Genomic DNA, 566,271 nt, shown 5'->3' on the forward strand with positions numbered 1-566,271 from the left:
ATTTTTTTTGTCTTTGTTATCAACAAAGCGATGGGGCAGTGGTGAAATGTAAAATTTGTTACTACCTGTTCTGTGGGCATGGCTTAGTAGGGAGGGGGGTAATGTGACTGGGTGGGTGTGGCCAACTTTTTTTTTTTTTTACTTTTAAAGCATTTTTTCTACTACCTCTTCGGCCAAAGAGGTTGTAGAAAAAATGTTTTTAAAAGGCTCTGATGATCCCAGCTGAGCTGCGCGATCATCAGAGGCTTTTTTTTTTAACTTTTAAGAGCATTTTTTCAGTCGAAGAAAAAATGCTTATATAAGTAAAAAAACAAAACAACCTCTGATGATCGCACGGCTAAGCTGGGCATGGGTGGGGGGCCCGGAATTTTTGCTACCAGTTCTCTGAACCACCCGTCGCCATCGCTACCAGATCAGGTGATCCAGTCTGAACCGGAAGCATTATATCCCTGGTCTGGGGTGTTATGTGGCAGGTGTGGGTCTGTTTGAAGTCCCAGAATACTGCAGACAAGTGGAATTCCTTGCAAAGATTCCGAAGTACCATTGTTGCTACTTAGTCATGCCATTGTTTATAATCAGTCTGTGTGAACTTCTTGCAGCAGCTAACTAGCTGGTCCACTCTTTCTTCAGCTTCTTTGCAGACTCTTGCATTTATGGTCTCTTGCTGTCTTCTCAATTCTGGCTTTGTATGCATTTGTTCTTAAGGTTCTGTCTTGCGCAGCCAGAATTAGCCCCCTGTCTCTTTCTTCAATTTTCTTGTTCTTAGCCATTGCCAGGCCTTTTTTGTTATCTGCTTTGTCATTGTTGTTGTTGTTATTGTTTTGTGTCCTGGCCATGTAATACTTTGCCTTGCCATGTCTCTTTTCTTATCTTCATTTGATCTTTCTCGTAGACCAGTACGGCCTATTCAGTATTCAGTGAGCCTTCGTGACATATTACCTTTAATGCATTTTCTTTATTGTCCTTCAGATATTCTTCCTACCTTTGCTTCTTCTTCAATATTTGCGACACTCCATGCTGAATTACTTTCCTGGTAAGTACAGTCTCCCAACATTGCTGCATGGATGAAGGACACGGTTGTCATTATTTTTCTGATCTTCCTACTTAGGGCTTTTAGTTTTTCTTATTACAGTATTCTTGTAGTACTGCAGGTAGTCCTTGACTAATGACCATAATGGAGCCTGCCCATTATGGCTGTAAGTTGTGGCAGTCATAAAGTGGGACATCACATGACTGACCCAATTTTATCACTTTTTTACAGTGGTCATTAAGAGAATCTATTGATCGCTATGGGGCATATTCGCTGGAAACTGGAAGAAAACATCAGCTTCCAGCCAAAACATTGCAAATCATGCTTTGTTTACTGTGACCATGGGATGCTACAAATGGCTGTAAGTGTGTGGCCACATGATGTCTTATAGAATAGAATAGAATAGAATAGAATAGAATAGAATAGAATAGAATAGAATAGAATAGAATTTTATTGGCCAAGTGTGATTGGACACACAAGGAATTTGTCTTGGTGCATATGCTCTCAGTGTACATAAAAGAAAAGATACGTTCATCAAGGTACAACATTTACAACACAATTGATGATCAATATATCAATATAAATCATAAGGATTGCCAGCAACAAGTTATAGTCATACAGTCATAAGTGGAAAGAGATTGGTGATGGGAACTATGAAACAATTAATAGTAGTGCAGATTCAGTAAATAGTCTGACAAGACCTTGGCGGGGGGGGGGGGGAGTGGAATTTTGGAACCAGGTTGTAAGTACTGTTGTAACTTGAAACAGTTGTTAGGTGGCTGGTCATAAATTGAGGGCTATTAAAGTAATATGGAAGTCAATGAACAATCTGAAACTTTATGAAAGAGCCAGAGAGCAGGAAACAGTCCTAAGGTAAATTTGTGAACAGACTGACTGAACGTAGAATAACAGAGTTGGAAGGGATCTTATAGGTCATCTAGTCCAACCCCCTGCTCAAGCAAGGGACCCTATACCCTCAAGCAAGGGACCTTATAGCAAGGTTCGTGATGGCGAACCTATGGCATGTGTGCCACAGGTGGCACGTGGAGCCATATCTGTGGGGACACAAGTGTTGCCCTAGCTCAGCTCCAGTGTGACGGCCAGCTGATTTTCAGGCCTTCCGGAAGGCCTCGGGGCTGGGGACAGTCATTTTCGCCTTCCCCAGGCTCCTAAAAAGCCTGCTGTGACTCCACCCCCCCAAACCTGGCCCCATGCCCGAAAGTGACTCCAAGAGTGAGGGGGAAGGCCCCGTAAGGCTTACCTCGGGAGCACTGATTCCTTTGGCCCGGCTCCAGGAGTCAGAACCAGACTAGTCGGAGGACGTAATGAGGCCGTCATCCCCTGATGCCTCCCTTCCCCAGGCTACGCCTTCAGACCCAGCTGATAATAATAATCAGGCTTGACTTGACCCGCACTTCAGAAGATTAGAGAGGCAGCGTCATCAAAAGGAAGGGTGGGGCTCCATAGGATATATAAGGAGCTTTGGGACTGCTCTCACTCCACGGGAAGCAAAAGTTTAGCTGAACCGTTTCAAAAAGAGCTGAAAGTCTTGCTATGTGAGTCATTTGTTTGAACTTTGGCAGGCAGCTGCGATTTCTCTGCCAGGACTGATAAGAGCCATGAATCCACTGGCTGAAGGCCAGCTCGTGGGTCTGAAGTGGGGAAGGAGACAGAACAAAGCCTCTAGAGCCTGGGGATGGTGAAAAATTGGTCTTCTGGGCCCATTGTGCCATCACATGCTAAAACCAGGGGAGACGCGGGATGTGTGTGTCACAACCACATGTGCAGGGGGCAGGGCACATTGAACTATGGGTGTGGCCACACACGTGCACGGCTCCCCCACACGACCCCCGCTTTTGGCATGCAACGGCAAAAAGGTTAGCCATCCCTGCCCTATACCATTTCTGACAGATAGCTGTCCAGCTTGATATAAACATATCAAGTTTATATTTCATACATGCATGGGCAGGTTCTTTCTTATGCATGCATGGATAATCTGATCCGTGAAGTTTGGGCCAGTGCATTTGAAGAGGGCCTGGGTGGAAGAGCGTTGTTCTAGAATTGTTTCCATACCAAGCAAACCGTTTTGATAATCTGCCACCTGGAATGAGGCTGCATGACTAGGCCACCTGTCAGCCAGCACCTGAGATTTCATTCCGCTCAAGTTACATAGTCCATCTCACCCCTCCCCTTCTGAGATTACAGCTGGCTATTTTCCCACCTGATTGATGCTTATGCTTAGTTTTCCTTAGATCAATCTTGTCATAAAATTGTAAAACTACAAGGGTCGAGTGAGACATTGGATTTTAAAATTGCTCACTGGGATTTTCCGTCTCACATTTATTGCACACGGCTCTTAATGCAGGACAAGGTTTTTCATGATATGTGCAAAAAAAAAAATACACACTGGCAGTAAACAAGGTCCTGCTTTTAGAGGCTGTAACCTGAGCCAAATGTAGAAAAAGCCACTAGGGGCTACCTTGGTGGCCTACAGCAAATATTGTTAATGCAAAATAGAAAAGCCAAATTCTATCTTCTGTAAGTGTGTTACAACTATCAAGCATTGGGGTCAGCTGCTCTTTCACACTGGTTATGGGTAAATCCACATTATTTTTTCCCCTCTGTTCTTGCACTTACAATTCTATTTACAAAAAAACAGGGAGAAATCAAAAGAACTTAACTGAGATGATCCACAAGCCTGCCACGTATGCGAGCAGGTTGATAAAGCATTGATAAATGCTGGGGTGACATTCATGTCTCAAAGATCTTTTGTGTAGGGGAACTAAAGGATTAGAATTACGCAATGTTTACTCCAAAATGAATTCCCTTTTGAGTTAAATGAAGTCCACTTCAGCAGCTTAAAATTGCAAATTCAAGGCCAGGTGGGCTAATAGATCAATAGAAGTCATTTTAGCATTTTGAGAAGTGCGAAGGATGAGACAAAGTGTTTGTAAAAATAAAGAAAAATTACCTGGGGTGCATCCCAAGACGAACACCACTGATTTTTCCCCCTCTTTTTCATTTTTGCATAGATTGTGCAGTGTGGGTGATGATAGATAGATAGATAGATAGATAGATAGATAGATAGATAGATAGATAGATAGATAGATAGATAGATAGATAGATAGTGTTGTGACCCAGACCTGAGCAGGTAGCAACAAACGCAGTCATTAATGAAAATAAACTTTATTCAAGCAGCTGGGAATTGACCCATTCCCAGTCTCGTGAAAGTCAAAAGAAAGCAAAGGCTTCTCACACAAAACAGTCTGTCATTATTTCCAACCTGTTCCAATTTAGATAATTGCCAAAGTCCTTTGCAGATAAGCGTCTCAAGCAGAGAATGGAGAGCTGCCAAGGTCTTCTCAGAGAAACATCCAGAGCAGAGAATGGGACGAGCTCAGCTGCAACGTTGTTTTCCGGCAAACTGAGACACCGATGCCGGTCTCCTTTTAAACCTTATGGGAGGGGCTAATTATCTCTTGGCCCTACCCCCGAGGTGACCTCTCTGCTTGAGCTAATCCTGCCTCTTGGCAGCTCTTCTCATTCGGGCATTAGGGATAGGCTCTCCCAGCTGCTCCTCCTCCTCGCTACTCTCGGCCTCTAGAGGCTCTGGAGTCTGCACCTTACTCTCACTACTCTCAGGCTCTGGAAGCTCTGGAGTCCACACCCCATTTCTCGATGGCCCTGGCTTCGCCTCCGCTTCATCACTGTCCGATTCCACCATCAGCACCGTAGGCTGCTGACGGACCACAACAGATAGATAGATAGATAGATAGATAGACAGACAGACAGACAGACAGATTCTTGGGGAATATGTTTGATCCTCATTGTTGATGGAAGACACGTGCCTGTCACTAGAAAGAAGACTCAACTGGCCATTTATTTAACTTTTATGTGTAAGGGAAAAGCAGAAGCATCAGGTCCTTCACTTTATGCTGCAAAATGTCCTGGGCTGGCCTTGATCACAGGTCTTATCCTCCAAATAAGGACCATAAGGCTGTGATTCTCTGTGGTGCTCTATGCAATAAAGTTGTTTTTATACGGGAACATTTTTGGTATTATTGAAATCCTCCTACAATTAGCTGAAATCGAATAGCAATCCTCAGAATAGAATAGAATAGAACAGAACAGGACAGAACAGAACAGAACAGAACAGAACAGAAGAGAACAGAATAGAATAGAATAGAATAGAATAGAATTTTTTATTGGCCAAGTGTGATTGGACACACAAGGAATTTGTCTTGGTGCATATGCTCTCAATGTACATAAAAGAAAAGATACGTTCATCAAGGTACAACACTTACAACACAAATGATGGTCAATATATCAATATAAATCATAAGGATTGCCAGTAACAAAGTTACAGTCATACAGTCATAAGTGGAAAGAGATTAGTGATGGGAACGATGAGAAGATTAATAGTAGTGCAGATTTAGTAAATAGTTTGACAGAGTTGAGGGAATTATTTGTTTAGCAGAGTGATGGCCTTTGGGGAAAAACTGTTCTTGTGTCTAGTTGTACTGGTGTGCAGTGCTCTATAGCGTCGTCTTGAGGGTAGGAGTTGAAACATTTTATGTCCAGGATGTGAGGGATCTGTAAATATTTTCACGGCCCTCTTCTTGATTCGTGCAGTATACAGGTCCTCAATGGAAGGCAGGTTGGTAGCAATTATTTTTTCTATTCTATTCTATTCTGAGCACATTTATTACAGTATTGTATTATTCAACAACGTATTTTCCATTCACCCAGATGCTCCTGTCGTGTTTACTGAGAAGTCAATTTCAATCCATAAATGCCTCTTTCAAAGTTTGCAGTTAGGCTGTTTATGACTTCCTGACAATCCAGGCCTGGAACTTAGTGATTAATTCCCTTTTAAATGCTTTTGAACAGTATCTCTTTAATTTTCCCTCATTGCCAATTGCTGGGTGGCTAATTATGGCTTTTTCCTCCATTGCTCTTGTTACCGTGATTCACTTTGATATAGCAAGATAGTACCATCATAGGACTTCATGAGATTGTATTAATTGCTTTTAGTGAGCATTTCAGGCACAGCACATTAGAGAAGGGAATAAACATAAATCTTCAGTATCGGCGGACAGGTACGGGGTAAAAGAGGTGTGTGATTGCAGGATGATTGCTTGACACTATGTGAGTATAAGAGGACCGTCTGACCTTCTGTTTTGAAAACAAAGTGTAGAATACCGTAATTCACAGGTACCGAGTCTGAATTACCATTTCACAGTCTGGCATTTTGAAATTCCAGAATTTTAGTATTTTAAAAACTGATAAAAATGAAAGACTGCACATGCAAACATCTGCAAATAGTTTGATTATTTGTTTCCAAAACCATGCCTGGACAGTACTATCAGTGGGTAGAAATCTCCAGTGCGGAAATGGTCAAGAGTAGACAAATTTGAATTAAAATAGGTGTTGATATGATGATATAGGTGTTGATATATTTGGATTCTCCAAGATACCATTGTAATATCCATGCCAGAGAGTGTCCGATTATGACCCTTTAATATGAATGCGTGTGACACCCTCCCAAAAAAGAAACTAAACAGTAAATAAGCTGCTGTGATTGGCAGGTGGCTTTGACGGACAGCTAGATTCTGGGCCTTAGCCATCTTTCCAAACTAATTTCATGTATTAGTTTTTGTCTTGGCTACAGCTTGTACAAGCATGCCAGGAAGATTTTGGCAGTGCTGCCATTTTGCTACACAAGCCTCATTAGGTTTTTTTAAAATTGCATGCCCCCTTCCTCTAAAGTTGCTTGTTATCCCCAATGTTTGAAAACCCCTGACCTATGCGCATTAAAAATCGGCCTTGCTTTCAAAAATCCCTAATTACGCTGCTGAAGTGCCAAGGATTCTAGTCTTCCTTCCGGTTTCTATGCCATGAGAAAACTCAGGAGAAAATCCCACAACTACCAAACAGATAGATGTGCACTCGTTTGCAATAAGATGTGTGAATTAGTCCCCTTCAAAGGAGCTGGTTCCCTTCCTATGGGGAGTATCCCCAGTTCCTTCTCTATGGAAGGACCCATTGTCTTCTTTTGTGAGGTCCATTTACTACTGTCTTTGGAAGGCTATACACAGGTAGTCCCCAACTTACAACAGTTCACTTAGTGACCATTGAAAGTTGTAATGGCACTGAAAAAAGTGACATGATCATTTTTCACACTTACGACCGCTGCAGCATCCCCATGGTCACGTGATTTACAGTCGGATGCTTGACAACTGCCTCGCATTTATGACGGTGGCAGTATGCCGGGGTCACGTGATCCCCTTCTGCCAAGCAAAGTCAGTGGGGAAAACGGATCCACTTAACAACCGTTGCGTTACTAATTCAACAACTGCAGTGATTCAAACTCCTTTAACCAATGTCTCACTTAACAACAGAAATGTTGTGCTCCATTATGGTCATAAGTTGAGGCAGTGGTGAAATTCAATTATTTTTACTACTGGTTCTGTGGGCGTGGCTTGGTGGGAATGGTGTGACTTGGTGGGCGTGGCAGGGGAAGGATACTGCAAAATCCCCATTCCCACCCCACTCCTGGGGGAAGGATACTACAAAATCTCCGTTCCTATCCCACTCTAGGGCCAGCCAGAGGTGGTATTTGCCAGTTCTCCGAACTACAATCTCTTTCCACTTATGACTGTATGACTATAACTTGTTGCTGGCAATCCTTATGATTTATATTGATATATTGATCATCAATTGTGTTGTAAATGTTGTACCTTGATGAACGTATCTTTTCTTTTATGTACACTGAGAGCATATGCACCAAGACAAATTCCTTGTGTGTCCAATCACACTTGGCCAATAAAATTCTATTCTATTCTATTCTACTCAATATTTCAGAACCTGCTAGAACCTGCTGGATTTCGCCCCTGGGTTGAAGACTACCTGTAGATGTTTCAAGAGAGCCGAAAACGCAAATCACTTCCAGACCTTAAAAGAACCTAAAAATTCAGTGGCTTTAGTATCGACCGATGGGGGGGGGCGAGGGGGGGGGGAGGAAACTGAGAGACCACAATTGGATAATACTGTATTAATTAATTAATACTTTATTAAGCATCAGCCAACATTATCACAGCGGGTCGTGCATCGGAGCTCTTCCTCCGACGATTGCATAACGGAAGGAATTTTTTTTCCCCCCTCTCCCCGTCCCTGCTCATAGCGGAGGGGAAGGACCGCAACCTGACCCGTTTGATCGAACCAGGCGACGGGAACGTCACGCTCACGACAGCGCCATCCTCCCACGGCGGCCTCGTCAACCCGGGCAGCCCACCTCTTTGGCCTCGGGGCCAGCTCGGAAATGGGAAAACCTTTTTTTTTTTTTTTTTTTCCCCTTTCCACTCGCCGAGCATTCTTGCCGCGGAGCCGGGGGTGGGGAAAAAAATAGCTTAGGGCCCCGGAGGAGGGGAGCCGCTGCGCGCATCAGGGCGTGTATTTTGGGTTCAGAGGCGTCTATTTTTAGCCCCCCCATTGATGGCTGGGATTCCGACGACGTCAATCGGGTCTGGGCTTTGACGTCACGGAGACTCCTTCCTGGCCGGGGCCGAAAGGGCGGAGTTTGCAAGGAAATAAAGCCGCGGGCGGATGGGGAGAGCAGCCGGGGTGAGAGCGCCTTGGGGCGGCGGTGGGGGTGGTTGTCGTCGTCGCGGAAGTGGACGAGCCGGACAACCGACCGGCTGGCTGGCCCGGCTCACAATGCCCGGGGAGGTCAGAGCCCCGGAGGCCGTTTCCGGGCCGCTTTCCCCGGCGAGGAAGCCGAAAACCGGCGCTGCGGGGACTGCGATGGAAAAGAAGGACGTGCAGCAGGTGAGACGCGCGCCCGGTCGATGCCCGTCACTCGGGATCCTTCCTTCCCTCCCTCCCTCCCTCCCGGCGCGGTCACCCACGCAGCCCTTTTAAACCCACCAGCCGGCGATCTGTCAGAAACGCAAGTCCTGTCCCCCCGTCCCCCCCACGCCTTGGGCTCCAAGTCCGGATTTCCTCCGTCCTTTTAAAGCCTTCGGGGCGGCGCCAAAACTTAGCGGGTAAAAAGTTGGTACCCTGGAGGGAAATTGCAAAGGAGCCAAGCAAGGAAGCCGCCTCGTCTTGTCCTCTTTTTTACAACTCCGAGAAGATCCTGGGGCGGGTTGGCGTAGTAGATAACCGGATACCCTGGAGGCTGAGGAATTCTTGCTTAGGACGGGCTGGGCGGCTTTTAGAGGTGCGCAAAAGTGCTTTTTCAAAAGGCGATTGGACCCAGTGGCTGTTATTGTTGTTGTTGTTGTTGTTGTGGATTCCCCTTCAACTGGACTTTCTTGCTTTTTCTTTGAAGACCTTTCGCTTCTCATCCAAGAACTATTTTCATGGGTGAGAGGAGAAGTGAAAGGTCTTCAAAGGAAGAGGTTAATGGATGCTAACAATGGAAGCTGAATTGTGGGAGATGGTGGGATAAGCTTCTGAGAAGATAATGGAAGGATTGTATTAGCGCTGTCTGTGGGGGGATTTAGCTTTACCCTCAGGGTGTGTAATTCGTTGTGGGTTGTTCTTGGCACTAAAAGTTGTAGAGTGGAGATTGCTGTTACTTGCAAAGTTGTATCTTGACCCCATGGACAACGTTCCTCCAGGCCTTCCTGTCCTCTACCATCCTCTGGAGTCCATTTAGGTAAAGGTAAAGGTTCCCCTCGCACATATGTGCTAGTTGTTGCTGACTCTAGGGGGTGGTGCTTATCTCCGTTCTCCGTTTCAAAGCCGAAGAGCCAGCGCTGTCCGAAGACGTCTCCATGGTCATGTGGCCGGCATGACTCAAAGCCAAAGGCGCACAGAACGCTGTTACCTTCCCACCAAAGGTGCTCCCTATTTTTTCTACTTGCATTTTTACGTGCTTTCGAAACTGCTAGGTTGGCAGAAGCTGGGACAAGTAACGGCAGCACTAGGGATTCGAACCGCCAAGCTTCCGACCTTTCGATCGACAAGCTCAACGTCCTAGCCCCTGAGCCACCTTTGGAGTCCATTTAAGCTCATGCCTACTGCTTCAGTGACTCCATCCAGCCACCTCGTTCTCTGTCGTCCCCTTCTTCTTTTGCCCTCAATCCTTCCCAGCATTAGGCTCTTCTCCAGTGAGTCCTTCCTTCTCATTAGGTGGCCAAAGTATTTCAGTTTCACCTTCAGGATCTGGCCTTCTAAAGAGCAGTCAGGGTTGATCTCCTCTAGGACTGACTTGTTTGTTCACCTTGCAGTCCAAGGGACTCGCAGGAGTCTTCTCCAGCACCAGAGTTCAAAGGCCTCAATTCTTAGACTGGAGATAGGTGGTGTCTTATCCCTCCCCCTCTGTTGAGTAGGGCTGCTCAACATAAATGCTCTCTTTTACACCTCTTTCTAGCTTTGCTTGTCAAAAGGTCGCAAAAGGGGGATCACGTGACTGTGGGACACAGCAACAGTCATAGGTACGAACCAGTTGCCAAACATCTGAATTTCGATCATGTGACTATGGGGATGCTTCAAAGGTCATAACTGTGAAAAAATCATGTCACATTTTTCAGTGCCATTGTAACTTTGAATGGTCATTTAATGAACTGTTGTAAATCGAGGGCTACCTGAATGGTTGAGAATCTCCACAGACATTTTATAGGCGCTTTTGTTATTTGTGAGGAATTGTGAGAAGACAACTGCCAGATTTTCCGCATTTTAATCCTTAGATGGGCACTTGGCTGGATCTTTACAGATCAGTTTTGTTCTTTGGGGTTATTAGGGCTTAGAACAGCCTTCACCAATGCAATGCCTATCTACCAGATTGTGACATTAGGATGGCATTGCATCTTCAGGATAAGATAATGTATCCTGGCTGAATACTTGCATTGAATTATGCTGATGGCAACCTATGGGTTGGGATCTAATTTCTAAAAAAAAAAAAAATGCTCTGCTACAAACTTTAGTGTCCATTTATTATTTATTTATTTATTTATTATTTTATTTTATTAAATTTTTATACCGCCCTTCTCCCGAAGGACTCAGGGCGGTGTACAGCCAGAATAAAAACAAAATATATACAATTTAAAACAACATTTAAAAAGAGCAAATTTTAAAGGCTGATTATTAAAATTTAGATTTAAAAATTTAAAAATATTAAGAATACCCAATTAAAATTCAACACTAATTATGCCAGTCCCGCTTTAATAAATAAATATGTTTTGAGCTCACGACGGAAGGTCCGAAGATCAGGCACTTGACGCAGGCCAGGGGGAAGTTCGTTCCAGAGCGTCACTGCCCCCACAGAGAAGGCCCTACTCCTGGGGGCCGCCAGCCGACACTGTTTGGCGGACGGCACCCTGAGGAGACCCTCTCTGTGAGAGCGTACGAGTCGGTGGGAGGCAAAGGGTAACAGCAGGTGGTCTCGTAAGTTTCCTTTTCCTTTGAAGCCTGAAGAGCCCAGACCTCATCCACCCTTGGAAGAAGATTGCTCAAAAATTATTCTGCTGAGAAGGGAGGTTTCATTTCTCCCTTTCCTACAAATAAATTAAATATGGTTGGGCCGTCTGTTAGTCACCCAGCACCCCTTGGGTAGAGTTTAGAGCAAGGCTGTCAAACTCCTGAACCACGGGCCAGATGCGTCACAAGCTGGCCATGCCCACACCAGAGGTGGGATTCACTTACCTTGTTATATCCTCCTCGCCTCCGTCCGAAGGATGGCTTGATTAGCTGGCTCTTATCAGCTCTGGCAGCAAAAGAACCAGCGTCTGCCAAGAGCCCACGTTAGCTGCCAAGACGCTGGTGAGTCACAACCTTCAGCTCTAGTCAATCCGTAGATTTGCCTGATACAAAGAGACACACCAGCTCTTGCTGCCTTTTATATCCTGTGGGCTGTGGCTCCATGACTCAGCACTTCCTAGGCCTGCCCCTCCCCTACTTCTGGCTCCTGGAGCTGATCCAGGGAGGCCGGTGCTTCCGAGGTAAGTCCTGACGGCCCTTCCCCCTCACTGTCTAAGTCACTTTCTGGCAGCGGACCCGGCTCCAAGGCACTTTCGGGCATGGAGCCAGGTTCGGGGGCGGGAGCCACAACATACCTTCCCTACTGGTTCACAAATGTGAGCGCCTTCTGCACACGCGCAGTAGTTGTGCATTATGTCCGGGCGGGTAGGCGGAGCCTCCCGCAGTCACCACTACTGGTTCGCTCGATCCGGAGAGAACCAGCTGAATCCTACCACTGGCCCACACCCAGTTTAGCAGAGGAGGGAAAAGTCCCGATACATCACATGACGACGCTGTGATGATGTGAGTTTGACACCCCTGGTTTAGACAAAGAGTAAGAGCCTGTTGGGGGCTACTTGTATGAATGGAATTAACTACCATACACAATAAATAGATTTATTTAGTCCTTGGGCTGAAACTAAGTGTCCCTAAATCAAATTCTTTGTTTATACATCATGAACTTACTGCAGAAGCCCACTTTGTGTTAGACCATCAAGAATCAGGTTGTGATACATTCTAAATACTTCAGAGAGGGATGTGCTTGGTGAGGACAGTAAAACACTTCCTTAAAACAACTCTCCTCTTTGCCCTCTGTTTGGAAGCCAAGCTAGTTTTGTTCCATGGCATTCACTCCTGAATTAAGCCAATTAATTGGCAGTTAAATTAAGACTATTTACTTGGAAGGAAGTCCTGCTGTATTCAGTTGAACAGAGTCCACTTGTGTGGGCTTAGGCTTGTAGTCTTTAAATGTCACTGATGTGTGTGTGTGGGTGTACAGTATGTGTACGTGTGGTGCTGGAGAGGAGAGTGTGTAGTTGATTGGCAAGCTAGACATCTTTCTTGAGTGCAACCTGCTTCTCTTACTGGAATTGCAGTTCCAGTTGCCACGTGGCTCCAGTTGATGATCTTGGCTGTGCTTCAGAGGGCCAGAATTCCTTTTTATGTAATAGTTCTGAGCACTCCACTTTTTTTACCAAGCCATCCCTCTAGAGAAGGGGTCTCCAACCTTGGTCCCTTTAAGACTTGTGAACTTCAACTCCCAGAGTCCCTCAGCCAGCAAAGCTGGCTGAGGAACTCTGGGAGTTGAAGTCCACAAGTCTTAAAGGGACCAAGGTTGGAGACCCCTGCTCTAGTGAACAGTCTGCTTGAGATGTCAATCAGGCTGGGTGTGTTAATTGCTCCTGCAGTCATCCTAGGTGAGCTTAATCTGAGCTTCCTCTTTTGGTGTGATTACTATATGCTTTTCTTTCATGGTTAAAACATGGAATCCATACGATAAAATGTAAGATTAGATAAATCAATGATATACATATGTTGAAATGGCACAAAAGACAACCCACCGACACACTGTATTTGGATGGATGTTGTTTTTATGTTTGTATTAAAAATTTAAAAAAATATCAAAAAAAACCCCATGGAATCCATAATCCTTGTGGTTAAGAAATCAAGCTTGAAGCTATGTGGGCACTGTCCAGTGAACTAGTTAAGGTTGAAATTAGAACTGAGCAGTAAGCTTTTAGTGTCTTTTAACATGACTATTTCCCTAGAAATGCTTTTTGACAATATTAGTTAATGTATTAATAAGCATTATAGCTGTTTTGAGTGCATTGGGTAAAGGTACAAATAATCAAAATTATGTCACTCTCCTTTATTAACCTTGCTGGAAATAGTTACGCGAGAATTATGCACTCAGAATATGGACTTCAGAATGCTAAGAAATTATGGGTTGTAGATGGATCCTTAAACTAAATTCACAGGTTTATCTTGTCATTTTTTTCCTCTGGTTCAAGAGTGTCCAATTCTCAGAGATGGCCTGGACAAGCCCCTACAGTTTTCCTAGCAAGGTTTTTTGGAAGTGATTTAACATTGCCTCCTTCCTAGGGTTGAGAGAAAGTGACCGGCTCAAATCATGCAGCTGGCTCTAGTCATTGTTTGTTTTAATTGCTTGTTGATTGTCATAGGTCTGACTCATACATAGAGCTAAGCTATAAACTATTATTTACAGATTTGGGGTTTAAAGCATGTGGGTTTGTCTACATTATAACTTAGCACAAAGGATAAAGAAAAACATAGATTACAGCTGTTGCTTCTACCCTTGCCATTTGAGATTAAATGTTTGGATATGTCCACCATAAAATATCTTTTTTTAAAGATCTACAATAACTATTTCACTGAAGGCAAGGATGGAAGGGTAGGGGTGTGTGCTTTTCTTGAAGGTCTCTTCAAACCATGAATATTTATTTTCAACAGCAGAAATGCACCCGTATGCACCCATCCTACTTTGCTCTACTTAACAACAAAAATCATTTCATTAAGAGGAACCTGCTTGTTAAATGGTATATAGAGATTTGGATGTCATAACTGATAGGGTCCCCTCAGTGCCAATTCCCATAAGCTGATTTCTAATCCTTATAGGATTGTATTTACACTCCAGGCTATAAAAACAGACTAACATAAGTGATAGTCTAGTGACGCTTCTCTAATCCAAAACCACATGTAAGTCACTTACTTTGATGGAGCTCTCCCTTGGCAAAAGGAACCTCTTTTTATTAGGGAATTAAAATAGTGAAAACATGGCCAGCATTTCTTTTGGTGCGTTGAAATGTATTTTTTACCTTATTTTATTTTCAAATTGGCCATACTGGGGCTCGGGGATTCTCTACTCAATGTTGACTGGAAATATGTGGTTTTAGAGGCTGACGAGGGAAGTTCCTTAATTTCAGATGGATTCCCTACCTGGCCTATATACAGCCCCTGGCATCTGCTTTCAAGAGCTGCTGACGCGGAGTGCTTGCTTGTCCAGCTGCTGACGTTCAGTAGTGGGTGGGGGCACCCTTAGCACTTTGACGCCCCTGTGGGCTTGGCTTCCTCTGAAACACAAACATGCGTGCGCGTAGCATGTTGGCTGCCAAACCTCCACTAGCAGTTCCCAGCTCAGCCTCTGTAGATTGGAACCAGCTGCAGGCATTAGTCTTCTACCGTGGCTGGTGGGCAGCCAGATGGCTGGTGCCCAAGGTGTTCACTGCACCTGCACCTGATAAAAGGGAGACAGAGTAGGGGGCAAAAGACAGGTTTTACCTTGCTCAAGGGAGCAAGAGGAACATGTTTCATCTATGAACCCTTCTATTTTGGGGAAAGAGGACATACTAGGCATTCTTTCCAGAAGGGAAAACCCTTGGAAATAACTGCAGCTACAACATTCTGGCCAAACTCAAATATTTTTCTTAGACATTGGGCTTAAGTTTTTATTTGAAATGGCATGTCACATTTTAAGGAAAGAATAACATGATTTTATTTGGCTTTTGGTGGGGGTTTGGCTTGATTCTAAGTCAGTTGTGCTTCCAGATGGAGAGCTTTTGTTACTACCAATCAAAGGGCATGGCACAGCTGTTCCTTCTCCTTTTCCTGGATATGACAAAAAGGCCCAAGGCAGGATTATGGGAAAAATATAGGAGGGGCATACTAAAATGTGAACTTCTGCCTGTGGGATGCCACAATAAAGACCTCATTTGCGGGGGGGGGGGAACATTTAACCATGACAGTTTAGAAAAGAGTTGAAACCTCTACAACCAATGGAAAATATAGTCTAGACCAGGGATCTCCAACCTTGGCAATTTTAAGACTTGCTGGCTGAGGAATTCTGGGAGTTGAACCTCCACAAGTCTTAAAATTGCCAAGGTTGGAGACCCCTGGTTTAGAAAACTGTAGGAGACAAGTTTACATTTAAACAAGCTGCACAGTATTATTGGGACTAATGAATTCATTTAAGGCTACATTCATTCCAAGTAGAAGAACCAGTTTTAACTCAGGGTTGAAACAAGGAATATTCCACAAATCAATACACGATTTTGATGCCCTCCAGAGGTGTTGGACTCCTAATGAAAATGACGGGAACTGCAGTCCAACGCTTGTGAAAGGCACCATGTAAAAAGGAACAATGGAATTGTTCAAACAGAAGGACTTGACATTTCAATGAACCGATTCGGCAACAACAAAAGACAGTTATGTTAAACGTGTTCTCAAAACAGAAATGCCTTTCTTGCAGAGCTGGTTTCTATCTCTTACCCCTCTTGCTTTTCTTGGAAGGATTCTCCCAACTCAGTTCTCCCGACTGATTTGCCAGTACACCTTGTCCTATGGCTGATAGCTTGGGCCAAGAAAGATGCTCTACTATTGTGTTGGTTTTCTGCCAATAAAAATTGTCGTGGCAGGAGTTCAGGATGCACGGGCTTCAGATGAACATTGTCCAGAGTGTTGAACTATTGAAGCAATCAGGAGTCATCTGGGGTCAAGATAGGGAAAGACCCCTCTGTTTCTCTCGTGATAGAATTAGAAAGAAACGTCTTTCCGCTTTTTCTGGGTAAGACCTAAAAGTTTTATGGGGCTTCTTTTCTGTAAAGTGAAGGAGCATTACATGCTGGGATTTGGTCAGAATCGACAGGCAACCTACCAGGGGTGAAATCCAGTAGGTTCTGACAGGTTCTGGAGAACCGGCAGTGGAAATTTTGAGTAGTTCGGAGAACTAGCAAATACCACCTCTGGCTGGCCCCATAGTGGGGTGGGAATGGGAATTTTGTAGTATCCTTCTGCTGCAGTGGGGTGGGAATGGAGATTTTGCAGTATCCTTCCCCTGCCACACCCACCAAGCTACATCATGCCCACCAAGCCACGCCCACAGAACCAGTAGTAAAAAAAATTTGGATTTCACCACTGCATCCTACCGTAATATTTCCTCACAAGCATATGAGAAAATGCCTGCCTTCTGGAGAAATATGGTCAGAATTTGAGTCAGCGTTAACTGGAAAGTTTAAGACTTCCTTCACTGTAGAACATTAGGCACTGCCCAGAAGCTGTTCCTATGGAGAGGTGGGAAGTAAAGAACTTGTATGGGTCCCAACAATAATGTTAGGATGAAATTGATATAGCCCTTCTTGGAGATAGAAAAAAACATCCTAAAATATAAGAGCCAACTATTTTATGCAGCTCCCTAAGCACTTATTCATTTTATTAAATAAGTATTGTCTCTTCTTCCAAACAACTTGAGAAATAATAGCATGACCATCCGGTATGAAAGTGAAAGCTTTAGATTTAACTGAGCAACTTTTATCAATTCAAGGTTCATCAAGCTTTGTGTGATATTTGAGGGCGGCTTTCCAAAGGGACTATATTCCATGTGTTTAAAGAATGAAATCAGTTTCTTCAGGCATAAGGCCAGTGGTGGGATTCAGCCAGTTCGCACCACTTCGGGAGAACCGGTTGTTAACTTCTGAGCAGTTTGGCAAACTGGTTGTTGGAAGAAATCATTAGGACAGAGAACCGGTTGTTAAATTGCTTGAATCCCACCACTGCATAAGGTCCAAACTTGTCCCTTAAACCCTCCTAGATGTAGAAAGACAGGATTCAAATGAAGGCAAGCACTTGGATCTCCTTGTTCAAGGTTCTAATGTAACACCATGGCTTATTTGGTATTCGTTTGGCACAAACCCAGCCAATTCATATTATTAGCAAACTCTTAAAGCAAACCATAATTAAGTTGTGGTCTATGACGCCACTCTCCCTTCTCCCACAGTAAAAAGGTGACTGGGAGTCATTTTTATTTTGTACTGGACTAGAATAAGAAAAATCCAGGTTCAAATTCCTGCTAAGGTACGAAATTTGCCCAGTGAGGCTAATTGTTGGCTATCTTCCATCTTAACCTATTTCACAAACTTGTTGCAAAACTAAACTTTTGACAAATATATATATATATATATATATATATATATAAATATATACAAATATATATACAATATATATACAATATATATATATATATATATATACAATATATATACAATATATATATATATATATACAATATATATATATACAAATATATATATATATATATATATATATATATATATATATATATATATATATATATATATATATATATATATATATATATATATATATATATATATATATATATATATATATATATATATATTCCCTGAAGAGGAGCATCCTATACCCAGCATTTTTGTCCTGAAAAAAATGAATCCTAGATCCCCATAGAATCTTTTGGTCTGCAAAAATAAATTGCTTTGTTACTTTTAAGCAGCTATTCACTTTGCTGCATTTCAACCAAGTGAGCCACTGCATTTCCTGAAAAGGACTTTCTTCTCTGGAAATATTTGTTACTGTCTAGAATATCAGTCTCCATAATCCCAGCTAGGAACTCCAAGCACCTTGGCACATTCCACTCCAGAATGAAAGTGAGAAGGGCTTTGTCTTCTAGCTAATCTGGTCTGCACCTGGACTGTTGGCAGGAGTGGGGCGGGGGGGTGGGGGGTCGACTGTCTGAAACTTCAAATTCAACGTACATCAGGCAGTGTCTAAGTTGAGCCAGACACAATCAGCAATAGGGCTAGCAGGCAGAACAGCTGTCTTTGAAGTAGACTGTCAAGATCACCCTTCTTTCTAGGGAAGAAACTGCTTTTGAGTGGTTAATGATTAGGAATTAAACTCTACTACCAACTTTCTCAGTCACTCAGAAGTAAACAAAGCCTGGGTGAACTGAGTGCATCTATCCAGTCACCTGTGAATGCCAGAACATGAAAAAAAAAGGAGCAGGCCATGTGAATAATGCAACCTGCAATCTTGACAATTGGAACCTCTCTTCTCCCACAGGTCCTCCAGTTGTAGTCAGGGCCAGGTTGAAAGTCATACTCCCCCATTGGATGTGTCTTCTGATAATAACTGTCCCTTATAGCAATCCTTGGGATCGTTTGTAATGGTGCTCCCATGGTCTCTCGGAAGGAGAGGGGTGGAATGAAATGATGCAGGCAGAGAGGACTGATCTTTAACCCTCTTACTACCCTACTAAAATTGCAGGTCTAGAACAAGGGTCAGCAACCCCTGGCTCTGGAGCCGCATGTGGCTCTTTCATCCCTCTGCTGAGGCTCCCTGTCACTCAAAATATGTGTCACAACTGCCAATGTGTGATACCCATTGGCACACAATTTATTGAGCTTTTCAACACCTGGTAGGCCAGCCATGGCTAAATCCAAGAAAAGAAAAATTTCAGAAGAAAACAGAATGTTTAATTCAACTACATATGCCAGTTCTGGGGCTGCTCAGAAAATAGTCAGGCACGGGAAGGGTTTTGTGGCTCCCGGTGTTTTCTTTTCTGTGGGAAACAGGTCCAAATGGCTCTTTGAGTGTTTAAGGTTGCCGACCCCTGGTCTAGAAGGAAAGAAAATAGTCCTTAATCAACAATGCATCCAAGAACCAAGTTGCCCAACATTTAAATTTACCCTCTTAATTAAGCACCGCGTTGATAATATTTTTCAAATGCCACTTCTGGATCCTTTCAGTTGGTCGAGAAGCCAATGTTTAGCTCTGCTGCTTAAGGGTCTCTTTCAGAAGTCCTTTTCAACAAAACCCAGCAAGTTGCATGGTAAAGCAGAGACTTTGAGATGGTTGCTGGTGTCTGTTCCAAAAGTACTTGGCAATTCAATGGTGTTTATTACCTTTGCCAGCCAGTTCCAAGATATGGCTGAGAACGCTCTGAAACTGGGAGTTGTCTTGCAAATGTACTGTAAGTACTCACACACCCTCTTTCCTTTGGATCCAAGTTGTGCCAGAATGCTTTGCAGATCTGGGTTCTTGTTGGAGGGGAGCACGATTTTGATATGATTGGCAGCCCAGCACGCTGCCAGGGATGTTAAAGCACAGTCTCTCGGGACTCGCCACCTGCTCCATCAGGGTTGCTGGCTGATAAAGCAATAGCTTTGTTGCTTTGAGTGGAACTGTCGTTGGCTTTCGTTTTAAAACACATTGTCAGATAGCTTTCAGAGCCTTCTGTTTTTCCACAGCACTGTTGCCATTGCTACAAAAAATTCTCCCTTTCTTTCCAGTATTCTTTTAAATGGTTGCAAAATCCACCGTGTATCACGGGTGGGTTCTACTTACCTTTACTACCGGTTCGCAATGGAAGTGCGTGTGTGCACGCTTCTCCGCATGCGCATATCGTCAATGATGACATCCGGGCAGGTGGGTGGAGCCTCCTGCCACTTTTACTACCGGTTTGCAAGAACCGGACCGAACCAGGAGCAACCCACCACTGCCATGTATGTAGTTTGTCCACCAAGCAATATATATAACTAGAACAGCACAAAATGTATCAGAAAGCAAGAAAAGCACCCCAAAGTCTGTACAAGCAGGAGAGGGAGAGGAGAGGGAGAGAGAGCGCTAAATAGGGAGGAAAAGAAATACTTAAAATAAACATCCATTGAGAATGGAGCAAATTTAGTGACCATATAATACTTTGTATTTGTGTGTTTGGGGAGGAAATCTCAGGTGGGAAATTAGAATTGAATTAACTTTCTGGGCTGCAGGTTACCTGCTGCAGATTCTGTTGGTTTGCCTTTGCTAAGCATAGTTCCTTAATTCATCTGTTTTTGTAGTGAGGACCACATTCCCACCAGAGAATTTGTTTGGAAGATAGAGAGGGCAGGCAAATTGAATGGGCCAGGGTAGAGCCAAAAGCAGATTGCAAGACCCAGGCTTTCATTCTAACAGTCTTTCTTTTCTCTTCTTCCTTTCTTTCTCTTATTAGGTGGGCTCACACGATATGATTAACCTGTTTTGCTGAATTAACCCTGGTTGTAGCTCAATATAGTTTGCAAACCTAGAAACTTAGCCCAATGAGTAAGGTCCACTCAACCTGCTACATTTTATATTCTCTTCTCGCATCCATTTTTTTCTGTCTGTCTTTCACGATCAGAGAAGAAACCTATCTTTCATCAGAGGTTTGAACGGATGTCTTGTCGAGGGTTTTGGAAGTCAGCTCTAGGACCCCATGAAATTGGGCCCAGGGCTGCAAGTCTTAAATAATTTAACTGGCAGCTGGGTTGGTTTGCTGGCTATAGATCTGTATTCAGGCTGCACCTCTCATTTTGCTCCTACTTGTCTGGTGATGCTTTAACACAAGATTTTCCATTTCATTCCAGAACGTTGGCCAGGAATGGAACCCCAGGGGTTAGGTACATATTGACAGTTCTGTCAATTACTTTGAACTGAAGGGAAGAAAGGAGATATCTGGGCCCGGAGATCTAAGTGGGTTTCCCCTGCCTCCTCTGTGTGGCAAGCCACATTTCCATGCACCTAAAGAAGTTTTCACCTCCCCCGCAGACATTGTTGAGGCTGGAAGCCACAGGCTGTTCACCTTCAAGTATGCTTATTTACTTCAGTGGAATTTCCTACTAAAGCCATCTGAAGGTATGCCATGACATTTACCCCTTGGAGGGGGGGGTTCTCCCAAGGTTGAATTTGCCTTTTAGGAGGCTATTTCTCTCTCTCTCTCTTCTGGAATCCGAACCACCGTTACCGTTTGGGGACTAGGTGAATATGCAGAAATGTTTTGTGGCTTCTTGTTTTCCCCCCCGTCAGGTTTGGCTTTCTTCCAAGGGGCTCTTTTTCCAGAATGGGAGGGCATATTGACTCCTTTTTGACCCATAATAACTCAAATCAAAAAGCTAGACAGTAAATCCACATTTAAATCCTATCGTTCACCAGTCAACACAAATTGTCATTGTTAACAATTTCGGGATTATATGAGGAGTGAGGGAGGATGTTCTGAGATGGAACATTGACTCTTTCTGCATTGTGGAAAAAGTTGGATTCGTGGCCTAAATCGATCTTTCCGGTTGATATTCTATAAATTCATCATTAAGAGGGCTTTGGCTCCATGAACATTAGGTAGTATACTGTCCCTGAATTTGCACATCACAATGAGGCAAAATATTATTTCTTTGGTTTTCTTTTAGCAAAATAAACAAATCCAGCCACTGTGATTTACAGGCCATGATTTGTGGCTTAACCAACCAAGTGTGGTTTGTTTTTCAAATAATAGTTAAATAGAATTCAAAGCATTTAACATTATCCTGAACGAACAAGCTGGTATCAGAATGCAATTATGTTTGACTAAAAAGTTGGCTGGTACTTGGTATAAGAAACAGGCAGATGGATATCTGGGCTCTTCCAAACAGCCCTATGCTGCAAGCATGAATCCTCTGTTAACCTATTTACCAATCTGACTCTTTAAAAAGAAAAAATTATATCCTCCAGAGAAGATCCTCAGTTCCACATTCATGAAATGTTCGGGTTTGCCCTTAACACAACCCAGCCTTTGAGAAGTGTTGGAAAGATGGTTACATTCCTCTTCAGAGCAGCTGCTCCGGGATTCTTGCCAGGTCTTTGACTCAAACATTGCCTTAAAAACGCATCTCGTTACGCAGTCGGTTTTACAAATGTGAGGCCTTTAAGCAAACTCAGAGGTTGTCTAGGCCAAAAATATTTTTAACAATAGGAAAAGCCATCAATCTTTCCTGCTGCCGAGTTATCGGTGTCTTTTATACTTGGCCCACATAATTCCATTCCGAGACAACAGTATCACCGAGCAGGAGAATTTGGAAAGGGGAGGGGGGTGAAGAATGAAAGAGGCTAGACCGAGGCTAGACTCCTGTCTACAGAAGTGAGCAAACTTTTTTTTAGGGATTGAACTAAACTTTGCAAAAAGGCTTTTGCATCTAACTGCTGAGCCAGTAAGCTTGAGTTTCCTTTTGGCCAGGCTTCTTTCCAACCTGTTTAGCTCGCTGCCATTTTCTTGGCCACATTTTTGGAAGTGGTTGTCCTTGCCTGTTCTATCTGGGGCTGAGAGAAGGTATGGCTCAAAGTCCCCCAAATCAGGGGTCTCCAACCTTGGTAACTTTAAGCTTTGCTGGCTGGGGAATTCTGGGAGTTGAAGTCCACCAGGCTTAAAGTTGCCAAGGTTGGAGACTCCTGCCCCAGATGACTACATGACTAAGGCAGAACTCATGGTGTCCTGGTTCTTGTTCTGGTGCTTTTAACCTCTACTCCAAACTGTCTCTCAGAAAAGGAAATTGTCCATTCAAATCAGGTTTGGCTCCAGGCAATTGCCTGCAGTTTTCTCAGCAACATTTTCAGAAGTGAAAATGAAGGGAGAGGCTGTCTGGTCTACTGATTAAAGCAGGGGTCTCCAACCTTGGCAACTTTAAGCCTGGTGGACTTCAAATTCTGGGAGTTGAAGTCTGCCAGGCTTAAAGTTGCCAAGGTTGGAGACCCCTGGATTAAAACACCAGGCTAGAAGTGGGAGACCGTGAATTCTAATCCCGCCTGTGGGCCAGTCACTCATTCCTCACACAGCTTGTTGCTATGGGGAAAATAAGAGCAGTGAATGTGTGCTGGGTTTAGTTTAGTTTTAGTATTTGCCACCTTGAGTAATTTGTAAACATAATAGCATGGGTATATAAATAAATAATAAATAAAAATAAATAAATAAATAAGTTGTTTGGCAGTTGTTTCCTTTTAGAGCTGAGATACTGCCTGCCCCAAGGTCACCGAGTTGGTTTTGTGCCTAAAGCAGAATTAGAACTCACAATTTCTTCGTTTCTAGCCTAGTGCCTTGAGCCCCTATGCCACGCTGGTTTATAATAACTTTTTTTTATATAACAAGCTTATTTATTCTTCTTACGCTTAACAGCTGCTATTTTTTTCAAGCAGTCATTTCCCAGCAGTTAGCATCTCTAGAGAGAAAAAAGGACTATTGCTTCATGCATTATTTGGGCATGGGGTTTCCTCAGAGTTGGTTTTTAGAAAAAGAAACAGAAAAAAAATAATAAACTTTTGTTAACGGTATACCAGAAATTAAGAGTAAAGGAAGAGAAAGCATTGAAGTAAAGTATGTTGTAAACAAAACAGATCTCCGAAATTGGCCAGATTCCTTAAAAGACCTCTTATTGTTGAAACAGAAACACAATAGAAACACAATTAAATAATACATATCCATTGCTGCAAGGAAAGTATAGATTTATTCTTCCAGTATTGCATAATAATTATTTTGGTTATAGTTTGTGTGGAGAAAGAAAGACCACAATTCTTGATATTTTGAGAGATTCTAAATATTGGGGATATAATTAGGAGGCACACAGGTTTCTTTGATGTGCAACATTGGTTCTACCATATTAATATTCTTGCATTGTTGGTGCTATTTATTTATTTATTTATTTATTTATTTATTTTCTTTTATTTAATTTATTTGGCACCCATCCTGCCTGCCATGATGCTACCCTTGGCAGCTTATCATAGTAGAACATAAAATATAAAAAATGTAATAACCATAGTAAAATAGTCAAACAATAAAAATAAAATAAAATAATGCAGTAATACGAATTAAAAGACAGGTGAGGAGGGAGCATGATGTCGGGGAGGGTGGGAGGTGGGGTCTGCCGCAGGGGAGGGGGAATGAGATCTGCCACAATAGGGAATGATCTTGCAGTGTTTTTCACTCCTGTCCGGTTCCATGTGGCGGGCTGAAAGTTGCAATGATCTCCATTTACAAACCAGTTTCTCCTTGTAGGATCTTTGCCTTTTGAAGATCTACTGTATCTGTGGCGTTCTCTTTATGATTTTTTTTTTTTGTTTACATTTATACCCCGCCCTTCTCCGAAGACTCAGGGCGGCTTACAGTGTATAAGGCCTTAGCTTTTCAATTAGCTTTCAATTTTTCACACATTTAATGGGTGTTGTCTTTTCTGTTTGCTGTCCTGAGAACAGAATGGTGGGATGGAAGTCTTTAAAATGTTTCAAAGCCTGAATCTGGGAGAAATCTTAAAACTACTTGGAAAATTAGCTCAGAGAAAAGAAAAGGAACTAGAGTGAGGAAAATACTCAGATACATAAAGAGGAAAATCTCTTGAGAAGACTCGAGAGGGGCAGCGAAACGCATCTTAAAATATATTTATGATTGAGGCCTAGGGAGAATCCTATTAAGCCTGCAACAGGTGCAGAAAAGCACATGCAGAAACTGGCTTCAATGTTTTATTACCTAGTCACGCCTGTCTCTAATTTCTTCTCCTTGAACTGAGGGTTTCCACCGGTTTTTACCCTGAGAAGGGGAAAGCAAGTAATAAAAGAAATACGTTATGTAGCTTGGCTGGTCCTGCCATCATTTTAACATCTACCATATTTTCCAATAATCCATCTTGGAACTGATTTTTAACTCTACACAGTGACATATTTAATACGATGCAACTAGCTGTATCCATCTGTGGAGCTTTAAAAAAAAACTGATAAAAATTTGCAGTAGCAAATATCATTTTCGAAAAAAATGCTTCCTGCAAGAGAGAAGCATCCAAAATGTATTTGCATTATAAAAACAAGTTTTATGTGAATTATTCCATTAGGCTGAATCACCTAAATGTATTTAATTAGATTACAACTCTATCTAAAGTATGCTGGCTGGGGAATTGTGGGAGTTGAAATCCATACATCTTAAAGTTGTTGAGGCTGAAAAACATTGACCTAAAGATATACATGCATTTCTCCAAAATTATTCTATACTGTAAAATGTAAGTTTTTAAAATATTCAGTCTGCAGCTTGGCCAAAACAGTAGATTTAAATTTGTGTTAAACTACCTTGTCTAGCCTGCGACAGGTGAGTTCTCTACAATTTCACCATTGCACAGACTGTCCAGGTGCAGATCAGCTTGGCTTCAGCCAGCTTCCTCTGTCAAGTACCTTAATTTATTAACTCAGGTCTAGGGACTACTTAATGTCAGTTTATGAAGGCAATAATCAGAAAACGTCCCGATATTATTAAGTTGCATTTAAAACATACAATGCGTGGCCAGCTAAAATCGATTCCAAGATTGCAGGGTTTTTTTAATCGCCCTCATCTGTTTACTTTTGTTTTTTAGGCATTTTTACCTGTGTCTTTAAGAGAAGGTGCTATTAGCACTATTTTATTTCCAGGACAGAGAGCTTTTTTAAAAGATCTCTATTATGTGCTTACTGCTGCAGAATTAAAAAGAAATAACCTAAGTAAAACGCTGAAATTGCAAACCAATTTTCCAAGTATATATATATCCGCTCCTTTCAAATTACCGGTTTTCAGTGACAGCAAAATCAAAAGAATCACCATAGACTTTTCTGGTGCTGCAGTCCTGCTTCAGACATTATTACACAGTGTCAAGATTTCAGGATACTTGCATTAACAACCTCCTGCCTGTATTTTCTCACTTCCACTTCAGTCTGTTTTTATTACTACAAAAGGTGCTTCGAGACAGAGAGCTCCTTGTTCTATCACCCAAAGTCATTTTGCAATTGTTTTATTTTGTTTCTTCTTTGACAGATCTCTGGCAGCAGTGTAGCAGCAGGGGGGTGGATGGGGGGGACGGACACAAAAGAAAAACACAAGAGAGTTCTGGTACTGTAACGTGGCTTTTAGAAAAGTCTGGTTGTGACACTGTGTGGTCTCTCTGCCTTATTTGTAATATGTTCCTCCATCCCTAACAATATTTACAGTACTCTCTTTTCCCATTACTTTTTTTCTTAAAGTTCTTTTGCTCGGTAGTTTACAGAGGAATACTGTATTTTCTAGCATTAGAACTAAAAGTATCTTCTGTCCACTTAGCAGCAAACACATTTTACTGTACTGCTTATATTTTTGGAGGATGACAAACTAGAAGGTATCCCTTCCTCCAGCCATCATCCTGAAAGCGATCAATAAACGTTCAGATCCCATTTCTGGGAATGAGGCAGAGACAATGGCCAGGAAAGGCCCCTTTAAAGCTACCCCAGTTCAGTCAAGAGAAAGAATGTGGAATATCCCTCTGGAGCTCTTCTCAAAGGTTTGCAGCATGAGGCGGCTGCGCTCAGCACGTTTCCCCCTTTTCGACTTTTAGCTTTCTTCTTTAGCACCGGAGCACCGGTTGCTCAAAATCCCCACATCTTTGCAAGGGTACCCGAAATTAACCTGGCTGTCTGTCGCCTTCATCACCAGCAGAAGAGTGAAGAGAAGATATTTACTTTTAAAGGAGTGGACGGAGGGAAATGGAAAGACAAGGCTCAAGAAGTCTGTAGAGATTCTCAGTCATCCAGGTCGGAGGGTCTCCAACCTTGGCCACTTTACGACTGGTGGACTTCAACTGCCAGAATTCCTCAGCCAAACGCATGGACCCTGATCCAGGTCATGGTTGTCCCAAAGGTGCGTTTTTTTTTCTTTCAGGAGGCAACTGGCGTTTCTTGTTTTTGTTGTTGTTGTTTTTTTGAAGACATTTCGCTTCTCATCCAAGAAGCTTCTTCAGTTCTGAGGAAAGTCCAGTTGCCTCCTGAAAAACAAAAAAAACGCACCTTTGGGACAAGGCTCAAAGAAGTACAGAAGCGAGCCACGTTGGGGAACATCTCTCCCTTGAGATTCGGCAGGGTCGTGGATTGGAACCGAGGGGGCGCCGTCATCGATGGACACGAGGGAATGGAGCAAGGCGTGGCTGGGGTTGCAGGGGACAACACGGGTCGAGCCCATAAAGCCATTGCACGAAAGTTGAGAAAGCGGGCTCTGGAACCGCGCGTCTTTTCCGGAACCCCGAGCCTTCCTTCGCTTACGAGCCTTCGCTTCACATTTCCGTCCCTTGAAGCTTTCTGCTCCGCCGCTCCCCCCACCCCTTTCTTTCTTTTCTTTTCTTTTTTGGCTCTTCCTATGAAACTCTTTTCTTTCCTCCTCATCCTCCTCTCTTTTAATCCCCCCTCCTTTTTGTTTTTTTTTTGGTCCTTCCTATGACACTCTTCTTTCCTTCTCTTTTAACACCCCCCTTTTTTTCTTTTTCTTTTTTCTTTTGGTTCTTCCTATGACGCTCTTTTCTTTCCTCCTCATCCTCCTCTCTTTTAATTCCCCCTCCTTTTTTTTGGTCCTTCCTATGACACTCTTTTCTTTCCTTCTCTTTTAACACCCCTTTTTCTTTTCTTTTCTTTGGTTCTTCCTATGACGCTCTTTTCTTTCCTCCTCATCCTCCTCTTTTAATCCTCCTTTTTTTTTTGGTCCTTCCTATGACACTCTTTTCTTTCCTTCTCTTTTAACACCCCCCTTTTTTTCTTTTTCTTTTTTCTTTTGGTTCTTCCTATGACGCTCTTTTCTTTCCTCCTCATCCTCCTCTCTTTTAATCCCCCCTCCTTTTTTTTTTTTTTGGTCCTTCCTATGACACTCCTTTCTTTCCTTCTCTTTTAACACCCCCCCTTTTTTTCTTTTTCTTTTTTCTTTTGGTTCTTCCTATGACACTCTTTTCTTTCCTCCTCTTCCTCCTCTCTTTTAACACCGCCCCCACCCCCGGTTGTGTTTTTTTTTTTTCTTCAATCCTTGCTTAGGAAAAGGCTCTATTTTTAGCCGGGAAGGAGTGTGTGTGGGGGGGTAGCTCGTTCTATTTTTAGATCAAACAATTCTAAGGCGTGCGTCAATGGAACCCCGTGTGCGTCACCCGCGCAGACATTCCGATCCCGCCCCTCGCTCCGAGGGCGCCGGAACATTCCGCCCCTTTTTGCCTTGTATGGCGAAGGCTGCAGCCGGGCTCGTGCGTCAGAGGATCCCCCCTCCTTCTCTGCCCAGCCCTTCGCCTCTGCGTCACAGAGAGCTTAAGAGAATCTCCTGGCCACGGGCTGGTGAGCCCCAGTGGCTTAGTCGGCGTCTAGACTGGAGGCAGCTCGCTCCGGCGCGGGCTCGCTCGCTCGCTCTTATCTCCAGCTTTGATCTGCGCGGCGGCGGCAGCGAGAATCGGCGCTTTCCCCGATGCGCTTTGGGTTTTCTTAAAACATTATTCTCCGACTTTCCCAACGGCTTCATGTGCAAGAGTGAAAGAGACCGCAGCTAGGTTTTTCAGCTCCGTTGGGTATGTGTGGATTTCTTCTTAATTTTCCCCTCCCCCTTTTTGTGTTCCCCCCCTCCCCCCGTCTGCTTTTTCGTAAAAGTGCAGGCGCGCTTCGTGACTTTTAAGAAGGGTGTTGTGTTGTTTTGGGGGGGGGGGTTTGGTCGTTGACTGGTTTGCAGGACGAGGGATGCTTTTTTTTTTTTTTTAAATCGGGTCGGGAGATTAAAAAAAGAAAAGAAGTTTGGGGGATCGGAAGGGATCTTCTTGCGGGTTGAAAAGTTAGGGAGGCGCGAGGATCGCGGGCGAGGAGGCGAAGTTAGAGGTGAGGTTGCGTTTTATTCTGGGATGGGCTGCAAAATGAAAAAAAAAAGTGTAAATAGCGAGGAGGGTCGTTCTACCTAACAACAGCAAATCCTTGCCAAGTGAAGAAGTCTTGGATGTGCAACGAAGTCTATTTGCAAGAGCAAATAGACTTAGAGTAGAGTTTATCCGTGAAGAGTGAATCTTAAAGACCGGCGGTGGCTTCTGTTACTTGTTCGTACTTTTAACTGTATGAACTGCAGCGTGATTTTCCAAATCGGCGGGTTTTGATTTGCAGATCTTAGAAAGTTACTAGAACTGCCATATGTCATCTGCCTGGCTCTTCCTATGTAGTATGGGACAACTTGGACGCATCTGTTAAGGTATACAGAATGCAGAATCGGTTAAGGTATACAGAATGCAAAATCGTGAACCACTGGACTAATCCTACAAGGGCAGGCTTTTTCTCCTTAAAAAAGAGGTATTTGTACTTCCGAAGCTTGAATTGCAAGAGGATCTGGCTGGGGGCTTGGCTGATGGCAACTATAATGGTGCACTTGTTTCCAAAAGCAGTTTTCAAAGTCTACATTTGCATTTTAAAGGACAAAATTGCTGCCATCTGAGCTTGTGGGAGCCCTGGCAGATGTGTACCAGTGACTGGATGCATTTTGCCATTTTTATGTCCTGTGACCTTGATTGTGATGTCAGTGTAGGATGGGCACCTCACTTGGGCAAAAGTGAAGTTGTCTCTTTTAGAGGAAAAATTGTGATATTAAGACGTGAAGCGATCTGATGCTTGATCAGGAAAGTAATACCGTCCAGCTAGTGCTTGCGTCCAGGTGCCTCGTCATAAGGCCTGGTGATTGTACCATGTTTTGGAAACAAACAGGTCAGACTCTTAACTTCTTAGAGATCGGAAGATGTTTTATTACTTCATCAGGATGAATATATCAATTCTGCCCATATCAAATTGAGAAAAGAACTTTAAATGTCTTTTCTCTGTTTGGAAGATCACTGTGGGAAAAGCTGTTTGTGTCAGGTTCGTATTCTCACTCTGCCTGCAGCTAGTCCTCTTATACTTGCATGTTTGTTTGTTTTTTGTTAATCTGAGGGTAATGTGCATTGTGGGTCAGTGTGCATATGCACATTTATGTTTTTCTTTCCTAGGTGCAGAAATTCCCCTCCATATTTTCAAAAAGTGGACACCGTTGAAAAAAATGTTTTCTAATGTTCCCTCTCTCTCTCTCTCTTTCCCCCCCCCCTTTTCCTTTCCAAAGAGATGCTCTTTTTTTGTGAGTGTGCATATGCATGTTTGTGAGTCGATTTGCTGAGCAGCTTGGTACCATCACAGGTGTTGAAGGACATAAATCAGCAAAGCTCCTAGCCTGGTGCTTTCATGTGGCTTTGCAAGGGGGTGGAGGGCTTGCAGTTCCTGGCATGTTCAGAGCGACAGGTGCTGCATCAAGTTTGAGCACCTGGCAGCCTTTGCTGTGGCGGGCTCTCCCTGTTTCTAAGTCTGTGCGCCAGACTTCAAAGGCTGAACAAGTCCACTTGCCACAGTCCTGTCTTTGTCCATTGTGAGCACCTCCTTTAGTGGTCTTGGTCACCCCAGAATCATTAAGTTAGACTGTAAGGGGTTTGAAAACCTTGACTGAGACCAGGAAGCTTCGAAGTATAAAATGGGTTGAATTCTAGAATAATCTCAGCAACTACACAGAGCAGTGTGGGGTAACCACAGCATTCCCAAAAGCTTGATTTGTTTTACATACTCTGCATATTTATCCAGCAATAAGAGCAGCTCTGTTTTAAGGGATTTCCTCTCCGGCGAATCCGCCTAGGACAGAAACTTAGGTAGGAAGAGAACCAATTGCCTTCATTATGTCATCATTAAGACACCTTCTACCAAAGGAAAATTGCTAGTGTCAAAGCAGAAAGCGGGGAAACGTGAATTATTTTATTTTCCATGGTTTGATCACAGAAAGTGGGAAAATGCCAGCTGGGTTATTTCAGCTTTTAAAAAGCTTCTGTTTACACAAAAACAGCACTGGGGTTGGTCTCTTGGAATGAAGCCCACGCTTACCTCTTCCATTGATAGCTTTGAGTAGTGGTGATTATCTTTTCTGCAGATCAGACATCTTGACAGGTGCAGTTTTTCTCACTGCTGCCATTTATACAGTGTGGAGTGCTGCATCAATTGAATATCTTGATGTGGAACTGTTTAAAAGCATGGGAAGCCTGCAAAGCAGGAAAAGGGCCTGCGTAGACCAGGGAAGAGTTGGACATCTAATACCAGAATCCATTTGCCCTTGTTCAAATGCAGCTCAGCACAAGCAATGGATTCAGTCTTGGAACATTTGAGCCTGGAAGAAATAGCTTTCCACAAGAAAAGCTTCTTTTAGATAATTCCACCCATTGTCGAACTGACAATAACAGTCTGTTCCTGTTGCATGTTTCCTTAAGCTGTTGAGTATTTCTTCTTGGAAACAGCGTGGTCATTTATGCTGAATGGTGCCAGCTCGGAATCTTTCTGTGGTTTTACGTTAGCACTGAATCCAGTTAGTTGCTGGGAAGTCGATCTGTCCCTGCTGTTCTGCAGCTCCTCAGCAGAGGGTGCTCTTGAGCAGTCTCTAAAGTCTAAACGCAGTCCCAACAAATTGGGAGGAAATTGTAGGGCTGCAACTGTAATGATGGGCTTCTGTGCTGTTCCCCTAAAGCAGCAATGGATGACTTGCTAACCTTCCCGTTCAGCTATCTCTCAGGATCCCTTGCTATTGACCAGGCTGTCTTGGGCTGATGGGAATTGTAGTTCAGCCATCTCTTGAAGACATAGATTTCCCATTCCAAAAGCAATCATCTCTCCCCTGATTGGTTTATAGCTGCCATTGTTCTAGAGAACTTAGCTGTTGGCTCTTAAGTGTTGGGAGGAATTGATCTATGAGGTTGAGATTTCAGCCGTTCTATTCCAGGGCTATCCAAAGGCAAGCAGTGCTTGGTCACTGGTCGCAAAGCCTTCCATCCTGCCGATTGCAGTGGGGATTCAGCCTTACTACCTTGAGTGCCTTTGTTTTTGTCTCAGCCTTTGAAGGTAAACGGAAGCTGTCAAATGATGGTGGGGATGGTGGGGGGGGATGCAGGGCAGCAAAGTTCTGCAAACAATGCTGCTCTGCCTATCAGACAGGGGATAGTAGCACATCTGTTGCTGCATCTGTTTTACAGTGATTACAGGAGCCATTTGTGCGCTAAAACAACAAGGATCCCAAAGGGGCGGCTCGCAGGGTAAAGAGGTGAGTGTGTCGTTATAGCAACGCCGTGCCGTTTCCATTGGAAGATAGTAGAGGACTGTGAGAGAAATACACAGAGGAGAAAGCGATGGCAACAGTGCCTGCAGGAAGAAGACACTTGTGCTTCCAACAATGTTCTTTGCTACAAAGGAGGTTAATTCCAGTTCTTCTCTCATGATTCCCTGGTGAGACTCTTGGTGGAAAAGACTCTTGGAGCTCCAGCCATAGAGTGCATCAGTGGAAATGTTTTTAGGCAGCTAGGCAGGCACCGAGAAAGAGAGAAACAGAAGCATCTTGAAATGCCTTTTCTGGTGAATCCCATTTAAAAATACTTTTATGGCCACAGTGGGAAAAACTACCAGTCCCGGAAGAGAACAGGTCATTCACCTGTTTTTGAGAAGAGGGTAGAAATATCTAGTAGTCTAGCTATTATTTGCCCAGGTAATTATTGGGTGGATTCAGCCTTCTATTATAGGACTGTTCACCAGAAGTGTGTTGCCTGCCCTTCTGTTTGCTTCGAATGTCAAATCAGTACAGAAACCAGGCAGGGTTCAGAGAGGTATCCTTTCTTGCAAACGTTTGCATGTCCGGTAGGTCTTAGGGTAGAGGATTAAAAGCTATTCCATTGTGAAAAGAATTTCATTTTTTTTTATAGTGCCATATTCTTAGAGCAAGAATTCTTATTTTAATTGCTTGGTTTGATTTTTGCAAGCCGCAGAGTGCTGTGGAGAGTTGGATGGCATTCGGGTTTAATGGACGGTGGTGATGTGCATTTTTAGGACAATAGCAAAAGTGGGGGAAATGAGACCTTCCATATGGAGACTCTTGGCAATAAAAAACAACAACCTGATGGAACAGCCGTGAACTTTCTCAGATTCCACCTCAATTAACTCAATTTCATTGTGTGCTTTCAGAGCGTAATGTATTTCCACTATTGATTTCTCAGTCCATGGGTGGGCCAAGGCTGCGTTTCAGCCCTTTTGTCTCTGCTCTTACTTTTGTGTATGTGTGTGTGTGTATAATGTATTCATGCCTTCAGGTCGAAGGGGAAAGTAAGTATTATCAGTCAAGCCATTTTCTTTTAATTCTGATTTACAAGTGCTGTCCTTTTTTCCCCTCTCTACAGGAGCTGGTAGACTAAATATCACTGTGTCATTGTTGTATAGTTAGATTTAGCATGGAGGCTTTAAAAAGGCAATGGGGGAGGGGAGGGTTCAAATTAGAACAGTATCGCAAAGAACTAAATGTCCAGACTGGAATAAAAGACTTCATGATTTCTGTTTTAAAAGAAAAAGACTTGACTTTTAAAAAACTTGCAAACTAAGGACTAATAATAACATGAGAGGTATCGCACCGAGCTTTGTGCTAAAAGGCCCACGGTTGATCCTTCCTATTTGCTAAATATCTGCTGTCCAATCAGCCCTTGTGTTCAGTGGTGCTAGCAGCAATACCTAAGATTAGGATTACAACCCCTGTAATGGAGCTCCCTAGACTAGTCCTGCATTACCTAGGGAGATGCAGCTCTCCATTTGCAGACGTCAGAACTTCCTCTGGGGAGGGTAGGCTAATAAATCCTGTGTTAGGAGGAGCCCTGGGTATCACCTGTTGCTACATTGGAACAAATCATAACAAGCCTTAACAATTGGATATCCAAGTTCTATTTTAAGAATGCAGAATAACAAGATCAGATAGCGTCAGTGGGTGTGCAGAAGGGTTATGAGGTTCCAAAGACGCGCGGACAAGATCTTTTCTTTTAAAGGAGGGAAGTTGAGCAGAATTGGCCAGTTTAGGCTGTAAATGCAAACCTTGTCTCAGATGAAAACTCAGCAAGGGACTCAAATCACCTAGCTGTTGGGAATTGTAGTCCCTCTGCCACTTTCTCTTTGGGAGCTTAGGCAGTGGTGGGATCCTGCTGGTTTAACAACTGTTTCGGTGATTGCGCGCTTCGTGTGCGTAGACAGCTTTACGAAAATTTACCTTCTGCGCTACTGCTGGGGAGTAGCACAGCTGTGGCACATCAATCCGCTCTTCTGTGCGAATCAGCTGAGAAGATATAGAATATAGCTGTAAAGCCCAGGGGCAGGTGGGCAGGTAGGTCCACCTGATCATTGGAGCAAACCAGTTCACACCCAGCTGATTGTCAGAGTTACCGGTTCACCCGAACCGGTCTGAACCGGTAGAATATCCTAGGGTAGGATATTGATTCACATAATGAACTCTTGCTAAAATTTGGGGACAAATTAACTGGGAAAAACCTTAATAGGAATCACATTCATGTAAAAAGGGTATCAACAATAATTTTTCAAAATCTCTTTTTGGTGCATGACAGTTTGTTTGACAGTTTGTTTAACGGGCTCAAAGTTACAATGGGCTTGGAAAAAGTGATATATGTTCCTATCCTCATTGTTCCTATACCACCTCTCGGGTATTGCAATTGATCACAATTTGGTTGCTTGGAAATTGGCTTGCATTTATAATGGCTGAAGCATCTTGTCATCAGGTAATTATCATTTACAATCTTCCAAGCTGACTTCCGTCAAGCAAAGTCAATTGGGGAAGTGGGATTTGCTTAACGGCTACATTAAAAATGGTTGTAAAATCAGGTTCAGTCACATGATGATTTGCTTAATGACTGCATTGCTTAGAGGCCAAAATTCCAGTCCCAATTGTGGTCATAAGTCAAAAACTACAGATAACCACTTCTTGGGTGATGCCGTTCTTACCCATCCAAATCCCAGGTTGTCATTTTTGATCAATTTTAATTAGCAGAGTGAGGATTATTTCCAAGTAAAGATTTGCATGCCGAGCTACTCAAAAGGAGCTCCTGTCCCTCCGAGAAACAGGTGATAGCTTTATTTCAAAGGTGCAGTGTTAAAATCACTTGGAATTCTCTATGTCTCAACCTCCCGTAATTCTTTCCTCTGTTAAAGCAGCTTTTGGTAACAGACCCTGACCAATTTTCATTTTGCCACAAGGGTTGCTGCTACAGACTTGACTTCCATCTCGGCTAATGCTTCCAGTTATAATTTCTCTTTTGGAAAGTGCCATTCTCAAAGATACTATAAAGCTCTCAGATTCTGTTTTCCCAGCAGTTTCTGTTTTCTTGTCAGAGGCTGCTGACATTTAGATGGATCTCTTTCAAAGAAAGGACTACAATAAGATAGAAGTGGGATGATCGAGCAGGATAACAACATGATCAAAACCTCTTTTTTTGCAGTAGTTTTCCTCTGTAGTGCTGGCCAGAAGCTACATATGGCATTTCCCTTTTTGTTGTTGTTGGTAACTGCACTAATTGTGATGCAGGTGAGAAGAGAATTGTTGTTTCTAGGATTGGGCATTTTGTACAGGATATTGAGATTGAGATTGGGAAGATAAGAGAAAAACATAATTTGGGGACAGGATACATTTTCTTTGCTCCTTGGTTCATCAACCTGAGGTTCAAGTGTTCAAAACCACTAGAGAAAGGCCTGACCTGTAACTTGAGTCGAAACTAAATTCTACCTTGTTTTTATATGTCAAGTTGTTTGGGATATTGATGGTTCCAAGTTTGTAAACTTAAGACGGAATAAATAGCGACAGTAGAAATTTCAAAATCAATCTTTAACAAGCTATGGGAATCCCAGGCACTGCAGGAAAACAAGAACAATTAAGGACTTTGATCAGGTGTTAAGATCTTGGCAGCCTTGTCATTTAAAGTTTGAAGCTGTTTAGGTAAACAGATGGTTACCTCAGTCCTTTAACTTTCATAAGGAAATTCTTGAAATATGCTAGGTTTTTTGTTTTTTTTAAAACCTAGAACACATTCATAGAATGTTTGCCTATTTCTTTCAGGATACTACAGGTAACCCTTGACTTATGACCACAATTGAGCCCAAAATTTGTGTTGTTAAGTGAGACATTCGTTAAATGAGTTTTGCTTACTCATTTTATGACCTTTCTTGCCACAGTTGTTAAGGGAATCACTGCAGTTAAGTTAGTAACCGGGTTGTTAAGGGACTCTGGCTTCCCTATTGATTTTGCTTGTCGAAAGGTTGCAAAAGGTCACATGACCTTGGGACACTGCAGCGGTCATGAATCACATCCCAAGCATCTGAAATTTGATTGTGTGACCATGGGGATGCTGCAACGGTCATAAGTGTGAAAAATGGTCATACATCCCTTTTTTTCAGTGCCTCTGTAACTTTGAACGGTCCCTAAATGAACTGTTGTAAGACAAGGACTACCTGTATTGGCTTAATGGTTTAGTTCTTATCTCCCACATTGAGAGAGAACCCAGTATAAAATTCAGGGGCTCCTGGCCCTTCTGTGTTCATTTTGCATTTCTTACTCGTTTCCTTTTTTCCCCTCATGAAAACACTTGATCGTGTGCAATGATTATTATTCTCTGAAATGACATTATTATTATTATTCATTATTATCATTATTCTCTGAAATGACATTAACGAAGGAGATGGGATAACTATATTGAGCATCTGCAAATTTACAGCTGGGTTTGTATCATAATGCCTCATTATTGTTTTAGCAGAATGGCTTTTTTGGACGCACAAAGGTTTACCTTTACATTTCTCCCTTGTGTTGGCAGAAATATTTTTAATTTCAGACAAACCCATAGGAATCTTTTCTGCGGAGTAGTTGTGGGGCTTTTCATGGCGTACCTTGTATCGCGTAGGCAGCGGTCTCCAACCTTGGTAACTTTAAGACTTGTGGACTTCAACTCCCAGAATTCTGGGAGTTGAAGTCCACAAGTCTTAAAGTTGCCAAGGTTGGAGACCCCTGGCCTAGGAAGTAGTATCTTACGCGTGTGACTTTGCTTCGCATATCCAGAAAAATTAAAGAATTGAACAGTACCCCATTTCATCAAGGAAGGAAAAACAAAGCAAAAGATATAGAAATAAACTTAGAAGCAAACCTGTTAACTATGTGAGGAGGAGAAAACTACTACCACTCACTCACAAGAGTCAAGAAATGTGACTTACTCCAACTTTCAACATCGTGACTATTTAATAGCTGTTCTCTTTTCAGCAGAGAGGAATATCAGGGGTAGAAAGGAAGGAGAACATCTTGTATCTCTCTCTAATATCCCCATGAAGAAATAGTGGGCACCAGAAATATTAGTCTTCCTTTTAACAAGGACCCCAAACTCTTTCCTTCCCCATTTGTGCTTCCCTGCTTCGATAAATAAAAAATTTAGAACTACGATCAAGAGGGACGTTTACAGAGGTGGGCGGCATATGAATTAACAACCGGTTCACCCAGGCACCGAAACTGTGCATGCGCACCTTCTGTGTATACGCACGGCCTTCTACGCATGTGCTTTGCTCGTGCGCATGCAAGCACGTGGCTTAAAAAATGCAGCTAAATAGGACAGCATAGCGCCAGGGAACTACCAGTTCACTTGAACCAGTCCGAACCGCTGAATCCCACTCCTGGAGGTTCAAGGCCAAGGATTTGGTATCTATTAAATGTAAAGTAACAATTTCTCCTGATGTTAATAAAAGCCTGCCATATTTGTAAAGGTACCTAATGGAGACCAGCCTTCTCTGGCCAACCACGTTTCTGGGACGAGGGCTCCTAGAATATCATTTTAGCACATCTGGTAGTCAGGAGATGAGGGAAAGCTTACAAAGTCCTTCCTTTTTACGGCACCTTTAAGACTACTTTTCTGCCAAATCAATTCATGAGTTTCTAAATTAGAGCACAGATGGGCCTTTTATATCTCTCCGATATCTAACAGTAGATTTTTCTCCTTCTCCCTACCCTTGTCTTCCCTTAGAGATGCCCTGTATCCAAACGCAATATGGGACCTCGCTTCAGAACGGAGGGTCCTGCGAGCGCTACCCAGCAGACCTCTTGACCCCTGAGTTTGGCAAACCCACCATGGACCTGGTCAATACCGAGATCTCTGCTGCCACTACTACTCTGCCCAGCTTCAGCACCTTCATGGACAATTACACAGGCGAATTTGACGCTTTCCTCTATCAGATTCCAGCCGCGAACCCCAATACCACATCCTTCAAGCTGGAAGATTTCCAAGTATATGGTTGTTATCCTGGTCCTTTCAGCAGCCAGTTGGATGAGACCATGTCCTCGAGCGGCTCAGACTATTACGGCAGTCCATGCTCAGTCCCTTCTCCTTCCACGCCGAGTTTCCAGACTTCCCAAGGTCCGACTTGGGAGAACTCCTTTGGAAGCTATTCCCCCACTCATACCTACGAGGGCATGAGGCCTTGGGTGGCAGCAGCAGAGCCTCCCAAAAGTAGTTCTACTCAACCATCTTATTTTTCCTTTGGCCTTTCGGCTCACAGTCCTGGAATCCCACCTCAGAGTCCCCTGAAGATGCACCCGACGGCCCACCAGCACTTGGTGGATGGAGAAGTCTTTTCACTCCCGCAGACCTCCTCTTCGGTCCATTTTTCTCCTTTGCCACTCAGCCAGGCCTCACCAGGCCTAGATAGCTCTGGCCTGATGGACAATTCCCTCTCTCCAACAAAGGCACGCAGCCCTGGATCCAATGAAGGGCGCTGTGCTGTGTGTGGGGACAACGCTTCATGCCAACATTATGGTGTCCGGACCTGTGAGGGATGCAAGGGCTTTTTCAAGGTAAGAGGAATGCGTTATTTCAAAGTAGAGCAGGAACTTTGATTCTGAAACTTCTAGTTCTATTAAAACAGCTTTCTCCAGCCAATGGTCTTCCGGTCAGCCCGAAGCAGCAATTCACCGAATCTCCTAACTAGCATGGTTTCTTCTTCCCTCTGATAAGCTTAGGAGCTGTATTCGCAACCAATTTGGAGGGCATGAGGTTGGGATTGACTGGCTGAAGACAATCCCAGCATTCTGCATGTCCTTAAGCTCCGGCAAAGAATGCCGGGATTCGAAGACCTCTTTTTCCAGGGAGGGAAAGGAAAAGCTTTTGCTATGTGTTGACTGCCACAGGGATGACTCATCAGACCTTTCTCTGACTGCTTTCTAAATAAAGGAGGTCATTGTAAGCACTCTCTTCCCCTCATAAGGGTAGGTGGCAGGGGGAAAAAATTCTTTCAGTGGGAGGCTGTAGAAGAGCTCTGGCAAGCCCTAAGTCCATATCAATCCTTCTGTGTCTTTCGGAGGCTACCCTTATTTCATCTGGAAACCGTTGAGACCCAAAGCAGCCAAGAATCAGTAGATCCTTGGTACATAGAATTTCTTCCCAATAGTCCTAGTAGATTGCTGTAAAAATGGGGGCGGGGAGTTGGAAGGCTGAGAAACAAAATTATAAAAGGAGCTGTAGCCCAATGGATTTGGCAGAAAACCATGTTGGAAAAAGGCAACTCTGCAAAAATCACCAGGAAAAGTGGTAGAGCCTTCAGGGAAGGGATGGGAAATTGGGGGGGGGGCACTGAAGATACATGAGGAAGAATTGAAATGTCTGTTCACGGCTCTGAAAAAGCAGTGTAAGAAAATGAGATTGTGAATTATAGGAATTGTAATGGGACATGCCTGTAGCAATGCCAGGAGGAAAGGAGGCTGATATGTTGGATGGTTTGGCATCCCAAAGATGGTCACTGCTCTTCTGAACGCATAGATTTGGGAAGGCCACAAAAGCAGAAAGGGAGACAGGTCTGTAACCAGTGTGGAATAAAGAGGAGAACACAGTCAAATAGGCATATCTGAAATTAGCCTAGTACAGGGGTCTGCAAACTTGGCTCCTTTAAGACTGGTGGACCTTCAACTCCCAGAGTTCCACAGCCAGCTTTGCTGGCTGAGGAACTCTGGGAGTTGAAGTCCACCAGTCTTAAAGGAGCCAAGTTTGCAGACCCCTGTGCTAGTACATTCGGCTTCTCTGAATATACCACTGTTTACTGAGTGGGAACTTAGACCAGGAAAGTCTTCAATACAGAGTTGACTGGGAAATCCCGGGGACAGCACCAGGGGTGGGTTTCACTTACCTTTGCTACCGGTTTGCGTGCGCGCCACTTCTGTGCATGCGCAGATCGTATTTGACGACGGTGGGCGGAGCCTCCCGCTGCCGCTGCTACCTGTTCGCCTGAACCGGGGGGAACCAGTAGCAACCCACCACTGGGCTGCACATCCGACATATCTGGAGGAGAGCAAGTTGAGGAAGGCCGTCTTGAAAAAACCTTCTTCGGGCATTCTCTCTCAGCAGGCATTCAATCAGTGCTCACAATGCTTTTTGGGACTCTCTTCATTAGAAATCTTAGGCCTTCTGCAAACTTTGGGGGTTTTCCACACCTGCAGATATCTGCATCCTGATACCTCTTTTGTTGTGTCTTGTCCGCTCTCACCGCAGCCAGGGTCTGCTTATCTGCTCCCGAACACGGAGGAATGTATGCCTCCCGGCCCCAGTCCTGGCTCCATGCCCAGATAAGCTGCAGAGGAGCGGGCACCTCCCGGTCCCAGCCCTGGCTCCATGCCCAAGCAGGCTGCAGAGGAGGGAGCATCCCCCGGCCCCAGCCCTGGCTCCATGCCCAGGCAAACGGAGCAGCTAGACCCCTCCCCCTCCTCCACAGCATGTGAGCCTGAGGAAAGTTTACTTCCAACAGCTGATTGGAGTGACCCTTGCATCAGAAGATTGGATAGGCGGAGGCAACAGAAGGAAGGGAGGGGCAGGCCTTAATGAGTGCTGAGTCATGGAGCCACACCCCATGGCCTATATAAAGGATCTGCTTTCTGGCAGTCTCTGAGTCAGGCAAAGTCGAACTTATCTTGCTGAAGTCACTTACTGGTCTCCTGCCTGCTCTGAGGACTTTGCTAGGACTTTGGGCAGAGCTGCAGAGGCAAGCCTGATTCGGATTTCCCTGACCCGGCCGTCAGCGGAGGAGTGGGACACGACATCTTTTGGCTGATGCAAACACTACCATTCAGGGGATGAGCTTACATTTGGATGTTATAAGGTAGCCAGTAAACAATCTTAAGTTTTCCAGTCGTTGCTGAAGTACAAACTTCAGCAGCTGCAGCCAGCAGGACCCTCCAGACTGGAAGTTGGCAACATCCAGACGGCTGCAAGTTAACTACTGCCAAGTCTTTTTCTTTCTTTCTTTCTTTTTTTCTTTTTAACAACAACATGTAAAAGAAAAGCTTGAAATGACGGTTTTCACTCCATACTTGAAGCCCCACAGTGGAGTTCTCCTGTGTAATCTCAGCCTGACGAAGGCTGGGCTTTAAGAAATGACCTTTCTCCCTTGGGACGTCCCTTCTGAATATACACCAGGGCAACATGCAATGTGCATTCCTCACATTGGGTTACTTTGAGCAACCGCTAATGTGCTCTCCTGGGCAGGCGCTTCTGGCAAGGAGGCCTCTCGACAGCACACATTTCCGTCTCTTGAATTCTCCCTTGCATTGTGGTTTGGCAGCGATAGGAAATGGAGGGCGTTCCCTGCCTTTGTGGAGAATAGCGGTACTTGTAAGAGAAAGGCCTTTCTCTTTTCTCTGGGAAGGGCTCTTTGTGTGCCGACTGAGAAGAGAAGAGCTTCGAGAGCTCCTGTGGAGCTCAGCTAGGTGACTCAATCAGTCCGTCTGGCCAGTTTGTAGCCATAAAAGCTAAGATTTTTGAAAAGCAGCCAGTGATTCTATGGGTGCCTTGATACTGTACATTTAATGCCCCTGTGATTCACTGAACATTAATGATGATTGTGTAAGAAATCAGTAGAACTCAATTAATGGGTGCTGCATTTTCACCAAAACTGCTTTATCGAAATACAGCTGGTCCTCGACTTACAACAGTTTACCTAGTGACCATTCAAAGTTAGAACAGCACTGAAAAAAGTGACTTATGACCTACGACCACACCTACGACCGTTGCAGTATCCCCATGGTCACGTGATCAAAATTCAGATGCTTGGCAACTGACTCGTACTTATGACTGTTGCAGTGTCCTGGGGAGATGAGATCACCTTTTGCAACCTTCTGACGAGCAAAGTCAATGGGGAAGCCAGTTGTTATTAACTTCACAACTGCAGTGATTCACTTAACAACTGTGGCAAGAACGGTTATAAAATGGGGCAAAATTCACGTAACAACATACATTTTGAGCTCAGTTGTGGTTGTAAGTCGAGGCAAGCTGTACTTCAGCTTGGTTTTACATGTGTTTTAATATTAAATGTGCTTTCTTGTGTTACATGGCCTTCTTTTTCTTTGCTCATCTTTTAACCATCAGATGCATTTAGTCCGCTTGGCTGGGAATCGTAGGAGTGGTAATTCAACATATCCTACAGAGAGCCATTTTAGTGTAGCTCATGCTAAATTGGCCACAAATCTCCTTTCTTGCAACCATAAATAAAGGTGTTAATGTCTCTGAGATATAAAGTTCCCTGCTGCAAATAACCGGTAGCTATCCCACCCAAGATCTTGGCAGAAGGAATGGATCTGAAATCAATTTTGAATGTAAGCAATAGTATGAATAATTTCCAAATATATAGAATGGAATCTCCCTGAAATCATAGAGGAATGGGGATACTAACTTCCAGGTTTTTCTTTAACTGCACATGTTCTTCCCCACAAATTTCTAAGTGAGGATGAGATTCAATCCATAGTGAGACAAATAGAGGGATATACACTTGTTCCAGTCTGGATTATATTCTAGGGAGAAATGGCAGGTAGATGTTTCCCAATAAAACCGAGATTAGGGTTAAAGTGAAAGAAAGCTGCTAAGACTACAAATTTAGCTAACGAGCTAAATCCCATTGAAACAGATGTAAAAACAGAAATTTGAAAGTTGCAAACTCCAGGAAGAAAACTGTGCATGGTTTGCTTTACTTCATAAAGTAAATAAAATCGACATGAGGTTGATTTTGATTGGTTATGGTGGTGTAACGCTCAGGTGATTTCTTGCAACTTGGGTATATTCTAGAAAGATGGTTAGAAGAGGGTGAAATGAGGAATTTGTTGCTGCGTTTTGGTGATCTAACAGCTGCACTTCTGTTTTGCAGCATGCAAATTTTAACCTAGGTGATTAACTTTGAAATCAGAATATGCCTTTTTTTGATTGAATGACTTCTCTAGAACAGATAAATACATAAGGGACTAATTTCTTTGCTTCACATTTGAATATGAACTTAATTTGTAATTCCCAAGTCAATACAATCCCAAATCAAGCCAAAACAAAGTTTATTCTGACTTTCTGCAGTTTGGACCAAAATGTATATATAACTCTGTATAATAAGGAAATTGCAGAAGTACAGTACATTAGAGAAAATTGCTTTGCTTAGAAGCAGATCAAGGATTAGTGGGTCCCTAGGGAAAAGGCACAAATGAGAATCTCTGCCAAAAGTAAACTTCACTATTAAGTTTAATACTGGTATTACTAGTGTGTAATATTATGAAGTCAACCAACGTTGCATCTGTTTTACTTACAAATATTAACTTACGTGAAAAGTAAACTATTTCTTGCTTACTTTGCAATGTTTAATGTAAGATAAGTGCCACATTTTATATACGAAACACAGATACACTTAAACATTTTATATAGTCCAGTAATTAAGAATGAGGTCTTGTTTATTTTATGGTATTTTCCAATATAACGTTGCATTAGCACTGTGGTGGTTCCAAATTTACAGTGTTGAGATTTTTTTCTTGAATATGATGACATTAGCTTAACCTACATGCTAATTCCTCCATACTCAGGCTGCAAAGAGATGGTGACCAAGAGATGGTGGTAGAGGGACAGGTTCTTTCTTTCTGTGTTGCCATCTAGTGGCTGTTAGGAAGTTGCCAAAACTGGACCTATTGAAAAACAGGACTTCAGCTAGGCTTCCAATCCATTTGAAATACAGTGAGAGCTATTGCTAATTGAAATGTCTTCGAATACTAGTAGCTTGGGTTGGTAGTTATATTGTTGGTTGAGCTCAAACCAACAACATAGCTATTGCTAATGTTTTGTTTGCTTGGTCTCCATAGATAGAAGGATTTTTAAAAGCTTTCTCTCCTGTACAGTGCACCATCTACACAATGTGTACAGTCTCCTGACTCTTGCTGTTCATCTGTGATTTACAGATATAATTGCAATCTTTGTGCCCATTTTAAATTTTCTTCCATATTTAATTTAGGAAGAGCTTTTAGAGCTTTTGTCAGTGGAGGCTTCGGCACTGGAAAGATCTCTCTGATACCTTGATCTTGCCATCTCTGCTTGCAGCCTGTTTCTAGGCTAGGTTTCCCAGCCAACGCTAGGCCCAGACAGGTCTCTTTATTCTTCGTTACTAGGCAACGGCGGGAGCAGGTCTAGCCTCTGAGGCGTCTTGGGCATAGTTGGGCTGGCACCAGGGAGACACGGGTCCTAACCTACCCTCAGCCATGCAAGTTCACTTGGTACTTTGAAGTCAGTCCCTCATTCTCAGCTCAACCAACCTCACAAGATTGTGGTTGTTGGGGGAAAATAGGAGGAGAGAATGCTATGCACATAAAGACGTTAATTCTCCAAGGAAAGAACAGCCCCCACTCAGCCTCAAAAACAAAGAAGAAATGCAAGCTTTCCAACTTTCTAGGCATTTCTGCACTCCTGACACTTAACCTTGATTGGCCTTGCCTTTGGCTGAATGTTGCTGACCAAGGAAGTGACATTTTACTGTATTATCGATAAATGTTCACGGTCCCACTATGACTATATTATCCTTCTCTGAATGACCTACTGCCAAGACTTATAACTAACCCCAAAGTAAAGAAACTTGAATGCAGGAATGCTTAGAAAAATGTGTGTATATTTCCAAGTAGATTTTTTTAAAAAAAATAAAATGCCAAGGTGGAATGAACAAATTTGGAAAAAAATTAGAGGTTTAATCCCTATGGATGAAGCTGTCTTCTGAAGAATTTGGCTTTCCTTGCATCTCTGCCAATTGAATGGAAAGAGGACTTTACAGATGTATTGCTGCTTTTCCAAAATACTTGAAAGGTGTATTATTCAGATTTCTGAATCATCTCTACAGTGATTTTAGGTGCACTGGGGCTGTCATACATGTAACATCATGAAAAGAATATCACCTCAGATAAAATGCTTTCCTCTCTTGACTCTGGGTGCGTGTGTGTGATTTACAGTATGTAGATACCCTAATCCAGTGATGCAAAGAAGTGGGTAATGTTGGACCCTCCAGATGCTGAACCACTGTTTCCAACATCCTTCACAATTACCAATGCAGGCTGGAGCTGCTGGGAAGTTCTGTTAAAGCAGAAACATTTGGCATTCTTTCTTAGCAGAGGTGATGAGTTGAAATTCTTGCTTCAATTGCCGCGACATTAGAATATATTATTACCTGTAAATGAAGATATGCAGGTCTAGCTGCGCATTGCACTTAGATGGAACATGAGATTTTGGTCATACTTATAGGATAATTCCCCGATGACATGAGACGCCAAGGTTGTAAAAATGTTGCAAGAAATATATCTCCGGTTAAGACTTCTTAGTTTCTCTGTCACCAAGGTTGAAATGCCCTTTTGTTTATAACGGTGTAATCTTGTGTTCTCTCTCATAGCGCACAGTACAGAAGAATGCCAAATATATCTGCTTAGCCAACAAAGATTGCCCTGTGGACAAGCGGCGGAGAAACCGGTGTCAGTTTTGTCGGTTCCAGAAGTGCCTTGCTGTGGGAATGGTCAAAGAAGGTGAGGTTTCTTTGACTCCTTCCTGTTCACTAGCCTTCTTCATCCTAAGGTCTTCTGAAATCCAGGCTAGGGAGGCATTTTAATAGTTGAGCTTCCACATGCCTGTAAGGTTCCAGGTTAAAGAGAGACTGGAATTAGATATTTGGCTCCCAGAGCAAATTAAATATTTGCAAGAGGAATGGCAACTGGCTGAAAAGAAGGAGGAGGAGGAGAAGGAGAAGAAGATTTAAGCTTTGTTATGCAATTCATTTGCCTGATCCAGCACCTGTAAGTGCAAAGGAGGGCTTAAACGCAGCCCTTGGGATGGGCTGAAATAGTCGAAAACACCCACTCTTCAAGAATGACTTATCACTACGGACAGTTGCCTGGCTTTTTGTGCTAAGCCAAACAACATGAACTGTATTTTTTTTTTTTTTTATTGAAAGAGTTTTAAAAAAACAAAAACATTTTTCCCCCTTTTTTCCCCCTCCCTCCCAAAAAAAAACAAAACATTTTCCCCTTTTTCCCCTCCTCCCCACCCCGGCTTCCGGGTCAATCACAAGGTAAAGTCCAATCCAATAACCACATCCAAAGCTTTTGTCTCAACCCTCCCATTACATAAAATAACTTTCTAATTATTCAAAGGCAATCTGATATTTCTTAATCTGATATCTGTTTTGTAGATAATCAATCCATTTTTTCCATTCAATTAAAACATGAACTGTATTATGTACAATATCAAGATGGGGGTATCAGGCCAGGAGGGTTGGTGCCTTGCTTTGGACCTTCATAATATGAAATACCTTCATATTTAGAGTTGAGCTATTCAGAGCCTTGTGACAGGAGGCAATCAATGGAAGTGAACATCACACACTACTCTATGGATTTTTCTAAGATTGAAAATTTAGTGAAAGGAAGCTGGAGCTTCTGACCACTTTCTCTGGCTGCTCAGAGTAGTTCCTAGGATGTTAAGATTCTTTGACCAGGGTCACGCGCTGCTTAAATGATGCGATTTGTTGAATAAATCATGCATCAAAATGAAACCATAAAGCAAGATAAGCCGGAATATCAACATTCAGATACAAGCTAAGCCAGATCCAATTTTAAGAGAATGCTGCATTCTCCCCTTATAAAAAGCCCTCCTAATGTATAAAATGCCGCACAGCTCTAAACCCCATTGAATGGTGGCTAAGCTGCACGGAAGCCTAACATCATATGCCTCTGGCTGAGATTCAATTTGTGGTCCTTGATTTTTTTTTAAAAAAGAAGCAGCTGTTCCTAGATTGTGGGCTTCTCCTGGTGATAGCTGTCGTTGCCTATAACGCTCTTCTCACCTTTCCTTTTCCTCTTGTTTCAGTGGTGCGGACAGACAGCTTGAAAGGGCGACGTGGTCGGCTGCCCTCCAAGCCCAAACAAGCTCAAGATATTTCACCGGTCAGCCTCATCTCTTCTCTTGTGAGAGCACACATAGATTCTGTACCCAGCGCTACCAAACTTGACTATTCCAAGGTATTTCTCTACATCTTTGGAAATGTGAGATTCTGTGCCTTAGCATTTTTGGGGGTTGAATTTCTGAAACTGAGAAGTGAGAAAATATGCCGATAGCTTTGGACCCCAGTCCTCTTACCATCAGTTGATCATAATGAACCTGGAAGCTTCTTATGCTTCTTACACAAAAGGCGGTGGAGATTTCTTCTCCCTTTTTACTTTGCTCTTTTTATAAAATGCACACTTGGTTTATTGGCCTGGCCATGTGTGGCTCAGAGAAAGGCACATATCGCATGAAATATTTATGCCTAAAATGCCTCTGCCAAATTAAATTGGTAAGTAGCATCAGAAGAATGGTGGTGGATCATGCCAAGATCTCTCATCCAATATTGTTCGTATGTCCTTTTAGCCAGTGATAGGCAATCCTGTATGGATTCATGTAATCTGTATCTATTTACTTTTTAAAATTCTCAGTCACCATTTAGCTAGAAGCTTTCTGGACAGTTCAGAATCCATATCTTTTTGTTTTAAAAATCATGCACATAATACTTAAACCATCTAAGGTTGCAAGTTGACAGCTGTCACTTCACTTCACAGCCATGACTTCTTTATTTTTTTGGGGGGGACACTATTATTTGAACAGATTGTCATTGTTCAGTGGCTACATTTTATGGGCTTGTTAAAAGTGAACATTAAATAGAACATGGGATATAGATTCATTTACCACCTATGAACATTTACAGGTTTGATTTTTCATATCTGACCCTGATGATGGTGCATCCACTTGGGGCAAAGCAAAGAAACCTTCTACGTATAGCATGCATGACATGTTTGGATTATTGATCCCAGAATTCCCAGCTCGGAATGACTAATGATGAAGCGGATGTTTTACTACATTTGATTATTGACAGTCATCCTGTAATATAACCTGACAGATAATCTAGAAACAGAAACTCTTCACTTTCCAACTTATTAAATAAGCTGACATTTTTAATTTTGCGTGGCCTATCCTGCCCACCCTCTAGAGCAGGGGTGTCAAACTTGCAGCCCGCCAGCCAGTGTGTCACAATACATAACCATACATCACGCAGCATGACGTCACGAGTTTGACACCCCTGCTCCAGAGCACATAATCTACAATGCCAAAGCTCTTCATGCTCGATAGCCCTGCCAGAACCAAAGGATGCCAGAAGGGAATTTATAGGATGTACTTTGGTCATTTAGAGAATAAAGGAACTCTTGAGTGTGCCTTCTAGAACAGGGGTCTCCAACCTTGGTCCCTTTAAGACGTGTGGACTTCAACTCCCAGAGTTCCTCAGCCAGCAAGGTTGGAGACCCCTGTTCTAGAATGTGTCTTGCTGACCTCACGAAAATAAGTGCTTGCTACCTCACAAGAAATGCATTGCTTCTTTTCTAAAGACTTGCTTGCTTGTGTTGTCAGTTCCAGGAATCTGTCTCTTATCAGTTCGAGAAGGAGGACTGCATGGATGTGCAGCTGTTCTATGACCTATTAACGGGCTCAATGGACGTGATCCGGAAATGGGCAGAGAAGATTCAGGGCTTCTTAGAGCTTCCAAAAGAAGACCAGGACCTGCTTTTGGAATCCGCTTTTTTGGAGCTCTTCATTCTACGGCTAGCGTACAGGTAACACGTCGTAGTTGCGCCTTTCAATTAAATAGCAAACCGTCATGTCTGTTAGCCCCATCTGGTTCCTAGACCCTTTGCAATCTAGAAACGGTTAACGTGAAACCATTCAGTGGCTTTGAGTTATAACTTTGTGCAGCATCATTTTAAAATGTTACCCGTGCTCCTTAACATCAAAGGAGCACAGCAAAAAGAGGCTGGGATGCCTTTTGTGGATAAGTTCCACCTGGAGGATGTCCGGTACATTTCAGTGATTTTTTTCCCCCAAATGCCTAGCCCAGTAAGCAAGGAAAATGGACATTGACCTCTGCAACGATGGAACCAACAGCACCAGTGGCTTGAAGGTGCTCTGAACATCAGAACAGGGAAATTGTAGTCACCATAGCCTTCTGACTTTTGCATCCTCAGTATTGATCATCATTACCGTTATCACTACTACTACTAACCCTAAGATGCTTTTTTCAAGAGGCAACTGGACTTTCTGGTTTTTCTTTGAAGCTTCTTCAGGTTCTCGGATGAACCAGAAAAACCAGAAAGTCCAGTTGCCTCTTGAAAAAAGGCACCTTTGGGACAATCATGACCTGGATGACTGCGAATCTCCATAGACATTTATCACTACTAACGTTAAAATATATGATGGATGCCCACTTCAATTTCATTAATTTGATTTATACTCCACATATCTAGTGAGTATTTGCCATGGGCAGTGATGCTAGTAAGAATGAACTCACTCTTGTGGTTCAGTAAAATAAAGAACTTCTGGGCAGGGATTTTTAAAGGGATTTTTTTAAAGTGAGTCTATGTTGCTTTTATCCTATGCTTGTATAATTAACATTTCAGGATTTTTAAAATAGAAAGAGTGTGTGTGTGTATGTGTGCAGCTAAATAAATCAATAGGACATTAGAGAAGATATTAGAGAGATATTAGGGGCTGCAGGTATCCAAGTAAGAGCAATATTAAAAGTAGCAAGGTAATCCTGCAAGATGAGAAAGGAAATCTGTTGAGATAATAAATTGGATAGCATGTCAGACTTTGACCAGGGGACTTAAGGCTTAAACCGGCTTGGTGTGAAGTTTATCTTGGCTTCATGACACCTGCCTGGGTTAACCACCTTGCAATGTAGCTGAGAGAAAAAAATAGAATATCTGTTGATGCATGCAAGAGCTATATTTGCTGCCCTGAATTCATTCTGGGAAGCAGCGAATAAAAATGTAATGAACACAAGCAACTCTAAATGTGATAATTAGAACTAACACCAGCCACCCACGCTTGCTTAGATTCAGTGGGCCGCCCCTTCCCAGCCACAACTGGTAAGGAAGGAAATGCTGGGTGCTTAACTGTCACCTTAATCCATAGGGTCTGTGGTGATGAGTTGATCTTAGTCCTACCTGGAGAAGCCAGAGGTTGAATTTGGGATCTTCTGCATAGTTCTGCCATTACTACCATATTTCATTACAGGTGTCCGTTTCTGAGCCACTTCTCTGATTACACAACGTTTTGTCTCTTGCAGATCCAAGCCAGAAGAAGGCAAACTTATCTTCTGTAACGGCGTTGTGCTGCATCGTATGCAGTGTGTCCGGGGTTTTGGAGAATGGATAGATTCCATCATAGAGTTTTCCCAGAACCTCCACCGCATGAACATTGATGTGCCCTCCTTCTCCTGTCTTGCAGCACTTGTCATAATTACAGGTAGGTGGACAGGAGGGCTCTTGAGAAAAACAGACAGAGAGATACGCAAGCAGGAAATACAGCATAAAATGGAGGGTGAGGGAAATCCTAAGAAGATCAAACAAATGTGCTTGTTAGGAATATGGAAAATTGAGAAATTCTAAGCTCTACAATGAGCCAGAATTGTTAGGTCTTATTGAAGAGGCCTCCAGATATGTGAAAATATTTTTAACTGATGCCTGTAACATAGATGTCTTCAGAAAAGAAGTGTAATTCAAGTGTGTGAAACCTGTGTCCACCCAGTTGTTTCAGGTGCCAAATAGCAACCCTCAGCATCCTGCATCATTAATCATAACTGTCTGGAGTTGCAATTAGTAACATTAGGAGGACCAAGCATTCTGTCCCTAGAATAGGATCTAGTATTAGGGAGGTTGAAAATAATCAGCTTAGTCATCATAAACCATGTGGCTCAGGCAGCCTTTGCTGGAGATCCCTGAAAATAAGATTCATAGAATCCCAACTTTTGTACACTTGTCTTTGTGTGATGAAACTGATATGTCCAAAGGAAGGCCTCACGTTGCTTGTTTCGGTGTTTATTTTTTGTGAAACACAAGGCAGGATTGTTCTGATGTAGCTGCTGAGACATAGATTTATAAAAATGAGAATCCCAAAGGGTGTTTTTTTCAGGAGGCAACTGGACTTTCTGATTTTTCTTTAAAGACGTTTTGCTTCTCATCCAAGAAGCTTCTTCAGCTCAGAGCTCCAAGAAGCTTCTAGGATGAGAAAGCGAAACGTCTTCAAAGAAAAACCAGAAAGTCCAGTTGCCTCCTGAAAAAGCAATTTGGGGCCAACCATGCCCTGGATGACTGAGAATCTCTGTAGATATTAACTGAGAATGTTCCTGCAAAAACCTCAGTTTCCCATTAGTTTCCACAGCACAACATCAGGGATAGAGAGCTTTGTTAATACATTCCAGAAAAGTTTGTGTACCTAAGCGCTTTGAAATGAGATTTTTGTTGGTTTCTTTCATGACTAACTTCTTCCCAACTCTGATGTCTCGACTAGATCGCCATGGACTAAAGGAGCCAAAGAAGGTTGAAGACCTCCAGAACCGCATTGTCAGTTGCCTTAAGGACCACGTGACTTCCATCACCAGTGAGCAGGTACAGCCCAACTGCCTCTCAAAGTTATTGGGCAAACTTCCTGAGCTCCGCACCCTTTGCACTCAAGGCCTACAGCGCATCTTCTACTTGAAACTAGAAGACCTGGTGCCCCCTCCTCCAATTGTGGATAAAATATTCATGGACACGCTGCCCTTCTGAGGACAAGGTGGAAGGAAGCCGCCGCCACCACCACCACCATGAACCAAATGGTGCTTTCTTTGGAGGAGAGTGGCTTTGTTTGGGTTTCTCCTCATCCTGCCTCCTACTACCACCGCCATCACCATTTTATCTTCCTCTGGAGGGAGAGGAAAAAACTAGCAGAAAGAATGTTCTGCCACCTTCCATCCAGAGGGAAGTTTGCAGGAACATTTCCAGAGACGTTTCCAGAAGAGTGTTTTAAAATGTTAGTCCAGTGGTTGGAGACTGAAAACCATAAGCACTGTACGCGCCCTTTCCCCCCCTCATTCCCCTTGACGTTTAGAGGTTACCGGGACATTAAGAATTGCCATGTAATTCTCTCTGAACTTGGGACAACTTGGAGTTTGTATTTTTTTTTTTTTTACTTGTGGGGGAAGCCCTGTGTGCCTTCTCTGGTTACGTGCACAATCCCTAAACAATGCTGCCTTGTTCCAGGACCTGCCAACAGCTCTGCGTGCAATCCAGCACCCCTCTTCCGTAGTGTTGCATGGAGCCACTGTCTGTGTCACGAATGGAACATTTACATTGATTTGACAGCTGAAGGCCAGTTAGAATATTTTTTTTTTAAAAAAAGGTTGCCTTCTCTTATTTGACCTTGTCATCAACCCTGGATTACACTCCCAGGTTTGGCAAGTGAAGTTTTCCAACCCCTCGGCCTAGAAACTGCTTGCATCCTGTCCTTGGTGCAACTGGGGGTGGGGGGGTGGGGGGGGGAATAGAGTTCAGGGAGAGTTTTGCCGTAAATAAGCATCTGTCCCTCCCGCCTTCTGCTTAGACAGTGGCTGTTTTGCTCTGTTGAGTAATTTCTTTGTAAAAGATGTATATAAGAAGAACGATGGGTTGGCTTGTAAATACAGAGGGAAGGAAAGGCTTTTTGTCTTTGAGCCGCCAACAATTGTGTATCGCTCTACACCTGCAGGACACCTTCTGTCTTTCTATGTAAATAACTTTGTTTTGTAAAGTCCTCCATTTTTGACATTTATATTTGTCTATCCCTGCTTTCCAATTTCCAGTATGTGACTTTTCCAATTATTAATATATATAAATATATATATATTTAATATATTGAATAAAAAAGATTATCCAGGTAGATGTAACTCTTAATCCCACTTGTTTATGTGCCTGATCATTGATATGCCAGAGTAGCCCAGGTTCTGTGAAACTAGAGAATTACGTACAAGGGAAAGCATCGTTCTCATTCCCTATGCTTCAACTCCAGCAAAGAAGGGAAGGGCCAGAATAGAAAGGAAAGGAAAGAAAAAAACAACCCTAAGGCCAGAGACTAACACTGTTTCCTATGGTATTTTATACTTTTATAGAAAACAGTGATAGGGTTTTTTCTCAACCCTGTTTGATGCTTGGGTGATCAGTTTGGGGCCTTTTGCACAGAAGGTTGTCTGAGCCAAATCCAAAACCTCTAGGGAATTCCCAGAAGTTTGGCATTCAGACAAATTTGCCATCAGCAAACACATAGAAATAAATCTTATTTACACGCCATTCAATAGAAATAAACCTTATTTACACGCCATTCAAAAGAGACAACATAAAGCTAAGAAGAAAACAAAAAAGAACAGAACACATTCTCTCCAGAAGCTTATACCCAGATAAGCGGGGATTAACACCAGACAAACAAACAAACAGGAAACAATACCCTAATCAAGGAACTACCAAGGAGAAAAACCATACTCCTATCAATACTGACAGGGCAAACTACTGCATATAAATAGGGAGCAAACCCCATACGTACTAGCATTGATAACATTACCAAGAAGCTTCATCATTTGCCAGCAAATAACTAAATTCAGAGAGTACCAAGGACTTCAGAGGGCTGTCTGTGCAACCCCAAACCCTTTGTGATGTGACTTTCACACTAATGTTCTGCTTTCTTCAGTGCTTTCAGTTGCTGTAGGTTTCACAGATTTACTGTAAGCCACAGTTTGTAATCATGTTTTTGAATAAGCCAAACTGATATAGCTACATACAATAAATTTTAAGATTTTAATATACAATGGCTGAGTTTGGCTTATTCTAGCTTTGCATATTCTCATTCTGGCTTTGCATAGCATATAAATCCAGCTCTTATCCACATCCATTTAATGCACATTCACTCATTTGCATGTATTAGCAAGTATACAGTTTAAGATACTAGACCTTTTCATAATTTGCTTCTATAGGACAATTTATAGAAATATTTCTAAAAATATTGTAACATTTTGCTGTTTTAAAGTTTTTATGTCCTTTTTGAAGTCATGGACAGCCACTTTTGGCTGATTTCAAACAACTATTTCAACTTAAAAAAGAATCCTCAACTTAAAAAAGAATCCGTTTGCCTTAATATCTTTGAAGATAAGAAAAGCTGAAGATTGGCAAACATTACTTGGAATGAACCAAATAATAGATTCTTCACCACTGGAAACTCTGAGTAGTGTAAGCTACCTCCACAAAGCATAGTTAAGCAGATCCAAGTTCAAATCTGGAAATCCAAACACTTAGGTTGGGAGGGAAGTCAAAGGCCATCAACCCATACCAAGTTGAGTCGATAGGCTTACCTTTTTAGGACTTGATATGGATTTAGCTGAGGTTACTTCTCTCTTCTGAACTTTGGCATGAAAAAGGGTGGCTAAAGCAACCTCACAAAAATAGGGTGGCTCAATGCTCAAAAAACATTTTTTCAGACCAAGACTTCTCCTACCTGTCCATTGAGCCTCTAACCCTAACCAAGCCATTGTAGATTTTTTATTTTTATTATAAAGAGTAAAAAGAAAGAAAAAGAGACCCAGACCCCATCAGCCTATTCCAAATGTAACTAGAGTAACTGTTTGTTACCTTGGTGATCTGTTTATGAGTTTTGTCTTCTCCTATTTGGGAGGCAGGGAACATTCTGCGTGAATGTTATTTAATTGTATTTTCCCCGTGTTTCATACAAATTTAATAAATTATTGCGGTTGGTCATACAGTCAGCCAGATGTTTAGACTGGACTTGGCATTTTCAATTCACCTATCAAGATCTCCCTAAGGACCTGAGATAGGCAAATGTCGTTGTTTGATGGTATTAAAGGTATCGTCACAGCTGTTCCAAGTAAAGCTGCCTTTTGCAATTGACCAATGGTGATTTTGTCAGTGCTGATAGTGTTCCAATGGTGCGCCAGTTGTTTTGTGATTGTACCCAAAAAGCTTATTACTATTGGTACTATCTTTGCTTTCTTTTGCCACAGTCATTCTGCTTCAATTTGCTGGTCTGTATTTTGTGATGTTTTTTCAGTTCTTTCTCTTCTATTCTGCTGTCTTCAGGTATTGATTGCAGTGTCCACTATTCCAACTTTTTTTTTGTCTTTCTTATTGACAGTTATTAAGTCTGGGGCATTATGTGGCAGGTGTTTGTCTGTTTGAATTCTAAAGTCCCAGAACATTTAGCTTCTCCGTGTTCTATTACTTTCTCTATTTTATGGTCTTGTCAGTTCTTGCTTACAACTAAGTAATATTTCTTGCAGGTATTGTTGCTATTTTGTCATGCCATTCTGTGTAGTCAGTCTGTGCAAACTTCTTGCAGTAGCTAACTTTGCTTATAGTGGTCCGTTATTTCTTCAGCTTCTTTGCAGAAGTGGCATTTGGTGTCTATTGCTGTCTTCTCAATTTTGGTTTTGTATGCATTTGTTCTTAAGGCTTGGTCTTGTACAGTCAAAATTAGCCACTCTGCCTCTTTCTTCAGCTTTCTTCAGCAGGTTATCTGCTCTGCCTGCTGGTTTTTTTTTTATTTTTTTGTTTTAATGTACTGCCCATGTAATATTTTGCTTTGCCATGTCTCTTTTCTATTCTTCACTTGGTCTTGCTTACAGACCTGTTATTATTTTATTTCTTGAAACACTTTCTCTGCAGGTAGTAAGTACATTGTCACACATGGGAGAGGGGAAAATGGAAACCTTTCTCCTTGTTTATGCATGATAATGCTTGCAAGAGTATTATTAAACCTCTTCTGGAACCAGAAATGGTACAAACCAAAATTCTCCCAGCTTTTTCTATAATCTATAGAACCGCTTAGGGCAGGGGTGTCCAAACTTTTTTGAGTGAGGGCCAAATACAGAAAAATAAGCAAAGGCCCGGGCCACGGGGGGGGGGGATGGGGGGGATGGGCGTGGCTTATTTTGGGGTGTGGCTTGGTGGTCATGTGACTGGTGGGTGTGGCTAACTGCTCATGTGACTGAGTGGATGTGGCTATGGGCATAGAAACTACTCAGAGGGCTAAAAAAAGTAATTTTTGACCAGTCCTCACACTTATGACCATCCTCACATTTATGCCCATTGCAGCATTTTTAACAACCATATCACCCATTTCACAACTGCTTCTCTTCACCACGGTTACAAGATAGGGTGCAAAATGTAAAGATAGTTGTAGGTGTGAGGACCAGTCAAAAGTGTGAGGACAGGTCAAAAATAACTTTTTCAGCCCTCTGAGTAGTCCCTATGCACAAAATGCTGCAACAGGCATAAATGATGACCGGTCATAAGTGTGAGGACTGGTCAAAAGTGCGATATAGTTTTTGTCTGGAGACATTCTGCACACTTCCCCCCACCAACGCTGTTCGGCCCCTCGCCGCCCTCACCTGTTTCTCGATGCCGGTCTTCTTCTTTTCCACCAGGGGAGTCCCAGCTGCTTTCTATCAGTCTGCAGGGTGCAAAACTGTCACACTGGGAGATCCTGCAGCATGCAAAGAAGCCCCCAAGGGTCCCTCGGTTTGGGCACAGGTTTGGGAGCAGGGCCCCAAAGGGCTTTGAAGCTGCTCCGAGGGCAGCTGGGGCCCATGTACAGAGTGCACAATAGCCTCAAGCCACAAGAGTTTTGCAGCCAGCCAGTCCTTCTCAGAGGCAGACAAATGAAACAGAAACAAGCCAAGCGGGTGAGAGACACCTTCAAAGGCAAACAAACAAACAAACTTCCCTTTTGGGAAGAGGCAGCGCTGTGCTAGGAAGGCCGGCTGTTCTCCCCCTCCGAGGGCCTTGTGGGTCAGCCAGGAGGCTTTGGCCCATTGGAGGAACGACCCTGGCAATGCCCCATGGGGCACAGGGGCCACCAGCCGGCCAAGCTGCCTTGGGCCCAAAAGACTCTTTGCGAGGAAGGGCTTCATCCCCCTTGGGCATCCCGGCATCCCAGGATGTTGCCATCTTCCCCAGCTGTGGCAACACCGCGGGGGGTGGGGTGGGGTGGGTCTCTTCGGCTCTCTCCCAGAGCCTCCTTGGTCACTCAGCTTCCCGGACAAGGCCCCAACTGAGCTGCGCCCCCCCCTTACCAGGCATTCCCACCAACTGAGCTGCATCGCTGGGGGAGGGGGGGAGGCGGTGGCTGGAGAGGGACAACCCGCCTTCGCCGCCCACCAGACAGAGGAGGAGGCGGGCGGCAGAGCTTCGGCGCTGCTCCGGGCGCCCTCGGCTCGCGGCGCGCGCAGGTACTCTCCAGCGGGTCGGCAGAGCAGGGCTGGACGGGCGGGGAGCGGAGCGGAGGAGGATGGGAGGTTGAGCTGGAGAGTGGCCCCCGCTGCCGGGGCTGCGGAGGGTCCCAGCGGGAACGGGACGCTTCTGCTCCCCGGAGAACCTCTGGGTGGGGGGCGGCGAAGGCGGGTTGTCCCTCTCCAGCCACCGCCTCCCCCCCTCCCCCGGCGATGCAGCTCAGTTGGTGGGAATGCCTGGTATGCCCCACCCAGAGGTTCTCCGGGGAGCAGAAGCGTCCCGTTCCCGCCGGGACCCTCGGCAGCCCCGGCAGCGGGGCCCACTCAGCAGCTCAACCCTCCCATCCTCCTCCGCTCCGCTCCCCCGCCCATCCAGCCCTGCTCTGCCGACCCGCCTGGAGAGCCTACCTGTGCGGCGCCGCGAGCCGAGGGCGCCTGGAGCAGCGCCGGAAGCTCTGCCGCCCGCCCGCCTCCTCCTCTGTCTGGTGGGCCGGGCTGGAGCCGTGGGCGTCCCGGGCGCCCCCTACAGCCCAGTGGCTGAATGGCCGGCCCGCAGCCCCGGGTGGGCAGGGGTAGCCTCAGCGGAGCCTCCCCGCATCTGCAACCGGGCGAGCGGCGGCTTCCTTGGGGGCCAGGACGGGGGCCGCACCCCACTGTCCACCGAGAATTTGCTGCGGGCCAATAAAAACTGACCCGCGGGCCGCAGTTGGCCCGCGGGCCGTAGTTTGGACACCCCTGGCTTAGGGGCTAAACGCCTTCCAGATATCCAGATGAAAACATTATATGTAGGCTCTGCTCTGTTTAAATGCAAGACCCTGTGTGGGTCAATCCAAGACTAATTTTGGGTGCACATTCTTTCCCCCTCCATCTGCCACAGAAGAAGCAACTGTAGGGTTCTTCCTACAAGAAAAAAGATAGTAGTTAGAAGGACAGACCTGAATGTGGTGGAGCTCAGCTACTGAACAAGCCAAGGTTGAGAAACGCTGCTCTGATGAGACACACCTTTCAGTAAGGAAAGATCAGTCAATATTCAGCTTGGTCTAAAATCTCTTGTTTATTGCTCAGTTTTCCTCCAATATTATCAGACCAATACCTCTTTTCTACCTCTTCCGTCCATTCTCTGTTCCTTGTTTTCTTATGTTGTAAGCCTGATCGCAAGCGCTTGTTCCTATCATCATCATTATGACACAATTGTTGTCATTATAATTCAAACTGCTTTGGGAGGTTATAGTGAGAAAAGTGGACCAGTCTTCTTACCTGCCTATTTATGTTATTCAAAAGACAGGTACAAACCTAATTGCCATATTCTAGTAATATCAAGGGTACTTCAAATGATGGGTTGTTATCAAATGCTTAACATATTATCAGTTTCATGCCTAGACATGATTTCCTTGAATGTATCCATTGTAGTTTATCTTGTACTTATTTGTTTGGTATAAACATATTGGGAATTCTGCTCTGTTTTGGCTTGTTCAGTAGCTGAGCTCCACCACTTCAATATATAATTCATTATCCTTACAATGAGATTAATCCACCCGGTCTTTCGAATGAGATTATTCCAGTTTTCTGAAAGTTGAACTAACTTAATAGCATCAAGGCACAAACATGGCTAAGGAGAATTAAGTATCTCTTCTCAACTTTGCTAGGAACCTCTCCCTCCCAGCCTGTTATCCTCCAGTCATGATGGTTAGAAGTGATGAAGTTCAGTAACCTGTAGGAGGAGCCCTATAGAATTCATTAGAATAGCCCCCCTCCCCCATTGTTGCTATGATTTGCTTGTTGGAGTGTTCAATACTTTGCAGAAGATCTCAGCATAAACTTCTCTAAAAGGAACCACACCATCTGCTTAGAGAGAGTTATGGTCATGGCACCTACTGTAAGTGTCCCTGAGAAGACCATTTCTATGCTCAACTCTAGGCCTCTGGTGGCTCAGGCTGGTAAGACGGTCTGTTATTAATCACAGCTGCTTGCAATTACTGCAGGTTCAAGTCCCACCAGGCCCAAGGTTGACTCAGCCTTCCATCCTTTATAAGGTAGGTAAAATGAGGACCCAGATTGTTGGGGGCAATAAAGTTGACTTTGTATATAATATACAAATGGATTAACACAATGTAAGCTGCCCTGAGTCTTGGTAGAAGGGCGGGATATAAATGCAAAAAAAAAAAAACACCTCTCTCTGGGGAGTGAGACCTTTTTGCCTTTGAGTAGAGTTCCAGGAACTACATTTTTAAAATTGGCGCGCTCCGAATAAATAAATGAATTAGGATTAGAATACACAAACATTGAAGTATGTGTATTCTAGCTTTAATGTAAGCTTAATTAAAATTAAATTACACTAATTATAGTTAATATCATCATTCCATACACATTATTGATGTCCTCTCGTGATCATGACTGATCTTGAAAACCTAAGGTGGGCCAGATCTGATTTGTCCTTGGAGGGGAGTACTTTCAGGAAAGCCTAAGCCTCTGGGCAAGACTGGGGAATAAAATTAAGAAATCCTGAATGAAGTTCAGCAAACTATTTCCGTGTGGTTGCCAACATGTAACCCATTTTGACATCAGCAGCCAAGCCTGTTCATGGGAAACAGCTTCGTTTTACCACACTAAAAATAATGCTAGAAGGTAACAGACCTCACCACCTTTGGCCTACATCATATTAAGAGAATTTGAGCTACGGGATATACACCAATCAGGATAAGACACATAGGCTACCCAAAATCTACCCTGTGGATAGGGCTTGCCCACGTAGATTTTTTTAGGACCAGGGAGCTATGTGGGGAAAAAGCCACGAGACCCTTGGCTCAGTCTTGAAATACAGTAGACTTTCAGCAAAGTCTAAGCAGGTCACTATGCCAAACAAAACCCGCATACACACAATGGGCTTGCAAAGCATCTGTTTGCTACAGAGATTCCAGCCACGCCCCCACCAGATTTCAAGTAGGCAGCCAGACAGAAGAAAAGGACCCACTCTCTTGGGATCTGAACAATCAGCCAGGAGCAAAACACAAAACAAAAAAGGCAGTCTGGTGCCCATAACTATTATGTCCCTCTTTGTGGTTAACTTTCTGGATTCTCTCTAGTTTCGGGACCCCGTTGGCTGCCTTTTGAACTCCTCCCAGTCTGTTTTTTGCACCAAGCCTTTTCCTATTCCAAAGGATCTTCTCTGTGCCGTAGAACTACTGAAATGCTAAGCAGCAATTAACTTTCGTCATCTGGACAGGACTTTTAAAATACTCCCTGGCATCCAGAGCAGAAGAATCGCTCCTTTCTACACTTTGCTTCTTATGTCAACACCATTTCTTTCCTTTATTTTTTATCCCTGCAGTTAAATTCCTTGGAGCCAATCCTCAATTTCTGATGGCTTCATGAACCTGTCTGTACATTTTTCATGGAAGTGACATTCCAATTGGTTTGCCAATGCCACCTTCTGGGATATCATTTTCACTTCCCAGTCTAGCCTACAAGCCTGGGATTTGTCTTGTTCATCCATCCAAGACCCTGCTTAGCTTCACATTTTACTAATTAGTGTCAATCTATTTGATTGAGCTGGTCCAGAATGTGGCCGTGCGAGTAGTCCTCAGCACCCCAAGGACTGCCCATGTACAGTAATGCCTAGGTGAGGTGCTATAGGGCCAGTTTGCTTCCGGGCCATATTCAAGGTGTTAGTTATCACCTTTAAAGTCCTTCATGATATGGGATTGGGTTACCTGAGGGACTGTTCTTGTCCCAGTTATATCAACTCCTCTGTCATCCAATCAGGCAGAAAAGGTAAGCTATGGACCCCATCCAGGGAGTCTAGTCAGACTCTGTGTAAGAGAGCCTGTATTCACTGCCATTGCCCCTACCGTATGAACATTTTACCGCCAGAGGTAAGGCTGGTTCCCACTATCCCAGCCTTTTGGGAGAGTGTGAAGACTTGGCTCTACCGACTCATGTGGGGATCAAAGACGGTGTACAATCTTGAGGGTGGCTGGAAACCTGAGAAGTCTCTCTTGTCCTTGAACTTACCTTTTCCCCTAACTTTTTTCTGTTCGTCATTTGTTTTTAATTCTATTTTAACTGTATCTTTATGAGGAGGATACAGTGGTGAAATCCAAATTTGTTTACTACCAGTTCTGTAGGCGTGGTTTGGTGGGCGTGGTGTGGCTTGATGAGTGTGGCAGGGGAAGTATACTGCAAAATCTCCATTCCCACCCCACTCTGGAGCCAGCCAGAGGTGGTATTTGCTGGTATTCCGAACTACTCAAAATTTCCGCTACCGGTTCCCCAGAACCTGTCAGAACCTGCTGGATTTCACCCCTGGGAGGATAATATGACTTTTTTTTAAAAAAAATCTGTAAACCTCCCAATCATTTAGATAGGGAGATGGGTGGTGCCTACAGTTGAAAAAAGTTGAATAAACCAAACCATAAAGCGAACCATTGCTCATTATATGGATCCTGGAGCAGATGTTCCCACTGCTCCTCCTGAAACAGGGCCAGGAGGCCCTTCGCAGAAATTGGAGCTGCTCCTTTATTGAACAGTGTTTTGGATAGTTGCTTTGGTACAAAGTGGACTGAGCCCATCTCCCCAAAAGAATAAAGCTTTTTTTATGCTGGGGCAGCAGTTCATTGCCAGGAGGTGGGGAGGATCACAGGATGGTGAGCCCCTGTGGAAACTCTGATGCCCTTGAGCAGTAAGTAATATCTCCCAGGCAACAGCTGTAAGTCTCACCACCTGTCGTGCTGTTGATTTGTTCTCCCCAAAATAGGCCAGCCATCATGATCTCTTCACTTTCCCCTCCTCCAACACCAGTGGGAATGATTCCCTACCTGGCATGGAATCAAACGTTCTCCAATATCCCTGCCTGGTGTGGCCCCCTCACCGGGAAAGGGTTTCATCAGGTCGCTGAAGAATGATGTTTAAGTACAGGGAACAGCAAGAGGCCCAAGGACTATGTGACTCACCAACTTACTCCCTGCTGACCGACGAGGGGTGTGTGTGTGTGTGTGGAGAGATGAGTTCTGCCTCAGTAGGAGAAGGTGGCTTTGCATGCAGATAAGCCTGAGCCATTTGAGGATCCTTCCACCGAAGGCTAAGCCACCAAGGGTTTCAACACAACTGACTGCTTGATGGCTATTGCCCAGCCTTCTGATGGAGACCGCCAATTTTTCCCCCCAGTTTTTGGAAGCAACTCCCAAAAGATACTATAGGAAATTGATTAAGAGTTCAGTGGCTAAGCAGCTGAGTTAAGAACAGCGAAGCTCTTGGTTCAAATGGCTTCTTTGTTAAGAAGCTCCTTGTGCTCGCCCTTCATCCTCCCCCGAGTTTCCAGCATGAGAAAAGTATGGCTGTGGTTGTATGGCATGCATATTCACTATTAACTATAAATTCCTCCGTTAATCCATTTTCCTGGGTTTGGTGCAACACTAATCATAATGTACATACCTACAATTTTGCATTACAATAATAATACTGGTTGCATTGCTGGTTGTATATCATGTGAACCCAGAAAGTAAGAACAGGCTTTACAAATTAAGATATAGCTCACATTTGTAAGCCACCATACCCATGCCTAAGGACCTTGGAGTACTCATTTCTAAAGATCTAAGTACCAGAGCCCACTGTAACAACATTGCCAAAAAGGCACTAAGAGTTGTTAACCTAATCTTGCGTAGCTTCTTCTCTGGTAATATTGTACTACTAACTAAAGCATACAAAACATTTGCTAGACCAATCCTTGAATACAGCTCATCTGTTTGGAACCCGAATGCATATCGGATATAAATACAATGGAGAGAGTCCAGAGATATTTCCCAAGAAAAGCCCTCCACTCCTCTGCTCGCAATAAAATACCTTATGCCACCAGACTCCAAATTTTCTGCTTAGACAACTTAGAACTACACAGAATTCAATCTGACCTAAGCATAGTACATAAAATTATCTACCAAAATGTCCTACCTGTCAATGACTACTTCAGCTTCAACCACAACAATGCACAAGCACACAACAAATACAAACTTAAAGTGAACCGCTCCAAACTCGATTGCAGAAAATATGACTTCAGTAATAGAGATCAATGCCTGGAATGCACTACCTGACTCTGTAGTTTCTTCCCCAAACCCCCAAAACTTTAAGCTTAAACTGTCTACTGTTGACCTCACCCCATTCCTAAGAGGTCTGTAAGGGGCGTGCATAAGTGCACCCACATGCCTACCATCCCTGTCCTAATATTCCATTTTTACTTACTCTTTTCATGTATCCAAATTATGTTTATACTTTTACCTGTTATCTTATATGTGATTGACAAATAAATAAACGTTGCTTTAGTAGTGATCCCTTCTTCTCAGGAAGTTTTGCAGTTCTTAAGGGGCTTACCTTGACTTGGAATCTGTCAGTGGCATTGGACTACAACATCCAGCATTCTATGAGGTTTAGAATTCTGGGAAGTGTAGTCCAGCAACTGGAAGCCTTCTGGTCTCTGGAGGTTCAGGGGAATTAGAACTTCTAGATAAAGAATTCCGAGCCCCATCCTCACCCTCTCAGGACATTGCCAGTCTGTACCAACACTTGTTTTTCTAGCCTTAAATCAGATGTGCAATATAGATAGGATGTGAAGCCTGGCTCCTCAAACACTCTCCCCTAATAACCCTCCCCCCACAAAAAAAAAGAATTATGTTTTTGCAATCCCAAGACAACTTCAATGTGCAGCCACATTAAATTCAAATTTAAGCATTTAAAGCTAAAGACTCTTACCTAACCCATGTTGACATTTAGTCCAGCATCAAAATTATCTGCTACAATGTCGAACCTGTTAATGACTACTTCAGCTTCAACCACAACAATACATGAGCACACAACAGATACAAACTTAAAGTGAACCTCTCCAAACTCGATTGCAACTTGACTTCAGCAACAGAGTGGTCAATGCCTGGAACGCACTACCTGACTCTGTGGTTTCATCCCAAAACCCCCAAAATTTATATACCCCCAAGATTTAGACCTAAATCTGTCTACTGTTGACCTCACCCCATTCCTAAGAGATCTGTAAGGGGCGTGCATAAGCGCACCAGCGTGCCTACCGTCCCTGTCCTAATGTTTCCTCTATTTGTACCTATTTTATGTATTCAATTCATGCTTGTACTTATATAAATTACCTAATATGTTCTTGACAAATAAATAAATACATAAATGCTGAGTGCCTTTGCTTAATCGTAAATCACATCCTACATCTGCAGAGCCAGGTATAGTTTGTGGAAGCTCTCATGAAACAGGTAAGGTCACTCTCTGGTAATGAGATCAATCAGCTGCAATGTTTGGGTGTCCCACTGCATTATTTCTCAGACAGTGGCTGACTCAAAAGTCCATCTCTCTTGGTTTCTGAGCGAGATGTTAATATTTGCACAAGAGACTCGGCCTAGATAGTGTAACTAAAGGTCATGACCAACTAGGAAGGAAAGGAGCTAAATCTTACAGGTCTTATAAGAGAAGTTACATACGCTTTCTGTTTTCCTCCCAGTAACTTAAAACGATGGTGTCAGCCCCACCCAATGACCTTCACGCCTAGGAAAATCAAACCCAGTTCACACTGGTTCCTACCTGTCATTTTAGCCCAGGAAATGGGCACCTGGAAGCCTTGGCTTCAGCCTCCAGGGTCCTTCCAAAACATGGCACTCAATTTAATGTTCAATGCGAGATTAAAGACAATAACAAATGATATAATGTAAAAATTTCATTTATAATGTAAATGTAAAATGAAAGAAAAATCAACTTTTGTCCATTTCCTAGTATTTCACTAGGGGCATATCATTTCTCCACTGGCCCATTTCTGGAATTTTCCATGCGCCAACCAAAGACAAGCTTTCTATCTCTGCTCCACAACAGTTGGGTGATGCCGTACGATGCTATAAGTGCCTGGTAGGAAAAGGCCAAAGGCCCAAAGCTGCCCACAGTCTCCCCAAAAGGTTACTCCGCTTTAAAACTTAAGGCACTTTGGATCAATGCTTTAGAGCAGGGGTCTCCAACCTTGGCAACTTTAAGACTTGTGGACTTCAACTCCAGAGTTCCTCAGCCAGCCAAGCTGGCTGAGGAACTCTGGGAGTTGAAGTCCACAAGTCTTAAAGTTGCCAAGGTTGGAGACCTCTGCTTTAGAAAGCCTTATGTGTCCTTTTTCCTCAGCCTCTGTAGACCAGGGCATCCTCTGGGAGCAAAAAAAAAAAAAAAAAAGTCAAAATAATGACCCCAGCTGTGTGATTGAATCCCAACCTTTTTTAGGTTCATTACCCATGCAATATGTGCAAAAAAAGGTTGAGCTTTCTGTTATAAAAATCTGGACCTTCATCTTAACTTTTATATATATATATAAAGTTTTTTATTTTAAGCACATTAAATACAGACGACAGGACGTACAACATTTATATGCATATCACTGTTTATCAGCTATTCAAGGAAGTCCTTTCCCATTATTTATACGTATTTTAATTCTATCTTATTCTACTTTTATTTATCTACCATTCTTTATTTCATCTACATTTTACCTTATTGTTCAATTTTCTTATCTTGCCTATTTTCTAACCATTCGTACCATTTGCACCAGACCTTATATTATTCTGTGTCTTCTTTCTCTTTAATTTCTTTTGTAAGTTTGTCCATCTCAGCACATTTTAGTATTTTTTAAATTAATTCTTCCTCTGTTGGTGGATTTTCTTTCTTCCAGTTTTGGGCGTAGGCTATACGTGCTGCTGTTCATCTTAACTTTTTTGACCTCCACTCCTCATGGATGCCCTTAAGTATCCAGCTACCTTTGCTCCAAGCTTCCTTGTGCCATTTTGTCTCCTTCTTCTATGGGCAGGATACTAACCATGGATCTTCCTGAAGACCTCCAAAAGGTAGTGAAATAAGGTTTTACCTTATTTATGTTTTAATATATAAATGATAGATAGATAGATAGATAGATAGATAGATAGATAGATAGATAGATAGATAGATAGATAGATAGATAGATAGATAGATAGATTTTTATGACTGTAAGCCGTTCAGAGTACCCTGTGGTAAGATGGGCAGCCAATAAAATGTATAAATAAATAAACTCTGACAAGCCCCTTCCCCTCTTGCTTGCTCCTCCCCTTCCTTGCTTGGGTAAACTGAATGCTACGGCATCGCAAACAGCCCCCTGAAGAAGAAACAGCTCTCCAGGACCTCAAGATCCCTCATTGCCTTCCAGGTGAGATGATTCAGCAGGACTGAACCTTCCATCAATCCAGGAGACCATATGAAAGGTCAGCTTTCCCATCCAGCAGGACAGGCAGTCAGCAGCTCCCCAGGTCCCACCTTCTAAGCCAGGGGTCTCCAACCTTGGCAACTTGAAGACTTGTGGACTTCAACTTCTGGGAGTTGAAGTCCAGAAGTCTTCAAGTTGCCAAGGTTGGAGACCCCTGCTCTAAGCCAGCCTGACTCTGCCAGGCACATGGGTCTCCCCAAGCCAAGGGCATGGATGTGCTCTTCAGGGCATTGCAGTGTCAATGCTTTTGGCTGGTGGTCTGTCTCAATTTTTTCTCCCTCACCAGAGCACACATGACTCCCAGGGCAGGATGTGATTTACTTCTGGACGTGATATCCAAGTGGAGATGATATGAGTGTGCAGAATGAAAAAAGCATACACCCCGGGGAAAAAAACAACAATGCAAAGGTTATTTTTAGTAACACAGATGTTGTTATTCTTCAGGGAGGGTGGCTAGAGAGAAAATTCACAAAGTGAAGCTTTTTCTTTCCCAGGTCGTCTCTTCAAATGCACCATAGGACAGATGAAATAAGAAATAAGAAAGAGCGACCGCCGATTCTTGTACGGAATTTAAAAAAAAACAGGCATGTCAGATGGGTTTGTCCTCACGTCTCCCTAACTACAGCATATATGTACCCTGGTAACTATTCTTTAATGCCATGTTGCCGGGTGTTGCCTTCGTCTCATCCGCAATGCACAGCTGAGGCAGCTAAAAGGCCTTGTTAGCTTCTAAAGTAGTATTCTCCGTCTTCTCTTGACATAATTTTGGCCAGGGATATGACCTGGCAGGCTTCCCCAGCAGTGTGGCTGCTGATGAATTTAAGGGGCTGGTATCTGCTCATCTTCCACTGGCTAGTAGAGGCTGCTGTAGATACTTCTCCGCCTCTGGTTGCTGGCCATTGCCCTCTATGGCCAGATTGGCTCAGACTGCAGGAGAAACTGGACCCTTGGCTTCCACAGCGGCATCTGTCACTATAAAGCCAAATGGGCATTTTCAAAAGGTCTATCAGTTCTTATTTGGCTCCTTACAGATAAAGGTTTCACACTTTTTTTGAAAGAGCATTGGACCTACCGTGTTTCCCCCCAAAATAAGACCCAGGTCTTATATTAATTCTTGCTCCAAAACACGCAATATGGCTTATTTTCCAGTTAGGATCTTATTTTGGGAGAAATACAATACTAAACGCCTCTGTCTGCCGATGATCTTAACTGGGGCTTATTTTTGGGGATAGGGCTTATATTACGAGCATCCTGAAAAATCATGCTAGGCCTTATTTTCCGGTTGGGTCTTATTTTTGGGGAAACAGGGTATTTTTTTAAAATGCTGTTCCTTAAGTTGTCCCATAGTAAAACAGTAAGGTACAATTTGGCTTCTGAACAAGGAAATCGGAGTCTCAGAACCAAGCTTGCTTGCTTCCTTGCTTCCTTCCTTGCTTCCTTCCTTGCTTCCTTCCTTGCTTCCTTCCTTCCTTCCTTTCTCCCTCCCTCCCTCTCTCCCTCCCCCCTTCTCTCTTTTTCTCTCTCCTTTCCCTCTATCCAGAATAATTTCTGGCACTAACAATGGAGTCTGTCTCACTGTCATGTTCTTGTCATCAAGACACATCCGCTTGGCTCTCAGAAGGGAAAGAACAGCCCTATCCTCTGGCAATGGGTGTACAAGGATTAGAACTAATGGGAGCAAGGAACACCAGAATAAACAGGAGCAATTCTAAATTTGTGAGCAGGCTGGTAAGCTGGTAAGCAAGGCAAGCGCATCATTAGTCAAGAGGGCCATACAAGATGACTAGAAGACAAGAATGCAAAGACATTGTGTTGAGAACCAGCTGACCTTCAGCAATAATGTCTAGGTCTTCATAGTTCAATGGACTAGGGTTAGAGAGAAGCAAGCAGATGAAGGAAGAAAACAGCCAACAGACTCAGCAAATGGCTCCGCTGTCCTTCCTTTCTGTTACTGATTTTTATCAGTAACATTTGATCACTGTTGGAATACCAGCCAATCAGGTATTTCAATTCATTAACTAACAATAAGGTAAAGGTAAAGGTTCCCCTCACACATTTGTGCTAGTCGTTGCCGACTCTAGGAGGTGGTGGTCATCTCCGTTTCAAAGCCGAAGAGCCAGCGCTGTCCGAAGACGTCTCCGTGGTCATGTGGCCGGCATGACTCAACACCAAAGGCGCACGGAACACTGTTACCTTCCCACCGAAGGTGGTCCCTATTTTTTCTATTTGCATTTTTTATGTCCTTTCGAAACTGCTAGGTTGGCAGAAGCTGGGACAAGTAACGGGAGCTCACCCCGTTACACGGCAGCATTAGGGATTCGGACCGCTGAGCTGCCAACCTTTCGATCCAATATGGACTCTGGGTGGCAAACAACGATTACAATATACAATGAATTAAAATGGCGAACATACTAATAATCAGCTAATTATGAAGGCAGCCCAAACATGACGAGTGGCCAAAAGCCTGCCGGAACAATCCCAATTTAAACTGCAAGGATAGTTGGGACTTTCCGGTAATTCTGGGATTTAATATCCCATAAAGTGGGGAGGATTGGTTGGTAACAAACTCTTGTTTAATAACTCTTCCATTTCATCTTTTTATAATCTGCCTTAACTGTACACAGCCTACAAAACGATTGATGTTCAAGAATAAATGCTCATGATAGTCACATGCTCAGAAATGCTCTTAAGAGTGTGATGAGGAACCTTTTGGGCTCGGTATCTCAAATGCCTAATTTGACTCAGCTGGCATGACACAGCATACACCCAAACAAAAAACAATCAATTCTTTACATATTTATGTATTTATTTATTTAAAAATACAGCCCAATCATGTGCGTGATCCCCAGAATCTGCCATGCACCATTTACCTTCAGGCAGTGTTCTCTTTCTATTGAGAGGCTCCTGCGGCCTGCCCATGTACTTGCATGAGGCCTTCATTCTTGAAGTGGCTTTAGAGAATGGTCCTCTGCGGTCTCTGGAGCCTCTGAAAACCACTGGATCCATTCTTTTGTGATTCTTTGGAGGCTCCAGAGATCACGTGAGAGCACCAGCCCTCTAAAGAGGCCATGAAGAGCACCATCCATTCTTGCGCAGCATTGGAACCATCAAAAGTCCCACAAGAATTTAAACCACAAGGAAGGTTGGGCCCACTTACACTTCTCCAATTAGAAGTCCCATAAATGGCTTGGTTGATAACCAATTCTTCTATATTACTTCTACTTCTTTAAATAACATATGTTAAATATGTTATCTTTATCTGCTGTGAAATGGATGTTACGGAAGCCATGTTCCCATTCCTTCGTGGCCTTTGCAAAAGTCCCACAAAAACTTGTTTTTGAGAACAGCTGCTGTTGGATGAACTCTGTGTGTTGGTGAACACAGGCAGATCGCCCAAAACTTCATGGCATCTGATTAGATTAGAGATTATCAGAGTTGGAAGGTACCTTGTAGGTCATCTAGTCCAACCCTCCACCCAACCTCTCTTTTTTCCCCTGATTAATATTTTTACTGAGTCATAAAATAAAATAAGATATAAAATACAAAAGTAAATAGGAGAATGGTGGGGAGGAATAGGGGGAAGAGAAGTGAGGGAGAGTAGGAAAGAAAGAAAAAGAAACATTGACTTCCGACTCTCTCTGCTGCAGTAAAATAAGGCATTAACGTCAAATCACAACCTTGTGTTTTTTCATAATAACATAAACAAGCCATTTCTATCAAGATTTATCAATCGAATCTGTAAATCTCTTTACTCATGGCATATCTCTTGACATGAGTATCATAAGTTCACCATCATGAATCTAAGACATGCTTCGCCTCTCTTGAATACATTTGGCAGCTATTTCTCCCAGAATGCTAGTTGGGAATCTGGCATCTGGAGGAGACCAATTTAGGGGAAGATTTTGTAACAGTCACAAATATTTGCAGGGAAGTAAAGAATAGAATAGAATAGAATAGAATTTTATTGGCCAAGTGTGATTGGACACACAAGGAATTTGTCTTGGTGCATATGCTCTCAGTGTACATAAAAGAAAAGATACGTTCATCAAGGTACAACATTTACAACACAATTGATGGTCAATATATCAATATAAATCATAAGGATTGCCAGCAACAAGTTATAGTCATACAGTCATAAGTGGAAAGAGATTGGTGATGGGAACTATGAAACGATTAATAGTAGTGCAGATTCAGTAAATAGTCTGACAGTGTTGAGGGAATTATTTGTTTAGCAGAGTGATGGCCTTCGGGAAAAAACTGTTCTTGTGTCTAGTTGTTCTGGTGTGCAGTGCTCTATAGCGTCGTTTTGAGGGTCGGAGTTGAAACAGTTTATGTCCAGGATGCGAGGGATCTGCAAATATTTTCACGGCCCTCTTCTTGATTCGTGCAGTATACAGGTCCTCAATGGAAGGCAGGTTGGTAGCAATTATTTTTTCTGCAGTTCTAATTATCCTCTGAAGTCTGTGTTTTTCTTGTTGGGTTGCAGAACCGAACCAGACAGTTATAGAGGTGCAAATGACAGACTCAATAATTCCTCTGTAGAATTGGATCAGCAGCTCCTTGGGCAGTTTGAGCTTACTGAGTTGGCGCAGAAAGAACATTCTTTGTTGTCCTTTTTTAATGATGTTTTTGATGTTAGCTGTCCAAAGGAGGCAAATGAAGACATGTAGAAGGTACTAACAGCACTCAACATGATTTACGATGTGAATTATGTATGTACTAATATGAGACATCATGGCATAATTGCTACATTTGCAGAATGACACTATAAACAAGTGTTTTCATTTTGACAGCAGAGCATTGTACATACAATTTTTTTCAGTAAAGAAATTTTAAAATAGGGGGCGAGGGTATGTGCCAGCAAATGCAAATAGAAAAAAAGTCAAGGAAGATTAATAAAGAATCCAAGATAAACTACAACAGGTATGTTCTTATAGGTTAGTATAAACATGTTGTTGTCTTCAGTGTTGCCAAATGTAATATCCGGTAATATCTTTATTATAACTTACAAAGCAACGTTTGATTGAAGTTTGCATAATAAATCTCTGAAAAACTCTGTAATTTTAAAAATGATACGGTACAAAAAGGCACTTTTCAACTGCTTGTATGAAACCGTCAGGGCATCTTCTTTCAGAGGATACATTCTGAGAAAAATGAGCTGATATTTTGTGCATTCTTGCAAATCTCACCTGCAGTAACCTTTTATCAATAAAGACTTCTAATAAATGAAACACTGAATTTAAATATTTGGGAGCTAGTGCATTTGTTTCTTAGTTGTGTTTCAGTATTTCACAATTTTTCTTCATTCCACTCTGAAGCAATATATATAATCTACTACTACTCTAATAATTACCTTTTTTCCATTATCACTGTTTTCCTGTTTATCAACTCAGTGAGCAATAATGCTATTAAAAAGCTTCCAGAATTCTAATTCATTTTCAGTATCACCTTCAAAATGTACACATCAATAGCATTGTTTCTTTGGATCAACAGCATCTGAATTAATCCTTTTTTGATAAACGGCAAGGAGTATTTTAAGTAATACAGGTATACAGGTATTCCTCAACTTACAACCATTTATTTAGAACCATTCAAAGTTACAACGGCCCTGAAAAAAGTGACTTGCAATTAATTTTTGCACTTACAACTCTTGCAGCTTCCTCATGGTCACAAGGTTAAAATTTGGGTGCTTGGCAACATGCACTTATTTACAATGGTTGCAGGATCCCAGGGTTATATGACCACCATTTGCGACCTTGACAGTCAACTTTTGATAAGCAGAGACAATGAGAGAAGCCCGGTTTGTTTAATGACCACATAATTCACCTAACAAGTATGGCAAAAATGGTCATAAAATCGGGCGTGACTCACTTGCCATATTTTTCGCCCCTTAGTTTTTGGGGAGGAAAATAAGAAACAAGGTGATTGGCAAGTGGATCTGCCTCCCAGAATACCCCCAATCAGCTGTTCCCAGAGGTGAATTTTAACAACAGGTTCCTTGGTTGTGAGCTCTTTGTGCCTTGCTTTTTTTTCAGCCTCTGAAACTTCTGAAACTCCATTTCAGGAAAAAACTTTTTTTTCTGCTTCCTAAAGCCTCCGAACCAGAGCTTTAGAAAAAAAGCCTCTGAAGCTCTGTTTGGGGGCTTTTTTTCTGAAGCTTCGTTTCTGATGCTTTTTTCAGCCTCTGAAACCTCCATTTGAGAAGCTGGGCGGGGCTACATCCAGAGTATAAGACGCACCCAGATTTTCACCCTCTTTTTGGGGGGGAAAGGTGCATCTTATGCTCCAAAAAGTACGGTAACAACCTTGTTGCTTAGCAGCGGAAATTCTGGTCCCAATTGTGATCGTAAGTCGAGGACAGCCTATATGGTCTAACTTTTGGAATTGTTCTGCTTGTAATATAACTCTTAGACCTCCCCTTTCTCTTTTTTTAATTAATAATAATAATAACAACAACAACAACAGAGTTGGAAGGGACCTTGGAGGCCTTCTAGTCCAACCCCCTGCCCAGGCAGGAAACCTACACCATCTCAGACAGATGGTTATCCAACATTTTCTTAAAAATTTCCAGTGTTGGAGCATTCACAACTTCTGCAGGCAAGTCGTTCCACTTATTAATTGTTCTAACTGTCAGGAAATTTCTCCTTAGTTCTAAGTTGCTTCTTTCCTTGATCAGTTTCCACCCATTGCTTCTTGTTCTACCTTCAGGTGCTTTGGAGAACAGCCCAACTCCCTCTTCTTTGTGGCAGCCCCTGAGATATTGGAACACTGCTATCATGTCTCCCCTAGTCCTTCTTGCATTAAACTAAACATACCCAGTTCCTGCAACCGTTCTTCATATGTTTTAGCCTCCAGTCCCCTAATCATCTTTGTTGCTCTTCTCTGCACTCTTTCTAGAGTCTCAACATCTTTTTTACATCGTGGCGACCAACACTGGATGCAATATTCCAAGTGTAGCCTTACCAAGGCATTATAAAGTGGCACTAACACTTCACGTGATCTTGATTCTATCCCTCTGTTTATGCAGCCCAGAACTGTGTTGGCTTTTTTGGCAGCTGCTGCACACTGCTGGCTCATATCTAAATAGTTATCCACTAGGACTCCAAGATCCCTCTCACAGGTACTACTATTGAGCAAGGTACCACATATACGGTACCGGTGCATTTTGTTTTTTTGGCCTAAATGTAGAACCTTACTTTTTTCACTGTTGAATTTCATTTTGTTAGATAGCGCCCAATGTTCAAGTCTGTTAAGATCTTTCTGTAACTTGAGCCTATCTTCTGGAGTGTTGGCTATTCCTGCCAGCTTGGTGTCATCTGCAAATTTGATGAGTTCCCCATCTATCCCCTTGTCCAAGTCATTGATGAAGATGTTGAAGAGTACTGGGCCTAAAACAGAGCCTTGGGGTTCTCCACTGCATACTTCCCTCCATGTGGATGTAGTTCCATTGGGGACTACACGTTGAGTGCGGTTGGTCAGCCAGTTACGAATCCATCTGGTGGTGATGCTGTCTAACCCACATTTTTCTACTTTATCTAGTAGTAGGTTATGGTCTACTTTATCAAATGCTTTACTGAAGTCCAAGTAAATTAACCTTTTTAAGGTTAAAATGCTGTTGTTCCATGCATGCTTTGTGGATTAATTCAATGAAATGAAAGGAAGTCACAACTATAAATAACATGATAAAACAATGAAGAAGAAGAAGAAATTTTGATGGTCATTTATGATTAGTAATCTGTACACAATATGCAAAGACCCAGCCCTATGGAGAAGGCTGGGAAAAGTGGAAAGAAAAAGAAGAGAATTACCAGTAGCAAAGTGGATGGACTCGGTTGCAGTGGACAGGAGTCGTGATCATGACGAAGAATCTGTGTAATCATTCCGACGGCACATAATCAATCAATTATAATTAGCAAATTAATGAGCTTCTTGAATTCTCCAAAGTGTTGCCTGAATACAGCCTCGGCTCTCATTTCTGGCATGCACTTCCCCACCCAATCAACATGTTTCAATGCGACCTCAAAATACATGTTTTTCTCCTCCTCGGTGATGTTATTTTCAACATCATTTGCAAAAGAAAAAAAGAAGAAGAAGAAACCCCACAGATTTGACTGAGCAATCCAATTGCTTCAGTTTTCAGATGGTCACATTTTCTCAAGGGGAAGACACTCCAATTAACTCAAGAGGCAAATAATACTTTCTTTGTCTGAGTGCTTAACTCTGTCTGAATCCAAGTATTCAGTCAATCGCTGAACCAGCAATCATTTGAAAGAAGAGCTTCTGTAAATCCAAGCAACATGTCCCTTTTTTTATATATAAAAGCCATAACAACTGTACACATCTAAACATTCCTTTATGCCTCAACCAATAAGCCCAGCTAGATTAAAGCAACGAAGAGACAACATGTTTTGATCAAGGTTTCTGAGAGAAAAGCTTGAATACTCCAGGACGTGCCTTTCATAACAGATACCCCATCATATGGCTGAGCAATTAGCTTGTAAAAATGTAAGCGGAAGCTCATCAGCGTTAAGAAACATTCAGATGTCAGAACAGTTGGTGAATGCTCTAACCTACCCACAGATATTTCATGTTTCATGTTTGCCAGGCATCAAAAAGCAACTGTTAACTTTCAGTGCCTTTGCTTGTGCTGATCACAGCACGTGGCAACACTCAGCTGACTTTGTCTAGGCCAGGGGTCTCCAACCTTGGCAACTTTAAGCCTGGAGGACTTCAACTCCCAGAACTCCCAGATTCTGGGAGATGAAGTCCTCCAAGCTTAAAGTTGCCAAGGTTGGAGACCCCTGGTCTAGGCCACACTTCATAGAATCAGACCAGGGGTGGGCTTCAAAAATTTTAGCAAGGGTTTCTATGCCTGGTTGCTGGGAGGGCGTGGCCATGATGGGCGTGGCCCAGTCGGCCTCATGCACCATGGTGGGGGGCAGGGTGTTTTTTCCCTCCCTGGGCTCCGGAGGCTTTTCTCGAGCCTCCGGGAAGATGAAAATGGTCTCCCCAGGCTCCGGAGGCCCTCTGAAGGCCCATTTCCAGCCTTCCTGGACTTCCAGTAGGCCCGATTTTGCCCTCACCGAGCCTCCGTACGCACCCTGTACATACCTGCATCCAAAACGGGCCACATGGGGACTCCTGGGAGGGGAGGGGAGGGGTGGGAAAGCCAGCCAGGATTTGGGGGTTCTCCGAACTGCACCGAATCTTAACTAGAGGTTCTCCTGAACCCCTGCGAACCCCCAGCAGCCCACCCCTGGATCAGACGTGATTAATCATTAGATCGGAAAAAGAGGTGGTTTAAGCAGGTTCTGACCAGTTTTGGAGAACCGGAAGCAGAAATTTTTAGTAGTTCGGAGAACTGGTAAGTACCACCTCTGACTGGCCCCGCCCCCATCTATTTTCTGCCTCCCGAATCCCAGCTGATTGGGAGGAAATGGGGATTTTTCAGTATCCTTCCCCTGGAATGGGGTGGGAATGGAGATTTCACAGTATCCTTCCCCTGCCACGCCCAACAAGCCACGCCCACAGAACTGGTAGTAAAAAAATTTGAAACCCACCACTGATCAGAAACTGCCTGGAAAGATTAGAGCTTTAGGCTAGACTGGGTATTTTAAAAAAAGAAGACAGCAGCCAAAGACAGCAATAATAAACCACTTCTATAGCACTATCCTGAATACTTCGATGCAATCACCCAGCATCCAATGTAACTCCATGGAGACATCACAATGCACTCCACAAGATAGTGGTGGTGGGGGGTTAGTATCCTTTGCATGATTAACTAAACTATGCATTGTTTCATTTTGGATTTTAGACCTAGCCCACTTTGCTACTGGCAGAGATACCTGCTGCAATCTCTTGTATTTTTCAGAATATTTTCTCACAGAATCATAAAAATAAGCCCGCTTGCCCTTTTCTATTTACTGATTATTTATGCGCTCAGCCATCCCTGAAAGATAATTGAAGATAACAATTAGAAATTTAGTTATTTCAGCAGTTGAACACTCTCTGTTGTTATTTTATAGAACCAAACTTTTTTTTTAAAAAAAAAATAGTTTCTCTGCTCGTTATGATTTTTGCTACTTTACAAAATTACGTGTGGGCTTGAGATGCTGCCTGCTTTAAAAATTCTTTTTTTATTCTATGTTCTTCTTAACAGTATGCCCTTTACATAATTTGTCACAAAGACTTTTCTTGCAATTTAAACACGCTATCTGTATCAAATGAACACTCCAGGAATAAAAAAAAAAATCTTCATTGAAGATGCTGGATATGATGAGGAATATAGCTACCCAGATTTATTGTCGCCTAAATTCGGTTGTGTGTTTACAGCACCAACCATGCTGTGGCTCGGTTGCTTTCCAAAGCAGTGGTAGGTATGCTAGTAACAAACGATGAGGCTGACACAGTGTTTTCTTCATCCGTTTAAGGTGCAGCTGCTTTCAAAGAGCCTTGGATGGTGAGTTTGCTGAGTTAGAGCCATTTCTATCGGAGAAAATTAGGACGGATGTTTGCTTTGAAGTCATGGTAACGATAATGGGGTTGGTGAAGTCGAGATTGGCGCTTAGCAATTAGAGATGTGGAACAACAGAAAGCAAAAGCTCTGTCTTTGCAATCTACCAATCAATCCAAGGTTGCAGTGCCGAGGAGAAAGAACCAGGTTAACAGTGCAACAGACCTGGTGGAGAGTAATTTCTAGACCTAATCAAAACGGCGTGGGTGAGATTTCTCCATCTCCACTCATGTCTCACTGATTGTTGCTTCACCCTCCCTCTTTTCTTTCTTTTTTTATTCTATGTTCTTCTTAACAGTATGCCCTTTACATAATTTGTCACAAAGACTTTTCTTGCAATTTAAACAAGCTATCTGTATCAAATGAACACTCCAGGAATAAAAAAATCTTCATTGAAGATGCTGGATATGATGAGGAATATAGCTACCCAGATTTATTGTCGCCTAAATTCGGTTGTGTGTTTACAGCACCAACCATGCTGTGGCTCGGTTGCTTTCCAAAGCAGTGGTAGGTATGCTAGTAACAAACGATGAGGCTGACACAGTGTTTTCTTCATCCGTTTAAGGTGCAGCTGCTTTCAAAGAGCCTTGGATGGTGAGTTTGCTGAGTTAGAGCCATTTCTATCGGAGAAAATTAGGACGGATGTTTGCTTTGAAGTCATGGTAACGATAATGGGGTTGGTGAAGTCGAGATTGGCGCTTAGCAATTAGAGATGTGGAACAACAGAAAGCAAAAGCTCTGTCTTTGCAATCTACCAATCAATCCAAGGTTGCAGTGCCGAGGAGAAAGAACCAGGTTAACAGTGCAACAGACCTGGTGGAGAGTAATTTCTAGACCTAATCAAAACGGCGTGGGTGAGATTTCTCCATCTCCACTCATGTCTCACTGATTGTTGCTTCACCCTCCCCTCTTTTCTTTCTTTTTTTTTTTAAAAATAGTTTCTCTGCTCGTTATGATTTTTGCTACTTTACAAAATTACGTGTGGGCTTGAGATGCTGCCTGCTTTAAAAATTCTTTTTTTATCCTATGTTCTTCTTAACAGTATGCCCTTTACATAATTTGTCACAAAGACTTTTCTTGCAATTTAAACAAGCTATCTGTATCAAATGAACACTCCAGGAATAAAAAAAAAAATCTTCATTGAAGATGCTGGATATGATGAGGAATATAGCTACCCAGATTTATTGTCGCCTAAATTCGGTTGTGTGTTTACAGCACCAACCATGCTGTGGCTCGGTTGCTTTCCAAAGCAGTGGTAGGTATGCTAGTAACAAACGATGAGGCTGACACAGTGTTTTCTTCATCCGTTTAAGGTGCAGCTGCTTTCAAAGAGCCTTGGATGGTGAGTTTGCTGAGTTAGAGCCATTTCTATCGGAGAAAATTAGGACGGATGTTTGCTTTGAAGTCATGGTAACGATAATGGGGTTGGTGAAGTCGAGATTGGCGCTTAGCAATTAGAGATGTGGAACAACAGAAAGCAAAAGCTCTGTCTTTGCAATCTACCAATCCAATCCAAGGTTGCAGTGCCGAGGAGAAAGAACCAGGTTAACAGTGCAACAGACCTGGTGGAGAGTAATTTCTAGACCTAATCAAAACGGCGTGGGTGAGATTTCTCCATCTCCACTCATGTCTCACTGATTGTTGCTTCACCCTCCCCTCTTTTCTTTCTTTTTTTTTTATTCAAATCCCCTCTTTTCTTTCTATGCCCTTCCTCCTCCAAAATACAATGTCAGAAAAGATCAGGGAAATAGGCCACAGTGGAGGTCACTGAAATATCCCACCTCTAGACTTCATGGTCCCATTACAGGATAAGGAAGTAGGCCACTGCAACATACGCTCCATCCCGCTCTGATTGAGAATTTATTTTATTTATTTATTTTATTTTATTTTGTCGAGTACATATTAGATAATATATATAAGTATAAGCATGAAATAAACACACAAAATGAATACAACCAAAGGGAACATTAAGACAGGGATGGTAGGCATGCTGATGCTCTTATGCACGTCCTTTACAGACCTCTTAGGAATGGGGTGAGGTCAACAGTAGACAGTCTTAGGTTAAAATTTTTGGGGTTTGGGGAAGAAACTACAGAGTCGGGTAGTGCATTCCAGGCATTGAACACTCTATTACTGAAGTCATATTTTCTGCAATCGAGTTTGGAGCGATTCACTTTAAGTTTGTATTTGTTGTGTGCTTGTGCATTGTTGTGGTTGAAGCTGAAGTAGTCATTGACAGGTAGGACATTGTAGCCGATGATTTTATGAGCTATGCTCAGGTAATACCGAAGGCGGCGTAGTTCTAAATTTTCTAAGCTCAGAATTTCAAGTCTGGTGGCATCAGGTATTTTGTTGCAATTGGAGGAGTGGAGGACTCTTCTTGTGAAATATTTCTGGACGCGCTCAATTGTATTGATGTCAGAAATGTGGTATGGGTTCCAGACAGTCGAGCTGTATTCAAGAATTGGTCTAGCAAATGTTTTATATGCTCTAGTTAGTAGTGTAGTATTACCGGAGAAGAAGCTACGCAAGATTAGGTTTACAACCCTTAATGCCTTCTTGGCGATGTTGTTACAGTGGGCTTTGGCACTCAGATCGTTTGATATGAAAACTCCAAGGTCCTTTGAAAGAAAGAAAAAAGTTGAAACAAAAGCAGATTGGCTCATGGGCAGCTGTGGTGGGGATGGATCTGAGGGTGACACCGATGGCTGGAGACCACCCTTTGACTTGTACCTTCGAAGAATCGGAAGGAAAACTTCATTCGGCAGAGATCTCTTACCAATAGTCCCTTGGGTCGTTAGCTTTTCCCTGCAGCTGGATCCTGAATCATCTTGGGGTGTTCAGCTTTGTGGGCGTGGAATGTTCCCTTCCTTCTCGTTTTGCAGCAGACACGCCAGGAAGAAGGGGGGAAGGCATGGCCCGTTGGCTGGCCATGGGTCTCTGCATTCTGGACAAGAGCGGCATTGAAGCCTGAATGGAACAATGCGTGGGTGGGAAGGGACATCAATTGAGATGCAGATACAGAGCTCTTTGGTGCTTCTAGGCTAGAAAAGGTTTGGCAGATTCTTGCCCAAACGCATCAGGGTAGCCTTTTTCTTCTGTTTTGACAGAAGACTCCAGAGAGATAAAGCAGAGGCACAACCCAGAACCTGGTAAGGAAAGATCTGCAGCCTCTGAGACTTGGTTCTTTCTGAAGCAGGAGAGGCAGGGAGGTGTCTATAGACCAATCTATAGACCAGGACTGCTGCTCTTTGTTTCCATCCTAAGAAAGGGGGTTCCACTGAATGCGGCCCTTCAGCCAAGCTCTGAGCAACGCTGAGCCAAGTGGAACTGCTGATGCTGCGCCCCATGACTTACACATAAATCTCCTGCTAACACATCTCAAAATAGCATTTTATTTTTTGCTGCGCTTCTCAACAGATCAACTCTGTGGATTCACGTTCGGTGAACTTGGACAAGATACACTTATTGTCTTCCTTCCAGTTAGCGGGATGTGTGGTACCCAGATTTTCATTCGTGCACTCAGGCCCAGATTCACACACTCACAGTGAGCATGAAATGTCTGCACACGGCCATTAATATGAGGCCTGGCACTGCATTTTTTTTCCCAAGCCAGGGCGATAATGAAAAAGTAGTCTTGCTTGTGCTTAAATGCTCCTCTGTAAAGGGTGCGTCTGCCAGCTACTGTACATACTCTACTCAGAAGAAACCTGATCCTAGCAGGATCATGCATGGTGGAATAATTCTATTCCCATTCAGAGCACCAGATCATTCATTTGTTCCCCACCCAAGAAGTGGTTGCCCTGAACTGGAACAGATTATCTCCATGTCTCCGAGGGAAAGCCCCCAGCAGTAATGCAAAAGAAAGAGGTTTTTAAAAGCAGGGAATCGGTGCCTTGCCGTCCTCAGACAATGGAATAACAGAATAACAAAGTTGGAAGGAACCTTGGAGGCCTTCCAGTCCAACCCACCACTCAAGCCGGGAATCCAAAACCATTTCAGACCAATAGTTGTCCGATCTCTTCTTAAAAGCCTCCAGTGTGGGAGCATCCACAAATTCTCAAGGCAAGTCTGACTGATTGATTGCTCTAACTGTGCAATTGTGAGGTCCTGGGTGGTCTCTGAGCTTGCTTGTTTTCTTGCAGACGTTTCATTACCCAAACTAGGTAACATCATCAGTGCTGATAATGTTACCTAGTTTGGATAATGAAACATCTGCAAGAAAACAAGCTAGCTCAGAGAGCATCAAGGACCCCTCATTTCAACCTGTTGGAAGAAATGTCCATCTGGGTTCAGTTCCAAGTTGGGAAAAAGACACTGGAAACATGGAGACTGCTTAGAAAGATGGTTTAATGGTGGACAGGTTCACATGGTTTGAGTTCCTGAACAGAAAAGGGCCGAGATACTGAGCGCACCTTGGTTTTATGCTTTCTCTGAGCTTTGAACTTCCTGGGGCACAGGAAGAGTATCCTGATTGGTTGTCAGACTCCCAGGGCATGGGGGTCTTAGCTAGTCTTGCTGGCTGATGTAATCTTCCCAGGTGCCATGTGGTGAGTTTCGGTTGCTAGATTTATTATTTATTTATTTATTTATTTATTTAGATTTCTAGACGGCCCTTCTCCCAAAGGACTCAGGGCGGTGTACAGCCAAAATAAAACATAAACCATATACAATTAAAAATGAATTAAGAAACTTATTATACAGATGGCCGAGAAATTAAAATATTTAAAAATCTAAAAACCCCAATTTAAAACATAAATAGAATTTAAAATTTAGGTCTAGGCAATTTAAAAAGAAAAGCCTTAAGCCAGCCCCGTGCGAATGAACAGATGTGTTTTCAATTTGCGGCGAAAGGTCCGAAGGTCAGGTATTTGGCGTAAACCAGGGGGAAGCTCGTTCCAGAGAGTAGGAGCCCCCACAGAGAAGGATCTTCCCCTGGGGGACGCCAGCCGACATTGTTTGGCGGACGGCACCCTGAGAAGTCCCTCTCTGTGTGAGTGTACGGGTCGGTGGGAGGCATGTGGTAACAGCAGGCGGTCCCGTAAGTACCCAGGCCTCAAGCCATGGAGCGCTTTGAAGGTGGTAACCAAAACCTTGAAATGCACCCGAAAGGCAACAGGTAGCCAGTGCAGTCTGCGCAGGAGAGGTGTTACATGGGAGCTACGTGGAACTCCCTCTATCACCCGCGCAGCTGCGTTCTGGACCAACTGAAGCCTCCGAGTGCATCTCAAGGGGAGCCCCATGTAGAGAGCATTGCAATAATCCAAACGAGAGGTAACGAGAGCATGAGTGACTGTGCATAAGGCATCCCGATCGAGGAAGGGACGCAACTGGCGAACCAGGCAAACCTGGTGAAAAGCTCTCCTGGAGACGGCCGTCAAGTGATCTTCAAACGACAGCCGTGCATCCAGGAGAACACCCAAGTTGCGCACCCTTTCCCTTGGGGCCAATAACTCGCCCCCGAAGCCACTGATGATCTCACCCAACGGCTTCATATAGATGTTGAACAGGAGGGGCGAGAGAATCGACCCCTGCGGCACCCCACAAGTAAGGTGCCTCGCGGTCGACCTCTGCCCCCCTGTCAACACCGTCTGCAACCAGTCAGAGAGATAGGAGGAGAACCACCGATAAACGGTGCCTCCCACTCCCAACCCCCCCAACCGGCGCAGCAGGATACCATGGTCGATGATATCAAAAGCCGCTGAGAGATCTAACAGGACCAGAGCAGAGGAATAACCCCTGTCTCTGGCCCTCCAGAGATCATCCACCAACGCGACCAAAGCTGTCTCCGTGCTATATCCGGGTCGGAAGCCGGACTGGAACGGGTCTAGATAGACAGCTTCATCCAGGTATTGGGGTAGCTGCCACGCCACAGCACTCTCTATAACCTTCGCAATAAAGCGAAGGTTGGAGACCGGACGATAATTACCTAAAATAGCTGGGTCCAGGGAAGGCTTCTTGAGGAGGGGTCTCACCACCGCCTCCTTCAAGGCGGTAGGGAAAACCCCCTCCAACAGAGAAGCATTGATAATCCCCTGGAGCCAGCCTCGTGTCACTTCCTGTGAGGCCAGCACCAGCCAGGAAGGGCACGGGTCCAGTAAACATGTAGTGGCGTGCAGCCTCCCCAACAACCTGTCCACATCCTCGAGAGCCACAGGGTCAAACTCATCCCAAACAATCTCCACAAGACGCGACTCCGCCCTCTCATCCGGATCATCCCAATTTCGGTCCAAGCCATCCCGGAGCTGAACAATTTTGTCGTATATGGGTCCTACTGTGTTGCAGATGATGGTCTCATTGACAAAGGTGGGGGGAGGCAGGGAGCTGCAGGGAGCTGCTTTGTCCTTAAAACATGTTTCTCCATTTCTCATCCAGAGAAATATAATATTCTGCCCTTTTTAATATTTTCTAAAATATTTCATTCTTCTAGGAGAGGGGTGGGTGCTAACTTCCTACAAACCCTACAAATATTCTCCTTTATTAGTGTCAGGAAATTTCTCCTTAATTAGACATTTCTCCTGGAATAACAAAGTAAGGTTAAAACAAATCTTATTCCAATTTCAACCCCCACCCCCAAGAAAGGGAGGTTCCTTCTTTATGCTTAGAGCACCTTATTTGATTTGACAACTTCCATGCCACAGTTCCTCCAAAGCCTTTGGGAGATCTTATGTGGTTATGTGATCCCCTTCAAATACTTTTGCTGACCACAAACCTGGAGGACCAGGAACCAAAACCACTGCCCAACCTTCCGCTCGCTCTTGGAGTGAGAGAAATCTCCTTGTGCAAAAGAAAAATAAATTGCTTGTTTTCCACCCTACCCTCAAATTGATGTCTTTACTTCCCATTGTGTATTCCCAGTTGTAGGCCGAAGAAGAGCCTTACAGCCATTGAGGAGGAGCTGGATAGGCCTCCAGACATCCTTCGCCTTCTGAAGGAGCCGGAAGCCATTTCCCTTTGAAATATGAGTTTCACAGTGGTTTCAAATACAGCAGAGCCAGACATCGTTCTCACCCCCACAGAGGTGAGAAGCAAGGGACAGATGGCGGAAATCTTTCAGCTGGGAACCAAGCAGTAGGCAGCCACTGACCGCAAAGGGCAGAATGAGAGCTACTTAGGATTAAAACTTGGGGACCAACGTATAGAGACAGTAGCTGGCTCTTAGATAGAAAATGTCTTTGTATATATGGCTCCCTCGTTCTCTGTAATAAACCTACTTATTTAACCTATTTGTGCCTGCTTGGAAAAATGGAAGAGGGAGAGAGTTTAATTGAAATGATATGAAACCCTGAGAACAGTGTCCTTTTAGCTAGGGCCAGATGAAGCCTAAGTGTAACCCAACAATTGAGCCCCTCGGCCTTTCAACTGCTTAACTGCCAAGACATTAAGACTCAACAAGCACTAAAAACTGAAGTTGAATGTGACAGTGAAATAGTTAAGGGCTTGATAGGTAGGGAAGAAAGCTCTGTAGAATCCCCTCCTTCCCTTGATGTCCTAAGCGTGTGTTTAATTTTTGTAATGCTCAATCCAGGACTGCTTTTAGCTTGCTTTCAGAACCTAGCCACTGTAATCTGTAAACCATGGTTTATGGCAGGGGTGCAATCCAGCAGGTTCTGACAGGTTTTGGAGAACCGGTAGCGGAAATTTTGAGTAATTCGGAATACCGACAAATACCATCTCTGGCTGGCCTCAGAGTGGGGAGGGAATGGGGATTTTGCAGTACCCTTCCTTTGGAGTGGGGTGGGAATGGAGATTTTGCAGTATACTTCCCCTGCCACGCCCACCAAGCCACGCCCACAGAACTGGTAGTAAAAAAAATTGGATTTCACCACTGGTTTATGGTATAGGCAGCCCACCTCTGTTACCTTGACGATAGCATCCTTAAGGAAGAGAGAGAAGAGTCACAGTGTGTCTAATCTGGAGGGATGAAATGCTGCCTTCGTTCCCCTCTTTTATGGATAAAAGTAAGGGATCCGGAGGGGCCCCATGGATTGAAAAACAGGTGTAAGTACGTTAGACCTTCTATATCTCTGGTTTATAACATCGACTGCTGTGGGATTCTATTGAATTGTGCTTCAATCCATAAACCATTGTTTAGTGCAAAATACAAATCCAGTTGTACTGTAAGGACAACCTGTGTGGAGTGTTCAACCAAACACTACTTCACACCTGGGATATACCCATTTTTTTATTTGCTCCCCTCATGGACAGCGATGCCCTTTAACTCCAGCTGTTTAATGAAACTATAACATTTAGCTATAGTTAATGCAAATCATGTTTGCGGACCATAAGCCACAATTTCACATTCTTGGTTGTGGCCAGTTTTACTATAAATAGTTTTGGTTTTTTTAAAACAGTAAAGCAGGATCAGGTTCAAGGCAATCCAAGTACAATTTTTGCTTTCCGATAGAAGATTCTCAGGGTTGAACTGTGGAACGCTGATGATGTTGCTTAGTTGGGTAAAGAAATGCAAGCAAACAACGAAACTGAGAGAACACAAAGGACTCCACAGTTTCTGTTTTGCCCAGAAGAAAGCACAGTGAACCTATAGACCAGCATGGAATGGAAGTAACCACTGACCTATATCTTTCAAAGATCCTGGAGCACAGGGGAGCTGCCAGAGGACTGGAAAAGAGCTGATGTAGTTCCCATCTTCAAAAAAGGAAAAAAAAACAGATCCAGGGAACTACAGACCTATCAGCCTGACCTCAATACCGGGGAAGATTCTGGAAAAGATAATCAAGCAACGAATCACCGAACACCTAGAAGCAAACAAAGTAATAACCAAAAGCCAACATGGGTTTGTCAAAAACAGATCATGCCAGACTAATCTTATCGCATTCTTTGACAAAATGACAAAATTAGTAGACCAGAGGAATGCTGTCGATATAATTTACTTGGACTTCAGTAAAGCATTTGATAAAGTAGACTATAACCTACTACTAGATAAAGTAGAAAAATGTGGGTTAGACAGCACCACCACCAGATGGATTCGTAACTGGCTGACCAACCGCACTCAACGTGTAGTCCTCAATGGGAACTACATCCACATGGAGAGAAGTATGAAGTGGAGTACCCCAAGGCTGTGTTTTAGGCCCAGTACTCTTCAACATCTTCATCAATGACTTGGACAAGGGGATAGATGGGGAACTCCTCAGATTTGCAGATGACACCAAGCTGGCAGGAATAGCCAACACTCCAGAAGATAGGCTCAAGTTATAGAAGGATCTTGACAGACTTGAACATTGGGCGCTATCTAACAAAATGAAATTCAACAGTGAAAAAAGTAAGGTTCTACATTTAGGCAAAAAAAAAACAAAATGCACAGGTACCGTATATGTGGTACCTTGCTCAATAGTAGTACCTGTGAGAGGGATCTTGGAGTCCTAGTGGATAACCATTTAGATATGAGCCAGCAGTGTGCAGCAGCTGCTAAAAGCATAACACAGTTCTGGGCTGCATAAACAGAGGGATAGAATCAAGATCACGTGAAGTGTTAGTACCACTTTATAATGCCTTGGTAAGGCCACACTTGGAATATTGCATCCAGTTTTGGTCGCCACGATGTAAAAAAGATGTTGAGACTCTAGAAAGAGTGCAGAGAAGAGCAACAAAGATGATTAGGGGACTGGAGGCTAAAACATGAAGAACGGTTGCAGGAACTGGGTATGTCTAGTTTAATAAAAAGAAGGACTAGGGGAGACATGATAGCTGTGTTCCAATATCTCAGGGGTTGCCACAAAGAAGAGGGAGTCAGGCTGTTCTCCAAGCACCTGAGGGTAGAACAAGAAGCAATGGGTGGAAACTGATCAAAGAAAGAAGCAACTTAGAACTAAGGAGAAATTTCCTGACAGTTAGAACTATTAATAAGTGGAACGACTTGCCTGCAGAAGTTGTGAATGCTCCAACACTGGACATTTTTAAGAAAATGTTGGATAACCATCTGACTGAGATGGTGTAGGGTTTCCTGCCTGGGCAGGGGGTTGGACTAGAAGGCCTCCAAGGTCCCTTCCAACTCTGTTGTTATGGTATGTCAACCAACCATGTTGACAAATCTATCGCAGTACTGCCGTTTTAATATGAAATATGCCTTAGTTTGCATATAGATTTCATTGCTATCATCTCCTGCCATTTATATGGTTTTGTTATCTGTTTCAGTGCATGATGACATACTGTATTTTTCGGAGTATAAGATGCACCTTTTTCCCCACCTAAAAGGGGGTGAAAATTTGGGTGCGTCTTATACACTGAATGTAGCCTCTCCCACCCACTGCGCCCCCCTTTGCCGTCTGCCTCCCAGCAATTTATCTCCTTGCAGCAAGCAGCAAGAAGAAACAGCCCGTTTCAGTTTCAGCACAGCCTAATTACCACAAGTTGATTGTCCCCAACTCTCAGCTGTTTCAGGCTGCAGGGATTGCCATGGCCTATTGTTGCCCAGGCCTCTGCTGCTTGCTGCAAGGAGGTAAATTGCTGGGAGCAGATTTTTTTTTCTTGTGCTAATCAAGCTATGCTGAAAATGAAAATGAAAGTAAAGCAGGCTGTTGGCTGTTTGCTGCAATGAGGCAAAATTGCTGGGAGGCAGAGGCAGATTTCTTTTTCTTGTTTTCCTCACCAAAAAAGGTAGGTGCGTCTTATACTCTGAAAAATATGGTATTTGCTATTTATTGACCTGGAGTCTACTGGGTCAAAGGTAGTATATCCATATTTAAGATTTTTTAAAAAATGAGAATAGGGGATCTGCTGTATTATTTTGTACATTCTACCGTCCTCAGTTGATGAATCCAGGTGACTTCCAGTTGACTCTCTTTTCAGTTGGACTGCAAACAACCGTGCTAAGTCCAGGCTAGCCACTTCAACAAGGATTTGACTCAGGAAATTCAAGGTATGAGGAGGGGCTTCAAGCAGTGAAGTAGCAAGGAGATGACAAGCAGCATACCAGGAGAAGAAGAAAAAGGGAGTGATAGAATCCAAGAGATCATAGATCAAAGGTCATATGAGAGCCTCCTTAGCAAGGGTTGGCAAAACCTTATTTCCTCTTCCAGCAGTGCTTCAGAGGGTCACCTAGTGAAGCTTTCCTGACCCTCCTAACTCTCACCCTAGTGTCAAACCCACCAAATCCCTCTCTCTCAGTTGCTGATCAAGCTGGCAATTCTCACAATCAACTGAGCCCCGCCTCGGCTATTCTTTCGCTTCCTCCCTATTCTCCAGAGGAAACGTTCTCCACCAGTAGCCGTATCTTAATCCTTCATCTTCTTGCCTTGCAAAGAGCAGAGCGTGGTTCTTTAGGGTGAGGTTATGGGGGGGGGCAGGGAAGGGACAGCAAAAATGACGCTAACAAGAACGGCATTGACATGGCCCGAGATAAACAGCTGGCTCAACGCCCTCTCTGGAACAACAGCCGTTCTGTTTGGTATTGATCGCTAATTTCCAAAGCTGTACAATAGTAAAAGGGAATCTGACGTAAAGGCAGGGATGGAATCCCAGGCAGCTCTTTTTCCAGGCCTGGATGCCACACGTTTTTGGCCGTGTGGGTTTAGGAAATCCTTGATCACTCCGAAGACAAGGGCCTCCTTGCAAGGCCCTGCCAGAGTTCCTAGTGCCTCAGCCTCCTTTTGTGCTTTGCCTTCTTATACAACCCACCCCCGGCTGGCTGGGCCAGAACATGGGGTTCCTTTGTTGGGAAGCCGCGTGTGTGTGTGTGTGTGTGTGTGTGTGATGAGGAGATGTAGCATCAAGGCTGTGGAAGAAGAGCCTGCTCTCTGATCAAGAAAACCGCATGCGGTCCTCAGACCTTCGGGCCCCTCTGCAATAGGATTTAGCACAATGTTTCCAAGGCCTCGAGTGAAATAATTTCAGCTTTACGTTCAGTCTTTTCAGTAGAGACTTGAATTACGTTTCTGCACTTTGACTCAGCAGGGCACAGAAAATGAAACCACATTCAAAATAGCAGAGCTGAAATAGACATATTCAAATGCTGTAAGAGCAGTGGTAGAAATGTAACCCACATAATCCCTGAATTGTTCTTCAAACATAAGCAAAGCTGAAATAGTTGATAGTGGATTTCTTCAAAACAAAGGCCCTTTATTGACTTAATATATGTGCAGGTAAAGGGCCAGACATACATGGACGCAATTCAAATACAAAACCTGTGCTGGATGTTGTTGGTAGCATACTGAATGAAGCCAAGTAAATGGAGGCCTCCTTCAGATGAGACCAAAAGTGCTGATTGGAAAAACCACAGCCAGAAGCAAGATCTTTTATTGGATGGAAACCTTCTTGAAAGCCTGGGTTGTTACCACAGTTTTGGAGACTCTCTGGACTCAGTATTAAACCTTAATATCTAGATTTGGGTAATACCTACGTTGCTAAGGATGTGTTTATCCAGCTAAAGACAGGTTCATCAACTAAGCTGATGGCTGAAGATGTCAGACCTTGGTGGGATGACAAGCCTTCAGTCCTTCTCAGGTCAACCACTCTAAGCAGATTTAGGTAGGGTTGTCTCAAAGGAAACACTATGCTGCAGCCTAGCTGTTTACTGGGTATCAGTAACAGCAACCAGATGTAGTTCTTGTCATTACATCTTTGCTGAAGATGTATCTCTTTCCCAGCACAAATTATCTGTGTCGTACAGCAAGCTTTACATGACTGAAGACAAGGCTTTTTGAAAGGCATTCAAATCCAAGCAAAAGGTGGTTTTCCTGATTTAATTCTGTAGATTCTAGAGTTGAAAAACCATTTGTTGGCTGAGGGCTGCCCTTAATGTGAGTTAAGCTTTAACTTAACTCTGGTGGCTCAACAGACTAAGCAGTCTGTTATTAACACAGATGCTTGCAATTACTGCAAGTTCAAGTCCCACCAGGCCCAAGGTTGACTCAGCCTTCCATCCTTTATAAGGTAGGTAAAATGAGGACCCAGATTGTTGGGGGCAATAAAAGTTGACTTTGTATATAATATACAAACGGATGAAGACTATTGCTTAACACAATGTAAGCCGCCCTGAGTCTTCGGAGAAGGGCGGGATATAAATTCAAATAAAAAATAATAAAAAACAAAAAAACAAAAAAACTCAACTATAACATTTTATCTTAGATTGCAGGAATGTCATTTCTATTCTTTTCTAAAGTTTCTAAAGCCACATCTGTTGTAGGTGGTATAAGAATACCTAGAGTGAAATAGCTCAGATGAGGAAACTGATTTTGGATATATTGCCCTGGAAACAGCCAGAGATTTGGATGGAAGGGCTTTACTTATACCGAATGCTTTAGGTCAAATAAACACTTTAAAAGTGATTTCTTACAACATACATGGCATTCTTCTGCATATTCCTATAATACAGTGTCATAAATATAAAGCCCTGTTTTGGAGAGAAAGGCAGGAAAATTCTCAGGAAGGGAAGCTTCAATCACAGAGTTTCAACTATTGGAAAAGGAGATTTAAAATTTTCAGATTTAAATTTAGATCATAAACAAATAGTCTTTCACTGTTTAATTAACGCTTAATTTTGCCCCCTCAAAACTTGCCCTTAATAGCTGTTTTGATATGGGCGTTGTGACATCCCTTATATAAGTTAGAAGACCTAGCAAGGAGCTACACTGAGCCAGTCATAGCTTATCTCTGAAACTAAGAATTGGCCCAAGTCTTTTACTTGGATGTAGAGGTTTCTTAGCAATTCCACTGCTGACTAGCCTGGAACTGTCAAAAAAACAGCCTAGAAAAAGACGTTGGCAATAATACTGCCCAGATATTTTCCTGGGTGCAGTCCTTAAGACTTGAAGGCATCTTCCCTTATAAGTTGAATGATATTTCCCAGAATGTGGAAATTTTGGAATTCTCATTCTATATCAAGAAAATCAAGGCATGCACTGTGACCATTACAGGGAAATACAGATTATCTACCATTGACCTCACCCCATTCCTAAGAGGTCTGTAAGGGGTGTGCATAAGAGCACCAACGTGCCTACCGTTCCTGTCCTAATGTTCCCTTTGATTGTATCCAATTTCATATAGTTATTACATACTTATGGTTATATATATGCTTATATATTGTATAGTTATTTCATGCTTATGCTTATATATACTGTTGTGACAAATAAATAAATAAATAAATAAATAAATAAATAAATAAATAAATAAATAAATAAAATAAGATTAGAGGAGAACAAGGTCATTCCTTTGTTAGAGAATCTGGACAGAGTTTTGAATAACAGGATTAACTTATGATTTTTCAGTTATTTACAGAGTTGTGACATAAGCATTGTTTGACCAAAAAAAAAAAAAAAAGTACAAGAGGCTGTATTTTCAGTGAAAACACTTTTCAAAATCTCAACAGGGAGCCATCTTAAGTGCTTAAGAAGAGATTCTGCTACCAGAAAATATAATATGTATTACAAAAAATAAACCTATAATAATGAAACATAAATGGTTATTAGTATAGATTAAATTAAATGTTCAAGAAGATAATGAGGCATGGAATAAAAAAAAATTGGAGAGCCCAGTAACAAAACATCAAGGAAGGCAATGTTCACAACTATAAATCGATTTTTTACATATTTATTTATTTATTTATTTATTTATTTATTTATTTATTTATTTATTTATTTAAACTTTTATACCGCCCTTCTCCCAAAGGACTCAGAGCGGTGTACAGCCTACATTAAAACTGTTATGTATTCTTGTATGTACCTTTAAATATTTGGGCGGGAAATCAGCACGTTGCTGATTGGACGAAGCCGCCAGTAGAACTGTATAAAAGGAGAGGTTTTTCCCCCAGCCTGTTGCTGGGTTCACCCTATATTAAAGAGCTGTTGTCACTACCCTGGTCTCCAGCCTCGTTACTTCCAGAACATAACACTGGCGACGAAGGTGGGATCTCGAGGCTAAGGAGAACCAGAACCGAGCTGAAACACGATAGACCCGAACCCAGCAAACACAGGGCAGAAAAGCGGAGATGGCCAGTTACACTCCGCTCGCACCGTTTGACCCGGCTAAAGAGAAATGGGGGACGTATATGACCCGTTTCGAAAGCTTTCTAGAAGCCAACGAACTGCAAGGAGTTCCAGATAACCGCAAAAGGGCTTATTTCTTAAGCCACTGTGGTCCGGAGGTCATTGATATCGCGGAAGCCCTGGCAGAGCCAACGCCGTTATAATCGGTGTCGTGGCCAACTCTACAGACTTTACTAAAAAACCACTTCGCGCCAACGCCGTCCAAATACGTGCGGCGGTTTGAATTCGGAGAGCGAAGGCAGATGGAGGGCGAATCCATCGGTGACTACATGGCCGCCCTAAGGAAAGCGTCCAAGGACTGCGGATACCGCGACCTGGGCGAGGTGCTCCTCGAGCAACTCATCCGAGGGGTCAGAGACATCCGTTTGCGGCGGCGGCTGCTAGCAAAGAGCAACCTAACGCTGGCCAACGCTCTGGGCGAAGCCAGAGCACATGAAATGTCCACCCAAGCGGCGGAGACACTGCAAAGCCTGTCCCACCAAAGGCGGCGCGAAGCCAACCCCAGTGCACCAGGAGGAGGTTCAGACCGAATCCGGCGGTGAAGATGAGAAAGGGTCTGCCGAACCGAGAAACGCGACAAAGGGACCGAGGCGAATGCGGAAGCTGCGGTGGTCAACACCGCGCCAACGCTGCAAGTTTAAGGACGCGACATGTCGGAGGTGCGGGAAGAAAGGGCACCTAGCTCAAGTTTGTCGAGCGCCCAACCTTCCCGCCGAAAATTCAAATCGGCCAATCAGAGCGCGGAATCGGCAAGGCGACCAGCGATTGGCTCAAACAAAAAGGCGGATTCAAACCAAACGACTGTGGTCATAGGCGGCGCCTCGACCCGAGTGGAGAAGAAGATCTTCACCAAACCAAAATAGAGGGAGTACGGTGCCGGCTCAAGTAGACACGGGATCAGCGATCACCCGGTTCCCGTGGTGCAACACTTGCTGCACTCTTTGGGGCAAGGGCAAGTCTTTGCAAAGTTAGACTTGGCCCAAGCCTACCAACAACTGCCCGTGAGACGCCCGCACAGCCGAAGCCCAAACGATTGTAACGCACAGGGGCCTTCAAGTGCACCCGATTGCAATTTGGGGTGAGTGTGGCACCAGGGCTGTTCCAAAACCTAATGGAACGACTTCTGCAAGGGCTCCCAGGGTAGTTCCTACTTTGATGATGTCCTGATTTCAGGGAAAATGTAGAGGAATTGGGGAGCGTTTGAGAAAGGTTCTGGGCATTTTCGGACAGCCGGATTAAAAGTCAAGGTAAACAAATGCCAGATAGGGGTCGAATCCGTCGAATTCTTGGGCTACCGGATAGACAAGAAAGGAATTCACCCCACTGAGAGCAAGGTCAAGGCAATTAGAAAGGCTCCAGCGCCCAAAAACAAAGCAGAGCTACAGGCATTCCTGGGGCTAGTGAATTTTTACGCGGTCTTTTTAAAAAACAAAGCGACCGTTGCTGAACCGCTGCATAGGCTTTTAGGAAAAAATACTGTTTGGTCTTGGGGAAAGTCAGAAAATAGGGCTTTCGAAGCAGTAAAAAACCTGCTCTCGAGTGACAGCCTGCTCATCCAATATCATAAATCATTGCCCCTAGTGCTGGTTTGCGATGCCTCCCCTTACGGGGTGGGGGCTGTACTCAGCCATAGACTTCTAAACGGCACAGAAGCCCCTATAGCTTTTTATTCTAGAACGATGTCCTCCCCAGAGAGGAACTACAGCCAATTAGATAAAGAAGCACTAGCCATTGTGTCAGGGGTGAAAAAATTTCACGAGTATGTTTTTGGGCGGGATTTTGAAATCGTGACTGACCACAGACCGCTACTAGGGATACTGGCTGGCGATCACCAACGCCTGTGGCACTTTCGCCACGCTTGACCCGATGGACTATTTTCTTAGCCGCTTATTCGTACAAGCTGCAGCATCGACCAGGAAAAGAAGTGGGGCATGCAGACGCGTTAAGCAGATGCCCACTACCAGGGGCCATCGAAGACCCTCGCGGGACGCCCATCCTGCTTATTGACTCTTTGGACTCTGGCCCAGTCACATCTAAGGAAGTGGCTCGCATCATACCGACATTATGTTAAGGACTGTACTCGGTTGGGTACAAGAGGGTGGCCGCTGCGCCGGGCGAACGCTAAGGAGTTTGTTAAAAAGCGGATGAGCTCTCGGCTCAAGGGGTGCCTGTTATGGGGTGATCGTGTGGTAATCCCGATAAATTAAGGAAAGGTACTGGACCTCCTCCACGAGGGCCACCCAGGGATCGTCAGGATGAAGGGGCTAGCGAAGCTATGTGTGGTGGCCACTCATGGACTCAGAGATTGCTGAGATGGTGGGGAAATGCCAGGCTTGCCAAGAGTCCAGACCCCTACCCCAACGGCCCCAGTCAGGAATGGGAAAAACCCCAAGGGCCCTGGTCAAGAATCCACATTGATTTTGCTGGCCCTTTCCATGGCCAAACTTTCCTAGTGGTTGTCGACGCATTCTCTAAATGGTTGGAGATCATACTCATGAAATCCACTACGGCCGAGGCAGTAATCGCAGCCCTGCGCCACTTATTCGCAACCCACGGGTTGCCTGACACTCTGGTGTCCGACAACGGCCGCAATTCACAGCAGCCCAGTTCAAGAATACTTGGCAGAGCAGGGCATCCGACATGCCCTCTCTGCGCCTTTCCACCCTGCGTCGAATGGCCTTGCAGAGCGTTCCGTCCGGAGCGCTAAGGAGGCATTGTCCAGGCTCAAGCCAGGTGACTGGCAAACAAAGATAGACTTCTTCCTGGCGTTCAGCACAGAACCCCAAGCACTGCTACAGGCAGAAGCCCAGCCGAATTATTGATGGGACGGAAACTCCAGTGCCCACTTGACCGCTTGAGTCCCATTACACACCAGAGGGTTACAAGGGGAAATAGACAAAACAAGGAATTGGGCATAGGCGACCAGTGTGGGCCCGCAACTACGGGACGGCCCAAGTTGGCTCGCAGGGCAAATAATAAAAGCAACCGCCCAAAGTCATACTTGGTCGAATTACAAGACAACCGGTATGGGCGCCACATAGATCAGATAAGGAGACGAATAACTGAACAAATTAAGCCACAGGAAACAAATTATGACCCCTCCCTATTTGAACCCACAGCTGACCATGACCCGGGGGAGGCGCAAGACTTAGCTGAGGTCCCGGAGGTCCAGCGACGCCATCAGGTTCGAGGAAACGACGGGAAAATTACAAGTAATCCAGGGCCGGATGGCCAAGAAAAAGAATCTGCAAATAATCCAGGGCCCGATGGCCTAGAAAAAGAGCTGGGAGGAGAAAACAGACCCTCCGAACAGCTCAAAACACCACCCAGGACTGAACCGCGCAGGTCTGAAAGAACTAGGAGACGCCCAGGTTATTTGCGTGACTACGTCGAAAAATAACATGTAAATAAAATGTAAATAGAGGCAAAGTGTTTTCTGGGAGGGGAGGAGTGTTATGTATTCTTGTATGTACCTTTAAATATTTGGGCGGGAAATCAGCACGTTGCTGATTGGACGAAGCCGCCAGTAGAACTGTATAAAAGGAGAGGTTTTTCCCCCAGCCTGTTGCTGGGTTCACCCTATATTAAAGAGCTGTTGTCACTACCCTGGTCTCCAGCCTCATTACTTCCAGAACTTAACAAAAACAGTTAAATATACAAACTTAAAAACACAATTAAAAAACTTATTCAATAAAGGCCAAAATTAAAAACCGTCGAATTGACCATATAAAATACCCACTAAAATTGTTAAAATTTAAAAATTTTAAAAATTTAAAATTCAGGCCAGTCCCGCTTGGATAAATAGATAGGTTTTCAATTCCCGGCGAAAGGTCCGAAGGTCGGGTAATTGGCGTAAACCGGGGGGAAGTTCGTAATTTAAAATTACTGATAAACTCTTCCAAAATATTATGCGTGGTCTATTGAACACTCACGCATTTTTTAAAAAGAAATTGGATTTGGTTACTGGTGCTCAAAATACATTATTTTCCTGATGCAGTTTTGTGCCATGGTACGCTTCATGTATTAATTTTGTTCTTAGATTTGATAATAATTTAAATACTGGCTTGGTCGCTTTTTAAAAAATATGATTTGAAAATTAACAGGAAATAGATATTATATCCTTTTTTATAATCACACAAAAATGATGTTACAAAATTGGATAAATATATCCCGGGCACATTTTTTCCTGTCATTGTCTTCCTGATAACCCCAGTCCAGTATTAAAGCAGGCTTAGACCATCCTGGCCTATATTAATATCCAAGTTTTCCCCTTAGGCCAACAACATCCAACATGCATAACACTGTTCAGGTTTGGGCTCTTCCACATGGCAGCCCTGAAGTGCTATTATTCAGTTGTGAATGGCAGAAAGCAGTGCTACCTTAAAGAAGTACTCCCTGCATGGCATCTGTAGCTGATTATAAACTGAATCCAGGCATAAGTATGTCTCTCTCTCCCTCTCCCAGCCCCCATGAGCCAATCTGCCAAGTCAAGATGTTCCATGGAAAATCCAATTATATTTATAGAATTACATGTGAAGCTTGAAATCCTTCCAGGATGGGCATGTGAACGCCAGATGTTCAGAGAAGTGGGATACCTTAGCCCATCTGGAATGACAAATGTTTCTGCAATTTTTAGAGAACTGGGGTACTTTAACACGAGTGTGTTGTAAGGGAAAATTGCAATCGCTGTTACCCCAGAAATCTAAACCCTAACAATAAAACCAACTATTATCTCAGAAAACTGCAAAAACAAGAAAGGCAAAAAAAAAAAAACTACAGTCAATCATTTCATAAGTCATTGAGGGAGGGGAACATAATTTATATCAATATGATGTTGTAATGTTATTTAGTGACATTCTCAGTCAGCAACTTGGTGCCTTCCAGATGTGTTGGACTGTGTAGCAACATCTGGGGAGGAGGTCAAACCAGGCAAGATGGCAATTATCGCAGTCAGTCAAAGCTTTGCCCCTTCGTAAAGAGTTAAAGGCTTCAACGGTGCTGCTATCTATCACATCTTCATGACCTTCTCCTGAAGAAGTCCCAGATGTGTCCCAAAACACTAAGCTGGGAAAATTTATTATGCGGCCCTTGTCGCCCAAATGGATTGATAGTTTCTTATAAAATCAAATTATACTTTTAAGTGATTCATCTGGATTTTCAGAGGAGGGAAATGAATGTTCTTCAAAGAATGTTTGAAAGGAATTAATGATGAACTTAGAATAAAAGCACTACAAAAATGCATTTAGCCTTGGTAATTAATAAACATAAAGGATATGCTCTGTACTAAACATGTGAGAAAAATACATAATATGACGATCCAGGTGAAATATGCTTTTTGTTGGTTTTTTTTTAAGATCTTTGTTTTTACTTGGCAACATAGCAACAAAGTAAAGCTAGCTAGGTATCCTTTAGAAATGACCATAAATTCAAGACTAGTTTATTTGGCCATGATAGTTCTAAGGTTTCTCATAGTGAAACGTCTCAGGTAGAGGAACAACCAGGGCAGAAATCAGCGGAATTTTCCCTTATTCTTCCAATCCTTAGAGTGTCTAAAAGGAGGGAGCTTTCAAGTTCACAGCAGTTGATGATGGCCGAGTAGTTGCTTCGAATGGTATAAATGCATGATCCAGTACAAAACATATGTTGCAGTAATCATGCCTTTTTTCAGGACCAAAGTCTGGGGCAGAATATTAAAAAACCCTTAGATGGTGATTCCATCTAAATCAACAACCCATCCACCTGCTATTTGCCTTTTAAAACAAAATGTGTAGTTACTAATGCAAAACTCCCAAAGGGCTTCTTTTTATTAAGTATTGGAAAAGTCAGCTGCAGTTTCATGAAATTGGGGGGGGGGGCTTAATTATAATTTCACTTACAGTAATCAGGTAAATTCCTCTTACGGTTCATTAAAAATCAGCTGTATTCTTTTTAACTTTTAACAACACTGATCTCCAGATGAAGAGCATTTTAAGAATCTGTTCTTTTTTAAAATAGTTTTTATTAAGCATTTTTCACCTTTAAAAACAGAAAAAACACCACTGGTTATAACTATACTAGCTACGTATATATTTACATTATACTTACATAATCAGTAATTTAACTTTGACAGTAATTAATAACTTTAATTATTATTTAATAATAATAATATCAGAGTTGGAAAGGACCTTGGAGGCCTTCTAGTCCAACCCCCTGCCCAAGCAGGAAACTCTACACCATTTCAGGCAAATGGCTATCCAACATTTTCTTAAAAATTTCCAGTGTTGGAGCATTCACATCTTCTGCAGGCAAGTCGTTCCACTCATTAATTGTTCTAACTGTCAGGAAATTTCTCCTTAGTTCTAAGTTGCTTCTTTCCTTGATCAGTTTCCACCCATTGCTTCTTGTTCTACCCTCAGGTGCTTTGGAGAACAGCCCGACTCCCTCTTCTCTGTGGCAACCCCCAAGATATTGGAACACTGCTATCATGTCTCCCCTAGTCCTTCTTTTCATTAAACTAGGCATACCCAGTTCCTGCAACCATTCTTCATATGCTTTAGCCTTCAGTCCCCTAACAAATCTTTGTTGCTCTTCTCTGCACTCTTTCTAGAGTCTCAACATCCTTTTTACATCGTGGCGACCAAAACTGAATGCAATATTCCAAGTGTGGCCTTACCAAGGCATTATAAAGTGGTATTAACACTTCACGTGATCTTGATTCTAGCCCTCTGTTTATGCAGCCCAGAACTGTGTTGGCTTTTTTGGCAGCTGCTGCACACTGCTGCCTCATATTTAAATGGTTGTCCATTAGGACTCCAAGATCCCTCTCACAGTTACTACTACTGAGTAAATCATAACTATTGCTTCACTGAGCTGAGAATGTGGTACGCTGGGGAAAAGGAAAAGGCATGAACATTTTTGTGAATTAACTATTGTTTCCTGCAGGGTGGGATGACCTTGACTTTGGATTGGATTGAATTTAATCAATATTTATTTAAAACTTCTATTTCTTATTTAGGTTTCTATTTTCTAGCCACTTATACATTCTATTCCATATTTTGTAGTAGTCCAAATCTTCTTTCCTTTATTTCCATAGTCATTTTGCTGAATAGCATTTTAAGAATCAGTTCTGTTCACTGATACGCTCATAGCTTGGGTGAATCTTGTTTAAGGAAATGGACTGCGTACCGTATATGTTGTTGTTGAATTTTTATTTATTCACAATGTTATAGTGGTGCCATTGACAAAAGCTCTTGAGTAAACTTAGTGATCATGGGGATAAGAGGCCGCCCCTTGATGGAGTGCTAATTGGTAAAGATCAAATAGCGATAAGAAAAATGGCAATTTCTCGTTGGGACAATATTAAAGTAAGACTTTCTTGGGCTGGGACCAACCAATGCTTTTGAGTGTGTTCATAAATTATGTTAAGGCTAAGCATTAAGATGGCCCAGTTTGCAGACAATACTATACTAATCTGAATGCTAAAAACTGAGAACAATAATGAAGAGTTGCAGAATGATCTGATTTTTTTTAAGATGAACATCGGCCTATCCAATCAGTTCTAGTAGAGTGGGCTTTCTACATGACTCTTTGATTAGAGATTGTCATCTTCAGGGGCAGAAGCATGCCTTTTCAGTTGCTGCCATTCTCGTCTGGAATGGTATCCCACCCTCCATATGATTGGCCTCAGCTCAGTGATGAAATCCAAATTTATTTACTACCGGTTCTGTGGGTGTAGCTTGGTGGGCGTGGCATGGCTTGGTGGCCGTGGCAGGGAAGGATACTGCAAAACCCCCATTCCCTTCCCATTCCTGGGGGAAGGATATTGCAAAATCTCCATTCCCACCCCACTCTGGGGCCAGCCAGAGGTCATATTTGCTGGTTCTCTGAACGATTCAAAATTTCCGCTACCAGTTCTCCAGAACCTGGCAGAACCTGCTTCTTTTTCACCCCTGCCTCAGCTATCCTGGTGAAAATGAAGTTATTTCACCAAGTCAGAAAAGTGCACATTAGAATTTTCTCTCTAGATGACAGCTCAGTTTTGTTTGCTTCGAAGCTCAGTTTTATATGTTTTTTTCCCCAACTTGATTTGTATAGGTAATCCTCAATTTATACCCATTCATTTAGTGACCATTCAAAGTTATAACAGCACTGGAAAAAAAGGGAGCTATAACCACTTTTCACACCTATGACCAGTGCAGCATCCTCATGATCACGTGATCAAAATTCAGATGCTTGGCAACTGCTATCTATCACCTTTCAGGACCTTCTGACAAACAAAATCAATGGGGAAGCCAGATTCACTTAACAACCGTGTTACTAACTTAACAACTGCAGTGATTCACTTAACAACTGTGGCAGGAAAGGTCATAAAATGGGGTAAACTCATTTAACCATGGTCTCGCTTAGCAGTAGAAATTCTGGGCTCAGTTGTATCATTAGTCAAGGACTATCTGTAACTGCTTTTAATTTTAATTCTGCACTGGAGAGTTGTAGGTTACTTTGAGTTGGTCGCTTTCTACCTTCTCGTATATACTGATGAGGTCAGGACTGTTTGTAAATAATTAAGAAAAAGACTTGGGGAATCATAGTGGATAACTTGGTGTTGACTCAGGGTGCAACAGCTTTTGAAAAAGGAAGATTCTAGACTATGGTAATTAAGAAAAAATGATAATGACAACATCACAGTACATATATACAAGGTTGCGTTGGATTATTGTATACTGTTCTGGAAGGCACACTTATAAAAGGATATAATAAAGTTAGGAAAAAAGAAATACCAAAATGTTTAGTAGCAATAGCACTTAGACTTATATACCTCTTCACAGTGCTTTACAGCCCTCACTAAGCCGTTTTACAGAGTCAGCATTTTGCTCCCAACAATCTGGGTCCACATTTTACCGACCTCGGAAGGATGGAAGGCTGAGTCAACCTTGAGCCTGGTGAGATTCAATCTGCCAAACTGCTGGCAGCCGGTGATCAGCAGAAGTAGCCTGCAGTACTGCACTCTAACCACTGCGCCACTGCGGCTCCAAGTGTTTTGTAGCTTGGGAAAAACAAGACTGAGATGGGCCACGTTTAAGGCATGGATGGAGAACATGAATTCAAAATACTAGGACTAGAGACCATCCAATGAGGCTGATAGGAAGGATATTTAAAGCAAATAAAAATAAGTGTGACCTGCAGACCTTGCCAATTCTTTTAAGCTATGTTTCAGGAGATGCAGATCAACCATCATTTGCACTTATTGGTGTAGTAAAGTTTTTTCAGCTGAACTAGTTTTACATACAGTCCAAGCTTTGGAAGTAGTTAACTCGGCCTTCTGCCTCAAAATTGAGACAGAGATAGCAGGGCTACAAAATGAGTCACTCCAGTTGTAATGTTAGTTGGTCCTGGTTTGTATAGGTGATGACATTGGATCGGGAATGGCTCAGCTATTCCCACTCTGTGCACTGTAGCTTGCACACCCCATATTCAGCTTTGTTTCAATGTTTAAAAGCCCAGGAAGTGCTGGTTGACTAGGTACAGATATTGATGTCTGGGTGAAAAGGAAGTGGTGCAAAAATGTACCTGTTTGTGGTTTGCTATGCGGGAGCATTTGGTGGCTAATTAACCACAATTAACATAGGACTTCTGCTGGCAACGCAGGCTTCGTGGACATTCCTTTGGGATCGTCTGCCCTGGGTTTCGTCAAACCGTCCCTGACAGCGTAAATGGGCTGTCAAACGGTTTGGAATTCTCTCCCCCGGGAGAAGGGGGAGAGAAGAGTGGTCAGGTCTGGGTAGAGCTCCCCGGGAGCCCCTGGAATTTAACCAGGGGATCGAAGGGTGAGAGCTCCCCTTTAGCCTGACGAAGCTCCATGCCCAGGGTGCTTCTGTTTATACAGAACGAGAAGCCGCGACCATCTCTGTGCCAAGATTTATTTTTAAAGAGAACTCAACACAGACAGAACAAAGTAGGAGGACTAGCAAGAATTTGCAAGTAATAAATCTTAACTTCAGCTCTTAAATAGCTTTCCTTTGAACTAACTTTCAACTTGAGTGGATTTAAAATGGCGTTTGCAATATACAAAGGAAAGTGAAACTATAAAAGGACAAAGGAAGAGAAGAACATAACACGCTACTTTTTAAATGGAATGAATAAGAACTGTTAATGATTTTTTTTTTAACCTTTTTCTTTATCACAATGTTTAAGAAGAAGAGTTTATTGAATTTTTTTCCCCTCTTTTTGGTAGATTTTACAGTTTAAGAATGGCTCTTAAGCAAACAGAACTAACTACTAAAATCTTGGAAACTTCTTCACTTCAAATATGGATATATTTTTTTATAGGAACTTTTGGAGGCTTATCTTTTCTTAATAAGTTTTTAAACAAGAGATTTTTACATCAATATATTAAAGATTGGAAATTCTTTATTGTTAGATGTTAAGCTGATTGGTGAGCAGATGGTGGAAAATGTGTAAGATAGAAGACAAGAGGAAGGAGGATGCTTAAAATGTGATTTTGATGGTATTTTTTTTTAATATATATATAGGGTTTAATTTTTACAACTGACTTATTTTGGGTATAAGGTGTTACTATTTGATATATGTGAGGTATAAAGGAATGGGAAGATGGAATATTGTTTAACTTTTGGAGGACAGATAGAAAAATTTATGGATGTAATGTTGGTATTTGGTTAAATAGAATTTAATTGTTATAATTGATATATTTTGGATATGTTATAATTTTAATAATGTTATTTGACAGATGTAAGGTAAATTGAAGAAATATTAATATTAGCAATGTTATTTGATTTATGTAAGTGATATTAAAGATATGAGAAGATAGAATATTGTTTATTTTGGGAGATTGGATAAAAATTTAAGAATTTAAGCTGGAAATATGAATTATATTTGGGAGACTGTTTAAGGAAGAAAGGTATATTATAAAAGAATTTCTGATGAATACTGGAAGATGGAATATCGTCTTGGTCTTGATCGATGAAGATTGGATATTAAAAACTATAAGATTCTGAAGACTTCAGGAGTGGAATGGATTGATATATATTTGGTGTTAATTGATGAAGATTGGATATTAAAAACTGTGTATTTTATTGATGAACTGGAAATACTAATTTAATTGGAAGATTCTGAAGATTTTAGGAGTGGAATGGACTGATATATAATGGACTGGAAGAAGAATGTACTTTTTTGTTTCTGGAAGGGGAGTTAAGGTCTTAGAGAGAGGAGTGACTATGGATTATGACTTATGTTGTATTTTAATTTATGATTGTTAATCTTATACCCTGTACTTTGTTCTGGGAAGTCTCACGGGGATGGGAGGGGGGAGGGAAGGGGAGAGGGGAGATGAAGAATCAATGTAAAGGAATGATTGAAGATATGTAATTAAGAAATAGAAATAATTTGAAATGAAATCAGGGCTGCTCAGCTGCCATTTCAGAAGGGAATGGAAAGGGAGAGGAGAGAGTGAAGGAAGAAAGTAAGTAGGAAAGAGAGAGGTAGAAAAGGGGAAAGGAGAGGAAGAAGAAAGGGAAGAGAGGTTAGAAAGGGTGGAAGAGAAGAGTAGGGAAGGAGGAGAGGATGTAGAAAAGCGAAGGAGAGGAAGGATGAAGAAAGTAGAAGAAAGTAGAGAAGGGAGGAGGAAAGATTTGTTAAGGAAGGAAGTGGTAGCTGGGCAGGTCCGAATAAGTAACAAATGAAAGTTAATGACTAATGTTGAATAAGAGACTGTATATTGAATAGGTTGTTGGAAAATGGAAATAAAACTTTTTTACTAAAAAAAAACCACAATTAACATAATGCCTGACTTACTGTGCTATGCAAATCACCTCACCCATCTTATCTCTGGCTCTTTGCAGGAACAGGACTTCTATTTTTTTATTTTTTTATTTATTTATTTAGTGAAACACAACAATATATATAAGTATAAGCATGAAATAAACACACAAATTGAATACAACCAAAGGGAATATTAGGCCAGGAATGGTAGGCACGCTGGTGCTCTTTTTTTTTTTATTCAACAGGTTTTACAAACATTTTTACCCATACTTCCCCCATCCTCCCTCCAACCCTCACCCTATCCCCTCCCTCCACCCCCCTTCACCCAATCCCCCCACCCCCCACCCCCAGACTTCCCAGAGCAAAATACAGGATATATCACCTAACAATCATAAACTAGAATAAGCAAACAATCCATAAACTTCCATCCCTCCCCTAGTACCTTAACTCCCCTTATCTATTCAAAAAAAAGAAAGAAAAGAAAAGAGAACAAACTATTACAATTACATTCTATCCATTCTTAAGCTTTTCAGTCCTTCTTCTCCATTCCAATATTCTTTCGTAGACAGTCTTTTAAGTACTCTAAAGTTTCTGCTTTCTCTTTTAAGTTCATTAATCTTTTTATCCAATCTTCAACAGTATACGATATTCCATCTTCCAATATTTCAGTGGCAAAAGTCCAATTGCTGATATTCTTCGAAGTAATAGCTTGTATAGTCCACCAGATTTATAGATCCATCATACATAATAATAAATAATATCATTTTTATCCAATCCTTAATACTCCATTTCTTAATCTATTATTATCATTACCTTATTTTTTATCCAAATTAATTTATATTTTAACAAATCCACATATAATCAACTAGCATTACTACAATTACTCCATTTAGAATATAAATTCAAACAATACCATTTACATTTAATCCCAATCTTCCCCATATTTCCAACACTATAAATTACCAAATAATTTATAGCCATTTTCATGCATTCCTTAATTAAGTCCATTCCTTGTTCTGTTTTTATCAAGACACCCCCAAATCAAATAATTCAGTTGTTGACAATTCAACCATATATAAACAAATAACATCACTACAGTCACATCTCCAACATTTAAATTATAAATTAAAACAGATACAGATAAATTTTACAAACTCCAAATAACTATTCTTACAAACATATATAAATTAACAAAAGTTAGTTATAATTTAACCTTTCCCATAAAGAGAAACTCTGTTCACTTGAAATTGTTGCTTCTTTATTCCTTGTTCTTTACATTTAATAACCACTTGACTCGATCTTTTCTCCTTTACATCCCCTACTTTTTCTAATGCTTCTTCTGCATCAGTTTTAATCCCAACTATTTGATGTGAATTTCCAGCCTTTAATACATTGATATAAAAATTTCTTGCTTTAGGTACTGTATTAAGACAATATCTTCTTCCTATATGATTTACTATTAAACCAGCTGGAACATCCCATCTAAACCATTTCTGACAATTTCTAAGCTCATCCACCAAAAAAATAAAATCCTTTCTACTTCTTAACATTTTAATAGGAATTTCTTTCAAAATTAATATCTCTTGACCTAATATTTGGATTTTATTTTTATAAAATGCTTGTAAAATTTCATTCCTCATCCTCCTGGTTGTAAAATAAATCACAATATTTCTTGGTAGCTGTTTCTGTCTGGCAACCTTAGAATTAACACAATATATTTTTTCAATTTGAATTACAACATCTTCTAGTTGCTCTCCAGTCACCTGTGCAAAAACCTCTACAAAAATTTCTTTTAAATTCTCTTGCTTATTTTCTTTAAGTCCTCTAACTCTCAGAACAAACTCCATTGATTTAAATTGCAACACCATCAATTCATCGTCTACCTTCTCCACCTTTGTCTGAACCTCCTCTATTTTATTTTCCAAATTCAAATTAACTTGATTAATTTCTTCTACTCTTTCATCCAACTGGATCACACATTCACACAATCGTTTAAATGCTGCCAACACATCATTTCTTATATCCTCATTCTGATCTTTAATTTCCAGGATTTCCTCTGGAATCTGCTTAAATTTTTGATCTATAACAGAAAATTGTGACTCCAAAGCTTCCTTTAAAAGTCCCTTTAAAAAAAATTTCATATCTTCCTGTAACTTATGTATTTGAAATGACGAGACTCCACCGTCCTTAACATTAAACTTTGTATCTTTAAGATCCATTTCTCAGTTTAATTTTATACTTTGCAACAATTTCAATAAGTCTGTAATCTTTTCAAAAAAAAAAGAGAATATTTTATTCTCCTTATAAAATCTTCATGTAAATGTAAATTCCAACAAGTTTAAACGGAGCTGAGAGCGCTAGCCTTGTTAATGAGAACTTCCTTAACTTTTGCTTTCACGCCCTGTTAGATAGAAACACCATTTTCTTATTATTCTTAAGTACTCTTCTCAAGTACTATTTAAAAACGGAGTTAAGGTCTGGTATTTGCATTTATCGACCTTCCTGACATTGCTCTGTCTGCGTTCCCATTTATCAATTTAAATTATCATATTGATCTCAGAGATAGTCGCGGTGATTTGGTCTGCTAAAAAGCAGACTTGTCCCGGATCCGAAGCTCTCAGGCTTAAACAGGGAACTCTCACCCTCAAGCCACTAGAATCACTCCTGGGGCTTTCCGGGGAGCTCTACTTCTGCCCGTACGCTCACCTTTCCCTCTTCTCCCAAGGGAAAGGTTTCCGAGCCGTCAGACAGCTGATTTGCGGTGTCTAGACAGCTCTAACGTGATCTCGGGGCTGGCAGTCTAAAAAGACCATCTCCATCACCAACGGAGCCAACCAGAAGTCTGGCACGCTGGTGCTCTTATGCACACCCCTTACAGACGTCTTAGGAATGGGGTGAGGTCAACAGTAGACAGTCTTTGGTTAAATCTTTGGGGATTTTGGGATTAGACCATGGAGTCAGGTAGTGCATTCCAGGCATTAACAACTCTGTTACTGATATTTTCTACAATCAAGATTGGAGCGGTTCACTTGAAGTTTAAATCTATTGTGTGCTCGTGTATTGTTGTGGTTGATCTTGATCTCTTGATCTCTACTTTTACAGTATTTGTAACTCAACTGCTATCAATACAATTAAGTAAGACATCATTATGCAAGCTCACTTCAATATAGAGCCAGTTGATACCCTCAAAAATTAATCCAAAGGTGCTGTTTGAAAGGCAACTGGACTTTCTTCGCCTTTTGAACAGAATCTTTGGGACAACCATGATCTGGATGATTGAGAATTTCTATAGATACTGTCAGGAATTAACTGATCTCCCACTTGGATAATTCTTTAAGTTCTTTAGTGGTAAAGTCTTCTGAGACACAGGATTTGAATGAGCTGGGTCCCCCTACTCTGGCATCTTATTTCTATTATTTTATTTTATTCTTTTCTATTCTATTCTATTCTGCTCTGCTCTGCTCTGCTCTGCTCTGCTCTGCTCTGCTCTGCTCTGCTCTGCTCTGCTCTGCTCTGGCTCACACCCAAGATATTGCATTTGTCTTTCCTAACCGAACTCTTCCCCTTGATCTCTAACATCAGGGGCACTTTTCTGAGGAGACAATGTGACACATGTTAGGAACTGAGTTGGACTATGGCTGGGCTGGAAAAAAACCCAGAAAATCTAAAGATGGCATCATTAACTCTTGGTCACTCTAATGGTTATCCAGTTTTTTGCAGGCCCAAGGCGATACCACTACCCTGTATTGTCCATAGAAGAGACAAATCTTAATCCTGTAATGAGGATTGTCAAGCATCTTCATTTGTTCAGAGTCCTCTGACTTTTTTTTTTTTTAGTCTTCCTGAAATTCAAGAAACGCAGCTTTCATTGTTGCATATATAAAGGCAAATGCTGGCATCCTGAGCTTTCTGTTGCCACGTTGTAGAGAGAAAATGCTGAAACGATGCATGTTAAATCATGAAAATGGCAAGAGTCCTATCCTTAATTACATTGGCTGCTTCCATTAAACCTGGGTATTTGTCTTCCTTGCTGTATCAGAGAACATAGGCAAAATGAAAGAAATTAGGAGTAAGGCTCTCTGGCTAGAGCAGGGATCTTCAACCTTGGCAACTTTAAGCCTGGAGGACTTCAACTGCCAGAATTCCCCAGCCAGCAAAGCTAGAATATGGGAGGAAATCATCTGCTCCAAATGTTCTTTTTATTGAATGATAGGGAATTAACAATGCAAACACAAGAAACAGGGACGAATCTTTTAGAATCTCAAACATCTATCAAGCAAAACCTCAAAATCAGCAGCAATTTTTAAAAAAATTTATTATCACTTTATGTGCTTATTTATTTTTACCGATTGATCGATTACATGTATAAGCCACCCATCTCACTGTCGAAATTACTCTGGCCAACTGTGTTGTATCACTTTTACCTGGTTTGTGACCTTGGTATGATCCTACACCTATATGTTGTACTCAGGGCTTATTCTGGGAGTTGAAGTCCTCCAGGCTTAAAGCCACCCATTATAAATTACCAATTGCCAGCCAGGGGAGATTTCTAAGGGGAAAAGACAATACCAGGAGAAGGATACCACTGTTTATCCAGGCGGTGACCTCTTTGGGTGAAGAGGAGAGGTTAAGCATGTTTGTGCAAATAGGATCAGAAACAGAGGTGGGTTTCAGCAGGTTCTGATCAGTTCTGGAGAACCGGTAAGTGGAAATTTTGAATAGTTCGGAGAATCGGTATTAAAAATTCTGACTGGCCTCGACCCCATCTATTCTCTGCCTCTCAAGTCCCACCTGATCGGGAGGAAATTGAGATTTTACAGTATCCTTCCCTTGCCACGCCCTCCAAGCCATGCCATGCCACGCCCACCAAGCCACGGCCACAGAACCGATAGTAAAAAAAATTGAAACCCACCACTGGAAAGATGGTGTCATTGCAAAGACGGAGCGTAGTCTGGGTCAAGAGATCCTTCCAAACCCCCTCCACCAGATGAGTCTGGGCTCCCTTTTGTCCCCATTAACCTTTGCCAGGAACCTGACCTAAACGGGTCTATATCACAACCCACATGCATGGGAATAAAGATATACAGCTAGTCCTCGACCTGCAACCACAATTGAGCCCAACATTATCTCTTGTTAAATGAAACATGAGTTAAGCGAATTTTGCCTTTTTTTAACAACCTTTCTTGCCCTTGTTGCTAAGTTAGTAGCACGGTTGTTAAGTGGATCTGGCTTCCCCGGTGACTTCGCTTGTCAGAAAGTCGCAAAAGGGAGAATCAGCCGACCCCGAACATTGCAAAAATATGACTCAATTGGCAACTGTCTGGATTTTGATCACAGGACCATGGGGATGCTACAATGGTCACACGTGTGAAAAAAACGGTCACAATTCACTTTTTCCAGTGCCGTTTTGTAACTTCAAAACAGTGAAGTGTTGTAACTCAAGGACTACCTGTACTCTGAATGGCTTTTCAAGTACATGTGGGGGCTTGGCAGTCAAATCAAACCTGAAGAACACCGTCTGAATGCAGGTGGCGTAGACAGAGCTTCCAGTAGACAAAGCTTTCTACTCAGAAGTAAGCTCCATGTTGGGAGCAGCATTTCCTGCTTGCAGACCAGTGGTGGGTTTCAAATTTTTTTACTACCGGTTCTGTGGGTGTGGCTTGGTGGGCGTGGCATGGTTTGGTGGGCATGGCAGGGCAGATTTTACTGTAACATCTCCATTCCCACCCCAATCCAGGGGAAAGATACTGTAAAATCTCCATTTCCTCCCAATCAGCTGGGACTCGGGAGGCAGAGAATAAATGGGGGCAGGGCCAGTCAGAATTTTTACTAGCGGTTCTCCAAACTACTCAAAATTTCCGCTACCAGTTCTCCAGAACTGGTTAGAACTTGCTGAAACCCACCTCTGTTGCAGACCCTTCTGTGCCTGGCTCACATGTGCCTTGCGCTTCATCTACCTTGCCACACTACCTTTCAGTGGCAAGAACACAACTTTTGCTTTCTTGCCTTTGTCTTCTGAAATCCTGCCTAGGACTGACTTGACTTGGACGTCTAGTTTATTTTATTCCTCTTGGGTGTGTTTTGCTGGCTGTGAGAAGACCGTGATCTGCATTGCCTGGCTTTTGCTACTCCCAGTTCATGACCCCAAACAAGGACGTTGTGTGCCCACAACTGAGTAGCCTTTTTCACTTTGAGCGGTGGATGCTGTCTGTTGTTGACGGTGCTGCCTGATGCATTCGCCTGGTAGCAAAGTGGCTCTCGTATTGCTTTAATTTTCCCAGCGGGAAGCGAGATAAAACTTTGGGGCTGGCAAAATTCGGTTAGAAATCTTGGTGCCAAGATGTGTCAAACGGCACTTGTGACAGCTTGGCAGCACACCCAGTATTGCACATTTCTGAATACACCTGGCTCTGATTTGCCCCTTGCCAATTTTGTCTCTTTTATAGTGAGGAGGGCATGAAACCAAGATCCAGCAAGCTCTTGTGGTGCTTAGGTATTGAAATAACATGGCAAGAATCACAGAAGTGCTACACACGAAGAGCTCCCTTAAAATGGAGAGAAGCAAGGATCCCTGTTCAGCTAAGTAAAGTGTACTAAGAAGATCAAATGTATTGGGTTGCTTCCACACAGGATATTGTCTGAAAACCTATTCTTGTTTCCTTGAATTTGCGGAGACTTTTCTTTCTAATCTAAACCGATAAAGTTTGCCAAATTCACCCTGGATTCTACAGATACTGACACATGCAATATTAATGTAGCTGGGTTGATACCTATTCAGAAATACATCCAACTTTAACTTTAATAGTGAATTTATTTATTCTATAAACTACTATTGTTCAGTGCTATAGAACAGGAAGGAAAAGGGGAAAGGGAAGGAGGAGAAGGTGGAAGAAGGATTTAATCATTATCCTTTTTTTCCAGATTTTCCTAGCTCTGCTATAATTTCGGTTGTATTTTATCATATTCACTAGTTATTGCATTTACCAATCAATCAATCAATCAATCAATCAATCTCTTGTTCAGTGCTACAGAAAAGGAGGAGGAGGAGGAGGAGGAGACGGCAGTGAAGAAAGAGTCAAGTTTTCGTATTAGTTACTGAAACTGTGCACTTCTTCTGTATCCCCTGCTTACTACGGTAGTAAAGTTGTTGCTATCACTGCCCATTTCAGAAGTCAAACTAAAGTATTTGATGTTATGAGATGCAGGGTGTATGGTTCTTTGTTTCTAAATAAATAAATGTCTTAAAGCCTGCCTCCTCAATCTTTCTATCTAGTATCCATTGGAAAGCCATTCATCACCCATTGTTCAACACTCACCTCTGCCTGGCTGTAATGCCACTTCCTTATGGACCGCAGGAGCCCTGAATCTATTGAGTGACAAGGTGCACAGATGGTTGCTATTTTAGTTAAAAATACACCAGTAACTCATATGTTCCCGCACCTTTAAAGCATACCTTAGAGAAGCTGCAGAGCAGGCAAAGGCAAGGCTTTGCAGGAACTTAAATGTTTGCAATTATACCAGCAATGGTATCATTTTGCAAGCACAATTGGGGCCAGAATTTCCATTGCTAAGCAAGGTGGGTATAAAGTGAGCCACACCCAGTTATACAACTTTTTGTGCCACGGTTGTTAAGCGAACCACTGCAGTTGTTAAGCAGACCATGCTGTCATTAAGCAAATCCAGCTTCTTCCTTTGTCTCGCTGGCTGAGGGTTGAGAGCAACACATTTTAAAGTTTTCAAGGTTGAGAAACATTAAGACAGACAGACAGACTTTAATTAATCAGCTTTAATTGCAATAATACAAGAGCAACTAATAGATTTAAACTTAATGTCAACCGCTTTAATCTAGATTGCAGAAAATATGACTTCTGTAACAGAATCATCAGTGCTTGGAATACTTTACCTGACTCTGTGGTCTCTTCCCATAATCCCAAAAGCTTTAACCAAAAACTTTCTACTATTGACCTCACCCCATTCCTAAAAGGACCATAAGGGGCATGCATAAGCGCACAAACGTGCCTACCGTTCCTGTCCTATTGTTTTTCTTTTCTTCTTCCTATATATGTATGTGTGTGTGTGTATATATATATATATATATATTTATTTATTTATTTATTATTTAAATTTTTATACCGCCCTTCTCCCGAAGGACTCAGGGCGGTTTACAGCCTGATAAAAAATACAAAATAATACAATATAAATACGATTAAAATATAATTAAAAAACTTATTAAATTGGCCACGGTTAAAATTTAGAATAAAAACCCATTAAAACCCATAAGTTTAAAAACTAACCCAGTCCAGCGCAGATGAATAGGTGAGTTTTAAGCTCGCGACGAAAGGTTCGGAGGTCCGGAAGTTGACGGAGTCCTGGGGGGAGTTCATTCCAGAGGGCGGGAGCCCCCACAGAGAAGGCCCTTCCCCTGGGCGTCGCCAGACGACACTGTCGCGCCGACGGCACCCTGAGGAGTCCCTCTCTGTGAGAGCGCACGGGTCGGTGAGAGGTATTCGGTAGCAGCAGGCGGTCCCGTAGATAGCCCGGCCCTATGCCATGGAGCGCTTTGAAGACGTTCACCAACACATATATATATGCTTATACCTTTATATGCTATATAACCTTTCTGTATGATAGTTACATATATTGTTGTGACAAATAAATAAATAAAATAAAAAATAAATAAAACATTATAGAACTACCCGTATTTTTTGGAGTATAAGACGTACCTTCTTTCCCAAAAAAAGGGGGTGAAAATCTGGATGTGTCGTGTCCCACTCCTCCGCTGACAGCTGGGTCAGGGAAATCCGAATCAGGCTTGCCTCTGCAGCTCTGCCCAAAGTCCTAGCAAAGTCCTCAGAGCAGGCAGGAGACCAGTAAGTGACTTCAGCAAGATAAGTTCGACTTTTGCCTGACTCAGAGACTGCCAGAAAGTAGATCCTTTATATAGGCCATGGGGTGTGGCTCCATGACTCAGCACTCATTAAGGCCTGCCCCTCCCTTCCCTCTGTTGCCTCCACCTATCCAATCTTCTGATGCGAGGGTCACTCCAATCAGCAGTTGGTAATAAACCCTCCTCAGGCTCACATGCTGTGGAGGAGGGGGAGGGGTCTAGCTGCTCCGTTTGCCTGGGCATGGAGTCAGGGCTGGGGCAGGGAGATTCTCCTTCTTCTGCAGTTTGTGTGGGCATGGAGCCAGGACTTGGGCCGGGAGGCATACATTCCTCAGTGTTCGGGAGCAGGTAAGAAGGCCCTGGCTGCTCTGAGGGCGGGCAAGACACAACAGGATGCGTCTTACACTCTGAATTTAGCCCTGCCCAGCTTCTCAAATGGAGGTTTCAGAGGCTGAAAAAAGCATCAGAAATGAAGCTTCAGAAAAAAAGCCCCCAGACAGAGCTCCAGAGCCTTTTTTGGGGGAAAGCTGTTTCAGAGGCTTTCAGAGGCCGGAAAAAAAGTTTTTTCTGAAACAGAGTTTCAGAAGTTCCAGAGGCAGAAAAAAAAGCAAAAATAAAAAATAAAAATCAAGGCACAGAGCTCACAACCAAGGAACCTGTTGCTAAAATTCACCTCTGGGAACAGCTGATTGAGGGTATTCTGGGAGGCCGATCCACCTGCCAATCAGCCTTTTCCTCCCCAAAAACTAAGTTGCGTCTTATACTTTGAAAAATACGGTAAATACAACTCTGGGAGGCAGGAGTGGCGGGGAGAGGCTTAAATCATGTTCTGGCAAACCAAAGTAGCCCCTTTTAGCAAGGAAAAACGGGAAGAAAACCACAACGTTCTCTGTGCACAGATGACAATAGGGATAACCTATTTGCATATGTGTACAACTGATAAATATCCTTCCTTGTTTTCTTTGATCTGAGCTATTCTGTAGGTCAGGATTTAATCAACCTCCTATCAATGATCGTGCTTCAGTCTCCCAGCCTTGGGCTTTTAATTCCAGCCACTTGGGTGCTGGTAAAAACCCAGAAGGGAGAAACCATTTTCAATCGGCCGTACACGATAGACGTCTTATACTCTGGAGAAGCAGGCCTCTAAGACTTCCTACAGCCGCAGCTTGTTTTAGTTTATAAGCAAGTCAAGGCTAAATTTATCATCAAGCGAGGATGACATTGCTAAGTAACCTTGGTGAGGAGCCTTAGTTGGCTCCTTCGCTTCAAGGTTAGCTGGGTTTGAAACGAATGCAATCTCCTTACAAAGACCTTGGGCTTTTTCAGCAGCAGCTGTTGAGTTTGGACCAAAGACTATCAAAAATCTAGCAAATGGGGTCCATGGGTTTCTCACCTATCTACTTCATCTTAGAAGGGAATATATCTTATCTCCATTTATGATGCAGTTTGACTTGGTACCATTTCCAGTGTCTGTTACAATCTGAGGTAAATGTATGATTTCACAGCAAGGATAACTTAGAGGCAGCGTCTAACAATATTGTATAAAAGCAAAAGGAGATGTTTTCAGCTCAGTTCTTGTAGGGACCTCTGAGTCAGAGTCAGAAAGAGGTAGCAGATGACTCATAGGCCAGGGTTTTGTCAACCTTGGCAATTTTAAGACTTGTGGACTTCAACTCCCAGAATTCCCCAGCCAGCTGGAAGGCATTCTGGGATCTCCTTGAGTCAGGTCCCTAAATTGTAGAATTTAGGTAACATGAACAGGAGAGCCAGTGTGGAGTAGTGGTTAAGGCCCTGGGCTAGAAAACGGGAGGCCATCAGTTTTGGCTCCAACTTGGCCACAAGGCCAGCTGGGTGATTCTGGACCAGCTCCTCTCTCTCAGTTCCTAGGAAGAAAGCAGAGGCAAAACCATTTTGAAAATGTTGCCAATAGAATGGCATGGACTCATCCACACAGCCATCTGAGGTCAAAACTGACTCAAAGGCTTAAATATACCAATGACATTATCTAGCTAGGTGATAAAACATCTGCAAAAAAACAACCCACCTCAGGGAGCAGCTGAGCAAGATTTTCACAGTTGTTCAACTCTGAGCTACAACTATTCTCATCAATTTGTAAAATGTGGATTGGTACACTAATTAAAATGAGTGGGACAGCGGACGTTAGGCATGGCAAATATTATGAGAAGGTAGACTCAGGAGTCTAGAGTGACATATACAGAATAGCACAAGGTGCTGAGACAGAACCACTCTGCTGTGGTTTATCATAGCAGCACAGTGGTTACAAACTATTAAACATAAACACTGTAGTGTAATAAATAAAATTAACACCTTGAAGAACATATAGTCAGCCTTTCTTGGAAACAGAGACTAACTTAAAATGTCCACTTGCAATGGCACACAATAGGATTAATTGTGGGGATTAATTCAGTGTCATTCACATTGGTTGATAATCTGCCACAGGCAATGAGGATCCAGAATGTGAGTTTTCTACAGAGACAAAGGTTCATAAAATCATAGAATCATTGGGCACTTTGTGGTCTTCTAGTCCAGGGGTCTCCAACCTTGGCAATTTAAAGACTTGTGGACTTCAACTCCCAGAATTCCCCAGCCAGCTGGAAGGCATTCTGGGATCTCCTTGAGTCAGGTCCCTAAATTGTAGAATTTAGGTAACATGAACAGGAGAGCCAGTGTGGAGTAGTGGTTAAGGCCCTGGGCTAGAAAACGGGAGGCCATCAGTTTTGGCTCCAACTTGGCCACAAGGCCAGCTGGGTGATTCTGGACCAGCTCCTCTCTCTCAGTTCCTAGGAAGAAAGCAGAGGCAAAACCATTTTGAAAATGTTGCCAATAGAATGGCATGGACTCATCCACACAGCCATCTGAGGTCAAAACTGACTCAAAGGCTTAAATATACCAATGACATTATCTAGCTAGGTGATAAAACATCTGCAAAAAAACAACCCACCTCAGGGAGCAGCTGAGCAAGATTTTCACAGTTGTTCAACTCTGAGCTACAACTATTCTCATCAATTTGTAAAATGTGGATTGGTACACTAATTAAAATGAGTGGGACAGCGGACGTTAGGCATGGCAAATATTATGAGAAGGTAGACTCAGGAGTCTAGAGTGACATATACAGAATAGCACAAGGTGCTGAGACAGAACCACTCTGCTGTGGTTTATCATAGCAGCACAGTGGTTACAAACTATTAAACATAAACACTGTAGTGTAATAAATAAAATTAACACCTTGAAGAACATATAGTCAGCCTTTCTTGGAAACAGAGACTAACTTAAAATGTCCACTTGCAATGGCACACAATAGGATTAATTGTGGGGATTAATTCAGTGTCATTCACATTGGTTGATAATCTGCCACAGGCAATGAGGATCCAGAATGTGAGTTTTCTACAGAGACAAAGGTTCATAAAATCATAGAATCATTGGGCACTTTGTGGTCTTCTAGTCCAGGGGTCTCCAACCTTGGCAATTTAAAGACTTGTGGACTTCAACTCCCAGAATTCCTCAGCCAGCTTTCCGGATAGCCTTCCCATCCCTCCCCCCCACCCCCGGCCGCTCTTGGTACGGTCAAGAAAGTAAAACCACAGATGCCACCGCAAAGGGTCAAACTTCCGGGTTTCAGAGCCACCGGTTTCGCCCTTTGCTGCCCCCCCTTCAAATGGGAGAGGAGATGGTGTGAGAAATGGAATTATTCCTGTAAAGAATATAGCCTAAGTAACTCCATAGATCAGGGGTCTCCAACCTTGGCAACTTGAAGACTTGTGGACTTCAACTCCCAGAATCCCTCAGCCAGCAAAGCTTTGCTGGCTGAGGGATTCTGGGAGTTGAAGTCCACAAGTCTTCAAGTTGCCAAGGTTGGAGACCCCTGTTCTAGTCCAACCCCCTGTCCAAGGCAGGTGTCCTTATACCATCCCAGACAAATGGTTGTCCAATTTTTTTTCTTGAAAAACTCTAGTGATGAAGTACCTACAACTTCTGGAAACAAGCTGTTCCACTGAATGATTTTTCTCATTAGGCAATTTCTCCTGAACTCCGAGTTGGATCTTTCTTTAATGATCTTCCATGTGTTATTTGTTATCCTGCCTTCAGGTACTTTGCCTTCACTAGTCAACCCCCTCGAACATTGAAGATTGCTATCAACTCATACTTAGTCCTCCTCTTTGTCAGACTAGACATACTCAGTTCCTGTAATTGTTCATTGTATATTTTAGCCTCCAGTCCCCTGATCATATTTGTTGCTCTTCTCTGCACTCTTTCTAGGGCCACAGCATCTTTTTGGTATTGTAGTGACCAAAACTGGACACAGTATTCCAAGTGGAGTCTCACTAGTGCAGTATATTCATCCACAGCTTTCCCACATCCTGGTCTTCCTCTAAAACCAACTGCATTTGGGAACTCTGATCCAACTCTGATAAGCAGGAAAACCCAAAGGTACAAGTGCAGATTAGGCGAAACCTGACTCAAAAACAGTAACTGTGAGAGGAACCTTGGAGCCCTAGTGGACGATCCAACAGTGTGTGGCAGTAGCCAAAATAGCTTATACAATCCTTGGTTGTATAAACAGAGGCATAGAATCAAAATCACATGAAGTATTAATACCACTTTACAAAGCCTTAGTAAGGCCACACCTGGAATAGTGCATCCAATTTTGGTCACCACGTTACAAACAGATGTTGAGACTTAGGGAAAAGTGCAAGGAAGAGTAACTGAGACGATAAAAGGCCTGGAGACTAAAACATATGAAAAAGGGTTGCAGGATTTGGGTTTGGCTAGTTTAGAGAAAAGAAGAACCAGGATGGATATGATAGCAGCACCCCAGTATTTGAGAGGCTGCTTCAAAGAAGAGGGGGTCAACTTATTTTCCAAAGCACCAGAGGACAGGACAAGAAACAATGGATGGAAACTAATCAAGGAGAGAAGCAACCTGAATTAAGGAGAAACTTCCTAACTGTGAGGACAATTAACCAGTGGAACAGCTTGCCTTCAGAAGTTGTTGGTGGTTCATCACTAGAAGTGTTTAAGAAGAGACTGGACAGTCACTTGTCTGAAATGGTGTAGGGTCTCCTGCTTAAGCAGGGGGTTGGACTAGAAGACCTCCAAGGTCCCTTCCAGCTATATTCTGTTTGATTGAGTGATTGAGTGATTAGTTGATCTCTGGGGGCTGAGAAGTCTCACAGTACCACAGAACTGCTCCCTGCATTGGACAATCCACCCAATGAGCATGTTGGCTGTCAAAACTCTGGAAGTCCCACAGATAAAGAGATAATGTTCCTAGTGTTTTTTCTCATGGAGAGGTTCTGGACCCTCTGCCCCAGGAAGCAGGCACAGCCTCTTAGATTTAGACTTATGCATTGATCTCTCTGATAAATTAAGCAAGCCTCAAAGTACAGCATTGTGCTTTGCATCATTACACCATTTTCCCACACCATGGAATGGAATTTTCCTGGATTATTTATTTATTTGATTTTTATCCTGCAATTATTTATAAGCAAGACAGCGAATGTACCTACTAACTAGTCCTTCTTCCTCCTATTTTCCCCACTATTGAAGTACGGCTGGCTGAGAAAAAGTGACTCGTGTTATTAATTCATCCAATAGCAGAAGCATCCATCCCATATTGTTCTATCCCAAACTCTCCAGAGATTGTGGTGATCTGTTTTCCTATGGCTGCTCTTTTGCCCTTCCTCCTGGGCTTCAGCTGAGTGAACATTCTGTTACCAATGTCCACCAGCTCCTTTGCCTTGTGACATCCGCAGGCTTTGGAAGGAAAGTCCTACCAAATGTCAATGTCCTACCTGTCAACGACTACTTCAGCGTCAACCACAACCATACAGGAGCACACAATAGATACAAACTTAAGTGAACCGCTCCACACTCGATTGCTTAGAATGCACTACCTGACTCTGTGGTTTCATCCCCAAACCCCCAAAACTTTAACCTAAGACTGTCTATTGTTGACCTCGCCCCATTCCTAAGAGGTCTGTAAGGGGCGTGCAGAAGAGCACCAGAATGCCTACTATTCCTGTCCTAATGTTTCCTCTATTTGTATCTATTTTATGTATCCGATCTATGTTTATACTTATTATCTAATACATTCTTGACAAATAAATAAAATAAAGTAAAGTAAAAAAAGTTCAAACATAAGGCAAAAAGGCTTGAAAAATGCGGTCAATCTTTCCTGACAAGAGTTCAAGTTTTGCTTTTGCTTGGGGGTTTTGGGGCAGGGTGGGACATAGGACCAGAAAAATGCATAGCATGCTGCTTTAGAGTCTGTCCACAGAGTAGACAAAGGGAGGATGCATAGAGAGATTTTTTTTTTTTATTTGCATTTATATCCCGCCCTTCTCCGAAGACTCAGGGCGGCTTACACTATGTTAAGCAATAGTCTTCATCCATTTGTATATTATATACAAAGTCAACTTATTGCCCCCAACAATCTGGGTCCTCATTTTACCTACCTTATAAAGGATGGAAGGCTGAGTCAACCTTGGGCCTGGTGGGGCTTGAACTTGCAGTAATTGCAAGCAGCTGCTGTTAATAACAGACAGACTTAGTCTGTTGAGCCACCAGAGGCCCCTGGATTTTGCCCATTTTCCCCTTTTCTTCACACAGGACCACAAGATAGACAGCAAATAAATTTCATAATAAAATAAATACATAAAACTCCCCCTTACAAAGCTTCAGGTTGCTTTTACTGTGTCAGCTGCTGCTTCGTGGTAGAAGGTCAGGGGGACGCCGGTAATTTATTTTCTGTCTTTGAAGAAAAATAGTCCTTGACTTATGACCGTTCGTTCAGCAACCCAGGGCCTTCCCCCCCTCCCCACCCCCTGAGGCACCCCAAACTCTACATAACGACTGCAATGGGGAGAACTGAGATTGCATGGGTGCCTTGCTTAAGGACCACAACAAATTATTGCTATAATTCTGGGGTCGATAGTGGTTGTGAGTGAAGGACTACCTATACAGTATGTGCGGAGGAGACTAAGGGGCATCCTCCTCCCTCTCCCACAACCTTCAGCATCATCGTTCTCCTGATGGCTGCCTGCAAGCATTGGTTAGAATGCAGTTCCTTTCCTGCCACCCCAGCAACAGGCAACCATGGCGACAGCTGGTGGGAAAAGCACCTGGCAGCGAGATTGCTGGCCTGCTGTCTTTTTCACCAAAAGTGCCGGCAAGAGGCTTTTAGTTCTTCAGTATGTCATTGCATTTCTATCTTCTCATCCTCCCCCGCCCAATTCCTCCGAGGAATAAAAGTAGGGCATATGGGGGAGGGGGTTTCTAGTCTCCCACCATTTTATTTTCCCAACCATCCTACTCAGGAAATGGGCCTCCTGAACAGAGCGGCGTGACAGAGGAATGCTCATTTGATTGCCCTTTATAGCAATCACTTACATACGGTATCTTTTCTTTCCCCCAAAAAATAACCAGACATTCACCAAAACGCACTGGAAATTTGGGGGGGGGGGTTGCCGTTTAGTTCCTGCCTTCGCAGTGAGGGTGGGGATGGTTTTTATTGCTTCCAGGACAGAGGTGGGTTTCAGCAGGTTCTGACCAGTTCTGGAGAACTGGTAGCAGAAATTTTGAGTAGTTCGGAGAACCGGTAGTAAAAATTCTGACTGGCCCCACCCCCATCTATTCTCTGCCTCCCAGATCCCAGCTGATCAGGAGGAAATAGGGATTTTGCAGTATCCTTCCCCTGGATTGGGGAGTGAATGGAGATTTTACAGTTCCCCTGCCACGCCCACAAAGCCACGCTCACAGAACCAGTAGTAAAAAAATTTGAAACCCGCTGCTGTTCCAGGACCTGCAGTAGTTAAAGTGGCAAATCATGGATATAATTGTTATGGAATCTCCTATCAGTTGACTGGACAAAGAGCCTTGATTGCAGAGGTGGTAGTTTGCCAGTTCGCACCAATTTCGCACAAACAGTTGGCGGAAATTTGGCCAAGGTCGCCAAACAAGTAGTGATGGCTGGCTGGCCACACCCCCGAACCGGTCCCCTGGTCACTTGCCCCAACCGCCATGTTCGTCACCACCATATTCTTCTCGCACATGCACCCCATTGCCTTGCAAGTTCAACAGGATGCACATGCACGAAGAACATGGCAGCGAGGGCAGCAGCTTTTTCCGTGACCTTCAGTATTTTTCTGCAGCCTGCAGCCAGCTTCCACAACCACAAAGCAGCTCTCAAAGAGATGGTGGCTGGGAGGCTTCTTTGCCAGGCACTTTCCAGCAGCAGCAGCTGGATGGGAGCCGCTGAAAACTCCAGTCAGCTTGCCTTCCGGACTCTGGACCAGCCGCTGTAGCAGGTAAGCAGACCGAACAAAGAGGCAGTGGAAGGGGAGGAAACAGGGCTAGGGCCGGGGCCGCTAAAGGAGGGGGAACAGGGGGAACTGTCAACTGCCTGGGTACTTACGGGACCGCCTGCTGTTACCACATGCCTCCCACCGACCCGTACGCTCTCACAGAGAGGGACTTCTCAGGGTGCCGTCCGCCAAACAATGTCGGCTGGCGGCCCCCAGGGGAAGGGCCTTCTCTGTGGGGGCTCCCACACTCTGTGTGGGGGCTCCCACACTCTGGAACGAGCTTCCCCCAGGTTTACGCCAAATACCTGACCTTCGGACTTTCCGCCGCGAACTGAAGACATATCTTTTCATTCGCGCGGGGCTGGCTTAAATTGAATTTTAAATGTTTAAATTTATATTAATTTTAAATGGGGTTTTAGCGTTTGGTAAATTTTTTAAATTTTCAGGCCAATTTGAATAAGTTTTTTAAATTCCGTTTTAATTGTATTTTGTATTGTTCATTTTATTCTGCCTGTACACCGCCCTGAGTCCTTCGGGAGAAGGGCGGTATAAAAATCAAATAAATAATAAATAATAATAATAAAAGGGAGGGTGGGAGTAGATAGGTGGAAATTCCAAAAATTTTCCTACCTTTTCCTGTGGGTGTGTCTAGGTGGGGGGGGGGGTCATGCGACTGAGTGAGCATGGGCGTGAGTGACGTTGAGTTGACCATGCCCACTCAGTCACATGCCCCCCACCTAGCCATGCCCACTGAAGTGGTAGCGAAAATTTTTGAAAACCACCACTGATTTCATTTCATTTCATTTCATTTATTAAATTTCTATACCGCCCTTCTCCCAAAGGACTCAGGGCGGTATACAGCCAATAAAACATAATATATAAACAGACTTAAAATACAGTATAAAAATCTAATTCTATTAGGCCAATATCAATTAAAAATTATGCTAAAACAATAATAAAACCCCATTTAAAACAATAATAACTTAGGCCAACCCTGCACGGTGGAATAAGAAAGTCTTGAGGTTGCGACAGAAGGTCCGGAGGTTGGGGAGTAATCGTAACCCCGGAGGAAGCTCATTCCAGAGGGTGGGTGCCCCCACAGAGAAGGCTCTCCCCCTGGGGGTCGCCAGCCGGCATTGTTTGGCTGACGGCACCCTGAGAAGACCCTCTCTGTGGGAGCGCACAGGTCTGTGGGAGGCTATCGGTGGCAGCAGGCGGTCCCGTAGATAAGCCATGGAGCACTCTAAAGGTGATTACAAACACCTTGATTGATTGGCTTGTGGACCTGCCTGTTTTTACCTTCCAAGGAGAAGTCATAAGCTATCTTCAGACTGACATGTGAGGATTAAGGAGAAATGTCATAGTATGGGAATGCCCCAAACCATGGTTTATTCAAGTAGCCCAAATAATATAGTGATCCATTAATTACACATGGACGGAGTCTGTACAGCAGGCTACCTAAGATTATGGTTGGCTAATTGTGGTTCAGTGTATGATACTAACTGAAGAATTTCATATCTGCTGAAGGGATTAGTAAAACGTGATTGATGGGTGATCCCTGATGAAGCCGTTCTTAATTCATTGAACGTTAATTGTTGATAGGCAGTATTAAAAAAAAAGTGCACATTAGTCATACATTTCTGAAGCAAAACACGTTTCTTATTAGGTGATACAAGCGTATGCATATTATTGCAGGCATAAGCATCGGAGCAGCAGAGGGGAAAAAATGCTCTTTTTAGTTGCCAGTTACAAGTACTGTATTTACTTACTTAAATTAAATTAAGAAAAATCAGCTGCTTGGGTAATTGGGGACACATTTTTGGTCAATTGAATTTTGGGCCTGCAGCTGTCCTTTGGGATGGTGTCCAAAATTTCTACTCCAAAATACTCTGCCACCAGCAGAAGGTAATTAGGGTAGGAAGCATCCGAGGGTGGAAACTCTGGATTGACTACATCCTTTCCTTTCCTGGGTAAGAGAAAAACAGGTGGAAAATATAATCAGCCCTCGGGTTGGCAGCTAAACGGATACAACATGATGTTATAGCATTGTAGGCCACCCTGAGTTGCACATGGGCACCAGCACGACAAAAATGGAATAAGCTCCTTTCTCCAATGACTTGCATAAAGGTTTTAAAAATTGTAGTTCTTTTGCCGTGGATTAACACACACACGCCCACCCCAAATTAATCTGATTCCACTTAGGAAATAAGATTTGCCATTATAATTTTATGGAAGGTCCAACTTATCACTTCATCTATTACAAGGCATACCCATCTATTTGGCCCAAAAAGACACATCTGCAAGTCTGTGGATATAAGCATTCTCATAAAATGGTTATCCTGGGAGGAAGGTGGGCACTCACAAAATACACAGATAATTAGGAAGTGGAATGGGCTGTGAGAATAACCCTGAGGAAGAGCCACAGTCAGGGCAACAGTCAGATAAGAAAAATCTTAATCCAAAGTAGGAATGGAATGGGAGAAAGCCTCTCAGGCTGGACCATCCCGAGATCTCCTTAGGATAAAGGCAGGGAAGGGAGAGACACATTCAGGGTTGCAAGATTCTGTCACTGTAACCCTGGAATAAAAGTAGTTTTAGTATTCATGACTTTGGTCTTCAAAGGTCAACCTTGAAAGACTGACACTAAGGTCAGTTTCTACACCTTCTATACTTCCTTCCAATATGTCCTCCACTGTCCTTTCTTTCTTTACAGAGTACTAGACAGAGGTGGGATCATTGGTGGGATTCAAATAATTTTATAACCGGTTCTCTGCCCTAATGATTTCTTCCAACAGCCAGTTCGCCAAACTGCTCAGAAAGTTAACCACCGGTTCTCCCGAAGCGGTGCGAACTGGCTGAATCCCACCACTGGGTGAGATTCACATAATTTACATACCAGTTCTCCCAGCACCAAGAATGTGAGTAAGCATGCACCAAGCCTCAAAAACGTGCCTAAATAGGACAGCGTAGAACCGGGGCGGATCTGCGATTTTTGCTACCGGTTCACTAGAACCGGCTGAATATCACCTCTCATACTAGACTTCAACCATTCTTAACTTTTACACTCAAAGAATGTTTTTCTAGTCTGGAGGACCGAGAGGCATTCTTAGATATAGGGTCATTTGTTTCAGTTTTTTAAAAAGAAAAATCTACACTAAATGCATACTGATGCACTCCAAAAGAGGTGTCACTGGAGAGGCTGATACAGTAACCCAGGATCTAGTAGCAAACTCAGAGGATCACAACTAAAACCAGAAGTGTTTTATATTGAGAGGATGTTTTAGTAAGCTCTGATGTTTACAAAGTAAGGCATCGTTTATTTAAAAAAAGAAATCTAGCCCAGGTATTGCTGAGCAGGTGGTTCTAGAATGCAGAGAGGCAGCTGAAAAAGCATCTGGAAGTGTCTTAATGGAAAAAGAGTATACCAGGAGAGGAATGGGGGGTGGAGGCTAGCTAGAATGCGGATCAGAAAGTACTTCTATCAGGAGGGAAGATACTCTGTAATATTTAGTTGCAGGACAGATTTTCACTTTTACAATATTTAATAGCTTAAACTTAGGTTTAACTATTTATTGTCACTGTAAATGTACACTGATCGGCATAGATTAAAATGAAATTTTGTTGCATACAGAGAAAGGGAAGCAAAGCAGGATCATTGGTATAATAAGGAATCTACCCATCCAGATTTGAAACGCAGACAAAAACTTTCCCATGTGTGGGTTGTTGTTTTTGTGTGTGTGTGTGTATGTGTTAGGGCCCATAGGAGAGTATTGCCATTACCGCTTTGGGCTTTTGAGGTGCAGAAGAAAAGCCAATCATGGTCCAAGAGCCCATAGATACGTTTAAGCCGTTTGGTTTCCAGCTTCAGAACTGAAGGTGACCTAAGACTAGCATGAAAGAAGCATCTGCATGTTCAAAAGTGATGCAATCAGCAGGTTATTATTTTGAGCCTAATATATTAGTCACTCACGGTGTTGCTTTACTTTGCCCGGCAAAATGCCGAAAGATGCCCAGAGGTAGTCATAGCTGTAATCAAACGTTTGATCCATGCAAACTATACCGTCAGGTGCAAAGTCTACCACCCGAGTCAGCAGATCTTGGGGACAAATTTCCTCCAGAGGGGTGTCACCGGGTGGCTTTAAGAAGGAGCAGTCGGATGCCTTCCAGGAGAAATGGATTTAAATTACAGGAAGGCGGATTCCAACTGAACATGAGCCAAGACTTCCTAAGGGGAGAGCAGTCTGACGGCCTAACCAGTTATCCAGGGAGATGGTGGACTCCCATTCACTGGATGTAGTCAAATGGAAGGTAATCAAGGGATTTGTGGGAGAAGCTTTTATTTGGCTTACCGTCCTGAGTGGGAAGTTGGGACCGATGGCCTCAGTGGCCCTTCCAACTCAGTAATTCTGTGATTCAGAATTGCTCAGTGTTTAGCACTGGTTGTAGCACAGGGTGTACCCGTGGTACTCACAATGGTTTCTCTGCAAGCACAGCTGAAGCCTAAGGAAGCTGCAAATATCCTCCTCTTTGCTTCTCCTCGTCTCCTTGTGTTCAGCACAGAGCAGGGCAGTGCCGAAATCACACCGAAGGGAGAGGGCGCCTGCCCTCCGCTGGCTGGAATGGCACGTCTTCTCTTTTTGTTTTTTTTCCCACCCCTTACTGGGTCTGCAGAGATAATCATGTAGGCAAGCAGATGATTCTCACTGAAGCCGCATTCCACGTTGCTTCTGGGAATTCATCATCGTTTTTTTTCATCGTTACAAAGTTGGCTTTTAACATTCGTGGGACAGACTTAAAGGGGAAAGTAAGACCGGCTTCAGAGATGCCCTGCTGGAACATCCAGGCGTACAGTTTGTGTCAACCCTCTCTCTCTTGCCATCCTTGGGCACAGTGGGTTATATTTAGCACCAGGAAATTATCTGGGTGTGAAACCTAGGTTACTAGTGTGCATCGAGCAGTGTGTTTCACCCTCTGCGTTAAAAAGTAACGCGGAGAAAATAATGCTAAGAAAGCAAGCCAAGGAAGTAGTAAAGAGAGGAATGAAGGGGAAATATTGCCAGAGAGTTTCACTTAATTTAAGAGATAGGGTACTTCTGCTCCAACTCGTCTATGAAGTCAGGCGCCAACTTTGGCTACATTTTTCTCACTCTTTCAATCTTTGGCACAGAGCAAGTGAAACTCATACCTTGGCACATGCTTGAAATCTAGATTTCACACCCAGTCTTGCCATGGCTATTTATAGTGTGGAATGCCCACGGAGAGTATCAACCAGCAGTTTCTGCATTCAGTTGCTATCTTGCTGTCTTTTTATCCGCCCATAGGTTAAATTAACAATTTATTTAACTCCAGAAAATTGGAATTTAGGAAATTGAAAGTCACTCAGGGTGGGTGGGATACACATGCATCCTTCTTGCCAAAACCCTACCTGAGTTTTAAAAACAGATTGGTCATAGATAAGAGATGAATATAATTTTTTTAATGAAGAGTAGGGACCTTTATTCATCTATGGTGGATAAAAATAAAATATGGGCAAACAGATGGACAAACTGAAAACAAGTCGTTTTTCTATTTCTTCAGCCATTTAGCAATGTTCATTTGGAAGAACAAATGCAGGATGGATCGATGTACCAAAATGAAAACATGGAAGCTGATTTCGTCTCCCACTTAAAAAAATATGCATTAATTAAAAATTGATGTACCTGGTTGAGAAAAACTGTAGCCTTTCATCTGTGGCTAAATAACCACCTCTGTTACGGTCGGACATTAGACAAGTTGTTTGAGGACGATGGGAAATACAGTCCAAAATCTAAAGGAAGGAACCAAGTTCTCCATTTTGTGCTACGTATTAATTTACTAGTGCATAAGCTTCTTTTTCAAAGTTGCATACAGGTAGATGAGAAGCTGCTGCTTTCCCACATATCAATATGTATGCTTCTTCTATCGCTATTTAATATTAATGAGCATCTTTTGTCTACCCAAAATTGGTAACCTAAAAAAAGTGGGGGGGGGGCTACTCAGATGTTTGGACAGCCAGTAACTTTTATGGAATCATGATTTGCTTTGAATAAAAAGGAGGGAGGTAATAAATGTGGTATGTATGTATTCAAATTATGTAACATAAGGTACTTATATATTTTATTTGTTTACATATCATATGTAAAAAAATCACCCCTCTCCCTCACAGAGCGACTCTGAGCAGTGTACAAATAGACATTAAAAACAATAGAGCCGAGGTGGCGCAGTGGTTAGAGTGCAGTACTGCAGGCTACTTCAGCTGACTGCTAGCTGCAGTCGGCAGTTCAAAGCTCACTGGCTCAAGGTTGACTCAGCCTTCCATCCTTCGGAGGTCAATAAAATGAGGTTGTTCGGGGCAATATGCTGACTCTGTAAACTGCTTAGAAAGGGCTGTAAAAGCACTGTGAAGCAGTATATAAGTCTAAGTTCTATTGCTAATATAGAAGTATTGTAACAAAAACAATTAAAAGAGGAATAAAAATAAATAAAGTTCATGATTAAAAGGTGGAGGAGGGCCTTAAGGATACTAACAAAATGAGTCAACAGAGCCAGAACGTCAAGCATTTACAAAAGGTCTCCCGTAGCCTGTCTCCCCTCTAGGAGAAGAATGCTCCATATGACAAAGAAGGCTGTTTTCCTGGACCCTGCAGCCGGAATTCTTTAACTGACGGGGTCCGTGACATACCCTCCCTGCCTGACCATGTGGGATGGTCTGATGTAATGGGGTGAAAAAGGCTCTCAACATAATCTGGCCCCATACTACGGAGGGCTTTAAAAGACATAACCAACACCTTGAACTGGACCTGAAAACAAACCAGCACCCAATGCATGCAAGGGAGCAGCAGTGTTACACGTGCCATCCTTGAGATACCCAGGATTAGCATTCTATACCAGGGGTCTTCCAACCTTGTCCACTTTAAGACTTTTGGACTTCAACTCCCAGAATTCTGGGAGTTGAAGTCCACAAGTCTTAAAATGGCCAAGGTTGGAAGACCCCTGTTCTATACCAGGGGTCCCTAACCTTTCGGATCTCAGGGACCACTAAATTCATAATTTTAAATCCCGTGGACCACTAATATGATCTACTTAATGACCGGCTGAGTGGGTGTGGCTAGGTAGTCATGTGACTCAGTGGCCATGACCAACTTGATGTCACTCACATCAAGGGGCACCTCACCGGCCTCTACTCACCGTCCCCTCCTACCCACTCTTCCCCTGCCTGCATAGGCTTCTTAGGGCCCCAACAGGAAGCAGTTGTTGGAGCTAAGCAGCCACCATGAGAAAGAGTTGGCAAAACAGCTGGCTCAGTTCAAATTGGATCTGAACAAGAAGGGGGCTCAGCAGAAGCACCTCACTGAGAACTAGAAGCATAGGCTTTCCAAGCAGAGGGAAGACCTGCAGGAGTGCAAGGCCAGGTACCGGCGTCTGGAGGCTCAGCAGGCTGAGATGGTCAGCCAGTTCCAGGCCATGATGCAGTCCCACTGGAACAAGGCCTTCCGGCTCTTCGCCACCAGCAGCACCTCCCTCCAGCCTTCGCCCAAAGCCCCACACCAGGAGGCTGAAGCAGACCCCAACCCACGCAAAAAGACCCCAAAGTGGGAGACTCTCTGCAGCAACACAAGCATTCATTGCACGTATCCAGCCCAGGGGCCATAGTTTGAGGACCCCTGATTTAGTGCAATATAAAAAATGCAAATAATTTTTCTGGGGACCACCAAAATTTTCTCATGGACCACCAGTGGTCTATGAACCACCAGTTGGTGACCGCTGTTCTATACCACCTGAAGCTTCCCTATGTAGAGCGTATATAATGTTGTTGTTGCTGTTGTTGTTAGTTGCGAAGTCGTGTCCGACCCATCGCGACCCCATGGACAACGTTCCTCCAGGCCTTCCTGTCCTCCACCATCCTCTGGAGTCCATTTAAACTCATGCCTACTGCTTCAGTGACTCCATCCAGCCACCTCGTTCTCTGTCGTCCCCTTCTTCTTTCGCCCTCAATCTTTTCCAGCATTAGGCTCTTCTCTAGGGAGTCCTTCTTTCTCATTAGGTGGCCAAAGTATTTAAGTTTCATCTTCAGGATCTGGCCTTCTAAAGAGCAGTCAGGGTTGATCTCCTCTAGAAGTGACTTGTTTGTTCGCCTTGCAGTCCAAGGGACTCGCAGGAGTCTTCTCCAGCACCAGAGTTCAAAGGCCTCAATTCTTTGGCACTCAACTTTTCTTATGGTCCAACCTTCACAGCCATACATTGCAACTGGGAAAACCATCGCCTTGACTATACGCACTTTTGTTGGCAGGGTGATGTCTCTGCTTTTTAGTACGCTGTCTAGATTTGCCATAGCTTTCCTCCCCAGGAGCAAACGTCTTTTAATTTCTTGGCTGCAGTCCCCATGTGTGGTGATCTTGGAGCCCAGGAAAATAAAATCTGTCACTAGCTCCATTTCTTCACCATCTATCTGCCAGGAATTGAGAGGGCCGGATGCCATGATTTTAGTTTTCTTAATGTTGAGTTTCAAGCCAATTTTTGCACTCTCCTCCTTCACCCGAATCAAGACGCTCTTTAGTTCCTCTTTGCTTTCTGCCATTAGAGTGGTATCATCTGCATATCTGAGGTTGTCGATATTTCTTCCGGCAATCTTAATTCCAATTTTTGATTCATCTAACCCTGCCTTTCTCATGATGTGTTCTGCATATAAGTTAAATAGGCCAGGCGATAGTATACAGCCTGCGTATATAATACAATCTAATAATAAAACGCTCTCTTCAAATAGGTTTCCATATTTTGTGTGTTTTAAGTTTTTAACATAACAAAGAAAGAAGAACTGCTAATAAGCAAGGGACAGTCCTGCCCTTATTAAAGAGAAGTAATCCATTGCTTCCTGCGTGGCCTAGTTTTGTGATTATAGGATAACAACTTGCTTTTTACATGTGTTGTATTGGAACTCCCATTACTTCAAGCCAGTATATACCTTCTGGCCATGCCGCCTGGGAATGGTAGCAATTGTAATCCAAAACATGCTGAGTGTGCCAAGGGAAGGCTATTCAGATGGGATTCCACAGTTCTTCCCATTATGACAAGCCAATGAAAAGCCAGCATAATCTTCTTTGTTAAAATGAATGGGAATTACTCTGATCACTGGGATTGTTTTTTCCTTTAGTTGCCAGGTGAATTCGCTGCAGCTTTAAGCAATAGCTTTATTTTTATTGTGGTTTACTGAATAAACAAATTGATAAGGGTTCTTTTAAAAACCAAATAAGTCATATTATAGTTTGGCACTATATATGAAACCAGTTGGGCTGCAGTGGCTCAGTGGGGGACACAGTGGCTCACTGGGGGACGCGGTGGCTCAGTGGCTAAGACACTGAGCTTGTCGATCGAAAGGTCGACAGTTCAGCGGTTCAGATCCCTAGTGCTGCATAACAGGGTGAGCTCCCATTACTTGTCCCAGTTCTGCCAACCTAGCAGTTCGAAAGCATGTAAAAATGCAAGTAGAAAAATAGAGACTACCTTTGGTGGGAAGGTAACAGCGTTCCGTGTACCTTTGGTGTTGAGTCATGCCGGCCACATGACCACGGAGACGTCTTTGGACAGCGCTGGCTCTTTGGCTTTGAAACGGAGATGAGCACCGCCCCCTAGCTGGGAACGACTAGCATAGATGCGTGAGGGGAACGTTTACCTTTATGAAACCAGTTATGATAAAGCATTCGAAATCATCTAGTTATGCCTCGGGAGAAAATAAGTTATAGATGGGAATGGGCTCATAGGAAATTATCTGAATATACTGAAAAAAATAGCTTCTGATTGGAGAAAGAGAATGCCACTGTCCTGTGGTGCAAGACATGAGCTCATATAATCAGGTGACACTGGCCAACCCAAATATATAGTTTCCCCTGTTTTAATAATTGCCAAAACTGCAGTGCAAAGTCTGAAGCGCTAACTCCCTCTGCTGGCCAGCTTCTAACTTTGACTGGCTTGCAATCATCAGGAGGCACAAAAAGATGAGTTTGCCGTATAGTAAATAGGTATAACCTGGGTGACCAAGTAAGTACAGGAGAAAACAGAAAAAATTAGTTGTACAGAAGGAGGCATTTAACCAGAAATCTTTATCCTAAAAGGAGCAGTACAGTTAAGCATTGTCTTTTTTTTTAATCAACATTTTCTCTTCAACCTTGTAGAAAAGGTACATATGTTTTCCTCAAGCGCTGACTTTAGATGTGACAAATCAGCTTTTATTTTAGGAAATATGGTCTCTTCCAGTACTGTAGTTACAGATCCTTGCAAGCTGTTCTTTGAAATGTTCATTCCCACTTTGATTCAGCAGTGTGACAGAGCAAACCAGCCGCCAGGGGATCAATTTTCAATTTGTAGCATGAATTTCCAGCGTACATTTCAGTGGTTCAATAATTCAATGCAAGCGATGAGATCTGATTCCACTGAAAAAAATTCAGGAGTATTTCTGAACTTAGCTTTCAGTATTTCTCAAGCTAATTTGGCTGGAGCCACAAGTGACGCCACAGGCTATGTCTGATCTGCTGCCCATGTTTCCACAGCCATCATATCCTATATAATTTAATGGGCAAACTAGTGTCATCAAAAGCCTTCTTAGCTGCATGTTGCTCTGTAGTCAAGACTGAGAGACCATTCTTAGTCAAAAAAAAAAATTGGTTGGGATTGGATGGGGATGGATCTCATGTAAGATCGTACATAATCAACTGCAGCTTAATTTTATATATTTATCACTGCAAATTTAATTTTACGTTTTTAATTGCACCTGAGACTTTGAAAATATTTTTATAGATCACTTTGTAAGCAATGTGTATGTAGTCTATAACCAGATTAGAAAAAACAATTTTACTAATAAAACACTCTCGTTGAATGAAACCAAGGTTAAGGTGTTCACAAATGAAAATGTACAAAATAATTATCCGTCTGATTTCATATACGTTGATGTAATATTATGTTAATGTTTATACTCAAGCCACAATAGTTGCATGAAGTTTATTCTCAGATACTAGTAGCTTTAGAAGTACTAATTTTATTTACTGTGCACTTATAATAAAGCACAGTACAGAAAATAAATAAATAAATAAATAAATGGAGCAATAATACATGACACACAAAGTCTTAAGAAGAAGGGTGCCTTCATGTTTGATATAATGCACTATGTTTTGAAACACTACAATCAGTTTCAGTTAACAAAGAAACACTAAACAAAATGTGATTCCATACAGACTCAGAAAGCTCTTAATTGGTGTATGACATAAAGTTCCGTAACATAGTAAACCGTGTTTCCCTGAAAATACTGTAAGACTGGGTCTTTTTTTCTTTTGGGCCCCAAAATAAGGACTAGGGCTTATTGGGGGGGGGGTCTTGGTTTTTTTCCATGTACAGGAGGTCCACTTCTGCTTGTTCGCAGTGGGGCAGGAGACTGTGTGATGCAGAGTGCTGCTGCCACAAGGAGAGGGGGTGGAGCTGCCCCATGCACCCCACACTGGCTTACCTCAGGGCCCTTGCAGCCAGGCCACTCATGCTCTGACACCTGCCTCACATTGCGGCGGCGGCTCCAATAGCCCCATCTAGCAGGACCCCACATCAGAGGAGGGTTTCAGCAGGTTCTGACCAGTTCTGGAGAACCGGTAGCAGAAATTTTGAGTAGTTTGGAGAACCGGTAGTAAAAATTCTGACTGGCCCCGCCCCCATCTATTCTCTGCCTCCCGAGTCCCAGCTGCAATAACCATGCCCTGGATTGGGGAGGGAATGGAGATTTTGCAGTATCCTTTTCCCAGAGTGGGATGGGAATGGAGATTTTACAGTATCCTTCGCCTGCCACGCCCACCAAGCCACGCCCACTAAGCCATGCCATGGCCACACCCACAGAACCGGTAATAAAAAAATTTGAAACCCACCACTGCCCCACATGGCCACCGGCCCACTTCTTCTTGTTCGTGGTCTCAATGGAGCAGGAGGCCAAATAACGTGCTGGTGCCGTGGCCACGAGATGAGGCAGAAGGGTGCTGCCCCACATGCCCTGCACTGGTTTACCTCAGGGTAGCTCGCAGCCAGGCTATCCACACCCGATATCTGCCTCACCTCGCAGCCATGGCAGCAACACACCACTTGGCCTCCTGCTCCATCGTGGCTGTGAGCAAGCAGAAAAAGTGGGCTGTCAGTCATGTGGGCACCTGCTGCACATGGCTGCCGAATGTCCTGACTGCGGGGGCCCTCAGGTAAACCAGTGCGGGCTGCGTGGGGCAGCTCCATCATCACCCAACATCACCTCATGGCCATGGCATTGCAAGCAACCAGACGGAATGGGCAGGCAGCCAGCTGCACAGGCTCTAAACTAGGGCTTATTTTAGGGATAGGGCTTATATTAGGCTCACGTATAAAAAAACATGCTAGTGCTTATTTCAGGATAGGTTATTTTCAGAAAAACAAGGTATATGCTAAAGTGATATATTGCTTCAAATTATATTTAACTAATCTTATCAAACATTGGTTATTCAAAAGTAAATAATAATAATAATAATAATAATAATAATAATAATAATAATAATAATAATAATAATAATAATAATAATAATAATAATAATAATAATAATAATAATAATAATAATAATAATAATAATAATAATAATAATAATAATAATAATAATAATAATTTAATTTGTATACCGCCCTTCTCCCGAAGGACTCAGGGTGGTGAACAGGCAGAATAAAAACAGCAATCAAATACATACAATAAAATATCAATTAAAAAAACTTATTAAATTTAGCCCGAATTTAAATACCTTTAAAATCCAAAAACCTAATTTAAAAATTTAAAACCCTAAAAACAACTAAAAAGTTCTATGCCAGTCCCGCACAGGTAAATAAATAGGTCTTAAGCTCGCGGTGAAAGGTCCGAAGGTCCGGAAGTTGGCGAAGTCCAGAGGGAAGCTCGTTCCATAGGGTAGGAGCCCCCACAGAGAAGGGTAGGAGCCCCCACAGAGAAGGCCCTTCCCCTGGGGGCCGCCAGCCGACATTGCTTGGCTGACGGCACCCTAAGGAGTCCCTCTCTGTGAGAGTGCACGGGTTGGTGGAAGGCAAACGGTGGCAGTAGGCGGTCCCGTAAATAACCCGGTCCTAAGCCATGGAGCGCTTTAAAGGTGGTAACCAACAGCTTGAAGTGCACCCGGAAGACCACAGGCAGCCAGTGCAGTCTGCGCAGGATTGGTGTTATATGGGAGCTCCGACCAGCTCCCTCTATCACCCACGCAGCTGCATTCTGGACTAGCTGAAGCCTCCGGGTGCTCCTCAAGGGGAGCCCAGGAGAGCATTGCAGTAGTCCAGGCGAGAGGTAACAAGAGCATGAGTGACTGTGCATAAGGAATCCCGGTCAAGAAAGAGGCGCAACTGGCGGATCAGGCAAACCTGATAAAAAGCTCTCCTGGAGACGGTCGTCAAATGTTCTTCAAAAGACAACCGTCCATCCAGGAGAATGCCTAAGTTGCGCACCCTCTCCATTGGGGCCAATGACTCGCCCCCAACAGTCAGCCGTGGTTGTAGCTGACTGTACCGGGATGCCGGCATCCACAGCCACTCCGTCTTGGAGGGGTTGAGCTTGAGCCTGTTTCTCCCCATCCAGACCCGCACGGCTTCCAGACACCAGGACAGCACTTCGACAACTTCATTGGGGTGGCCCGGGGTGGAAAAGTACAGCTGCGTATCGTCAGCGTACAGTTGATAACTCACCCCAAAACCACTGATGATCTCGCCCAACGGCTTCCTATAGATGTTGAACAGGAGGGGCGAGAGAATCAACCCTTGCGGCACCCCATACATGAGGCGCCTCATGGTCGATCTCTGCCCCCCTGCCAACACCGTCTGCGACCGGTCAGAGAGGTAGAAGGAGAACCACCGATACTGTTGAATTATTTGATTTCCCCCCCCCAATAAACATATTAATAAAGGAGAATATTTGTAGCTCAGAGCTGAAATGAGGAGTCCTTGGTGCTCTCTGAGCTTGCTTGTTTTCTTGCAGATGTTTCATTAAGTAGGTAACATCATCAATGCTAGTAAACATATTAATTTTGCAATCTGAAAGTCTAATCCCAAATTTGTTTTTCAAAGAAAAACCTCCCATGAGTTTTCAAGTATATATTATTTATTTATTTATTTATTTATTTATTTATTTATTTATTTTATTTTATTTTATTATTTTGATTTATATACCGCCCTTCTCCTGAAGGACTCAGGGCGGTTTACAGCCAGGTAATATTAATTTGCAAACCTAGCCAATTCAAACCATATTCCAGTCCATCTTAAAATGTACCACAATATTTACAGTTGGTCATAATGTACAGAATTTAAAGTTGTCCAAACAAATGCATATGGTTATCCTATACAATATCTTAATGTCTTATAGAGAACTGTCATATATTCAACATGCCTTCCATACATTACCTTTATCACTTGGAATTTTTCAGTGAATCTAGGAAAGATAAATTGCAAAGCAATGCTTATATTTTGTAGTCCAAGTGGCCATTTTTGGCATAAGGTATGCTAGCAAGACCTTTCTTACAGACTGTACAACAGGCAGGAGAAAGAGTGTCAGCATTGGATACTTGTCTACTCATCTTGTTTCCGTCACATTGGATTTCCAAATGTCCTTGACTCTCAAGAATCCTTGTCAGAATAGAAACAGTTTAGCAAAGCATCATTACTGAAGAAGCAGAGAGGGAAAGCAATCCCATACAGCATGTACATGCCTATAAATTACACAGAATACAGTAGGATATGCTTCAGTGTGCGCGCAGCAGAGGGTTGTCCTACAAATCAGTGCTGTTGGGTTATGTTCCTTCCAGGAATTTTCCAAGAAAAGTTAAAATGCTACCAAATGGATTGTTGAGATATTCTATCGATAGTCATGGAATCCAGTATCCCCAAAGAAAAAAACCATCCAAAGATGCAACAAAGCACGTCCCAAAGTAGCCTGGGTGGTAACTAAGCAACCCAGTTGTCTCCTGTGTAAGGACTGAAACTGGGCCAAGATGAAAACTAATTGATGTCACAAGAATGTCAGAGTCCTTGTCACAACGATGTTTAATAGTTCTGCAATCAACCACATCGTATTTTTCAGTGAAGAAGCCTGTGAAAAACTAACAAGTGAACAGAGCTGACAAAGCTTGGCCTTGGAAGATTCCTTTAGTGCTTCCACATTAGGCAGTTTAGCAACGATTTGGCACAGGCAGAAAGCCGCTCACAGCCCAATATCTTTTTTTTTTTTTTTGGAAGGTTAGGCATTGATCAGTATTTTATCTGCTACTACTGGAAGTGAAAGACGCATTAGTGGGTTGCTATTTTTTTCAGAGACACTAAAACATGCGTAAGATGCAGGCAAGCACTTCAAATTCTGTCAGTGGAGAAGACATGTGTTGATCCTCCATAAAAACAGATAAACATACAATACATATAGACAAAGAGGGAAGGAGGGAGGGGAGAGAGACAGACAGACAGACAGACAAAGAGAGAGAGAGAGAGAGAGAGAGAGAGAGAGAGAGAGAGAGAGAGATGTTTTCCTCTTAGGTTACATGCAGGGGTGGGCTACTGGGGGTTCGGGAGAACCTCTAGGTAAGATTCTGTGCAGTTCAGAGAACCCCCAAATCCCACTTCTGGCTGGCCACACCCACCCTGCCCCTCTCAGAAGTCCCCACGCGGCCCGTTTTGGATGCAGGTAGGTGCAGGGCACACACAGAGGCTCGGGGAGGGTGGAAACAGGCCCATTTCCGGCCTCTGGAGGGCCTCCAGAGCCTGGGGAGGCAGTTTTCGCCCTCCTAGAGGCTCGAGGAAAGCCTCCGGAGCCCAGGGAAGGCAAAAACAGCCCCTGCCCCGCCATAGTGCAGGAGGCTGATATGGCCATGCCCACCATGGCCACGCCCACCCAGCAACCGGGCAGAGAACCCCTTGCTAAAATTTTTGAAGCCCATCCCTGGTTACATGTATTTTTCTGTTCACTTCCTAGTTGGGCTGTTTGGTTAAGAGGTCTCTAGTTTTGCATACTCTGTCTAAGGCTGGAACACAGGAATTGGCACACAGCTTTCCTGGATTAGCCAAGGGATCTCTCTCACACAGATATAGCCGTGGACATCCAAGAATGACATCATATGATGCTGCCAGCTGTTATATATATTTTACCCCTCTTTGGCTCACGGAATACCGAGAGCAATCTGTTACTTTAAAAAAAAAAAAAGTAGTACAGTCCCAACCAAATAAGTTTGAAAATAGCAAATTATGGAAGCAAAACTACCGTATGATAACATTTAACAAAGTGTTAAAAGCCCAGCTGTAGCTGATGGGGTGATGAGAAATTGGACTATACTCCCAAAGCTCCATCGAGAGGTAATAATTTCTAAAATTCCAGCTGCCCATCTGAGAGCCTGTTATGTAATTTGGAAGACTCTTTTCTCCAATCTGGTGCCCTCCAGATGGTGGTGTTCTGACTGTGTTTCAACAACTGTTCCCAAGGGAGCATCTGTGTTAGCTTCTTTACATGTTCTTTTTGTATGGGCTTCTCATATACGATGCCCAAACCCCGTTGTTATTTTTAAATAGCGCCTTGAAAGTCATTCTTCTTCTTGCCCAAACGTCCTTTTTCCCTCAATCTGACTTTAAGGGGTTGTACAATTAAGGAAACAAAACACGACAATTGGGGATCTAAAAGCCGGAGCAGTCACTGTGTAGTTTATTCCTGTACTTGTTCAGGTGACACACACATGTATATCCTTGCAACACCCCTATATTTATCAATAATCACATGCTACCTAAGCCGGGGAGCCCAGGGCAATTTTTATGAGCATGAGATAGGGATGTTCCCTGAGCCCAGTTTTGGCTGGACGCCCAGCTGCACGGAAAGATTGGAACAGACACGTCTCTGCTGTCATAGCTACTGGCACACACAACACCCTGGTGCTGTTGCAGATCAGCAGTTTGGGCTGAAAAGAGGGCCAACTCTTTTTTAATTTGTTCTTGCTCCTGGGCTTTTAGTCTAAAACAGGGAAAGCAAAACAGTCTTTTCCTACCCCATGTTATGACGTCAGAAAAGATTTCACATGTTAAATTCCTGTGTGTTTCAAGTTTGAATTCATAGGACAGATGCCCATCAAGAAGCCACAAAGAAGCTATAGCTCCTGCTGGGACTTTTGTAATATGGAAGGCAATCACTAAACACTGTGATTTTATGTACAACAGTCCAGAAAAATCAAACCAGTAATCCATGTGGTGTACAGATTAAAAAGCTTATGCTGAAAAACATCGGCATATGCTGCAGTGGTAATGCCTGCAGAGCTTAGAACAGAAAAGGGATTTTGACTGAAAAAAATCAGTGCATCGTTGTGTGGAAGCAGTGCAACCTGGCAGAAAGTGACAAGAGATCGCTTGACCTCCCCCTCATTGTTGGAGAAATGTGTGTATTAATTGTAAGGTGGCAAAAAGTCAGGAGGAGTCTTGTTTTATTTTTTTATTTATTTAATTTTGTCATAACAATATACACAAGCATCACACAAGAAGATTATATAATATATAAACATATATATGAGGAGAAACAAGGAAGTATACGCATATATATATATGTGTGTGTGTGTGTGTATATATATATATATATATATATATATATATATATATATATATATATATATATATATATATATATATATATATATATATATGAAAAGAACAATAGGACAGGAACAGTAGGCACGTTTGTGCTCTTATGCACACCCCTTAAAGTCCTCTTAGGAATGGGGTGAGGTCAACAGTGGATAGATTTTGGTTAAAGCTTTTGGGATTATGAGAAGAGACCACAGAGTCAGGTAATGCATTCCAAGCACAGATAATCCTGTTACAGAAGTCATATTTTCGGCGATCCAAATTGGAGTGGTTGACATTAAGTTGGTAGCTATTGGTAGCTCTTGTATTATTGCAGTTGAAACTGAAGTAGTCTTGTGGGACTTTTTCCAACTAACACATTTTCTTAAAAGGCAGAAGCTTTGGTGAGTTCGCTTCATCCGATGGATCCTGTATTGCAATTTCACCTGCTAAAAAGGAAAGAGTTCATTATTTCACTGATGTGCTATAAGGCTAAGTGAAACCGAGTCCAATCACATGGAAGGGTTTGCATAGCACATGGCACCACAAATGGCCATCCTGTGGTTTTCTACCACTTGGTACAATTTTTTTTCCCCTTAACCCACAAAATAAATCATGGGAGCATTAGAATATGTATTTATTTACTGTATTTGTATACAGGTGGTGCTCGACTTACGTCCGCAATGGAGCCCAGAATTTACGTCGCCAAGGGAAAAATGTGTTAAGTGAGTTTTGACCCATTTTAAGACTTTTCTTGTTACATTTGTTAAGTGGATCACTGCAGTTGTTAAATTAGTAACACCACTGTTACGTGAAACTGGCTTCCCCATTTTGACTTTGCCTGTCAGAAGGTCACGAAAGATGGTCACATGACTCCAAGATACTGCAACCATCATAAATGTGAGTCTGTTGTCAAGCATCCGAATGCAAATCATATGGCCGTGGGGATGCTGCATAACAGTCATAAGTGTGAAGAATGATCACGTCACTTTTTTCAGTGTCATTGTAACGTCAAATGGTCACTAAACAAACTGTTAAAAGTCAAGGACTACCTGTACTGTCTTTATATATGTATATATTTATATCGTGTCATGCCCTTTTCTGGGCTCTCAGTAGGCTAATGTGAGGGCCAGAGAGTACTAGCCTTTGGAGTACTAGCAGCAGACCATTTTGAAGCATAATAAATCCCACCCTACATAAGTGTTTGCAGGAGATTTCATTTTAAAACTAGTAGTGTAATCACACACCCCTGGGATTAAACAGGCCAGGAATAAACTGAGGCCCCTTTCAGAGTGGATTTTTAAATGTTTCAGCAACTGCACTTTTGGTCCCTAACAAATTTTCAGGGGTGTCAAACTGGCGTCCTTTGGGCCAGATGCATCAGCTCCACAAATGGGAAAAAAACATTACGAAACATCACGTGGCAACGCAAGTTTGACACCTGTGCATAATCTTAATGTCTTTAGCCTTGAGGAGACGAGAGAATATTTAATGGCATTCAGATACATGAAAGAGGGTTGACGCGGTGGTGAAATCTGAACCCATTTACTACCGGTTCACTGGCTGAAGATGCGCGTTGCGCGTGCATGCACAATGCGCACCACGCACCAAATGGGAGGTGTGCGCGTGTGCAGTGCACGCCAAAAGGAGGCATGCAGTAAGTAGAACAGCGCACAGGGGGGGTGATCAGCTGTGGCGTGTGATCTTTTTTTTATTTTTAAAAGCATTTTTTTACAAGCTATTCGGCCGAAGAGGTTGTTAAAAAATGCTTTTAAAAGTAAAAAAAAGCCTCTGACAATCAGGCAGCTCAGCTGGGATCGTCAGAGCCTTTTTTTACCTTTTAAAAGTATGCATTTTACAATCTCTTCAGCTGAAGAGGTTGTAGAAAAAATGCTTTTAAAAGTAAAAAAAAAAGGCTCTGACGATCACGTGGCTCAGCTGGGCATGGGGGGGGGTAGGAAGCAGGGATTTTTGCTACCAGTTCTCCGAACCACCCGCCGCCATTGCCACTGGATCAGCTGATCCGGTCCGAACCGGGAGCATTTCAACCCTGGGTTGGCCTATATGGCCCTATCCAATTTCCTTCTAATTAGGAAAAGCAGCATTTTATATCTAAATAATTAGAAATATTTAGTTTTAGCAAAAGGTTTAGCAACTGAGACTTCTTGAGTAACCCGGCTTACTGTAGGAAACATCCTGAATCTTCCATTAACATCGTTGATCAGAAGGAAGGATTGAGCAACCAAGATACTCAGTAGGGCTGTCTCTGATCGTGCAAAATTAGATCTATTTTAAAAAGGATCCCTGAGCCTCTACTGCCCTCTGCGTATGATAAGTCATCTGCTTCAGAGGGGCCGGAGCTCAATGGAAAAGCCCCATGTAGAAAGATCCCTGTGTAATGGGAAAGGCATCCAGAGTGAATTGACACATCTCCTTGCAGCAACTTTCTTGGGGAAGGACTCGGGAGACCTGCCAGGCAAGTGGAATAATAACCTGGTCTGGATTTAGCAGTGTCCTTGACTGTAAAAAGAGCAGGCGAGTAACCCATACCATAAATGTCCAGACACAAAGTCATTTTGGACCACAGACAAGACATCTGAGATGCGGCAAGCTCGCTCACACTTATTACGCCCCACTTTGAACTCTGGTCAAGTTCAGGTGGTAGCTGACAAGAAGGGTGTGTGCACCTCTAGTGGGGAGGGAAAGGGGGATCAGTAACACAAGGCCCCACTTTTCACCTTTGGAAAGGATCGCGAGTTGTCAGCTGATGCCTTGGCCTTGTTACCAGGGCAATTCTGCACATGTTTTCTCAGAAGGCTCCAATGAATCAGTGTGATTCACTCTGAGGTAAATACATAAAGGATTACCGGTAGTCCTTTGTTTGACATCCATTCGTTCAGTGACTATTTAAAATTAGGGGGGCACTGAATAAATTATATTCATGACTGATTCTTGAAGCCCCGACCTTTGCAGTGACCCTAGATCAGGGGTAGTCAACCTTTTTATGCCTACCGCCCACTTTTGTATCTCTGTTATTAGTAAAATTTTCAAACCGCCCATCAGTTCCACAACGTGCCGTGTATCATCATCTGCGCATGCCTCTCGCGCATCATGGGTTGGGTTTGGGGGGGGATGCCGGCTACCAGCTCTGCTTGTCTGTTACAGCTGGGTGGTGTGGGGGGAGATGCGCAAGCTATTCTGGGACGAGACTCTTTTGTTTGCGGTTTCACTATAGCACCATTAAGTTTCACTTACGTAACATGAACTAAACTTATGTGCGGGCGATACAAATAGTATATTTTCAGAATTTTATGAAAACCTAATGAAAATGTTTTTAAATAATTCTATGAAATTTTTTTTTAAAGTCAATTAAATTTAAAAAAAGGAAAGTCCTTCAGTATCGGACAAAACCCCTACCGCCCACCATGAAAGCTGGAATGCCCACTAGTGGGCGGTAGGGACCAGGTTGACTACCACTGCCCTAGATCATGTAATCAAAATTCAGATGCTTGGCTTCAAAACATATAGGAGTGCTTCAACTCCCCTCAACCATCTTTCTCCCCTTTTCTCTGGCCTTTTGGCATTCCTGCACTTCGCTGTATACCCCTGCTGCCCCCAGCTGAATTTCGCCATCTTCTTTCTCCTGCTCCTGGGCCTAGATTAAATCTAAATATTGGGTGAGGGTGCAGCTCTGTGACGTTTACAGAGAGACCGCAGCACAGCCTTGTTTGCTGAAGGAAGCACCTATCCCCACTTACAAAACCAAACTTCTCTGCTTTTTGGGCCCAGAGCAGCAATAAACTGCTCTTAAACGAAGCAATACTATTGATACTCTTTTATACGCATCAGCCACTGTTATCCATATTAGTGCAATTTTCTGTAACAGACACTTCAAGGTTCCTCGCTGCTTTTATTTTGGGCTTCAAAGTATCCTGCTGAGTTTCCTGCTTTCTTCGGTTACATTAAAATAGCCAATCTTTTCTCTTTCCCTACCTTCGTTCAGACGGTATAGCATTTCTGTGCTCCATTTTTTGGTGGCAAAAAGCTATACAAATAGTCCACACTTAGCATAATTGGAACCGTTGGAATTGCTGTCACTAAGCAGGGCAATCACATAATATTTTGCCAATGACCCTTCGCTTAGCGATGGAAATTTTGGTCATTAAGTCAGAACTGTCCCATTGTTGAGGGAGGACCTCACACTTCTCCTGCCCTGGTGTGCTTACCTCCACTTCAATTTTCCTGCTCTCCATCTCTGCCAATTTGTCCACGCTGCACTCTGTGGGTCACCCCTGCCACCCCCAGCTGACTTTGCCATCTTTTTCCTCCTGCCACTGGCCTGGGACCCCGGCACTAGGTGAGGATGCAGCTTTGAGATGAATGTGACAAGCAGTGTAGGGCGGCAAAGACCTGAGGAGGAGCTGGTGAGATGGGATAGAGAGATACGGTGTCGTGCACTTGATCCCTGAGTGAGATAGGAGAGGCAGCAGTAGTTCCCCAAGTGAAGGTGGAGGCTGTGAGGAAGACACTGTTTGAGATGGCAATAGAACTGAAGGAAGCAGAGAGAGAATGGCTTCCTAGAGGCACAGTGCATGCTCTGCAGCTCATGTTGGTAATGCCCCTGGAGACTTAGCCTAAAGGCTTCAGGGGAAGTAGAGGCAAGCTCAGCATCACACCAACAGAACCTAACCAAAGGCCCTCAGCTCCCTCTCAGCCCAGCCTTCCTTTTGCAAAACCTCAAAAAGGTTCAGCAGCTTCCAGTGTGCTGAAGCCCATAGATCGGTTCTCTAGGGACCTTCTGGTGCATTCTCTGCAGTTCACATTGGAAGCTGCTGGTTCTTCTTCACTCCCTCTGGCGATACAAGAGACAAATACTTTAAGTTCGGCTCCAGTCTTCACTCATCTTAGTGCACAGGTGTAAAAGCAATCTTTAATCAGGAAACATTAAAACACCTGTAAGGTTAATGATCTCTTAAAGTACAGGAATATATTTCCTCTCATTTAGAAGTTCAAGTTGATTTCCTCAATTGATGCTCTCCAGATGTATTTAATGAGAAATCTCATTATCTTCCCCCAATAAATATATCAGTTGGAGATAAGCCAGCATATTGAAATGCAAAACATCATATTGATAGATAACGCTTTAGGCAATCAGTAGTCTCCCAAAAAATTTATCACATATATAAGGTGACCAACTTTTTTACAATGAGGAGGACAGAAATAAATTGAAGAAAAAAAATACTGTAAATAAAAGAAACATTTTATTCATTGCAATAATAATACAGAATACACTATAATATGATAAATGCATAATAAAAAACATTTGTAACAATAACATTTTATATTGTAATTATGCTTACATGCCTATTAATTATTATTTGAGTACTTTTCCACTGAATAAATAAACTTGTAAATAAAATTATACATATTTGGAAATTATTAAATAGATAATGAATTAATAAAATGTGAATTATTGTGCTCACCTGTGTATGATTGAATATTCACTGAGAAAGAAGTGAGTCTAATGCGTGCATATGTGCCATGTCATGTTTCGGTAAGAGGTAAACAAAGCCACCTGCGCGTGGCGCACTCTTGTGCATGGCGCACTCTCTCAAAACAATGCGGAGCGCATGCTACTTTATTCAGCAGCAGGCAGAATATGAATGGAACGGCAGCAGCTGAGCCCAGCTCTTTATAGAGCGCTGGCATGCAAGCCGGCCACTGACAGCGCTTTAAATTTCCCACCACTGAAACAACCAATCAGCGGCGGACATGCAAATATCAACACGTACCTCCGTACATAACAAAAACCCATGTTAATTAGCCAATGCAATTGGCTAACCATATTGCAAATATTACAAAGTGTATCCTGTGTGGTTCTCAATATATATAGAAATACTTACTTGCAACAGTTAGCCAACCTCACTGGTTGTTCTGTCCCCCCCCCAACCACAACCAAGAAGACACGCAAGCTGACTATAACTGCCAGCAATTTATTCCTACTACAGATATCAGTTCTGGCAACGAACCTGTGATTGCCTGCCAAGTTCTCTTATCTCCTCAGAAGCCAGCGTAACTGCAGTTCGTTGCTGGAGCAACCAAGAGTTCAGAAATAAACAGAAATCCAGAAGCCAAATTCTTAGTCTCGAAATATTGCAGCCAAAATTTCCAAGAGTCAGTTTTTGCCTGTCACAAGAAGCTATAGAGCAGCTCCTCCTGCTTTTATACCATGTGGGGTGTGGCTCCATGACTCAGCACTCTCTAGGCCTGCTCCACCCCTTCTTTTGTTGTTCCCGCCTCTCCTTTCTGCGATGCCTGGGGTCTAACCAGGACTGATTGTCAGCAGCTGGGTCTTGAGGCGTTGCCTGGGAGGGGGAAGGTGCGGGAGAAAGAGGCCTTATCATCTCCTCCACCTGGCCTGCCTCTGGAACCTGGAGCGGAGCCAGAGAGAAAGGTCCTGCAGAGGGAAGCCCAGTCGGTTCTTCCCCCTCACTCTCTGAGGCACTCTCTGCCAAGAGTCCAGGCTCGGAAGCCGAAGACACAACACTGGTGCTGAGTACCTGTTGCAACCATTCCTTTATATACTGATTGCATTTTAAAAATTAAAAAAGATTTTTGAAGTTCAAAACTATCCTGAGTTCAGCAATGTCTGATTTCTACAGAAGCAGAAATATTGTAACTTCAAAGAAGGTAGGTAAATATAGTTCCCAACAGCAATATAACCATTCTTTTTTTTCAAGCTTTTCCTCATGGTTTTTTCTTTCCAGTTCTCAAAATACTGAATTCTATCATAATCTCGTTTTCTTGTTTACAATAATGCAACTGCAGAATCTATCAGTTCTAAACCTTGGAATTTTCCCTTACATATCAGCAGCACTGCACAAAATACGCCTTTTGGTTTCAACCAATTTCCTGTACCTCTGTGGCTACACAAGCAGACTTACCAGCCATGGGCTGAGCCGTTTCCATACATTCCTCATTTCTAATTGATGGTCATAACTCGTTCCAATATTAACAGTCATTTATTTTGCTCTACTTATCTCAAGAGTAGATCATGCTGGTTTAAAAGACAGAGAACTTTCTGTATTTCTTGCACCACCTCTATCCACTGCTGACCCTTCTGATGAAAACGGAGTCAGAGTCAGAGTATATTAGCTACACTATTATATAAGGGACTATTTTCTAGTGAACCTTAAAGAAGCAACTATAAGCTTATTTAACCATGAACCAAACCCAACAGCTGGACATCAGGACTGATGGTATAGGACCATACCGTTTATGTTTAAAAACTTACACAGTGTTTATTGAGGAATATTAGTTCAGTGAGGCAACCTGGCAGTTGCTGATAAAATATGGAAGCCAGGGAAGTCATTAATCAGACTACATACACAAGATCAATTGTTGCTCTATTTCCAAGTTTCAGTCATGAATAACATGCTTGATTTGTGAACAGTCTTTTCACAAAAGTCATTACTGTATAAATCAAGAGCACTCTGTAAACAACAAAATACCATATTCCACCAGACTTGAAATCCTGGGATTAGAGAACTTAGAACTCCGCCGACTCCGTCAAGACCTGTGTTTAACACACAGAATCATCTATTGCAATGTCCTTCCTGTTAAAGACTTCTTCAGCTTCAATCGCAATAATACAAGAGCGAACAACAGATTCAAACTTAATGTCAACTGCTTCAATCTTGATTGCAGAAAATATGACTTCAATAACAGAGTTGTTAATGCTTGGAATACACTACCTGACTCAGTGGTCTCCTCTCCAACTCCTAAAAGCTTTAACCAAAAACTGTCTACCTACCATTGACCTCACCCCATTCCTAAGAGGACTATAAGGGGCGTGCATAATTGCACAAAAGTGCCTACCGTTCCTGTCCTATTGTTTCCTTTCAATATATGTTCCTGTATATAATGCTGTGACAAATAAATAAATTTAAAAAAACACCAAAAAAAACCGTATTGGGACTTTTAATACACTTAATATAACACATTACAAACACTTATTTCCAGAATGCTACATGATAAGCATGTCATGTGGATGGGTCCAAGTGATGATAAATTCATCCTTGTTGAAAGGGATGTTCCCAGCTCCTTTTATTAAGGAGGCACTGGTGTGCCCCCTTCCTCAAGAAGCCATTGCTGGATGCTATCATTCTGGACAATTTTTGTCTAGTCTCCCACCTCCCCTTTTTAGGGAAGGTGGTTGAGAAGATGGTGGAGTTGCAATTCCAAAGGATCCTGGAGGAAATGGATTATCTGGATCCTTTACTGTCAGGTTTCAGGCCCAGATATGGGATTGAAATGGCATTGGTCAAACTCATGGATGATTTCTAGAGGTGAAACATCCATCTCTGCTCTTTTTAACCTCTCTGTAGTTTTCAATACCATGGTGTCTTTTGGGGCCAACTTAGAGTTAGGGGTGAGTAGCACAATTCTGTGCTGATTCACCTCTTTCCTCCGAGGTCAATCCCAATCAATATTGATAAAGGAGGAACAGCTCTTGGACACTGCTTTGTGTGGTGGCATAGGGATAGCTGCTCTCTCTGCTTTTTAATATCTGCATGAGACTGCTGGCCAAGACCATCGGTCACCACGAGATAAGGTATCATCAGTATGCTGATGATACCCTGTTATATATCTCTATCCCATGTGAAGTGAGTGACGTTCTTTTATGGTGCCTGGAGGCTGCAAGGGCCTGGATAGGGAACAATGGGCTTCAACTGAAGCCTGGCAAGACAGAATGACTGTGGGTGAGCTCTTCTGAACCCAGGAGTATATCACCTGTGGTCTTGGATGGAGTTGTATTAACCCAGACAGATCCAGTGTGTAAACCTATACAACCTCCTGAATTCACAGCTCCTGCTTGAAGAGCAGGTGGCAGCTGGGGCTAGGAGGGCCCTTTGCTGTGCATCATTTGTGTTGTGTACCAGTTATGCTATTCCCAGGGTAGGGAGGCTTTCCACTCACTGGTCATTTCCTATTTGGACTACTGCAATGCACTTTAATAGGGCTACCCTTGAAAAGTTCCGGGAAGCTTCAGCTGGTACATAATGTGGCCAACAGGGGCAATTTTAGGTGCCCAAGAGAAGGGTACATGTAATACCTATGTTCTACAAGCTGCATTCGATACCAGTTTATTTTCAGATCCAATTCAAGATGTTGATTGTGGCTTTTACAGGGCATAGGGCCAGGCTACCTACAGTAGTGTCTTTGTCCCATTACATCAGCCCATCCCACCTAGTCAGGCAGGGAAGGAATGTTGAGGACCCCTTTAGTTAAAAAATTCCAACCAGCAGGGTCCAGGAGGAGAGACTTCTCTGCCGTCGCCTGTGGAACATTCTTCTCCCAAAGGTGAGACAGGCCCTCACTCTCCTGACCTTCTGAAAGATCTAACACATGGCTCTTTAGCCTTGCATGGGAGCAGGCAGCCATGGGGCTGGTTAGCCCCCTGAAAGCCCATCCTTCACAATTTTTAATCTCTTGCCTCTTCTTAAATCTTTTTAAAACTTTCAGCACACACACACACACACACACACACACACACACACACACGGAGGGAGGGAGGGAGGGAGGGAGGGAGGGAGGGAGGGAGGTTTATATTTTAACATTTTATTCAACACTGCCTAGAGTCTGTTTTTGAGGGAAATGGGCAGTGCAGAAATGTGGAAAATAAATAAATAAATAAATAAATAAATAAATAAATAAATAAATAAATAAATAAATAAATAAATAAATAAATAAATAAATTTCATCTTAATAGGACTTTTGTAGACCTAAATAACAATAATGCATACTAACACACTCACCCTATATTTGGAAAGACTGGCTTTCACCATTTGAAACTAAAGGGCACAACATATAACAAAACCTATGTAAAGGAAGGTATATATAAAGTATGCATACACATGTAAATGAAAATATCTATTTTATGCTTACAAAAACCTGTTTTAGGTCTAGAGACATTTGTTTAAATAAGGAGGCATCCGATCCATCTCTAAGACAAAGAAACCTTTATTTGTATTAGCTAACGCATTCCATTCCATTCATAATGATTGGATAAATTTCTGAACTTCAGAACCTGCATGGCCACTCGGTAACATTGGGCGAATGAACATACTTTGACTCTCCACTAATCATCTGGTATGTTTTACTGGACTCCCAGTTTGGAACAGTTCTTTTCCCAGTGGGAAAAGAAGGGGGCAAATCCTTCTTATAACTTATGTCATGATATGATGATTCAGCCAGGAGCGCCAAAGCTAACTGGATGAGTGCTGCATGGATTTGAGGATGAACAAGCTAACATGAAGCTATCTTGCCTTTAGCTCTCTAATTTATTGTTGCTGTTTCTCACTGGGGCAATAAAGGGAGTCTTGGCTTTTGCCAACCAATCAAGTTGCCAGACAAAGCTTCCAATTAGTAAGTAACTGCTTTAAATGTATTACTGTACATTTGATATTTGGTTATTCTGCATTACACACACAGACACAAAATAAAACTTCTTGCTATGGGTGCTACATTTTTAAGAAGTGGCACTTCATTAGGAGGTCTCCAAGTCTCCTAGAAGGAACCTAAAATGTACCAGACAAGAGTGTCAGCTTTAAAATTGGGGAATAGATTGGGGGAGATATAATCCCTAAGAATTTTCCACAGTTAAACTCCTTGCTTGTTGGAGTAAAAGAAAGCTTTCTCTTCATCCTGCTGTAACAAAAATTCGTGCTTTGGTGTTGCAAATGATAATTAGATATTTGGATAATTGGCAAAGAAAAATTGGTACTTCTCAATATGTCAGTTAAAAACTGTTCTGGTGCTGTCTAAAAGACTTGGTATCTCAGCAGATCAAGGATTGATATCTATGAGCTAACTTATCAGATAGAAATTGCCCACACAAATATACAATTGGGCACTTACTAATTTTTTGCAAACCCTGGGGGAAATGACTAAAAAATCTCTGAACTGGCCAGAACATCAAAATGCTTAACAAAAGATCGATAAAAACCCTCATGCTTATCATGCCAGACCCAGTAAAAACTGAGGATTGTAAATGGTGCTTTTGTAAATCAAGCAGCACCTGATTTCAGGCAACATTTTTTTTTAACAATCCTATCTAACTGGCTAAACTTGGATTCTAGGAATTGAAAAGAATAACTATTTTTGCTTTTAATCAAAGATTAAAAGATTAAATGGTGCATAAGAGCACCAGCGTGCCTACCATTCCTGTCCCAATGTCCCCTTTGATTGTTTCCAATTCGTATAGTTATTTTATACTTATGCTTATATATTGTATAGTTATTTCATGCTTATGCTTATATATACTGTTGTGACAAATAAATAAATAAAAAAGAAAGACGTGAATAAGGCACCAGTATTTTCTGTTGGCAAGCATTTGTCTATGTAAATTTGTGTATTTGTCAAGGCAAGTGGGTAATACGCGGATTGCTTCACCTTATTCTCAAGTTATGTGGTGTTTGTGTCTGCACATATGTATGTAGTGTATATAAAATATTAATTTGGAAACTGTTTCGAGCTGGAGAGATAAAATTAAAAACAATGTGGGTCTGTCTTGTGAAATCTGGACAATTGGATAAACTGGACAAACTCCCCACAGTTGGAAGCAGGCTGAGGCCATGCCATTTATATTTCCTTTGTGTATGTTGAATGCATAATAGAAATTAGGAAATTTCTTGTTTGCTGACTGCCATTCACTCTTCATTGTTTGAAGTCTGTGTTCAATAAGTCATGTCATATTGAACAACTTTTTTTCTGCACACACTCCCAAAAAAGAGCTTTGTGAGTATAAGTGAGAAGCTCTTGATTTTGTTGGTCAGGATTGTTTGTCTGATTTCCTAACTGCATGGGAGGAAATGCCCCACTGGGCTGGGCTTTTGGGGTCCTGGGTGAAAGAGTGAGCATTGTTCTACTGAGCCTGGGATTTTGACTATTCTTAATTTATTTTGTTATTGAATACATTAAAAAAAAACAATGAATAAAACATGTAGTTGTTGAACTGAATGAAATTAATCAGTTATACTAAATCTTTTTGCGGTCCTTCAGGAAGTGTGGGTTCCTATGAACTGTTAAGATTGCTGTCACTCCAGAGCAGCTTAATCTAATGAGCACTCATAAAGATAAGATTTATTGCTGATATCTGGCTTCACGATCCATGTTTTCCTGTAGCTCAAGCACATTCTCTTCTGACATTAAAAAGGGAGGAAGGAAGGCTAGGAATCAAAGTAGCAGAAGCAATTACAAGAATGGAAAGATTCCTCTCAACATTTGAGGAGTTTTAAAAAAATCTGAAGAAAAGGTTACGGTTTTTATTATTAAACAAGCCAGTCTTTACAGCTGCACAATTCTGGGATTAACTCAAATAGTTAAATTCAGTTGTGGCCTTAGATCTGTAATATACTGAATATACAACGAGCTATGCCAAAATGTAGCTTGTTTTTAGTTTAGCATGTAATGTACACCCAGCTACCAGTGAGAATGTTTTATTTAGTAAACCATATTTAAACAATGTTGTATGAGATTAGCCACTTTTCCTCAGCCTGAAGTAGAATGAAAAGAATCATATACACTGCCTGCACATTTGGAGAAAAGGTAGCCTAAAACAGAATACAAGAGATTACTATATAGAAGTTCTTAATGCATTTTTTCAGCATTTCCATAGCAATTTCAGACAAATAGAAATGAAGTAACCCTATGACTAATCAAGTTTTCATAAATGTCAGAAACAAGTAAGCTACATTTATAACTATCAGCAGCAGAGACAATTTTAAAATCTGTTTGCCATCATGAGTCATTTACCTTTTCAATAATTTTATTGAAATATATTCCATAAAAGAGGCAATTAGAAACACCATTAGTAGAATAGTTCCATTCTCTAACTGCCTAAGGGAGGAAAAAAAAGTCTTGCAGTAAGGCATGAGAAGGAGGTCCTCAAACATTGGGGGTGGGGACTTTGGATCAGCTATTAGAAAGGGGCGAGGGAGGGAAGAATCCAAAATCTCAAGAGCCGAGTTGAAAAATAAAAGCTGGATCAGCTATCACTTTTAGTAGTTCACTTCCACCAGATTCAGAGTAGGTTATCTTTTTATTTTAGTCCCCAATAATTAGTTTTAGTCTGCCTTTAAAAATTGTGGAATTGAACCCTTATATATACATGTTCTTATGTCTTTTGGGGGGAAAGACATGTGCATATAAAAACACCTTTCAAAACGCTTTGATAGTCTTTTTAATTCTAATTATTTTGTAAATAGCTCAACCTTTGATGGCTGAAAGGGATTACATTTTTACAAATATGGTAAAATTTATGTAAATAAAATTGTGCGTACCAGACGTGAACCCTAAAAAACTGGACTGAACCAAAGTCTTTTGCCAGCAAAAGACACCTTACTGTACATAACTTTTATTACCAAAAAGAAAAAAAACACCTGAAAAACATGGCTACAATACAAAGGCACCTTATTTGTAATGTTGGTTTAGCGTCTAGATTTTGTATTTATATATTGACCGCTTGTAAATAATTTTTATTCTTTTATATTTATATAGGTAGTCCTCGAGTTACGACAATAGAACTCAACATTTCTGTTGCAAATTTTGCCCCATTTAGTGACTTTTCTTGCCGACAGTTGTTAAATGAATCATTGGAGTTATTAAGGTAGTAACATGGTGCTTAAGTGAATCTGGCTTCCCCATTAACGTTGCTTTTCAGGCAGCAAAAGGCCTGACCTGGGACACTGCAACCATCGTAAATAGGAGTCAGTTTGCCAAGCATCCAATTTTGATCATGGGGATTCTGCAACAGTCGTAAATGTGAAAATGTGCTGGGAATATTTAACACGAAATACAGTAAAAAAAATAGGAAACCTAATTCTACATATATATATTTTACAAGATTCTACATATACATATTTTACAATACATATTCTACATATACATATTTTATTCTACATATACATATTCTACATATATTCTACATATATATATATATATATATATATATATATATATATATATATATATATATATATATATATATATATATATATATATATATATATATATATAGGTCTTTGGTTGTTCGGGTTTTCTCCGTGTAAAATTGGAAGTGTCTTGGCGGCGTTTCGTGAAGTCTCATTCGTCATCTTCAGGCTTCAGCCGTGCTTCTGGGAGCAATGCTTAGGCTTCAGCCGTGCTTCTGCTCCCAGAAGCACGGCTGAAGCCTGAAGATGACGAATGAGACTTCGCCGAAACGTCACCAAGACACTTCCACCTTACACGGGAGAAAACCCAACAACCAAAGACCTATATACAAACACCGTGAAAACCTCAGAAAATATATATATATATATATATATATATGTATTTATATATATATATATATATAGATATATATATATATATATATATATATATATATGTAGGTCTTTGGTTATATATATATATACACACACACACATATACATATACATATTCTACATATACATATTTTACAAGAAGAATTCTCCACTCCTCCGAATACAACAAAATACCTTATGCCACCAGACTTGAAATCCTGGGTTTAGAAAATTTAGAACTCCGCTGCCTTCAACAGGACCTGTGTTTAACTCAAAGAATCATCTATTGCAATGTTCTTCCTGTTGAAAACTTCTTCAGCTTCAATCACAACAATACAAGAGCAAACAATAGATTTAAACTTAACTGTTAACGGCTTCAATCTTGATTGCAGAAAATATGACTACTGTAACAGAGTTGTTAATGCTTGGAACATATTACCTGACTCTGTGGTCTCTTCTCAAAATCCCAAAATCTTTAACAAAAAACTATCTACTATTGACCTCACCCCATTCCTAAGGGACGTGCATAAGAGCACAAACGTGCCTACCGTTCCGTCCTATTGTTCCTCTTCATTATATCCAATTAATACAGTTATTACATACATGCTCATATATATGCTTATATATTATATAGTTATTTCATGTTAATGCTTATATACACTGTTATGACAAAAATAAAATAAAAAATAAAAACAGCTGCTAGAATAGCATACGCACAGAAGTGGAAAAACGAGAACATACCAACGGAAGAGGAGGTGAATAAGAAAATCCTGGACTGTGCTGAGATGGCTAAACTAACAAAGGAGTTAAAAGAAAAAGAAGAGTCGGAATATTACATGGTATGGAACAAATTGTATAATTGGCTAGAGACTAGAAATACTGGATGACGAAAAAAGGTGAAAAGCTTATATATACATGTATATAAAATGGCAATGTATGAAAGAAAATGAATAGTTAGAAGGATAGAAAGGAGAGAAGATAAAAAGAAACAAGAGAATGGGACAAAGAAGAAAAGTATAATTAAACAAAATGAGGGGGAATAAAGATGTAAATATGAGATTAAGGAAACGAAGCTGATGTAAAGAAGGAATATATGCTTTATGCCAATGTATGTTATGTGTTGTTCTTTCTTGTTAAAAAAATGTGAAACTTGGCCATAAGTCCCTTTTTTCAGGGTTTTTTTGGTAACTTTCAACTTGTCACTGTTGTATGTCGAGGCCAACTTGTATTGTACGCCGCTGAGTCATTACTTCTTTGAGTTGGGAGACCTTGTAAAACTTGAAATGAAGGAAGATGGAATCAAGAGAGGCAATAAAGACCACCTCGCAAAGCATTGCTGGAAAAAAAAAAGAAAAAAGAAACGGCTGAAGGACAAACGAACAGCAACCGGGCAGGCGCCGTTTTTATTCAAAAACACCAAACATTCACCATCGAGCGAACCTCCGCCCACAGGCAGAGCGTCGCACCCACCGACTTCAGGATTGTCGCTTCGCGCAGCTTCCACTTTTTGGCCGCCTCTTCCGGTACGCTGCGCTTGAATGACGTATTGTCCTGAACTGGGGGGGCGCATGCGCATTTGCGGCCGCGGCCTACATAGTTCCGGTTGGTATATATTACCGGTAGGTACAGTAGTCAAATGTCGTTGATGAGGTAACGACGGACGTAAAACTATGGCAAACCAGCTGTTGGCTCTCCAGTAATAAGAATGAAGACGTAAGTCTCGGCGGTCACGCCTTGTTCCGAGAAATAATTTAATTTGCCGTACTAGAGACCTGCTAATAAACGATGCCTTCTCAACAGTCAGCTTGAACCGTCAGCTTACAAGGTGTGGGAAAAATGCAAAGCTTTTGCCGGGGAGGAAGTCGGTCCAGGGAAATCGGACTAAAAGGGACGATCGGGGTTTATTAATGTAAAAGAAACAGGCAGATGCAGCTTTTTTCCCCTCCCTTCCTCTGCTTCTCCGCCGTTATTAATTTTTTATAGGTATTTTGGGGCTATTCTGAAGTTTTCTGGACGGAAAAAAGAAGATGCATCTTGTTACGCAACCTCTCAGGGTATGAAACAAAAACAAATGAATAAAACACTCCCCACAAGCATCTCGTGTTTTTTTAAAAAACCAATGATATAAAATACCAACAAAAATAAGCTTTCTTTTTTTTTAACTAGTTAGAAAGCCATCGCCAAACTTTCAAACCTCGACTGCATTAGCGCCCTAACCATCTATGGCAGGGGTCTCCAACCTTGGCCACTTGAAGACTTGTGGACTTCAACTCCCAGAATCCCTCAGCCAGCTTTGCTGGCTGAGGAATTCTGGGAGTTGAAGTCCACAAGTCTTCAAGTGGCCAAGGTTGGAGACCCCTGCTCTGTGGAGTTACTTAGGCTATATTCTTTACAGGAATAATTCCATTTCTCACACCATCACCTCTCCCATTTGAAGTGGGGGGGCAGCAAAGGGCGAAACCGGTGATTCTGAAACCCGGAAGTTTGACCCTTCGCGGTGGCGTCTGTGGTTTTGCTTTCTTGGACCGTACCAAGAGCGGAGGGGGAGGCGGAGAAGGCTATCCGCAATTTTCTATTTTGAAAAGCCCGGAAAGAGTTAAAAGCCTTTATGTAAATGAAATTCAGGCGTTTCTCCCGACGGACCGGCGGGCGGGCAGAAGCGACCTTGGCCAAGAAGAGTAAGTACTTCGGGCTCGCCCTTGAGGATGGTTTTTCAAATCCCTCTCTCTCATGTTGTCTTAGTTGGGCCGATCCGAAGATTAAGTTGCTTGTGTAGGGGAGCACCCAGATCTGGGACAGGTGAGTGGCCAGCTGTTATTCCCACCGGGCGCCCCCCTGCCTCTTTATGCCCCCCCTCCCATCTCCCAGGAGGCGCGAGCCCTTGTCCGGTCGGTTGCCTTAGTTACCGAGGGCCTCCTCCTCCTCCTCCTCCCTCTCCCCTTGAAGAAAGCCTAAGGAGTGTTTTGGTCACAGCACTGCGGAAGTCACAAAAGGTTCTACCACCCCACCACTCCTCTCAAAGCTGCGTTAGGAACAAAACATGTCCTTTTCTCTGGTGGGGTTCAAAAGCCCAGCGTGGTGTATTGGCGAAAAGAGATTCAAATATGTGGGTTTAAATGTCCCAGCCAATCAGGTCATTCGGAAATAATTCAAAAATAAAAAGTGACCTCATGTAGGTGGGTACATGAGGACGAAAGAACGTCCTTACTTTTGTTGTTGGGTCAATGGGTGCAATTTACTGGCATATTTTTTTTTCAAGTTACAGTGCCGCTGGGTTGAGGACTACAGTATTATATCCCTATGGTGCTTTTTCAAAAGGCAACTGGACTTCTTTTTTTTCCCTTGAAGCAGGGGTGAAATCCAGCAGGTTCTGACAGGTTCTGGAGAACCGGTAGCGGAAATTTTGAGTAGTTCGGAGAACCGGCAAATACCCCCCCTGGCTGGACCCAGAGTGGGGTGGAATGGAGTTTTTGCAATATCCTTCCTCCAGGAGTGGGGAGGGAATGGGGACTTTGCAGTATCCTTCCCTTGGAGTGGGGTGGGAATGGAGATTTTGCAGTACCCTTCCCCTGCCACGTCCACCAAGCCACGTCCACAGAACCGGTAGTAAAAAAAATTGGATTTCACCACTGCTTTGAAGACATTTAGCTTCTCATCCAAGAAGCTTCTTCAGTTCTTGGATGAGAAGTGAAAAGACTTTAAAGAACGAAAAGGAAGTCCAGTTGCCTTTTGGAAAAAAACACCTTTGGGACAACCGTGACCTGGATGACTCCATAGATGTTGAAGACTAGTGCATCTTTCAAAATTCTTGGGAAATAATGGGATTCTTTTTTGTTTGGTGATCCGTTTCAATCTCTTGCACTTGATGGCATAAGATACTGGGTTGTTATCATTTGGGGCTCTATTACTGATTTTGTTTCCAAAGAATTCCTATTGATTGAAAATGAAAAGTAACTGTTTAAATCGGTTTGAGGAATAAACCGAACCTTTCTAGCATTGTTGTTTTGGACTGTCTCACTTTTCAGAATTTTTAATTTTTAAAACATCTGTGAAATTTAAAACTGATTTTAATTTGCCTTAGAGTGCTTCTTCGTAATTTATTCAATATCAGCATTTTTATTAGAACTTTGTAGTTCCAGAAAACCAGGACAATTTGAACCAGTTCTGAAGTGATTGAAGTTTAATACGACAGCCATGCAACTCAGAACAGTTGTAAAATCCTCAAAATGGCCTGTTTCATGCTGTACTTTAGAACAGTTTGGAAGCAGACATTTTCCACCTGCTCGTATGTATCTTCTATAGATGCTACAGTTTTCCAGTCTGCTCATGTAGCTTGTTTTTCCTTTGCAGAAATCACAATGAACTGCCGTTCAGAGGTGCTGGAGATATCAGTTGAAGGTCGCCAGATTGAAGAAGCTATGCTGGCACTTTTGCACACCATATTACTTCATCGCAGCACAGGGAAATTCCATTACAAGAAAGAAGGAACCTATTCAATTGGAACAGTTGGCACACAAGATGTTGATTGTGACTTCATTGATTTCACCTATGTGAGGGTTTCTTCTGAGGAACTTGATCGTGCACTGAGAAAGGCAGTTGGAGAATTCAAGGTAGGCCCACTCCTTGTAGCAACATATTTATAGTTTTCTGGTTCTAGAAAACGCTCCACATCTATTACATATACCAAACTAAGCCATGAGAAGCACCTTGTTTGCATCATTGAAGCCATAAGAACTGAAACTCATCCCAAAAAATCTGACAGATCCTTGGACAAATAGTAGTCTGTCATGCCACATTAGACTGATTTTGTCCTTGAAGTATCTAACTGACATGTCCAACAACTATGATTTTTTTTCATATAATTCATATATGAGCCAGACCCCTGAATTCCTTGCATCACTCAAAAAGGTTCCACTGGTGCCGAGGGTATACAACAGAAGGAGAAAAAAAAATCATCCAATATTGTCACAGTATAGACTCAATAATGAGTTCTTACTAGCATCCAATGAGATTCAAGATGAGTTTTCTTCTACTTGTGTTTCATAGTCTTCTTCCAACTGCCTGCTTTGCCCTCAGTCGAGATGTATACAAGGGTCTGAATGGGCTCTGCACTGGGAAGAGGAGATTGAAGAGCAATTGTTTCAGCTGCTGTCATCATCTCCATAGCCAAATATTTGACAGGGATCATGGAAAATGCTTCAGAGCCTTCTGGAAGCCATTGGAATCTATCATCTTCTAAGACAATAGAGTTCCTCACCCCTGCAGTGAAAAATAATCTCTGCAAGCTTCATTTTCAATAGAAAATAATACATGACAGAAGAACAGATATAAACACAGCCCCCTTTTCAAACCACTATCCACTTGCCCACTACGAAAAAAAAATCCAGAGTGTGACTTGCTATTTGTGTTGGAGCAGTAACAAGTTAAAACAGACTCAACATTAACAAGAGTTATGACATTTTGAGTGGCTCCTGTAAGGCAGTCCCAGTTTAAATACAGAAGTCATCTAGAAACAATATTCTAGAAGTCCTACACATCAAATATGAAACCATCTCTAACAGTTCAGGCAGAGAGCATCCCGATCAGCAGAATGAACAGTACCAGCAGAAACTCCCATTTGAAATGTACAATACAAAATGCAAAAATTGCTATTTGAATAGATGGGAGGGGGGAGAGAGAACTTTAAGGAGAGAGAATTCTTTAAAGAACTTTCAATTTATATGCATTAACACCTATGATCACAATTTCAATATTATGTTAGGAGTATCATTATTGAAGAATGTGCATATCGCTAAAGTTCTGTGGATATTATCATTTACAGCTTTCCACTGCAAAAGTACATCATGGTCAATAATCATTTTATAAATGACTACTTTTATAAGGCACTTATTCTTGGCTATATCGTTTGTTACATTAACAATCTTTTCTTCCTCTTCTGCTGCCATGAAAATAAATCTACTATAGAGCATACATCTGACGAAAGTCTTGGTCCACGTGAAAGGTTATGCCATAATAAATACATTATCTTTAAAGTGGCATCACAAGATACTTTATACTGCTGCAGGCTAAATGGCTATTGTTCAAAAAAGTGTTAATATTTCTATCTTTTTTTCAGTAAATTGGTAACTGCTTTTTTCCCCGCCCCTAGATAACAATTTTGAGTTGCCACTTCTTTATCTGTATAAAAGCTGTAATTCATCTAAGTCACATGACTAGATCTGAGATATATATACATACATACAGTGGTCATTAAGTTTCTTTTATAGGTATTTTTTGTTCCAAACCAGAACTAAATGCTGGAAACTGGCAAAAAATGTTGCAAAATGTCATGTGATTGCAGGAGGCTGCAAATGTCCATAAAGATGAGCTGGTTTCCAAGTGTCCAAAATGCAATCATGAGTATGAGTGTGTGTGTGTGTGTGTGTGTGGGTGTGTGTGTGTGGGTGTGTGTGTGTGTGTTGCTGTTATAACTTCAAAAATAGATTATAAGTCTGGAGAAGTCCATTGTAACTTCAAAGGGTTGTTAAATGACCAGTTGTAAATTGAGGTCTACCTGTATAAGAAATGGGTATTGAGAAAATAGTTTATAATTGAAACTATTCCCATGTATTAAGACCTATATTAAGGACTCTTCTTCAGGACTTTTTATTAGAGGGTAGCATATGAAAACAAAATTGTCTTTGTGTCATTAGTGAGATTTCAGTTTTGGAATATTTTCTCTACAGAAAAAGAAAACATCAGAGCATAGCATAACTTTGTTCCAAGTAAATATTCATAAGATTTTATTATAAATATACTGAAAATGTACAATTATTTCAATGAAACATGTGATAATACTTTTTTCCCCCCAGGACGCATTGCGAAACTCAGGCAGTGATGGGATGGGCCAAATTTCCCTGGAGTTTTATCAAAAGAAGAAATCACGCTGGCCTTTCTCAGATGAGTGCATCCCTTGGGAAGTTTGGACGGTCAAGGTAAATGTAGTGAGTCTGGCTAATGAACAGGAACGACAGATATGTCGTGAAAAGGTAGGTGAGAAACTTTGTGAAAAGATTATCAACATTGTAGAAGTGATGAACCGACATGAGTACCTGCCCAAGATGCCTACCCAGTCAGAGGTGGATAACGTCTTTGATACAGGGCTGAGGGATGTCCAGCCCTACTTATACAAGATTTCTTACCAGATCACTGACTCACTTGGGACCTCAGTCACCACCACCATGCGTCGCCTCATCAAGGACACCCTGGCACTCTGATGTCCAGGATATCATGGACCAGACACTTTTGAAAAGCAACACAAGCAATTGGTTTTCTGCTCTTACCTAGCTCCAGAGCACCACATCCATCATTCTTGGAAATTTTTAGATTCTTGACATCCATACATCCTGTTCTCATTCACTAACTGTTACAGGTCGAGGCTAGAATTAGCTTGTCCACTAGTTCATCATATCCCAACTTCTTTCAATTGCAATAGAGAATGGAAACCAAGTCCTCTTCATGTCCTTTTCTGTTAAACTAAATTCCATTAGATGAACTACAGTGTGTCAATGGGAAAAGATGGCTTGCATGCTTCATAAGTATTTTGGTAACACCTAATATGCATAAGATAATACCAACATTTGCATTACCAATGAGCCGTCAACTAAAATGTAAACTAGATGCCCTGATTTCTTGATTTTGAGATCTTCTACAAGGCTGCCAAGGCTGAGGTTATTTTTCTTGGCAAAAAGTGTGCCTTTCTTTCCTGATTACCTAATTGTTAGCTCATCTCTGGCTTTGGAATAATTAAAACTGTTAATGGGACATTTTTGCTTCTAGGTGCATGTCTTCAGGGTGGGCGTGTTTAAGGGTTTCAAGCCTTCCCTCTTTTTTGTAAATGAAAATTACAAAAAGGACCCATTCTACCATACTTATTTTTCAGTAGAGTTTGAAATCTGTAGCCTGTATTTCTAGAGAAAGAAAATTCATGTTTTGTATATATTTTACCAGTGTAATATTATATGTATAAAATAATCTGAGAATAAAAAGAAAATTCCTGTCTTTTGTGTCATAACTTTCTACAATACGAAGTAGCTTTGAATTAATCTATACCCAAAGAGGTCTAAATTATTCCAACTTGTTTAACTTTAGTAGATAATCATTGAAATCAATTTCAATCCTGATTTCAATGTTGAATTCAGTTATGCTTCCTGATTTGTTTTTGAGTTTCATTTGGCAGAAGTAAAGCTTGGAAATGCCATGGAAATTCACAGGATGAATTTGAGTTATTCTCTGTCCCAAGCTAGCTTTCTTATTGAGACATAGTAATATAAAACCAGATATATATCCGGGATTTCTGATAATTAAGAAGAATATCAAGATTTATTTCCCACTAAAAATGTGGCTTGTGAATGTTGTAGATATTGTAATCCAAATAACATATACTTACATTATAATGAGGCAAACTGTTAACAACCCCTTGCTTATCTAGGTACATACATTGTAGAAGCATGTTTCTCATTTGCACAAAATTGCATTAATAGTGCCGAAATTAAATCTTAATCAGTGGGTTTAGGAAATTATGTTTACCTTTCTGGACAACATGTGGCAGGCATGGCTGAAATATGCCTGGGGAAATTAAACCCCCTGCTTAGATTTACCCCTAGTTATTTAATCCATTGAAATAGTGAGTTCTAATGATATATTAGAGAGCCATTTTGGATTAGTGGTTAAGCCATCAGGCTGGAAAAAAGGACAGCCTGAGTTCTAGTCCCACCTTAGCACAAAGCCATCAGGGCGATCTTGGGTCAGTGACTTTCCCTCAACCCTAAGGAGGCAATGGCAAACCATTCTGAAAAATCTTGCCAAGAAAACTGCAGAGACTTGTCCAGGAAGAATCAAATATGATGGAACGGAAGGGGAAGGGGGAAAAAGTGAGATAAATCATTACTTCACCCAGTAAATGGACAATTAAATGATAATACACGAAACCCTTATAGTTTTGCAAAGTTACTAACTGGTATAAGGAATATTCCTCAAATTATCATGGAAGACCAAATGTCAGTTTCAAGGTGGAAAGGAAAGCAGGATGCACTGGTTTGTCCTATACTTTCAAGTATGGTTTATCCTCTAAATCAGGGGTGTGAAACTCCATTTCATTGAGGGATGCATCAGGGTTATGTTTGACTTCAAAGAATGGGGGAGGGCTGGTCATGGTGGGTGTTTGACACAGGCTCAAGATGTGCTTTTTCCCTTCTTTCTTTCCACAATACTCCCCAGCCTCCAGAAGCATTCTGCCATCCAAAAACAGGCCGCACGGAGGCACCGCAGCCCGTTTTGGCCAGCCAGAGGCCCCGCGGGCCAGATTTAAGCATGCCATAGGCTAGATCTGGCACTCTGGGCCTTCAGTTTGACATCCCTGCTGTAAATTGATCCCAAAATGCAGCTGTTAGGTATGTGTTTTGCTATAGCATTAAAGTGAACCCCCAATCTTAAAAACTCAAGAAATCAGTACTGTGTGTATAATTTTACAGAAAAGTGTTAAAATTTTTTGGAGGTTTTCAAGGGGAGATTGGACTGTCATTTGTTGGGGATGGTGTAAGGTCTCCTACTTGGGCGGGGGGGGGATTGGACTAGATGATCTACAACAGGGGTCCCTAACCTTTCGGATCTCAGGGACCACTAAATTCATAATTTTAAATCCCGTGGACCACTAATATGATCTGCTTAATGACCGGATGAGTGGGTGTGGCTAGGTAGTCATGTGACTCAGTGGCCATGACCAACTTGATGTCACTCATGTCGAGGGGCACCTCACCGGCCTCTACTCACCCTCCCCTCCTACCCACTCCTCTCCTGCCTGCCTCACCCTCCCCTCCTACCCACTCCTCTCCTGCCTGCCTCACCCTCCTTTCCTACCCACTCCTCTCCTGCCTGCCGAGGCTTCTTAGAGTCCCAACAGGAAGCAGTTGTTGGAGCTAAGCAGCCACCATGAGAAAGAGTTGTAAAAACAGCTTGCTAAGTTCAAATTGGATCTGACCGAGGAGGCGGCTCAGCAGAAGCACCTCACTGAGAACTAGGAGCATAGGCTTTCCAAGCAGAGGGAAGACCTGCAGGAGTGCAAGGCCAGGTACCGGCATCTGGAGGCTCAGCAGGCTGAGATGGTCAGCCAGTTCCAGGCCATGATGCAGTCCCACTAGAACAAGGCCTTCCAGCTCTTCACCACCAGCAGCACTTCCCTCCAGCCTTCGCCCAAAGCCCCACACCAGGAGGCTGAAACAGCAACCAACACAAAAAGACCCCAAAGTGGGAGACTCTGCAGCAACAAGCATTCATTACACGTATCCAGCCCAGGGGCCATAGTTTGAGGACTCCTGATTTAGTGCAATATAAAAAATGCAAATAATTTTTCTGGGGACACCAAAATTTTCTCATGGATCACCAGTGGTCCATGGACCACCAGTTGGTGACTGCTGATCTACAAGGTCCCTTCCAACTCTGACTATCTATCTAATATACGCCCCATCTTAAACAACTAGCTTGTTTCTTCCTATATAGATATTGTAGCTGTTCATTATCAAATTTACACATATTTGTTCAGAACCCTGCCTGTGTGTTATGTATATGATTTTCTGGAGAGTTAATATTCTTGCATCACAATCGCTTGTACAGTTATATTGGAAACTTAATGACCTAACTTAACTTAGATCAGAACCATATTTTATATCGTTAGTTCATGGTTAACTCTGCACAAGAGCATAACTTTCCAGTTAAATGTAAATCTAATCCGAATAATTCTTAATGCATTCTACGTTTTGCAACGCAATAGCTGCCAGTCGGACACCCCATAATCTCTATGACCTACCAAACTGCCGAAGCTTTCAGTTTACACAAGGACAGACCTAGGGCATCCGTTCAGCCTTCAGTCTAGAAAAAAAGCGCTACCTGTTTTACATTTCTGATCGCTTTTATCTATTCAATTGGTAGAAGTTCCTTTAGAGGCGTGGCTTGTAACATCTGTCCAATTAATAAGCAGGATTCCTTTGAAGCGCATCGATGCCATCCAATAACGAGAGGCCTTTAGCGAAGCGCGTAGCGCACGCCCAGGAAGCTAGCATTTTCGTATTGGGAGAGCTCAGCATATGCCATAGCTCCGCCCTTTGAAGCCAGAGCGAAGCAGAGGCAGTTTTAAGTCTTTTCCAATCAGCAAGTCTTCCAGCGCGTGAGTGACAGGAAGGGTACCCATTTAGACTTTAAAAAGGAAGCCTGCTGACCAATCGCGATCCAGAATTTATTTAGCGAGCCCTTTAGAAAGCGATCTAGGTTGGAGGTAGGGCTGCTCTTCCACTTCGCCGGGTGGCAGCCATGTTGGGGCTCGCGAGTCGCCGCTGCGCCTCTTCGGCCTCCTTTTTACTGAGGGGAGCGCGGGGCGCGTCGAATCCCCTCCAGGACCTGCTGCAGCTTCGGGGAGGGGTGGTTGCCGCTGCCGCCGAGGCCCGTAAGTGGCGGGCGAAACACCAGAGGCAGCTCGAGAGAGGGGTCACCTTGCGGCCTAGTGCTGGTGGTGGTTGGGGGGACCGGCCGTTCGGGAGGGTTCCGGTCCGAGAGAAAAAAGGCATCTGTACCGAGGGTGATGCTCGGCCGGGATGGGAGGCTGGCTTTAATCCTGGCTATATAATACCTATATAATATTATATAAATATATATATAAATATGGCTATATAATATCGGCTCAGTGGCTAAGACGCTTGTCGATCAGAAAGGTGGGCGGTTCGAAGCCCTAGTATAGGTCTCCTGTGTGAGCAGGGGGTTGGACTAGATGATCTCCGAAGGTCCCTTCCAACTCTGTTACTGTTACGTTGCTGCTAACGTCTCTCCGGGGCCGCGCTCGGGGAGTGGGGGGGAGAAGCAAGAGTTCCCGCTTGCCGCTTTGGCCCGCTTGCCTGTTTCTGCTGGGTTCTCGCCGCTCATCGAGCCAGGCGTTTGGCCTGGGAGAAAACCCCCAGGACGCCGGGAGTTTTGATCCGGTGTCTAATAACTGGACGACGTGTTGCCCTTCCCCTGCAGAAACCCCGGACGTTGCTTACGTGTCTCGGCGGCCGCACGGATGGGGGTTTGCGCCACCATAGTTTCCTTCGGGGTTTTGCCCACCCCGTTAGATACGGGGATGGGTGGGAAACGATGCTTTCTGCATGGGCGGGGAAGGCACCAAAGTGCGGCTGTTCTTAGCTGGGGAGGGGGCGGAGGCGGCCCCGGAGCTGTGGCGACACACACACAGACACACCCCGCTTCCGTATAAGACGGCTGGCGACAAGGAAGGCCGCATCGGAAGAGAGCGAGGAAGGCGACCTGGGAACACAGAGCTCGCTTGGTGGGCTCCTTTGCCGAGGACAAACATTTATTTATTTATTTATTTATTTATTTATTTATTTATTTATTATTTAAATTTGTATACCGCCCTTCTCCCGAAGGACTCAGGGGGTTCACAGCCAAGTAAAAAATGAATACATTGTAGATACAATTAAAATACTAATAAAAAACTTATTTGAATTGGCCACAATTAAAATTTAGAGATAAAACCCATTAAAAACCCATAACTTAAGAAAACTAACCCAGTCCAGCGCAGATAAATAAGTAAGTTTTGAGCTCGCGGCGAAACATGACGTCCTTAAGCCCTTAGAGCAGGGGTCTCCAACCTTGGCCACTTTAAGACTTGTGGACTTCAACTCCCAGAATTCCTCCGCCAGCTTCTGGGAGTTGAAGTCCACAAGTCTTAAAGTGGCCAAGGTTGGAGACCCCTGCCTTAGAGGGCATGAGGGAAGCATTGCTGAGCTCTCTGGGATCCTGGACGCCGTTTTGTCATCCCCTTCCTCTTGTGGGTGCAAGTGGCGAAGGTGGAAAGAAGAAAGGCTGCAGCAGCAGAATGGCCAAGCAGGATAAAAAGAGGATTTCCACCGGTTCGCTGAGATGGAGGCATGAATTTATATGGTGCACATAAGATTTTTTAAATTGTGCTGACAAGGATTTAGGAAGGTTTTGCGAGAACTAAGCATGCTGGATCGATCTATGTGGTCGCTAGGAGCAGAAAAACGAATATTCAGCAACGCTCCTGTTTCATGCTTTTATGATCATCGGTTTCATGAGTTTGGGTGGATAAAGATCTTTTAGCATAACCTGGCTGGGGTATTACAATCCAGGCTTTGTGAGGAAGAAATTATTTCATCAGTAATTGGATGGTTGTGAGTCAGGGAGCTATTTACACCGCCCTGAGTCCTTCGGGAGAAGGGCAGTATAAAAATCGAAATAAATAAATAAATAAATAAATAAATTTAGGCATCTGCATTTTGAATTTTTTCAGAGCCTATTTGGTCTGTGAGAATTCCAGTTGTGATAAGGTTTCCTTCAAGGGAGTGATATGGTTATTGATCTCTCCTGGATGGTCACTGCAAAAGCCTGGCCTTCTATATAGCTCATACAGGTGTCTCATAAAAGTTATTTCTAAGTTTTTGTTTAAAGCTTGGTACTAATGTATTCTTAGAATAAAATCCCTTCAAAACATTATGGAAAACCTGAGACTCATTTTCCTCCAGAGTTCTGTATGTGACCAAAAAAAATATCTATCTGAATTGCTGCTTCGAGTGATTTTATATAATTGGCAGAATTATTTATAAAATGTATGCTGCCCAACTCGTGACAACTCTGGGAATAAAATTACAATTGAAGTTATCTTAGAAAGAGGAAAATCTCAATCTTACATCTTTTTCAGGAAGTGGGTGTGCTTATAAGTTGCTGATTGTGATTGCCTGCTGATGGTTGTACTTTCTTTTGTAGGCCGGAACTATGCTGCACAAACCTCTCCTGCAGCTAAAGCTGGAGCTGTCACTGGACATATTGTGGCAGTCATTGGTGCTGTGGTTGATGTCCAGTTCGATGAGGCCCTGCCACCAATCCTCAATGCCCTTGAGGTACAAGGCAGAGATACACGCTTGGTGCTAGAAGTGGCTCAGCATTTAGGTAAATTTCATTGATCAACTTGGCTTTCATTCTGTTAATGCTCCTTGTGATGATAAATAAAAATGACTTTCGTTCTTCTGAACATAATGAAGTCATATTTATGATCTGAAAAGGAAGTCTCTTAATCAGAAAGCTTTTGGATCTGAGGCCAAGTAGGCTAGCATTATTGATTGATATTTTGGACCAGTTAAGTTTTATGAGCCTCCTGTTATGTTATGTCTCCAAAGCGCTCAGATAAAAGAATACTTAAAATTTTGCATGTCTAACTGGGCATTCATACCAGTTAATTGTTTATTAAATTATTTCTGTTAATTTTTTGACTGCATGAACTTCATGCATCTTTAGAGCTGGTATTACCTACATAATAAAAAACACATTGTTTTATAAACAACCTTCTACCAACTTTCCTAGAAGCTATTTGCATTCTTTATTTTTACACATTGGTAAAAAATAACTTTTGAAATTACAGAGTATATTTCTGTTGGTCAAGCATTATTTCAGGGCAAAGGCCTGAAGTTCTGTTGCATTTCTTCTATTGCAGGTGAGAATACTGTTCGTACCATTGCTATGGATGGTACTGAAGGTTTGGTGAGAGGCCAAAAGGTTTTGGATTCTGGAGCACCAATCAGAATTCCTGTAGGACCTGAAACCCTTGGCAGAATCATGAATGTGATTGGAGAGCCAATAGATGAAAGAGGTCCAATAAAGACCAAACAGTAAGCACAAATTTGGGGGAAGACTGAGAGGCAACCATCATTCATTATTTGGATGGCCTTATTTACCTGGTGTTCCTCTCCGCTAGAAAACTATTTCAACCATAAAATCAAAGTCAGTGAAATGGAAAAAGAGAGACAACATGTGTACCTACTGATTTTCATATCACTTCCTAAACGTTTGAAGGGACAAGAAAACTTAATTTTGCACATATGTGGCATCTGAATTATTTAACAAACTGGGAAAAATGGTCTGAGATGAGTTCTAGTGGATGGTTCAGTGAAAATGTTGACTTAGTATATAGTTGCAGTTGACAAGAATATTCCATACTAGGGATAATTAGAAAAAAATAAACATGCCAACATTAAAATGAAATGGAAGGGCCTCTGGTGGCTCAGCAGACTAAGTCTGTTATTAACACAGCTGCTTGCAATTACTGCAAGTTCAAGTCCCACCAGGCCCAAGGTTGACTCAGCCTTCCATCCTTTATAAGGTAGGTAAAATGAGGACCCAGATTGTTAGGGGGGCAATAAATTGACTTTGTATATAATATACAAATAGAATGAGACTATTGCCTTACACACTGTAAGCCGCCCTGAGTCTTCGGAGAAGGGTGGGATATAAATTCAAATTTAAAAAAAATGGCACTGATATATATGTCTACATTTAGGGAACTGTATAGTTTTGGTCTTCTTGGAAAAAGATATACTTAATATATGATCAATCGCTTTTTTCAGGTTTGCTGCTATTCATGCTGAAGCACCTGAATTTGTGGAAATGAGTGTTGAACAGGAAATCCTTGTGACTGGCATTAAAGTTGTGGACCTTCTTGCCCCATATGCAAAGGGTGGTAAAATTGGTAAGTTAAGTGAGGTAGAGAAGGGTGACCAGTTGTGTTTCTGCAGCTTTTTTGCCATAGCATGGATTTTAAATCATTAGCAGTCTCAATGTTTTACATACAACTTATGTTAGCTGTCTTTCCTTCACTGATGAGTAAAACTCAATGACTTTCGTTCTTCTGAGATTGCTGAAGCAATTCATCTTCTGAGAAGGAAAATGAGAAATTGTAGAGGAGCTCTTAATCATTCTCTGGTACTAAAGCAGCTTTTTTTTCTTCAGGTCTGTTTGGTGGTGCTGGTGTAGGCAAGACTGTATTGATCATGGAGCTGATCAACAACGTTGCCAAAGCTCATGGTGGCTACTCAGTATTTGCTGGTGTTGGAGAAAGAACCCGTGAAGGGAATGATTTGTACCATGAAATGATAGAGTCTGGTGTCATCAATTTGAAGGATACCACATCCAAGGTGAGCAAACAAGTCAGGGTCTAGCTGTGGCCCTAAACTCCAAAAGTGCGATATGGTTTGGCTGAATCTGCTGTCTTGCTTGCACCAGAAATTGGCCATTATTCTTAAGGGCATGCAGTTTTGAATTTCCACTGTTGATCTTGGGTCATGCGTTGACAATACCAAAGAAAATTTCAAGGGCTGACGGAATTTCTAGTGCACCAGGAATATTTTGAACAAAATATGAAGTGTACATATCTTAGACAGTCACTCTATGAAAGAATTACATAGGCTGGAAGAAAAGTATATTATTAGAAGTAAATCCCATTAAATTTCAGAAAGACATTAGAGTTGGTAGAATAATCAGCTAGGATATTTCTGGGTATGTATCATAATATACCAATTTATTGCTATGGAGCAGAAAAGTTTTAGCCACACGCTAATGAAATGAGACAATTAACGAAGTGTTACTTTAAGTTTCTTTGCTCTCCCATAGGTTGCTCTCGTTTATGGGCAGATGAATGAGCCACCTGGTGCTCGTGCCAGAGTTGCTTTGACAGGCTTGACTGTTGCTGAATATTTCAGAGATCAGGAGGGTCAAGATGTGCTGCTCTTCATTGATAACATCTTCCGTTTCACACAGGCTGGATCTGAAGTAAGCTTTAAACCAACTTGTCAGTCAAAGGAAAACGGTTTAATAATATTAAAATAGGGATCTTCCCAAATTGTGGGCAAGAGAAGCATAGATGCATTGTCTGAGACTTTCTGTATCGTAAAAGAAGCAATTTTGGCAAGTGCAGAAGATTTTAATCTTCTCTTCCAGGTATCCGCCTTGCTGGGTAGAATCCCCTCGGCTGTGGGTTATCAACCTACTTTGGCTACTGATATGGGTACCATGCAGGAAAGGATCACAACAACGAGAAAGGGATCTATCACCTCTGTGCAGGTAATTTTCTATAAATGTTGTTTCTCCGATGATATTGTCTACCAGTTCAGGGTGTACTATGTTACTGTCTCATTTCTGGAAGGCAATTCTCTTTTCATCTCTATTCCCCATGGGATCTGATGGAATTGCTCCCCTGTTATATAAATAGCTATGCAAAGCTGCTGATGGTTAGCATTAAAACTGTCTATGCAACTGGACTGTTAATGTAGTAAATTTTTTTTCCCCCAAGGCCATCTATGTACCAGCTGATGACTTGACAGATCCAGCTCCTGCGACCACATTTGCTCACTTGGATGCCACCACTGTCCTGTCTCGTGCCATCTCAGAGCTAGGCATTTATCCAGCCGTAGATCCTCTGGACTCTACTTCACGTATCATGGATCCTAATATTGTAGGACAGGAGCATTATGATGTGGCCCGTGGGGTGCAAAAGATCTTGCAGGTGAATTGGGGTGTGTGTGAAAACCATGGAATTCTAACTTAGGAATTAGTGAATGCTTTTTGTATTCTTTTTTAATTGTGTATGTAGAATATTAATACATTTTTATAGCAAGTGTGATATTGCTAACCAGCAACAAAGCTGCTTGGAAGAGGTAGAATGTAGATAGGGTGGCAAGTGGCTTGATCCACTCCATGGTGCCCTTGGTGTCTCAACTCACCTGCAGTTTCCTCTCTAGGACTACAAGTCCCTCCAAGACATTATCGCTATTTTGGGTATGGATGAATTATCTGAAGAGGATAAGCTGACTGTGGCACGTGCCCGTAAGATCCAGAAATTTTTGTCCCAGCCCTTCCAGGTGGCTGAGGTTTTTACTGGCCATATAGGCAAGCTGGTGCCTCTGAAAGAAACAATCAAAGGATTCCAACAGATTCTGATAGGTATGTATGGCAACTGGAAATGAAACCCTCTGAAGCTGATGGCCGTCTTGTTGCCATCTTTTCTGATTGCTCATTTTCCCTATTCTAGTTGCAAGGTAACTACTGCACTACAATCTAATTGCTTTTCAGATGTAATGTAGGCATTTTTCCAAGTAATCGTCTAGTGATTACTGTCAACATTTTTCCATTCAAATCTAGGAAAATAGCCTTCTGTATTGAAACTACAAATAATTACAGGTAGTCCTCAATTAACAACCCCTTGCTCAGTGAGAGTTTGAAATTATGACACTTCAAATTTTCAATTTGAAAATTGAACATCTAAGGACATGATTATGATGCAGGCGCTTGGCAGCCAGTTTGCAATTACTGATGGTTGCAGCATCTTGCAGTCACGTGATCACTGTTTGCGACCTTCCCAGCCAGCTTCCCACAAGCAAAGTCAATTGGGGAAAGATGGCAAAGAAGTTGCCATCTCAAGTTGCCCTTGATGCTTTTTCTCCTGAGGAGCCCGGCTAAGGAGTACAAGGTCCCAAGAATCTTGTACTCTGCTCTGTGCACACATGCCCACAGCAGCCATCCCCAACCTCTCCATGCTCTGCCTTGCCACACAGCCACGTGTTCACCAAACTGCTTGCAAACTGTCTGGGACTTGCAGGCAGTTTTACTATTGGAAACTGGCAAAAAGTAATGAAGAGGTCCTCATTTAATGACTGACAAATCTTCACAGTAATGGAAGCAGGAACTACTGGGTTTGCCATTAAGCGATGTGGTCACATAACATTGTGCTTTATATTCGCATCACTTAGTGATGGAAATTCCATTCCCAGTTACCATCATTAAGAAAAGGCTATCTGTACAGTTAAACCATGGTGCTCAGTTACTATTTGTTATTTAGATGTTGATAGAATGGGCAAAATGGGCATGTAGTTGTGATCTGTTTCTTCTTAACAATTTTACTGATTCCAGTTTTCTACTTTGTCTCTGCAGGAGAATATGACCATCTCCCAGAACAGGCTTTCTATATGGTGGGGCCCATTGAGGAAGCCGTGGCCAAGGCTGATAAGTTAGCTGAAGAACTCTCATGAGTTGACCTTTGAGACAAATCTTGTATGTTTTCAAATGTCCAGTGGTCCCACCTCACAGTTCTTGAAACTCTTGGAAATTTCTTGAAAATATTTAAAAGTTTCCAATAAACCCATCTGATGCGATTATAGAAGTAGTTAATGGTACTGTTGCAGCAAGAAGAGAAGCTATAGCTTTGAAGCAGACCAAATTTGTTGATTCTGGGTTCACTGACCAAGAGTAAGGCATTCTCGCTGACCATATTGGAAAGCAATGTTGTGCTTCTTAATTCCAATGTGGTGATTGCCCAGAGTATTCCACAGAGAGAATTGATGTGAACTGAATTGATGCAGAAAATTCTTCTACACTGTAAAGATCATTAAGTGCTGGCACTTACTGATTGATTCTTCTTCTCCTAAGCATTTGCCAAATAAAGCAGATTAGTATAGTTAATATGCTGGCCTACAGCCAGCCATTCATGCAGGCTGAGATTCCTTGGACAGCAGTCCAGAAATGCCTCTGAATATTCTAGATAGTGTGCATTTAAATTTTCATCTCTCAGAACAGGCGTGTTTGCTATGAATTCCAAAACACTTCAGTTTTTTGTAGGCAGTTTCACCCAGGCTTTGTCAAGTAAGTGCCATGTTCTCTAATGCAATTGGATGCAACATGGAAGGTTGGAATGGAAAGATTTCGGCTCCATAAGTCTTTGAATAGACCATTATTGAAAGAGTGCTCAAATGTTGCTAAATCTTAATCCTAAAACAGAATCTAAAGATGCATTGACACTCAAACCTTCTGTATTTCCACAACTTTGTATCAAGTCACAACATTGCCTATTTGGTTTTGGTTTAATATACTCCCAGTTCAGTAGTATGTAAGGTTAACATAACTACGTAAACCTAAAAAGAAGTTCCCACTGATATCTGATGCAACGAGATGTTTAAAAGAGGTAGTATCCACTTTGGCTTTTTCAATCTTGAGTTAGCTTTGGTTTTTAAGTACTTAAGCAACTTCCTCCTGAATCTCCTTATCTGACTCCCACACCACACAGAGATGTGTTTCTCTTTCCCTTGCCTACCATGGCTGTTGAGGTTTCCTTTTGGAAGGGCAAGGGACAGCAGTTCCCTTTTCTCTGCCTGCCATAAGGAGACTGGGCAACATTAACCTTGATGTGGTTGCCATGTCTAAACAATTTGTCATCAGACACTCATTTTAAAGGCGTTATGCCTTGATGCTCAAAGAAAGAATAGAAATCGATAACTTGCTGTAAAATGGAAGTAATTGGGATTAATCGGCTAAGGCTCGAGGGATAAGTAATTGCTCTAGTATCAATTTCTCAAGCTTATTGCTCTGTTTATGTCTGGCAGTGTTGGGTTACAGAATTTCCTGATACCTTCTCAAAAACACAAAAGTTTGTCAAAAGTTAGTTGCAATGAAGGGAACTAAAGCAAGTAGGGCTTTTATTAGAAAAAGACTTTTTCAGAGGGTCGTTTTATGGTTGAGAAGTCTTATCAAACGTAGATGGTGTTCTGCAAAATTGAGACTTGATAGTTATGTGCTATACATGTCTACCCTGCTGCAATTAGAATTGACAAAGATCCGTGGGAAAAGTTACAATAAACATTGGGGACAATTATAACAAAATCACATCGTTCATACAGAAGAGAGATTTCTAGTTAACCTAGCTTGTGTTATGGTGCAGGGCAGTTATGAATCCTGTCTTGGATTTGATGTATTCTGTACCTGATTAGTTTTGGTTAAACTGATCAAACCATGCAATGTGTGAAGCATGGGATAGTCTGCTCAAGGGAAGTAGATTTCTTTCAGTTTAGGATTATGCTAGAATTAACCTTAAAACATGCATACTTGCTGTAGGAGTGCCTTTTCTATTTTTTTTTTAACAGAAGTTATTCTATAATGCAGAACTGCCCAGTACTTAATTAAATGCCACATACGGGATATTATGCCAGGCTTTACATTTTGTAATTTATATTTTTTGAGAATTTAAAAACTATATATTTAATATTTGGAAATATTATGATTTTATTTTTGATACCCTGACATGCTGTCATTTCCCATTTTGCCTTTTAATTTTTTTATTAATTTACCAAAATATAAAATACAAAAATATGAAAATAATTGGAAAGTAAGAGAAAAAGAAAAACATTGACTTCTAACTCTTTAGTGCAGTAGAATAAGATAACATACAGCCTCAATTTTTAAATTTACATAGTAATATATATTAATTGTTTTTATAACAAACTTACCAGGAAGACCCTATTTCATTTTTTCCCCACCTCAAGCACAAAATCAGAAGCAGTTTCCAAATGGAAACAAAGCTAGGTGTATTTTTTAATTAAAACAGGCAATTTATCTCTGCTAACTCCCATCAGTTTTTGCAATCAGTAGAATTAAAGTATCTTTCTATCTTTCATGCATAGAGTATTCTTGCTGCTTTCAGTTTATACAGTAGTACCTTGGTACTCAACTGCTTTGTGACTCCTTAGTACTCGATGCATTTTGATGTAAAAATTTCATCCTGGTATTCATCATTTGTTTGATATTCAATGCACAAGCTAGAACTTACTGGTATCAGCTGCCTTATGACTTACTACATCATTCCTTATGGGAAAAATGTGTTCGGTATTCATCAGTTTTGGTACTCTCACCTCCCAGAACCAATTAATAATGCATACCAGGGTACCACTGTATAATATCAAAATTTCAATTTTTTTTTCAAGTTCTTTGTCCATTAAGTCCATATTCACTTTGAGACCCTTGGGTATTAAGATGCGAATCCTACTCCAATACTTTTTTGCTTTGTAACAAGTCCACCAGAGATGGTAAAAGGTTCCTTTACATTTACATTTCCAGCATGCCTTTCAAATACCTTTATACATTTTTGACCACTTATCCAGTGTTAAATACCATTGGCACATCATCTTATAAAAAATTTTTTTTTAAATTATAATTTAATGGAAGTTTTAAACCCTTTGTCATATTTTCCAATTGTTCAAGCATCATATCCAAAATTATTTGCCCACTGAACCATACAATGTTTCATGTATTCATTCGTCATACTTCTGATTCCAACTCTTCTTTAAATTTGGGGGTAGGTTCACCGTGATTGAAAAATTATTAGACCATAGGTCCACCAATCTAACCTTGCCAGCCTTTCTTTTCTACAAAAAGCTTCCTGGTGCAATGCCTTACTTTATTCCAAACCCTTGGGATGCCATGTCTACCAAAGTGGTTGTTGAAACATTTATTTTAAACTTGTATCATAAGTAAGCATGTCGTCCAAATCTTAGTTCCTGGCTCTCCAAATCAAGTAACTTATTTTGGAGAGACCCATTCTTTAAACCAGCCAAATAGCAAGCATCAAAATACTATTTCAAATCTAGTAAACCCAAACCTCTTTCTTGAGTATCTTGCAATAATTTATATCTAATTTGTTTTTTCCTCTAGCCATATAAACTTATCCATTTGCCAAGTTTTCAAATATTTTTGATGCCATGTGACCTGTTGAAATCGTATTGTTTTATGCAGCGCACCTTGATGGTCACCTTTGTGTTTAACTACAACAGTAGCTAATTTCCTGACTAGGATCAGCTGGATGGGACAGGTTATCTGCAATTGACTTAAATCAATAACTTAACTCCAGTATGGGTCAACCAATCCTTTGGGACCACCCTTTTCCCATGAAACTCACACCCAATAGGATTCTTCTTGGCACTACTGGCATAGCAGATCTAACCACATTAATCTTGCAATTTTACATACTCCAGCAGCAGAATCTTCTTGTATACATTGCAGTGGCTTCCATTGCAACCTAGTGGTCCTGGAAAAGATCCAGTTTTCTTTTAGTAGGGGTGGCCCTACTTTAGTATTCCAGGCCAGGGGTGTCAAACTTGGGTTGTCACAGCAGCATCACAAGCCCTATTGGGATTTTTCCCCCCTTCACTAAACCGGGCATTGGTGTGGCCAGCGTACCTGCGGGCCACAAGTTTGACAGCCCTGTTCTAGGCTCTGCATCTCTTGTCCTATATTACAGCTAAAATGAACCTAAACAATAAAGAGGCTTTGCAGGATGCCAAATAATCACTCTTGAAGAGCTGTTCAGCTAGAGTCTAGACAATCAGCAAAGACAGGTGACAGGCGCTGTATTTTTTACATCATATCAACGTGTTCTCTTTTGCAATCGCATGGCCTGGGGCATAAGAACATCAACTACAGTACAGCTTACTAGTGAGGATGTCGAAGTAGTGATGTAAGCAGGTGGGTATTCCTGGTAGTTGCCATTGAATATGGGCTAAAACAGGAAAAGGGAATTCTATGCAAATGTTGCTGAAGTATAATTTGATATACTGTCACTATGGTCCACGATGCTGGGACTTCTGGGAACTGCAGTTCTGACTTGAACTCTCATCTCTCTGGAATAATTACTTGATTCTGATCAAGTAGCTGACCTTGGCTGAGCTAGAAAGCCAAGTGGGATTAATGTTGATTAATATTTGGATAGGAGAAATACTTTGGCCACTTAATGAGAAGGAAGGACTCAATGGAGAAGAGCCTAATACTGGGAAAGATTGAGGGAAAAAGAAGAACGGGACGACAGAGAATGAGGTGCCTGAATGGAGTCACTGAAGCAGTAAGGGTGAGCTTAAATGGACTCCAGAGGATGGTAGAGGACAGGAAGGCCTGGAGGAACGTTTTCCATGGGGTTGTGATGGGTCAGACACAACTTTGTAACTAACAACAACAACAGGAGATTTCAGAATTGTAGGTTAAGGGTTTGCCTAAAAAGGATGACAATAAACCACTACTGCATGTCTGTTGGGAAAACTATATCAATATGTCGGTGAACTTAACCAGGAGTAGAACTCAAAGGAGACTTGATCAGTAAGAAAGTGAGCCATAAAGAGTAGCAATCCTTGAGTGGCTGCCAAAAAAAAAAACTTAAGTAGAAAAGCCCATTGGGTTTGAAAACCATGCAAAGCACTGTTGGAAGAAATATCCATCTGGGTTCAGTTCCAAGTGGGGACAAAGACACTGGAAATATGGAGGCTGCTTGGAAAGATGGTTTAATGGTGGTCAGGATCACATGGCTTGAGATCCTGAACAGAAAAGGGCGAGATCCTGTGTGCTCCCTGGTTTTATGCTTTTTCTGAGCTTTGAACTTTCTGGGGCACAGGAAGAGTACCCTGATTGGCTGTCAGACTCCCAGGGGGTGGGGGTCTTAGCTAGCCTTGTAGGTTGTCCCTCAAGCTTGCCTGAGCCTTGCCATGTGGTGAGTTTCTGTTCTATTGTGTTGCAAATGATGGGGGGATTGAGTGAGCTTGGCTGAAGCCTTAATTGCCCATTGACAAAGGTGGGGAGTGGCAGGAAGTTGCTTTGACTTTAAAACATGTTTCTCCATTTCTCATTCAGGGAAATATATTCTGCCTTTTAAATATTTTCTAAAATATTTTCATTCTTCTAGGAGGGGGGTGGGTGCTAAATTCCTACAGCACCAGGCTACAATCTGCTTTGTTTAAACTGTGTTGCAACATCTCAGCTTGCATGACTAGCAGATGGTAGGTTGCGTTGTACTGAGCCCAGCAATTGGGTGAACTGCATAAACCACAACTGAGTCAACTATTTGTGGTGGTTTACTCATACATCACAGCTTCTCACCTTTGAAAAAGAATAAGTGAGAATGGCCTTCCCTTTGGAAGTGGGGGGTCATGAAAGACTGGGATGTGTGGAGATAGCTTACTGTGCCCTGACATCCTCCTGATGGATTTGTAAAAAAAATGCTCTCCTTTTGTTTCACCAGTCACTGTAGAGCAGAGCAAAAGGTTGTCATCTGCATATGAAGGATGCTTGGCATTTAATTGCGCTTTCTTTGTGTAAAAAAGGGAGGAGATACGATAAAGCAATTGCTGAAAGGAAAGAGTTAGCCAAGATGCTGTTTCCTTAGTGCAAGGCAGGTGGAGATGGAGGCAGGAAAAGTCCAAGTAATTGGACTTTTGGAGCAGAATGACACTTTCTTGTCTTTGCTTATGCATATGGGATGGTCTTCCTGGTGCCCTCGGGAGAGGGAAAATAGAGCTGGATCTTGGAGGAAGGATACAGGCTTTCTGTTAAGTGCCAGGACTGGACGCAAATTCACACGGGAGTTCAAGAGGAGAATTGAATGCAAGCTGCTCCCTTATCTTGCCAAGTTCCTTTATCTGGAATCTCCAACATCACCGCTCCTTGCTTTGTGAGTCTGAAGAATGACATGCACTTCCAGGATATCTGATGAATATTCCCTCTGGTTAGCCTTTATATATACATGATCAAGCTGAATACACCACATTGAATACTATCACTTTCATGTGGGTGGGGGGTGCCCCCCCCCACATCAACTTCTTTGAGAAAAATTGTTGACATTACTCCCAAAGAGAGTGCCAACTTATGTCTTCAGGCTACACGGAGCCTATGCTGAGGCTCAAAGATAATTCTCACCCATGGCTGGCTCACTGCTTCTTGCCTTGGGTCTGGCATCGTTCACTAGCAGGGTATTTACAGTATTTCAATGCAGTAATGCCAGCTTGCTGGAAGCATCGCTATTTCCACTGATGAAACCGGATTAAGCATCGTTTTTTGTGATCCTTGGAATATAGGATAAAGCATCATCACATTTTTTAAAAAAAACAAAACCCAAACAATAAAAAGTAACAATAATAATAATAATAATAATAATAATAATAATAATAATAATAATAATAATAATTAATAATAATAATAATAATAATATTTTAATTTGTATACCGCCCTTCTCCTGAAGGACTCAGGGCGGTGAACAGGCAGATAAAATATAAATACACACAATAATTAAAAACATCCCTTAAAAAACTAATTTAAATGCCCAAAATGTTAAAAAACGTACTCCCCCGTAAAATAACAAAATTTTAAAAACCCAAAATATGCAAATATGCAGGACCTTGTACATACAAGATTTATACAATTTCAGATATGAAAACCATTTACATCCTGCAAATGCCAGCATGGGTGTCCAGCAAGGAACCGCCTTAAACCCCATTTTGCCATCCCTCCCTTTCTTCAATTTCCCCATCATTCCCCCAGCTCCCTTTCTGCTCTCTCCCCCTTCCCAATTGCACCATATGTACAATAATGTCCTGATCCATATGACCTCACTCTGGCTTTGGTCCTATAGAGAGAGCCCTTCCAGGACCAACAGCAGTGACTTATGTCAATTGATTGCATTATTGAAGTAACCAGGGACAAATATATCCCTTCCACCATGGGGGTGGATGGGTTAAATGCGTGTTAAGTATTGTGAAGGCTTAAAAGACAGTTAAATGTTGTCTTTTTAGTGAAAAAAACAAGAGTGGGTGAATCTAGGTGTTCCTTGAAAGGTAAAAAATGGTTCTGAGGCTACATGGGCTGCTCACACACTTTTTTTTTTTTTTGAAGAAAGGAATCATATCTTTTTAAAATAAAAATTGTAAGGCTTTTCATTTGAAGACTTCTGCACTGTTGGGACCTATGCTTCTAACCACAGGTAGGTCTACTATGTGTGTGTGTGTGTGTGTGTGTGTATCTATACACACACTGCAAAAATCTGGACAGTCATTAACATCAGCAACATGTTTGAGCTTTCTATATCACTTTACTGCCAATTATGACCATTCTGATTTTTTTTTATCTCCCTGAGATAAACCAAAATGTCAAGAAAGAGACGTGACAGTGCTCTTCTATGAGGTGGTCTCCGGCATCCGATTGTCTAGATCAGATAAATCCCATTTGCTTACCGAGATTTGTAACTGTGAATAGCCACGTGCTGTATTTCTTCATTTGGTCTAATAATTTTTGAAAGCAAGCTGACTTAATGAAAACCACCATAATTAAATTATGCCTCTCCAGAAGAAATACTTCTTTTTGTCTGTTCTGAACCCATCATAAAAGAAGCCGGTGAGGTGACCGTAAACTCTTGCATTATTAAATAGGGTGGAAAGCCATATTCTATAAACTTCTAAATGTACAATGTTAGAAATGCATCTTCCCCCCTCCCTCCCTCCCTCTCTTCCTCCCTCCCTCCCTCCTCCCTCTCCCTGGAGAGCTGCTGCTCTTAACAGTAGGCGATACTGCACTGCATTAGACAGCTCTAGTTCTGTTTGAAACAGCAGCCTCCTTTTGCTTTTCTCTGCAGAGCAGATTAGTTCGCCCCGCAACTAACTGCAAGCAACTGCCCTTCTCAAAATGGTCTGATTGGTGCAAATTTTGACGTGGCTAATGTGAGAGTGCTGGTTGGGCTGGCCTGCGTTTGTGCGGCAAACGCACACAATCTCATCGGGCAAAAACATAAGACGCTGGGATTGCTGTTCCATGCTGTCTCAATATGGATATAGCCACCGGTCATCAGATCCAACATCCCGTTTATGCCTTTTGCTCATTCCTGTTCTTTGCAAAAAAATCTGCAGCTCTCCAAGGGTCTTCTTCCTTCTTCCCTCTTAGGGAGTTGCTAGGGTACCAGCTAACCGCCAGGGCAGCCCTCAACCTACAGTTCTGCCTGGTCTCTGTGAAATCCTGGCTTATTACAGGCAGAGCTGTGGGGTGCCACGTGGTTCTCTTCCGCCTCCACTCCCCTTTAATTAGCAAGATGAGGCGGCCTGCGTCATTCCCATCCGTGGGGAGAGGTCAGGGTGCACTGTCTTCAATGCAGCAGCAACAGAAAAAGCGAATCTGTCTTTTCTTTTTCTCCCCCCCCACACCCCCCCTTCCACCTCCAGTTTCTGAAATCTTCTCCGCTGAGCACCAGAAGAATAAGAGAAAGCGTCCTCTGTTAATTACTCTTCCCCCACCCCCACCCCTTGTCCGTGAGGAAATGGCAGAGAGGAGGAGGAGGAGGAGGAGGAAGAAATGAAAAGGATGCTAGCTCTGAAGTGTATGTCAGAATTGACGCACATTTCCTTTATTTATATTCCTCTAGTTCATTACTTTTTGTCCCTGGGGATGTTGGTCCTTAGAACTTCCCTACTTCCCAATCAGTATAATTCAGCAAAATAATGGAAGGCATGACAATTGGGGACAATATGTACCTGTGACCGATGAAACTATTTGGTGTAAGACAGAGGAGGGAGTTGTTGTTTTCTCTGAGACTCTCCCTAATAAGGCAGCATCCTGTGTTTTGCTTCCTTTCATTATAATTATGGAGGACGTGATTATATAATGGAGGACAAGGGGCTTCTCAATAGCTTCAAACCCCCTCCCTTCAGTTTCCGCAAGCTGCACTGGTTGCCAGTTTGGATCCATTTCAAGGTGTTGGTTATCAGCTTTAAAGCCCTTCATGGCATGGGTCCAAATTATCTGAGGAACCTCCTCAGCTTGATGAGATTAGCCTGCCCACCCACCCACCCCACAAGCCAGCAGAAGAGGCATGCTGCGGATCCTGTGGGCCAAGGAATTTTGGCTGGTGAAGTCCAGGAGAAGAGCCTTTTCTGCTGTGGTGCCTGCCCTCTGAAACATTATGCCTCTCCAGATGAGATCCACACCTTCCATTTTGGCCTTTGGAAAGGACTTGAAGACCTGGCTGTGGCAGTTGGCCTGGGGCCCCAATGGGGAGGTGATAACTTAGAGGCGGTTAACAGATTAGACAGACCGCCCCCCCCCCCACCTCCTTCCCCATGTACTTTGCTCCCTTACTCTCCATCTTTGTCAACTGAATTTTAAATCTACGATCTTTATTGTTCTAATGTTTTATATGATATTTTTATTGAATAGCCAGCTATAAGCGGCCTAGAGTTGCCTTGATAAGATGGGGGGGCATGAAAGAAAGAAAGAAAGAAAGAAAGAAAGAAAGAAAGAAAGAAAGAAAGAAAGAAAGAAAGAAAGAAAGAAAGAAGGATGCTAGAAAGGATAGATAGATAGATAGATAGATAGATAGATAGATAGATAGATAGATAGATAGATAGATAGATAGATAGATAGATAGATAGATAGATAGATAGATAGATAGAGCATGACTATGGAACTTCCCTCCTTTGCTTCCTCAGTGGAATCGGGGAAAAAACTAATTTCTCCTTTATCCCAAAGCGGATGCAAGAAAATCCCATTTTGTTGGTTCATTGGGAATCTGTGGCCTTAAAATGCTACTTCTGATATGAAGGTTTAGGAGACACAACTAAGAGTTAAATCACATATTAGGATGTTGCTTGCAGCTATATTTTTCCTTTCCTTATTAAAATGTAATTTTGCATATGTACATATGGAGGGAATGTCTAGATCAGGAGTGTCAAACTCAATTTCATTGAGGGCCACATCAGGGCTGTGGTTGACCTGGGGTGCGGGGACTGGGTGGGCATGGCCAACTGCTGGCAAGTTTCCTCTTTGTATTGGGTAAACTGGGCTGAAGCCACGCTGGCCTGGTCTTTCCTCTTCGCATTGGGTAGACCAGAACAGCCCCACGGGCCGGATCTGACCACATTGCGGGCCAGATGCGGGTGGTGGGCCTTGAGTCTGACACCCCTGTTCTAGATCAAAAAAGCACAGGGATAAGTAGAGGCAACTTTAATCCCTCTTCTCCTACTGTAACCCAAATTTGGGAGGAGTGGGGATGATTCAGTCTGCTTTGTCCCTCCTCCAGTCTGTTTGTTTTCAATCTATCCGATAAGAACAACAACATGAAGAGTGGGGTATTCAGTATTTTTTATAGCTAGATCTCTGTTGAATATCTGAAATGTGTGTCTGATCTTATACATAATAATTTCCACAGAACACAATTCAGTTGTTTTTATGATATTTCAAATCAGAAATGGAAAAAAAAATCTATTATATGTGGGTGTTGGGAAATTGCACTTGATATAATGGCTGCATTTATGCAATATCCTGACTCATGGTTTGTTTAACCATAGTTTACTGAGTAAATTACACTTGAATTCTGAATGTGTTCAGTACGTGGCATATATAGAGTAAACCGCAAGCCACACTTGCATGCTGAGAATGTTTCTGTACACTCCATGTGCTCATTAATTAATGGGCTGTGGGCAACAATATATTTATTGTAAGAAAATTATTAGCCTAACTTGCATAATACAGCATAAGGATGCTGGGGAAAACAGCTTAGTTTCCACTTGTGGCATCCTAGTCGAAATGTGGCCAAACTGACCCCTCTGTCTCCTACAAGAAGACCTCTAAGGTCCCTTGCAACTCCATTATTCTGTATTCTCTGTCAGTAGAGAATATTGTGCGTGATATAGAATGACAACATTGTTTAGAAGGGGCTGAGTTACCAGCCTTTGCGAAAGCTTCACTGGATCAAAACCATAATGATTCATGGTGGGCCCGATCACAGCATATGAAACAGTGTGGCTGGGAACGGAAGAGGATTAAATGGCAATATGAATTAACATATGAAATTACAGAAGAAGAAAAAAAACATGTTATGTCTGTGAAGCTAGGAGAAAGGGGAGGGGTGTAATTGATCTGAATGAAAGCAGCCAGATTGTGTGGTGTACAGCTAATGAATAAAGGGAAATGGTTTAATTATGAATGAAAGAACTACAATGTCTGTCTGGAAGTCATCAAGATGGTTGTAATTGTATATGAAAGTAGGAATCCATAGGATGGCGATAGTCAGACGATGGGCTCTATATTGAATAATTAGCACTAAATAAGAATGAGTTGGGGAGGGAATGCACGGTGTTCTAAATGTATGTGATCCAGAAAATATATTGTTAGATGACATGAGCGAGAGAATAGAGAAAGTGATTGAACCATTTGGAGACCTAAGAATTAATAAAAATGGTGAGTGATAAGTATCTGCTTAAAAATAAAGGTTTGCTTTAACTGTGAAGTCCTTAAGTGTTCTCTGAGCTTGGTTGTTTGCTTGCAGACATTTCATTACCCAACTAGGTAATATCATCAGTGCTAAGGACGGTGAGGTTTTCTTCCTGTTTATATACAGTAGCTTGTCCTGCCAGTGTTGGTGGGAGGGTGGTTTTGCCTTTGGTAGTTCCTGATTAGGGCCGTGGTGAAATCTGAACCGGTTTACTACCAGTTCGCTGGCTGTGCATGCACGCTCTGTGCACACATGCGCAGTGCGCACCACGCACCAAATGTGAGGTGTGTGCGCCCGTGCAGTGCAAGCCAAAAGGAGGTATGAGGTAAGTAAAACAGCGCAGGGGAGTGGTGGTGATCAGCTGTGCCCACGATCTTTTTTTTTTTTACTTTTAAAAGCATTTTTTTTACAACCTATTCCGGCAAATAGGTTATAAAAATGCTTTTAAAAGTAAAAAAAAGAGGCTCTGACGATCACACGGCTCAGCCCCTTTTTTTTTTTACCTTTTAAAAGCAATTTTTTTACAACCTATTCGGCCAAATAGGTTATAAAAATGCTTTTAAAAGTAAAAAAAAGGCTCTGACGATCACGCGGCTCAGCCTCTTTTTTTTCTACTTTTTAAAAGCAATTTTTAAAAGAACCGGCAAGTAGGCAAGCGGGCGACCGGGCGATTGGATGGGCATGACCAAGGGGAAGACAGGGATTTTTGCTACCGGTTTTCCGAACCACCTGCCGCCATCGCTATCGGATCAGCCGATCTGGTCCAAAACCGGGAGTATTTCACCCCTGGATTAGGGTGTTGTTTTTTGCTTCTAAATAGCCAGAAAAAGTTAAGTTGGTTCATACTGTAGGTACACATGGCAAATGTATGAATATAAATGTAATAGCATGGTTAATATCACGGTTTATGATGAAAAATTGACGAGAATTCTGACTGTGGGGCATTTTTTTTTCATTGCATCAAGAAATAATATTGAGAGGAAATGGACATTGAAGAAAAGAGAACAAATGAAAGAAATGCAAATAGAATAACTTGCACGGTGCAGACATGATTCCTGTATGAAGACGTGTTAGAAGGTAATATCCACAAAGAATGAATGCAAAGTAGACATAAGGAAAGGGAATGTAGAAACTATTTGAAACAGAGTAAAAAAATAGTAATTCTACAAAGTACTACAGAAGGATCTTGAGTTCCATTATTGGAATGCATGAAAAACTGTGTGGTATTTTGAAGTGGAAGAACCTGTGGATGACACAAAATATATGCAAGAGAATGACAGCTGTAAAAAAATGAAGATGAGGGAAACATATTCTATAATACATATAGAATACATACAGAAAAAATACAGTTGCAAATGTAATTAGAGAGAGCAAGGAACAGTTAAAGATTTAAAAAGGTGGGTAAATGCAGAGCGAATTGGACAGAAATGTGAAAAGAAGTTTGAAATATGAAAAAAGAATCCTATTCCGTGCAGTGAAAAGGATTAAAAATATAGAATAGAAAAAGATAGAATATATATAAGGTAAAGGTAAAGGTTCCCCTCACACATACATGCTAGTCGTTGCCGACTCTAGGGGGCGGTGCTCATCTCCGTTTCAAAACCGAAGAGCCAGCGCTGTCTGAAGACGTCTCTGTGGTCATGTGGCCAGCATGACTAAATGCCAAAGGCGCACGGAACGCTGTTACCTTCCCACCAAAGGTGGTCCCTATTTTTTCTACTTGCATTTTTACGTGCTTTCGAAACTGCTAGGTTGGCACAAGCTGGGACAAGTAACGGGAGCTCACCCCGTTACACGGCAGCATTAGAAATATATAAAATATATAGAAAAATATAGAAAAATAGAAAGTCTACTTACATTTCAGAGACGTGACAATTGCAAAAGGACGCAGATAGACATGCAAATGATTGCATGCAAAGGAATTGTGGGATCAAAAATTGGGTGCAAAACCGAGCTGGCAAAGTACCCAACACTCTGTGCAAGCAAACTGGGGAGAGGGAGGATCTCGGCTGAGCCTTCCCAGGCTAGCTGGAAAGCTTTGGGCAAAATCACCATGGGGTGAGGGCAGAGGCAAGGAGGAGCAAGGAAGCAGCCATGCATTCTGGCAAGGGAGACACCATGATTGTGAAAATGGTTTTCCCAGGGTGAGGCTCACCCATAACAGTCTGGGTGTGCTGATCCCTGCAATTCCCCCAAATGTGGGAAATTTGACTGCATAATTTGTGTTATTGGGAGGACTGTGTTCTTGCTTTCCCCTTGTTCAAAGACAGAAAAGAGAACTTGGTTTTTTGTGCATGTTGTTTCATTTGCTATCCCAGTACAGTCTTTTCCAGTATTTGTTTACTGATTTTATAAGCTATCCTTATCAAATAGGATTTCCACTGGGAATTGAAAGGGGCCGTGATAGCTCAGGCTGTAAGAAGCCTGTTATTAGAACACAGCAGCCTGCAATTACTGCAGGTTCAAGCCCGGCCCAAGGTTGACTCAGCCTTCCATCCTTTATAAGGTGGGTAAAATGAGGACCCAGATCGTTGGGGGGGCAATAAGTTGACTTTGTAAAAATATACAAATAGAATGAGACTATTGCCTTATACACTGTAAGCCGCCCTGAGTCTTCGGAGAAGGGCGGGATATAAATGTAAACAAAAACAAAATAAAAAAAAGTAGCAGATTTCAATTTATGCTTAGCTGGGATGTGAAAGAATAAATGCAAGAAGACTTTTTAGCATCTTTGTCATCCAAAGGGAAGGGATTATGATGGGTGGTGGGAGAAGAGGCTGTGCTGCTGGGTATTTCAGATGGAAATAAATGTATCTTCATTGGATTATCTACTGTTCTTTTTCAGTTCTTTGGTTTTTAGTTTATTCTGATGCTTTATTCCTTCCTTGCATGCCTGTATGAGAATTCTAGAAAAGAGGTGGCATAAATATTAAAAGATAAATTGCAAAAAAAGCATTAAAAATGTAAGTGGAGAAATTATTTGAAATTAAAATTAAATAAATGAATGCTGGAATTTTAGAAATTTCTACAGTATCACAGAATGAAATTGAAACCAATGCCCTAAATGCTAGTGTTCTGGAAAAAAAGATGAAAAAAGGGAAATTGTAAATACTGTGAAAATGTTGGACACCAGTAAAGTTTTAGTTTATGTTACAGCAGAAATGGTAAAAAAATTAATCTAGTTTGCTAATCAAGCGGTGTGCAACTTGTTTAATGGATATGCAAAGCTCTGTGCCTGACAGTTGGAAGGATGCTATTATTACATTAATAGGGGAAAATATGGTAGTAAAAGTAAATCCAATTTTTTTTGGAGAAGCCTTTTGATAGTATTCTGACCAAAGGGTATGTTAAGCAGACTTGATAGCATTGTCACCCCACCTAGTCAATATTTCTATTCTACAGGTTGACCAAATTAATTAGGATTCTACACTGATTAACCACTCTGCCATTCCCGCAGAGATCTGTAGTGCTTGTCAGATTAAAATCAACTTTGCCTATGGCAACAAGATTTGCAGAAAGCTCCTCCACTCAGACCATTAACACCAAACAAATGGCATAGAATATTCAATGGGAATCTTGCAACATTAGATACCACTTGAAAAAGACCCTAGTCATCATAGTAAACATTAACCCTTGAGCCACCCATGATTGGCAGTCTCTGGAAGGCCACTGAATTCTTTTTTTATATATTTATTTAATTTTGTCATAACAGTGTACATAAACATTGTTATAAGTAAAAAAACATATCATGAAGAATATATATATATATATATATATATATATATATATATATATATATATATATATATATATATATATATAAAGAATATGCATTAGCTATATTAATTTGATATAATAAAGGGAACAATAGGACAGGAACAGTAGGCGCTTTTGTGCTCTTATGCACGCCCCTTATAGTCCTCTTAGGAATGGGGTGAGGTCAATAGTAGACAGTTTTTGGTTGAAGATTTTGGGATTTTGAGTAGAGACTATGGAATCAGGTAATGAGTTCCAAGCATTAACAACTCTGTTGCAGAAGTCATATTTTCTGCAATCAAGTTTGAAGCGGTTGACATTAAGCTTGAATCTATTTTTTCCTCTTGTAATATTGCGATTGAAGCTGAAGTAGTCATTTACAGGAAGGATGTTGCAATAGATGATTTTGTGTGTTAAACACAGGTCATGTCGAAGTCGACAGAGTTGTAAGTTTTCTAATCCCAGGATTTCAAGCCTGGTAGTATAAGGTATTTTGTTGTTTTTGGAGGAGTGAGGAATTCCTCAAGATAAATCCAGGATAGTCCAATGCTAAACTAGAAATCACCACAGCTAACTGGGGGGCAGTAGGGTGGACAATACACTAACAGTATCTTTACATTATTCTGGCCATCTAATAATACTGAAAATCTGAAGGCTATTGGATGGAGCCTCTAGTCAATGAGATGAAATTCTTATAAACCACAACCACGCCATCAATTCCTGTCCCATCTAAGCAGGGGTGAAATCCAGCAGGTTCTGACAGGTTCTGAAGAACCGGTAGCAGAAATTTTGAGTAGTTCGGAGAATTGGCAAATACCACCTCTGGCTGGCTCCAGAGTGGGGAGGCAATGGAGATTTTGCAATATCCTTCCCCCAGGAGTGGGGAAGGAATGGAGATTTTGCTGTATCCTTCCCCTGCCATGCCCACTAAGCCACGCCCACCAAGCCATATCACAGCCACCAAGCCACACCCACAGAACCGGTAGTAAAAAAAATTTGGATTTCACCACTGTATCTAAGCCATTACTTGGTGGTCAGGTTGGAACGGAAGAGTGAGAAAATGGAATGACGGCCATTAAACTTACTACCCGTTGAAAAGTAAAGCACTACAGCGGGATTCTAGCCTGGGTGGCTAATGTAAGCAGAAATCGGGATGGAAAGAGACAGTATGTATTCTTTGCAGTTTAACCAAACTTAGACAGCTTTCCTAAGTGATACTAGCAATTTGCATTGCCTAGGTCTTTGCAAGATAACACACCTAAGTGCCTTTTACCATCTGCCCTGCAGCAATCGGACTGATTATTTTAACATTGCCCCAGCTATCTTGCCTTGCCTCCCCTGAGATTCACAGCTTTTCCCCCCATTTCTGCTCAAACTGGCAATTTCAATCCTTATTAGCGTGTATAATATTACATGCTCACCAAGCACTTAATTACCTACCCGGGGAGATCACGGCATTACCTGAAGTGAAATCTCCAACCCAGCCTTGATTCCCTTTAAAGCAGAAAAGGAACATGCAGAGGCGAATCTGTTCCTAATAATGGAGCATCTAAGGAAGAATTGCTCAGTTCAAGTTAAGATTACATATTGCAAGATTTCAAGGTAATTTTCTGGGACAGGTCTCTGCACAGAATGTATCAGTAATATTACAGGACCCAAGGGTGCAGCTGAGCATGTGCAGTATCATTTCTTCACCACTGGGCAACTGGGGACTTGTCTTTACAGGATAGGAACTGGGAAGTAAGGTTTCCTGAATAGCACCGACTCAGTAACTTTTTTGGGAGGGAAGGGCTCTCACCAAAATGCAACCTTCTCTGGAACTGACACAGGAAATGAAAGGAAATCCTTCACACTTCAGAATTCATTTAGACATAGCATTGAGCAATTTGGGGTCACAACTGCTACCTGTAATTTTGGAAAGGTACCAAGAGATGCAGAAGGCTGAGCAATTATGCAAAGTAGACAGATCCATGTATGACTTATTAAAACAAAGCCAAGATTGGAGGTGGGAATTTTCTTGGGTTTGGAGATGTTTTTGAGGTTCTCCTACATTTAAACCATGAAGTCTAGTTTAGGAATTAGGCTATAGTTTGAATGAATTAGTTGTCTCAAAATGGTTGACAATAGTAGAGCCACATTAGTTTATGGTAGCAAAAAAATCCTGGGAGTACCTTTTCTGATCAACCTGGGAGTACCTTTTCTGATCAACAAATGTTATCAAAAGATTATAGCTTTCTTCATTTGACACTGCAGCTCAAAAAAGATTATGTCTTTGAATGCAATTTGTTAGCTGGAAAAAGTGCTATCGGATTCCATCTCAACAAGAAAGACACAGACTTCAGAGGATAATTAGAACTGCAGAAAAAATAATTGCTACCAACCTGCCTTCCATTGAGGACCTGTATACTGCACGAATCAAGAAGAGGGCCGTGAAAATATTTACAGATCCCTCACATCCAGGACATAAACTGTTTCAACTCCTACCCTCAAAACGACGCTATAGAGCACTGCACACCAGAACAACAAGACACAAGAACAGTTTTTCCCCGAAGGCCATCACTCTGCTAAACAAATAATTCCCTCAACACTGTCAAACTATTTACTAAATCTGCACTACTATTAATCTTCTCGTTCCCATCACCAATCTCTTTCCACTTATGACTGTATGACTGTAACTTTGTTGCTGGTAACCCTTATGATTTATATTGATATATTGACAATTGTGTTGTAAATGTTGTACCTTGATGAATTTATCTTTTCTTTTATGTACACTGAGAGCATATGCACCAAGACAAATTCCTTGTGTGTCTAATCACACTTGGCCAATAAAAAAATTCTATTCTATTCTATTCTATCTGATTTCTTGAAATGGTAGGAAATTGACTTTCCTATTTTTAACCATTGTAGTTAAGAGGCAGCTACAAACGCACAAAAATGAGAGCAAGAAGGTGGCACAGTGGTTAGAGTGCAGTATTGCAAGCTATTTCTGCTGACTGCCAGCAGATTGGTAGTTCAAGTCCCACCGGCTCAAGGTTGACTCAGCCTTCCATCCTTCTGAGGTCCCAGGAAGGGACCCAGATTGTTGGGGGCAATATGCTGACTCTGTAAACCGCTTAGAGAGGGCTGTAAAAGCAATGTGAAGCGGTATATAAGTCTAAGTGCTATTGCTGAGAAAAGGAAAAATGAGTTTGGGTTCAGTTTGATTAATTTGGTTAATTATCCAAGTCCTTTTCACAGCTGCGGCTGCTAGATAAACTGGTATCTATCTCACATTTCAGAGGCTTAACATGTTTTTGTATGTGCTGGTTTTATCATCCTAGTGATATTCATTCATTTCTTTACAAAGCAACCATGTGGTCCAAACTAACAACTTAGTTTTCATTTTGAATGTGTTGAAAGTTCTAGTAACACTTATTAACTGCAATGGAGAATGTTAAGCATTTATTTTATCATTAGCATTTGTGCACTGCAATTCTTTACAAAAGCCAGTGTATCAGGTAGCATATCAAATCAGTTAAAACAAAACAAACCAGAATTAAAACGATCACAGTCAAATCTAACAAGAAGCAAAAAATGTTCCATAGGTACATTCTGGGAGTGACTACACAAAGTAAGACCCATTGTAAGGCTTACTGTTAAGTAAACATAGAAAGAAATGCAATTTAGCTGGCATTTGAATTGCTATTAAACTGCTTAAAAGATAGCCCAGGAGAGCTTTCGTCACAAAGATTCCACAATGCAGAGAGCATGAGAGATATTACGAAGAGGGCAAGTCTACATCCTAAAAATTCAATATCTTTAAGAGGGCTATCAACACCCCCCACCAAAGCCTCTTTATCAGATACCACGATGGCATACAGAGAAATGTCTGTTCTTACCTATTGCCTCCCAGGTACATTAAACTACAGCTCCCATCATTCCCAGCTCACTTGCTCAATTCCTAAAGGGTATCAGGCCAGGAAAGGTTAAACAATATTTATCTGGAGATGTCGCTCTTACCCTTTGATTCAAAGTTACTATCCCATAGAGCTGAAGAAGCTTCTTGGATGAGAAGCGAAATGTCTTCCAAGAAAAACCAGAAAGTCCAGTTGCCTCTTGACTTTCTTGACTGCCTACTATCCATTTTAAAGAAATTAAATGATTGCATTTCCCCTTTCTTTTTTCCATTTTGTTTCTCCTTCTTCTGTTGCCTGATAGGGCAAATAATCCTGATCTGGCCTGGCAAGAGGTAGTTACCGGTAATCACACTGATGATAACTCAGTACAGGGAAAGATGTGCCTAAGGGAAAAGAAACCCAGTTTGTCTCTTGAGCTACCTTTGGTAGTGACTAACTGCAGACAAGCAACATCAGATCATGCCTGTAAAGGCACATATAAAATCAGCCTCCTCCAACACCATTGGCCAAGTGTGGTTCTTGATTATAAAATGCTGCAGACTGATTGGCTGTTAGAACAATAAACCATTTTAGATCAGCGGTCACCAACTGGTAGTCTGTGGACCACTGGTGGCCCCTGAGAACATTTTGGTGGTCCACAGAAAAATATTTGCATTTTTTATATTACACTAAATCAGGGGTCCTCAAACTAAGGCCCCTGGGCTGGATATGTGTAATGAACGTTTGTGTTGCTGCAGAGAGTCTCCCCCTTTGGGGTCTTCTTGTGTGAGTCAGAGAGGGGGGAGAAATTCCGACTTGGCATCTGCTTCAGCCTCCTAGTGTGGGGCTTTGGGGAAAGGCTGGAGGGAAGTGCCGCTGATGGTGAACACCCAGAAGGCCTTGTTCCAATGGGACTGCATCATGGCCTGGAACTGGCTGACCATCTCAGCCCGCTGAGCCTCCAGGCACAGGTACCTGGCCTCGTACTCCTGCAGGTCTTCCCTCTGCTTGGAAAGCCTATGCTAGTAGTCCTCAGTAAGGTGCTTCTCCTGAGCCTCCGTCTTGGTCAGATCCGATTTGAACTGAGCCAGCTGTTTTGCCAACTCTTTCTCATGGTGGCTGCTTAGCTCCAACAACTGCTTCCTGTTGGGGCCCTAAGGAGCTGGGGTGGGCAGGCATTGAGTGGGTGGGAGAGGATTAGAGGCTGGTAAAGCACCTCTTGACCTGAGTGACATCAAATTAGCCACACCCATCCAGTCACATGACCACCTAGCCACGCCCATCCAGCCAGTCATTAGGCAGATCATATTAGTGGTCCACGGAATTTAAAATTATGAATTTAGTGGTCCCTGGGGTTTGAAAGGTTGGTGACCCCTCTTTTAGATGATTTAGCAACCCAACTATGGGTGGGTAGCATTTTGATATTTCAACTTTGGAATAGCTCCAAAATCTTTTGAGTTACTTTTTCAATATTAAGACGATTAAGAATGTACTTTGAATTTATACATTCTAAGAGAAGTCTACGAGTGACTGGGAGCTTGGAGATCTCCCTTAGCAGCTTCTGTTTGGCATGGTGTATCAGAAGTTGCTCAATTCTATAGTTGTCTATAGTTTTTGTAGGTTCCCAGATTTGGGCAGAAAAAATCCAGAGAAACACTAGGTGGCTGTCAAGTTTACACTACTGCATATCTTTGCTGCCATCTAGTGATCATCTGATTTGTTTGCAGCCTTCATCTAACTTTTGTCACCTCCGTAGCCCAAGTTTTTACATCTTTTTCTATGCTAGCCCTTCATTTTAGCAATGCTCTAGACCATTTTAGCTTATGGATTTAATGGCCATATGTTTTCTTCAACTGACTGTGGACTTCAACTCCCAGAGTTCCTCAGCCAGCTTTGCTGGCTGAGGGACTCTGGGAGTTGAAGTCCACAAGTCTTAAAGGGACCAAGTTTGGACACCCCTGCTCTAGACCATTTTAGCTTATGGATTTAATGGCCATATGTTTTCTTCAACTGACTGGGTAGCCCTTCCATTACTTCAGGTATGTAATAATCCAGCCTTTATGCATTTGTGGGCCCGCCTACTCTTTCTGCTGTTTTGCTTAAAATTATGATGCTGCCATTGATTTTCCTTAGGCTAGTTTGTTTTGAGGTCATTCTGCTTTGGAACTATTTTGATGGAGGTCCTTCTTCTGTTACAGGTTCCCTACTTAGTCCAGTCAGTATGAACAGCAAAACCAATCTTAGATGCTTTGTTTAAGGCCAGGTTGCAAACATCTAGACAGCCACTAGATGGCAGCAGAGTGATACAGAATCTTTACTTCTTTGCTACCATCACTCATGCTGGCCAGGGAATTCTGGGAGTTTAAGCACATACATCTTAAAGTTGCTGAGACTGAGAAACACTGACCTAGTGGTTGTCTGGATTTTTGCATCCCAGATATGGTGGATCCCAATTTTGCTTAGCAACCCCAATTTACTTAAAAGACAGTGAGAAAGTTCCCCCTAGAACTTTTTTTTTTAAATATCAAATCTTATTCAGGTCGTCCCCTACTTATAACAGTTCATTTAGTGATCGTTCAAAGTTAAAACAGCACTGAAAAAGTGATGTATGACCGTTTTTTACACTTAATGATCATTGCAGCATCCCCATGGTCACATGATAAAAATTCAGATGCTTAGCAACTGGTTCCTATTTATGATGGTTGCAGAGTCCTGGAGTCTTGGGATCACCTTTTGTGACCTTCTGACAAGCAAAATCAGTGGGGAAGCCAGATTCACTAAGCAACCGTGTTACTAACTTAACAAATGCAACTATTCACCTAACAAATGTGGCAAGAAAAGTCGTAAAATGGGGCAAAACTAACTTAACAAATGTTTCACTTAGCAACATAAATTTTGGGCTCAATTGTGGTCGTAACTCGAGGACTACCAGTAAAGGCTTTTCTGAATTCAGCTAGATTTGCCCCTGTCATTCTGCACTTTCTGAATTTGAATTAAAATACAGTACCCCTTTTCAAGTCAATAAAATAGAATTTGTCTCAGGTTTTTGTAAATAAAAACAAAAAAACCCAAAAGAGGACAAATTTAACTTAACCTGCCATTCCTAGACTAGACTAGGAAGTTAGAAAAAAGAAACCCTGAGGAAAATGATGGCATTGATGCTGGGGCCGTACCATTTTAATAACTTCTTACAAAATTTTCCTCATTTTGCAGCACTTCTGGTGGCCAGGCTAAATCTGATGCTCCTAAAGCATCAACAGAATCCTAGTTGGTCAGATAGGCTGCAGAATTTGTTAAAAGCCGAAGCTAAGAAAAAACAGCAATGAGTACCAGCCAGGCTTATTTGAAAAAGGGAAAGCAACCAACCTGATTGCCCAGGTGATCGACATGTATGTATTCTCTACACAGTAAGAAAAAGAAACAGGATACTCATTACGTCTCTCACTGCCACCCCAGCAATTGAATGCATGGAGAGAGAGAAAGGATTCAGACAAATAGGGCTTTCTTGTGGGAGGGGGTTGTATAGTATCATATACATTACAGTTGTATAGTATCGTTACTTATAGGACCATAGTCCGTTTTGGAATTGCTCCTGCCCAAGGAGTTCTAAAAAGCGAGGTGGGACCAATGCGTGTCCTACTTAGGGCCCCTCACTATGAGCTCGGAGTAGCTTGTTGACAAGGTTACTCAGTCCGGCTCCGAGGTCTGGGCAGGGCATCTCTTTCAGTTCGTGTGATTTACTTCCCCCTCCGCGAGGCGCAATTAATACTGCCCGACCTAAAGCGTCTTTCCTCCCGCTGGAATAAATCCTCTTGACTGCGGTAGGATTTACTTCTATCCACGGAGATGATCCCGTGTAGGCTCGCAGCCTTTGCGGTTTCCCAGAGAGCGGGCGAGAGAGAGAGAGAGAGAGGGAGGGAGGGAGAGAGAGGGGGAGGGCCGGCGTCTCCATCCGAGGGCTGTAGAGAAAGAACTCGCGGCTGTTTGTTCCCCAGGGTGAATTAAGGGACTCAGGATGATGTGCGTCCGCCTGCAACCAACCGCGTGACATCTACACATTAGTGACCTCCTGGAATACGGAGACTGGGGGGTGGGTGGGAATCCCTATTACTAAGGATCTTTTCTGGCCCCCCCCCACTCCCGACTCGCTCCTTAGCCGGAGGGATCTCCCCGTGTCCCCATTTCTGGGTACAGGAGGAGGCGGGCGGTAAGTGGACTAGGCAACGGGAGTACACCTTCCCCCCCCCCCGCGCTTCGCGATCTCCCTCGCCTTTGCCTGCAAGGCTCCTGCACCTTTAAATAATTCATCGTCCTGCCTTCGCCTCTGCCTCCTGCATGGGGCTGGGGAGGAGACAGCAGCAGCAGCAGCCTGGTGACATCAGCGCCAGGGCTTCAACAGCCACCTGCTCCCCGACGGAGACGGAGAGGAAGCGAGAGAGGAAACGGCTGGGAACCCCCGTCGGATCCGCCGCCGCCGCCCTCCAGCCCGGCTCCCCAGATCCCCTCTGCCTCCGGAGAGCTTTCCTCCGCCAGGTAAGCGGGCGCGGGACGTGCGGGACGCCTGGCGCGGGGCGGGGAGGGGGAGGAGAGCGTGGGGGGAACCCCAGACGATCCCACCGAGTTGATCGGATCCGATCCAGGAGGAGCCTGGGAGTCCTTGCTTCACCATCACTTTTCCCCCGCCTTATTCTCTCGTCCTTCATGCCCTGCCTGCGGCAGCTGCCGCCGCCGCTCGGAATCCCCCGGGTCCCAAAGGTAGAATGATTCCGTGCGGTTTCTGTTTTCCTTGACATTGTTTTAAAGCAGTCGAGAGCCCTGGCGGGGGCGGACGGACACCCCCCCTCCCCACTTTTAAGAAGAGGGATCCAAAAGGGGTGGTTGCGGGGGGGGGCTTCTTCTCAAGCAAGTTCTCGCTCGAGTGCTCCTTTTTCCTTCTTGCAGTCCAATCCCAAACCCCTCAAGAAACAGTAAATTCCTATTAAATCCGAAAAGAGATCTAAAATTGGAAGGCTAGCGAGCTTCTAGAGGTCCCCTGAATGAAACGAAGCAACTAGAATGACGTGTTGTCTAGTGCTTAGGCTACCTGAGCATTTCTCTTAAGATCCTGAAGTGATCCATTGGGTGTTTTTTTTCCTTTTCGGAACTTCCTTTGGACCGTGAATTGTTGCATTAGAATCGTGAAGCACAGTTCTGTCCTCGGTTAAGAACATTAAGTCGAGACTGGTGTTTTATTAGACCCCTGAAGGTATTTGGGCATCCAGAAGAAGAACACAGGGGTGGGGTTTGTAAATTAATAGAGGGGAATATTGGTAATAACAATCCTTCAGAGCTCTGGGGAGAGATGGGTGAAAAGCTATTTGGGGAGGTTGTGCTCTGTCTCTCCCTGCGTCCTGCCTGCTCTCTCAGCTGCCTCGCAGGTGAAATTGGGAGATGGCATCCCTATCCCATAAGAAGGTGAATGAGTTTGCAGAATAAATGCATTTGCGTTGCAGCGCCTGGATTTTCATAGTCTTCATGAAAAGCACTTTCAGTGGAGCCGTTTCACCCTGGAAGAGGTGGGTATGCTAATGAGACCATCTTAGCTAGCTTCTTCACCTTCATAGGAAGGAGGGGAAAGAGATCCTACTGGAAGAGCCCTTTTCTCATTTCAAACTCCTCATTTCTGAAGCTTGGTTTGGCTAAGTCCTGTGGGTGGGGGTGAGTTACTACTCCTGCTCTAGAATCTTCTGCAGTTGACCTTGTATTTTGGTCCCAGGTAAATCCCAATCTTCCTGAATGGGTCTAGGTGGTTTTTAGGATACTTCCAAATTGATGAGCAAGCTGCTATTCATTGACTAGATGAACATACCACATTAAGCCATAACCTGTTGTGTTGTCTTGTCTTGGGTGAATTAATACATTGGGTCTATAAATGATTTGTCTTTTGGTGAAATGCATTTATAGTTAATTGTAACTTGTTAACCAATCTAGACTAATAGGTAACCCACACCATGTATCTTAATTACTGTTGTCATATAACATATCTGCCCATGGTTAACCTGGCTACCAGCTTGGCTGGGCTTCAGAAAAGGACTGGACCAATTCATGAAAGTCCTGGTCATCAATGGCAGTGTGTCTATCTCTTAAGGCCACCTTCCTGGCAAACTAGTGAGTTTTCTTATGCAGTTGGTTAGCCACTGTGAGAACAGACTCCTAGACTAGATGATCCAAGTGTATGATCCAGCAGGGCACTGCATATGTTCTTAACCAATCTTAAAAACTCGAGTTTCCTGGGTTTGTGTGATGCAATGAATTATACACGATAACATGGTTTGGGTTTAGCCAGCATGCTGGACTGAAACATGGTTCGCTAGTTTGTGATTTCTGCAAACAGCATGGCTACATATTCAGCTCGAGGTATTAGTCTACCCAAGTCAGAGCAGCAAATCCACACACTCCTTCATGATAGCTGTGGGTTTTGGTCCATAAGACAGGAAGTCCCACAAGATTCCTGTCCTTAGATAAATAAATGCAACACAGGCAGTCCTTAACTTACATCAGTTTATGTAGTACCATTCAAAATTACAACGGCACTTTTTAAAAAGTGACTTATGACCATTTTTCACAAAGCAACTGACTTGTATTTATGACGACTGCAGTGTCCTGGGGTCATGTGATCACCTTTTGCAATCTTTTGACAAGCAAAGTCAATGGGGAAGCAGTGAGTCACTTAACAACTGTGGCAAGAATGGTCATAAATGGGGCAAAATTCTCTTAACTGTCTCACTTAGCAACATAAATTTTGGGCTCAGTTGTGGCTGGGGACTACCTGTCACAACGGAATGCTTTCTTTTCCTTTCTTTAATAATCTACACAGGATGGCCACAGACCCCTTCCCTCTCAACACTTAGGTGTGACCCTGAAAATCATGTTGCGACCTTGGCCTTTGCATTGTCTGAATAGAGTACATCTATATAGTACACGCACCATGATTTGAAAAACCAGTGTGGCCGGAGAAAGAGCAACTCTTTCTTCAGGTAACGACTTTTGATTCCGCGCTCAGAGTATTAGTAACAGTACTTCTTAAACTAGATCACTTGCTCCATGCATTAGATGTTCCTGTGTTGGTTGGTTCTAGTCTACTCTTCTGTTGAGAAACAACTATCCAGTAGATTACGGGCTCTTTATAAAGATGTATGCAATAAAAAAAGAACTATAATGAGAAAATCTGAATCTTACATAATTCTCATTCATTGTAGAATTATGCAAAACCAGATAGAGAATAAAAATTGGCACTTTATTTTGTACGGTTTTAATATTTCTCATAACTTTTTCTGGTTTTTCTAGAGATGAGGAGGGATGGCATATTAACCAGAGCGCTGAAAGCCTCTCCCTAACAATTTTTACTCTTTTAGCAAATATTAGATAGACATTTTCAACTACGTTTTAGCAATCATGGCCCTAAAAAGGATCAAAGGACTTCTCAATATTGTACTCTTCTGATGACTAAGTCATGTTTAAGACAGGATTTATTCAATGAACCATGTTTGGATGGGTGAATAGAAAAGCTAAAGCAAAACCAAATAAGCAATTAGCATAGTACAAAGTGCAAACATAGTTCTTATTTATTTAACTTTTTTACTGCCTGATTTTCAATAACTCCGGGCAGCTCACAAGAAAAAAAATACAGGTAGTCCTCGACATATGATCAAAATTGAGCATGTGAGCAAAATTTATGTTGCTAAGCGACACATTTGTTAAGTGAGTTTTGCCCCATTTTACAACCTTTCTTGCCACAGTTGCTAAATGAATCACTGCAGTTAAGTTAATAAAGTTAATAACATGGTTGTTAAGTGAATCTGGTTTACTTATTGACTTTGCTTGTCAGAAGGTCACAAAAGATTATCACGTGATCAGGGATGGGATTCACTTACCTTCGCTACTGGTTCGCAAATGTGAGCATGTGCCATCTCCGTGCATGTGCAGAGCATCAAAAACGGGACATGTTGACGTCTGGGTGGGTGGGTGGGCGGAGCCTCCTGCAGTAGCTGCTACTGGTTCACCTGAACTGGATAGAACTGGCTGAATACCACCACTGCACATGATCCTGGGACACTGCAACTGTCATACATATGAGACAATTGTCTGAATTTTGGTCATGTAACTATGGGGATGCTGCAATGGTTGTAAGTGTGAAAAATTATCATAAGTTACATAAGTTACTGAAAAGTGATGTGATAACTTTGAATGGTCACCAAATGAACCATTGAAGGGGAGGACTACCTGTAACTATAAATGATTCATATTTATGTTTTACTCATGCCCTTAACAGAATGGCAGCAGAGAAAAAACAGTGCAACAATTCTCTTCTTTGAACAAAAACCTCAATTCTATTATAGACGTGGAATCCAATGGAGTTGGCAGTCAATAAATTTAAATAAATAATATAAATAAAAACAAAGTTATATCTTATGGAGTTTATTTTTGTTTGGAATTAGGTATTCTTTTTAATTACTTAGATTTTGTAAGGCATGCAATACATCCAAATTATGAAAATGTGCCCCAAATTAGGCATTTATTTATGCTTAAAGAGGTAAGCCCATTTTGATACCTTATTCCTTGCTAAGGAAATTTTAATCAGAGTTGGGCATGACCTGACCACAAAAGGATGGCAGCCAGCCAGCAAATCTACATTGGAAATTATAGTCTGAACTGAGTTTGCTAACTCTGATTGTAATATTTGCAGTTTAGCATTTGTAGGTTTTAAACAGTAAGTCTGATCTGATTTAGGAAGATGCTAAGTAGAAAGAAGTTGGAAATAGTCAAGCTGATTGTAATTTGGTTAAAAAAGAAAGAAAATATGATTTGGCAGATTAATTCATTATTTGCATTTTAAACACTGGAAAACTTGATGTATAAAATGAATTATGATTTGACTCCCAGTCAGCTTGGAAGGAATTTGGGTCAAGAATCAGAACTAATAGAACCAAACTACCCTTTGTGGTTAATTCGAGCCATTATTTGACATGATATTAAAGCCAAGCCAATAAATGAGTTCATATGTGGGGCTTACTCATTAGTTTAACCATAGTTTATTATCCATCCTAACAAAACACTGTTTTAGGGATGCCTGAGCTACATATAATTTATTTATTTATATAATTTCTCTAGTGACTTAGATCTGGTTTTCAGATTTCAGTTCAGCAATGCAATTCTTGGCTAGGGCTATTATGCCACTGATATACTATATTATCATGCCCTAATATAGACTCGCTAGCTACTCCCTTTCCACTGACTTATTGAAGGACAGTGCCTGTAGTATTTTAGAATTACTTACTTTAGCCAGTAGATGCAGTGACTTGGAAAAAGAGAATATGACTGGCTTCACACAATACCTAAGCCATACTAATAATCACTTGGCGAGCTGTGGGAACTTAGCCTTTTTTTTTTTTTGTTGTTTACATTTATACCCCACCCTTCTCCGAAGACTCAGGGCGGCTTACAGTGTATAAGGCAATAGTCTCATTCTATTTGTATATTTTTACAAAGTCAACTATTGCCCCCCCAACAATCTGGGTCCTCATTCTGGGTCCTCATTTTACCTACCTTTGTGGTTTTATTGATTCTGTAAATCCAGTCAACTTGTTCCATCAGAAAGCAGTGATAAATCCAACATGTATGTCATTGCTGGAATTTTTTGGGGAACCATGTGTTTTAGAATCTAGGGTTGCACCTGAAGTAATGACATAGTTTACAAATTAGGTAAGGATTTCTTAGATGGAAGACCCAGTAAGTTTCAAACATCACAAGGCAATGGAAGATGACCATTTGAGATGGTCATGAGATGACCACTTAACTCAAATTTGACAGTTCACTGCTCCAAATTCCAAAGCCTTTCTATGCCCACCTTAACAACTGTTACTTATTGCTTAAGTCTCCTTTTGTTGAAAAATCCTTTTATGAAATCCTAAGGACAGAGATGGGAAATGTGGGGTGGATTATATACTACCATTACATAGAGGTAGAACTGGTTGAATAATTGTACCCAATGATTATACATTAGTGGCACTGCCATCAGGCTAAAAAGTGTTGAATAGCACATCACGGGGTCTGTTCTAGCCCTGTGCTGTTCAACAAATTTATATATGACTTGGAAGAAAGGTAGAAAACACAATTATCAGATCTGTGGATGGCACCAAAATGAGTGGATAGATTAACACTTTATAGATGACCACATCAAGATTCAGGAAGACCCTGGCAAGCTGGAACAACGGGGAGAAGCCAGCAAGATGAATGTCATCAAGGACAAATCCAAAATCCTTCATTTGGGTAGAAAATCACAGGCATGAATTTAGGATGGAAGTCACTATGTTGAAGAGCAGCATGTGTAAAAAAAGATCCAGCATCTTGGTTAATAACAAAATGAATATGAGGCGACAAGTGTAATAGAGCTAGGGGGAAAAAACCATGCAATCCTGACTGCATCAGTGGAAATATAGGTTGTTAAAATTCTTTTCTATTCTTTCTTGATCTGCACCTAAATACTCTGGCCAGTTCTGAGCACCATATTTCAGGAAGAAAATTACCTCTGGGCATGGAAGAAAAAACTTAGAAGGAATGGCCAGAAGCACTGAGTATGTTTAGTCTAGAGAAGAGAACAGGGAGACATGACAGTTTCTCCTGAAGGGCTGCCATGCAGAAGACAAGGTAAATTTGTTCACTGTTGTTTTAGGAGACAAGACAAATACTGGATTTAAATGACAAGGAACACATAGCCACTGGGAGTTGGTGGCATATAAATGTAATGCATGTATTGTGTTGATTTCATTTGGACACCAGGAAGAATTTAACAGTGTTCAAATGGAACAGAACACTTTGAAAGTGGTAGACGTTTTTCTTTCTTTAGAAATTTTTAAACAGGCCAGATGGATGTCTATAGGGATTGGTGCAGAAGTGGATTCTTGTACCAGGCAGGGGTTGCAGTTTTTGACTTATAACAATTTGTTTAGTGATCATTCAAAAGTATAACAGCACTAGAAAAAAGTGACTTATGACGGTTTTTTCAGCATTTGGTCACATGATCAAAATTCAGATGCTTGGCAACTGGTTCATATTTATGCAGTGTCCCAGGATCACAGGCTCACCTTTAGCAACCATCTGACACGCAAAATCAACGGAGAAGCCGGATTCACTTAAGAACAGTGGCAAGAAAGCTCCTAAAATGAGGCAAGATACAACTTAACATTCACTGTCTTGTTTAGTAACAGAAATGTTGGGCTCAATTGTAGTCGTAAGTCGAGGACTACCTGTATATGATTCCAAAGTTATCTTATCGGCTTTTTACAAGTCGGCAATTATTTGATTCCTTATCCGTTAGTATGTTATCTCACTTTTGAGCAGCTCAAGATGTCAGACGTGGCATGGCCTCCTCCACTTTTTTCCCATGGCAACGACCCTCTGAGGTAGATCGGACTGAGAGAGTAACAGGCTGAACTGTCATCTAGGCAGTTTTTGTACCAGACCAGCCACTTAACCCATCCCCATACTCTGCAGGCATGGGGATTCCTGCACCATAGGAGTGTGGTTATCATATCCTTTCTTGCATTTAAATATATATATATAGCCCAGATGCATTCACGGATTCTTCCAGATAGGCTGCAGAGGTCGTTACAAGGACGATTCCTCCCCTTATTTCTGTAAACGTAGCGCAGTCCTCCTCAGCACAGGGGAATCTGTTAATCTGTTGGAAACTCAGCACCCACAGCTGCTGTTTGGCCGGGCTGGCTGAGCCTCCTCCTGGCTGTTATGTAGCTCCTTACGTTTTACCTGGCGAACGAGCAATTTGGGACTGGCCTTGAATTGAATCCGGAGGACAACAATGCTGAATTCAAGCTCGCCTTTTCTTCCTGCCGGTCTCCCTAGTGAGGATAATTACCAGACCGCCTCACTCGGGGCGGGAAAGGCTTCTGTGCCAGTCAGTTCCCTGAGCGTGACTCACACGCTGGAAGAGAACAGGGTGGTTTGGGCTAAAAGCCCTGAGAAGGGAGGGAGAGAAGGAGGGCAAGCAGGCAAGGCGGGGCGGGGGGGAGAGAGCGAGCGCTCAGCCGCTTCTGCCGCTACTTCGCTGGGTGGAAAAGAAAACCTTTGGCGGCTGCGAGCTGGGCAAGGCTGGGGGATTTTGGGGGGTGGGGGTGAGAGGAGGGACTCGCGCCACCTAACCCATCTGCCTCTCCTCGCTTTCACCAAGCCCGCACCTTGCAGCAGCGTCGTGCAGCGCACGCAGCCTCTAATGGCCTCTGGGTTTGTTTTCTTGTTTGTGGGTGGGGTGGCCACCGATCTTGGGAGCGACGAACGAAATGGAGCAGGAGGAGGAGGAGGAGGAGGGGGGTGCGGAAGGAAGGAAGGAGGAGATAAAGAGAGATTGGGGAGTTTCCCAGCTGCCTCGGAGTACCAATCCCGGCCCTGTCCAGGCGTCCTCTTGGGAGCAGCCATCGACCAGCCCTCCCACCCTCAGAAGCTGCTGCTGCTGCGTGCTTTGCGTGTGTGTGTGTTGTCTGGCCGTGCGCAACCCGTGGAAAGTGAACACCCGCGTCCCGCCCCGCTGTTTGATCGCTTTTCTCTCCCCCCCCCAAGCCCCTGTGACTCGAGGAAGTTGCTTCTCGGTCTTCTCCCGAGCGCCCTTGCAGGGGAAGCGAGGTGGGAAATCGCCTCGGCAGCTCGCCGGGCGTCCCTCGGAGAAGGGCATTTGGGTTGTGGTTTGCGGAGCGGATGAAGGACGCGCCGGAGGCTGCTGGCCAAGCGCCTTTCTCGGAAGAAGTTTCCCTGCCCCCCTCCCTCTCTCCCCTCATCCCGAAATACAAACTTCGAAGTCCATCCCAGAATGCTTATCTTTGCCAATCCCTTTGACCGCTTTGTTTTCGCTCTTGACGCAGCGAGTTCATTTGAGTTTGCAATGGGAGGTGGGGGGGGTGGCGGCCTTCGAAGCAGTTTTCCCTGGTCTGCTTAAATGAGCTTCCTCCCGCGAAGGAGGATAAACTGTAGAAGAAGCGTTTCTCTCCCCCCCTCCCCTTCGGAAACAAAATGCCTTCGAACACATCGAGCGAAATGAGCAAAATGTATTCCTTTTCTGAGTCTGTGGCTCGAAAAGAAATGGCTTGCTAATGAATACTTCATGTTCAAAGCGCTCCATGTATGTACGTACTTTTAAGTGATCCTTCTTCTGCAGGGAGTTTAAGTATGACTGTCACAGGCTTAGAAAACCAAGGGTTACCTCAAACTGGGGCCCAGACTTAACAACCGATTTCCGGGCCCATAGTCTTGCAGGCATTTCAGCCTGAGGTTCTGCAAGGACGCCGTAGAGCAGGGGTCTCCAACCTTGGCAACTTTAAGCCTGGAGGACTTCAACTCCCAGCAAAGCTGGCTGGGGAATTCTGGGAGTTGAAGTCCTCGAGGCTTAAAGTTGCCAAGGTTGGAGACTCCTGCCATGGAGATCCTTGCGGAAGCCAGCCAGTTCCTACAGAGATCCAGGTCACTGTTTCCAATAGATCTAGCTTGAGATGCTTGGGATCTCAACCTGGGATCTATGAAGTATGTAAAAAAAGAAACAATACATCAGCACCTTTGCCCATTCAGCATCCAGAAGAAACTTGCCATGTCTTGTCCAGTCACTGTGAGGTCCCAGAGCCTTGTTTTATTCAGCCTTTGTTTGTTGATGCTTCTTTGACAGGACAGAGACTAATATTGCTGGTGAATGGATTTATAGGACACTCCTGTCTAGAGGCAGACACATCCATTGGCAGGGGTTCCTGTTTGTGCAGATCTTTGGGATTCCAAAGATCTTTGTTTTTCAACTTGATTCTCTCTCTCTCTCTCTCTCTCTCTCTCTCTCTCTCTCTCTCTCTCATACACACACACACCTCCTATTTAACACAATAGGTCCTTTCATAGAATTACACTGCGGATTCATGCTGTTACTCAGTCTCTATGGTTGCCACAGTGCAGCTACCCTGAATGTTTATGCAGCAGATGTGTGGGCATCTGCAAAGGAAAATCTATATACAAAAACCTCTATATGTTTGAAATGTCCAAAAAACCTACAGTTGTGTAAGGTACAGGGACATATGATAAAATGCTGATTTTTATTTTCTGATGTTTAATGAATTTGCAAATGGTACTGTTGCTCCCATCTGCTCAAGTGTTGGGTTTTTAACAAGTTTTAGCCAACAGGAATCTTGTGCCATGATCCACTATACACATCTTGAAGCCCTGCTTTTGTTTTCTTCTTTTCTGCTATGTAAAGTAAAGGCAGAATCGGAAAATCCATACATTTTCTACACAGGGACCATGTCACTGCAGTATTTTATCTGACTAAAAATAAGTTGCAGTGAACTTGATCGTGTTTTGGGAGAGAGATGTGCACAAAAACTAAGTTTAGAGTTCTTAGATGCAGATCTACGAGGCCAGAGTGATAAATGAAGGAAGCAGAGTAAAAGGATAAAATCACTGGGAGGGGGAATATTCACCATGTATTATTTCATTTCAAATTTGTCATTGTTGAATCTTGGTTTTTCACTTAAAAAAGCACAGATGATGTATATGTCATCATCTTAAGCTATAACATAGGCGAGAGCAAGAATGTATTAATATATTTACTCATTCAATTTATAGCATTTTTTCTGTTCAGACAAGTACAGCAATTAACAAATTTGCAAAAATACAAAAGATTAATATTAAAAGGTTAAGTAATACTGTAACACAAAACCCATTAAGCGATTGATTAAAAAGTATGTCTTCAGAGATTTTCCAAATACAAAAAGAGTCCAGACAAAACTCCTTAAATGTACATTCTGCATCTCTGAAGTAATGTTAAAGAAAACCTCCTCCCGTGTATGTTATAGAGAAATCTCTGACAGCAGAAGCCTCTTCAAAAGGCCTCTCTTGTAGATCCTTATGAGTGGACAGATTTTAAAAGGGAATGGTAATCCTTCAGATAATTGCCCTAATCATTTTCAGGGGTTAAAAGTTCGATATTTGAAATTTATCATCTGGCAAACAGAATAGATATTTCTATACTGACATTGTATGATCCTGGTACCTTGTATCCTTTAGCAGCATTGCTGCACTCTGCAACTTCAAGACACTTTTCAAGGATAGATCCATATATAATGCATACTGCGATAATTAAGGCAGGATATTAGCAAAGTGTGGACCGATTCTGACACGATCTGACATGCCCAAAAGTTACCTAGGAGCTTATTTATCCGAGTAAGAATTTGAATTCAGAAGATCCAACTTTTACCCAAACAAACATAGGTTTATATTAAGTTTGTATAAGAGTTTTATAACACTATAAGTGTACTACACAAGGGGGCGCTGAGGGATAGTAGTTGTGAAGCAATTATTTCCTTACTTGATTGTATTATTTCTGGACAGTTCCTAGGCAGATTTCCTGAACTTGGAAGAAAAAAAACAAAAACCTGAGACAGAATTCAATTCCTGTAAAGACCAATTATTTTTCCAAGGAAAAGCATTGGCAGATGAGAACTCATGAGGCGGCTGTCTTTATATTTCCTTGTCAGACAGCCTCTCAGGTCCAATATATTCCCCACCCTATGCTTGAATGCACAGAAAGGTTCCTGCAACACACTATAACCTACTTTTGCTTCCAGCAAACAGGGCAGGGAAAACCTCCCTTCCACTCATTGAGTTTTGAGAGCTTGCAGCTCTTGGTTAATGGGCTTGTCTGATGCACTCCTGCAGAGAGTCTGGCTCAGAAAATGCTGGACAAACTGGAAAATAGCTGCAAGCAGGTTTAGCTGCAGGTTGAAAGATGAGCCACCATGCTTTCATCATAGATTACAATATCTGTCCTGATGGAACAGAAGTGGTCAGATTCTGGTTTAGGCTAGCATTCCTAAACTGATTATTGCTGTCCTTGTTTTCCGGTCTGCAAAGTCATTGGAGCTCTGTGTAATTAGATATTTTGTACTGGCCTGATCCATGTCTTTTGTAAGGGGACAATACTGTAGTATTTTTGAGTAGCATAATTCCTGTACTGTAAATGAAACTTCATTTGTAACTGTCCATTAAGCTCCTAGGAAGCATATGAATTTATGGAATATATGTGTTAAAATGCTTTTAATGGAATTGATTAAGTATTATTATTTCAAACCTAAAAACTGATAGATACACAGCATTGTCTTGAAATCTGTGCATCTAATATTTGCATGTAGACTTCTTTTCCCATAGCAATGAATTCCTTCAATCTCCCCTTACTAAGGAGGTCTTGTGGGAAAATGATGGGGCTTCATACATTTTTGTACTGTATTTTGTAAGGAATTAATATCTTGATTGGAACAGAATGTTAGCTGTTCCTTTCATATTATCCAGAGGTATATCCCACAACTTGATAAGTATTCTCCCTGCAGTTTTAGCATACTTCAAGCCATTTATTTTGCAAAAATGTAAGTGTTGCCAATAGCTTTATTAAAGTTTTTACTTTATGATCCCGACAGCTTTTGACAGTTACAATATAATTTTAGCAATTATACTCTTCCATGTTTTGTGGAAAAGAAAATTTATGTGTAATGGGCATTATCGAGATATTAAAGGCTGTGAGCAGTGGTTGTATTGTTCAAGGATGCCATCCTACTTGCTTTCTTGATATAAAATCTTTGAATACAGACCTGATATAAATTATGATATGAAGGATATCTAAGCTTTTTATGGCAGAGATGGTTTCCATGATAATACAGAACAGGCAGGTTCTTGAGAAGGAAAGGATGCTTTTGGCTATAAAGGATTGAAAAAAGCTTTAAGGTTTTTAAAAGCACATTGTTTTAAAGGGAGATAGCAGAGCCAATACAAAACATGCTGTGAGAGGGAGCATTTAATGCTGCTTGGCCCTGATGTATTCTCCTCTGCTGACTTACTTGAGAGTAATGCTTCATGTCCCTTTATTTCCCCTACTGCAGAGTATAGCTAAGTCGTTATCAGTGGTTAATTAATAAGTGCCTTTCAGCATACGAGGTGGGAGGCTGAGCTGAGGGATGATAAGAATAATGAGTTGTTTTGCTGCGTCTGGCTGACTCAACCAGCTGGATTCAGCACAGAATGGAGAGAACTGGGAAATGAGGAAGATGTGTTCTGCTTCATTTTCTCCCAATCCATTTGGATCTAGGTCCCACTCCCTCTATAGATTGTAGTCTTTCCCCATTACAGTCTCTGGGTGGGGTGCAAGCATGCGTGCTTCTTCCGTTCTTCCCTTGGCTAGCGGGATTTTTACATTTGTGTTTTCCCTGTGTCCTCCAGCTGCCCTCTGATTCCTTCCCCCGCCCTCTGGTTCAGTTTTTTCCTGCAGCCACAAGAGATGTATTTTGTGGGCATTGTTCGCGTCAGCTTCTGTATCTCAGAAAAGGAGGGGTGGGTGAGTTTTTGCAGTTCCAGTCTCCTCACACCACAAGCAGCTAGGAAAGCTGAACTTACCAGTGGATATCTGCACGGGGAAGCTGCTGCTCTTGCAGTCCGACTACACTACATGCCTCTTGTTGTGCGGACTTGTCAAAAGGAGTTCAGTATTGTTGTTGTTAGTTGCGAAGTTGTGTCCGACCCATCGCGACCCCATGGACAACGTTCCTCCAGGCCTTCCTGTCCTCTACCATCCTCTGGAGTCCATTTAAGCTCACGCCGACTGCTTCAGTGACTCCATCCAGCCCACCTCATTCTCTGTCGTCCCATTCTTCTTTTGCCCTCAATCTTTCCCAGCATTAGGCTCTTCTCCAGTGAGTCCCTCCTTCTCATTAGGTGGACAAAGTATTTGAGTTTCATCATCAGGATCTGGCCTTCTAAAGACAAAACATGACCCACTGGAGAAGGAAATGGCAACCCACTCCGGTATCTTTGCCATGAAAACCCCACGGCCAGTACAAAAAGAGTTCAGTATAGTCCTGTCCTAAGCAATCTTGTGCCCTGGCCCCTCCCCCAAGTTTGTGAATGGTTTTAATGCTATGGATGAGTATGCCATAAAGTAAACTAGACATTCATAAAACAGGGATTAGAGGTCTTATATTTTTAGAACATTGTGCTTTGTAAGAAGAATTTAATTCCATTTGTTTTGTTTTTTTTAAAGATAGGGGAATTTGTGGATGAGGAAATCCAGATAGCTGAAAGAATAAGGGTTTGCAAGAGATGTGTTTTTGATCCCCCCCCCTCCCAATTAGTGGCAGAAAAATGCAAGTAGTTGTCAGCTACATTTTTTCCCATTTTATCATTACAAAAGTATTGCTAGTATTAATAGGGAGAAGTGCATCAGGAAGAAATACTGTTAGATTGCACCAGTGAAGTATAGCAGTTTCATAAGCCCTTCTCAGAGTGGATCCATCCCATAATTCCCCTTCATACCAGCTAGGCATGATCAAGTTAGTTCAACACAACTGAAAAGTATCAGGTTTGGGGATACTGTCTTGCATTAATAAAATAACCTAGACAGAGGGACCATAATTACACATAAGGTCTGATTGATCTTTCGTAGGAATTGTCATTATAAATCTCTGATAAAAGCCATGCCAGAAAATTGCTGCCAGTCAAAGTAAACAAGTTGATGCTGACTTCGTATAACACAGTTGCATTTAGTCATAAAAACACAACAGAGCTCTATCTTTACTACAGCAGTAGGTAACCTGATGTTCACTTCTTTTTGGACTTTAGCTCCCTTTTGCCCAAATCAATGTGACCAATAGTAAAAAGTTGTGGGAGGTGCAGTATGGTATTAAATATCTGAAGGGCACAAGATTGCTTACTCTTGCTTTATTGGAACCAACAAAGTTGCCACATTACTCTGTATGATTGTGACACTTCAACTCATCCAAAAATAGCTATTGCCCTCCCTTGCTGTTTTTGAATTGGCTGCTCATGCACCAACACAGTTACCTATACTTTCCATACATCCAGACAATTATTTTTAGCAATTTCCCTTTTAATAATGCTATGAAGGAGAGCCAGTTCTGTGTGATGGTTAAAGACACAGGAGCAAAAACCAGGACGCACTAAATTCTACCCTTGCCTTAGCTTAGCCATGAAGCTAGCTGGTAACTTTGCCCTCGCTACTCTTTCTCAGTGCTATAAAAAAGACAATGACAAACCATGTTGTCAAGAAGACTGTATGGACTTGTTCAAGTGGTTGCCTGAGTCAAGATTGACTCAAAGGTGTGCAAATACACACACACAAACACACACAGCTAAAAAGATTCCTCATTCGCTATATAGTTAACATGAAATATGCTGCTGCGTGAACCAGTGAGGGCTAGTCACTTTCAAAAGAAATTCAGAATGATTAAAGAAAAAAGATTGAAATGTATAGTTTTGAGGATGAGGAATGTGTGGGGTTGTTAAAAAAATAGCTGGCTACTGTTGCTAGAATAGGACGACACTGGGTTCAATTCAGACACGCTCCTATGTCGTCACGGTAGGTTTACAAAAACTCAAACCAGATTTTGGAATAGAATTAGGACAGATTCCACTGCCATTTAAATAATTAAAATAACTGGCCATCTACAGGTTTACAGCAGTGGCTACTTGAAACTGCTGGTTTTCTGTCCCTTTGCCCAGCAGATCAACCTTGGGTGTTCCCAGGTCCCCCCAGGTTTGCATTGTTAGTATAGAAACAAAGCCTGGTAACATTGGGAGCAGAGTTTCATAGATTCCCAACCTAGTTAAGAAGACAGACATATACAATTTTGTTTCTTTTATGGGACCTAGAGAGAGCGAGCTCTGTTACTGCAGCTGAGAATATTCCATTATTCCTAAACTAAAGAAGATGCACAAGACCAAATAGTGCTTATGATGAGTGGGCAGTTGTCTAATACGTTTACCACCCCTTATATTCTTTATAGATCAGGAATGGTCACATCAGAGATTTGCTGTTCAGTTTAAACTCTCATGTTAACAGCTCTCTCTCAGGATGCTTGTTCCCCAGAACCACCAATTTGTATATCTTTACATACACCTAAACTCCTCCTCCTGTTCTTCCTGTTACTACAGTTCAATTCTCTGACAATAAATAAACAGTAAATGCCACATTAAATGGTACTGGTATATGCCTCCACACTGATCCCCAAAACAGACTGCCGTACATGGTAGTCAAAGGCCCATGGCCACACAATCTTAACTTCCAAGAACTACTCATCATTTCCATTAAGAATTTATTTCAACGGCACCATGTTCTTATTTTGATAAGGTCACAGATCAGGCTAGGAACCAGCCCACCCTGGCCTCTTTGTATGCCTTTTTTCCCCATTTAAGTGTTTTTTTCTTTATTGGTGGCATTATAGCAGTCAGTTGCCCATTGTCTGATAGTCACCATTCTACTAAGCACCCTTGGTCACCAGAAACCCTTTTTAGCTTGTCTGTATGCAATAAGCGTTTTGTGATGCTCTTTCCTGTTCCTTATTCTGTCAGCCTACATCAATCTAAGTTCACTCTTTGACAATCACACTTCTGTAAAATCAAAGAATTGATGTCTTGTATTACAGGGAAACTTACCTGCACCCATCGTATTTCCTAATATGATGTGTCTGTTTCAAATTAAGCCCTTCCTGATTTCCCAAACAATTGCTTTTAAGCACATGCATTTCCACACTTCCCACAAGATGTTTCACATTGAAGCTAGCTTGATGGTCCATGCGCAACAAATGTAGTCCTCAATGTACCACCACAATTGAGCCCAAAATTTCTGTTGCTAAGTGAGACAGTTGTTAAGTGAATTTAGTCCCATTTCACAACCTTTCTTGCCACAGTTAAGTGAATCACTGCAGTTAGTAACATGATTTTTCAAGTGAATTTGGCTTTTCCAGTGAGTTCACTTGTAAGTATAGAAATTTAAATAATAAAAAATAAATAAGGCCGCAGAAGGTAACCACATGACCCCAGGATGGTGTAATGTCATAAATATGAGTCAGTTGCCAACTGTTATGTCATGTGACCCTGGGGATGGCACAATGGTCGTAAGTCCTTGAGTGGGTCCTTGAGTGGCTCAGACTGCAAAGACAGACTGTTATTAACAGCAGCTGCTTGCAATTACTGCAGGTTCAAATCGCACCAGGCCCAAGGTTGACTCAGCCTTCCATCCTTTATAAGGTAGGTAAAATGAGGACCCAGATTGTTGGGGGCAATAAGCTGACTTTGTATATAATATACAAATGGATGAAGACTATTGCTTGACATAGTGTAAGCCGCCCTGAGTCTTCGGAGAAGGGCGGGATATAAATGCAAAAAAAAAAAAAAGTGTGAAAAACTCTCACTTTTTTCAGTGCCATTGTGACTGAACGGTCACTAAATGAACTGTTGTAAGTGGCGTGTAAGTGTAACCTGCACTCTTATTTCTTACCCTTCGATAACCTGACAGTGGTTGGAGCCAGCGTTGCAAAAGGACACAACGGGGCAAGGAAGTGCTGGTTTAGCACCTCAGTCACTATGTGGCTCACCGAGTTCCTTTCTGTCATCCTGATTTGTTGTGAAATAGAAATGAAGCAACGGGGGAACCGTACCCGGGGTGCCTTTACTTAATCAGAAAACAACACCCTTCCCAAATCTGGACGGTGAACTGAGGCTAACCCTCTTCCCTTGTATCTCATGGGGAAGGCTGTCCAGAGTTGGAGACCAGGGTCCTTCCTCAAGCCCAGCCCTAGCGGGAGAAGGCTACGACTGTACGCGTGGCCTGCGGAGCATCGGCTCTCCCCCGCCGGCCATCCCAATCCCTCCGACGCCTCCTTCGCAGAAGAAAGTAGACCTTTATCTTGGGTGCTCTTTTTTTTTTTTTTCCTTCCTTCCCTCCCCAGAGCTTCTTCCGCCTCAGAGGCTTGGCTTTTTTTTCCTTTTTTTTCCCCTGCACGGGGAGGGCGATCTCGGAGCGAGTCGCTCTTCCTTTAGGCCGCGCGTCCCCCTTTGACGGCAGAGGTGGCGCTCGCGCCTCCGAACTCCCATCTTCAGCGCTGCTAGGGCGGGTGGCCCGGCGGGCGCTAGGACCTCGGCGGAGGCAGTGGCGGCGGCTGCCGTCGACCGTGGTCCCGGCGCTCTCTCGGTCCTTCGCAAGCTGGCTCGGCTTCCTGGCCAGGGACGACGACCAGGAGGGCAACAACGACAACGGCCGCTTTGGCCTGGCTCCGGCCTTGCCTTGGCTCGCGCTCGCCTCGGCTGGAAGCCCCCTTCCGCTCGCCGGCCCCGGCCGGGTCTCTCCACACCCACCCACCCACCCCCCTCCCGCAGGGCCCGACCCTGCTCCTCCGGCGGGCCATGTGAGGGGAGCCGGCTGACACCTCCCACAGGTGAGGGGGGGGAAAAGAGCTCCTCCAGGAGGCCGCGGGGCGCCTGGGACGCGGCCCCGGTTTTTTTCTTCTTCTGAGAGGAAGTGAGGGAAGGAAGTTTGGGCCCGGATCCCGGAGGAGGAGCAGCACCAGCAAGCAGCGCTACTTCGGCGGAGCGGACGAGGGGGGTCTGGCGACCGCCGGGAAACGAGTCCGCCCTCGCCCCGCTCGGGCGGTGAGGAAAGAGGCGCGGGTGGGGTTGGGGTTGATTGTGGGGCGGGGGGGGAGAGGGAGAAATGGGGAATGGCTGTGAGGGGAGAGCCGTAATGGCCCCGGCGGTTTGATGGGAAGTCCTGGCGGCCATCCCTCAGGGGTGGGGAAGAGGGAGGCCGGGGGCGAAGAGCAGACGCCGCCTCCTGGGGAAAAAGAGCCGGAGCGAGAACGTTTTCGTGGGAAAGCCCAGCCGGGTGGGAATGTGGAGGTGGGGGGGTGGTTGGGTTTAAAGTCAGGGCGGCCGCGCTTCTCCCGTGTTTAAAAGGCGGCTCTCGTGTGTGTGTGTGTGGGGGGGGGTGTTGTTGGTGGGAAGAAAGACTCGAGAGCTTTCGGCTTTGGCGACGGGGAGTGTTGGGAAGCCGGTCACACGGCCGGCCGGGGAGGCCTGGCTTGGTGGTTGAAGAAAAGGCGAGGAGAGAGAGAGAGTCGTTGAATCACCGCAGCAGCCTCGTCTGTGAAGCGAAGGACCTAGAAAACTTGGGGAGGGGGGGTTCCTCACTTTTTTGGGGGGTGGGGAGGGAAGGAGGAGGCCGGTGATTAGCCTCGAGCGAGAGGAGTTTCGGGAGGCGAGCGAATAAACTCCCCATCTTTTGGCCGCTTTTAAAAGCGAGGAGGGCTGCGGGGAAGGGAGGCCATAGTTGGGGCTTTCTGGGGATGCAGGACGAGCGTGACTAGGTTAAGGGAAGCCTTTATTGGGGAGGTGGGAGGAAGAGGTGGGCCAGCCGAGGATCTTTGCCCCACCTCTTAGGGGTCCTTCCCTGCAGAGGCAGCTTGGGAAGAAAAACGGCTTTAGGGGGGGGAAACAGGTAAAGGGTACCCGGAGCTCCTGTATTGGCTGATCGGCATCCATTGGTACCTGGAGTGTGATTGGGGCTGGCAAGAGGAGCCTTTTTCGCTGGGCATATATGAGAGAAGAACCTGGGTCTCTTGATGGTGGTGGCAGAGCTTGAGGTTCTGGCATCATCGCTGACATACTTAGGTGGGGGAGGTGCAATTTGATGATGGGGAATCTCCTTTCCCCCCCCCCCCTTCTCCATGGGCGTACCATGCCTATGAGAAAGAGTCTCGCCTGTAAAATAATCTGAGGTGATACATTTCGTGGCAATCTCTTAAAATTCTTGGAAAGGCCAATATACCTGTTTTGGGAGACTGAGAGAATAGTTCAGGTAGATAATGGCTAAGGCTGAGAGCCTTTTGTGTGGGTGGAGGTGGGATGCAGGCATAGTGGGAGGGAGCCTTAAGTGGCTCTAGGGTGAATGAATGCTGGGAGCTGTTGTTTTCCCTTGCTGAATCATGTGTGCTGAACCTGATGCAAACAATCCTTTTCTTCTGCTCCCTCCCCCATCCTTGCAGGAAGTGGCCTGGAAATGGCAGCTGTGTTTGTTGCTTTTTGAAATTTTCTTTTTAATCAGAAAGGGTTTCGCTTTATAACTATCCCTAAACTCCGTGATTAAATTATCCCTGTTTCTCTATGGGGAACTAAGGAAGTAAATAAAATTCCTGCAGTTTGAAAATATCACCTTTTAAACACATATAAGATTTAGGCAGTCGTTTGCGTATCTTTTAATCTAACAAAATGGCAAAACTTAGAAAGTGATCCATTTTTAACAAGCTTGCTCAAAGATGTCAACCCTTTCAGGTAGACATATTTTTATACTTAATTAAACTTAAAAGGATTAACTACTGTGTTTCTTGCACATAAATATTTTCTCATGGCTCTTATTCTAAGTTGTTTTTAAGACAGAGGAAGATAACCTTGCATAAATATAGCTTCAAAGGTGCCCAGATGGTAAAATGATTTTCAATAAAGATATACTTTTTAAGACTTTAAATAATTTACACTTGAAATGAAGAGATCCTGATATCCTTTCCTTGGTGTCTCAGCAGGTGGCATCACCTGACTTGACTTGTCTGATTTCAGGAACTAAACAGAGTCAAGCCTGGCTAGAATTTGGATGGACTTTAAAAGAACGTTTGTGCTGTAAAATAGATTACGAAGTCAGAAAATAATTCCAGGGGAAAATATTAGCAAACTATTGTTATATTTTTATTTACAGAAAACTACATAAAATTACATACTGTATTTTTTGGATTATAAGACGCACCGGTGTATAAGATGCACCAAGAGTTCGAAGAGGTAAGCAAGAAGAAAAAGTTTTTGCCTTCCTTGGGCCCGCAGGAGTACTCTGCAAGCTTCCCAAAGCCCCTGCGTGCCCTGTTTTTGTGAAAAACGGGCCCGTTTTTTGCCCGTTTTTTCACAAAAACGGGGGCGCCTTTGCCCTCCCCAGCCCACAGTAGCACTTTGCAGGCCTTCTAAAGCCTCTGCACGCCCTGTTTTTGCGAACAGGGTGGGGCTTCGGGAGGCCAAAAATGGCTGTATTCGGTGTATAAGGTGCACCAACATTTCCACCCTCTTTTAAGGGGGAAAAAGTGTGTCTTATACTCCGAAAAGTACGGTAAATATGACCAGGAGTTGAGCTGAAATTGAAGGAGTCTTAACTTTTCATTGATATCTGTTAGAGCAGGGATGTCAAACTCAGGTCATCATGGTGGTGTCACATGACGTATCAGGACTTCCCCCCCTTCACTAAACCGGGCGTGGGTATGGCCAGCGCATAACACATTTGGCCCCAGGGCAGGGAGTTTGACAGCCTTGTGTACCCTAAATTGGGCTTTGTACTAATTAAACCAGGGGTCCCCAACCTTTTGGACCTCTGGGATCACTAAATTCATAATTTTAAATCCCGTGGACCACTAATATGACCTGCCTTATGACTGGCTGGGTAGTCATGTGGCTGGGTAGGTGTGGCCAACTTAATGTCACTCACGTCCGAGGGGCACCTTTCCGGCCTCTACTCACCCTCCCCTCCTAGCCACTCCTCCCCTTCCCACCCAGGCTCCTTAGGGCCCCAACAGGAAGCAGTTGCTGGAGCTAAGCAGCCACCACGAGAAAGAGTTGGCAAAACCGCTTAGTTCAAATTGGATCTGACAGAGAAGGAGGCTCAGCAGAAGCACTTCATTGAGAATTAGGATCATAGCCTTTCCAAGTAGACCTGTGGGAGTGCAAGGCCAGGTACTGGCGCCTGGCGGCTCAGCAGGCTGAGATGGTCAGCCAGTTCCACGCCATGATGCTGTCCCACTGGAATGAGGCCCTCCGGCTCTTCACCACCAGTGGCACTTCCCTCCAGCCTTCGCCCGAAGCCCCGCATCAGGAGGCTGAAGCAGACCCCAAGTCAGAATTTCTGACCCCCTCCGACCCGCATAAAAAGACCCCAAAGGTGGAGACACTCTGTAGCAACACAAACATTCATTGCATGTATCCGGCCCAGGGGCCGTAGTTTGAAGACCCCTGATTTAGTGCAATATAACCAATGCAAATAATTTTTCTGCGGACCACCAAAATTTTATCACGGACCACCAGTGGTCCATGGACCACCAGTTGGCAACCGCTGAACTAAACCATATCCTTTTTTATTTATTATTACAATTTTAATACTTTACATTTGTTCTTCAGTTCATATATTTGGGGAATAACTGGGAATATATGGATGTATGTAAATAATCTTACATTGGAAAAGTTATATTGGGGCAGATAATGTTTGGAGAAAAATATTTTTTTCTCCAGCAATTTTTAAAATTATTTTTCAGCAAAGGAAAAAATGGTTTTGTCAGCCTGAGGGAGTTTCAAGCAATTCAAAGTTTTAAAGTCTGTTTAAATTTTTGCATGAACATTCAATAATACAGGTAGTCTTTGACTTATGAGCACAATTGAGCCCAAAGTTTCTGTTGCTAAGTATGACAGTTAAGTGAATTACAACCCATTTTATGAACTTTTTGCCACATTTGTAAAGCAAATCACTGATTATTAAGTGAACCATGTGGAACCAATGGTTTCTCCCATTGTCTTTGCTTATTGGAAGCCAGGTGGGAAGGTTACAAAGGTGATAACACTGTGAGGTTGTAAGTGGGAAACTAGTTGTAAAGCAACTTATACTTTTTTCAGTGCCATTATAACTTCAGTCACTAAGTAAATAGTTGTACGTTGAAGACTACCTTTACCATAACTGTACAGTAATAAATGAAATGTCACTGAAGCAATGTTAGAATAATTTTCCTTTATGCCCTAACAAAAATCCAAATGAGAGCTAGAACAGAATTACTTTGTTTTGCTCCTAAGCCCAAACTTCTCAGTCTGGTTTGGCCAGAATGCTTAGTTCTTTTTCATTTGCCACTTGACTGGAAAATGGCAGCTCTACCCTTCTTTTCTACCTGGCTTATCACATATTTGTGGAGTTGGATTACTTCTGTTTATCATCAATTAATTTTATTTATTTATTTATTTGTCACAACAGTATATATAAGCATAAGCATGAAACAACTGTACGATATATAAGCATAAATATAATCATAAGTATGTGATAACTATATGAAATTGGATACAATCAAAGGGAACATTAGTACAGGAATGGTAGGCACGTTGGTGCTCTTATGCACGCCCCTTACAGACCTCTTAGGAATGGGGTGAGGTCAATAGTAGATAGTTTTTGGTTAAAGCTTTGGGGATTTTGGGAAGAGACCATAGAGTCTGGTAGTACATTCCAGGCATTAACAACTCTGTTACTGAAGTCATATTTTCTGCAATCAAGATTGGAGCGGTTCACATTAAGCTTAAATCTATTGTGTGCTCGTTTATTGTTGTGATTGAAGCTGAAGTAGTTTTCAACAGGAAGGACGTTGTAACAGATGATTCTATGAGTTAAACTCAGATCATGTCGAAGGCGGCAGAGTTCTAAATTTTCTAAACCCAGGATTTCAAGTCTGGTGGCATAAGGTATTTTGTTGTAATCAGAGGAGTGGAGAACTCTTCTTGTAAAATATTTCTGAACACGCTCAATTGTATTAATGTCCGAAATGAGGTATGGGTTCAATGGTATGCATGCTACTGGTTGAAAAAATACTAGTCCAGAATAAGCAATTTTCTTATAGTTGTTAGTAAACCATTCCTGGTTATTTGTTTTCACCAAACATTTTGGAGAGAATTGGCTTTGTGAGGCAAATATTTATAGAATTATTTTATTAACAATGATATTTATGTGTGCTATAAATGAAAGAAACTCCTATTTTTTTTAATTAAATTGAGCCATGTTTTTAAATAGAGATGGAAGGACTCGTGATCTTCTTTGTAGCTTTATCGAGTGATTTTTTGCAGGAAGTTCATATCATAAGGTTGCAAGTCTTAATCATCAATCCTGTATCCCAGGGATTGGAATCTATGGTTCATGGGCCAGATGCAGCTGCCACCTGAAATCAATTTGTCTATAGTCCCAAAAGAGATACCTCACCCAGCGCACAAGAGAGAAAGGAAGAGCAGCTATTCATTTGACTGTTCCTGTGACAGTTCATCACCTTGGACAGCCAGTTTGATGACAGAATCACCAGCTGCCCTGGCACAGGTGGAGCAACAAGTCCCCTGCCTGATGCTAGTTAGAGTGAATTGTGAGGCAGAAAAGGAGAAAGAAACAGCAGGGACAGCAGCATGGTCTCCGACTCCTATGCAGATGAAGGTTGCCGACCTTTTTCCTATCTAGTACAGGAGTATAGATAGCATACTTGACTGGTGGCCATGCAGCCTCTGTTTATACACTTTCAGTGTAGAAGAATCTACTATCTCCAATATCTTCTGCTGTTGAATACTTAGGAAATTTTTCCTGGGGTCCAACAAAAATCTCCTTGTAATTTAGATCCATTTCTTGTCTTCTTAAAAAACTTTGAACAATTTTGTCCTGTCTTCTATACAAGAGGCCTTTTTATAATTGAAGATTTTGCCATTTTCTCTAGGCTAACCATACCAACTGTTCTTCATATGCTCACTTTTCAAACATCCTATTGTTTTGATTGTTCATTTCTTATTATATTTCAGTTGTTAGTGTTCTTCCTAAAATTTGATCATTATATTCTAGATAGTCTGACCAACTGTTGATGCAACCCAGAATTGCATGCAGAATTGCACGTGCTCTTATCCTGATGCCTCTGATTTTTTTTTCCTATCCAGTGTAGGATTCTGCATTTGTCCCTGTTGAAGCTCATCTTACTGTCTTCTACTTAGTGTTTCAGGTTGCCAGGATGGATCTTATTTATTTTATTTATTTATTTATCAAACTTATATACCGCACCATCTCCCGTAGGACTCAGGGCGGTTCACAGGCATATTAAAAACAATATAAAAACAATATAATAAATAAACATTAAAACCCAGTTAAAACTAAATATTATCATAGCCTGATCACTAAAAAAGTAAAAACCAGTAAAACCCCCATTAAAATTTAAACTAAAACATTTTGTTCTTAGGCTAGTCCCGCACGCTGAAATAATAAAGTCTTCAGTTCACGTCTGAAGGTCCGGAGGTCGGGGAGTTGTCGTAATCCCGGAGGAAGCTCATTCCACAGGGCTGGTGCCGCCACAGAGAAGGCCCTCCCCCTGGGGGTCGCCAACCTACATTGTTTGGTCGACAGCACCCTGAGGAGGCCCACTCTGTGGGAGCGTACAGGTCGTTGGGAGGCAATCGGCGGCAGAAGGCGGTCTCGAAGGTATCCCGGTCCTAAGCCATGGAGCGCTTCAAAGATGGTAACCAAAACCTTGAATTGCACCCGGAAGACTACTGGTAGCCAGTGTAGGCCGCGCAGGATAGGTGTTATATGGGAGCAGCGCGGTGCTCCCTCTATCACCCGCGCGGCCGCATTCTGGACTAACTGGAGCCTCCGGGTGCTCTTCAAGGGGAGCCCCATGTAGAGACCATTGCAATAATCCAGGCGGGAAGTGAGGAGGGCATGAGTGACCGTGCGTAAGGCGTCCCGGTCAAGGAAGGGGCGCAACTGGCGGATCAGGTGGACCTGATAAAAAGCTCCCCTGGCGACGGCTGTCAAATGATCCTCTAAGGACAGCCGATCGTCCAGGAGAACGCCTAAGTTGTGCACTCCCTCCCTGGGGGTCAGTACTTCCTCCCCCACAGTCAGCGATGGTGTAAGCTGACTGTACCGGGACGCCGGCACCCACAGCCACTCAGTCTTGGAAGGGTTGAGTCGGAGCCTGTTCCTCCCCATCCAGACCCGTACGGCCTCAAGACACCGGCCCATCACCTCAACGGCTTCATTGGGGTGGTTCGGGGTGGAAATGTACAGCTGAGCATCATCAGCGTACAGATGATAATCCACCCCGAAACCACGGATAACCTCACCCAGCAGCTTCATATAGATGTTGAACAGGAGAGGCGAGAGAACAGTCCCCTGAGGCACCCCACAAGTGAGGCGCCTTGGGGTCGACCTCTGCCCCCCTGCCAACACCGTCTGCGAACGGTCAGAGAGATAGGAGGAGAACCATCGATAAACAGTGCCTCCCACTCCCAATCCCCCCAACCGTCGCAGCAGGATACCATGGTCGATGGTATCAAAAGCCGCCGAGAAATCTAATAGAACCAGGACAGAGGAACAACCCCTGTCCCGGGCTCTCCAGAGGTCATCCACCAACGCGACCAAAGCCGTCTCGGTGCTGTAACCGGTCTGAAGCCGGACTGAACGGGTCCAGATAGACAGTTTCCTCCAGGTGTTGAGGAAGCTGATTTGCCACCACACTCTCAACAACCTTCGCTAAGAAGCGAAGGTTGGAGACTGGACGATAGTTCGCTAAAACAGCCGGGTCCAGGGAGGGCTTCTTGAGGAGGGGCCTCACCACCGCCTCTTTCAAAGCGGCGGGGAAGACACCCTCCAACAAAGAAGTATTGGTAACTTCCTGGAGCCAGCCTCGTGTAACCTCCCGAGTGGCCAGCACCATCCAGGAGGGACACGGGTCCAATAAACATGTGGTGGAGTTCAACCTGCCCAACAACCTGTCCATGTCCTCAGGAGTCACAGGATCGAACTCAGCCCAGATAACATTCTCAAGACCTGTCTCCGCCATCCCACCTGAATCTATCCAATCAGTGTCCAAGCCGTCCCGAATCTGAGCGATTTTATCAGACAGATACTGAACAAAATCCTCAGCGCGACCCTGTAAGGGGTCCTCCCGAGCCCCCTGCGTGAGCAGGGAGCGGGTCACCCTAAACAGGGTGGCTGGGCGATTATCTGCCGATGCGATGAGTGCGGAGAAATAGTTATGTTTCGCCGACCTGATCGCCACTAGGTAGGTCTGAATATATGACCTTACTAGTGTTCGGTCAGGTTCGGAGCGGCTGGACCTCCAGGCGCTCTCTAGGCTTCTTTTCCGGCGCTTCATCTCTCTCAGCTCCTCGTTATACCAAGGAGCTGGTCGAGTTCGTCGCCGGGTCAGAAGCCGCAAAGGCACGACGCGGTCTAAGGCGCCAGCGGCAGCCTCATCCCAGGCAGCCACCAGCTCCTCAGCCGAGCCGTGGGCTAACTCCCTCGGAAATGGCCCAAGCTCCGTCAGAAACCTCTCAGGGTCCATCAGGCGCCTGGGACGGAACCATTGAACCGGTTCCGTCTCCCTGTGGTGAGGTGTAGCGGTCCGAAAGTCTAGTTGAAGGAGTAAATGATCTTGATACTAACTTGTAAACCATTTCTTCCCTCTAGCCCCTTCGTCTGGTCTGCACTTTCTTTATTATACCTTCCATTTCCCAAATTTCCTTTCTTTTTTATAGTACTCATTAAACTGGTGTCTGATGTACTTTCAATATTTTATGTTTGAGTTACCAACCATTCTGCGCTCTCTTTCACCAAAGGAACTTTCTTGATGAATCCTAAAATCCTATCTAGTACTTCTCTAAGCTTTTGAAATTGACTAAATAGATGACTAGATTCCAATTTTTTTTCCTGTAACATCCTGAACCAGAAGATGACGTGGTTACTTCCTTTCAAAGTTCTCAGTGCTCATCCCTATTGGTTAGTAGGAAATCTTAAAGAATGGATTCTCTTATTTCTTCTTCAAACTTCTGAAAAATAAAGACAAATAAACCAGGTGCCTTAAACTTCTCCCAAAACCCAGGTTGGGAAATTCCAAATCTTGCAGAGTAAAAAAAAAAATGGGCTCGAAATCTGTAGCAGAGCAGGCAGAACTGGGAGCGGAGTTAAACAAACCATCAGTTTAGAGTTGTTGAATTTCCACAAGAGATCCAAGTCCAGCCCCTCTTGAGTTCCCCATTTAAGTGCTGATTATTAGTTGACTAGATTCCTATCTAAGCTTTGAATATATTTTCTATGCTGCAACTGTATGAATTGGTCCTGATTCTTTACACCTAACAAAACCTTGCTCCTTGCTCCATCTAGTAACAACAATAACAAAAATTATTTTTTGTTTGAAGCCCTAGGTTACAAAAAAGACATCCATCTTTTTGATACTTTTCTTTAAAGCAGGGATGTCAAACTGGATTTCTTAGAGGGTCAGATCAGCATTGTAGTTCTCCGCAGGCTGGCAGGGGTTGGGTGGAGAGTGGGGTGGTGGTGGAGATGGGACGTGGGGGGGGTGCACATGGCCCCCCCAGCACCATTTTCAATCTCCATGGCCTCTTGCAGCACTCTGCTGGCCAAAAATGGGTCACCCGAGGCCCCCGCGTGGCCCATTTTCAGCCAGCAGAGTGCTGCTGGAGGCCAGTTTTCAGCTCCATTTTTGGTGGCAGAGGTACAACGGCTGGTCCTTTGATATTCCCAGGCCGGCCCTATGGGCTGGATTTAAGCACATTTAACACCCCTGCTTTAAAGGATCCAGTTAAATAAAGAAGTTTTGTAGTTCATAGTGGCTGATCACTGTTGTTGCCTAAAAATTGTATGTTCTTTTTGTAGTTTTTCATTTTGGATGTTGCATTACTGGTAAATTGCCTTGCACTGCACATAACTGGTTATTACTTTTTAGAAAGTTCTGATTTTCCATTAAAATACCTGGGGTTTTCCTTATACAAGGAAAGCCCCAATAAATCAGATATTTTCTTGGTAAAAACCTGCTATTGTCAAATACTTTTTAAATATGGAGTTGATGGGCATTTCACAGCTTTAGTTCTTTGTAGTCTGATAAGATCATTAGGATTTTTGCAAGACTAAACAGATCCTTTAAATACAGTTCTTAAGTATCCTTTTTAAGAAATGCTAATTTTGATAGAAAAGGAAAGCATAACATTTCAAGATAAGTCTGGGGATAGGATTGGCCAGCAGAATAGAGCACATGAAAAATAAGTTCAGGGGCTAGGATGTAGAGCTTGTCAATCGAAAGGTCGGCAGCTCAGCGGTTCGAATCCCTAGTGCTGCCGTGTAACGGGGTGAGCTCCCTTTACATGTCCCAGCTTCTGCCAACCTAGCAGTTTTGAAGGCACATAAAAATGCAAGTAGAAAAAATAGGGACCACCTTTGGTGGGAACGTAACAGCGTTCTGTGCACCTCGGTGTTGAGTCATGCCGGCCACATGACCACGGAGACGTCTTCGGACAGCGCTAGCTCTTCAGCTTTGAAACAGAGATGAGCACTGCCCTAGAGTCGGCAACGACTAGCACGTATGTGCGAGGGGAACCTTTACCTTTACCTTACTTACATCAGGAATTCTCTAGTTTTTAGGCACATGATTTCTTATTTCTTTGAGGATGTGTAGGATTATATAAACTCCATAAATCATTTGTTAAAGGGTAATCAAGAATAGAAAATGCTATACCTACAGAAGACTATGCCTCACCTAAGTTACTTGCAAATGCCATTTCCTGTCCACATGGAAACAACTGTACCTCAACTAAATGCTAGCCTGCTTTAGACTATCAAGCTTTTATTTAAACATGCACTGTTACAGTGTCATAAAAGAAATATAGTTTTGATATAAATGAAGCCTCTTTGACTTACCAGCTGCTCACCATTATCCCAGTGTTTCTGTTTAATCACATCCCTCCCCTTTAAATTCCCCTCCTCCCTTGACTACAATTAATTCAACCACTTTGCTTGGCCTTTTTTTTATAGCAAGCCATTCTGCCTTCCCCTTTAATTACAATGCTTCCCTAGCACCTCCCTTCAACTCAACTCCAGCCCAGCTTGTCTCTGTGCAGGAACAGCAGCTGTTTTTCTCTTGATACCCTGGCCCTTAAAGGGATATTCAAAGCAATGTTATGATTCCAGACACTTGTTGAGATATCATTCATTGCTTTTTTGAAGGGGAAACAGTAAGTGGTGTAGGATTCCCTTAATATAGCCTTGGAAGATATGGGGAAATGATATTTCCTGTGTTCTTTCTAGCTGTTGCCCTTTTCCCTTTTTCTTTGCAGTTATAGAAGCTTCCTAGTTTAGATGATAGAGCTTGATATGACATTGCAGGAATAAAAGATTGTGTTTGTATGTGAGAGAAAAGCTCCCTGGTGTGAGATTTGTTGAATCTGCGAAGGAATAGTTATTTAGACCAGATCATGAATAGATTTCAGGTTGGCAAGGAAAAATATGTATTAAAATTCTCTACATTTTTTGTTTTCTCCCTTTAAAATTGCCCCCCTTTTTAATCACCTCTTTCCCTTCTTATGCTTGTGAGTGTATAAGTCTCATAAGATTGTGCCTGACAGTAAGGGCACTTAAAATTGTGCATTTTTTCATGTACTTAACTATGTGCAGGTGATTTTTCAGTGCCTTCTACCGGTAGAATTGGAATGGATATGGAATCTGCTTGTCAAAAGAAATCCACATTCCTAAAGAAAAAATTCCATGTTTTCCTATGTATAGTTTTGCATTCAGCAACAAGAAAAATCTTTTGTATCAATTTAATCTAGAATAGTTGGTCCTTTATCCCCACATTTTTGTGACAGTTTGCACTTTCATTTTTATATATTTGGGTCACAGTATACTTATTCTGTTTTCATTATTGCTGTCAACAGTATCTTTTTGGTACAAGAGCTTTTATTTAAGAACATTAAAAGGTGAGGTATAAATTTTTCCACAACAGATGGCTTTGTTTGCTGTTTCTTTTGTCTTAGGGGGAAATACAGTGTACTGTACTCCTATTATTACTCCTAAAATTCTTAAAACAAAATAAACAATATGGAATAGTCTGCCTTTGAAGTACATGTGGTAGAAATGTGTTTTGCCAGCATTGGAACCCAAAATTATTTCCCAGCTTGCAATCCTGAAAGCCTCTTAGCTTTTCAGTCTACATGGTTCTATCCAGTGGCTTTCTCCAAATTAGTATCAGTTCATTCTCAATGATGGCCACTAATATATATCTAACCAGTTTATGCTCAATATATGAAAACCAACTGGGGCCACTATCTGCCTGAAACCCCAAACTGCTGTCTCCTAAAGAAATCTCGATGGCCATTGAATCTGCGTATCAAGCAAGCAATACTTATAACTTCTATTAGAGTCCTGGGCTTATGATTAAAATAATTCATGTGGTGCTTTCAGCTGTTACAATGAGGAATTTGTTGTTTATCTTGAAAATAAGAACTTTTGGTGAGGTTAGAATATTACAAAGTGTGGAATAAATTATATGATAAATTATATGATTGGTTGGGAAAAAATCAAAATTATAAATTGGATTGTTAATCTAACTAAATTAAAATTAGGAAATGTAAATTATTGGATTGGTAAATAGAAACCAATGTAACTATAAGTATGTATAGGATTGAGTAAAAAAGAACAGATAACATATACCATTGCTGATACGACAAGCTATAAAATATGTGTAACACTATGTGTATTATGTGTTTTTAATGTGCTTTTGTTTTTTGTTTTTTGTTGTGTTTTTTCTTCATTTTGTTTTTAAGGGTGAAAAGCTTAATAAAAATTATTTTTTTAAAAAAAGAACTTGAGTTGCAAACAAATGATTTACTAGATTAGAGAGAATGATTGAGACTCATAAAACGTAGGTAGCATTACTCTTTCTGCTGCTAGAATCAATCTGTCCACTAAAAATATCGTGAAAGAAATTGCTGGGAATTCTACTAGTAATTGCTATATTAGGATGTAAAAATTAGACATAGGTGCTTGTCTATAATGACCCCCACACTAAGGAATCCCCTCCCCCTAAATAATCCTTGACAGTTTCTTTTAAATAATAGTAGCTTTCCAGAGTGTGATAATGATAATGTGCCATCAAGTTGTTTTCAACTTTTAGCAATCACGGATAGACTGAAAGCATTGTTTTCTAACAAATACCATGTAAATATAGCAGCAGAGCAATTATGCGCACACACAGAGGGGGTGTTATATGTGTTTATATAGATTCTCTGTTATTTGAATAAGCAGTTGAGAACAGGACCCTGATTTGCTTTTTTGTCTATTTTGCACATTTTGGTTGTTCTGATTCTAAAATAAACTAACATGTCATGAATGAAGTACACACGTGCACATGTATATATGTACTTCATTCATGACATGTTCTTAGTTTATTTTAGAATCTGAAATACACACACACACTCTAAAGTGCATTCAGAATATGGTGTCACCCTCACCAAATGCATCAGTTTCTGATTGAGTTTCTTCTTACTTTCTGGGATTATCCAGCCTTTTCATTGACTCTCAAATTAATTATTAAGCATGATTTAGATGATTTGTAACCTATAAAAATAGCTTATTGGGAAACCAGCCCAATGTATTTGTCAGATCATAGAGAAATTGCTGGAAATTCTGCTGATTATTGCTATTTGTGGCTTGTTTAGAATTTACTGTATGTCTACTTCTAGGAGCAGTTAGTCAGATGGCCTTGCTGTAGAAACCCAAACAATCCATGGAAACCCTCACAAAATTATCCTACAGACACAACTAAATTCCAAAGGAGTCACAGACAGCATTTTTCTAGCTGAATTTCTTGTGAAGGAAGAAGTGAGATTTTCCAATAAACTATCTTTATTGTGCCATAGGACAAATTAAAAACTTAATACTAACATTTTCTTGAGAATTAATTTTTGAAGAAAATGACCCACAATCTTTTATATGAAATTTGAGTCTGATTTACTTTGCATATTTCCTAACACAAATGGCAAGTCATCACAAGAAATTGATTCATTTTATATGTAGAAATACATTTTTGACAGGAAATCTGAAAATGTTTATATTTATCCTCAAGTCTATATGAATGTGTGTATTCTTCTTCCTTTTTTTAAAGTATGTTCATTGGATTTCTTAGCCGTTATTCCTTCTGATTCTAATATGCTGACTCTATAAACCGCTTAGAGAGGGCTGGAAAGCACTGTGAAGTGGTATATAAGTCTAAGTGCTATTGCTGTGTCATTATTGATTTTTCATTCTAGTTTCTTTCTTTTTCATCTTGCAAAATAGTAATAAAAAGAAGCAGTTCTTGACTGTTAACTTTACAGGCAGCGGTAGTCCTTGCTTAGTGATAGCCTTGTTTAGCAATCATTCAGAGTTATGGTTGGAAAAAAAAGGCATTGCAACTAATCATCACAATTATGGCCATTGTAGCATTCGACAATCACATAATTGCCGTTCAAGCATTTTGCAACCGGTGCACATTTACAAGCATTACAGTGTCCCATAGTCCTGTGATTGCCATTTGCAAACTTCATAACCAGCTTCTAATAAGCAGAATTAATGGAGAACAATGAAGTGAAATTAAAAGTCATGGTCACATGATATTTCGCTTAATGACAGTGGTGATTTGCTTAACAATGGGAGTGAAAGTGGCATGAGTCCAGCATAGTCACATTATTTTTCGTTTAGCGACCATGTTGATTAGTGGTAGGAAACTGCTGGTTCCAGTTGTAGATGGTAAGTGACCACTATATGTACATGCATCACTTACTGACAGAAATCCCAGCTGGCTGGTAGCCATTGTAACCCTAGGACTTGCATATTTTTATGAGGGAAGAGGCAGGAGTCTTAGGTAAGGAGCATAGGGGAAGGCTGTAGGGGGAGGGTGGTGCTAGAAAGCACAGGAGGGTTAGCAGAGGCCATGAGAGGGCCTGTAAGATGATTGGCATATACTAGGGAGTGTGAGCAGGCAGGGGGTGCTTCTGAGTACAAGTTCCCTTCGATCTCATAGTCCATGGCAGACTCATTGGGGAAAAAATGCTGTGGGAGCAACTTAGTGGCATAATTTCCTACCTTCCCTGCCGGCTTCCTTAGTAACCTTAAAGCTGCATCTTTTAACTAATTTTAATGTCTTGCCTCTTCTTAAAACTTTTTATTTTTTTTATTTTTTTTTAATTTATGTACTGTTTTGTCATTTAACATCAGAGTCCCTCCTTGAGGGAGATGGGCAATACAGAAATGTGAAAAATAAAGAAAAAACTTTGTGGGAAGCTAGCAGGGAAGATCGCAAATGGCCTATCACATGATACGACTCACTAGGACATTGTAATGGCGACCCCAACACCTAGATCATGATCCATTACCATGGGAATGCTGCAATGGCTGGAATTTTGACGACAAGTCATACATTCAATTTTTTCAGCACTGCTGCAACCTTGAACAGTTGTAGAACAAATGAACATGAGCCGAGGATTGCCTCTATTGGCAGAGTGGACTGCAGCCAGGCTTGCTTTTATTAGTAGTTGAAACATTTTCTTCTTAAGATACAGGAGGGAGAAAAAAAATCCTACATCAGTTGGATAGAATTGCCCAAATTGTGAACATGTGCTCATAGGGTTTTGATTGAATACAGGTTGTAATTTTGAATCATCATTAAATGACTATCACAATTTACGACTGTAATGGGTAGGCTGCACTACAGTCATAAGCCAAGGATTTACAATTGTAGTGGAGCCTGCCCATTATGGTTGTAGGTTGTGATGGTCGTAAAGGGGTCAACCACTTGACCGACCCAATTTTGCAACCTTTTTTACAGCAATCCTTAAGTGAACACTAGCCATTAAATGAACCCATTTTTGTTATGGGGTATTTTTGCCAAAACCCAAAATAAGTGCTGATTTTTTGGGGAAAAAATAAATCACAGTCATTTTGCTGTAAATACAGATTGGTTGCTGAGCACCTGAAATACAATCATGTGACCATGTGGCAGAGTAGCCATTAGAACTTTGGAACCAGATCATAAGTACCTTTGGAGGGGGGGGGACTGCTAACATAGAACAGTTGCTATGTGACCAGTCATAAGTTGAGGAATACCTGCATAACTTTTCAAGGAGAAGCAACATTAATAAAAGCATACAATAGCAATACCCAACAATAAGTGAACTATATTAAAGGCATGAAACAAAATAAAACTTATTTAAAACTCATTCCAGGTGTTTTATCATCCAGACAAAGTCAAAGATAATTGACTTCAGCCTGTTCACCTCTGCCTGTCAGCTTTCGTCAATTGGGGTTTCAACCTAATGTTTTTTTAGTAAGACAGAAAGGGTGTATTACTAGGTTACCAGGGCCACATGCTGTATTGATTGCTAATTCTATATACAGTACAATATCAATTATTTTTGGCAGACTTGGGCTGGTATACCAAATGTTCTACCAAAACTCAGTTTTACCGCAGGCATGCTCCTATTATTTGATGCAAGTTAAGGTTTCAAATCTCTAATTTACCATGGAAACCAACATACTGTAGTTCACATCCATCAGCTAGGTGACATATGCAGTATACTGATGCACATTTAAAATGCATCTTTGTATTACCTTTAAGTCTTTCTTGAATGTCTTTTTATTTCAGAAATGGAAGCAAACAACCATTTTAATTTCACTGGCCTTCCCTCTTCACCTGCTGCCTCAGCACTGAAACCTGCTCCTTCCTCAGGGGACAATGTCTACACAAATGGATCTCCTATGAACTTCCCCCAACAAGGCAAAAGTAAGTGAAGACCAATGGACTTGGCCGTTGATGTGATATTAATAGTAGACTTGACCAGGAGTGAAATCTAAAATTTTTCCCTACCGGTTCTGTGAGCGTGGCTTAATTGGTGGGTGTGGCTTGGTGGTCAGGTGACTGAATGGGCATGGTCAATAATAATAAATAATAAAAATAATAAAGTATACAAAACTTGGGAGGCACCGGTCTACCTTCTTTAAAAATAGAGGCTTCAGTCTACCAATTGCGTTTTACTGACAGGCACCAGTCTACCTTCTTTAAAAATAGAGGCCCCGGTCTACCAATTGCCTTTTACTGAGAGGCCCCAGTCTACCAAGTGCCTTTTTTTGGCAGGCACCGGTCTACCTTCTTTAAAAATGGAGGCCCCCGTCTACCAATTGCCTTTTACTGAGAGGCCCCAGTCTACCAAGTGCCTTTTTTTGGCAGGCACCGGTCTACCTTCTTTAAAAATAGAGGCCCCAGTCTACTAGCTTCCTACAGCGCTGATCAGCTGTAGTGTGGCCCTTTGAAGTGCCGCAGCAGTTTGCAGCTATATCGCCACCAAGTGCTTTAGGGACAGAGAAGAGGAACAGCGAGGTGTGGGCAGTGGGGGGGGGCAGGGATTTTTGCTACCGGTTCTCCGAACTACCTGTCCCAATCACTACCGGATCGCATGATCCGGTCCGAACCGGGAGCATTTCACCCCTGGACTTGACCCTTGATAATACAAGGCCCAATAACTATAATGCTACCAGCTCTTCCCTTTATGGTGTATAGTTCTCTGTGTCTGGAGTTATTACTTTATTACTTTGCAATGAAATCTGAGGTTCAGCAGGTCTTAATAGAGATAGATAATTCAGTAATAAGAAGGATTTTGTGTATCCTTACATCCATGAAGATAGCAGAGTTGGTATATAAAGTCCGAGCTTTCCTATTTTATTATTAGCGGAGAAAAAGGTCTAGACCTTATAAGACTTTTTTTTTTGTTTATGTTGAAAATATCTATATACCACAAAATCTCTTGTGTCTGCCGGAAACCTTCAATTGAGAAAAGTGGTGTATCATAGGGCAATAATTTTTGAACCAAACTACCTCAAATAAGTTGGGACTCATTACTTCCCTGGGAATGAAATTTGGGAAAGTGACTGCTTCAGTACTGCCACACTGTTGCCAGTCAGCCATATTACAAGATGTTATTTCCACTATTCTCTCTCACAAGTCAGTGGGGAAGCTAGCCGAAAGATAAACTCAATCATGATTGGCAACACTTCTGCCACCTCCCACAAGAAAAATCGTTTCTTATGGAAAGCCGACAGAGAGTTTTGGCAATGGGGAAGCTGGCCGGGAAGGTCTCAAGTTGCTTGGTTAAGTGTCCCCCAACCTTTGCAACTTCCCCAGCCCCTCTGTACTTGTGCTGGACATTAACCCATTCTGCACCCCATGCCCTCTCCACTCCATCTCCCATGTACCCCATGAGCCCTCCCTGATACATGGGTCGCCTCTCATGAATCCTTGTGCATTCTTCCTGACCTATACAATATCCCTGCATACCTCCCTGTGGGGAGGAGGCATCATGTGTGTTGCAGGAATACAAGTGGGTTTATGAGAGACACAATGCGGAGTGGAGACATTGTGCAGGGTTGTGAGGAATTGCACAGGGGGCAGTGCAGGGACGGGGAATGTGTGTAGGAGGGGGTGCATGTTGTGGAGGATGTGTCAGGATATGAGGATGACATGGTGAGGAGAGGATTTGGAAGTTTTAGGTAAGGAAATACCTCTGAAACAATGACCTTACAAGTCATAGGGGTCTAGTGAACATCTAAAGTTAATCATCTTGCTATGAATAGAAATCTAAAATTGTTTATCAAATGTAATTTTCCTTCAGCATATGTTAAACTTCACATTGTTTTGAAAGGTTTGGAAACATAGTTGCTATTGTTTCACCTTGTTGCTAAAAAGTAAACAATCCCCAATGGCTGTACCCTCACCCATGGTCACATGATCACATTTTGGGCACTTGGCAACTGGCTCACATTTGTGGTTGTTGCAGTGTTCCACAGTCATGTGACTGATTTGTGGTCGTCGTCCCCCCCCCCGATTTCTAGCATTCACTTCTGATTTATGGCAAACAATGCCCGTTGAAGAACAGGCATTTGCTTAACGACTGACACCAAAAAGGTTGTAAAATTGTGTGTGATCATGTGATGATCCTCCTAATGTCTGCCATGATGGGCTCAATTATGATCATGTCAAGGACTACCTATATGATAAAAATCAGCACAATCCTTGAAGCCATTCAATTTATGGATGAATTGTTAAAGGAAAAATGGTAGAACCTATGAAAGAACAGCTTGATTATAGCTTTTCTCATACTGAAGCAATATTATTTGACTGCATAGAGCAGGAGACTTCATAAGTATTTATCATTCATTATGCTCAAAACCATGATATAGAATGTGACAAATCTTTAGAAATTAGAACATGACATAAAAACTGAATACTTATTCTTCCTCTTCCAAAATCATTTAGAATAATTTTTCCTTCTCTTTGCCTTTATCACTCTTCTCCTTCCCTACATCCTTTGTTATGTTATACTTCTTTTTCAGCAATAACTTCCACCCTTAAATTTTAATACAAATGAAAACTAGGATAAAATACCCTTTCTGACTGCTCCTTGTGTGACAGAAGTGGGAAAACTTTTTTTTCCCTTTTGTGGTATACATTGCAGGGATAAGCATATCTGTAGCAGAAAATGAATTGAGCCAGAAGTGCATGGAATATGGTTGTGGTTCAAAATGCAGTACAAAAAGAAAGAATGAGGATGCAATTGCATCCATGCATTTTTTTATGACTTCAAGCAACTCTATAGTGGGAGAAATTGAAGGATGGAGTTGGAAATAGCCAGAAAATGATGTGGGCTGAGAAAATGTGCAAGGATGCTGACTTGCATTAATGGAGCAGAGTATTCAGCTTTATTATGTCTTATCTCATTTTACTGGTTGTACTTTTCAAAAGAAGGCAGGCCTAAAAGAAGAAGATAATATTTCTCTTAGTCACTGTTCCTAGTATTTATTTTTTATTGATTTATTAGATCTTTTTAATAGCACATTTATTACTTCATAAGTAATTGAAGATGATGAACATACATAACTTCTTCCTTCTCCTGTTTTTCCCACAACAATCCTGTGAGGTGAGTTGGGCTGAGAGACACTAAGTGGCCCAAGTCCTAGTCTAGTCCTGCCCAGCTGTCTTTCATGCCAAAGGCAGGACTAGAACTTACAGTCTCCTGGTTTTTAGGCCAGCACCTTATTTACTGCACCAAACTGATGGTGATATTATATCCATTTTGAATCTTAGCAGTTCTGTGGGCCAGGTCTCTCCAGATATTGCACTGCTTCTTCAAGTTTTTTTAATGTTCTGGCTGGTATCAACTTTGATGGTGACCAGACTAGTTCTTAGTGTTTGTTCTTTCTTTTTCCTCGTGGCAGGTTTAAATGGAGACATGAATGTTAATGGCCTATCTACTGTATCTCATGCTAGTACTTCAGGGACCCGTTCCTCAAACAACTCTCACCTCCATCATCCCTATGACTATCTGTGGAATTATTCCCAGTATCCCTCTGGCAACAGCAACAATCTCAAAGATGGTCCACTGTTCTCCCAATACCCATTGAATGGCACTGTTGAGAACAACCGGCAGAACTCACCTGGACATACCACCAGTCTGAGGGGAAGCAGTGGGCAGGAGTTCTGGGCCAACGGTACCCCAGGGACCATGGGATTAAATTTTGACTCAGCAGAGCTCTATGACTCTTTCCCTGATGATCAGAACTTTGAAATCCTACAAAATGGCCCATCAAGCTTCTACACATCATCTCAGCCTTCTCCCATGCTTGCTTCAGGGAATCAGGACTTCTCACCACAGCAGGAAGAGCCAGGCAATGAAGAGGCAGTAAAAGAACCACCATCTGCGGTTTCAGAAAACGGCACCAGATTGTTGGGAAGTATGGAGCTGGAAAACACACAGCCAGGTATAACTCACAAATGGTCCTCATAATTTTTATTCAGAATGCGTACTATTGAATTACCGTATTTTTCAGACTATAAGACACACCGGAATATAAGACGCACCAAGATTTCAAAGAGGAAAACAAGAAAAAAACCCTAGTTTTTGGCCTCCGCACATCCGGTTTTTGCCCTCCCCGGCCCCCAGGAGCACTCTGCAGGCCTCCCAAACCCTCCGCACATCCCATTTTTGTGAAAAACAGGCCTGTTTTTGGCAAAAACAGGATACGTGGGATGGGGCTTTGGGAGGCCAAAAATGGCTGTATTCGGTGTATAAGATGGACCAGCATTTCCACTCTCTTTGGGGGGGGGGAGTGTGTCTTATACTCCAAAAAGTACGGTATATTCAATAGTATTTCAGGACATGATGAAATTTGACTTCTCATAATCCTGGTGATAACTTATGATTAATTCAAATTTAGGCGGGAAGCGTAGGTACTGTACAAGTCTTGCTTACTGTTAAGATTTCAATATCTGCCACTTCTAATTGTTTTTTTAAATTTCTAAAAATAAATGACTGTGCCTCCTATACTTGAGTATAGTAGTAGCAGATCCACATTTGCATCTGTGTGGCTTTGAAATATGTCTTCTCACAATAGTAACTCCCAGTGCTCAGTTCTTTACCGTAGTTATAGACTACCAACAGTCAAATTACTTTAGTGTAAGGCCGTATTTTTTGGACTATAAAACACACTTTTTTGTCTCCCAAAAGGGGGCAAAAATGTCTGTGCATCTTGTAGACCAAATATTGTTGAAGCCCCGCCCACCCACCAGCCATTTTTTGGGCTCCGCATGGCCTGTTTTTGGGCCTGTTTTTGGCTTTTTTTGGGGGGGGGCATTTTCAAGGCTTTTGGGGCCTGTTTTCGAGGCTTTTTGGCCTGTTTTTGAGGCTTTTTTCTGAAAAAACGGACCAAAAAGGCCTCAAAAACAGGCTTTAAAAGCCTCAAAAATGCACCAAAAAAGCCTCAAAAACGGGCTTAAAAAGCCTTAAAAATGGGCCCAAAAAGCCCCCAAAATGGGCTAAAACCTCAAAAACAGGCCAAAAAAAGTCCCCAAAACCTCAAAAATGGGCTGAAAAAAGCCCCAGAAACAGCCTGAAAAAAGACTGGAAAAGGCCCAAAAAAAGGGAGGCCAAAAACTTTTTTGTTATCATTTTCCTCTTCTGAATTTAGATGCAATTTATAGTCAGGTGCATCTTATAGTCTGATAAATACGGTATATTGGTTTTCCAAGTTTGGCCAAGTGACATGGCTTTCAGGTTTACCAAAGATTATGGCCTTCTTTTAAATCTGTATTGCAGGTTATTGTGCTTGGGGCAAGGATCTGCCAGTTTTCTGCTTGTTTTGTTAAGTACCATGACAGGAATGGCATTTGTAAAATAATGACAAAAGAACCTTTTCCAGGCAGATGAAACCATAGAGTTAGAATTACTGAATTAAGAAATGAAAAGTTCTTTGATTAATTTAAAATGACATGCATTTGTGTTTGCTGTGAAATTCTACAAAGTTCAATGTGACATTTTTAATAATAATAATATTTCCTGCAGAGTTGAAAATATGTGGCTACAATGGTTCTTCTCCAGTGGTTGAGCCTCTCAGCCAAGAGGCCTCTGTCTTGGAACCTGATGCTGGAGCTGGTTGCCTTGAAGATGCTTCGCGGATCCCTCCTCCTCTGGAAGACTCCTTGGAGCCTTTTGAGTCACTAGACAGAGGTGAGTGGATGAATTTTTTCATCTTTGCATTTTGGTATCTGTACAATTTGAGCTGGCGGTTTCTTCCAAATCTTAGAAATGATGTCCTTGTAGAGTGAAAAAAATATGAAAAAATATAAGGCATCCACATACCTAAGTAAATGAGAGAATTTCAGCAGATGTCGTTTGTTATACAAACTATACAAAGATGGTGAAATTTCTTTTTCTTTACTATTCAAGATGCAAGAGCTCTTTTGCAGAGATCTGGGTATCCTCTGTTTTACCAATTGTTACAGTATTCCATGCACTTCATGTGGAATGGTGGGAAGTAGGCTGTGAGATATATAAGGTTATTCCGTTGTAAACTGGATTAACTTTTAAGATGCACAGTGACTTTAATATTTCTGTAAATGACTAACATGGCTATCCTTGTGGAAACTATTTTGTTGACAAAGTTTCTCTTAAAGCCTTACAACTAATGACAATGAAGAAAACTTTTATCTTGCCTAATGTAGCTCCCATATAAATGTTTGCTATTGTTGTCATTGATGCACAGCTTCTCCAGCAGCAGCATTCTTGTAAATGTAAACACTTATATTTAGCCCTAATTAGCAGTAATCAAAACAACCCCCCCCCAGTCCTGTTACTTTGCTCTTTCCTGTTTTTTTGTTGTTCATGACTAGAGGTTTAAGCAAGCATTTTACTGACTAGCGGTAGAGGCACAGTCTCCTTCGTGAATTTATGGTTCAGTTATATTTTGTATTGTGTTAGGGGCTTAGTTCAGTGCCTATGGATTTAAAATCCAGTTTTATAATTTAATTATAAACATCAAAAGAGACCAATACCATGATGGAGGCAAGTGGCTAGATTTACAAGACAAAGCATTAATGGTTAGTTCTGATTTCTGCCTACAGTTTATGTCTACATGATCTCCAGTTCCAATAATTGCTTTTAGTTTCAGTAATATGGGACCAGTGGGAGAAAGAAGGACAAGGGACAAATAAATGTTTTGAGTGGTGTTTTTGAGTAAATAAATAAATAAATAAATAAATAAATAAATAAATAAATAAATAAATAAATAAATAAATAGGGCATGTGTATATCAGGGGGTATGTGAGATATAAGTTCCAACCCAACAACTTGAATGCCTCTTCCTCCAACTATGTTGTCCAACCATTCTGTACATTCTGCTTATTTATTACTAGATTTATATCCTAAGTTTATTTTGTCCAGTTCAAAATGGCATATATAATATTCTCATGTCCTGTTTTCCCCACAACAATCAAGTGAAGATGGTTGGGCTGAGAGAGAATGAGTGGCCCAAAGTCACCCAGCTAGCTTTCACGTCTAAGGGAGGACCAGGAATTGCAGTTTCCCAATTCCTAGTCCAACATCGCAACCACTGTGCTCTTTGCTTATGTGTCTTGTAGGTGTAAGTAGTAAAAACAGATATAAATGTTAACAGGCTAACATCCATAATTTTCTGTCTGATTCAGCTTTTTTCCTTTCCTAAAATGGATTTTTAAAAGATGTGCAATGGCTCAGATTTGGAAGTCGGTGTAACAAATGATTTGGATGCTAAGCTCCAAGCAAGTGGCAGTCTGTTTTCTTAAAAATAACCAAGAAATTTATTTAAAATACCATTAAATGTTTCTTTGGTACAACATTTCTAAAGACCAGTCTAATTACACAGAGAAGTGTAAAGAGCACTGTATATTTAGTGTTTAAATTATGGATAGAATGCAAAGACATATTGTTGGGATTAAATTGTTAGTTTGAACCGCGTGTAAGAACTTTACAAATGTATGATTTGTAGACCCAGGGACAGGAGATTTGTATGAAATGGATACATCTGAACTTGTGAGTGGCAAGTCTCCACTGGAAGATCCTCCTGACATTTCTACCCTGGATTGTCCTGGCAGTCCCTCTCTCAACCACTCTGACTCCTTCAGCCTATTGGCAGATGACAGTCAGCCTGATACCTCTCTTTTTGGAAGTGCCAGTTTGCCTCCTGTTCTTGGAGAGTCAGTTTTGCAAGGTAAGCAAGATCTATCCATTGGTCCAAACAGTTCTCTGTCTTCAAATACAGTAGCTTTTGCTTAGTACTTGTAAAAGGAGTTGTGGGATCTAGAGGTACACATTTCGAAGTAATAAATTGTATAAATCAGGGGGGAAGTGAAGCTAATTTATTTTGCAATTATAGGGGACAAAGAAAAATACTTCAGCACTGTAAATGAGAAAGAATTCAGCAAATGTGCAGTATGGTTAGAAATTTACTTAGAGGGAGACCAATCGAATTTAACTGCACTGAACTAGAAAGTATATATTGAAATACCACATACAATATATTGTTGCATAACTGAATTCTCAGTAGCTGTTTTATGCGGCTAGAAGTTTATATTTTGTAGAAAATCCTTCTCTAACAGTATGTAGAAGAAAAGACAATACTGCATATTAATCCTGAGTAGATATGAAGAACTATGTTGTTCACATAACAATTATAATTATCATGTGAAGGTTTAAATTCTTGAAAGAACTTCCAAGTGATGAGGCTCAGTACTTGAAATCTATATCCCAAGTACTATATGCTGTTAACAGCTTGTAGCATTCCAATAAGTGACTAGAAATGCAACAGAGGTAAGCATTGTCTTACTCCCTTCAATGCTCAATGAACCCTTTCCATTGTGTGTTCATTATCTTCTCTCTGCCTTTCTATTTCTCTGTTTCTTCTCTTTTGTTATAGAGAGTAGCCTGGAGCTGACAGGTGTTAGTGAAGTAGGGCAAGAGGGCACAGAATTTCTGGATTCGCAGGCACCCCTCGAACCAGAATCTCTAAATACTTCTTTGGAAGAGGCAGTCAAGAGCAGTGGTCCAAAAAATCCTGTATCTGTAATAGACGGGGACAGCAAAAAAGCTTCACCATTAAAAGTATCTGCCAAAAGTAAGTAAAGTCTATTTTTCATGCTTCTAAGCTACCTTGGCTGCCTTTAAATGCAATTTAGTGGATAGCACTGGTAATGGTTGTTTGTTCTGACAGGTGATGTTCCAAGAAGGAGAATAGCCACAGTAGAAGAGGTGTACTACCCCTTGAAACATGGGTAAGTTGTCCCATTTTCCTTGCTTTTGTATGGTGCTAGTCCATGCACAGCAAATAATATTTCTGAGTTAAGATTCAGGTTTCCAATCTTTGATTGGCTACCTTTGTATTCAGATGGCGAAGGGAGGTGCGCATCAAGAAAGGGAGCAATCGATGGCAGGGAGAAACCTGGTACTATGGACCCTGTGGCAAAAGGATGAAGCAGTTTCCAGAGGTGATCAAGGTAAAAAAAAGTTTCCCAGATAGGAAGCGGTGGTGGCTGATTGCTTTTGTAAGTGACTTCTCCATTTTATATGCTATTCTGCAACCCAGTTTTAAAATCATCTTTGAACATTAATTTAGTTTACTGAACTAAAGTTTTTCTGGCACAAAGTTCCTCATTCTTCACTATTTCCAAAGAAAAGACATACTGTGTCAGAATACCTTTTTTACCTGAATCCACACTCATTTGGTTTCTTTCTTTCTTTCTTTCTTTCTTTCTTTCTTTCTTTCTTTCTTTCTTTCTTTCTTTCTTTCTTTCTTTCTTTCTTTTCTCCCTCTTTCTTTCCTGTTTGTTTGCTTGCTTCCTTGCTTGCTTACAAAAATTTGGTGCCAAGTCAAAGCTCTGATCTGCAATCACTTCATTGCATTCCCAAACTTGCGGGGGGGGGGCGGGGGCGCGGAAAGACCAGCCTTCAAAGGATTATAAAAGGCTAGGATGGTAGAGGCCTGCAGGACCTGGGAATAAAGAGTGTTCCATCATGCAGGGGCTGCCAGAGAAAAAGCAGCCTTCCTAGCTCCCATAAGGTGGCAATATTTAGGGAAATGGACTAGGAGTATGCCCACCCCATCTGACCTGGTAGGATGGACAGATTTCTTTAGGGAAGAAATATAGGGCTTTAAAGGTGATGACTCAGCACTTGAATTGCACCCAGAAAGATATTGGAAGCAAGAGCAGCTTGCGCAACAGAGGTGATGGGCAAACTTAGGGGCCTCAATTACTGGGTGCTCTGGTGCATTCTAGACCAGTTGAACCTTCTTGATAATCTTCAAGAGCAGTCTCATGTAGAACACATTGCAGTAATTCAAATGGAGGTGACCCAAGAATATTGACCGTTAGCAAGCTCTTCCTGGTCCAGGAAAGGGCACAACTGCCACACTAGGCAATTTTTTTCAAACCTCTCCCCCACCCCCAACCATGGCTGCCCTCCCTGTTCTTAAGCAAAGTTGTAGCTAGAAGTTCAGCACTATTCATCTGCTTGTATTATTCTTTGATCCCCTATTTCAGATTGTGACCTCCTGTTATCCAAGACTCCTTCATTTCCTCCTCATCCAGTTGCTCTCAGACCTAACATGTAGCATCCTGTGCCTTTTGATATCATGATGCTGCCTTGATCATCATCATCATCTCTATCAGAATATGAATGTAGTTCCTGTCTGGAGGATTGGGCTAGGAATAAGATTTACTTTGCTTTTTTGGATACTTCTTGTAAGATACCAAGAAGAACCTAAGATTGTTAATCAGTTATAATGGAAGATATCCAATATGCATGTTTAGACTGTATGCTTCTCTGGACACCAATTTAGAGTATTTCAGTCATTCCAGAGATACCATGCTCACTTCAGAGAGAGCCTCCCTCTTAAAAAGAAACGTAAGTGCTTGATTAATGTTTTGGTGGTTTACTCTCCTGTAGTATCTGAGCAGAAATGATGGGCAGAACGTCCGCCGTGAACACTTCAGCTTCAGTCCCCGAATGCCAGTGGGAGATTTCTTTGAAGAGCAAGATACATCTGAGGTAGATCATCTTCTTCTGAGGAATCATTGGCATCTTCTGATTTTCTAGCATCTGTCCTTTTGCCAAGTTTGTGCTAGGAATCCCAGTGCCAAGTGCAAATGATTTTACAACAGAGTATCTACATAGATCCTAGTTTCAATATTTTAAATGAGGGAGGACATTCTCACGAACTACCATATCTCTTGAAGCATCGTAAGTAGCCCTTGACTTCATTTAGTGACCATTTAAAGTTGCAATGGCATTTGAAAAAATTGACTTAAGGCCATTTTTCACACTTACATCATTGCAGCGGCTCCATGAGTGCCTGATCAAAATTTGGACACTTGGTCACTGACCTGTATTTACGATGATTGCAGTGCAGATGATTGGGTCATATGATCCCCTTGTGCGATCCTCTGACAAAGTCAATGGGGAAGCTAGAGTCACTTAACAACCATGTTACTAACTTAACAACTGCAGTGATTCACTTAAGAACTGTGGCAAGAAAGGTTGTTAAATGGGGCGAAACTCAACTTGCTAAGCAACAGGAATTTGGGGCTCAATTGTGGTGGTAGGCCAAGGATTATTTGTATCTGGCATAATGGCTTAGTAAACAGTGAGTTTGAAACACATAGTTAGTCCACTCTTTCGTCCTCTCCCCAAATTGTTTTTCTACTTCTAGACCAAAAGTATGTTTACAGGTGTCAGTGGAAGGATTTGTTTCCGTGGATTCTGAGGATCTGTCCCCTTGCCCTGCAGATATTGTGGTCTTCAATTCCCATCAGCACTAACCAGCACCAGTAAAAGGGATGCTGGCCTGTGTAAACTACAACATCTGAAGCATCCTTTTCTTCATTTCACAGGGCATGCAGTGGGTAAAATTGTCACATGAAGAAATCCCTTCACGCATCCAGGCCATCACGGGTAAGCGTGGCCGCCCTCGAAATACTGAGAAAGCCAAGGCTAAGGAAACGCCCAAAGTGAAACGTGGCCGGGGCCGACCTCCCAAAGTGAAAGTGACTGATCTGCTCAGCAAGACGGACGCCAGAGTTTTGAAAAAGCTGAAAACCCAAGGTACCAGTTGGACCAGCCCTTTTTGCATGCTTGTAGCTTTCACAAGAAAATGTTTCAGTTTGTGGCAGTGGTTGTTTGTCAGTATCTGGAGGAAAGGCTGTTCATTATGTGCAGCAAGAAAATTCAACTTTTGCTCTCAAAAATAGCGCCAATCAACAAGATGCATGCAAATCTGCTTATTTTTCATTTGCATGCCTTTTCTGGAAACTGATGTGTGAGTTTTTGCAAAATTTGGAATTTCTTGTCAAGGAGCGGTGTGGCAGCAGGAAGAGAGGAACGGATAAGCAAAGGGCAGTAAGAATATATAGGTAAGAGAACATGACTGGAGAATTTGAGGGGAGGGGCAGGTAGCTACATAGAAAATAAGAGGTGTGCTTTTCAGAACTGGAAGTACTTGGGCAGGTACCATCTTCTTCCTAGCTGTCCCTTATGTTTCCACTGCCATGGGGGCTAGAACTTTGTTTTGTTTTGTTATTTAAAAAGCTGAAAGATTCAGGATCAGAAATATAAATAGAATTCTTGTGGACTGCATCCATGCATTCCCATCAGTCCTGTCTTATTGTAAGCAGCTTCAAATCAGGTCGCTCAATATTTTTTGGTAGCCTTAGGACTATAGTAGGTGGGGCAGTGATGAAAATTGGGTTAGGCTAAATTTTATTGGGGTGGGGAATGGATTTTGTGTGGGTTTTTTATATCTTAATCTATTTTAAGCCTACGTTGGATTCATCACTACTGTTTCCATTCTGACTTAATATGGTGAGGAACTATGCTATTAGTATTCAGCAAATATGAGGAGAGGATATTCTGATGCCACACAGAAGGGGTCACATGCTGTTCTGGGGCAGAGATAGTCTACCTCTGTTTTAATTGCAAGAAATTTGAAGCATCCAGGGTGTCTTAGTCTCCATAATTATTATACTTTAAGTAGTAACATGCTCTTGCTATCATGAATACTGAATGCTTCCTAATAAAGCTACAGCTCTGCCTGGGTATTGTTGGGGAGAGCAATTTATGCACATTGATTTAATTACGACTGTTCAGGCTTGCTGCCAGTTTCATGTGGTGAAGCCACTGTACAGAATACACAAGAGATGGAGGCAAATAGGAAGAATTTTTTATTCATTATACAATGAACTAAAATCCTCAGTGCCACATGTCAACATTATATCTTGTCTGCACTTGATCTGACTTTATAGATTATAGAAAGTTTCCTAGTGAAGTATTTTATTTTTATTTTTTAAACAATACTAAAATCATGCAGTAGATATGGAACTGGGCAATGTCTCAATTCGTATTTTCTGTCGGGCCTGAGTGAGTAGATTGTTTAATGTTTTGTGCTCTTAGATTATTTATATTCTCCAAAAATATCTTAAAAAGAGCTCATTAGTCTATATGTGGGTGGAGTATGCAGACTTCATTCCTCATTATGGATATTTAAAAAAAGTCATGATCACCAAAGCTTGTTTAATGACAGTTAAACCTGAGAAAGGAGCAAAACTATGAAAAGAGATTGTGTTGTGTTTATGCTGAGTATATTTTTTGGCCCATGTCAGCAATGTCTTTTAGAAAATTAATACTTTCTTATAAAGAATGAAGGTATTGTTAGACCTCAAGTGTAGAACTAGTTTAGTCTCATTCTCCCTTTTTGTGTTTGCAGAGGTTCTGAGTGATGAAGATAAGCTGAAGATGACCAAGATCAAGAAGAAAATTAGACAAAAGGTACACAGAGTAGAAAAAGCTGTGCATTCTACTTAAGAAGGCTCGGTCATCTTTGTGGGCAATATTTGAGATAGAAAAAGCATTCCTGATCTCGGAAGATGTAGAGGAAGGAGGTGATATTGTAAGATCTACTTTCTTGATTACTAGTAAGGCTGCAGATATGCAGTGGTTTAATAAGCCTTCCATATTGCACTGGAGAAAATCCAAAAACTGAATGTATATTCACATACCTTTTTCATATTTTAAAATAATATGACATGGGGAGGAGTGGTTTTAGTGAAAGGATTAGAACAGCAAAAAAGAATTGAGAACCGGTGGACTGGCCTCCTGGAATACTCCCAATCAGCTGTTCCTAGAGGTGAATTTTAGCAACAGGTTCCTTAGTTGTAAGCTCTGTGCCTTGCTTTTTTTTGCTTTTTTTTCTGCCTCTGAAACTCTGTTTCAGAAAAAACTTTTTTCTGCCTCTGAAAGCCTCCAAAACAGAACTTCAGGAAAAAAAGCCTCTGAAGCTCTGTTTGGGAACTTCTTTTCTGAAGCTTCTTTCAGTCTCTGAAACCTCCATTTGAGAAGCTAGGTGGGGCTACATTTGGAGTATAAAACACACCCAGATTTTCACCCTCTTTTTTGGGGGGGGGGAAAAGGTGCATCTTATACTCCAAAAAATATGGTACTTAAATGCCAAATCCTGCAATTCATTTCCTGGTGAATCTAAGCAATGTGAAGTAGATCATGTTTTGGTTAGCAGAATCTTGGTTTAGAATATTTTGGTTAGAATGTGAGACAGGCAGAATACAATGCATAAATATATGCTGTAGAGGTTGAGGGAAACCACTGTTTTATTTAAAAATGGAGCAATTATTTTTCTTCTTGGTGTTTTTCTCTGTGTTCTCAGCATGGTTGGTTTTCTCCCTAGGTACAAAATAAGCAGAAGCAGGAAGCCAAGACCGCAAAGCCCAAGGAGACTAAGTCTAAGGAACCAAAAAAGAAACCTAAGGTAGATAGTGATTATGAGGGGCTTCTTGAAAAGGAGGAAAGTTGCCAGGTTCGGAATAACCTCATGCGAAGCTTAACAACTTACTTTCTCTCCCCCGCCTCCCAGCCTCAAATCAAGAAGGAGAAGAGCAAGCCAGAAAGGACCAAACCAGAGAAGCCAAAAGAGAAAGGGAAGTTGAAAGAAAAAGCGAAGCCCAAGGAAAAGAAAGTGGCACCATCAGGGAAAATTCCCCGGAAGGCTGATAAGAATCTGCTTGCTCAACGCCGTCAGGAAGAACGGCAGCGGCAGCAAATGATTTTGGAGGAAATGAAAAAGCCCACTGAGGATATGTGTTTAGGAGACCACCAGGTATGTTGATCTGCTCATCCAGATTCATGTTGTGGGGGAAGGTACTGGTTCATTCATCCTTCTGTTTTGAAAGGATCGTCTTCAATAAAGAAGGGATTTCTGCACCAGAAGAATGTGAATGCCGCATAAAAAGAACCTTCAGCAATATGCCACACATAAATTCTTATTGTTTTACTTTTTGTGAATACATTTTGTAGTCTTTGTCAAGACTCTAGTTCTTAGAAAACACTTGACATTTTGGGAATATAGGATAAATAGGATTGGGAAAACAGAGGAAAAAAATAGTAATAGAAAGATTAACCTATGCAAATTGTTAAAGCTATACCTAGAATAGAACCCTTACTCATTTGGAAGGTGTTTTCAGCTTCTTCATGCAGCAGCCAAGGATAAAAGGTGCCAGAACTGAAATATATTTTCCCAGATTATATGTGGGAAGAAATGTGCAGTGCACATGTGTCATATCAGGTAGTCCCAGGATAAAAGTTCTTATTAAATGGAGCTGTGCATGTGAATGCCCGATGCTTCTGCAAGTGGAGCTGCGCATGTGAGCATGAGCGGCCCCTGCTTGCACAAGTGGAACTGCATGTGCGTAGATGCTCACCTGCCGCTTGTACAGCCTGGTTCCAAATGTGCTGTGGCTGAGTATGGGCCACGGTCTGGGGATTGGGGACCCCTGTACTAGACAACCTGTGATTCCTTGGGTCATCATTTCAGAAATATTTCCTTACCAGATTCTTCAATGCATTCATCAGTGATTAAGTTTCTAGTATACTGAGTTTCATTGGAAAAGTTGTGATGCATTCAGTGATATATCTGCCTTGAAAATAACTCATATTGAACTATATAGCACAGTTCAAACATCAGCACAAAAATGTCTTATGGCATTTTGTATTATGTCATAAACTCTTTTATGATAAAACATTTAAAAATTTTGTCAAATTCCAATTTCATGGGATTCATTGGTCATAGACTTTGGACATATTCTGTAAGCTGGTCCAATTGAGGTACCTGGCTGGGTTCAAAAATTCTTGTCCTATGATACACAGTTTTGCCCAATTGAAGATTGTGGGAACAAGAGTTTTACTAGTATATAAATATCCTTGGGCTCTACCTCACTAGAACCAGTAATTGCTATTACCTGGTATGTCAGTTTGGGCCACATCTCCCTTTCGTATCGTGCTGATATTTTTGCCTTTTCTCTATTTTGTCCAGCCTCTGCCAGAATTCTCTCGCATTCCTGGATTGGTTTTGCCCAGCCAAGCCTTCTCTGATTGCTTAGCCATTGTGGAATTCCTACATAACTATGGCAAGGTGCTGGGCTTTGATGTAGCCAGGGAAGTTCCCAGTTTGAGTACCCTCCAAGAAGGCCTCTTCAATGTAGGAGATAGTTTGGGTGAAGTGTTGGATCTTCTGGTAAAGCTGGTGAAAGTGGCATTGTATGACCCTGGCCTTCCTTCATGCTGTCAGGTATGACTGTGTCTGTGTTGTCAGGATGCCATACCCTCAAGCAGTCCAAATTCTTTACAAAGAAAAATGAGATAATATTACCGTTTTCTTACTTTGCATAATCCTGCAAACTAACATTATTTATCATGGAAGTTCTTTTGTCATCGGGCAAGTCAGTGAACTGAACTGAAAGAAAGAACTGAAGCTATAACTCAAATGTTAAGAATACTACAGCCATATTTTCAAGCAGATAACAAAGTCCTAATTGTTAGAAATAAGGGAGAGCCAAGAATGAGAAAGCTATACAAAATGGTTCTTTCTCAGCTGTGGGAATGAGGAATACATGCAGGGTTGGCTTTATTTCAACATATATCCCTATTAATAGGATATGGACTAAGATGGCTTGTCACTAAATGCCAACAAAGAAAGTCAGCCTTGTAGATTAAGGGATTCTCCTGTGTTGGTATCGATTAAAAAGTTCTACATATTAGCCTTGATCAGCTGATGTAAATCCCAAGTAGAGAGTAGGTTGCTGTATAATGCTTTGGATTCAAAGGGGGGAGAAAGTGTTTTGGAGCACATGGCAGCACCATCATAATCCTGGTTCTTGAGTCGTATGGTCTTTTCCCAGTTTCTGCTCCAGAGTCTCAAACAATCCCATGAATAGATGCAGTGGCTTTAAGAAGTTGTTGACAATAAGCTACCTGAGTGCCTCTGCATTCTCTGGAGTATTTTTTTTTCTTCAAATCCAAAATGCTGCACAATCCTGCAAAATAAGTATAGCTCTCTCTGTCCAGGGACTACTTTTTTATTGATAATTTGATTTTTATGCAGATTAAGCTAATAACTAAAGTCAGAATTGAATGACCAGGCTTACAATTTGCATAATTTATGATTCACATGAACCTAGCTAGCTGTGGTGTCTTCAGTAAACTACAGATAAAGAAGCTACAGCTTATTTATTGAGTGTACAAACATAAAACACAGAGCTAACAAAGGGTTACAGAGATGTAACAAGCATTTCTGCTGTTTTCCTTATTAGAAACCCAGAGTTTTTAAGTTTTATTTTCCAGCTAACACAATAGACAGCTTGGGCAAAAAATAAAGAAGTGTTCAGCAGACTAAAGAAAGAAAAAAAGATATGTTTAAGAGGAAAAGACACATTTTTAAGTGTTGGTGTTAAGAAGTCCTTGGCTAATGTTCAGATAATTTTCAGACTCTTTTTGCCTTTCATAGTGGAGAATGTGTGTTTGTAATATGAATTCGGAATTACAATGAAGAGAAACTGGAATGTTGCTTTTGCGGGAACCATTGCTTGCTTTATGGGTTCAATTCTGACACAAAGAAACTCTTAAGACATCCATCAGGTTCCCTGAACATGTTGTTAGTTTTCAAGGTTACAGAGGTAAAACGTAGATGTGTTTTATGAGAGGAATCCTTGAAAAGGAAGATTGACTGATTGTGCTGCAAGTTGTTTTTGTATTCCTTCATATTAACCTAGACTCAGCCATTTTGTCTGCTGCCATAAATTGTGCATCACTAAAAGTGGTGGAGAAAGATAATAAAATAACAATGCTGTATACACAAGAATAGTACAAAAACTAACTTCCCATTATACTTTTGATATATCTCTAATAACAGAGGGAGAAACTATGCAACATGCGCATTTGCTTTGATCACTTGCAAATTTATTTCCACCCCACAACTGGCTTTGATGTTTCAGGTGCAGTCAGCATATTTTCATATCTCTCCAGTCAGTTTGTTTTATATTTTGTTCTTTTAAGTGAAAGTTGGCTTTTTTTAAGACTGCTGGACTGTGTTTATCCCATACCAGACCTTGAACTACAAAGTATAACTTAACTAAAGAGTTCACAAGATCCAGGTTAAATATCTCTTTCTTGTCTCCTTTTCACCATTGCTCTATTTTATATTTATGGCAGAAAATGCAATCTAGTACAAGTTATACAGATCGTAGAATTTTTAAAAGCTTGCTTAGTTGTCACATAAAGCTTCCTCAGCAAAGGTGATATAATTATTTTTAAAACTTTGTACTCGGTGTCTTCCATTTCTATCTGTTATTGATAGGAGGAATTGGAATATGTGTGTCAACAAAAAAAAATACATCTGTGGTCCTTTCTTGCTTTTGCTTGCCAGACTTTGAAGATCCTTGGTGAAAAACTCACAGAAATAAGCCTGAACCGTGACACCGTGTCTGAGGTCTTGCGCTGCTTCCTCATAGCCTCTGGAGGGGATGAAAGCTTGTGTGACAGCTTGAGAACTAAACCCTTCCAGGCACTGCCTCCGGATAAAAAGGCTGCTATCCTGGTCTTCTTGGTGAACGAGCTCAACAGCAGCACCCTTATCATCAAGTAAGTGACACCAGGTTAGGTGCAGTTGTGCCTCTAACAACTCACTGTGACTTATGTGGCAAGAGAGCCATATAACGTAATGCAACACATCAGGTCCATTCTCCAAAAGCAGCTTTGGAGTGTGGCTGTAGCACCAGTTTGCAGGACCTGAATGTAATATTCCCCATTTCATATTAAAATATTACAATATTACAATTTGGTAATAACTTTTGGAAATTTCCAAAGTGGCCACATTCAAAAGCTGCAGGGTGGGAGGGCGTGCATGCACACATGGCCCTCAGCATCAGTTTCTCGACATACGTGATGTTTTAGGTTTAGACATATGTACTGGCCACCAGAATTCTGGCTATCACATGTCAGGATACAGCTTTGATCCACAGGAGAACCAATGCGGGCACTTGCATTGACCTCCTCTGAGGCAGGTAGAGAAAGTATTCACAGTGTAGAGGTGTTGCTGCTGATACTCAAACTTAGGAAACCGTAGTAAAATAGTGTTGATGAAGTGGGAGAGGAAGCAGGGTCCAAAACAAATTATGCCCATATAAGTCAGGGGTATCTGTCCTAAAGGAAGGGATGGTGAATTTCCTTTGTTATAAGCCAGATTGCATTTTCAGATGCCTCTTGAAATTAGCATTACACACATATGTTAAAAAAAAAAAAAGGAATGTCATTCTTCTGTTCTGTATGTCCTCCCCACTTCCTTAACAATTTTTTTCTACATCCTGCAGCGAAATTGACAAAACTCTGGAGAACATGTCCAACCATAGGAGAAATAAGTGGATCATTGAGGGAAAGTTACGCAGGTATGTATCTGTAGAATTAATTTTGGCCTGCTGTATTCTATCTATGGGAACACGGCGAGGAATCAAAAACATACTGATCATACATTTATTTAATGTGAAAATCACAGTAGTATAGAATCTTGTTGTGACCCTAGGATTCTACCACATTTCATTTACCAGAGGATTTAGGAATAGCAACTTTTTCTCCAGTTCTTCCCTGTACTATATAGATCAGCTAAGTCCTTTGTAGTAGGGCAACATGTCCCTTTTCCCTTTTCTTTACACTTCCTGTTCTTGTTGTATTGAAGATTAAAGATTGCCCTAGCTAAGAAGACTGGACGTCCTGAATCAGAAATCACTGGTTTGGAGGAAGGACGATGGCGACGGAGCTCCCGCATCATCGAGGAAAATGAGGACAAAGAAATAGAAGAAGAGGAAAGAAGAAGAGCATGCAAAACCCGGAGAGATAGTGAAGTAGGTTTTAGCAAAACTGAGTCAATGATGAATATGATGTATTCTTGAATCTTTGCTCTAATAAAGATAACACGTATGGACAGAAGTATTTTACTCTCTTAAAATAGCAAATACTGAATAACTGGAACCCTACATTTATGTCGCAACTTCTGGCATAAAAAATATTGCGGGGTTTTTTAAAAGAAAGGATGTTTGAGGATTTCTACTGCACGCACCCTAATATTCTTTTTAAAAATCCTTAGAGGGCTTTTCTGCATCTTCTTTGTCTTTAAATGAAATTTACCTTTTCCTAAAGAGTTATAGCTGTCAACAAATACAGGTGTCATACTTCCCCCTTGGCCTTTTAATGGGAAACATTTCAACTGCCAAGAAAATCAAAAGAGTTGATGTTTTACGTTTGGGCGGTACAGTGTTTTCAACAAAAAAAAACTTATTTGGGGAGATAATCAGAAATCTGGTTTTAACTTGTCTCCTCTTTCCACAGAACGAAAGTTTGATTTCCAGCGTGCCAGAACTAGAGAGGCAAATTGAAAAACTTTCCAAGGTAAATGTTTGCTGTTGAAAAAAAAAATAGAATAGAAGAGTTAAAACTTCTACTAGATGTAGCAGGGAGTATTGGGGTTTCCTATAAGGTGATAGATGGAAACCTGTCACTCTTTTCTCTGATAATTAAAGTTTAAAACAATGATTCTTCCTTTTACATTCTTGGTGTTCTGATTTTTCCTGCAGCGCCAGATGTTCTTTCGCAAAAAGCTGCTCCATTCCTCACAATTGTTACGCGCATCATCACTTGGGCAAGACCGGTATCGACGGCGGTATTGGGTCTTGCCCCACCTAGGTGGGATCTTTATAGAAGGCTGTGAGGCCTCAGAAGGTATGCAAAGCATAGAATGTGGGTGTGGGTGGTTCCTTCTTGAGGGAGGGAGGGAGGGATGAAGGATTTACTGGATCTCATCATTTGGATTCTCAGTGGTATCATTCAGTATAGGTAGTCCTTGATTTACAACTGCAATTAGTACTGTAAGTATTGCAATCATACATTGAGGCACCATATGACTGTTTTTATGGTGGTTAAGTGAATTGCCACATTCATTAAGCGAACCATATGATCATTCAGTGAACCACATGGTTGTAAGTGCAAATCCGTTGGGCATTTTTTGCTGGAAAGTGGCAGAAAGCATCACAAAATGGTATCACGTGGCCATTGGATGCTGCAATCAGTCATAAATGTGAGTCCATTCCCAGGAACCTGAAATGCCATCAAAGGACCATAGAGGTGGTACGGCAGATGTATGTTTAAGAACTGATAACTTTTTTCAAGTCTGTCATAACTCCGAATGGTTGTTAATTGACCAGTTATAAGTGAAGGACTACTTGTATACAATACATCTTTCATTACTGGTATCCAAGGAGCAGGATGGCTGCCATTGGCAATAGGTAACAACTAATAAGACAAATTTAAAGAAGTGTAATGTCAGCTGTTTAGGATAGAAGAATAGAAAATAAAGAATAGTGTGTTCCAATGCCTCCCTTAATAATTGAAATACATTATCGGTTGACCAAATTGCTCTCTGGATTTTGGTTGTATTAGGCCATCCTGCCGTCAGTTGAAAAATAATGGAAAGAAGAAAGTACTTAATATTTTCATTTTTTCCCTTTCTGGAACACCCTCTGTCATTTTTTAGTCTGATATCTACCTTGCAACAGGTATCTGGCAACTGGGGTGGGGCGTACTTTCATTGGCGTAGATCTGTTGGTAGTGAATGGCATGGTGGCCTAGTGGTGAAGACACCTCCCATTCGGAAGGTTGAGAATTCAATCCTAGGTAGCAGCAAATGATTTTCTTCTAGGAAGCAAAAAAACAACAACTGCGAACTTTGAGTTGCATCAGGAAGGGTATCTGGCCAGTAAACTCTCAGCTCCATCCAGTCACCCCAACTCTATCCCAAATCAAGGGATTACAGGGTTGTAAAAAGGGGGTCTAGATCAGTGGTGAAATGTAAAAATTTGTTACTACTGGTTCTGTGGGCGTGGCTTGGTGGGGTTAATGTGACTAGGTGGGTGTGGCCAATTTTTTTTTACTTTTAAAAGCATTTTTTCCTCTTCGGCTGACGAGGTTGTAAAAAAATGCTTTCAAAAGGCTCTGCTGATCCCAGCTGAGTTGCCTGATCGTCAGAGGCTTTTCTTTTCTTTTTCTTTGTCTTTTCTTCAGCCGAAGAGGTTATAGAAAAAATGCTTTTAAAAGGCTCTGATGATTCCTGCTGAACCACGCGATCATCAGAGGCTTTTTTTTTTACTTTTAAAAGCATTTTTTCGGTTAAAGAAAAATGCTTTTAAAAGTTAAAAAAAAACCCTCTGATGATCACGCGGCTCAGCTGGGCATGGGGAGGGGCAGGGATTTTTGCTACCAGTCCTCCAAACCACCCGCTGCCATTGCTACCGGATCGGGTGATCCTGTCCGAACCGGGAGCATTTCACCCCTGGTTTAGATGCTGTTGGTAATATACTGTGTTGCTTCACTGGGACATCAAATTCTGTTACCTCTTTCACTTCAGTAGGTTTGAGCACCACCTAGTGGTGAAAGTTACCCAACTTTCTCTGCTTTGCTGTTCCCCCAAACAGCGTCCCTCCCGATGTCCAAGAACTCATTGGAAAAGGGAGAAGTTCTGAAAGAGGAAGAACATGAAGCACCGTCAATCAAAAAGGAGAACACTGACACACCCTCAGATCCTGACTATATGAACTGCACAACTTCAAGATCATGGAGTTGGCCGTGGAGAGGCAACGTAGGCATGTCACCACCAGAGCATCTGGAACCCAAGTTGCCAGAGCCCACACCCTTGTGTGTCAATGGGTTTTTGGAAGAGCCAGTGTCCCTGGGCCAGTCTCAGCACGACCTCAGTCAGTCGGCTTTTCTCTCCTGGCTCAGCCAGACGCAGCAAGCCTCTTCATTGTTTAACAGCTCTGTGCTCACCCCAGACAGTAGCCCTGGTAAAGGGGATCAGTTACCCCCAGACGAACTGCCGGACTCTACAGCAGATGATGAAAGCATCACAGAAACACAGGTGACCTGGTTCAATTTGCTGCCTAGGATGCCATGCAATGACTCTTCACTTGCTCCTTCCACTGAGCGACCCTCTCGAACTTCACAGCTCTGCAAGCCATCTACCAAGGACCACCAGTCAAAGGCTTCAGCTCAGCAGGTGAGTGCTGCCTTAGAAGTTTCTCCTTAGGAAATGCAAGCTCCACGTCTAACCTGGGGTGAATCAGCAGAAGGAAACTGTCCCTGCAGATAGGAGGATGTTTGGGGTAAAGCTTTATTCATTTCTGAGACAAAGGCTTGGAACTTTTTGGAGTTGGCGAATCACAGTCATGGCTGAAAGTGTTGGCACCCCAGAAATTTTTTCAGAAAATCAAGTATTTCTCACAGAAAAGTATTGCAGTAACACATGTTTTGCTATACACGTGTTTATTTCCTTTGTGTGTATTGGAACAAAACAAAAAAAGGCAGGAAAAAAAGCAAATTGGACATAATGTCACACAAAACTCCAAAAATGGGCTGGACAAAATTATTGGCACCCTTTCAAAGTTGTGGATAAATAAGATTGTTTCAAGCATGTGATGCTCCTTTAAACTCACCTGGGCAAGTAACAGGTGTGAGCAATATAAAAATCACACCTGAAAGCAGATAAAAAGGAGAGAAGTTCACTTAGTCTTTGCATTGTGTGTCTGTGTGTGCCACACTAAGCATGGACAATAGAAAGAGGAGAGGGAGAACTGTCTGAGGACTTGAGAACCAAAATTGTGGAAAAATATCAACAATCTCAAGGTTACAAGTCCATCTCCAGAGATCTAAATTTGCCTTTGTCCACAGTGCGCAACATTATCAAGAAGTTTGCAACCCATGGCACTGTAACTAATCTCCTTGGGTGTGGACGGAAGAGAAAAATTGATGAAAGGCTGCAACACAGGATAGTCCGGATGGTTGCTAAGCAGCCCCAAACAAGTTCCAAAGAAACTCAGGGAGCATCAGTGTCAGCGTGAACTATCCGTCGACATGTAAATGAAATGAAACGCTATGGCAGGAGACCCAGGAGGACCCCACTGCTGACACAGAGACATAAAAAAGCAAGACTAGTTTGCCAAAATGTACTTGAGTAAGCCAAAATCCTTCTGGGAAAATGTCTTGTGGACGGATGAGACCAAGATAGAGCTTTTTGGTAAACCACATCATTCTACCGTTTGCCGAAAACAGAATGAGGCCTACAAAGAAAAGAACACAGTACCTACAGTGAAATATGGTGGAGGTTCAATGGTATTTTGGGGTAAAGCTTTATTCATTTCTGAGACAAAGGCTTGGAACTTTTTGGAGTTGGCGAATCACAGTCATGGCTGAAAGTGTTGGCACCCCAGAAATTTTTTCAAAAAATCAAGTATTTCTCACAGAAAAGTATTGCAGTAACACATGTTTTGCTATACATGTTTATTCCTTTGTGTATTGGAACAAAACAAAACAAGGCAGGAAAAAAAGCAAATTGGACATAATGTCACACAAAACTCCAAAAATGGGCTGGACAAAATTATTGGCACCCTTTCAAAGTTGTGGATAAATAAGATTGTTTCAAGCATGTGATGCTCCTTTAAACTCACCTGGGCAAGTAACAGGTGTGAGCAATATAAAAATCACACCTGAAAGCAGATAAAAAGGAGATAAGTTCACTTAGTCTTTGCATTGTGTGTCTGTGTGTGCCACACTAAGCATGGACAACAGAAAGAGGAGAAGAGAACTGTCTGAGGACTTGAGAACCAAAACTGTAGAAAAATATCAACATTCTCAAGGTTACAAGTCCATTTCCAGAGATCTAGATTTGCCTTTGTCCACAGTGCGCAACATTATCAAGAAGTTTGCAACCCATGGCACTGTAGCTAATCTCCCTGGGTGTGGACGGAAGAGAAAAATTGTTGAAAGGTTGCAACATAGGATAGTCCGGATGGTGGGTAAGCAGCCCCAAACAAGTTCCAAAGAAATTCAAGTTGTCCTGCAGGCTCAGGGAGCATCAGTGTCAGCGCGAACTATCCGTCGACATTCAAGTGAAATGAACCGCTATGGCAGGAGACCCAGGAGGACCCCACCGCTGACACAGAGACATAAAAAAGCAAGACTACAGTTTGCCAAAATGTACTTGAGTAAGCCAAAATCCTTCTGGGAAAACTTCTTGTGGACAGATGAGACCAAGATAGAGTTTTTTGGTAAAGCACATCATTCTACTGTTTGCCGAAAACGGAATGAGGCCTACAAAGAAAAGAACACAGTACCTACAGTGAAATATGGTGGAGGTTCAATGATGTTTTGAGGTTGTTTTGCTGCCTCTGGCACTGGGTGCCTTGACTGTGTGCAAGGCATCATGAAATCTGAGGATTACCAAAGGATTTTGGGTCGCACTGTAGAGCCCAGTGTCAGAAAGCTGGGTTTGTGTCCAGGACAATGACCCCAAACATATGTCAAAAAGCACCCAGAAATGGATAGCAACGAAGTGCTGGAGTGTTCTGAAGTGGCCAGCAATGAGTCCAGATCTCAATCCCATTGAACACCTGTGGAGAGATCTTAAAATTGCTGTTGGGAAAAGGCGCCCTTCCAATAAGAGAGACCTGGAGCAGTTTACAAAGGAAGAGTGGTCCAAAATTCCGGGTGAGAGGTGTAAGAAGCTTATTGATGGTTATAGGAAGTGACTGATTTCAGTTATTTTTTCCAAAGGGTACACAACCAAATATTAAGTTAAGGGTGCCAATAATTTTTTCCAGCCCATTTTTGGAGTTTTGTGTGACATTATGTCCAATTTGCTTTTTTTCCTGCCTTTTTTGTTTTGTTCCAATACACACAAAGGGAATAAACGTGTATAGCAAAACATGTGTTACTGCAATACTTTTCTGTGAGAAATACTTGATTTTCTGGAAAAATTTCTGGGGTGCCAATACTTTCGACCAGAGGTTCCCAATCTTTTTTGCCCGCGGCTCCCCCGGAAATCCGACCTGCAACTGCGCATGAAGAACAAAACGAGTAGGAAAATTCTGTGGCACAAATGTCGAGTGGGGAAGCCTTGGCTTGACAGTAGTACACGCGAAAGACTTTCTTGACCGCAAGTTAAATTTGAGCCAATAGTTGATGCAACTGCTAAAAAGGCAAATCCTGTCTTGGGGTACATTAGCAGAAGCAAAGAGTCCAGATAACAGAAGGTAGTTGTCCTCTGCCTTGGTCAGACCCCATGTGGGGTACCGGGTCCAGTTCTAGATACAACCGATCAAAAAGGGCAATGACAAATTGGAGCAAGTTCTGAAGAAGGCTACCTTGATGGCAAAGGACCTGGAAACCAAACCCAGTAAGAACCCTTAAAGGATGTGGCTATGTTTAGCCAAGCGAAAAGATGACTGAGCGGGAGATATGACAGGAGTCGTAAAATATCTGAAGGGCCGTTAAACAGAAAAAGGAGAGGACTTATTTTCTGTAAGACTTTAAACATGAGTTAAAAATACAGGGATGAAGGTTCAGACGAATATCGGGAGAAACTCCCTGAATCTGTGAGGTGTCAGCCAGTGAATCAAAACACAGAATAAAGCGATGATGATAATGATGACCACTAGCAGTCTTGAAAACAGAGAATAGATGGTCATCTGTCAAAGATGTTTTAGAGAATCCTGTACTGATCAAGGAGTTGGACTTGGCATCCTCTATATGCTTCCTTCCAATTCTCTAATGAAGTTCTTCTTTTGTAAACGTTATGCTTCTGATAGCAATGCTTAATGCAAATGCTTTTTGAATTTTCCCTCCCGCAGCTGAATGGCTATTCCACCTCTAGCCCAGCATTGCCACCACTATCCTCTACTCCATTGCATTCCAGTTCCAGGGTCCACAGCACTTGCTCCAGAGCCAAGGATAATTCCAAAAAGACCCTTGAACCTTTGGGGCAGCCAAGGCGAAGGGGGCGCCCCCCCACTAAACTTTTCAAACAAATTGAGCAGAAATATTTGACACAGCTGACAGCACAGCCTATACCTCCTGGTAAGTGACAAACGCATCTGCAAGTTCTTGGTCCATATACTGGATTAATTGAACACACACACACACACACACACACTTTTGTCAGCATACACAAACACTGGATAACACTGGATATACCATGATGTCAAGCATCTTGATGAAATTAGTAGTGATTGTTGGCTTGCCAAGTAGATAAAATCTTCAGTGCACACTGATGATGAGATGTAATTGGGTAATGAAGACATCTGCAAATGAACAACCAAGCTCAGAGCGCCAAGGATTCCACGGTTCATCTCCTGAGAATATCCTGAGCCATAGATAATCGCTTCTGTTGGCATTGGCAATTTTGGGAAGGTGCCAGGCTCCGAGCTTGTTCTGTTCTTTCCTTGCAGAGCTGCAGAGTGGTTGGTGGTGGTTGCAGGATCCAGAGGAGTTGGAAGCTGTGGTGGAGGTACTACACCCACGAGGCATCAGGGAGAAAGCCCTGCATAAGCACCTTACTAAGCACAAGGATTACCTACGGGATGTGTGTGCCCGAGCTGCCAATGGTAAGAAATACCTGTTCCGTGGTCTGTTGCCTATGAGCACAAGTGTGATCTTTTTGATTGACTTTTATGACCTTCTTACCTAGATCCCATCTTTAGGATTAATTCTGAGGTTGCCAGCCACCTTATCTCTCAAGAAGCCCTGGTGCAGTGGTCCATGTCTGAGCGTGCCCTTGAGATGGACCTATCAGTGCTTCAGTGGGTGGAAGATCTTGAGCAGCGGGTGCTCATGGCTGATCTACAGATTCGAGTAAGTGCTAAATTCTGTGGAAGCTGTGCTCCTGTTGACAATGGTATGCCCTTTCACCAGGGTCCCAAAGGTGCTTTTTCAAGAAGTAACTGGACTTTCTGGTTTTTCTTTAAAACGTTTCACTTCTCATCCAAGAAGTTTCTTTAGCTCTGTTTCTTGGATGAGAAGCGAAATGTCGTCAAAGAAAAACCAGAAAGTCCAATTGCCTCTTGAAAAAAGCACTTTTGGGACAACCATGACCTGAATGACTGAGAATCTCCATAGACACTTGACCAGAGTGTTGAAGGATGCTTAGATTCCAGAGGTCAACCTGAAAATAATCATTCAGTGCTAAACAAAGTTAACTCTTGAGGATTAGAAGTCAGATGACTTGAGAAATCATCTAGGCTATCTGAAAAATTTTCACTCTTAACTTGCTGATGTTACTCTCCTGATAGACAGTTGCACTGAATTAGAATCTGCAGCTATATGAATCTGCAAAATATTACTTGATTTTAGATTGTAAGTATTTTGAATATAGTTACTTTTATAGTTACCCTGGCAAATTACAGCTGCATGAACACTTGCTTCCTTGTAGTCATCATTTTGGCTTTCTTGTTTAGATAAGTAGATTTTATTTTGGAAGTGTTCTTCATTCTAGAATACCAGAACTCCTTCTAAATCTTACTGAGAACTTCTGTTCCATGAGTGGCATCACTATTTGAAGTGAAGCTTCTGAGGGGCAGCGACAGAGAGGAACAGCATAGTCTGAAATACCAAAGAATAGTTATAAGGACTGGGTTGAATCATTATTTGGGAAAACATTCCAAATTGCTTCTGAGAGTTCACAGTTTGTGCTGTAAATATTTCCTCTGAATATTTTTTATTTATCATTTTGGTTTGGATCTTTTGCCTTCCCTCTAGGGCTGGACGAGCCCAGATCCTGATTCTGTTAGGAAAGACTTGCGGTACTGTGAACGTGATCTAGAACTCCTGGAAGACATCACGGTAAAAAACAGGCGAGAGGGACCTGCCCTGAAGCGTGAATCGAACAACCCTCTGGATCTTGCGGTGCTCCGTCTCGAGGACCTAGAGCAGAACTTGGAACGGAGATACCTCAGAGAACCTCTCTGGCCTCCGCATGATGTGGTGGTAGAAAAAGCTTTGCTGAATAACCCTGATACCTTGGAACAGGGTACCACAGAAATGTGAGTGTCTTCTTTTGTTAATGACTGAATTGGAGACTTTATATCCATGATTCTATATCCCAAGTTGTTAAAAACAGTGGCTTAGAAATCCCAAAATCAGTTATTTGTTTTTTTTACTGTGTTTCCCCAAAAATACGACCTATTCAGAAAGTAAGTCCTAGCTTGATTTTTACACATGTGCCCAATATAAGCCCTACCCCAAAATAAGCCCTAATTAAGACCCCACCTACTGCAGGATGCACAGATAAAAATTAAGCCACGGTGGGGATGGAGGGGTGGAGCTGCCCTACTACTTACCTTCAGCTAGTTGCAGCCAGGCCTTGCACACCTCAGCTCATTTCTTTTGCTGCAGCTGGCAAGACTTTCCTGAAGGCCTCTGTAGCCGATAACAGAGCCCCAGGTCGATCCAGAGCTTTGTTATCAACCGAAGACACCTTCAGGAAAGGCTTGCTGGGCTTGCCAGATGAAGAAGTTCCTGAAGGCCTCTGATAGTGAAAAAGAGGCCGGGGGCAAAGCACGCAAGTGAGGTGAGTCAGTGGACAACATCATTCTCTCTCCTCACACACCACCCCGAAAATAAGATCCGGTGCCTTTTTTGGTGACAAAAAATATATAAAACAGGGTTTTATTTTCGGGAAAACATGGTACATTTCAGTAGACTGACATGGTATGAACTTTTTAGAATGATTGATTTCCAGACCAATTGCCAGATTTAAGATTAAAGACAACACTGCTGTTGTTTGGGGAATGGCAGCTAATTCATAGAGGAGCAGAATTTATTGGGAAAGAACAGAGTACAGGTAGTCCTTACTTAACAAATGGTCATTTTATGACCACTTGAAATTATGATGGCCATGAAATGGGTTCTTAACCGCCTGCAAAGCATCCACATCCATTTTAAATAGTTGTTTTCCCCACCCTAGCACAATCACATGACCACATGTTGAGCATGTGAAAACTTTCTGTGCACGAAATCCAATCACGCTTTCTATAATTTTGTAAACAACAAACTTAAAGACTCGAGATCCATCCCATCTCTAAAAGGGTCTAAGGGTAAAAAATGCAATGATAAAGCAGTTAAAGCAAACCTCTTTAACACATTCTTTGGCTCAGTCTTTGTAAGCAGAAATGGCTCATGCCCAACATTCCCTAGTCATACCAATAATGATGACAACGATCTAACACAAATAGATTTCACAGAAGATAATTTTGAAAAGGCACTATGTAGACTGAAACCATCTCTATCTATTGGACCTGATGGACTATGTGCTTACTTCTTCAAAAAGCTTTCCACTGTTATAGCAGAACCCCTAAGATCTTTGAAAAATCTTTCAGGACCAGCTACCTACCCAATCTATGGTCACTAGCCACGGTCATCCCTATCTTCAAAAAGGGAGGCCCCCAGCCTAGTTGAAAATTACAGATCAATCTCTTTATGCTGCGTCACCTGCAAAGTAATGGAATCAATCATCAACCAATCCATTACCTTCCACCTAGAAACAAACAACCTATTTTCTAATAAGCAATTTGGTTTCAGGAAAAAATTATCCTGTAATCTACAACTTCTACACTGCAAAAACATATGGACTACAAATCTTGATCAAGGCAAAGCGATAGCTGCAATTTACATAGACTCCTGTAAAGCCTTTGATTCAGTAGTACATGACAAACTACTTCTAAAACTAAAATCATACAGCATCTCCGGACCCCTCCATAATTGGATAACTGCATTCCTGTCAAACAGGCAACAAGTGATCAAAATAGGGAGCGCCTTATCAAATCCTTCACCTGTTAATAGCGGTGTCCCCCAAGGCAGTGTACTAGGACCAACACTCTTCATATTATACATAAATGACCTTTGTGCTCATATTATAAGTAACTGCGTTCTCTTCGCCAATGATGTTAAACTATTTAACACTACCAACAATGCTGCTACCCTTCAAAAAGACATTGACTTTGTGTTGGAATGATCAAAAAATTGGCAACTCTAAATCTCAACCAACAAATGTTCTGTCTTACACATTGGCAAAAAAAAATCAGAACGTAAAATACAAGCCAAGTGGACATGACCTTGTAGATGACCCTCACTCTGTCAAGGACCTTGGAGTACTCATATCAAATGATCTAAGTGCCAAAGCCCACTGTAACAACATCGCCAAAAAGGCATTAAGAGTTGTAAACCTAATCTTGCGTAGCTTCTTCTCCGGTAAGATTACACTACTAACCAGAGCATACAAAACATTTGCTAGACCAATTCTTGAATACAGCTCATCTGTCTGGAATCCATACTGCATATCGGACATTAATACAATTGAGCGCGTCCAGAAATATTTCACAAGAAGAGTCCTTCACTCTTCTGTTCGCAACAAAATACCTTATGCCACCAGACTTAAAATTCTGGGTTTAAAAAATTTAGAACTACACCGCCTTTGGTATGACCTGAGCATAGCTCATAAAATCATCTGCTACAATGTCCTACGTGTCAATGACTACTTCAGCTTCAACCACAACAATACACAAGCACACAATAGATACAAACTTAAAGTGAACCGCTCCAAACTCGACTGCAGAAAATATGACTTCAGTAACAGAGTTGTTAATGTCTGGAATGCACTACCAGACTCTGTGGTCTCTTCCCAAAACCCCCAAAACTTTAACCTAAGACTGTCTACTATTGACCTCACCCCATTCCTAAGAGCACCAGCGTGCCTACCGTCCTTGTCCTAATGTTCCCTTTAATTATATTCATTTTATGTATTCAATTCATGCTTATACTTATATATATTATCTAATGTGTACTTGACTAAATAAATGAATGAATGAATGGATGGATGAATGAAAACTTGATGACCATGGTGTTCTGCAATCATGTGACTTCAACTCATGAAGGCTTTTGCTAGTTTCCAGAAAAAAATGCCCATTCAAATAAAGAAGTTCTCTGAAACATCATGGCAATCACTTAACAACTGTTGCAAAACAGGTTGGAAAATTACTTCCGGTTATGTGAGTGCCTCAACTTATGATCATAACTACTTCCCACTGTAATTCCAGTTTCAGTTACAGTTTGCTACTCATTCTCTAATACATACTTATCCTTCTCTTTTATAAACACACCGTTGCTGCAAAAAACATTGTTGGAAAAAAGAAAAGCAGCATTTTGCCTATAACATCCAAACTCACAGAGGGAAAAAATGGAAAGATAGAAAATAAATGAAAAAGACAAAAAGATGGGGTGGGCAGATTTGACATTTTCATTGTCTTGTATGTATCTCTGTGTTAAAAGAGTAAAGATCTCAAGGTTATCCACATCAAGCTGCAGACAGATTTTCTTTGCTTTTGTGTTTTTGTTTTTGAGGTCGCTTTGTTGTATACAGTAGCACCAGGTGAAAACAATGGAACCTTTCTACTGAATGTATGAAAATAATACTTGTATGTTGGATCATGTATGTTAAATAATTCAATGGACTGTAGCATTTAATTTAGTAATATTTTAAATTTTCCAGAAAATCTTAGCATTTTTCAAATGGCTAACATTTACTAAAAAGATACATGTTCATGAGCTAAGGCATTTTAGGAACTAATCTTTTGGAAGATTTTGGGAACTAAAAATAAAAGGGAGTTTAAGTGACCCAGAAAGTCTCTGATCTAGAACTCCTTTGTGATCTTTGGAACACAAATTGCATTGCTGCATCTAAATAGAGTAGGATTATAGTCAAAGAAACAATTGGCCCATTGCTGGGAGAAAGTGGCAAGAAGATGACAAGCAACAGGGAGAAAGCAGATCTACTTAACTCATTTTTTGCATCTGTCTTTACACAAAAGGAAAAAACAATCCAACCTATCAAAAACAGCACTACAAAAAACAGATTAGAAACACAAGTTAAAATAGGGAAGAAAATGGTAAGTGAACACCTGTCTACCCTAGACGAGTTCAAATCACCAGGACCGGATGGATTACACCCCAAGGTTCTGAAGGAACTGGCAGACGTGATCTCAGAACCACTGAACTATATCTTTCAAAGATCCTGGAGCACAGGGGAGCTGCCAGAGGACTGGAAAAGAGCTGATGTAGTTCCCATCTTCAAAAAAGGAAAAAAAACAGATCCAGGAAACTACAGACCTATCAGCCTGACCTCAATACCGGGGAAGATTCTGGAAAAGATAATCAAGCAACGAATCACCGAACACCTAGAAGCAAACAAAGTAATAACCAAAAGCCAACATGGGTTTGTTCAAAACAGATCATGCAAGACTAATCTTATTGCATTCTTTGACAAAATGACAAAATTAGTAGACCAGAGTCGATATAATTTATTTGGACTTCAGTAAAACATTTGATAAAGTCGACCATAACCTACTACTAGATAAAGCAGAAAAATGTTGGTTAGACAGCACCACCACCAGATGGATTCATAACTGGCTGACCAACCGCACTCAACGTGTAGTCCTCAACAGAACTACATCCACATGGAGGGAAGTATGCAGTGGAGTACCCAAAGGCTCTGTTTTAGGCCCAGTACTCTTCAACATCTTCATCAATGACTTGGACGAGGGGATAGATGGGGAACTCATCAAATTTGCAGATGACACCAAGCTGGCAGGAATAGCCAACATTCCAGAAGATAGGCTCAAGTTACAGAAAGATCTTGACAGACTTGAACATTGGGTGCTATCTAACAAAATGAAATTCAACAGTGAAAAAAGTAAGGTTCTACATTTAGGCAAAAAAACCCCAAAATGCACCAGTACCGTATATGTGGTACCTTGCTCAATAGTAGTACCTGTGAGAGGGATCTTGGAGTCCTAGTGGATAACCATTTAGATATGAGCCAGCAGTGTGCAGCAGCTGCTAAAAAAGCCAACACAGTTCTGGGCTGCATAAACAGAGGGATAGAATCAAGATCACGTGAAGTGTTAGTACCACTTTATAATGCCTTGGTAAGGCCACACTTGGAATATTGCATCCAGTTTTGGCCGCCACGATGTAAAAAAGATGTTGAGACTCTAGAAAGAGTGCAGAGAAGAGCAACAAAGATGATTAGGGGACTGGAGGCTAAAACATATGAAGAACGGTTGCAGGAACTGGGTATGTCTAGTTTAATGAAAAGAAGGACTAGGGGAGACATGATAGCAGTGTTCCAATATCTCAGGGGTTGCCACAGAGAAGAGGGAGTCGGGCTGTTCTCCAAAGCACCTGAAGGTAGAACAAGAAGCAATGGGTGGAAGCTGATCAAGGAAAGAAGCAACTTAGAACTAAGGAGAAATTTCCTGACAGAACAATTAATAAGTGGAACGACTTGCCTACAGACGTTGTGAATGCTCCAACACTGGAAATTTTTAAGAAAATGTTGGATAACCATCTGACTGAGATGGTGTAGGGTTTCCTGCCTGGGCAGGGGGGTTGGACTAGAAGGCCTTCAAGGTCCCTTCCAACTCTGTTGTTATATTATATTATATATATATTTTTAAAAAACCAGTATTCGGGCTGTGGGCAACCCACCAGCATCCTTTCATTACCTCTTAGAGGCTTCCCAGGAATAGTGGGGCCTACAAAGAAGGTTCTCTGATGTCACTTCGCTAATCATATATTTTGCTGACTGAAATTAATATTCCTCATCTAACAATCATTTTTCTTCTGCAGCACATATGAAATCACACCACGGATGCGAATGTGGCGCCAAACTTTGGAAAGATGCCATAGTGCAGCACAAGTCTCTTTGTGCATCTACCAGCTGGAGCGCTCTATAGCATGGGAGAAATCAGTCGTCAAAGCGGTGAGGAAGGGGCATTGGGCTGAGAGAGTTTTAGGGTAGGAAGTATAACCAAGTCTAAAGGAGATAGCCGGTTAAGTCACCTGTGAAATGCTTTGGTGCAGAAAAAAGGATTAGTGATTCTTCTTCTGACTTGGTTATTGGCATGTATGTGGCTGAGCCAATACTAACCAGAAGGTTTTTTTTTAAAGTTGTTGGATTTATGGGATGGTATCTCTGTTCTCAAGCAAAGATTTAGCCTGGATGAATTTTATCTAGAAGGAGCTCACCTTTGGGGGTGAGAAGGTGCTTCACTTGAGGGAAAGAGAATAGGAAATCCTGTTAGAGTGTCTTATTCACCTCATGAAGAGATTTGGGGTTATCCTTTTTTGTCTTCTCTGCTTTCCAGACTTGCCTTGTGTGCCGAAAAGGGGATGATGATGAGAATCTGTTGTTGTGTGATAGCTGTGACCGTGGCTGCCACCTCTATTGCCATCGACCCAAAATGATGGAGGTGCCAGATGGGGATTGGTTCTGCTCTCTCTGCATCGCTCAGGTATGATGCCTTTTGTCCGTATGATGCCTTTTGTCTTGTCTCTCTGATTTTTCCTAGGTTGGCAAGGTTTTCTTTTGCTTCTACTGGGTGCCTTCAGGTTCCAGGGGAGAAGGGGTGGCATGTAGTGCGATGCTTCCCTGTCAGGAAACTGGCATTTTTACTAGCAAATAGAACTGATGTTGCGGCCTATTGGCCGCCAATCCCTCCAGCAGCCAAATCAGAGGAGGAGGAGGAGGAGGAGGTGTGGGAGTCAGGATCAGCATCAAGGCAACCTGAGAAGGGGAAGAGGGAATGGAGCTGGCAGAGAGAGAGAGAGACAGAGGCAGAGCCCGGGCCATCTGTCAGCCCTCAGGTGGAGAGTCAACAGCCTCCAGGTCTGGAGGTGACTGATGAGGAAGAGGAGGAACAGCTGGGTCCAGTGCCTGACGCGTGGATGCACAGAAGGCAGAAAAGAGGAAATCCGTGGGCTGATCCTTGGGAAGGAAGAGCCACCGCTGCTAAGGAAGCCCCACCCTAGATCTGGGGATAAAAGGCAGGGGGTGGAGATGAATAGATGTGGCAGACAACTATTCATCTCCCTGCCAGACAGACTTGTTAGCCTCTGATGAAAGAAACCTTTTGCCAGGGCTGCCGGCACTGCTAATAAAGGAATCTGAGTTAACTTCAGAGGTTTTGTCAAGAACTGGGTCAGAACAATTGACTTCACTGAAGAGGACTCCTAGTCTAGGACTTGATGATAATTTCTCCTTCTCTCTTCCCCAACTTTTTCATGATGCAGATGCAGGGGGGATATCAGGATGAGTATGGCTCTCCACGACGGGGGAAGAAGCGGAAAAGTGGTACTTCTGGGCCTTTTGGAGGAAAGGAAGAGCTCAGCCCTCGTTCTCGCGCAGCAGCTGCAGCTGCAGCTGCCTCCCAACAGCATAATACCCTGGCAAATACATCCCCTCGCTACTCAGGTGAAGGCCTCTCTCCCTCCAAACGAAGAAGAGTGTCTCCCCGAGGCCAGAGCGCTGACCTGACCTTCTGCGAGTAGGTTTCTCCTCTGCAAATTAGGGTCAGGGAGAGGCTTATGGGACATTTTGCCCAGAGAGAGTTGGAAAAGGTGGGGACAGGGGTTTGGGTTATGCATTGGCAAAAGTTAATAGGGAGAAAGAGACAGAGAGAGCTGTCACTTAAAAGTGACTTTCTTGATTAAAAGAGGGCAAATAACTCTCCTCGCTTCTGGCCAGAATTACACCTTTCAGTGCCACTAAGTCTTGGCTCTTCTTTTGTCAGGATCATCTTGATGGAGATGGAATCGCATGATGCTGCTTGGCCTTTCTTGGAGCCTGTTAACCCCCGGCTGGTGCCTGGCTACCGGAAAATCATCAAGAATCCCATGGACTTTGCCACCATGAGGGCCCGGCTGTTGCGTGGTGGGTGAGTACACAGCAGGGCGAAGCATTTGGAATTGCCAAGCAACTCTCCTTTTCCTTCCCTCTCCTTCCCTATCAATAGTGACCATTTAAGTAACCGACTGTTTCAGTTTACGTAAAGGGGCTGTAAGGAGCACGTTTATATCATAGTTAAGTCATACCTTTATTCTGGTTGGAGCTAGGAGATGCATTCTGTGATCCCATGCAACATTCCATACCTTCTGGCTTGTTCCTAGTAAGGGATTAACTGCTGTTCCCTCAAAGAATACTTGTACTTCCGATCCGTTTCAGGGCAACTGGTGGAGGGTGGAGGGTAATCCTGAGGAGATCTAATGAGACCAAATGGCTGGGGTTGCTTTCTGTAAGGATGGGGGCAAGGATTTCCATTTTTCTCAGTTTGGGAGAGGGAGGGTTAGCTATCTTGGTGGTCCACTTCAGAGCTTCTAGAAAGAGTGATGCTATGGCGAGAACGTTCTAGTGCCTATTTGAAGAGAGGCATATCAGACTGGGATGGTTTTGGGGAGTTACTAAATGTAATTATATATGGTCTACTTTAAATTCAGAAAGATGTGCCAAAATGTGGCAGCAGTTGTGAGAAGAAATGAAAAGAGGAGGATGGGGCTATTGAAAGGAGGAGATTCTCAATAATAGGCACTGTTGTGTCTCAGTGCTGTACTTTTTTACACTCACCCTTGCTTTTTGCCATCCACAGATACAGCAGTTGTGAGGAGTTTGCTGCTGATGCTGTCCTGGTGTTTGACAACTGCCGGACCTTTAATGAAGATGAGTCAGAGGTGGGCAAGGCGGGGCTGGCCATGCGCCAGTTTTTTGAGAGCCGGTGGGAGGAATTTTATCAGGGAAAACACGAGACAAACCCATGAAGCTGGCAGAACGGGGAGAAGTGCAAGGAGCCGAAGGGGAAAGTGCCTCCCCTTTTACCCTGGGCTGCACCCTTGCCTCTTCTGGAGCTCATCTTGCTACCTGCTGATTTAATTTTTTTCCCCTTCACAATGACTGGACTTGGATTGGCATTTAACATCACGCCTTGATTCTCTTCACTCCAAGCAACACAAACTCTGACTGTATAAGCCAAATAAAATATATATCTCTCTCCTTTTTTCAAAATGGAAAAAAAAAAACAACCACCACCCACATCCCCACCTTAGCTGGGGCTATTTAATAATAGCAATAGTTCTTAGTGAATGTGTAAGAACACTTTTTTTCTGTGCAGTGTCAGTACCATGCATTAATGGCCAGTAATGTGGACGTTAGGTTTTCCTCCTTTTTAGATTTTCATTGAAATGTATAAAAGCAGATCACTCCTGCCTCTGGGAATGACAACCTTGACAAAACTAAAACATGCTGCTTCTCTTCCCCTTGCCCCTCCCAACTCTGCCTCACACCCTCCACCCCCGCTTTCCCCCTTTCAGAAGAGCCTTCATTTCTGCGGCCAAGTTTTTCTTTCTCGCCCGATTTCCTTTCTACCCAAGAGTAGAGTTTAGAGTTGGTATGTGCATTGGGAAAGGATGTTGAGGGGCTCTGCCTGTGAGGGTGCACGCTCTTTGAAAGTGCTCAGTCCTTCTAGTCAAAGAAGATGCCCCCCTTCGCTTTAGAGAGATCCAAATACGAGCCTCTGTATGAAAAGTTAGGAGTGAGTGGGGTTATATTCCCCAATTAGATTATTTTCCATCAACTATCACATTTAACCCACGGTGGCTCAGAGATACTGGGTTACTCCAAATTTTATTTCTAAGGAAATAACACAACAAAATGGAAATAACCCACACAGCAGTTATCCACTAAGCAGCCAGTATCACTCAGATTGTATTGTTCTCTAGGTGTGCAAATGATGGTTAACTTGGACTAACCTTTACACTCTTCCCCCTCCTGATCTCTCCATAGGGGCAGTCAATGAAATTACTATAGACAGAAATTCTTCTGTCTAATGTTCATACAGTTCATTTCCCTTCCAATAGTGGTCAATATGCTGGAAGGACTCACTGGGCTATGGGGGACCAAATTACACAAACCTGCGAAACTGGGCTGCTCCAGTCAGCATCCTTAGAGGAACTGGCTTTTGGATGGTTGGTGTCAGTTCTTCTGAACATCATATTATGGGATCTCATCCTTATTTGAATGTCCACAGCTCTCCTCATCCAACTCTGCCCCAGTGTTATTCCTCAGGGATAGCTTCCGTCTACAAAGCTTGATCTGCCATCTCTCTGTATGTGTGGCAGGACTGTTTGTTTCCTGCCTTGGCATGTGACTACCATAATCTGTTGTAAGGTTGCTTCCCTTCTGAGAATGTTGTGAGATTGTCTCCATTGTAATGGGAGGAATACAATCCTTTCATTCTTCAGTAGCTATCTGGACCTCAACAAGATGATAGAGGAGTGTCACTGTTTCCTTCTATGTTAGGTTTCTATTTCTTCACCATATTTTAATATATGTGATCTAAAGTGCAGCCTTCTTTGATTATCAAAGCTAAGACTTCGCCTAAATGCAGTTTTGGATTATAAGGCAAGTGAAGGCAAAATAGAAATCTGTGTGTCTCATGATGTGAGATGAAAGTTATTGCTTCATGCCTTTAAACAGGAAGCAGAAAAATTAGAAATAGAGCCGTGCTCAGTTGGACATCTTTGTGTAATATCCATAGCTGACTTGTTTAAAGATCCAGACCCGTTCATACATGTTTCCTTTTCTTTTTGGTCTACATTTTCTATATAGTATTTAATTTATACCCATACCACGTGTGAATATTTTATTTACTCTATATTGGAACATTGTTTTGAAAGGAGGAAGCGAAATTTTGATTTAGTCCAACCATAATAGTTTTCCTGCACATCATTTTTACCAGTTTATCATTTGTTCCTGTGCATTTGGGTGTCTGGTGCTAGAGACTTGCCAGATTCAAATAGTGGTTGAAGCCAATCTCCTCTCAAGTCATTCCCTCCCTTCTTTGTCTCTTATTGAAGCAAGAAGTAGATTGTGATCACAACAAAGGCTCCATCTCCATACGTGCTTGTGTATGTATATGTGTGTATATACACACATGCATGCCAGTGCATTCGCCAGTTGGCTGGTTGGTCCTTTAAAAGAAAAATCAAAAAACTGTCCCCGAGAACTTTTATTGAACAAAAGGCAAGATAAATTGGCCAATTCTTTTTCAGTCCCAGCGTAATCGCTCTCTGTCATTCCTTGATGATAGGTCGAGGCCTGTTTGCAACCTGTATTCCAACATGACCCAGGAGATCCCATTCCCCACCGAGTGCGAGAGTTGCCAGAGAACCTGTTCCCTGGCCAGGGTTCTGTCCAGGAGCTGCAGACTGGGAGAAATCCATCACCCAGGCACACTACAACGAGGGCCCTGCTGTTCGGCTCTTGGCCAGTTTCTGCTCCCAGAAGCAGGGGGATTGGGCAAGCCCTATTCCGATGCACGCTCCCGAAGGTATAGGTTGACTGTTCAGAGGAAGCCACTTGGTTCTTCCATTTTCCTTCCACCACTTTTGGTGGATCAGAAGCGTAGAAAGCCACCCCCTGGAACCTTTCCTCCCTTGCTGCTTTCATATCCAGCCTGGCTCCTCAAACCATTATAATTACGGGTATCACTTGGGGCAGACACTTGGCTGGCAGGGTCCTATTAGGAGATGGCTTTCTCCCCGATATCCACCTGTGCTACATCGGAGTGACATAAGGGTATGTGTGTGTGAGTATGTGTGTGTGCACGCACGTGTGTGGGTGTTTTCGCCTCAATCCGCGTCAACCAATCCAATTGCAAGAGCACTGATGTAAGTAAAATGTAACCACAGGTGATAGAACCTGGAGACGGAAACCTCCCTTACTGTGCTTCCTCCACCCCAACCTCACTTTCCTCCCCAATTGTTTTCAACAAAACGTAGCCTTTTTATATCAAATAACCTCAATCTTTATTTTATTTTAAATTTGGGGATTTTTGTTTTTTGGCTTTTAAAATAAAGAGGTAGAGTTGAAGTCTATTTGAAACTGACTTTATATTATGCATAAATATTTATATTTTATCTAAATGTGCTGTAACAAAACTTCTTTTGGTGGGTTTTTAGTAATTTTTTTTTCTGGATCATTTGGGATTTGTTTTTTTCATCATTCATGAGAGAACTCTAGAGTTGGAGGTGTTAATTTTTGGTGTTTAATTTAGAGTTTCATGGTTTTGGTTTTGGGGTTTCTTTTTTGTTATAGAAACATTAGATTTATAGATTCAAAGCCTCACACTCCTTAAAAGAAGGAATCCAGGTTTGACCTAATCTTGATCTTCATTAAGGGATATATGGTCTTTTCAATCAGTTTATAAAAAAAAACTTGTTTATTGAAAGTTACATGGTTTTGGAACTTAATTTAAGAATTGCAAGTAGAATTGGCCTTATCATTCAACCACTGGCTTTTTCTTCCCCTTTCATCTTAATTTGGTATCGGAAAGGAACCAACTAACCCATCATCCTCTGAGATGTTCTGAACAGCAGGAAGGGGAGGGGGGAATCAAACTTTTTTATATGAAATAACCAAATGTGTTTGTTTTAGTGAATTTTTGATAATGTACAGTTTTTTGTGAATTTAAATTGATTTCTTTCTATATTTTTAGGACCAACCTCATTTTTAATAAGGTTTAAAAGGAAGAAAAAAAAGTCTAGAATTCTTGTTTGTTTCCTTGTGATGTTTCCACAAGTACAGATGTTAGAGTGCTTGTCAAGTTTCAAAGAATAAACAAAAACAACCCAATGTTTGATAGAGAAGAAATCGCCTGAGAATGTTGTCTTTTCTCTGTGATCATCCCTGCTTGGGGGGTGCATCCTCCCCTCCTCTGCCCTCATGCAATGCACCCTGGGGCCAGTTAAAAGACAGCTCAGCCAATTAGATGCGGCTTCAATCCTGCTGAGACTTCAGCATATTGTTTTTGAAAAGCTGTTAAAGTTGAATCAAATGCTTGATAAATTCATGCCTTGTGAAATTACGGGGACCCGAGAATTTTTTTCTAAAAATTTCTAGTAAAATACAATTGGTTTAAAACTAGGCTTTTGTACATAACGTCTCAAAAAGAAGCATCGTCTTTGCAGTTAACCTCTGGTTTTTCTTCTGTCTTCCTGCCTTTTGAGTTGAAACAAGAAGATCAACTTGACCTTCCATCTCTTCCCTCTTAAGCGGTGGAGAAGGGAGCTAGGTCTGCCATGCTCTTATCTTGAAGAAGCTTCCCAGGCACACTGGCAATTATCAAGCATCAATGGAGCTAAATACATTTTGCTGCCCAAATGAGGCCTGGGCAGGGACTGTTCTTCGTTTGTTTGAAGAGGGAGTGCGGTGGGCAAGCAAGGATACAGAACAGATGAAGACAGTTCAATCTATTTCATGGTTTCCTTGGTTTTATGGTGTATAAAATATTTCAATTTTCCACAACCCAAAATATGTTTTGAATTCAAAATGGCCTTCAAGACTTCTGGAACTTTTTGAGTTCAAGAGCTATTTTAAAACTTTTTGCATAGTTTATAAATTCTATTTTAGGGCTTACCGGTAGTCTTTAAGGCACATTTCTTCTGCATTCCATGCTAGGAATGGGTAAAGAATCACAATTCTCTTTTTCTACTTTTCTGGCCGTGAATTTCAGTAGTCTGGCCAGAGGCAGCCTCAAGGCCTGCAGTTCTCCACCTGTTCTCAATGCTGTCAAAACTGTAGCATGAACTACAGAACTGGCACCAGAACTGTAGCCCTTCATCTCATGATGATGATGATGTTGCCTGGAACAAAAGTATGTAAATAGCAAAGGTTGCTCATTTGAATGCTTGGGAATCAGTTGGCACTGTTCACTACAGTATACTGCAACTTTTTTGAAATATTTGGAGGAAGAGCATGAGTAATTTTAATTTGGAGACAATTGAATTTCTCTATAGGCACTTAAATCCAGTCCTATTCTAGATGCTCTAATTTCATCAAATTTTGTCTTCATCCTTTAGCATTTGCATTGCCAATTATAGGTGCTAAAAATAAGTCCCCACCCCCAAAATAAAGTCTGCAGTTTTAAGATTGGCAAAAGCTAAATCCTCTGTGTTGCCAGTGGCTGCACACAGCTCACACTGGTTTGCTCACTACCATTGCAAAATCTCAGGCTGTGTTTGTGGACATGTTCTCACACGCATGTAACTGCTCCCACAAGAGAAGATTTCAGGTACAGCAATGGCTGTTGAAACGTCCCATTAAATCTTATATATATATAAACAGCACCAGGCAACAAGCAAAGCTGTGTACGATAGTGGGATCTAAAGTGATTGGAAAGATTCAGGACAAACCTGAGCTTTTAAGGGATTACTGGCATTACCTTTAGCTATTTTTTTTGCCCTTTTATTCTGAGAAGGATTCCATTTAATGGACGGGGTATATTTAAAAACATTTTTATTGTAAGAGTTTGTCAAAAAAAATGTTCAAATATTATCATTTTCACACAAATGTTTCCCAGATGGTGGATTAGCTTTCAGGATATAAGCACATTGTTTGGGATAGCTTGCCCCTGCCTCTTTCCCAGGGCTAAGAGAGAGGAATTGGCCCCAAATCACCCAGCTGGCTTTGTGCTTAAGGCAGGACTAGAACTCCCAGTCCCCTGGCTTCCAATCCAGCAAATCCAAAACTGGAAATCTTGCCCTATTCCATCACACCATGTTGCTATCTGACCTCCCCCAACCCAAGATAAAAGTTTTCTTTCTCAGAATAAAGGCCATTTTCCTTTGCTTGCAGAGGAGGCTAGCTGACTTTCCCCCTCGGCAAGAAAAGCTGAATCATAGAATTCTTTATTGGCCAAGTGTGATTGGACACACAAAGAATTTGTCTTAGTACATGCGCTCTCAGTATAATCAGACAACCTATTACAAAGAAATCAGATTTAACAATGGTTATTCTACTCTTTTCTCAAAGGTATTTTCACCACAAATAGTTAATTTTGTCCTACAGGGAAAAGCCCTTCCAGAGCAACCCAATCTCCCAGTCTTACCATTTTATTTCCAATTAGTATGGCTTATAGGAAAGCTTTGGAAAGTTGCCAGCAAGGAAAAGATCTTCTGTACCAGCATCCCTTTCCACAGCAAATACTTAATGGCCTGCTAACTTTGAATGGAGAGTTGATAGCTGCAAAGAGAGCTCCAAAAATATAGCTGTTCTTTCCCCTTAAAAGTGGTGCGTACCACGCTCCTTTGCACCATCAAGTCTATAATTTGCCTGGGGCAAAAGTACTTCCATTTGGCCTGAAAGGATAAGTGAACTACTTGAGCACCTGAGGTATTCCTATAATGAGGTTTTCTTATCCACATTCTTCACATAGCAATTTGACACGTTTTCATAGCTCTGAGTTATATACAGAAGAGTACAATAATAAAGCTTTGATTCAGCTGAAAATTAAGTTCTCACACAGTGCAATGGTCTAGTGTGCAGCAATGGCATTTTTTTTGTCACTAGTGAACAGGAGTCTTCGGCTTTAAGATGGTTCCCAATTTTAGTCCACAGGCTGTTGGGGGCCAGAGTGTTCCTCATGTCTGAGAGCTTCTGGCTTTGGCTTTTTGCTTTGGGATCTCCTGCTGCTGTGGGTGGCTTTTGCTTAGCCCCCTGGATTAAACAAGAAGGGGGCCCTGAACCCCATTTGATAGCCTGCATCCTTTTCCACAGGTCTTGAATCACCCATCCTAGGATTCATCCCTTTTTCCTTGGCCACATAAAAGTACCATCTTCCTTGTGAACACGGCGTATGTATGCCTTTGAGTCTGTGTTGACTCCTGGCAACTGTCTGGACTAGTCCTTGCAATAGTCTTGGCAAGGTTTTTGGGAAGTGGTTTGTCAGTGCCTCCTTCCCAGGGCCGAGAGAGTGAGTGACTGACTGGCTCACGTCACCCAGCTGGTTTTGTGCCAAAGGCGGGACTAGAACTGACAAGTGTCCCAATTTCCAGCCTGGAGAATTAACCAGTTATTCCTGTTAACTCCACACCTGACCGAAGCACAGCAGTGGGGAAGCTATGCCAGAAGTTGGCCTGTTTTTCAATTCACAGAAAGTGGCTGAAAAGCTTCCGTGGATGCAAAAGGATTTTTCTCAAATATAACCTGAAGCTTTTATTAACAAATAATCTCTATTAAATCTTTGCAATTGGTCTTATATTAGCAAATGGCCCAAATCCCACTATTAACTTGATGATAATCCGGTGCAAATTCTCTCTTAAAAGTGAATCTTGAAACAATTGAGGCATAGCACTTTTTTTTCCATCTTTTATTTCAAAACAAAAATTTGTTCAAAATGAGACCAGTCAGAGCTCCACAGAGGGGGCAATTGTACAGGGTTGAGAAAGAGAGAGAGAGAGAGAGAGAGAGAGAGAGAGAGAGAAACAGGCCTGGCGGTATGTAGCATGGAGGATACAAAACAATAGAAACTTCTCAATTAAAAAAACCTGTACAAATAGTCCCTAAGTATATAAATAAAACTAGTCAGTACAATGAATGGAGAGATGGGCAGGAACTTTCCTCGGGTTTGTGGCAAATGGAAGCCTTTAAGAATTCCAGTACCTTCAAAATGGGAGTTCAGAAGGTCTTGAGTAAGAAATGGGATAAAGGCAAACGAGGTTCCATCCTCAGTTGGGTTGACTGCCAAATGTGTTTTAACAAAATACATTTTTACATCCATGACATGTTTTTTTCTTCTTAAAGCAAACATTTAGCTAACTTGTTCCCAAGTCATGAAAAAACACAAATACACTGAAGCACATGAAATATAGCCTGTAGCTTTGTTATAGCCATGATCCAGCATGAGAAGGACGTTGCGTAGGGTGTGGATGCCTATTGCTATTTGTTTTAAGGGCAATTTGCTATAGGGCAAGGCATCAGTGCAACCATCACAACCCCCAGGTTAAGGGCATATTGCTCCAGAGGAAAGTGCAGACAAGCTGGAGATTTGTTCAAGACAAGTTAGGTCGAACCTTGTTGCATTGAATCAAGAGATCCTAGTTTAAACTCATCCGCACAGGCCCTTCCTGCTAGGGGATGGGAAGACTATGGAAGAACACGAAATAGTCCGCAACCATACACATTTATTCCACAGCAATAGTCAAAAAGTGGGGAAGGGGGGGGGCTGTTCTGATGTCATTACTTTTCTTTTTTAAATTACAACAGTTTCAAATCATCACCACATGGTAAGTTTGGAAGAAAGAAAGGAAAGAGAAAAAACAACAACACCGCCTCTTCTGCCCTACCTTTGGCCCATCCCAGAGACAGCTGCTCACTGTTCTGTTGGGGGCCGGTCTCTAGAAGACCCAAGTGTGCAGCAAAAATGGAAGCAGGAAATCATAGCACCGAGAGTCCTGGAATATAATTGGCCGGGTTAACAACTTCTGGTTAACTACAAGTCGATTTGGAATGGCTGAAGCCCCTCCTCTCCGAGTGTGCTGTCTTGCATGCTTGCTTTGGGGTGGGGGAGCGGGTGAAGAGCTGACTGTTTCTTGGGGACAGAGCTTCCCAGGTTACATGGGCTACCATTATACAGCTCTTACTGGGAACAAGTTTGTATCATCCTTTTTTCTTTCTTTCTGTTTTTTGTTGGGTGGGCTCTAGATCAGCCATCCTGGGCCAAACCAAGGATCCACATAACATCTTTACAATGAACCAGAGTTTAATCTTTGGAAAAGTTTTAACAGTATAGTAGCACTAAATATATCCTTACCTTCCCCCCCACCTTCTTATTATCCCCAAAGCCATACTATTCATACGTCCCGTTATACAATTTTTACAGATGATGAAAGACCTTGCTCAAAAGTAAGTCTGTCCGCTAATTTTGTTAACAGGGCCTGGCTGGTTTTTCTACCTCCTGGTGGTTTTTTTACAGGAGAAACAGGTGTTGGTGGTTTAGAAAGTGTGGTGTATCTTAGGGCAATCATTCGCTTTCTGTTGTTGAAACCAAACCCTTGGGAATAGTGTACTCTCGGCTACAGTGAAACTCTTAGGAAGACAGCAGCCTCTTCTATGCTTTGATACTTCCCAAATTGGGTAATGTCTTGCTTTTGCAAGAAAACATTAACCACCGTTCTCTTGTTATAAAACAAAAACTCCAATGGGGCCGCTGTCATTCTGGAATCTCCCTTGATCTCCTCCGGTACGAGCAGTGAAGCCCCAGGAGAGCCAGGAGCTCAAGAGACGGTTGGGGCAAAAAAAGAGGGAGAAAGAGGGAAGCCACTTGGTGGTCTTGTCAACCTATCGCCCAGTTGGGTTCTCACAACAGAGCCACAAAAAAATGCTTCTCTAGACAAAACCATTTCTGCTTCATTTTTTTTAAATAAACTAATACATTTTACAAGGAAAATTAGAAAAGCAAAGCAAAAACGAGTACATTGAACATAAACTGTATTAATTAGCAGCAACACAGGGGTCTTTTTTTTTTCCATTCAAACCAACATTTTTCTTCTCTCTCCCCCTTCCCGAAAGCAGAGGAGCCTAAAGGGTTTTCTCTTTTTAAGGATGAGGTGGGGAACGTATCCCTTGGAGAAGGTGCAGTTTGCCGGTTCTGGGTATACAAATGAACTGCGAGTGCATGTGAGGTAGATGTGTAGCTAAGAATGATGAAAACTGGAATTGATGAGCATAAAAATGAAGGGAAGTTCTGAACCGGGTCTCCTCTCTCTCTCCACCCCCACCCCACCCCACCCCCACACACCCCCAACTTCCAAGGAGTGTAGGGTTCAATGCCAGCATGGTACAGCTAAAGAATTCAAGGGTGATGGTGCTTGCTTTCTAAACTATCCGCATTGGAAATGGACGCAAGATGTGAGAGGCTTGTCTACTAGCTCTTGGAGGCAGCCTGCTGCATTCTCCTCCGGTGTGGTGGGTGGAAAGATGGGGTGAAGGCTGGTTTGGGGGGGGGGAGCTGGAATAAGGAGCAGCAGCCAGGTAGAAAGGAAGGACAAGACTACAGCATCCTTGCTTTTTGAAAACTGACACGGAGAAAGGCTGAACTAGGGCTGGGCATTTATAAAGTGCAGGGACTGGTTCCCCCCGCTGTCAGAATGGGACAGGGGAAATCAAGGCACAAGATAAAAAAAAAAAACCAGCAGCTCAGAGGTGTGGGCTCTAAAGGTCCCAGCTGCTTGTGTTTGGTCCCTGCACAAAGCATGCAGGCTTCCAGATGATGGTTTAAGCAAGGGATGGTTATATATGGTAAAGCATCGTAACAGTGATCTTCCCATCCCGCAGGTGGGTTATAACTGTGGACTTGACTTGCAGTCTGCCAGGAAGCTGGAGCCTTCCCGTAAGCTTTCAGCGGACACCGTGAGATGGGGCTGGAAGCAGGAAGGAGGCCATTCAAAGTGCCCTCTGCAGCCTACTGAGAATGAAAAAAGAACCTAGCATTTTTTTTTCATCACCCACTATGCTTCTGTTCCGAATGGATACGATGGAATAAACTTAAAATAATGAAAAGTTACTGCCCCGAAGCACATGTCTAAGTAAGATTGCACAGGAGCATCTCGAGTGTGCAAATAGCACCTGTCCGCAATTCTTTTAACTCCCTGCATCTTTACCTGGGGTAACACACTCGCCCTCTTCAGCTGCCATGAGTTCCTAAATTAAAAACCCAGCCGCTTTAAAGAGTCGCAGAGAGACATGCTATGTCTCTGCACTCTTGCATTCCAAAGGACCTTCTTGGATCCAGATCCAGAGTGTTGCACAAACCTAATGTCTACCTTGGCTGAGAGGGTTGTGAGGCAGTGATCCAGGAAGAGGAATGAGAATAGAGCTGAGGCTTAAAAGGAATCTTGGCAAGGGCAAAATGCGTGGAAAAGATTGTATCCCTGTCTGCACGTGTTATTTCTCTTCTATCAGTTTACATTCACTCTCACATCCATCCATCTCTAGCTTTGATCTCCTTCAGTCTTACACATAGTGGACTTCCTCCAATACATTTTTGATCTACAGCTGTCGCCTTTTCTAAACACTTGGCAATCTCTGCCTTGGCATGCACACCACACACCGCCCACTGCTACTCTGTCTCAACCTCTCTTTTACCATTGTCACAACAGTCTCAATGCCTTTGGATGGCGATTCCTGGGTGGCAATTCTACTGTAGATTCAAGTCTAATACGCTGTGTGATCACTTAAGATTCCTAGGGAGTCGCATTTGGTAGACCACGCCGAGTCTGCTTCTATTCGTAGTCCAGCACCCTTCTTTTCCATCCTCGAAGGCTGCCTAGCAGAACTGCGTTTGAAACACCGCTCCCTATAATTTCCCCCGTCTAATAGCCTGGATGTTGGTTCTGCCAAATGCTACCTCCTATTCCACATCCAAGATGACTTATCAGTGAGCCAGCCCCAATCTCTGGTTCTAAAAGCGGAAGACCCATCAACACTTCAGAAGAACCAGCTTTCAGAGACGAGCGGGGAAAAAGGAGGATAATAATAATAATAATAATAATAACAACAACAACAACAACAACATTATTATTATTATTATTATTATTATTATTATTATTATTATTAAGGCAGGGAGTCTTGAGGCCTTTTGTCTTCATTTGGAAATGAACACTGCGGTTTGGACAAGTGGCTGTGCTGTGATCCTGTCTTATGGGTTCAAGATTATGTGAGCGGGATACATCTAGACTGGACCACAAGTGGGTTGCCTCCTTGCTGGCAAACATGTATTTAACTCTTTGCCACAAACATTTATGGATCCAATCAGCATCATCATAAGGTAGAGAGGGCTGTGTGATTTTTTTTTTTCTTAAATAAGCAGATCATATTGCCCCGGACTGGGACAAATGCTGTCAAAACGACAGCCAACGCAGAGGAAAGCTTCATGTTCTTTGTGGGTGGGAGCTTGCTTAGCATATGCTAGGTATCTAATGGCAGCCCAAAACCAAATGCACAGCTCAGAAAAGCAATCTGGGCAGGCAGGTACACTGAAAGAAGGAACTCTGTTTCCAAAGCAGCTCTTGATCTGGCACTTGGTTTTTACAGAGCCGCTGGGGGCTTTCGATGTAGACATACATTTCGGTGCACGGATAGGCATCCCAGCAGTTCAATGAGGGTCAGATTAGCATTGCACTAGAGATGGGACAGAAATATTGGGGGTGGGTCTACAAATCCACATCCCCCATTCACCCTGGACATTTCCCCACTCACTGGCCACATGGGTGTTTGAGGTTTCACTACGGCTACAAAACACAGGAATGTGCACATTTACTCAAAAGTTAATTTCCTGAATTTATGGGGATTTCCTTCTTGATAAGGACCGCTCTCTTAAGCATAACTAAATTTTACACAGTTGTATCCTGGATTTCTTTGCTGCTTTTTTTTTAACTGAGTGCTGGAGAGAAGAGATAAAATTTAGGAAGCTAGGATACTCCTCATTTCATATAAGCGGTAAAATAAACTTGGTAGCTAGTTAACGATAACTGCTTTGATCTCCCAAATTAGCTTGGGTTCAAATCCCCATAGTTTGCTGCTCTGTTTTATAGCTTGAAGACAGTGCCAAACCAAGTCAAAGGTTTGGCATTTATCTGTTTTAGAGTCCTGATATCAGGACTTGCTAATTTTATTTACTTTATTAAATTAATCAATTATTTTAATGATAATTTCATTAATTTCAATGCTGTTCCTACTGTTTAAGAAAACGGTGACCCTGATTTTAGTGATTACACCTGAATGCCTAAGCTACGACAGGGCTGGAAAGCTAACTCATGTTTTCATTACCTGCTTCAGGTTTACACTAAAGGCAACATAACCTTTAAGCCTAATCCTTGGTATTTATTTTCTAACAGGTTTCCGAGTTAGAGTCTAGCAAAAGGGAGTTTTTAATTTTACTTCTTTGATTACTGCTACATTTAAAAATGGCCTCACTCTAGAGGCCCTACAAGCACAGACTAAATTTTAATCTAGGAGTTGTATAAACCTATCGGATCCTTAGTTGCCATCATCAAATGCCTAAATATCTAGCATATTTCCCACTCCAATCTAAAATAGGTAGGGGGAAGGAGTGCTTGGAGGTGATTGAAGTTAAGTCTCTTAACACAAGCCAGAAGAATCTTAATTGTAAACACATCAATTTGTAGGAATCAAATTTAAGGATCAGGAGTCCCTGTGGACAACATCCCGCCACCTTTTTAAATCTTTTTTAAAAACATGGGTTTCACTAACCACCCACTGTTAATTGTTTTAGCAAGCTTTTGTAGCGGATTTGGACAAGCAGCTATGAATCCTAACCTAGCAAGAAATTTGGCAGCACAAATCCTGTCAAAACAAGAAAGGGAGTGTATGCCTTTCTAACAGATCTCACCCACTCGCAAGAAAATTTCATAGGACACCTTTCCTCAACTTGGTGTCTTCCAGATGTGGAGCTGCGCTTTAACCTACCTGGAATGCATAAGAAAGGGTCCTAGGGGATTAAAGAGAAAACTCAGGGTATCGAAGGTATAACCTTTCTAAGAGCTGCTCAAAAAAAACAAAAACTGGGGAGAGGGAGGCAGGAGAGTGGCCTGTTAAGGACCAGGTGTACCCCGATGTAGTCTGAGGTTGCAGCCCATATTTGGAGCAAACCTGGAACCAATTTCTCAAGTAGAATCCTTTTATAGCTTGTATTTACTCTGGGTGCAGACGAGAGGGGTTTCGGTGTGTCCCTGTAGTTTGGCCTGTGAGCTCCACAGGCAAATAATGAGAGGGAAGGGCGGGTGGGTATCAACCCCCAACCTAGCTGGGAAGTTCCTTTACTAGTCCTGCAGAGACTGTGTTGCCCCCCCCCCCAAAATAGTCTGAGTTAATTGGAACCAGAATCTCAGTTATTGTATTTTTTTTTTATTGTTTCTCTAACTAGCCACCCCAACCCATTTGGGACCCAACCCTGCAAAACTCCATTTGGCCACGGATAACGGCCCATTGAAGATCACATAACATAAAGATGAAGGCAAGCTTGCATGCCCCAAAAAAGGCACTTCAGTTTCTCTCAGCACTAGGGGGAGGGGTGGTGGTTAGGCCAACCAGGAGGGTCTGGCCAGGCTACAGAAAGGGGCACCAGACGTAACCAGGCTTTGGATCCACTGGGCTCCTGCATTGTCGGTCTTGTCTCTCTATTCTGGGTGGCATCCCGATCGTGTTTGTGGGTCGTCCCGCGTCACGAGCAATGCGGAAAGGTATCTAAACTAGTCTGGCTGAAGGATTATGAGGATAGGGCGAACTCAAACCCCCCCCCCCCCCAAATCTCCAACAGGAAGTCAACCTGCTCTTGCTGGGTCAGGACCATGCTTTCAAAATGGTCAAGATGACAAAAGGATCCTGAGCGATGCACAAATCCAATTACACTCGATATATTTCTGCCACCTCCTCCAACATCACCCTACCCACAGATCTGTCTCCGCTCCCTCAAAAGACATGGATGGTACGCACACAAACCAAGACAGATAGGGACCACATGCACACGTACTCTTGCTTTCCTAGACTCACGTGACACCCGTATGGCCTCCGCCATTGCTCCTTCCTGATTGTCAGCTGCATAAGAGCCATTTCTTCAAAGGAAGGGGCCAGCAGGGAGGATGGGGGGGGAGGAGAGGAAAGGGGGATAAGGTGATCACAGCCCACGGTGGGGAAAGCAAACGTCGTCATCAGAACAACAGGATGGAAGGATCAGCTACATGGGCCAGCTGGGCTGGGCTGGGCTGGGCTGGGGGTGACTTTATGGTGGAAGAGAGGATGACTTTTAGCACCATCTGGTTGGGGGGAGAAGGGAAGGGAACATGCAGAGGTGTCTAAAGCACTTCAGGAGGCTCTGCAGGGAAACACAAGGTAGGAAAGGCTGAATTATTGCACATAGTCTCCTCCTATTGCAAATCTCAGGGCGCAGCCAGCAATCAAGGGCTGGGGGAGGGAGGGATAACGTGCATAGTAACTAGGGTCTCCGGAGGGGAGGTGGGGGGGGGGAGAGCGGGGAGCTGGGACATCCCCTGCAAGGTGCTCGATGCTCCTTGGTTGCTTGGTTCACGGCAATCGGGACGGGCTTCCTGCAGTCCCCACCAGTCGGAAGGAGAAGCACCTGTTCCCAGCTGAGTTGGTCGAGAGAAAACGGATGCGCTGTGGACCTGGGCTTGGCAGGCATGCAGGAACTGGGGGGGCGGAAGGGGGGTGGGGGCTTACGGCAGCACAGTCCGGACCGCAGGCAGCAGAAGGCACTGTGTGTGTGTGTGTGTGTGTGTGTGTGTGTATGTGTGCGTGTAAGAGTGTGTGTGTTTGTGTATCCTGGGGATGGGGACGGGGCGAAGCACTGCTGCTGGCAACGTGTCCATTCAACGTCCGAGAGTCCAGAGGTGACGACGCATCACTGGCGGCAGATTCCTTAGTCCGTTTATTGTTCCCCTGGTCCAGGGCAGGACGGGGCAGGCGAGGGGGGGAAGCCTCCCCATGGAAGCAAAGACAGGTCTGCACAGAAGCTCAAATCAGAGTCCAAAACATCCAGCAAAAAACAGTCCAATTGGACAGAGGGCAGAAATTGAGGTCTGGCGCAAACTCTGTTTTCCTCTCTCTCTCAGCTGAGGCAAAATTTATGCCAAAAAAAAAAAAAAATCAGGATTAAGTTCATCCGATGCCTCCAGCCACATCATTTCATTCCAACTTGACAAGCATTAAGCAAAACCCCTCTTGCTGCCGCCAAAGTTCAACTTTTTTTTAAAGATTTCCTTTTTTCTGAATTTTTTTTTTGTAAATTTCCTCTTTTTTATTTTTTTGTAAATTTGTCTTTTTTAGAAAAAAAATACCCTCTTGAAATAATAAAATAATCCTTTCAAAGCAAAATTCCCTCCCCGCTCCCACCCCAAGGAAGAAGAAGAAGAGAAAAAAAAAAAGAAGAATTCCGCACTGATTTTTTTATCCTACAGCTGCGAGGTGGGGCTTTTCAGAGCATTTTTTTTTCCTTATAAAACAACAACAAAAAAAAATATTCAAACACTTTTGCATATTTGTCCTTTAAAAAATCTTTTACATGACCAAAGAAAACAAAATGAATTCAAAGGAGCAAAAAAACCTTCCTCCCACAGAGGTACCGAACCAGCTTTCCAAAAGAAGGGGGAAAAAATTCATTTTCTTCTCTGGGGAATTCTGGGGCATCCAAAGCGTTTGACTTTGCTGTTATCAAGAAAATAAACACGCACGCACACACACGCACACACACGCGCAAACATACACGCACAAATGTTCTCGTATTAAAATAGTCCTTAGTCCATCTGTACATCTAAGGGTTGGGGGTATTATTATTATTTTTTTTTGTACCCCCATTCTAACCTCCTTTGGTTCCTCGGTGACGAAAGTCTATTGCGGTTATTTCCTTTTTTTAAAAAAACAAAACAACCTTTTTCTTTGCCAAAAAGAAAAAGAAGAAAAAAAGAAACAAAAATGGTTCCGACATCTTCTAAACGCAGCACAAAATTTTAACCAAAAAAAAAAAAAAACACCACGTTGTCTCCCTCGAAGTGATTTGCTCAGAGTTGAGCTGCTCGGTGGCACTAGAGGGACGAAAAATAGAGGGAATTACGAGAGTGGGCAACAAAGACCATGGTGGAGGTAGTTAGTGTGGCATACAAAGTAGTAAGCAAGAAGAAAGACCGTCCCATTCCCAAGCCTTCCTCCTTCAGCAGAGGTCTTCAAACTTGGCAGCTTTAAGACTTATGGACTTCAACTCCCAGGATTCTGGGGGTTGAAGTCCACAAGTCTTAAAGCTGCCAAGTTTGGGGACCCCTGTCCTTCAGCCTCTCTTTCCCCGCTTCTGGCAGCCGCCCTAGCGTTCAACGTGTCAGGAAGCCTTTGAAGGATCTATCTGAGCTCACACAACCTTCTCAGCCACAACCTTCAGCCACTTACCTATGTGGGAGAAGGACTTTGAACTGAATGGACAGACATGGTTAAGTCTGAATTAATTAGGGCAGCTCTGCCCTGAACAGTTGCTGCAGGAAGCTGGCCCTGTGTTTCCTGCAGCGAACAAAGGAGACACCACTCTGAGGCACAGAACCATTGGCCTCCTTCAGATGTTCACTGTGGGAAATGCTGATGTCACACCAGGAGCTCCTTCAAAAAAAAAAGGTCATTCTGAGAGTTGATCTCAGAATTCCAAGTGGAGAGTCATATTAGCCTGCTTGGGAGAACAAACGAGTGTTGTGACACCTTAAAGATCAATATATAATATAGGTTTCATTGAACAAACGAGGCTGACATGCAAAAGATTCAGCAGGTGATCTTCAGTTGTCCCTGAAGGTCACCTACCTTTCAAAATCACTGGGTCACAAATTGCCAGGCTATGCAAAGGCGAGAATCCTTATCAGTCTCATTAACATTCCACTTTCTCCTCACTCAGTTTGGGGTTGTGCCCAAGACTCACATTTGATGGTCCTGATAGAAAAAAACTGAAGCCAATATAGAAACTGGGCCTATTCCTGCGACAAAGAGGAGATTCTGCATCCTATCTCAGTGAGAAGTTTGATTCTTCTTCATTCTTAGAACTTGGGAGGTGGGACAGCCTCCCCCAACCTAGGTGATTTCCAGATGTGAAGACTTCAACTCCCAGAATGCCCCAGTCACCAAAGTTACGGCTAAGAATTCTGGGAACAAAGGCCAAACACTTGAACAATGTCTGCTTCGTTCCAGAAATGCTCTATGGAACATGATGTGGAAACTCAAGTCTAGCCTCTTGGCTCCCTTTTCCCTTATTTAGAGTCGTAGTTTAGAGTCGTTCAACCTCCTGTTTGTCCTTAAAGCATTTCAAAATGCTTTTTTATTCTCTTTTAAATTAAGCCGCAGCAAGAAGCACAGGGCTCTGATACAAGCCGCCTGCTTGGCAATTCTCTCTTCTTCTTTTTAGAAATTAAATCCTGCTTAAGCACAAGTCCACACACCAGTTTCTGGCAGTTACTTGAATCACATGGGGTGGTTTTTGACTTTGGGGAAGGTGTGTGTGTGTTTAATTTCCAAGCCACACTTGCTGCCCCTCTACGGTAAAGAACAGGGAGGGGAGGACGCTGGATCTCATTTTCCAATTGGCCATGACTGGATGCTGTAAGAGAGAGATTGAGGTTCCTCTATCGACCTCCTCTATGACACATTCCCAGCTCTAGTCAATGTCCCAGTTCTCAAATGCCATGTTAACTTCCTTTGAGGGATCTTCCTAGCATGTGGATGAGACAAATCCAGGTTTCTGAAGTTGCTGGAGAAAATACCTTCAATGGACTCCTAACGCTTGCTTTCTCTCATCTGTTTTACTCTCTGCACCTCTCCTCCTCCTCTCGGGAGGAGAGAAAAGGGGGTGAATCTAGCCAGATTGCTCAGATTACCCTGAGAGGGGACCCTCCTGTGCTCGAGGGCCAATGCCCAAGGCACCAGCCATGAGCTCCAAATTCAGTTATTTTCCGGAACTGGCAAAGGATTAAATAAATGAAAAGAACGGAGCTATCTTTGGGAGAAGAAGACTAGTATATATAGGTATGGCAGTGCCCCCTCCTGTCCTTACCTGTTGTTACTTGTTGTACTGATACGAGTAGGCAGCATGATCCGATGGAGACTCCACTGTCACGTGGCTCTGCTGGCCACTGTTCTCCTGTGACAAAATACCCATTGGGGGAATTGGGATGGTAGCCATGTCTTCCCCAAACCTTTCAGCCCCACTAAGATGAGCAAGGTCAAATCGCTACATGGCTCGGTAGGGAACGTGGACCTCTCCACTTGCCTCTTTAAGAGCTCAGCAGCTTGCCAGGTGCTTTTTCTACCAACAGGAAACTGGTCTCCAGAGACTCCTCATCTTACCCACAAACACAGACACACACATCCCCCAACCCTGTGATGGGACTCAAGACGCTTTTTCCACGTTGCTTGTTTAACGCTCGGCATAGAAAGATGCTATGTGGCTGGGAAGAAAAACTTTGCAAGGGCCTTTGTGGGAAGACACCAGTGGGTAGAAGCAAAAGCTCATTTCAGAATAGGACCTATTAAGGATTAGCGGCTGATCAAATTCCCAGACTAATTTAAGCTAGTTTGGTAAACCTCATTATCCGAAGCATGTATATGCCGTAGTTCCTAAGGGCAGAGGGGTGGTGGTGAAGAAGAAAAGGTCACAAAAGTCATGGCAAGGGTGGCAGTGGAATATGGGAATCCTCTTCCATTCCTGAGCATTTAAGGGATGCCATTTCAAAAATCTATAAAACAAGCTCTGGGTTTCCACCCGCCCACTTACCCTCAGTAACCTGTTCCTCTTTACTGGAAACACACAAAACCAAAATGTGCATCAGTGCAAGATGAACTATCTCTGAATAGGTATGTAATATACCCCAGACCATATACATACAGTCCAGAGGCTGAGTTCGTACAACACACCAAATCCCAAACCCAAGTTAAACCATGCTTGCTGTGTTCACATAACATGCTATGTGACTCACTCACCCCCCCTCCCAAAATGGCTTAACGTAAGAGCCGGTTGCTACGGCAAAGGTTGCGATTCCGGAGGGAGAACAAGCCACGCAGTTTCCATCCCCATTTTAGCTTACTCAGAGTTATTATGTGAACTCAGCGTGAGGCGTTTTTGTTTAAAGGCATAAATCTGTAACCAAGGAAGCATTCCTAATTTAAGCGGGAAGGACCAAAGGGCCTCTTACCTCAACTGCGACACTAGAGGAAGGCACCGGTGTATACTGGGGGATATAGGCTCCTTGCATAGCTGCTGCCGCTGGCATATACTGGCAAGAAGGAGAGAAAACATCAAGAGGCCGCAGCAGGACCGGGTCTCGAGCCCCCACAAAAAAAAAAAGGGAAGGAGGATCCTTACTGTGCCAGCACTGCTGAGGGACAGATGGCCCAGCTGTTGGGTGAGAGGCCCCATCATGGAAGTGGGCTGGATGGAAATGGCGTGGTCCATGGCAGGTGTGAGCACCGTCCCCTGCTTGGGAACAAAATACTAACTGAGTAAAAGGGCACCATTAGAGACAAAATGGAAAGTAATGAAGGGATGAGCCTATAGACATCCTAAGAACAATGTGCATTACAATGGTATGAAAGTACTACATTTCCCAAAAGTTCAAATCGGGGGATAATTAGAAAAGGTGAGACATAGGCTGACCAGCACGCTAGGCCACACAGCAGTTTGAATTAAAAACAAAAAGGTTTTTTTCCAGCTGAGTAGTAAAGTATATTAGTTGTTATTTAACACAGATGACACATTAGGTGTTTTTACCCTCCTGGCCCAGGAAGACAAGCAAAACAAAACAAAAAACAATCACACAATTTAATCACTTTTCCTGTCATTTGGACGAGAAAGGGAGAAAGCCCAAGCTCTCAAAAGTTTCCAAAAAAACAAAACAAAAAAACCAAACCCAACTTTCATCGCTCCATCTGAATTCACAATTAAGGAGAACTAATCAGCACCATGAGAACTTTTGCAACATTTTCCTTAATGGAGGATTCCAGGTAGGTAGGTAGTAGGTAGGTGGCAGGTAGGTAGGTTGTAGGCAGATAGGTAGGTAGTAGGCAGGCAGGCAGGCAGAAATAGCTCTCACCGTGGGCTGCATGAGGTATGACTGATGGTGCATCCAAGATGGACTGTGGACCTAGAATAAGACAGCATGTTTTATACATGGTCTCTTAGCAAAACGGTCTTAAAAAGTAGATTTGAGTTATTATTCATCCCCGTCATGAAGGAGGCTAAGAAACAATATCCAAGTAGTGCAGCTAAGATTTCAACACAGGACTTCTGGTTCACAGCCCACACCCTTGTAGATTTTTCTGCTTAACCGGTCTTGCCCCACTCTGGGTTCCCTCCTAAAAATTGGGTTTTGGACTACAAATCTCGTAATCTTTGATCACGGGTGATGCAGTTTGGAAGGCCACTTTAATAAAGGCAGACTTTCCCCGTCACACACAGAATCAGCGGATAGAGTTTGTTTTTACATGTAGCAGGGATAGCTACATTCTCTCCCCTTAAACCAGGGGTGAAATGCTCCCGGTTCGGACCGGATCGCATGATCCAGTAGCGATGGGGGTGGGTAGCTAATATCCCTGCCCCCCCCTCGCCGCCCACGCCTCACTGTTCCTCTTCTCTGTCCCTGAAGCTCTCGGTGGTGATATAGCTACAAACGGCCTTAAATGACTGCTGCAGCGCTTCAAAGGGCCACACTACAGCTGATCAGCACTGTAGGCGGCTAGTAGACCGGTGCCTCTATTTTTAAAGAAAGTAGACCGGTGCCTCCAAAAAAAAAGCAATTGGTAGACCGGTGCCTCTATTTTTAAAGAAGGTAGACTGGTGCACTCCCAAGTTTTGAATACTTTATTATTTTTATTATTTATTATTATTGGCCATGCCCATTCAGTCACCTGACCACCAAGCCACACCCACCAATTAAGCCACGCCCACAGAACCGGTAGGGAAATTTTTTAGATTTCACCCCTGCCTTAAACTATTTTTTAATCTAGACGCGGTGACTTCTGCTAGCTGAATAGAAGATACAACAGGAAAGTCAACCAGAATGACCTTCCATTTGCTCTAAAAAAATAATAATAATTCAGACATGTGTTCTCATTTTTCCCTGCTGGGGAAACACAAGGGATTGGACAAATGCATCAGCCCCGGCTGTGTTGGCTTGGTCCTTCACAATATTGTCCCATCGTTTCTTGCCATTTCTGACTCGTTATTAGTGACCCCAAGAGCCATGTTAATCACAGAATCTTGTTATTGTATGCGGCCGACGCATCAATCTGTTAAGTCCTCTGAAGCAGGAGTCTCCAACCCTGGGCACTTTAAGACTTGCGGACTTCAACTCCCATGCTGGCTGGCTGGGGAATTCTGGGAGTTGAAATCCACAAGTCTTGAAGTGCCCAAGGTTAGAGAAGAGAAAGGTTGCCTCCTTCCCCTCCCCATTCTTAGTACAACCGTTTCCAAGCTCTCGTCTCTTGTAGTGACTCAGGTCCCGGCTTGTCTTTTCCAGTATTAGCTGCAAAAGCAACACACCTGGTAAGAGGAAACAGGTGATGGGAGATAAGGGGAGAGCGCAGTCTGGGCAATCATCCTATTCGGGGCCAGGCTGTAGGGCGTTGTATAGAACCTGCAGAGAAAAATAGGAGTAGGCTGTTAGAAATCTGTCCAAAAACCGAGAGAGGGTCTCAGCAGATCTCTCTTCCCAATGGTTGCCATGCCAATTTAATTCTGCCAGGCCCCATTTTTCTATCATTTCTAATGGAAAATATTACTGTACCAATAAAAAGGTGAAGGCACAAGAGCAAAGACATACCCGTTTTGTAACGCTGTTGTAGGATCATAAGTCAAGGTCATCCCACCCTGCAGGAAACAATAGTTAATTCACAAAAATGTTCATGCCTTTTCCTCTTCCCCAGTGTACCACATTCTCAGCTCAGTGAAGCAATAGTTATGATTTACTCAACAGTAGTAACTGTGAGAGGGATCTTGGAGTCCTAATGGACAACCATATAGATATGAGCCAGCAGTGTGCAGCAGCTGCCAAAAAAGCCAACACAGTTCTGGGCTGCATAAACAGAGGGATAGAATCAAGATCACGTGAAGTGTTAGTGCCACTTTATAATGCCTTGGTAAGGCCACACTTGGAATATTGCATCCAGTTTTGGTCGCCACAATGTAAAAAAGATATTGAGACTCTAGAAAGAGTGCAGAGAAGAGCAACAAAGATGATTAGGGGACTGGAGGCTAAAACATATGAAGAACGGTTGCAAGAACTGGGTATGTCTAATCTTATGAAAAGAAGAACTAGGGATGACATGATAGCAGTGTTCCAATATCTCAGGGGCTGCCACAAAGAAGAGGGAGTCGGGCTGTTCTCCAAAGCACCTGAGGGTAGAACAAGAAGCAACGGGTGGAAACTAATCAAGGAGAGAAGCAGCTTAGAACTAAGGAGAAATTTCCTGACAGAACAATTAATCAGTGGAACGACTTGCCTCCAGAAGTTGTGAATGCTCCAACACTGGAAATTTTTAAGAAGATATCGGATAACCATTTGTCTGAAGTGGTGTAGGGTTTCCTGCCTAAGCAGGGGGTTGGACTAGAAGACCTCCAAGGTCCCTTCCAATTCTGTTATTCTAATTCTAATTTCACCTTTCCAGGAACAAGTTGCAACTCTTCTCCAGGCCAGCAGAAAGCCTGTTCTCTCAACCAGATTAATGGCATATCAATACAGCCAGTCAAGCTGTTAGGGAACATTTTCCTGCCTCTAAGCTTAGCCTGCACATCTTGCGGCCAGTTCACAAAATCCAAAGGGAGGGATGGCAAACCAGTTCACTTAGGAAGTTCCATGCCAGGGATGCAGTTGTAGACTTCCCGTGAAGGAAAATCTACAACACTGACCTACCACAGAGCACTGGGAAAGATTACGGTTGAAAATGGTAGCGGGATGTGGGATCCAAACAGCCAAAATCTCTCCGGAGAAAGGAGAGACATTTGAGATTACTCATATGTATTCCAGACAGCTATTTTTTTGTAAGTACATGGTAGAAATCAAGGATTTTGCTGTTGCTTGCTATCAGCTGGCAGTCATGGGATTACAGGTAGTCCTTGAATTATAAGCACCATTGAGCCCAAAGTTTCTGTTGGTAAGTGAGACAGTTGGGAAGTGAGTTTTGCCCCCATTTTCTGACTTTTCTTGCCTTAGTTGTTAAGTGATTTACTGCAGTTAAATTAGTAACACGGATGTAAAGCCAATCTGGCTTCCCCATTGACTTTGCTTGTCAGAAGGTCGCAAAAGAGGATCACGTGACCCAGGGACACTGCAACCGTCATAAATATGAGGCAATTACCAAACATCCCAATTTTGATCATATGACTAAGGGGATGCTGCAATGATCATCCGTGCGACAAACAATTGTAAGTCACTTTTGGGGGGGCTTTTGTAACTTCCAACTGTCACTAACAAATGGTTGTAATTTGACAAGAGCCAGAGACATTACTGTAGCCTTTCCTAGACTCAAGGTTCAACAAAACCTCACTTCTTAATCACTTTGGACTTTATTTTTTTATTGATTTTTAAAGATTGAGAATCTTCAGAAGCACAAATTTTATTGTATTCACCGGGTCAAGGGTTTTGTTCTTCAAGTTTCTTTCTTTTCTTTGGGAAAATCATGAATTTAAGATTTAAAATCATGAATTTATGATTTTATGAAATCATGAATTTAACAGTTTGCAAAAACTTTTTTTGAAAATGCAGAAAAAGGTGGGTTCTAGAAATTTTCAAATAGATTAAAGAGATGAATTTGAATTAAAACTTTGAAGTTAGTTCAAAGGATTTTCCTATGGGAAACATTCCGTGTTTATTTTTGAAAACAAATAACGGATGACTTTGAAGGCACAAGGAAATGAATGTATCAATAGATTTACTGAGTAAGCTATACGACTTTTGGGTGCAAAAATAATTTTAAAATAATCTGCCTGCCAGGCCTGGAAACCATACTGGGCCGTAGGTTTCCAGATGCTGCCACATTTCTCCCCTGAGGGGAAGAAGGGGGGGGTGATGGGTATGGTTACATTCTTCAAGCGGTCAAGGTCGGATTGTGTTCGCATCTGCAGAAGGAGTGGCAAGAAGAGGTTTCGAATAAAGTGGAAGAACGTTGGACCATGTGACCGGCAAAGAGGTTAGGGGGGGTGGGACTCTTGGGGTTTGTATAACAGAAAAGAATCCGGAAGTTTCAGTTTTGGAATTTCACTCATCATGTGCCAGTTTCCTTATGCTAGTAAAGAACTTTGAAAGACAATGGCTTCAGAGTTTTTTTTTATGCAGAAGGGGTTTTTCTGGAACCTTGACACTGCCAGGATAGATAAATTAGATGGTGTTGCAGAAGAGAAACTGATTTTATTGAATAAAGTTGAAATTGATCTAAATGCAGATTTAAAAATGTGTAAGCAGAGGGAAAAGGTGAATAGTGGATACAAAAAAAGAGTTGTTGGATATACAAGTGAAACTGGTTGATTGAAAAAAAAATGCAAATAGTAAACCAGAAGAGTGATGTGAATAATCTCTTCATATGGGATTTGTAAAAGGAATTTGTTAAAGCTGTCAACAATTTTCTATGAAGAAACATGGAGAATATGAAGAGTGATGTGGATAACCTCTTTACACTGGATCTACAAAAGGTCTTGAAAAAGATGCCAATGATTTGGTGAGAAGACATAAAGAGAGCATAAAAAGAAAACAGATGTTCGGATATTATCTGAGGAGACTAAAGGTTGTTAATGAGAAAGGGGAAAGGTTACATATTTGGTTTATTTGATCAAGGTTAAAAGAGATGGATTGCTAATTCTGATAACGTCTGAAAGACTTATGTGGACTGGAACTGGACAACAATGTTTTAAAAGTTTTGTTTATTTATAAGCAAGTTTAGCCTAGGCACCAGGCTAAAAAACAGGAGGCCATATGTTCAAGTCCCAACTTAGCCATAAAAGTTGGGTGGGTGGTTTTGAGCCGGGCATTCTCACTCAGTCCAATCCACCTCACAGGGTTGTTGTTGGGGAAAACAGGAGGAGGAAGGTGTTTTGGATATCTTTGCCACCTTGAGGTATTTGTAAAAATAATAAAGGTGGGATACAAATAAATAAATAATCATTAAGTTAACACTTTATCATTAAATGTTGTACCTTATGATTCTTGATGAAGGTATCTTTTCTTTTATGTACACTGAGAGCATATGCACCAAGACAAATTCCTTGTGTGTCCAATCACTCTTGGCCAATAAAAATTCTATTCTATTCTATTCTATTCTATTCTATTCTATTCTATTCTATTCTATTCTATTCTATTCTATTCATAAATAAATATTTGAAGAACTGAGACAGGGAGATTTGTTTAAAGAAAATCAGGAATAAATGTGAAAACAAGGAATCAAAATGGGTTTTTTGAACATAGTTCAAAAGTTACGTTGCTACTTCTTAAGCCTTAATGGACTTTTGCTGGGGGAGATGGAGTGATGAGACTTTAAAGATTTGTTGATAGAGAACGGGATGTTTATGGAATGAAGAAATGATTGGCTGTATTTTAAGAGAGGGTAAAAAGTTGTTAACGTTAACTATACTTAACTAACTGGGCTTCTTAAAAAATCTTTTGTAGTTCGTATTAGTTTTATTTATACAATACAATTCTTAATAAAATTATCGCAAAGAAAGGAAGTTCCACGCTAGGAGCAAACACATGAAATAAACTTTTTATCACGTTCTCGTTGGGCCACCATATATGACCAAAGCCCCCACCCTTACCGTATCACTTTCCCTCGGCCAGGCTCGTCCATTTTGCACATATTTGCCCTGATTCTGGCGCTTCTTCTGGCCACCATCAGCAAACTTGCAAAGTAGTGGGTCTGGAGGAGCTGCAAGGGGAAAACAAAACAAAACCCCAAAGCTGGGATTAGCCTTGAAACTTTTTGTTATAACAAAATCTGGACGCTCCTAGCATGAATGATATTCCTAGGTCTCAGTATTCTCTTGACGCGCTTGAATCTAAACCTAAACCTTCTCTTCACTGACTGGATACAATGAATTCCACTCCACACACCGTCCCACCTGTGATGTACTCATTAACAGGAGGCTACTTTGCTTTGTAGCAATAACCGCTGTACCAAACCTGAAGATCCAAAATGTGGATCAGCTGTGGCTGATCACATTGGACACAGTTGCTCATCGTCGCTTCTTCTCCTTGACTTCATCCTACCTCTGAACCACAGATGATATCTCCTTCCTTCCTTCCTTCCTTCCTTCCTTCCTTCCTTCCTTCCTTCCTCACTTCTCATGGGTAGAAAAAGAGAACGAAACTTTCTGCAAATTGTTCAGGATCCAGCCGTGCCGAGGCACTAGCTAGCATCAATTCTGTGACTTTTATGAGACTATCTGCAGACTTTTATTTTAACATCAGTGCTAGGCCTATTAGCATTTTGTAGGGAATGCTACAGCCTCCATCCACACAGAGTGTGTGTGTGTGTGTGTGTGTGTGTGTGTGTGTGTGTGTGTGTGTGTGTGTGTGTGTGTGGCCCAGGCAGCTTTCCATGTAAAGACCTGCAGACTTCAGTGTCATGCTACTGTTTTCCTTGAACTCTTGTGGTTAACCTTCCTTTTCGTTGCCAAGCAACTACTCTCTTCTCCCACAACTGGGAAAGTGTAGAGAGCTACATAGCATTCTGAATTACTACCACATGAGTAGCACTTATGTACAAGGAGGACACTCCTGCTTCCCTCCACTGGGCCCTTGGCCAACAAGTCAGAAGGGCCAGTTGATACATCCACTAAAACCAAAGGAGCCTCTATTCTGTGATTTATGGGAAGAAGGGAGGGCCCTAGGTATGGCCACTTTGGAAAAAGCACATTATTAAAACAGCTTGTCAAAAAGGAGGCATAAAATAGTTGGGACAGAGACTATTTTTCATGGGTCTGCCCCAATCGTATAGGCTTCCTCTGAGTGGAGTGGCTGTGTTCCCTCTCCCCAAACTCAGTTTTGTTATGCAGCCTAGTTTTATCGCAGCCTGCATTGGAGAGTCTGTAGCTGTAGCCATTGCAGCATCGGATGTGACACAAAAGACTGTTTAGGTGATTTGGGGATAGTCATCTTCTCTCAGCATAATCCATCTTTATTGTTGTGGGAATTAAATTAAGGTCAGTCTCCATGTAAGCTCCTGGAGTGTTCAGACAAAATTGGGGACATAAACGCAATGAATAATAACAGCCTCACCACCACCAAGGAGCAACCTATAAAGAGAAACTAAGGGAAACGAGCGGAAGACAATGCAATGTTGTATTTATCGGACATGATCAATTGATCACAGCCTGGAAATGGCAAGAAACCCTTAATTCTTTTGGTAGATTCCCCTACCTTATTTGAGATGTGATGAGCTGGACATAAATATGGAAATAAAAATGTCCCACTTATAAATACCTTTGTTGGAGTGAAGTCTAACTATTCGACAAGAACCACGCTGTGAAATGTTACTCCATGGAAAAATTATGATTCCTTAACTCTACTGCATATAGGAAATGATCCCAAACCTTCCCCCACACATTCCTCTTAAGAGCATCCTACTATTCCAACTTGTTTATCTGCTTACTCCAATCCTGTCTCTTCCTGGTTGAAGCGATTTACCCCGCCTCTCTAGGCCACAATGTTAGCACTGGGCCACATTTAGATGATTTAAATCATACTTCACAGGAAGAGGCAGCAGCCGAAATAATTAGCAGACCCATTTGATCAGAACAGCTATTCGGATCCAATTCCCTCCTTCCTTCCTTTATTTACTACTATTTACTTTCTCCCTGCCTCTTCTCATTAGGCTGGTAAATTGTTCTTTTTCAGTAGCTCTCAGTTCCTTCCCTGTCTCACCGTCAGCAATCTCATGGACCTGGTTCAATCGGGTTATGTACAACAACACGTTTTTACGCACAATGAAGGGAGAATTATCCAGCTCCAGTTTCAGCACTGTAACTTCTTTCTGCTGCACTTGAAACCCTGACCATTCAGCCATACTGCCCTCTTTTGAAGTTACCTCCAAGGAACTGCTCACACTGCATTTCAATGATTTTACTCCTACTTATCTCAGGACGCTTTTTCTATGATGTGGAACGGTACCATGTCCTAGCTTTTTCATTTGTAAATGGGGGCTCCCAGGGTTCTTTTTATAAACATTGCCCACTGCTCTTTTGGCTCCATTGATTTATTTAATCAGCTTCACTATGACAGATAAATGGTAGATAGATAGATGACTGGATAGGCATTTTCGGAAAAAATGGCCTGAAAAAACCCTCAAAAACAGGCCAAAAAAACCCCTCAAAAATGGGTGGAAAAAACCCTCGAAAACAGACCAAAAAAACCCTCGAAAGCGGGCTGAAAAAAGCCTCAAAAACGAGTCGAAAAAAGCCTTGGAAATGGGCCAAAAAAAGACTGGAAAAGGTTCCGAAAAAAGGCCCAAAAATGGGGCGCATGGAAATCAACAAAAAACTTATTTTTTGGTGATTTCCTCTTCTAAATTTAGATATGTCTTATAGTCAGGTGTGTCTTATAGTCTGAAAAATACGGTAGGTTAAAATATTGTGAGACTTCTGAGTACAAACTGACAATGATTTAACTGGTTGAAAAGAAGAAAATGTGGATAACTGATGTGACAATACCAAGGGTTAGTAGAATAGAAGACAAAGGAGAAGTAGAATAGAAAACAAAGAACTGGAGTACATTACAAATTATCACGAACTAATAATCAAAACTGAATGAATGTGGCATAAAGGTTGTGTCCCAGTGGTTATTGGCCACTGGGTACCACACTAAAAAATCTGGGACAGAACTTAAAAATCTGCACTTGAATCCACACATATACTACCCTGATGCAGTATGACTTCCTAGGTCAGGGATCAGCAACCTGGAGCTGCATGTGGTTCTTTCACCCCTCTGCTGTGGCTCCCTTTCGCTCAAAACGTGCGTCACAACCACCAGTGTGCCAAGCGATTTATTGAGCTTTTCAACCCCCAGTAGGCCAACCATGGATAAATCCAAGAAAAGTTTCAGAAGAAAACAGAAAGTTTAATTCAACTACATATGCTAGTTTTGTGGCCGCTCAAGAAATGGGAAGGGTTTTGTGGCTCCCGGTGTTTTCTTTTCTGTGGGAAACGGGTCCAAATGGCTCTTTGAGTGTTTAAGGTTGCTGACCCCTGTCCTGGTTCTTGGGAAGAACTCTGTGTGTATGAAGGCTAACATCAGTTTTTTTTAAAAAATGGCAGCTGTGACTTCACATTGTTGTGAACAGGTAATAATAAAAAACTTGGAGCTCGCATTTAAAGAATATTTATTGGCTTCATTAGTTCCTCATCACAGAAACAGGAAAGCAATTGCTTCATGCCCTGATCATCCCTTAGCTGGATTATTGCAACACTTTCTTAGTAGGTCACCTAACATTTTTATTTATTGGATGATCTGGATAGTGTGTGCTATTCTGGACCTTCCTTGAATTAATCCTTCCTTCCCTCTATCGGTGGGCTCCCAAGTGGCTAAGTATTTATGAAAGGTACCAACTCTAATTGCTGGTTGACTCATTGGGTCTTGCCTTTTGGCTGTCAGGTTTTCCCAGGCACATCTACTTACCATACTTTTTGGAGTATAAGACACTCTTTTCCGCCCCTCCCAAAGAGGGTGGAAATGTTAGTGTGTCTTATACACTGAATACAGCCATTTTTGGCCTCCCAAAGCCCCGCCCAGCATGTCCCATTTTTGTGAAAAACGGGCCTGTTTTTGCAAAAAACAAGGTGGGCAGAGGCTTCGGGAGACCTGCAGACTGCTCCTGTGGGCTGGAGAGGGCAAAAATGTTTTTTTTCTTGTTTACCTCTTCGAAATCTTGGTGCGTCTTATACTCCGGTGCGTCTTATAATTCGAAAAATACGGTAACTGGGAAATCTGATGGTAGTTCCTCTCTGTGATCTGAACATTTAGCTATGGGTGAATGGTACCACCTCATATTAAAATTGTGACATCAAATTTGAGAACTTTTTCTCATTTTAATGCCAGCCGTCTAGAACCAACTGCTGCCAGAGTTATGCCCAGAAGTCTAAGCATTTGAAACAGTGCTAAAACCTTTCTTTTTTTATGGGATATTTTTTCAAGCTGGTTTAAATATTAATTATTTGGGCAAAAATGCTTTGTTGTTTAGATCTCACTTCTAATGCCTATTTTAACAGATATGGGCTATTCGAGTTACTGAGTCTTTATATAGCAGTTGTTACTTTAATTGCAGGATACGGAGTTACCGTACTAATGTCTCAACGTTGTTTCATTATTTTGTATGGTGCCCTTTTTTACGGGTGCACGGAAAACACTACTATTCTTGCTGCTGCTCCTGCTTCTACTACCTTAAATTTTTGTTCCTCTGGGAAGGAACCAATTCACCCACACCCTTATAGTATTTTCTCACCTGGGACCCCAGGAGGTGTCTTGATATATTTGCCATTGAAGTGGGTGATGATGGCTTCACACTTTTCTGTAGACTCCATCCTGGAGAAGCAATGAAAAGAAATTGTCCATGAAGCTGGGATGAAGAAAATGCCAAATGTTTCTATTCAGGGATAAGTAGGAAGGAGAATGTGCTTGGTAACAAATGCTGTGGAATTCCAAGTCCCTCAGACATGGGCAACACAGCCACCAGGAGGGATGACTGGGCAACCTCAGCAAGACCTCTAGACCACCTGCTCCTAATCGATGGGGACCTGCAGCTCAAAATATAGGAGATGTGAGCGTTACCGACTCATAATTCCTGTGGAGAAATTCACCCATTTATATACTTCGCTGAACTGAAGAGGAGCAGAACTGAAAAACAGCTTCATGTCAGCTCCAATTCATGTCAACACTCATCTTCAAGTAGTCGAGATTGAGAAGCAGTGCTTTAAATGGCCCTGCTTCCATTTAAAGAAGCATTCCCCAATCTCAGCAACTTTAAGATGAGAGGACTTCAGCTCCCAGAATTCCCCAGCCATCAAGCCGGTTGGGGAAATCTGGAAGCTGAAATCTACACATCAACACAAAGTTGCTGAGGTTGAGAAACACTGGTTTAGAGGACTTTGCAGAGAGGAAGGGACAGGGCCACTGGAGTGAGTACTGGAAGGAGAACCCTGTAATCAGAAATCCAGCTAGTTAACTTTCTGTTATGCTCAGAGACTTGTGACGAGCATCAGTGTTTGGAAAAGTTAGATAGGAATTAATAGTCTGTGTGATTCTCCTAGAATCTCCTAATCAAGATTCATCAAAGCTAACAGATCAAATTTGGAAAATTTATGAGCTAGCCTGTCCCCAAGCTATAATTCCTTGGGGAGATTTACAAAAAATAAATCCAAGCATGCAAAATCTGACATCAGAATTAACCTGGACTTGCAAACCAATCCACTGGTTTTGAAATGTAGCCGTTTCCCACTCACTAGCCGGATATGAATTTAAGAGTCCAAGTAGTTCCAATATTTCAAGCAGCTTTCAAAATGCTGACCTGTTTTTCCACGTGGCACCTCATTTTCTTGTTATCCCTTTTGGCTCTCAAATGCTACATCTAAGGACTCAGGAAAAATATTTTAGAGCTGTAGCATTTGATAGAAAGCGGGGTGAGTGGGTGGGCAGGGGAAGAGCAAAGCGGCTTTGACAGAGAGAGAAATAAGAGCTTTAGTTTCTCTCCTCTTTTGATGAGGACCAACCTTATTCTTTACAACCAGTTGTAAGAAACAGGAATATGTAATTAACCAACCGATTCTTCTACCTATACAGTCCAAGTTTACGTCTTCAGGTAGGAAGGAAATAAATAAATATGGAGGAGCCAGGAAGTGTCTGCTGCAATGTGGCAATCTACAAGTAGGGGGCAATGCAGGACAGAAGAGAATGGTCAAACTAACTCAGGAAAGGGAGAATGTGGAACAAAACTGCCCACTCAGGTGGATGCCTGAGCAGCAAAGGAGCAGCTTGGATGTACACACCTATGCCTAAAAATAATTCTACGCTACAGTCAGACAAATCTTTAGCGGTGATCTTGGGTTAGGAACCAAATGCATACAGATATATTTTCTTCTTTCTTAGCAACAACAACGCTCAGCAACATTGTGAATCAGGAAACTGTAGGATCAATGGTGCTTCGGCCTTTCCTGTTCCACATAAAGCCATTTCTAAATCACTAGTTTTCTGCTACCAGTTCTTCTCCCCTTCCCTCTCAAGCAATTGACTAAATATCTTGCTTCTACCTAAGGCTAAACTGAAGACTGAACAGCAGTTGGGTGCCATGGGAAAACTGAAGGAGGTAGCCTAGGCCAGGGGTCTGCAAACTCGGCTCTTTTAAGACTTGTGGACTTCAACTCCCAGCTTTGCTGGCTGAGGAACTCTGGGAGTTGAAGTCCACAAGTCTTAAAAGAGCCAAGTTTGCAGACCCCTGCTCTAGGGCTTTATAGTCCACATCAAAACATCTGGCCCACAAGTTAGCCACATGTTGTAAGGCTTTAGGACAGACGAAGTGCCCACTGAAGTTCAGCTTTTTCCGTCTGCCAACCAAACGTGGAAAGGAATCATTTTGAGTGTCGATGCTCTACCATCTTTCGCTGCAGCCTATCTTAATCTTTTGGTGATATAGTAATGGCACATTTAGGGGAACGAGAAACGGAAAGACACACCTGGTAATAAACCCAACATACAGTGAGCTAAAATAATACGGTTTCAGAGACCAGGTAGAAAAACTCGCATAGAAAAGCCAAATGTCCATATCTCGTCCCAGGGAACCAACTCAGAAGAAGAGTGTGGCTACAGCTATCCCAACCCTAAAACTTAGGGAATACGGGCATGGAATAGTAAAAAGGCAAATGCCCATCACCGCCTTAAACCAAGAGGGAAATATTTGCAAAGGCTCAGCATATTTGCACATGCTCCATGCGTAAGGGAATATTTAGCCCAGCAAATTTCTGTGCAGGTATTCCTACAGAAAACCATCTTTGGGCAAAGGAATGTCTCAAGGTGCTCGCTCATATACAGGATGTGAATGGATCACATTTCTGAAGGTTCCCTGAGTGAACATATCGGCTATGCCAGTTTGTCCTTTTAAGCCAGCACTACCATGTAGAGCTGAAGAAGTGTACCTTTAAGCCAAACCATCCCCAAACCTGGTCCCAGCCATCCTGCCTGACCTGGCAAAGCCAACTCCTCGGCTGGTACCGCTGGCATCACGTAGGATACGTGTAGAGATGACTTGTCCGAATGGTTTCAGCATCGACTCCAATTCAGCCTCATCCATGCCCAAAGGCAAGTTTGACAGGTAGAGGTTGGTAGGATCCTGCTCCTGTTGCTATGGAAACAAGAAGTCAGGCTGTTGCCTAGCAATAGTCCATCCCATCCTGGGGACGCATTCCTTTGGACTCTCCCTTCCCTTCCTGAACGTGTCACCTGCCCCCGTTGAGATGCTTACTGCCTCTCTTTCTCTAGGCATACCGAGGCCATTCCATCTATAAAGAGAACTCAACGTATTATCTCTCGGTAGAGAGCCCGGCTTCTGCCTTGAGCAACCCCACTGGGGAGACTCACTGCTGTGAAGCAGAATGAAGAGAAGCTGAAACACTGGAAGGATCCAGCATCCAAGGAGAGCAAGTGAGGCAGCAAACATGGCCTGTTGGCTATATCACATACACAAGTGTGCTAACCGCGCCCTGGGAATGACATACGTGCCTTACGTGCACCTGGGGACGCTGGGTGTTCTTTCCAAATAGATATATACTCAGATTGCCAAAGACATACCAAAATGTAGAGGATCCTAGGTTCCCCACCCCTGATTACAGTGTAATTTACTCTGAGTAAATCCAAATCTACTGGACTACCGGAGTACAACATCTGCCACCCATCATATGTGAAGATATTCTTGGGCTAAGAGAGCATTACTTATTTCTTATAGGGAACCACAATGATGGAGCTCTCTACTTCTTTGAGTAGTAGCTTATTTAGTCTACAGACCCCAATCTTTCTGGTTTTGTGGAGTGGCAGTGGCAGGGGGGGAAGGGGATGGTTTTGTGCAGTGGTGAAATCTGAACTGGTTTACAACTCGTTTGCTGGCTGCGCATGCGCGCCACGCACCAAAAGGAGGCATGGGGTAAGTAGAACAACGTGCGCAGGGGGTGTGATCAGCTGTGGCGCACAATCTATTTTTTTTTACTTTTAAAAGCATTTTTTACAACCTATTTGACCGAAAAAAATGCTTTTAAAAGTAAAAAAAAGGCTCTAACGATCGCGCGGCTCAGTTGTGATTGTCAGAGCCTTTTTTTAACCTTTTAAAAGCCTTTTTTATAACCTATGCCTACCATTCGGGCGGGAAAAGCAAGCGAGCCGGAAAGAAGCAGCCAGCGGGCAGGCATGGGCGGGCAGGGATTTTTGCTACCAGTTCTCCAAACCACCTGACATCGCTACCGGATCGCCTGATCCGGTCCGAACTGGGAGCATTTCACCCCTGGTTTTGTGCACATGCCCACCACTTGCATGGCCCAGTTCTCAAGGGGCCAAGGCCTGATTCCCAAAGGGCTGCGGACTAGTACTGGGTTGTGGACCAGCGGGTGAGGACCTTTGCTAGAGAAAACTTTCTTTCTCTCTTTCTGTTGAAGGAGAAAGAGGAACTGCAGCTTGTTTCAATATCAAAACTGTCAGCTGGTTCAAAGCAACCAGCCCCAACCAAATAGTGGCTCCCTAATTTCCAGAACATCTCCCAATATATCCGGAAAGAACCAGCTTGGGGAAAGTGGAATTAAAATGATCAGCAAGATACAAAGGGTGTTTTCTAAAAAAAAATCAATACGTCATATAACTGAACAATTTATCTTCAATCATTGACATGTCTAGTTTTAAAGACTTTTTTGGTGGTGGTGGTGGGGAAATATCCTTTTCCCAGAGAACTTGGGAAAGGAATCATGGCCTGACCAAGTGAGATTGGGTAATACTGGAAATTATTCTGGGATTCCAAGGCCAGGATATTGAACTTAATGGATAAATGATCCAGTCTGCTTTGGTAGAGTCTCACGTAACAGCTGGGGTCTGATTCACATATAATACTAAGGTACATTAGCTGTGAGTGTTGCTCTTGTCTGCTTAGGCCTTAATTGAATGATGGCTTGAATAGAAAGCCCAGGTTCCTGCAGAATTCACCACCAGATCTACTCGTAGGGACTGTCCCCAGTATCACCACTCCAACCACACGGAGTGAAGCACCAGTGGTACCCTTGAAACACTGGGTAACACAGTAACGCTGGAGAACATACTCTGTAGAAAAGCATCTCCATCATGGCCAGGTTATGAAAAGGGTCTTGTGAACCACAAGGAGCATCTTGTGGGTGTAGGACTAGAAGTGTGATAGTTTGAGTCAGGCACGTTCCCATTCTCGTTCGTGGAAGTGAGGAGTGTTCTGCCATGCAGGGCTGCAACTCGAGGCTTACCTTGGCCATCTGGGCTTGGACCCCACTGGCCTTGAGTGCAGTCACAGCTTTCTGAGCTGCTGTGGGGCTGTCAAAATCCACAAAGCCATATCCTGAAGGTTCAAGGAGAGGAAAGATAAATCTTTTATTTATTTAGAAAAATTTTGGTTTTAAAAACAAACAAAAACAATGGACATTTCCCTACGCTTCTGGTTTCTAACATCTAACAATGAATGTCTGGAAATGTATAGATCAAAGTATATTGTGAGGGTATAATAGGCTTATTAAATATGTATATAGTTGTAGGGGTAATAGTAATATAGTATATACTTGATATATAAGGAATTAAGAGATGTGAATTTGTATATAGATTGAGGAGTATATGATATAGTAACTTGAACATGAATGTTAGAAACCAAAGATAAGTCTTGTTGACCTCGGAGGTTCCGTTTTCAGCTTGTACAGGTAGTCCTCAACTTACAACAGTTCATTTAGTGACCGTTCAAAGTTACAACATCACTGAAAATAAGTGACTTATGTCCGTTTTTCAAACTTAGGATCATTGCAGTATCCCTATGATCACAAACTGAATGCTTGACAACTGACTCCTATTTATGACGGTTGCAGTGTCCCGGGATCACGTGATCCCCTTTTGCGACCTTCTGACAAGCAAAGTCAATGGGGAAGCCGGTTTCACTTAGCAACTGGTTTTACTAACTGAACAACTGCAGTGATTCACTAAACAACAGTGGCAAGAAAAAGTCGTAAAATGGGGCAAAACTCACTGAACACACGTTTCACTTAGCAACATACGTTTTGGGCTCACTTGCCGCCGTACGTTGAGGACTACCCGTATAGGGGATCCTTCCTACAGCCCTCTGTACGTCTGGGTGAGTAGCAGAGAGATTCACCTCTGCAGAGGAGAGCAAAGCCCTCCTGCCTCACCCGCCTATTTGACATTCTCAGCTGCGCCACACCCTCTAGCACTCCACAAACAGCAATCATTCTGAGGGGCAAGACTCATGTTATCTAATGGGTTAGCAAACATTGGCACAGAAGCCAGAGGAGGAGGATCTGCCTCACCATTAAACCATACAGATTGCAGGATTCCCCTTCTCTTCTTCCTCTTCCCACCACTCCCTCCTCCTCCTTCAGCTTGTACTCTGAGTGGAGGCTCCATCTTTTATTTTCTTTTTTTTTCTCCCTTCTCCCTAGCAATGTCTGGCATTTCAGGAATGCAACTCCTCCCCCCCCCACAACCATCACCCTCATGCCAATAAACCATCCCCACCTTCAGACTCAGCCCCTCCTCCCTCAGGAACCTTGGCTCTAGAATCCGATTCCGAACCTGTCCTGTGCCCCCCCCCATGAGCCTTATGTGGGTCTCAACTTTGCCAACCTCAAAGCTGTGGAAGGAAGAAACCTTCTTTTGGAGAGATTAAATTCTTAGGCCACTGCAAAGAGAGGTAGGTGTAGGGGTGTGTGTGTGTGTGTGTGTGTGTGTGTGTGTGTGTGTGTGTTATAAGGATTTAGCAAAACAGCACCAGCTCTGCACTCCCCCCCTTTTGAGAAGCCCCCAAGCAAAACCCACACATTATCCTGACTGAGCTCACCTTTGCATTTATTGGTTGTTTTATCCAGGATGGCCTTGGTGGAGACAATTTTGCCGTATCTGTAAGTACATCAAGATAAGGGATAGAACAAGCGCAGCAATTAAAGCAATTTGAGAAATGGATATAATGGTCCTTACTATCTCCCCTGGAAATACTTCTCCTTCATAGACTCTTCCCCTGCCCCGCCCCCCACCCCCACCCCAAGATGACTGAAAAATAAAAGTTTTTCTCTAATCAGGAATCAGAGCTGCTTTTAAATAACTGCAGGACAAGCAGGGTCCACTACAGGTGAGAAAAAAAATGTTTCGCGGGAGATATTTGGTCCTTGGTTTCCCACCCATATCCTACAGAAGAATGGTAAATTCTTCACCATAACAGCCAAGAAGCTGAAAGTGTCTAGAAAAGTTTGCTGAGATTCGTATAGTCCCCTGGATATCTTTGTCTCTGTCACATATTTGTACACTTATATACAGCCTCACTGTGCTTTTTACAGCCCTCTCTAAGCGGTTTACAGAGCCAGCCTATTGCCCCCAACAATCTGGGTCCTCATTTTACCCACCTCAGAAGGATGGAAGGCTGAGTCAACCTTGAGCCTGGTGAGATTCGAACAGCCAAACTGCTGGTAATCAGCAGTCAGCAGAAGTAGCCTACAGTACTACATTCTAACCACTGTGCCACCACAGCTCATGTCTGTGGAGGAGCCTTAGCCAGGAAGGTGAACGAAAGAAACAAAAATGGTAACAAATATAAATTACATCTAGCACAGCCTTTGTCTCTACTGTGCAATTTTTTATAGGAAAAGACCTATAGGTGCCTCTGTTTGGAGAGAACCTGACAACAAGCCAGTTGCTTATGGGTCTCCAAATGGATTGCCATGATATTAGAACGTATAGCTGGAAGATATCAGGGAGGTGAGAGTGAGTGGCCCATCTTGACCAGTGGTTGGTAAAGATCCCAATAGGTTCACAGATATGGAGCAACCTTATAGATAACTCAATTGTCAAAGAGGTATCATTCATTAACTGCAGGCTCTTCCAATTGCAAAGGCATTAGGCCACTAGTTCTGACAGCAAACGAATGGCAAAGTAACGCTGGATTTCACTTGAATTGGATTACAGATAGTCCTCAACTTATAGCCACTCATTTAGTGACTGGTGTTACAACGGCACTGAAAAATGTCACTTACAACCAATCCTCACGATTACAACTGTCACAACATCCCCACAGTCATGTGATCAAAGTTTGGGTGCTTGGCACATAGTTATAACAGTTATAGCATCCCGGAGTCGCCCGGTTGCCATTTGCATCTCTCCTAGCCAGTTTCCAACAAGCAAAGTCAATGGGAAAAGCCAGATTTGCTTAAGGATCACATGTAACTCATTTAACAACCGCAGCAATTTGCTTAATGACTGTGACCAAAAAAAAAAAGTTGCAACCTCAGATGTGACTCACTTAATGACCACCTGGCTTAGAAATGAAGATTCTGGTTCCAACTGGGCTTGCAAATTGAAGACTGCCGGTAGAACAGGGCCAGGTCAATTTGGTGAGGTAAGCCATAAGCCATGGCTTTTGAGGAGTGAGAGCTACAGAGAGCTCAGTGATACAAACAGGAAAGAGGCTGGTGGCTATATGCACCAGGCTGAAGCTGAGCTTCCATTTTGGAGTGTGAATTTTGTGTTTTTTAATATAAATCCTATTCCACTCTCAAGTGTCTCCAAATGTTGGGAAATCATGTTGCTCAAATTCAGTAATCAAGCAGTATTTGGTAGCATGGTCAGACATGAAGAAGCTTCTTGCAGGAGAAGCAAAACGTTTTCAAAGAAAAACCAGAAAGTCCAGTTACCTCTTGAAAAATGCACCTTTGGGACAATCATGATCTGGATGACTGAGAATCTCCGTAGACTTCCAGAAACTGCGTTAGCTGAGGTTACCCATCTCTGCACTAGAGAACATTCAAAGTTGGTGCATCCAACTATTTATACTGTGCATAGCAGAATGAGTTTTGTGATATTTGAGGTTTAGCTTTAAAAGGGAAAAAAACTGCACACTCCTAATTACAATTTACAAATAAAATGTCAAACTCTGGAAGATGGGCAGTTCCTCACCAGATCTGAAATTCCAGTCTTGCACAATACAGTCCCAGAAGTACAGAATGCTGAGTCTGGGTAGTAGAACACTTCCATAGATACATATAAAAGCCTGAATGTTGTCCTTTACAGGAGCCAATATTAAAATCTCAGAAGGTGAGAGCTGGGAATATTAAAATAGCCAAGGCACAGCTGAGGTTCTCACCAGTCCTTGAGCTAGCAGAAATCTATACCAGCATAACATACGTTGCCTCTGGTGATGAGCTCTATCCTGCCACAGATATGATGTTGACAAATAGTGCTGGTTCTTATTAATAGGCAAGCAGGACACACTAAAAACAGGGATTAATACATTTTCTACTGACTTTTATTCCTTCCCCTCTTCATTTTCTGACAGTGAGAGCAATCGACCAATGGAACAGCTTGCCTTCAGAAGTTTCAGGAGCTTCATCAGTGGAAGCTTTCAAGAAGAGATTGGACTGCCATCTGTCAGAAATCTGCTTGGACGGGGTGGGGGGTTGGACTAGATGACCTACAAGGTCCCTTCCAACTCTGTTAATTTGTAATCTAAGTAGAGGGAAAAATGCTTTCCTTAATGTGGGTATGAGGCAGAGGCAACTTTTGACAGAGGGCTAAATCAGTGAGCGGAGCTACCTGTGAAAACTTGCTTTGGTTTTGTATGGACGTTTTGTACAGGTGCCGTCAAAGGGAGCCCAAGTATCAGTTGGCTCAAGCTCATTTCAAATACGGGTTTAGAGCTGTTCTAGCAGGCACTAAAACTATGTTCAAAAGCGGCCTGGAGAACAATTCACGTGGAAAATTACACTGGGAAGCAGCCAAGAGAGGGCTGGCTGTCTCTCCTGCTTCACTATGAAGCCTAGCCCACCCCCATCATTTAGGCTGATACAGATCACCAATCCTGGGATCGGACAGCTGGTACAGGATGAGAGCTCTCCTGCTGCTTAAGCGGAAAGGTTTTGGAAGAAAACGCCCAGGGATCACAGGATGCCATAGGTCCCTGGCCAATCTCACCCTTTAGGGGTGACCTCGCAGCAGGGGTGAAATCCAGCAGGTTCTGACAGGTTCTGGAGAACCGGTAGCGAAAAAGTAGTTTGGAGAACCGACAAATGCCACCTCTGGCTGGCCCCAGAGTGGGGTGGGAAGGGAGATTTTGCAATATCCTTTTCCTAGGAGTGGGGTGGGAATGGAGATTTTGCAGTATCCTTCCCCCAGGAGTGGGATGGGAATGGAGATTTTGTAGTATCCTTCCCCTGCCATGCCCACCAAGCCATGCCCACAGAACCAGTAGTAAAAAAAAAATGGATTTCATCACTGCCTCACAGGAACACTAACCAAACAGCTGGTGAAAAACACCAGACACCTCCTGTGTCAAAACCATGGGACCTTAGCGAATGCTTTAAGAGGTAAGTAAGGTTTTTAACTCTGGAGCAGCTAAGGACAATTTTGAACTGCTTCAGGTATGAATCCTAGAGGAAAGGAAAACAGCAGCACCAAGACTGGGCCAGAAAAGATGGTTACTAGGTTATGCTCCTGACTCGGTTTCCCACGGAAGTGGGGAAAAAAAAGAGGGAATGGTTATCCCAGCCTCCTCTGAATAGTTCTGGGACAATAAGAAACAGCCTTGGTGGTGTAATCATTTGCTAAGAATGGCTCTAATGGCCCTTTCCTTTTAAACCCCTTCATTAGCTTCCTTATCGCTATCTTGCAAGGGAAGTCCCAGTTATGCATGCAATTCCTTGGTCCAATCTTTCTACGCGACAGCCTAGAATTCCTCCAACCTATTACAGAAAAACCCCAACAACCCCGTGTTAGTGTGAGCCCTGAATTAGTTTCCCTTTAAAAATAGCCAGCGGACTCTGGCTCTCTTCCCTTCCCCCAAGTGCTGAGCCTTACAGAGTCCATCCCAGCTGCCCTCTGACCCCACCCGCGATGCTTCCTGTTCACCCCGAGCAGGATTTCCTGCCCAGGGAAGGACAAGCCCAGGAAATCCGACCGGCGCCAAGAACAGCCAAGTCCTGGCGCCTCCCAGCCAGGACTCAGGGGAGTCCAGCTGCAGGGTTTCAGAGCGAGATGAATCATGCTGAATGCTGTGGTTGTGGTCAGACCTCCAGTGCGGGGGGGGGGGGGAGGAAGGGTTTCTACTGCTTTGCAGATGTGGGAATGAAGGCACAGGGGGAGGAAGGCACCGCACACAAATGTTGCAAGATAGGGGCAGAATCAGGAATGCCGCCCAGAATTCCCAGATCCCAGCCCCTGCCAGTATTAAGCTCTGGACTTGTTTCCTTCCCTTCCCTTTGGTCCTCTCCAAGCTCTCCGCCGCTGGTTGCAGCTCTCATCCATGATCCCTTCTCTCACACATTCCTGGTATGAAGTAGGCGTGTTTGTCAAGTGTGGCTTTGGGGCCAGATCCAGCATTCCAGGCTGGGGTGAGCTGAGGTAAACGAGGAACAGCCCCCTGCCCACCCAACCCCTCCTGGCCTCCTAGTTTCAAGTACTATATAGCTTTGCTCCGTCTCTCCTTCAGACAAGGCTCAGAGACGGAAGAGTAGAGCAAACCCTGGCAGGCAATTAGAGAGCCACAGACTTCACAACGTCAATATGTTGCTGCAGGCAATGTGTACGTGACTGCACTCTACTTAGCCCCCTCCAACTCTTTTTTTTTTTTCCCTTTCCCCTGGAAGTCACTTTCAGAACTCTTTAGCTGGGAGTCAGGCGCCTCCCCATCACTTTTTAGATAACTTTGGCAAATTAGGGAGATAACAAAGCAACACTGATTATTAGTCTAGGTTGGAGTATTGCACTGAGCTTCTGGAAGACGTGGGAGTTCAATACAGCAGATAGCACTAAGGTCTTAAGATTTGGAAAGCCTTAAAACAAGGACGCTGAATTATAGAATTCCAGGAGGATCCAAGAAACAGGTGAGCCACAGCAGTAGCAGTGCTCCAAAACCTGATCAACATCCTACAATAATGACCTTCCTGTTCAGGCTGTACTTCAATTCAGGAGACCCAGAGCAGAAGGGTTGGATTCAGACCGGATGCTGCCAGCTTCCCATCCTTTCAAAGGAGGACGTGGCCCTTCACCAAAGTGATGGAAAGAGCTAGGATGGCGCTTACATTTATTTTATTATTATTATTATTTTTACTTCTCACCCAAAATATCCTAAATGGCCCAGGTAGAAGAATGCCAAATTATGGGCCATACATTTTCAGGTTTGGCTCCAGTTTTAGTTGTGGAATAAGGAAAGGAAAAGAAAATAGGTGAAGAACTATATTGAGGAGATAGGAGAATAGGACAAAGGAGTAAACATTCCTGATTCCTGTCTTTTTTGCAGAAAGAGCTGCTAAATCTGTAGGCAAACCCGATCCAAACTTGACCTGCCCTGGTTTGTTGGAAAACAGTCTTGACTGATCTCCACAATAGCTGGGTGATCATTGAATCTCTGAGAGTTCTAGATTTGTGGAAAGCTTAAACATCTTCTTTGATTTTAGTGACATGACTAAATCTCTTTCTGCTTTCTCTTATGTCTTTCCTCCTGGTCCATGAAGCCCTCCAGACATCAACATGGATAATCTCATGGCTTCAACGTAGGCGCATGACGTGAAAGTTTCTTGGTAAATCATACATTTGGCTTGTTGCCACATCACTTGAGTCCATCTACCTTAGCAGGGAGAAGGAACATACCCTCTCCAAGAGCCCGATCCAACTATGATCCACAACCTTGCCACTAGCCCGCAAACATGTACAAATATTTTTGTACAAGCTATGTCTCATACAACTGCCTTCATGTTGCCATAATGAGAGACTCCATTCATCCTTAGATGCACAAATAGTTACAGAACTATTTTCTTTTTTTCCCTTTTTCCAGCTCTATCCAAGGGCTGCCTCACCAGGATTGTGAGGACTTGTCACCTGCAGGAAGTCAGGGGACTGCAGTGGATTGGAAGAGCAAGTTGTACAGACAGGATAGGGATTAGCAATAGGGATACACATTACATGCCAGTATAGTTTTTTTTGCTGAATTCAGGAAGGGTGGATAGCATTCAGTAGCACCATGAAGGGCAGGGGTTAGAGGAATTCTTAGCCATACCACTAGCAATAGCACTTAGACTTATATACCACTTTACAGTGCTTTACAGCTCTCTCTAAGCAGTTTACAGAGTCAGCATATTGCCCCCAACAATTTGGGTCCCTATTTTACCCACCTTGGAAGGATGGAAGGCTGAGTCAATTTTGAGCCTGGTGAGATTTGAACTGCGAAACTGCAGGCAGTACTGCACTCTAACCACTGTGCCACCACCGGTGGGGGTGGGGGTGGGGGCATACTGGAGAAGAGCGCTATGTTCAACTCCCACTGGCAATAGAATACCACAGACCAAGGTGTAGATGTAAGCATGCAACATTTGGTCACCCCTGGATCATTTACTTCCAACCCTAGGATTGGCCATCCAAATTTTTTGGACGATGGTAACTTACGGTTGGCAGAGCTTGACGAGATCCTGATCAGTGGTACCAGGATGCAGGCCCCGGATGTACAAGTTTGTTTTGCTCAGCTGGTCCCCGCCACCTCCGCCACCACCTGGCCCGCTGCTGCTGCTGCTGCTACTATTGTTGTTGCAGCTGCCACTGGGGCTTGGGGGCGCCATCTGCTGGGCCACTGAGACATAAGGCTGCAGGGCAAAGGAAAGAGAACTCGTTAAAATGGCTGTTGGGGGGACAGGCAAGGCAAAAACAGCTAGTAAGACAACGCTCCATTGTAGATGACGGCGACGCAGTGAGCAGGGTGGAATTCCCACTGCACTCGCTCTAATTTTTTTCTTTTCAGTTCTTCACAAATGGGCAACTTTGACCCCTCATTGCGATGAGCCTAAAGGAACTGCAAGTTATATACGCAGAATGCCTTGCTGAAAAGGTGGAAGATAAGAAGAATTGTCTTGTCTCCTTTTGGTACAAAGACCCCAGCTAATTTACCCATTACTGGGTCTGCATCAGAGGGAGAGACCCTTGGGGCAAGGGTTTCTTCTGTTCTGCTTCCTGCTAGAGGTGGAAGCCTTTACAAGTTAAATACAATTAAAACATACAATTGTTAATATGAGATCAGGGCAGAGGGGTTTTGCTTCCTCTGAGAGTTTCAAGCCCTTTCCTCCTCTAGGGCTACAATCCCCTCACACCACCCATCCTGCCCCAAAGCGGTCCCTGGTCAATTGCCTTCAGTCCCCGGAAGGGGAGAAGTAAGGAGGTTTCCTCATCCAGGATGATCAGAAGTTCCACCCTCCCGATGGACCTGAACCCCTGAATGTAACAAAGGCCCCCAAACACTGCCACCATCAGAGAGGATAGTATAAAAGGAAGGGGGGAAAAAAACAGCCTTGCTATCATTGGTCAAGAAACCTTTGATGTCATAATCAAAGTCAGCAAGTAAATTTGGTTAGAACATTCTCAGCTTGGACTCCTTTTACAGACAATTCTGGTCTCTGTGCAATGAGCGTAGAGCCTTTGCATTCGTGTTTCAGAAGAACAAGGGCTTTTCCATCCCAAAACCACCCCAATTTTCAGGACCCAAACAGCGATTTTGCTGCAAAACTTTAGCTTTCTGCCTAGCGCAGTCATTCTTATTGGTGAGTGCGATGGCCCCGTTGAATATTGTTGCTTTTAATATAGTGAGCTTGCACCAAACCATAATAAGCTCTATTTAGGTTTGACTTAAGCGCGTGGTAGAAATTCAGCAATTTCTGGTTTGTTAAGCCATAGTTCCTGGATTCCCACCTTATGCAAATCCATCCAATTTTGTTTCGGTACACCAGGTTTAAATCAAGTATGGTTTAATGCAAGGTGTCCAAACTGTTTATGTGACCATCTCTACAGTTTTAGAAAGCAAATATTCTGATGCACCCACCATTCTGCTGCCTCTAGTGCGTGTGACTGGCACTAAACTGGCAGTAAATACAAATACATTTACTTTGTCAGATAATTCTGGGAATTTTGTAATTCTAAGAAAGAGCACTAACCATCACTTACCAGTAATTTAATACACAGAACATCAAAATACAATTTCCAGGATTTGGGGAGGCCGGGGGACTTTAACACTCTAAATCCAATATATACTTGTAGTGAAAATACCTTTTTTAAGTTTTTTTTTAAACTGGACAATCTCTTGGAGATGTTCAAATGCAAAACAATATTCATATCTGAAATGGTCACCTGGCTAATATTGGGGGGGGGGGGGAGAGATTGCGTATCTACTCAGACATCTAGCAGCATTAGCTTCAAAAGTCAGGTGATTATTCTTTTCACAGTATAATCCTAGCAGTCTCTGCTAACTAACATCTGTGAATCAGACTGATTTTAAAGGCCCAGAAGCGGAGCTCATTCTCATTGCAAGCACTTTCCTATTCTTGCATACTTTGGTTTATTTTCTTCGTAAATGGAAAGTATCATTAGAGCTATGATTTTTGCACTTGCTCGTCCAAATGGTCATTTGGTTTCTTTCTAAGATCCCTGTATCTCATTATTCCTCATGCACTTTTTTTTTTTTTAACAAGGTCCTCCGATTGTGGGAAGCAGAGGAGGAGATGCAAAGGGAAGAAGGTGGAGCTTTTCCAAGTTATTTCTCTGCTTCGGGGCATGTGCAGGACAAGTCCAAATGTACATATGTTTGGCTGTGCATGAAGAGGCTGTACTCCCAACCTTCCCTTGCAAAGTGCTGCTGAAGTCACTGGGTCTGCCCTACCCACAGGGACACTCCGGGTGGAGTCCTTCTATTGCAAAACTGCTCAGCTATTCGGCAGGCCTGGCTCAAAGCTCAAGAGAGGCCATGGGCTGGGATCAGAAGGGGCTTTAAACGAAGAAAAACAGAATCAGAATGGATACAAAACTCAGAAGGCGGCCAGGGCCTACATGTGTCCTGCTCCAGGTTAAAAAATAAAAGCAGAACAATTTTTTGCCTTCTCATTTAGCTACCACACTTTGGATTACAGGCAGTCCTTGGCTTACAACCATTCAAAGTTACAAAGGCACTGAAAAATGTAACTTAGGACCGTCCGAAAGATGCTTTTTTCAAGAGGCAACTGGACTTTCTGGTTTTTCTTTGAAGATGTTTCGCTTCTCGTCCAAGAAGCTTCTTCAGCTCTGAGAAGCGAAAGGTCTTCAAAGAAAAAAACCAGAAAGTCCAGTTGCCTCTTGAAAAAAGCACCTTTGGGACAACCATGACCTGGATGACTGAGAATCTTCAGAGAAATTTAACTTATGACCGGTTTTCATATTATGACTATTGCAGCATCCCCATGGTCATGTACTCAAAATTCAAACACTTGGGCAACTAGCATGTTTTTATATATAGTGGTTGCAGTGTCCCAGGGTCATGTGATCATCTTTTGAGACCTTTTGACAAGCAGAGTCAATAGGGAAGCCAGATTCACTTTAACAACCATGTTACTAACTTAACAACTGCAGTGATTCACTTAACAACAGTGGCAAGAAAGATAATGGGGCAAAATTCACTCTCTTGCTCAATTGTGGTTGCAAGTCAAGGAATATTTCTACATGGTTATAAATCTACTAAAGAGAACTGGAATGACTACTTTAATTTATATTTTAATTTACAGGCATCCGTTGATAAATAATGGATACTCCTTTGTGAAGATTGTCGGAATCTTCACAAAGCTTCAAATTTCCAATTAAAACCTTGGTTTAAAACAAAAGTTTTGACTTCAATAAATTAACATAGCGATGGTACCTTTATTCTTAAGGCACAACAATTCAAATTAAATTTCAAAACAGGATAGGGGCAGACCAGAATAAAATAAAACAACTAGAAATTGTAAAAGTATAGACCTAACTGGCTAAAAGAATTATTAAATCAATTATAAGTTAGTAAAAATGAAAGGAATAATATATTAAAAATAAAAAGAATTAAATATCTAAATTTTAATTCAGTTACAATTAAAAGTTTGAGCTATTTCCGTAATGAGTCTAGTATATTTAATTTTAGACATCAATGAATGAATACAAGTTTATTAACTATCATTGACTGTTACTTAGCACTGTAAAATACTAAGATTACAGTTTTAAAATTCTATCCAAGCCATAAGATTCTAAAGCAAAACAACTGCCTGCTAAATAGGATTACTGTTCCTATTGGCCACTCCTGTAGGCCACTTTTAAGTTCTGCTCGCCAGGATGAAGCCAGACTGGCCTTTGATTTGCTAGGACTAATTTAATGCCAATTTGGCAGAAAAGTCAATAAAGAAGGATATATATAATTGATAATTGAATTTTTTTCCAAGGAACCTGAGTATAAACCATTTTATATGAATCTTTTTTTAAAGAAGCTAAAAGTAAGACAGTTTGTGTGGTTGATACAAAAGTTTTTTGGGTTTGGGGCACAAAATGTTGATAAAGTATTTGCTCCTTGGCATCCTACATTACTGATTTTTTGGAGTAGAGTTTGGATTATTTTGTAAATCTAAGTTGAGAATCTGTCTTATTTCTGACAGAATTTTCTCAAAGCCAGTCAAGACCAAATATTACGTGAAATTTTGAGTTATCTTAGATAATCAATAAGATTACCTTGAGGAAATGTAACCAATAATCTCACGGCATATCAAACTAGTGGTCAGTAAGAGAAGACAGAAAAAATAGAAATCAATAGCTAAACATGAATTTTCTGAATGTACAGTTGATATATTCTGTGCTTCCATGGCTCATAATAAGGGGATATTTAACAATTAATATATAAGCTTGAGATACAGGATTTTTACCCAATTTAGAAGTGCCACCCAGTATCTTGGAAGGTCCACAGTGGTACTTGTATCACAAAACTCAAGCCTTTTGATAGAGGTGATCATCTTTATTCCATTAATATAATATTAATATAATATTTCAGGATACATTATTCTTTTGTTTTTGAATATTTAAAATCTTAGCCCCAGATCAATGGAACAAGAGGCTTCTTCCTTATACTGCTAGCTGGACTGCAATTAGGAAATACAAGCAGTAACTGAATAAAATGAAATCCTGATGGGGTATATGGGATGTGTGAATATATCAACCGTGCCTGAACTTGATTGAGATATTAATAGTCCAGTATATTGAAGCCTTACTATATGTTTGCTCTTTCCAAACATAGTCCCCCAAACCATACAACGGATTGTTATTTCGGGGTTGTTGTAAACTATAATCTTCACATCAGGCCCATTCCTATTAACAATGGAGGAATAATGCTAATTATCGATCAGGCGGCAAAATTACCATAAACCACTGTCTCCATTTGTAATATAAACTACAACTGCAGATTTGTCACAAATAATTTCTCACAATCCCCTCCAACGTGCTACTGACACTATTTTTAAAAGGCGTTTCTGAACAATTTGACCAAAAGAAAGCCTACGTTAAAAAGAGTGCAGCCTTTCTCTATACCTATTGTTAAGTTGGCCTGGGCGCGTTTGCTGTCTCATCTCACTTTTTCTGCTAAAGTCTTGGAGAAAATCTACTGATTTTAGAAAGCATTTCCAGGGGAAGGGACATTTAAAATGCCCTCTCAGTGCTGATGAAGAAGAAGAAGATTTATCAGTCATACGGAGAGAGAAGCTCTAGCCAGCGACATTTTTCCGATTTAAAAAGCTAGCCAATTTCTCTATTCTTTTCATCCATCTTTTGGATGATACCCTTTCTTTGCTCAGCATGCCACCATCTCTATTTCTTCAACCAGTTTTTACTGCTATAGAAAGTCAACGTGAACTAAACCTCCCAGCAGTCCAATCTAGCAAGTGATGGGGAGGGTTGCAATTCAGCAAATTTCTGCAACTCCCCAATGGGAGACCGTAGGCATCTTTTTTCCTGCTAGGTCTGCATGATATCACATTCCTCTCATCCCCACCCGGCAAGGGAGGCAGGCGTGAAGATCCCTTAGCTGAACAGGTTTTGAAATATTTTTCCCCTCTTGATCTGGCCCTGTCCAAGAACCGCCTCAAGGTGTATGAAACCTGTTAGGCTGAAGGAAGGCAGGGGAGTGCAGAGATTTGAAACAGAGACAATAGAGAGAGGATAGGGATTGCCAATAAGATGCATATTTCACACAAGCATAGTTTTTTGCTGACTCAACAATGGCCAGAGAACATTTCAATTCAGCGGCGAGAGAGAAGTCCCAGAAAGATGGTAGCATGGCAGAGGTGGTTTTCAGCAGGTTCTGACCAGTTCTGGAGAATCGGTAGCAGAAATTTTGAGTAGTTCAGAGAACCGGTAAATACTACCTCTGACTGGCCCCATCCCCATCTATTCTCTGCCTCCTGATCCCAGCTGATTGGGAGGAAATGGGGATTTTGCAGTATCCTTCCCCTGGCGTGGGGTGGGAATGAAGTTTTTACAGTATCCTTCCCCTGCCACGCCCACCAAGCCACACCCACAGAACCGGTAGTAAAAAAATTTGAATCCCATCACTGTGACTTAGGTGTCTATTATACTGATTGCTAGACCGTGGGCCGATAGAGAAGGCTGTGAATGTATTATTATTATTCAAATCCAACTGAGGTCCTTTCAGTAAATGAAACGTTCACATTTCTTACAATATTTTTAAAAAAAGAGGAAAATCAGTAAAGCAATAAACAATAAAATGTACGGGTAGTCCTCGACTTCTAACAGTTCGTTTAGTGACCATTCAAAGTTACAACGGCACTGAAAATGTGTCTTATAGTCATTTTTCACCATTTCGACCTTTGCAGCATCCCCATGATCATTTGATCAAAAGTCAGATGCTTGACAACTGGGTAGTATTGATGACTGTTGCTGTATCCCCTTTTCCGACCTTATGACAAGCAATGGGGACTTAACAACTGGGTTACTAACTTAAAAATGGCAGTAATTCACTTAAAAACAGTGGCAAGAAAGGTCGTAAAAAGGGTAAAAACTCACTGAACAAATGACTCACTTAACAACAGAAAGTTTGGGCTCAATTGTACTCGTAAGTCGAGGACTACCTGTAATTAGTAAATAGAAACATATAAAATGTATAAAATTCCAATGTAGAATAGGCATCAAACCCAGATTGTATACAAAATTATGTGTCTTACATATATAGGATGTGTATGTGTGTGTATATCTAAGATTTAGGTACCCAGCCCAGAAGATTCAGCCTGTAGTCCCAGAAAAGTTTGTTTTACTCCAAAATTCAGAACTGTCCCACATAAATCCAGGTTCTTTTAATGGAAGGAGATTATTCATGCCTTTCCCCATTGAAGAAAAGACCTTCAAATATGTAAGAAAACATTTTCCTATATATACTGTCCATGACACTAAAAAAAATTCTATCTAGGTTACTTGTAGATACGCTGTAACAGCACTTCACAGAAGATTGGTTGGTAATTCAGAAAGGTAACCTCTCCACCACACGTCCCAAAGGCCTCAGTATGGGAAAAGCTTAGTGACTTATTTAAAATGGAACAAATGGTTGTTGTTGTTTTTCTATGGGAAGCCTTGCAGCTTGCTGACAGGAGGCCAACTGGAGCTTTATGAAATCTTCAGGCTAAGCCCTGTCAAAAGAAAGATATAACCAATATTTCCTCTTTCTGTCTTGGATTTCCTATGTCCGGGCTCATAGTTTTGGACAGGATCTCCCTTGTGCCAATCCATATTTTCCAAGGACAGGATGAGGAAGTATAAATGAACATCCACAAGGTCAGCCGTTTTATAAAACAACACAACTATCTCACATATGTGACAGGCTCAGCTCAGATCTATGCTTAACTATTTCATCAGCCGCTAGCATGACAGCTTAGTATTCCTTCAAAGGAGCGTGAATTCCCCTTCTCAGCCATATAGATCCGTCTCACCTGAGCAGTCCTTAGATGGCCAGCTTTGATGAAGCAGCTTGAGCTCAAGACTCTAGAGCATTTGTAATGACTTCATTATTTTCATCCTGGTAAATCAGAACATTTATCAGGTGCAATAGCCTTGCAAAACCAGGAGAAGCCCACCACATGTCATGGTCTTAGTGTCCGAAAGCAGCGGTCACCAATGGGTGGCCCGTGGACCACCGGTGGTCCATGAGAAAATTTTGGTGGTCCGCAGAAAAATTATTAGCCTTTTTTATATTGCATTAAATCAGGGGTCCTCAAACTATGGCCCCAGGGACGGATACGTGCAATGAACTTTTGTGTTGTTGCAGAGAGTCTCCGCCTTCGGGGTCTTTTTGTGTGGGGCAGATGGGGGCAGAAATTCCAACTTGCGGTCTGCTTCAGCCTCCTGGTATGGGGCTTTGGACGAAGGCTGGAGGGAAGTGCTGCTAGTGGCAAAGAGCCGGAGGGCCTTGTTCCAATGGGACTGCATCATGGCTTGAACTGGCTGACCATCTCAGCCCGCTGAGCCTTCAGTTTCTGACCTTGCATTCCTGCAGGTATTACCTTTGCTTGGAAAGCCTCCGCTCGTAGATCCAATTTGAATTGAGCCCACCCAGTCACATGACCACCTAGCCACGCCCACCCAGCCGGTCACTAGGCAGATCATATCAGTGGTCCGCAGGTTTTAAAATTGTGAATTTAGTGGTCTCTGAGGTCCGAAAGGTTGGTGACCCCTGTCTTAAAGGACACTAAGGGGTGCCCCCTTTTCAGGAAGGGTGGACAGTCAGACTGATCAGTGGTCGCTAAGGGGAAGCATTAGCCAGACAGATCTAAGAGAATCAACTTGAAATGGACACCAACTAGCTGGATGCATTCCTAGGGCAAGCCATTTGTTGTTCAAATTCTTGGACTATTCTCTACCTAGCTCTCAAGATTGTTAAGAGCACTTTACATTCAAGATCTGTACCCTAAGGACTTGAAAGAGTATGAGATACCCATGTGTTACAGCAAAGAAAAGGGTTATTTTTTTAAAAAATTGTAAATATACCCAACGGAATGTTCTCCTTTGGCAAATTGGGGATTACCTTTTCCTGTAAGGTTTGGTCTGTTTTCCATGGGTGCATGGATGAATTAATCCAGTAGGATGAAAAGGAAGCATTGCTCCAAATGAACAAATGACGGCCTACATTAACACAGGTACTTTGAGGAGTGACAGCTCTTAACAGCATTATTTGCTCCAATATATAAATAAATATGAAGTCTAATGCCACAAAGAAGAAAACTTACAGGGCTTTCCTAGGGATGCCCACCCCCACCCCCAAGCAGTGGAATTTTCCACCTGATGGAGACCTACAAGATCACTTCTCTTGCAGGGCAAAAATAGTTCTACAGAGGAATTATTGAGTCTGTCATCTGCACCTCTATAACTGTCTGGTTTGGTTCTGCAACCCAACAAGACAGACACAGACTTCAGAGGATAATTAGAACTGCAGAAAAAACCATTGCTAGCAACCTGCCTTCCATTTGAGGACCTGTATACTGTACGAGTCAAAAAGAGGGCTGTGAAAATATTTACAGACCCCTCACATCCTGGACATAAACTGTTTCAACTCCTACCCTCAAAACGACACTACAGAGCACTGTACAACTGAACAACTAGACACAAGAACAGTTTTTTCCTGAATGTCATCACTCTGCTAAACAAATAATTCCCTCAACATTGTCAAACTATTTACTAAATCTGCATTTCTTTTATGTACACTGAGAGCATATGCACCAAGACAAATTCCTTGTGTGTCCAATCACACTTGGCCAATAAAAAATTCTATTCTATTCTATTCTAATAGGACATCGTCTAAGAAGAGAGAACTCTTTTAACAGGTGCTTTAACCACACTGCACACACATGTTCCCAATGGAACTGACAGATGCATAGACAAATGAAATGCTAGCTCAGCTGTCTTGGCCCACCCCCTTCACGTATTGGCAAGATGCCTGTTCCAACCTGCTTTGGTGATTCTCTATTGTCTCCCCCAGTGAGACACAGCCATCCAAATGTCTGGTGGGAGCCATCTTTTAGCTTCATATGGATGCATGTAATGAAAAGAAGTTGTGTATTTATTTTCCTAATAGTGGCTTTGAAGAAAGGGACTATTTTCCTTAGAGAAATGGATAGGAGTTTTTTAAAAAATAATACCACTCCGAAACAGGTCAAAACTCCACCATTCCAACTATAGAAGTGCTAAAAGGACACATTCACACAACCTATTAGCAGAACACCAGAATTCTGGCCACTTGCACATGTTATTTTTCCAGCTGACTGGTTTTACATTTTTCAGGACTCAAGAAACCTCATGTTCTAGAAGGAAGATAGATTGCATTATTACCCATCTCATTTTAAATTCGAGACCAGTCTCAAGAATCCAAAACTTCTGAAAAAAATAGATGTAGACTCATCTTTTCTATTTTTGTAAATTATACCCTGCACATTCAATATAAGTGTATTCTCTCACAATGTTTAATTTCATAAAACAAAATACATCTATCATTTTAAAAAACACGTGACCCTTCCTGATCTAGAGAGCTAGGATTGTTCTTGTTCCAGCTTTCGTCTGCAGGACCTCTCAGCTTTACAGTCCCAAGGGGGAACGATTCTTGTTCTGCTAGAATAACAGAATCTTATTCTTATTTGAAGAAATATTCCACTTTAGGAAATAATGGAATAAATGGCTCTTCTAACTGCTTTTACTTGAATCAGAAAAGAGTGCTGGTCCACAAACCTGCAAACAGGAACTATAATAGCATTTAAGATTATAGTTCTTCAAATTCCTCATCATCAGCTGTAGTAGCTGCTGCTAATGAAGCTAGTATTCGAAAAACATTTAGAGGGCAGCAGGCTCTCTTGAGCTATAGAAATCGTGAAAGATAAACATCGAAAGGTGTCTTACTTTCTCTTTTGAATTTTGTGAGCATCATTTTCAGGTGTATCTCCAGATCTTCTGCCGAGTTTAATCCTAGGAGCTTTTCTCTCCATACAACTTTGCTGACAGCAACAAAAGACAAGACAAGCACAAGAGCAACCCTGCAAGCTTAAGTCACTCCTCTTAGCATGAGCTTGTCCTTTGCAAGGTTAAGCTAAATTTTGCAGTGGGTCAGCTGGTATTATTTAGAAATAAAACATGGGAAGCTATATTAGGAATGTGACTCAAATTAATATAATGAACTTACATTTATGCCAGGAGTCCACAACCTTTAGGGCAGCTGAGCACATCTGGAATTTGGAAACCGTGTGGGGATACTCTACCTTTTCATAAAACTGCTGCTAGGGCAATTATAAACAATTGCAAAGCACTGATTTGCCAAACTGCTACCTTTGTCTACTCCTGCAGGATTCTTTCTACTGCTCCCGATTACCTTTATCCTCGGAGGGATGGGGAGATTTCAAAGCATTGTTCAAAGCACCGGGTTTTAGTTCTCTGTTAGTTTTACTTTCTAAGAAACCTTATGGGGCTCACAGGTATTCCTGGAAATCATAATGATGCCAAAGGCTGGCAGTTTGTTTTCTGCACAAGGCAAGGAGCCAACAGGCACAATGATCAGCAACCAGCTCTGCAGATTGTATTCTGAAGACAAAACATGATGGGCACATGCATCTATCATGCACTCCCCTTCCTCAAGTTTCAAAAGTACAAAAAAAAAAAAAGTACCAGGCAGGACCCTTTCAGATTCCCTTTTTAATCAGCTGGCAGAATATAAATCTGCTGCTGGCACTTTGAGTCATGCAGCCATTATGCCATCGCTAATGTGATGTATGCGGCTCCCTTCTCTGTCAATTTCTCTAACAAGGAAACATCACTGTTACTTGAAAATCCATCACAGGCCGCCATTACTAGTAGGCAAAGTAGCCCAGCCAGGGTTCTTTGGCTGAGGTGGATGATCTATTTCATTGTGAAGGAAATTCTTACACACCGCTCACCCCCATTGCTGTTCAGCTATTTAACTGTTATGCGAAAAGAGTGGAGTTCAGTGATGAAATGCTACCAGTTCGCACCAGTTCAGGTGAATCCAGTAATGATAAAAACTACCGGTTCGGGCAAACCAGTAGTAGAAAAAGCTACCAGTTCATCCGATCTGGTATTTCCGACAATCAGCTGTGCCGCACATAATTTAAAATCGATAGAAAGCAGGAAATCCTGCTTTCTAGTGAATCTAAATCATGTGGCACAGCTGTTCCCCCCCTCACTCTTCTACTTACCTTCTGAAGTCTTTTTCCGTGCAAAGTGTGCATTTGATGCATAATGCGCATGCACATGCAGCATGTGTTTGGCACATACTGCACATGCATGCGCAGTCTGCATTTTGCGCACCCTGTGTATGTGTGCACAGTGTGCATTTGGTGCGCACTCTGCATCTGCAGCCAGAGAACCGGTGGCAAACCAGTTCAGATTTCCCACTGGTGAGTTGGAAGCTTACCTCCAATAGCCTGGTTATGTATGTGGATCACAGAGCAGATTTTCACTCTCCTAGTTTACTAACAAGCCACCACAAACACAGCCAATGAGAAAGGCAAGGCCTTTGAAAGCAAGATCAGCTACATGATTCAGCTGGCTGTAATTTTGGAACCATGGTAAACATACAGAATCCCAAGAGTTCTGTTTACGTTTTTACAACCAATCCTCCTTCACCATCCAATCTCTATACCAGCCTTTCAAGATTTTCCTCCTCTCCCCAAACTACTAGGTACTAAAACACATGCAGACAAAGATATATGCGTGGGGGTGGGGGTGCTGACAAGTTTCCTTTTTTTATACCAGACAGACAGACAAAAGGATATTTGTTAATCCACACATCAAAGCTCAGGAGGGCCCAGTGACTTGGAGATGCCATAAAGTTGTTACCTGCTCAGGTCAAAGAGTCTCCTGAAAGCAGTCTTTGCCAAATGCAGCCCTTCAGTAGGTCCAATATTGTTAAAATACATTGCTGAACTGAATTTTGCTACCTGAGTAGCTGGCAAAAGGAACAAGGTAAATGAGCCAAGGAATTGGTTCTGTTTGTTTGTACAAGTGAGGACCCATAGTGGCCTTAAGAAATGTTTCTGCTGAAGACTCCAGTGAGCATGCTGCAGTCGTCTTGAAACCCTAGTCAAAGTTTTGCCCACTGAGGGAGTAAAAAGAAATCAAAAAATTAATCTCTTATTCCTTCTTCTTTCCACCTTAAAATCTTTGCCTTTTGTATTAACCACTAAATATTATTTTCAGCTTCAGGACTATCTGATCCAACCCGTATTGAGTTGATTAGTTAGAACAGCTGGGAGAGATTTCTTGTACATCTCCATTTCTAAGATTTGTGGGGTGGGGGCTAGACAGCTTTTCCCTGGCTGTGCTAATACCCTGGAACAGCCTCCCAAGGTTGGTCCCTGCCCTTTCAGATTTCCAGAAACTTTTTAAAAAACGGATCATTTTGGCAGGCCTTTCCTCAAGTCCATGTCTAATGCCATCCTGCTTCTTCATTCTCTGTTGTTTTGTCCTTCTTTCTACATGGGAGCTGATGCAGGTGATGATGGTTAAAATTGGTTTTCATTGTGCATATTTCAAGACAGGTTTGTGTAGCCTTTAGGCCGTCTAGAGTCATTTGATTGCAGCAGGTTAGATGTATTATAAACAGAGAAACATTTGGGTTTAAGACTGCTGCAAGCAAGTGACTCCAGGAGGCAGGGCAAGAAACAGTAGGTGTCAGTCACAAGGAAGTAGACATTGGTTAGATATCGGAAGAGGCATCTTAATGGTAAAAGCTGCTTGACTGCCTTTGGAGGTGGTGGCCTCTCCTCTGCATCAGGTATATAAACAGACTGAGTGGCCATCTGCCAGGGATACGGTAGTAAGAGATTCCTGCATTTAGAGAGATGGAAGGTTAAATTACTTTATCTCCCTCCAACATTTCTTCCAGTTCTTTCATTCTAGGCTTCTATAAACCCTGCTGCTTATCTTACTACGTAGCAAGGAACACAGGGCGCGGTGGGTTTCACATTATTTTTATCTATCTATTTATTTATTTATTTTGTCAAACACATACTAAACAGTATATATAAGTATGAAATAAACACACAAATTGAATACAACCAAAAGGAACATTAGGACAGGAACGGTAGGCACGCTGGTGCTCTTATGCACGCCCCTTACAGACCTCTTAGGAATGGGGTGAGGTCAATGGTAGATAGTTTTTGGTTAAAGCTTTGGGGATTTTGGGAAGAGACCACAGAGTCAGGTAGTGCATTCCAGGGATTAACAACTCTGTTACTGAAGTCATATTTTCTGCAATCGAGATTGGAGCGGTTCACTTTAAGTTTGAATCTATAGTGTGCTCGCGTATTGTTGTGGTTGAAGCTGAAGTAGTCTTCGACAGGAAGGACATTGTAGCAGACGATTTTATGACTTATAGTCGGGTCATGCCGAAGGTGGTGGAGTTCTAAATTTTCTAAACCCAGGATTTCAAGTCTGGTGGCACAGGGTATTTTGTTGCGATAGAGGAATGGAGGACTCTTCTTGTGAAATATTTCTGGACACACTCAATTGTATTAATGTCCAATATGAAGTGTGGGTTCCAGACAGATGAGCTGTAATCGAGAATTGGTCTAGCATTACGTTACTACTGGCTACCCGTACCCGTGTGTGCTCACTTCGTGCGCACGTGCACCCTGTTCGCGCGCACACCTGCCTTCCGCACATGCACCCGGCCTTTCACGCATGTGTTTTGTTTACGCACACGCCTTCTGCACCATGCGCCCAGCCTCAAAAACGTGCCTAAACAGGATGGCATAGAGCCGGAGCGGGTGAGCAAGCCCACCCATGATTTCCGCTACCAGTTCGAGTGAACCCGTCTGAACCAGCTGAATAGCACCTCTGAACAAAGGTTTCTAAAGCACAAGCATCAGAAAAAGAGCCTTTTCCCCATTTGCATCTTACCATTGTCTGAACACTCCCGTTGGCCACATTTTACTCCTCTATGTTGTTACCTTATGTTACCTTCATCTTGTACACAGCCGGTGCGTGAGACTGCCATATGTAATCTCTAACTACACCAGTGTCAAAGATAAGAGTTTTCCCTTTCAACCAACAGCAAGCAGTGGCTTTTCCAAGGCCTGCCAGGTCTAAGCCCCATCACTATCCACACAGCTTGCAATGGGAGTCAGATGTCTTCTGAAGTGTGAGATCAACAAAGCGCCCGTTGGTCACTTCAACCAATGCAGGCACACAATCCTCCCTTTGGTCTCAGGGGGCTTATTTCCAAAATACAGAAGACTGCCATTGAGTTCAGTGCGTTTGCAGAGGGGAGAGGCTTTGAAAAGAGACACTCCCCACCGAAGTTGAAGACTGCAGTTCTTTCAAATTCAGTGGGCTTGCAAAGAAGCCAGGTTTTGAAAAAGCTCCTTTTCCTGGATTTGTGACTTTTTTTTCCCCCAAAGCTCTGTGTCTCCCTGACTTTCTTCAACCATTCAGGAGGCTTGCAGAAGCACAGAAAGAAAGTAGGAGAACACAGGTTGTGTTATATATTATGAGGAGTGGGAAATGAGACAGCTGAGGAGTGCATTAACAACGTTATTTATTACCAGCGCAACGGCGCTGGTTGGAAAACCAGAACAGGCAACAACCAAAACAGCGAACAGGGCGAGCCTCGCTGACAGCTCTTAAATAGGGCTCCTGTCAGAAGCTACACCAATAGCGGCTCTCTGTTTTCCCGCTTTCAATCCTGCTTGCGCCGCAGCCAATCAGCAGCCGCTTGCTGTTGGCAAGGCTCTAGCCGGCGACGTGCGCTCCCAGGACTCTACACCCCTCCCTTCCCAGTTAGCACATGCGTAATCAGCCAGATAGGCCGGCCGACGGCGGCTCCGCCCAGACCTCCTTAATTCCGGGGCGGCGCTTGGCAGAGGAGGAGTTGTGAAGGCCATGCCGGGCCTAACTGGGGCTGCTGACGCTGGCTTCGTCGACGACCTGGAACCCGGTTCCTCCGGTAAGTTTTCCGACGAGAACGCTTCCGGTTCTGAGGGTTGGTGTCCCTCCTTAATGGCTAGCGGGGGTACGGGGGCCTGGTCGTCGAACGGCTCTGGTAGTCGTGGTCTGGGGGCCTGGTAGTCATTCCGATGAGGTGAAGGATGTTGTTGTTCCTCCACCTGGGGTAGTGTCATTCGCCCCCGGAGTTGATTTATGTGGCGTCGCCACTCTCGTCCGTCGACCAATTTGACCCTGTAAGAACAGGGTCCCGTTATACTTATTATGTGGCCGGCCGCCCATTTGAGCGGCGACCCATAGTTCCTTGCAAAAACTGGATCCCCTGCTTTGAAGGTCCTAGTGTCACCCCCCCAGTCAGGACGTTGGTCGGGGCAATAGACAGGGTGCAATCGATCAAGGGCTGTTCTGATCCGCCGCCCCATTAGTAATTCGGCGGGGCTTAGGTTGGAGTCCGGGCACGGTGTAGCATGCTGTGCCATTAGGAACTGGCAGATCCTCGCATGCCAATTGGCAGGGCCCAAACGGCCCAACGTTTCCTTGACTGACCTTACTGCCCGTTCAGCCCGGCCGTTAGCCGCCGGGTGGAACGGCGCCGTGGGCGCATGCCGGATGCCATGCTTGGCTAAAAAGATCTGGAAAGGTGCCGCTGCGAACTGAGGGCCGTTATCCGATACCACTACGTCGGGCAACCCATGGGTAGCAAAGAGTTTTTCCAAGACCCTGATGGTAGCCTCCGCAGTGGTGGATGGCATGAGTGTGACTTCCACCCATCGGGAATAGGCGCCGACTATAACTAAGAAGTTTTGACCCATATATGGTCCAGCAAAATCCAAATGGATTCTGGACCAAGGCGCCCGGGGGACTTCCCATTCCCTAACAGTGGCCGCCGGGGGGTCAGGTCTGGACAATTGGCAGCGCTGGCATCTGGATACCCACAGCTCTATGTCGTGGTCTAATTTAGGCCACCACACATAGCTGCGGCCCAGAGCCTTCATTCGTACAATGCCGGGTGGGCGTTGTGAAGGCTATCTAATACCGGTGCCCTAACACGCGCGGGCACCACTACCCTGGTGCCCCACAATAGGCATCCTTTCAGCACAGACAGTTCATGCTGCCTGCGCTGGAAGGGTAGGAATTCAGGAGAGGTGGCCACAGCTGGCCAGCCCTTCTTACCAGTCGAGGACCCGAGATAAGGTCGGGTCCTTGGCTGTAAGTCTGGCGATGTCAGAGGCGAGACCGGCCCTTGCCACTCGTCGATGAGCAATACTGTGGAGGCGGGGCTGGGTCTACTGCGGCCGTGGGCAGCGGGCAGCGGCTGAGGCATCTGCATGCCCGAGCGCCCTGCCGGACGGTATGTTAAACGGTAATTATCGCCGCCAAAACTCTGTCCATCTAGACATGCTTGGCGACAATATGGGTGGAGTTTGACGGTCCCCGGCCAGCAACCCCAAAAGGGGCTTATGGTCGGTGATCAAAAGGAAGAATCGCCCATACAAATAGTTGTGGAATCTCTTGATTCCTGCCACCGCTGCCAACGCCTCTTTATCCAATTGACTATAATTCCGTTCGGCCGCTGATAGCGTCCTGGAATAATAGGCAATTGGAGCCTCAGAGCCGTTGGGAAGGAGGTGGCTCAGGACAGCCCCAATTCCGTACGGAGAGGCATCACACGAAAGGGAAACCGGTTGAAGGGGATCGTATTGGACCAACACAGATGAGGACGTGAGTAAATCCTTCACAGCCCGGAAAGCTGTTTTAGCTTTCCGCCCCCAATGCCACGGAGATTTGGTATCCAAGAGCCGATGTAAAGGCTCTGCCACGGATGCCTTGTGTGGCAGAAATATGGCATAGAAATTTAGTAATCCCAGAAAAGCCTGCAGTTCAGCTTTATTAGTCGGGGTTGGAGCCTTCTGGATTGCTTCTATCTTGGAGGGAGTGGGGTGGATGCCCTGGGAGTCCACCAGGAATCCCAAGAATTCCACCGCTGATACCCCGAACTTGCATTTCTGTCTTTTTAACTTAAGCCCAGCTGACCTGATCCTCTGTAGAACAGCTCTCAACTTCGCGCGCAGGTCAGCGTGATTAATGGCGGAAATTAGGATGTCGTCAAAGTAGGGAACGACACCCTCGAGTCCATGGAGCAATCGCTCCATGAGACTCTGGAACAACCCGGGGGCCACGCTAACGCCAAATTGAAGCCTTTTGCACTTAAAAGCCCCCCGGTGTGTAACTATAGTCTGTGCCATTGCCGTCGCTTCGTCGACTGGCAACTGCTGGTATGCCTGTGCCAAGTCAAGCTTGGCAAATAGGGTTCCCTGTCCCAGTGAGTGCAACAGGTGCTGCACCACAGGGACCGGGTACGGGTTGGCTTGTAAGGCCCTATTGATGGTTCCCTTGTAATCAGCGCAGATCCTTATGGATCCGTCCTGCTTAATAGGAACCACAATAGGGGTTTCCCAAGGGGAATGCTCCACCTGCTCTAGGACTCCCTGCGCGATAAGCCTATCAATCTCTAAATCCACCTTCTGCCTCAGTGCGAACGGCACCCTCCGAGCTTTCAACCGGATAGGGGCAATTTGGGGGTCTAAATGAAAAGACACAGGCTTCCCCTTATATTCACCTAATTTGCCGTCAAACACGTCAGAAAATTCTTGTAGAACATCCTCAAACGGACCAGCTGTGGTAGAATGGATCCCTAAGACATTGAGGCCGAATGCCTCAAACCAATCAAGGCCAAGTAGGCTGGGCAGGTTGCCCTTCACCACAACTAGGGGAAGACGCCCCGAAAATCGGCCATGGCTGACGTTGAAAAGGTCGCATCCCTCAATCGGAATGGGGTGGCCTTGGTAGTCCCTTAGGCTAACATCGCACTGCTTGAGGTGACTTTTAGACAGTTTTGGTATCACTTGTTTTAGCGCAGCCCAGGAAATTAGAGATTTAGAAGACCCCGTGTCAACCTCAAATTTGCAGGGAACCCCTTCCAGATTTACTGTGAGGTAGAGCTTGTTGGAGGCTTTTGTCGCGGTGGCATGGTTAACTTCATGGCATTCGGTTCGCCGAGCGAAGGGTTTATTAAAGGGTTTCCTGCTTCTTGTCGGTTCCCCCCATGCGTCGCTAGTAGGCAGCGTGGCCCGGCAAACTTTTGCCAAGTGACCCCTTTTTCCGCACCTCAGGCAGATTGTGGTCTTGAAGCGACAGGTTGCCCTGTCATGTTTCTCACCGCAACCCGCGCGAGGGTGAGCGGATGGGCCGTAGGGGCCCGTTTCTTCTTTGCGCGGCTCTGAGGCGACTCACGCTGTTGCTGTCATCCGATGATTCGGTGCCCTCAGATTCTGCTTGGTGGACAGTGGAATCCGCAGATGGGGTCCCGGAAGTATTGAAGCTTTGTAGTTCCGGCGCTGATTTTTCCGACATTTCGCTTGCTTGGGCTTCATCGATAGCCGATGTTAGGGTCAGTTCTCTGCGAGCCAATAACCGCCTTTGCAGCCTCATGTCGCGAACCCGTTCACCAGTTGCTCTAGCAAGGCATCATCTAGGTCACTAAAGTCACATTGTGAGGCTGCTGACCTGAGGGAGGCTATGAAATCAGCTATAGATTCTCCGTCCGCTGAAAACGGCGGCGGAAAACATGCCTTCTGGCAATTCGTGAGGGTGCAGGGGCGTAGTGGTTTGTCAACTTGTCCAGCAGGACCTCCCAAGGGACATCTCGAAGCTGCTGTGGGGCCACCAAAGCTTTGGCTGTCTTGAACATTTCGCGACCACAAAAACTGAGAAAATACCCCTTCTTCCTCACCTTGGACATTTCCGTGTAATCATTAGCCTGTAGGTAACACTCAAAGCGCTCAATGAAATCGTCCCAAGTTTCGGCGGCCGGCTCAAACGGGCCGAAAACAGGTTGGTTTGCCATTCTGGGCGATCGACTGGATGAGCCGACGCTAGCCGCTCTTACTGTTGTTGCTCTTAGCTCCTCAGTATCCCACCTTCGTCGCCAGTGTTATATATTATGAGGAGTGGGAAATGAGACAGCTGAGGAGTGCATTCACAACGTTATTTATTACCAGCGCAACGGCGCTGGTTGGAAAACCAGAACAGGCAACAACCAAAACAGCGAACAGGGCGAGCCTCGCTGACAGCTCTTAAATAGGGCTCCTGTCAGAAGCTACACCAATAGCGGCTCTCTGTTTTCCCGCTTTCAATCCTGCTTGCGCCGCAGCCAATCAGCAGCCGCTTGCTGTTGGCAAGGCTCTAGCCGGCGACGTGCGCTCCCAGGACTCTACAGGTTGAGCTACCTGCAAATTCTGCCACCCAAACGCCAGTCCAATGGGCTCGCACAGTGGATGAGAAAAACTCTGTGCTTTTTTTTTTTTTTTTTTTGCTGTGCACAGGAAAGTCAAGCCAAGTCACCTGCTAAAACTCACCCCTTCTCCAGGCCCCATCTCTGCATCATGATTGGAAGATGTTTCTCACTGATAGGTGACATTTGCAAAGGGAATGGCAGTTAATCCAGAAGGTTTAACCAATCACTTAATGTGCCACACACAAATTGCACATGCATTATCAAGGCAACACCAATCAGCAACAAACCAAAAACGAAGCAATTGATGCAAGGCAGAGAGTGCGAACAGCAAACCTGAGGCTTGGGCAGACCTGCCAATTCAAGAATGGTTGGATAGTAATTTAACTCAGCAATAGGTATGGATTATCATCCTAAGATTTACACAAACAATATGGAGTTTTTCATTATTATGGCAGATTTTCCTCTCCTCCACATGTTTAATCCTGCTCTAGAAACTCCCAGACTGAGATTCTTTAAACCTCAGGTGTTGCCCAGCTGCCAAGAAATTAAAACCTGAGAGGCACTGAATTAATCCACTGTTTTTGCACATCGCTATCGGCTGCGATAGGCTCCTTCCCTTTGCAAGAGCTGCATCAATCTGTGATTGGCACCACGCTTTTATGCCTCCACAACGCTATGGACCTTGTGTGGGTGACTGCAAGTGGAGCTGATTAACTTTCAGCTCAGCTACTGTCCCAAAAGAAATGCTGCAAACAGTTTCGCTGTGCAGCTTTCTGGAGCTGCAAAGCAGGTGGTTTCCCTACTGGTGGGAACTGTTTTCTTCTGCCTCTTTGTGTTTTTTCCTTCTGCCAGACTCAAGAGTCAAGGCAATGTTGGTATCTTCACCTCGTCCTTCCTAATTCTTCTGTGGAGTGACTTTGCTACCGTCCCATATGCTGGCTGCTTTTTATTTTTAACCAAGTTTTTTCACATTTTGTACTGGCCTGCTAGAAGGAAGACTGATAAGCCTCATGAGAGGATAGAGCAGGGGTGTCAAACTTGATTTCATTGAGGACCGTATCAGGGTTGTGTTTGACCTTGGGGGGGAAGGGAGGGTGTGGCCAGCTCAACATCACTCATGTCAGGGGCGCCTGTGGCAGCCTGGGCGCTCTGCCAGCGAAAACGGAGCTCGGAAGGGGCACTCCCGAGCTTCGTTTTCACTGGCAGAGGCACCGTAGGCCGGTCCTTTGCCGTTTCCAGGGCAACCTCATGGGCCAGATCTAAACACCCCACGGGCTAGATCCGGCCCCCAGGACTTAAGTTTGACAGCATAATCAATAGCAAAAACATTGGTGTGGCAAAACTGCTAAAAGGGAATAAGGAGTTAAGCTGGGTTATACAGGTAGTCCTGGAGTTATGACCACAACTGAGGCCAAAATGTATGCTGCTAAGTGAGAAATTTGTTAAGTGAATTTTGCCTCATTTTAGGACCGTTCTTGACATATTTGTCAAGTGAATCATTCCAGTTGTTAAGTTAGTAACAAAGTTGTTAAATGAATCTGGCTTCCCCATTGACTTTGCTTGTCAGAAGGTTGGAAAAGGGGATCACATGACCCTGGGATACTGCAACCGTCATAAATATGAAGCAGTTGCCAAGTATCTGAATCTTGGTTGCATGACCAGGGGATGGCTACAACAGTCACAAGTGTGAAAAATGGTGGCAAGTCACTTTTTTCAGTGCTGTTGTAACTTCAAACGGTCACTAAATGAACCGTTGCAAATCGAGGACTACCTGTATATGGAAGTGCCCATTACTTGTTGGCTACTTTCTTATAGCGGTCATGTGTCCGGTCCAATTTCACACCCTTGTATCCAGCTACTGATATAGTTCCACGATTTTCTGCAGGAGTTAGCCAAAGCATATTAAGAGTAATGCAGTTATTGCAGAATAAGCTGTCCATTTGATGAAGTGATGTGAAGAATATGAATACAGTAATGAATTAATTAGTCTTTCAGGTGCTAGAGGATTCTCAGTATTTTGTAATAAAAAGTCAGCCAGGAATGTTGACACTTGTTTACAATGGATGACAATGCTCCAAATTCACAATCTTTAAGACTGCTTGTCACATATTTTCCTTTGTAATCTGCTACAATACACTGCAGACACCGTTGGAAAATAGGCTAGTTTCCCAGTTATTTATACAAATAAGCCTTCTAGAAGGTTATGGGATTGCCATCCTCCAACCTAGAAACTGAGGAAAGGCTCCCTGTTGTAGAAACACTGGTCTACAGTTAGCCAGCAACAATTTAGCCTAGCATGGGCAAACCCACCCCATGTGATTAGCATACCAGACCATGTCTTGGTAAAATCTAGAAAGCAAAGTTGAGTAAACCACAGGCAAATTAGGTGGATGTTATATGAGCAGAGCCACCACTACTACTGGGTTGCACGTTGTATGATCACGACGACTACTAAAACCACACAATGCAACATACAGTAACATAGCTAGCCCCAGCTACATCCACGTATCCCCTCCTTAATTTTTGTTACCTACCCTACTGCGCCATGCAGAAATCCTGCTTCTAGCAGCCATAGACCCAACAGTGAACAATGCTAGGATGGCCAGTTTAGAAGATGGTCGTTCTCTCTTGATGAACTTCCTCTTTTTGTTGTAATTGCTTAACTGATCCTAGTCCTGATGTAGATGTCCAGAAATCTACAGGATTACAATCAGTACTCTTTCCAGTGACATGATGAGTATTCTAAACTAGGGGAATAAACTGAACCATTCCTAGTAGAGTAAGGCTGCAGGTGAGAAAGCAGCAAAGATAATACCAAAGGATATCCTGTGTGTGAATGTTGTGATACACCTAGAACTGAACTGAATTACTAATTACTGTATCATAAAAGGTAAAGGTTCCCCTCGCACATACGTGCTAGTCGTTGCCAACTCTAGGGGGTGGTGCTCATTTCCGTTTCAAAACCGAAGAGCCAGCGCAGTCCAAAGACATCTCCATGGTCATATGGCCGGCATGACTCAACGTCAAAGGCGCATGGAACGCTGTTACCTTCCCACCAAAGGTGGTCCCTATTTTTTCTACTTGCATTTTTACGTGCTTTCGAAACTGCTAGGTTGGCAGAAGCTGGGACAAGTAACAGGAGCTCACCCCGTTACACGGCAGCACCAGGGATTCGAACCGCTGAGCTGCCGACCTTTCGATCGACAAGCTCAACGTCCTAGCCCCCGAGCCACCGGGTCCCCAGTACTGTATCATACACAATACCAAAATCATACCAAGAACCAAGGTGGTGCAGTGGTTAGAATGCAATATTGCAGGTTAATTCTGCCGACCACCAGCAGTTCAATTCAAGGTTGACTCACTGTTTCAAAGTCGGTAAAATGAGTACCCAGATTGTTAGGGGAAATATGCTGATTCTGTAAACTGCTTACAGAGGGCTGTAAAGCACCAGGAAGCGGTATATAAGTTTAAGTGCCTGTCCTGCCTATGTCGCATGGTTAGATTTAAAAAACATGAAGATGGACTAAAAGTTTAGAGGTCGGCTGGTGAGTTTCAAGCAGCTGTGGAGAGGGGTGCTTTTACTGCATAGACTTCAGCACTCACTGTTATCTTGATCACAGGATGTCATGATCTCTTATCAAGGATGTTTCACTTCATAGAGTGACTAGAGCTTTGTAAATGAATGTATTCCCTCCCACTCCCTAATCATTTGTGGAAAAAAATTGGCTTGACATACAGTATATGGAAAAGAACCAGTGCAGAAAAGAATAATTCTGCAAAATGCAAAGTCTGTTGCAGGAAAGCAGACGTACAAAACGCAAAGGTTAGCAAGACAGAAACACAAGGAGTCTCTGTTGCTGGGCAGAGTGAGGAAATGGTCGACCAGACAGAGCATTTCAATTCTACTAAGAGCTACGTGAATTCTCCTGCGCTTTAGAATTTCTATAAACATATACAACACATCACAGGTGTGTGAATGGAAACAGGCATGGCAGGGAGTTTTGCTTTTCATCACCAATGAAGTCACGGGAACAATCACACACCGGCTGCTCACGAGAGTCATATTCCACCCAGTCCTCATGCAGTTAAAGGAAAGGGCCTGCAAGTCAGTTCTGGGTAAGGGCGGAACATCTGTTTTTCCGCTGGAGGACAAGTCTGTTGCAAGAAAGGCGGTCATTTCTGCAGCTGTAGTAGCAGCAGCAGCAGCAGCAACAACAAAGAATAATAAGCTCTTTCCAGAAAGTTTACGCCATGCACACAGTCAGCAACATGCTTTTAATTGGTTACCCTACTCTTCTGTTGTTATGCTTCAGGGAGAGTTTGGTTTAGGTTATTACACTGAAGAGCTGAACCAATGAAAATACTTAAGCTAGTACAAATGGCGGTGGGGGGGGGAAGGAAAAGGGGATTGTGACATTGTGCCAGTGACCAAATCCTGACCTCCAGCGTGATGACAGCAGTGGTTGTTGGTTTTTTTCTTCTTCAGTGAGAGCGGTTCACGGAAAGAAGATGCAAAGGTTTATCTGAAATGCCAGACGTTTGCGTAGACGTATCCTGGCAAAACCCTCAACAACTCTTATGGACGTTGGTTCAACTCACCTCTTCCTGCTTGCAAAGACCTCTTCATTGAGAGGGACTTGGAGGACTTGTGGATGGGGCTGAGGGGAAGAAAAGAGGATGTGCTCTCTTAGGAAACATGCTGGGGCTGAAGGTAAAAAGAGGGCAGCCCCTGCGGCAGGGGGTGTTGGCAACAGGAGGAAATGATTCATAACCTGCTGCTGCTGCTGCTGTTGGCTTTCAGTTCAGTCTTAGCCACAAAGACTGCCAGATCCTCCGAGGGCCGGAGTGCCAGGCAGCCCTTCGGTCCTAGTGCCCGTTTTGTTTGATGTTATTCTCCTTGCAGCAGCTGGGAGCAGCTGTGGCCTTCTGATGTACTTCATGCTCAACAGCCACAAAGTGGAGTTGTGGGTTGTTTTTTTTTGCCAACATGGCAAGAATATGCAGAGCTGCCAAATTCTGGAACAATATGTATGATTACAAAAATCTGCAAAACGATGAGAAAGAGGGGCTTGGAGCAAGCATCTTTGAAAGCATGGATTTAGCTCAGGAGAAAAAATATGGAATCAAGAGCAGACATACAAGGAGTTACATGAGACTGAGTCAATCTATGACTCCATTCAGTCTAGGCTGTCACTACTTTAAAGCTATATATATATATATATATATATATATAATTTGTTCTCACATCTATATATCTATATCTATATGTCTGTCTGTCTGTCTAGATGTCCAAAATTTCATTGAAAGGAATTTCCCCAATTTCGAATGAATGGAAAAGAAGATCTTGTAAGCAGCTGGCTAGTTTTCACTATAGTCATCAAATATGGCACTAATCTCTAAACTAAGAAATATGAAGGAACAGAACTCCAGCCCAGCATCATTCATTAATTCCCAAACTGTACCTCATCTCTACGATGTATGACTATCTAGTTTACAGTTCCGTTGTGCAGCACAGCTTTTCCCAACAAGTCCTGGCCTCCTGAAGTGTTAAAATTATTCTGGGAATTACTATTCAGCCTTTCCCGATAGCACCAAGTTGAGACTATCTAGTTTAATGCATATAGTTCCGTAAAGAACCATTCTTGAAATACTGTTGTCCTTAACTGGATAGCACAAGCATATTAGAAGTAAGCTATTATAATTTTTCTCTTTCCGTCTAACCTGCGGCTTTGAGACAGTTGGTTGAACTGGTGATTCATTCTTTAGGGATTTAATCACTGCTGAATCAAAAGAAAACCCACACAAGAATATCTATGGAGATTCTCAGTCATCCAGGTCATGGTTGTCTGAAGAGAGCCGAAGAAGCTTCTTGGATGAGAACTGAAAAGTCTTCAAGGAAAAAACAAAAATCCAGCTGCCTTTTTGAAAAAGTACTTTTGGGACCACACAAGATTACCTTACAGAGCGATCGCTATGGATCAACTGAGAGTCTTGAAAGAAGCCGCTACTTCTTGATATCATTTCTCCTAGTCTTCCTTTCTCTTCTCCAACTGGCAGCATCTCCCCAGGACTTTAGTTACTCCTTTCCAAACTTTTAAGGATACATTGATGTCCACGAAGGAAGAGAAAGCCAAACTTGCATTAGATAAAGAGTTTTTCTCCGGTGACAGCCCTTTGGAACAAATCTCAGGATGCTGAGAATAACCTATTTTGTGTCTCTGCAGACTTCTCAGTTTAGGGACAGCCTACTTGAGCATGACATTTTGTCTCCTCAAAAAAATCTGGCTGAGCCAATTCCTACGAGCACCTTCATTTTTAGCGGCCAATTTCATACACACATGACAAGAAGCAGAAATATAATTTTACTATGCAGAAGGAAGTCCCTTTACCTCAGGAGTGTCAAACTCAAGGCTTGCGGGTCGAATGCGGCCCGCAGGTGCTTAAATCTGGCCCACGGGGCCAGTCTGGAAATAGCAAAGAACCAGTCTGCAGTGCCTCTGGCAGCCAAAAAAGGGGCATGCGTGAGACACCCCACTCACCTCCGCACCCCATTTTGGCCAGCAAAGTGCTGCAGGAGGTCATCCAGGCCGAAAACGGGGCACATACAGCCCCCACCCCCGTGCCCCATTTTGGCTGGCAGGATGCTGCAGGAAGCATCCATCCCATCAGCCGCCTCCCCCCCCCAACCGCCTGGCCTGCAGAGAACTACAATGCTGATCCGGCCCTTGAAGAAATCCGGTTTGATAAACCTGCTGTAGCTGAACAGGACATGCTCCCAGGTGGTGCAGCCTTAAGTGATCTTTCACCAGGAACCTTCATTAACTAATAGGTATGGAAAAAGGTATGAACTTTGCTGCAATTTTTTTGATGGGGGAAACAGTATTTCTAGGATGCTTCTAGGATGAGAAGCGAAACGTCTTCAAAGAAAAACCAGAAAGTCCAGTTGCCCCTTGAAAAAAAGCACCTTTGGGACAACCATGACCTGGATGACTGAGAATCTCCATAGATATATATTTTATCACAGAACTGTACACATTCTGGAAAGGTTTAAAGAAAAACATTAATTTTCTAATCTCTCTCTCTGGCTCCTATTAACAGATACTCTAACCAAGCTACGTACTTTTGTCCCCTTGGCAAGGGTTACAACTGCAATCATCTTAGTTTACAGAACACTTGAAGGAAAAACAAGCAAAGAAAAAGAGAGAAATTATAGCAATATCAGCAGCAATCATCTCTTGTTCTTTCCTAAATTTAAAATATACATGTCCAGTCCTTCAAATAAAATAAAATACAAAAGAACAAGGCAGAAGATTGTTTGGTCTTCTTCTGTGCCAGTTGATAACTTAGCTGGAAACCCATCCTTTAAGAATTTTCTGCCAGGGAGAAGTGATGAAGAAATGTACCACTTTATCATGTTACGATGGAGAAATGCATTAAGTTCAGTGGCACTTTTGGCTGAGGAAGAGGCAGAACATGAAGTGGTGATATTTAAACCAGAGAAAGGATATGACAGGAGTGACAATCACCAGCCAATATTCACAAGGACTTTACTATTCATTTCACTAGAACATTTATGATATGCTTTTCAGAATTACAGCTTCCCCCAAGTGATGGATACATGCACGCATATATAAAAATGCGCACTCACTGAGGAAATTAAAGCTGAGATTGTTGAGAATGGAGTGCCTTTCTTGTGAAAGGCCTTTTGGAACAAAGACATTTGTAAAACTTTTTTAAAGGCCAGCTCCAAAAGCAACAGGAAATACATAATTCAGAGAGCATTTCTGAGAAAGCTTTGTTTCTCTAACCAGCGAATATAGGAATTAAGTCCTATGTTAAGAGATCTGTGGACAAGCTCCATTTCTCCCACAGACTTATCATGTAGCTTTTGGCGAGACCACCTCTGGGTCTTAGAGGAATTTTTATCCAAGAAAATTATGCCATTATGGAGCGAATTCCAAATCTCGGCAATTGTCTGCTGCTTCTGACAGCCGGGTTACGGTCTTTTATGGCTCGTCTGTAATTTGTTTGAAAATTCCATTCTATTCTAGAGGTAGCATTTTCTTGGCAAAATTCTGCAAATTTGGAGGTCCTAACCAGAAATCTTCCAGTCCTCCTTTCCAGCAACAAGCCTTCTGTTTACCTTCCTCCATTGCAAAACTTCTTCACTTCACTATTAAGGTTCACAGATAGATTCAAACTTAAAGTGAACCGCTCCAATCTCGACTGCAGAAAATATGACTTCAGTAACAGAGTTGTTAATGCCTGGAATGCACTACCAGACTCTGTAGTCACATCCCAAAATCCCCAAAACTTTAACTTAAGACTGTCTACTGTTGACCTCACCCCATTCCTAAGAGGTCTGCAAGGAGCGTGCAGAAGAGCACCAGCGTTGCCTACCATCCCTGTCCTAATGTTCCCTTTAATTGTATTCATTTTATGTATTCAATTCATGCTTATACTTTTATATATTATTTAATATGTATTTGACAAAATAAATAAATAAAAAATAAACTAAACTAATGGCAACCTGAATGTTTCCTTTTTAAAACCAAGACTAGTGGTAGCCAAGGGGATGTGTGACATTCTATTGAATGAATGCTTTTACACTCTTAGGTTAGCTAGCTGGAGGGAACCTTGGCTGGCTCATTAATTTTCCATGTTTTCTGCATTTATATATATAAAAAAAAAATTTCCATGTTTTCTGCATTTTAAAGTTGACAAAAGCGTGGCCACTGTTGGTCCATTTCAAACAAGAGACCAGGGAGTAGAAACTGAGTGAACTGGAAGTATTCTTAATTTGTTTTCACTGAAATGAACACTCATCAGATAATTATTGCAAAGGCAAGCATGAAGACAGCTGTAGTAATATTGCATAAATGACAACATATTTACTATGATTCACTTAAAATTCTCAACATAAGGAAAAAATGGATAACTTGCAAATTAAATCGTTCTTCAGTCCCTTTATTTAAATCGTGCAATGTGACTCAAATTTGAAAGATATTTGCTTTGGCCCTCTTGTCATTTCATTCAGGCAAATTGATATTAGAAAAACCACTGTTCATTTGGATTTTTATACACTGGTTTATCGGTATTAAAATGTAAGCAAGATGAATCTAAAAGTACATTGTTCAGATGGGAAAACATATAACCCGACTGAAATGGAAGTATTTGTGTTTGGGGTTTTTTAATATATATATTATGAATGAGATAAAAAGCTAATAAATTCCACACACCCTCCAAAATGCTAATATTTTTGATTTCTCAGCAAAGGGAAGATGATCCTTAAACAATGAATGTTGAACCATTTGCAAGCAGGATCTGTTCTGTAATGCAGACATGCATCCATCCGAACAAGTTATATTTTAATCATGTGCTCAACTCTGTTCACAGATGCAGAAAGTTTATTGCTGCATCTCTCTCGGGGTTTTCTAATAAGTGAGTAATATGTAGATATACATATCTGCATATAAAGATGACCTAAAATCACTTCCTGTGCAATTGTAAAGTTCTATATGCTTGATAGCAGCAACTTTATTGGTTACGGGGAAGTACTTTTCTAGCTTCCATAACCACATTTTTAAAAATCAAGTATAGCTCACAAGAAAGATTACATTTCTTCCCCAAGGAATGCAAGCTCTCCTACCTTTATAATAATTCAAATGGGTCAGGCCGAGTGTGTGATTAGTCCAGGATCACCAGTGAAACTGAACAGGCTGAATGGCTGAATAGCCCTAGATACTCTCTAAATCTCATATGCCAGTGATTCCTGTAGGGTTTCCTTAATTTTTTCAGTCAACATATGTTTATGCCAACTTAAAAAAACATCATGAATCAGACCTCCCACACCAGGATGAAAGTTGCTTTGTTAAATCACTCTCCAAGATGACTGGGTGATGATTCATAGATCAGACGGACAATGACCCACGAACTCACACAACACACTCCAATTGCTTTGGAGAAGGAAAAGAGAATCTGGTCAGCAGAGGAAACAGCCAATGACATCACAGGTTCTCACAAGATGCCTGTGTGGTGATGCTTTCAGGGTGTGGTGTGGAATGGCTGATACAGTGACATTCTTGGCTTGTGGCTTCTTCTTCTTCGTGTCCCAGACCTGAAGGCAATGTTTTAATGCAAAAGCCAACCTAAAAGCTTTCACGGCAAGCTGAGTAAGACAGCAACCAAGAATGTTCCCTCACTGATCCAAGCTGGGGACTAAAACAATCCTAAAACATTGGAGCAATCAGAGACACTCTGCTCTTTCTCCTCAGTTTTCAACAGCTCATTGCCAACCAGATCATGCGCGTCTGAATCTGCCTTTCTTCTGGTTAGAAAAGAAGTCTCTATATGCTTAAAGTCTCTCCACCGCTACTAGCATAAAATGTGATCAGATTTGTCTGGATCCAAGAATGGGAACCCATCATGATTCTAGGCCTCTGAGACATTCCAGCCTTGATCCATCTCTGGGGTACCGTGAAGCCTTTTGTGGTGGCTACGTAAATTGCTCTGAGGGGAAAAAGTGGGAAAATAAGTCTTGGATTGAGAGCTCTGCTTTTCTGTCATATTGATCCTTCCCGTCAGATCCCACCGATCACTCCAATCACTCTTGGAGTTGGAGAATTTTTGTAGATGGTAAGACTTGACTTTACGATTCGCTCACTGGCGTTCTCTCATCTTGAGTAGTGAGTGGCACAATGTTTTTTTTTTCTGAATTGCATAAACTAATTGATCTAGCAATTGATTTATTTTATGAAAAAAACCACTGAGTTAATCCTTAATAATTGCACCATATCCCACAAATCAGCCCTACCATAGCTAAACTTGAAAATACCTACTCCTTTTTGACCCCCCCAAAAATTTCCACATCTCTCTTTGAAATTTGGCATGGGTGTTTCCATTGGGAATATGGTTACATATTTTATTACCTTCCGTTCCAAAACAACATTATGGACATTAAAAAAAAACTTTTACAAACTTTAAAAAGCTGCACAGATAGTGTGTGTGTGTGTGTGTGTGTGTGTGTGTGTGTGTGTGTGTGTGTGTGTGTGCACTATCTAGACAAATCCCTGCAGTTTTCTTAGGAATATTTCAAAAGTGATTTGTCATTGCTTCCTTCCTAAAGCTGAGAGAGAATGACTGTCCCATTCCAAAGGTGCTTTTTTCAGGAGGCAACTGGACTTTCTTGTTTTTTCTTTTGAAGACGATTCGCCTCTCATCCAAGAAGCTTCTTCAGCTCTGACAAGATAATGGGGAACTTCCCAAGATCAGCCAGCTGAGGTAGGACTAGGAATCATGGATTCCTGATTTCTAGCCTACTGCAGTAATCATTATACCAAACTGGTTCTCTACTAACTTTTACATGTTTATAAGAGTCCCTTCGCTGCCAAATTGCAAGAGATCTCTTTTTCCAAATTACAAATTTCAGGATTCAGTTCAGATTATGCCATGTACATAGCAATCTAAATTGAAGTAATGCCATTTCTGGAGCTCTGGATCAAGTAGAATCAGGCGCTCTTATTCTGGAACTAATGAATGCTACTTTCCTATTCAGCAACCTTTATATCTGAACATCTGTTTAACAGATCTACAGCTTAATTGCAGGTATTCCTCAATTTACCAGTTTGTTTAGTGACCATTCAGAGTTACAATGGCATTGAAAAAAGTTGATATGATCTTTTTTACATTTACAACTGTTGAGGCATTCCCAAGGTCACATGATCAAAATTCAGATGCTTGGCAACCAACTCATATTTATGATGATTGCAGTGTCTCTGAATCATGTGATCAACTTTTGTGACCTTCTGACAAAGTCAATGGGGAAGCTGGATTCACTTAACAACTGTGTTACTAACTTAATAACTGCTGTGATTCACTTAACAACTGTGGCAAGAAAAGTCATAAAATGGGTCAAAATTCACTTAACAAATGTCTCACTTAGCAACATAAATTATGGGCTCAATTAAAGTCGTACGTTAAGGACTACCTACGCTTCATACCCATGGTCTTGCATTTTGGAACCTTAAACTACCTTTGTTCCCTTGTTCCAATTTTTTTTAAAAAATTTGCATGGTATTTCTGTGGCCGAGACTCAATTTGCACAGACATTTAAAAATAAGAAAACTATTCTTAAGCATTTAAAATTACAATTATATTTTTAATACCGCTTGGTTTCGTTTGGTTCCCTTCAATGCATTCAATTTTAGGTTGTTAACTATATTTAATTTTTAATCATGACGGTGTTAACAGGAGAGTTTAATCTCCAAAAATGAATAAACATTTCCCCTTTCCTAAACTTCCTGCCAAATCAATTTTCTCTGAGTGATGCCCGAGTTGATAACCCTCGACAACTTTCCCTTTTCCATTGCCTTCTTGCCCCATTAAAGCTAGCTGTTGAATCTCTTCCCCCTTATTTCCTTTTCGTAGTCACCTAGAAAATCCATGTCGTTCCTGAACATCATCACCTGGATATGCTTTCTGATCTTATGTGTAATCCCAAGCCTAACACTGCGCCTCTGACTGCTTTCTGCATTGGGACAGGACTCAGCTGCTGATTAGCAAGAGCTGCTTTTGTCTAAAACAAGTTCTGTACAGACCAAGACGTTTATTTCCTAAATGGGCAAATAACCATGAAGGTGCTTTGAAGTGTGCAGCAGCGCAGACATTCAGTTCCTTGAGGGCACATGCCCCATCACAAAAAAGTTCTTTGTTCTTAGGGTAGACAAAGAAACATAATAGTGTGACAGAATCCTTACAACAAAATAAGACCTGAACCATTAAAAGGCACGTGTGTGCATTGTGTGACCGGGTTACGGTATCTATAATCCATGAATATATTTTACATTCACACATACAAAAATGTGGATACGAATACAGCAGGGATTTCTCCGAGGGTGGAAAAACCACACCTGCAGATGCCAAAGTATCTAAGATATTTGCAGATAGTTGGATTGTGCAAAAATTCATTATTTGGAAAAGGATCACTCCAGAGAACCAGAATCTGGCAAGAGCCTTAGCATAGTCCAGAGAGGGAATGGAATGTTCTAGATTTCTCTGGAACATTGTGTTTCTCAATTGATGAGTTTTACATATCCCCAGTAGATAGCGAATCACAGACACACCAGAATTAAATTTCAAAAAATTATAATGGCGAAAAATCTAATAAAATGCTGGAGTTCAAACTAAGAATCTTACAAAGTGTCAGGCAAGAAGAACACCAATATCTCATTAGATTTTAGATGAAAATATAAAAATGTGAGGATAGCCTGGTTTTAATCTTTGTCCATAATTTGCTGCTCAATCTCTGAAAATATTCAATCCCTGAAAAGTTTTTCAACCTGACTTAACTATAGTAAGTGACTCTCAGAAATTCTAATCTGGTAATCCATTACTAGAGCATGCTATTACAGAGGGAATGGACTGAATTTTCGCTCCCACACCACAGCTCTGCACACCCCAGATCTGCTCCTAAGGGCAAAGGAAGAACTGAGAAATCAGAAAGGTTCCTCACTGTGTCATGCAAATTATTTCAAATTCGAACATTTCAAGCGCAAATTAGTCTCTTTCAAGCTGCTCTCACACATACAGAGCTATTTCAAGCTTGGAATACTTCTGGAGTAGTAAGAATACTAGAATGGTGTCAGTAAACACAACTGTTTTGAACTCAAAGTGCCTGGAGCTCAAAACATTTAGAAATGGAAATATTTTTATACTCTGGTTCCACAATCCTTACATGGATAGGTCGTTTTGCAAATGAGGACGATCTGTAACTTTTATCATGGTTTTCTTCTTGCTCTCCGAGACCTAAAACAGCCACAGAAGTCCCAGCCAGAAGGAATTCTAATTCCCCTAATGCAGAAGGGGAGAAGACTGCTCAGCTCCCCTTGACATTCCCCAGAGCAGCAAGATTATCTTTTGGTGCTCGTGGAAAATACAGAGCGGCTTTCCTAAAATGGGGGGGGGGGAATGAGAACTTGTGCCTCTTTCTCAGCCAACAGGATGAATTTAGTTGGAGGAGAGGTGGCAAAATAAAGGGTCTTCTGAAGCAGCATCCCTCTTCCCCATCCCCAATTCATACCCTAGCAGCTTCTTCTTGGGAGCCTCTCAACCTACCTGGACTTTTTGAAAAAGAGAGAAAACATTTTCCTAATCTTAGGTCAGGGGTCAGCAATCTGCGGCTCTGGAGCCACATGTGGCTCTTTCATCCCTCTACTGCAGCTCCCTGTTGCTGGTCGGCTGTACAATTGGTAGGGCTTTTGGTTAGGACAGATAGAGGAAAAAGGACACCGAGCTAGGAGGAGACTCTATGGTGGGGGGGGGGGACTGGACTTCCGGTTGGCAGAGGAAAAAGGATGCCGCTCTAGGAAGGGACTATGGTGTGGGAACTAAACTTCCGGTCAGCTCCAGAATTGAATGGGGGGCTTCCAGTTAGGACCTTTGTGGCTCTTTGAGTGTTTAAGGTTGCCGACCCTTGTCCTAGTGCTTCCTAGGACTAGGAAGAAATTTCTACCTACCATAACTGCATACTCATTCCAGAGAGAGAGAGATCTGTAGAGATTCTGGCTCATCCGAGTCATGGTTATCCCAAAAGTGCTTTTCCAAAAGGTGGAAAAGCACCTTTGGAGATTCCAATGAGAGGGCATTAGATTGGGAGGAGACTGAAGAGATGGCTGGATACATGCCATTTTCAGTTCTCCTATGAGCTATACATTTTTATTGGCTGCAAAATCTTTCAGCACCTTAGATAAAAGATTTGACCCTAACTGCCCAGCATCTCTCTTCTGAATGCTTCTCAGGTCTATATATAACAAATGATCAAGTATGGGCAAAAAGGATTTCATGCAGTTCTTTGTGCAATATAATATTTTCTGTAGCATTTTATATAGCTTTCTTTAAAAAGACAAAAATGAAAACATCCATCCCTACTTTAGAAGTACATTTAATGAGAAGCTGACTATTACAAGTATCAAACATGTCTTTTTTTTTTTTAGGATTCCCAGATAAATCTATGAGAAAAGCTATGATTTTTAAAAATTAATCTCTCTTATCTAGATCTCTCTAACACTGACTCTTCCTGGACACATATTGCCTCTATTTAATAAGTTTCATAACACTTCATGTTTGGACACATCATTTTATGGGCAAATGCATACCAACAAATACTAAGCCCTTTTCTTGAGTATAACCTAGTAAGAAAATCTTCCCCAGGTTCAAAACTTTATTCTACAAATATTAATGTATTTAAAGCATTTTAATGAAATTGCTACACTTACAGTTAGTTTCTACAGGTCTTCAGATTTACAGTCTAAAAAAGATGACCCAGAAGAGAAAGAATAGTGAAGGAGAAGTGCAAAAAAGCAAATTGAGGCACTATGTCAAGATCATACTCATTTGGATTCAAAAGAAGACAACTTGCAACTGAGGACTGGAAGAAGTTCTGGTCTAATAATGCAGATTTATTTAGATCCAATAAAGATAATAAAGATGTGCAACAAAGGAGTCAACACCTCATCCCACTTTCTAACAGCAGACACTTTGTGACAGCATCCTGCCTCACCCCACCTAGCATTCCTTCAGATGTCCCATCAGCCCTTCCCTCTTGGCTTTTAGATAATTGGCAAAAATCTGGGTGTTCCATCAGCTTTCAGGGGCTGGGTGGTTGTGATTACCTCAGTTCAGTGGATTGGACTTGTTATAATTGTCAATGTATTCATGACTCCTTGCTTCATAGGAATAGTATGTAGTTGTTTTAGATAGGTAATATATTTTTAATCCCAATTATGTATTGAGGAGTTGCACACACTGCTCAGAGTTGGTGGATCAGCCTATAAGATGTGACAACAAATAAACAAAACACACAAATTCCTAATGTTCCCACCAATCCCTAATTGTTGTTACACTCCTATGTTAGCCTCTTGAGATAGTCCAGACAAGAAGCATAACCAGAAGTACTACTCTATCTTCACTGTAAAATTTGCATTAAAATAATCTTCTAAGACTGAAAGTATTTCTTTCCTCATTTCCTTTTACTCTCCAGAAAACTAAGGAAGGTCCCTTCTCAAACACTTCTCACACCATCATCTCCTGGGGCTGAACTCTTTTACATCCTACCCGCCATCTGCACTCTCCCTCCCAAGGTCATTCCTACTTACCACACAAGGGATTCACTTAAAAAAAAAAATCTCCCTCCCCTTTGGGATTATCCTTTCTCCTTCTTCTGAGAAATGATCACAGCCCAGATGGTGATAACCTACATACAATACCTGTATCAAGGATTTTTTATTTATAAACTTCGCTTCCCTGAAGACTAAACTCCACAGACAAGACATGCTTCAGATTCTGCCTCTCTGAATGTTTGGGGTGGAAAACCAGCATTTGCTGTCCCACCCTTTGGAACAATCTCCATCAAGAGATCTGCCCCCCCCCCAAAAAAAAAATTAGAAGAGCTGCAAACACTGTTTTGTAATGCAGGGCCTTTGGGTTCCAACTGATTTATCATCCTTGACTAATAGGTGATGGTTGGCTGTTATTGATGATTTCTATTTTATTGGAGAACCTTTAATCTTTGTGTTTTACTTTGGATAGTTTTAGAGAATGTTTTGATGGCCTCATTTTTTGGAGAAGGGAGGGAGGGAGGGAGGGAGGGAGGGAGGGAGGGAGGGAGGGAGGAAGGAAATTATCATGCAAAATGAAACATACTACAAAATATTCAGCACAACAAAATCAACCAGCCATGGCTTGGATTACTGTTATAAACTTGGTTCGGACAGGCTGGTGGAATCTATTTCTCCCATTGATGGGGTTAATAGGTAAAAAAACAAGAAAGATCTGATAGGATCTACGTACAGGTCCCTATATCTTTGGAATTAGTGAGCTCTTCTGGAAAACAAAAACATGGTGGCTGAGGGGAAGAAGGCTGCCTAGATACGAAATGGTTGCTACAAGTGAGCATATCTAGTCAACCCAACTCTGAATTACTAGAAGGCTGTTAATTATCAGAGCACTGCACACACACACACACACACACACACATCCCCCCCCCAATGTTCTTTACCCCTGGGGCTGATCTTTGAGTTGCTTCCTCTGGGCCAATGGGTAAAGTTTTAAACAGTCGCCCATCCATTTTTCTTTTCTAAAGAAGCCTGTGAAATCTATGTGGGGACCAAAAATGTCATTAAATGAAGATGATGTTAGAGGTTAAACAAGCACATAGAGTTAAATATGCACCCAGAGGTTCATCTATCTGACATTAAATAGGTGGGTGTTGCTCCATTTCCCCAATAGTTTTGCACTTAATGCAAAAGCAATGTTGCAGATATAGAGGTTAGGTAGACAAGTTCATTTCTAGCAACGCTTAAGAAATTTGATTTTTGCATATCCATATTCAGAATAACTCGTACCTTGCAAATTCAGGTGCTAATTAGAAGTTGATAATACCTACCTAAATACCCTACTTTGGAAGGATTAAAAAAGAAAGATGCCAGTTTAATACAGAATAATGGATAACACGAACACATACCGAGCTTGGAGTAAGCTGTACAGAGCTTGGAGTAGTATGCAACATAATAATAAAATCTTAGTTGGATGAAGAACTTTTTTTTTTTTTTGTTTACCTTTATATCCCGCCCTTCTCCGAAGACTCAGGGCGGCTTACAGTGTATAAGGCAATAGTCTCATTCTATTTGTATATTTTTACAAAGTCAACTTATTGCCCCCCCAACAATCTGGGTCCTCATTTTACCTACCTTATAAAGGATGGAAGGCTGAGTCAACCTTGGGCCGGGCTCGAACCTGCAGTAATTGCAGGCTACTGTGTTCTTAATAACAGGCTTTTACCAGCGTGAGCTAAACCGGCTAAAACTTAAACTAAATTGATAACCATAAATGTCTGTTTTTGTTTTCCTTTTTTTCTCATTGCTTAAACAAGTCAGTTGTCGAGTTTTGTCCCATTTTACAACCTTTTTGCCACAGTTGTTAAGTGAATCGCTGCAATTGTAAAAGTAACCATGTGGTTGTTAAGTGAATCTGGCTTCCCCATTGACTTTGCTTGCAGAAAACCAGCCGGGAAGATTACAAATAATGATCACATAACACTGAGACAGTGCAATTGTTAGTTGCTAAGCACCGAAAATTTTGATCACGTGACCACAGGGACGTTGCAATTATCCTGTGTGAAAACGGTCATAAGGTACTTTTTTCAATGCCGTGGTATCTTTAAACAGCCACTAAATGAATGGTTGTAAGTTTAGGACTACCTGCATTGTTTCAGGCTATGGTGGATTATAGGAAGAGCCATCACTCCGAAACTTATGGATGAATAACATAGAACTGTTTCAACCAGCAAGTCCTCAAATACAAAATTCCCATGCAACTCAAAAGTCACATACTTAAGCCCTACCCGTTATTTTTAGCAGCTGTGCTCAGTCCAAAGGATAAAACATGAAGTAACTTTCCAAAATTCCTGGGTTAAGAAAAAATTATTTTCATAATAATATGATGAAAAAGGAATGGAGTGTTGGGATTTCCTCTTTGGATAACAAAATGATGGGATGATACCATCAAATACTATTTCAGCAATTATGACTACTTTCCTGGGATTGTTTGGAAGACATCATGAAATAATACTGTTTTTTGAAGGAAAGGCAGGACATCAGTCTGACAACTAATGTAAACAAACTCACACATAAACATAGTTGCATAATAACCTGTATAATTATATTAATTATGGTATATGTAATTTAATAACAAAATAGTTTATATAATAAAAAATGTGTACAAGAACCTGTTTGGCGTAACATTTAAGATGCTGGTCTAGAAACTAGGAGACTGTGAGTTCTAGTCCTGCCTTAGGCATGGGAGCCAGCTGGGTGTCCTTGGGCCAATCAATCTCTCTCACCCCAAATCACAGGACTGTAGTTGTGGGGAAAACAGGAGTATTTATTTATTTATTTATTTATTTATTATTCGAATTTATATACCGCCCTATCTCCCAAAGGACTCAGGGCGGTTCACAGGCATATAAAACATCAATATACAAATTAAAATAATCCTTAAAAAACTTATTCTAGCGCCCGAATTATTAAAAATAGAAATATAAATATAAAATATAAATATTAAAATCAATTTAAAACCCCTCTAAATTTAAAATCTAAGCCAGTCCTGCACAGATGAATAAATGTGTCTTGGGTATGCTTGCTATCTGGTATGGACCATATATAAAAATGGGATAAAATAACAATATCCTGACCTCCCTGAGAAAGAATACAGGTTACCAAATTAATGAATATATAAATTAAATAGTATGTTTTGCAATCAGACAGACAACTCACTAAATCAGTTAGGATAAACAAACAAAAAAAAGAGCTCTCACAGAAAAAAATTGGAAATACATTTCCCAAAGTGACTTAAAAGCCTTTAGGGCTAGAAACTTTTTAGGCAGAATGAAAGTTGATTTCTCCAAAAGGAAACTATCAGCTGGCCTTAGGGAAGGTCCAGTCTTTCCATGGAAATGAGAGGATTGCTATGATCTGAGCAAAGGTTCCTTTCCCCATCTCTAAGCTTCTAAGAGGAAAAACAGGATACCAAAAGCAATCCATTCAAACCTCCGTCAGAGTAACCATTTGTTGCATCTTAATTACCTCTGATCGGAGACATCAGAGAAAATAACCATTTGGAAGGCAGTGGGTGTGAATAAATAAAGCCAAAAACAACCAAGACTTTCCAAGAATGAATGTATCCTGAGAGAGGCATCAGTTCACATAGATTTCTTTTGCGGGCCTATGCTCAAGCAATCTTCTCAAACAATGAATAAAACTGAAGAACCTATATACCATTGTCATTAAATGTACACTTTTTGAATAGTAAGTAATCCTTCTTTAACTTTTGGAAAAGACTATTTGAAAAGAAATGTGAGTACCAATCATTGGGCACAACAGTACCCAAAGCCCAGGGACGTTGGCCACAGCCCCTTCCAAGTCTTCAGAGAGTCAAAATGGGTTTTGAATTGGCAGCTATATGCACGAAAAGCTGGGCTGTGGGAAATGGCAGAATATATAACAATCTTATGTCATATAATACATCTAAAGAACCACCGAATAGAAGTACTCTGTAGTTCTAATGTTTTATGGTCATAAAAGGACCATAGTTCCCCACCCTTGCCCTAAGGCAGAGGTCTTCAAACTTGGCAGCTTTAAGACTTGTGGACTTCAACTCCCAGAATTCTCCTGGGACTTGAAGTCCACAAGTCTTAAAGCTGCCAGGTTTGAGGACCCCTGCCCTAAGGCATAACATAGTTTCTCTGTCTGTGATGCTAGTCAACAACCTATATTAAAACAAACCATGGCTCAAAATAATGTGTAACACATACACAAACACAAACACACACACACACAAACACTGAGTGCTTAAATTTCCTCTCCGCTAGCAAGGATGATAAAAACAGAACTCTGTGGAGCAAATAGACAAAAAAAATCTACATTGTGTATTATTCTGCCTTGCAACAAAAGTTGAAGAGGAGAAATGATACTGTAAACATTCAGCATTACTAACTCAAACTGAAGAAAGTTTGACTATGGAAGCTACCTATTAGTTATAACTCATACAGCTGACAACTCCATCACCACTCCATGTTTATATAAACCATTAGAGCATACAAAATGCTTTACCACTTTATTTTTTAAAATCTCCCAGGGAGAATAAATTGGGAGATACAAATATCCCTGTTAATTTATTCCTGCAATTTTGCTTTTCTGCAACTATAAGAAAGTAGAATTAAAACATGGGCTCCATATAATCATTTCATAAAATGTTCTATCTAACAAAAACATTTCTGTATAAAGACCTTCTTATATGTATTTAAGCAAACTGTGCAACTTTAATTAATAGCTTCCTCTTGTAAATACATTAGTTTTCTGACTTCCAGGACAATGCAAGAAAAAAATAGTGATGCACTAGCTTCTTTTAATTGCTCTGTCAGTTTTGACCTGCAAGAAAATGGAAGTTGTATTACCCTTTTATTCAGATTACTTTTTTCATTTCTTGTCAGAATATGATTTCTGTACTTAAAATGAACTAAATTAAACAGTAATTAAATATTTCTCCATTGAATGTTGGTAATTTAACAGAGGCTGTTCACGGGGCAATACAATAGTGGATTCAACATTAATCTTTCACCCCATCCATCTGAATTCGATCAAATGGGCTGAAAATAGGGAATGCTTTAATTAAAGATACAAGAGGCTTAGAAAATTTAATACTCTTTTGTCCATACTAACTGGATAGGAATGGGCTGTGATTGTACTTTACTTTTTAAAATGCCACAAATATAATAACAAAGTGAAAGAAAAGAAATCTTAAAATGAAATAAAATGAAAGTTGCTAGGATGTACCATAAAAAGTAACCGACAAAAAGCTGACGATTTCAGAGAAGAGACTGTTGAGGAAAATGCCTAATTCAGTTCTTCCAAATCTGTTGCCAAGCTATCTGGGAATAATACTAGTTTTAATCAACAGATCTAAAAAATTAAAAGTTAAAGAAATGACACCTAGTTAAGTGTCAGACAGAGGTTGGGATTCTAACCTCAATGTTTTACAGTACTTACTAAATATGCACCCCATCCACTCCTCTAACTTTAATATAGATGTTTTATAATGCCCTTTTATTACAAATTAAAGAAAGCAGTTACAGTAGAACCTCTGGTCATGACTATAATTTGTTCCATAACTTTGGTCGCAAACCGATTTGGTTGTGACCCAAACCTAATTTTGGGAATTTGGCACTTACAAAAAAAAATGGCGCGGAAGGGGAAATCGGCCACGAAAAAAAAATTTGTGAACTTTTTGGTGACCAGAGGTTCTACTGTACGTGAAGAATGCATCTGTAAGATGAAGAAATAAATGCAATGCAATGCTTGGGGAAAGAAGTGAAAGTGACCAGACCAGTTCACAAACAAATGAAAGGCAAGGCTTGGAAACTGATTAATATTCAACATGGAAAACATATACAGTGCACATCCCTACTCAGCCATGATGTTCATGAAAATCACTATCTTTCAATCTAGTTTCCCCAGTAGTACTGGTAGTGGTACTTTTGCCTGATAGCAAACAAAATCTCTATATCTAAGCGTAGTAGAAGCACACAACAATTAAGCGAGCACACAAATATAAGTGCATAAATTCAACAATTATCTAACCCCAGCGTTACCATAGCATATTGCAGCCAAAAAGAATAATTCTCCGAGTTTCTGAAAAAACAAAACAAAAGGTACATTTAAGGACCTTTTAAAAGTTGACTCAATTGGACTCCATACAGTGCAGTACCTCATTTGAAGGAAGTCAATTTCAAAAAAAGAGTCCAGAGAGTAAAATCTCAAAAATATCACACGGATGTTCCAACAAGTGGGCAAACAGGATGTTGTAGGAAGATGCAAAAGGACAGAATTGGTTCTACAAAAGAGATGCTATCAGCTTAATAATGGGGCAGAGAAAAACCACTTGTTTTGGGTCTTCAGAGCTGAAGAACTTTATTGATTTAACTTTATTAAAGCCCTGAAGTCCTCTCACAAGCAGATGGTAGAAAAAGACATACCTCAATAATAATTAAATTATGAAACAAGAATTTTGAGTACAGGTTTTATCTCAGAGTTTGTTCATATATCCAGAATAGGTAATTTTGCTCTTGCCATTAGATGATCTCATGCATTTATTTCACACCGTACTAGATTGGTTATCTACCACTAGATACCAATCCATTGTTTTCCTACAGATATATACTTGGACAAAGAACAAACAACAAGCATCTATATCTTTTAGATCTGATAAAGATATTCCTATATGAAAACCAACCAGTCAACCAACAACTATATAATTTTATTTTTTTAAAAAATTAATTTTAAATCCCCTTTTCAGGCCCAGATTGCTTGAGAAATTGAGTCAGGTCCAAATATCTAAATTTCTAGAAAAGACTGTTTCCATTCACCAGCAAGGAATAACCAAGTTTGCTTTTAACTACAGCTGGATACAGTTTTTCCCAAGCTGTACCATCTGCTTCACTGAGGATAGTATATATACACACATACACTAGGGTGAATCTGTACCTTGCACTGAAGGCATTGTATAGTTAGTGTGGTTTTAAAATTATGAAGGAAAGGATTGTTTAACAACTCACAATTAAGCCATGGTTATTAAGATTATTGAGTCAATTCAACATGGTCAAGACTCAGATGGATGTTCAAGTTGTGACTCATGTTGATGCTAATGCCAGACACAGTGGATCCATGGTAAAGCAAACTGAATGTATCATTTCCACAACAGAGTAATGAGAGAAACATGTCCACCAAGTTCATTATTAATCCTATTTCACAAAAGGCCAGTGCCATTGATATGCAGGCTGAGATCTCTTCCTCTGCATACAATGGCATTATTTCTGTTACTTGAATTCAGGTAAACAATGCAAATGAGTGAGCCTGTATTTAAAATAGCTTCTCATAATCTAAGAGCCATATTTCTGTATTATTCCAAATCAAGGAAGGTTCTTCAATCAACATACATCTTAAGAGCAATATTGTTCACACAAATGGTGTCATGGATTCAGAACAGAAAGAACCTCAATGTGAGACTTGATTCAGAGAAATACAGAATGAAAACCAGAGTGTTCTTAAAATCAGTTTTTGTGCCTAAGCCAGCATACACCCATTGGCTACCATTACAATCCTAAACATGCTTCCCAACCCCCCTTTCTCCCTCAATTAGGACAAGAACAAGAATGGATTTAATTCCAATTTAACTCAATGTAAATTCAAAACAGTTAATGGGATTACTCCCCAGGTACTTGATAATTTCCACTTCTGTAACAAATTACAACCGCAATTTGGTCACAAATTTTGCAAGGGCTCTGGGGATTTTGCACCTAAAGCTTCTGCTGGCTACATCTGGTTCTGAAGTCAAACAGAAATCCATTGATTTTAATGAAATGTTCCTTTCTTCCTTTCTTTCTTTTTTAGAAAAGTTTATTGTTTTTCCAAACAAACAAACAATACTTTTTTTTTCCTGAACAGAGTATTGGCCGAGTCAAAATTTGTACCGCTTTTAGTTTTCTCCAACACCATTTTATATATTTCACTTTTCACCATAATATTTTTTCTCTCTAATTTTTTGTTTTATTTTCCTTCTGTTTCTTCTGATATATAAACAATATTACCATTCGCCCTAATCTCTAATCTTAATCGATTTTTCTTTCTCCACCCCTCTCCTTACTTTCTTCAAATTGAAACCCTTTAAATTAAAGTCAATCGTTTTTCTAAAATCTAACCCTAACTCTAAATCATCTTATTCAAATGTTCTCCCAATGCTCCCTTTTCACAATATAATACAAAATGAAATTTATTTCTGAAGAGCACCTTTGTGATGGGAAAGTTGAAATTTTTCAGCTGAAGTAAAATCTGTATATTGTACATCAGTGGAGCAGAAGGTACAGCCAAGGAGCTGTCTATCTACAGCCTACCAGCCTTCCATACTGACGCTGCGAGAGCATGACATGTGGCCTTTTTTTTTTTTTTAGTAATTTGGAGAGGGAAAGGGAAAGGGCAAAAATTGGCGCTTCAAGTTTTGCAGAGACTTTTTCAGCTCACAAGATACTCAGGGGATTTTGGCCCAGCCCCTTTGGAGTGCTGCACTTGACATGCCAGGCAAGCCTGCAACTCTCCAGCCCACAGACGATGCACTCCAGTTGTAGATCCAAATCACCACCATGCACAGATACCATCCGACTCATTTCCAGTCAGGCATCTGTATACCTATATTGTGACACTTCACCTGATCAAATTCTATTTATATACAGATACACACACCCATATCTTTGCTGTCATACAAATTCAATATTGTAAAAATCTAAATGGGATTGCACAACTATATCACAGTTACACCTGTTCATCAGTGCTCAGAAAGATGAATTTCCTCCATACTTACTGTTGGTAATCTAATTACTAGAAAACAGGCACTTATACATGCACCAAATCCATAAAACCAAATTTTAGCCCAAATAAATTCAATTACGAACACTCTAGAAATACAGCAATATAATGAAGACATTTTCAAAATTACATATGCAATTTATGCATATAATTTGGATTCACGTGGTAGGAAAAGTGAGAAATGCACATCCTTATACACAAACCTACAGAAGTAATTGCAACTTTACTTCAAATCTAAAAGATGCCTACTGGTTTGTCCTTAAGTGGGCTTTTAGGACATACGAATGTGTATATTCATAAACAGCATATGATACACAAAAATCTTCTCTTGAGTTTTTCAGGCCTACATCTCTCTTCCACCATCCTATACGTTCAGCCTGCCTACTTTTATATATTTCCATCATCCAATAAATCAGAATTGAGAAATTAAAAAAAAAATGTGACCTAGGTTCAAAGACAGGCTGCCCAGGGAGGATAAAAAAGCTAGAAATCCTTCTGCTGCTACCCATACCCATCCCAAATATGGACAAACACAATTAATAATCCAAATTTAGCCTGCCTCCTACTTGTCAGGTTCCTGCCCATCCTCTTTATTACAGTGGCTTTAATGTGCCCATTCACCGATTTACCGTCAGCTCCTGCTTTTGGCTATGGAGAGGACACGGAGGATTTTATTATTTTTTTTAAAGCAGAAAGTCCCTCCTCCCTCCTCCCCAGCCACCCACCCACCCCCGTTTCTTTTAAATTCACAACATAGGCATACAAGGTCATTCAGTGAATCAACAATAGAGATAAGCTCTTCAAAATGCTGGAAGTCTTGATTCTCAGTTCCTGCCTTTTGCACCCCACCTTCCCAACCCCCGGCGGAGAGATAACTTAGGTGCCTCAACGCCCTATATACCCACACTAAACCACACTTCTTGCCACAGGGGAAACTAATCCACGCCCCAATCTTCAAGCGAAGCAACCAACCAACCAGGCTAGCCAACCTGCATTTTCCTTAGCTGACAAGGCCCTTTCAGGTTTCCAGTGATAGCCTTGGTTGTGGGTGGGGGGTGGTCACGCAACTCCCACCCACCCACCCCTTCCCCCCCCCAGCCAACACATTTGCTACAACTCCCTCACAGCTTCCTACAAGCTAGAGGTTCCATCTTCCTAGGCACACACACTCCTGTCTCCCTTCCCGAGACGTTGGGGGGGGACGGACAGAAAGGGGTTGTGGGGGGGGGGGGTAAGAAGAGGAGCCTTGTTTATGGCACAGGCTGCCTGAGAACACATGGATGCCATAGAAACCACATCCTGGAACCCCACCCTCCAGAACACCCAGCGAGGGGTGGGCTCAGAAGTCTGTCTCACCCTGGAAAGCATCAGGAGAGGGTTAAAAAAAAACCAGGCCCTTTTGGGGTGGATTCTGACTTGAAGCCCACGTCTAAATATATAAATATATATATATATATATAAATCTCTCTCTACTGCGACTTCTTTCCAGAAACAAGAGAGACCACCCCCAGTCTCTAGGGGATCCATCGCCTCCTTCGCTCGCTTCCCCATTGCAAAGTCCTTGAATCAGGGGTGCTGGGAAGAACGTAGAGACTATCGATGCCCGTGGAAAGTCAGCAAGTGTGCTGGGAAAATGGGATTTCGCTGCCCGGGTTTCGTCTCTTCTGCGTGTGTGTCCCTCTTTTTTTTTTTTTTTTAATTTAAATTAAAAAAATAAAAAATTAAAATTAAATCCCGGACTGAAAACTCGCCCTTGGGAACACTCCGGCCTGAGCCAGAGGGCTCGCCGAATGGGGGAACAAGGGGGTGGTTTCCACCCAGGGAACGGAGCTCTCAGATCAGCCAAACCCCAGAGATCTGCTTCCCCTTTTTTTTGGAGAAGGCAACCTTCTCGTCTCCCCAAAACTGGAAAGGCTCAATTTCCTTCATCGCTGCTGCCGCCGCCGCCACCCCCCTCCCCCTGCGGTACACCAGGATTTTCGGAAGAGTGGGGGGTGAAAAACCTTCGCAACCCTCCTTTTTTTTTTTTTTTTTAACCTATCCTCCCCTCTTTTAAGCCAAGGACGTTTCCAAGATCTTGGGAAATAGGAAGCGGGGGTTGCGGGGGGGGGGAGAAGAGCACGGGGTGGACGGCTTCCTTACCTTCTTGTTGCTCTTGTTGTAGCCAAAAGTGGCAATTCCTGCACGAGGAGGCACAGAAAGAAGCATTTTCGCTTAAATGTTAGAGAGCTTGGAAAGGGAGGGGAGGGGGGAAGAGAAAGAGAGAGACACACACACACTCACACACACACAGAGAAAGAGAGAGAGAGAGAGAGGGAGAGAGAGAGAGAGAGACAGGGCTTCTGGCTTACGTCACCAAAGCAAGCCAGCTTGGAATCTAGGACTAGGGTGCCTGCGTTCTGCCGGGTCCTAGTGCCTGCACTAGACAAACCCAGAGAGGTTTCCTAAAAAATAAAAAAAAAAATAAAAAACCTGGAAATTTTGGAAAACTTAAAGTGCAGAAGTTAAACCATAAGCGACCTTCCATGCCAAGAAGCAGTCCTGCCGCTGACTCTGGCCTCTGGCTGCCCTGAAAAATAGAAATGTCATGTGGCTAAGCTGTTCATCAGGTGTCCAACAAACCCTGGCAATGCCCCCCCCCATCTTTTTACCACATAGGATGCTATATATGCCAATAATTGCCCAAACCATAGTACATGATTAATGAAGACCCTGCACAGATCCAAACTAAAACCTCGCTAGGAGTGTTGCGGAAGAATATGCCTTTATTCCGGATTTCCTGGGATAATCAGTTTCCAATACCCCATGTATCTTTTGGACCATGCCTGCCTTTTCTTGGATAAAACCAGTGGTGGGATTCAGCCAGTTCGCACCACTTTGGGAGAACCAGTTGTAAACTTTGTGAGCAGTTTGGCAGACTGGTTGTTGGAAGAAATCATTAGGGCAGAGAACCGGTTGTTAAATTACTTGAATCCCACCACTGGATAAAACTGATTCCTATGTGTCATTTCTACAATTGGGAGTAAGTAGAATCTCATAGCATTTTACTGATGGAAGCCATTACACGTTTTCTGAATTCTAGAACAAGTTTTCTTTTCCTAACTGGGGAAAAATCAAAAGAAGTTTACCCTTAACAACCAAGGCTCGGAGGAGAGAGATGGTTCTTTGCTGACTGTGAGCAATGCAATTGCTCTGGAGGCAGCTTCAGTCTGAAACAAAAGCAAGTTTTTCATTATGGGGATAGCTTTCCCTGATGGCCAATAATTCTGCTGTCCCAATATGCGAAATCATTAAATGCTCTGCTACATTCATTGATAAGCTTCAGATGAATTACTCACCCTCTTGTGGAGATGAGGATGACTCCACAGAGCAGGGGTCTCCAACCTTGGTCGCTTTAAGACTTGTGGACTTCAATCCCCAGAATACCTCAGCCAGCTTTGCTGGCTGAGGGATTCTGGGAGTTGAAGTCCACAAGTCTTAAAGCGGCCAAGGTTGGAGACCCCTGCCACAGAGGCAAGGTAAGATCATGGCATCATGCAGAGATGCAACTTCCTCTCAGCTCAATTGACTTTAAAACAAATCAAGTAGTTGTCTTTCATGCTATTGAATTGTGTTCCACAATTTTGTCCAGGTAGTCCTCGACTTACAACAGTTCATTTAGTGATGGTTCAAAGTTACAACGGCACTGAAAAAAGTGACTTATGATCATTTTTCACACTTATGACCATGGCAGAGTCCCGTTGTGCCTCGTCCGCTTTCCCCGCAGCCGGGCCCATCTTACCTGCTTCCGAACGCTGAGGAATGTCCTAGCATGCCTCCTGGCCCCAGCCCTGGCTCCATGCCCAGACAGGCTGAGGAGGAAGAAGTGCCTCCAGCCCCCAGCTCTGGCTCCACGCCCAGGCAAATGGAGCAACTAGACCCCTCCCCCTCCCCCACAGCATGTGAGCCTGAGGAAGGTCAATTACCAACAGCTGCAGACTGGAGTGACCCTCGCTTCAGGAGAATTGATAGGCGGCGGCAACAGAAGGAAGGGAGGGGCAGGCCTGGATAAGTGCTGAGTCATGGAGCCACACCCCATGTCCTATATAAAGGATCTGCTTTCTGGCATTCTCTGAGTCAGGCAAAGTCTACCTTATCTTGCTGAAGTCACTTTCTGGTCTCCTGCCTGCCCTGAGGACTTTGCTAGGACTTTGGCAGAGCTGCAGAGGCATGCCTGATTCGGATTTCCCTGACCCGGCCGTCAGCGGAGGAGTGGGACACGACAAGTCCCCACGGTCATGTGATTTATATTTGGATGCTTGACAACTGGTTCATATTTATGACCGTTGCTGTGTCCCACGGTCACATGATCACCTTTTGCGACCTTCTGACAAGCAAAGTCAAGGGGGAAGCCAGATTCACTTAACAACCATATTACTAACTTAATAACTGTAGTGAATCACTTAAAAAATGTGGCAAGAAAAGTTGTAAAATGGGGCAAAACTCAACAAATTTTTCACTTAGCAACATTAATTTTGGGTTCAGTTGTGGTTGTAAGTTGAAGACTACCTGTACTTCTGTTTCAGGAAGAAAATAATAAGCTCAAGTTACTTGAAAGTTCTGGTTGTAATGTATAATTTCTATAATACATTTGATAGAGATTTAATTCATATACCTTTATAGAATAGAATAGAATAGAATAGAATAGAATAGAATAGAATAGAATAGAATAGAATAGAATAGAATAGAATAGAATTGAATTGAATTTGATTGGCCAAGTGTGATTGGACACACAAGGAATTTGTCTTGGTGCATATACTCTCAGTGTACATAAAAGAAAAGATACGTTCATCAAGGTACAACATTTACAACACAATTGATGGTCAGTATATCAATATAAATCATAAGGATTGCCAGCAACAAGTTATAGTCATACAGTCATAAGTGGAAAGAGATTGGTGATGGGAACTATGAGATTCAGTAAATAGAATATTCTATTAAATATTCTAGATATTTATAATAATATTATAAATTATAATAATAAATTTATAATTTATTAATTATATTATAGTATAATTATAATTATATTATTATTAATTATTATTAATTATTATATTATTATAATTATATTATAATATAATATATAATTCTATATATAATAGAATAGAATAGAATATTCTATAAATATTCAGTAAATACATCTATGAGCAAACTGTAACTATAATACAGGTTATTTACACTGATTTATGATCTCAATAGGGACAGGAACTTCCATCATTAAGTGAGTGAAGTGGTTGTTAAATCAATCATATGCCATTGTACATCCTTTTTTGCTGCAGTTGTTAAGCAAAACGGCGATCGCTAAGTGAATCACACAATTGTTAAGCAGATGTGGCTTCCCCCATTGACTTTAGTTGGAAGCCAGCTAGGAAAGTCGCAAATGGCGATTACTTGAACTTGGAACATTACAACTGTCATAATACATGCCAGTTACCAAGCACCTGAATTTTGATCAAGTGCTTGTTAACCATGGGGAAGCTGCAATGGTCATAAATGCGAGATCCAGTTGGAATTCAGTTTTTTCCAGCACCGTTGTAACTTCAGTCACCAAATGAATGATTTTAAGTCAAGGACTAGCTATATATAAACTAAGACATTATGTTTGGCAAATCAAATCTTAGTATACTTATAAATCTAGCCATTGTATTTAAGTTAAATCAAATGATGCCTTGCTGTGTATAAACTCAGCAACATCACAATATTACAACTGAACAGTATTCTGTGGTCCGTTTTCAGCCAGAGAACTTTGGATGGGGAATAAGAGAGCCACTTTGGATCGAGAATCAGTTTGGATCAAGAGTCAGTTTGGTCTAGTCTAGTGATTAAGGCACCGGGCTAGAAAGTGGGAGACCGTGAGTTCGAGTCCCCCCTTAGCCATGAAAACCAGCTGGCTAACTTTGGGTCAGTCACTCTCTCTCTCTCTCTCTCAGCCCCACACACCTCTCATAGGGTTGTTGTGGGGAAAATAGGAAGAGGAAGGTGTGCTATTTGAATTATTTGTAAAAATAATAAAGGTGGGATACAATAAATAAATAAAATATAATAAATAAAAATAAATAAGGCAGGATAGTAAAACAATGCAGTTTCTCCCATCTGCAAATATTCCAAAGAGAATAAGTGGTACCCCCCCACACACACCTACACTTCTCTTTTAAGGAAATCAGAGGATATAGCAAGTCAGGACAAATAAAGAAAAGGTATAAAATGCCCAGACTGTGTTTCTATAACATTAAGAGTGCAACAGAGAGGGCCTCCTCCGGATACCGTCAGCCAAACAATGCTGGCTGGCGACCTCCAGGGGGAGGGCCTTCTCTGTGGGGGCTCCCGCCCTCTGGAACGAGCTGCCTCTGGGGCTTCGTCAACTCCCCGACTTCCGGACCTTCCGCCGCGAGCTGAAGACGCTGTTGTTTCAATGTGCAGGACTAGCTTGAACATAGTTTTAATTTAGGGTTTTAATCAGGGTTTTAAACGGGATTAAACTGTATTTAAAATTTTTAGGCCATTATTGAATCAGTTTTTTATATAGTTTTTAATTTGTATTGTATGTATTGTGTTTTTTACTGGCTGTGAACCGCCCTGAGTCCTTCGAGAGAAGGGCGGTATACAAATATAATTAATAATAATAATAATAACAACAACAACAACAACAACAATTTCCAGGAGTTCCTTTGTCCCGCACTAGGGAAAAATACCTTCTCTTAAAATCAAGAAACCTGTAGCTGTTTTAACTGGAGCCTGTCTTTTGCACATTTAAGGAGTTTTCAAATGTCCATTCAACTATTTTATATACAAACAGACATGCCTCACTTCAGTATACTTTTGCTAGGAAAGTACATTTCCCTTCTTTCCTTGGTATGGTGACTGTTGTAACTGAGTACTCAGAACCAGCAGAGACAACTGGCGGTAGGCAATTGCTATTAAATAAGTTCTGTAGTTTTGAGCTGCCTTCAAGGATATCTTAGCAGTTTTTGATACTCCTGGACTGGCCATTAATCTTGATCTTGGGAAACTCGGTGATATGATGGTTTCAGCTGTGCCTGGAGGAATGGCTTCTAAAAGTAGAACTGTGTTAAAGGGTCTTATATGACACTACAATAGTCTGTTCTACCTGCTTCAACTTTTATTATCTGCATGAAATCACTAAAAGCTCTGGACTGACATTCACTTCTTTCCGTTTTCTGTTGTGCAACTTTTGAGCTGGTCTCTAGAGCTGCTTCACAAGCTAAGACTTAACTCCAGCAAGAGGAAAGTATTGTGGGTAAGAAGCCCAACACTTCAAGGATGGTGGCTTACAATCAGACCTTGATAAATTCCCTGGTTCTTACCAGTTTAAGCTGCATATTGAGGTAACATCTGGCCAGAATAAATTTTATTTCAGTTTTTATGTTCAGTTTTATGTTCTATTGCAATCATCTCCAAACTTAATCCTGACTACAATCCCAGCCTATTGCTGGCTAAAGTATTCTGGAAACTGGAAACTGGTCCATATTTCTGTAAAGCTTCCTTTTAAAGATAGCTCAGAAAACTTGTATTGATACTGGTAGGTGCAAAGAACTGAGCATGTATATTATTCACTGGCAGCAGTGATTATACTAATGTTTTCAATGTACAGGAGTTGGGCTTTAAGATCCAAAAAATTTTATGCCCACCTGATGAATTTCGGTAGCACAGATTCTAAAGCACAGATTCAGCCTGGCAAAAAGATTAATCGATGGACATGAGGAATAAGGGCCTTCCTGAGAATAGCCCTTCTGTTCAATTTGATTCCAATTGATACTTATCAGGCTCAATCACCGCAGTTCTTCAATGGGTCAGTCTTGTATGTTCTGATTATACTGCTAGCTTAATTTCCAGTTTTAAAAGTTATCATCATCTAGTTCATATATTTCTATCAGCTTGGAAAAATTCAAAGTGATTTGGAAAACTTTCACTGAAATAACTAATCAGAAATCTATTTATTCACCTACCTTTCTTTCCCGTTATGATACATACTGCATTAAGAACTAACAACAGCAGTTCGTTGACCCGTCTACAAAACTTCTGCAATCAGTTAAAGATTCCACCAAGGCCCAAGAACTTCTCAAATGAACAATGTGCCATTGGTAGGTACATTCTTCATTTGCCTTCTCCTTCCAGTTTCCTCTTGATTCACGATTTAAGATGAATAAGTCTCTAAGGAGCATGGATCCTTTTTTCATCTTGGAGAGTTCCTTTTGCTAGATCTTGACCTGCTGGAACATTCAAGTGTAAGGAACAGATAAAGCATGTAAGAATATCATCTAGAAAGGCATTTCAACATCATGTTTTCAAACTGATTGGGGGAAAAACAGCAAAGGAATAAGCAGGCTCTCCTCCCTTTATCTGGACACCCTTTTATCACATTCATATCCTTATTTTTGTGAACTCCCACAGTTCATACATTATACTAATGTATGGCTTGTTTCACCATATTTACTATATAAATCACAATTGGCTGGTTTTCACAATACCCTAAGCCAACAAAAACTTTATAACAATATGAAAATTCAGTATAAGTGAGTACTTACAAGGGTTACTTGCTTTTGGTCAGCAGTGCTGAGATTTTCCACTTCAGGTATGTTCAAAAGTTCCAAAGCTGTGTGACATCTGTTATTCAGGTGCTTGTTCTAAAATAACTCAGAAGCTAAAAATGCATCATAACTGCATACTACTTTACTATCCCGCTGCCCAATATTGTTTCAACTTCTCAAGAAAAATATTTTTTCTCCATATGAAGCTTTTAGTTTCTTTAAATGCAGACTTATTATTTATTTATTTATTTATTTATTTATTCATACTTTTATACAGCCCTATCTCCCTAGGGACTCAGGGCGGTGTACAGCCATATAAAAACACATAAATATACAAAGTAAAACATTCATCTAAAAAACTTATTATATAGGCCAAAATTTAAAACAGACATATAAACAATAAAACCCAATTTAAAACCAAATCTAAAATTTAAACATTTAAAATTTTTAAAAAATCTAGTCCAGTCCTGCGCAAATGAATAGATGTGTCTTGAGCTCGCGGCGGAAGGTCCGAAGGTCAGGAAGTTGACGAAGTCCTGGGGGAAGCTCGTTCCAGAGGGTGGAAGATATGCTAGATTTAATGTTATTTTCACTCCAAAAAATAATCCAAATATTTGACCAGATCATGGACACTGAATCAGGTAGGATAATTTAAATCCTATTCATTTCCACAAGAAAATTTTTCCAACTCAAAGCATTCCAGAAAATTTATATACCTCTAGCATTGGGCAAGTTTATTCATTAGCTGTGACTTTAGGGAAAGTTTGGAGGAGATTTTCAATGGTCTTCCCATTCACACCCTGGTCTACATTACTAACCTTTATTGGATTAAACGTATGAATTCAAGTATCTCCTCCAGGTTAGGAATCTCTGGCCGAGTTGCAACTTTCAGCAGCATCAGCAGGATGGCCAACTATGAGGGACACAGAGAATTGTAATTCTGCAACATTTGAAGAGCCACGGATCTTTCCCTGCCTGCATTAGGATATTAACTAGAAAGCACTACAGTAATCAGGTTCCAATTTCATAGAATTGTTTCAATAGCTCCAGCATCTTACAAAGGATTTAAGGATGCAGTCCAGGGCTGTGTTCACATAATATACTAAGCCAAGGTGGTGGATGCTGTATGAATAACATAACACATTAATTCAGAAGTGAATCGAAACATACAGTATTATGACTAAGGTATGGGAAGTGAATTCATCTTAACTCATGATGCACTATTAAGCCATCCTTCCATCTCCTCTACCTGGGAAATGTTATTTGTGTCCCCCCACAGTTTTAGTCCAAGTAGAAACATGGGTAACCAAGGGGCAACCTTATGATCTATTACTGATACAGCCCTGAGGAGCCCTTACGAAGCATCTGAAGAATCTCAGAGTTGTCCAGGAACAGTATGAAAACCATTAGCCTAAAGGCATCCACCCTCCTCTTGCTACCATAAACTCCACAGAGACTTGATTTCCCGCAATTCATAAAGGCAACAAGCTTCTCTTGAGCACTCATCTTGTTCCAGATAATTATAGCACTTCAAATCTATTTGCATGGTAAACCAAAATAAAAATAGGTTCTCCTGTAACCAGAATTATAAGCCCCCAAACCAGAAATATAACAAGCCAGAATTAGCTCAATACCATAGGCTAGAAATTCTCCTTATGTCCTGCCTTTCTTTCTTCATAAAGGCTGTGCTTGCTTACTGTGCTGCTAAACTAAACGTATGGTTAATAGTGGGGGCCATTTTAGATCTTAATACACATGCCTCTTGAGCTTGCTATGTCATCCAAGCACAGAACACCGATCAGTATCAACCTACAAGCCTGGATTTTAAGTTATAGTGTGAACACAAGTAAAATAAGTACCTGCCATAGTACCTACTATATGAAACATTCTCCCTCCAGATATGAAATCTATGGACTTTTGGTATGTCCTTAAAAGCCTGGCTCCATGCTCAAATCTGAGGCCCTGAGTATGTGAAGGTAGACTTTCACTGGTTAGTGATATGATGAGTGATGAATTCTCAGCTGCTATGTATTTATCTTTTATATTACTGTAATTGTTTTTATTTTAAAATTTTGTTCCCTGCCCAGAATCTCTTGGTCAGCCATAAAAAATAAACTAAATACCATAAATCCCTTGTAGCGTGTGTGTATGCACACATGGCCACATACACACAGTGTACATATACAAACATGTCCCCGCACCACTATCAAAAACAGGAGCATGAAAGTTGTTTTAAAACCAGTTTGATATTTGACAATGTCTGGATTCCCACATTTTATAAGCCATCAATCAATCGTGATTTACAGATGACTGTAGCTGCGTTCACACAATAAGCCAAATCTAAACCCACATTTCGTTTAGTGTAATACCTGACGTCCATACATTATTAGGCAATAACATATATATCTATGTTAAGGAAAGCTTTGCAGATTAAAAAGTGGTTGGGTTTTTTTTTAAAGACCAAGAAAAGGCCACGGTGTTTTTCTTTCTCATTGGCTGGCAATTCTTGCTCCCTTATTAGCATACAAATCCAGCCCTCTTTATTTAACAGAAGTAATCATAAGTAAAATGGAAAGTGTGATTAAAGAATACGAAGTAGTTATTAATCTTCACTGAACGAATAAGGGAGCTTCTCTTACACATTTTGGCACCATTGGAAGAAACATTTAAAAAAACCTTTTCTTTTTTCTCCTTGGAATGGATGTGGGAACTCTTAGGTCTTACAGGCAATTTTGCCAGATCCCTTGATTGATTGAGCTTTGATGCACATCCCACTCCTTGCTCTGCAAAACATCTCTCTCTCACACACACCCTTTATACCCCAGATTCGTTAATGCTGAATCTTACTCATATGTTCTCCTTCAGACTGAAGGAATTCATCACTTACTTTTTATGAGTACTGTCTCCTATCTTCCCTCTAATAGAAGTGGATTACCCTGGAAGCTGCTTGCCGGGCAGAAAACACAACTGAAATAGCAAAGGGCAGAACAACAACCTTAGCCCAGGGAAGAGAGGGAGAGGTGGTTTCCTGCTTGTGACTTAAGTCTTCAGTACTTTCTGATAACATCATAAGTCATCACTGGACACAGAACTGGAATGTGGCACTGAGGAGTCCAACTTTTTGTTCGGTGCAGGAACTGAAATCAAATTAAAGGGAAACCACCATCTTTCTGGGAAACAGGTCACATTCTCAAGTTGCTTGTCATCATTATTTTTCCTAATATTGAATTGACACCTACATTCTTAATTGAGGCTATTAAGGCCATTATTCTGTGTCCTGTGCTCAAGAACCCTGGAGAAAGAGTCTTGGCCTTCTTCTGGGTGGCAACCTTTCCAATATTTGAAGACTACTAGGTATTATATTCCTCCATAGTCTTCTCAAAACTAAACATTCTTTCAGTCATATGTTTTAGTTCTTGTTGCCCTTTCTTTCCTGAAGTGAAGTGGCTGTGTTGAACTACTACTTTCTTGGATTAGAAAGCTGCATTTTTACTGATGCAACATTCATCCATCTTTTCTGCAGCTACGTCACTCTGTCAATTCATCTTATAATCAACTACTATGACAATATTTTTTTCACAAGGACTACTATCAAACCAGGTATCCACCACCAGCTACTCCATGACAGAATGACAGGACGGGTTTTTTTTTTCAGGTTTTCTGATTGCTTTTTATTGGAGTACTCCAAGCAAAAGGGCTCCTGGCCAAAATGCCAAGAACCAAGAACAAAGGTTTACAAGGATTCTTTACAAGGATGATACACCAGCCACATTGGCCATTCCCAGTAGGGTAAAACAGTGTGTTATGCACTAGCCCCAGTCCTATGCAATCCGTTCTTTGTTTGCTTGTTGTCAAATTCTAGCCAGGGTCCGAAGGAGGGAATGTACATCAAGTACCGATTGCACAGCTTTGTCTCTGGCCTTCACCAGTTCAGTGTATGAAGTGTCTCCATATAGTCATTCAAGAAACCCTTACAGTAATCTACAGTTGCTGCTGAACAAATGTTAAGATGCAACTATGCTCTTTGGTCTAACGTCCTAAACAAGGCTGAAGTACTTTACATGCTAAATACCAAGGCCATAGAGCCAAAAATCACTGTTGATAACACCCAGCTAACAAATGTAAACAGCTTCAAATACTTAGGAAGCATCATCTTAAGCAATCCGTTTTTGGGCAAAGAAATCGACTCCAGGGCCAGCAAGGCCAGCTAGGCACTGGGATGACTACATACTAGAGTGCTCAAGCAACCCAACATCTGTATCTCCACAAAGCTGAACATCGTCACCTCCCGCTTGGATTATTGCAATGCTCTCTACATGGGGCTGCCCTTGAAGTGCACCCGGAGGCTGCAGTTAGTCCAGAATGCAGCTGCGCGGGTAATAGTGGGAGCAACTCGTTGCTCCCATGTAACACCACTCCTGCGCAGTCTGCACTGGCTTCCTGTGGTCTTCCGGGTGTGCTTTAAGATTTTGGTTACCACCTTTAAAGCGCTCCATGGCTTAGGACCCGGGTACTTACGGGACCGCCTGCTGTTACCTTTTGCCTCCCACCGACCCGTACGCTCTCACAGAGAGGGCCTTCTCAGGGTGCCGTCCGCCAAACAATGTCGGTTGGCGGCCCCCAGGGGTAGGGCCTTCTCTGTGGGAGCTCCTACGCTCTGGAACGAGCTTCCCCCTGGGTTACATCAAGTGCCTGATCTTCGGACCTTTCGCCGTGAGCTGAAAATGCACCTATTTATTCAAGCGGGACTGGCCTAAAATTTTATTGGGGTTATTTATATTTTAATATTTTAAATGGTTTTAAATTCGGCCACCTTATAATATGTTTGTTTTAATTTAATATTTTAATATTTATACTGTGGTTTTTTACTTGGCTGTACACCGCCCTGAGTCCTTCGGGAGAAGGGCGGTATAAAAATTGAATAAAATAAATAAAAATAAATAAATTTACAGAACTCTGGTTATCTCCTTCCTCCTATACGGTTGTGAGTCTTGGACTCTGTACTGAAGACCCATCAATAACTGAAGAAATTTCCCATGCGTGCGTTCCACTTTATTCTCGGCATATGTTGGCAAGACCGTGTCTCCAACCTGGACGTCTTGTATTGTGTGGAGTCCACCGGCATTGAGTCCCAGATAAATCAGAACCCAGATAAATCAGAACCCAGATAAAATTGGTAGGGCATGTCATCAGAATTGATGCTTCACCAATTTCTCCATAATGTAATGGAGCCTGGGAAGAGACCGCAAGGTCAACCATACAAGCTCTACAAAGACACTATGCCATTGTGACATTCAGCCAAGGAAACTAGAAGCTGCAACTGCTGATTGAACCCGCTGGAGAACCCTGTGCAATAAAGGGTCTACTTGCTTTGAAGACACGTGTCAATCAAAACTAATAAAAATAAATAAATAAACATTAACATCACAGAATAATATTCCGTTACCACAACAATGGACTACCAATGGCCCCAGACTCTGCATTTCCAGGCTGGGACTTCAGAGCCGCTTCAATGTCCATAGATAAATTGCACAACAGCATGTTTTCTTCAAACCTGAAACTTCCATATATTAATAATCATTCTCTTCACCTCCTCATCCAAGTTATTAATGAAATATTGAAATATAGAAGTTTTCTGGCCATCAGCAGTTCTCTAGAATCTTGTTAAAACTCCCACTGTCTAATTAAGTTAGATACTAGATTAAGAAATTAATATGGCAATAAACAGTTGAATCAGGGACAGTTGCATCCACTGATTTCATTGCTCACCTTAAGACTTTATCCACTGGGACAAAGTATTCAGCATCCTCTCCTTAATTTATATTTTTTGGAAATGGAATATCAGAAATGCACCACCGGTACCCATAATCACATAAAAACTATAGGAAGAAAGCATACAAAGAACTGCATATTCTGAAATGTATCCATATTTGCCCTAAAAGCAAAAAGAAAACTCTCAATTTAAGACAAGCCTTCCCACCAAAAGACATTAAATAGAAAAATCTCATTTATCAATATAATTATATTTTTGGCGACTTTAAGATAGTACTTCCATTTTAAAACTAATTCATCCAAGGAAATAAATCTGCCTTTCCTTTTAGGCAAATTCATACAGAGCCTGACTGACAATAATTTCAATTTCCATTCTGATATCCTTTATTCTACATGACTTGATTTCTCTCCCTCAGACACTCAAAACTTTCAATGCTGTAGCAATATCTGAATATCTCCAAACAGATCATGTCATTCTCAACAGGCTTGGAAGCTAAAAGGCTAGGTTTGATGCCTCACTGATGGATGAATTTCATCATTGAAAAAACCCTATTTTCCAAAATTAGTGCCACTTGCTATAGAAGTGAAGGGTGAGGGGAACAGAAAGTCTGAGAAAAGGGGCTTTCAGGAGAGTTTTTTTTAAAAAAATTATAAAAGTATTTCCTTATATTTTAATGTAGAAAAATAGTTAAAATGTGAAAAATATGAAAAATATTTGGAAATCAAGTACTAAACTAAAATGTGAAAGACTAGTCAGGAGTCAGGCAAACAAATCTTTAGTTTGTTGAAGTTCATAAAAATTAAAAAAATAAGGATCAGAAAAAAGGAAAACTGCTTACAAAATACTTTAAATTCAGAAAATTAGACTGATTCAACAGTATATCATGTGACAAATGCATATTCCGATAACTTGGTTTCCTTAATCTACCAACTACCTACCAACGTTTAGTATTTAGTATTTTCTGTGAAATCGCCTAGTATAAGTCCTGATTTTTGGGTAGGAGGTTTGATCACAGGACATGCTATTTTTAACAAACAGGAAGATCAAACTGAGTAGAATGAGAACATGGTTACATCATAATACTCAGGTGTGGTTCCCTTAACTCAGTGGTAGGATTCAAGTAATTTAATAACCGGTTCTCCGCCCTAATGATTTCTTCCAACAACCAGTTTGCTAAACTGCTCAGAAAGTTAACAACCGGTTCACCCAAAGTGGTGCGAACTGGTTGAATTCCACCACTGCCTTAACTACTGTTTCTTAAAAGATAAGCAATTTAGTTCACATACTATGAGCTAAATTTATGACTGTATGACTATAACTTGTTGCTGGCAATCCTTATGATTTATATTGATATATTGACCATCAATTGTGTTGTAAATGTTGTACCTTGATGAACGTATCTTTTCTTTTATGTACACTGAGAGCATATGCACCAAGACAAATTCCTTGTGTGTCCAATCACACTTGGCCAATAAAAATTCTATTCTATTCTATTCTATTCTAAATCAAAATAACTACAATATAGTTTTTAGTGTAATATTGCCAGATACCATCTTTGGACCAGAGGCCTAAAGATTCACTCAAGAGTTGAATCAGCTACAATTTGCTGAATTAGCTACAATTGGTTCACATGCTAAGCCAAAATTAATTAAACCACTTTATGATTTAGCATGCTGTGGAAATATGGCCCAGCTGCTGTAAGAACAGAAATCATGAAGTTGAAAGTACTTTTCTCTGCTGCTCTATAAACTTACCAATAAGACAAAGCTCTCTTGCCGTGGGTAAAATTATCCACACAAAGCTCATCCGAATCCCAGAGAAATCCCAACAGAACAGTCTGCAATGAAAGGGATTGATGCAAAAGCAGAGAGAAAATATTCCAACCATTTTAAACAGAGGCTGTGCCTCCAGTTTTAGATAGAAAATTTGACCTGGTTAGATTGTAGAGTGACCTCATTAATATTTATTTTAATAGTTGGCAACCTATCTCTTCTGCCAGAAACATAGCTCTTCTCTTCCTGTCACTCTTAGCAGAATTCCCAGGCCAGTTTACAAATTCGAAGATAAAATAGAGCATTCACATATATTATCAACATGTTATTAAAGATGGCACACCTTACCATTAATTATTTGATGACCCCAAATAATTGCAGCAACTCTGTTCTTATTCCCATTGTTCCTTCACCTCTACACAGAGTTGCCATAATAGCATGCTTTCTCACCCTTCCTTTCTCACTAAAATGTTACAAGTGGAGTAATAGCATCTTTAAGTCAGGGTGGGAGGAGACTGTTGTAACCCCACCTCCAAAGCCTATTTTGTCCTTCTCTCTTCTTTTCCCTACAGTACAGGATAGAGCATGGAGGTCGTCTTTAAAAGCAGGGTATCTTAAAATAACCAAAATATGAGGCAAGCAGAAAAACTTACAAAGGTGAGATGCAGCCTTTACAAGGACTGAGCTACTGGACTAGAAGTTTAACAACACTAGGATTCACACATGGTGCCAAGTTGAACAACAGCACACATGATGGTTTATCACAAACCATATATCCGTACATGTCCTCAAAGTTATAATGTAACTTAGACCTGACACATTGTCATAGTGTAACTGTGTGCAAATGAGGCAACTTTGTTCCATAAACATGACCATATGTGAGAATGACCTTGGGAGAAAGGAGGAAGGCCTGCAGTCTAGGTATTAGTCCAGTGGTGGGTTTCAAATTTGTTTTACTACTGGTTCTGTGGGTGTGGCTTGGTAGGCATGGCATGGCTTGGTGGGCATGGCTTGGTGGGCGTGGCAGGGGAAGGATATTGTAAAAACTCCATTCCCACCCCACTCCAGGGGAAGGACACTGTAAAATATCCAGTCCCTCCCCAATCCAGGGGAAGGTTATTGCAAACTCCCCATTTCCTCCTGATCAGCTGGGACTTAGGAGGCAGAGAATAGATGGGGGTGGGGCGAGTCAGAATTTTTACTACCAGTTCTCTGAACTACTCAAAATTTCCGCTACCAGTTCTCCAGAACTGGTCAGAACCTGCTGAAACCCACCTCTGTATTAGTCTGATAAGAGGCTGCTGGGTCTGCAGGTAGAGAGGGAAAGCATAGAAGGAGTTTCAGAAGGGATCCTCCCTAGTTTTTCACTCAGACTAAAAAAAAAGGGGGGGCGAGTTACTTTCAGTTTTGCAAGAGATTAAATATAATCAAACAATAAAAATGGAGCTAGTACACCTTGATGTATTTGTTATTTGGACTCAAAGACCTAATCATGACTGAAACAGGCCTATGCAACACAATGCCCACAGACACCAATATATCTACAAAGGCTTTCCATTGTGGATATCAGCTTTTATATTCTACCTGATGTTCTTTTAAATACAATCAAACATGAAATTGCCCCTCCCTCGGCTGATTATTTATTTAAAATAAAACTGCTGGATTCTAACAAAGATCTCACTGCAATGGCAGAAAAAATCCTGGGAAACTACTTCACCTTGTAGGAAACTGGTGTTTTAGTAATTAGCAATGTCTACTAGTGCAGTCATTTTGTGATCCATGATTCACCATTGACAACCATTTTCTACCCGGGTTATTTACGGGACCGCCTACTGCTACCGCCTACTGCTACCGAATACCTCTCACCGACCCGTGCGCTCTCATAGAGAGGGTCTCCTCAGGGTGCCGTCAGCGAGGCAATGTCGTCTGGCGACGCCCAGGGGAAGGGCCTTCTCTGTGGGGGCTCCCACCCTCTGAATGAACTACCCCGGACTTCGTCAGCTTCGGACCTTCGGACCTTCGGACCTTCGGACCTTCCTTAAAACATACTTATTTAATTGTGCAGGACTGAGCTAGATTTTAAATTTATGGTTTTAATTGGGTTTTATTTTTATATTTTAATTAACGGGCTTTTAGAATAAGTTTTTTAACTGCTTTTATATTGTATTTATGTGTTTTTTAAGTGCCTGTGAACCGCCCTGAGTCCTTCGGGAGATAGGGCGGTATATAAATATGATTAAATAAAATAAAAAAAAAATAAATAATACCCGTGGCTCAAAATGTTTTGCCTATGTTGTATTTAAATAATCCTGGCTTGTTTAAATCAAACATATTTGATTTAATTTGTGAGCACAATCTAAGATCAGTTCACACTTCAGACAAAGGCTTTGTTTATTCTCCCTGCCAAGTTGCAGCACTATCCAGCCATATTTATTTATTTGTTTGTTTGTTTGTTTTTGTTAGCTGAAAACATTGCCAATTCCCATCCTGCCTCTTTTCAAACAATTACAGTCCCCTTATTCCCCTGCAAGAAATGGTTCACAAAGGCTAACTGATCTTCTTGATGGGCCTTATGTCTATCCTTGGGTAGTATTAGCAGAAAGGAGAAAATGCCATTCTAATATCTGCTTAAAAAATCTCTGCTGGTAAAACACATAATTTCCACCTGGCTTATCTAAACCAGTATCTTTCCGAGCCCCACCAAAACTTTCAGAAGTGCACAAAATCAAAATTATTTACCAACAAAGGCTGAAAAATACTGTAATATAATATTAAAATCCCATCAAAAAACAGTAAGAAGCTGTACAATAGTGGTAGCAATTGCATTATTTTAAACTTTTATGTGGTAATTATTATATATATATATATATAATTATATATATATATATATATATATATATATATATATATATATATATATATATATATATATATATATATATATATATGTCTTTAGTTATTCGGGTTTTCTCCGCGTAAAATTGGAAGTGTCTTGGCGGCGTTTGACGAAGTCTCATTCGTCATCTTCAGGCTTCAGCTTGGCTTCTGGGAGCAATGTGTGATGCAACATACAAACACCCGCGAAAACCTCAGAAAACTGAGGTTTTTGGTTATTCAGGTTTTCTCCCGCGTAAAATTGGAAGTGTCTTGGCGACGTTTCGACGAAGTCTCAATCGTCATCTTCAGGCTTCAACCGTGCTTCTGGGAGCTTTCTGGGAAGCACGAAGCTGAAGCCTGAAGATGACGAATGAGACTTCGTCGAAACGTCACCAAGACACTTCCAATTTTACGCGGGAGAAAACCGAATAACCAAAGACCTACATACAAACACCCGCGAAAACCTCAGAAAATAAATATATATATATATAAAAATAATTCTTAATATATCCATACAAACAAAAGCTCTTTTCGGATACTCCATAATTTTTTTTTAAGTGGGAAGAGATCCTAAAGGTTAAAAAAAAGGAAGAAACCAACCTTGGACTGTCTTAGTAGCACATTGACAAACAGAGGCAAAGTTGTGAGGAAAACATTCAGCAAACAGTAGGTTGAACATTTTTTTCCTGGGGCAAGACTGGGCCTGGAAAGGCTCAGTGTTTGAACCAAATCCAGCCATTGAATTCAAGCTGGGTATTTAAAAAACTTCTGATTCAATTTGTTGCCACTCTTGCTGATACATGGATGTGACTGTGCATGGCAATACAAATGGTCCTCAACTTATGATGAGAACTGGGACAAGAATTACGATTGTTAGGCAATGCGGTCATAAAACGTGACTGCATCACTGCAGGGATGACAATCCCTGTGATCTTGGTTGCCGTCGTTAAATGAATCCCACAGTCCTTAGATGAGAAAAATTCCCTGCTTGTTTCCCATAATCAAAGTCAGTGAAGAAGCCATCTGGAAGTTGCAAGTCCCAGACTGGCTATTGCCAGGTGAGGCTGGGAAGAAATGCACGGTGGGGGGTGGGAGGTGAGAGGCACTTTGTGGCTAAGAGAGGGTGCGTGAGAGGTGCTGCGTGGGTCAGGAGGGAGTGCAAATATGTGTGAGAGATACCATGCAGGTCAGGGAGGTTGCACAAGATTCAGGGCAGGTTGGAGAGGTTGAGCAGGGATGCAACAGGGTGCGCAAGGCTGCAAAGGACCATGGTTCAGGGAGGTGCATGATGACTCGTGAATGGCCAGTGTGATGGCAGAGGGGTTGGGGAGAGTCATGGGGGAGGGTGAGACCACCCCAGCAACTTGTGACCTTTCCTGCTGTCTTTCCCATTGAGTTTCTGGGGAAGCCAGCAGGAAAGGTTGCAGATGGCAATCACCTGATTGTGGGGTGCTTGGCAACCAATCATAAGTGTACACAGGTTGCTAATTGCCCAGATTATAATCACATGACTATGGGGTTGCTGGGATGGCCAATTGCTGAATGAATGGTTGTAAGTTAAGGACTATCTTAATCATTTGCAGGTTTTATTCCTCTCATTACTTGAACAACCGATTTCTTGCCTCTGTTGTTTATTTAAAATATGGTTCCCAAATGACTCTGGTTAGCTTATAACTAGGAACCAACATGCATATTAGATAGATAGATAGATAGATAGATAGATAGATAGATAGATAGATAGATAGATAGATAGATAGATAGATAGATAGATAGATAGATACAATTGACTGTAAGATCAAATATTCAAACTAATACCCATGCAAAACTAAACAAGTGAAAGGATAAAAGCAGACTCCCCTGTCACCCTTCTTCTACAAGGCTTGGAAGAACAACCAGGATGGGATGAATGCTGACGGAATCTCTGGAGGTGGTCATTCCAGAGGGCAGGAATTGCAACTGAATACTGTAGATGGGCTCCCATAAGATTACACCCTGGTGCACCAAACTGGATGGGCAAAAACCATGTGAGTTAGGCAGTCCCTCAAGTATCCAAGCCCTATATCTTAAAGGGCTTTAAAAGTGATAACAAGGACCTGGTTATTGCACCCAATTCTGCTGACACTATTTATCAAATCTCTAAGGCCGCTAATGCCAAAGCAAATCTAGCTTAAAATCAAGTTAAAAAAAACAACTGTTCAAATAAATTAATGAAACATCGAGAAAGATAAAAGCCTCTCAACATACATACATACATACAGCTTTTCTACCTGTGACCCACCATCCAAACACAAGCGAAAGCCTAGGGGCAAAACCAAGTTTTAAAGGCTTGCTTGAATGAGGTTAGAGTAGGGGCCACACAAATCTCACGGGGTAGGGGAAAACCTTCCTTTTAATCAGGATGAGTAGCTAACTCAAGTGTGGGCCTCTGACTCTGACTCCAAGGTTTATATTTCTGGAGTCAGAAGAGCAGCCCCTTTGTAGAAAGCTGTTTTTTTTTACTTTTAGAATTATGCTGTGCTAGAGTTATCACTAGACAGCCCTGTGCATCTTTTTTCTCAGATAAGTCCCACTGCATTCAGTGAGATTTACCAGTAAGCAAATATGGAGATGATTATAAACTCAGTTTATTATACCAGAAATAAACCCAATTCGATACACTGAAAAAATAGGCATAGGTAAGCAACTACTGTAAGCAACGTTATGCATATTTCTTTGGATTTAATGATGCTAGACTAAAATTATACTCTAGTTAGAGGCGGGCTGTACATTCCTAAGTATATAAATGACTTTCCAGCAAGACATGGTTTACTAAATAAACAATGATTGGTTTTTACCCATTAAATTATGAATTCCCTTACAAACTATAATGGCTAATTTGCCCAGGATGCTAACCAAAAACCAAATCACCACTGTTAAGTACCATATAAGGAGTGAGCTATAGGTTTCACTCAGGTCCTCCAAAAAGGTGGGAAAATACTTAAAGCTCATTGGTTAAGCTGTCTGGCAGCCCTCTATAAAAGAGGACACTGCCAGACAAGCACTCTGTTGGGTTGTACTGGTCTACTAATAAAGAGCTGTTGTTACTGAAAGAGCTGTGTCCGTCTCTTCCATCATCAGATCTAACAACCACATTATGGATTAGCATGACTGATGAATCAGCATTATGTGACAAATACTGCCAAATAAATTAGATTAAAGCTGAGTATCTCTGAATACATTTTATGGGATGGAACATCTCATTGGCCAGCTAAGAAAATCTCCATTTTTAAATAATACAACTCTGGAGATGAACACATTGTTAAGTTTTATAATAGTGGGATAGGGATTTGGAAGCAAGCCATCAGATTTTATGTTAACCTAAAACAATATAGTAGCAAAAACTGGGATATAAGTCCTACAGGTTTGCCAAACTTTCTCCCCTATTTTTTTTTAAGCTTATCTAACAATTAGAAACTAACTTGCAGATTTCTGAGGTTTGTAGGCCTGGGAGGGTTGTTTCTCAAGAGTACAGTTCTCAGTATTTCCTGGGAAGAGAAGGAAATAACTATTAAGTCAATGTTAGTATTTGCATGGTAAGTTACACAAACTTTAATTATACCTTCACTTTAAAAAAAATAATCATTATTTCAGGCTTGCATGACGCAGGCTCACGAACTAGTCAACCACATTCCAACCTAGGTTGTTTTATGAATCCAATCTCTGTGGTTAGGTTATGGTTTGTTGTGTAATGCAGACACATAAGTTGGATGAATAAACCACATCTTTCTTAACTACGGTGAAGCACGGACACTGTCTGGAAAGCTCTGCCCTTTCATTCTTGATTTATGAGAGTTGGCTATGATGGTGTAGCCTTGCTGGAAACATACTAAGATCTGCTGGTGGCTATTGTTTCTTACCGATCTTTTCATGTGCACTTAAATCAGTTCTGGTGCTGAAGCCCATCTAATCTCTCTGGAGACAGTGTGTTGTCTCAAGAAGGTCCTTGCTTTTACCTTGAAGGGAAGCCGCCTCCTCCTCCTCCTCCTCCTCCCCCTCCCCCGCCCCAGAGTAGAAAGGGTGAGATCTGGGGAACCGTCAGGCCAAACAGCTTTTGCTAGCGTCACAGCCTCTGGCTTTCCAGCTGGCAAGACTGACCGTAACTGCAGATGTGTTGGATGCCAGCCCAATTCTTCATGAAGGAGGGGGCAAAATGGTTGGGAAATATGTAGCCAGTTTGTTTTGGCTGAAAGACCAGTTTTCTGTCCAGGCAGAGAAGAGAGAGCGAGAGAAAGAGAGATGGGTGGGTCCTATTTTGTAGTGACCCCGAACGGCTGACTTCACAATATGTTGCTGGAGATGGGACTCAGAGAGGAGCTGGCTTCAAGGGAACAACAGCAAAACAATGGCAAACCCCAGCAGTTGTTTTATTTAATCCCTCTACACTTGCACTGCTTCCAGATAAAGGAAATCCAGGCCAGGAGTCACTTTTTAAAAAAGTATATTATTGGTTGTCTGCATTTCTTGGCGTGGAAAAGCAAAGGCTGGTATGTATACTGTATAGACTTGCCTGAGATAGGGGCAAATAAGCAGACAGCATTTTTTTTTAAAAGTCTTTTAAAAAATTAAGCACATTGTCAACTTAGAAGAAACACCTTTCAAATATTTCCTCTTCAAAGTTGTATTGTACCAAATTCTAGAGCTCCAAAAGAGGTCTTCACAGGAGTTGAAAAAGAGAAAAGGATGGCTGGCTATTGTGCCTTAACTCAGTTTTGGAGGCAAAGATCAGCAATGAGGTTGCAGCATAAAAATCAGAATTATCACAGATAATGACATTAAAGTGTTATCGACTGGGACTGGCTGAAAAGTCTACAATTTTTCCAGTTTCTTTGGCCACAGTTTTTATATGCCTAAACCAGTGGTGGGATTCAGCCAGTTCGCGCCACTTTGGGAGAACCGGTTGTTAACTTTCTGAGCAGTTTGGTGAATTGGTGGTTGGAAGAAATCATTAGGGCAGAGAACCGGTTGTTAAATTATTTGAATCCCACCACTGGCCTAAACACATAAGCTTTCAGTGAAAAAGCGAAAAGCAGTAATGAGACTTCTTGTTTTCAGGTATAGATTTTTAAGAATATATCACAAGAGGAAAAATAGTTGGAAGGGATGAGGGGAAAAAAAACATGTGCAGGTTGAGAATTAATTTAAGCACTGCCCTGAGTTCATCCTACTGAAGCAAAAGAAGAGCTAAGAGATGCCGGCCTTTCAATGAAATTATAGTAGTGTGACATTTTTTCTGCTACAACTTGACTGAATGACTGCTGCCAAAGGACAACTGAAAAAAAAATAGAAAAAAACAAAAGCAATGCAAGTCCTTGACTTGCAACCATTTGTTTAGTGACCAATGTTACAACGGCCCTGAAAAAAGTTATTTATGACCGTTTTTCACTCTTACGACCATTACAGCATCTCCATGGTCATGTGATCAAAATTCAGATGTTTGGCAACTGGTTTATTTTTATGATGGTTGCAGTGTCCCGGGGTCATGTGATCACCTTTTTTGACCTTCTGACAAGCAAAGTCAATGGGAATTAAGTTTCACTTAGCAACCATGTTACTAACTTAACAACTGCAGTGATTCGCTTATCCTAACTACTATGGCAAGAAAAGTCATAAACGGGGCAAAATTCACTTCTAACTTTCTGACTTTAGCAACAAAAATTTGGGCTTAATTGTAGTTGTAAGTCGATCTGTATCTGTTCATATCATGTCTAAAAGCCCAAGAAACAGAAATCCAAATAGGATGTGCAAAAAGAAACAAGGATGATTCTCAATATTTGAGATCTCTTACACACACACTCACATACAAACACACAATTGTTACAACAGACACTCTTTCATAGTTGACCTTTCCCCCCACAGATGGTGCCAACCGTATAGATTCTAATCACAGAGAAGAATTGCTAGGTTAGAGAAGTACTGAAGTCAAATCAGTATAATATAACTGTGGTTTATTCAATTTGCTAGATTTGCAAGACACACTGAATTATAAAGTGTCATACACTATGTGGGATTTATTAACACCATCTTCTCTCAAAAAAGATCATGGATCTACAACGCACAAAGTTTCTGATTTTCTTGAAAATGTGAAATATGACGCATAATGCAGTCCCAGGCTGCATTAATAGAAGGAGAGAATCATGTGAAGTGTTAATATCACTTTATAATGCCTTGGTAAGACCACTCTTGAAATACTGCATCCAGTTTTGGTTGCCACAATATCAAAAAGTTGTTGAGACTCTAGAAAAAATGCAGAGAAGAGCATGAAAGGTGATTGAGGACTGGAGGATAAAACATGAAGAACAGTACATCTAGTCTAGTGAAAAGAAGGAATAGGTGTGGTATGATTTATTTTATTTATTTTATTTATTTTATTTTGTCACAACAATATATGTAGGTATCATACAAAAGATTATATAGTAAATAAACACATATATGAGTAAATATAAGGAGGTATAAGCATATATATAGGAAGAAGAAAAGAAAAAAAACAATAGGACAGGAATGGTAGGCACGTTTGTGCGCTTATGCACGCCCCTTATGGTCCTTTTAGGAATGGGGTGAGGTCAATAGTAGAAAGTTTTTGGATAAAACTTTTAGGATTATGGGAAGAGACCACAGAGTCAGGTAAAGTATTCCAAGCACTGATGATTCTGTTACAGAAGTCATATTTTCTGCAATCTAGATTAAAGCGGTTGACATGATAGCAGTGTTCCAATATCTAAAGGGCTGCCACAAAGAAGAGGGAGTCAAGCTATTCTCCAAAGCACTTGTCTGAAAGCAAGACAAGAAGCAATGGATAATCAAGGAGAGAAGCAATCTAGAATTAAGGAGAACTTTCCTGACAGAACAATTAATGGCTTAGGACCGGGGTATTTGCGAGACCGCCTTCTGCCACCGATTCCCTCCCAACGACCTGTGCGCTCCCACAGAGCGGGCCTCCTCAGGGTGCCGTCGACCAAACAATGTAGGTTGGCGGCCCCCAGGGGGAGGGCCTTCTCTGTGGCGGCACCAGCCCTATGGAACGAGCTACCTTCGGGGTTATGCCAACTCCCCGACCTCCGGGCCTTCAAACGTGAACTGAAGACTTTATTATTTCACCGAGCGGGACTAGCCTAAGACATATTTTAGCGAAATTTTAATAGGTTTTAATCGGTCTTTGACCGTTTTAGTGATTCGGCCAGTAAATATTTGCTTTTAATTGTTTTTAAATATTGTTATTTATTATATTTATATTGTATTGGTGTGTGTATTTTAATATTGGCTGTAAACCGCCCTGAGTCCTTCGGGAGATGGTGCGGTATAGAAATGTAATTATAAATAAATAAATAAATAAAATCAGCAGAACAACTTGCCTCCAGAAGTTTTGTGGGTGCTCCAGCACTAGATGTTTTTAAGAAGAGATTGGATAGCCATTTGTTTGAAATCATATAGGGTTTCCTGCTTGAGTAGAGGGTTGGACTAGAATACCTCCAAAATCACTTCCAACTCTGTTATTCTGTAACTGCTTAATTTTTTTTTTCATTTAGTTCCTGTAATTCTGGAGCCCTATATTGTCCAAACCGATAGTTCTCTTCAGAACTCTTAATAAAAGATACTTGTCAATTGATTGGGAAGCAGGAGAACTATCACCATCTAGTGGCATGTCTCAATGCAGTAGTGAATGACCACACAATTTTTAAAATATTTAAGGGATTTTGGAAAATGCTCACATCCCCTCCACTACCAGATGTTGCTGAACTATGACATGTAAGAACCCCAAACAATATGGACGATGGTGATTGATACTGACATAGGTTTTGTGTCCAAGGTTGAAATAGGATATTTAAGGAAATAAACATTTTGTTTATGACATTAATTCAGACAACTTGAGTAAAATAGAACTCAAGAACAGTTTTTTGAAACCAGCCAAGAACAGGAGCAAATGGAAGGAGAAAATGGGTGTGTGGCCAAGATTATTAAATGCATGCTAAGTTTAAATATGGTTCATTTGTTTTACCTTTAGCAGATTGTGTGAACCCAACCAATTGTGGATTGAAAGAACCATGATTAAATACAGGTAATCCTGGACTACTATTCATTTAACAACGGCTAAAAGTTACAACTTCAGAAAAACTGTCTTGTCCTTGAAGATTCAACTGTCACACCACCCCACAGTCACACAATCACCATGCAGCAACTTATGGTTATGTGACTGCAATTTGCAACTTTCCCGACTAGCTTCCAACAAAGTCAATAGTTTTGTTGAGAGAATTTTGTTGAGAGAATTCTCTTAACAGTCATGTTGTTCCCTTAACAACCACATGACTAACTTTACAACCATATTAACATTGTTGTACAATTGGGTTTGGTAATGTGAAGACTCGCTTACCAATTGCATCATTTAGGAACCAAAATTCTAGTCCTAACTGAGGTCGTAAGTCAAGAACTATCTGTAAAGCTCACAATGTGAAAAGTATATCTATAATGCCAGGTACAACTCTTGGAATCAGAGGAGGGATTAGCAATTAATCCTAATTACAAAGATCTGTCATACTCAAATAACATTTGAAGTTGTGGAGATGTGACCTTGGTCTCTGACAACGAACAGGAAGCAGGGAAATAAGAGATGGGGAAAGAGAAAAAAAGGATAAAAAGAGACAATATGTTGTGGCAGTGGGGATGAAAAGGAGGCAGTTGGATTGCAACCATGTTTACATTAGGTCAGGATCTGCAAACTTGGCTCTTTTAAGACATGTGGACTTCAACTCTTTGCTTTGCTGGCTGAGGAACTCTGGGAGTTGAAGTCCAAGTCTTAAAAAGAGTTTGCAGACCCCTGCATTAGGTCATCCCTGTTTCTGTTTTTGGTCTTCCCCATTGCTAACATGGGTTCCTCAGAGGCAATGACAGGAAAAAAATCACTAATTTGATGAATGAAATGACTGTGAGGAAATACTAAGTTTTTACAGAGTATGCCTCCCTAAGGCCAGAGAAAGGAATCAAAGTTTTTTTTTATGAATGATTGTAAAGCTATAAACACTGGTTGAATCTCATTAGAGTATGTTGTTGCCTCCAATTTTTATGATCTGAATAACTATTTATGGGTAAGAAGCTTAAAGCAACTTAACATAGTATTGGAAATGACACCACTCAGGCAGAATTATCTTTTCAGGAATTGCCATTTTGATTACAAGCCACTGCAAGATTTTGTGTTACTTTTTAAAGCCAACCCCTGACCCCAACTGTCTTCTCACTTGTGTTTTGTATCAATGTAAGTAGTCCTTGACTTATGACAACTGAGCCCAAAATTATTGTTATTGAGACATATGTTAAGTGAGGTTCGCCCCATTTTATAACCTTTCTTGCCACAGTTGTTAAGTGAATCACTGCAGTTGTTAAGTTAGTAACACGGGTGTTAAGTGAATCTGGCTTCCCCATTGACTTTGCTTGTCAGAACGTCACAAAAGGGGATCACATGACCCCAGGATGCTATGAATATGAGTCAATTGCCAAGTGTCTGAATTTTGATGATGTGACCATGGGGATACTGCAACATTAGTTAAATCACTTTTTTCAGTGCTGTTGTAACTTTGAATGGTCACTAAATGAACTGTTATAAGTCAAGAACCACCTGTACTGAATATTCAATACTGTAAGTTAAAAAAACAAAGCTGCTTTGTTTTTTAACTTACAGTATTGAATATCTAGTACAGGTGGTTCTTGACTTACAACAGTTCATTTAGTGACCGTTCAAAGTTTCAACAGCACTGAAAAAAGTGACTTCCCTCTTCTCTGCATCCAAAAGATTTGCAGTGTTTATTAAACATTTAAGCCCTCTTAAAAACCAAATGTAAATGTTTGTATTTGTTTTGCTGCATGATGGGTTGTTTGACTAGAAGCCATTCTTTCTTGAATTTGAATAAGCGTCTATTGTGAACATATACTGTACGGGTAGTCCTTGACTTACCAGCACAATGATGACCAAAATTTCTGTTGGTAAGCAAGGCAGTTGTTAAGTGAATCATGCTCAACGTTACACTTTTGCCATGGTTGTTAAGCAAATCACTGCATGGGTTATGCTAATGAGTGGGTAATTAAGCATGTCTGGCTTCCCTCATTGACTTTACTTGTCAAAAGCCATCTGGGAAAATCACAAATGGTAACAATTCACCCCAGAATGCTGCAACCATTGTAAATACATGCTGGTTGCCAAGTGCCTGAATTTTGATCAGATGACATGATGCTGCGATGATTATAAAAATGAGGACCAGACATAAGTCGTTTTTTCAGTGCTGAGCAACCACTAAATGAATGACTGAAAGTCAAGGACTATCTGTAGATTCATTGCCATATGTTCTCCACATTTTATTCACAGTTGGATATCTTAGGTGTTGTATCTTTCTTCCAAAGTTGGGCAAAATTTATCACTGAAGCTGTGAGCCTGTCTCAGCATTCCATCCCCCTTTTCTTTTCTTTTTTTCTTTTCTTTTTGGTTTTGTAATTAAAAATACAGTGAAGACTTCTGCATTAACCTCAAAGATCTAAAAGTCCCTATTACCAAATAATTCATCATAATTTGCAACTTGTAATATTCAGCATCAACTGTATAATTTGAGCAGCTCTGTTCCATTTACATCTCAGAAATCTTATTTAACATTGATACACATTTTCTTTCTATTTTGAAAGACAGTTTAATAATTACAGTGTTAATATCTCCTAGTTCCTATTATATATGTATCACTTTACTTGGCTATTTGTATTCTATAATGTAATAAAACAATTTAAAAAACAAAATGTTTCTGAATAAAATAAAAAACCTCCCTCCACAATACATTAAATAACTCTTAAAGTAGCATGTCTTTATTTTAGACTTCATTCTACTCACTTGGCAGTGGTGAGGTAGGGGTAGGGGACTATCATTTTGTTCTCATGTATAAAAGGAGACATTCTTTGAGATTCTAGGAAAATGCAACATATATATTCCTTGACATTTTAAAAACTTGATAGAATAATGAAACATATGGTATAGCATGAGTTTAATTCAAAAGAAGCAGCTAGATATCAAGATTATTCAAGAAACAATTGGCCACTTGAAGAAAATATGTTGAAATGAGCACAACAGCTGGCGGCCCCCAGGGGAAGAGCCTTCTCTGTGGGGGCCCCTACTCTCTGGAACGAACTTCCCCCTGGTTTGCGCCAATTGCCCGACCTTCGGACCTTTTGCCACGAGCTGAAGACGTATTTATTTACTCGCGCGGGGTTGGCTTAAATTTTAAATTTTAAATTTTTGGGATGTATTTTAATGGGTTTTAAATTTTAATATGTTTTAAATTTTGGCCAATTTTATAATGTTTTTTAATTGTTTATTTTAATTGTATTTTGTTACTGTTTTTATTTTGGCTGTACACTGCCCTGAGTCCTTTGGGAGAAGGGCGGTATAAAAATCTAATAAATAATAATAATAATAATAATAATAATAATAATAATAATAATAATAATAATAATAATAATAATAACCTGGAACCTTCTCTAATAATCCATCTTTCACTGCAATGCATGAACCTAATATTCTAAGAATGTCAACATATTCAACAGAACAAATGACAGATGGAAACAGGTTTTGTATCACATAATGAACGACACTTTTGTCCATCATATTACAATCATGAGTGTTGTATAAATGAGGCCATATGGTTAGGATAGGGTTGTTCGTGTCACATGAACCTCAGAAAATGTTAATTCCATAACCATACTTAACATACATGTATTAACACATCTGCAAATATATATTAAAAAACAATATGGTGCTGTGGTTAAAGTGTTAAATTAGGAACAAGGAAAGTCAGCTTCCATTCCTCCCTTAGGGACAGAAACCATCTGGATGATTTGGGCCCAATTCTTTTCTCTCAGCCATAGACTAGGAAGCCGAAAAATATCTATCAAACCCACATTGAACCAGCACAATGGAGTGAAGTCCATAGCCTTCAATGAAGAGACCTTCAAACCTGTAAAGCTGGCAAGATCATTTTGGGCCAGTCATTCTCTCTCAGCCCAACTTGCCTGTTATTTTGGGAAAAATATAAGGGGGAAGGAATATTAGGTAAGTTCCCCACCTGGAGTTATTTATAAAAATAACAAAAACAGTTTAAAAAAAAGTCTAAAAAGTACAGAAGTTTTATATACCCATAAATTTCAATCCCTGCATCTCTACCACTATCAAAATTAGCACTCTATTATTATGACTCTCCAGCTAGTTGTAAGCACAGGGGGGGGGGGACAACTTTAATACAAGCTGCTCCCCTAACATGCCAAGGAAGTGCTATCCCAAACAATGAAAGATGCCTATATCATTTTATTTATTTATTTATTTTTGTCACACAGTATATATAAGCATAAGCATGAAATAATTTTACAATATATAAGCATATATATAAGTATGTAATAACTATATTAATTAGATATAACGAGGAAAATAATAGGACAGGAATGGTAGGCACGTTTGTGCTCTTATGCACGCCTCTTATAGACCTCTTAGGAATGGGGTGAGGTCAATGGTAGATAGTTTTTGGTTGAAAGCTTTTAGGATGAGACCACAGAGTCAGGCAGTGTATTCCAAGCATTAACAACTCTGTGGTGGAAACTAATCAAGGAGAGAAGCAACTTAGAACTAAGGAGAAATTTCCTGACAGTTAGAACAATCAGTCAGTGGAACGACTTGCCTCCAGAAGTTGTGAATGCTCCAACACTGGAAATTTTTAAGAAAATGTTGGATAACCATTTGTCTGAAATGGTGTAGGGTTTCCTGCCCGGGCAGGGGGTTAGACTAGAAAACCTCCAAGGTCCCTTCCAACTCCGTTATTATGATTATGATTATATAGTCCCCTCGGGTGACTGAAAGAGGGGCTGCCTTTCGAGACCCGAGAAGCATCGTCTGCATTTGCCTAGCCTACCTTTGGAAGGTAGGAAATGCAAAGCCCCTTCCTCCCGCCAGTCCTCATTGGTTTTCTATAGTTCCTTAAAATCGTTGTTTAGCTGATTGGCTGGAGTTCCTCCTCGCCCCTCCCCCCACTTTTGGAAACCGCCGGCCTGATGGCTTCCCCCCCCCCCTTTTTAAAGGGGCAGGAGCCGCGGGGGGCGGCAGCCGTACCTTCAAGGTGCGCTCTCGGATCTGGAGAGCCGGAGGCATCGGCTGCAGTCATGGGCGCTCTCCGGATCGTGACAGGAGCGCTGCAGCCCCGGCGCCACTGGAAAAGGGGGTCGTCGGGACACGGTTTGGAGCTGGTCCTTCCCGTGGCTTTGGGCAGAGCCCCCTACTCCGCCGGAGGGAGAGAGGCGGTGATGAATGGCCGTCACCAGCAGCCGCAGCCGCAGCCGCCTAAACAGCGCCTCATTGACCAGTAAGGGCTATCGCTTGTCACGCTGTAGTTTGGGGGAATCTTAAATTGGGGTGTGTGTGTCTGGCCGTTCCCAATGGCGAAATGGGCAAGATGGCTTTACTCCCAGCCCCTTGGAGTGCAGCACCTTCTTTGTAGTGTGGCCAACTTTCCCCATGTGATAGATCCAGAGGGTGTGTGAGCCCAGACTTTTTTTTTTTTCCCCACATTGGCACCCAGGGACAAATTCAGCTTTCCTGCTACAGGTAGTCCTCCGCTTGTAACATTTGGCTTAGGGACGGTTCAAAGTTTACAAGGGCCCTGAAAAAAGTGGCCTGTTGTGACCTTTTTTTCACAGTTACCACCTTTGCAGCATCCCCAATGGTTATGTGATCAAAATTCAGATGCTTGGCCACTGGTTCATGCTTATGACCGTCGTTGAGTTATGGGGTCATGCTATCGATCACCTTTTGTGGCTTTCTGACTATAAAAAGTCGATGGGGAATCCAGATTCACTTAACAACTGGGTGACTAACTTATCAGCTGCAATGATTCACTTAACCGCCGTGACGAGAAAAGTCGTAAAATGGGACAAAACTCACTTAATAAATGCCTCACTTAACAACATAATTTTGGCCTCAATTGTGATCATAAGTTGAGGACTATCTGTACTCCAGCTTTATTTATTTATTTGTTCAGTCAAATAAATGAAGTAGAGAGGCAAAGGAGGTGGATGGGGTTGAAAAGGAAACTTTGCCCAGAGCAGTGTCAGCCTTTTAATTTGTTTCATTCAGTGATTCTTTTTCCCCCTTTTTTTAAAATACAACTAGAGCTTCACACTGCCTGCGCAGCCACAATCAGAGAGTTTTCAGTCCAAGACCCAAAAGAAACATTAAGGTTTCTGACAAAATTCTTTAAATATACAGAAGTCATTGTCACTGTCTTTTAGTTGGTGCCTATTGATTTTTGGCATTTCATGTTCTATGACATGCTAAGCATCTTTAATTCTGCCAGTCTGTGGGGTAAGAACTGAGGCTGTTCCCAGCAGAAATGCTGGCTGTCATAGAAACATCCCCTCAGCAGCAGAATTACTTTTGATCCAAAATGCAACTATGGAAAAGGAGAAACAAATTGAGCCTTGGTGCTATTTTATGATCTAAAATATATCAGGCATAGTTAATACTTTGGGGGAATTTTTTCCAGAGCATAAAATCTACACCAAGTACTAAATGATGGTGATTGTGTTTCTGTAGGATGCATGATGGTAATTTGACACTGTAGGTTAAAACATAGAAATACGTATTTTACTTTTGAATGCATTTTTCTAACACTCAAGTAACATTTGAAGCTGTTGAGAAATATTGTAGGTTTTTTTTAACATAATCTTTCTTTTGCCTTTTGTGCAAGACTGTTATTCTTGATATTTTGTCTTCTTTTTTTCATATTTGATGTGCAGCTACCTGAATGTATATTGATTAATGTTCATTGTATCAATATTACAGTGACATGTTTCTTTCCTTGTTAGAAACCATGCATTTCTGAAAATAATTTTAAATAGGCTTTTTTGTTTTAAATTCATTTTAAACTCATCTAGAAATTATTTTTCCTTCCGACTAATTTTAAATAATAAGTAATAAAATAATAGCATTGGAACATAATGAATTATTACCATTGTACAATTTATATCTCAACTATCTCTAAGGCTTAATTAGTTCTTCTTTTCTTCTTTTCCCCTGATTCTTGCATATTTTTGTATATTAAATAAGATGCTGGAACTGAATAAGTAATAATAATTACTTTATAAGTAATGATCAAATTTACTATACCAAATACTTGCCAGAAATAAATTAATAAAGATGGAGAAGATAAAAACAACAGGCCTTGTCACTTAGTACCAAAGAATTATTAAACATGAATTTGAATGGCGTATAATGGATATTTTAGGAATAAAAAAATACAGGGATATTTTTGAATCCATCTTTATGTCTAAAAAGCAAAAGCCAGTTTAGAGTTTTGTAGGTAGATGTTAAACTCCATGGGAAACAAAAAGACTTAGATTTTTAAAAAAATTATCTTTATTGTTTGTATAGCAATACAACAGAATATTAAAGGCATAGCACAGTAATTTTTCTGCACTCCTTATATCTAGTGTAATTAAGGCAGAATTATTCTCTTTCTAATCCTTCCTTGGGATTCAAGAATCTTTTCTGTGCCAGCCCTCCTTCTTCCTTTAACTATCTTGTTGTCTGTTCTGTGTTCCCATGGCCCATGACAATAGAGAGAATGGACGCTAAATGGTTAGACTGGGAGAGTTACCTCAGTATTATTACACAGAAAATTCTGATGATGAGGCATTTTAATATTTGGAACAGCATAAACTCCCAGAATTCCTGAATCAGAAGTAGCCTACTTCTTTTAGTTAACTTTGACCCCATGAAGTTTCAGATGTTTATCAAACCTCAAACGTTCATTATATAGAATAGAATAGAATAGAATTTTTATTGGCCAAGTGTGATTGGACACACAAGGAATTTGTCTTGGTGCATATGCTCTCAGTGTACATAAAAGAAAAGATACGTTCATCAAGGTACAACATTTACAACACAATTGATGGTCAATATGAAAATAATGTAATAAATACTACTTTAATTATATTAACAAATAACAACATCGATCCCTTGTACAGTCCCATCAACCCAGCTCTAAACCATCCCTGATGCTGGTGACTCTCCGACTTCAGTGAGGGGAAATCTACTTTTCCTATTGTCTGAGTACTGAGAAGCAGGACCGTAGGAGCTAATGAGGAGAATAAATTGAGTGTGGAATTATGTTTTCCTGTGGGGAAAATGTTTCCTGTCTCTCTTGGTAGTCTCTTTAATTTGCCCATATTCTTTTCTTTTAGGAGATATACTTCTCTTCCCAGGAATTAATTAATTTTGGTATATAGAAGCAGAGACCCCTACAGTAATTCTCCTTTAGGCATGGAAGCTGGCTGGGTGACTTTGGCCAGTCACATTTTGTAAGCCCTAGACTGAGAAATTGAAAAAAAATCTATCAAACCACATTGGCCCACCATGGTAGATTACGATCTATAATCTTCAATGAAGAAGGCTACATATTGCTACGGGATGATGATGATGATGATGAATGGATGATGACGATACATATGTTCCCATCTCTCTCCAGGGACCTCTCAGTGAATGGGATGCTGCCACGTCTCAGTGATCTGCTCTTCTACACAATAGCCGAAGGACAGGAAAGCATCTCTGTTCATAAATTTGCCACTGTAAGATATGCCCTTAGGAATGGCTAGGATTGCTTGGGTGGAAACGTTGGACTGCCATCCTGATTTCTAATACAAATGAACCTTTTCAGTGCAAATTTCCCTTTAAATTGGATGTGAAACCTATAACTTTCCATTAATCTAAGTAATGGATATGTTTTTTTGTTTGTGCATTGCTAATTGCATAAGTACATACATGCAGCTACCCTTTGCTCCTCACGATCGCATGATTGTGTTATATGATTGATAATGCTTTTAAATCACAAATGTTGGTGAATATAAGAGAAAGATTCTGTTTACTAGATAAGCACAGAACAAATATGGTGGACATAGGATAAGAGTATCATATATAGAATTCCTGTGAACCTCAATTATGTATAAATTTATGTGATAAAATGGGTAGAGCTTAAGGATGCGCACAACTCCTGGGTAAAGCCTCCCAAATTCCACACCATCAGAAAATAAAATAGATCTCATGGCTTGAAATGATGGAGCATCCAGTATGACATCAGACATTCTGAGAAAGCCTTTGTGCTGGAAGAATGGAGACATCTTTTGCAAAGAACCTTGTCTGGGATACTACTGTCACAATTTCTACCCCATAGGAAAGAAAGATTACAATAACATCTGCTATTCTAATACTGATAGAAATGGAGTATCTATGGGTACTGTTTTACCTATAATACAATTTATTCTCACAGTTAATTTTTCTGGGCAATATGCATAATTTTTCATTGGAGTTTTCAATTTCCTCTCAGTAGAAATCTGCCCACCCTCTGAAAAACAGCAAGTGAAAGTTTTCCATACATGTAGAAGCATATGCATGCATGTACCAAAGTGTAATTAAGAATTTACTCTTCATACTGCTGAGTTCTAAAGTACTGGGTACCGCATCCAGTTCTAGCAACCCTCATCTTGAGCCGCGGTGACATAGTGATTAGAGTGCAGTACAGCAAGGTACTTCTACTGACTGCCGGTTGCCTGCAATTTGGCAGTTCAAATCTCACCAGGCTCAAGGTTGACTCAACCTTCTATCTTTCCGAGGTGGGTAAAATGAGGACCCAGATTGTTGGGGAAAATAGGCTGACTCTGTAAACTGCTCAAAGAGGGCTGTAAAGCACTGTAAAGCGGTATATAAGTCTAACTGCTATTGCTATCTTGCCGTATATTCATCCATGACTGATTCTTAATTCAGGCCTTACAGCGCACTGGTCTTTGGACCTCAGATCCACGTCTTCGCGACTGCATGAATCTGATGCGGACCGCAACTCAAGGAGCTAGCAGTGGAGGAATGCTGAGTCGAGAACTTTTTCGGAGGTAGGAATTACATTGAAGTGTCCCTGGTGGTATTGTGGCTGTTCCTTTGCAACTGGAGCCCTGAATCTATGTTTGCTTAACAAAGCATATCAGCTTCTGCAGGCAAATTTAGTTTCGTTCAACATGTTACAGACAAATTTTGTTCTCTAAACAATCGCCTTCTAATTCACAGAATTCCTTCTGCTGTCCTAGTCTCACATATTTCCTGTTTGCATCTCTTCCTACTTCGTTATATCTTCTTCCTCTCGTCTCACCACAATTTTTCATAGCCTAAAAAATATGGGTGCTACTTTGGTTAAGCAATATACATGTTACAGTCATTAAATTTGCATGTTTGGGAACAACAAATATGTCATAGGGATAGCTTTAGAATGTTAAAAAATGTCCAATTATTTTGAAAAACCTAAAGTCTTTATTCGGCCATGCTGAATTTCTACTCCATTCCTAATATCTGATTTAATGGTAGCTGCATTCAAGTAACATACTGAATTTTCATGTGGCATTTTTCAATTGGGCTCTTTGTTGGATGAACCCAAACCTGGAAGTTTTGTCAATCACAACATAGTACATTGTGTGAACCCAGATAATTGTGGTCTAGCAAACAAACTACAACTAAGCAAACCATACCACAGTGCAGTATACAATTCAACCAATATATGGGAATGGAAGGTTTATTCTATGTTTTCTTTTTGCTCTGGACTTCCCATGTGGCAGCTAGAAACTGCAGGAGGTTATCTCAAAAAAGAATTATAGAGAAAGATAGGAGAGGAGATAAATCAGTTAGCATTTCAAAACTATAAGCTTTTTAAAAAAAAATTGGCTAACTTGTTAAGTTTAGATGTTCAAAGTACAAGAAAAGAGAAAATATACTTCTGAGTCATTTGGTTGGTATTGTCAAGTCAGCTGCTTTTCTAAGCAAAGAAGTAGAAGATAAAATAGTCATTACAATTTTCATGTCTGCTTGTTCACTGAATAAGACATCTTTCTTCTCCTATATGCCATTCAATATTTCATCTATAATTTTGGCTTTCAGGTGTGTAAGTAGCAATATAGTTCTCTTGACCCAGGCTTTTCGGAAGAAATTTGTCATCCCTGACTTTGAGGACTTTACATCACACGTGGAGCAGATCTTTGAGCATACCAAAGAACTTAGAGAGGGCAAGGTAAAAAGATCTAATTCCTGACTCTAGGGGGTAATGCTCATCTCCATTTCAAAGCCGAAGAGCCAGTGCTGTCCGAAGACGTCTCCGTGGTCATGTGGCCAGCATGACTAAACACCAAAGGCACACGGAACACTGTTACCTTCCCACCAAAGGTGGTCCCTGTTTTTCTACTTGCATTTTTTACGTGCTTTTGAACTGCTAGGTTGGCAGAAGCTGGGACAAGTAACGGGAGCTCACTCCATTATGCGGCACTAGGGATTCGAACCGCTGAACTGCCGACCTTTCGATCAACAAGATCAGCGTCTTAGCCATTGAGCCACCGCATCTCCTTTTTGCACATAGCAGAGGATAAACGATATGACCCCTCTGCTATCTTCCCAAAAAAATCTGTATGGAAATCTCCCCAGTGCTTGGGTAGAATATGAGAGTGGCAAATAAGAAAGCAAAGAGAGTGGCAGGCCAGCCTTAGAATCAGTGAGAGATGTTGTTTTATGCAACCTGCATAGGAAGAGGGAACTTGAGTATCTCCCCTTAAGTACCCTTAACTCTTACTAAAATTCCTGGAAAACCTTTTTCAGTTCTGTTGTAACTTCGAACAGTCACTACAAATGGTTGTAAGTGGAGGGCTATTATCATGGTAAAATAAAACCACAAATGTAGGTGGCAGTCTAGGATTTTTTCCTCTGTTGCTGATTTTGTTCATTAGTGCACTCATCCAGGTTGCTTCTCTGAGTTTCAGTGTAATCCCACTGATCTCACTGGTGTAGAACGGAGGCTGAGGGGAACTTCCACCACTGCCTTCCGTTAGATGGGCTGCAAAGGGTTAATGACTGTTTTCCCTAGGGCTTGTCCCACATCTGAACAATTTCTCTTTCCCTTTATATAGGTAGCAAATTACATTCCACAAATGGTGAGATATAATCCAGATATCTGGGGTGTATCTCTCTGCACAGTGGATGGACAACGGTAGGTATAAAGAACCGAGATGCAAAAAGGGATGGGGGGTGGAACGTTACAGAAGAGGAAAAAAATATTTTCCCCAAAACATCAACTCGGCGAGGTGAGTTGGGCTTAGAAAGAGTGACTGGCTCAAAGTCACCAAACCAGCTTTCCTGCCTGACGGGGACTGAAAACTATCTTGTGGTTTTTAACCTGGCGTTTTAACCATCAGCGCAAACTCAGTGGGATTGTAATACAGGTAGTCCTTGATTTATAATTGGGCCCAACTGGCCCCAACATTTCTGTTCCTAAGTGAGATGTTTGTTAAGTGAGTTTTGCCCCACTTTTCTTGCCCCAGTTAAGTGAATCACTGCAGTTGTTAAGGTACTAAAACAATTGTTAGGTGAATCTGCCTTCCTCATTGACTTTGCTTGTCAGAAGGTTGCAAAAGCTAAATCACATGACACACACACACACACCCCAGGACATTGCAATTATCATTCATATGAACCTGTTGTCGAGCATCCAAATTTTGATCATGGGACCATGAGGGATGCTGCAATGGTTGTAAGTGTGACTAACAGTCATAAGTCACTTTTTTCAGTGCCATTGTAACTTGGAACAGTCACTAAATGAACTGCTGTAAGTCAAGGACTACTTGTATAAGACAAGTTCCAATGTTTTTGGAACAGCATTCCAACCTTTGCACAAGCATTGGGTCACCATGTCTTTGTCACCGAGTACAAGAGGGCTGACATTATTTCTCTCTCCCTCCCCCCCCCATCTCCCTAGGCATTCCATGGGCCACACTAAGACTCCCTTCTGCCTGCAGTCATGTGTCAAGCCCTTAAAATATGCTGTTGCTGTCAGTGAATTGGGCACTGAGAGAGTCCATCAGTATGTGGGCAAGGAGCCCAGTGGGCTGCGTTACGACAAACTCTCTCTCAATGAAGAAGGTGAGTAGTGGAAAGGAGCCCCAGTGTGCTGAGAAACAGGAGACCACCCAAATATGGACCACTCAGACCCTATTTGCACACCCAGTTGTAACACAGGTGCTGTCCTTGGTTAGCCCCTTTGACAACTAAAGGCCTTACTGTGTGAATGAGACCATTCCAGTTGTGATGAAAACATCTGTATACCTCCAATGTGTGAGCCAGGATGCAACTGCTGTTGAAAGATAAGCCAGTTTGCTATGGTGTAATGTGTGTGAAATACTTGTTTTAACCTTCCAGGATGGTAACACTGTACAAGTCCTGGTATACTGAAAAGAGATATGGAAATGCTGGTCATAAATTATCTCTATTTTCCCTATTAATATTCCCATGGAAAGCAAGAAGGAGAACTTTTCCCTGAATCTTTATCTATCCCATTGAAAGTTTTCGTTCAATCCACGTTAAATTCCATGCAAAATTCATAGAACATATGCAAGGGGGAAATGAGAACAGCTAACTATCATCTTATGTTTATTTTTCTAGGTGTTTGATCATTGGGTAGATGTTTAACAGTTCATTGAGATTTGTATATTAAGTGAATGGTACTTAACGAACCTGTGAAAAAATATGCATCCTTCATTAAAGTAATTGTGAATTTTTTTCTTTTTCAGTAAAGCCCCCATAATGGCATATGGGGAGACAATAATTTAAGATCACATGAAAAATGAAAACAATAGTTCTTGTTATACTGTTAATAAGACCACAGCAAGCAATAGCACTAGCAATAGCACTTAGACTTACATACCGCTTTATAGTGTTTTACAGCATTCTCTAACAATTTATAGAATCAACATATTGCCCCCAAAAATCATTTTATCGGCCTCAAAAAGATGGAAAGCTGAGTCAACCTTGAGCCAGTCAGGATCGAACTCCTGGCTGTGGCCAGAGTCAGCTTACAATACTGCATTCTAATCACTGTTTTTCCCCAACTCAAGAGGTCCTGCAGATCAGTGGCTTCTATAGATGCTAAAAAGTTCGACCAAGTTTTCTGGTTGAAACTTGGTCAGTACTGAGTGAGGATTTGGGAATTGTGGTTCCATCTTATTTATTTAAAAATAAATATTTATTTAAAAAAAAATTTATTTAAAAACATTATTATAAATAAAATAAAATAAAATAAATAAATAAATAATTTAAAAACATTAAGAAAGCCTCCCATCTTTCAACCAATTCTGGACAGCTCCCAATGAAAAATTAAAAAACATATAAAATCACTTTCAAAGCTATAACACTCAACTAATTAAAACATTAAAAACAACAAAAACCTGGCACCAATCAGACCTCTTGATGAGAGTATCCTTTTTTTTTTGTTAATTTTAAAATGTAAAATTAATGAATTGTAAAGTGCAGCCCATAAACTGTGCAAGATCACTGCAAGATCTATTTGTCTTCCTGCCATCATAACCCTGCTGAGGTTTAGAAATTCTCTTTTTCTTTTCTTAGATTTATAAGGCTGTCAAACTAGAAAGACTCCAGGCAGCTTTATTTCTCATTTATTTCTGAGGTAACATGACTAAAGTGGAACATGTGGGAAGATAACGGACAACTGTTATTTGGCTAACTTCAACACAAAGAAATGAATGAACATACATTAAATAGCTTTAAATGGTTTTATTAAAGAAGTTAAACTGATTCTATAGCAGGGGTGTCAAACTCAAATCCGCTTAAATCTGGCCCGCAGGGCCGGCCTGGAAATAGCAAAGGACCAGCCTGCGGTGCTCTGGCAGCCAAAACAGGTTGCGGGGGTGGGCTGCATGCCCCCCCCGTACCATTTTCAGCCAGAACTGCCTCCTACAGCACTTTGCTGGCCAAAATGGGATGCGGGGGGGCATATGCACCCTCCCATGCCCCATTTTGGCCAGCAGTGTGCTGCAGGAGACATCGATCCTGTGTCCCCACTGGCCGGCCCATGAAGAAGTACAATGCTGATCCGGCCCTTGAAGAAATCCATTTTGACATCCCTGTTCTATAGTATAGTTCTAGCCAATCATGACTTGCTTACGTAGCACTAAATAGAGTCCTGATCCTGTCTCCCTGACTGATGGGAGGATTTCCAGGACTAAAACTTTCAGCCTTCCTCAGATTTGCCCATCCACTTACACCTCCCAAATCGATGATTCCTCAGTTTCTCTCTAGAACCAGCATCTCCAACCTTGGCCACTTTAAAACTTGTGGACTTCAACTTCCAGAATCCCTCAGCCAGCAAAGCTGGCTGAGGAATTCTGGGAGTTGAAGTCCACAAGTCTTAAAGTGGCCAAGGTTGGAGACCCCTGCTCTAGAATGTAAATAGAAAGCAGGTGCCCTATATGACCATGTTTTGATTGGTAGTTCCACCTCCCAATCAACACAGATTCTATATATTGGGAAGGCCAGTGAGTTAGAGAAACTTTAACTGAGGAGGATGAGGATGCGGAATTCAAAGACTCCTGTTTTAATCCATTCCTTTGCATTCAGGGATTCCACACAACCCTATGGTGAATGCAGGAGCCATTGTGGTGAGCTCTCTTATCAAGGTAAACGTTTCTTCGGCTCTAGTACTGATATTAGACATGGGCTGGAGTCCCCTGACACTGGATACAGTTCAATTTAAAGACATTATCATCTCTGGACTCATTTCACAAATGCTGGAATGTGGTTTGTTTGGTTTTGGCTTAGCATGTAGCTTGAACCCATTAGCTGCTGTCTTTGGTAAACTATGACTTAGCATACTGTGTGAATAGCTCCCATTGCCATATAAGGGGTTTTACATTAGGTGTAAAGTCTATATTGCATTGCACACATTGTCGCTTCGACTTCCCCAACCCTAGAAACAATATTTGGGCTATTACGTAAGGATCAGTTTTGATATTGTCCTACAAAGATGGATTCTGGTTCCAATTTATCTCCAGGGTGAGGGATCACAGAATATTTGGGGTTGTTTGCTGCATTCTAATCATGGTTGCTATTACCAATCGGCTATAACTGTGATGGCGAACCTACGGCACACGTGCCAGAGGTGGCACGCAGCGCCCTCTCTGATGACACATGAGCCGTCATCCCAGTTCAGCTCTGCTGTGCATGCGCACACGCTTCCCACCAGCCAACGGGTCTTCACGTCTCTGCTGTGCACGTGCAGGGTGTGCGTGGGAGGAGGTATGTGTGTATGAGTATGGGCAGGGTATGCGGGGGAGGCACGTGCGCATGAGTGGAGGGGCAGGGTGCATGTAGGGAGCTGCATGCACATGGCTGGGGGGGCAAGGTGCATGTAGGGGGCCGTGCACACATGCGTAGGGAGGTGGGGGCCAGGTTCACATTGCATTTTGGGGGTCCGGGGACACATACGCGTATTTACACGCACACTTTGGGCACTCGGTCTGGAAAAGGTTAGCCATCACTGGGCTATAACATGCTGTTGCTACAATGATCTTCCCAGTATGGTTTTCTTCCTTTGTCAGAATTGCAGCTGTCCTCCTCTCTCACTCTTAGCCAAAGTTGAGGGGTCCCTTGTTTCATAGGGCAGATGCATATGGAGCTGAAGTCTCTTCTCATCTACCCAAAACTCTCTCAAAGCCAAAATATTCCTCCATGTCCTTAAAGTTCTACACAAGATTGGACAGCTGTTCTATCCATTTCAAGAACTGATCTGGGACCCCTGTAGCTATCTTAACTAGACATTTTAAAATGCATTGCTAAACCTATAATATATTTCTAAACTTTCTAACAAATGCTTACATTTGTCCAGATTAAATTGTGTCTCAAAAGACATTTGATTCTTTTCTCTCTTTTTTCTCCTGTCTTCTTCATCAGATGGGCTGCAATAAAGCAGAGAAGTTTGACTACGTGAGTGTGATCTTCATTTCCCTGCTGGAAAACTCCACAGTGCCCTTTCTCAGGGTTGGAGGAGAAATTGATTTTCTGGCAACGCCGGTTGATCGAGTCATTTATCTTGCAGTGCAATCCTGCCATTTGATTTAGTCATTTGTTTAAAAATCTCCTAGAGTATTTACCAATGAAGGGTAAAAAAAAACACATGCAGACCACAAAGGCATGCTTTCTAAATGACAAAGTGGCAAGCAGTATTTTTTAGGACAGGGAAGCTGCGGCCTGCAGGAGCATTCAATTGTCCAGCATCCCTTTTGCAATCCCCATTTTTTTTCAATGAGCTTGTTTTTTTTTCTTATTATTTTGAAGGATGGGTGATAATCAACAAAATGGGTACCGAACTGGTACATGAAATTAAAAATACTGCCATTAGCCATACAAATAAATGACCATCAACAGAAAAAGAAAGAAGGCTTGCGGGAAGACTGGAAAAATCCAGATTGAAATTAAAAAAAGAGCTGGAACATAGAAGTGGTCCCTTCCCGATGCAGTATTTTTTTGTTTCTGTTCTAGGTGGTGGATTATTTGAAGAAGATGGCTGGAAACGAATACGTGGGATTCAGCAATACCACGTAAGCAGTGATGGGATTCAAGTAATTTAACAACCGGTTCTCTGCCCTAATGATTTCTTCCAACAACCAGTTTGCCAAACTGCTAAGAAAGTTAACACCCGGTTCTCCCGAAGGGGTGCGAACTGGCTGAATCCCACCACACATGCATTATGGGGGGAGCTTGCGGTTAGACTGCCTAGCAGTATGTCAGGTTTCATCTGAATGATAGTTCTCCAAATGGAGACATCCAGAGGCTGGGAGAAATGAGGATTTGTGCACATTTCTTTGTAGGTTTCAATCAGAGAAAGAAACAGGAGATCGGAATTATGCCATTGGGTACTATCTCAAAGAAAAAAAGGTAACAAGAGGGTAAAGGGGAAGAGAAACCCTGGGCTTTCTAGCAGATCAGGATAAATGAAGCGTTGTTCGTTGAAAGAAACCCCTCCCACTGCGAAAGATCCATTTTGCCAAGATCTGACCCAACTTTATTGTCTTTGATTCCCTACTTGACAGTGCTTTCCACGTGGTGCAGACATGATGGCGGCTCTTGACTTGTATTTCCAGGTAAATTGCATTTTGAACTGCAGCTGAGCTGGTGTGTTGGGTCCAAAACAACCCTTTTGAGTTTGAGGGAGGCAAAAAAATAATAATAAACCATTTCAGGATGAATCTTTTTTTTTTAAAAGTAAATATTATAAGGCTGGATTGCAGTTTGGTGTGTGTTGCTTTTTTCTCTCCTTCTTCCAAATCTATTCCTCTAGATCAGAGGTGGGGAACTATGTCCCTTTTGTGACTTGTGGACTTCAACTCCTAGAATTCTGGGAGTTGCAGTCCGCAAGTCATAAAGAGGCTATGGTTCCCCACCCCTGCTCTAGATTAATATCCCACAGGCCAATGCCTTTAAACTGCAATATGCTATAATCCCTATCATTCCCAGTTAGTAGATTCTTGGCACTGACAATTTACACTGATGCATATGACAGGCATCAGGTCACAAAGATTGATTTTGGATATTTGGCCAGAACCTTATTGTCAGGGTTCCAACCAATGCCCTAATTAAAACATGAATCTCAAGCTGAGGTTCAAAAGAAATCCAGTTAGGAGTGTCATGTCGGCACAATCTAAGTGAAACCAACTCTGACCACACTTAATTCGTGCCTTGGTTCTGATCCTGTTTCTCCCTCCCTGCCCTAAGGTGTGTCATCAGTCACATTCCCCAACAAAGCAATTTTGCGGGTTGTAGAAGTCACTCCCTCCGGCCACTGTAGATCTCCATGGAGATGTGCTTTGTTTTCACTGAGGTGCAAACTCCTCGATACAGCTGCGAGGCTCAATTCCCCTTCCCCCTGCCTATGGCAACTCGAGGGCAGGTCAGGAAGGCTTTGTGAGTTGATACTCATTTCTGTTCCATTACATGTTACTTTTTCACCTGAAAAGAGTCCTTCACATAATCAGAATTCACATATGCAATCCTTCCATTTTTATTATTTATTTATTTATTATTTACATTTATATACCGCCCTTCTCCCGAAGGATTTTTCAAGAAATATTATATCAGGTGTTTTTTCTGTGCTTGAACCACATTTGTGTATAGACCCTGAAGTTTCACTCCAAGCAGAGGCTAGGAATGATTTCTGGGTTTCTTGCTAAGATGTTATTAAAATTAATTTCTCTCTCTCTCTCTCTTTTTTTACCTTTTTTCCCCCTTATGAAGTTGTGTTCTGTTGAAGTGACTTGTGAGTCTGGAAGTGTCATGGCAGCCACACTTGCCAATGGTGGTATCTGCCCTATCACCGGCGAGTGTATCCTCAGTGATGAAGCCATCCGCAACACCCTCAGCCTCATGCATTCTTGTGGCATGTACGACTTCTCGGGGCAGTTTGCCTTCCATGTAAGTTTCTGCTATGTTTTGGGTGGGGTTGGAAGAAGACACAGGAGTGAGCATCCAGAAAGAGGGTAGGACTATTTTCATGACAGCTGATCTCGGTGGGAATTCTCTTCTAAAGGCCATTCCTATCCATTGAAACGGTCAGGTGAATGAGGCGCTACTGAGCTTCACACGACCAAAGAAATACCATCTGTAGATGGAAATGAAGCGGAAACAACACTTTTGAAAGTTCCTGTACCACGCTGAGGCCTATGCCATGGCTTGCCTCAATTTAACAAAGTGGAGGTAGACCTCTACTTGCAACCATTCATTTAGCGACTGTTCAAAGTTACAACAGCACTGAAAAAAGTGACTTATGACTGTTTTTTACACTTACGACCGTGGCAGCATCCCTGTGGTTTTGTGATCATAATTCGCATGCTTGGTAGCTGGTTCATATTTATGACGATTGCAGTGTCCCATAATCATTATCACCTTTTGAGACCTTCTGACAAGCAAACTCAATGGGAAGCCAGATTCCCTTAACAACTGTGTTACTAACTGAACAACTGCAGTGATTCACATAACAACCGGGACGAGAAAAGTCATAAAATGGGGAGGAAACTCACTTAACAACTGTCTCGCTTAGCAACAGAAATTTGGGGCTCAATTGCAGTCGTAAGTCAAGGACTACTGGTACAGTTGCCTGAGTTCAAATGACATAGTCAACTAAAACCAAATAAGCTACATTATATCATAGTATGAGGTGTGAACTAGATCTAGGAAGGTTGAACCAGCTGCCTCATACTCTATTTGCCTCACACAAATATTCAAGATAATCAGGAGATGGTACAATTTTGTCTAGAGAGGCTTATATCCATGCTGGAGACTTGTGGTTCGGCAGGGGGGAAGACACTTTGCGGCTGTAACGTGCTGAGGCTTGAGATGCTGTAGGATACTTCTTGGCTTATGTTGATCTCAGCTCATTTCTGACAACTGTGCACTGACGTTCTCTGGAAAAATATAGGGCACTTCTTGGATTTATGCAATGCAATCTCCTCTCTTGGGCACTTGTTTCTTGATAGATGTTCTGCAGCATCTATCCACTCTCTTCGGTCATTCTGGCATGGTGTTTTGCAAAGGAGGGACAACCAGAAATGCACCATTTTTAAAAATAGGTGTGCGTGTAGCAGACCAGAATTGTGGTTACAGTACTGGTATACACATCCACTTCTGCTTTCTGAAATGCTTTTCTCTAGTGCTATTTTCCTCCTTCATCTGCATGGTAATAGCCACCAGTTTCATTTTCCCAGCCCAGCATGAAATGTAATTTTGCACCAGGCAAAGCCCAATTTACACCTGCAAAGAGCTTCCAGAATTAATAATACAACTGGAATATAGTGCAAATTGGGTATCTTTGTTTTGCCATTTGCAGCGATCAACTTTTATCTCTTTGTCCCTCAGTTGTACTTACTTGGTTTAACGCTGAATAGAAGGAAGAGTTTTGAGATACTTAAAATGTGATTCGTTGTATCCTTCATGTAATCCCTTTCTCATTACCAGGTCGGTCTTCCTGCCAAATCTGCAGTCTCTGGAGCTATCCTGCTGGTGGTGCCCAATGTTATGGGAGTGATGTGTCTATCGCCCCCTCTGGATAAAGCTGGCAACAGCACGAGAGGAATTGGGTTTTGTCAGGTAAGTTTCATGAAACTACAGACGTGACAGAAGAAGCCTTTTTGAAAGAGTCTGTGAGAACCATGGAGGAAAGGTGATGGAACTGAGTTGATGGATGGGCAGAGGTCTTGTTAATGGGTGGCCAGAGGCAAGCCACTCTCCCAGTCTCTGTTTCTTATGAGTGATACTATAATAAAGATAGAAATGAAAAGAGCTCTTCATATTAAATGAAGGGTAATTGGGGGGGAAAATGACAACATAATTGATGTACTTCTGATATTTATGGGCTATATTTTATGTCATAACCATGAAAACATATCGAGAAAGTACAAATAGTTTTATCACGAAGCACATGAACAGCTGAAGTCCCCCACTTTTTAATGCCAAATTTTGAAATTCTTGATTATATTGGTATTGATAATCAAGCTGATGTTGATTCTTAGTAATTACATAATAAAAATTCTCCAAGATGATCTGTCCCCAACATGGCCCTTCAGGCTTCCAGTAATGCATTAATGGCTGCTGAAATACAATCCATCAGCCTTGCTACTGGTTGAATTTTCTTTTTTCTTTTCTTCCACTTTTTCCAGCATCCTGGATTTCTCAAGGGGCTAAGTCTTTGCATAACAAATCCAAAAATATGATAATTTGAGTCTCAGATCAGAATTCCGGATTGATTTGTCCATTTGTTTGTTGGTTATCCATGGTATTCTCAGGAAGCTTCTCTAACACCTATATTCAAAAGTGTCAATATTCTATCCTGCTTCTTCAAAGTTTGACTTTTGCTTCTCTAGACTGTCTCAGGGAAAAGAATATCATGCATGTTTGTGATATTTATAGATAGCCACATTGCTGTATCTGAAATTAAAGCCTTTACCAAGGCTTTAATTTTTCTTCTAGCAAATACGAGTTTGTGACTTATTTTTTGATTGGTAGTTCCTTTACTGCAGTCCGTCCTAAAAGACAGAAGTCTTCAGTTAGTATGAAGGTTGGTTGCTGTGCTTAGTAATAGTTTATACTTATAATCCAATTTTCTCCATACCCCTTGAGTTTCATTGTCAGCCATCAGAGCAGGGTCATCAACATAGTGCAGTTTACTGAGGTTTTTTTCTTCAACTTTTAGAACCACTCTCATCTTCTTCCAATCCAGCCTCCTTTACTGTACATTAAGTATATAGGGTGAGCCCGACTAATTAAGTATATAACTGTACATTGGATGAGCTGTTTGATATGATTGTAAAAATAAAACTTTTTTATGAAAAAAAAAAGTATATAGGGTGAATACGGAGCAGAGAATCTATAGCCTTGTTCCATTTCTGTATCAATCTGGAGCCAGTCTGTTTTGCTATATTCTGTCAGGATTGTGGCTTTCTGTTTTGTATATAATTTCACATGAGGTTATGGATGATTTGGGATTCCATTTTCCTAAGGATATTACTTAGGAAAATAATTTAAATAGACTTTTTGTAGTCAACAAAGCATGAGCTAAAAGCCAGTTTGGTCTGCTGGTTAAGATATCAGGATAGAAATCAGGAGATTGTGAGTTCTAGTTCTGCTGGGTAATGTTGGGACAGGCATTCTCTCTCACCCAACCCACCTCACAGGGTTGTTGTTGTGAGGAAAATAGGGTGAGGAAGGAGTATCAACTATGTTCACCCCTTGAATTATTTATTAGAAAAATAAAAGTGGCATATAAATAAAAAATAAATAAAATAATTTGTTCTTTCTGATGTGCTTTGGATGTTTAGATTTTCCAGTGTGTCTCAGCGGGATTGCCTCTTGATTCTCGGCTTCTTCTAAAATGAATCTGAACATCTGGTATTTCCCTTTTCACAAGGGGCTCCAATCTGCATTGGATGATCCTGAACGTTATTGTTTGGCATATGGAGTTAAGGATACTGGGCAATTGTTTGCACATTTTACGAAGTCTTCTTTCTTTGATATTGATGCTAGAAGATTGGATCAGTTGGCCAGGGTCTTGTACTTCAGATTTGCTGGCTTGGTTTGATCAGAGCCAAACTAGAACTGATTGTTTTTCTGTTGTTCGCCAGATATCTGTAGCCATTTTATCAATTCCTATTGTCTTTGGACTTGGTAATGACCAGAGTGCTGATCTGACTTCATCTTCTAATGTAGAGATTTTTGTAAGTAGGGAATATCTTCTAACACAATGATTCTTAAACCGATTAACCTAATTACCCCTTTTCTTGGTCTCAAATGTCATTACCCTCACACACACACACACACACACACAAATCCCCAGATTGTTGTTTTACATCAGCATTTTGCAGCAGGAGTTCCAAACTGGAACATCAAGTCATTAACAAGCAACTACAAATTGTTTCATTACTCCCAGGATATGTTCAAATTAGCCTCTTGGAGGAAAATGCCCAGAGTTTAAGAACCACTGTTCTGTGGCATCTTGGATGCTGGTGTTGCTTCCATCTTCTTTGAACCAATTACTAAAAAGCATTATACAGTTTATTTTATAACTTTTTATTTATTCTTTTTTGAATAAATTCAAAAAATTTAAATTAAAAAAATTATTCTTGTCTTTTGACTGTTATTTCTTCAGGAATTGGTGTCCCTCTTTAATTTTCACAACTATGACAACTTGCTGCATTGTACCCGCAAGATGGACCCACGCCGTGAAGGAGATGAAGTTAGGGTAAGAGACCAAGGGCCCTTGTATTGGAAAGATACTAGAGTTTTAAGTGGACTAGAGTGGAAGAGAAATTCAGAGGACTTAAGAGGGTTGGAATAGAATAGCAGAGGCAGGTGAATGGCCCAGATGCATAAAGTGAGATTTTATCAAGAAACTGATGCACCTGAAGTCCTAGAGATCACAGAATAAGGATTGCTCTGAGCTGTGATGGAACAGTGGTTAGAATGCAGTACTGCAGGCTATTTCTGCTAACTGCCAGGAGTTCAATTCTCACTGGCTCAAGGTTGACTCAGCCTTCCATCCTTCCGAGGTTGGTAAAATGAGGATCCAGACTGTTGGGGACAATAGGCTGACTCTGTAAACCGCTTAGAGAGGGCTGGAAAGCACTGTAGATAAGTTTAAGTGCTATTGCTATTGCCAACCTAGAGAGGTGAGGTTCTCAGTTCAGGAGGACTGTACAGATATTAAAAACCTGGGAGATCTTTGCCTTCTTGGTTTCAAGAATTCATTTATCCATCCATCCATCCATCCAATATGACCACCCACTCTGGATCTCATGTAGCTCTGATTTGCAACCCTTTCCTGTGCTCTTGCTGCTACAAATAAGCTGAAGACGTGGAATTGCAGGGATGCCTTTCTATCCCCAATTCAGTCATACAAACAGTCATGTATACAAGAAAACTGTGAGGAAACAACAACCAGCATTGCCTGCAATGAAGATGTCTTTCTCCATGCTAGTCAACTAGAAGCTTCTTTTAGCTACATTCTGTGGAAGATTTTTGTTTTGGGATATATATTTGGAATATTTCATTATGAGAGTTTTTAAAAGCCTCCAAAATCATGAAGATGAGTTACATTAAGCCAGAGGCGCTCAATATACTTCATATTTTTTTCAGAACAAGACTGTTGTGAATCTGCTGTTTGCTGCTCACAGCGGAGATATCTCTGCTCTTCGGAGGTATAACTTTACTTATCCAGGGAAAGATGGTGCTGAAGAGAGATCTTGAATGTAAGTGAAATTTCCTTCCATGGCATTTACCTCTGTCCTCTTGGCTTTCTTCTAGGTTTGCCCTGTCAGCTATGGACATGGAACAGAAAGACTATGACTCGCGTACGGCCTTGCATGTTGCTGCAGCTGAAGGTATCATATTCAGGATCTGCCATGTGTCGTGTCCCACTCCTCCGCTGACGGCCGGGTCAGGGAAATCCGAATCAGGCGTGCCTCTGCAGCTCTGCCAAAGTCCTAGCAAAGTCCTCAGGGCAGGCAGGAGACCAGAAAGTGACTTCAGCAAGATATGTTTAGACTTTGCCTGACTCAGAAAATGCCAGAAAGCAGGTCCTTTATATAGGCCATGGGGTGTGGCTCCATGACTCAGCACTTATCCAGGCCTGCCCCTCCCTTCCTTCTGACGCCGCCGCCTATCAATTCTTCTGAAGCGAGGGTCACTCCAGTCGGCAGCTGTTGGTAATTGACCTCCCTCAGGCTCACATGCTGTGGGGGAGGGGGAGGGGTCTAGTTGCTCCGTTTGCCTGGGCATGGAGCCAGGGCTGGGGCCGGGAGGCATACTAGGACATTCCTCAGCGTTCGGAAGCAGATAAGAAGGCCCAGGCTGCGGTGAGAGCGGGCAAGACACAACACCATGATTTGTAGGCATCTGCTCTATATCCACACTTGCACTTGCAGGCTTGCATGGTTTAACCCAGGGATTCCCCAACTCCCCGATCTGTGGACCGGCACTGGGCTGCGGCATGCCAGAAACCGGGCTGGGCAAACAAGCAAAGCCCCATCCGTGGGATGCAGGCAGTATGCGAAAGCATGTCCCCTCCTGTCCATGGAAAAATCTCTCTCCACAGAACCGGTCCCTGGTGCCCAAAAGGTTGGGGGCCACTGGTTTAAACCGCGGTGTGGCTCAGGCTGTAAGAAGCCTGTTATTAAAACACAGCTGCCTGCAATTACTGCAGGTTCGAGTCCCACCAGGCCCAAGGTTGACTCAGCCTTCCATCCTTTATAAGGTAGGTAAAATGAGGACCCAGATTGTTGGGGGGGCAATAAGTTGACTTTGTAAATATACAAATAGAATGAGACTATTGCCTTACACACTGTAAGCCGCCCTGAGTCTTCGGAGAAGGGCGGGATATAAATGTAAACAAAAAAAACAACAACCATATACCAGACCTTTTGCAATTGGTGCTTCACTGGGGCTCACCTCTAACAAAATTGGGGAAGGGGAGTTGTGAAGGGAAAGCAATGCTCTCATTCAGATACAGTAAGTTCAATATAATATTGATCCATCACCATTAGTCAGTGTGCACTTTAAAACAATAAGCCATCATAAAAAAAACAATGTATTGGATCTGAGGGAAGATTCTGTATAAAAAGTATCAGTAAAAGGTGAAAAGTGTTTAGCGCACAGTAAATACAATACTGCCATTGGAGGGAATTCTATCCATTTATGAATTTTCCTACATTTAGATCTCTCTAAAAATCCATAGCAATTTCAGGTGTAAAGATAGGAAATTCTTACTTACCTCTTCGAAATCTTGGTGCGTCTTATAGTCCAAAAAATATTGTATATATTTCTGTCTCCAGGCTGGAGAAATTTTTACCAAACACTGATACATAGGCTGTCCTCGACTTACAGCGGTTCATTTAGTGACTGTTCAAAGTTATGATGATACTGAATAATTTTTCAGTTATGACTGTTACAGCATCCCCATAATCATGTGATCAAAATTTGGGTGTTTGGCAACTGATTTATATTTATGATCATTGCTGTGTCCCCAGATTAAGTGATCCCCTTTTGCAACCTTCTCACAAGCAAAGTCAAGCCAGGTCCATTTAACAACCGGGTTACTAACTTATCCACTGCAGTGGTTCACTTAACAACTGTGGCAAGAAAAGACGTAAAATGGGGCAGAATTCATTTAACAAATGTTTCACTTAACAACAAAAATGTTGGGCTCAATTGTGGTCGTAAGTTGAAGACTACCTGTATTAAATGGATAATTTTTTAACAGTTTTAAAAGTAAAGGTGTAAATAAATCATGCTGCCTCAGCTCCAAAAATTTTTTAAAAAATCACTCTTACAGCGAGCATGGAACCTCTAAGTGCCTATGGAGATTCTCAGTCATCCAGGTCATGACTGTCCCAAAGGTGCTTTTTTCAAGAGGCAACTGGACTGTCTGGTTTTTCTTTGAAGACATTTCACTTCTCATCCAAGAAGCTTCTTCAGCTCTGACCTGGCTTTTCCTAAAGCTGGAGAAGCTTCTTGGATGAGAAGCAAAACGTCGTCAAAGAAAAACCAGAAAGTCCAGTTGCTTCTTGAAAAAAAGCACCTTTGGGACATGGGACCTCTAACTGCACAATCACAATAATTTCCCCAAAGTACATTTCCTAAGAGATGGTGTAAGCATTCTGTATCAGAATAACTCTTGATTTGTCAATTCTCCTGATCTGCGTTGCTGAACACCAAGAGATTCTTTAGAAATCTGCAGCCTGCAATGAGAGCGTACATAGCTAAACAGAAACAAACTTTTCCATCCTTGAAATGTCTGCTCTGACTTTCTTGGTAGCCCCCATTCTGCAGTTCTGCACCTTGAAGAACTCCATAGACTAGGTTACATGTTGTACGATGTGTGGGGAATGGTTCAAAAGCTCATCTTTGGAAAGAGAGAGGAAGAAACACTTTTTTAAATTGTTCCGGTTGTATGATTCTCCACAGGACACCTGGAGGTTGTGAAGTTTCTGATGGAGGCCTGCAGAGTCAATCCTTTTGTCAAGGACAGGTGAGGAACAAATGGGCTGACAATTACAGATTCAAGATCTTGCTTTTTACGTACAGAATTATAAAATCTTAGACCCAGCTTCTCCTTATGCTAGACAGGGACCATATTCAGCATAAGGAACTGCTTCCAACAGCAGCTGCCTATAATACGTTTCCCCTTTCTCTGTCTAGAACTCCTTGATCAGGTTTATTTATTTATTTATTTATTATTTAGATTTTTATACCGCCCTTCTCCCAAAGGACTCAGGGCGGTGTACAGCCAGATTAAAAAACAGTACAATATACAAAATAAAACAAAATTAAAATAACATATTCTATAAATGGCCGAAAATTTAAAACCGTCAAATTTGACCCATAAAATTCATAAAAATACCCCAATTAAAATTATTAAAATTCAAAAAGTTTAAAAAATTAAGCCAGTCCCGCTTGGATAAACAAGTGTGTTTTTAATTCACGGTGAAAGGTCCGAAGGTCAGGTAATTGACGCAAACCAGGGGGAAGTTCGTTACAGAGGGTAGGTGCTCCAACAGAGAAAGTTCTTCCCCTGGGGGCCGCCAGCCGACATTGCTTGGCGGACGGCACCCTGAGAAGACCCTCTCTGTGAGCGTACGGGTCGGTGGGAGGCATAAGGTAACAGCAGGCGGTCCCGTAAGTACCCGGGCCCTAAGCCATGGAGCACTTTAAAGGTGGTAACCAACACCTTGAAGCGCACCCGAAAGACCACAGGTAGCCAGTGCAGACTGCGCAGGAGCAGTGTTACATGGGAGCAACGTGTGGCTCCCTCAATCACCCGCGCAGCTGCATTCTGAACTAACTGAAGCCTCCGAGTGCACTTCAGGGGTAGCCCCATGTAGAGAGCATTGCAATAATCCAGACGAAAAGTGACAAGAGCGTGAGAGACCATGCATAAGGCATCCCGGTCAAGGAAGGGGCGCAACTGGCGAACCAGGCGGACCTGGTAAAAAGCTCTCCTGGAGACGGCCGCCAAATGGTCTTCAAACGACAGCCGTCCATCCAGAACGCCCAAGTTGCGCACCCTTTCTGTTGGGGCCAATGACTCGCCCCCAAGAGTCAGCTGCGGTTGCAGCTGACTGTACCGGGGTGCCGGCATCCACAGCCACTCCGTCTTGGAGGGTACAGTTTCTTGTTCTTGTTACTTAAGAAGCTTGCATACCCATAACTTATTTTAGGGCTGGTTGGCCTCTGTTGGAACAGAACTGTGAACATAATAAAGTTTAGTCTCATGCAATGTGACTATCGTGACATCTGCGCATACCTAAAGGCCTCAACTGTAATTTAGCTTCTCTCTCCTTTCATTGTGAGAAAAGGATGCATTATAGTTGATGATCCAGAGTAGAAAGAAGGTTCATATATTGCTAAATTTAGGTCTAATTTGTTGTTTCAATTTATCATGCTCTGTTAATTCAGAGTTGGAGGTTGACAAGTCTCTTATTATATTTTTCCCCAGTACATTAGGAACTGCCATAACAGTACTAAAACTGTCAGATTCCCTGTGTCAATAAGGTGTGCCATAACTTTGGGGAAATGTTATCACCTGGCATATCGTGCTTTTGGGAGAAAGATTTTCATTGAACGTTGATGGCCTAAGAACTTACATTCCCCTACCTACCGGTAGTGCATGCAATATGATTTAATACTCCTGAAACGAAAAGCCCTACTTGTTTTAATAGTAATCTTTATTTTGTGACATAGTATAAAATAATCTAGTAATCTTTGTAACATAGTACTTGGGGGGAGGCATATAAATTGTCCTAATTTTAAGCCAATATGGAACCTGGTACACAAAAATTTACCTTTTAATCTGCTTAGTTGAAAAAGAGGCAATTCAAGCTTTCGGTTGTTCCTCAGCACCTTGAACAGTCTTCTTGATTCTGGCATCTTCAGCATATGTTGGGAAATATAGTTCCTAGGGTTTTTAATCATTATGGCCTTTGCTTAGAAATTACAAGAGTTATAGCCTCAACCCATTAGAGGCCATCAGGCTGAGAAAAGCTGCTTTCAATAGACAGCGATTACAGTATACAAATCTTCACAGTGTTGCCTTCTTTGCAGATGGGGAAACATTGCCTTGGATGATGCCATCCAGTTTCATCACCTGGAAGTGGTGAAACTGCTCAAGGATTATCAAGAAAGCTACATATTAGGTTCCACGCAGGCCAAGGAAGCAGCCGAGGATCTCTCCAAGGAGAATTTGGAAAGTATGGTGTGAGAATGGTAGTTTTTATAATTGCTTTGTTAAGCCCTGCTAAGGACTTGAACAAGAAGAGAGAATGTATAGAGAAACTACATTCTCTTCATTCCAAACTACTCCATCCGGTTGAGCGATGCAGAATTGTATTTTTCCATAACTGTCTTGTGCAAGAGACTCTCTCTGGTGAACCTTATATGAAAGTTCAGTACTTTGACAGCACCAGTAAAATTTATAAAAATCCCCAGGAACTGAGTTAGTAACTTTTGGTGAGAAACAAATTTTAGCTGCAGAAAAAAGGAGAAAAAGAATGTTCAACTGCCATTTTTGGGCCGCCTGATAAAATCCAAAGTAGCTATCGCTATAAACGCTGAACTTATTTAAGGAAAAAGGGTTTAATTCCTATTTCCTTCAATTTTGTAACTTAATGAAGCCTCCACAATGAATATTTTCATTTCCTCCACTATGAATCTATTCTCTCTCTTGTCCAACCATTCCCCCAATAGCTATTTAAGCAAGAAGGGAAAACATACTTGTCTCTAATGTTTTTAAGGAATTCTTGACTTTTGTCTGTCCCCACCTTCAAAAATAGTCAACCATTCCTGCTATTACAGCTTACATTCCCTTTCCTACACCCGCACCATCTAGAAAGGTTGCAGAGCTATCTCATTATACAGTTGTGCCACTGGAGGGTGTGGAGATATGACTTTTAGGGAACTGATTTTTAAAGTCCAGTAGCTGATGACCAAATTAGAAATTTAGTGCATCTATTCTGCTTCTTGTTTCCATTAAAAAAAAAAAAGCATGATGCCAAATTTTGGTTGTGTGATTTGATAGAATGGTGGAGGCTACAAAAAGGGGATGCAGTCTATGCATTTCCCAGGTCTGCCTTGCTTGCTAGAAGCCATACCATATATTCTGCACGTGGGAGCAAAACTTTTCAGTATAACACTGCACAACTTCTTTTAATTTAGTACTCTCATTGTGGCATTTTAGAAATGAATTTGCAGCGATGTAAGGCATATGCAGCAGAAAGATACAGGTAGTCCTTGGGTTATGTTTACCTGACGTTCAAAGTTATAAGGCACTGAAAAAAGTAATTTGTGACCATTGCAGCATGCCCATGATTACGTGATCAAAATTGAGATGGTTGGCAACTCAACTGACTCAACAGATTTATGATGGTTGCTGTGTCCCAGGGTCATGCAATCACTTTTTGCTACTTTCTGATAAGCAAAGACAATGGGGAAGCCAGATTCACACAACCATGTTATTAACAACTGCAGTGATTCACTTAAACTGTGTGGCAAGAAAGGTCATAAAATGGGGCAAAATCCACTTAACAACTATCTCGCTTAGCCAACATAAATTTTGGGCTCAATTGTGGTTGTAAGTCGAGGACTATCTGTACACATTTATCTCAAGCAATTGAGATAAATTTAACATTGGCGTGTAAAAGAGATAATAAATTGGTAAAGATGTTAATATTTTTAAATCAAGAAGGCACGGTTAATAAGTCTTGCCCTAGCTTTTAAGGAAAGTTCAAGGGTTTGAGGAGGAAATTAACTTGCAGGGTCTAAGTAACAAGCAGTAGGGAGTTTTCAAGTCTCCAATCTCTTCAACATTTGAATACTGAAAATGTTACATGCACAAACATCTCTCAGACTAACAACAAAATAGTCCAGTTGCAATGCTTCAACCAGACAACTTTCAGACAACCTTCAGACAACGCTACCTGGATAATTGAATTTTTTTTATCAACATGTTACATGCAGTTACAACATGACTGCTATGATACTTGCAGCCACTCACAACCTCCATTTCGAGAAAGCCAAACTCAAGAAGCTAAAAATTATTTACACAAGCACCAGAATGGAAAGCAAAAATGGGGAAATAGCATATCTACACGGTTGCTCTCTCTTATTCTGGGGTCACTTCTTCAAACACTTGTTCACACTCCAGTCATTTCTCTCCTCTCCAAAAAATTAATCACAGGTATGGGGAAAGATACTTCCAGGTTCAGTCATTACCCCCATATATAGAAAACTACTGCCCAATCCTAAGCATGTTTATTACCACACAGGAAGTAAGTCCGGCTTGAGGGCTAATATGTGCAATCTTGCAATGTCCTTCTAACGTGGCATAAGGCATTTCATCAGCTGCTTGAAATGGCACTATCGTTTTTCCTGCACCTCTCTTTTCAGCAGCTATTCTACTGCTCCAATAAAAGTGTTCAGCTATTTTGGAATAGAATGGCAAAATACCTGTCATAAGTCAGTCATTGTGGAACAGGAAAAACTGAAACCTTGAAGCAGTACAATGCTATGTTTCAATGTTGCTGCCAACAAGATTGGTAGTCTACTTTATCCATGTAGATTTTTTAACTACAGTGTGCATTTGTATCACAAGATTTCCAAACAGTGGATATTTGCAATCAGAAATCCATATAAAATAACATTTTGTTTTAGATGCTTTTATTTTTACATAGCATACAAAACTGCTCTTGCTACATCCAACATCAAGAAGAAAACACCGCTTAAATATTTGTTGATTTCAGCTAATTTTAATTATGGTGATTATAATAAACTGTAGCAAATTCTTTATTATTCCTTTTCAATGAATATATGTAACTGCAGATGTATATTGGGTTGATTCTTGTTCTTTCCACCAATCTAACGCAGGATAATCCAGGGCTGGTATTAATAAAGTAATTCCTACAATATTAATTTGTGCACCGTTATTGTTTATGAATTCAGAAGAGTTGGGTTTTCACTGGTCATGAGATACCATCTGCTGAGTTCCAAGCTAATTTTGTCCTCCGACCCTACCAGCAGGAGGCAATAGATCCTTTGTGTTAAAAATCATTGTTCTTAACAAAATGGATGAAGGAGGCCATTGACAGGAACAGAATTTGTAGAGGTCTTGAAAACCATCTACCCCAAGGAAACTACTCTTTGTGGGAATGATTTTGACTGGCTCTTTGATGGTCCTGAGGCAGAACAATTTCTGGAATGGTTACTCCAGAGTTTTCCTGATGGAGGCCATTGATAGGAACAGAATTTGTAGAAGTCTTGAAAATCATCTATCCCAAGACTCTTTGTGGTAATGACTGACTCTTTGACTGTCCTGAGGCAGAACATTTTCTGGAATGGTTCTGCAACACAGTGAGAGCAGAGAATGTCCTGACTCCTACAGAACTAGAGGCCTATGAGGTAAAGTATCAAATGGTGCAACTGATCACATAAACAATTGCTGCCTTAAAAAAGCTCATTTTTTAAGCAACCCTTTCCTGACATAACCAAAATAGCAATGCAAGATAAATATGGTGCAAGTAAAGGATGGCAAATTTCACTCACAAAAGGCAAGGAAACAGAAAAAAATATCTCAGGATCAATATTCTTGAATAGATTTCAATTTTGCTTGAGCTTCTCGGGTACATCCAGACCTGAGTGGGTGAGCAATTCACCATCCCAGAGGGCAAAGGCAGGCACCACAGAACCTCGGAACTCTGGTGACATATTGTGGATAAACATATGTTGTCGTATATCTACCAAGCTGAATCTTTTGCGATCATAGTCCAAGAATAGGCCGACTCTTTCTGTTTGGCCAATGTTAGTGATTGGAGTGGTTTCATTAGCAAACATGGCATTCCAGCAGCGATTCCCATAGGCAAAGACCCAGGAATTGTCATCCATTCCTATGCAGACTTCCCGGGAGATGTCCACATCTGCCACCCCGATGCGGAACTGTTGTGATCGTTTCACAGTCACTTCCCAATAATGGCAGCCCCTGGAGATGGTGGTGTCACCCAAAACTACAGCCCAGTCTCTGAAGCGTTCAGGGTTTTGAGGCACTCTGGTGGGGTCAATCCCCAGCATGCGATAGAGGACCCCAGTGTTCTTTTTGAATAAATCCAAGCTGCTGTGGGCTGTTTTCTCATCTAATTTGAAACTGATATCTGAAATAAGAAAAATATGTATAAGGACCAAACTTTTGCCTTACCTTTATATGTGACTCCTTTGTTCTTAAGAATTGTCTTCCTAACTGGATAAAACAATTTACCAACTCCTGTTGACAGCGGCACATTTCTATTAATCATTCAGTAATGTTGCATTTTGGATAACTAGTCTTTCCAATCTGGTATCCTCCAGATGCTTTGAGAACACCCTGAATTCCCAACTAATGTAGCCAAAGGCCAAGAGTTCTAGGAGTTACAATTCAAAGTAACAGGAAGGTATGGGACCAGGAAAATTGTAATACCTGATGATTAGTTTAGCAAATGCATTTGTTTCATTCAATTAAATATACTTAGCTGATTGAGTTAAGCTTGCATCAGTTCGCATACAGATATAGTTCAAAAATATTTTTCCTTAAAATCTGCACTTTATAACTAGAATTATTTCAGATATTAGATACTAAATATGTACATATGTAAGCAACATTTTAAAAGATTTAATAATTAAAATTATTCCAAATATGTTTGAAAACAGCATCCAACTAAATGGCAATACATTAATAGCAAGCTCTATAAAAAACCTGTATCTCCTATAGGATTGATTCCCACAAGTGCTGCAATTGTTAATGTATTAATTTGGATGGAATTCAGTATTTTGGAGTGGAATGCCCATCTGTGCCCAAATCTTACATAAATAAATTTATAAAACTTGTAAACTGACGCAATGTACTTGACAGCTCACAATGCAACAAGTGAAACGTAGAGCAGAGAAGTGTAACCTATGAAAACGGAGCGGTATTGAGAAGCAATGGCAACGCATTCATTATCTGATAACAAACATTTAATATTTAAAAAGAGTTACAGTTACATCTCACTGGCATTTCAGTTTCTGTCACCAAAGAAAAGAATTTTATTTAGCAAATGAATTGTTATGGATATCCACTTTACATACGAAATTCTGTGTGGTTCATAACACATTACAAAAAATGAAAGAGATCAGTATCAACAAAACATTTTAAAAATTGTAATATCGTAGTTGCCAAAACATTCAACATTCAAGATCAGGACCACATATGGACTATCTAACATTGTGCTCCTGTGCCCTGGAGCACATCCAGTTTGCAATGCTTTACTAAGAGATGGTAAAATCAAGGCCAATCTAATCTTGGAGGGCATGTGTGTGTGATGGTGTTCCAAAAAGCAGAAACTAATAATTATAATGTATAATGTAGTAATTATTTTTCCATGTCAGCATATATAAAGATGGAAGATTTTTTTTATTATGGACAAGTAGCTAGTCATTGGCAGAATAATAGTGTATAATTCACTGGATCATGGAGAAAGCTAGGGAGTTCCAGAAAAACATCTACTTCTGCTTCATTGACTATGCTAAAGCCTTTGATTGTGTGGATCACAACAAATTGTGGCAAGTTCTTAAAGAGATGGGTGTACCAGACCATCTTATTTGTCTCTTGAGAAACCTGTTTGCGGGTCAAGAAACAACAGTGAGAACTGGACACGGAACCACTAATTGGTTCAAAATTGGGAAAGGAGTCAGGCAAGGCTGTATACTATCGCCCTGCCTATTTAACTTATATGCAGAGCACATCATGTGAAAGACGGGGCTGGATGAATCAAAAGTTGGAATTAAGATTGCCGGGAGAAATATCAACAACCTCAGATATGCAGATGATACCACTTTAATGGCAGAAAATGAAAAGGAACTAAAAAGCCTCTTGATGCGGGTAAAGGAGGAGAGTGCAAAAGTTGGCTTGAAACTCAACATTAAGAAAACTAAGATTGTGGCATCCAGCCCTCTCAATTCCTGGCAGATAGATGGGGAAGAAATGGAGGTAGTGACAGATTTTATTTTCCTGGACTCCAAGATCACTGCAGATGGGGACTGCAGCCAAGAAATTAAAAGACGCTTGCTCCTGTGGAGGAAAGCTATGGCAAATCTAGACAGCCTACTAAAAAGCAGAGACATCACCCTGCCAACAAAAGTGTGTATAGTCAAGGCTATGGTTTTCCCAGTTTGTTCTGTCCTCCTCCGCCTCTGTCCGAATGATGGCTTTATTAGCCGGCACTATCAGCTCTGGCGGCAAAAGAGCCAGCGTCTGCCAAGAGCCCTCGTTATCTTCCACGATGCTGGTGAGTCACAAACTTCAGCTCTAGTCAATCAGTGGATTTGCCTGTTACAAAGAGACACAGCAGCTGCCTTTTATATCCTGTGGGGCGTGGCTCCATGACTCAGCACTTCCTAGGCCTGCCCCACCCTTGCTTCTGTTGTTTCCTCCTCTCCTGCCTACGAAACCGTCAGTTGGGTCTGTAGGCATGGCCTGGGGGGGGGGAAAGAGTTGGGAAGGAGGCCTCGTTATCTCTTTCACCTGGCCTGCTTCTGGCTCCTGGAGCTGAGCCAGGGAAGCCGGTGCTCCTGAGGTAAGTCCTGATGGCCCTTCCCCCTCACTGTCCAAGTCACTTTCTGGCACCAGGCCCAGCTCCAAGTCACTTTCTGGCAGGAGGCCTGGCTCGGGGGGCGCAGATACAACACAGTTGCAATATATGGCTGTGAAAGTTGGACCATAAGAAAGGGTGAGTGCCAAAGAATTGAGGCCTTTGAACTCTGGTGCTGGAGAAGACTCCTGCGAGTCCTTTGGACTGCAAGACAAACAAACAAGTCAGTCCTAGAGGAGATCAACCCTGACTGCTTTTTAGAACGCCAGATCCTGAAGATGAAACTGAAGATGAAACTGCAATATTTATTTGTTTGTTTGTTTATATATAAGCATAAGCATGAAATAACTATACAATATATAAGCATAAATATAATCATAAGTATGTAATAACTATATGAAATTGGATACAATCAAAATACTTTGGCCACCTAAGGAGAAGGAAGGACTCACTGGAGAAGAGCCTCATGCTGGGAATGATTGAGGGAAAAAGAAGAATGGGATGACAGAGAACGAGGTGGCTGGACGGAGTCATTGATGCAGTAGGTGTGAGCTTAAATGGACTCCAGAGGATGGTAGAAGATAGGAAGGCCTGGAGGAACGTTGTTCATGAGGTCGCGGGTTGGGCACGACTTCGCAACTAACAACAACTATTAGTGGCCACCTGATTCCAGGACAATTTTTGAAAGCTATCCACTGTATGTTAATTGAGAATAGATCTGCCAATTGTTACTGATTCTAAAATTCTTTCTAGGCAAAAAATGTTACTCATAGCAATGAGCAAGATTGCAAAAATACAGTACAGCAAAATATAAACAACTGAACCATTGGTAAAACAACAAAAACTGGGGGGGGGGGGAATTGCCCTCCCAGATAAGTTTCTAGTGCATATAATGAATATAACAAACTATGTGAGAATAAAAAGCTGTCAACTCAACGAAGAGTTTAGCACCAGAAAGTTTTTTAAAACATCTTTAAGTATCACTCTTGTTTATTGCATACATTTAATTAAATGCTTTAATATTCATACAACCTAAGCAGCCTTACTTGGAAACAATCTCAATGAAACTTAAGATGGTTATGAGTAGGTTCAGTTCACGCTGAGGATTTGCATATTCACTTGAAAAATACACCTTTTCCCAAACTAGAAAAATCTGCACTCTTTCCCCCTTTGCCTATTTAATCCTGGAGCTCTGCCAATAATCCCGCTACTAAAAGAAGTACACCAATATTCGCCTCAACAAAAATTATTGTCGGATCAAATCCTTTAATTTCCAAAAGATATCAGGCTTATAAAAAACCGGATCCCACTAGCAGAAAAAAACATCCATGCATCCTCAACTTAAATCTTGCGTGTAACTTTAAACAACAGCGTGACTAGAAAATTCAACAGAAAACGCTTTGCCTGAAGAGTTTTTTGCTACTAAATTTCTACTGCTCCCAAACTACTGAAGGGCACAGAAGCACTTTAAAGGAGTAAATCGGAGCGCCAAACACGTGGCCAAAGTCTTGAAGGAACGAAACAAACCGTGGAAGTGCTGGCTGCAGCGTTAGCCGCTTACTGCGGCTAACAGTTTTACAGCCAGTTTTCTATTACGCAAAGGACAAAATTTTCTACCTCTCCGGAACATCTGGCGGTATCCGAGGCTGCACAAACCCCAGCCCTGACCTCTCACGCCTCTCAGGATGGGCGCCGCCATCTTGGAATTCATAAGTCACGTGAAACTGGCGGGCTGAAGATAACTATGGGAGCCATCTTGGAGGCGGGCATAACTGAGCCAACCTATAGATCACAACCGCCATCTTGAAATTCAAAGGGCTGGATTATGGATACCGAACGCATTTTAGGGGACGCCATTTTATTTTAGGGCGCGGCATCTTCAAAAAACATCCCTGCGGAGCCATTTTAATCTGAAAAGAAGCTTCTTTTCCAATGGACTCTTTGGCATCACGTGGCTACATTGATTAATGCTCGATGAATGGCTTGTTATAGTAGGACGTTTTACGAGAGAGAGAGAGAGGAAAAAAATTTATATCCACTTTAAATCTACAGTAGGTTAAAAAGCAAATTCTGGAGTTTTGTCATAATTTCATCAGACAAAATGATTAAAAATCTAAAAGGATAAGGAAAGAAGGAAGAACATACTTCTATGGTTTGGAATACAGCTAGTCATCAACTTACTTCTGCAATCGAGCCCATAATTTATGTTGTAATGTGGCTCGTGCTCCGTTTTTCTCACCACAATTGTGAAGTGGATCATTGCAGTTCTTAAATTAGTAACACAATTGTTAAGTGAATCTGGTTTCCCCATTGACTTTGCTTGTCAGAAGGTCGCAAAAGGGGATCACACATGACCCCAGGACTCTACAACCGTCATAAATGTGAATCAGTTGTCAAGCTTCCAAATGTAAATCAGGTGACTATGGGGAGTCTGTATCAGTCGTAAGTGTGAAAAATGAACATAAGTCACTTTTGTCAGTGCCATTGTAACTGAACAATCCCTAAATCCAGGGGTCTCCAACGTTAGCAACTTTAAGACTTGTGGACTTCGACTCCCAGAATTCCTCAGCCAGCAAAGCTCTGGGAGTTGAAGTCCACAAGTCTTAAAAGTTGCCAAAGTTGGAAACCCCTGCCCTAAATGAACTGTTGTAAGTACTACCTGTATCAGAAAAAAATTATACTGTGTCTGAAAATCCAGCAGTTCTATTAATATATTGTAGCAAATGTGAAAAACACATTTATCTAAATGGGCTCATGGTTTTTAAAAAAATCTGTATAAAAAATTATTAAACTTGGGAACCAATGATCATACTATTGTATTTGATCCTTGGCCTCATAGCCAAAAATACATTGCCCAATACCTCAATTTCTATCTTATAAATTCATTAAAAAAACTGAATGTCTGGAGGGAGGATCAGTTTTTGTTTTCCTAAAGCAAGATTTTAGCAAAATTATGTAATTCAAGTTTGGGGATGATTTTAAAATGGGCCAGTTGCGCTCTCTCAGCCCAACTCATCTCACAAGGTGGTTGTTATGGGGAAAATAGCAGGAGGAATGTGTGTTGGATAAGGGAAAGGAAGGGAAGGGACTGAATTATACATAAAAGACCTAGGAAATACTGGTGGACCCCAGCCAACATGAAGAAATAGTGTGATGGAGCAAAGACTGTATTATAAAAAAGTATTGGATTCCCAGAATTAATCATTCTTTTGCAAAGTGTGCTGGTTAGATGACCCATAGAGTATTGAACACTTATCTCTTAAAGATTTGGAGAAACGAGTGGATTCAAATGAGAGCTGCCAAAATGATCAACTATTAAAGGCCCTGAACATGTTTAGCTTGCCCAAGAGAAACCTAATGGAAAATATTACTTTAAAAATCTAAAGGCTATCATATGCAAGAGAAAGGCAGGCTTTTTCTATGTTGAAATCAAAAGTAGGGCAAGGAGCAACCTGCTGAAATTAAAAGAAAGGACACTCAGTCTGAATATTAGGGCAAAGTTCCTGATTAAATAATGGAATCATCTACTTCAGAGTCCCCAATCTTTTTCACAGCAGGGATTGGTTTCTGAAAAAGGCAATTTTTTCACAGATGGGGGGAGGGGGCAGCAGAGGGGGATTGTTTTGTATGCTACCTAGACCCTGTGTATACACAGATGCAGCTTTACTCACTTCTGCAGCCTGGTTCCTAACAATTGGAGGCTGGAGACCCCTGGGTTTTTTAAATACAACTGGATAGCATTTGTGACGGATCACCTAGAATTCTGCATAGAGTAGAAAACTGGACTAATGACCTATAAAGTTCAACCCAACTCATATATTCTGGGATTGTTACATTATGAGAATCTTTGTAAGCCTTTTCTTTGTGCTATTTTTTCCAACATGAATTACTCCCCCAAGATGTTCATTTTCTGTGGGGATGGAAGGAAGTGACACTCTTTTGATGAAGAAATCTTTTAAAGAAAGGAATGGTGACTTTTGGCAGCCGTAGAAAAATCTTCCTGGATTTCAGGGACTGGATTGTACTACAACTTTTTAACTGGTTTCTTGCTGAATCAACAACTAGAAGTGTAGAGCTTGCTCTTGCTTTGGCTAGCAGAACTAGTGTTAAATGAATTCAACAGCAATTTATTCCTTTTTCCCATGGGTTGCATGCAAGAAGCAGTATTGTGTATGAAGAATAATTAATCCTGTCATCCTGAAAAGAAATAATTCGGTAAAGCAGCAGCTTCTCCTGGATAGATCTTTTAATATTCATTGTGCATGCTTCATTATGATAATTTGACAAGGCACTGGAGATATATAACATAAAATCCTCCAGCCAACACCAGGGCGATACAAAGCCTGTGATCATTACTGATATATTTGCACAGCAATGGCTGGAGAATGCTATAGGATGCAGTAAATCAGTATGGAAATGACAAACATTGTTAGTCCACATTTTTGCCCTTATCCAAAGATAATCTAAGCACAACAGCCCAAACAGAAGCTGTTATGTATTAACAGTTGTGCCTTTAAATATTTGAGCGGGAAATCAGCACGTTGCTGATTGGTCGAAGCCTCCAACAGAACTGTATAAAAGGAGAGGTTTTTGCCCCAGCCTGTTGCTGGGTTCACCCTATATTAAAGAGCTGTTGTCACTACCCTGGTCTCCAGCCTCGTTACTTCCCGAACTTAACATTGGCGACGAAGGTGGGATCTCGAGGCTAAGGAGAACCAGAACCGAGCTGAAGCACGCTAGTCCCGAACCCAGCAAACTCAGGGCAGAAACGCGGAAATGGCAAACACGCCACCCGCACCGCATAACCCGGCAAGGAGAAATGGGAACATATATGACCCGTTTGAAAGCTTTCTAAAGCCAACGAACTACAGGATCCCTGATAACCGCAAACGGGCTTACTTCCTAAGCCATTGCGGGCCGGAGGTAATCGAGATTGCGGAAGCCCTGGCAGAGCCAACGCCGATACAATCGGTATCGTGGCCGACTCTGCAGACTTTGCTGAAAACCATTTCGCACCGCGCCGTCCAAATACGTGCAGCGGTTTGAATTGGAGAACGAGACAGATGGAGGCGAGTCCATCGGTGACTACATGGCCGCTTTAAGAAGAGCGCCCAAGGACTGCGGATACCGAGACTTAGGCGGTGCTACTCGAGCAACTCATCCGAGGGGTCAAGGACATCCGCCTCTGGCGGCGACTGCTAGCCAGGAGCAACCTGACACTAGCCACCGCTCTGGGCGAGGCCAGAGCACACGAAATGTCTACTAAAGCAGCAGAGACTCTGCAAAGCCTCTTCAATCCAAGGCGGCGCCAAAGCCAACGCCAGTACACCAGGAGGAGATTCAGTCCGAATCCGAAGGTGAGGGCGAGGATGAGGAAGGGGTCTGCCGGACCGAGAAACGCGACACTGAGGACCGTGACGAGTGCGGAAGTTGCGGAGGGCAGCATCAGCGCCAACGCTGCAGGTTTAAAGACGCAACATGCCGGCGGTGTGGGAAGAAAGGACACTTAGCTCAGGTTTGCAGAGCGGCCCAACCTTCCCGCCGAAAATTCAAATCGGCCAATCAAAACGCGGAACCGGAAAGGCGGCCCGCGATTGGTTCAAACAAGAAAGGCGCGAAGTCTAACCAAACGACTGTCATTATAGGCCGCGCCTCAACCAAAGTGGAAAAGAAGATCTTCACAAAGCCCAAGATCGAGGGAGTACGGTGCAGGCTTGAAGTAGACACGGGATCAGCGATCACCATCATGTCCTGGGACACCCTGGCGAAGTCGCTGCCGTCCGTCGCGAAGCGCCATCTGCAAGCACAGCGGCTACGAGTGCCACGACTACCAGGGAATCGCATCCTGTTCGAGGACCACCTCCGTCCGAGTCGAGTACGGCCCTCACAAAAAGACCCTGCCCATCACGATCGTCGAAGGAACTCTGCCCAGTCTGTTGGGACTAGACTGGTTTCGTGCCCTGGGCATGGGAGTGACTGGCATCTACAGAAGTGACTGCAATTTGAAAGACATTCTCTTTAACGAGTTCGAAGATGTCTTCAAGGACTGCCTGGGCAAGTACAAGGGGACCCCTATTTCCTTCAACTTAGACCCCAGGTAGCCCCCATTAGGCTTAAGGCGAGGAGAGTCCTTTGCCCTAAAACCAAAATTGATAAGGAGCTGGACAAGCTCATAAATCAGGGGTTTTGGTGCCAGTCGATCACGCAAAGTGGGAGACGCCAATCGTCACCCCATCAAATCGGACGGGTCAATTAGAATTTGCGCTGACTACAAGGCGACGCTTAACAAAGCCTTACAGAAAAGCGTACCGGTTCCGTGGTGCAACATTTATTGCACTCCTTGGGGCAAGGGCAAGTCTTTGCAAAGTTAGACTTGGCCCAAGCCTACCAACAACTGCCAGTAGACGCCCGACAGCCAAGCCCAAACGATTGTGACGCACAGGGGGCATTCAAGTGCACCGATTGCAATTTGGGGTTAGTGTGGCACCAGGGCTGTTCCAAAACCTGATGGAACGACTACTGCAAGGGCTCCCAGGGTAGTTCCTACTTGATGATGTCCTAATTTCAGGGGAAAACATGGAGGAATTGGGGGAGCGGTTAAGAAAGGTCTTGAGCATTTTCCGGACAGCCGGATTAAAAGTCAAGACAAATAAATGTCAGATAGGGGTCGAATCGGTCGATTTCTTGGGCTACCGGATAGACAAGAAAGGAATTCACCCTACTGAGAGCAAGGTTAAGGCAATTAGGAAGGCTCCAGCGCCCAAAAACAAAGCAGAGCTGCAGGCATTCCTGGGATTGGTTAATTTTACGCGGTCTTTTAAAGAACAAAGCAACTGCTATGGAACCGCTGCATAGGCTCTTAGGGAAAAATACTGTTTGGTCTTGGGAAAGTCAGAAAATAGGGCTTTTGAAGCAGTAAAGAACCTGCTCTCAAGTGATAGCCTGCTCATCCAATATCACGACTCACTACCCCTAGTGCTGGTTTGCGATGCGTCCCTTATGGGGTGGGGCTGTACTCAGCCATAGACTTCCAAACGCACAGAAGCCCCTATAGCGTTCTACTCTAGAACGATGTCCTCCCCAGAGAGGAACTACAGCCAATTAGACAAAGAAGCATTAGCCATTGTATCAGGGTCAAAAATTCCATGAGTATGTCTTTGGGCGGAATTTTGAAATCGTGACTGACCACAGACCGTTACTGGGATTACTGGCTGGCGACCGCCAACGCCTGTGGCACTTTCGCCACGCTTGACTCGATGGACTATATTTTTAGCCGCTTACTCATACAAGCTGCAGCATCGACCGGGAAAGAAGTGGGGCATGCAGACGCATTGAGCCGATGCCCACTGCCAGGGCGACCGAAGACCCCACTCCGGGACACCCATCCTCCTTATTGACTCGTTGGACTCTGGCCCAGTCACATCAAAGGAAGTGGCTCGGCATCATACCGACATTGTGTTAAGGACTGTACCGTTGGGTACAGAGAGGGTGGCCGCTGCGCCGGGCGAGCAGTTCAAAGAATTTGTTAAGAAACGTGATGAGCTCTCGGCTCAAGGGGTGCCTGTTATGGGGTGATCGTGTAATAATTCCTGTTAAGTTAAGGGCAAGGTATTGGACCTCCTCCACGAGGTCACCCAGGCATCGTAAGGATGAAGGGTTAGCTAGAAGCTATGTATGGTGGCCACTCATGGACGCAGAGATTGCTGAGAGGGTAGGGAAATGCCAAGCTTGCCAAGAGTCCAGACCGCTACCCCAACAGCCCCAGTCAGAGAATGGGAAAAGCCCCAAGGGCCTTGGTCAAGAATCCACATTGACTTTGCTGGCCCTTTCACGGCCAAACGTTCCTAGTGGTGGTGGACGCATTTTCCAAATGGTTAGAGATCATACTTATGAAGTCCACCACAGCGAAGCAGTAATCGCAACCCTGCGCCACCTATTCGCAACTCACGGGTTGCGGACACTCTGGTGTCCGACAATGGGCCCCAATTCACGGCAGCCCAGTTTGAAGAGTACCTGGCAGAGGAAGGCATCCGACATGCCCTCTCTGCACCTTTCCACCCTGCGTCGAATGGCCTTGCAGGCGTTCCGTCCGGGCGCTAAGGAGGCATTGTCCAGGCTCAAGCCAGGTGACTGGCAAACAAAATAGACTTTTCCTAGCCGTCCAGCACAGAACCCCAAGCACAGCCACTGGGAAAAGCCCAGCCGAATTGCTAATGGGACGAAAACTCCGGTGCCCACTTGACCGTTTGAACCCCATTACACACCGAGGGTTACAAGGGGAGCTAGAAAAACAAGGGAAATGAGCATAGGCGACCGGTGTGGGCCGAAACTATGGGGACGGCCGAGTTGGGTCGCCGGACAAGTAACAAAGCAACAGGGCCAAAATCGTACGTGGTAGAGCTACCAGACAACCGAATGTGGGCGCCACATAGATCAGTTAAGGAAGCGAATAACTGGCCAAACCAAACCAACAGAGACAGGTAATGACCAATACCACTTTGAATCCACAGCTGACAATGACCGGGAGGCGCAAGACTTAGCTGAGGTCCCAGAGTTCCAGCGACGCCATCAGGTCCCGAGGGAAACAGCAAGGAAAATTCAAAATTAATCCAAGGCGGATGGCCAAGAAAAGAGTCGGCCAATAATCCAGAGCCCGATGGCCCAGAGAAAGAGCTGGGAGGAGGAAACAGCCCCTCCGACCAGCTCAAAACACCACCCAGAACTGAACCGCGCAGGTCAGAAAGAACTAGGAGACGCCCAGGTTATTTGCGTGACTACGTCGAAAAATAACATGTAAATAAATATGTAAATAAGACCAAGTGTTTTCTGGGAGGGGAGGAGTGTTATGTATTAACAGTTGTGCCTTTAAATATTTGAGCGGGAAATCAGCACGTTGCTGATTGGTCGAAGCCTCCAACAGAACTGTATAAAAGGAGAGGTTTTTGCCCCAGCCTGTTGCTGGGTTCACCCTATATTAAAGAGCTGTTGTCACTACCCTGGTCTCCAGCCTCGTTACTTCCCGAACTTAACAGAAGCTCTACATACATAGTGTAGAAGAGTGTTATAGTTCTGAGATTCATGAATCTTCCTCCGACTTCTCTTGCCCCACACCTCTGAACAACTAAATGATGAACATATGCAGGTATTTTATATATTAGTGCATGCGATTTCAATTAGAGGATTTGGGGTTTCACTGTTATAGTACAGTAATGTGGGTGTGGGTGTTACATGTACACTGTAATGTGTGATAGTATAAAAATACACTACTATATAGAAAATAACAAAATTCTTGCTTTCTACAAAATTAATCCACTTCACCCGAATTTGCACATGTTCTTGTAACACTTGGGACACTTCTCTATTTGAGATTGGTGCACAATCTGAGGGTCATCTCAAATTTACAATTCCAACTCAAAAGAGCAGTTGGCAGCTATAGCCAAGAGGACCTCCATGTAGGTTCATCTAATGCATGAATTCTTGGGGTTTGTATAACTGGGGGAAAAAAATCGGAAGTTCAGTTTTGGAATAATGTCAAGGTTCCAGGAGGTACCTTAGGTACTAGGCCTTAGGTTTCCAGGCCTGACATGTATGTCAAACTCGTCGTGTCACATTGCCATCATGTGAGATTTTGCGACGTTTTCCCCATTTGCGGAGCTGGGGTGGGCGTGGCCTGTGTGTGATGCATCCAGCCTGCGGGGCCCCAGTTTGACACCCCTGATCTAATGCATCAATTGTGCCTGTTCCTAGATTAGGAGGCCCTTCAAACTCATGCTCCAGTCACCTCACAAATGCACTATTGCAATGTGCTTTACATGGGGCCGCCCTTGAAGATCACTTTGAAGCTACAAAAGGTCTAGAATATGGTGGTGCAGGTAGTAAGGAGCATGCCTTAGAATAGCCACATAACAGCAACTGCTCCATGAGATGCAGTAATCTCCAGTCAGCTTCTCGGTGTAATTCAAAATGCTGGTTACCATCTATTAAGCTCTTCATGTCATAGGACCTGACCACCCATATCAATAATTTCTGGTAAGATCAGACAGAGGAGGTATGATTCGAATCCTACCAATTAAACAATGTCATCTATTGGTAAGAAGTATGCCTTCTCTGTCTCAGCACCTGCCCTCTACAACAGCATCTCCCCAGAAATTTGTATGATGTTCAGAAGATCATTGAAAACCTGGTTATTCTCCTAGGCCTTGGATATCTTATGTTTGTTACGGATGATTTTATGTTTGTTATGGATGATTTGTCTTCTGGGGTAGATTTTCTGTATTTTTGCTTTTATTATTCCTTGCTTTATAAATGTAAGCCACCCAAAGCAGTCTGATAGCATGATGACCTCTAACTCATATAAATAAATCACGTTTGCAATCAAACACAGGATAATTGTATATGTAAGCAACTTAGAATATTAAACTGCAGAAAGATCATTGTGACAATAAATATACCTATTATCAAAGCCATAAATGTCCTTTCATTGTGTGGTTATGAAAGCTGAAAGGCTAAACAAAGAAAATGGATACTGTACCTTGGAATTATTTATTTATTTTATTTATTTATTTTGTCACACAGTATATATAAGCATAAGCATGAAATAATTATACAATATATAAGCATATATATGAGTATGAGTATGTAATAACTATATTAATTGGATATAACAAAAGGAAACAATAGGACAGGAACGGTAGGCACGATTGTGCTCTTATGCACGCTCCTTACAGACCTTAGGAATGGGGTGAGGTCAATGGTAGATAGTTTTTGGTTGAAGCTTTGTGGATTTTGGGAAGAGACCACAGAGTCAGGTAGTGTATTCCAAGCATTAACAACTCTGTTACTGAAGTCATGTTTTCTGCAATCAAAATTGGAGCGGTTAACATTAAGCTTAAATCTGTTGTGTGCTTGTGTATTGTTGCAATTGAAGCTGAAGTAGTCTTTGACAGGAAGGACATTGTAATAGATGATTCTGAGTTAAACTCAGGTCATGTCGAAGGCAGCATAGTTCTAAATTTTCTAAACCCAGGATTTCAAGTCTGGTGGCATAAGGTATTTTGTTGTATTATGGTGCTGAAGAACATGGATATGTAGCGGTGTAGTGAACGGTATAGAGGTAAACTAGATTTAGCTAGATTTCCTTTTCTCTTTCTTGTATTATGCTTTTAATTTCTTTGGCATATTCCTTTTTTTATGCACCTTGAATAGTATTGATTCTCCTGAAAGAATATATAGCAATGTGGTGAGTATACAGAAATGATCAGCAATGGGGGTCATTTGTCATGAGTATCAGAACTCACCTTTGTCAGGAAGACACCAGCTTTTGATTTAGAAGTCTTTTATTTATTTGTTTGTTTGTTTATTTATGGAATTTATATTGCCACCTAGTCGCACATGGGAACTCAAGGCAGCTTACAGAATATAAAACCCCATATAAAAACAATAAAACTAATAAAAGAAGTCATATAATAAATAAATATACTAAAATCACCCCTGCCCCAGTGACAGCACCTCACACGACCCATTTAATGGTTTCCATCCTGCTCTGGGTTCCCCAGGCAGAACCAGGTCTTCAGTGCTTTCCGGAAGAGTATTAGAGTGGGGGTCATTCTAATCTTTGGGGGAATGATGTTCCAGAGAGATATGTTCTTTTGTTGGTGTTCCCTGGTATTACAGATTTAATGTGGAAAATATTACTCCAAGTTCCTGCAAACGTTTGGCAATCTCATTTTTTGCCTCTATTTTCCTGTGGGTGGTTTCAGAATTGCTCCCTTCATTTTCCTTGTGGCTTTCCGAGTCGCCACTAAACCCTAATTCAATGCAACAAGGACACATGACTGCAATAGGGTGTGGATGGATGACTTTGGTTGCTACCTTTTCACTGACAGGATTGTTCTAGCTGTTTGTAGTAAGTCAGCAAAGACCAGGCACAGAAAGGGGACAAACAGAGAGATGGGGGAACCTAGGTCAGCCAGAGGTCAGCACCAGACCTTGCTTTTGCTGAGTCAGATGCTGACATGACAGCAAACAACATGGCAAGCAAAGGCTGGAGCCTCTCAGATTCCAGTAGCTGTTGAGGTAAACGCTCCTGTTGCTGCCTAATCTGAGCTGCCCTCAAGTACAGGTTTCCTCTGGGGACAAGCCCAATGGTGTACTTTGGATATTGGGGTACATTTCCTTCCTCCTTCATTTAAGACAGAAGCAACCACACTCTTTGGGTGGGCTGGGGGGAAGCAGGGAGATCTCCAGATGTCAGCCTAACAAGGTATAACAGATTAAGAAACCAATGCCACGTAGGTCAGGACTACTTTTATTGTACTGTAACAGCATCTGAATGTACTTCTCCCTCCCTCCCTCCATCTTCATGTGACATGGGTGCGGCTTGTCTGAGATGTTTTCTCATGTACCTTTGGCCCAGCCTCAATCTGCTCTTATTGCCTTAGCAGCAGTTCTTCTTCCTGCCTTCAAGGCCATTCCCTCTTCCCCTCTATAATGGGAAACAGGAGGGTTTTAAAGAAGGTAAGATGATCCCACTCCTTTTTAATATACACATAAAAAGGTGCTTGATTGCATGGTTGGTGTTACCACAATTTGACTCTTTCCCCCCATTTTATAGCAACCGGCTAGACAAAGTTTAACATACTTTGTCAAAAGTTAAGAACTATTCATATTCAGAGGAGCCTCTCCTATATTCAGAAGATTGATTCCTACAGAAATGGCTGCTCTAGAAAGGGTTTCTATCAAGAATTAGTTATTAAAAGTGTTTCTTAAGTGATTTATGGGCATAAAATTGTAAAATACATATTAAAACAAACATTTGACTGATGCTAAATAACTGTTTCCACAACCATCAAATTTGACTTAAAGACAGACCTAGGAACAGACCTCATTCATAACTCAGGGGCTGCCTGTATTTATTTATAGTATTTATAAGCCACTCAAATGCTGTAGAACTCTGAGTAACATGCAAGAATTTTAAATTATTATTAAATATTATGATTTGCATGATTATTGTTCCAATGCTTTTTATGTTGATGCTATGAATTGCTTAGAGTCTTGATTATTAACATAGTATAAAAACCTCTGATAAATAAGTACTCTACATAAATAAAATCAATTTGAAGCAATTTGGAATATGCTACCAATAGAACTGGAGTACTGTATTGTGCTTTATGGAATGAATAATTTCTTGCCAAATTTCTCTTTCCATTTGGCAATCAAAGAAGAGCTACTACTGTATACCAGCTGACAAAACAGACGATATAGTGGGGATAATCAGACCTACAGCAGAGAGTTTAGGTCTGTGATGTCCCTGTTCTAAAATACTACCTACATTATGATGCATTGAATGCTGTTCTTTACCAGAAGCAATACAATGAAGAGGCAAACAGAGGCTTGTCAGCAACAGAACAAGAGTGTGAACAATTATGTCCCCTGAAACCAAAGCACAGAGTAGAGATAATTATGACAGCTGTCCCCCTTTAGCACACTGAAACGAGTGCAGGATATGATGGCACACACTTATAGAAATAAACTGAGAACTGATACTGTCAGGAGAAACCCTTATGTTGGAATATGCATTGAATTGTGTCTTCCTGCTTAGTTTTGGAAAAGATGAAGACACTGATTCAATGCCAATTAAAATTATATAAACTATATAAAACTATATAAAGCTACAGGTTAAAGAAGTTGAAGATCAGGATGTGTAACTTCAAGTGGTTGAAAAAATAATTTTGGAAGGTTGGCCTATAAATAAAAGTCAAATGTCCATAGGGACAAAAATATATTTTCAGTTTAAGAAAGAACTCAACATAAAAATAGGTTAGTGATAGTATAATGCTAATAATATAATATATTTTGTGGATAGATGCATAATTCCAACTTCAGTTTATAATAGATCTATGGAAAAAATCATTAGTCACACATAAAAATTGAAGCTGCTTGTTATGAGCTTAAGAATGTGTTTGTTGGCCTGGGATAAGAACCTAGAATAAGGGAGGAGGTATGTATGAGAAGGTATGAGGCCTGCCATTCATTTGACAACCACCAACAAAAGGAGACCTTAAAACCTAATTAACTTTACACTAGACCACTGTTCTCCAACATTTCTGGATGGGGGTGGGGGGAGACGGCATGGTTCTGTGTGAGTGGCCGGCAAGTGTGCATGCAGCTCCATTTGCACAAGTGGTGTGCACATGTACCTACCGCTCACGCAACCAGCTGTTTCCTTGGCCCAATTGCAAACACCTCGCAGCTCACTAGTAGGCCACAGCCCAGAGATGGGACCCCTGCACTAGACCATTAAAGAAGAGCTATTCACTTTTTTAAAAAATCAGTACAATATCTTACTATTACTATTAGTCAATTTCTGAGAAACTGATGAATAGAATGGTTTGACTCTAGCATGGGATTAACATACCATAAAATCTATCCTCTATACCCTAGGCCCTATATGACAATCATGTTTGTTCTGACCCACTAGACAGAGATGCTCAATTAATGGGATTAAATCCATATTCAGGACACCGAACAACCCACCTAGTGGGATCAATCAATAGTCAGATCAATTCCCAAGGAGGGCCTGTTAAAGGACAGGTCAGAAAAACAGAAGTACAGAACACCATTGATTGTCACCTACAGCTTACATGAAAACCTCTTCCTCTTCCTTCATTCCCATAGCAATATTGATAGATTACACCAGAAATGGAGAGAGTGGTTTACTTCAAGTCAACAAAACCGTCAAAGAAGAAAGGCTTGCGCTGGCTGATTACATAAAAGACAGCCAAGAACAAGCATTGATGCAAGTTAACATTTGGAACTTCTTGAATGCGCAGGAACCAAAACATGAATATTGAAATTATGTAACAAAAATGAAAACAATGCTGCCAAGAAAAGGCATTACATGATCAATTTCTACAAAAGATCAGGGGGAAAGTGGATACTATATGAATGTATATGGAAGGTGGATGTTCTGGAGTATATCAAGGCAGGATATTACAATTCTAGGTGTGTCAGCTGAGACTGCTTCATTATTCCCAGTTTGACTTTCTTTTTCTGCACTCTGGGGATGAAAATAGGCTGTATTTAAACTTGAATGCAAACAAACAAACAAACAATACGTTATTGCTCAGTTTCTACTGTGCATTTTCAGTTAGACATGCTTCTTATGCTAACACTGCTGGAAACCCTGCAGCATATTTAATTGATTAATGTAGGATTTTTCCTCTTTTAAATAAAGTGAAAACACTCATTTTCCATGTAAATTCATTGAAATATGATTGCAGCCTCCTTTGATCATATGAAAATAAACCCCGTGCTAGAACACTGGTAACTGTGACAACCCCCTTCAGATGACTTCCTGATGAAGTTCAAAGAGCCCGTTGCCTTGACACTTTTACTATTGAGATGTGCCAGAAACTCATTACTTACACATCCAGGCAGCTTGCTTTTTATTTATTTATTTTATTATTTCTTAACATTTTTGTCCCAAGTGATTTCTCTCTTTTACTCCAGAAGCTGGAAGGGGAAGAGATGAGGCTACTTGTAAGTTATTGATTGGTGGAGCTGCATCAAGGGCATAGAGTGAGTTGATGATACCTGTCAAAGAAAAATAGGTTATTGGAATGTCTTGAGTGTCTCAGAAACTCCAGTATTAAGTCCTTCTGATCACCGGATTGCTGCTTGAGAACTTTCTTTTTCTTTCCTGCTTCACCTTTTAGATGTTAGCTGATAACAAGAAAGGAAGAGAACACAGGTAATATGGGAAGAGGACAGTATTTGGTCAACCACTAGATGACAGCAGCAATGCACTTTCTTTCGCTCAGATCAGACTTGGAAGGAGGACACCATGGGTATCAGGGAGGTAAGGAGATCCCTCTTTAAATGTTGAGATACTGTAATGATGAAGACTCCATCAAGTTTATCTTGATTCTTGGTAACCGCATAGACAGATTGAATGTTTCTCAGCAAACAAATTGGACAAATCTCATTTTATCTTTTGGTCCACCTGGCTTTTTTCTTTTATAAAAATATATTTGTTCATAAATCTACTCACTATTTTTCTGAATTCTTACTAGTGTCAGAGTTCTTTTCTTCCTAGCAAATTCGATCCTTCTTCCTGTATTTTCCCCTCCTGTCTTCGAGCACAATCTTTTCCATTATTTAGAATTTAAGTTCAACTGGTGAATTTAAAAAAGTTGACAAACCTTTATAAAATGGATGTTTCCATTTTATTAATCAGAAATATAGAATATTTCTATACTAGCTATTTCAAAGTGTATTTTCATTTTGTTTTGCTATTTTTTAATGTGCTGAGCCAATTACAAAGGTATTAAAAGAAGTAATAGCAGATAAATTTTCCAAGAACAACTATTGGATTGTTATTCTATTTATATTGAGGGTTTGTTTGTTTGTTTGTTTAACAGTCTGCCCAATTCCCAAACAACTCTGGACAGCTTGCAACTATAAAACTAATATATAGAAAATACAATCAACCAGAAGAATTGATAGAGGAGCTCATTCCAGAGGGCAGGAATTATGCAGAATAGGTGCATCTTCTGAGGTCCTGTCAAGATGTCTTTCTTTAATGGACAGGATCCAGAGTACACCTACCTTGCTGGATCAAATCGAATTATGAGACAGAAATCACAATCTTTTCTTTAAAAATCTCTTTGAATCTGTTTGACCACAGGTATTCTGATTGGTAGCAATGCATCTCACTGTATTTCTGGCTGAATTGGGTTATTTTAGTGGCATATCTCAACAACCTATCCATCTTTTTTGTCAAGTTGTGTCTTAATTTTTTTCCCTTGTTCCTTCCTCTCCAGGAACTGCAGAGCCGTCAGTTCTGGTGTAGCCTATTGGCAGAAGCCACAGGCACCCTTATCTTTGTCTGGATAGTGCTGGGTGCCTCATCCCCCGCTGGTCCTAAAGATGTGCTGCCTACTTCGCTCCAACCAGCCCTTGCTGCAGGACTGGTAGCTATCAGTTTGGCACACTGCTTTGGTAAGATCAGTGGTGCCCAAGTCAACCCCGCACTCACTATGGCCTTCCTGTGCACTCGTAAACTGGATGCTCTGCATGCCTCAAGCTATATTCTAGCCCAGTGTCTGGGTGCCATCTTAGCATCAGGCTTTTTTTATCTCATTTTACCGAACTCAGCCATTGGGCAATTGGTCACAAAGGTAAGCTAGTTATTTCTCTTTCTTTTTCTTCCTGATGATCTCCTTTCCTGTAAGGCAGTGGTCCTCAATCTTTCCAGCACTGTGGACCAGCAGCAGTAGTGGTTGTGGTGGCAGCAGAGTGGGGGGGGAGTTAGGGTTTCCTCAACTAAAACTTTATAAAATAGGGTGCTGTAAGAGAGTAACAAAAGGGACGCGGGGTCTTAGTGGCTAAGATGCTGAGCTTGTCAATCGAAAGGTCAGCAGTTCAGCAGTTCAAATCCCTAGTGCTGTGTAACAGGGTAAGCTCCCATTACTTGTCCCAGCTTCTGCCAACCTAGCAGTTCGAAAGCACATTAAAAATGCCAGTAGGAAAATAGGGACCACCTTTGGTGGGAAGGTAACAGCGTTCTGTGTGCCTTTAGCGTTTAGTCATGCCGGCCACATGACCATGGAGATGTCTTCGGACAGTGTTGCTTCTTCAGCTTTGAAACAGAGATGAGCACGCCCACTAGAGTCGAGAACGACTAGCACTTATGTGCGAGGGGAACCTTTACCTTTACCTTTTTAAGAGGGTAACTGATCCCAATCATTCAGCACATTTTTGCACCCGAGGATGAACTTGAATTTGTGGTTCACAGGTTCTAATCCACTACCTTAACTGCTATCCACCAGCTACCAAAAGTTCTTTGATTCCTAGAAAATGTACTTGGGAAGCCTGATTTTGCTAACTACACATAACATTTGTGAATTGTTTCAATCTTTGTTGCTTCCTAACTTCATTCTCACCTGCTGGGATGGTCATTGTATAAACTTTCAACAACCCCATTGCCTTCTTGTCTTTCTCCTATGCAAAGTAATTGGCTGTTACAAAAGGTGTAATTAATTTTAGATTTTTATCTAATCTATTTATATAATTCAAGGAAGCTGATCCTGTCACTGTATTGTTCTGGACAGAAAGCTCTGATGATGTTCTTGGGATCTATTGGAGTCAATCTTCCAACTTAGGAGTCACAGGTCCAAGTGCTCCTATCACCACTGGGGACCACTTTGGCCTTTACTTTCCACAACCTCTCCAGAGCCTCCTTTGGGTCATGGTATTTCTCCAGCTTCTCATACTCCTTCTTCTTGTTGTTGCTCTCTCTTGGCATCACTACATCCATCATCACCATTACCATCTTCTGTTCTTTATCTTCTACCACAATTTTTGATTGATTGGCCAGTACCTGCCTCTTTGTCTGGATCTGGAAGTCCCATAGGATCTTAGCCCTGTTATTCCTCATGACTTTCTGTGGAATCTTCCATCTGGATTTGTGAGGATCTAGCCCATACACTGTGCAAATGTTCCTGTACACAATTGTCAGTTACTTGGTTATATTGTTCAATGCATGCTGTTCCTGCCTGCACTTGTACCCTGCCATGTGTTGGATTTTCTCTCAGACCTCTGAAGAGTTTGCATCTCAGGTCTTGTTTAGGGTGGTAGACTCCTGCTTCTATGAATTTGATGCCCAGTGCCTATTCTTGTGATGCTATAATCAGTGCCTCAATGTTGTTTTTTAGTCCAGCCACCGATTTTTTGAAATTAAAATAAGTACCTTCATTTTTTTCAATGGTGGTTCATGGCTCAGCTGGGCTTGTCAGCTGGAAAAGCTAGCAGCCCAGGTTCAAGATAGGTGTATAGGATGTACCTGAGCGCCACATGATGGAGTGAGCTCCCATCTTCGCTCCAGCTTCTGCTAACCTAGCACTTTGAAAGCATGCAAATATGAGTAGATAAATAGGTACCAGCACAATTGGGTGGGAAGATAACAGCACTCTGTGATATCATGCTGGAAACTACAGAGCGTCATTGGACAGCGCTGGCCCAATGGCCTTGAAACAGAGATGAGCACCGCCCCTTATAATCGGCAATAATAGCAGAGTAAAATCCGCAGAAACTCATTTACCTTTTTACCTTTTAATGGCTCCAGTGTAGCCTGCTGGGTAAAAGTCTGACAGAAATACAATTTACTACAATTATCTATATGGATTTCTCCCTCTGCCTTGGTCTCTACTCACATTTGCATGCTTTCAAATTGCTAGGTTGGCAGAAGCTGGAGCGAGGATGTGAGCTCACCCCATCACGTGGCGCTCAGGTACATCCTATGCACCTATTTTGAACCTAGGCTGCCAGCTTTTGCAGCTGACAAACCCAGGTGAGCCACTGAACCTCCACTGAAAGACGCCCAGAAAAAAAATAAAGATACTAATTACCTATGAATAGGCACAATTTATAAAGGTTATATTTTAGTCTTAATCTAAGATGGGCATCGCATATTTCCATAGCAAAGAATAAATCATTAGCTGTCCTGTTATAATGACAAAATAAGGAGGAAACTTATTTGTATGACTTTAATTACATCTTTCCCATATCAAGTTTTTGGTTGTCTTTTAGAGTCTTCACATCAAACATTAACTGTGCCAGCCTATTCATTTTATATCTCATCAGTTAATATCTGAATCATTTTGATTACACCAGTTCTGTTAATATAGCAAAATTTAAAAAATAATTTTTAATAATAAAAAATAAATAAAAATACAATAAAATTTTAAAATCATAAGGTCTCTTTAATATAACCTGTCTAAAAATATTGCAGATTAACTGTTTTGAAAACATACAAGTAAACTGTCTCTGATTTCTGCTGAATTCATAGATTTCTTACCAACAATGTGAAAATAGCTTGCCACTGCTTTCTTCTAGGATGTATACCCCAAGTAGTCTTGCATCTAAGTGGCCTGTGCATAGTTTCAACAGTTAACATTTGGACTGCAGAATATTTTATGGGACAGTAAAAACTTACGCAGGTTAATATGTCAAGCCCTTGGATGACTTGCAGAAGATCTCTGCCTACATTTTGAACCCTTCCTTCTTTCTCTTCTTCCTTTTAGGTCAGCACTGAGGGGAATGCTGGACAGGCTCTGGGGATGGAGCTCTTTTCCACTTTCCAGCTGGCTCTCACCATTTTTGCTGTAGAAGATCACCGGAGGCATGAACTAGGGGAGCCTGCTGGGATCTTGGCTATTGGTTTCTCTGTGATAGCAGGAGCTCTGGCTGCGGTAAGAGCCCTGGCAAATAAGTGCTCCAAAGTGCACCCAATTTCCTGATACTAGAGCTCCAGATCCCGCAAATATGTTCCATGTAGCAAATTTTAATGAAGGTTGATTTTAATTGAGGTTAATTAAGTTAGATGCTTGTGTCCGGCTGGTGATCTTTAATCCTGGTCTACAGGTTCATTTTTGTTCAGTGGAGCTCATTCTCTGAAAGTGGATCCCTTTGTAAAAAGTGCAATTACAGCTTTTATCCGCAGGTTTTTTTTGTTTTTGTTTTACTGTCCATGGACAGTAACAAAACTGGAATGATTCTTAAAGAGAAAGTCCCGGAAGGCAAAGTAACAAAATGAATTGAACCTACTTCTGTAGGTGTTAAGATTGTTGAGTGTTTTAATATTCTAAATCTGAATCTGCAGCCTACCAAATACAGTATCTTGGCACCTTGAAAATGCCTATCACAGAGCTTTTTCTCAGGCTTTATTTAACTTACTTTCATCCACGCAGCTGGAAGGAAGCTTTAATAGGAACCCCTACCAGGACCACATCTGCCCTTCATGGCTGGTCAAACCAGTTGAGCATGTCTTGCTATATTGTCAATTTTATAGAGATCTAAACAGTAAACCTATTTTGCCCATTAAACTACCCAGGGACATGCAGCCTCCTGCTACTTCTACGGTTGTAAACTTTTGCATAGCAGCTTTGCGCAGCAACAGATAATGAACACTCAGTGGCAAAACTGTAATCCATCTTTCTCAGCAACTGTAGCATATAATTCCCTATTGCTTTTTACATTCCTATGTGTTATACTGCGTGCTGCTTTATTATCTGGATATTTTAGGAAGCTATCTTAAGTGGCTAGCCTTTAACTGTAATAAAAAAATTTGTTCATCTCCCACAGTGTTAGGCTATGTTAGCTTGGTGAGATAGTCCAGACAAGAAGAGTAACCAGAAGTACTAGCTCTTTCTTTATTGTAAGGTTACATTAACAGAATCTTGCAAGACTGAAAGTATCCCCTTTCCTTAAAAAACAAACAAACCAAAACCTGTTTCATGCTAATTATCTAGTCTTCCTCCTGTCTCCCAAGGTCATTTCCACAGACCATTACAAGCCAGAACCAGGAAAATTCCAATTCCAGTTCACTTTGGCCATCAAAGCTCCTCAGATAATTTCAATTCAATTCAAATCTTTATTGTCAGTGCACAACCTATGTGCAATGAGATTGGTTGAGCTCCCTCAGTGCACTCCCCCCCCAACACAATACAACTCACAGTGAAGACAGAAAATCTTTAACCCAATAAATCATATTAACAAAACACTCAGTCCTATTGCCCCAGTGTGAACATGTTACACATTGCATCGGCCCTGGAGTCCATCATACTATATAGTTATGATGTTATTTCTCATTCAGGAGTCTGGCAGCCCACAGATAAAAACAGTGATGCGTTTCAAAAATTTTTACTACTGGTTCTGTGGGTATGGCTTGGTGGGTGTTACAGGGAAGAATACTGCAAAATCTCCATTCCCACCCCAATTCAGGGGAAGGTTACTGCAAAATCCCCATTTCCTCCTGATCAGCTGGGACTTGGGAGGCAGAGAATAGATGGGGGTGGGATCAGTCAGAATTTTTACTACCAGTTCTCCCAACTACTCAAAATTTCCAGTATTGGTTCTCCAGAACTGGTCAGAACCTGCTGAAACACACCTCTGGATAAAAACTGTTCTTCAGCCTGTTTGTATGGCTGGCTATACTTCTTCCTGATGATAGGAGGGTAAAGAAGTGATGACCAGGGTGAGAGTCGTCCCTGAGAATTTTCCTCACTCTTCTAAGGCAATGAGTCCTAGCAATCTCATCTAGCGGTATTTTAAGCCAGTCTCTCTCTCTCTCTCTCTCTCTTTCTCTCTTCTCTTTCTCTCCACCCAACTCATCCAACAGAATTGCTGTGGTAGGAAAAAGCAGGAGGAAGGAGCGCAGAGTATACTGCCTTGAGCTCTTGGAGCTAACAGTCCCACTGAAAATAAAATAATTAATTGTGAGGGATGGTCCCTTCAAAGGGGGAACTGATGTGATGAATTACAGTGAAGTGGCAGTTTCTCAGGAAGGAGGAAGCAAAGTCCAAGGACTGGGGCAAGACAAGAGGCAGCCCAGCCCAGAGCTGGATAGGAGACAAGAGGAAGAGAGTTAAGACAGCCACTTCCTAAATCTCTCAGGGTATCTCCATCAGGGTGATAGTAGTAAAGGTTACTCTGGCAAGATTCTGTATACTGGGTGTAAGCAAATAAAGAACTGAACTGTGGCTGGATTGCTCTATGGCAGGGGTGTCAAACTCGATTTCATTGAGGGCCGCATCAGGGTTGTGTTTGACCTCAGGGGCTGGGGTGGGTGTGGTCAGGGTGGGCTCAACATCACTCACGTTGGGAGGCGCCTGTGGCAGCCCAAGCCCTCTGCCAGCAAAAACAGGCTCCTGAGCTCCATTTTCACTGCAACATCTTCCTGCAACCCCCTGCCAGCCAAAACAGAGCTCAGGAGGCCTGCTCGCAGCCCTCCTGAGCTCTGTTTTCACTGGCAGAGGCACCACGGGCCAGTCCTTTGCTGTTTCCTGGGTGGCCCTGTGGGCCAGATTTAAGCACCTCACAGGCTGGATGTGGCCTTTGGGCCTTGAGTTTGACTCCCCTGCTCTATGGCGTTCTTGGACAGAGCCTGACAACAATACCTTAAAAATGCTCAAAATTTCAACAGATTGAATATCACAAATTGGGGAAGAATGCATACAATAGATAAAATTTGAGGGTTTTATATCTCTCTCTGTATATATGTATGTTACATATGATTTTGCAGTATTTTGGAGCCTCTATGCCACACCTGATCCCGAGGTGAAGTTTCCAAATATAGTTGGCATAAGCAAAGACAAAGGATTTCTTCAGGGCAAAACCTAAACTTGTTTAAATTTAATTACATGTTAATTGAAAAATGCCATTAATACGATTACTATCTAAGTATTTAATAAATTCCTTCCTCCTATTAAAAATTACAATGTATAATACAGTCAGAGTAGATCAAGAAATACTGTAGCTCTCGCCTTGGCCTAATTTTAATCTTGGTAATGGTTCTCCCTCTCTCTGGCAAGATCATTCTCTTTACTGAACTGTTTGTGGATCCTTTCTGGAATATTGGTTTTGTTGCTATTGTTATTCTATTCCACCTTTCTTTCATATAACAAGGCAGAGAACATACCAAATATTCTTACCTCCTATTTTCTCCAGAACAACTCTGTGAGATGGGTTAGCCTGAGAGTGGCTGGCCTGAAGTCGCCCAGCTGGCTTTCATGTCAAAGGTGGAATTAGAACTCGTAGTCTCCTGTTTCCTAGGCTATCACCTTCACCATTACCCCAAACTGGCTCCGGCCAAGAATTTCAGGGACAGTAAATAGTCCGGAAGCTCAGCCAATGCTCCAGCAACAGCTAGAAAGACAACCTTTTAAAAAAAATAATAAACAGGAAAAACTTCATAGAATAATCCTCCAAGAGAGGAAGTGAAACACCATTTATCAAACTTATATTTCCTAGGGTACCTTCTCTGGAGGCAGTATGAATCCAGCCCGATCTTTGGGTCCAGCTGTCATCACAGGATTCTGGGAACATCATTGGGTGAGTGGTTACCGCAATGGAGAAGAATGGCTTATTCCTATAATAGCCTTAGATTTTCCATCTCTTGGGTGGCCTGGAGGGAGAGGGTCAATTTTAGTAGTTGTCTCTGGATTGCCTACTCAAGAGAAATTCTCCTTTTTCCTGTCAGATAACTTTCTGGAAGTTCCGATTTAGGACGACCTTGAATGGATGATTATATTCAGCATTTAAATCTATAACTTGGAATTTTTAAAGTATTTTTCTGCTGCTATATTGAATTTTGAAGGTATTAATATAAGCTACCCAGAACTTGCTGGAGAATAGAGACATATATTTCCATTTTTTAAAATAGTATTTAGGTTTACCTTACACTCCCATCTATACTGGTTTCAGCCAGTGTTAGGTATTTTATCCCCTCCAACATGGGTTGCCCTGCTTTTTTCTCTCTCTCTGCTAATCTTCCCTTATGCTTACCAATAAGTTGCTTGAGCCTTGCTAGGATTCTTTACAACCACATTCTTGCCAATCTGTTGGATATTATGTGATCTTCTCCCACCCTTCCAAGGGCTGATATATTCTGCTTCAGAAAATAGATCATGGCCCTCACACGATCTCTCATATTCACTTTCCAGGTGTATTGGCTTGGCCCTATTCTGGGTGCTGTTCTGGCTGGAGTATCCTATGAATTCTTCTTTGCTGACAGTGCTTCACGGGAAAAGCTTGTTGCCTGCCTGACCTGTCGTGACATTGAGATGGTGGAGGCGGCCAGCATGTCTCGGTCTTCACTCTCTGCTGCTGCTCAGGCTAAATCACCTGACAAGGAAGAACATGGCGCTGAGTAGGAAGCTACAGCAATTCCCCATCTCTTTGTCTTCTTGTGAAGCCTCTGTTCAGCTCCCAGCTTCCTTCCACCTCATGCAGTTTCATATATATTTATATCTGTACTGGCATTAAGTGTTTTGAGGCTGGTGCTCTTAAAGCACAGCACTGCCATCATGACCCTACCAGAATTCTGATTCTGTTCACAGTTTACAACATAAATAGTATCAAATAGAGTAATCCAAGGAAGGATAGAAGCCAGGGTTCCTAGATTCTCATTGTTTTTAGATAAGACCTAGTGCGTGTGATGCTCATCAGCTTCATTATACTTGGGGACTCCTCCTTTGCCACCATCAGTCTTCATACCCACCTGACTGATTTTAGATACATTTAATTTAAAACACATGTAAATGGAAAGCTCATGTAAAGCCCACAAAGATCTCAGAAGTATTCTTAGAGACTAAAAATGATTGCCGCATAAGAGCCCAGTGCTTTGTTTGAAAGTACATTTGCCTGCCAAGAAAAAGGGATACAAGTAAAGTCTGGTAGCAGGGCCTCCCACTTTGGGGAGGCCTAGTAAAAGTTCTACTGTCCAGTAGTTGAGTATTTTGTCCTTGATCACTCCTGTGATGGCAGAGGTTTTATGGGGGTGCTCATATACCCTAGAAATGGGTAGACCTATGGGCCATTGGCCCCCCCCAAAATTGTTGATGCCATGGTCTAGTGAGATAGATCTACAGAAGAGCTAAGAAAAAAATGGTTGTTCCAGTTTTTGTTCTAAAGACAGATAAGAATCTGAGAGAAAGAACTAGAAACGAAGCCTCCTGCCTTCTGTTCCAAACTCTCCTTTTTATTTTATTGCAGGGCCTTGGACAAAAGCTTTTCTCCAGATCTGTGTCTCATCTGTATTATACTACTGTATGGTACTATAGTGTGTACTGGTGTATCTATGGGCAATTAAACGTAGACTGTCAAGACCCAAAGGTGCTTTTTCAGGAGGCAATTGGACTTTGTTTTTTCTTTTGAAGACGTTTTGCTTCTTCAAAAGAAAAAAACAAGAAAGTCCAGTTACCGCCTGAAAAAGCACCTTTGGGAGAACCATGACCTGGATGACTGAGAATCTATGCAGACTTTTAGATTGTCAAGAATTTCTAATTTCCGATTGCTTGACAAGCAGCCACAATATTACTCCTTTACTCCTAAATTAGATTGCGGATACTCATTTCCAAATGCCTAGGTTCCAAATTCTTCCCTTCAGAATGTTATGTGAACTTTTTTTCTTCCTTAATTCAACTTAGCGGAACCAGAGTTCTAGTCAAAGCCAGAACAGATTCTGGAAGCCTGAGAACCCTCATGAGCAAACATTTCAGGAAAAGCAGCGTGTTTCTCTTTGCCACATGGATGGAGTTTGACAAGAGGCCTAAGCCAACACACTCACACCCACCCCTGAACCTGATGTGCAATAAAATACGAGACTGTGATTGAGCATGCATATGCTGATTCTCTTCTCCTGTGTCCTTCAAACATGCTGGCCCTGGTCAAATGCTGAGCCCAGCATATTCCATTGTCCTTGCTTCTTTCCGACTTGGCAGTTTTTCCTCAACTTGCCCAATCCCAGAGCAGGCGGATAAATCCCTTACAGCAGAAAGAGAATTAGAGTCTGTTGAACAGTTCTGATTAAATAGCCGCTTCAAAATGCTACGGTGACAAATATTCCAGAGAGGCCTCTTTTGAAGCACAGAGAGCTCTGCTGGTTTTATCTTCATCCCTTCACTGAGCAGTTAACCCATAAGATCCCACCTCCACCAGATGTATTTCTACCTTGGTTGTTCTCTCAGTTTAGCTTGATTTGCTTATTCATTCATTTATTTTTTTATAACTGGCCTCAATTTCAGTGGTTTCTGAGCAGGGTATAACAAGGTCAAGAGGAGTAATAAAAACCAATAATAAACAATTATAATAAACTATCCAAAAACTAAACATCATAGAAACCTACACTAATGATCTAAGAGTAGACATAACATGGATTAGAATTGTTTTAGCTTGTTTAAACAGGGCTGGGGTCATCTGGACCTCCAAGAGGAGAATATTCCATAAAATGGGGGTCATCCCTCTGAAGACCTGTTCATACTCTGTGTACCTTGGGAGGAGAAAGGACCTGCAACAGAATCTCTCGATATCTTGTCCAGATGGGCAGAATCAATTCTGCCAATGCATTTCCTGATACATCCTGGTGCTTCCTCTTAAGATTTTTTATTATACAATTACCTTGCCTTATTCAGAAATGTTACAGGGATCCAGACAATATTCTTCTTAACTATAACTTTTGTGGGTTGAAGACTACCTTTGGCAGGGCTTCCATGTTGGTTTTTTCTTCTTCTTTTCCATTGAAAAACCATAGATAATACCACTCTGGGGTTGCAGAAGAGACATTCAGCCAAGTGACAGAGACTTATGAAGCCTGCATACCTTGCTTTATGGCAGAAGATGGCATTTTTTGTTCACAGAGAATTCTGTGATATCATTCAACATAATAGCTGGACCACAGGGATGGTGATGGAATATAGAATACAAAGAACTGTTTATCTGCCACACATTTTGTTGGTAGGAATTATTGGTGATATGGTAGGGAGTTGAAATTCAAGACATCTGAAGAACAGTAGGGTTGGGAAGGCTGAAATCCAGTAGAACATTCTCAACAGCTCCTTATGGTTGCTTATTCCAACGGCATCAACTAGCAGGGTGGCATTAGCAGCAACTGCCTACAACTAAAATAAGCCTTAGTCACCAAACTAATACTCAGGAACCATAATTATATTTTGGCCAATAGGACCATGGTTATATCTTGACTGTTGTGATATTCCATCCCATCCCATCCCATCTAGCGAGTATCAGTTTATTTTGTTTTATTTTAAACCATAACAATAATATTTACAGTTAATAGCTATCATCCTCCACAGTTGTTCAATATTGCTATCCCACAGCTTATGAGCTAAATCATTAGATCTCAGTCTAAAAATAGTTCTAAGCTGGGGCGGGGGAGTAGATAGTGGAGGAGAAATAGGTAGTGTATAAATTGGATAGAATTGCAGGAATCCCTGAGATAAACTAACGTGGTTTGTACTGATAGCTCCTACCACCTTGCATCAACTCACTGCGATGACCAGCATTATGGGAATTGTATTTCAATCAAATTGTGCAATCAGTTACATACTCCTGTATTAAAGATGCTATAGTTTCTGGGATTGATAATGAGTGAATTGTTTCAAAAGAAAAAAATATCAAAAGATATCTGAGGGGGAAATACTGTATAGCAAACACAAGATCACCATACAACATCAGACATGATTCCAGTTTTCAGTGCCAGTCAAACAATCTCACAAAGAGTTTTGTCAGAGAGAGGAGCTTTTCAAAAATATCAGAAGCAAAAACATTAAGAGTCTGAACTGATTTTAATCAATGATCATGATAGGTCTACCCACCCAATCTTCTAGGAGAAAAATGTCCAACGATATAAAGAGAAATAGTTCAGAGCTACAAAACAATGTATTGATTTTTTTTAAACTGCTAATGACATGTTGACAGTTCTGTGCTCAAACTAGGCTGGAAATAGTGGAACAGCTCTTACCTCACTGTAACCCAGGGGTAGTCAACCTTTTTAAACCTACCACCCACTTTTGTATCTCTGTTAGTAGTAAAATTTTCTAACCGCCGACCAGTTCCACAATAATGTCCCGTGTATTGTTGTCTGCGCATGCCTCTCGCACATCATGGATTGGGTTGGGGGGGGCACCAGCTACCACCTCTGCTTGTCTGTTACAGCTGGGTGGTGTGGGGGGAGATGCGCAAGCTATTCTGGGACGAGGCTCTTCTGTTTGCGGTTGCACTATAGCGCCATTTAGTTTCATTTAGATAACGTGAACTAAAATTATGCACGGGCGATAGAAATAGTATATTTTCAGAAATTTAAATTGTCACAGGGAATTTTATGAAAACCTAATGAAAATGTTTTTAAATAACGCTATGAATTTTTTTTTTAAAGTCAATTAAATTAAAAAAAAGGAAAATGCTTCAGTATCGGATAAAACCCCTACCGCTCACCATGAAAGCTGGAACGCCCACTAGTGGGTGGTAGGGACCAGGTTGACTACCACTGCTGTATCCTATGGAATCCAGGAGGAAAGGGGAAAAATACAGAAAATGTAAAATCATAAAACATCTGACATGCCTTCAGTTTCCAGTTTTAGTCAGAAATAATTTCATAAAGAATCTTAAGAAAGACTGGGTCTTTTCCTACTCACACCTAACTTTAGCATAAACTTGCACCTGACAACAATTACTTTTCTGCTGAGTCCCAGTGATGCTGCCTTCACCTTGCCTCCAGCCCATGAGTGAGACAGCCTCAGTGCTTTCTTAATGCAGCATTTCTCTTCCTCTCTTCCCCATTTATTCAAGAACAGTCAAAGTGTGCACAATTTATTATTTATTAGATCTTTATTCCACCTTTATTGTTTTTATAAATAACTCAAGGTGGTGAAGATTCCTAATACTCCTTCCTTCTCCTATTTTCCTCACAACAACAGCCCTTTGAGATGAGATGATCTATGAGAGAATGACTGACCCAAAGTCACCCAGCCAGCTTTCATGCCTAAGGCAGGACTAGAAGTCACGGTCTCCTTGATTTCTCTAACTATTTAACCCTATACAAAATTGGTTCTCTATCAGGCTGTTAGGTATGATGTTGGAGGTAAATCTGGTGTAGCAGAGAACTGACATGAACATCTCCATGTTCTGGAACCTTGAGAACCCTATCACTTTAAATCTTGCTACTCCAGAATGCATCCTTACTGGGCATCCAGAATAGGACCTTCCCATGTTGCTGACTATACAATTGTACTGCATAATGCTGTATAGGCAGGGATTGGTTTCCCCACTGGCCAAAATCTGAATGTCATCAATCCCTAATCACTGTATAGGATATGCTGGGGCAACGACTGTAAGGTCCCAGCACTCTGCCCAATCCATTTGTTTTTCCAAAGGACTGTTGAATTATTAGTCTAATGACTATTAGTTGACAATGAAGAGTTGACTGCAACATAACCATCCTTCATTAATAATTTGTGCTGCTTTGTTGCGGCCACTGACATAATGTTCCGAAGAACTGGGTATATATAAAAGAATTGTTAAACTCTGTGGTGTTCTTTAATACATGTCATAACATTTTCCCAAATAATTATTCTATTGACCTGTCAACCTACTAATCTTAAGTGGTAAGAGAAAGAACTTGGCTTCCATCTAGTAATCAGCCAGATTTGTGCAACACTGGATAAATATAGTTAAAGAGTTGGATTTTGAGAATGGGGTTTTTTCAATCTGTGGTGCAGATGGACAAGTCAACCTATTCTTCATAACATAGCACCTAGAGCAGTTGCAGAAGTTGGGTTCCAATCTTCCTCATAGAACAACAGAAAATAAGAGGAAGGCCCTCTGTCCATCTCCCATGCAACATGCATGGAAATGGTATTCAAAAATAGGAATGGTACCTGTGAAATATCCGTCTGTCAGGTGCTTTGGGTTATAGTCTCTCAGTTTAGGAAGCAACGATTTCAACTGACGGAATTGTTGGAACAACAATAAAAAATAAACCACAAATTGGCTGCAGAAGCCTGGTTTCTGGTCCATGCCAAAACAGCTGTATAACACAGGTATAAAACCTAGTGTCCAAATGAAAGGAGGAAGTCTGAATGCAAACCTGACAGATCAACCTTGACTACATCATCTCAAGCCCCTTTCTCCATGTTCTTAAGACCATCCATATGGAAGGCCTTCTACTGGCATAACATTGAAGACACTACTTACATTCCAGGACATCTAAAGTTATCTGATAATGAGACAGAAGTAACATACAAAGAAGTATGTTTAGTACTTTCTGGACACTTTTAGGTAGCAGTGGAGATGCAGTCAGAGGTGACAGAGATATAGTACCGTAGTGATCATCAATCAAAATAGCAGATTCCATTCCAGTATACTTTTCTGACAATTCATGAATTAGTTGAGAACAATGGAAAAAACTAAAGAGACAATATCCAATGACAGCAGCAGACACTTCCCTGGCAATCACAGATATGATCCAAAAATGACATGTCACAAGTAGTCAAAACCTCTGGCAGCTTGCAAATGTTGGAAATTAGGTTGTTTCCCTCTCATGCACCTCTGCATTGGGAAGGACATGCAAGTGCCCCCCTACCCACCAAGCCACTGATGTGGATTGTGAAGGAGGACTCCAAACCACCTCCCCTACTTCCCAATGAATGCCACTGAAGCCATTTGCTTGGGATCTTATTACAATAATTGCTAAGAAGACAATGGAAGTAAATCATCTAAGCCAGTAGAAGGGAAAAACGAAAGAGTTCAAATTATTGGAGTTAAAGCTCTGTTAGCAGCTACAGGAGTTAGGGATCAGTTTATGCCTAAACCTTTAGGTCAGACAGTGAAGAGTTAAGAGATTCCAATCAGTCAGTCTGAGTTCCCACCTTCTGGGCTGGACTTTACTAGCAAACCTTATAAAGTTCACAGCCACAATACAAAACAAGGGGCTTAGGTGGAGGGGTGGTGCAGCAAGCAGCAGTGAGCTTCAAGACCATCCTGCTGCACCCTGCTCAGTCTCTGTCCTCCTCCTGACCCGTCATGTGGGAGGCACGCTTATCCTCCTTTTGGAGAGCTGTTTTTGCCGAGTTCTTCGGGACTATGTTCTATGTGTTTTTTGGGCTGGGGGCTTCCCTTCGCTGGATTGTTGGCCCCTTAAATGTTCTACTGGTGGCCCTGGCTTTTGGCTTGGTAGCAGCCACCATGGTGCAGTCTCTAGGCCATGTAAGCGGTGCCCACATCAACCCAGCTGTTACTATGGCCTTTCTGTTGGGCTCGCAGCTTTCCCTCTTCCGTGCTGTCTTCTACGTGGTGGCCCAGGTGTTGGGAGGACTGGCCGGTGCAGCTGTGCTTTATGGAGTCACCCCGGCAGCACTACGGGGTAACCTGGCACTTAACACGGTAATGGGATCATACAAAGCTGTCTCAAAATGTTTTTAAGAGGGGGGGGGTATCCCTACAGCTGTAGACAAGAAATGAGTTAGCATTGATGCGTGTAGGAGATTCTCGAAAGGGCTGCACACTGTGCCTTTTAGAATCTGGATTACTAGGGAGGTTATTGGGAACCAGAAGAATGTATAATGTATAAAGTAGATCCCATATAGGAGGGCTTGTTAACCCTAAATCTAGAAGGATGAAACCGCTAGCATAGAACCTGAAATAAGGATTGCAATATTTTCATGGGTGTATTATTTTCCTCTCAAGAAGTATCTTGGTGTAGTTATGGGGTAAAAGTCAGATTGCCCAGGATACTCAACGTACATCTTTGTATGAGTACAGAGCATAAAAGAGAATACAATAGAATTTTGTATCAGTGTAATTGGCTATAGTAAGAAAATTAGTTAAAGAGAGGGCGAATGAGAGAGATACAGATTATTTTTTTAGGATGGTAAGGGTGATATCAAAGGCACTTTTCATGAAAGAATGTTATCGTTGTTGTAACTTTAAATCAGATCTGCAGTCAGTTTTAAAGTAAATCACTTCTACTACATTTCAAAAGAAAAGTAAGCATTGTTTTCCCAAACCAAATCTTTGGATTCCCAACCGGGCTGGTTGATCATATCAGAGAATATTGTTCTTGTTAAAAACAATCTTAATTTGAAGGTTTTCAGATATATTACCCGGAAGCCCAGATTTGCTTGATAGTGAGATGGGCGGCATATAAATTTAGCAAATAAAAAAAATTTATATGTGAGTTAGTATTAAATCTAATGAACTTTTCTATGTAAAAACCCTTCCGTTCTTGATGTAAAAACCCACTCTACTCCTAGAATATTCCCTGATGGAAATCAGCTAATACTATCACTATTACTAATTGTGAAACTTATTTTTATTTGTGTAAAAAAAGTAAAGTTAGAAGCTTGTGCAAAAACACAGGAACATTTCAAGTGAAAGAATTCTCAGGATTCTTATCCTTAGATAGGATAATGGCATATTAAAAGCTTCCCTTGAATAGCAAAAGCTTCCCTTGGATAGTAAATTCCCTTTTTGTAGTAAATGAACTGTTTTCAGGAGGCAAAAGTGCTTTATTTAGAAGCCATCAGACTAGCGTTTCAGCTGAGTTTAAAAGCTTTTTAATTATGGATTTTGAATTGACATATTTTGGGTTTGAGCAATAATTGATACATATTTAAATATCAATTATCTGAATGAAAATTATACTAGGAATGTATCTTGGAATAATCAAAATCTGAGTGAATTAGATTGTTTTAAATACATTATTTGTTAGTGTACTATACCTCTCATATTTTTACTTTGCTGGTAACCTTGATAATTTCAGATATCAAATTTTGGAGGTGCGCAATAATGAATATTAAAATTCCTAGATGAATTCTTATGATACAATTATGTTCCAGATGAATGGAAGGCATCTGTATTCATCCTTCTCTTAGATACTATGAAACTATCTTAATTCTATTTAGAGGTTTGTCTGTTAACAGATTTTATACATCATGAGGCTGCCCTTAGACTGTTATTTTAACACTGGTACTGTCTCATTCGCAGGCCGGTGATGGTAATACAAGAGAATTTCTATAGTTCAGGGTTGAACTTTGAATACTTGGTCCTCTCTGAGCTTGGATGTTTTCTCACAAATGTTTCATTACACAACTGAGCAACATCACTGATTATGTTGCCCGGTTAGTAATGAAACTTCTGCAAGCAAATAACCAAGTTCAGAGAACACCAAACCCCCACAGACTGGGAATGAAATGAAGGCAACTTTATGGATACAGAGCTGAAAAAAGGCACTGTCATGATGCATTAACATCATTGTGTCTTCTAGTGAGAAGCCTTAAATTGAACTGATTTCCTCCCATTTTTGCTATGGGAAAAACTGAAATATACCCATTAGTTCCCTTGCTGATCCGAAGCTTCTCAGCACTGCCTAGAACAGGCAGGCATCTGTTTTTGAAGGGCCTTAATCCCTCACTTACCTGCCAAGCGATCTCAAGGCACATTTCTCTGCTCGGCATCCAACATTCCGTATTTTCGACTTTACAATACATTGAGCTACAGTGTCCCAAGGACAAACCTCAGCAGCTCATTGGCTACTTCGCAGAAGAAGGACTGCCTCTTCAGCTAAGCCGATCCATGGCCTCTAGTGGCTTTTAGACCACTACTTGGTTTACTAGAATACAGATAGTCCTCATTTTGTGACCATTTGAAGTTACAATTATGAAAAAGTAACTTTATGACGATTCCTTTTTATGACCTCTGTCAAGCCAAGGAAAGTTAAAATAAAATCATAAGAACGGTTGTGGATCTACTTAGCCAATGCTTTGCTTAATGGCTGAGTTGCCCTTCCCAATTGTGGTCACAAAATGAGGACTACCAGTAGTCAATATAAATTTTGCCTTGTAAGTCAAATATTGCAGGGGCATTATTAGTATTAGTGTTAGTATTATTTCCAAGTCTCTCTGCTTAATTTTTTGAATCAGTAAAATGCCACTATTTCACTGATTTTCCTGCCACATGAGAGGAGAGTATCACTTTCAGTTCCAAATTGTACAAATAACTTGTTCAGTACGAGATGTGCTAAGCAGCTGTTTCCAAGACCTTGACTCTGAGGAGAAAATTGTATGCAATTGGACCACAATATTCATCCAGAGGCAGTTAGAAATTTGTGGGTTGGGTGAGGATGCACCCTGTGCATTAAGCATGAGATGGGCACTTTGTGAGAGGCTGCAAACTGACAGAATGTTAATCCCAGTCCAGTCTTTCAAAAAAAAAGATATCATAAAAAGAAGACAACAAGCCAGAGAGACATAGACTGAAGGAAAACTAGCAGGGATTTGCTAGATACATTTTTACCTCACTCCTCGGTGCTCTGAATACCAAAAAGGAGTGAGTTGCCATTTTAAGTTTTGCCAAAACATCACCTTGGATGGTGTTGTGAGAAATTAAAATATCTCCCTTAAATTTGCCTCAATTAAATCCACTAGTCAGCAAAGATGGGTGGCCATCAAAACATACTTCAAGCCAGGAACTGACTCTGACAGCTGGGAGTAAAAGAGGACTCTGTAAGCAGACCACTAATTTAGAACAGGGATCTCCAACCTTGGTCCCTTTAAGACTTGCGGACTTCAACTCCCAGAGTTCCTCAGCCAGCTTTGCTGGCTAAGGGACTCTGGGAGTTGAAGTCCGCAAGTCTTAAAGGGACCATGATTGAAGACCCCTGATTTAGAAAGTCTGCAAATTCACAACAAGGGTGCTTGAACTTTACTATAGGGAGAGAGGGCTTATCCTGTGCAACCCCCTTGAACTTCTAATTTTGAAGAGTGCGCTGGTAGGAGTGGCGAGATATTATTTAGCTAAAACTGGTTGGAATCAGAAATGGAGTTTGTGGATTTAAGAATCCCTACCCTTCCATTTTCTCTTTTTGCTCACCCAGATACATATATACTGTACACATGTATATGGTAAGATAAAGAGATGGGGGAAATTTTGGGTTCAGGTCTCAGATGAGGAAAATATTTAGTGTACTAATAAAAAATGCTTCCTTGGTTAGAGGTGTAGTGTGGAAAAGTTGGACTAGATGGCTTTGAGGAGTGATTAAATGATTAATCCTAGATTAATAATTGAAATGTAAATTTACCTCAGGTTCCAAAAACCAAGTCAGGATGATTAAAGGCTCATCAGCATTAATTAACTGGATAACCATGTCCCTGGGAGTTTTCAGGATCCATCCTCCACCCTATAGACAAGAGAGAACTAAAGGAAGAAAATCAGCTATATGTGAGAGACAGACCTAACCCTAACCCTAACCCTAACCCTATTAGAAAATGCAGCTATGTTTGATTTATCCACTTGATATAGATAATAGACTCTCAGATTTGTCTCATTCGTTTATCTATGCGTCTCTAAAGCTTTCCTCCTGGCTACAGACTTTCTGTTGCTTTATAAACCTATTTTATTTTTTTATTCCTGCCCCACCTTGTTGAACCTCTAGTTCGACTAGAATGAGGTCTGGCAGATAATCACATGGTCACTATTAAAATCTAATATCTTTATTCTATAAACTTATTCTAGATGTAAGTCCAATCAGTGTTTCCTCCTGGTATGCATAAATAATTTCTGGAAAAGGTATAGTTAGGTATGGAACGAATGATAACTTTTGCTCCTCCTCATGGTTTTTTATCTTTCCACATATCTTCTGGCTACAGATACACCCTAGTGTAAACGTAAGCCAAGCTACCATTGTGGAAATCATCCTGACCCTACAGTTTGTCCTCTGTGTCTTTGCCACCTATGATGAGAGACGTAACGGACGCATGGGATCGGTGGCCCTAGCAGTTGGATTCTCCCTCACACTTGGACACCTCTTTGGGGTAATGATTCAATATGCAAGATGCACCAATATGTAGCCAGCTGCAATACATTTAGGCAGTCTCTGTAGTAGCCACCTGACCAGGCCTGGATGGAGGATTAGTTCTCCCAATACTTTCCCTCATTCTTAACTGCATCCTATTCTTCCAGCAGTTTATTTTTCTTCTGTTTAACCATTTTGAATCTATAAAACAGCGGGGAAGGGGTCTTTCTTCCCATCAAGCATACCAATCTTCCAAAGGGTATCTTTGGGGATGGTCATGCCTTTTTCTGGAACAGCTTTTATCACGGCCAGGATTTGAAGGCAGCTTTTGAAATTAAGCCTATGGCCACATGAAATAAATTCAGCGGTTCATGGAATTCAGCTGAACCACTCCTGCTAGAAAGTGTTTCCAGGTTGCTATATGTAACCTACTCAGCATAATAGCGCACCCCTTTCAATATTTTAACTGTATCTTTCAATGAAACTGCCTTTCAATGGGTATACATTATTTTTAGTTTGTATTATTTTTAAGTTTGATTTTGGTGCTTTAATTAAATTTATTGTTGCTTTATTATGTATTTACTATTTGCCTTGTGCATATGCCTAAAGGCAGTATATAAATGCTAACATTTAAGCAAAGATATAAATAAGGGAGTTGGACCCTTTAGGATTAGAAACCTGAATTGCATGATGAAAAATAATCCTTCCCTGTCATAATCCTACTCTTTTTTTCAGATGTACTACACAGGAGCTGGCATGAATCCTGCTCGATCCTTTGCCCCAGCTGTCATAACCCGTAACTTCACCAACCACTGGGTAAGGGAGGGGTTTGTAAGGATAAGAAATGATGACATCTTACAGTTCTTTGAAACAACAATCCAGGGACTGAAAGATTATTTGATTTTCCCTCTCTGAATTTGGAGAAAGAATTGCAACTTCAGAAGTGGGAATCTTTTATATCTTTATCCAAAGCAGCACTCTTGAAATTTGGCTCTCAGGAAGTCCCAAGTGAGATATTATTTGGTTGAGGAGAGAACATAGCAGAGGCAACTTGGGTGCATTTTAATCTTTCATAAAAGTAAATATTTTTAAATAATCCCCCAAATAAACTGCACAATAAAAGTTCCAATTTTTATTCTGTGGGTAAGTTGAGAGGGGAGAGCCACTTTAGTGTAGTGGTTAAAAGCAGCAGGTTAAAAAACAGGAGACAGTGAATTCTCGTCCTGCCTGAAACACAAAGCCAGCTGGGTGATCTTGGGTCAGTTCCCTTATCTCAGCCCTGGGAAGGAGGCAATGGCAATCTCTTCTGAAATCTTGCCAACAAAAATGAAGGACTTCTCCAGGCAATTGCTCAACTCAAAAAGAAATAAAATGTTGAGACGGCACCGAAAATGTCAGAGCACCCCAATGTCAAATTTATTTGACCTCACTTTAAAATTCTACTAATTATCAGGTACATGATAACACACGAATCTAAGCTTGGTGGCAAAAATTGCAAGCAATCTTGAATCAATGGAATTAGAGATTGGGCAATTATGGAAAAGTCTTTGCTCCACTTGGAATCCATTTGCAGGCTCAATGATGAGACTAATAAAGTAAAAGAGAATAGTTGATTACAACTGCTGGGTGGGCTGCCAGTACTTTATGATTTATCAATGATGGGTGAAGAGGATTTCAATCTGCTAATAATGGGGAAAGGCTCTGAAGTTGTTGTTTTTTCTGAAATGCTCTAAGATGTTTCTGCATCCCTAACCTATCTTCTTGTTCTCCCTTCCCATGCTTTTGTCTTTTGTTCTTCCAGGTATATTGGGTTGGACCAATTATTGGTGGTTTGATGGGTGGCTTTTTGTACGATTTCATCTTATTCCCTCGGATGCGTAGTATCTCAGAACGTCTGTCTATTCTCAAAGGTGACCGGCCTGTTGCAACCAATGCATCCAGAGAACCTCCAGGGGATCCTATTGAGCTGAAGACACAAGCACTATAAACAGTGACCGTAGGGTGGCACAACATAGCACATACACACATCCCTGCTCTGGGGAGAAATGGGGCAGAATAACTGGCCCAGTATACAGACTGTTATTGCTCCTGGCCAGTGGGAAGTGGTTGCACAAAGGAGGCACAAATCAGAGGGGAAAATATGTTATCCAGTCTTTCTCTCTCATAAAAACAAAGTAACAGACACACAAAACATGGGATAATAGAATGCAGAGAGTGCAGTTGGGAGGGGAGGGGGACTATGTCATTGCCTGATTTTTAAACGATTTATTTTGCAGTGAAAAGTCTTAAAAACAGTTTTGTGGGGGGAAAGAAAAGGTATAAGAGAATAACTCTGCTTTGAATTCTTGCAAAACTTGCATTCCCTTCACATCTGTTATGCTGAGTCACCCTTTGCAGACCTCGCTGCTCTCCCTCCTGCGCCTGAGTTGTTGTGGGAGGCAGATTGTTTAGTGTGGGATTGCTAGAGTTCTTTGTTGAGTTTGCCATTGGCATCTTTCAATTCCCCTGCTGCTCTTGATAGTCTGGCTCCAGCTTTGTGCGCTGTGCCAGCAAGGTATGAACCCTTGGCTCAAGTGGGTTTGAGGACTTGAATAGGAGGAACAATTCTTTCCTTCCGTCAAAGTAACTCCCCCCCTTGGAGGAATCATGCTCAGATTACCTATTGACATAGGATGGTGAGAGTGGTGAGGAAGAGCAAGTGACTTGTGGCCACGTAGAATATATACATATATAATTTTGGCTTGTGCGTACGTGAGAAACAATTTGGGGGTTAAGTAAATGCAGAGCCAGAGCCAGAACCCCAGCAGGGAACAAACATCACTGAATAAAGCATGTGCTTACGTAGAGAAGGTCTCAGTTCAATTCCTGGCATCTTAGGTAGTAACCTCAATATGCTCAGTGCTGATTTTGGACCTGCTGCTAGTTGCCAGCTCTGGATTTTTGTGCTACGCAATACATAGCTCCACTATAAAATTCAAAATGCCAGGTAGGGATTTAGCAGTCTAAGTAAGAACATCTTAAAACATCTATTTCAAACAACAATCACTAAATCAAAATAAGTTTCCTGAGGGGGGAACTATCTAGCTTTTTATTTAAAATATTTATTGATGTGTTTACATTTGTGTCGTTTCTTTCTATCAGAAGCTGCTGCTGTTTCATTTTCCTCACTATCCCACATAATTTATCTCAGTGCTAAAAAAATGAAGTGAAATAGAATTAGGGCATGGTCTCGCTTATCTTTAGGATAGGGTTGCCATATTTGGACTGCAGGAATCGTGGCAGCCAACAGAAGGTACCAAAAGGGTTTTATGTATCTCTCTGCTGCCATCTAATTGTCAGCTAGCCTATCATAATATGGAAATTCTACTTTAAGCAGATTGAAACTATTCCATCAGTTTGAGTTTAGCCTAATTTGAAATTAAACTTTCAAGCCCCACAACTTCATCCTCAAAGGCACCCTTAGGGCAAGAGATGAGAAGAATAAACTGAATGCAAAGGAGACTTGATGTTGGAACTGAAGCTCTATAATCCTCCCCTCATCTAAACTACATTTTATGAATTGCCTTTTAAATTGTAGGCTTAGCCATACATATAGCTTCAGTGAAGTTCCTTTCATAAACATAGAACTTGTGAAATGTTGCGGGCTCCATTTTCCATTGCTGCCGTAGTCTATTCCAACATATTGTCTGATACTATTTCACTTCCCTTTTCTTATTTGGTATGAAGACACTGCATGGAAATAGTTCTTTTTTGTAGAATCCTCTAGGACCTCAATATGGAGAATCAATAAAGCTGTAAAAGATGACGTAATTTTTACGTCTGCTCGGATGCTCGAAGTAAGAAACAGCACAAACTCTGACCAAACTAAACCAAACAACTACCATTCTTCACAGTATTAACAAGTGCAAACGGTATACACTCAAGAGCCCCTAAAACCATCCTCTTCATTAACCAAAACTAATCTCTGTATGATCAGCAAGTTTAGTAATGCGAAGTAATGATCCATTTGTATCTCACCTTGCTTCATGGAAATCAAGTTTATTCCTCTACGGCTTGGTTTATTCAGCAGGCTAAGCTGTATTTTAAAATCATAATTTGTTGCCCAGTGATTGGTTTCATACATCATCCTATGCTATAAACCAGAATGACTAGATTCTAACATCATGCTTTATCAAATAAAGTAACCACATTATGATTTAGTACAGTGCATGAACTCAGCCCATATTAAAAGATCCACATGTAAGTCTTTTAAAAAATATACATTTTGTCAGGAAATCTGGTATCTTTACTGGAGTATCTATTTCAAAAGTTCAGAAAAATTGGTTGAAAAAATGATTAAGATTAGAAGATCAATAGTAGAGAATATTTGTAGCTTAGGGTTGAACTGTAGGGGCCTTGGCAAGCTCAGGAAGTACTAGGGAGCCCACATTACAACAAGCTTCCAATTTTTGCTGACAAAGAATGAGTATGGTCTTTAGAAGGAGTTAAGGATAAGGAAGCTTTTGGCTGATCTAACTATTAGATTTATTTATTTTTTGAGTATCAGCATATGTATACTTGGCTATTGAAGCAGGAGGCCAAGATCTGATGGGAGGAAGGTTGAGTCATTTTGCTTCACTTATAGAATTTATATACCCCCCTGTGTAAGAGCCTTGAATGCTGTGTTTCTGGACTTCCCAAAGTTTTTAATTGCTATATGTTGTAAATATGATGCCAACTAGTTTGGTCCAGAAGAATTTTTCTCGTAGTTAGATGAACTATCTATTTTACCCTGCAGGGTTGGTTTTTAGGCTCCTTATCTCTAACAGCAGCTTTTCCAACCAAATAGGTTGGAAGTGCAGTTCCAAAGTTCCCAGATATCATTGGGCTTATTGAGATCTAAGTGTTGCAATCGGGTATATTGGAGGGGGCCAAATTAAGAAAACCAAAATGTGAGTACAAAGTGGTTTATTTACTGGTCAGGCAGTTCTAATAGTAGATGTGATTTAAGAGGTTTCACAGAGAACTATTGGAATGAAAAATGTTGACCAATATCTCAAAAGGAAAATGGGGAGGGAGGTTACAGTGAGTGATAGGGGTGCAGATGTTTCCTTCTGAAATGATGTCTGGGGCATGTTTATGAATTCTGCAGTATTAATATTTGAGATAGATCCTATTTTCAGACATTTTGGTGTGAATTGTTTTTTCCCCCCCTCCAATCTCTCTACTACAAATGTTATAACAAAAATGGTGTAAATTCAAGGTTGGTCAACAGAATTAACTTGGAATCACTCCACCAGGGTCCATCATCAATCCAGCTGAGTTATAAATCAACACAAACAGGATAAATCTGTCTACTACAGCAGGGCCATTTTATTAGGATTGATTTGCACTGCAGTTGGAAATGGTTCCATTCAGATTATTTACAGGAGATGACAATTTATTTTTTATGTCTTGCTTTTTTCCCCCCTGCCACATGATGCCAAGATGTTTATCTTTTTCAATGAGCTGTTTAACTTTCTGTTTCACAGGTATAAATAACTCTTTAGTTGTTGTGTTGGGATTTATTTATTTAATTAAATGCTATAACTTATTTTTGCTAATAGCTCTGCATCAGAGAAATCTGGCAAATTTACATGATTACAGTTAAGGAAGAGGGACGTGGCATGAAGCAGAAAAGTAATTCAGGATTTTATACATGTGTCTAAATCACATGAGTCTCTATTCGGCCCAAGGACTTCAGAACACATAGATTTCTACTAATTCCAAAACCTACATTGAATATAGTGGTGCTTTTTTCTTTAATATAGTTATACTATGGAATTGTATAGGAAACCAAACTTATAAATAGATCTATGCACTACTCAACCTTTAAGTTTCAGAATGATTGCGTATGGTCAACTAAATAGATTTTGAATATCAGTGAAAGGAGAACATAATTCCTTCTCTTGTTCCACATAAAAAACTTTAGTTGGACTGATACTAGCAAATACTAGGAAAGGAACTGTGCCCTCACTGCATGGAATGGAACAGAGAAACAGCTATTCAACCCTGGCATTTGCAAGCCAAGGCTGCTGTCTGATGTACAGTTGGCTGTATGTCTCTTTCAGCAGCACCTATAGTTATTGGAGAGTGATTGTTTCCATGGCTGTTTGCAGGCTCCAGAAACAAAATACTATATTAAGATCCTACTTCTTACCTAGCAGGGTTCTTATTATGCCAGTTACATTCAAAATTGGAAGACAAAAAGCTGCCTCAAAGCAGGATGACTGAGTTTTATTGCAAAGTAGAGCCAAGTGTATTTTAAAATAGGCACGTAAAGTTTATATTGTCCTGAATGCACACATGTGGTTTATAAGAAATAGAATATAAAAAGAGGCCATTTTAATTAAATTTCAATGTATTTCCCAATTGATTTATATGCCCAGGAAATGACAATCCTAATTTTTTACCTCAGTCTCCAAGATCAAGCAGCTCAATCTGTAAAATGTTGCTGGGATAAAAATACACAATTGACAGTGAAAAACAAAACATCATTATGCCATGTTGTATGTTCAGAAAAAATTCTTGTAAAGACTTTTATATAATTAAATTAAATTAACCACCATCATTAAAGATCTCAATCTATAACATCTTGCTAGATTTAAAAAAACCAGTAATCGACAGTCCCAAACGTAACATTAGTACCATCCATACAAACTCCAATAAAAACTTTCACAAGTGTATTATATAATGAAATGGGGAAAAAAAGAGAGAACTAAAGGGAATGAGAAAGATTTCTTGATGCTCCATTCTCATTTATATTGTTATTTCTAATGCATCCAATTATTTATTTATTAACCGAGTGAATTCCCATGTATTCCCATGGAAATATTTATATTTGGCAATTATAAAGTGTGCCTTGCATGAATACATGAATAGTATTCCCATAGTTATTGCCATGCATTGCACTCCTGCAAGTTCCTTTACACTACATTATTCTTGTATATTTAATAGTGTCTGCTGGGAGGATGATAAAATACATGTAGTCCCCGACTTACAACAGTTCGTTTAGTGAGAACAGCACTGAAAAAAGTGACTTATGACTGTTTTTGACACCATTGTTGCAGCATTCCCCATGGTCACGTGACTCACATTTATGATGGTTGCAGTGTCTTGGGTCACCTGATCACTTTTTGCAACCTTCTGAAAAGCAAAGGGAAAGCCAGATTTACTTAACAACTGTGTTACTAACTTAACAACTGCACTGATTCACTTAATAACTGTGGCGAGAAAGGTCGTAAAAAGGGGCAAAGCTCACTTAAATGTCTTGTTCAGCAACAGAGATTTTGGGCTCAATTGTGGTTGTAAGTCAAGGACTATCTGTAATTGATTGTACATTTAAAAATCTATCTATGTAAGATTAATGAAGCATGCTACATGCTGTAAATAATAAAAAAATATGTGTGTGAGAGAATATATATACACACGTACACTACATACATATTCTGAGTCTGTATATTTATGTAGTGAGGGAGAGATCCATCTCTATCCTTTTCAGTCAGGTAAATCAAATAAATAAATATATAAATAAATCCAGAAGGCTTTTTAACTACAGTACAAGAACATGACAGAAACATGTAACTAAACAAACCATGGTATGATATGTCAAATCATGTGGGGTTTTTAGTTATATGTTTAGCCCCTGAACTCTGATATGAATGTAGGTCAGACCATTTGCTTCTTTTTAGAATCTATTAGATTTTCAAACGCTAAAGTTCCCTGCCCCTGTTCGTCCCCTCACCCTCCCGTCCCCTTCACTGAAAAATATGAACTAAGAAAATTTTTAGATTTCTTCTAGTGATGAAGTTTATCTCACTATCCTCTAAATAAGTGGGTGTCTTTAAGGTAGATTATCAGCCTTTATAAAAGACAGATATCTTCATTTAACTTCTATTTCTATGGTCTCCTGTTTGATGTTATGGCTGGAAAACTAATTTTTGTATGTCATATACATACCGGTTCCCAAATCTACTTGACTGAAGTACCCCATTTTGTCTGTGTGGCAAATGGCCTTTCTACTCCAGATATTTATAGCATGGTCTAGCTAGCATAATGTCAATATGCCAATAATGCTTTATATTGCTGAGTGGCACTAGAAGACATGGATCACTACCATGAAAATTGCTAATCCCTTTTAATTCCTGTAGTCACTTTTCTTTCTTTCCTTTTATTATGATGGAATAAATAAAAGCCCATCTTTCCTGTTCTTTTCTAGCTGCTTCTTAATTGGAATACTATATTTTCAAATAGCAAAATAGAAATAAAAACCATCAAAGCATATAAAACTATGATAAAACTGTATAAAAACCATAAAACGTATGCAGCAGCTGTATAAACATATACACATAATCACTGAAAGGCTCTGCTCCACAACTGAAGCCTGAGGTTTTCCAAAAAGCCAGCCAGGACATATGTCCTTTAAGAGGTGAGCACCATGACAGAAAAGTCTTTCTGGACCTTGTCAGATGACACTCCTTGGTAGACATGCCACTCTTGCCAGATGTAACTGAGAAGAGGCAGTCCATCAAATAATCAATCACATAGGGCTTTATAGGTCATCATCAGCATCTTGAATTGAATATGGAAGCAAACTGGCAACTGATACAGCTTGTAGAACAGAGGTGTAGTTGGGGTGATCCGGGAGCACACATAACTGCCCATCTTGCACCCGTTGGAGGTTCTGGACAACCAGAACCAAGTCCCTAACAAAGGGACTTTTTCACTCAGCCTATTTGAAAGCAAAAACACCACATCATGGATGGATTTTACCCCTCTGTGCTCTTAAGGAGGCTGAGTGAAAAAGCCTCCTGAAATCCAAGAATTCTGCTTGAATTTTGTGATGGATCTTTTTCAGCCTGCCCCCAGGAACCAGACAGAGTCCTCTGGGCAAGCAGCAGCAGCAGCTTGCAACCTTCCCTGACCAGCTTCCCTATTGACTTTCTGGGGAAGATGGCAGGAAAGCTTGCACAAGGCAATCACATGATCGCAGGGTGCTTGGCAACCTCCTGTAAGTGCAAACAGGTTGTCAGGCATTCAGATTCCAATCTGACTGCAGGGGAGTTGCAACAGCCATAATTTCAGTCATGGGTCATAAGTCCCTTTATTCAGCACCGTCATAATTTCATATAGTCGTCGAATGAGTGCTCATTAAGTGAAGACAACCTGTACAATTTGAGAGGTGCCCATAATGTGAGTGACCAAGAGTAAAGCTTCCCAGTCCATAAATAAGCAAAACTGATGCACAACATGAAGTTCTTCACATAGGATTCAAAAGTCCAGGGGGGACTTTCTGGTTGCACACAGGGTTTCTTTGGGGGCAATGCCACCACATCCAGAACAAGGGGTGGTTTTTGGGTTTTTTAGCATATAGCACGTGTTAGCCAGGGATCACCGAAGCGACTGGCTGCTTCTGTGAAAGGATTTTTTTTTGGGGGGGTGTTATCCACGGGTTGCCTGAATGCCAGTAGACAATTGGGGAAGGCTCCTTTCCTGTCCCCAAGCGGTTTATTCGCCCACGGGAATCGAGCTACGGACCTCAGCGGCGCCAGGCTCAGCATCTTACCACATGAGCCCCTGAGGCCCCCTACAAAGGGTGGTAAGTCACTGAAACCAAAAGGCCCAAATCCAAAGCCTTAAGAAGATTGAACTGAAATCGGTTTTCCCCAACCATATCTCCACAGTTTCCAAAGACCAAGACAGAAGGTCAACAGCAGCATCACTTAATACCTCACCCCATGGTGACAGATAATCTCATCCGAAGGCTTCCTGCACATGTTAAACACAAGCGAAGAGAGAACCAAACCCTGTAGAAACCCGCAAAGTAGGGCTGAGGGTGAGATTTATCATTCCCAAGGAAAATCAATTGGAAATAGCCATCCAAGAAAGAAAATCAACACAATACAATATCTTTCACCCCCAACTCCCAAAGTTGCTTCAGAAGTATATGATGATCAATGACATTGAAAGCCATCAAGAGATCAAAATGAGCAAGGATGGATGCACTGTCCCCATGCCAATCATGCCAGAGATGATCAACAAGCATGATCAACACTGTTTCAGATCTATATGCAAATCTGAAATCTGACTGGAAGGGGCCCAGAAAATCTGTTTTAGTCAGGATCTTCTGAAGCTATGGCATGATCACTTTCTCAACAACCCTCCTTAAAAAGGGAACATTAGATACTGAGTAGAAGTTTTCCAGTATGGTTAAATCTAGTAATGGCTTCTTGAAGAAAGGGTGAACAAATGCCTCTTTAAGATTCTGCCTGTTGCCCTACATTTCTTTGTCCTCCAACAACACAGTGTTACCTTCTTTCATGTTACCAATAACATTCCACTAATTGGTTTTAGCATTCATTTAGGATTAGAAGGCATTCATATTTCTAGTGCCCCAAGCTGTTGTTAGTAGTCTGCACCTATCTCCAATGGCTTTGCATCTATTCAATAAATTAGAATAAAGCTGGAAGGGACCTTGGAGGTGTCCAGTCCAGCCCCCTGCTCAAGCAGGAGAACAAATACTATTTCATGTAAGTGACTGTCTAGTCTCTTCTTAAAAATATCCAGCGATGGAGTGCCCACGATTTCTGGAGGCAAGCTGTTCCACTGGTTAATTGTCCTCACTGTTAGGAAGTTTCTCTTTAATTCCAGGTTGTTTCTTTCTTTGATTAGTTTCCAACCATTGTTTCTTCTCCTGTCCTCCTGTGCTTTGGAGAATAATTTGGCCCCCTCTTCTTTGTGGCAGCCCCTCAAATATTGGAATACTGCTATCATGTCACTGTCACTCCTAGTTCTTATTTTCTTTAGGCTAGCCAAGCCCAAATCCTGCAGCCTTCTTCGTTTGTTTTAGTTGCTTTGTTTAGCCTTTGATCATCTTAATTGCTGTTCTCTGATTGATAGTTTGCTAGTATAGAAAATAAGCAAGGATTGCAATAGGCTAAACAAGCACCTACTGTGATACAATATGCAAAATAAGCAAGCATTGTAACACAAGAACGGCCAGCGGGGAGGGCTTTACTGTTTGGTATGTATGTGTATGAACTTCCCGGTCTTAGTTTGCTCCACCCATTGAACCGCTTCGCTTAAAAAGGCAATGCCGCATCCAAAGTGGGAACGTGGGGCCAAAAAAATAATAATTCTATGAGCAATAGGGCAGTTATTTTTGCCGTATTTTTATATAAAGGCATCAAGGATTGCAACTGCAATCCGGAACGTGCAGCTAAAAACTGTCACGACGTGGGCCAATTAAACCCTCAGAAGAACGATTCGGATGGGCAAAAATATATAGCGGAATTAATTCAATTCCCTGGATTCTTAGAACGCTTTGAACAAATTGTACCTTGAACCTAAATAAATAATAAATAATTCATACGGCAATTCTGCTTGCGATTTAGCGCATCGAAGGAACGAAGTCATTCTGCTTTATAAACTATGGTTTAATGGGTTGTGTGGCCATTGCGAATTGTGATTTATTTAGCAAAGGCTTGGCGTGTCAGCACAGCCAGTCAGCGGCTGGTCTACCTGCAAAGCCTTATAAGATCTTCCCGGGCAAGGAACGGGATTTATTTCGATGGGCTTGTCGCAGCAATGGGCAACTTGTGAGCGAGTTCCTTTGTCGGCATTGACCCTTTGAAGAGCTACCGATAACTTTAGCGCCATTTCAAGTTTAGGAGGCGGGAATCGCGGTGGAGGACGGTAAGAGGTCGGGATCAAGCTGCTTCTCCCGCTGCAGAGAAAGCAGGAGCTAAAAGCACAAATGGAGGACCCGGTAAGTTGGGTATATTTCTGCACGGGGCGTGAAGACAGCGATTATTGGAAAGAGCCCTAAATGGAGCTTCTCCCTCTGGAATAATATACGTGCCATTGAATTCTGTACCTCCTATTCAGCGGCCATTTATTAGGAAACGAGTGTTAATGACTTCTTTGCAGTTTAAATTCTGATTGAATTAGCTTTGCGATCATTTCCTAAAAGATAAATCCCTTTGGAAGGCTCAAATATGTTCAGGATTGATTTGGGCTGGTAATTTGATGACAATTATGACATCCGAATTATATTTATCGGGGGGGGGGACTGTTTATGGAGCTTCTCAATCATCCAGGTTATAGTTGTCTCAAATGTGCTTTTTTCTTCAAAAGGTAACAACTGTTTTTTTCCTTCAGAAGGCGACTGAGGATGAGGTAGCCCTTTGCGTCCATATTTACAGAGTATTTGGAAGTACTCTTAAATCTCCCAGAATTGAATTCTGGGAGTTGAAGTCCACAAGTCTTAAAGTTGCCAAGGTTGGAGACCCCTGCCCTAAATCATCTTGGCTGTGTCACAAAATGTACTGGACTGCAGGTTAGCCAAGCAGCTCTTAAATCTGCTGGCATATGGTATGCACCCAGTTCTAGTTGTTAAAAGTTCTGAGAAATTGGAAAGAGTAAACCATGGATAGCTCTAGGCAAGCTTGACATGTGCAAATTCAGCCGCAGAATTCTCTGGGGTCAAATCAGACAGATTTGGGCAGTTAAGGGAAAGCTGAAATGGAAGGCATCTGTAGTAAAAGTATGAAGTGGGTTCCTAATTCTGATTTAGATCAGTTAAGAGTTGGATTTGTGTTGTTGAAAAATATTAATATAATTCCAGTAGGATGATAGTGGCTGCTGTACTTAAATGGGTTTATAGTTCAGTGTGTTGTATTGTTATAGAAAACTTACGTCTTAAAGTGAGGAGATAAGACTACGAAGGATTTGAGAAACAAGAATTAATTTATTATTTGCACAAATAGGACACAGACCCCCACTCACATGGAAAACAAAGGTCTGAGCCTCGAGCAAAGCTTAAGCATAATCGTTTATACTTTTGGTTACAGACATTGCCATACAATGTCTGTGGTTTATACTTTTGGTTACAGACATTGCCATACTTTTGGTTACAGACATTGCCAAAAGAAGAAGTTATACTAATTGGTTGAAACAAACAAAAGCCCATATATGGTCTACTCTTATCATACACCTTCTGGATATTCTGTTATTTCCGATGCCCCCTCTTTGCCACATAGTTACTGGAACAGGTTACAAAGAACAGTTTGTAGAAATATTTCTGCACTTTCTCGAAAGCTTGCAACACCACATACCTGCCCAATGGTATACTTCTGCTTTTATGTGACATGTCGACTTCTATTTCTAATACATCTTGTTATAATCCTAACAAATAAACATAAAGCACTTGTATTATAAAGCATTGGGGTCCTGCTTCAGTATGAACCTGGCAAGTACAACTAGGCTTTACAATTCCTGGTAATTGAGTCGACAACCATTGTTTAGTATAGTATGTGAACATATAGAATGACTAGCTGGATACCCGTACTTTGCTACTAAACTGTAATTGGGCATGATAAATTGAGCTAACGAGTTCTGGAGTAACACCCATGGTAGATTCCATGTCCCTCTCATTTGTCATTATCACCAACAAAGTATATGAAATGAAGAAATGGAGAAATGAAGACTGCTGCTGAGTCCCCGCCGTGATACTCCCTATGCTGTGGTAGACCTGCCCCTGCACTTTGAATGTTGGCATATTTAGCTATAGCTGCCTGATTAACATAGGGGTTATTAGATGGATACTTTTTTACAGTCTCTCTATTGACTTTGGGATGACGTTGATGATACTTTTTTGCAGGTACTTTTCCCCCCCCTTAGTTGTGTTTTCCTAATCGCATCTGTAAATCTTTTCCTGCGTTTTTCCCTCTTCCCTTTAACTGGTGTTACAGTAGAAGGAACAGATATGTCTGAACTGAGGTCGTCCGTGTAAGAAGTGATTTAGGGCTGGGACACTATGCAAGAGAAATCTGGTTCGCAATCCGTTGGCTCAGTGGTGCTCGGTGATTGAAACTCATTAGGGAATATCTCTCCTGCCGCATTGAGTTCAGAAGCAGTTCCATAGGTGGAAGGCGTAGACATTTGGGTGAGGTAGGGACGTTAGTACTGTAAGGAGCCCCAGACCGCTCCTGAGTGAAGGAGTGGAACGTCTCCCAGTTTGAACTGAGGGAACAGAATGTGAGGCAAATGGCAGTTGGAACTTTTCAGGTGAGGAGGGGGAGTAGAACATCTAACTCCTTGGCATCAGAGCATGTTAATATACTGTATATGAATATACTGTATATGAAATACTAATGATCTGATGGTTATTTCGAAAAATCCTTTCTTGGCGAGCACCTAGAAGCCAAGAGGAACGTACATGCCAAATTTCAAGTTTGTAGACTTTACCGTTCTGGAGATTTTGTGACGAATGAAGGGATTCAAATTAGCCTCATGGGGGGCAAAATTGTAGCCTTTATATAGGGAATGAAGGTGAATATGCATGTCCCAGGATAATCCAATCTGGGTTGGTTACCAGGACCAGAGGTTTAGTTTTCTGAGCATTCAGACTTGTGCTGGAGCCCTTCTTCTGGGAACGTCTCTCTTTATACAGTGCCCATATGCGTTGCCGAAAGTTTATAGGATGACACTTTGCTGGTGCTCCTTCACATGTCAAAGCAGTTCAAATATCAGAGTAATGGAAAGGTGGGACTCCAGGTGTGTGTGTGGGGGGGTATTGGAATTTCCTGGGAAAAGGGTACCTTCTGCCCCTTAGCTTTAGCTCCTGGGCTTTTCATTGGCTGCTATTCTGCTTTTTAAGTTTGAGGGACACAGGAACCCCATCTTCTGTGTTTTGGATTCTACAGTTTCTTAGTGGGGTGTCTTTTCTCTTGCAGAGTCCAAGAAGGTGTAACTTTAATACAAATAAACACAACAATAACAGTAATAGTAGACTGACTCAATACAGAAAATTAGGTTTTCCATTCAATGCGCTACTATATTCAAGGGGATTCTGTGATAAGGATAGCACATTTTTGTTATTGTATGAATTATTGTTTTTGATGCTACCTGTTTGTCACATTTACTCCACCCCAAAAATATTGTTGGTTAGAGTACATAACTGGAATTGCATGTTAAGTAAGTTAACTAGGAAAAAGAATACAATGACATGCCAAAACATAATTTTTGGTTTTAACAAGTGTGCAATTGCCAATAATAGTTAACAGTATCAGCTGAATGAATTTCAATGGTACATTATTGAAGGAAGTAGATTCCCGTATGTTTTCAAGTAATATTTATTAAAATACAGCTATTGCCCCAGTTTTTAGTTTTAAAGGGTCTAGACATTTTTTTAAATAGAAGAAATGTGGCTTTCTCGTATTAATAGATATAGGTATTGTATGCCTTTAGAAGCATATTATTAAATACAATCATTTTAATATGTCTATTGTGGTCAAAACTGTGTTATATGGTTTACAAGCATCCTTTTATGCTTGTTTTATATATCCAATGAGAAATATTTGGGGGTTGTTAAACTGGAGCAAAAAATTAAAAAATAGCATTGGCATATTTTATCTCTCATAGGCTGCTAGTATTTGAATTCTCAAATTCAAAACAACATCTGCCATTTCACTCCTTTGAATGCTGCTGACTTCGCATTTCATTATTGTGATTAAATATAATAACTAAATGAAACAAAATAACTTGTATATTCCTGCTATTCAGTTAAATGTTAAAAATTAAAAAAGAATATATAAAAGATATCAGATAAATTAGTTGTTTGTAGATGCTATCTATTGCAGTTCTTTATTGGCAATCCAAATATATATTTTCAATTTATAAACCTTTGGATTTTATTCTTTAGAGTTCAGACTTCTGATTATAAGACTGGAATTTTTTTTTGCGGTTGTATCCTACTCCTGGCATTCATAAGTCTTCGTATTCCATGTGTACAAATAGTTTCAGTTAAAATGGTCTAATCTTTTGGAAGAAAGCATAACTAATACCACTATTATTTTACCCAGTCTCCCTATAATTAGGTTTCATAATTTAGATTGGTTCATTTTGACTTGCTGGGTTGTTTATACTGAACCATTATACTTCATAAACAACCAGACATAAAACCCAGTAGCATGTTGTATGAACTCAGCCTCTAAGTAAAAGACATGGAAGGGTATTACAGAGGCCTTGATTTGTTCACTATCATTCCAGGACACAAGATAATCAACTTTTAAGTTACAGGAAGGCAGTTAGAAATCTGTCCCTAACATTCAAATAGTTCATTAATGGCACCATTACCAAGGGCCAAACAAACAATACACTTTGCATCTTCAAGCAAAGCTACACAGTCATTTGCCACCACAATAAGAACCTCAGGTGGAGAGCCTGATGATCTAATGCAGGGGTAGTCAACCTTTTTATACCTACCGCCCACTTTTGTATCTCTGTTAGTAGTAAAAATTTTCTAACCGCCCACCAGTTCCACAGTAATGCGCCGTGTATCGTCTGCGCATGCCTCTTGCGGATCGTGGATTGGGGTTGGGTGGGGGATGCCAGCTACCAGCTCTGCTTGTCTGTTACAGCTGGGTGCTGTGGGGGGAGATGCGTGAGCTATTCTGGGATGAAGCTCTTTTGTTTGCAGTCGCACTATAGCGCAATTTAGTTTCACTTACGTAACATGAACTAAACTTATGCGCGGGTGATACAAATAGTATATTATCAGAAATTTAAATTGTCACAGGGAATTTTATGAAAACCTAATGAAAATGTTTTTAAATAATGCTATGAAAATTTTTTAAAAAGTCAATTAAATTTTAAAAAAGGAAAGTGCTTCAGTATCGGACAAAACCCCTACCGCCCACCATGAAAGTTGGAACGCCAACTAGTGGATGGTAGGGACCAGGTTGACTACCACTGATCTAATGGATCTTAACTTTGCACTTTTTTGTCAACAAGATGACAACAGTTTGCTGCCCTCTTCTCCTGTGTTTTTCCAGCTTCCAAGAGCCTTGGTGGGCTCTAGTCTAGTCCATGAACTGACCATCCATGCAACTTTGCTTAGCTTTTTGAAATAGAATAGAACAGAATAGAATTTTTATTGGCCAAGTGTGATTGGACACACAAGGAATTTGTCTTGGTGCATATGCTCTCAGTGTACATAAAAGAAAAGAATTTTCTTTTTGCCATTTGCTGTAACACTGCCATCTGTCAGGGATGCTGGTTTAATTTGGGTCCTTGAATTGAGAAGGCAGCTGGACTGTACAACACTTTTTGACATTTAGTTAGGCGAATGCTTTTCTTAAAACCGAGACTGCACTTCAGTAGCCCCAGGGTGCATGTGCTCTTGTGATATTAAGTCCCTCATGCGTTGTCTTCAGGGCTTGACACCTGCAGGGCCCATGTGAGCCTGCTCGTAGCCACCCTTTCCTGACAGGAGGCGCATGTGATCGCAGTCTAGCATCCGCCTGGGCCTGTGCTTCGGTCCGGCTGCCTTGTCGGCTGTTGTCAGCCGCTTATGTGGGTCAGCCGGCTGTTTTTGGTCGGAGTCGCCCTGGGCTCGGCTGTTTGGGGGGGGGACTCACTCCTATTTTGCGCGCGTGGCGAGAAGCGGATTGGGTATTTCGCTCGCGTGATTCGCTTGGGAACAATTTTGGAGGGGGGACTCTGGAACCCCGCCTGGGCCATGTGAACGGGGGTGAGCTACACATGGTTTGGAAAAAACCGTGGCCTTTTGTGGAGAGGGTTGAGTAAAGCAAGGGAGAGCTAAATAATATGTGTGGAAACAGGATCAGGACAAGCTGGCTTCTGCCCTGCTCTCTACGAGTTTAGGGTGGGCCTCATAGAAACGTATTGCAATGAGGCTGTTAAAATTCGGCTAAACTGATGGAGTGAGGTGTTAACCGTCTACAATTTTGGAAGCCTTCCATTCTTACTTCCAAGTAGTTAACCTATACTTTTAAGAAGTGTTGTGTGCCTCCCACCTTTCCGCATCATTCCTATCCCTGCAACTCCAAATGTTTGTCCCTGTCACCCCCACAGGATTAGCTTTGATGTTAATCATTGTGTTAAATCAGAGTTTGATTACCATTTCTTCCACCTTCTCAGCTTCTGGTGTAGAACTGCAGTATTGAAGGGAGAGGGGAATTTTATGGTAATGTTTATAAATAAACAAGTTAGTGTTTATAAACAAGTATAGGGTTGTTGTTTTTTCTGTCCAGTGCCATGCAGATTTCTGAATTACAATTCCCACAATTTCTAATCTGAATGGCTGTTGGTTTGTCAATTTGTTTATACAATTTTTGTGGCCACCCCCATCTTGTTTAAAAAAAAACTATTGGCAAGTCAGAATGAGAATAAAAGCAAACACAAGAAAATCAGGAGCCTAATCCATTATCTGCAATCCATTAAAGTATAGCCGGGTTTCCCAAAGAGGTCAATGTCGACTTTCAACTGTGGATAAATGGCTAGAGGTCAAAGAGGGATCAATAAATGAGGGTCAATAGGTAGTCAATAAATGATGGAAGGTTGTTTGGGGTCCATTTATCTTTTGGGATATCTGCAGAGCTATCCCTGTCCTTGGTCCTAAGGGTGAAGTGGATATCATTTTTGTAAAGTCATCTTAAATCTTTTTCATATTTTAAATACAATATTACCTATTTTTATAAAGCCATTATCTGTTACTGTTATTCATAGTATATTAGTTCATATAGTAATTATATTATAATTATTCACTAATTATTCATAGTATATTAGTTCATATAGTAATTATAAAGCAAAAAAGCAACTGAGTGGCAATCTGATGGAGAAACTGGTGAATTATGGGATTGATACTTGATATTTGCTGATGGTTAGCATGAAAAAAGCATGAAGGAACTTTGAGGTATAATTTATAGAACATCTAATGTAAAATGTTTCTCCAGCTTTTTCACTATATTGGGCCCACTTGGAATTTTCTATGCATGTTGTAGACTCTTGGGGGTGGAAATGTCATTTGTTACTCAGAGATTTGTGCTGCAGTTGTCTGATCCCCAGTATCCATTTCCTGAAGTTGAAAGAAAAGTAACTTCTCTAAGAATGGACCGCAAGGCAACAGGGGTATCTGATTTCTAAAACTTGTCAGTACAGTCAATGACTAGTACAGTCATTTCAGCAAACAGAACAGACTTGTAAGTGGATCACAAGCTTCCTAACAAACAGGAAGCAGCAGGTGAAGCTAAGCAGGATCACATCAGATACCTGTACAATTAGCACAGGGGCCCCCCAAGGCTGTGTGCTCTCCCCACTTCTCTCTGTATACCAATGACTGCATCTCCAACGATACATCTGTTAAACTACTGAAGTTCGCAGATGACACAACAGTGATCGGTCTCATTCGAGACAATGATGAATCTGCATATAGACGGGAGGTTGAACGACTAGCCTCGTGGTGCGACCAAAACAATCTGGAACTGAACACACTCAAAACCGTAGAAATGGTGGTAGACTTTAGGAGAAACCCTTCCATACTTCCACCTCTCACAATACTAGACAATACAGTATCAACAGTAGAAACCTTTAAATTTCTAGGCTCTACTATATCGCAAGATCTAAAATGGACAACTAACATCAAAAACATCATTAAAAAAGGACAACAAAGAATGTTCTTTCTGCGCCAACTCAGAAAGCTCAAACTGCCCAAGGAGCTGCTGATCCAGTTCTACAGAGGAATTATTGAGTCTATCGTTTGCACCTCTATAACTGTCTGGTTTGGTGCTGCAACCCAACAAGACAGACACAGACTTCAGAGGATAATTAGAACTGCAGAAAAAATAATTGCTACCAACCTGTCTTCCATTGAGGACCTGTATACTGCATGAATCAAGAAGAGGGCCGTGAAAATATTTACAGATCCCTCACATCCTGGACACAAACTGTTTCAATGCCTACCCTCAAAACGACGCTATAGAGCACTGCACACCAGAACAACTAGCCACAAGAACAGTTTTTTCCCAAACACCATCACTCTGCTAAACAAATAATTCCCTCAACACTGTCAAACTATTTACTAAATCTGCACTATTAAGCTTCTCATCGTTCCCATCACCCATCTCCTTCCACTTATGACTGTATGACTGTAACTTTGTTGCTGGTAATCCTTACGATTTATATTGATATTGGTTGTTTCCTGATTGCTTATTTGTACCCTATGATTATCATTAAGTGTTGTATCATTAAGTGTTAAATTTGTACCCTATGGCGATCACTAAGTGTTGTAAGTGTTGTACCTTGATGAAGGTATCTTTTCTTTTATGTACACTGAGAGCATATGCACCGAGACAAATTCCTTGTGTGTCCAATCACACTTGGCCAATAAAATTTTTTGTTCTATTTATTATTATTTTCTCTTTAGGGAATAATTGTATCCCTGGAAATTTCAGTAGTCCAGAGTACGGTGTTTAGCTGGCACTTGAAATCACAGATTAAATCTATGCTCTGAGCTCTGCACTGGTTTCTGTATAGTTTCCAAATACAATTTAAGCTGTTAGTCTTTAATCTCTATATAACTTGTCATCCAAGTATCTTCAGAACCATCTTCTCCAACCTGAATTGACCTGCTGGACTTGTGGGTCTGAGAGAATCAATTCTTTCCACACTCCCTGTATCTTAAGTAGGGACAAATATGTATTAGTCATCAATAAAAGTACATCTAAATCACCATTATGTCATTACAGTACTGTATTCTGTATTGCAACCTCCCCAGATCTCTTTGCATATACTTTTTGCACCTTGAAAAATATGCATGTGTCTCATATAATTCAAGCTTTCTTAGGAAGTATAATCTAGCCCAGAGAATCTAGATCCACAGAACTCTTTACACTACAGGATGCTCTGTTTGCTTGATTCTTTACACAGCATGAATGCAGAAAAAAATTGTGTATTTGAAAGGCATAGCACAATTTGTGCTGGCCAATCAGCTTTGTAATGTTCATCAACTTTTCCATCATCAAAAGAGGTTAGGTCAGATTAATTGATTCATGGTTTCTAAGTACTTTTTTTTGACCTGAATTGTCAATGAAAATCTGTGAGAGAAACCAGACTGTTGGTAGTTTAAATGTCTTTGAAATTAGGCTACTTGAGACTACTAGTAGATAAACTGGAATCAATTTATTTTTAAGATATGAAAATGATTTAGTATTTTAAAATATTCAGCATCATAAGAATATTGTAGAACATTATAAATTATAAAATATATTATAAAAATGGAAAAGTGATGCATGTAATTATAAGTCAATGTACATGTAAATTATAAGTCAATAACTGTCACTTGGTTTTTAGACCGTCATCAACATTTGAAAAGACTGCTGAATCATAACTGATAGGAGTATTTGACTAGAAGTTCTGGCTATTTTGATATGTGGAATTACCTCACATCTAAACATTTGATATATAATATCGTAATATCCCACATTTTAAAATGGAATTGAGTTTCTACTCTGGATTTGAAATAGGAAGAGAGACCAATCTTTTGCGGTATGAAAAATATTTTCGATTCTGACTGTAGCCATGTAAGAATAAAGGTATGCAATCTTATACACCTTGGTGACAAAATCCATATGATGTTTTTGGCAGTGATTAAAATCACGCAGTCATAAAGTTAACTATTCTAACTGTGGAATATGTCCACAAACTTAGGGAAGTCTGTGGACATATTCATTTGTAACTTATTTTGAGGATTCTGCATGAGGAGGATTAGCTAAACTATAATTATGTAGAACATCTTTATATAATTCATTTTACTTTCTAGATACCATTGCAATTTACAGGATATTAAGAGCTCTGTGCTGAAACCATGATATGTGGTACCTATGCTAAAATATTATTTGTGAATATAAGATTTAAAAATTCAAAGGCTCTAAAAGCATGTTGCTTATTTATTAATTTATTAATTCACATAATTAGTACATATAAAATAGGTTTCTTGTTTTGTGTGTGCGTGTGTATCCATTTATAAATAGAGAAACATTCTGAATTTAATCCCTTATTTAGAATTTGATTTGCACAAATAAAAATTGCTGGTGATAGTGGAAAATATACATGAAAGGTCTTCAGATCCATACACTCATATCCATTCAGTAGCAATGGATAAAATTTTATTTCAGACTTAATCCCAAAACAACAAAATAGTTAGGCTTTTAGTTTGAGCTCCAAGCTTGGCAATTTGATTGCAAATGTTTTGTCACCATTTGAGAAGACATCGTCAGTGTGTTTGAATTGTGAACTATTTTGAAATAACAAAATAGTTGCTACAATTTATGTCATTTGAATGTTAGTCACTTGTATAATTACATAATTTTTTTTAAAATTTAAAAATATGTAATTAAACAAATGATGTAAATTATGTAAAATATAAATCAGGTTTAGTGGATACTCCTTCCCCTGGAAATGATCCATTACATCAAAGTTTTGCTATAGAAAGTAAAGAACTGCGTAAGTGACCAATGTCCAGACTTTGTGAGTTTCTTGCACCTGGTCAAATTTGGACCAATAAAATATTTTTTTTTTAGCACTTTGTAAATTCCATTGAGCTTTGCATGTCACTTCAAAGATCTGATGTCAGTCTGGAAATATTGTAAGGAGGGCTTCTTTCTTGACCTATTTTTTTTTTAAATTTCTCTGGCATTGTTAGTGCAGAGCATTGTGGTGTTCGATTGAGAATGAGGTTTGTTGTGTAACTAAGTCCTACGTCTTCTGATAGGCTCTTGCCTATCTCATTCATTTCCAGAGGACCTCTTTTTCTCAGAAGCTTGAATGGAACTGGGTTTCAACCTCCTGCACATCACATGAATTGTTGTCCTTCCTGAACACTTGGGGGCTCACAGGAGAGTCATGGATCAATGCAGCTGCATTGTTGCGATTGAGGCCAATTACTGCGGAAAAGTGTTTTCATCATGGTTTTCGCTTTCCGTACCTGCCAGCAAAGGAAAAATAAGGGTTCAGATGTTTTTAAGCATTTACACAATGCCTTTTTAAAACATCTCAGCTTTTCTTAATTGTTCTCCTATTAGTTATCTCTTTCTTCTAAGTTGCAGGTATTGCTTTGAATTGATGTTGTTTACGTGTTGCTTTTAACCTTTTGTGTAATGTTTGAAGCACTGTACAAATACAGTTTCTGGATGATCTTAAAAACAATATTATAAAGCAAGATGATCTTTTTTTTTTCACAGTGAGGGAGTGAGGGAGAACATTATGAGCTAGTGTTTTGGGTGGTTCGCAGCCTAGACACTTATTCAATAAGTTCTATCAATCTTTCCCAACTTTCCTCCCTCCAAATGTGAAAAGTGAGTTGGAATGTGAGTTATGTTTTTAATTTTGTTTGTAAATCTGGGAAAGAAGTGCTGGCAGAGTTACAACAACAATTGGGACCGAAAGCGATGCAGTTGTTATGTGAGTTGCACCCAATTTTATGACCTTTTTTGCTGCAGACATTAAACAAATAATATGGTGGTTAAATGAATCACACAGCTGTTAAGCAAACCTGGTTTCCCCCATTGATTTTGGATGTTGGAAGCCTCCTGGGAAAGTTGTAAATGGCATTTGTTGACTCAAGAATGCGGCAACTGTCATAAATACATGCCAGTTAATAGGACCTAAAATGTGATATGTACTCCACATAAGTAGATTAAGAAAAACCCAATTAAATAATTGAGCCAAAAACATTATACTTGTTCATTTATTCCTTGAGAAAAATGATCCGAAGCGACATATTTGTGTATGACAAAAATATGTGAACCTCTAGGATTATCAATTCATTGAGGAGAAAATGGAGTCAGGTGTTTTAATCAATGGGATGATATACTCAGATGCTGAAGGTTCTGCCTTATTTAAAGAATAGACTTGAATATTCAGTATCACATCTGGGTTCTTCACAAATGCATATATGTGGAAGTGTGTCATGGCTTCAATAAAGGAGATTTCTAAATAATAAAACCTCTAAAAATAGTTGTTAATACAGGCTGGAAAAGGTTATAAAACTATTTCTAAGCAGTCCACTGTCATGCAGATTGTGTATAAATGAAGGCAATTCAACACCATTGTTACCGTCCTAGGAGTAGCCACTTATACAACATCATACCAAGAGCAAGGTGTATAACATTTTGGGAGATCTCAAAGAACTCCAGGGTAATATATAAGAAACTAAATACTTCTCCTGTGTTGGCAAATGTCCTGAGGTCACCATCAGAACACTGAACAACAATGATTTGCACGACAGAGTTACAAGGAGAAAGCCACAACTTTCTAAAAAGAACACTGCTGCATGTGTACACATTGTGAAATACTTATTTGGATGAGCCAGAAAGCTATCGGAAGAATGTTCTGTGGTTGGATGAATGAAACTTTGGTTTGAATGAAAAGTATTATGCAAAAGGCACTGCATTCCAAGAACACGATCCTATCTATGAAATGTAGTGTTGGCAATATCCTCGTTTGGATCTGCTGTGCTGCCTCTGGACCTGGACAGCTTGCCATCGTTAATGGAACTATGAATTCTGAATTGCATCAGCAAATTCTAAGGGAAAATATCAGGCTATCTGTCCATGAACTGAACCTCGAGAAAGCGGTTCAAGCAGCAAGACGATCTAAAGCACACAAGTCGTATACCAAAGAATGATTAAAGCAGAAGAAAATTGATGTTTTGGAATACCCAAATCAAGAGAGAGAACAGTTCTATGAAATGTCTCCACTGAGAGAGCCTTCCCGGTTTAATTGGTACCCTAGCTGAATTGGATTTGTCAATTCTTTGAGATAGGACATGTCAGAACGCTGCTAGGATTTCAGGAATACTGTTATATTGTTGTAGGGCATGATAACAGAATCTTGAAATCCTGTCAATTTAATATTGAAACCAAGGTGATTATACCAGTAGATTGCATTTTTGTCACGAAAAATATAGTGCTGTTGAGTTTCATGGACCTCTTGGCGATTATGACTATGATAGACGGGTTTTAGAAGATGATGTCAAAGCGGTAGGTGGTTCCACTTCTGCATTATACTATATTCTGCTGCAGCCTTTTAAAGCAACTGCATGATTATGGTCAAAAACACCATTGCTCCTGCCTTCTCTGGAGTCTGTATTCTGAATTATTTCCTAAGGGGTGTGCAACCCAAATACAAGTAGTCCTTGACTTATGAGTACAATTGGAACGAGAATTTGTTGCTAAGCAAGATGGTTGTTGCTTTCTGTCTGTACTTTTTTGTCACAGTTGTTAAGTGAATCACGTTTTTAGGAGAATCTGGTTTCCCCCCATTGACTTTGCTTGTTGAAAGCCAGCTGTGAAGGTTGCCAATGGTGATTGAAGCGCTCCTGGACATTACAGCTACCCTAAATACATGCCTGTTGCCAAGCACCTGAATTTTGATCATGTGACTATGGGGATGCTGTGACAGTTTTAAGTACAAGTATGGCTGTGAAGGTTGGACCATAAGAAAGGGTGAGCACCAAAGAATTGAGGCCTTTGAAGTCTGGTGCTGGAGAAGACTCCTCTGAGTCCCTTGGACTGCAAGATGAACAAACAAGTCAGTCCTAGAGGAGATCAACCCTGACTGCTCTTTAGAAGGCCAGATCCTGAAGGTGAAACTGAAATACTTTGGCCACCTAATGAGAAGGAAGGACTCACTGGAGAAGAGCCTAATGCTGGGAAAGATTGAGGGCAAAAGAAGAACGGGACGACAGAGAACGAGGTGGCTGGATGGAGTCACTGAAGCAGTAGGCATGAGCTTAAATGGACTCCAGAGGATGGTAGAGGACAGGAAGGCCTGGAGGAACATTGTCCATGGGGCCGGACACGACTTCGCAACTAACAACAACAACTAATTATACGTTATTTTTTTCAGTGATGGAACTGAATGGTCACTAAACAAATGACTTAAGTTGAGGCTTACCTGTACATAGAGTAGTATCCTAATTTTATTTCCACAATGATTGAGGGGGTTTCTATTGAGAAAGTGTGAGTGGCCCAAAATTATTTGGTGAGCTTAGAGGGTCTTGAACCTTGGTCTCCCAATTCAACCTCTTAATATTATCTCATCTTCCAAATGTTCATGTATTTCTAACAAGTCCCTCTGCAGTATATCTGTGCATTTACCATACTCCAACATTTGTGCATAGTGACCGTGGTTATCATTACCTCCAAGATTGTTGGAAAGTAGGTTAGATCCCTCTAGCAGGCTGGGTAAGTGGACCAGTTATATAAACCAGGTTATGCTGTTGTCTTGAGAGCGGTATGAACAAAGCGGGAGCTAAGATGTGGGAAATAGTGAATTGCCTTGTCAAAAGTGGGTGGAGAAAACAAGCAATCCCCCTTCCCCCCACTCCTCACAGCCTTTTTTAAGGAGTTGGGGTTTTGCTAGATGCAGTCAGACCTCTTGTCCTGAGTGGCTGCCCCTCTCTCATAGCCTGTGGAAGTTTGGAAGGATTACAGTCGTACCTTATCTGAGGAGTTTGTGTGCATGAAAGTCACAGGAGGGAGATTTGGCTGGTAAATAAGTTGTGCAGTGGTTTATCTGAAGTTGATGGGGAAAAGTCTATTGCTTATGATCTTTAGCCCTCAATAATGATTTGCTGTCTTGCAATCTTCTTTAGATTGTGGGTTGCCCTAAATTTCAATTTTGTTTGGGATTGAGGCTGAACGGCTTGACATAGAACGTGTGTGTGTGTGTGTGTGTGTGTGTGTGTGTGTGTGTGTATAGAGTTATCCTATTGGTAATTTGTAATCAGTATAGAAAACTAGTTTGCTGATTTCTTTTTATTTTGCTCATTAAAGAATCTAAGAACAGAGAATCAAGGAGTCATGCCAGAGAATCAAGAAGCCAGAGTGCTGGGTTCACTGCCAGTGATGTCTGTTTTAGTATTTTTATTATTTGTGTGTTAGATTTATATCTTGTTTTTTCTCCAGGAGAAGGAGGCATTTCGTCCTCCAATTTTCCCCCCATGACAGCAGTTTTGAGAGAAAGGCTATATTGAAAGAATTATGGTCCTAAATGGCTGAGACTTTTATTTTAATTTGTAATTGCAATAATAAACACCCGAGGTTGAAAGTAGATATGAAACAGGATTTCCTTAGTCCTAGACGTGTTTTTACTACACTGATGGTGGTCTGAGCTGATAGTCCTCATGTTTTGTTGTGCTTGATAACAAATCTTTATCTTTGGAAAGTGGAGAGATTTTGCTTATTTGTTTCTTTATTAGGAGAACGTAAGTACTTTTCTGTCCACAGACTAGGAGGGAATATTTCTTTTGGGGAAAAAAGTAAATATATTGACTGGATTCTAAAGTCTTTCTTACCTATAGTTTTCTGTGTTCACATGATACACTGAATCATAGACCAACTATATGTGTTTATGTCCATGTAGGCAAATCTTTCATTTCTGGTTTGATGTGTTATATAAACCCAGTAGCTCCCTTCTGAGATTTGTCACTTGCAAGGGGGCTTAAAGAATTAGTATGTTGTATCAGGCACATAATTAATTTTTAGGGCAACAAGTGGACAGAAAGTATGAGCTACATGTATAGAGTGCAAAGAAAAAGTTTCATTGTGTTTATCAAATAGCCAGTTGCACATTTAATGAATTAGTAAATGTTTAAGTTTTTCTCTAATTTGCTCTGAATTAATATGACTGTAAAACTTCAGAGCTATGTAGTACTTTAGGGTTGGATTCCAAAATATAATTCTGAGCATTTAAGGACACAAAGACAATAACACTTTGCAGTTTTTTAAAGTAGATGCATTTGTTCCTAGGTCATCTTATAGTTCCAGGGGTAACATGGGGTGGCTGCTTTCAAAAATTGGAGAGAGGCATTACCTTCCTTTTTCTTACACACTTCAAAGGGCTTTATTGAAATCAAGCCCAAAGTGTTGAATAGCCCTACAAAACATTATGGACTTACTTTATCGCTTCATTGTATGTATTATGTCTTTTGAATGGGAAAGTTTGTTGTTAATAACATCCTTTGGGGGGGGGAAAAAACAAGTTGGATCAATCCAATGGGTCCTGATTTTCCCCTGTGTAGGCTCACTTGATTTAAGCTTTTCTAGGTCTTTGCCTTAAAACAGTATACTTATTTCCAAAAAATTCACACATGTTTTCAGCTGTATTGTACAATTCTACATGTACAGTAATTAGCATTTTTAAATGTTAATTTTAGTGGGACTTGATTTTGAAGTCAATTGCTAGAGTCAAAAATAAGCATACACATGTGCTTGGATAAATTCAGGTAAGAATGTCAGTGTAGACCTGTAGAATAATACGATACATCTCACATTGCTGTTTGCCTCTATAATAATTTGGAAACTGGATTATACATAGAGACATAAAAGAAGCTGGTTTATTTTATGATATTCTGGTTTAAGCTGTACTGTGTTTTAATTGCAAATTAGGACTTCTACCAGAAATGAATATTTGTTCCTTCAAGGTCTCGTATTTGTTTCAGATACCTCAAACGTCATTTATGAACTTGTTTTATTTGCACATATGTGTATGTGGAATAACTTTAATCATGTCTGCAGTCCATGAACGGGGGAACAGACTAGCTTACTGCAGCCCTATCCAAGACATTTTAAAGTATTCTTATTTTAATTTAAGAAATAAACAGTTAAAAGGTTAGATAGCTTGCTAGCTCTCCCTCATTTCTTTTAAAGCCAGATCTGGAGGGTAAAACACCAAGAATGGATAGATCCATGTAAAATCTAGAAAACCTTGACTTTAGTTAAAAACTCTAACATTATGACTGCTTTAGATTTTTGCAGGCTTCCGTGCTAGATATTAAGCAAGTACTCATTGTTTCATCAAGTTATTTCTTTGCTTTATGAATATTCAACTGCATAGCTAAACTCTCTCTGTTCTCTACAGGCTCCGTTCTTTTTCTTAGTCTGAGATTTATGGACTTGTACATGATGAATTGTGAACTCCTAGCAACTTGCAGTGCCCTTGGCTTCTTAGAAGGGGACACCTACCATAAAGAACCAGACTGTATAGGTAAGAGATCAAGACTGGGAGGTATATATTGGAGGATGTGTACGGGCTGTTTATGTCTCAATTAGTGATTGTTAGATGGAGTCAACTAAATCATGAAGTAGAAAACATTTAAGTTCTGTAAGGGGGCTTTCTAACTTTTTGTTTTGGTTTTGAAAAAATTAGGAGATATCTTCCCCTCATCCTTATTTGGAGCCTTCCAGGACACAACAAAATGGTTCAATTCCCTGGTCCTACAACTTTATCATTCAAACAATATGTTACCTTCTAGATATTGTAACAAACTCTCATCAGTCCTAGCCTGCTATGATGGGAGTTGTAGTTCAATAGCCTAGTCACTTGTCCATTCATTCTTTAATATATGGTATAATTAATATGTATCCTGGGATAGCAATTCTGTTGGGCTCTAGCTTTGCACCCATTTGAATTTTTGTCTCCTACTTGGCTTGAATTCCTCCAGAGAGTGTGAAAGATTTAATTCGCTATCTGCGCCATGAAGATGAGACCCGGGATATTCGGCAGCAGCTGGGAGCTGCTCAGATTCTGCAAAATGACCTGATCCCTATTATCATCCAATATCCCCAAGATAAACAGCTGTTTGATGCTATCATCAGGTAGGAATGGCAGGATGAGAGAAGATGGGAGGAAAGATTATTGGTTATAAATTTTAAGTATGAAGAATATCAGTAGCAGATAGCAATGAAGGAGTGTGCATTACAGAGATCAGGGAACCATCCATGCCCTGGTCTTGTCCTGTCCCATAAGACCTAACTCTCTGATCAGTGGCAAGAGATTATGATACTTTTAGTCTGAAACAATTGAGGGCTCAAGGTATAAATGAGATTGATTGTTGGTTATGCTCTGGCAGTTTAGTTTAATATCTAAACACAGTCAGTTTGTATAATGTTTGTATTTCTGAAATCTATCATATGACTGAGAATTTTAGCTAAATCTTAATATAGTCTCAGATAATCTGTTGTATCCCAAGCCCATTGCTGAAGATTCCGGGAATTGAAGTCTACACACCTGGAGGATAGGCAGTTTGGAAAAGATGTCCTGAATAAAACCAGTTCCTTCTTCTTATTTTAGCCCTCACAGAAACAAAAAAGATAAAAAGGTCCATTTTTCAGCAGAATATGGTGGCATCTCATCTCTTGTTTTTATTAAAATAGTTTTACAACAATTAAATTTTTTCCCCCTCCCCCCCTCCCTCCTAAACCCCCCTCCCCCCCCCCCGGACTTCCCGGAGCAAACACAAGGTATAGTTCCTTAAACAAAACAGTCATACATTAAATTTTTAAAATCTAACACAATTATAATCTTTCTCTCTCACATAACCTGACTTCTTCCATTAAAATCAAAAATAACATCCTTCATTCAAAAGCAATCCAAAATTTCTTAATCTGATATCTATTTTGAATATAATCAATCCAGTTCTTCCATTCATTTAAATATTTTTCTTGAGTACTTTCAAGAAGGCTGAGATTTTAGCCATCTCAGCCAAATTGGAAACTTTCAATATCCATTCTTCTATTGTGGGTAATTCTTTTTTCTTCCAATATTGTCCAATCAACAGTCGTGCTGCTGTTATTAAGTTCAAAATCAACTTAGTCTCAATCACTGTACAGTCCGTTGTTATTCCCAAAAGGAAAAATTGCGGTAGGAACTTTATCTTCTTCTTCAAAACATTCTGCATAATCCACCAGATTCTTATCCAGAAAGACTTAATTTTCTTACAAGTCCACCATACATGAAAATATGTAGCATCATCACAATTACATCTCCAACATTTCGCTTGCATATCTGGATACATACATGATAATTTCTTAGGATCTAAATGCCATCTATAAAACATCTTATAAAAATTTTTCCCTTAAATTCTGCGCTATGTAAATTTAACATTTCTAACCAAATTTTTTCCCATGTTTCCAACATTATTGGTTCTTGAATATTCTGTGCCCATTTTATCATACAATCCTTTATTAAATCTCTTTCAGAATCTATTTCTATCAACACAGTATACAATCTCTTTATATGCCCCTGAGTTTGATTTCTAATTTGTTTAACCAAATTTTCTTCATTTTGAATGATACCAATTTTCTGATCTTCTTTCCATCTAGCCTTTAACTGTCCATATTGAAACCAAGTATAATTCCTCCCTTCTTCTTTTAATGTATCCAAAGATTTTAGTTGTAAATTTCCACTCTCATTGTATAAAAGATCTTTATAAGTAATCATTTCTTGTTCCTGTTCTATATTTATATTCTCTACTGCGTGCCTAGGACATGCCCATATAGGAATTTTGTAATTTAACTTATAATAATATTTTTTCCAGACACGCAGAAGAGAAATTCTCAACACATGATTCTTAAAAGCTTTATCTACTTTCTTATCATACAATAAATATGCATGCCAACCATATAATAAATCATAACCTTCTATATTCAAAATCCTTTCCTCCGTCAAATTAAACCAATCACTTAATACCGAAAGAACAACTGCTTCATAATACAATTTTAAATTAGGCATTTTAATCCTCCTCTTTCCGTGTATCTTGCATTATTTTCATTTTGACTCTCGCTTTTTCCTTCCCATATAAATTTATTAATTCCAATCTGCCATTCATCCAAATTTTTATCTTTCTTAATTATTGGTATCATCTGAAACAAGAACAAGAATTTAGGCAAAACATTCATTTTATAGCTGCTATTCTCCTAACAAAGATAATTGTAATTTTTCCAAGTATTCATTTCCTTCTGAATTTTTTTCCATAACACATCATAATTATTCTTATACAATTTTCCATTTGATGAAGTAAGAAAGACTCCTAAATATTTAACCTTTTTTACAATTTCAAATCCTGTTATTTCCTCTAGTTTTTCTTTCTGGTTCTTAATCATATTTTTGGTTAACACTTTTGTTTTATTTTGATTCACTTTAAACCCTGAGACCCTTCCATATTGATTAATTACTTCCAACAAATATACACTCGAATTTATAGGCTGAGTCAACATAACAACCAAATCATCTGCAAATGCTCTGACTTTATATTCATATCTTCTAATTCTAATACCCTCTATCTCCCTTAACTCTCTTATCTTATCCAATAAAGGTTCCAAAGATAAAATAAACAATAAAGGTGATAAAGGACACCCCTGCCTTGTTCCTTTCGCAATTTTAAAACTATCTGTCAAACTACCATTAATTATTATCTGAGCTGTTTGCTCTCCATAAATTGCCCTAAGTATTCGTATAAAACCATTTCCAAATTGCATTTTGTCTGTTAATTTAAATAAAAATTCCCAATGCAAACGATCAAAAGCTTTCTCTGCATCCAAGAATATAAACGCTGCCGGAATCTGATTTTTCTTTTCCAAGTATTCCAATATATTCACTATCTGCCTAACGTTATTCCTCATTTGTCTCCCTTTTATAAAACCAGACTGGTCAGTGTGGATCCTTTGTTGTACAATTTCCATTAACCTATTTGCCATTATTTTTGCAAAAATCTTATAATCATTATTCAAGAGTGAAATTGGTCTATAATTCCCAGGCTTAGTACAATCCTGATCCTCTTTTGGTATCAATGAAATAAAAGTAGTCCTCCATGATGGTGGTACTCCTCCTCCCCTCAATATCTGATTGAATAACTCCATAAGTGGACCAACTATCTCATCCTGTAACTTTTTATAATATATTGCTGTAAGTCCATCTGTGCCCGGGGATTTCCCTATTTTTAATTGCTTTATTACCCAAATAATTTCCTCAGAAGTTATAGGCCGATTCAACTCTTCCCTTTGTTCATTAGTTAAACCTTTAACCTTATATTCTTTCAAATATTTATCAATATCCATATTCAATATTGTATCTCTGGCATATAAATTTGTATAATATTCCAAGAAAGCTTTTTTAATTTTATCCTGTTGAAATCGCACTTTACCCTTGTATTCAATTCCTTCAATAGTACGTGCTTTCTGTCTTTTCCTTAACATATAAGCCAACCACCTCCTGATTTATTGGCATTACAAAAGTATTATGTTTAGCATATTGTATATTGGTTGCCACCTGATCTGCCATTAACATATTAAATTGACTCTGTAATATCTTTATCGCCTCAGTAGTTTTTAAATCATGTGGATTATATACCAATAATTGTTGTTTCCTCTGAATTTCCTCTTCTAAATCCCTCGCTGTTTTTGTAGTTTTCTCCTCTGTCTACTATTAATATATATCAAGTTTCCTCTCATAAAGGCCTTGCTCGCGTCCCACACCATTTCTATCAAGTTCCTTTCCCAAATTATAATCAAAAATTCTTTCATTTGTTTTTACATTGATTTACATTATCCTCATATCTAAACAAATTTTCATTTATTCTCCATGATCTTCTTCCACCTTCATATTGCAACTCCATCCATACCGGACTATGATCAGTTAAACACCTTGGAAATATCTTTGTTTTCCTAACCCTAGAAAGCAAGTCATTGGTAATTAATATAAAATCAATACGTGAAAAGATTGATGCCTATCCGAAAAATAAGTATAATCTCTATCATCAAAATTCTGCCTTCTCCATATATCTTTCAACTCAAAATCTTCCATCAAATCAAAAAGATTTAGGCAATTTTGCATGCATAGGAATTTTCTTAGAAAGAGTTCTTTTATCTTTTCTAATGTCCATTACACCATTCCAATCCCTAATATAATAAATGTTTTATAGTCCCAAAAGTCAATTTTTCATGTAACAATTTATAAAATTTTTCTTGTTGTTGATTAGGTGCATATATGCCAATCACAAGTGTCTTTTCCTTCTAAAATCAATTCAATAGCAATATATCTTCCTTGAATGTCCGTTTCAATTAATTTACTTGATATATTTTTCTTCAAATATATAACTATACCATTTTTCTTATTCGAGCAGAAGAAACAAAATGTTTACCTAATTTGAATTAATCAAATATTTCTGATCTGATAATTTTATATGTGTCTCTTGCAAACATATCACATCATTTTTAAATTGTTTCAAATAATGGAATATTTTTCTTCTTTTCTGTGCTGAATTTAAACCATTAACATTCCATGTCAAAAATTTATTTGCCATCTCTGGCCTCTTGAAGCTTCTGAGCAATTAGCTGAAGACCCTCACTCTTCGGCTTGGCTCCTCCCACAGCTTCAGTAGTAGAATCCCGTTCTTGTCTTTGAAGTCGTTCCTCCATCTCCTTACGCCTAATAGCTCCCCTTGTCACTCTTTGTTCCTGAGATTGTTCTTGAGGGACTGATATCACAGGTGCAGTTTCAGCTTCCCCACTCTGTTTCTCTTGAAGACTTTTATCCACTGTTTCTACATCCACTTTCAATACATTAAAAAGAAAATCTTTTGCTTTCAATTCAGTATCAATTCGATATCTCCTGCCTTGAAAAAATACTCTTGTTTTTGATTAAAACTAATTATACATTAATTTAATCTAAATCTAGGCCAGGATATGGTATAGCTATAGAGGGAGACTACTTTAGTTGTCCTGGGGGGAGGAACTAATATCCTTTAAAGAACCAAATTTTAAAATGTGTACAATGCAGCTGCCATGCTCATTTTTATTATCTCTGGAGGGGAAGGCAATCTAGATTGGATGTTAAAATGAAAAATAAGAAGTCTAGCCTATTTAGAAAATTAAACCCTTTACCATGCCAATATAGTATGGGTTTAAAGAAAGAATCTCCAGATTATTTTTAAATCCCATTCTTGTCACACATGATGATCCCAGTCTGGATTAAGCCATTATCCACTTAAATTTAAAACTGAACCAAATCCTGAACTGGAACCGTGTATAACATGGGTGGCAATTAGCAACTCACTACTGAAAAATACTGACAAAAAACAAAATACTGAGGAAGCCATCCCAATGAATTAGCTAAGGACTAATATACCGTTGTAGAAATGTATTCATTGCTTAAATTTATCAGTGGGAAATTAGCATAGCTTTAAGATATTTGTGAAGTGTTTTAATAATGAAGCAATTTAATGACAACACAGTTAAATTGGCTTTGTATTACAATCATTTACAAAGTTTCTGTATCTTATTTTCCTAGGTTAATGGTGAATTTAACTCAACCAGCTATCCTCTGCTTTGGAAAAATTCCTCAGGACATTAACCTCCGCCATCACTTCCTACAGATTGTCTCTTACCTGCAGGGTTATAAAGAAGTGAGTGGGAGGTCTTCTCTAGTCCCTGTTCCATTGTTTTCGGGATTACAGGAGTGTGAGGAAATAAGACCCTGCTTTTCTGAGCCGCAGTGCTCTTTGTAATTACACTTGAAGCTTTTTACAATAAGTTTTGCTGTGTTTAAATTGAAGATCTTTGAAGGAAAGAAGAATTGTAGCTTCTGAGATTGCAGCTAATTTGAAGAACAGCAAAGGGTTGAAGTTTTTAAAAAAAATAAACTTAAAGTCAAATAAAGGGAAGAAGCAGATTGTAGTTTCCATACTAAGTTTTTGTAGCTTGCTTTGAGGGTGGGGATGTTGCTCTGTCTTCACGGGAACCTAATGCAGTACATTCTTTTTCTTTCTCCATTCTTTTTAGGCATTTGCCAATGATAAGGTCTTTGGACTGTTAAGTGAGAAGTTGTATGAACTGTTGCAGCTGGTGAGTTTCATTTGGACACATTTCCCAGGTCAAAAGGGAGGTGGCTTGAGGTCAAGAAAGGATTGTGAAAGAAGATTTTGTCGATCAAGACTGGGGTGGGAGCAGTGAAGACAACAGTCTCCTCCCTGAGTTTATCTCTTTCATGTGCTCCCAATACGTGTGTTTCCTATGATCTCTTCTTTCTCATTTTAGGACTGGGAGCAGCGCCAGGAAGAAGATAACCTATTAATTGAGCGCATCTTGCTTCTGGTGCGCAATGTGTTGCATGTGCCAGCTGATCCTGATGAAGAGAAGGTATTGGAGTGAAAGGCTGGCATTGTGTTGGCAAATGCCAGCCTTCATTGATGACTGGAGTGAAAATACAAGTATATATCTGCAGATAAGAGGAACCTGGGAACCCCAAATCCCTCACTCATTGAGTTATACTAGCTGGTGCTGTTGTAGGTGATAGTCAGGACTTCCATCATTCTCTTGAGCTTCACATTTGCTAGCTTCCAGTCTGCCATGAAGTAGAGGGGGAAGGAGCCGGTCGGGAGGGGGGAAGGCTAAGTACTCATCGTACCTTCCAGAAACACCATCTCAAGATCAAAAACCTGGGAATGGAAGGGAATGGCTCACCAACCAGCCCACCATTGAAGGGACAGTTCCCAAAACAATGTATTCAAATGTAATTGGACAATATGAACTAGCAAGGGCAGAAGTCAGGGCAGGACTGACAGTGATGTTGACGACATTCAGATAATTGGGAGTTTCTTATTCAGTGTTTCATCTGCATTATCTCAACAACTCCCTGCAGTATTGCTGAATAACTCTTGTGTTTCTTCTAGGGGTTGGGAATGCCATAAGCTTAATGAATTGCAGTGTCCTGGGGTCATATGTTCACCTTTTGCAACCTCCTGACAAGCAAGGTCAATGGGGAAGCCAGATTTACTTAACAACCATGTCATACTAAATGTGTGCGATGATTCACTTAGCAACTGTGGCAAGGAAAGTCGTAAAATGGGGCAAAACTCACTTAACAAGTGTTTCACGTAGCAACATAAATTTAGGGCTCAGTTGTGGTCATAACCTGAGGACTACCTGTATTCTAATGGTTAATCCCATCTGATCACTCCCATAGAACATTGACGATGATGCCAACATCCATGACCGGGTGCTCTGGGCTATGCATATCAGCGGGATGGATGATTTGCTCAAATTCTTGGCTAGCTCCCCGAGTGAACAGCAGTGGAGTCTGCACGTGCTGGAGATAATCTCTCTTATGTTCCGTGACCAGGTAAGCAAGCAAGTCTGTTCGGACCAGAAATGAAGGCTGGGATAGGATGGGAAATATCTGCAGGTAGCAGGAAAAAAGCAAAGGATACAGTGTTTCTAGGTTGGAACTTCAAAGAGATTTCCAGGAATTTTGAATTTTTTTTATAGCTTCAGAAGGGGATATGTTGGCTCAGTGGCTTAGACATTGAATCTTAGACTAGCAGTTTCCAACCATTGTGGCTTGGCGGCCTGGCTGGCAGGGGGGAGGACCAGGCTGCGTGACCAACAGGCTGGAATGTACATGCGTGTGCAGCTCAACTTATGCGAGTGGTGGGCTGGTGCGCAGGCGTATGCAGCTCAACTTCTGCAAGCTGAGCTCCGCAGGCTTTTGCACACATGCCAGCCCGCCACTTGCACAAGTTGAGTTGCGTGTGTACATATGCATGCTTGCCCACTGTTTGTGCATGTTGAGCTGTGCCGCATGTGCGCGCGCTGGCCTGCCACTTGTGCAGCCCGGTTCCAAATAGACCATGGCCCAATAGTGGGCCGTGGCCCAGGGGTTAGGGACCCTTGCCGTTAAAGATCTATGGCTCTGCAATTTGAATGTTGCAAAATGGAGTGAGCCACCGTCATTTGTCCCAGCTCTTGCCAACCAATTTCAAAGCATGCAAATGCAAATAGATGAGTAGGTTCCACATATAAGCACCCAGGAAGGTAACAGCGTTCCATGTTTCACCACATGCTCTGTGCTGTGGTGATGTCATTCCAGCCACATGACCACAGAAATGTTTTCGGACAACACTGGCTTTAAGAAATGGAGGTGAATATTACCCCTGAAGGTCAGTCATGACTAGCAGGGTAAAACCCACAGAGACATCTTTATTTTTTTACCTTTATAGCTTCAGAAAGTGGAAGAGGGCAAAGGCGGTTGAGAGATGGTTGGACTGTCAACAAGATCAATAGTTCTACTTTTTATTAGAAAAAATGATTCTTTAGCCCATGTTATTGGTTCTGGCTGGCCTCTGTCAGAGTCAGAATATTGTGGCTCGTTAGAACAGCTATTGTCATTAACATTTTTAAATTAACATTTAATCTAATTTAATTTAATGTTAACTAAACATTTAATTAACATTTAAAGTTTCACTGTTGTGGGGAGACAAAGCTTCCTTATCTAGTGCAACCACTGTTGTCTTGCTTTCTGCTGGGGTACATGCATTTAAGGCAGCGGTTCTCAACCTGTGGGTCGGGACCCCATTGGGGGTCGAATGACGATTTGCCAGGGGTCACCTAAGACCATCGGAAATGGGAAGTATACTTGCGAGTCGAAGGATTGTGCTCCAATGGTTGACTCCACAAGCCAGCTGCAGGCTCTTCAGATCACTAGCCGAATTCGGTTTCAGGCGTGATGAATTAAAAAAGAGAAAAATCTTTGCTCTGATGTCTCCCTCTCAAGCCAGCTGCAATCACTCCCAATCGCTAGCCTAATCTGGCTTCAGGCGTGATAAAACTTAATAGGGGAGGAGTCTCCGCTTTAATGCCTCCGTCCTCAAGGCAATTGCAAGCAGTTCAGATCGCTAGCCAATATGGCTTCAGGCACAATAAATTCAAAACGAAAATAATGTTATGGTTGGAGTCACCACATCGTGGGGAATTGTATTAAAGGGGTCGCCACATCGTGGGGAATTGTATTAAAGGGTCCAGCACTATAAAGGTTGAGAACCACTGATTTAAGGGAAGGGAGGGAACAAACACTGCTTGCTTTGCTGGAAGAAAATTGTTCCCAATAGAATCCAGAGCTGCTGGCAGCCACAGGGCAGACTCGTTCAGCCAAGGAACAGAGCATAGATGTGGCAGAACTGGAAGTCTTGAGGCAGAAGGAACAGGCTGAGAAGAAGACTCGCGTATTCCAGCGAAGTAGCAGGTGAGCTTGGAGGTTTCCCACTGGGCTTTCTCAGCCAAAGTCACTGAGGATGATTTTGAGAAAAAAAAAGGATCCTCTCTGTTCCTTATTGTGCCATTGTTTAAAAGTCAAGAACTGAGCCTGTAACCTTTAACAAAGGAAGCCCATTCCCTTTCCTTGTAAATGCTATCTCTAGGCTGGGCAACCTTCCAAAAAACACTTCTTTCCTGCAAAGATAATTTTACTACAATCCCAGCCATGGTTTCTCATACAATATTCAGATCCTAAACAGGCAGGGATGCTTCAAATCTATTTGGGGCACCCTCCTTATACCTGTTTGGTTTTGGGTTTTTTTTCAAATTTATTTGCCACCTATCTCACCATGGGGCTACTCTAGGCAGCTTACAATAATAAAAAGGAAGAAAAATGAAAGGAGTGTAAACAGAAGTATAATAATAGGTTTGTCATTGTGTATTTTATTGTTCTATCCGTCGGTCCTTGAATGAACAGGCTCACAAAAATATGTATTGCTAAGGAGGCAACAAGTGTGTTACAAACGTTGTAAAGTTGTAACATTTGTTACTATAACCCACTCCCCACTCCAAAAGGAGCAGCCCTTAAAGAGGGAAAAGAGCCCTTACTTAATTCAGATTCTGAGGCCCTTTGTTTTATGGTGTATAAACCTCCTGCTCAAGCTCTGCAAACAACAACACATCTTTTTAAACATAGCAGTGACCACTGAAAATCAAACAACATCAAAGAAAATATTGCAAGCTTTGAGAAAACTGGGAAAATTGCATAGAAAGCAGCACTAGTATTAGTTATTGAAATTGTGCAATTTTTCCACTTTCTAATAAGTCCTTAAATCAAAATAAGTGGCCATTATCATTAAAGATGAAAATATGTGTTGATTTGATTAAAATCCCCTTGCACAATTTAGAAAGTCTTTAATTGTTTCAGTGCAGTTTAAAGGAGTGTGAATTATACCTTCCATTACAAAAGATGGCTCTTTAGCCTGTGTAACTTTTTAGTCCTCTGGCTTCGGCCAGAGTCAGAATGTCATGGTTCATAAATTTAATCTAGAACAGCTGCTGTCACTAATTATTTTTTTACATTAATTTTTTTGTAATTTATTTTTACAGTCTATTTTTGATGACTTTCCCAAATAATATTCAAAATTATTTTTTATTCAACAAGGAAGTTCTAAACTGATTCATTCAGTTAGATCCAAAGTCCTATTTTTGTATGCATTAAGATTTCAGGAGAATCAATTATATTTGAAAAAAAGTTGTATTTATTATTGAGATCTTTGATTTGAAATAAATAGATAAGTATCAGTCTTCATAAATGGTTGATGTCATGATTCATAAATTAGCACACTAATGTGAAATCGAGTTAGCACTTGGGACTGCTTCTTCTGAAGAATATATTCAGTAGAATAGATGTCCCACAGGAGCTAAGTTTCTAATCTTGTACAATATTCCATCTTCCCATTTGCTGAAGAGAGATTGTTTATCACAATAGTTCTCAACCTTTTCTTCACCAGGGACCCATTTTAAATAGCTTTTGTGACCACAGAGCATGGCCATAGCTCACCAAGACTTAACTCAATATTTAAATCATAAAATTTCTTCACGTCTTCAGGGACTCTCTGTAATGGCCCCCAATGAATCCATGGACCACAGACTAAGAACCACTGGTTTATCAAGAAGTTTAAAATTTGGGTGATAGAGAAATGGAAGAAGAGGGAAAGAAAGAAAGAGTCTGAACCATAAAGAGTCTGAACCATTTTGAGCTTTCCGTACTATTCAAGGAAGTTTTAGATAGACATTTGTAAATTCCACAGGTTTATGTTGAGAGCAGTAGCCCACAGACCAGAAATTACTAGCTGATTAAGTATATCGTTATCACCTCATTAATTCCGCCAGAACACATGAATGACTCTTTCAATACCGGTGATAGAATGAGAAGGAGAAAAGGAATCTTGCAAGAATGAAGTCCAGCACTTTTTCAGTTGGTTTGCATGCATGCTCCACTGGACAATGTTTAAGAGACAGAAATGGACAGAGGGAATTGAATATAGTTATTGCCTGGATAAGAGCAAAACAGCTGCTATCAAAATAGACAACTCTAGGTAGGTTAGCCAGAAGTAGTCTGGCCTTCTCTAAAGTCAGTTTCTGCCTCCTCTTGTTGAAAAGGTGGTATTTTGGTAAAAGAGTCTGTTCTAATTGATTCTCTGAAATCTTAAAAAATACAAAACTATTGTATTGGATTTGAACTGAATGAATCAGCTTAGAACTCCTTGTTGAATGATTTTGGATCTTATTTACGTATGAAAGTCACACTTTTACCTATTTTGTTTTCCCTTAGACACTCTCGCTTTGGTGGCTGTTATGTTATTCAGGGCTTGAAAGCTATTGGGGACAGAGATGTGGTGATGCACAAGGGGCTACACAACGTAAGTCACTTCAAGCTACTATGTGCAAATCTGGAGAGGGTGACTTTTTTTTCAGGGTGCAGCGTCTGCAAATCTGTGTGATGTTGAGGGTGTTTCTTCAAAGCATGACGCTACTTTCTGCACTTACAGGACTGGTTCTTTAATTTTAATTTTTTATTTTATTTGAATTTATATCCCGCCCTTCTCCGAAGACTCAGGGTGGCTTACAATGTTTTAAGCAATAGTCTTCATCCATTTGTATATTATATACAAAGTCAACTTAATTGCCCCCAACAATCTGGGTCCTCATTTTACCTACCTTATAAAGGATGGAAGGCTGAGTCAACCTTGGGCCTGGTGGGACTTGAACTTGCAGTAATTGCAAGCAGCTGTGTGAATAACAGACAGACTTAGTCCGTTGAGCCACCAGAGGCCCCTAATTTGTCCTCAACTTTGTCTGTTTAAAGCTTTTTCACAATAACTCTCATTGAAAGTTTTAATAAAAGACGACTATAGCTATTGGGTTTCCTAGTCCCCTCTGTCATCATTTATGCCTTCAGAAATTCCTGGCCAGTGTTGGACTTCCTCCACCAGCACAGGCCCCCAAGCAGCTCATTCCTTTTTCATAAGTTGGCTTCCAGTTTTCTTAGCATATCAATTGGTTGAGGTCAAGTTTCAGAGCTTCTTTTCTCTATCTTATAAAGCTGCCAAATTATAATCTAGGTCAGTCCATAATTGTAAAGAAGTAATTGCACCATCATCCACCATATTTCCAGGCAAAGCAGACCATGTAAGTTTAGATTAGACCAGGGGTTCTCAACCACCAAGGTGCAGGCCACTAGGAACAGGGCAGCACAAATGAGTGAAGCCCCTTCTGCACAAATATGGGATCCAGGCAGCATGCAAAACATGCCTTCCCCCCAGTTTTTCCATAGAATAACCTCTCTCCATGGAACTGGTCCCTGGCACCCAAAAGGTTGGGGGTGGCTGGATTAGACCCTCTAAAAAAGGTAAAGGTTCCCCTCGCACATACGTGCTAGTCGTTGCCGACTCTAGGGGGCGGTGCTCATCTCCGTTTCAAAGCCGAAGAGCCAGTGTTTTCCGAAGACGTCTCCGTGGTCATGTGGCCAGCATGACTCAACGCCAGTGCTGTTACCTTCCCACCAAAGGTGGTCCCTATTTTTTCTACTTGCATTTTTACGTGCTTTTGAAACTGCTAGGTTGGCAGAAGCTAGGACAAGTAACAGGAGCTCACCCCGTTACACGGCAGCACTAGGGATTCGAACCGCCGAGCTGCCGATCTTTCGATAGACAAGCTCAACATCCTAGCCCCTGAGCCACTTCTAATTTTTACAGAAACTGTAATGTGCATTAGAAAATATTCTGATTAATGATGTTTATATATGTTGCATACTCACTGAAGATGATAACTTGAAAAACAATATAAATGCCAAGCTTGTCTAATATTATATCTTCATTTTATTAAGAAATCAAATTTTTTTTGCTGAAACAATATAGCTGTGGTAAGTTTTCCATCTGGTAGTCCCAAAGATGCTTTTTCAAGAGGCAACTGGAGTTTCTGGGTTTTTTTTGAAGATGTTTCACTTCTTATCCAAGAAGCTTCTTCTGCTCTGACTGGATGGTGAGGAATGGAAGGATTTATACTCCTTGCAGAAAGCTGGTCATTTACATTCTTTTATAAAGTCATTAAGGCCATCTGGAGGTTTAACTATGTCCTCAGGGTTACTGAGTGATCCAAATGGGTGTGGAGCCTTCTTGGAACTGTAGAAAGGACTGTGTTGTAGACGGGAGATAAGTGATGTCATATCCCTCCCCCTCTGTTGAGAGAGGGCTGTTCAAATTTGACATAGATGGCCTCTTTGCCCCTCTTTCAAATCAGTGGTCCTCTCTGTCCAAAATGTGGACTTTGCAGTCTTCAAAAGAGTGGCCTTCGTCTTTTAAATGTAGATGGACTGCTGAATCTTGTCCTGATTGGTTTGTTATCCTCTTGAAAAACTACCTTTGGGACAGTCATGACCTGGATGACTGAGAATCTCCATAGACATTTCCATCTGGTACTATTGGAATTAAGATGCAAGACGTTGAATCTACATTCCCCCTTCCTTCTATCTTACTCGTATTCTTCCCCATTCCTGGACAGGTGAAGAACTACAGCCATGATCTAGGCAAGGAGGTCCGCCGGGTGCCAAAAAGGCAGCAGCTCGCCAGTGATGGTGAAGGACCTCCTCGCCGGTCTGCCCTAAATGTGCGGCGCTTCCTCCAGGAGTTCTGTGTGGAGTTCTTGGAAAACTGCTACAATCGTCTCATGTACCTGGTCAAGGTGAGAAGGAATTTCAGGTGTGGAGTTGGCCAATTGCAGGGTACCATAAAAGAGAAGAGAGAGACATCTTAGCCATCTACGGCCCTTGTTTATAGGACAGGGCAGCAATTAGATTCATTGGGATTAGGGTGGCTTCACTGAGCCAATTTGCACCCAGGTGGGAGATATTAGAAGTCAATTTTTTTGCACTTCAGTGATTCTTGTTCCTCCTCTTGTGTCAAAAGGAAGAATAAGAATATTATTGCTCCTTAGCCACAGTGGAAAGTTCTTGGATGCTATTAAAATGTAGGTTATTCCCTTTAAAGTTAAAGATACATTTAACTTTAAATATAAAGGTATATTTGATGGATCTCTTCCATTTTATATTATATTCAACATCTAAGGCTGTTATATGTTCTGCCATCTTTGGAGATAGGTTTGGGGAATTTCTTGCCCAGTTGTAAATTTCTCTCCTATGAAAAATTCTCTCTCTTAGAAGGACACCAAATATTTCCCCCCCAATTCTGCCATTCCTTTTACAACTGTTGAGGGAATATGTGATTAAATTGGCTCAAATTCATTTGTAGCAATAGCAAAAGCACTTATACACCACTTCATAGTGTTTTACAGCCCTCTCTAAGTGGTTTGCTGAGTCAGCACATTGCCCCCAACAATCTGGGTCCCCATTTTACTGACCTCAGAAGGATGCAAGGCTAAATCAACTTTGAGCCGGTGAGAATTGAACTCCTGGCGGTGGGCAAAATTAGCCTCCAATACTGCATTCTAACCACTGTGCCACCAGGGCTCCAGACTGCTGTCCTGTCACTGTTCTAAGTGCTTAAATGTTGTTTTATGCCTGTTTAATCTCCATTGTTTGCATTTTAGGGTTTTTAATTGTCTTGGCCATCAGATCTGCTTGTATTCTAGAACTGAATGCATCTGATAGGGAGCAAAAAAAACCAGAGGCTACATATGAGATGATAGGTGGACTTGGACACTCTCTTTCTTTCTTTCTTTCCCCAGGATCACTTGCTCAGGGAAAAGGCCCAACAGCATGATGAGACATATTACTTATGGGCTATGGCCTTTTTCATGGCCTTCAACCGGGCCTCTTCTTTCCAGCCTCAGCTGGTTTCTGAGACGGTTGGTGTTCGGACCTTCCATTTCATTGAAAGGAGTCTGACCAACTACTATGAAATGAGCATCGTAGATAAGAAGGATATCACCTCTTGGTCTAAAAGGTGAGAGGACATATGGAGTAGTTTTTTTCTTTTTTTGCCTGGGCAGTTTTAAATAATGCCATTTATCTCACCTTCCTATGCAAAGTCAGAGGAATTCCTGCTTCTCAACTTCTTTTCCTTGTCTCTCAGGATGCATCTGGCTCTCAAGGCTTACCAAGAACTGCTGATGACTATGCATGAAATGGACCGTTCCCAGGAAGAAGCTGTGCGCAACAGCAGCCACGTCCTTAAAAGTGAAGTTTTTTTCATTATATATGAAGTTATTTCTTGGGATAACTTTCTAGGTTTTCTGCTTGAAGTAGAAACCAATTGTAATCTGTACCTATTCTCGGAGAAAGGCTCAGAAGTACATTTGCTTGGAGGGATAGGCTTATAGATAATCTGGCTAGTCCAGAACTCTTATCATGAATGGGCAACTTAGTTGAAGCATTTTAAATAGGAGTTTTCTAGCCATTCCCTGCTGATATTATATTTGAAGTTGTAGTCTTCTGAACGTATACTCTGTTCTCTATCACTGAACTTTGTACCCCTAGGAGCCTCCATGTTTTTCTTATCAGATTTAATAATTTCCTCAGCATATACATTTAAAAGTTTATTTGCTGTGCGAATAGAGAATCAAAAGAAAAGCAACAGTAGCCTTTCAGCTCCCAAAATTAAACTACACTGGTGGGGGGGAGCGGAATCTTACCCACTTTATTATTACTTCCCCTCACCATTATTTAGGGAATGCTGGTTTTGCTTGGATGAAACTAATGACAAGCACTTCTTTCCTCTAGATAACATTTTCTATGTGATGGAATATCGAGAGCTGTTCCTCACTCTTTTCCGTAAGTTTGATGAGAAAAAACAACCCAGGTCATTTCTGAGAGATCTGGTGGAAACAACTCATCTTTACTTGAAGATGCTGGAGAAATTTTGCAAAGGGAGAAAAAACCTAATGGTCCAGGTATTTTGGGGCATGGGGATTGAGTTTCTTTCCTTTGAATTTCCAATTATTTCTTTAAGAACCTTTTGGTCAATGTATATATTTATTCTTTTCCCTATTAGCAGACTTTTTCTTCAAGAAGCTAACTGCTTCTTTTCTTCATTAGTATACTCCCCATAAGTGGTTGGTATCAGTTCTGCCATCTTCGGCTTAGCGCCTTGCCAGCATCCTGCCATCAAAGTTTAGGAAAAAGGGGAGAGGGGGACAAATGGCCAATAAACTTGTATTGGGATGTGATGGGAAATAGGGAGGGGGAGAATGACAGCTGGAGGAAGATCAGGAAAGCACTGGATCCAGTTTGTTCCAATCTTAGGCGACACATCCTGAGAATGGAATGCCGATTGCCCCAAACATCTCAGCAATTCTCAAAACACATATGCGGCTGGCTCCTCGTTGGATGAAGACAAACTGATCAAGGGGGAGGGCTGAGATGAAGGGAAAAAATCTGTAACCTTTTGCACAAGAACCTTAGTTTTAGCCTGACAGCCAGCAACCTTTAGTAAAAGAATCTATCCCTTCACCTAAATGGAATTGAGGGTCTTTCTTTCCTAAGGGACCTGACTGGGGCAGGTTGATCTTTGAGGGAGCAGCTTAGCCAATGCCATATAGAAAGGCTGAGTTTGAATCTATCTGTAATCTAGAGTAACGCTGGAGGATCTTTGGCCCTCTAGATGCTACTGAAGTAAAGTTCTCAGTGACCCCAATCAACACGGCAAATAAGTCGTATATCTCTATTCTCTTTTCTCAAAGCACGATTCAGAAATTGTTTTGTTTTGCTGCAGAACAAGAAATACGGGAGGAAAAAGAAGTCCAAAGCTCAATCTGCTGGGCCTGGTGTGCAACCCCAAACTCCTGAAGAGCTGGAGGAGGTGTGGCCAAAGCTGGTGGAGCAAATTGATAAGTGCATAAAGGTAAGATTAATCTAGATGGCAGGAAGTTGGCTCTTCAAAGTGCAGATGTCAGGACCTCTGCATTCCATCTTGCTCCCAATGAGCAGAAGTCCTCCTTTTTGGCATGTTGTCTTGTAAAACAAGATAGGATTCAACTTGCAGAAGGTGTCAGCTGGACACTTCTTGAGGTGATTTGCAAAGGCTAGGTTTTCAGAGAAGAGTCTTCTACCTGGAGGTGCCAGAACTGGAACCTATTATCTTCTATCAACACTGTCAGACTATTTACTGAATCTGCACTACTATTAATCGTTTCATAGTTCCCATCACCAATCTCTTTCCACTTATGACTGTATGACTATAACTTGTTGCTGGCAATCCTTATGATTTATATTGATATATTGACCATCAATTGTGTTGTAAATGTCGTACCTTGATGAACATATCTTTTCTTTTATGTACACTGAGAGCATATGCACCAAGACAAATTCCTTGTGTGTCCAATCACACTTGGCCAATAAAATTCTATTCTACATACAAAACACAAATATTCTGTGGCTGAGCTATGGCCCTTTCCCTAAAAGTCATACAAACCTTTGTATGAACTCTTTGTAAGTGAGGTATAGAAAAAAGACCCATTGTGACATCTTTGGGAGACAAAAACATCTTCAATTGCACACAACCCTTGCAAAGAAAAGAAGAGCTCTCCTGGATATCTTTATAGTTTTTTGCTGTTGTGCTGTTATTTTGTTTCCAGACCAACCTTTGTAGAAGGAATATGAGCACTAGATCAATAGCACTTTTCTTCCTTCTCCCCTTTCTCTAAAGCGAGGGGATGGTAAGTGGAGGTATTATTCCTTTTGTTTACATACATTCTAGCAACCTGCTGCTACACTGCTTTCAATGCCAGGGTTTTCTTCCCATCTTTTTATCCTCTGAGCCCAGTTTGACATTTTGGGACAACAAATGGATTTTTAAAAATGGTTCTTCCTAATAATTACAGGTTAGTGCTATTTCCCAAGACTTCATAAAAGTAGACTAGAAGGAACGATGGTTCTTGCTATTGCCTTTTCCATCCTTTTCAAGTCATTCCTGTGGATTTTCATGCCATTCCAGCTTACCCTTGATTAATTTACACATGCATAAAACTTGCTTTAGTTACCTGAAATTCATTTGTTGACTGTAGGAAAATGCAGAATCTTTTGATTGGATCTATAACATTTCATGCTGGAATTTCTTTCTTTTGGGAGAAAAAAAAAAGAAACTTGCTTTCGCAGGCATCTTATCCAATATGTTTTCTTGCCAGGGTTTTGAGTCTCCTCCAGATGATGTCATTCCTTTTGATGCCGCATCAGAAGTTCCGTTAGAGGAGCAGCGAGCTGAAGCCATGACACGGATCCAGGACAGCTTATTAACTGGCCAGGCACCAGAAGCACTCTCACTCTTGCGCTCAGCAAGGTAAGGGAGCAACTTTAAAGATGCATCTGGGTGTCTTTTTAGCTTTCAGATAAAAACTGCAGGTCTGTATGCCACAGTTCAGAGCAATATCTTATCCTGATTCAGCCAGGTAATTGCTCTCCAGCAGTTGGAAATGGAACTAGAAGGACAATGATTGGATAGTGGAATCTGCTCATCAACACATAAGCGAATCTTCTGAATTCCTGCACTGAGGAGGCCCTCAATGGTCTCAAATGAACCCTTCCAACTTTATAGTTCTTCAAAACATCAACCTAAGACTTTTTTAAAAAAAGTAAAAATCTGGTTAACAGTCTTATTTAACGAACAAGACTATTATAATAAGATGAAATCAAGAGAGCAATTTTCAATGGTTTTTATATGCACAGTTAAATGAAAGATTTAAGGTAGACATTAGGAAAATTGAGCAGGAGATAGAATTTGAAGCTGAAATTTGTACAAATGATGTACATATAATTGCTAAAAATGTGTAAACCTTCGTTGAAATTTGAAACTTTATCTGCAAAAATGGAAAGATTTTGAAATACTGTAATAGAGGAATGGTTGGAGAAAATGACAGAACTAGCAGAAGTGGCAAAATTAATGTTTGTTTAAAGAAAGAACAACTACTAAATTGATCAGTGAGTGGAAAACCTTTATGGACTTGTTTTGCTTAGAAAAAAAGAGAAACATGAATTTATGATTTACAGATTTGACTATTTGAAAGAATAGATTATGAAAAGAAGTTAAGATATAACTTTAGGAACAGAGGGTAAAATATAAATGTACTGATAATTGCAGTTAAGAAGATCAGAAGCCACTTCTTTATAACATGTTGCATTTCTCAATAGTATCCACTTGAGATTTATACACACACCTCCAAATCAGTTATATTTTCTGCAGTGCTTCATGCTGAGGAGAAGGGAAATTTATCTATCTCCTGCATTTAGCTAAACTTCCTTTCTTCTGCTTCGTAAGGGAGGTGTGGCCTGAAGGAGACGTGTTTGGATCATCCACTGTTGATCCCGTTGAAGAAATGGAGCTGCTGAAGCAAATCTTATTTGCCAATCTCCCTCGTGAGTATATTCCCTACGCAGCTTCCCCAAGACTAAGACTTGAAAGAGCCGTAGTGGCACAGTGGTTAGAATGCAGTATTGCAGGCTGATTCTGCCCACTGCCAGGAATTTGATCCTCACCAGCCCAAGGTTGACTCAGCCTTCCATCTGTCGGTAAAATGAGGACCCAGATTGTTGGGGGCAATATTCTGACTCTGTAAACCGCTTAGAGAAGGCTGTAAAGCACTGTGAAGCAGTATATAAGTCTAAGTGCTTTTGCTAGTGCTATGGCCAAGACTTCCTCTAACGCCTGCCCTTCATGGATTCTTTCAACAGTTTAGGGTATCTTGGTCTTTTTCTGGCTTTTTTAAACAGCAGCACAACACTATACAGATCCCTAAGGTGGCATTTCTCATATTTCTATATCAACAGTATATCATCAAGCATGTATGCATAGATACACATTTTCTCAGGCAAAATTTCTGTGTTTCTGAGATGGATTAATGACATTTTCCTTTAAACCTCCTGCATGTATTCAGGGCAGGCAGCAACTGACCCAGATGACTCTGAGGAGGCTGCTGAGGATGAGGAAGCTGCTGAGGAAGAATTGGCATCTGTGCAGGTATCTGAAAAAGAGTTCAGCTTCCTGGATTATGTGAAACGGTAAGTTTTCTCTCAGTCTATTTATCTTTGTGCAAGGAGTATTTCAGATGTCAAAAATTTTTCCATGCATTCCTACCCTACCCATAATAAAAGTAATCCTTGACAAATGGCCATAATGGAGTCTGCCCATTACAGTCATATGTTGTGATCTTTTTTTTGTGGTGGTCATTAAGTGAATGCCACAGTTGTAAAGCAAACACTGTGATCATTAAGCAAAGCAGTGTTTCTCTGCGAGTGCGGTTTTGCCAAAAACTGTAAGCGAGTTTCGGGTTTTGGCAAAAAACTATTGTACAGCTTGGTCGTATGACCATGGGACGCTGCAAATGACCCCACCTGAGGCCGTGTTGCCAAGCACTTACGTTCAATCATGTGACCCTGGAGGGGGCTCAATAGTTGGAACTTCAAAACCAGGTCATGAGTTCTGTTTTCCTGGTTTGTCATAACTTACATAAGCAGTGTTAGTTGACTGCTAGAAACAGTAATTGATGCATCTGAAAATACTGAAGAAGCTGAATGTTATTATTCCCTTGATGTTCTGAGTTCCAGCCTGCGTGCGCAAGTAATCTTCCCCTGCTGTTTCCCAGAACATGCCTTCATGTCTGTATCCTGTGGTGCAGGTTTGCTAGTGCGAATGTCGTCAAGGCCTACTTCCTGCTGTTCAGAAATTACCAGCAGAACAGCCCCCATACTAATCACTGCGTGGTCAAGATGTTGCACCGCATTGCCTATGACCTCAAGATGGAAGCCTTACTTTTTCAGCTTTCGGTCTTCTGCCTTTTCAACCGCCTCCTCAGTGACCCTGCCGCTGGAGCTTATAAGGTGAGGTGGAACAGAGATGTGTGCGGTTGGTTATGAAATTGGTGAGAGAATAGATTTGAAGTGTAAGATTAAAACAGTCAGCTACAACCCAGGGAAGGGAGCAGACATCCGTATGTACAGGTTGTCCTCGACTTATGACCACAGTCGAGCCCAAAATTTCTGTTGTTAAGTGAGAAGTTTGTTAAGCGAGTTTTGCCCCATTTTACGACCTTGCTTGCCACAGTTGTTAAGTGAACATCTGCCGTTGATAAGTTAGTAACCTGGTTGTTAAGCGAATCTGGCTTCCCCATTGACTTTACTTGTCAGAAGGTTGCAAAAGGGGGATCCCATGACCCCAGGACATTGCAGCCGTCCTAAATGTGAGTCAACTACCAAGCATCTGAATTTTCATTTCACATGACCATGGGGATGCTACAAAGGTCATGTGTGTGAAAAACGGTCATAAGTCACACTTCTCAGTGCCGTTGTAACTTTGAATGGTCACTAAATGAACTGTTGTAAGTCGAGGACTGCCTGCATTGCATGTGTTTTGTGTAGCAGTGCTTGCCCTCTTAAAAAAAACCACAACCTCCAAGATCCGATTGGCCCTCCTTGTCTTTGGTCTTTTTGCTAGTGATCCATGAAGCACTGAAGACCTGGATATGTTCCAGTGCCCGGAGGATTAGGAAATAATGGCCCACTGAGTAGTATCTGTTTATCTGATTTGTTGGATTCATGTTTGGTGAAATACTAGGGTTTTTTTTTCCATTTTGCGTATCTGTTTATTGTTTCCATGTATTATTAGCTTCCCAGAGTCAGGTTTTAGGTACATTTCCTCACTTCCGTATTTAAAATGGATAAATGCTGGACTACATTCTGAGCAATGTCAAAGAGTGGATCTTTATACAGGTAGTCCTCAACTAATTGAGCCCAAAATTTCCATTGCTAAACAAGGCAGTTGTTAAGTGAGTTTTGCTCCATTTTATGACCTTTCTTGCCACAGATGTTAAGTGATGCAGTTGTTAAGTTAGCAACATGGTTGTTAAAGTGAATCTGGCTTCCCCATTGACTTTGCTTATCAGAGGGTCGCAAAAGGTGATCACATGACCCTGGGATACTGCATCCATCACAAACATATGCCCGTTGCCAAACATCCAAATTTTGATCACGTGACTATGGGGGTGCTGCAAGAGTCATCAGTGTGGAAAATGGTCTTAAGTCACTTTTTTCAGCGCCATTGTAACTTTCAACAGTCACTAAATGAATAGTTCTAATTCAAGGACTACCTATAATACAAATTGCCTAGGTCCAGGTGGGTGCTTTTTTAAAAAACTATAAAAGATATTTCAGGACTTCATCTGTAGCTTAAAATGCATGAATCATGCTATCACAGGCTTATTTGCAGCTCTAAAGCTGCAGCACACCATCTATGTTTTAAATATATGCAAAATGGCAGAACACACAATCCTGAAGTCCTGATAAGCTTCTTCCAGTGGAGAAAGATAGGATATATTAGGAATTCAGAATTCCTAACCAGTATTCATCCAGATCTTTTTTAAAGCCTTATTTGAATATGGAAATCAGACCGCAACATCTGTGGAAAAGATGTCTGAAAAATAATTGAAAGTTTTAATCCAGAAGTCTCACAAACATATAAATAAATATGTGTCCCAAATTTCAAAAATAGCTTTCTGTATTCTTAATTTGGACATACATCCTACTTTCTCCCATCTATAATACAATATCCCTAAGCAGAACTAAAGATGTATACAGAACGTAAGTCAGCAGTCTGCTTCACTTGGAAGGCGAGGGAACATTTCATTCATTCATTCATTCATTTATTCATTTAATCATTCACATTTTTGAACTGCCCATCTTCATTAAAGAATAATTTTCTTTAATGAAATGCTTTCAAATATTAACTGTAGAAATATAGTTATTAACAATAATTGGGATTGGGGACTCTGTTGCTAAGCGACAGGGTCATAAGGCAAAATGTCATCTGATTGCTCTGACTTCTGATAGCAGTTTCCGCAGTCCCACTTGCCATTGTTAGGTGAATCCCAGGTGGTCACAACATCCTGTAATCATGTTATCAGCATTTACAACTCTATTAACTCTGCTTATCTGAAGCTGGCAGTGAAGATTGCATATGGCAATCATATGACCACAGGATCACCGCTGTGATGTCCTAATTATAATCCAGTTGCCAAGCAAATGAACTGGGATCATGTAACTTTGGGGATGCAGCAATGACTGCAACTGTGAGGACTCGTGGTAAGCACCCCTTATTCACCCCCTTTATTGAACTTTGAATAGTTACTGAATGAGCAAACGTTAAGTGAGGACTACTTATTCTGTTGAGCTTTTGGACTTACAACAAACAAAACAAAATGCCTGAAAATTTTAGGAGCTGGTGACCTTTGCCAAGTACATTGTGGGCAAATTTTTTGCCTTGGCATCGACCAACAAAAAAGCCTACATGGAACTGTTGTTCTGGAAAAACACAGCTGTGGTTCGAGAAATGACTGAAGGCTACACAGTGTTACAGGAAGATGGAAGGTGAGCACAAGGATTTTGGTTAATACTTAATTTCTAGGGGTGGGGAGCATTTTGAAAAATGTTGCACTGGATGCTGGACTACTACCTCCATAGCATTGTCTGTAAGTTAAGTATTGAATAACAGAGGGAAATACCTCCTGCCATTTAGACAGTGTTCTCAAACCATGGGAACCCGATTTAAGGAAGTTATGCATTTTAGAGGGGCTAGTAAGAGTCGTAACAAAAGTTGCTCTTGTTCCAGCCATTGATTTGACCAAGAAAAATGGAAAGGAAAAACCAGGAGTTGCTATCTCATATCCAGGATACTAAAATAGAGCTGGGGAAAAAAGACACACTCGCCTTCAAGTCACTCCTGATTCGTGGTGATTACCTGGACTAGTCCCTACACTTTTCTTGGCAAGATTTCACAAGTAGTTTGCTGTTGCCTCCTTCCTAGGGCTGAGAGAGGCAGTACCTGTCCCAAAGTCACCCAGCTGACTTTGTGCCCAAGGCAGGATTAGAATTTGCAGTGCCTTACCCACTATACTAAATTGCTTCTCATAGATAAGGCTATCTACCTATGAATATGAAGCTGCTGGGTGATATCATCCATTGACAAGGGATTAGTTATCATCAATATGATAACTTGGCTACATACCTCTGCCCTGCCTGACCAATGCTGTCTTGGTTCTTTCTCAGTATCTGGAAGTTGTGGTGGTTTGGATGGAGAAAAAAAACAGGCTTTGACTTAATCATAGTAAGATCAAGTAGCTGTGCGGTTTGCCCTCCCTCCCCTCTCTTCCCCAGTATCTGGATCTGAGGATTTTCTACCTTTGGTTCTGAGTGAGGCTGTGTTGTGTGTTCGGCTCCCGAGCCTGGCCTCCTGGCAGAGAGTGACTCAGAGTGAGGGGGAAGAGCCGACAGGGCTTCCCTCTGCAGGACCTTCCTCTCTGGCTCCACTCCAGGTCCCAGAGGCAGGCCAGGTGGAGGAGATGACGAGGCTCTTTCTCCCGCACCTTCCCCCTCCTAGGCAACGCCTCAAGACCCAGCTGCTGACAATCAGTCCTGGTTAAATCCCAGGCATCGCAGAAAGGAGAGGCGGGAACAACAAAAGAAGGGGTGGGGCAGGCCTAGAGAGTGCTGAGTCATGGAGCCACACCCCACAGGGTATAAAAGCAGGAGGAGCTGCTCTATAGCTTCTTGTGACGGACAAAAACTGATTCTTGGAAACTTTGGCTGCAATATTTCGAGACTAAGAATTTGGCTTCTGGATTTCTGTTTATTTCTGAACTCTTGGTTGCTCCAGCAACAAACTGCAGCTACGTTGGCTTCTGAGGAGATAACTTGGCAGGCAATCGCAGGTTCGTTGCCAGAACTGATATCTGTTGTAGGAATAAATTGCTGGCAGATATAGTCAGCTCGCGTGTCTTCTTGGTTGTGGTTGGGGGGGGGACAGAACAGGCTGGACACCCCACACTCAGAGCTGATGTATGATTTGTGTTGTCTTCATATAATTTCATTTTGGATCAGGAGGCCCTCGTCATAGTCATACATTCTTTACATACATCCTGGTTGGATTTCTGCAGTTCTACCTGGAGCTGCCCTTGAAGACCACCAGTAGCTGCAACAAGTCCAGAAGGCAGCAACATGGATAATAATGGGTGCACCCATGAGCCGCAGTGGCACAGTAGTTAGAATGCAGTACTGCAGACTACTTCTGCTGACTGCCAGCTGCCAGCAGTTTGGCCGTTCGATTCTCAACCGGTTCAAGGTTGACTCAGCCTTCCACCTTTCCGAGGTCAGTCAAAGGAGGACCCAGATTGTTGGGGTCTATATGCTGACTCTGTAAACTTCTTAGAGAGGGCTGGAAAGCTCTGTGAAGCAATATATAACTCTTCAGTGGTATTGCTATTGCTAATGGTTGCACTTCAACGCATCCATGTAATGTCATAATTTGGCAAGTTGCATTGGCTCTTGATAGGCTTATGGGTGCAAATCAGGGTGCTGGTTATCACCAAGAAACCCTACCTGGCAGAGGACAGGTTAAATTTAGATCACATACCAAATAATGCTGGATGCCATTAGTTCTACATAAATCCAAAAACCCTACGAATGTTTTTCTTCCTGCAGAAATGTTCAAATTTTAGATAATATTTCATGGGGAAATTTTCTCAGTAGGATATTTCTTTCCTTGGCAGTTCTAATTCACACAAGGCCTCCCATTGGACTGAAAAAGAGGAGGAGGAACTTCAAGAACTCTACCACAAGTATAAAGAAGTGGAAGGTAGGTAGCTAATTGCCAGGAGGGGACATCAGAAGAAAAGCCAGCTGTTAAGCAGTGCAAGATCAAAACTCATTTTAGGGCCTTAGGTACTGTGACTGATAAGAATGTAACTGAGTGCTTGGGGTGAGCTGAAACTTTCATAAGAAAAGTTTGGGGTCCCATAAGGAAGACTCTTATTTGGTGGCCCACTGCAGAACAGCCTCCAGTATATTCCTGACTCCTCTTTTGGAGTTTTAGTTTTGAAATGAAAGAGAAGTTCTGATGGAAGAGATTTCCAGATCTTTGTTGATGTCCCAAGCTGCCTTTCTTCAGTTGATAGGTTCTCAAATTCCAACCTGCTCTAAAGCCAGGAGCAGGTGAGTTCTGATACTGTGGGTGATTGTTAATAGTTTAGTTTAGTTTGGGTGCTCTGGTGTATTTGTTTTTAATCTTGTAAGTCTCCCAGAATCACTTGTATGAGGTGGGAGACTGTATAAATTATCTAAATCAATGTTCTTTTCATAATTGGAACACAAGGCAGCATTAGCACGATACTTTTATCCTGGCACATCAGACTGCATTGTCACAGCATGCTGTGTTAATGCAGCTCTTATAAGAGAAGTTTCCTTCACATTTTGTTCTCGTAAAGAAAATAAGGGAAAGGAAATGTGTGGGTGTTTATGTATGTGTGTGTGTTTAAAATGGGAAGTGCAGTTTTGAAAGTGGTGCTGTATTGCAGAAAACCTGAAGGTTATTGGTCAGCAAGAATTATTGTAGTGGCAGAAAGCCATTTAACCAGGGAGAGGATTATCCTTATACATGCTACAAATGGCTATTGGAGCCATAACTAGGCACATGTGTATACAGGTGGTCCTCGATTTATATCCACAATGGAGCCCAAAATTTCCATTCCTAAGCAACACAGTTATTAAGTGAGTTTTGGCCCATTTTATGATCTTTTTGCCACAATCGTTAAGCAAATCACTGCTGTTAGTAAGTGAATTGTGTGAATCTGACTTCCCCCATTGACTTTGTTGTCAGAATCCAACTGGGAAGGTAACAAATGGGGATCACATATGTGCCAGTTGCCAAGTGCTCATATTTTGATCATGCGACTGGGGATGCTGCCACAGTTGTAAGTGTGCAAACTGGCCATAAGTAACTTTTTTCAGTGCCATTGCAACTTTGAAGGATTGCTAAGTGAATGGTTGTAAGTCGAGGACTGCCTGTATAATGCCCAACCCAGCTTTTTTCTCCACCGTCTTAGCCAAAATCCAAGTACCAGGTCTTCTGTTCCTCTCAAAGTCTTGTTTTTTCAACCCCTCAGGTGAAGATGTGCTTGATAACATTCTGTCACATCTCAGCGCTCGTCACCGAGGACGAAAGCGGGTGGCCAGGAAACTGGTACAATTGGGATTGGTGAGCAGCATGCGAGACTTTCCTCAGGAGCGGTAAGTCATGTTAGCACTTCTCATGAATTCAGGATCTTCATAAACAGATTTTTTTTTAAAAGCAAAAAATGATCAGCATGGATTGATTTGGATGCAAACCGATGTTACTAGGAAAGGCTCAGATTCCTTGAGATGAGCTACTGAACCTCTCTGTCCATAGCTCTTTCTTACTGATCATTTCAATCATGGTTCCCTAAACGGAGCTCCATCTTTCTACCCTTTAGTCTCTTGCTTACCTTGATTGTGTAAGCAGAAAGGTGTTGCTTGTGCTACTTCCATCACGCTTGCCGAGCGAATACCTTTTCTTGGGTAGGAGCTGTAGTAACGGAAGAGGCATTGGGGGGAAGGATGCTTAAAGGATGAAATGGGTGTTTGTTTTGTTTCTTAACAATTTTTTATGATTCTTCAGCTGTTGTGTGTTTTATTTCTTATTTTGTATCTTTTTACTTATTTTAATGTTGGGAGCCACCCAGATGGATGGCTCACATGTTCTTAAAATGGATGGCTATAAAATATATTTTATAAACCAAACAAGGATAGGTAATGCCTTCCATTGAGGACCTGTATACTGCACGAATCAAGAAGAGGGCTGTGAAAATATTTGCAGATCCCTCGCATCCTGGACATAAACTGTTTCAACTCCTACCCTCAAAACGACGCTATAGAGCACTGCACACCAGAACAACTAGACACAAGAACAGTTTTTTCCCGAAGGCCATCACTCTGCTAAACAAATAATTCCCTCAACACTGTCAGACTATTTACTGAATCTGCATTACTATTAATCGTTTCATAGTTCCCATCACCAATCTCTTTCCACTTATGACTGTATGACTGTAATTTCGTTGCTGGCAATCCTTATGATTTATATTGATATATTGACCATCATTTGTGTTGTAAATGTTGTACCTTGATGAAGGTATCTTTTCTTTTATGTACACTGAGAGCATATGCACCAAGACAAATTCCTTGTGTGTCCAATCACACTTGGCCAATAAAAAAATTCTATTCTATTCTATTCTATTCTAAGTTGTAGGATATAGATAGTTCTTGGTCAATTATGGCAATTAGGACCAGAATTTCCATTACTAAGCAATGCAGCCATAAAGAGAGACATCATGTGACTGTATCATTTGGTTTATTTATTTATTTATTTATTTATTGTTCAAATTTATATACCGCCCTATCTCCCACAGGACTCAGGGCGGTTTACAGGCATTTAAAAAACAGATAAATACAATCTAAAAAACAATTAAAAAACTTATTATAAAGCCTAACAATTAAAATAATTAAAAATATAAAAAATAAAACCCCACTTAAAACCCATTAATTAAAACCTAACTCAGTCCTGCGCAATGAAATAAGTATGTTTTGAGCTCACGGCGGAAGGTCCGAAGGTCCGGAAGTTGACGTAAGTCCCGGGGCAGTTCGTTCCAGAGGGTGGGAGCCCCACAGAAGGCCCTCCTGGGCGCCACCAGGCGACATTGCCTCGCTGACGGCACCCTGAGGAGTCCCTCCTGTGAGAGCGCACGGGTCGATGAGAGGTATTCGGTAGCAGTAGGCGGTCCGTAAATAACCCGGCCCTATGCCATGGAGCGCTTTAAAGGTGGTCACCAACACCTTGAAGCGCACCCGAAGGCCACAGGTAGCCAGTGCAGCCTGCGCAGGATGGGTGTTATGTGGGAGCCACGAGGGCTCCCTCTATCATCCAGCGCAGCTGCATTCTGGACTAACTGCAGCCTCCGGATGCCCTTCAAGGGAGCCCCATGTAGAGAGCATTGCAGTAATCCAGGCGAGGCGTCACGAGTGCGTGGTGACCGTGCACAGGGCATCCCGGTCCAGAAAGGCGCAACTGGCGTACCAGGCGAACCTGGTAAGCGCTCTCCTGGAGCGGCCGTCAAATGGTCTTCTAAAGACAGCCGTTCATCCAGGAGGGCGCTAAGTTGCGCACCCCTCCATCGGGGCCAATGACTCGCCACCGATGGTCAGCAGCATTTAGCTGACTGTGCGGGATGCGGCATCCACAGCCACTCTGTCTTGGAGGATTGAGCTTGAGCCTGTTTCTCCCCATCCAGACCCGTCGGCCTCCAGACACGGGACAGCACTTGATAGCTTCGTTGGGGTGGTCCGCGTGAAAGTACAGCTGGGTGTCATCCGCATACAGCTGATACCTCACGCCGAAACCACTGATGATCTCACCCAGCGGCTTCATGTAGATGTTAAACAGAAGGGGCGAGAGGATCGACCCCTGCGGCACCCCACAAGTGAGGCACCTCGGAGCCGACCTCTGCCCCCCTGTCAACACCGACTGCGCCCGGCCGGAGAGATAGGAGGAGAACCACCGATAAACGGTGCCTCCCACTCCCAATCCCTCCAACCGGCGCAGCAGGATACCATGGTCGATGGTATCGAAAGCCGCTGAGAGGTCTAATAGGACCAGGGCAGAGGAACAACCCCTATCCCTGGCCCTCCAGAGATCATCCACCAACGCGACCAAAGCCGTCTCCGTGCTGTAACCGGGCCGGAAACCGGACTGGACGGGGTCTAGATAGACGGTTTCATCCAGGTGTAGGGGAAACTGATATGCCACCATACTCTCTACAACCTTCGCCGCGAAGCGAAGGTTGGAGACCGGACGATAATTACCTAAAACAGCCGGGTCCAGGGAAGGCTTCTTAAGGAGGGGTCTCACCACCGCCTCTTTCAAGGCGGCCGGAAAGACACCCTCCACCAAAGAAGCGGTCGTAATCGCCTGGAGCCAGCCTCGTGTCACCTCCTGAGTGGCCAGCACCAGCCAGGAGGGGCACGGGTCCAGTAAACACGTGGTGGCATTCAGCCTACCCAACAACCTGTCCATGTCCTCGGGAGCCACAGGGTCAAACTCATCCCAGACAATGTCACCAAGACCACCCTCGGGCACCTCACCAGGGTCACCGCAATTTTGGTCCAACCCGTCCCGCAGCTGAACGATTTTATCGTATAGATAACCGTTAAACTCCTCAGCGTCCCTGCAGCGGGTCATCCCGCTCCCCTGATGAAGGAGGGCAGTCACCCGGAACAGGGCGGCTGGGCGGTTATCTGCCGGCGCAATGAGGGAGGAGGCGAGCAACGCCGCTTCCTCAATGCCACTAGGTAAGTCCTAGTATAGGACTTCACTAGTGTCCGATCAGCCTCAGAACGGCTAGACCTCCAGATGCTCTCTAGGCGTCTTCTCCGCGCTCATCCCCCTCAGCTCCTCGGAGAACCAAGGAGCCGGTTGGGACCTGCGCCGGGTCAGAGGCCGCAAAGGCACGACACGATCTAAGGCCCCCGCCGCGGCCCGTTCCCAGGCCGCAACAAGTTCCTCAGACGTGCCGCGAGCCAGACCCTCAGGGAATGGCCCAAGCTCCGTCCGGAACCTCTCAGGGTCCATCAGGCGCCTGGGACGGAACCAACGCATCGGCTCCGTCTCCCTGCGGTGTTGGATGGCGGTCAGAAAGTCCAGGCGAAGGAGAGAGTGATCTGACCATGACAAAGGTTCGATGACTATTTCCTGTAAGTCCAGATCTCTCAACCACTGACCAGAGACAAAAATCAGATCGAGTGTACCACCCCCCGTGTGGGTGGGGCCATCAACTACTTGAGTCAGGTCCAAGGCCGTCATGGAAGCCGTGAACTCCCGAGCTGCTGTCGATGACGAGCCGGCAGATGGCAAGTTAAAATCCCCCATGACTAAAAGTCTGGGGGTCTCAACTGCCACCCAGCAAGCACCTCCAGGAGCTCGGGCAGGGCAGCTGTCACGTAGCAAGGAGCCAGGTGCGACCAGCAAGCCCATCTGACATCTATGGCCCCACTTCACAAGGAGGGATTCACACCCGACAATCTGAGGCACAGTGGTCTCCCTCGGCTCCAGACTCTCCCTAATCACAACCGCCCCCCCCACCCCTGCCCTGGGCTCGGCTGATGGAATGCACGGAAACCTGGTGAGCACATCTGTACCAGGGGCACGCCCCCTTCTGCGCCCAACCAGGTCTCCGTAATGCCTATAAAGTCCGCGGCCCCCCCCAGAATAAGATCGTGAATTAGGGGGGCCTTATTGGCCACGGACCGTGCATTACACAGCATCAGCCAAGGCCCAGGCTCTGAGGGTCTTGACTATCCGGGAACGGGAGAAGTCTGAGGCTCGGGCGCGATCGCCTGCAAGCATCGAACGCGCCCCCAAACATGATCCGAGCCCCGCCCGCCAAATCTGCCCCTCCCCAAACCGTGCAAATAGCACCACCTCTACCAATGGGACCTGAACTCCCCATAACCTTGGACCTATTAACTCACCGCCATGAGCATGCGCAGGAACTGATACCCCACCCGGCGGGTTTCCCCCAACACCCGCCCTACCCCTCCCACCCCTTAAAAATGCCCTATCTAAAAACCCCCAAAGGCTCTTCCTCTTCGCATGCCACCTCTGTGGATCCCAAGATCCGTCATTGAGGCCGGCCCTTGGTAAAACGGGCCATTCCTGCGAGGCGGGGGCACCTCGCAGGCGCAAGAGCTCCTGTACCAAATAGCAAAGGCGAATCGTGCAAATAATACTCCGCTAGGGGATAACAGTCGCCGGGAGCTGATCATTGTCCGGGATGGCAAGATATTAGTCTATAGTTCTGCACATGGATACCCATCATCCGATGGTGGCTGAAATGATAGATAGGCTAAGGATGGAAGATGGAAAAAGTAGCCCAGTCCCAAAATCCATGGGGAAAACGAGGTGGGTACATCCTCCGACAGGTCTCAAATCGGTCTCCAAGTCTCTTCCACTATAGTTCCAAAGAACAATCCTGGCCAAAGATCCCAAAAGGCCATATAAGTGCAGATGACAGTGCTTAAATAATAGTGGGAGAAATAGGTCTCCAACGGCTGGAACATCTCCAGTAATCACCACGCCAATTCCCTCTGTTAAGATGGTTCAAGATAAAAATCTTCCAGGGAAGCCTCAGACAAATCCCACATTCCAAGTTAATCCAGAATTAATCCAGAAACCTGGCCGCTCCTCAGATCCAGGGCCTTTCCCAGAAACCGGGCCAGGCACCTCTGAGGAAGGCCGGTAAGATGTAATAGGCCGTAGATCCCAAATACGGCATAAATGGGGTAAAATGTCCTCAGAGAACCTCCCTGCAGGGAAGGCAGTGGGCGAGCCGGCAATGGAAGGCCGGTAAACTCTCCACCCCCTTCGTCCAGAGAAAACAATCCCGAGAAAACCAAGCTGGGGGGAAGGAAACATACCCAAGGTAGTCCAGCACTCCGCAATCCACAGTCCACAGGCCATGATGGACCAGCAAGCCTATGTTCCGCGGCTGCGGCCTCACCTCGCCCCACGCACCCAGGAAATGGCCGCCGTTCGCCGCTCTCCCTCACCCGGCCTCGTTCTCGGCAGCCGTGGCACCGAAAAGGCCCGCAGACCCCTCCCACGGCTGCCGAGAAGCTGACAAAGCGGGCCGGGGGGTATAGGCAGCTCGGCTAGCCGTCTGGGCAATGCCATCCCGCGGCGATCTTCCCGTCGGCGGCTCCGTTCACCTAGCGGGCCGCCATCTTGCGCATGCGCAGAGCCAGAGGTTCTGGTGACGGCAATCCCAGCACTCCCGGTTGCCATTGTTAAGTGAGGTAGTTAAGTGAGTCCCAAGAGATTCACAGGCAGCTACAGTCCAGGAAGGTCAGGAGTGCCTCCTGCCAAGCAGGATAGAAGGCAAATAATTTGCCAGAGCGACTAACAACCTTTCTTGCCAGCTTTCCCATTGATTTTACTTGAGGGAGGCTACCAGGGAGCATCACAAATGATGATCATGTGTGTACAGGACACTGCAGCTGTTGTAAGTACGAACCAGTAGCCAAACTCCCAGATTGCAATCCTGTGATGATGGGGATGCTGGGAGAGCTGGAACTTTAAGGACTGGTCATAAGTACCAATCATTCAGCACCATCGTTACTTTGGAAACTAATTAAATGAGACCTACCTGTAGTTTTGACTCACTTAAAAAACAAAACAAGTCATAATTCCCCTTCCCCATTTTGCGTTTTGCCTAGAAATCCTAGCCCCACTCATTTGGCTGTTGCTACCATTCTGCCAACTGTGGCCTCTGTTGCCCAACAAACTTAATGTGGGCCCTTAACAGCCAAATATATTGCCTTTCTCGATTAGAAGATTGAACACCTTTGAAAAAGAAACAAACAAAAAACAAGACTGTACATTTTGATAAAAAACTTCAACTCTTGGGTATTTTTTGTTGAAAAGGCCTTCTGTTGCAACCTGTACTGTAGTGACAAGCCTGATTAATTTCCTTCAGCAGGAAAGGGACTCGCATTGTGCTATGGACAGAGGAGCAGGAGCTAGAACTTCGCCGGCTCTTTGAAGAGTTCCGGGACTCCGATGGTGAGACTGCCTGCCCAATTAGCCAGAACTTCATCTGCACCCAACATAGTAGAGTTCTGGTATTTGATGCTGTGAGATAAGCTGGGTGGAGATGAGGGAGTTGGGACCAGAAATGTTTTTAGGGCCTCACGAACTTTTTTGGTGGTGAATTCTCTACTATGGAAGGATTATTTTTCAGTGAGCCTCCTAAAGCTATGAGTTACTCATCTCTATTCAGCAATCTCTGCTTTTTCTGTCTCCCAAGTTTTGAATTGGCTTCTCTGAAATAATTATAAGTACCGTATATACTCGAGTATAAGCCGAGTTTTTCAGCACATTTTTTGTGCTGAAAAACGTCCCCTCGGCTTATACTCGAGTATATACGGCTTATACTCGAGTTTTTTTTTTCTTTTTTTCACATTTTACCGGACTGAAGCCCTGCCGGTGCAGTGAGAGGGCGGGGCGGGGGAGCCGCCAGCCTTCTCAGCTGAGGGAGGGAGGGTTTCCCCAACCGGTAGGTGCCTCATTTCCCACCCTCGGCTTATACTCGAGTCCCCAGTTTACTCCAGTTTTTGGGGTAAAATTGGGGACCTCGGCTTATACTGTGTTTTTTTTTTCTTTTTTCACATTTTACCGGACTGAAGCCCTGCCGGTGCAGTGAGAGGGCGGGGCGGGGGAGCCGCCAGCCTTCTCAGCTGAGGGAGGGAGGGTTTCCCCAACCGGTAGGTGCCTCATTTCCCACCCTCGGCTTATACTCGAGTCCCCAGTTTACTCCAGTTTTTGGGGTAAAATTGGGGACCTCGGCTTATACTCGGATCGGCTTATATTCGAGTATATACGGTAGTCCTCATTTAGTGACCACAATTGGGACCTGCAACTTGGTTGTTAAGTGAAGTAAACAAACAAAACGGTGACTGTGCTTTTGATCTTACTACACCTTTCCTTTGCTTTATAGACCTGCAAAGATTATAAATGTGGAGATTGATCATAAACTTACTTTTTCATCTCTGTAGCAACTGCAAATGGTTGCTAAATCAAGCAGTCTCTAAACAAGGACTACCTATAGTACTTTACCAATATACCCACAGACAGAATGTAAACTTGGCATCAGAATAGGAATTTCATATGACCTCTTATTTACTTGCTCTGGGTCACTCAATAAAGTGAATTACTTGGAACCGCAGTGGGAACTAAATATGCTGGTATACGCCTTCTGTTTGCTCACGCTGCCTTTGTGTCTTTCCTCCCTCTGTAGATATCCTGTCCAATGTAATGAAGCACATCACAGCGAAACGATCCAAAGCCCGCATTATTGAGAAGATGCTTAGCATGGGGCTGGTGTCTGAGCGTAAGGAGCTTTACAAGAAGCGCAAGCGCAAATCTGGTTCGCTTAGATCGGTATGCTACACCCCCCCCCAAAAAAATCCTTTTTCCTATCTGCACACCTCACTTTGAAAATGTGAGCATGCCCATATCTATACATCTACAGCGTCATAAATCCTGGGCTACTTTGATTTATATAATAGTAGGAAGGAAGGGGTATATATTAGGCTCTCACAGATGCAGTTTCTCAGATATGATCTTTGAGTTTTCTGCCAAAGGTGCTTTTTTAAGAGGCAGCTGTTAGAACTGAAGAAGCTTCTTGGATGAGAAGCAACAAGTCTTCAAGGAAAAACAAAGTTTAGTTGCCTCTTGAAAAATCACTTTTGGGACAACGATGACCTGGATGACTGAGAATATCCATAGTTGATCTTTGACCTTTCTTCTTTCCTTCAGCTCTACTTCTTCAAACATGCCTTCTTTCTCCAAAAAAAGTGGGGGGGGGGCTAGACTTGTTGTTGTAGTCAAATTGACATTTGCTTCAATCTGTCAATCTTTTCTAACTGAGCCTTTCAAAATATCAGTTAAAACAAAAGCAGTTCACAAGGGATATCCAAATCTTATCTTTTGTTTAATATAAAATGTCCTCCGAGAGACTAATTTGAGTCAGCCGAAAATACTGGGGTTGATAAAAACTGCTGTTATTACATCTGAGGTAATTGTTGTTCTTCTCTTTAGTGTGGATTATTGAAGGAAGAACACCCTAATTTAGCATTTCCTGCTGTTCCGTACTCTTAAGAGATGGACTTAAGTTTCTTTCTTTCAGAATAAGACCTCGTTCTCCAAAGATTCTGAGGTGCCTGACCTGGATGAGGTAGATGACGAAGATGAAGAGGAAAAGGAAGATTTGGATAGTGAAGAAGAAGAACAAGAAGAACTGGCCAAGGAGGATGCTGGAAATGACAAGGATCAAAAATCCTGGGGCAAGTGGTCCAAGAAAATATGGGGAGATGCTTCAGATCGAAAACTTGTGCAAAGCCTGAGACAAGAAGGTGAGAAATTGGTCTCCCTGGTTACAAAAGGAGGAACTACAGTATACTGTGATGATGCTGTCTAGTGTCACAGAATTGTAGTGCTGGGACACAAACTCAGCTTTCTAAACTCCCAGAATTTCCCCCCCTTCAAACGATATCTTTAAAAATTCTCCAAATATCTCCTGCACAACCACCCAGAGTGGTGTGGGGTATGGGCTAACAAATTGCCTAACCTACAAACTATATAACTTTGCATCCCCAATGGCTATAGAAGAGGTTTATCAGAAGAGATAAATACTCCAATTGGGGGTGGGAGTTTTTGGAGACCGCTCATTGATGTAACAGTGGCTTTTCCCCATTCATTTCTCCCATAATCCCCATGTGTTATCTATGTTTTAATATGGACTTAAGCACATCTATTAGAATGTATTTTATCTTTTGGACTCTCATGGGATTATTTTCCCCTTTCGTAATTTGCTTTTCACTTTTCCCTTCCCCATTATCCTTGCAAATAAGAACTCCTAGGAACAATTTTCCCAAATTGATCTTTTTTGTGATGGGCTTCAGGTTATGAAGGCCTACAGCAATCTTTTTTTCTGGTTTTGCTGGTATTCCTGTTTCTAAGAACTTTGATACATTAAAGTATACTTTTTGGTGGGTGGGTGGGGTTCTCCCACAAGGTGTGTTCTGAAATGGGACTGCCCACTCCATGACTTTTTCCTTCTCTTTGTGTAGAGAAGGCTTTCAGGAATACGATAATGTGGATCTTTAATCTAAGCGGACTGCTGATGGATATCTCAAGGGGGAGGGAGATTTTCAATTTGTGTGATTATATTCATACAAAGGTGTCTGATATTCTGATATCAATATGTAATTGGGGCATCTGTAACATTAGATCATTGTGTCTGTATTATTATTTTTATTGTTGCTTGCACCCCTGGGCCTGCTCACTTTCCCATGCAATTTCACCCCACAGGTTTTGCTGGCCCCTTGCTCTGGCTTCAAAACTGCCTGAATAGAACAGCTGCTGCCCGAGGAGAGTATGGTAAATACAAATAAACTGGTATTGATTGATTGGTTGATTTGACAAATTTATTTGGCTGCCCATCTCACTCAAAGGGACTCTCAATAAAACCAGGAATTAAAACATTTTTACAAACCCTTTAAAATAATAAGAGATAAAAGGAAATCATGGCTGTGGGGATGTTACATACAAAGCAGTCAGCAAGCAGGCTTCCCCATTATCAAGGCATCCCCCAGACTTGCTGAAAAAGACACATGTTAAAATTTTTCTGGAAGGCCATAAGGGCTGGGGATAACCTCATTTCAGGAGTGAAGGTGTTCCAGAAAAGGTTTGCCTCTTAGGTCCTTTCAGTTGGAATTCTTTCACAGACCGAACCACAGCGTGCCTCTCCTGCCAGATCTCATGGGACTGGTTAATGTAATAGAGAGAAGGCAGTCCCTCAGATACCCTGGCCTCATGCCAAATAGGATCAAAACCAGCTCCTTGAATTGGACCTAGTAGCAAACTGGCAACCAATGCAGCACACAGAGCAGAGGTGTGTCTATTTAGGGATGCCCATAATTACCCAAGCTGCCACATTTTCAGCAGCTGAAGCTTTTGGATACTCTTCCATGTAGAGTACTTTACAGTAGCCCATTTGGGAGGTGACATTCCTATATCGAGCATGAAAAGTTGGCTATTTCATATTACTAATTAAGCCAATCTTCATAAAGTATTGCCCAGGGCTAAGCTCTATTTTCCTTCTCGGGAAAGAGCTACCTACTCCCAAGTCCCGCAGGGAGGGCGTTCTTTGGCTTGCTCTAGTTATAGCTGGATAGATTTTTGTTTCCCCAGGAAGTGCCCAGCCTGTTCCTTTGGTGCCATTGACTGAAGAAACTGAGGACGCCATGGAGCACAAAGATTTCCAGGAACTGCTGTGGAAATTGGGGGTGCAATCTCCAGCCAATGAGCAGGTGAGGGTTTTGATGTGTGGGGCTATAGGTGACCTCTATGTGCTTTCAGGACTGACCTTAGATGCTTACAAAACTTGCCACCAATTTTTAAAAAACAATTCATTAATTATTATTCTGTTTTTATTATGTTTATAATTAAGTCAAGATGGCAAACGTAACTAATACTCCATCTTCCTGTTTTCCCCACAACAACAACCCTGTGAATGGGTTGTGCTGAGAATATTGTCTCTTCTGATATATAAGAGAATATTGTCTCTTCTGATATATAAGAAAAAATGAAATGTAAAGGGAGTAATCATGTGAAGCATGATTAATTAATTAATTTAATTTAATCTAAATCAGACAATTATTTATCTTGTCCCTTTGCACTTTTGGAATGAACCCCTCAGCCCAAGGAAGGTTGTGCATTCCCAAATTAAAGGGAGAGACTATAGGAAATGTCTTTGTTGTTGTTAGTTGCGAAGTCGTGTCCGACCCATCGCGACCCCGTGGACAACATTCCTCCAGGCCTTCCTGTCCTCTACCATCCTTTGGAGTCCATTTAAACTCATGCCTACTGCTTCAGTGACTCCGTCCAGCCACCTCGTTCTCTGTCGTCCCATTCTTCTTTGCCCTCCATCTTTCCCAGCATTAGGCTCTTCTCCAGTGAGTCTGTCGTGTCCCACTCCTCCGCTGACAGCTGGGTCAGGGAAATCCGAATCAGGCTTGCCTCTGCAGCTCTGCCCAAAGTCCTAGCAAAGTCCTCAGAGCAGGCAGGAGACCAGTAAGTGACTTCAGCAAGATAAGTTTGACTTTTGCCTGACTCAGAGACTGCCAGAAAGTAGATCCTTTATATAGGCCATGGGGTGTGGCTCCATGACTCAGCACTCATTAAGGCCTGCCCCTCCCTTCCCTCTGTTGCCTCCACCTATCCAGTCTTCTGATGCGAGGGTCACTCCAATCAGCTGTTGGGAATAAACCCTCCTCAGGCTCACATGCTGTGGAGGAGGGGGAGGGGTCTAGCTGCTCCATTTGCCTGGGCATGGAGTCAGGGCTGGGGCCGGGAGATTCTCCTTCTTCTGCAGTTTGTGTGGGCGTGGAGCCAGGACTTGGGCCGGGAGGCATACATTCCTCAGTGTTCGGGAGCAGGTAAGAAGGCCCCGGCTGCTCTGAGGGCGGGCAAGACACAACAGAGTCCTTCTTTCTCATTAGGTGGCCAAAGTATTTCAGTTTCATCTTCAGGATCTGGCTTTCTAAGGAGCAGTCAGGGTTGATCTCCTCTAGAACTGACTTGTTTGTTCGCCTTGCAGTCCAAGGGACTCACAGGAGTCTTCTCCAGCACCAGAGTTCAAAGGCCTCAATTCTTTGGCGCTCAGCCTTTCTTTTTTTTTTTTTTTTTTATAAAAAGTTTTATTTGTACAATCATATCAAATAATTCATCCAATGTACAGTTATATACAATTAGTCGGGCTTGCCCAGTCACCACCCCCCTTTTTAACACTCTTCCCTCTTCTACCTTCTTCTACTTTCCAAACCTTCCTCTCCTTCTCTTATCTACATCCTCTCCCTCCACCCTACACCTTCCTTCTCCCTCTTCTACCCTCTTCCTTCCTCTTCTCCTCTTTCCTACCTCCTACTCTCTCTTTTCTCCCTCCCCACCGTTCTAAAATGGTAACTGGGCAGACCCGACCCTGCATTAATTATATTTATACAACTTCAATAATCCCTGTACATTAACCATCACTCCATCTCTACCAAACCCCCAATTCCCCTCCCCCTTACCCCCCACCCCCCACCCCGACTTCCCAGAACAAAATGCAGGGTATCAAAACTAACAATCATAATCCAAAATAATTCCTAAATTATAATCTCTAGTCACACCACACTTAGTCACACTCTCAATTCCCCTCTCCTTCAAAAATATATCTAATACAAAATATTTCCTAACGCTCAGCCTTTCTTATGGTCCAACTTTCACAGCCATACATTGCAACTGGAAAAGTACAGCTGAGTGTCATCAGCGTACAGCTGGTACCTCACACGAAACCACTGATGATCTCACCCAGCGGCTTCATATAGATGTTGAACAGAAGGCGAGAGGATCGACCCCTGCGGCACCCACAAGTGAGGCGCGCGGGGTGACCTCTGCCCCCGTCAACACCGTCTGCGACGGTCGGAGAGATAGGAGGAGAACCACCGATAAGCGGTGCCTCCACTCCCAATCCCCCCAACCGGCGCAGCAGGATACCATGGTCGATGGTATCGAAAGCCGCTGAGAGGTCTAATAGGACCAGGGCAGAGGAACAACCCCTATCCCTGGCCCTCCAGAGATCATCCACCATGCCGCCAAAGCCGTCTCAGTGCTGTAACCGGGCGGAAACCGGACTGGAGCAGGTCTAGATAGACAGTTTCCTCCAGGTGCAGGAAACTGATATGCCACCATACTCTCTACAACCTTCGCGCGGCGGGTTGGAGACCGGACGATAATTACCTAAAACAGCCGGGTCCAGGAAGGCTTCTTGAGGAGGGCCTCACCACCGCCTCTTTCAAGGCGGCGGAAGACTCCTCCAACAAGGAAGCACTCGTAATCCCCTGGAGCCAGCCTCGTGTCACCTCCCGAGTGGCCAGCACCAGCCAGGAGGGGCACGGGTCCAGTAAACACGTGGTGGCATTCAGTCTACCCAGCAACCTGTCCATGTCCTCGGGAGTCACAGGGTCAAACTCATCCCAGACAACATCACCAAGACCGCCCTCGGACGCCCCATCCGAATCGCCACAATTTTGGTCCAGACCGTCCTTAAGCTGAACGATTTTATCGTATAGATAACCGTTAAACTCCTCAGCACGTCCCTGCAGGTCATCCCGCTCCCCTGGTGAAGGAGGAGGCGGGTCACCAAACAGGGCAGCTGGGCGGTTATCTGCCGGCGCAATGAGGAGGAGGCGTAGCAACGCCTCGCTTCCCTCAGTGCCACTAGGTAGGTCCTAGTATAGGATCTAACTAGTGTCCGATCAGCCTCTGAACGGCTGGACCTCCAGGAACTCTCTAGGCGTCTTCTCCGGCGTTTCATCCCCCTCAGCTCCTCGGAGAACCAAGGAGCCGGGTGGGGTCTACCCCGGGTGAGGGGCCCCAAAGGCCTGACACGGTCTAAGGCCCCAGCCGCAGCCCGTTCCCAGGCTGCAGCTAGTTCCTCTGCCGTGCCGTGAGCCAGACCCTCAGGAAGTGGCCCAAGCTCCGTCTGAAACCTCTCTGGGTCCATTAGGCGCCTGGGACGGTACCAACGTAATGGTTCCGTCTCCCTGCGGTGTTGGGTAGCGGTCAGAAAGTCCAGGCGAAGGAGAGTGATCTGACCATGACAAAGGTTCAATGACTATTTCCTTTAAGTCCAGATCTCTCAACCACTGACCAGAGACAAAAATCAGGTCCAGTGTGCCTCCCCCGATGTGAGTGGGGCCATCCACTACTTGAGTCAGGTCCAAGGCCGTCATGGAAGCCAAGAACTCCCGAGCTACCGTCGATGGCGAGCCAGCAGATGGCAGATTAAAGTCCCCATGACTAAAAGTCTGGGGTCTCCACTGCCACCCGGCAAGCACCTCTAGAAGCTCGGGCAGGGCAGCTGTCACGCAGCAAGGAGCCAGGTGCGACCAGCAAGCCCAACTGACATCTCGACCCCACCTCACAAAGAGGATTCACACCCGGCAATCTGAGGTACAGTGGTCTCCTCGGCTCTAGACTCTCTTTAATAACAACCGCCACCCTCCACCCCTACCCTGGGCCTCGGCTGATGGAATGCACGGAAACCGGTGGGCACATCTCGACCAGGGCACGCCTTCAGTACCCAACCAGGTCTCCGTGCGCCTATAATATCCGTGGCACCCCTGAATCAGATCATATATTAGGGGCCTTATTGGCCACGGACCGTGCGTTGCATAACATCAGGCGAAGGCCCAGGCTCTGAGAGTCTTGACCATCCGGAAGCGGGTGAAGTCAGGGGATCGGGCACGCGATCGCCTGCATACATCGAACGCGTGACCCCTTGCATCGATACGATCCCCCCATATCTGCCCCTCCCACTTACCGTGCAAATAGACTCACCCTCACACAAAGGAACACACTCCCCCATAACCTCCGAACCCATTTGACAGTCGCCACGAGCATGCGCTGGAACTGGTTTCCCTCGACGGGCTACCCCATCACCCGCCCCTACCCCTCCCACCCCTTAAAATTGCCCTGTCTAAAAACCCCCAAAGGCTCTTTCTTCTCGCATGCCACCTCTGTGGGTCCCAAGACCCGTCATTGAGGCCGGCCCTTGGTAGCGGTATGGGCTATTCCTGGGTGGGGGGGGCACCTGGGCGGCGCAAGAGTTCATGTACAGTGTAGCGCATAGAAAAAAGTGCGAATCGACGAGGGATGCTAAGATGGTAAAATCCCAAAGAGATAAAATGGTAAGTCTTCCAGCGGGAGTCCAGTTGGTAAAAGGACAGATGGAGCAGGAACCGGATAGCGATGACAGAGCAGGAACAGACAGGCCGGCAATCTCCATAGTGTACCTATGGGGAATAGTTCTACAAGGTCTTAGTCAAGTAGAAATGGCTATCGGTCTGTCCGGGTCCATAGACCAGTCCAAGCTATTCCAATCCAGTCCAATCCTCTCCATAACCCGCAGATGGACATGCATGACCGACCAGTTTAGGTGATCCAAAGTCCGGTATGGGAGGGGGGGGGAAGGGGAGGTAGAAATACGATGGAGCAAGCCAGGCCTCCAAGGGCCATTTGATGACACGCAAAACAGGCCACAAGAGGGGACAAACCTCAGCCATGAATCCGGCCTCCTCTCCCACCGAGGCCTCGCCACACCCATCCATTGGTGGGACTGCCAAACACAGGGCGCCGTTGGGCAGGCGCCTCGCAGTCCACAAGGCCTCGCCGGGCCCAACCAGCACCGAAGAAACTGGCGCCGATGGAGCTGGCGCCAACGGAGCTGGCAGGCCCACTGACAGCCAAAAAACGGGTCGATTGAATCCACAACCCGAGCTGTCGAGCCAGGCGGGACCGCCGACGATCTCCCGCCGCTGGAAATTGGCCAGGATCGCCGGGGTCGCCGCTGGAATCGCCGCTGGGATCGCCGCTGGGGCAGGGCTGAAATCACCGCTGGGGCAGGGCCGGAGCCAAGGCCGGAGCCCGCAACAAGCCGCAGGCCTCCCTCGCCTCTCTCACGTCCTCGCCGCCTCCAAAATGGCCGCCCCTTCCGGACCGCCTCTCCGTCCCTCCGCCCGTTCTCGGCTGCCGTATGTCCCGAGAGGCCACAAACCTCTCCAACGGCAGCCGGATAGATCATACCCCACACCGAGGGACCGGAGAAGCCTGGTGAGTCAGCCGAAGTCTCCATTTCCTGGGAAAGCCCCCATCGCCGAATTCGGACTCTTCTAAACCGCCACCATTCTCGCGCATGCGCAGAGCCTAAATGTGCATTCCCAAATTAAAGGGAGAGACTATAGGAAATGTCTTTGTTGTTGTTAGTTGCGAAGTCGTGTCCGACCCATCGCGACCCCGTGGACAACATTCCTCCAGGCCTTCCTGTCCTCTACCATCCTCTGGAGTCCATTTAAACTCATGCCTACTGCTTCAGTGACTCCGTCCAGCCACCTCGTTCTCTGTCGTCCCCTTCTTCTTTTGCCCTCCATCTTTCCCAGCATTAGGCTCTTCTCCAGTGAGTCCTTCCTTCTCATTAGGTGGCCAAAGTATTTCAGTTTCATCTTCAGGATCTGGCCTTCTAAGGAGCAGTCAGGGTTGATCTCCTCTAGAACTGACTTGTTTGTTCGCCTTGCAGTCCAAGGGACTCGCAGGAGTCTTCTCCAGCACCAGAGTTCAAAGGCCTCAATTCTTTGGCGCTCAGCCTTTCTTATGGTCCAACTTTCACAGCCATACATTGCAACTGGGAAAACCATAGCTTTGATTATATGCACTTTTGTTGGCAGGGTGATGTCTCTGCTTTTTAGTACGCTGTCTAGATTTGCCATAGCTTTCCTCCCATGATGTAAAGGAATTGTGTTATTTGTATTATTTGTTCTAAATATTTGTTTTGTGTAAATACTACACCAGAAGGAAAGCAATGAGGAAAATTAAACTTTTGTATAAATGGTGTTATGCAGTATGTTTTAATTGTCATAATGTATAAAATAAATATTTTAAATAAAATATAGCATGTATCAATCTCCATATCTGAATGTATATGACTATTTTTCATATGTGAGGCTGAATTGTCATCCAGTTGTCTCCTTGATAGTATTATCAATTTGGGTCAGAAAAAAAGTTGCCTATATGGAGCATGCATGATCTTAAAAAAAATAGGAAGGATGGGGTAATTTTTCAAAGATGGGAGAGTTGATGCTTGTCTTACTGAATATCTGTCCCAGGCCTTCCATTTAATATCTGCTAGGATTTTATTGAGGCCTAAAATACATAGACCTGGTATTGACAAACTTAAGACCACAATTGGCCCAAAATTTCTGTTGCTAAGTGAGACATTTGTTAAGTGAGTTTTGCCCCATTTTACGACTTTTCTTCCCAGAATTGTTAAGTGAATCGCTGCAGTTGTTAAGTTAGTGACACGGTTGTTCAGTGAATCTGGCTTCCCCATTGATTTTGCTTGTGAGAAATCTGCAAAAGGAGATCACGTCACCAGGGGACACTGCAACCGTCATAAATATGAATCAGTTGCTAAGTGTCTGAATTTTGTTTATGTGACAATCGGGGAAACTGCAATGGTTGTAAGTGTGAAAAATGGTTGTAAATCCCTTTTTTCAGTGCTGCTGTAGGTTTGAACGGTCACTAAATGAACTGTAACAGTATTATTGGGCCTTGTTCAGTGCCTTTTCAAATGGATACAAAACTCATTCAGGATCGGATGAACCAAGGTGGTTCCCTCAAAAGATTTCCCTTGGCCATGATCTTAATGGCATCATCTTGCATAAAGAATAGAATAGAATAGAATAGAATTTATTTATTGGCCAAGTGTGATTGGACACACAAGGAATTTGTCTTGGTGCATATGCTCTCAGTGTACATAAAAGAAAAGATACGTTCATCAAGGTACAACATTTACAACACAATTGATGATCAATATATCAATATAAATCATAAGGATTGCCAGCAACAAGTTATAGTCATACAGTCATAAGTGGGAAGAGATTGGTGATGGGAACTATGAAACGATTAATAGTAGTGCAGATTCAGTAAATAGTCTGACAGTGTTGAGGGAATTATTTGTTTAGCAGAGTGATGGCCTTCGGGAAAAAACTGTTCTTGTGTCTAGTTGTTCTGGTGTGCAGTGCTCTATAGTGTCATTTTGAGGGTAGGAGTTGAAACAGTTTATGTCCAGGATGCGAGGGATCTGCAAATATTTTCACGGCCCTCTTCTTGATTTGTGCAGTATACAGGTCCCCAATGGAAGGCAGGTTGGTAGCAATTATTTTTTCTTCAGTTCTAATTATCCTCTGAAGTCTGTGTTTTTCTTGTTGGGTTGCAGAACCGAACCAGACAGTTATAGAGGTGCAAATGACAGACTCAATAATTCCTCTGTAGAATTATAACTTGTGAAAGAGAGGCAATCCAGTTCTAATTATTATACAACATTAGAAATTGAAGGGGAGGACACGCACTTTATTGTGTTTAGAAACTTAGTTGGTTGATGGAAATCTTTTTATAGACACGTATCTGGGCATCATAAAACAGCATCCCCAGAACTTTGGATTTGAATAGCTTCATAGCAACTAGGACAAAATTATTCCCATGCCAGTTTGCAAGTTTTGTAATTGCTAGAAATAATCTTTGCGCCTGTATAGTTGATCCCCTTGCTTGAGTGCCCCAGGTGGTCGAGAACTGAAGTAAATGCCTAAATATTTGAAATATTTCATCCTCCATCTTGATAGATCTTTTGTTTATTGACCATTGGTCATCTTTATCAAACAGATAAGCTACAGAACTCAGTAGGGGGACTGCTTTCCTTTGCCTTTTTGATTGGGTGGGGATGGGAGGTGGGGAATCTTCTAGTTAAAAAGACCTAGGAAATTCTCAGAATGCAAGTGCCAGTGCAAATAAAGAGTAAAAATTTCCTAGATTATTTTGATGCAATTATATTTTGGGTTTAATTGTATACCAGTTCCTGTTGAGAGAAACTGTTCTGCATGTGTCGAAATGTATATAGAACTAGATGCTGGAAAAAGCAAGAAAATAATTTACCAACCTTTCTTCCTCAGTTCCAAAGAACAATACTTTCAAATACTTACAGAAGGGGTTCCCAACCCCTGGGCCGTGGCCTGCTACTGGGCCACAGCCCCTTGGAATCTGGCCGCCGAAGTGGCAGGCAAGCGTGTAAAGCTTCATTTGCACATGCACAGGATTTAGGTTGCGTGCGCAAAACCATTTCCCCACCGCAGCTGACACTGTTGAATGCCGGTCCACAGAACCAAAATGATCGGTTACAGGGCTTTGCTATATACTGATCTCAGCTTCATGATAGGGTAATTTTGTGATTTCCATTTTTTACAGTAAAATGGGTGGTGATATCTTTATTACTGTATATGTTCTGTGAACGGTTAGCTCTTTATCCTAGTAGTGTCATACCCTAGTAGTTGATTGCTTTGAAATGTGTTGAATTTGGTACTAGGCTCATTTTGCCCCAGGTCTCGTCTTTAGTTTGGTATTCGATGTGAATGCTAGAACTTGTCAGTGTCCGTTGCCTCATGACTTGCTACCCTTTCCAGCCAAAAGAAAGGGTCACCCTTATGGAAGAAATTTGTTAGTACTCGTCATTTTTTGTACTCGTCACACCTCCTGGAACCAATTAATGACAAGTACCGGGGTACCACTGGATCTGTTCTTTCTCATTTGGATCTCCAATGACATTTTCTAGTGATGATTTTCTTTCCTTTAGGCTGATGCGAATTTAACTGTTATCATTTGCAAATGTGTTTAGTTTATCTTATTTCTACACCATCCATCTCACCCAAGTGACTCTGGGTGGTTTATGAATAAAAACCATAAAAAGGAGAAAGAGTAAAAAATTAAGAATTACAAATGTCCAACTAAAATTTAATTAAAGCCTGACTTTAGTAGTGCTGTGACAAAAGACTTGCAAGGAAATAAAAACAGTAGCAGGTGCAGGTTACCGTTCCAGATGGTCAGGAACGAACTCACTTTTTGCCTTGGTTTTTCTTGTAGGAATCCTTCTGGCGCATCCCAGCTAAACTCAACACAGAACAATTATGTCACATGGCTGCTTTCATTGCTTCGGAAGAAATGGAGGGGGAGACTCAAGACCAGCAAACTGGTAAGTTATATGTAAAGAGAAGGGAAATTAGAACCATTCATTAACACATCACTAAGCCAGGTGGGCAAACTATGTGCTGCAGCTGGCTTCCATCTATCCCCAGGTTCATGCTGCTGAACTTCAAGCCAGGTTCCAATTCTGAGAAGTACATTTTTTAAAATTTTATTTATTTAATTCCACACTATCTCCCTCCCCCCCCATGTGCAATAAGCTTCTGGTAAGCACCTCTCTTTTTAAGGTTAAGTAACCCATCCATTCTCACAAAAGGCCCAAAGGAACAAGAATGTTGGCCTGGTTTCATTTGCTGATGTCACCACCAGATCCTAGTCATCCTTAGAAGACCTCAGCCAACAGGATAAAATTCCTGGAATACTGTGAGATAAAGGAACAATTGTAAGATGGTGTATCTTTATGCACTGCCACTTAGTCTGTCCCTGTCTTTGTAATTATGGATACTTGGTTTGAATTATTTGTTTTTGTGTTTAGCTATCTAAAACTTCAATAAGCAATAGACAAGAAGAGGTTACACATTAACATTGAAGGTCAGCTCTTGTTGCAAAATCAAGCCCAAAACATTTTCTCACTACTGCTGATCTCTTGCCAAGTTTACTTTTCAAATCATCTTGACATTCCCCTGCTCTCTCAAAACACTTTTTAGTATGGAGCTGTGTTTGCTAACTTTCGTTTCTCAAAACACACATGATTGTAGGAAATAGGTTGCTGCCTTCTATAATACTATCCCATTTTCCTGCCCAGGAAAACCTTTGCCAAATCCCATCCACAGGCTCATAGTGCAAACTAAATTTCTGGCTTCCATGGGTAATTTGGAGATCCCACATTATGGTGTGGCATATTCCGAGCCTAACCTTGCTTAGCTGTCAAACAAATCCCCAAATATGTATGGTGGCTGGATAAGTTTTCATTCTGCATCACGGAAGGCTGGCAAGCATGTGGCTGATGGGAGTACAAGCAGCCAATGACTTTTTGTCATAAGTGGAAAAGTCTGGATTGTATATTGTCTTACTTATTAAAAAAATGCAGATTAAGAAGAGTGAATCACAAACTGATGAAAGTTCTGTGTGTTTGCCCCTCTAGTACCAAGTATTTAGAGATGCAAGTAGCCTAAAGGGGGATCACTGTGCTTCCTAACTGTGATACTGTTGTTACATCCATTCTTGCAGTGAGATTTCTCTGCAGCCATAAGAAAGAATATTGTAAATAGTTGACAGTTTGCTGTAACAGAATGTTTCAGTGCCATAAGAAAAGCTGGTCATTTTTTACCCAAATAGGCAGAGAAAATCAAAGATGAATTACTCTGTCCAGTAATTCATACTAAAATGCTCCAGCCTTCTCCTGAGGTGGCTTCGGAGGTGGGCTGTTGCTGGTTCAGACCGGTTCAAGCGAACTGGTAGTTGTGACCGTGGGTGGGCCCATCCACCCATTCCAGCACTATCCTGTCCTATATTGCTGTGTTTTTGAAGCTGCGTGCATGCACGCTCACATTTTTGGTGCTAGGGGAACTGGTTGTTGCAACCGGTGACAGCCCACCACTGGGTGGCTTGGTCTTTCCCAGTTGATGTGCTTTATTCTTGTTGGTTTCAGAAGATGATTCAGAAGAAGATCATCCTGAAGTAATAGAACCAAGAGGGCTGAAAGCAGAAAGGTGAGTATTGAGTTAAGAAGAGGGGGGTGGGGAGAGAAGTTCAGAATGGGGGGGGGCATCTTACAGAAGGAAGAAAGAGACAGGAAGAGTGTAGTTAGAACAGCCTTACATATTTCAGAATAATAGAGTTGCTGGATAGGCAAGAAGAAACCACTCATAATTGAATGTTCTTGAGTGTGTCTTGGCTTTTGGGCATGTTAGTATTTCTTTCCTACCGAAGCTTTCCTGCCAAAACTGATGAAGCTTCTTGGATGAGAAGCTAAATGTTTTCTTCTTCCTCCAGTTGCCTTTGGGGGGAGGGGGGAAACCACCTTTGAGACAACTATGAGCTGCATGACTGAGACTCTCCACAGACATTTACTGAAGCTTGGCTTTTTCCCTATCTCTGTGAGATCTTGGAACTGGGCAGAGCTGTCCCTCAAACTCAGAATTACATATCTACTGAGACGGGATCCTCAGTCCATCCCACCATTCTAACCATCAGCTGGAAAGTGACTATATCCTAAGCAATCACAGGACAGGATTCTGACCTGTTGCCCGATCCTGACAGTCCTCAACTTACAACATATATATATACATTATGCATACACACAGAAAAAAAGTCAACAGATTGAGCTAAATGTTACACTAATCTTCAAATCCCTCTGGCAACCATCTGTTATTCTATTTAATGCGTAAAAACTCCACAAATGGTTTCCAGTTTCTTATAAAACTGTCTAGTCTATTATTTCTAATCAAAGCAATTAATGTTGCCATCTTTGCTAATTCAATTTTTAAAAAATCCATTCTTCAACGGCCAGCATCTCTCTTTCTTTCCAGTGCTTGGGAAGTACAATTCTCACAGCAGTCACCATAATACCTAAAAGCTTCAGTTTTTATTAATATTTTTATCTTAAATATTTTATACTTTGTCATTATTATGTTTATCCAGTATGTTTTAACATATTTACAAGACCACCACATGTGATAAAATGAACCTAGCTTTTGATTACATTTCCAGCACTTACTAGAAGTCCCTTTATCCATTTTGCTAATCTGTCAGGGATCAAGTACCAATGATATATCATTTTATATAAATGTTCTTTCAAGCTATAATTTCATATAAATTTTAGTCCATTGGTCCATACATTCTCCCATTTATCTAACATTATGTTATGCCCAAATTTTTTTGCCCATTTTACCATACAATCATTAACGTATTCATCTTTCAGATTCATCTTGACTTAAATAACATTTTATATATTTTAGCAATCAAGTGGTTATTGCCAGAACATAAATTAACATCAAGTTCAGATATAGTTCCTATGAAAACAACTTTTTAAAAAGTTTTTTGTAAAGTTTAAATCTTTCAAAAATTCTGTAATAATTAAACCAATCACAAACAAATCCTTCACTTACTAATTGTTCTTTATCTTGAATCCCTCTTTTTCAAATATCAGTAAGTCCTGATATGTCATTCATTTACATTCCAATACTATCTCTGTTCTATGTAGAGCTTCATGAGGTGATAGCCAAAGTGGCAATTTATCAGCTAATCTTTTATATTTCCATCATGCATGCCCAATTGATTGCCTAATAGCATGAATCTTAAAACCAGGATTAACTTTTACTTTGTCATACCACAGATAAGCATGCCACCCAAATCTCAAATCAGAACCTTTGAGGTCTAATAATCTTGAATTTTTTTAAAGTTATCCAATCTTTTAGCCATACCAGACAACAAGTATTGTAATATAATCTAAGATTCAGCAAACCCAAACCTCCTCTGTCTTTAGAATCCTGTAGCAGCTTATATTCAATCCTTGGTTATTTATTTTGCCAAATAAATTTAGATATATCTTTCTGCCACTGTTTAAAAGAAGAATCTCTAATTTTTCCCATTAATGACAAATCTAATTTTTGTCACTTATTTAAATCCAATTTTATCTCCTTCCACATTTTAACGTAATTATTTTTGTAAAGCTTAGAATTTTCCTCACCAAGAGTCACTTCCAAATACTGTACCTTTTTTTCAACTTTAAAATCAGTTTTAAATTCCAATTTCTTCTGATCTTTCACATTTATGTTCTTAGTCAGGATTGTCGTCCTTAATTTATTTATTTTTAAACCCACCATTTCTCCAAGCATTTTGATCTCCCTTGTAACCTATTCAATGTTCTCTTGAGTGTCTTGCACAATCAATATCAAATCATCAGCAAATGCATGTAGTTTGTAATTGTGTGCTTTGATTTGTAGCCCTTTTGCTTTGATGATTTATCTAATATCTCCATTTAACAGTTCCAACACCAGAATAATTAATAAAGGGGGTAAAAGACACCCCTGTTTTGTTCCTTTCTGAATTTCACATGGTTTTGTCAAATCTCCATTCATCATAATCCTTTCTGGAATGTATAGATGGACTCTGTATAAAGCCCAATCCAGTGTCCATTTTTACTTCTACTTTAACCATAAAGGCCCAGTTCAAGTTGTCAAATGCTTTTTCTGCACCTAGAAAAATCAATGCAACCTGTTTATCACTAAGTTGGCGTAAATGTTCAAAAATACTCTTACATTATATTTTAGTTGTCCTTTAGGTAAGAAACCATACAGGTGGCTTCCTGTATATAATCCTGTAAAAAATAATTTAAGTCTTTCAGCTAGAATAGATGTGAAAGTTTGCAGTCATTATTAAGGAGATAAATTGGCCTGATAGTAACGTTTACTATCAGTTACAGTAGAAATGAGTGCACCATTGGGAGACTTGAAAGAACTGGTTAGGAATCGATCAACATGGAGAAGAATCTTATCTATCTGCACTAGAAAATAATTTGATGGCCCATAATGGTTACCAGTTTGGCCATCTCTTCCTTTAGAGTGAGCTTTGGTTTCAACACTGGCCTGCAATTGGGAAATGGAAATGTGGTAGCAGAGACTTGTTAGAACTGAATTTTCCTACCAAATGCTCTGAGGATAGAAGGACTGAAGTGTAAGAGAAATGGCTTGGTGGATGTAGCAAGCAATTTGTATTCTCGATCCCCCTCTCTTGGTTTATTTGACAAGCTGTTTTCTTCTTGCTACTTGAAGTGAGGAGTGTATCCAGCATATTTTGGGCCCCAAAAGAAACCACTCGATTGTTGAGGAGGAAAACCATAATCAAGGTATGCTTGTCTCTAATTCTGAGGTTTTAAACCTCTAGTATTTTTAGTCTTCATGATATGTCAAATCAAACTATTACAAGTCACTGACCCAGATTTTGTTTAGAAAACTAAGTCAGTATATAATACAAACAATAATGGGACAAATCTAAAAAAAATGACGAAGACCTGAGATCATGCATAGCCTATTTTCCTGTCAGAGTGCCCAAGTTCTACAAGCTACAAATGTAATGTTTGCTATTTGTTAAATTGGATCAAACATAATGCTGGTTTAAGAGGACATTTGCTGTGCCCTAACTGAGCTCTAAGTGACATCTTGATATTTATTTATTATTAAATTTATATGTGGCCGATGTCACTATCAAGCAATTCTGGGTGGCTTATAACAGCAATATAGAACATTAAAGCAATAAGTAAAAGACATTTTCTATTTATAATTTATGTCAATAATTCTTTTAAGAACTACTGTTGCCAGTTCTTCCAGGTGTATTAGCATCTTGTGTTATTTATTGTTTACTTGATGTTACCAAGCAGAGTAAAAATTATCTGTCGGCATAAGATATTTTGGACTGTGAGGTTGAAAGTAGGCTTTTAGCCAGTATCAGGGTCCACATGGCCATACACTTGTTTGTTTGTAAAAAGCTCTGCCTCCAAACATAGAACAAAGTTAGTGATACATATTGCTGCCTGAAATACCTTTCTTAAGAAGCCTACTCTCTCCAATTTTTCATAGTTGAATCCTGGATTTAATTGTGGTCTGTGCCAGCATTTTACTTTCAATAAGCTTTATGATATTGGAATAAGTGACAGCAAGTATTCCCAGCACCACTTTTTATCTATCCTTATTTTCAAATTTGACTTTGGTACTACAGATTCCAGTGATGAGGATGGACCACGTCCCTCCAGTAAGAGGAAGTGCCTGCGAATTGAGGAAGATGAGGACTGAGGAAATCAAAAATCTCTCTCCTAGCATGTCAATAAGACCAGTGAAACCAGTCCCCTCAAAAACTGGAATGGGCAAGATTGAGAGCAATTAGCATCCTCAGATCCTCTGTGAACAACAGTGAAAATATTAGGGAAAGAATACAGAAACCGAACCTATATATAATAATTAAAAAATCTGTATGATCACTAATGTGAAGGGAGTAGAATAAGAAAAGAGCTCATAAACTTCTGCTCTATGATTAGATACAGTTGTTGTTAATGCTATTGTGACAGTCAGCTTTCAAACTGCTCCAGGTTTGCATATAACTGTTGAGGCCTGCCTGCCCTTGCTTACCCGGCCTTCCTCGGTATCGTTTGCTTAGAATCACTAAGAATCATCCTTACCAGCTAGATTTCCAAACAAAAAAGTGCCATACTGGCTTTTCACTGTGTTTAGTTTGTTTGTGGATCTGCCTCTTGTGTCTCTGGTTTAGCTAAGATATCATGAGCATATATGTCACATTTTGCCTTAATTACCTGAACATATCAATGTCGGTTTCTGCTGTTTATCTGCTTTTTTTCTGATCGTGAAATTCCTCCTCAAGAAAAAAAAAAGGAACTGGAAGTAGGCCATCTGGAAGCCTTGCTAAAAATACAGCCAAGATGAGATGATGATACAAGAGATATTAAAGGTGTAATTGTATGCATCTCTGATTTTTCTGCCTTGTCTCCTTTGGTAGGAGTTGTTTTCACATTGGATCCTTCTGAAATCTGCCCAGTGTCAGCAGGATGATGTATAACAACTGTGGATATTTGTGGTTGTCTTTGTTGTACTTTTGATATTTTTTTTTAAAAAAACATTTGATTGATTCTAAATAATAAAGTATAAAATATGAGATTTCTCTGCCTTTGTCTTGCATGACTACTTAAAACAGCCAGAAGATCTGAGAGCTTGCTAGATATGGAGAATCTTCTAAAGGATTATCCTACTGATATTTCTGTTTTGCTTTCAATAGAAACAGGGAGAGTGTAGTAATTCCTAGTATTTTCAGGCTCAAATTGTGTGTGTGTGTGTGGGGGGGGGGTTATCCTCATTGCAGATGTGAGCTTTACTTCTTACTTAAGAAACAAGTATGAGGAGACAATTGCTGTCATTGTGCCTTTTTCTAAGCCCACCTATGTTCCTTAAATTGAATTTGTTTTATTCCCAGTACAGTTAACTCCTCTCAGTAAAACTGGCAAGGCAATTATGAGTTAGCAGGCATGCTGTCATTGTCATTGCAGCTAAGAATCTATTCCTCACTCATCCCATCCAATGCTCTATATCCCGTGCTGCTTTTTCTGTGGAGCAAAGCTAACTCTGAGACCTTGACCCATCACATGAAACATAGACGTTGTTTAATTTGGGGTCCGTTCAGTTTCCTGGGAGTTCAAGGACATTCATTTTTGTAGCTGACAGCCACAAAAAATCAGTAAACCAAACTGCCACAGTCTGAGAATTGTCTCTCTCTGGTGTTAATGTATTAAAATAGAGTTACGCTAATAAAAAGTGACAAAAATCTCTTCAGGTTGTGCCTGATTTTGTAGAAGTTCTATGCAATGTCACATGGAAGTTTGCTGCCGGGGCAAAACAACAGCCCCCTTTGCTGCCGTTTCTGATTACAGGTAGTCCTCGACTTGACCACAATTGAGCTCAACATTTCTTTTGTTAAGTGAGTTTTGTCTCATTTTATGATTTTTCTTGCCATATTTGACAAGCGAATCGTTGCAGTTATTAAATTAATAACGGTTGTTAAGTGAATCTGGCCTTCCCCATTGACTTTGCCTGTCAGAAGGTCGCAAAAGGGGAAAATGTGATCCCGGGACGCTGCAACAGTCATAACTATGAACCAGTTGCCAAACATCTGAATTTTGATCACATGATCAGGGAGGTGCTGCACCAGTTGTAAGTGTGAAAAATGGTTATAAGTCGTTTGCTTCAGTTCCGTTGTAACTTTGAGCAGTCACTAAACGAACTGCTTTAAGTCAAGTACTACCTGTATTGAATGCACACAAGTCATTACGGGTGGCAATTCATGACCTGAATTCCAAATGCAGTGACAGTAGGATACATCAATCTTAAGATGGGAGAGGTTGGAAGAGAAGGGTGGCCGGACAAGAAGTTCTTACTGAATGAACTAACCAAAAATGTCTGATAGAGGATTAGAGATCAGAATGGCTGACCATCCCTCATTAAACCGTAACTCCAGATGTTGTAGACATGAATGCTTGTTCTTTACAAACAAAGCAACTGATAGATATGCTGCTCTTCCTTGTCTTCCCTTAATGCATTACTCAGCACTGCTTGTTTCTCCCTTTTCAGACAAGTAACTCGGGGGGGCTTTGGCAGATTAAGAAAGAGGTCAGAACTTTCCAGGGGCACAGAGTGTTGCAATGAGGTTTGCAGATAAGACTGATTGCCAGAGATAAGTGTGTATAAAGACCAACTTTAATCAATGCTGAGTTCATTCTGGAGCATTTTGTGTTTGTGTTGCCTCCTAAATCAGGTAAGTTTCTCTTTCCCAGGGAGGGAGTGGAAGAGGGAAGGCAATGCAATAGCTGTCAATATGAGCAAAGAAATGAGTTGATTTGGAAGTGAGAATAATGTGTCACACTGTCAAGCTTGTGTTTCATTTATGGGAGGTCAGCATCCAGGGAAGAACCATAGTGGTGCGTTAACATAGCTGGCAGCGGCAAGAAAACGGCTTAAATGTTGTGAATTAATGCAGACCGCTTCACACAGATCCAAGAAGTTAGCTTCTTGCCACATTAACTTGGTCATCTTTTGTTTGAATTACAGAACAAGTTGTTAGATTAAAAAAAAATTGGTTTCTTATTTTGGAAAATGTAGCCCTGGTGTGTGCGTGTGTGTGTGTGTGTGTGTGTGAGAGATCTATTTATATCCCACCTTTATTACTTTTACAAATAAGGCAGTGAACAGATCCAACACACCTCCTTTCTCCTATTTCCCCCTCAACAACAACAATCCTATGAGCTGGATATGGCTTCAGAAACAGTGACTGGCCCGAAGTCACCCAGCTGCCTTTCATGGCTAAAGTGGAATTGACCTCATGGTCTCCCTCCTTCCAGCCTGATGACCTTAACCACTGGAAGGATATGTTCTCGGGCCAGCTAAATGAAGATAGATTCTCTTTTGAGTGGGCAAGTCTGCTCTTAAACTGGATTTAGCTTATCAGATCAGACCATTGAATTTGCATTTTCTCTGTGGCTAGCAAGCAACTTCATTGTATCAAGCCAAGTTCCACTTAGATTGACCCGAGTCCTGTGGATTTCCCACTTGCAATAGAGGCCATTTTGTCATCTTCATCTTTTTTGCTACCGGTAGTTTTGTCCATTTTAGCAAGCTGCTCTGACAGGTCACTAGCCTCTTAATTTACAAGGGCTTCCAGGACTTCCATCAGTGTTTGGAGAATTAGTATCCATACAGAGTTGGACTTTTGTCCTTTTTTAAAAGAGGCTTTTGATGAGGGTTTTCTGAGGAGTTGTCTTCCAGAGCATTGTTACTGTTTTTCTTGAGAGGTGTGGGCGGGAACAGACCCTCTGCCCCAGTGATGAAATGTAAAATTTGTTACTTCTGGTTCTGTGGGCGTGGCTTGGTGGGGGAGGGTAATGTGACTAGGTGGGGTGGCCAACTTTTTTTTTTTACTTTTAAAAGCATTTTTTCTACAACCTCTTTGGCCAAAATGCTTTAAAATGCTTTTAAAAGGCTCTGACGATCCCAGCTGAGCCGTGCGATCATCAGAGGCTTTTTTTTTACTTTTAAAAGCTTTTTTTCAGCCGAAGAAAAAATGCTTTTAAAAGTAAAAAAAAAAAAAACCTCTGACGATCATGTGGCTCAGCTGGGCCTGTGGGGCAGGGCAGGGATTTTTGCTACCAGTTCGCCGAACCACCCGCCGCCATCGCTACCAGATCAGGCAATCCAGTCCAAACCAGGAGCATTTCACCCCTGATCTGCCCTCTAAGCTCTTCCCTACCGTTCAGGTAAGAGCAGAGAAGATAGGGGTGGTATAGAAAAAAGTAATATAAAAAGCTTTAAAAAATCTACCAAAAGAATCTAAACAAAGGGGTAGGAGTAGTCAATGCGTGTAAAGGAGCATGGAAAACCAGATCTATCACCATATAGAGCACTTTAGAATGGTGAATTAGCTGTTCATTCAAACTGCTTTATAGCACAGGTCATTTTCTGATAGATTTTAAGTATTGCTGTGCAGAATCGGGCAACATATGTTGTAGAAGGGTTAGTACCTGAAAGCAGGAGAGGAGTAAAATTATTCTGTGCAATGCACCCTGGTATTTATGCAATGATGGAGAGATGAAGCTAGTACAAATGCCTCTATAATATAGATACTGGAGAAATATACATTCTGTTGTTTGTGCAACTTGAGAATTACAGGGCATTGTCTCTCTGGGTCGGGAATCTTCCTGTATTGACCTTCAAGGATAGCTGAAGGTAGGACATGTTAATGTGCTAAAGGCCCTCTAATAGTTAAATACTTCAAGATTAGTTAAATATGCAGTTGGAGACCTGGCTAGGTCTATGTCTGTTACATACTGTTTAATGAGTGCTTTGGCTTGATCATATCCCATGCTGAGTAGAAGGCCTGGAGAGAAGCTCAAGGAATTCAGGCGCCAAAACCCAAGAAAAACACATCATGATTCCTCCAAGCAGGTTTCTTTTTTAGTGTTCCTCACCTACGGACAGAATCTTGGCAAACTAAAGCCAAGCTACCATCTTCATAAAGCACGTACTCTGGGAACTATTAGGGAGAAGGTGTCTTCACCCTCTTTCTCTCACACCCTTAGTGTGAGAGTTCAAGCCTGTCTAAACTGAATTTTCTCTCCTGTGGAATATCACTCCCTCCCTCCTGGGAATCCAGACTACTTTCCATTTCAAAGATTAGGTTTTAGTTGTGATTGTCTTTTTCTCCAGGTGGACTGAAAATTATCCTTCTTAGTTAGTGGAGCAAGGCCAAGGGGAAAAAATGAGTAATCTTAGAAATTTGGCTTGAATAAGTTCTGATGGTGCAAAATTGGAGAAGGAGCAGGGGTGGGATTCAAGTAATTTAACAACCGGTTCTCTGCCCTAATGATTTCTTCCAACAACCAGTTTGCCAAACTTCTCAGAAAGTTAATCCAGTTCTCTCCCAAGTGGTGCCAACTGGCTGAATCCCACCACTGAGAAGGAGCCAACCATTATTGCCAATCTGGGCACCATAGAGAAGTTGTCCTATTGGCTTGGTTTCAAATAATTTGAGACCTGCAGGAATGTAGTAAGGAATTTAAGGATAAGAGACTCTCTCACCACTCCTATTAATATCTTCAGTATGTCGTTGGGTCAGGTCATCCATCTGCATGGGGTGCAGGATCATCAATGTGCTGGCGAGACCAAGTTGTACATCTTCACCCCAATCAAGTGATGCTCTCAAAGTGCTTTCCAGTGCCAGGAGTCTGCGGTGGTCTATTTAGGGGAGAACATGATTCAACACTATCAAGCTGAGTGGTTGTGATTTGCAGATTTTTCCATCTGTAATTCTTTCTGGGGTGCACTTCTTCAACTTGTACACCAGTTGCTCCCGCTTCTGGATTGAAAGGCCTTGCTCACATGAATTGATGCCTTAGTCATTGTTTTTACAGTTGGATTACTGCAACCTGCTGTACATGTGGTTGCCCCTGAAGCTGTGGTTGATCTGGAAAGCAACCCTGAGGGCAGTGTTTTTGGCATCTCATTATAGCCCTATAACAGCACTGCTACCCTTCCACGGCATAGACACAGGGTCCTTGCAGGACCACCATTCTCCCATTGTTTCTGCTTGTCCCATCAATCTAGCAGACGGTGCAGGTTTCAGGTTCTTCCATTAAATGATGTCATCTTGTTCGACTCAGGAATTTTGCCTTCTGTGCCTGGATGGCTACAAGCCTAATAGCCTTTCATTAGGCTCTGAAGATCTGGTCATTTCTATTGTAGACAGGATTTTAGCATTGGAATGTATTATTTAACTCAAGGATCATGTCTTATTCTTTTTAGCCACTGTTTTTTTTAATGTTTGCATGTTGCCCAGGGGTGGATGCTTTCTATATTATCTAAATAAATCAATAAATCGATTTTTTCCCATTGTAGCAGTGCCCAGAGAAGCTGACATGTACTTAGCACCGTCTCTAGTGCTCGTGACTTTCCTTGGCCTCCTGCCGCATCATGGATTGGGAGGGCAACCAGTGACTACAACTGATCCAAGAAACCACATTGAATATTCCGCCTCGGATTCCAGCCTTGCTTCTCTCCGCGCTTTGCTCACTTCCATCTCTTCTAATTCCACCCAGTTGCCTGAAAATAAAGTTTCTTGCAGGGACTTAATGCCTGATACCCTCGAACATTTTGACAGCGTGCCTCGACCAGCCCAGATTATGATTCAAGCTACCCTGGTGCTTGCCTTGCAAAATGCAGGCTGCAGCCACCATGCCGAAACCCTCGGCCTAGGGCTGTACCAGGAACTGGGGCAGAAAGATGCAAGTGGCCTCCTGTTGACAATGATAAAGATCCTGAGCACAGCCAAACCTACAGGGGAAAATACAAGCTTTGCTGCCCTACAGTTCAATTTGGACCAGCTAGCCCAGAAACAACCCTCGCATTGCCGAGGCCTGATACAGGTCGATAGAGCTCTCCTGCATGGCCAAGTGTACTGTGAATATAAGTGGTTTTCAACAGCTGCTGACGCCTGTCACCGTTTGGGGAATGTTTGTGGAGGAGTTATCACCAATGGCAGCAGTTCTTTCCAAGTGGTGCTAAGAAATGGCAGTTACTTCTGGCCACAGCAAGGTTCTCATTCTTGGCTTCATCTGTGCCACATGCCGGCACGTATGCGACGTTCATCACCAGACAATTGTGTAAATTTAACAGAGCAAAAGGTACACAAGATTTTGAGGTTCCTACCTGGAGTCAGTACTCTATATAACTTCGCAACCAGCATATACTACTATGCTCAAGACTGCATTGACTTGGCCAAGAAGCGTGCTCAACAGGGGGCCATAGATCTGGGTTTCGATGCCTTGGTTGCTCTCTCTGGTGGGGCTGGGACTCCCTTTAGGATGGGGGTTGCTATAGCAGTGAAACAAGTGTTCATAAAAGGTGTGGAGGTTATAATTTTTGATTTTCAAAAGGAAGAGGAACCACCGTGTCCAGTCCCCAACAAAGTCTGTGCTTCAAACATCAAAACCTAATCCAAACGTTCTCAAACTTTGCACTGCTACAATCACCTAAAATAATAAATGCATATGTACAACCCATCCAATAAAATTTCTGATTTGATTATGTTGGAGTTAAGTCTGAGCAAGAAATAAATGTTTCTCTAAAATAATTAAATTTTAATCTATATAACTACCATGGTTTTTAAACTTGATAGGTTCAGGCAATTAACCGAGGGCCAGAACAGGGACCAAAGATTGATATCTGAATTTTGACAGCCCTAAAACTTTGCTTATCCAAGTCTGAATAGTTTTTTTAAAAGAAAAATCTGATGTCAGCTTTGGAAGCCATATGAACCTCGGAAGTTTCCACGCTGCCACCTTCTTGCACTTGGGAAAATAGGAGGGGGAATTTGATAGAGCGATTTTTGTTATACATAATAGCTTTCTTTTTGGTCAAGGTCATGGTGCTCCTGCATCTGGAGGAGTGGTTGCAGAGGTTTCTCAAATTAGGACGGGGTGTGTGTGATTGGGCCATGTGATTGGGACTGATGGGTGCAGGGGCTGGATATGGGGTTTTGATTTATTGAGGGAAAACCCGGAACTCAGATTCGGGTTTTCCCAGATGTTCCAGTAAATCTATTCCAATAAATGAAGATTTTGAGATGAAGCTTGTCTCAGAGTTTTTAATTGGAGTTGGATCGTTCTGGAACATTGACATTAACCCAAATCCCTAAACCAAAAATGGCACCCTGAAAGGGGGCTGTCCAGAGTGCTGAGCCCCAGTGCTGACCTAAGCCTTGGGTGGTGTGAAGATTCAGCGAAGATGGAGGAAAAAGAAGCAATCGCTGAGAGAGCCATAGGGATCAATGCTGAAGGACTCATCGAGACCCAGTATTCCCCTTCTAAAGAAATGGTGCGAGCCCTTGAGGCTGCAGATACGACATGAAGGCTAGGTGCTCGGCCCAAGGAGTCGGATTCCTGGAAAAGTTGCCAGTCTGATCCAATTCCAGAAATGGGGATGGAAGAAAGACCGTCTGAATATCGTGCTGCCTCCAGCCCACTAAAGTCATCCCACGAGCTGAAATGGAGAAAGGGGACAGCTTTGGGGTCCAGAAATTGCCTCTGTCTCGAAGCCAATCGCTGACTATGTTCCCAGAGTGTTTTGAACAGCTCAAAGTGGGAAGTTATGCCCTGCGGTCCCAACCTCCTCAAGTGAGATGGAGCTTAACACAGCCTATGTTCACTTTTCCTGACCCAGGACCTGCCAGCGGAACTAGGGGGGCACCGGTAACTTTCCACATAGCCAGGGAGGACCGAGGGATCAGATCAGGGCAACAGGGCCAAGCAGCAGTGGGGAGACAGCAGATACAGCCGGCAGATACAGATACCCCTGCCAGCTGCCCCCCCGCCACCAATCTGCCTTCATGCTACCCCCTGTGGAATATATTCCCCCACGCTGGGGTTTTATTCTGGCCAGGGATGGGTCCAGTGCCAGTGGATGCCAGTACCTTCTGCTCCATTCTTTGCGGGATCCCCATGGGCCCAATTTGCCCCAACAATCCTGGCACAGCAGTGGGGCCTGATCCAGCAGCTGACTGGAATTCCCCCCCTTCTGCAGCTCCACAACTAGCACAGTCCCGCCGCCAGCCACAATCCAACAGCCATCAGCAGCTCCAGCGCAGGTTCCAGCTCCGCCAGCGTTCACTCCGCCACCTTCCACAGCACAACAGCAGGTCCCTGCCCTGGTGCCCGCCGTCATGGCCGTTCCACCCACAAGGCCACCATCACCTCAGTTTAGAGCCACATTCGATGGTAAGCCTACCAAACTGGCTTACTTCCTCAGCCGAGTCTGGGCCCATATAGATCAATATGGAGAACAATACGAAACAGATTGGAACTTAATATCTGCAATTTCAGAGGGGATGAATTAAGGAGATGCTTCGGACTGGATAGCCCAGCTGCACAATCAGGAAGCTGCTGAACTAAATTATGCTGAGCTACTTTGGGCCAGATTTGAAGACCCTGATGGGATCAATGAGAATGAAGCCACAATAAAAGAGATGAAGAAAGATAATCGACCCATAAAAAACTTTGTATGGGACTTTAGACGGGTCGCAGGGAACCTTGGCCACTGGCCGGACCACATACTCCTACACAATTTTTAAAAAGCCATTGATTGGGAAGTCAGGAAAGCATGTGGCGTCCCAGGGGTGCCAGAGCGACTTCAAGACTGGTATACCATGTCCATAGTTCTTGATAGAGAAATTAACCCACATTGCAAACCCTCAGTGGAGAAGCTACCCCGGAGGACTTTGGCTAGACGTCCTCTTTCTAAACCTGCTGAGACCCCTCCTATAGGGACCAACAAGTGCTACAGTTGTGGACAAATGGGTCATTGAGCTTCCGAGTGTCTGGCTCCTGCACCAGTTTCACAACCATGGCCTCCCACAGCCATCAGAGGCAGAAGGTCTTCACAAAAGCCCCCAGACACCAGCCGATTTCCCTGACAAACTGTAGAGGTTCCCCACCACACCAAAGGAAGTGAGGAACCTCCAGCCAAAGGAGCTCCTCCCGATGAGCCTAACAATGATGATGATCCAATGGTGAGTGCAGCCACCCACCTTTTCAATTAAAGTGAAATTGGTGGTGCCTGAAACCAGGGAGGAAGGAGAAGTATGAGCAGTAATAAATACAGACTGTACCAGATGTTTAATTGGGCATCCAATCATTGAACAGTTAAGAATAAAAACTAGAGCCCTAAAACGCCCAATTAAGTTTGAACAAGCGAATGGAACGTTAATTGGAGGGGTTCAAGCCACCCAAATTACAGAATTTGTTAAGTCAGAAATGGGTTGCATCGTGAACTTATACGATTTATAGTAGTGCCAAAAATGTCAGAATCCATCATATTAGGACTTCCGTGGCTCGACAAATGGGCCCCTACCATTAAATGGGAAGAACAGAACAGAACAGAACAGAACAGAATAGACTTGACTTGACTTGACTTGACTTCTTGACTTGACTTGACTTGACTTCTTTATTGGCCAAGTGTGATTGGACACACAAGGAATTTGTCTTGGTTCATATGCTCTCAGTGTACATAAAAGAAAAGATATGTTCATCAAGAATTCTAAGGTACAACACTTAATGATAGTCATAGGGTACAAATAAGCAACCAGGAAACAATCAATATCAATATAAATCATAAGGATACAAGCAACAAAATTGCAGTCATACAGTCATAAGTGGAAGGAGATGGGTGATGGGAACAATGAGAAGATTAATAGTGCAAATTTAGTAAATAGTTTGACAATGTTGAGGGAATTATTTGTTTTGCAGAGTGGTGGTGTTTGGGAAGAAACTGTTCTTGTGGCTAGTTATTCTGGTGTGCAGTGCTCTGTAGCATCATTTTGAGGGTAGGAGTTGAAACAGTTTATGTCCAGGATGTGAAGGGTCTGTAAATATTTTCACAGCCCTCTTTTTGACTCGTGCAGTATACAGGTCCTCAATGGAAGGCAGGTAGCAATTGTTTTTTCTGCAGTTCTAATTATCCTCTGAAGTCTATGTCTGTCTTGTTGGGTTGCAGAACCAAACCATACAGTTATAGAGGTGGATACCAAAAGTCCATAATTGGTGTTGGCCCACTGCCCCGATTCCTCCATCCAAGAGACTGCCAAACTATAGGGGCCAACTGTCAGAAGCAGCAACGGCTGCTTCAGACTCACCTCCAGGCGAGCCCTAGATTCCTAAGGAATATAAAGACCTAGCCGAGGCATTTAGTGAGGAGGAATGTAATATCCTTCCCCCTCATCAAGCCACTGATTTTGTCATCGAATTAGAACCTGGGGCCAAGTTACCAAAACCCAGAATGTACTCCATGACACCTGCAGAAATGATCGAGTTGAGAAAGTACATTGATACCAATTTAGCCAGAGGATTCATCGAGACTGCAAAATCAAAAGTGGCAGCCCCCGTATCGTGTAAAGAGAAGAAAGATGGACTGAGAGTATGCATTGTTTTTTCCAGCTGTTAATGCAATTTGCATACAAAATACCTACCCCCGACCCCTAATGAAAGACTTGCTGAACCACTTGTCAAAAGGCAAGATCTTCACCAAGCTAGATCTAAGGGAAACCTACTACCGAATCTGCATAAAGGAGGGAGATGAATGGAAAACGGCTTTTAACTGCCCATTGGACAGCTTCCAATTCCGAGTCATGCCTTTTGGACTTCAAAGGGCCCCCGCAGTATTCATGGAGCTGATCAATGAGGTGCTACATGAACAGCTGTATAATAGAACTAGATGACAATCTTATATTCAACGAAAATATGGAGAATACATCAAGCTAGGCAGACACATACTGAAAAAGCTCTTGGCAGCCAAACCTTATACAAAGCTGTCGAAATGCGAGTTCCACAAGGAGTCCTTGGACTACCTGGGCTACCGGGTGTCTAATCAAGGAATCGAAATGGACCCAGGAAAGGTGAGGGCTGTGCTAGACTGGCAACCCCCACAAACACATAAAAAACTGCAAAGCTTCCTGGGGTTTGCAAATTTCTATAGACAATTCATCCCTTCCTTTGTAATGTTACACAATAAAGCTGCTTAGAACTGACAGGTACTATTTACATTCTATTAGCTTCTCTGGTCTTTGTCCAAAACTGTTTGAACCCATCTGTGAATTGTTGTCAGAATTCTGTTGTCCTGTGCTAGTTTCTAAGTATGGCTGGAAAAGGACAGCACCATTACTCCTATTTTCACCATTTCAAAGAAATGTAATCAAAGGCCACTCATGACAGAACAGCGGTGAATGGGAATGTTTTCTCGAGAGATATTTCCTTCAATATTTAATAAACGGTTCAGCAAACTTGGGGGAGTGGGATTGCAAGGTTTCATTAAAAAAAACAGCTATAAAGCTCGACTGAAATGCTGGCTAATTGGGGGAAGTGGAATGGATTAGATAAGCTGGATTTCTGTACTACAGAAATATTTATTTATTTATTTATTTAATCACATTTTTATACCACCCTATCTCCCGAGGGACTCAGGGCGGTTTACAGCCTGATAAAAAACACAAATATAAATACAAGATAAAACACCAATTAAAAAACTTATTAAATAAGGCCGAATATTAAAATTATGATAAAAATAATAAAACCCCATTAAAACCAAATTTAAAATTCTAGTCCAGTCCTGCGCAGATAAATAGATGTGTCTTAAGCTCGCGGTGAAAGGTTCGAAGGTCGGGAAGTTGGTGGAGTCCTGGGGGAAGTTCGTTCCAGAGGATGGGAGCCCCCACAGAAAAGGCCCTTCCCCTGGGTGTCGCCAGTCGGCACTGCCTGGCTGACGGCACCCTAAGGAGTCCCTCCCTGTGAGAGCGCACGGGTCGGTGGGAGGCAATCGGTGGCAGCAGACAGTCCCGTAGGTAACCCGGCCCTATGCCATGGAGCGCTTTGAAGATAGTTACCAAAACCTTGAAGCGCACCCGAAAGGCCACAGGTAGCCAGTGCAGTCTGCGCAGGAGAGGTGTCACATGGGAGCCATGAGGGGCTCCCTCTATCACCCGCGCAGCCGCATTCTGGACTAACTGGAGCCTCCGGGTGCTCTTCAGGGGGAGCCCCATGTAGAGAGCATTGCAGTAATCCAGATGAGATGTCACGAGGGCATGAGTGACCGTGCATAGGGCATCCCGGTCTAGGAAGGGGCGCAACTGGCGAACCAGACGAACCTGGTAAAAAGCTCTCCTGGAGACGGCCGTCAAATGATCTTCGAAAGACAGCCGTCCATCCAGGAGAACGCCCAAGTTGCGCACCCTTTCCATTGGGGCCAATGACTCGCCCCCAACAGTCAGCCGCAGCTGCAGCTGACTGTACCGGGGTGCCGGCATCCACAGCCACTCTCTCTTGGAGGGATTGAGCTTGAGCCTGTTTCTCCCCATCCAGACCCGTACGGCCTCCAGACACCAGGACAGCACTTCGATAGCTTCGTTGAGGTGGCCCGGTGTGGAGAAGTACAGCTGAGTATCATCAGCGTACAGTTGGTACCTCACACCGAAACCACTGATGATCTCACCCAGCGGCTTCATATAGATGTTGAACAGGAGGGGCGAGAGAATCGACCCCTGTGGCACCCCACAAGTGAGGCGCCTCGGGGTCGACCTCTGCCCTCCCGTCAACACCGTCTGCAACCGATCAGAGAGATAGGAGGAGAACCACCGATAAACGGTGCCTCCCACTCCCAATCCCTCCAACCGGTGCAGCAAGATACCATGGTTGATGGTATCAAAAGCAGCTGAGAGGTCTAATAGGACCAAGGCAGAGGAATAACCCCTATCCCTGGCCCTCCAGAGATCATCAACCAACGCGACCAAAGCCGTCTCAGTGCTGTATCCGGGCCGAAAGCCGGACTGGAACGGGTCTAGATAGACAGTTTCATTCAGGTGCAGGGGAAACTGACATGCCACCACACTCTCTACAACCTTCGCCACAAAGCGAAGGTTGGAGACCGGACGATAATTACCTAATACAGCTGGGTCCAGGGAAGGCTTCTTGAGGAGAGGTCTTTTATGCAGAATGTTTTATTATAGGTCTCCCATCTTTGAAAAAAATGGAGGATGGGGAGGAGAATGTGTATATAGGTTTACTATAATATTCCCAGAGTCCTCACAGTTATACGTGAAGACTGAAAAATTACCAGTAATCAAAAATCTCACTAGATATCAGCTCAAAAGGGATATTTCCTTGCTTTTCTTGCTATGAAATTAATTATTCAATTCCAGTGGAATTAGTATCATTTATTTCAATATTTTAAGGCTGTCTTAAAATGTCTTCCAAAATGGCTCTCCAAAATAAAAGACAACACAAGTAAAACTTAACAAAAATACTAGTTTAGCACAGTGGTTAAGATGTTGGCCTAGAAACCAGGAGACTTTGAGTTCTTACCTTCATCTTACCTTCAATAAGCTTTATGATATTGCAATATATAAATAAAGTGGCAGCAAGTATTCCCAGCATCACTTTTTTATCTATCCTTATTTTCACATTTGGCTTTGGCACTACAGATTCCAGTTATTGTTTTTAAATTCTTTTTAATGTTTGCATGTTGCCCAGGGGTGGATGGTTTTCTATATTATTTAAATAAATCAATAAATCGATTTTTTTCCCATTATAGCAGTGCCCAGAGAAGCTGACATGTACTTAGCACCGTCTCTAGTGCTCGTGACTTTCCTTGGCCTCCTGCTGCATCATGGATTGGGAGGGCAACCAGTGACTACAACTGATCCAAGAAACCACATTGAATATTCCGCCTCGGATTCCAGCCTTGCTTCTCTCCGCGCTTTGCTCACTTCCATCTCTTCTAATTCCACCCAGTTGCCTGAAAATAAAGTTTCTTGCAGGGACTTAATGCCTGATACCCTCGAACATTTTGACAGCGTGCCTCGACCAGCCCAGATTATGATTCAAGCTACCCTGGTGCTTGCCTTGCAAAATGCAGGCTGCAGCCACCATGCCGAAACCCTCGGCCTAGGGCTGTACCAGGAACTGGGGCAGAAAGATGCAAGTGGCCTCCTGTTGACAATGATAAAGATCCTGAGCACAGCCAAACCAACAGGGGAAAATACAAGCTTTGCTGCCCTACAGTTCAATTTGGACCAGCTAGCCCAGAAACAAATCTCGCATTGCCGAGGCCTGATACAGGTCGATAGAGCTCTCCTGCATGGCCAGGTGTACCGTGAATATAAGTGGTTTTCAACAGCTGCTGACGCCTGTCACCGTTTGGGGAATGTTTGTGGAGGAGTTATCACCAATGGCAGCAATTCCTTCCAAGTGGTGCTAAGAAATGGCAGTTACTTCTGGCCACAGCAAGGTTCTCATTCTTGGCTTCATCAGTGCCACATGCCGGCACGCATGCGACGTTCATCACCAGACAATTGTGTAAATTTACCGGAACAAAAGATACACAAGCTTTTGAGGTTCATACCTGGAGTCAGCACTCTATATAACTTCGCAACCAGCATATACTACTATGCTCAAGACTGCATTGACTTGGCCAAGAGGCGTGCTCAACAGGGGGCCATAGATCTGGGTTTTGATGCCTTGGTTGCTCTCTCTGGTGGGGCTGGGACTCCCTTTAGGATGGGGGTTGCTATGGCATTTAAACAAGTGTTTAGAAAAGGTATGGAGGCTCTAATTTTTGATTTTCAAAAGGAAAAGAAACCATTGTGTCCTGTCCCCACCAATGTCTGTGCTTCAAACATCAAAACCTAATCCAAGCATTCTCATATTTTGCACTGCTGCAGTCACCTAAATAATAAATGAGTATGTACAACCCATCCAATAAAATTTCTGAGTTGATTATGTTGGAGTTAAGTCTGAGCAAGAAATAAATGTATCTCTAAAATAATTAAATTTTAATCTATATAACTACCATGATTCTTAAACTTGATAGGTTCAGGCGATTAACCGAGGGCCAGAACAGGGACCAAAGATTGATATCTGAATTTTGACAGCCCTAAAACTTTGCTTATCCAAGGCTGAACAGTTTTTTTTTTTAAGAAAAACCTGACACTTTTCATTTACATTCTTTCCCCAATTATGGATATTTGTGGATGTCTTTGTTGTACTTTTGATATTTTTTTTAAAAAAAACATTTGATTGATTCTAAAAAATAAAGTGTAAAATATGAGATTTCTCTGCCTTTGTCCTGCGTGACTACTTAAAACAGCCAGAAGATCTGAGAACTTGCTAGATATGGAGAATCTTATAAAGGATTATCTACTGATATTTCTCTTTTGCTTTCAATAGAAACAGGGTGAGTGTAGTAATTCCTAGTATTTTCAGGCTCAAATTGTGGGGGGGGGGGGCGTTGTCCTCATTGCAATTGTAAGCTTTACTTCTTATTTAAGGAACAAATATGAGGAGGCAATTGCTGTCATTGTGCCTTTTACCAAGCCCACCTATGTTCCTTAAATTGATTTGTTTTATCCCTAGTTCAGTTAGTTCCTCTCAGTAAAACTGGCAAGGCAATTATGAGTTAGCAGGCATGCTAACTCATAAACTCATAACTCATAAAGCATATAAAACATTTGCTAGACCAATTCTTGAATCCAGCTCGCCTGTCTGGAACCCATACCTCATTTCGGACATTAATACAATTGAGCGTGTCCAGAAATATTTTACAAGAAGAATTCTCCACTCCTCTGATTACAACAAAATACCTTATGCCACCAGACTTGAAATCCTGGGTTTAGAAAATTTAGAACTCCGCCGCCTTCGACATGACCTGAGTTTAACTCATAGAATCATCTGTTACAATGTCCTTCCTGTTGAAGACTACTTCAGTTTCAATCACAACAAAACACGAGCACACAATAGATTTAAGCTTAATCTTGATTGCAGAAAATATGACTTCAGTAACAGAGTTGTTAATGCCTGGAATGCACTACCAGACTCTGTGGTCTCTTCCCAAAATCCCCAAAGCTTTAACCAAAAACTATCTACTATTGACCTCACCCCATTCCTAAGAGGTCTGTAAGGGGCGTGCATAAGAGCACCAACGTTGCTACCGTTCCTGTCCTAATGTTCCCTTTGATTGTATCCAATTTCGTATAGCTATTACATACTTATGCTTATATATATGCTTATACATCGTATAGTTATTTCATGCTTATGCTTAAATATACTATTGTGACAAATAAAATAAAAAAAAATGCTGTCATTCTCACCGCAGCTAAGAAACTATTTCTCACTCACTCCATCCAATGCCCTATATCCCATGCTTCTTCTTCTGTGGAGCGAAGCTAACTCTGAGACCTTGACCCATCACATGAAACATAAACGTTGTTTAATTTGGGATCCCTTCAGTTTCCTGGGAGTTCAAGGACATTCATTTTTGTAGCTGACCTCCACATGCACATGAATAAATCAGTAAACCGAACTGCCACAGTATGAGTATTGTCTGTCTCTGGTGTTAATTTATTAAAATAGAGTTACTCTAATTAAAGCAACAAAAGTCTTCTAGATTTCAGATTGTCTGATAGAGATTAAGACATCAGAATGGTTGACAGTCCCTTCATTCCGCTGTAAGTCCAGATGTTGTAGACATGAATGCTTGTTCTTTACAAACAAAGCAACTGATAGATATGCTGCTCTTCTTTGTCTTCCCTTAAAGCATTACTCAGCACTGCCTGTTTCTCCCTCTTGTAATGATTCTATCTGTGGAACACTCAGGAATTCCTACCCCCTTCACACAAATCAAAGGAAAACAGCATGAAACATAAGGGTTAATCAGACAAGTATCTCTGGGGGCTTTGGCAGAAAATTAACAAAGAGGACTGAACTTTCCTGGGGCACCAAGTGAAGTGTCGCAATGAAGTTTGCAGATAAGAGTAATTGCCAGAGATAAGGATATATAAGGACCAAATTTAATCAGTGCTCAGTTCACTCTGGAGCATTTTGTGTTTGTGTTGCCTCCTAAATCAGGTAAGTTTCTCTTTCCCAGTGGAGGGAGTGGAAGAGGGAAGGCAATGCAATAGCTGTCAATATGAGCAAAGAAATGAGTTACTTTGGAAGTGAGAATAATGTGTCACACTGTCAAGCTTGTGTTTCATTTGTGGGAGGTCAGCATTCAGGGAAGAACCATACCGGTGCATTAACGTAGCTGGTAATGGCAAGAAAATGGCTTAAATGTTGTGAATTAATGCAGACCGCTTCACACAAACCAAGGTTGGCTTCTTGGTGCACAAACTTTTGCTTGAATTATGGAACAAATTGGTAGATCAACAATCTTGTATAATGTGTTGCTTGAAATAGATTCGGAAAAGGATTTGGTAAAGGACTGTATGATAAAATGGGCACAGAATATTCAGGAACCAATAATGTTGGCAACATGGGAGAAAATCTGGGTTAGAAATGTTAAGTTTACACAAGCACAGAATCTAAGGGAAAATTTTTATAAGATGTTTTATAGATGGCATTTAGATCCCAAGAAATTATCATGTATGTATCCTGATATCCAAGCTAAATATTGGAGATGTGAGTGTGATGATGCTACATATTTTCATATTTGGTGGACTTCCAAGAAAATTAAGGCCTTTTGGATAAGAATGTGGTGGATTATTCAAAATGTCTTGAAGAAGAAGATAAAGTTCCTGCCACAATTTTTCCTTTTGGGAATTATAATGGATTGTACAGTGACTGAGACTAAATTGATTTTGAACTTAATAACAGCAGCAAGACTGCTGATTGGACAATATTGGAAGAAAAAAGAAATACCTACAATAGAAGAATGGATATTGAAAGTTACCAACTTGGCTGAGATGGCAAAAATCTCAGCCTTTTTGAAAGACAATACGCAGGAAAGATATTTAATTGAATGGAAAAAATTGATTGATTATTTACAAAATAGATATCAGATTAAGAGAGATCAGATTGCCTTTGAATAATTAGGATGTATTATCTTAGAATGTTATGGGGGAGGTTAGGAAATGAAAAGACTTGGATGAGGCTAATTGGGTTAGAAGGGAAAATTTTAGTCTATGTTTGGTTTATGTTAATAATACCTTGTGATTGACCTGGGAAGCGGGGGCGGGGGGATGGGGTGAAGGGAGGGGGAAGGGGGTTTTAAGGAGGGGAGGGGGGAAAAAGGGGGGGAAATGTTTGTTTGTTTTCTAAAACTTTTTCAATTAAAAAAAACAACAATCTTGTATTTGTCAAAGGTTGCTCTCTGTTCATTATTTGAGCATGAGAAATATGGTTCCTTATTTTGGAAAATGTAATCCTAGACTTCTAGTATATGCGTGTGTGAGAGAGAGAGACAGAGACAGAGACAGACAGAGACCTCTAGTTATATCCCGTCTTTATTATTTTTACAAATAAGGCGGTGAACAGATCCAACACACCTCCTTTCTCCTATTTTCCCTCAACAACAACAATCCTATGAGCTGGATATGGCTTCAGAAACAGTGACTGGCCCAAAGTCACCCAGCTGCCTTTCATGGCTAAAGTGGAATTGACCTCATGGTCTCCCTCCTTCCAGCCTGATGACCTTAACCACTGGAAGGATATGTTCTCAGCCAGCTAAATGAAGATAGATTCTCTTTTGAGTGGGCAATTCTGCCCTTAAACTGGATTTAGCTTATCAGATCAGACCATTGAATTTGCATTTTCTTTGTGGCTAGCAAGCAACTTGACTGTATCAAGCCAAGTTCCACTTAGATTGACTAGAGTCCTGTGGATTTCCCACTTGCAATAGAGGCCATTTTGTCATCTTCATCTTTTTTGCTACCGGTAGTTTTGTCCATCTTAGCAAGCTACCCTGACACGTCACTAGCCTCTTAATTTACAAGGGCTTCCAGGACTTACATCAGTGTTTGGAGAATTAGTATCCATACAGAGTTGGACTTTTGTCCTTTTTTAAAAGAGGCTTTTGGTGAGGGTTTTCTGAGGGGTTGTCTTCCAGAGCATTGTTACTGTTTTTCTTGAGAGAGAGAAGTGGGCAGGAACAGACCATCTGCCCTGTAAGCTCTTCCCTCCCATTCAGGTAAGAGCAGATAAGGTAGGGGTGGTATGGGAAAAAGTAATATAAAAAAATCTGCCAAAAAAATCTAAAACAATGGGTAGTAGTAGTAAATTCATGGAAAGAAGCATGGAAAACCAGATCTATCACAATATAGAGCAGTGGTCACCAACCGGTGGTCCGCGAGAAAATTTTGGTGGTCCGTGGAGAAATCATATTTTTGCAGGTGCACCCTAGTGGAGGAGGTGTGGCGCAAGTGGGCTGAAGCAGCGATTGCGATGGCTGGAAGCTGTGGGAGCGAAGCACTACTTGCACTTGTGCAGCATCAGCATTCCACCTCAGTATATTTGCCCAGCTGGTGGTGCAAAGCAGCCCTCGTCTCCTGCCGCTTGGGACTCGGAGCAGTAAATGGCCACTGGTCCAGGGAATAGCTGGATTTTGCTCTCTATTGCAGATGCCAGATTGGCCCCCTGCAAACTCTCGTCTCTCGAGGAGCGCTCACTGAAGCAGCGTGGGAAACTTTGGCCAGGCTCCTCGAGAGGCGAGAGCTTGCAGGGGGCCGATCTGGCATCCCAATAGAGAGCAAAATCCGGCTACTCGCTGATCAGACACCATTTACAGTTCCGAGTCCCAAGCGGCAGGAGACGAGGGCTGCTTTGTGCTACCGGCTGGGCAAATATACCGAGGCGGAATGCTGATGCTGCACAGAATGAAATAGAGAAAAAGAATGAAAGAGAGAATGAGAAAGAGAATGAGAGAGAGAGAGAGAATGAGAGAAAATCAGAATGAGAGAGAATGAAAGACAGAGAAAGAAAATAAGAGAGAATGAGAGAGAGAATAAGAGAGAGAGAGAGAATAAGAGAAAGAGAATGAGACAGAGAGAGAGAGAGAGCACTGCCTTCTTGGAAGAAGTGGGGGGGGGAGCGAAGGGGGATGTCTTGCATTAAGTATCAATACCCCCACCTCAATTTCGCAAGGTTGGCGCAGCAGGCAATGGTCCTTCCCGGTGCACCTTGTTTCTCCAGAGGCCCCTCCCTTCCCGCTTCTGCCCGCCTTCTCCTCCTTCTCCTCCCGGAGTCTCTGGGCTGCTTAGTCAGCCAGAGGGAAAACTCAAAGGTGCTCCATTGCCCAGCTTTCCCACCTCCCTGGGGATGTTGCCCAGGGGCCACTCTCTTCGCAGCTCTTGCTTGAAGCCACCTGGCTCTGAAAAGGAGGTGCGGAGAATCAGAGAGTGAGAGAGAGAGAATGAGAGAGAATCAGAAGGAGAGAGAATGAAAGACAGAGAATCAGAGAGAATCAGAGAGAGAATGAGAGAGAGACAGAATGAAAGAAAATCAGAGAGAGAAAGAATCAGAATGAGAGAGAAAAAATAGGGGAGAGAGAGAGAGAAAGAGAGATGAGAGACTGAGAGACAATGAGTGGGAGAGAGAGAAAGAGAGAGGGGGAAGAGAAAGAGAGAATGAGAGAGAGTGGGAGAGAGAGGGGAGGGGGGAGAAAGAGAGAAAGAGAGAATAGGGACAGAGCCTTTCATTAGGCTTTGAAGATCTGGTCGTTTGTATTCTAGACAGGATTTTAGCTTTGGAATGTATTATTTAACTCAAGGATCATGTCTTATTCTTTTTAGCCACTGTTTTTTTTAATGTTTGCATGTTGCCCAGGGGTGGATGGCTTTCTATATTATTTAAATAAATCAATAAATCGATTTTTTCCCCATTGTAGCAGTGCCCAGAGAAGCTGACATGTACTTAGCACCGTCTCTAGTGCTCGTGACTTTCCTTGGCCTCCTGCCGCATCATGGATTGGGAGGGCAACCAGTGACTACAACTGATCCAAGAAACCACATTGAATATTCCACCTCGGATTCCAGCCTTGCTTCTCTCCGCGCTTTGCTCACTTCCATCTCTTCTAATTCCACCCAGTTGCCTGAAAATGAAGTTTCTTGCAGGGACTTAATGCCTGATACCCTCGAACATTTTGACAGCGTGCCTCGACCAGCCAAGATTATGATTCAAGCTACCCTGGTGCTTGCCTTGCAAAATGCAGGCTGCAGCCACCATGCCGAAACCCTCGGCCTAAGGCTGTACCAGGAACTGGGGCAGAAAGATGCAAGTGGCCTCCTGTTGACAATGATAAAGATCCTGAGCACAGCCAAACCTACAGGGGAAAATACAAGCTTTGCTGCCCTACAGTTCAATTTGGACCAGCTAGCCCAGAAACAACCCTCACATTGCCGAGGCCTGATACAGGTCGATAGAGCTCTCCTGCATGGCCAAGTGTACTGTGAATATAAGTGGTTTTCAACAGCTGCTGACACCTGTCACCGTTTGGGGAATGTTTGTGGAGGAGTTATCACCAATGGCAGCAGTTCCTTCCAAGTGGTGCTAAGAAATGGCAGTTACTTCTGGCCACAGCAAGGTTCTCATTCTTGGCTTCATCAGTGCCACATGCCGGCACGCATGCGACGTTCATCACCAGACGACTGTGTAAACGTAACGGATCAAAGAGTACACACGATTGTGGGCTTCGTACCTGGAGTCAGCACTCTATATAACTTTGCAACCAGCATATATTACTATGCTCAAGACTGCGTTGAGTTGGCCAAGAAGCGTGCTCAAGAGGGGGCCATAGACCTGGGTTTCGATGCCTTGGTTGCTCTCACTGGGGGTGCTGCGACTCCCTTAAAGATGGGGGTTGCTACGGCAGCGAAACCAGTGTTCATAAAAGGTGTGGAGGTTATAATTGACTATTTTCGAAAGGAAGAGTAACCACCGTTTCCAGTCCCCACCAATGTCAGTGCTTCAAACAAAATCTAATCCAAGCATTCTCAAACGTTGCACTGCTACAATCACCTAAAATAATAAATGAGTATTTACAACCCATCCAATAAAATGTCTGAGTTGATTCTGTTGGAGATATGTCTGAGCAAGAAATAAATATATCAATTAAATAATTATATTTTAATCTATATAATTACCATGATTCTTAAACTTGATAGATTCAGGCAATTAACCAAGGACCAGAACAGGGACCAAAGATTGATATCTGAATTTTGACAGCCCTAAAACTTTGCTTATCCAAGCTTGAACAGTTTTTTTAAAGAAAAACCTGACACTTTTCATTACATTTTTCCCCAACCCCCAGCTCCACAAAGTAGAGCTGTCAAAACCCAAAGTTTGAGAACTCTTGATTGAAACTATTACAAATCATATCAATATTTTAAAAATATGTGGTGGTGCTTAAGTGACAGAAAATGGCAGATGCTTTGCTATTTTTTTTTTCCAAATCAGTGGCTTTAATAGGATGATTTTTAAGAAAACACTGTCAAACACAGCTGGGCATAGAGGTTTTACATTTTGTAGTTGGATGGTCCAGAGCAGTGATGGCTAACCTTTGTGCCATCACATGCCGGGGGGCAGGGGGGGTCATGTGTTCACGTGCCCACACCCATAATTCTATGCACCCCCGCCCCCACGCATCTGCGCGCAACTCCCCCCTCCCCCCCTGCTCCTGGCATGCGATGGCTTGGTAGGCCGGTTTTTCTCTCACCTGGCTCAAGAGCCTCTCTATGAGTCTTGGGAGGGTGAAAACTACCTTTCCTACACACACCCGGAGGCCTTCCAGAGGGCAGAAATGGCCCATTTACCAACCTCCGGTTGGAGAGGAAGTGATGTTTTTTGCTATCCCCAGTCTCCAGAGAAAACTGCCTTCCCCACCACCACCCAGGCCCTCTGGAAGCAGGAAACAACCTATTTCCCTACTTCTGGTGGGCCCAGAAGGCCCGAGAATCAGCTGGCCAGTGTGCGCATACACGCCGGAGCTGAGCTCCTATGCCCACTGATATGGCTAGGTGTGCCACCTGTCGCACGCGTGCCATAGGTTCGCCATCATGGGTCCAGAGAATTCTCAGAGGGATGAGAACACCCAAGCAGAATTTTGTAGAACTGACTATTCTTTGTCCTACTCTCACTATCATTTCTGATCTGCTAGTTTCTTCTCGTATCCAAATCTTCTTTTACTAACTTGCTTCTTCTCCCCTATTGTATTTACAATAATCATAAATGAAGATTTATTTATTATATAATGTAATGTTACACAGTAAAACTGCTTAGAACTGAGAGGTACTATTTATAATCTATTAGCTTCCCCGGTCTTTGTCCAAAATTGTTTGAACCCGTCTGCGAATTGTTGTCAGAATTCTGTTGTCCTGTGCTAGTTTCTAAGTATGGCTGGAAAAGGACAGGACCATTACTCACCGTTTTAAAGAAATGTAATCAAAAGGCCGCTCATGACAGAACAGCGGTGAACGGGAATGTTTTCTCGAGAAATATTTCCTTCAATATTTAATAATAGGTTCTGAAACTTGGGGGAGGGGGAATTGCAAGGTTTCCAAAACAAAACAATAGCTATAAGGCTCGACTGTGAAATGCTGGCTGTTGAGGGAACAAATAATTGGGGGAGGTGGAATGGATTAGACAAGCTGTATTTCTGTACTACAATCCTTTATACCAGTGGTAGTCAACCTGGTCCCTACTGCCCACTAGTTGGCATTCCAGCTTTCATGGTGGGCGGTATGGATTTTGTCCAATACTAAAACACTTTCCTTTTTTTTTAATTTAATTGACTTTTTTTAAAAAAATCATAGCATTATTTAAAAACATTTTCATTAGGTTTTCATAAAATTCCCCGTGACAATTTAAATTTCTGAAAATATATTATTTGTATTGCCCGCGCATAAGTTTAGTTCATGTTACGTAAGTGAAACTAAATGGCGCTATAGTGCGACCGCAAACAAAAGAGCCTTGTCCCAGAATAGCTCGCGCATCTCCCCCCACACCACCCAGCTGTAACAGACAAGCAGAGCTGGTAGCTGGTGCCCCCCTTAAACCCAATCCACAATGTGCAAGAGGCATGTGCAGATGGTGATACACTTTATAAATCACCATTACTGTGGAACCGGTGGGCGGTTAGAAAATTTTACTACTAACAGAAATACAAAAGTGGGCGGTAGGTATAAAAAGGATGACTACCCCTGCTTTTTACGGAACATCTTATTATAGGTCTCCCATCTTTGAAAAAAATGGGGGAGGGGGGAGGAGAATGTGTATATAAGTTTACTATAATATTCCCAGAGTCCTCACTGTTATATGTGAAGACTGACAAGAATCTCACCAATTGAGGAATCCTCTCAAAAGGGATACGGCCTTGCTTTTTTCCAGAGGGAGACTATGAAATTAATTGTTCAATTCCATTGGCAAGGATAAGTCTTCTTGTTAGATAGTGGGTTGATTGAAGAGGCAGAGGGCAACAATGTGACTTCAACTCTTTATTGATAACACTATAACTCTGAACATCCTTGCCTGGCAACCTGCTCCTTTATAGGAGCTGTCAGACGGCTCGACCAATCAATTTAAACTATTCTTCCCGTCAAGCGGGAGACCTGAGTGAAGCCATTATTTCTTCGGCTTCACTCAGTGTTTATTGAGTATCTAACACTTCTCATTCTTTTTTTCTTCTGAGTGACATGCTCCCATCGCTCCATTTAGGGCTCTGTTTCTCCTAATACTTGTTTCTTCCTTGCTCTGTTCAGTTTGTGGACAAGACCTCTGCCTTTTCCAGGAATTCATCATTTTCATGGAAGAATCTCAGAGTAGCAAGACATGCCCTAGAGACCGTACACTTTCTTCTCCAAAAATATGTCCAGTTTGCACCGGTAGAGTTATAGCTAGAGTCCTCCTTGGGTAGGAATACAAACGTAGCACACACCTTGCAAGTCACTAAGATGCTAACCTTTTTCTCCATGCCTTTGTTGGAAGAAATATCCATCTGGTTCAGTTCCAAGCAGAGAGAAAGGCACTGGAAAGATGGAGGCTGACTGGAAGGATGGTTTAATGAAGCGGAACCATCAAGCACATGGTTCTGGTGCAGCTGACCATACTGTGTTGAGAGAAAAAGAGAAAGAGAGGTATTTATACCTTCTCTTGGGCTTTGCACTTGAACTTCCTGTTCCTGTGCAAGAATATGTATTCCACTGGCTGTTGCACGGGTCACAGCTAACTCTGTAGGCTGTCTGAGTCCAAGGCTTGGTTGAACCTTGCTGGGTGCTGTAATGTCCTCAGTGATTGTTTCATATTCTTCTGAGTTCTGCTGCCAGATGGGTTAATCCTATTATGTCCTGGGGGGGTCATGTTTCTTAATCCCATCACCCTGGAGCTGGAGATCTTTTGTATTGTAGATAGGCTGGCCCAGTACTTCTCAATGAGCACCAAAGGGAGCTGTTCTCTGTCTTTAAAACATGTTTCTCTTATCACACAGGGAAATATAATATTTTACCTTTTTAATATTTCTCAAAATATTTCATTCTTCTAGGAGAGGGGATCCAGATTAGATATTGCCTCTTAGCTTTTCTGGTTTAGATTCTCATCTGTAAGAGTACCACAAATTAAATTTCATTTATTTTGATATTTTAAGGCTGTCTTATTTTATTTATTTTATTTTATTATTTTGACTTTTATACCGCCCTTCTCCCGAAGGACTCAGGGTAACAGCCAAGTAAAAGCAATAATACAAAAGTTAAGAGCAATTTTAAAAAACTAATTTTAAATTGGCCGAAATGTAAAAATTTGCTAAAACCCATTAAAAAACTAATTAAAACTATTAGGCCAGTCCTGCTCGATGAAATAAAAGAGTCTTCAGCTCACGCCGGAAGGCTCGGAGGTCAGAGAGTTGGTGCAACGTTGGAGGTAGTTCGTTCCAGAAGGCTGGGGCCCCCATAGAGAAGGCCCTCCCCCTGGGGGTCGCCAGCCAGCATTGTCTGGCAGACGGCACCCCGAGGAGACCCTCTCTATGGGAGCGCACTGGTTGATGGGAGGCCACTGGTGGCAGCAGGCGGTCCCGTAAGTATCCCGGTCCTGAGCCATGGAGCGCTTTAAAGACGGTCACTAACACCTTAAATTGCACCCGGAAGACAACCGGAAGCCAGTGCAGCCCGCACATGATAGGTGTTATATGGGAGCCTCGAGCCGCTCCCACTATCACCCGCTCGTCTTAAAATGTCTTCCAAAATGTCTCTCCAAAATAAAACATAACACAACTAAAACTTAACAAAAATACTAGTTTAGCACAGTGGTTAAGGTGATGGCCTAGAAACCAGGGGCCTGTAAATTGTAGTCCTGCCTTAGGCATGAAAACCAGTTGAGTGATCTTGGGCCAGTCATTCTCTCAGCCCAACCTTCCTCACAGGGTTAGAATTGTAGGGAAAATAGGAGGAACGCGGATTACATATTCATGTATTTATTGGCATCCTGCCTTTATTTTTGTAAATAACTCATGGTAGTGAACATACCCAATACTCGTTCCCCCTCTTATTTCCCCCCTAACAGCAACCCTGTGAGGAAGGTTGGGCTGAGAGACAGTGATTGGTCCGAAGTCACCCAGCTGGCTTTCATAGCTAAGGCAGAACTTGAACTCATGGTCTCCTGGTTTCTAGCCTGGTGCCTAAGCCAGTGTGTGTGTATGTTCACTGCTTACAGTTACTTATAAAATAATATGGGCAGGCAGAATAAAAAAATCTAGTAAATAAATAAATGGTTCCTAGTACATGATTGATAGGACTGGCTGAAGGAATGCAAAACGAACACCTTTATAACGGTGATATAACCTTTATCAGGGGTCTGCAA

The 566,271-nt window shown here is 41.9% G+C and overlaps 10 protein-coding genes, 3 long non-coding RNA genes and 3 other non-coding genes across 34 annotated transcripts; 12 read left to right on the top strand and 4 right to left on the bottom strand.

Annotated features, from left to right (window-relative positions):
- Positions 1–8,686: 8,686 nt before the first annotated feature.
- On the top strand, positions 8,687–53,117 carry NR4A1 (nuclear receptor subfamily 4 group A member 1). Of its 2 annotated transcripts, none has more exons than XM_058168811.1 (7): positions 8,687–8,857; positions 38,056–38,882; positions 45,743–45,872; positions 47,209–47,360; positions 48,781–48,983; positions 50,495–50,673; positions 51,718–53,117. In XM_058168811.1, the coding sequence occupies exons 2-7, from the start codon at positions 38,058–38,060 to the stop codon at positions 51,972–51,974; spliced, it is 1,746 nt and encodes a 581-aa protein (XP_058024794.1). In that variant the 5' UTR covers positions 8,687–8,857; positions 38,056–38,057; the 3' UTR covers positions 51,975–53,117. The 2 variants fall into 2 exon arrangements, with proteins under 2 accessions (XP_058024794.1, XP_058024795.1); XM_058168812.1 differs by lacking the exon at positions 8,687–8,857 and adding an exon at positions 28,506–28,722.
- A 101,641-nt stretch (positions 53,118–154,758) lies between these two features.
- ATG101 (autophagy related 101) lies at positions 154,759–161,221 on the top strand. 5 transcript variants are annotated; one of them, XM_058172844.1, is made up of 3 exons: positions 154,759–154,894; positions 157,532–157,791; positions 160,033–161,221. In XM_058172844.1, the coding sequence occupies exons 2-3, from the start codon at positions 157,540–157,542 to the stop codon at positions 160,435–160,437; spliced, it is 657 nt and encodes a 218-aa protein (XP_058028827.1). In that variant the 5' UTR covers positions 154,759–154,894; positions 157,532–157,539; the 3' UTR covers positions 160,438–161,221. The 5 variants fall into 5 exon arrangements, with proteins under 5 accessions (XP_058028827.1, XP_058028828.1, XP_058028826.1 ...); XM_058172845.1 differs by having other exon boundaries at positions 154,876–155,006; XM_058172843.1 differs by lacking the exon at positions 154,759–154,894 and adding an exon at positions 155,558–155,859.
- Positions 161,222–164,476: 3,255 nt separating this feature from the next.
- On the top strand, positions 164,477–172,203 carry ATP5F1B (ATP synthase F1 subunit beta). The gene is made up of 10 exons (XM_058171340.1): positions 164,477–164,657; positions 166,991–167,173; positions 167,715–167,889; positions 168,625–168,746; positions 169,007–169,191; positions 169,667–169,825; positions 169,994–170,116; positions 170,346–170,558; positions 170,794–170,995; positions 171,983–172,203. Exons 1-10 carry the CDS (start codon positions 164,525–164,527, stop codon positions 172,078–172,080), a joined length of 1,593 nt encoding a protein of 530 aa, XP_058027323.1. The 5' UTR covers positions 164,477–164,524; the 3' UTR covers positions 172,081–172,203.
- On the top strand, positions 167,216–167,287 carry LOC131193772 (small nucleolar RNA SNORD59). The gene has a single exon (XR_009154024.1). It is a non-coding gene; the product is annotated as a small nucleolar RNA SNORD59 (small nucleolar RNA).
- LOC131193771 (small nucleolar RNA SNORD59) lies at positions 168,868–168,940 on the top strand. Its single transcript, XR_009154023.1, has one exon. It is a non-coding gene; the product is annotated as a small nucleolar RNA SNORD59 (small nucleolar RNA).
- A 13,778-nt stretch (positions 172,204–185,981) lies between the features above and the next one.
- Positions 185,982–186,145, top strand: LOC131193766 (U1 spliceosomal RNA). The gene has a single exon (XR_009154018.1). It is a non-coding gene; the product is annotated as a U1 spliceosomal RNA (small nuclear RNA).
- Positions 186,003–204,811, bottom strand: LOC131191954 (uncharacterized). The gene is made up of 3 exons (XR_009153611.1): positions 203,752–204,811; positions 201,104–201,230; positions 186,003–186,142 (listed from the first exon to the last, which is right to left on the bottom strand). It is a non-coding gene; the product is annotated as an uncharacterized LOC131191954 (long non-coding RNA).
- BAZ2A (bromodomain adjacent to zinc finger domain 2A) lies at positions 195,813–272,111 on the top strand. 3 transcript variants are annotated; one of them, XM_058170614.1, is made up of 29 exons: positions 195,813–196,051; positions 230,653–230,790; positions 234,276–234,818; positions 236,399–236,563; positions 238,359–238,580; positions 239,286–239,483; positions 239,580–239,640; positions 239,754–239,862; positions 241,313–241,414; positions 242,257–242,467; positions 244,125–244,186; positions 245,100–245,180; positions 245,286–245,528; positions 246,741–246,995; positions 249,129–249,343; positions 250,072–250,146; positions 250,434–250,599; positions 251,084–251,143; positions 251,329–251,473; positions 253,222–253,802; positions 257,431–257,656; positions 258,028–258,183; positions 258,267–258,430; positions 259,334–259,617; positions 265,259–265,391; positions 265,777–265,923; positions 266,702–266,955; positions 267,202–267,345; positions 268,054–272,111. In XM_058170614.1, the coding sequence occupies exons 2-29, from the start codon at positions 230,655–230,657 to the stop codon at positions 268,220–268,222; spliced, it is 5,307 nt and encodes a 1,768-aa protein (XP_058026597.1). In that variant the 5' UTR covers positions 195,813–196,051; positions 230,653–230,654; the 3' UTR covers positions 268,223–272,111. The 3 variants fall into 3 exon arrangements, with proteins under 3 accessions (XP_058026597.1, XP_058026595.1, XP_058026596.1); XM_058170612.1 differs by lacking the exon at positions 195,813–196,051 and adding an exon at positions 213,442–213,816; XM_058170613.1 differs by lacking the exon at positions 195,813–196,051 and adding an exon at positions 213,848–214,030.
- Positions 272,112–272,713: 602 nt separating this feature from the next.
- On the bottom strand, positions 272,714–359,422 carry RBMS2 (RNA binding motif single stranded interacting protein 2). Of its 8 annotated transcripts, none has more exons than XM_058170617.1 (14): positions 359,231–359,420; positions 312,464–312,657; positions 305,880–305,938; positions 304,288–304,379; positions 302,005–302,162; positions 299,274–299,353; positions 294,595–294,704; positions 290,615–290,661; positions 290,335–290,428; positions 288,887–288,937; positions 288,160–288,273; positions 287,990–288,070; positions 286,852–286,938; positions 272,714–273,103 (listed from the first exon to the last, which is right to left on the bottom strand). In XM_058170617.1, exons 1-13 carry the CDS (start codon positions 359,294–359,296, stop codon positions 286,858–286,860), a joined length of 1,227 nt encoding a protein of 408 aa, XP_058026600.1. In that variant the 5' UTR covers positions 359,297–359,420; the 3' UTR covers positions 272,714–273,103; positions 286,852–286,857. The 8 variants fall into 8 exon arrangements, with proteins under 8 accessions (XP_058026600.1, XP_058026606.1, XP_058026603.1 ...); XM_058170620.1 differs by lacking the exon at positions 272,714–273,103 and adding an exon at positions 275,590–284,857 and having other exon boundaries at positions 302,005–302,156; positions 359,231–359,422; XM_058170618.1 differs by lacking the exon at positions 272,714–273,103 and adding an exon at positions 275,590–276,691.
- LOC131191952 (uncharacterized) lies at positions 306,019–314,997 on the top strand. The gene is made up of 3 exons (XR_009153608.1): positions 306,019–310,905; positions 311,536–311,601; positions 314,530–314,997. It is a non-coding gene; the product is annotated as an uncharacterized LOC131191952 (long non-coding RNA).
- A 5,678-nt stretch (positions 359,423–365,100) lies between the features above and the next one.
- LOC131191953 (uncharacterized) lies at positions 365,101–380,097 on the bottom strand. 2 transcript variants are annotated; one of them, XR_009153609.1, is made up of 5 exons: positions 379,995–380,097; positions 379,557–379,622; positions 366,495–366,589; positions 365,674–365,772; positions 365,101–365,355 (listed from the first exon to the last, which is right to left on the bottom strand). It is a non-coding gene; the product is annotated as an uncharacterized LOC131191953 (long non-coding RNA). The 2 variants fall into 2 exon arrangements; XR_009153610.1 differs by having other exon boundaries at positions 365,101–365,358.
- Positions 380,098–389,257: 9,160 nt separating this feature from the next.
- On the top strand, positions 389,258–416,102 carry GLS2 (glutaminase 2). Its single transcript, XM_058170615.1, has 18 exons — positions 389,258–389,507; positions 392,670–392,769; positions 393,962–394,083; positions 395,117–395,246; positions 396,133–396,212; positions 396,978–397,141; positions 399,632–399,690; positions 400,964–400,996; positions 401,552–401,610; positions 401,881–401,947; positions 402,103–402,153; positions 403,304–403,480; positions 405,020–405,151; positions 407,706–407,798; positions 408,692–408,753; positions 408,860–408,936; positions 411,518–411,581; positions 413,654–416,102. Exons 1-18 carry the CDS (start codon positions 389,308–389,310, stop codon positions 413,808–413,810), a joined length of 1,827 nt encoding a protein of 608 aa, XP_058026598.1. The 5' UTR covers positions 389,258–389,307; the 3' UTR covers positions 413,811–416,102.
- Positions 416,103–416,321: 219 nt separating this feature from the next.
- On the bottom strand, positions 416,322–421,897 carry SPRYD4 (SPRY domain containing 4). The gene is made up of 2 exons (XM_058170624.1): positions 421,816–421,897; positions 416,322–417,747 (listed from the first exon to the last, which is right to left on the bottom strand). Exons 1-2 carry the CDS (start codon positions 421,895–421,897, stop codon positions 417,200–417,202), a joined length of 630 nt encoding a protein of 209 aa, XP_058026607.1. The 3' UTR covers positions 416,322–417,199.
- Positions 421,898–435,762: 13,865 nt separating this feature from the next.
- LOC131191255 (aquaporin-4-like) lies at positions 435,763–445,078 on the top strand. The gene is made up of 5 exons (XM_058169207.1): positions 435,763–436,057; positions 437,022–437,378; positions 440,283–440,450; positions 444,010–444,090; positions 444,702–445,078. The coding sequence occupies exons 1-5, from the start codon at positions 436,043–436,045 to the stop codon at positions 444,909–444,911; spliced, it is 831 nt and encodes a 276-aa protein (XP_058025190.1). The 5' UTR covers positions 435,763–436,042; the 3' UTR covers positions 444,912–445,078.
- Positions 445,079–451,575: 6,497 nt separating this feature from the next.
- LOC131191256 (lens fiber major intrinsic protein-like) lies at positions 451,576–458,330 on the top strand. The gene is made up of 4 exons (XM_058169208.1): positions 451,576–451,935; positions 456,198–456,362; positions 457,079–457,159; positions 458,145–458,330. The coding sequence occupies exons 1-4, from the start codon at positions 451,576–451,578 to the stop codon at positions 458,328–458,330; spliced, it is 792 nt and encodes a 263-aa protein (XP_058025191.1).
- Positions 458,331–467,835: 9,505 nt separating this feature from the next.
- Positions 467,836–539,732, top strand: TIMELESS (timeless circadian regulator). 4 transcript variants are annotated; one of them, XM_058171103.1, is made up of 30 exons: positions 467,836–468,128; positions 485,087–485,212; positions 485,670–485,823; positions 491,294–491,408; positions 491,785–491,847; positions 492,040–492,141; positions 492,968–493,123; positions 494,889–495,022; positions 497,372–497,459; positions 499,600–499,779; positions 500,782–500,999; positions 501,129–501,232; positions 501,776–501,945; positions 502,767–502,895; positions 504,178–504,329; positions 505,305–505,402; positions 505,921–506,044; positions 506,662–506,863; positions 509,253–509,404; positions 511,582–511,667; positions 512,974–513,097; positions 519,412–519,497; positions 520,732–520,874; positions 521,623–521,848; positions 522,807–522,875; positions 523,689–523,807; positions 533,007–533,115; positions 534,721–534,778; positions 537,842–537,915; positions 538,785–539,732. In XM_058171103.1, exons 2-30 carry the CDS (start codon positions 485,116–485,118, stop codon positions 538,856–538,858), a joined length of 3,606 nt encoding a protein of 1,201 aa, XP_058027086.1. In that variant the 5' UTR covers positions 467,836–468,128; positions 485,087–485,115; the 3' UTR covers positions 538,859–539,732. The 4 variants fall into 4 exon arrangements, with proteins under 4 accessions (XP_058027086.1, XP_058027084.1, XP_058027087.1 ...); XM_058171101.1 differs by having other exon boundaries at positions 467,837–468,128; positions 534,718–534,778; XM_058171104.1 differs by having other exon boundaries at positions 467,837–468,128; positions 519,415–519,497.
- Positions 539,733–566,271: the final 26,539 nt, after the last annotated feature.

The sequence above is a fragment of the Ahaetulla prasina genome, chromosome 2 (assembly GCF_028640845.1).
Source record: "Ahaetulla prasina isolate Xishuangbanna chromosome 2, ASM2864084v1, whole genome shotgun sequence".
In the NCBI taxonomy this organism is placed as follows: Eukaryota; Metazoa; Chordata; class Lepidosauria; order Squamata; family Colubridae; genus Ahaetulla; species Ahaetulla prasina.

Coding starts and splice junctions, on each gene's coding strand:
- ATP5F1B (XM_058171340.1), top strand. CDS start 164,525: ATGTTGGGGCTCGCGAGTCGCCGCTGCGCCTCTTCGGCCTCCTTTTTA. Junction 167,174..167,714: donor AGAAGTGGCTCAGCATTTAG/GTAAATTTCATT, acceptor CTTCTATTGCAG/GTGAGAATACTGTTCGTACC. Junction 168,747..169,006: donor TGCAAAGGGTGGTAAAATTG/GTAAGTTAAGTG, acceptor TTTTTTCTTCAG/GTCTGTTTGGTGGTGCTGGT.
- LOC131191255 (XM_058169207.1), top strand. Junction 440,451..444,009: donor TAGCAGGAGCTCTGGCTGCG/GTAAGAGCCCTG, acceptor TATATTTCCTAG/GGTACCTTCTCTGGAGGCAG. Junction 444,091..444,701: donor GATTCTGGGAACATCATTGG/GTGAGTGGTTAC, acceptor TTCACTTTCCAG/GTGTATTGGCTTGGCCCTAT.
- ATG101 (XM_058172842.1), top strand. CDS start 155,887: ATGGTTTTTCAAATCCCTCTCTCTCATGTTGTCTTAGTTGGGCCGATC. Junction 155,981..157,531: donor AGCACCCAGATCTGGGACAG/GTGAGTGGCCAG, acceptor TTTCCTTTGCAG/AAATCACAATGAACTGCCGT. Junction 157,792..160,032: donor AGGCAGTTGGAGAATTCAAG/GTAGGCCCACTC, acceptor TTTTCCCCCCAG/GACGCATTGCGAAACTCAGG.
- RBMS2 (XM_058170617.1), bottom strand. CDS start 359,296: ATGCTTCTTTCTGTGCCTCCTCGTGCAGGAATTGCCACTTTTGGCTAC. Junction 290,662..294,594: donor GGCCGAGGGAAAGTGATACG/GTAAGGGTGGGG, acceptor TGTTTCCTGCAG/GGTGGGATGACCTTGACTTA. Junction 286,939..287,989: donor CCTCTAGTGTCGCAGTTGAG/GTAAGAGGCCCT, acceptor ATTTTGTCACAG/GAGAACAGTGGCCAGCAGAG.
- SPRYD4 (XM_058170624.1), bottom strand. CDS start 421,897: ATGGCGGCGCCCATCCTGAGAGGCGTGAGAGGTCAGGGCTGGGGTTTG. Junction 417,748..421,815: donor CCGCCAGATGTTCCGGAGAG/GTAGAAAATTTT, acceptor TTCTTATTTCAG/ATATCAGTTTCAAATTAGAT.
- TIMELESS (XM_058171101.1), top strand. CDS start 485,116: ATGGACTTGTACATGATGAATTGTGAACTCCTAGCAACTTGCAGTGCC. Junction 491,848..492,039: donor TGTATGAACTGTTGCAGCTG/GTGAGTTTCATT, acceptor TTCTCATTTTAG/GACTGGGAGCAGCGCCAGGA. Junction 534,779..537,841: donor AGAGGGCTGAAAGCAGAAAG/GTGAGTATTGAG, acceptor TGCTACTTGAAG/TGAGGAGTGTATCCAGCATA.
- GLS2 (XM_058170615.1), top strand. CDS start 389,308: ATGGGCGCTCTCCGGATCGTGACAGGAGCGCTGCAGCCCCGGCGCCAC. Junction 392,770..393,961: donor CTGTTCATAAATTTGCCACT/GTAAGATATGCC, acceptor TTCTTAATTCAG/GCCTTACAGCGCACTGGTCT. Junction 397,142..399,631: donor ACTCTCTCTCAATGAAGAAG/GTGAGTAGTGGA, acceptor CTTTGCATTCAG/GGATTCCACACAACCCTATG.
- NR4A1 (XM_058168811.1), top strand. CDS start 38,058: ATGCCCTGTATCCAAACGCAATATGGGACCTCGCTTCAGAACGGAGGG. Junction 45,873..47,208: donor TGTGGGAATGGTCAAAGAAG/GTGAGGTTTCTT, acceptor CTCTTGTTTCAG/TGGTGCGGACAGACAGCTTG. Junction 50,674..51,717: donor AGCACTTGTCATAATTACAG/GTAGGTGGACAG, acceptor TGTCTCGACTAG/ATCGCCATGGACTAAAGGAG.
- LOC131191256 (XM_058169208.1), top strand. CDS start 451,576: ATGTGGGAGGCACGCTTATCCTCCTTTTGGAGAGCTGTTTTTGCCGAG. Junction 456,363..457,078: donor CACTTGGACACCTCTTTGGG/GTAATGATTCAA, acceptor TCTTTTTTTCAG/ATGTACTACACAGGAGCTGG. Junction 457,160..458,144: donor GTAACTTCACCAACCACTGG/GTAAGGGAGGGG, acceptor TTGTTCTTCCAG/GTATATTGGGTTGGACCAAT.
- BAZ2A (XM_058170614.1), top strand. CDS start 230,655: ATGGAAGCAAACAACCATTTTAATTTCACTGGCCTTCCCTCTTCACCT. Junction 245,529..246,740: donor TGTGTTTAGGAGACCACCAG/GTATGTTGATCT, acceptor TATTTTGTCCAG/CCTCTGCCAGAATTCTCTCG. Junction 267,346..268,053: donor GCCCGGCTGTTGCGTGGTGG/GTGAGTACACAG, acceptor TGCCATCCACAG/ATACAGCAGTTGTGAGGAGT.